This window comes from Chiloscyllium plagiosum, unplaced genomic scaffold, assembly GCF_037043375.1.
Source record: "Chiloscyllium plagiosum isolate Xiang-an unplaced genomic scaffold, Cpla_swu_hap1 HiC_scaffold_3, whole genome shotgun sequence".
Lineage (NCBI taxonomy): Eukaryota > Metazoa > Chordata > Chondrichthyes > Orectolobiformes > Hemiscylliidae > Chiloscyllium > Chiloscyllium plagiosum.
The window spans coordinates 8,341,527-8,918,242 of record NW_028270141.1 but is presented as its reverse complement, the minus strand read 5'-3'; the positions used below and the strand labels follow the sequence as shown (position 1 = coordinate 8,918,242).

The window sequence follows — 576,716 nt, the reverse complement described above, 5'->3', positions numbered from 1 at the left end:
GCTTATGCCCGAAACGTCGATTGTCCTGTTCCCTGGATGCTGCCTGACCTGCTGCGCTTTTCCAGCAACACATTTGCAGCTCAATAGATCCTGCCTCCATCACATTTCCAGGCAGTTCATTCTGAAGCATGAAGTTTTCCCAAAAGTCCAACCATGAACAGTTTACCATGTTACTTCCACCCTATCATCTCACTGGAACTTTGGGGGCTATGTCCATTTTGTCACAATGATTTTCAATGGAACATGAATCAAGGAATAGAATTTCTGTACGGGTCTCCAAATTTCCTGTCATTGCTTCGGCCAAAGACCAGCAGAAACTCCAGAGATCGTTCGGACTGTTACTCAGAACTTTGCACCAATCTCCATCAAACGTACGATGGAAGATTGGAGAGATTCTTCTGAAAATTCTACTCCTGTGTAAATAGACACTTCTCTCCAGGTTGTTCAGCTCTTAATTTAATCATGCAAATCTGAAGAACTGCAAACACAGGAATTGTATGACTCATAAAGAGCCCAAAAAGCTACAGGTATCAAGCTGTTGTCTTTAACTCAAGACTTGGGGCAAAGTGCAAACAAATCAATGAGACAATTATGATCTGTGACACATAGGTTTTCTCCTGATTCTTTTGACTCCGTTGATAGTGGGGGTTTTTTTCCTGCTTTGAGAACAACAAATTTATTTTGACATTTAAGCATGTAGACCTCTCTTAGTAACACAGTGATTCAACTACCTGAAATGTGGCCTTTGAATCAAGACGTTAATCTGATGCCACTTATCAGACTTTATTTCGTAACCATGGGATGAGAACGCAACAGTGTTGGATTAAGGTTGTATGGTTATCACCATGTAGTGACACAGCTCACTGAAACACTAATGAACTGTGCTCAGGCTATCAGTTGCTCCTCCATATATAAAATCCCAGACGTCAGTTGTGGAGGTGAGAGGGAGGAAATATGTGTTTGTTTGTGCATACTACATTCTCACTGATGCAATATTTAGAGTCATAGAATCACAGAGATGTACAGCACAGAAACAGACCCTTCAGTCCAACCCGTCCATGCCGACCAGATATCTCAATCCAATCTATTCCCCCTACCAGCACTTGGTCCATATCCCTCCAAATCCTTCCTATTCATATACCCATCCAAATGCATTTTAAATGTTGCAATTGTACCAATCTCCACCACTTCCTCTGGCAGCTCATTCCATACACGTACCACCCTCTGCGTAAAAAATGTTCCCCTCTTAGCCTAAACAATGCCCTCTAGTTCTGGACTCCCCGACCCCAGGGAAAAGACTTTGCCTATATATCTTATCCATGCCCCTCATAATTTTGTAAACCTCTATAAGGTCACCTCTCAGCCTCCAACGCTCCAGGGAAAACAGCCCCAGCCTGTTCAGCCTCTCCCAATAGCTCAAATCCTCCAACCCTGGCAACATCCTTGTAAGTCTTTTCTGAACCCTTTCAAGTTTCACAATATCTTTCCGATAGGAAGGAGACCAGAATTGCACGCAATATTCCAACAGTGGTCTAACCAATATCCTGTACAGCCGCAACATGGCCTCCCTACTCCTGTACTCAATACTCTGACCAATAAAGGAAAGCATACCAAACACCTTCTTCACTATCCTACCTACCTGCGACTCCACTTTCAAGGAGCTATGAACATGCACCCCAAGGTATTTTTGTACAGCAACATTCCCTAGAACCTTACCATTAAGTGTATAAGTCCTGCTAAGATTTGCTTTCCCAAAATGCAGCACCTTGCATTTATGTGAATTAAACTCCATCTGCCACCTCTCAGCCCATTGGCCAATATTGTCAAGATCCTGTTGTAATCTGAGGTAACCTTCTTCACTGTCCATTACACCTCCAATTTTGGTGTCTTCTGCAAATTTACTAACCAAACCTGTTATGCTCACATCCAAAGCATTTATATAAATGATGAAGAGTAGTGGACCCAGCACCGATCCTTGTGGCACTCCACTGGTCACAACCCTCCACCACCACCCTCTGTTTTCTACCTTTGAGCCAGTTCTGTATCCAAATGGCTAGTTCTCCCTGTGTTCCGTGAGATCTAACCTTGCTAACCAGTCTCTCATGGGGAACCTTGTTGAACGCCTTACTGAAGTCCATATAGATCATATCTTCCACTCTGCCTTCATCAATCCTGTTTGTTACTTCTTCAAAAAACTCAATCAAGCTTGTGAGACAAGATTTCCCACGCAAAAGGCAAGTTGACGATCCCTAATCAGTCCTTGCCTTTCCAAATACATGTACATCCTGTCCCTCAGTATTCCCTCCAACAACTTACCCACCACCGATGTCAGGCTCACTGATCTATTGTTCCCTGGTTTATCCTTATCACCCTTCTTAAACAGTGGTACCACATTAGCCAACCTGCAGTCTTTCGGCACCTCACCTGTGACTATCGATGACACAAATATCTCAGCAAGAGGCCCATCAATCACTTCCTTAGCTTCCCACAAAGTTCTAGCGTACACCTGATCAGATCCTGGGGATTTACCCACCTTTCTGCGTTTCAAGACATCCAGCACTTCCTCCTCTGGACATTTTGCAAGGTGTCATCATCTATTTCCCTACATTCTGTATCTTCCATGTCCTTTTCCAGAGTAAGTACTGATGCAAAATACTCATTTAGTATCTCCCTCATTTTCTGCAGCTCCACACAAAGGAGCGTGAAAGCATTAATTGGCACAGGTAAAGGTATCATTGTGGTTGTGTCCATATTTTTGTAATCCACAGGCCTATTGTAAATGAGTCAAACTCTCATTATGGTGGATGAAGATAGGAGTTGGGAAGCCATATTGTGGTTGTACAGGACATTGGTTAGTCCACTTCTGGAATATTGCATTCACTTCTAGTCTCCCTGCTATAGAAAAGTCGCTGTGAAATTTGAAAGGGTCCAGAAAAGCTTTACAAGGATGTTGCTGGGGTTGGAGGGTTTGATCTACAGGGAGAAGGTGAAAAGACTGGGGGCTATTTTCCCTGGAATGTTGGAGGCTGAACATAGAACATAGAATATTACAGCACAGTACAGGCCCTTCGGCCCTGGATGTTGTGCCGACCGGTCATACCAATCGGAAGCCCATCTAACCTGCACTATTCCATGTATATCCATATGCTTGTCCAATGACAACTTAAATGTACTTAAAGTTGGCGAATCTACTACCGTTGCAGGCAAAGCATTCTATACCCTTACTACTCTCTGAGTAAAGAAACTACCTCTGACATCTGTCCTATATCTATCACCCCTCAATTTAAAGCTATGCCCCCTCGTGCTCACCGTCACCATACTTGGAAAAAGGCTCTCCTTGTCCACCCTATCTAACCCTCTGATTATCTTATATGTCTCTATTAAGTCACCTCTCAACCTTCTTCTCTCTAACGAAAACAGCCTCAAGTCCCTCAGCCTTTCCTCCTAAGACCTCCCCTCCATACCAGGCAACATCCTAGTAAATCTCCTCTGCACCCTTTCCAAAGCTTCCACATCCTTCTTGTAATGCGGTGACCAGAACTGTACACAATACTCCAAGTGCGGCCACACCAGAGTTTTGTACAGCTGTAGCATAACCTCATGGTTCCGAACTCGATCCCTCTATTAATAAAAGCTAAAACACTGTCTGCCTTCTTAACAACCTATCAACCTGGGTGGCAACTTTCAAGGATCTGTGTACCTGGACAGCGAGATCTCTCTGCTCACCTACACTACCAAGAATCTTACCATTAGCCCAGTACTTTGCATTCCGGTTACTCCAACCAAAGTGTATCACCTCACACTTGTCCACATTAAACTTCATTTGCCACCTCTCAGCCCAGCTCTGCAGCTTATCTATGTCTCTCTGTAACATCCAACATCCTTTGTCACTATCCACAACTCCACCGACCTTAGTGTCGTCTGCAAATTTACTAACCCACCCTTCTACGCCCTCATCCAAGTCGTTTATAAAAATGACAAACAGCAGAGGACCCAATACCGACCCTTGCGGTACACCACTGGTAAGTGGACTCCAGGATGAACATTTCCCATCAACCACCACCCTGTCTTCTTTCAGCAAGCCAATTACTGATCTAAACTGCTATATCCCCACAAACCCATTCTTCTGCATTTTGTACAATGGCCTACTGTGGGGAACCTTATCGAATGCCTTGGTGAAATCCATATACATCACATCAACCGATTTACTCTCATCCTCCTGTTTGGTCACCTTCTCAAAGAACTCAATAACGACCTACCGTTCACAAAACCGTGCTGACTATCTCTAATCAGATTATTCTTTTCTAGATGATTATAAATCCTATCTCTTATAACCTTTTCCAACATTTACCAAAAACTGAAGTAAGGCTCACTGGTCTATAATTACCAGGGTTGTCTCTACTCCCCTTCTTGAACAGAGCCACATTTGCTATCCTCCAGTCTTCTGGCACTATTCCTGTAGACAATGGTGATTTAAAGATCACTGCCAAAGGCTCAGCAATCTCCTCCCTGGTTTCCCAGAGGATCCTAGGATAAATCCCATCTGGCCCAGGGGACTTATCTATTTTCACATTCTGCAGGATTTCTAATACCTCCTCCTTGTGAACCTCAATCACACCTTGTCTTGTAGCCTGTATCTCAGTATTCTCCTCGACAACATTGTCGTTTTCTAGAGTGAATACTGTCAAAACATATTCATTAAGTGCCTCCCCTATCTCCTCTGACTCCACACACAACTTCCCACTACTATCCTTGATTGGCCCCAATCTTACTCTCATCATTCTTTTATTCCTTAAATACCTATAGAAAGCCTTAGGGTTTGCCCTGATCCTATCCGGCAACAACTTCTCATGTCTCCTCCTGGCTTTTCTGAGCTCTCTCTTTAGGTCTTTCCTGGCTACCTTGTAACCCTCAAGCGCTCTAACTGAGCCTTCACATCTCATCCTAACATAAGCCTTCTTCTTCCTCTTGACCAGAGATTCCACTTCCTTTGTAAACCACAGCTCCCGCACTCTACAGCTTCCTCCCTGCCTGACAGGTACATACATATCTAGGACACACAGGAGCGTTTCCTTGAATAAGCTCCACATTTCTAACGTGCCCATCCTCTGCAGTTTCCTTCCCCATCCTATGCTTCCTAAATCTTGCCTAATCGAATCGTAATTGCCTTTCCCCCAGCTTTAACTCTTGCCCAGTGGTATAAACCTATCTCTTTCTATCAATAAAGTAAACATAACAGAATTGTGATTGCTATCACCAAAGTGCTCACCTACTTCCAAGTCAAAACCTGGCCGGGCACATTACCCAGTACCAACTCTAATGTGGCTTCGCCCCTTGTTAGCCTCTCTACATACTGTGTCAGGAAGCCCTCCTGCACACACTGGACAAAAACTGACCCATCTATAGTACTCGTACTATAGTGCTCCCAGTCAATATTTGGAAAGTTGAAGTCCCCCATGACAACTACCCTGTCTCTCTCACCCCTATCGAAAATCATCTTTGCTATCCTTTCCTCTACATCTCTGGAACTATTTGGAGGCCTATAGAAAGCTCCCAACAGGGTGACCTCTACTTTCCTGTTTCTAACCTCAGCCCATACTACCTAAGTTGACGAGTCCCCAAACATCCTTTCTGCCACTGTAATACTGTCCTTGACCAACAATGCCACACCCCCCCCCTCCTTTTACCATCTTCTCTGTTCTTACTGAAATATCTAAATCCTGGAACCTGCAACAACCATTCCTGCCCCTACTCTATCCATGTCTCTGAAATGGCCACGACATCGAAGTCCCAGGTACCAACCAATGCTGCAAGTTCACCCACCTTATTGGATGCTCCTGGCGTTGAAGTAGACACACTTCAAATCAATTTCTTGCTTGCCGGTGCCATCTTGCATCCCTGAAACTTGATTTCGGACCTCCCTACTCTCAACCTTTTCTATACTCGAACTACAATTTTGGTTCCCATCCCCGTGCTGGATTAGTTTAAATCCACCCAAATAGCCTTAGCGAATCTCCTCCCCCCCCGCCAAGGATATTGGTAACCCTCTAGTTCAGATGAAGACCATCCTGCTTGTAGAGGTCCCACCTATCCCAGAAAGAACCCCAATTATCCAAGAATCCAAAACCCTCCCTCCTGCACCATCCCTGTAGGCATGTGTTCAATCCTCTCTCTCCCTATTGCTTGCCTCACTAGCATGTGGCATGGGCAACAAATCAGAGACAACAACTCTGTTCATCGTAGCTCTAAGCTTCCATCCTAGCTCCCTGAATTTCTGCCTTAAATCCCCATCTCTCTTCCTACCTATGTCATTGGTGCCTATGTGGGCCATGACTTGGGGCTGCTCCCCCTCCCCCTTAAGGATCCCAAAAACATGATCAGAGACATGACGAACCCTGGCACCTGGGAGGCAACACACCAACCGTGAGTCTCTCTCGTCTCCACCGAACCTCCTCTCTGTCCCCCTAACTATGGAGTCCCCAATGACTACTGCTCTGCTCCTCTTCCCCCTTCCCTTCTGAGCAGCAGGGACAGACTCTGTGCCAGAGCCCTGTGCCCCACTGTTTTCCCCTGGTAAGTCGTCCCCTCCAATAGTATCCAAAACGGTATACTTATTGTTGAGGGGAATGGCCACAGGGGATCCCTGCACTGCCTGCCGGTTCCCTTTCCGTCACCTGACTGTAACCCATCTACCTTTTTCTTGTACCCAGGAGTGACTACCTCCCTGTACCTCCTCTCAATAACTCCCTCTGCCTCCCGAATTATCCGAAGTTCATCCAGCTCCAGCTCCAGTTCCCTAATGTGGTTTTCGAGGAGCTGGAGTTGGGTGCACTTCCCGCAGATGTAGTCAGCAGGACACTAATGGTGACCCTTACCTCCCACATTCTGTAGGAGGAACATTCAAATGCCCTAACCTCCATTCCAACTAGACCTTTATAAAATTCATCCAGGGTCATAACTGTGCTTCAGGTAATCTGATAGAGGCTTGTAAAATCATGAGGGACATGGATAGGGTGAATAGCCACTGTCTTTTTCCCAGGGGCAGGGGAGTCCAAAACTAGATGGCATAGGATGAGAGACGAAAAATTTAAAAGGGACCTAAGGACCCTATGACACAAAGGATGATGCATGCATGGAATGAACTGCCAGACGAAGTGATAAAGGCATCTGGATGGGTTTATGAATACAAAGGGCTTGTAGAGATATGGTCCAAATGCTGGCAAATGGGACTAGATCAATTTAGGACATCTGATCGGCATGGACATGTTGGACCGAAGGGCCTATTTTGTGCTGTACATCTCTAACTTATGAGGATAATATCTAGAATGACAGATCATTTTATTAAGTAGTTTCTGGAATAAAAACCAGTATCGTTAGCAGTGGCCATGAAACAACTAGATCTTTATAAAATCCAACCAGGCTCATAACTGTGCTTCAGGGAATGAAATATTTTATCTGAAAGGTCACTCTTTAACGAAACTGCCTCAAAAACCTAAGAATTGAATCTCTCCATTGGCGTAAGGGTTGGAAATGAGAGGATGCCAATTTAAGGTGAACTGAAAAATAATCACAAGCATGCCGAGGAAAACATTTTTTTTAGTGAGTGGATTGAAATACATCTCCTGCAAACATGGTGAAGGCAGACAAAGAGGAATTGGATCAGCACAAGAAAAGAAAATAACAGAATGTAGGATGACAGGAATGAGATACAGAAATGAAACTTGCTAAGTTGCTCTTGAGGATTTTGGAAAAATGTTACTGGGAAGCTTTCTGCTGGCAAAATAAAACTTAGGAATTATGTTATTTGAATCTTAAAGGTGGGGTAAGATCTTTTACGTACATTTGTATGTGATGTGTGCTTGTTGTAAGGCCATCTTGCCAGAATTAAGTTCTCCTTATTAACTAAGTTATCTGCAAATGAGTAATACGTGTCTTCAGATTCCTGACTACAAAATGGTTGCAGAAGGTGAGACAGCGCCAAAGTAAAACCCTTCCGAGTTTGGCTCTTGCTCTCTCTACAATCATTCTGGACATATGCTCTTCAGAAATGCAAGTTCCCTATATGGTTCAAAATCAGAAAACCATCTCCACACTCAGCAGAAACCTTTGGAGCTGCCAACCCCTCTACTTCCACAAGATCAATTACAGATTTCAAGATGGGGACAGAAAGCATGGTTGGAATATTAAGCTAATACTTTGCATCTGTCTTTGCCAGGTAGGAAAATACAAGCCAGGTTTTGGAAAAATAGAAGAAAATTGAATTACTCAAAGGTTAGAAATTGATCAAAACAAGATATTGGATAAATTGTGGGTAATTAAAGCTGACAAAGTACTGAATTATATTTATCCAAGGATACTGAAGAAAGTGAAGTGAAAACTGCAGAGGCACCTTTTTCTTTAACGTTCTTGTGACTCAGGGATGATGCTAGAAGAATGAAGAACATCAAGTTGTCATTCAAAAACAGCATCAGATAAGCTCAGTGATTACAAAGTAGTTAAACATTGTTGTTCAGGCAACTTCTAGAAACAATAATTCCTAAATAATTAACAGTCAGATGGACAAGTATGAGTTAATGCCCAAGGCGACCTAGCATGGATTTCTTAAGAGAAAACCATGTTTAACTAACAATCTGAGATTTCTTGCTGAGCTAACAACAATTGGGGAAATGCTGTTGGATCTCAGAAGGCATTTGACGCAGTCACACAACAGACTGGTGAGCAGAATTAAAATACATACTTTAAAGGGGGCAGTAGCAATATGGATCCAAAACTGTTTGAGTGAAAGGAAAAAGAGTTTTGGTTAATGGACATTTTTCAGAATGGAAAAAAAGTAGGTAGTGGAGTTCCTGAGGAATCAAACCCTTGCTGTTCCTGCTATATATTTAAGATTAGAACTTAAGGTGCTGGTCAAGTTGAAAAGTTAGCTAAGAATTCCTACAGTATGCAAAATGTTATTAATGGAATCATGGAGTACAAGAACATATATAAGACACCAACCAAAAATCCATGGAACTGCGAATGGTGAAAATCAGAAACAGAAACAGAAATTGCTGGCTCAATCTCGGCAGGTCTGACAGCATCTAAAAAAAGAAAGGTAAGTTAACATTTTGGATTCAGTTACCCTTTGGGCCTTTGTTATATAAGGCATCAGTTTGTTCTTAGATTAGATTACTTACAATGTGGAAACAGGCGCTTCGGCCCAACAAGCCCACACCGACCCGCCGAAGCGCAACCCACCCAAACTCCTACATTTACCCCTTACCTAACACTAGGGGCAATTTAGAATGGCCAATTCACCTGACCTGCACATCTTTGGACTGTGGGAGGAAACCGGAGCACCCGGAGGAAACCCACGCAGACACGGGAAGAACGTGCAAACTCCACACAGTCAGTCGCCTGAGGCGGGAACTTGGTTGGAGTATTCGGCCTGTGTGCTGAACCTTAGGAAGGATGGGAACAGAGTGCAGAAGAGATTTCTGAAAGTAGTTCTGAGAATGAAAAACTTCAATGATAAAGATAAAAGTTGAAAGAGGTTTCATTTAAAAAGAGAAGGTTCAGAGGAAAAGTGACTGAAGTATTCAAAATCATGAGATGTCTGGCATGCTCAAATAAGGAGAAAATCTTTCTGCTTCTGAATGGATTGAGAATGAAAGGGTTCAGGCTTAAATAAATAGTAAAAAAATGTGAAAGTGTCATGTGTAAAAATGTTTTCACGCTATGACTGGTTAGGAATTCACTGTCTGAATGTGTGGTAGAAACAGATTCAATCAAGACATTCAAAAGGGATTCAGATGGTTAATGGAAAAGGAAAATGTGCATAATTACAGGGAGAAGGCAGGAGAATGGCACTAGGCAAGATGGTCATTTGGAGAACTACTGCAGAAATGTCTTCAACCCTGGCACTCTTCAAGAATGGACCGGAGGTGGCATATGTCTAGATTAGAGTGGTGCTGAAAAAGCACAGCCTGTCAGGCAGCATCCGAGGAGCATATCCCAATCTCAATCGCATTAGGGAGGTGACAAATCCCCTGTTCAGAAGGGCAAACTATTTAATCAAATACAATTAAAAAGATGTAAAAGGGACTTAAGGAGCAACTTTTTCATGCAGATGGTGGTGCAAGTATGCAATGATCTGCCAGAGGAAGTCATGGAGACTGGTACAATTGCAACATTTAAAAGCCATGATGTCGAGGTGCCAGTATTGGACTGAGGTGGACAAAGTTAAAAATCGCACAACACCAGGTTATCGTCCAATAGGTTTACTTGAAGGTACAAGTTTTCAGAGTGCTGCTCCTTCATCAGGTAGCTGCCACTAGCTACCTGACAAAGGAGTAGGGCTCTGAAAGCTTGTACTTACAAATAAACCTGTTGGACTATAACCTGGTGTTGTGTGATTTTTAATATTTAAAAGACATCTGGTTGAGTATATGAATAAGAAGGGTTTAAGAGGGATATGGGCCAAATGCTAGCAAATTGGACCAGGTTAATTTAGGATATCCGGTTGGCATGGATAGTTGTACAAAAGAGTCTGTTTCATTGCTGTACAACTCTATGACTTTATAACTGTGAGAACCAGATTGATAGAGTTATGTGATTTGCTGCTAACACTGGATTTCTATAAGTCCAAGGAAAATTGGTGTAAACAGGTGACACCAAGAGATCTTTTAGATCAGAAAGAAGCATTCATTTACCAAAAGAGGTTTCAACTCTCTGAATGCACAGCTAGTCTATACGATCTCTGGAAATAAATTGATCATCTGTGTTTGCTCTTCTGAAGGAGCCATCATAAATCTCACATCTTCACCCATTCACAAGTGCCACAAGTATTTGTTGTTACCTCATCACCTCACTCCACATGAACAAATATTAAAACAAATCCTAGGCTATTAATGAAAGGATGAAAAGCGAAAACAAGGAACTATGGATCAGTTAGACTGACATCAGCCATCAGTAAAAGGTTATAACTCATTGTTAAGGAAGTGCTAACAATGCACTTAGAAAATTGTAATATGATCATGAAGAGTCAACATAGAGTCATAGCGATGTACAGCATGGAAACAGACCCTTCGGTCCAACCCATCCATGCTGACCAGATATCCCAACTCAATCTAGTCCCACCTGCCAGCACCTGGCTCATATGTCTCCAAACCCTTCCTATTCATATACCCATCCAAATGCCTCTTGGCTACAAGAAGGAAATTGTATCTTATATCTTATTGTAACTTCAAATAATTAAAGTTTTTTAAGAATGTCATTGTTGGGGTAGATTAGGGGTGGCATGTATATGTAATATTCTTGGATTTTCAAAAGGCATTTGAAAAGGTTAAGTGAATATTTAGTTTTAATGTTCTATTAAAAATATAAAGCTAAGAGTATATTTTAAAAATCCGAAAAGGAAATTAATGTTTGGCTAAATAACAGAAAAAGAAAATTAGGACTAAGTATTGGACATGATACACATAGATTTATATTTTTGGTTCGGTGTAATATTCGTTCAGCTTTTATACAAAAGTACTGTATTTGTATTTTTCTCTTGTTAATTCAGAATTTACCAGCACTGAAATGTTGTATGAATAGACTTATTCATGTTACACAAATCAATCATTACAATAGGATCATTCAGGTCATAGATAGCACAGCAGGTCAGGCAGCATCTGAGGAGCAAGAAAATCGATGTTTCGGGCAAAAGCTCAGGTTTCTCAGTACAATGCCATCTTGCTTCCCACAAATTAATCTGGTGAACATTCATTGAACTTTTTCTACAGCGACCAAATCTTTCCTTAGATAAGGAGACCAAAACTGTACATAATACTACAGTTTGATCTCATCAGAAGTCAGTACAATTGCAACAAGGTGTGTTTACTACTATAGACAAATCCCCCTGTGATGAAGACAAAACACATTTGCCTTCCTTATTGATAGCTAATAGGGCTATGGCATCTTTACCTTGACATTAAACCTTCTAGGAGCAACTCAAAGGCAATATCTGATGTCAGTACTGGCCAATCAGTCCAGGTTTCCCACTGATACATCACAGTTAAGCCATCAGCAAGGGCTATTCCACAGACCATTCAAGCACACTGCATTGTACAGGTATATTGGCTCCCAGAAACTGGGCTATAATTGTAGCCCTCAATGGTGGCCAACCTTTCAGAGTTTGCTATTATTGGGATGACAAAGTAGGCACTGATGGGTTTTTAGGTGCGGTAAGTGACTTTCAGCATGTGGATGAGAAATGGGGGCGGCGAGTTGGATGTTGTAAGCATAGATTATTGGCAGATTCTAGAGATAAACTGAGATAATGGGAAGCAAAGCTGTTGCAGATAATTCTTAGACTGGAAAGGAACCAGGAAAGAGCAGTACCAGAGTATTAGGTCACAGAGGCGAAACACTGGAGGAAGACTGAAACATCAGCTCTGTACAAACACATACCACTCCATACAATAAACAATCATTGTGTTCATAAATATTTATGCTGATCTCTAATACTTTCCAGTTACATAATTGTATGTGTTAACTGTAGCTCAATTTGCAGCACTCCCATCACTAATTCAGAAGGCATGGGGTATCATTTCTGCCTCACAATGGGAGTGTAGCTCTGCTGGGGGTGCTCTCTTTCAGCTGAACCATGGAATATTACATTCAGTTCTGGTCTCCCTGCTATCAAAAAGATATTGTGAAACTTGAAAGGGTTCAGAAAGCATTTTGCCAGGGTTGGAGGTTTTGAGCTAATAGGGAGAGGCTGAATAGGCTGGGGCTAGTCTCCTTGGAGTGTTGGAGGCTGAGAGGTGATCTTATGGAGGCGAATAAAATCATGAGGGGCATGGCAAGGGTGAATAGCCAATGCCGTTTCTCCCAGGATAGGAAGTCCAAAACTAGACAGCACAGGTTGAAGGTGGGGAGGAGAAAGATTTAAAAGGGATGTAAGGGGTAACTTTTTCATGCAGAGGGTGTTGCATATATTGAATGAGCTGCCAGAGGAAGTGGTAAAGACTGGTACAATTTCAACATTTAAAAGGCATCTGGATGGAGACATGAATGAGAAGGGTTTAGAGGGATATGGGCCAAATGCTGGCAAATGGGACTAGATTAATTTCGTATATCTGGTCAGCATGGACGGGTTGGAGTCTGCTTCCATGCTGTACATCTCTATGCCTCTATCTCCTTTCTGCCATTCAGGTGGCCACCTGATATCCCACGGTATGACTGTGAAGAAACATCCATCTCTGGCGTGCTGGCCAGTAGTTATCTTCATTCACCATCAGACATAAAAACAAATGATCTAGTTATTATCACAATGTGCATTATTGGAGATTGCTACGTATAAATTGGATGCCCCTTTCACAATATTACAAAGAGTAACTGCACTCCACAAGTATTTTGGCTGACGTGTTTTGGTACCTCCTGAGATCCAGAAAGACACATGTAAGGGCATATCCCTTTTTTTCTCCCTTTTAACTGTGTGGAATCACGCAGTAGAAAATAATTTCATCAAACCTTGGCAAGTCAGGATTTGCTGCTAAAATGATTTCAAAAAGTGCTCTGAGAACATGTAGCTCCACCCAACCCTTCTGCAAACTCCGCCCATGTTCATTAGAATATGTTCACAGACCCCATCATATTTGAAGTGAAAATTATCTTGCTGAACCGCTTACATTTCGACCTTAAGTTTAGCGATGTCATCTTTGCCCGTCTGTGTGAATCCAGTTCGAACTAACTTACAGTTTGAGTGGATCATTTATGTCACGTTACCTGTCTATTAGCAATGGTGCTGAGTTCTTCCTGAAATTGTGGTTTAAATATACTTAGAAAAGGTTGAGCAAGGACAGAAGTTCTGAAGTTAGTATGAAAGAAAGTTTAGCTCCCTTTGTCCCAACTGCCTCAAAAAAAAACCTAGGGTAACCTTTGGACTCTCTGATACCTTTTGTAACTGCAGTGAACTTCATAAACAGATTGGCTCAGCTGCAGAGACTATATAAATACTGCGCCAGGAACAGTCACTTCAGCAGGGGGAGATTATCCATCAGCTCAACATGAGCTTCATCATGAAGCTCTGTTTTCTGCTGCTGTTCGGGTGTGTGGTTTTAACACGTAAGTTTTCATTAACATTTATTCTCGCACATTATGAGCCATTAAATGTGCTGCAAAATGTAACGTATTCAGTACCATGTTTTACTTGGGATGTTTTATTTGCAATTATGAATTCATCGTTCATTTAAATTGTAACCTACATTAATGTCTTTAGTGAGTTATATGCAATACCATCATCTTTCGAATATAAAGAATTAAAATGAGTTTCCAAATTAATTGAACGAAAGTAATCTTTTTAATAAATACAAAACCTTTACCTACAATCCAGAGGCTAAAATGTTAAATTAAAAAATGCTTGATTTTGAAAACAATATTCAATTCTATCCAACTTTTTAGCTCCCAAATTGTTCGAACCATATTGAAAACGAGGTTACCTTATTTCTACCCCTGAACTTCATAAATATTTGTCTGATTTTTGGAACGGCGTGAGACAGAAACTGCAGTAGTTTCATGTTGTTTGATTAACGCGATTTAATTAATGGAGTAACAGAAGAAAACGAATCTCAATTTGCTGAAAATGTTTGCATCAAGAATTGCAGTAGAGATTTTTGGTAGTTTTTGGAATACTACATCTATAAGTCTATAATTTATATACATATATACATTTATAAATCCCCATCCATAAATATTTCTTCACTTTTCAGAAGGAAAATCTGAAGACAGAAGAACGTGTTCAAGTAAGTAGCATTGTGTTAACCGTACTAGTCTCAATTGTTCAGTGTCTGAGAGCACTTTCTACACAGCAGAGTAGATCAAAAATACGTCGTTATTAATGCAGACAACGAAATTTCCTGAATTACATCGAACTAAATACTGAACATTTTGAGACACAAATCTGCTCTGAGAGTTATGGGAGCAGTTCTGTAATTTGGAGCTGGGGATTTGGAACACATTCCCATACCACACACGCAAAAAAAGTGGGGATACACAGCCTCCCTAACTCCTGGTGGCTGCCAGCCTTAAAGATGTATAAGACGAATGCATTTCTGTCAAGAATTTTGTTGTGCAAGTATGGCATTCCCTGTTAAACAGCTGAAAGACCACTCTGCTCTGGGTTGGTGGAACAGCACCATCCGTTGGGCAACCGGAATGGTGCACCTTCCAAGGAAATACTGAGAAGACACTGCAGTCTGTCAATTCGTATCTGGATCCGATTGATGGTCAACCTCGTGATGCAAACATTAGGCCCCTAAGATAAAGGAGCAGCGTAAGACCATTCAGCTCATCGAGTCTGCTCCATCATTCGATCATGGCTGAAATGTTTCTAATCATCGTGCTTTCTCCCTTGATCCCTTTACTTTGGACTCCCTAAAGTGCACAAAGAGACCATTTGTCCCATCAAGTCTGCACCGACCCTCCGAAGAGCATTGCATCCAACCCCCTACCCTATTCCTGTATTTGATTTGATTTATTTGCTTATTGTACCTAAGTACAATGAAAAGTTTTGTTTTGTGAGCAGTGCAGGCAGATCATAGCAAACAAGGAGCAACACGTACAAGGTTATGTTGTACATGCCGTGCACAAAGCAAGATTAACATTATAATACTGTATTTTACTTAACCCACCTAGCCTCCACATCCTTAGACACTGTGGAAAGTTTAGTGAGGCCCATCCAGCGAACCTGCACATCTTTAGACTGTGGGAGGAAACCCACACAATCACAGGGATAATGTACAAACTCCACAGACAGTCACCTGAGGATGGGATTGAACCAGGGTCCCTGCAAATGTAAGGCAGCAGTGCTAACCACTGAGCCATCTTGTCACCCCAAACGCCAGTCACTCACAGCCAGGCCTTCTACTAAACAAATTATCTGACTTAATAATTACAACGTGTATTTATTTTACCCAATTACAGAGCAGAAAACCCGCTTCAAAAATCTTAAGACGTATTTTTACAACTATGAAGCTGAGACCTCCAATGGAATAGTTGGGACTGAATACTCACGCTCTGGTGTCCGAATATCTTGCAAAGTAAGTTAAAGGTTGCTTTCAATATACAAGAACTCAATACTTCAACCCTGATTTCCCCGAGAGATATCTGAATGGCTCACAAATCACTATACACATTTTCAAATGTCTAGCAGACTGTAAGGATTACAGGGATCAATTAGCATAGTATATGTCTCACCAATTTAATTTGGGGTGACTTCAACATTCTTAAGTTGTTCAGATGGATCTAGCACATTGATATGCGTCACCCTGAATGCAAAAAGTATCCTCGATTTTTCAAATGGATTTAAAGTAATGTATTTTACAAGTTTCTGATTATCAGCCAGTAAATGAAGTAAGTTTGTAAATGTTGATTCCTTAAAACTTACATAATAAAGTTAAAAATCACACAACACCAGATATTAGTCCAACGGGTTTATTTAGAAACACTAGTTTCTGAGGCACTGCTTCTTCATCAGGTGGTTGTGAATTCTGCTGCATGACCACCTGACGAAGAAGCAGTGCTTCGAAAGCTAGTGCTTCCAAATAAACTTGTTGGACTGTAACCTAGTGTTGTGTGATGTTTAACTTTGTTCATCCCAGGCCAACACCGGCACCTCCAAATCACAACAAAGTTACTGTTATAGTTATTGTTTTAAAAATATTTTTACACAAGTTAGATAACGAACTTCTACATTGTATTTCTTAACTTCTTGGCTATTTTAGTTGCTTATTCTGTCAATGTCAGAGCTCATAAACTCCCACTAAAATAACATTTTGAAATCCTGAAGTCAAATTGATACCTTTTTTCTTTGTGTTTATTTACGTATTTTAGGATTGTACAACCTATCATTTCCTCACTCCCTGACTGCACATGATAAAATAATAGGAAAATACTATTTAAATACATTTTAAAAAGTAAAAATCAATATAGAATCATTTTTTAAGGTGGCAAGTGAGTCTCTAGTTTCTGTATTCGATTAGGAAAATAAACTGCAATTGAAAAGAAAGTTACAACAATGTGTTTAACTTGGTTGCTTTCCCACAGGTGGAACTTGAGGTTCCTCAGTACTGTGCTTACACCTTGCGGGTAAATGCATGCAACCTGAGGGAAGTGCAAAGCATCAGTCCTGATGGCAAACCTGTCTTTGAGCTTTCCAGGAACTCTGAAGAGTTTCAGCAAGCAATGTCCAAGTAAGGAACGTTGATATATATATGAATCTTAAAATGCTAATTTTTGTGGCACTCCTCCTGACGTCTGCTATTGTGTTAAAACAATCCCAGAAACCCTAGTAAAGTGGAGTAAACAGCATTCTGGGAACAGGGCTTAGGTGGGGTTGAGGTTAGGGGGATTTCAGAATACAGCCCCTGAAATCGTGCCAGGCACACCCACAAGAGAAAGCTAAAAACTGCAGTACACTGCAGACCTACGGGTTTATTTGAATGCGCTAGCTTTCGAAGTGCTGCTTCTCCATCAGGTGCTAGTGAGAGTGGAAGACTTCAAACTCAGAATTTATAAGGAAAAGGTCTTTCACTCTCACTAACACCTGATGAAAGAGCAGTGCTCTGAAAGCTAATGTTTTCAAATAAACCTGATGGACTATAACCCAGTTTATTTGATTTTTGACTTGTTCACTCCAGTCCATCACCAGCATCTCCACAACAAGAGAATGTTTGTCACACAATTTGTAAGATCGCGTGAAATAAATGATTGCTTGTGATACAGGCAACTGTATACTTAATTTACTCATAAGACATCCCTCTTCTCTAATTTTAGCTGTTTAAAATAAATTAGATTTTGTAGAATGAGGTGTCCCTGCATAAGCTATTTTCTTTGTATATTACTCCCTGTGGGTGTCACTTATCTTACAAAATAATTTGATGAATAGGACTGCATTAGTAGAAGGCATTTTCTCATCAATTAATTATAATCTGTTAATATGTGGGGTTCATAGCTGCTGAAAAACTGCAGCAAAAAGGATCAGAATAAGCCGGGCTCCTACTCAACTTTGCAATGTCTAATTTCAAAGCAGAAGTTGTAAATAGGTATTAAACTCTCAGTCCTATATGTAAGAATCTAATGCTTGCTTTTGTAGTTGTCCAGCCCAATTTCAGATATATATTTTTTAGCATCCATTGGTACTTATGTTTATATGCATTGTGGCATTTTGCTCCTCAAAGTTAATTGTAGATCTGCACAGTTTTCACATTAAGTAGTCACAGCCTCACTTTACTCTAAGCCATTTATACTGAGACTTCCCCAAAGGAACTTTAAAATCCTACAATAGCGTGAGATACCATTGAATGCTTAAATAATTTTTCTGGATATATAGAACCATAAAATGGTTCAAATAATTCTCCTTATCAGTAATAATTTTGACATGGGGGAAATGATGATGAAATAGAAATGAAAAATAAATTAAACAGCCCACATTTGATGAGCTAACATTAACACCATTATGGTTGAAGTGATTTGCTTGAAAGTTCTGTAAGATATTTTCTTCCATAGGTATGAGCTGAAATTCACAACAGTACATGGGCATATGGATGTCAACCTCTACCCAAATAAAAGTGAACCAACCAACATTCTCAACATCAAGAGAGGAATCATTTCTACTCTTCTGGTGCCAGTGGAATCTGATGAAGATGTACAGACATTTAACACAGTAAGTTTTCTTTTTCTAATTAATTTTCACAGCCCAAATGGATTTAATATAAATTCTAAATAGATGCTTAGCTTTTAATAGTCATTTCTGCAGCAGTTTTTGCAATAAAATTATTTGGCCAAATCTGCAATATTAAGCACAGCAAATCTACAACTTGTTCCATCTGGGACTGAAACTGGCCAATTTTGGCATTTAAATTTAAGGAAACAAAATATTTTTCGATGAATTGATTCCTTGAAAATGTTCAAAATTAAATCAGTTTTTAAAACTCCTTTGAAGATAATCTCTCCAGCTTGGAAATTAGTAGATCAGATCATTTCCAAAACAGTTCTGTCAAACTAGTGAGAAAAAGCTTTCAATCAAAAGCTTTGATTAGTTTTGTTAACTTTCTGTAAAGTTAAAGGAAGACTCAGAGTTATAGAAAAAGAATGCTTGGAACACTGCTGACTTATTTGGGAGTGTTCGGCATTTGCATTTTCATTGGTTTTGACATAATTAAAAATAAACACATATTTATTAAAAATGTACATTTATATTTTGTTTTGTGACTCAGCCTACTGTTTATGGAAATTGCACAAGTGAAGTCACAGTGAACAGCAGAGCAGGGAGTGTTGCTACTCATATTACAACTGGAAGAGATCTTACTGCTTGTAATAGATTCACACCAATTGCAGAGCACAGGAGTCCTTTGGCACTGATTACAGGGCTGGTAAGAAAACAAAAGTACTTACAATACGAACATTACCATATCTTTTTGTTCCAATATAAGAAATTTAAGTTTAATTATTTGCCAATTCCTCTTTATCCTTTTATCCCTTACACAGCATGTACCTGTGGTGAACTTGTTGAGCAGTTATCAATCTTGCAGCTATTCGCTTGATACGAAGAAGCATATAAAAGAAGCTACCTGCAACGAAAAGCATATGTTATCGCCTCTAACACAGGAGTAAGTTGTTTCACTTAAATAACACTAGCGTTTCTTCACAGGTCAATACATTCACTGATGGCAATTTAAGATAAATAAACCATTTGTGTTTTAGCTGTTATAATGTTCTTTAGTTTGTTTTTGGTTTATCATTGTTCCTTATATGAATCCTCTGCATTAATCTATACCTTACATTTTTTTTGTTTTGCATGTTGATTCATTGCTCAACCATTCAATTGGTTCAGTAAAAGCTAGTTTTTCACCAATCCAACTGGTTTAATGTTTCTACTGAGAAAAGCAGTTAGATGTCGTCTTAAAGTTTAAAGTTTTTTCAGCTGTTGTGACAATTACTTATGTACATCTTCACAGCAGTTACTGAGAATTTGTGAGGAGTGGGGAGTGGGGCGTGGGGAGTGGGGCGTGGGGCGTGGGGCATGGGGAGTGGGGAGTGGGGAGTTGAATTGGCAGGTTTCTCCTTCCAAGTGGAAGTGATCACACAGAAAAATCTCTCCCTTGTTTCTTTTGAATTCCTGAAATTAAGGCCAATGTTATCACTGTTGTTGCTTTAATTTTTAATAGCAGGGCTTGAAGCAAATTACACCAGTTCTTGACCACTACAGAGTGCCAGTTACATTTTGGTATTGCCACCAACCTATTGGTTAATATATTTCAAAAAGCCCCAGCTCTGTCGAAGAGTTATCTAGACTTGAAACATTAACTTGCCCTCTCTCTCAATGGATGCTGCCTGACCTGCTGTGATTTCTAGCATTTTTTGTTTTCAAACATAATACCTTTCTTTCAGAAGGTTCACAGAGTAATATAAAACATTTTTAGGAACTAAAATCAAAATAAGGAGGCAATCCTCATGTCCAATAGCATGTTAAATTTTTGCTTAATTTTCAATTTAATATTTGCACCTAAGATACTTTATGATGACAGAAGCTTGAAGCTGCCTTTTATCAATAGAACTATTGAAAAGTGCTTGATGTATATCTGATTAAAGATGTATTTTTCTCTTGTTAGAGAACAGTACGGAGCTGTGTCATACGTAAAGCAAACACTTAAACTAGAAAATTTAGTGGCAACTAATAACAGACACTTTACTAAAGGTGAGATTTACCTGACAGTTTCCTCGATTTTGTTTACAGTTTGTTTTGTTTAAATTTCTTCTCTCCTGATTTACAGCTTGAACTTGTTTCTCGTGGTAATGAGAAAGAAATCAATCTCTAGCTTTATACTTTTCTTTTAAAGTCCAGAAAATACTGTCCGATTGCAAGGTTAGCATATTTGGAATATGCTTAAACTTACCTTTTTTATATAATGAAAGAAACGACAGGAGTAATTTTCTTTGTTTACTTTCCCAGCCCAATGAAAATTAATATTGGAAAATTTGATGAGTTCTCTCCATAACTTTAATGAATGGAAGATCATGTAGCATAGCACTCAATATTCAGGACATAAGATCATAGGAGCAGTTTTAGGTCATTCAGCCCATCGAGCACCATTCAACCACATCTGATATGTTTCATACGAAAGTAAGATTTTTAATAGAGTGCAGACTGTACCATTCATGGTAAGATTAGATGGAAGCTATTCTCATTTCTCTTTTATCTCAGTTCCTGGCCTACATGAGGTGGTACTAGGGTGAAAATCACAAGAAACTGCTAATATCCTCCTGTAATCCTAATGGTTATGCTTTTTCAGTTGAGCCTTAGTTTTAGTGGTCAGCAGTCCAGGAAATGGATGGCAATTTCATTATTGTTTTCAAAAAGGAATGTTGAAGGGTTCAACACCATTTTTAGCTCAACAGCGTGTTGCATGGGGAGTTGCCAATATGCCTGGTGGGGAACATTAAAGTTACATGGGTGTTGATAGGTGATCGGACAAATCTGTAGTAGGTGGATTTTAATAAGCAAGTGTGTGACCCACAAAGGAGGGAACATGGCATTTTGTATAGAAGACACAAAGTTAAATACAGTAGATGTCCAATAAGATCTGGGTTTTCAGGTTCCTAGCTCTTTAAAATGCCACAAACAGACACAGAAAATAGTCAAGCAGGTGAATGGAATGCTGAGTTTCATATATAAAGGGCTGGAATTGAGATGCAAATGTTATGCTTCAGTTATACCAAACCCTAGTTAGACCCTACTTACTGTACTTTGGGCACCCCACCTTAAGAAGGATGTTTTAGCCCTGGAGGGAGTGCATCACAGGTTTACCGGGCTGATATCTGGACTTCAGGAGTTAAGTTGTGACAAACGATTTGACAAATTAAGCCTTTATTCTCTAAAATTTAGAAGGTTATGGGCTGACCTAATAGAGGTCTTCAGGATATTAACGGGAAAAGACAGGGTAGATAAAGGTAAACTATTTCCACTGGCGGATGATTCTAGAACCAGGGGCATAGTCTAAGAATTAGGACCAGGCCATTCAGGAGAGATGTTAGAAAGAACTTCTATACACAAAGAGTCAAAGACTGAAGGTTTGGAATCCTCTTCATCAAATGCTGATTGATTCTAATTAACTTGTTAAATTTAAATCTGAGATAGACATTTTTGTATTAAGCAAGGGTATCAAGGATGTGGTCCCAAGACAGGCAGATGCAGTAAGGTCACAGATCAGCCATTATCTTATTGAATAGTGGAACAGGCTCAAGGGGTTAAATGGCCTACTCTCATTCTTATGAAAAAAAGAACAGGTGAACTTAGGCCTTGGAGTGCAGGTTCATAGTTTCTTGAAAGTAGAGTCGCAGGTAGATAGGATAGTGAATAAGGCATTTGGTATGCTTCCCTTTATTGGTCAGAGTTTGGAGTACAGGAGTTGGGAGGTCATGTTGCATCTGTACAGGACTTTGGTTAGGCCATTTTTGCAATATTGTGTGTAATTCTGGTTTCTTCCTATCGGAAAGATGTTGTGAAACTTGAGAAGGTTTAGAAAAGATTTATAAGGATGTTGCCAGGGTTGGAGGATTTGAGCCATCGGGAGAGGCTGAGCAGGCTGGGGCTGTTTTCCCTGGAGCATCAGAGGCTGAGGGGTGACGTAATAGAGATTTATAAAATCATGAGGGGCATGGATAGGGTAAATAGACAAGGTCTTTTCCCTGGGGTGGGGGAGTCCAGAACCAGAGGGCATAGGTTTAGGGTGAGAGGAGAAAGATTTAAAAGGGACCTAAAAGTAAACGTTTTTGTGCAGAGGGTGGTACATGTATAGAATAAGCTGCCAGAGGAAGTGATGGAGGCTGGTACAATTATAGCATTTAAAAGGCATCTGGATGGGTATATGAAAAGGAAGGGTTTGGCAAATGGGATTAGATTAAGTCAGGGTATCTGGTCAGCATGGAAAAGTTGGAATGAAAGGTCTGTTTTCACACTGTACATCTCTCTAACTCTCTCACCATGTCCTATCTGCGAATAACAGCTGGCCAATATTGGCTGGACCAGAACTGACAAACTGCAGCAACTTTCCCTGTGCATAAGATATAAACAAAACCCAAACACGAAAATCACCGGTGTGCCCTGCTCAACAAAAAAAAACTGTCCCCAACTAGTAGAATTGTTAATGTGAATGAAAATTGCATTAACATTTGTTTTCTGGTTAAGTATCATTTTAATTTTTGCCACCGGTGCTAAGTAGGAAATATCTGATCAATAACCAACAGTCTGAATCATATAGTTAAGATGCAAATAATGTGCCTGGCATTGAACATTAACATCACTGCTAAGATCCAGCACAGTCTTTTGAATGAGCCACTAAGATTAGATTCCCTACATTCTGGAAACAGGCCCTTCAGCCCAGCAAGTCCACACCGACTCTCTGAAGACTAAGCAACCCAGACACATTTCCCTCCTCTATATTTACCTCTGACTAATGCAGCTAACACTGGGCAATTTAACATGGCCAATTCACCTGACTTGCCCATGTTTGGATTATGGGAAGAAACCCACGCAGATATGGGGAGAATGTGCAAACTCCGTACAGACAGACACCTGAGGCTGGGATAACCCAGGACCCTAGCACTGTGCATGTTTTATGTGCCTATGTGGGTCGATATAAAAAAAAAATCAAGAAGCAATGGTATTTCCCTATAGTGCTGGCTGTATTTATCTCTGAGTCAATATCAAAAACAGAGATTATCTGGTCATTATCACTTTGTGTTTGTGGGGTTTTGAAGGACTGCTATGTATCCTGTAACAGTAACTACAACTCTATATTAATTTGCTTTAAATTGCTTAGATATATCCAGTTGTCATGGAAGGTGCGAGAGAAGTGTTTTTTATTCATTAAAATGCATTCCATCCAACCTTCCACTCTGTAATTTCACTTGAAAGCGGACTATGTGATGGAGATCTAATCATTGTTGTCAGATTTATCCCATCATTAGTAAAACCTGGCAGCAAAGAAAAGGAAGCATTCTACGAGAGGACATATCTTTTCCTTCATGTGTTCTGACCATGCAGAAGTGTTTCTCCAGATTCCCTAAAAATGTTTGCCCTCCCCTGACCTGGAATTCTCTTCCTCTAACTCACAAAATGGTCACGGTGTCTCTTCAACACTTCCTTCAAACAACTTGCAATTAGTTGAGACCTCCCCAGAGCTGATAACCTCTCATTTCCAATTATCTAAGTGTTGAGCTGGGTAACAAGGAGTTCAAAGTAAAATAAACTAAGTTGATTAAATACATGAACTTAATTTGTCCAATAAACAAACAAGGTTACATAGAGATGGCAGTAGAGGTGCTGTATGTAACTGAAGCATTTGGGAGTTTGACGAAAGTGTTATGATCCTGGGTAATTGTTTGTGTAATTTGCATCTTGAGGAATGCCCACTCAAAGATTTGTTAGCTGGAATCCAAGTGTCTGAGGCACAGACATTGTATCTTATCAAGGAATGGTGTGAGACATGGGCAGTTTGGCCCAGGAAACAGACATACACTCAGGTTTGATAATGGCTCCAAATGAGACTAAACTACCGCAGATATTGGAAATCTGAAATAAAAGCAAACAGATGCAGCATTGAATTCGAAAGGTTAGCTCAGTGTCTCTCTTTACAGATACGGCCAGTTTCTCCACTCATTCCTTTTTTTTATTGCTAGTATCAGTTTGGTTAATGGTCACAGGCAGGAGGGTGTGACTGTAAGTCACTTTGGATTGTGGAAGCACTTCAACCTTCGTCCTGACACAACAATTTCAATGTTCACACTGTCAGCATGGGTGAGGTTAAAGTCTGAAGGGTGGGTGAGCTAAATAATATGACGCCATGGTGTGGGAAGCCATTCAAGTGCAGAAAGCAGAAAGCAATGATGTAAGATGGTACAGTCAGGGAAATAGATACTATTCATTGCATTTGTGAGCAGGTGTTCCAAAGGTTGTTGTGACTGCCCGGTGATTCTGGGAGCAATCCATTAGGTCGCACCTACCAATAAAACAAAACACAAGGTTCTAAAGGGCCTCTGAAATCAGAGTAGGCTGCACAATTGCCATTGCTGCATTGGTGATTACAAAACCAAATCCTGGGGTCATGACCTGCCATTTAAGAAGCCTTGTCTTATAGGAAATGCAGCTAGGGATCACGTAACAGATTTCTTGGGATGAGGAGGTGGCTCCTATCAGTAGGATTGAGTCAACAAGGCCTTGTTACCTCGAATTTAGGTGATTTAATTAAAACGCACATAATTCTTACAGGAATGGACAAGGTAAATGCTGGGCAGGTATTTCCTCTGGTGGAGAGTCTAGAACGAAGCATCATAATCTTAGAATAAGGGTTAGTTCCAACTGATATCAGGACAACTTTATTCATCCAAATGATTGTGAATCTTCAAAAATCTCTACCACAGAAAATTGTGGATGCTCAGACATTTAGTGAATCTTCATGGCTGAATTTGATGGAGTTTTTGATACTTTGGGATATTACAGGAAAACCAAGCTAAGGTAGAAAATCAACCATAATCTGACTGAATTACTGGCCTTAAACTGCCAAGTGATACATACGGCCAATGGTTCTATGAAGCTCATTTAAGTCTGTTTCTGATACTTGTGACATTCGGTGGACTTCATTGCTTCATTTTGCACCTCCCAAAATCCATTTCCAGTTCAATTCCCCGTCTAATGTCCACCACAGATTAAATGACAAGAATATGTTGAATTATGAATATGAAATATAGATCATTTTGAACTATAGCGTTATTATGGGTAATACATTTATTTCAGGATGGACACTAACTTTTTTTTGAATTGATCTTTTGTAGATGAATCGATAATCAGGAAAGAATTGGCTTTGGAGCACACTGAGAGTAGGGTAAAGAATGCAGACTCTGCAACATTGGCTTTACAGAATCTGGTCAGTCTATCTGAGAGTGGTCAGGATGAAGAAAGAGCCAGTCTGTTCCAAACATTTGTTGTTGAATTGAGGGAGTTGGAGAAAGATGCACTTGAGGCTGCTTTACCTAAATTCTTCAAAATGGAAGTGCCCAGGTAATCACGATAATTTGTTATATGTTCTACAATCCTATTTGTAGAAGAGATATAAAACAATGTGTCCTAACAACTATTTGGTGACATTAACACAATCCAAAATTTTACACACTCAGAAAGGTATATATTAGCACCAACTTTCCATTTATAACTTTTAATATGTTTACAGGGAAGGTAATTGTCCAGTGCTATTTATTGCGAGACTACTAACCCAGAAACTCAGCTCATTTTCCAAGGAGTTAGGGTAAAATCTGCCATGGCAGATTGTGGAATTTGAATTCAATAAAGAATTTGTAATTAAGTGTCGAATGATGACCATATATCCACCGCTGACACCCATCTGATTCACTAATGTCCTTTTGGAAAGGAAACTGCCATCCTTACCTGGTCTGCCCGACATGATTCCAGATCCAATTAGGGACAGGCAATAAATGCGGCTTGACCAGAGATGCCCACATCTTGTGAACGAATAAAAGAAAAATATAATAATTAGGCCATTAAAGTATAATCAACATTTCTTAATTCTGACAGATGATGTTTTCCTTTCAATATAATTTATTTGTGTCATGGCTTCCAGCCTGAGTTGGCAGTATTAGCACAGATTTTAAAGCAACTTGCACTACAGAAACAAAGGGCAATGTTTTCACGCAGAGGGTGGAGTTTGTCCAGAATGAGTTGCCAAAGGAAGTGGTGGAGGCTGATACAATTACAACATTTAAAAGGCACCTGAATGGGTACATGAATAGAAAGGGTTAGAGGAATAGGGACCAAAGCTGAAAAATGTGTTGCTGGAAAAGCGCAGCAGGTCAGGCAGCATCCAAGGAGCAGGAGAATCGACGTTTTGGGCATAAGCCCTTCTTCAGGAAGGGCTTCATTCCTGAAGAAGGGCTTATGCCCGAAACGTCGATTCTCCTGCTCCTTGGATGCTGCCTGACCTGCTGCACTTTTCCAGCAACACACTTTTCAGCTCTGATCTCCAACATCTGCAGTCCTCACTTTCTCCCGGATAGGGACCAAATGCTGGCGAATGGGACTAGATTGATTTCAGATATCAGGTTGGCATGGATGAGTTGGACTAAAGGGTCTGTTTCTGTGCTGTACATCTCCATGACTGTAAGGAGGAAGCAATCCAGAAGTGTGTCATTTTCATATCTTTACTGTGGTCATTGGTAATCTTGCCCTGTCTCCTCCTGGCCTGCTGAAGTACCTACCTGAATTAGATGGTAGGTCTATCAAAGTGGGAACTTTCCACCCCAAACTTTGTATAAGACAGCACTGCTTTGAACAGAAATTGCTGGGTGTGCAGGCAGGGTGGTAATTAAAAGTAAGTTTTAATGTATATTTCTGGGACTTGGATTCATTGGAGCATTCCCCTGAGTTCCATAGAATATTAGTGACCACTGCTACTTCAGCTATCCCCTCTATGAATTCTTCCCAAGGGTTCACCTTTAAAGCGTCAAATGAGCTGATAGTTGTGGTCCCAGCCAATGGATTGTGAGGGTGCTTGTTCTCCCCCCGGCAGCTTGCTGCTTGGATTTTACTTTGACCCTGCCCTCAGAACACATTAGGCCTACCACAAGAAGTGTGTGAACTTTCAAGTTGGTGGTGGGATGCCAATCAAGAATGCTGATTTGTCCTGGATTGTGTCAAACTTCTTGAGTGTTGTTGTAGCAGTATTTACCCAGGCAAGTGGTGAGCATTCCATCACATTTCTGGCCTATGCCTTGTAAATTGTGGATAGCCATTAGAAAGTTAGGAAGTAAATTACTTGCCACAGAATTCCTAGTCTCTGACCTGCTGTTGTAGTCACAGTATTTTTATGATTAATTCAGTTCAATTGCTGGTTACCACTAGTTGCAAGGATATTAATCATTGGAGATTCAGCAATGGTAATGCCATAAATGTCAAGGGAAGATTGTTAGATTCTCTCATTGGAAATGGTAATTGTTTCATTCTTGTGTGGTGTGAATTTTAAAAATGGAATGAACAGAAAAACATGAAAAACATAATTAGGAAACAGACAGGTAGAAAGGGTAAAATCTTAATTTTCATATAAAATCTCAAACATTAATTTTCATCTGAGAGTATTAAACAAATTTTTCAGGACCAGAGAGATTTATCAGAAGTGGTTATTATTGTCACAGTATTAAAAGTGCTACCTAGTTCAGAATTTAATAATCAAAGTTTATTATTTCATTACCTGCCAATCTTAATGTTCATATAAAATCTCAAACATTAATTTTCTCTGAAAGTATTAAAGTAATTTTTCAGGACCAGGTACTTCATTGTCACAGTATTAAAAGTGTGCTGACTCCTGAATGCTCTAACCTTTCTGCCATCTGTACTGGGGAAATGTGGTTTGAATATATTGAATTTCAGAACCGACACCTTTGGTGAAGGTTGCAACAGTGCACCTTGTAGAAAAGCCAGGTATCTTGGGCAGTAGCTTAGAGTATTTTGTTTAATTGCAGATGTCACAAATTACTGATTAATTAAAAGTATAATAATGATGAGCACTGATAACCTGAGATGGATGATTAAAAGGGCAAATTGCTGCCTAGTTAAGAATTTAATAATCAAAGTTTATTATTTCATTACTTGCCAACTTTGATATGTAATGATCCCCTGAGTAACTGTACCTAAACTTTACTTTAACAGGTCTGTTACTGTCCAAGCACTTCTGCAATGTGGCACTCCGGAGTGTTTTTCTGCAGTTCTGAAACTACTACAAAATGAACCAGTCCCTCCATTGGTGGCAGATGCAGTTACCTATGCCATAGCACTTATGGCTTCACCATCTGAAAGTAGGATAAGTGATGTCCTTAATCAGGCAAAGGTCCGGCGAACACGGGGTACATTTTATGCCTTGAGCCACGTAGTAAGGAAGTAAGTCAATAGCCAACAAAAATCTCTGTGATATATAATGCATCTCTTCGGTTTTTCTTCTCAAACAATAATTGTTTAGCCAAACATAACATAATGTATTTTGTATGCACTCACATGTGCTGATGTTTAGCTTTTTTAGTATTAGTAAGTTAATGCAAATGATGAGTATGACAGATTATGTTGTACAATATTCAGGAAGATTGTAAAATAAATAACTTGAGGGTCCAAATGACCTTGCATAAGAATTGAAATGTCAGAAATATTAGTTTGCTATTGTAGACTATTTATTCCTACTTCCCTGATCTATCAAACTTATTCTGGATATCAATGAATGAAGGCAGTGCTAACATCAGAATACTTCTTTAGTTAAGCAAAGTACACAACAAAAAAAAACTGCAAAAACCTTACCTGTGCAATGCTTACATTCACACCCTTTACATAGGTGTGTCCTAACACCAGACCAGGACAGGTGATCAGTCTGTTCTGTCTGAACTTCCAGTCATTGATCAGACAACTTCCTCAGCCAGCTAGCTTTGTTGCGAGGCAAGGTTTTTATCATATTCTTTCCAAACAAAGAAGCAGTGCACCCACATTTTGACACTATCCAGTCTCCAGCAAAAGATCAGTTGTGGCCACATGTTTTCAATGATGATTTGATCAATTAACCCTTTAGGACTTGCCTGTATCTCCTTGGAAAGAGGCTTATTTCTCATTTTAATGAAGTTTGGCATAAAATTTTAGCTTGCTCTGGCTGTTCGCCACTTTTCTGTCTTCCAGTAAGTCGTATGGTATTTACATAGCACAATTCTACAGCAATCACAAACTCAGCTAATAAATAATTACATGATCCATCTGATTCAGTTTGTCTGTTTTAAGCAAAACCTCAGTTTTTTCAGAGTTTCTGTGACAGTACAGTCCATTATTGCTGAATTCCAGTGATTGATGTAAACATGCGCACAATCCTTCAGCAAAACACAGGAACACTTTAACCTAGTGAACTTTTAAATTAGTAAGTCATCACTAGGCTTCAAATGCTTTCTCCTCATTTCATTTAACTTCATTTCAGCTAAGCCTGCAAATTTTAAGTTAATATCTGTACAATGTATGGGGATATATTGTGGAATGATGCAAAAATATATATATTTACAGTATATAATTACACTATTCAAAATATTAATGAATAATTTCTGGACATTTGGAAAACACAAATAGGAAAAGGACTAGGCCACTTGATCCTTTCGTTCTGGTCCACTTGTCAACAGTATATCCCCCGATCTTCTGACTCATCTCTAGTTTCTCACACTACTCTCATTGTTCCCCAAATCCTTTAGTATCCCCAAAAAATCCAGAGTCCTTTGCTTATTTTATATCTTTGTTAATTGCAAAGACTTTTTAATAACTGAAAAGGAATCAATAATAAAAATGGCAAATTAATTGTGCAGCATTATTACATTATAACTTATTCCTTTATAAACATTTCATAATAGAAGCAGTTATATTGTGCTATAAAGTAATACTGAAAGACTTTGATATCATGATATGTGCTTATCGATGCCATCAAGTTCATAATCCTTTAACAATCCTGTTAGATTTTATGAGGAAACACAGTCTGTAGTACCAGAACTGAAGGCAGTTGCGAATTACCTGATGTCCATACTTGGAAGTGACTGCTCTGGTGATGAAGACACAATCTACCTGACTCTAAAGGTAACAGTACAGAACTTGTGATATCTAATTTATTTTACAATTAGAAATGTATTGAATACAGGTCCAATTGTAATTTGTGTTTCCATTCTGCAGGCACTGGGAAACATGGGACAGGCAATGGAGAATGCAAATCCGGAAATTCAGCAAACTCTTATAAGATGTGCTAACAACGCTAAAATCTCCTCCAATATTCAACAAGCTGCAGTTCAAGCTTTCAGAAAAATGAACTTGGCTGATGAGGTAATGTCATTCTTGATAGTGTGAGGATGTCTACGTATGCTGTTTTCATTCAGAAACCGATGAAACTGGTTATTACCACGAAACAATCATGAAATAGGTTTCAATTCGTGACAAACCTGGAGATTGAAGACAGAATGAGAGACAGAAAGAGAAAAGTGATTTGGAGAACATGGCAGTAACTGACTCTAGCTTCTCCAAAAATATGTCATTGCAATACCTTTTTGAAATTTGAAATCTATTAATTGCAGTTGATGGGCCTCGAACTTCTGATTGCTTTAAGAGTGGACATCAGGCATTCCAGGAGTAGATAGGTTAGCACTTGAGACTGAATCCATCTCTTATAGTTTCCTACCCTTCTTTGCAAAACCAGTAATTTAGAGAGGCGATGATCTGATGGAATTATTGCTGGACTTTTAATCCATAAATCCAGGCAATTTTCTGGGGACCTGGGTTCAAATCCAACCATGGCAGATGTTGAAAGTTGAACTCAATAAAAATCTGGAATTAAGAGTCTAATGATGAGCATGAAACAATTTCCAATTGTCAGAAAAACCCACCTGGTTCATTAATGTCCTTTACAGGAGCAAACTGCTGTCCTTACTTGATCTGGCCAACATGTGACTCCTGTCCCTCAACAATGTGATTAACTCCTAACTGCCATTAAATCAATGAAGAATGATCAACAAATGTTGGTTATCCAGTGACCCATATCCCATGAATGAATAACAAAAATAGCTACTGAAGAGTAGTGGGGATATATCGGTGGCTAATCCTGTTAGTCTTAAAGTTACTTGTGGGCATAGATGTCTCCGAAAGAGGACTAAGGTTTTGCGTTTCTCTAGATACCTAACCAGACGTAGAAACCACAGCCGTGTATAATCAAGGCTTTATTTCACTCTGTCACATTTAGTCTCCACATCACAAGATCCGAGGGAATTAAAGACATTGATTGTTTGGCTAACATTTATGTTTTAATGTCACATTTGCAAGTTAGCAACAGTGCAACATTGATCTTGCTGTTTTGATACTTTCTGAAGATTCAACCCAGTCAGGGAAACATTCAGCAGATTGATGTAAAAAATAGGAAATTTGGACATTTCCTCAATTTTTAAGACTAGGTATTTGTTTCACACTCTAATTATTTGTGTCTCTGGGTGCAAACAGAGTATATTCTTACTTTATTGTTTTGTCCTCATCTGAAAATCAATGCAAGACAATGAGGACTTAACTTCTGACAAAATAATGTCAGTATAGCTGGTATAGCTCTAAAAAAAATCCAGGTCATGGTTTGAAGGGTTTTGGTTAATTTCTTGTACCTTTCCCAAGTGACAATCTTTTAATTGTGCACTAGACAGTGGGACGTAAATCTCTTTAAAGTTTTCTTAATCAGTGTGTTTGGACATCTTACATGGCAGTGGTACTCAAACCTGGGGAAATGTCTTTAAAATATTTTCTAAACAACTAGTTCAGAGATGTTATTACATCCCTCTGGAACAGGTGGGTCTTTGGCCTGGCTTTTCTGACACCAATCATTTATTCAATTAAAATCAATATACATTGTGGGTTTTGACCATTCAGCCTACTAGATAGTTAATGGAACTGGACAGCATCTTGATTACTGATCCCTAACTTTGAGTATTAAAAACGTTGATTAAGGGGGAGGCAAAGGCTTAGTGGTACTAGCACCAGACTATTAATCCAGAAATTCAGCTCACGTTCTGGGGACCCGGGTTTCGATCCTGCCACAGAATTGGTGGAATTTGAATTCAATAAGTACCTGGAATTGCAAATCTAATGACGACCATGAAGCCATCCCCAGTTTTTGGAAGAAAACCCATCTGTTGGCTAATGTCCTTTACGGAAGGAAGTCTGTCATCCTTACCTAGTCTGGCTACACATGAATCCAGGCTGTCAGCAATGTGGTTGACTCTTGACTGCCCCCTGGGCAATTAGGGATGGGCAATAAATGCTGGGCAAAGGTGAGGACTGCAGATGCTGGAAACCAGAGTTTAGATCAGTGTGGTGCTGGAAAAGCACAGCAGGTCAGGCAGCGTCAAAGGAGCAGGAAAATCGATGTTTCAGGCAAAAGCCCTTGATCAGGAATAGAGGCAAGTAGCCTCCAGGGTGGAGAAATAAATGGGGGAGGGGGCTGGGGATAAGGTAGCAAAGAGTACAATAGGTGAATGGGGTGGGGATGGAGGTGATAGGTCAGAGGGGAGGGTGGAGTGGATAGGTGGGAAGGGAGATTGGCAGGTAGGACAGGTCATGGGGACAGTACTGAGCTGGAAGGTTGGAACTGGGATAAGGTGGGGGAGGGGAAATGAGGAAACTGATGAAGTCCACATTGATGCCCTGGGGTTGAAGTGTTCCGAGGCAGAAGATGAGGCGTTCTTCCTCCAGGTGTCGGGTGGTGAGGGAGCGGCAGTGGAGGAGGCCCAGGACCTGCATGTCCTCAGCAGAGTGGGAAAGAGAGTTGAAATGTTGGGCCACGGGGTGGTGGGGTTGATTGGTGCGATTGTCCCGGAGATGTTCTCTGAAGCGCTCTGCGAGGATAAATGCTGGTCTGGCCAGAGAGTGAATAGAGTGAATAGAAAAACTTAAGGCGAGCTGCAGTACCAGTTGTTGTGCAAGTTGAGAGAAGCTAACTGACTGAGTGGATCGTGAATTTTATCAGTTTTGCTCGGTTGGTGTTGCTTAATTGTCATTTTTACAATCACTTTTGGAAGAGCTACTGAACAATACTTTGGTGTGACACCATATTCAATAATTTTGCTTTCAGATTCGCAATGCACTTCTTCGAATATACACAGATGAAAACTCCCCTGTGCTGAAGAGACTAGGAGCATATCTTATTGTGATGAAAGATCCATCATCAGCTAATCTAAGAAGAATCATCAGAAATCTAAAAGAGATTAAAAATGAACAAGTTGAAAGCTTTGTTTCCACCCATTTGAGAAATATTCTCAAATCTGAGTCTCCTGCTGTCCAAGTGTGAGTGAAATACTGCATTATAAATTTTAGAATCAAATCAATACCATTATCATAAAGTCATCGAGATCTACAGCACAGACAAATACCCTCTGACCTATTGTGTTTGCACTGGTCAAAAAAACCCATTTAACTATTCTATTCTCATCTTCCAGCACTTGCCACATAGCCTCTGCAGTCATTGTTTTTACAGAGCCTTGAATGCGAGTGCACATATAAATACTTCTTAAAGGTTGTGAGGGCTTCTGTCTCTACCATCCTCATAGATAGTGACTTTCAGATTCCTACCATCCTCTGGATAAAAAGGTTTTTCCTCACATCCCCTCTAAATCTCCTGCCCTTACCCCTGATCATTGAGTCCTCCACCAAGGGGAAGTGTTTCTTCCTGCCAATCCAATACAATCTAATCCAATCCAATCCATGCTCATAATTTTATATACCTCAGCCATGCCTCCTTTCATCTCTCTTCTAAGGAAGTCAATCCAGTCTGTCCAATCTCTCTTCATAACTGAAACTCTCCCACCCTTTGCACCTTCTCCATTGCTGTCACATCTCTCCAATAATGTGGATTCCAGAATTATCCATTATCTACATAATTTCAACTTCCATCTTCATCAATTATGGACTTGGTTTGTTGATGAGAATGAATGGTTTTATTGCATCTCCTTTGACCTAATTATTAATATGAGGCTCAGTTAGCTCAGTTGGCTGAATGGCTGGTCTGCGTTCAATCTGCATCAAAGTCAGAAATCACGCGACATCCAATTATAAACCAACAGGACTTCACCTGATGAAGGAGCAGTACTCCGACAGCTTGTGGTTTCAAATAAACCTCTTCGACTATATCCTAGTATTGTGTGATTTCTGACTTTTTCCATAGTAGTCCAACACTAGCACCTTCACATTATGAATTCCTGCATTGGCTGAGGTTACCATGAAAGTCTCTCCTTCTCAACCTCTCTCCTTATCTGAGGCATGCTGATCCTCAGGTTAAACCACCATCAAGCATCTGTCTAATGAGGGAGCAACTGACTGGTGCTGTAGGATTATGACAACTTTAATTGTAATTAATAATAGGACCTAGAATTTTTGGAAATCATATATGTCCATGCATGTCTGTTATATGTATTGCTGGTATATTTTAAGGAACAACTGAGTGTAGCAACACTAATCATGTATGTGTAAAATGAATTCTTTATTTTTTTTTACACAGGCTACAAAAGAAATTATCAGATTCTCTAGAAGATAATAAGATCAGACCACCAAGGAATGTTAAGAGGCTTTCTAGAAACTATGATCTGTATAAAAAGTTTAAAATTCCAAGAGTAAAGAATCCTTTGGAAGCTGGATTACAAAGCAATGTATTTTTTGAGCCAGAAAAAGATATGCCAAGTGCAGTAATGCTGGAAACCACTTTAAATATTTTTGGTCAATCCATTGATTTTTTTGAGGTAGGTGCATGTATAGTACAATACAAACATGATTTCCTGTAATCTATATCAAATTAAAATCTGGCCTAAACAAAAGCCAATAAATTCTCAACTTTGAAATTTTAAAAAAAGTAGTAATTAAAGGAGCTCATCTCAATGGCTTAGTTGGTTAATCCTGTGCTACTGTGAAATTCCAAAATACAGAGCGAAAAGGTTTCAGGTTTCATGCCTGGAGTGCATGTTATTAGTTGATCTCAAGCAGTTTGAAGATAAGGGAATAAAGAATGGTTTGGGGGAAAAGAGAGCCAAGATTCCTGCTATGTTTGGTTATGAGATAGAGAAGAAACCTAAGGACAGCATTGAGATTGTGAGAACTAAATAACCAATTGGCAAATAACTAACAAATGCTTTTTTAAGTGTTGCCTTCAGAAGATTGTGGTGCCAGTTTACACAGTGGACTCAGTGTTAACCTTTAAACTCATGACTGGCAGCAGACAACTAAGGGCAGGGCTAGCCTGTTAAAAATTGAGGTTGACCAATGTGTCCCCGGTCCATTACATTCGCACTTTGCCTCCATCTTTACTGCAACCAGTTGAGGTCACATACCCATTCTGATTTGGAAAGGTCGAGCACTTCATTAGAATGTTTGCAATTGGGAGCCTCATTTAAATTTAATAACTACTGCCAAAAGCTCAGGAGACCCGACAGTGAAACAGTGGGAAGAGCTGCTAGCTCTCCACTGGGGTAGTACTTTTCAGATTACCTCTTGTAGAGCAAATGGAGATAAACCATTTCTCCCAGACTTTCAATGATGCCTTTCTGACAATCAAAGAGTCTTCTCATTCTGCAGTCCTTAATGTACAACACTTCCTTCACCCACAATCACTCTGATCTCTTGATACGACTGGGATTTGACATTTGGTATGAGACTCTATGTCTCAGACCTCTCTCTCTCAATGTTTCTCCCATGCCCATAGCAACAAAATCAAAAACTTATATAATGTACTTACATTTAAAATATCCCCAAGACATTTCACAAAAGCATCATAAACTAACATCTGGCACTGAGCCAAGGAAGACAATATTAGGGCAGATTATCAAAAGACTGGCCAAAAAGGTATGTTTTGGGCAACATTTTAAAGGAGGAAAAGGATATGGAGAGGTTTGTGCAAGAGATTCCAGAGCTTAGCACCTCAGCAACTGAACACGTGACCATCACGACAGGATCAATCTAAATTTAAGATGCTCATGAGACCAGAATGGCATTATTATAGAGCTGTAGAACTGAAAAAGATGAGAGAGGTCAGGAGGGTTGAGTTCATGGAGGATTTTGAACACGTAACAGTGGAATTTAAAGATAAAGTATTGCTCGACCAGAAGCCAGTGTTGGTCATCAAGTGCAGCAGGGATGAGAGAACAGTTCTTAATGTGGCACTCCCTGACTCCATGTGAGTATCAGGGCACGTGTTCACAGAGGCAAGGCAGAAGGGCACAGAATGGAAAAATTGATAATTAAAAATGAACACAAATATATAGTCAGATTATATTAACATTACATAAGCTAATTTAACCATTTAAATTGAAGTAAGATTATTATTTTTTTAAAACAGCTTGGTCTGGACGGCAGTGGACTTGAACCGTCCCTGGAGGCATTATTTGGACCGAAAGGATTTTTTCCGAACAGTGCAATGAAGGCACTATACTGGGTGGATGGTAGAGTTCCAGAGAAGGTATCACAAATGCTGTTTAATTGGTTTGGAATCAATAAAGAGGTTGAAGAGTCGAACCAAGTACGTATCTGAAATATAAAGCTATTTTCTTTAGAATATACCCATTGACACATGCCGGCTAATAGTTTATCTGTACTTTACCTTCCTGTTGTCAACTAGAACCTAATGAAGGAGCTGTCACAAAATTTCAAAAATATGATAAAGGAGCTTGAAAGCCAAACACCAGAAGTACATGCTTTCTTGAGAATATTTGGAAATGAACTGGGTTATGTTAAAGGCAGTGATTTCAAGCTACTGGGACAAATGATGTCGAAAAGTTTCCAACTATTCCGAAGTCTACCAGCAAAGGTATCATGCATCAACTCAAAAGACATGTGATATGATAGATATAAAGATAATCAATTGATTTTAAAACAGCTCGTTTAAAATTTGATTTATTGTATTTTCTTTATTGTATTTTAACATAAGTGGTCAAGAGTAAATATGTCTTTGGCTGTTATTGTCTAATCTTAATGTGCATTGTTAACAATAAATATTACGTGATGATTTATGCATTCTTGAAGATGCAAAAAATGCTCCTTAATACTGAGAAACATTAGAGATATAAAAACCTTATCTTCCAAGCTGCTAAAGTAAGGAAACGTTATTATGAAATACGAATAACCGGGGCATAGAAGCTTTTTTACAAGGTTCATTTAAAACTAACCACGTATGATGGATGAATGATATTTGGTCTGTCTGAAGACATGGCATTCTGTTTAATACATACTATTGTTTTCATTTGTAGCTTAACCAAGCCTTACAAAAGGGCATGTTTGCTCACTACATCTTCATGGACTCTCAGTTTAATCTCCCCACTGGAGCTGGACTTCCTCTGAAACTGTCTATGTCAGGTACAATTGGAGCTGGTGGAAAAGCAGGGATAAAATATGAAGGAAAGAAGGTAAGACTTAGTTTATTTACTCAAGATTAGCACCTGATTTTTCATGGATAATATCATTGATAGAATCATCTAATTCTTCTCTTGACATCTTCAAATATTTAGAATTTATTTAAAATCTAAGAACACTTAGGAACAGGGAGATGCTATTGTGACCAAAATATTATTGTTTTTGATGATTTCTTGAGTAACTAGTGAATACATCAGTCATGAAATGAGTTTACACATGCTTAACAAATAGAATAATTACGAAGTTGAATCAGTAAAAGGAATAGTTTAATAATCTTCAACATTATTATATATGGGGATTGTGGTTGATTTTTTTCATTACAATATGGATATTCATTTAGCATTAACATTATGAAATCAAAAATTGCATCTAATGTGTAAATTTGGTGGTACAAAACTTGGATGTAGATGAAAATAAAGATGTCTTCAAAACTTTTCATGTTGCGCTCTTCAGAACACACCCAAGAATGTCAAATGTTAAATTATCATAATTTATACCATTTGATAAAAGGGTTCTAATAGATATACAAATCAATTCTGGTTGATTGAGGCACTTCCATAAAGTACAGGAACAGGAAACTATAGATCTTTAGGCCTCCAGGTAATTCAAAAAGGCAGAAAGCTTGAACATATTCCTTTCTTCTGCAGACAACACATTCCTGTCAACACATGTATGTTGCGTAAATAATCCACATTAAGAGTTCTATATTAAAAAAGAGAACTCCAGATACTGGAGATCTGAAATGAAAGTAGAAATTACTGGAGAAACTCAGGGAATCTGGCAGAATCTGTGAGGAGAAAACAGAGTTAAGAGTTACTGAACACGAAATGTTAACTCTGTTTCCTCCCACAGATGTTGACAAACCTGCTAAGTTTCTTGAGCAATTTTTGTTTTCATTTCATGTGATGAGGTCAACTGATTTTCTTACATTGTTTATTGGTGCAGCTATTTGCTATTATAAAATTTCAATGTTTAAGTTTTTATTAAATAAGTAACATTTTTAATAAATATTGATATTGAATATTAGTGCATGTATGTAGGTCATACGTTCCTGCAATTTGCAGATTGAATCATACTTCGTGTTCTTTCAGTTGTTCATAGTAGGCGACAGTAAAACTCATACTGTAATGTCTTCTATTGGGTGTGATTCTGTGATAATGTAGCATTTGTTGAACAACCCATTGTTCATGAATAGTTAGACAAATATTCAATTCAAGATTTCAGACAACTTCTTAATATGCCTCACCTTTATTTGTTAGAAGTACCATTCATTCAAATAAAAAGATCTCTGCAAATACAAGGACTTTGTTCAAGCCTTGCAAATTTTTTTTTGAATTACTAGGAGTTTGAGAGGCTCATGGCTCCTCATTGCTTTCTGCAAGGCAATATCTCAGACAAAATGACTTGACTTCCCAACCAAGCAGCACCTTTTTTCCTTCTGTTGTATGAATTATGGTGATTGTTTGACATTTGATATTCTTGTGAGTGTGTCCTGATGAGTGCAAGAAGGGAAGTTTCTCGACATTTCATTTCTTTCAGCTGCATTCAAATTACTCCTTTGTCACTGATTTGAGAAATTAATTGTGAATGAAAATAAATTTCTTCTATTATAGATTGAAGGTCTGATCAAGCCAAAAGTTGCAATTGAACTTGTGGCCCAGATGGGAGTCAGTGTACCTAATTTTGTCAGAAATGGAATACAGTTGAATGCTAATTTGTATCATGAATCTAGTTTTGAGGCCCGGATCAGGATGAATAACAACCAGATAAAATTGAACATTCCTGCACCCAAAGAGCAAGCCAAACTCTTAAATATTAGGTCAGTATAAAATTAATCCTTACAACTTTTTCATTTCCATGAAAATTGAATACTTTTAACAAGAACATTTATGTTCTTTTTACAGCAATAAACTGCCTATAGGTTTAATGAGAGTTTTTTTTTGTTCCTTTTACAGATACAGACGATCTCTGATACATAATATAAAAACTGACAAAATTGAATCACTCTTCAATAATGAAGAAGGGTGGTCAGAATGCAAGACATTGTTACCAATGTTTGACATTTGCAGTAATAGGAGACACACAGAAACAGGTTTACTTAGAAAAGCACCCAGTTATCCACTGATGGAAGAATCAAGGTTGGTATTGTGATTGGGTATCATTGTTCACAATGAAGATGTATGTAATGAGAAAGTGGTGTGACCTGGTTTGAGGTAGTTTATGATAAGCACAGGTTTGGGTAAGCTTAGCTTTATGAAAATGGGAGAAGGCTGAATAAGTGGGGGCCTTTATTGGAGTAATTGAGTTTCAGTGTGATAAAGGTGTGTTAATGATGATTTAGGTGGAGGGAGACAATGCAAAATAAATGGAAGCGGGCAGAACTGTGACAGAGCAAATGCAGAATCAAAAGCTCAGCCTGATTTCAAACCAGACCCTGAAATTGCAAGAACTTCTTTCAAAACATTTTGTAAACTGAAAACGTGTTCCCACATCGAATAATTCAGGTCTGGAATGCATTGTGTGGAACTGTGGTGGAGGCAGGTACAATCAAGGTACTCGAGAGAGTATTTCATGCTCATTTAAATATAAATATTGTTCAGATTTGTCATTTATTTAAGGAGGAAGAGGGAGGCTTTTCTTCCTTAAACTTAGAATGATAGGACTAGAAGCAAACAAAGGTAATTGCACAGAGCAGGCTAGTGTATAAGTATAAGCCAATGCATAATGTACAACTACTTTAAAAGCTGCAGAGAGATCAGGAAGGATAACACGTTAATGCTACAACCAGTCATTTGTTATTCAAACCATTTTTGATGATGTGGAAGCAGTGGGAACTTGATTGTGAAAATTCAAGTAGGAAGTTGAGAAGAAATCGGCACTTGTCTGAAAAGTGTTAATAGGTTTATGAATCTTCAAGATAAATGATATGTTGGACTATTGAAAAGGACAGCAATTACAGAAGAAGCTCGGCAGGTCTGGCAGCATCTATGGAGAGAAAGCAGAACTGATGAAGGATCACTGGACTCAAAATGTTAACTACTTTCTCTCCTCAGATGCTGCCAGACCTGCTTCCAGAAACTTCTAGTTTTGTTTCAGATTCTCAGCAACTGCAGTTCTTTATTTTATTTATGAGGAGCATGTTGATGGGAGGGATTTTGAAAGATAGGACAACGTCTGTGTCTCCTTAATTGACCTTGAACCTAAACTAAAGAGTTTGTTTTTTCAGGAGTTTTTAGTGAGACTGAATTCAGAGAAGCAGAAGATAGCTTTGTCAGAATAAATTAATTTGGAGTCAAATTAGAGGGAGGTGAGTTTTCAATTTTAAAATGGGGATGGAATTAGGGAAAGGTTTTGCTCGAAGGTCTGGAGGAGTTTCAATGAATAAATTGTGTTAGCCAGCTTAGGTGCTTACTCAGGAGATTGCTGCAGATTTTTTGAAGCACACATGGTGGTTTCAAATTTGTCAATCCAATTCCTTATCTGTTCTACAGCCTAATAGATCATTTCTGGTTTTCTATAAAATCGTACAATGAAGAAGGAGACTAGGTTCCTCAACATGTTTGTAATTGTTCTTTCTAAGAGCTATCCATTAGTTTCACTCTCCTACTTTTTTCCACTGAGTTCTGTAAATTTCTACATCGCATATTATTTCTCAATTTTCTTTGGCATATTTTTCTTGAGTGTTCTTAAATCATTTTGCATGTAGTTATTCCATTATGTCTACCTGATTGATTACTGGATGGTTGCAGTGCAGTGCTATGCACATCAGTATAATCTATCCAGTATTTTAGCGAAGATGTTGATCCATTTATTTTAAACGAGTTTGTTCTTTTTGAAAATACCAGAGGAGACATTTAGATATTGGTATGTTATTGTACACCATATTTTCATCTCAATAGACCCAAAATTATTCCAAGACCATAAATCTAATCATGAATTTGTAAGAATCTTTAAAAAAGATCAGGTTTCTTAATAGTTTTTTGAGTATTCAAGAAGTCATAGTAATATCTATGCAAATGTGTAGAAAGCTTGTACATTCACATAAGCAAAAAAAAAGCAAACTATGCTTTGTGTGGCATTGTTGCACAAACACACATTCATAATTGCGTGATAATCACTGAAAGTTATTTTTTAAATTGTATTTTGTTACCAAAAATGTAATAAATAAGATGATTTCTTTTTTTGTGCACTGACTCAGTTAGAATTCTGCATTGTCACCAAAAATGAGAAAAAAAAGATTAAATGTTAATAAAATATATCGTTTCTGTAATTATCATAATACAACACTTCTATTTGTTTATTATTTATACAATGAATAGATGAACTTCATGATGTAATTTTGGTTAATTTGGATTGTTCCTTTTTTTATAACCTAGGTTAGTAGTCTATATTCGACCAAAAGGTACAGTGGAAAGTTTTTCTGCATCAGCAACTTATCAATCACAAACAATTGATGAAGATTTGGAACACTCAGTTACGTTTGTTGCTCAGGCTGAAGGTAGGTGGATTTTAACTTTTTTGCGGGAATTTCATCGAACTTCAATATTCTCTTAGCTCTGTAGCATGTTAACTCATTAGTGTCAAAAGTTCATGGGACATTCCAGTACAATCCCAGGAGAACTCCCCTTGGGATTCATGAAAGGAGGTAGGGATTTCATTCAGATCTGGATAAATTGGGCCAGGTTACACATTACCAGTGGGTTTAGTTCAGATAAATCTCAAACATGTCCCATTACACTAAAAGACACATGGATAAAATTCTGACATTGGAAAATTTCTCATACTTTTCTTCCTTTCCAAAAGTATGCTGTGATAAATGCATAAAGCATAAATGGAAATTAGGCCGAAAAGGGGTCCCAGATGGACTAAAAATATCCTGATACCTTCCTTATAATTCACTGAGGTAGGATCCCAATTGTTCAACTGGGATAAAGAAGTTTAAGAAAATGATTGTCTTTTCTGGTTGGTGACTTTTCCCTTTTGTCTGTCTGTTAATCATATTAAAATAAGGTGTAATGTCTGTAATCCTCGATACTTTGGTTTTGTCAGGAGTGGAAGTCACTGGCAGACACCACCTGGCAAATGTGCCAATAGAATGTTTTGCAACATCCAAAGTGATCATTCTCAGTTCCAGACCACTACAGCCAGCAATGTAAAGACAATATTCCGAACCGTGGGCGGCACGGTGGCACAGTGGTTAGCACTGCTGCCTCACAGCGCCAGAGACCCGGGTTCAATTCCCGCCTCAGGCGACTGACTGTGTGGAGTTTGCACATTCTCCCCGTGTCTGCGTGGGTTTCCTCCGGGTGCTCCGGTTTCCTCCCACAGTCCAAAGATGTGCAGGTCAGGTGAATTGGCCATGCTAAATTGTCCATAGTGTTAGGTAAGGGGTAAATGTAGGGGAGGGCTCTGGGTGGGTTGTGCTTCGGCGGGTCGGTGTGGACTTGTTGGGCCGAAGGGCCTGTTTCCACACTGTAAAGTAATCTATAAGTAATCTATAAAAACAACTTGATATCGCTTTCCATTGCTTTGGAGAAGAGTGAAAAAAATACTCAGCTGACTTATAAATCCATACAGCATGGAAACAGACCCTTCGATCCAACTCACCCATGCTGACCACACATCCCAATCTCACTTAGACCCATTTGTCAAGATTCAGCCCATATCCCTCTAATCCCTTCCTTATCATATACCTATTCAAATGCCTTTTAAATATTGTATTTGTACCAGCCTCCACTACTTCTTCTGGTAGCTTGTTCCATACACACACCACCCTCCACATAAAAAACATTACTCCTCAGGTCTTCTTTAAACCTTTCTTCTCTCACTTTCAACCTATGCCCTCTAGTTTTGGACTCCCCCACCCAAGGAAAAAGACCTTGGCTACTTACCCTATCCATGCTTCTCATGATTTTATAAACCTCAATGAGATCACCCCTCAGCCTCCCCTGCTCCAGGGAAGAAAAGCCCCAGCCTATGCAGCCTCACCTTACAGCCTAAATCCTCCAGTCTCAGCATCATCCTTGTAAATTTTTTCTGCACCCTTCCAAGTTCAACAAAATCCTTTCCATGGAAGAGTGACCAGAATTGTATGCACTCTTCCAAAAGTGTCCTCACCAATGTCCTGTACAGCCACAACATGACATGGCCAACTCCGATACTCAGTGTTATGACTAATGAAGGCAAACATACTAAATGCACAATGCACCTGCGCCCCTCAATCTCTCTGTTTGGTAATAATCCCAGAGCCCTACCATCAAGTGTATAATTCCTGCCCTCGTTTGCCTTACCAAAATTAAGGTTAGATAAATCACATTTATCTAACTTAAATTCCATCTGTCACTCATCAGTCCATTGGCCCATCTGATCAAGGTCGCTTTGTTACTCTGAGATAATCTTCTTCACTGTCCACTACACCACCCATCTTGCTGTCATAGAGTCATAGAGATGTACAGCACGGAAACAGACCCTTCGGTCCAACCCGTCCATGCCGACCAGATATCCCAACCCAATCTAGTCCCACCTGCCCGCGCCCAGCCCATATCCCTCCAGACCCTTCCTATTCATATACCCATCCAGATGCCTCTTAAATGCTGTAATTGTACCAGACTCCACCACTTCCTCTGGCTGCTCATTCCATACATGTACCACCTTCTACATGAAAACATTGCCCCTCAGGTCACTTTTATATCTTTCCCCTCTCACCCTAAACCTATGCTGTCTAGTTCTGGGCTCCCCCACCCCAGGGAAAAGACTTTGTCTATTTACTCTATCCATGGCCATCATGATTTTATAAACCTCTATAAAGTCACCCCTCAGCCTCCGATACTCCAGGGAAAACAACCCCAGCCTATTCAACCTCTCCCTATAGCTCAAATTCTCCAATCCTGGTAACATCCTTGTAAATCTTTCCTGAACCCTTTCAAACTTCACAACATCCTTCTGATAAGAAGGAGACCAGATTTGCATGCAATATTCCAAAAGTGGCCTAACCAATGTCCTGTATAGCTGCAACATGACCTCCCAAGTCCTGTACTCAATACTCTGACCAATAAAGGAAAGCATACCAAACACCTTCTTCACTATCCTATCTACCTGTGACTCCACTTGCAAGGAGCTATGTGCCTGCACTCCAAGGTCTCTTTGTTCAGCAACACTTCCTAAGACCTTACCATAAAGTCTATAAGTCCTGCTAAGATTTGCTTTCCCAAAATGCAGCACTTCGCATTTATCTGAATTAAACTCCACCTGCCACTTCTCAGCCCATTGGCCCATCTGACCAAGATCCCATTGTAATCTGAGGTAACCTTCTTCACTGTCCACTACACCTCCAATTTTGGTGTCATCTGCAACTTATTAACTATACCTCTTATGCTCACACCCAAATCATTTAAATAAATTATGAAAAATAGTGGACCCAGCACCAATCCTTGTGGCACTCCACTGGTTACAGGCCTCCAGTCTGAAAAACAACCCTCCACCACTACCCTGTCTTTGACCTTTGAGCTTGTTCTGTATCCAAACGGCTAGTTTTCCCTGCATTCAATGAGGTCTAACCTTGCTAATACGTCTCCCATGAGGAACCTTATTGAACGCTTACTGAAGTCCATATAGATCACGTCTACCACTCTGCCCTCATCAATCCTCTTTGTCATCTGCAAATTTACTAACCAAACCTCCTATTTCATGTATAAATTATTTAGATAAATAACAAAATGGTGTGGGCCAGCAGCAATCCTTGTGACACGCTACTCCAATGGAAAATAACTTACATCACCTTATCACAGACGGAATCCATTGTATTGGAGAATTTTATGAAGGCATCCCTTTAGCACATAACCTTTCCCAGTTGTAGCCAGTGGAAGTAGTTTACCAACGCTTCCTATACATTAAATTGAAAGTGAAGGGATGCCTGAATATCAGGTAAAATTACCCTTCATGTTATAAGTGCCTTACCTGAATATCTTCCAAGTATTTTACATTATTTAGCACATTTTCAACCCATATATATTGCCTATTGTAGTATCTTAAAGAGGTAAATATGTTGTGTGATTATTTAAATCAATTTTGATCCAACAGGCACTGAAAATATGGAAGTTTCAGCAGAAATTAAGTACAACGCTAATAAGCAAGTACTTACAGGAGATGTTCAGATTCCAAAATTTGACCTGGAAGTAGGTGTGAAACTAGGAGCTGAAGACAAATCTGCATCGACAAGAAATGCATACATTGTTAAATTTGATGTCACAAACAAAAAAGTGCCTGAAATGACCCTGGTTGGCCGTGCAAGGTGCGTGTCAAGTGTTGCATTTGCTCAGTAACTTACAGATAACAGAAATATATTACAAATGATTGAAGAACAAGTAGTCAAAATGTAGAAGCATCTGAGGAATCAAATAATAATCTTCGAGTTCTAAAAACACTCAACTTTGCACAATGTGCGAAGACTGAAAACATTGAAAGTGATGTTTTTCTTAATCAAAGAATTTGGGAGAAATTTGTTGGAGGTATTTGATTCAGATTTTCCTTTCAGCTCTATATTATTAAAGAAAGAAATGCTTGAGAGTTATATCACAGCCTTATCAACATCTGAAAGGAAAAAGAAAGATTAATTGTTTAAGATACAGAACCTTTACTTGTATTTAAGTGCTGCCCAGAGGATTGAAGGTATTCTCTAATTTTCAATGACAAAGTCTTATGTTAAATGATTTTGTGCTGTCTCAGCCAAGCTCTGATTGGATTTAGACCCATAGCACAAAATTGGCTACAATTTAATGGACATTCGCACTAGGTTTGCAGTTTCGCTTATAAAAATCCACAAGCAAAAAAGTATCCAGAAAAATTCAGTGAGCAATAAAAGTGCACTCCTGAGAGTGAGTCCCATATATCCTTGCAGCCAAAGAGAAGAATCTTCATGTTTTGTTCAGACCCTGCCTCACCAGACTGCAGAGAGTGCTTGATCTTCAAAGTTCAGTACAAGACCTAAGAAAAGTTTAATTCTGCAATTTTGCCATTTCATGCTTTGATGAGCATTTGAAAATACTTTCAAAGACATAAACAAAGTAGAATTGACAATGCATGTCCAACTCAAGCAGCCTCTGAGTCAGAATGCTTCAAGTTTGAGTCTCAATCCAGGACCTGTTTGCCAGAAAAGGTGTCAGTGCAGGGAATGCAGCGTGTACCACAATCAGAACTCCAACCTGGGTAAATGGAAAGGGTTAGCTTGAGAAAGACATCGTTCAGTAAAACCATCTACCTAATCCAGAAAATAACATTTAATACAAACAATGTGAATATTGGTGATCAACCAGCATTGTGGTAAACTGTTGGGAGAAGCTGAAAGACAGAGAACAATGCAGATATAATGGCAATGAATATTTCAATTCTTACCTGTGCTCTTTTCCTTTTAAAGTTACGATAATGAACGGAAAGATCTTTCACTGGAGTATCTCTTCACCATTCCCAACTTTGACATAAATGCAAATATTGGAACTCAGATTCGACTTCCATCTGATGAGTGGTTCACTGCATTGAATGTAGAAGCTTCAATACCACATTTAAAGGCTTCTCATGAAACTAACTTTAAATATGGTATGTTAATAATAATATCTATCTTGCATCTCTTGTTTTGTGAAAGAAACTGTTATATTTTCTGAAGATTTACCAGGTACTGACATTATTGTGTCTCATACTCTCTCTTCATGTCTGAATGTTCTTAGCTTCCCACAATATGTCATTATGTCACTATGAATCTACAAGTTAACATTGCCAATCACACCATATTTTGTCTTGAAAGTTTGGCAGCTATAATGAGCTATGGACAAAATTTCCAATATTAATTAACTGAAATAGTAGAATCCATATATTAGTAAATGTACATTTTAATAGTGTAAGACCATAAGAAATAGGAGCAGAAATTAGACTATTCAGCCCATTTGAGTCTGCTCCGTTATTCAATCATGGCTGATAAGTTTCTCAACCCCATTCTCCCGCTTTCTCCCTGTAACCTGTGATCCCCTTGGTACTCAAGAATCTATCTATCTCAGTCTTAAATATACTCAATGACCTGACCGCCACAGCCTTCTGTTGCTATGAATTCCATAGATTCACCACTCTCTGGCTGAAGAAGTTTCTCCTTATCTCTATTCTAAAAGGTCTTCCCTTTACTCTAAGGCTGTGCCCTGGGGTCCTAGTCTCTCCTACCAATGGAAACATCTTCCCAACATCTACTCTGTCTAGGCTATTCAATATCCTATAAGTTTCAATTAGATCTTCCCTCATCCTTCTCAACTCCATTGAGTATAGACTCAGAGTCATCAAATGTTAAGTGTTCATTCCTTGGATCATTCTCATGAATCTCCTCTGAACACACTCTCTGGCCAGTACATCCTTCCTGAGATATGGGGCCCAAAAGTGCACACAATACTCCAAATGTGGTCTGACCAGAGTCTTACAGAGCCCTCAGGAGTACAACCCTGCTTTTATACTCAAGTCCTCTTGAAATAAATGCCATCATTTCATTTGCCTTCCCAACTACTGACTCAATTTGCAAGAATTGAAAGAATCCTGGACTGGAACTCCCAAGTCCCTTTGCACTTCAGACTTCTGAATTTTCTCCCCATTTAGAAAATAATGCATGCCTCTTCCCTTCCTACCAAGGTGCTTGACCTGGCACTTTCCTATATTGTACTCTATCTGCCACCGCACTTTCCTATGTTGTACTCTATCTGCCACTTCTTTACCCGCTGTCCTAACCTGTCCAAATCTTTCTGCAACCAAGCTGCCTCCTCAATGCACCCTGTCCCTCTACTTATCTTTGTATCTACTGCAAACCTAGCCAGAATGCCCTCAGCTCCTTTATCTAGATCGTTAATGTATAAAGTGAAAAGTTGTGGTCCCAGCACTAACCCTTACAGAACATCACTTGTCACTGGCTGCCATCCAGAAAAGGAACCTTTTTATCCCTACTCTCTGTTTTCTGCCAGACACCTTGCCTCTGACACCATGGGCCCTTATCTTATGCAGTAGCCTCCTATGTGGTACCTTGTCAAAGGCCTTCTTGAAGTCTAGGTAGATAACATCCATTGGTTCTCCTTGGTCTATCCAGCTCATTTTTCCTCAAAAAATTCTAGTGGATTTGTCAGGCTTGACCTCCCCTTGATGAAACCATGATGAAACCTCTGTCCTATTTTACCATACATTTCCAAGTATTCAGAAATCTCATCTTTCACGATGGATTCCAGGATCTTACCCACAACTGAGGTTAGGCTAATGGGTGTGTAATTTTTGATTTTTCGCTTTACTCCCTTTTTAATCAGAGGTGTCATGTTAGCAATTTTCCAAGCATCTGGGATCCTCCCTGATTCTAGTGATTACTGAAAGATTATCACTAACACCTCCATTATCTCTTCAACTATGTCCCTTAGAACTCTATATGGTCCAGGTGATTTATCCACCTTCAGACTATTCCGTTTTTCTAGCATCTTCTCCTTGGTGATGGCCACCATATTCATCTCTATCCTCTCACTCCCTTGATTTTTTTGGGATATTACTTGTATCTTCCACCATGAAGACTGACATGAAGTAATCATTCAGTTCCTCAGCCACTTCCTTGTTCCTCACTACCATTTCTCCAGTGGAATTTTCCAATGACCTAAAATCCACTTTTGCTTTTCTTTTGCCCTTTCTATGTTTAAAGAAACTCTTACAGTCTTCCTTTATATTACTGGCTAGCTTACTCTTATTTTATCTTCTCCCTCCTTACTTTTTTGTTGCCCTCTGTAGGTCTTTGTAAGCTTCCCAATCCTCTGGTTTCCCACTGTTATGTGTGACTTTATATGCTTTCTGTTTTACTTTTATGCTGTCCCTGACTTCCCTCGTCAGCCAAGGTTGCTTTATCCTCCCTGTACCCTGCTTCCTTTTCCTCGGGATGAATCTGAATTCATCTGAATTACTCCCAGAAACTCCTGCCGTTGCTGTTCCACAATCTTTCCTGCTTGGCTCCTTCCCAGTCAATTCTACCCAACTCCTCCCTCATGCCTCTGTAGTTGCTTTCATTCAGTTGAAATACTGTTAACACTGATTCTGTCTTATTTTCCTTAAATTGCAGAGTAAATTTGATCGTGTTATGATCACTGCTTCCCAAGGGTTCCTTCGCCTTAAGCTCCCTTATCAAGTCTGCCTCGTTGCACAACACTAAATCCAGTATTGCCTGTTCCCTCGTGGGCTCCACCAGAGGCTGCTCCAAAATGCAATCTTGCAAACATTCCACAAATTCCTTTTCTTGAGAACCACTGCCAGTCTGATTTTCCCAGTCCACCTGCATGTCGAAATCCCCCATGATCACTGTAACTTTGCATTTCCTGCACAACTTTTCTATCCCCTGGTGTATTTTGCACCCTAGCTCCTGACTATTGTTTGGAGGCCTGCACATAACTCCAACTTTAATTTATTTTTACCTTTGCAATTTCTCAATTCTACCCACACAGATTCTACACCGTCTGACCCTAATTCATTTCTTATTATTGATTTAGTTTCATTCCTTCCTAACAAGGCAACCCCACCCCCTCTGCCCACCTGCCTATATTTTCAATAGGATGTATATCCTTGAATATTCAGCGCCCAATCCTAATCCCCTTGCAGCCACAACTCCGTGATGCCCACCATGTCATATTTGCCAATTTCAATTTGCGCCACAAGGTCATTTACCTTATTCCTTATACTGAGTGCATTCAGATATAACACCTTCAGTCCTGTATTAACTGGCCCTCTTCTCATTGTCACTTGTTTGTCCAGTGTCCTTGAAGTTTGATTGCTAACCCTTTCCAGATACACAGTCCTATATTTGTCTTGTGCTGGAGGTTTTAATACCCACTCCTGAGTTCTGCACTCTTACATCCTCTTTCAGTCCGGGATTTCTAATTTTGCCTTTCACTGATCCCTGACCCCCAACCCCATTTTGTTTAAAGCCCTGCCTACAGTATTTAGGATTATATAATATACAGTCAAGGAATAAATAAGGTGGTCGCTTAGGTGTGGAATATTTTGGGTAACGTAATCCTCACCTACAGTGGAAAGGTCACTCTGTGTTGCTGCAAACAAGAGTAATGAAACATTGATGAAAGAACTGCTGATGCTGGAAATCAGAAACAAAAACAGAAAAAGAAAGTGCTGGGAAAACTCAGCAGGTCTGGCAGCACCTGTTCAGAGAAAGCAGAGTTAACATTTTGGGTCCGGTGACCCACCTTCAGAACATTCGAAACATTAATTCTGATTTCTCACCACAGATCCTGCCAGACCTGCTGAGCATTTCCAGTAATTTGCTTTTGAGTTTGTTAAAGAAGCGTTGAGTTGTGCTCACAGTTCTCTTCATCATCTCATCATTTCACTATGTACAGTTGTGAAGTGGAGGCTGGCACATCCTACAGGAAGAGAAAGAAAGAAATGTGGAATTATAGGCCTGCATTTTTTAATTGTCTCACTTCATTTGTTCTATGGAAGCTCCTTGTCGCAGTCTGTGGTGCTGGAAAAACGCAGCCAATCAGGCAGCATCCACAGAGCAAGAGAATCGACATTTCGAGCTCAAAACGTCGATTCTCCTGCTCCTCGGATGCTGCCTGACCGGCTGTGCTTTTCCAGCACCAGACTCTTCGACTCTGATCTTCAGCATCTGCAGGTTTTTTTTCTCACTTTCTCCTGTGGATGTTCACTGCCTTGCATTCTATGCTGGGAGAGAGAGAAAGGCAAAACAGCACATGAAAGAAAGATTTTAAAAATGCTAATTGGTTCAGTTTGTGCCTGAGAGAAGCAAATGAAAATCAGAGGATGTTGGTGGGGAGTAGCTATAATCACCTCGGTCAATTCAATAAAGCCTTGAAGCAGTTTTCAGATTGACCTGTAAATGGACAAGCAACCTAACTACCTGAAAAAAAAAGCAAGTCGTTTTTTTCAATATACAACTGGAGGCTGCTATGTCAGTTGTAGGATCTAATATACATATGTAAGTAAAAATAGGCGGAGCTTGTGCTGCACTCAGACTGTCCAGTTTAGAAGCCTCCTTGGAAGGACCACTACAAGGCAATGAAAGATGATCCATGAAATATATAGTTTTGTTTGGGTGAACACCAGATGAAGACTATTCCTCATGGACTATAAAAACAGCCCCATGCCCCTGTTGGGCAGCACTTAGTTTCTTTTTAATTCAAAAATATACTTTATTCATAGAAGAAAATCTTTATATACATACACAGTTCATGAAGCTGTTCAGATCTACACTATCTTTAATTACAGAGAAGAAGATATTCATTGAGGTTCGGCTTTCTCTATATTTAAAAGTAAACTGTAGGCATTTAGCTGAGGCATTGGAGAAGGTCAGATTACTGAATAGATCCCTATTATGCTTTAGCAGAAGGACCTCATACAGTGGCCTTTCCTGTCCCCTCCACACTTTCACTTCAGCTCTGAGGAAGAGTCATCTTTGACTTGAAATGTTAGCTCGCTCACTCTCGATGGATTCTGTCTGACCCGCTGTGATCTCCAGCATTGTCTGTTTTCAGTACAGATTCCAGCATCTGCAGGAATTTGCTTCTATACCGTGTCCCTCCAGGCTGCTATAAGATTTCATTCAAAGTCACATACACACCCTAACCTAACATGTTGGCTATCCCTATCTAGGAGCAGGCTAAATACCCACTCTCGGAATTGGATAGCTGAAGAAAGATTTTTGTTTAGTGCATACAACTGACATGCGTAAGAGGTTCAGGCTTGAAAATGGCTCAGGGTACATTCCAACACAATGGATAGGATAACTTACTGACTGTGTACCTTATTTAGAGACTATTTCGAATTCACTCCACATGGCTGACCAACAAGTTGTAGTACATAGACACTGATTTAGAGAACAGTGATATTGAAATGGTCATTAGATGAAATCCAACTTTAAATTCAATTCAATAGTTCAAAACGTTTAAAATAAAAACAGCTTTTAAGTTTAGATTTGGAGACTGCTATTTTAATTTGATTCCACTCTCTTACACTTTCAGGTGTCAAGAACATTCAAGTTGCATGGAGCTCAGATGTAAGTTCTGATCTGAAACCAATTAATGAGAAAATCACAAACATCAAAACGCTTGACATGTCTGAATACAGGCACACTATAAATGGTTATCGTGACAGCTTCCTCGATTCGAAAGTTCCTCAAACTGATATGACAGTGAGGCACATTGTTTTCAAGTTATTTAAGGTGAGACGTTATGTTTAATATTAAGAATGTAATATTGTATTCAGTAACACTCAACATTGAGACATTTTTGAAAAACGAGTTTCAAATACTGCACTCTATAAGAAATAAATTGTTGTAAATCTGACATTGAAACAGGAACTGCTAGAAAGTACTCATTAGAACTTGTAAAATGAAAAGAAACGTTGAAGTTACATTATATAACATGTCTTTTCCCTGACTTGCTATATATTTACATAATCATCCATTTTTATTTTTATTTCAAATGGGATGTATTTGATAAATTATTGTTTGACTAGGTTTCAGGCTGGTATCTATGCAGAATGAATACACAGTTAACAGTCTGAAGGTAGAATTTACACTTCGTTTAAAGACAAAGGAGCCCTTTACATCTGTACTTAGATGCACAGGTCTATTCCCAGATCAACTATTTTGTGATATCGTGAGAATACAGGTGTGAGTCACTACTTTCCGAAAACATTCAGCAATATATTTTGTGAAGGGCATTTTTAAAATATGTCTCTGGTTGAAAATATTTTATAACCAGTGAGTATTTGGAGTGAAGAGGTACTATCTTAAGCCCGGAGATGTCTTCCCCTATTCATCATATGATGCACAAATCAGAAGTTTGAATGAATACTGTCCACTTGCTCAGATGAGTGCAATTTCCATAACATTCAGTAAACTCAACGTATTTCAGGACAAGATAGATTACCCCATTCTTCAACTTATAGATTCACTTCTTCCACCAGTCTGTCACACACAGTACGTACGGCAGCAACTCATCAATGCTATCTTAATAGCATCGAGATACTTTCGAATTGTATGGCCTGTACCACCAAAAAAGACAGAAAACATGTGGGAACACCATTAGCTGCAAGTTCCCCTTCAACTCATATACCACCTGACTTGGAAGTTGTAATGATTGGAACCAGGTGGATCGCATTGACTACAAGATCCTTGATTGAGGTTGTTATGCTGGGCCAATCAGGAAGCTCTGGGTGACATATATAAACAGGAGATTAAAAAAAAGAAAAAAACAGTGTCAGAGGTTCAGAAAAAGAAAAAAAAATAAACAGGAGATTGGGGAAAATATAAGCACTACCGCAGTTAGGCGGTAGTGTGGGGGCTAAATAAAAAGAAAAAGCAAAAAAAAGAGAAATAAACAGGAGATTAAAAAAAAGAAAAAAGTGTCAGAGGTTCAGTTAGGCGGTAGTGTGGGGGCTAAATAATAAGAAAAAGCGAAAAAAAGAAAAAAAAAGAAAAAAATAAACAGGAGATTAAAAAAAAGAAAAAAACAGTGTCAGAGGTTCAGAAAAAGAAAAAAACTAAACAGGAGATTGGGGAAAAGATAAGCACTACCGCAGTTAGGCAGTAGTGTGGGGGTAATAGAAAAAAGAAAAAGAAAAAAAAGGATAAAAAGCAAAAAAAAAACCAGGAGATTAAAAAAAGTAAAAAACAGTGTCAGAGGTTCAGAAAAAGAAAAAAACACAGGAGATTGGGGAAAATATAAGCACGTAGTGTGGGGGTAAAGTTAAAACAACCAGGTGATTTACAGTCTCCTCAGTTCAGGGCACTGACTCTGTGCTGGCTGGTGCCACAGTCAGTGTATTCCTGCTGGTACTGAGGAGGAGAGTTTCTTTGCCTTTTCCTCCCCTTTGTTTACGGAAGATATTTGTATTTTTTTTTGAAAAAGAAAAAAAATATAAACAGGAGATTCCAAATCTTCTCACTTCAGTGACTGACTGGGCTGGCTGGTCACAGCCAGTGTACTGTGCACATGTAAATGAAGGGTAACTCGGTGACGGGATACCAGCCTCAATGCGGTTGTTTTAGTTATTGCCATCCCCCATTGTCTCAGTCAAAATCCTGACATCTAACAGCACAATGACTCAACAATGTCATGCACAAACATTTCGAGTTCTGTTTGCATGTTGGTAGCACCTAGTTCTGCTTCACCACCATTCTCCTTCCCCACCTACTACACCATACTTGAAATGGAGCAGGAATTTAATTCAGTTGGGTGTTGGGACATCCAAAGCCATTGCTTTCAATCTCCTGCTCCATAGCCACTGACTTCTGAACACTTGCAACCTTAGTATCTTAACAATGAGCTGTTTTCACTGAAACTGCCTATTTCCAACTCTCATCCTTCCCTTTGTTACCTCCAAACCTTGAGGAGTCCACAGCCCCTGGGCCTGACCTTTGACTTCACAACCTCCGTAAAGCTGATCTCATCCAAAGTTCTGCTTCATTCCAATCTGTCACCAACTTTTGTTTTTCCATCAACTCTTATTCTCTGTCCAGCATTACACCCTGGTTGAGCAAAGTTTCAACCAAATTTTCTCTGTAACTTGCCCACCTTACAACTATCCAGGATCTCTGCACTTCTCCCATACAGCATCCAAGCAGCAGGAAAATCGACATTTTGGGCAAAAGCCCTTCATCAGGAAACGTCAATTTTCCTGCTCCTCGGGTGCTGCCTGACTGGCTATGCTTTTCCAGCACCACTCTAATCTAGACTCTGATCTCCAGCATCTGCAGTCCTCACTTTCACCTACTTCTCCCATACAGCCACCTTGCACTTCTCCTGATTATCATTCCTCCACTCTCAGTGTTATGCCTGGCAACTGCAAAAACTCAGCAGGGTGAATAGACAGTCAGACATCTGATCTTTCAGATCATCTCACTATGATTGCTTTACTGAACTGTAAGGTTAACTTGATACCTTTAGAGCTGAGAGCAATGTAAACAGAGGTGAGAAGAGAAATTCTGGCTTTGTTTGATTGACACTTTTATGAAGTTATAGTGAGATTTCCTTTCTTTGAGGTGGTTTGTTTATTTACTTGGTATGATTAGGAGATATTAGGACAATCAAAAATGTTTTTACTTCTTAATACTATGAATGATTGTGTTTAATCAACACGCTCATGACATTGAATAAGGGAGCACGTTTTTTGAAAGATAATCTCGAAGTATTTTCTGCATTTTTGTCAGTACGGTACTACAGTCAATTCTTCTATAACATGATGGCTACATTCTTGTGAAACCCTGTGTTACAGAAAAATTGCACTTTAGAAAGTGCTTAAAGTGTTAGCACTAAAATCACACACAGCCAACACATTTTAAATGTTGCGCTTTAGAAACAACATCCCCAATTCGTCAATCATGTTACAGCAAATTTGTGTTGACAAAATGCCCATTATAACAGAACGATCTATATATGTCTAATCTGACAAATACTGGAAGAGGGATGTGGAAGATGCATGGAGTCATTGAAGAGGTCAGAAATAGAGGTGGCATGGAGGGTGCATGGGGATATTGGGGCCATGATAGCTAATGATACAAGTATGGTACTAACAAACACAGATTTAAGGTTTTACCCTGAAATAACTGCACAGAGACTGGCATCCCGTCACCAAATCACTCTTTATTTACATGTGCAAAGTATACTGGCTATGGCCAGCCAGCTCAGAGTCAGACCCTGAAACAGAAGATTTTGAATCTGCTTTTTTTTTCTTCTTATTCTCTTTTTTTTCCTTTTTTTAAAACACCTCACACTAGCGACTAACTGCGGTAGTGCTTATTTTTTCCCCAGCACCCATGGTGTGTGTGTATACAGTGAGACACAGTGAAAGACACAAAGTGCACGAATCTTTATTCAAATTCTACCACTAGGAAGATAGGAAAACACCCGGGTGGCCAGTGACAAACACTGCCCTTCACATCAAAGGGCATTGCTGTGTGATCAAAACAGTGAAGGGGAGGGTAGGGACTGAATCAAAATAGAGTTGGAGGGAGAAATGATGCACTCCACTCCCTGCGGCGCCCACCTCTCCCTGAACAACTCCAGGGTGTTGGTCGACACCACGTGCTCCTTCTCCAAGGACACCCGGGCCCTAACGTAACCGCGGAAGAGGGGCAGGCAGTCGGCCCTAATGACCCCCTCCACGGCCCGCTGCCGAATCTGCTGTTTATCCTTTTTTTTTCTTTTTTTTTTCTTTTTAAAACCCCCACACTACCACCTAAGTGCGGTAGTGCTTATTTTATCCCCAGCACCCATGGTGTGTGTGTGCAGGTGTGAGACACAGTGGAAGACACAAAGTGCACGAATCTTTATTCACCAGGAAGATAGGAAAACACCCGGGTGGCCAGTGACAAACACTGCCCTTCACATCAAAGGGCAGTGCTGTGTGATCAAAACAGTGAAGGGGAGGGTAGGGACTAAATCAAAATAGAATTGGAGGGAGAAATGATGCACTCCACTCCCTGCGGCGCCCACCTCTCCCTGAACAACTCCAGGGTGTTGGTCGACACCACGTGCTCCTTCTCCAAGGACACCCGGGCCCTAACGTAACCGCGGAAGAGGGGCAGGCAGTCGGCCCTAATGACCCCCTCCACGGCCCGCTGCCGAATCTGCTGTTTATTTGTTTTTTTCTTCCTGCGGCGCCACTCTATTTATTTATTTTTTCTTTTTTTTTCCCCCACACTACCACCTAAGTGCGGTAGTGCTTAGTTTATCCCCAGCACGTGTACGTGTGTGTGTGTGTGTGCAGATGTGAGACACAGTGGAAGACACAAAGTGCACCAATTCTCCTGGTTATATTTTTTTTTTCTTTTTTTTTTTTTTGTACACTACCACCTAAGTGCAGTAGTGCTTGTTTTTTCCCCCAGCACCCATGGTGTGTGTGTGCAGGTGTGAGACACAGTGAAAGACACAAAGTGCACCAATCTTTTATTCAATTTCCACCACCAGGAAGATAGGAAAACACCCGGGTGGCCAGTGACAAGCACTGCCCTTCACATCAGAGGGCAGTGCTGTGTGATCAAAACAGTGAAGGGGAGGGTAGGGACTAAATCAAAATAGAGTTGGAGGGAGAAATGATGCACTCCACTCCCTGCGGCGCCCACCTCTCCCTGAACAACTCCAGGGTGTTGGTGGACACCGCGTGCTCCTTCTCCAAGGACACCCGGGCTCTAACGTAACCGAATCTGCTGTTTATTTTCTTTTAACCCCACATTACCACCTAAGTGCGGTAGTGCTTATTTTTTCCCCAGCACCCATGGTGTGTGTTTGCAGGTGTGAGACACAGTGGAAGACACAAAGTGCACGAATCTTTATTCAAATTCCACCACCAGGAAGATAGGAAAACACCCGGGTGGCCAGTGACAAGCACTGCCCTTCACATCAGAGGGCAGTGCTGTGTGATCAAAACAGTGAAGGGGAGGGTAGGGACTAAATCAAAATAGAGTTGGAGGGAGAAATGATGCACTCCACTCCCTGCGGCTCCCACCTCTCCCTGAACAACTCCAGGGTGTTGGTGGACACCGCGTGCTCCTTCTCCAAGGACACCCGGGCTCTAACGTAACCGAATCTGCTGTTTATTTTTTTTTTTTTGCCAAGGAAATCCCATGTTTATTTTTTTTTTCTTTTTTTTTTTTTTTCTTTTTTGTGCAGGTGTGAGACACAGTGAAAGACACAGAGTGCATGAATCTTTATTCAAATTCCACCACCAGGAAGATAGGAAAACACCCGGGTGGCCAGTGACAAGCACTGCCCTTCACATCAGAGGGCAGTGCTGTGTGATCAAAACAGTGAAGGGGAGGGTAGGGACTAAATCAAAATAGAGTTGGAGGGAGAAATGATGCACTCCACTCCCTGCGGCGCCCACCTCTCCCTGAACAACTCCAGGGTGTTGGTGGACACCGCGTGCTCCTTCTCCAAGGACACCCGGGCTCTAACGTAACCGAATCTGCTGTTTATAATGGTCAGCTAGGGCTTCCTGATTGGCACAAGTTAACAACCCCAATCAAGGATCTCACAGTCAACAAGATCCACCTGGTTCCAATCACTACATAAAAGCTTTGAAATACATAAGGAATAGCATAGTAATTGATAATGACCTGAGAGTTGTGGCTTTTAGGCTGGTATAAAAAGCAATGATCATTAGTCTCAAAAGGGTGGGATTTTGTGAAAAATAAACTTGCAAAATGAGACTAACTAATTTCTCCAGAGAAACATTGACTTGATGGCTGCACGAATAGTTTGTATATTTCAGCAGGACAGGCAAGACAAAGTCAGACCTTTTAGCCTTCTTGTGGCACAGTGGTAGTGTCCCTACCCTGGACTGAGAGGCCTGTGTTCGAGTCTCACCTGCTGCAGAGGTGTGCAATAATATTGCTGAATGGGTTGGTTAGGTAAAATAGGTTAAAATTTACAAACATGTCTAAAAATTTATAATTTTTCTCCCTTTGTCTTTTCCACCACAAAGGGAATACTTCTGCAAGGCATATTCAAAAATTCTGACACTTTTGTTTTTTTTTACAGGCTATCAATAATTTATTACAAAAGTCTGACAATCTGCAGTTTCTACAGAAAATAGATTTCAAAGAAATAGAAACATACCTTACTCTTCCAGAAAACCTATATTTGAAGAGGTAAGATATTTAGTTTCCTTTTTTCAAGGGGTAAAGTGTTGCTTTTAAACTTCTCAAAGTAATTTATCTCAATAGTGGATAAAGTTGCTTTCTCTAGCACATTGTTGACTGACATGAATCCTGAAGATGTTCATTTTTCAGGCAATGTTGCATGTCTGTACCTGAGGCAGAATACACTCTAATCTAGAATAAAAGTAACTCTGCTTTTCGGATAAACTGAATTTACAAAATAATTGCAGTAATAAATGAGCTTAACTCATTGCTAATTGTGCGGTCAGGAGCAAGAATGATCTAAGTATGCTGGCGGCACAGTGGCTCAATGGTTAGCACTGCTGCCTCACAGCACCAGGGTCCCAGGTTCAATTCCAGCCTTGGGTGACTGTCTGTGTGGCATTTGCACATTCTCCCCATGTCTATGTGGGTTTCCCCTGGTGCTCCGGTTTCCTCCCACAGTCCAAAGATGTGCAGGTCAGGTGAATTGGCCATGCTAAATTGTCCATAGTGTTAGGTGCGTTAGTCAGAGGGAAATGGGTCTAGATGGGTTATTCTTCGGAGTGTCAGTGTGGACTTATTGGGCTGAAGGGCCTGTTTCCACACTGTAGGGAATCTAACCTGCAATTATACAGAATACCAGCAGGAAATAATGAAGTGCAAAACACAAGATTCAAAAATGCGTATCTCACTCTGCCCATCAGAGTGCAGTTTATTGATTCACAAAGCTCTACTTCATACAAAATTAAAAATCACACAACACCAGGTTGTAATCCGAAAGGTTTATTTGGAAGTGCTAACCTGTAGGACTATAACCTGGTGTTGTGTGATTTTTCACTTTGTCCACCCCAGTCCAACACCGGAACCTCCAAAACATCACTGATTCATACAGTCATAGAGTCATAGAGATGTACAGCACGGAAATAGACCCTTCGGTCCAACTCGTCCATGCCGACCAGATATCGTAACCTAATCTAGTCCCATTTGCCAGCATTGGTCCATATCCTTCCAGACCCTTCCTATTCATATACCCATCCAGATGCCTTTTAAATGCTGTAATTGTACGAGACTCCACCACTTCCTCTGACAGCTCATTCCATACATGTACCACTCTCTGTGTGAAAAAGTTGCCCCTTAGGTCCCTTTTAAATCTTTCCCCTCCCACCCTAAACCTATGCCCTCTAGTTCTGGACTCCCACCACCCAGGGAAAAGACCTTGTCTATTTATTCTATCCATGCCCCTCATGATTTTATAAACCTCTATAATGTCACCCCTCAGCCTCCAATGCTCCAGGGAAAACAGCCCCAGTCTATTCAGCCTCTCCCTATAGCTCAAACCCTCCAACCCTGACAATATCCTTATAAATCATTTCTAAACCCTTTCAAGTTTCACAACATCTTTCTGATGGGAAAGAGACCAGAATTGCAGGCAATATTCCAAAAGTGGCCTTAGCAATGTCCTGTACAGACACAACATGACCTCCCAACTCCTGTACTCAATACTCTGACCAATAAAGGAAAGCATACCAAACGCCTTCTTCACTATCCTATCTACCTGTGACTCTACTTTCAAAGAACAATGAGCTTGCACTCCAAGATCTCTTTGTTCAGTAACATTCCCCAGGACCTTATCATTAAGTGTATAAGTTCTGCTCAGATTTGCCTTTCCAAAGCATAACACCTGGCATTTATCTAATTTAAACTCTATCTGCTACTCTGCAGCCCATTGGCCCATCTGATCAAGATCCTAATGTACTCTGAGGTAACCTTCTTCACTGTCCACTACTCCTCCAGTTTTGGTGTAATCTGAAAACTTACTAACTACGCCTCCTATGTTCACATCCAAATCATTTATATTAATGACAAAAAGCAGTGAACCCATCACTGATCCTTGTGGCACTCCACTGGTCACAGGCCTCCAGTCTGAAAAACAACCCTCCACCACTGCCCTCAGTCTCTTACCTTCAAGCCAGTCTGTATCCAAATGGCTAGTTCTCCCTGCGTTCCATCATTAGCTGTTTTACACTTGGAATACGTGAACATCAGTGACCATTCTGTTATAATGTTAGAGTCTCAACACTAAATAAACATGGAATGATCAGGAAACCCACTGAAATAACCTTTTTTTTAGCTGGGCTGATATAGGGAAGGCACAGTGGCTCAGTGGTTAGGACTGCCTCAGGCAACTGTATGGAGTTTGCACGTTCTCCCTATGTCTACCTGAGTTTCCTCCAAGTGCTCTGGTTTCCTCGAACAGTCCAAAAATATGCAGGTTAGGTGGACTGACCATGGAAAAAGTAGGATTACAGGGATAAGTGGGGGGAGGGAGGGGTGGTTCTGGGATGAACGTTCTTTCAGTGTGGACTTCATGGGCCAAATAGCCTGCGTGTACACTGGAGGGATGCTTTGTCTGGAGTTGGAGGAGAGCCAGCATAGTTGTGATGATGTCATTGGCCTAATAATTCAAAGGCCCTGGCAAATTTTCTAAAGATATGAGTTCAAATCCCATAATGGTAACCGGTGGAATAAATTCTGGAATTGCTTTCACTGGAAGTGTTATTATTAGCAACCCACTTGGTTCTCTGCTTTCCTTTGGTGAAAGAAGTTGGCTGACTTTATCCTATATTAAACAACAACATTAATATTATTAAACCCAGGTCTTACAAAATTAAAGTTGCTACTCCAGCTTTTTAATTTGAATACCAATTCAAAAATACTTCAAGTTGGTACCTTTTTTATGCCTAAACCATTTTCTTTAAAGTCAGATGCTTGACTTCGGCAATGTAATGGGCCATTTCTCATTATGGCGTGGAATCAATGGGGAATCCATGTAGTCAGGGGAATGACTCAGTCTGACATTGCATGCTGGGAGCATGCAAACTGCAGACTGCTGGTTTTCAGAATTCACATCTTGGTAACTCCACAGTAAGTCATGCTGTTCTCAATAGTGACATTGCAGCATCCAACTTGAGCAGTCTCTGAAGTCAGTAATAATTATCAGTACCTATCTCGGATGGAAATATATGAGAAAACACAACAGAGATGTGATCGATTCAGAAGTAATTTTAATTGTGACACAATACTATGACAGGAAACAGGGAGTGACAGAAGGGAGTAGTTTTTTTACAGGAAGCGAATGCATTCATGGCACTCTACATCTTATGGATAGATCATTACCCATCGCATGTGCCCTTGGCCATGTTCTACCAAGTCATTGAAAACAATCCTTTCTGAGCCATGGTCAGCTTCACTTACACTGATTCATTGGATATAGAGCTCTGTGGCTAGTCCAGCATTTATTATTCACCCTTAAGTTCCATGGAGAAGGTGGTAGTGAGCTGACATCTTAAATTCATACAGTCCAACAGGTGTATGGACACTAAGGAAGGGGGTTCCAGGATTTTGACCCAGCATCAGGAAAAAAACAGCAATATAGTTCCAAGTCAGGATGGTTATGATTTGAAGGAAAACTTGCAGGTCATGGTGTTCCTATGCATCTGCTGCCTTTGCCTTTTCAGATGCAGGTTTAAATGGTGGAGTTGAATGAGCTTGGGTGAGCTAATGCAGTAGACCTTATATTGCAGCCCTGTGCAACAGTAGTGTAGGAGTGGATGTGGTGTCAACCAATCGGCATGGGTGGTGTCAAGCTCTTTGAGTGTTGCTGAAGTTGCACTCAACTAGGCAAATCAAGAATACTCTATCACACTTCAGTCTTGTACCTTGCAGATGGTTTTGAGGATTTAGGAAGTGAGTTACTTATTGCATAATTCTTAGCCTCTAAACCATTCTTGGCACCACTTTATTTATACAGAGTCATGTGGTTGTCCAGCATGGAATTAGACCCTTCAGTCCAACCTGTACATATCAACCAGATCTCCCAAATTAATCTAGTCCCATTTGCCAGCACTTAACCCATATCCCTCAAAACCCTTCCTGTCCATGCACCTATCTACATAACTTTTAAATATTGTAATTATATCAGTGTCCACAGCTTCCTTTGGCAGCTTGTTCCATATACACACCACCCTCTGCATGGAAAGGTTGCCCCTTTTAAATCTTTCCCCTCTCCCCTTAAACCTATGCCATCTAGTTTTGGACTTCCCTTCCCTGGGAAAAAAGACCTTGGCTATTCACCCTGTCCATGGCCCTCATGATTTTTTCAGTTTCTGTAAGGTCACCCCTCAGCCTCCGAAGCTCCAGGGAAAACAGCCCCACCCTATTTAGCGTCTCCCTATAGCTCAAACCCTTCAACCCTGGTAATACTCTCTTAAATCTTTTCTGAACACTATCAAGTTTCACAATATCCTTCTAATAGAAGGGTGACCAGAATTGAATGTAGTATTCCAAATTGGCCTAACCAATGTCCTGCACAGCCGCAAGATGACATCCCAACTCCTATATTCAGTGCACTAAGCAATAAAGGCAAGCATACCAAATGTCGTCTTCACTACATCATGCAGCATCCGAGGAGCATGAGAATCGACATTTCGGGCAAGAGCCTTTCAACGTCAATTCTCCTGCTCCTCGGATGCTGCGTGACCTGCTTGCTTTACCAGCACCACACACTCTCAACTCTGATCTCCAGCATCTGCAGTCCTCATTTTCTCCTAGCCTTCTTCACTACCCAGTCTACCTGCCGCTCCACTTTCAAAGAACTATGAACCTGCATTAAAGGTCTCTTTGTTCAGCAACACTCCCTAGAACCTTACCTAAGTGTATAAGTCCTGCTGTCTTTGTTGGCTTATCCACAGCAGTTCCTGGTCAATGGTAATCCCAAGGATATTAGTAGTGGGGACTAAGGACAGTAACAATATTGAATACCAAGAGGAAAGGTTGGATTCTCACTTTTTCATATACACCACACAAGCACCAGGCAATGTCACTTGCCTGTTATCAGCCAAGCCTGGATGTTGTTCAGGTGTTACTGCTTGCAGACAGGGACAGTTTCAGTACTTGAGGAGTCAAAATGCTACCAATTTCTTTTTGTTCTTTCTCATTCATGGGAAGTGGGCATTGCTAACTGGGCCAGCATTTATTGTCCACGACTGGTTGTTCTTGAGAAGGTAATGGTGAGATGCCTTCTGGAATCACTGCAATCATTTGGTACATGTAGACGCATAACATCAATGGGGAAAGAGTTCCATCCATACCTGGAATCATCCTCATGCACCATTTCTGGTCTGCCTCCAGCACCAGTGTATCTTTCCTTAGAGAGGGGACCCAAAACTGTTCACAGTATTCCAGCCATGATCTGATTAGTGATGTTTTTTGGTTTTAGCAAGATCCCCCTGTTTTATACTCCATTCCTTTTACACAATGGGCAACATCTGATTTCCCTTCCATGCTACTCACTGATTTTGGATGTTAGCTTATTGTGACTCAAGCATGAGGATCCCCAAATCAATCTGTAATCTTTTACAATTTAAATAATATTCAGTTCCAGCCAGAGTGCATAACCTCCCATTTCCCACGTTATATTCACTCCACATGATATCAAGAAATGACTGAAGGCACTGCAATGGTTACGGGGTCTGACAAGATTCTAGCAATAGTACTGAAGATGTTTTCTGGAACTTATTACAACCTGTGCCTTTCCAGCACCACTAATCCAGAATCTGGTTTCCAGCATCTGCAGTCATTGTTTTTACCACAACCCTAACCAATCCATAGGGATACATCAGGCTGTTTCTTGACTTGTCTGTGGGGCTGCTCTTCCCATTTTGGCACAAATTGCCAACTATTGGCGTTTCTGCTGCCTAGATTGTTGCAGGGAGGTCTGTATGTTTCATTCAGTATCTTAGGCTTTGTCATAGTTTGATGCAACTGAGTGGCTTGCTAGACCATTTTAGAGTCGAGACTGTGGTGCTAGAAAAGCACATCAAGTTAGGAAGCATCCGAGGAGCAAGAGTATCGACATTTCGGGCATAAGCCATTCATCAGGACTCTGATCTCCAGCATTTGCAATCCTCATTTTCTCCTAGACCATGTTAGAGGGCAGTTACGATTCATTGCTATTGGCCTGGAGTCACGTGTAGATATTGTAGAACCAAATGGGGTTTATGACAAGCTATAGCAACCAGATTTCCAGATTTATTAATTGCATTTATGACCAGATAAGATTTGAATCAATGTTACCAAGGTTGAATTCTAAATTATTATGCTAGTGACATTACCACAGTTTCCCCCATTCTGTAACTGGAAATCATAGCTTTTCATTGAGACAGAATGTTGCATTGTCACAGTTAATGTTTCATTAGAATTTCCCAAAAGAGGCATCAATATTTAGAATCATAAAATCCCCACAATGTCCACGTTGACCCTCTGAAGAACACCTTAACCTGCACATATTTTGACTGTAGGAGGAAACCAGAGCAACCCATGCAGACCCAGGGAAAACACAAATTTGACACAGACAGTTGCCCGAGGTTGGAATCAAACCCAGGTCCCTAGCACAGTGAGGCAGCAGTGCTGACCACCAAGCCACCATGCTTTTAGAGTGAACTTCAGATTGAACTTCACAGAACTTCATGTACAAAATCAATCTTGTGTTGATGGAAAAACATAAAACCTACAAACAAATTCAACCTGGTGTGGGTTCCATTCTTAAAAATATTAGTTATCACTTTAAGGTGAATAATTTATTATTCATCCATTCTCCCTGCTCCATCCACACAGCCAACACATCCACTGTGACAAATTGGAAAGGGTCAAACACAGTGTTAAAAAGTTTAAAATCTGAATCATGTTCCTATTCACATGAAAACTGGTTTTCAGACATCCAATTGAGCCACTATAGATGCACTTCATTAACATATGTAAATCAGGTTCACTCATGTAATAAGGAACATGTTTTAAGTGTTAGAACTGGTACATCATGTGAGCTTTGCTTCCAACAAGGCATTTTACTGAATACAACAATGTTTATGTCCTGTCCCAAAACAAGAGAAACAGGAATTGAATATTGTGATATTGAACAATCCAACAAATATTTGCTATAAGTAGACTTGATGTACAAACATTGCACTCATAAACATACTAAGTATCTGGACTAGTCATAAAGTATTAGTTATAACAGAACAACATTAACAAAATGCTTCCAGTAGCACATCATGCTTCCAGTGATTCCTGATGAGATAAAATTTGAGATCTAAATACCCTCAGGTCACATATTAAGATGCAGCAATGATAGAACAAATATATATTCAAAGTCAGTACATCAGTGTACCGTCAAAGTATACTGATGCACTAACTGTGAAACATAGGTGATGGCCCTAATGTTTTAATGGCTGGACTATTAATCCAGTGACCTATAGAATATTCCAGGGATCCTGCCATGGCAGATGGTGGGATTTGAAATCAGCAAAAATCTGGAATTAAGATTCTGATGATGACAATGGTAGTTCACCAATATTCTTTAGGGAAGGAAGCTACCATTCTTACTTGGTCTTGCCCCTATGTGACCCCGGTTGACCTAAACTACCTCTGGGTAATTAGAGATGGGCATGAATGCTGGCCTAGAATGATTAAATTTAAAAAAAAAACACATTACACAGGCTGTAAAATAGAGGCAGAGGGCTTGGCTCAAGATGCTGAGTGCCTTTTGCACCATTGAGTACAGATCAGGGGAGCGATGAGCCCATCAAGTAAACCTTCAGTCTCCACTTAGCCTGTTAACAATTTCTTTCTCTTCTGGATGAGCCATGATATTGGCACACACTTGAGTAGCCAAATGCCTTACTCCTGGTCCTAATATGTATGTTTGTATGCTTTTGATACATTTTATGAAGATTGTGTCCTTCTCCTGCATCTTATTTCTTTGTTTGCTTGTTTGTTTACTTGTCTTCCTACAGTTATGGATCTATTGCAGGCACATTTAGCAATGAGAAGAAGATTATTGAAGTTCCAATTCCTTTTGGTGGAACAGAGAGAGAATATCCATTTTATTCCAAATTAATGGATTTAAAACTGATGCTTACGAAGGTGTTTGGAGGTCAATTAAATGAAAATGACAATCCACCAATAACTTCCACTCCAACTATTACCATTCCTAAAACATACAATCTGCAAATTCCTTTAATTAAAAGGTTGCAATTTTCCACCAACATGAACAGTAATTACTACAATTGCTCCTCTAAGTTCACGGCTGAATACAATTCAAAGAAAGACAGAAGGAAATATTCTACTAAAGTAGATATTCATGCAGTCTCAGCATTTGATTTTCTGTCCTATCATCTCACAGGTAAGAAATTTCTTCATGAATCCTTTTAAAATAATTGAATCATTGGGCTGTATCTTCATGAAAGCAATACAAATTAACCTACGTCCTTTTAGATGCTATGCAATAGTAGGATGTTCTGGCAGTCAGACAACTAATTGGTGTCCAGAAAGCTTTCTGCTCGTGTTAGCATCCCAAGCAAGGAAGTGTCTGTTGCTGAAAATTGCAGCCAAACACAGGCCACCGGCTCGAACACATGGCAGTGCCATTGAGGAGGCCCTAGCTGCTGTTGATGACAACAACTCAGCTTCTCAGGATGTAGGAGTGACCCCAGAACAGGAGAGTGTCATTGTTTGGGAGAACATGCTCTTGTAGCATGGAAATTGCAGAGAGATGGGGCCATTGGAATTAGAAGCAGAGGTCAGGGGCTGGTTCTCTGCACTCACCCTTCCTGACCCATGCTCAGTTTCTGCACAGATTAATATCAATAGATTAGATTAGATTCCCTACAGTGTGGAAACAGGCCCTTCGGCCCAACCAGTCCACACCGACCCTCCGAAGAGTAACCCACCCAGACCTATTTCTCTCTGACTAATGCACCTAACACTATGGGCAATTTATCATGGCCAATTCACCTATTCTGCACATCTTTGGATTGTGGGAGGAAACCAGAGCATCCAGAGGAAACTCACATGACACGGGGAGAAAGTGCAAACTCCACACAGTCGATCAAAGCGGGAATCGAACCCGGTCACTGGTGCCGCGAGACAGCAGTGCTAACCATCGAGCCACCATGCCGCCGTTTTATTGGCCTATGTGCAGTATAGTGTAAAAGCCATCTCCTACCACCCCATCTCCCTGACTCCCCACCTCCCTGACTCCTCAACCGATGCCCTACCTATACAGGATTACCACTTTATCCTGGAGTGGTAATAATTGCAGCTCAGGCAGGTATAAGTCCTTAAATGGTCATTATTTGACATGAGTTTTGGTCTGTGGAGGTGGGACTATTGCAGAGTTCTGATAAGCCCACTGTCTTATATAATAAAGTCCCTTTAGACCTGCTGTCTGTATTTGGAATATTCCAGCCTTTGTCTTTTATCTATGGATTTCTGATACTTATTGTTTAAGAGTATTTAATTTCCATTATACAATATATTTTAGAAGAGTTCATCTGAAGTTATAAATCTGATATTTAAACCGATGGCATTCTATTCTGTGGGACATGCATGATTCTTAACTCTAACTTAAACAGCAATGACATTTTAAGAAGTAAGACAAAAACTATTACAAAAAATTACCCTCAAGCATTTAAAATAGATACTGGAAACCTTATGTTATGCAAATGAAAACAAAATGTTATAGGTGATTATAATTAGCAATTCGGCTTTGTTTTAAATTGTTATTTTTGTGCAAACTTATTTTTACTTAGTACCAAATTAGAGCTTTTACATTTAACAAACTTCCACAGCTATAAATGCTACTGCTTTGATGTATTTCATTACTGCACTCAATATACTATATGCATAACAAATATATCCTTTACCACAGGTGAAACACTTTTAAATCAACAGACCAAGGACACGTTTACTCTCAATGTTGCTTCTAAATTTCAACACAAACTACTAGAGTCTCAAATCAAGTTCAATCTTATGAATCAGACGAAAACTGAAATGAACTATGAATGGGATGCAGTCAGTAACTTAGGAATAGAAGCCTCTTTGCATTCATCATTGAAGGTTGCAAATGAATATTCACTTGTAAAGATAGAAGGAACAGCAAATGGAGTTTTAAATATCTCTTCATATGACTCTACCTGGACTTACAGAATGTCGCAAATGATTGATAGGAATACTGCTGAATTTAGTGGCGATTCTGCTTCAAACTTTAATTCAGCATTGATTCAAGTTAACAACAAGATGGTTAATAGCTACAAAAACAATATTTTCAAGTTTGAATCAACCACTGATGGATCATGCTTACATTTGAAAAATGTCATAGGAGTAACAGCAAGCACTGAGAAATTTGAACTGATCTGTAATACTTCAAGTCATTCCGATAATGGGGACGTCAGCAGTAAGATAAAATTGACTTACGATATTGCAGAGCTTAAGATGGAGAACAATCTGATAGCTGAATTGTTTGGTGTTTCCTTAAAAACAGAAGATGAACTTACTTATGTTAATGATCAACTTTATCTCTTGTTGAAAACAGAAGGAAAATACAACCAGATGGCTGCAACCAACAGCCTGAGTCTTTCAGTATTTGAAAAGCATGTTGTAGCTGAACATAAATGGAATGCCCAATATTATGCCAAGATGTTCCACAACAGCTTGATTGGTACCTTTAATAAGGACGGTCTTGAAGTAAAGTCCAATACTGGCTTCCCTGGTGTAACAAACGTAGGAATTCTGAAAATTGCTAACAGTGGTTTATCAACTGAAGTGTACTCAAGTATGGAAATATATTCTTTCATTGTGAAGCAAAAATTCAAAACAATCATTAATCAAGATGGAGCTGTCATGACCATTGGTATCAATGATCAAACAAATAATTTAATTAACTTGAATATTGAAGGAAAAGCAAAAAGTACTGGAATAAATGCCAACAGTTTTTATTCAAGTGTTACTTGGGAAACTAATGCAACAAATAGCATTGATCTCCAATTTAACAAAGAGAACGGGTTGATACTCCATACAAAAACAGAGGCATTTTTCAAAGAAGCTCAATTTAACCATGTACATCACCTTGTTATTGGTTCTTGGGCATTAGCTGCAGTGGACACAGTTGAGGCTGGCAGCTCTTCAGATTCTAGTATCAAATACCAGCAAAGATCTGTATTGCGCATGCAACCTTTCATAGCTTCAATCAGTTTTGATAACAGATTCAACTATCAACAGTTAATTGCTTCTCACAATATGCAACTTTCACTTGAACCTTTAAAGTTTGAATTTCAGGGTGAATTGACGGGATCACAGGATGAAAATCATGTGGATCATAGGTACATTTTGAAATGTGCTGATTGGAAGGCTTTATTAAGTGCAAACACAACTGGAAAATTGGAATCTATGAAAATTAACCAGATGCTGAATTTGGAAATTAATGGATTTTCTGCAAAATTCTTAAGTGATGCATTATTCAAAGCAGGAGCACTACAGTTTCACAATAAGGTACTCTCTACAGCTATACCATTTGTGTTCGCATTTGAAGCTGATACCTCTGCTAAAGGACTTATTAATGTCTGGGGCTTCCACAATGGAGAGCTTAGCAACAAGGTCCAAATGAAGGCTGAGCCATTAGCACTTGCACTTCATCATAACTTTAAAGGAACTTCTGAGCATAAAGTGCCGGATCAAAGATTGCTAAAGTCCCTTCTCGAAAGCAATTTAAATGTTTTGTTCATTCCAACTGAGCAGACAAGCAAGTGGTCACTAAAGAGTCGGTTAAACAATAATACTTACGTGCAAACAATTGACGCCTACAATAATCCAGAAAAAATTGGGATAGATATTGCAAATGCTGCGGAGGTTGACTTTAGTTTTCTAGTCCCCTTGAAGGAGGTTTATTTCCTTCCCTTTGACATACCAAATTCCGTTGACCAAAGTGAGCTTCAGAAATTTCAAATTTCAGGCAATTTGAATTATGACAAAAATGGGAATGTTCATGTTATTAACTTACCATTCTTGAAAAACCTGCCCCTTCACCTTAAGTCATTTCTGAAAAGCATTCAGAATCACTTGAAGGAAATTAAAGTGAGTCAATTTGTCCAGCAGTGCAAGAAAGGATTAGGCCAAATGAATGATTTCATTAAGGATGTGAATTTAAACATCACGTTTAATGATGCAAGAGATAGATTATTAACATTGGTAACAGAGAATCAATTAGTTGAACGCTTTCAGTTTGTTCTAATGGAGTTTCACAACAGTACATTTACCACACTGTATGAAGTTATTTCATATCTGAAAGAATGTGACAAAACTGAATTGAAGAAGGCTGCTGAAAATGTCATAAATCTAATTGTAAAGATGCTGCAACAAATAACCAAAACATCTGACCGTGCCATCAACACAATTCTGCAATTTCTCCAGAAAATTGACCTGAAAACTCTAAAAAATGACATTGCTGATTGGATTCAGGAATTTGATGCAAATTATCAAATTAAAGCTCAGCTTCAAGATATGTTACAAGAACTACAAATGCAAATTCAGAATATTACTTTTCAGGAAATCACTAATGAGTTAAGAAAGCTAATTAATTTTAATGCAATCATTGAAAAATTAGAACAATATCTGAATGCATATAATCATGAGACAAAGAAGATAATTGAGAATATGCATAAGGGGCTTTCCTGGCTGGTGGAGCACTATGAAATTGATGATAAAATTAGCAGCATTAATGTTGAGATACAGAAAGTAATCACTGCATATAAAATTGACTTCTTAGCTCAGAATGTTTTAAATGAAACAATGAACCTCATTAAAACACTGAAAGTAAAGAACACAATACAAGGAGTTATTACCACTCTTAAAAAGATTCCTGTGAAATCACACATTGACACAGCAGTTCAGTACATTGATAAAGCAATTGAACAGATAGAATTATATGATTACCAAGCATTAGTTGACAAGGTTAATGAGTTCTTCACCACTATTATTACTTACTTAAGGCAGTTTGATTATAATGATTTTGTTAGTCAAATCAATGCCCAGATCCAAAATATAATCAATACAATCAAGGATAAAATGGAGGAGGTAGAACTATCACAGAACGTTAAGGCATTAAATAAGAGTATACAGGAAATTCAGTTGATATTCATGAATTACGCTGTGCAACTGAAACAGAAAAACTTGAATGAATTAATCAACCCATTGACAGATGTGCTCAGAAGTATAGCTCTACCACTTCGCAGTTTTGTGGAAGCTATATATGGAGACAGAATTGAGAAACTCTTTGATCAGATGAATAGAATGAATATTAGAGAGGAACTACAAAGAGTTTGGGGTATTGCTGTGGACTATTGGAATGTATTTATTGTTCACCTCTCAAATACATATGATGAAACAGTGAAGGAAATTAGCAATTTTGCAGAAAAGTACAAATTTACAGAAATAGTGGACCAAGTCTTACAATATCTGGAAGAAGGTTTTACTGTTCCAGAACTGGACATAGGTTTCATGTCTTTGCCTCAGTTTGAAATAAGCATTCGCGCTTTCAGAATGGCAGAGTTTGATACTCCATCATTTACAGTGCCTCTTACAAATCTAAGAATTCAATCCTATCATATCAACTTAAAGGACTTGCATAACATCAACATTACTGCTAAAATTACTATACCATCATTTGTTATCTTGGATTTAGTAACTGTCCCTGATTTCACAATTGATTTTGAAAAGATGAAGAATCTTACTGTCACCTTCATAAAAAATGTCTGGAATTTTGATTTCTCCATTGGAGAATTCAATATGTTTTCAGACTTAAGTTTCCTAAATATCACCTTGCCAGATGTGAAATTTCCTGAAATAGATTTCAGTGCATTGTACATGCCAGATATAAAAATTCTAAAACTAGATTTGGACAACTTCATGTTAGATGACATTAAGATTCCAGAATTCCAACTTCCTCATATTCCTTATGAAGTATCAGTTCCTGCATTTGGGAAACTCACCGGAACATTTACTATTAACTGTCCCATCTATGGACTTCATACAAGCGTTGGCATTCACAACACTACAGTTGTTCAAAACAGCCCCAAAGTTCTGGCTTTTATCACGGCAAAGAGCAAGTCAAGTATCAACATCTTATCCTTTGACTTTGAAGCAAATGCCCAACTGTCATCTCCTGAGCAAACTCAGTTGGAACTCAGTGAAAGGATAACACTTCACCACAGTGCTATCAATGTTGCTCACATGGGTGATCTTACTTTCACAAGACCCTCTGTGATTTCAACAGCAAGGACAAATATAACAATTACTACTGAAGCCTACAATGCAGAACTAATAAATACTTTAAAAGGAACTAAAATGGAGACACATTATAAACACAAGCTCACTATTCCACGGCAACCATTCTCAAGCAGAGTTTCTCTACGTAACATTGTTCAAACCTCTGTTGATGAAACAAATGCAGCCCTGTCTGTCACAACGTTTGGGAATGGAAAATTGAATTTTCAGAACTTCTCCGATGAAGGAACACACAAAAGTGAACTGAAGTTAAATTTGAATGCAGTTGCTCTAGTAATGACATTCTTGGGTGACACCAACACCAAATACGTAACACTGAAAGAAAACTTCAAGACTGAGATCTTTTCTTCATTTAATGCCAAATTCAATTTGAATGCAGAAACAAATTTGGATCGCTTTGTTCGTTGTGTCATCAATGCAAATGGTAAAGCAGATCTAGCAATGTTAAAGATGGAATTGGTGGGATCTCACAGATCTGAACTTAATGGTTTGGCAATAGGTCCAGTGGAAAATTCATTTCACTTCACAGCAGAACCATTTGCAATTGACTTTAGAGCAAAGAATAATGCCAATGTAAAGCTTTCTTTCCCTTTCACACTCACTGGCAAGATAGAATACATGAATAACTATGCACTGACACTGAATCCTAATGAACAGCAATTCTCATGGCAAGTAAATTCTTCATTCAATCAATACAGATATACGCATGACATTTTTGTAGGTAATAGTGAGGAAAGTATCAATATTCATCTTAGACTGAATGGTGATGCAAGTCTTGATTTCCTAGCTTTACCTGTTTCCATCCCTGTTTGTTCATTACTTCCTTGTACCACCCGCAAACCTCCTGTCGTTACCTTTTCATTATGGGAACAAACTGGACTGAAGTCCTTCTTGAAAACAACCGAACAGTCAATTAGTTTAAGCATAAAGACTGAATACAAAAAGAACAAAGACTTTCATAATTTCAAGCTAAACATGAAGCCAGTTTATAATCAGATTAACGATTATCTTCTATTCTTTGATGCAAGATTTGAACAGGCAAGAAACAGAAGCTTGAACTTACTAGAGAAAGCAGTGTCTGGTAGATTGCAAGGAAATCCTTCAGGTAAAATGCTTCATATACCAGGGTATACCATACCAGGACTGAAGATTGAAGTATCCCCCTATAGACTAGAAATCCCAACATTCAGATTTGTTACTGCTAGAACTATTACAACGTCTATATTTAAACTTCCCATCATCAACTTTATTATGCCTTCATACACTTTTGTCATACCATCTCCTGAGTTAACATTAGAACATATACCTCAAAGTTTATATACATTGACATTTCCAAAGATCAAAATGCCTCGTGTACAAGATACCATCAAGATTCCTGCTATGGGCAATTTGACTTCTGATTTCTCACTCAAATCAAGTCTAGTGACTCTGAACGCTCATGTTGAACTTTTCAACCAGACAGACATAACTGCTCGCTATAGTGTCTCATCTTCATCAACCTTCACTTCAAACTTCAAAGTAGAAGGGACAACAAGCATGGCAAGACGGCGAGGTCTGAAACTAGCAACAACTATTTCTGTTGATCATGACATTATTCGTGGAAACCATAACAACACCATAAATTTAACAAAGAGGAATGTTCAAGGTTCAGTAAGTACTTTCGTATCAATTAAACATGACACTCTTGATCTTACCTTCAAACATGAACTGAAAGGAAAAGCAAAGTCAAAGCCTAACCTGCTATCAAAGATGTCTCTTGACTACAGACTGTCCATGCCTTTGAAAATTAATGTTCAAGGAAATGCATCCCATTCTGTTACCTTAGCAGACATTACGTCTTCCTTGAATTTAGAAACTTCAACTAATGCACATATTGAAGCAACTGTGCAATCGAAAAACAATTTTTCTGGCAGCTTGAACAGTGGCTCAAGTATTTATCTTGATTCAAATAATATTCATTCCAATGTAAAACTTGAATTAGGTTCATCCATTGATACTGCTTCTGGCAATTCTTGGAAGATTGCAACAAATGAAAACTTTACTATTGAAGCATCCACAGCTCATCTTATTGCCGTCTTGGATCATTCTGCTGATAATTTCATAAAATATGTACCAACAGTCAACACAAATGGCCATCAAAAATCTAAAATTACATTAGAATTATCATTCTGGAGTTTGGCTGCTGAGTTGCAAAGTGAGATTTATCAACTCAATAATGGATTGCATCTGGCAGATATACAACATGATGTGGCTGTAACTGTCGAACCAACGACCCAAGAAGTGAAATGGAATAATAATGGTCACCTCTTTTCAGTAGCTTTCAGTGATAAAGTGGAAATGTTAAACAATGAAGAAAAAATGCATCTTGGCATGACTGGTTCCCTACAGGGATATTTGGATTTTTTGAAAGAAATTGAGCTTCCAATATATGAAAAGAGTTTGTGGGACATACTGAAATTTGACTTGACTACTAGCGAAGAGAAGCAACAATACTTAAATGTATCTGCATCGGTGGACCTTATGAAGAACGAAAACTACTTAATTATCCCTTTGCCAGTGCAGGTAGTAGCCGATGGTCTAAAGATAAATATTCCTGAGATTACCCTTCGTGTTCCCGATGCAATCAAAAATGCACCAGAAATGATTGCCAATAATCTATTTCTACAGATGGAAAAAAATCACATTCCTAATGAAGTTGAGGTTCCAGAAATCAAAATACCCCTGATAAACATTATTGTGCCATCCTACAAGTTTCAGCTTTCAGAACTAAAACTGCCCAGAGTAATCATCACTCCCCAATTTACAGTCCCATACACTACCCTTCAGGTACCATCATACACCATTAATTTGACAAATATTGTTATCCCGTCAGACATAAATGTTCATCCATTTGACATATTATTGCCACATTTGATTGCAGTTAACATATCTAATGTGAACCTTCATTCAGCTTATACTGAACTTAAGCAGTACCTTACTGTCTCAAAATTCAAAATCACAATTTCTCAGTTCACTCTACCAAAGTCCTTTGGAAATTACCTGGATCTGGACCTTATTACAAAGCAAATTGCAGACTTTGAGCTACCAACAATAACAATCCCAGCAAAAACAGTGGAGATTCCAGCACTGAAGTCAGCACTACCTCTAGCACTTGTGCTACCATCATTCAAGTCTTTCACTGGAAAAGTCAACGTTTTGTCTCCGATATATAATACGTCATGGACTACAACTGTGAAATCAGATCAAAATAAAGCAGATATCTTAACTGCGTTAGTGGAAGCAACATCCAGTTCCACATTACGGTTTCTGGAATATGACTTAAGTGGTAAGTGTAAAGATGTCATTTTTTTTCTAGAAATTTAAATATTTAATTATTGACCCGAGAAACTATGCTTTGATCTTGATGTCTTTTTCTGTATAGTTTGTTATTTTTTATTGTTAGTTCGTGGGTTAAATTAAAACAATACAAATATGCAGTCTTTTACAATTATGGAAGATATTTATAATAATTTATTTTGCTTATTTAAATTATTAACGTGATTGAGTTTAAAATATAAATATAAGATTCAATGCACTTTTTGAAGAATAATTTTACTATAATATGGAATAGATAGCACCTTGCATGTATTTTGAAAGATTTTTTTCTCACTTTTTACAGCAAACATAACTTTACGTAATATCAACAATACCTACAATCTTCTTGAAACATATGCATTATCCCATCCTGACTTAAGTGTTGACTGGCAACAGAATTGGATTTTTGATTATTTTGGGTAAGATGTCTATTTTAATTAACATTTTGCATGATAAGTTGCCTGACAGTGTAAATTTGCATCATTACAAGAAAATGTCCTTAATTGTTTGGTGAACCAAGCCTCTGGTAGAAGTTAAAAACAAAGTCTTATCTCCAGATGCTCATTTGAATGACAACCAATAACAACTTGAAGTGTCAGTTACCTAAAAAGAATTCCCAGCTATGTAGGAAGGAGTTATATGTAAAGTCATATCACCAGTTTCAACATATTCAAAACAAAAGTTTTATTTCCATGTTTAGTGCAGAACATTACAGATGTAGAAAGGAACTAAAATGGATTGTTAATTGATTAGTTGCCCATTTTACTGCCCTCCACATAGACTGTGGTTTAAAGGAAAACCAAATAGGTTCTATTACAAGGGCTCAATGTCTCCAGCAGAAACGGGAAGTTCTGATTTGGTGCATCAAGTACTAATATTTTAGATTGAACAATTATATTAAGATTTACTTTAGTCATAATTGAAATGGAAACAGCAGTTTAGGGTTCAGGAAATGCAATAGTGCATGTTTTTGCTGACCTGAAACAAATTAGTTGAACTATGAATTATTCTCTTGTCTGTAACTTCTTCTTTTATTCTCACCCTATATAGCTATGTCCGAGCTTACCTTTGCATTTGCAATTATAAAACCATTCGGTTTTAAGATAACATTTGGTCCTGATCTGGTATCTGCACACCAATATATTGAATTGTGGTTTATTTGAACTTCTCTTAGTTCTGCCTATTAATGGATTAATGGACGTTTTGCTCTTCACCCAACAGGCATAGTCAGTCATGTGTCATTTACAAATTTCAGCTTCTGCAAATTGTGTTCTGCCAATGCATAAATATAAAACAAGTTTTTTTTTGTGCCTTCAAACATGAATTATGATGCTGCATCACTAGACAGTAAATAATATATATATATATATATTTAATTTTCTTGATTAGACTAGCAAGTTATCTGAAAATAGATGTCAAGAGCCCAACGTTCACAGACCTGAGCATTTGGATGTGGCAGAATAATGGTAGAATTTCTTCATCAGTCTCCTCTCCATCTACTGGATTCTTAGGAATGATAATCGAGAAGAAAATGCCAAATGTTCTGTATGCAAAGCTATATGTCCATAAACCAGTAAGTGACTGCATTCTTATGTATGCAATATATGAAGTAAATGCCTTAAATCAAAACTTGGAACTTACACATCTTAATGTTTCCATTCACAGCCCTTGCACAGAATAATAGAAAATAGGAATGAAAGTAAGTCCTTTGGTTCCCTGAGCCTGGGATCCCTTGAGTGGTGTGACTGACGTATGATGAGATGTGGAATTGGCTAGGAATATATATATGTTGCAGTTCAGAACAATGAGGGAATTATTTTGGAAACTTATAAAATTCCAACAGCACTAAACAAGGTAGATGCAGGAAGGATGGCCCTACTGTGGGGAGTCCTGAATCAGAGGTCACAGTCTAAGTATATAGGTCTGAAATGAGACATTTCTGCACCCAGCCTGTGGAAATCATTACCATTGGAAGCAGTCAAGGCCAAATTCAAGAAGGATTTGGATATAGTACATGGGATTAAAGGGATCAAAGGACATCGGGGGAAAGTGGGAACTTGCTATTGAGTTGGATGATCATATTGAACAGTAAAGCAGGCACAAAGGAGCTAATGGCCTAATCCTGTTCCCATTTTCTATGTTTCTGTGTGCACTCTCTGTCATTCAACATGATCACGTCTGATCTTCTACCACAACACCATTTTCCCACATATCCCCACATCCCTTACTTTCTTGAATATCTAGAAATCTATCAATCTCTGTCTTGAATATATTTAGTGAATGCATTCTGGTAAGGAGTTCCAAAGGTTCACCAGCCTCTGAGTGAAGACATCACAGATCCTCAGTTCTACTCTTATTCTGAATGCAATATACAACATAAAATTTAAATGTACAATTGACAACAGTGAATGTTTCGGAGGAACTATTGAATTGTCTGGATCTATCATTTCTCAGCTATTTTAATCCTTTAAGCCTATACGTAGATTTTCCATTCAATATAAATGATTTTCTTTTCACAGAAATCTTCTGACTTAGTTATTTTGGATAGTAAAGTCTCACTTGAGAACCCTGAAAATATTCAAGTGGAGTTCAACTGGAGTAATAATATTACCACAGATATGGCGAATGGCTTAAAGGACAGAATACCCAAGATGATTCAAGCCATCTATAATTGTGTAAACAAGTATCACACAGAGCATCTCGGAATAGAAATGAGTGCTGTCTCCTCAAAAGCTAAAGACATGATGAAACAGAATGTCGATAAAGTATACAGAAAAGCAATCAATGGCCTTAAGGAGTTAGATGGTCAACTCCAGTCTACTGTTGATCGTATTTCTTCAGAATATCAGTCGCTGAAAGAAACAACAAATACATTTTACAAAGGAGCAGCAGCCAAAGTAACAAATGTAGACATTGAGCAAGAGGTCGCCACATTACTGGACATGATTTCAAATTTAACAAAAGAGTATCAGACTAAGTTGCAGGACTTAATTAGTGAAGCAATTAAGTTTCTAAAATACACTAAATTACAACTGCCTGGACTTGGCAGTCAGTTTACAGGACAAGAGCTTTACAATAAGTCCATAGATCAGGCAACACAATTTATGAACAAATTCAATAACTTTATCAAAGTAGATCTTAGAAATGCAGTCAAATACGTGAAACGGTTTGAGATGAGATTCCCTTCTAATGATACAATTGTGAAAGTTTCAGAAATACTTTCTCTCATAGAAACGTTTCTTAAAGAAGTTGAAATGAACATGCTTGAACTTTTAAGTATCATGAATAATCTTGACATTGAACAATATCTAAACAGCATTACACAGGCAGACTTAGTGACTATGAACTTCAACTCTGTGAAAGCACAAGTAATCCAGTTATACAATGAAACCGTGAATTTTCCATATGCAGATCAGTTGCAATCAAATGCAGATCACTTGAAAGAATACCTTCTAAAGCTTGTTGAAGAAAACGAAGTCTTCCTTCCAGAAAAGATTCGGGAAGCAGGATTTCACATGGTGCCATTTTTTGATGAATATATTCCTCAATCCTTGTTTAACTATACAGAAAAGTACAAAGAAATTGAAGATAAGTTAATCGAGTGGTTGAACAGAATAATGAAGTATATAAAAGATGAAGGTCCAAGAATAATTGATACCAGTGTTAGACATATCAGTAGTTTGAAGCATGAAGTTACAAAATTCATGGCAAATTCTACAGTATTTTTCAATGACTATTTCAAGGTTAAGCAGGCTTACTTTCAAGAAATTAGTGAAAAAGTAATTCCTAACTATTTTCAAGCAGCCAAAAATGTTCTGGGTGATGTGTTTACAGAGATCAAGAATAACACAGTTAGCTATAAAAGGACAATCAAAACTAAATTAGATGAAGCTATTGTTTACTTAAATGGAAGCTATGAAAATGCAATTGCTCAAGCAAAATACACAGTTGATTGGTTTATTGAAAACTGGAACCAATTTACTGAATACCTATTTAGGTTTTTGGAACAGATTGCAAACAAACTGACTGATGAAATGAAGTCATACGTGCAAATGCAACCTGAACAGCTTATAATTAATGTTCCAAACCATCTTAACTGGAAATCATTTGATGATATGCCACAATTGAAAGAAGGAACATTGAACCAGTTAAATGTAACAACTACCAAAGAACGGCAGGCTTTTCAAAGAACATGGGAACGTGTTATGGGGAACTATCAGAAAGATAAAAAGATGCTGAAGGGAAAAACAACAAAGAGCAACAAATCGACATTTTAAAATTTGTCTGAATATTTAAAGTTGTTGTGAATCAAACAATGTAACATGAATAATGTACATGCTTGTGAATGAACAATGAACAATCACATGTTATTTCAACTTTCTAATGAAAATAAACATAAACTTCTTAATGGCTTAGTAAGTTCTTCATTTTCATGATTTGGAGATGCCGGTATTGGACTGGGGTGGACAAAGTTAAAAATCACAGAACACCAGGTTATAGTCCAACAGGTTTATTTGGAGGCACTAGCTTTCGGAGCACCGCTCCTTCATCAGGTAGTTATGGAGCAGAATCATAAGATTCGTGTCGTAGGTTTCTGCTCCACAACCACCTGATGAAAAAGCAGCACTTCAAAAGCTAGTGCCTCCAAATATAACCTGGTATTGTGTGATTTTTAACTTCATTTTCATGTCTGTTAACAAAAAAAACTGAAATATCTCCACATAGGCCGGTATCCTGTCACCCTATATTCACAGGTGGAGAGTCCTTGACACTGGTCCAGCTCCCTCAGAGCCAGCTCTCAGAGTGAACAGAACCTCTAACTCTCCATTGGGCCGTCTGTGAGCCAACACTACCTTGAATTTATAGGGAGGCATCACATCTCAGCACAAGACCTCACTTGGGACCATAGTGTGCCAACACCTTGGATGATGATAGCTGCTTCTCCACTTCCATAAAGGCTACATATTGGCTATAAGACCATTTCCAATGGTGACCCTTTGTCAATGGCAGATGGAAGGGTGCGAGGATGGAGGCCAGGTTATATATGGACTTTTTCTAAGAGAAAGTGAGGACTGCAGATGCTGGAGATCAGAGCTGAAAATGTGTTGCTGGAAAAACGCAGCAGGTCAGGCAGCATCCAAGGAGCAGGAGAATCGGCGTTTCGGGCATAAGCCCTTCTTCAGAATTCCTGAAGAAGGGCTCATGCCCGAAACGTCGATTCTCCTGCTCCTTGGATGCTGCCTGACCTGCTGCGCTTTTCCAGCAACACAGTTTCAGCTGCTGAAATACTTATGCATGCATTGATGTGCTTTTGAATAGTGTACTGATATTGAGATGGAATTTTAATTCAGGAATAAGATTGGAAATTTGAGAGTGTATCACACTGAAAATGGGACATGTTTTAGTGCAACAGCACTACTAGGTAGAGAATATTGTGGAGAATATAATGTTATAGAAATGTATAATAATAGTCATATACAGACCTGAATTAATTGGAGAGATGGGGCTGGTTATGCACTCCACACCCATTTTCCTTGGTTTTCGAAGACATTGGGTTTGGGCACCTAAATTCCGGCTGGTACTATGTCAGCTACTTCATTGTTAACATGCTTCAGCTCAACTAAATAGATGATTGGACAGTCATTGAGCTGTCCATCAGCCTTTAAGTGGCCAGTTGATTTTAGCCACCGTAGGAGGAGACCTATGCTAGTTAGGATTCCTTCCAGACCTGGCTGCAAAGACCACCTCCTTTAGAACCAAGTGACCATTTAACCAGATATTTATTTGGGGTTGTTCTGAGTTGGATGTCACTAAGCAATGTAACAGTTCCAATCCAGATGGTGGTGAGCTTTTCAAGGTGTGCACTCTCCTGGATGTTGGCCAATGAGTTTCCTTACTCAATTAAAGCCTCATAGGACTCTTTTGCTGTCTCAAGTCTGCATACTGGCAGCAACTACAATGGCCTGCTGGCCCAGATCCTGAAGAATATTTTAACCTGGTGGTCAGGGCTTTGTTTTGGGGTCTTGCTGTGGGCTGATCTAGAGTCCGTCTCTTCAGGATGTAAAACCATAAGACATAAGAGCAGAAATTAGGCCATTCAGCCCATTAAGTCTGCTCCACTATTCAACCATGTCTTGCATGAGGCTACATAATTTCCTTCACTCAAGTAGTGCTCTCCAACCTCAGTTGACCTGGCGAGGTTTATCTGTTTCCATCAGAATACCCAGTAACTGATATGCTCCACTAGCCACATTTTCTAATGATCATGTCAGTTTGAAGTCCAATTGGGCTTTAGCTAGTTGGCGCTTATGAATAGTTACATCATTAATCCCACATATCAAGCTATGTCTCAGCATCACATTAAAGGTTAAACCAAAATCACACACCTCTGCCAGCCACCTTAACCTCATCAAAAGTCCAAAAACGGCTTCCCCTTGTTCTCAAACTGCCAAGTAAAACTGATAGTGTCTCAGAATTGGAGGAGGCTTTGGTTAATATTCCTTAACTAAATCCATCAACGCTTGAAAGATTTTAGTATCTAGTGCCCCTGGAAACGTTAGACTCACAATGACTGTTGTGACCAAATTTCTTCAGAAATGTATTTTTTTTTCCTCATCTCCACTGAAATAGCTCCACAGAGGCTAATATCCTGTTACCAAGTCACCCTTCATTTACACATGCTTAGTACTCAACACTGATCCAGCTCTCTCAGAGCCAGCTCTCAGAGTGAACAGAACCTCTGACACTCCTCTTTGTATCTGTCAGCCAGGGCTCCCTGATTGGACCAGGTTGATAGCCCCAGTCAGGGAACTCATATTATAAGACCATACAACAAAAGAACAGAAATTAGATCATTTGGCCCATCAAGTCATTCCTGCCATTCAATCATGGCTGATAAGTTTCTCAACCCCATTATCCCACTTTCTCCCTGTAACCTATGATACCTTTAACAAGAGCTATCTTTCTCAGTCTTAAATATGCCCAATGACCTGGCCTCCACAGCCTTCTGTGGCAGTGAATTCCATAGATTTGCCACCCTCTGACTGAAAAGAATTCTCCTTATCCTTGTTCTATAGGGTCTTCTCTTTACTCTAAGGTTCTGCCCTCAGGTCCTTATCTTTCCTACCAATGAAAACATCTTCTAACATCCACTCTGTCCAGGCCATGCAGTATTCTGTAAGCTTCAATGAGATCCCCCTTCATCTTCTAAACTCCATTGAGTGTCGACCCATAGTCTTCAAATGCTTGAGGCCCATCTGGCTAACTTCAGTATAATCATTACAGAAACAAATAAGTAATTACAAATATTCAGGATATAATCAATAAACAGAAGGGTTAGTTTGAAGGATTTGGCCAGTTTTAGCTGTATAGCTTCACTTTAACTTAAGTTGCAATAAACAAAAAAAAATTTTGTCAGATGTTTCTGGAACTGAGAACCATATATGGAACAGGTGGATTGGATTCAGTTATGGTGTGTGCTATGTTTCCGAACCATCTAAATCTTAAATCATCTGAGATAGGTGCCCATGCATCCAAATCATGTGATCAAGTGTCAGTGCTGAGCTTAAGTCCTCAACAAAACTGGGTGCAAATAAAATTTGGGCTTCAAGGGCATTCATCATCCTTTGGGTGTTTCTATAAAATGGCATCCATCCCTGCTCCTGAGGTGGGGTGTCCCACTTGTACCATAAGGGCTGTAGGCTCTCAATCCCTTCACATACATACTCAGACCCTTGGAATTCTGATAAGGTTCAAAACACCAGGAGCCAACTGGCAGCAATCTTGCTCCATCATAAATAAACCTCATCGGCCCCAAGGTAATGTCGGCCAAGAATCGAAACTGTTGGTCACAGTGCAATCAGGATCATGCTCCCTGTTTATTTCATTACAATTATATCTCTGCAACATGTGTGTGTGCATACCCATTTCAATTATAAGTAAGCAAGTTTGTGATTGCATTTGTTATGTTCTGAACTGACGAACTCTTTAAATTCGTCTAGTTCCAGAAAGTTTTGATGTGTTTCCTATTAGTTTGAATTGTCCAAATTATTCAAAGACTATTTTTCCTGTGACCTTTGACTGCTTGGATGTAAAGTCCTATGATCAGGACTCGGGTGCTTTATTTTAACATTTATAGGTTGTAAAGATGCAAAACTTATTTTAACAGGAAGACTACATAACGCTTGCTGTGTTGTTGCTGAAAGACCACATAGAAATGAGTGATGCCTCTGCCTCCAGCACACACACACATACAGTTCAATTACAGAGGCTGCATCAGTTTTCAGCAGGTAACAATGTCCACAAAGTCAAGAACTTCCTTTGTCGATTTATTTTGTGTTGACAGCGTAATGCAGTGCCCAGGTATGCTGCTGAAATGCTCCCAAAAAATTACCTGCTGTTGAAAAACCTTACATCGAATCAATACCATTATCTTCAACTGCCAGTTCTGTGTACAGCGTGGAGATCAAATGGTTGCTGTCCACAAGTAACTAACAACGAACTCCCATTGTTGTTCAATTCACACCAGTGAGCAACCTTCCACAAAGCCACAGCCCTACGCGTGTTCTGCGGACTAGACCCTTGCTTTCCAGGCCAAGGGACATCAGGGCATTGAGAAACACTCACTGAAGGTTTATGCTCTCTGGAAACCTCTGGACACTTTGATCAGATGCTGCAAGACTGTTGTTTCACCTTTACATCTGATCAATTTCAAGGCTAGGAAAGAGCTTCCATGTTCATTTCTTTAGATGCCTGCTCATCCACGAGCCTAAGCAGGAAGGCATTGGCATCCCTCTTACAATAACTATCAACAAAACCTCCAAAGCACAAGGTCAAAAACAGGAGTCCATCGCAAACAGAAACTGGTGACTGCCAGATGAGGCAGTTGAGCCAACAGACTGCCTCACTCGTCCTGGTTTGGCCAACAGCAATGCACTGCTGCTGAACCTGGCACAGGAACTGACACATAAACATTATAGGTATCCACCTATAATGGTCTGGAGCGTTGAGACCAAAGCCGCTCAACTACCAGCACACACTGAAATTCCATGATTCCACAAAAACCTTGTTTCTCAAAGAATCTGTCCTTCCTTGTGCTAGTTTTCTGTTGTAGCCACAACACCATAATTCTAGCTAGCTACTTGAGTCTGAACACTCACCTGACTTATTTACTATACCTTGTACATTCACGTAAATATACTGTAACCTTGGATTAGAATATTTGAATTTTTTCCTTATCCCACCTCCATCTATTAACTTACTATTCTCTGTTCCTTAACCATCTGTCTCTCCCAGTATTTTAAGCCCCTCAATATTCCTCTATGATATTCTCTCCGTTTCCACAATCCTGTCAATTTAGGTTAAATTGGGAGTAAATGGTTTAGTGGCATTGTCACTGGATTGTTAGTCCAGTAACACAGGTAATTTTTGGGGGAGTTAGGCTTGAAGCCCACCATGGCAGATGGTGGAATTTTAATTCAATAAGAATATGGAGTTAAAAGTCCAATGCTGAAAATGAAACCATGGTCAGGAAAAATACTAATCGTGCTCACTCATGTCCTTTAGGGATGGAAACTGCCATCCTTACCTGGTCGGTCTACATGTGACTCCAGATCCACAAGCAATGTGTGTGACTCTTAATTGACCTCTGGGCAATTAGGGATGAGCAATGGATGTTAGTCTAGACAGCGACGCCCACATCTTGAGAATGATTTCTTTTTAAATTGCATTGGCCTCCTGCTGGGTGGTTTGTTCAGTTGGCTGGATGGCATGCTTGCATTACAAAGTGCTGCTAACAGTGTGGGTTCAATTCCCACACTGTCTGAGGTTACCATGAAGGACTCCCCTTCCCCACCTCTCCTCTTACTTGAGGTGCAGTGACCCTTAGGTTCAACCAGTGTCAGTTACCTCACTCTCATTAGGGCTATGGTGACTTTCCCTTTAGTTAAATGTCCACAAGAATTTCAGTCCTGACTCTATTCAGGTGCAAAGTATAAGAAGAATAACCATAGATATAAATATCTAACGTAAAGTTATAGCTTGGAATGGAAAATACTTTTATACATTTTTTAACACGTTTGTTAATCCAAATTGTCTTGTCAGTACAACTATCCATCTATACATTATAATACACTAGCATATCATAATATTTTCACATATACCTATTCACAACATCTCTTAATGGTGTGGTGTTCTGTCATTTTTCAAAAATGGGGGAGAGTTCCTCTGGAGGAATAAGGTAGATCCAGAACTGCAAGGAATTTCCATCTACATTTGTTCCATGAGCTCATTATTGTAAACACAATTAGATAATGGAGAGAGTGAACGCATTCAAGGTCATGGGGAGAGAAGACTCAACTGTAAGAATACCAAAAACACCGAAAATAATATTAACAGAATAAGAAGGGCAGAAATGACAAGACCTGGTCAACTTCACATGGCTCATAAATCCAGCTTGCAGCTGATGGTAAGAAGGAAAGCTGTTGAATCTTGCTTTCTGACTATGAGCATTTCTCTACTTGGTGTGTTTTCATCCTTTTGCTTTCTTCATTAAAGGTTGGAAGAAGTCACATTTCTCTAATATGTGGCCCAATGAGTCATTTTTCATATTCACCAGCCCTGCCTGTACATGTCAGAAGATGTTTGTTTTGTTTTGTGCACACATGCTTCTCTTCAACAGCCTTTACCACGCTGCACTTGCAAACTTATTCACAAGCAGTTTCTGTAACTGATAGAATTAATTCTGAATTGGGTCTCAAAATAATATCTTCATTGCTACTGCATCACAGAAACATCACAGAGAGATTTATAGAAACATATAAAATTATGAAGGGAATTGATAAAATAGAAATAAATAGGATGTTTCCATTGGGTGGGTGAAACTAGGATAAGAGGGCATGCCCTCAAGATTAGACAAAACAGGTTTTGAACTAACTGAGAAGGACCTTCTTCACCCAGAGGGTTGTTAATCTATGGAATTCCTTGCCCAGGGAAGTAGTTGACGCTACTTCAGTAATTGCTTTTAAAGCTAACATAGATACATTTTTGAAAAAATAAAGGAATTTTATAGGGTGAAAATGTGGGTGAGTGGAGCTGAGACCATGTAAAGATCAGCCGTGATGTTATTGAGGGATGGAGCAGGCTCGAAGGGCCATGGCCTACACCTGCTCCTAGTCTTATGTTCTTATGTAACAAACTTGTAGGCCTGGGACTGATTACTGGTCTTGGGCAAGACCAAAAGGGACCACTGCAAACGTTTGAGAAGCTACTTCCACTTATGCATGTTCAAGAAAATTATCTAAGGTAGGGACTTAATATGATTATTAAAAAGAGAGGCTTTATTCTGATTGTCATGCTATTTGTGCGTTTTGGAAGGGCACCATTGACTAACCTCTGAAAAGCAAACAATGATGACTTCAAGATATCTTAAACAAAAAGAAACAGAAATTTCTGGCCACACTCAGCAGGTCAGGCAGCATTGATGGAGAGAAAGTAGAGTTAATGTTTCACATTCAGTGAGCCTTCACTAAAACCGTTCAGAGAGTCATCGAGTCATACAGCACGGAAACAGACCCTTCGGTCCAACAATCCATGCAGAACATAATCCCAAACTAAACTGGTCCCACCAACCTGCTCCTGATTCATATCCCTCCAACCTTTCCTATTCATGTATCCATCCAAATGGCATTAAAATGTTGCATTTGTATCTGCATCCACCACTTCCTCAGGAAGTTCATTCCACACGTGAACTACCCTCTACGTAAAAAAATTGCCTCTTTTGTCTTTTTTTAAATGTCTCTCCTCTCATCTTAAAAATGTGTCCCCTCATCTTGAAATCACCCATCCTAGGGAAAAGTCATCTACCATCAACTCTGCCTGTACCCCTCATTATTTTATAAACTACTACCAGGTCACCTCTCGACCTCCTATGCTCCTAGTGAAAAAATCCCAGCCTATTCCAGCCTTTCTTTATGACTCAAACCTTATCTTAGCTGAGTGGATTTTCAGATCAAGCTGAACATGTTTTGAACTCTCTGTGGAGCAAAGCTACATGAACTGGGAATTCCTATGTAATGTTTGTCATCTACTAGAAGAGAATCGAAAGGTCCGATCATCAGTTTGCAGTAAAAGTTCAGGGGACTCAACTTGTTCTCTGGGGTAAAATTTCAGTGGAGTGCACAGATAATGTTGCTTCCTCCTTTTTTTTAATGTACTCAGGTCACTATTATCCTTTTTAACAGTCCAAATTTCAGAAGAATATAAATAGTTGGTTCAGTGGACGCAAGGCAAAAGCAAAATGTGTTAGAAATCATAGAATCCCGACAGTGTAGAAACAGACCATTAGATCCAACAAGTCCACACTGACCCACCGAAGAATATCCCACCTAGCCCCATTCCCCTTTTACTCTACATTTACCCCTGATTTGCCTGCACATCCTAAAATGGGCGATTTTAGCATGGCCAATTCACCTAGTCAGCACATCTTTGGGAGGAAACTGGAACACCCGGTTTTGCTTTTATCATATTGCTAGACCCCTCAGGTTGCAGGTTGTAATGATGGCTTACTTGAGGATCAATGAACTCAAGTGGATAGAATTGCCTCTTACATAAATTGTGAGAGATGTTGCTTAATCAAGTATCCATGTTTCAGTGTTGGTTCTTAGTCTCTGTGAGTTTGCATATCAACTGATACGGAAGCCAAAAGAGAAAATGCTGGAAGATCTCAGCAGGTCTGGCAACATCCGTAAGGAGAGAAACGAGCTGACGTTTCGAGTCTAACTGACCCTTTGTCAAAGCTAAAAATGGGGAGAAATCGGGAGGTATTTATACCAGGCTGAGAGAAGGTGAGTCATGCCTCCAGAAGCAAAGGTAGCAATAAAGAGGTGGTAATGGCAGTGCATAGAGAGATTATAGGGAGATTAGGAGCTGTGAGTGACCAAGGCTGAAGCCAGTGCTATGTGACAAAACATGGGGGATGGGTGAAGCAGAGGCAAAAAGGAAAACGGGGAGAAGGGTAGCAAAGGGGGAAGAGGAGAGGAAAAAGGTGATGAGAGAGTGGGGAGCAAGAGAAAGAGAGACATTTGAGAATTAAGAGGTACAGAACAGTGAAAAAATATATATAAAAAAGGAAATAAAATAAATGAAATAAAATTACAAAGCAGAATGAAAACAGAGGGGTTGAGATGGGATAATCATTTGAAGTTGTTGTATTCAATGTTGAGACCGGCAGGCTGTAACGTGCCTAGTCGGAAGATGAGATGCTGTTCCTCCAGTTTGCGTTGAGCTTCACTGGAACATTGCAGCCGGCCAAGGACAGACATGTGGGTATGGGAGCAGGATTGTGTGTTGATGTGGCAAGCCACAGGAAGGTCCAGGACCTGACTGCATACAGACCAAAGGTGCTCAGCAAAGCAATCACCCAGTTGGCGTTTTGTGTCTCCGATATAGAGGAGACCACATTGGGAGCAACGAATGCAATAGACCAAATTGAAAGAGGTACAAGTGAAACGCTGCTTAATCTGAAATGAGTGTCTGGGGCCTTGGATGGTGAGCATGGAAGAGGTAAAGGGGCAGATGTTGCACCTTCTGTGATTGCATGGGAAGGTGCCGTGTGCAATGGGAGAGGTGTTAGGTGTGATGGGAAGGTGCCATGTGGGATGGGAGAGGTGTTAGGTGGGATGGGAAGGTGCCGTGTGGGATGGGAGAGGTGTTAGGTGGGATGGGAAGGTGCTGTGTGTGATGGGAGAGGTGTTAGGTGTGATGGGAAGGTGCCGTGTGGGATGGGAGAGGTGTTAGGTGTGATGGGAAGGTGCCGTGTGGGATGGGAGAGGTGTTAGGTGTGATGGGAAGGTGCCGTGTGTGATGGGAGAGATGTTAGGTGTGATGGAGGAGTGGACTAGGTTGTCCTGGAGGGAACGATCTCTGTAGAATGCAGACGGGGGAGGGAAGGGAAGATGTGTTTAGTCGTGGCGTCGTGTTGGAGTTGGCGAAAATAGCGGAGATTATTCTTTGCATGTGAAGGCTGGTGGGGTGAAAGGTGAGAACAAGAGGGACCCTATCCTTGTTCTGGGAGGGGGTGGAGGGGGTGAGGGTCATGGCGTGGGAGATGGACCGCACACTGCTGAGAGCCCTGTCAACAACTCTAGGTGGGAAGCCACTGTTTGAGAACAAGGAGCACATATTAAGAGCAACAGTTTGGAAAGTGGCCTCATCGGAACAAATGTGGCAGAGGTGAAGGAGCTGAGAGAAAGGGATAGAGTCCTTACAGGACGTAGGGTGAGAAGAGCTGTAGTCCAGATAGCTGTGGGAGTCAGTGGGCTTGTAATGGATATTAGTGGATAGACTATTGTCGGAAATGGAGACAGAAAGGTCAAGGAAAGGAAGGCAAGTGTCAGAGATGGACCAGGTGAAGGGTGATGGAGGGATGGAAACTGGAAGCGAAGTTTATGAAATTTTCCAGGTCAGGACGAGAGCATGAAGCTGCACCGAAATAGTCATCAATGTACCGATAAAGCAGTTGTGGGAGGGGACCTGGGTAGGCCTAGAACAAGAATTGTTCCACATACCCCATGAAAAGGCAGGCATAACTATGGAAGCCACGTGCTCTCTGCTGTGTTCTCCAGTCATTATACAGACATGAAAGCTTAAATGTTTGTGAGAAGATTTGTAGCTCGGGTACTCGTTGTTGTGGTTCTGTTCGCCGAGCTGGGAATTTGTGTTGCAGACGTTTCGTCCCCTGTCTAGGTGACATCCTCAGTGCTTGGGAGCCTCCTGTGAAGTGCTTCTGTGATCTTTCCTCCGGCATTTATAGTGGTTTGTCTCTGCCGCTTCCGGTTGTCAGTTCCAGCTGTCCGTTGCAGTGGTCGGTATATTGGGTCCAGGTCGATGTGCTTATTGATTGAATCTGTGGATGAGTGCCATGCCTCATGAAAGGTTAGTTTCTACATGTTGAGCATGATCACAGCAGTGAAATGTAAAATAAGTCAGATGACGGTAATCCACCTGATCTTCTTTCTGCGTACACCTTCATAATATGCTCGGAGCAGAAATCAGCAAGTCACTTGTGATGCTTAAAGAAATAACTTTTCGGGTCCAACGTTTTGTAGAAGGGTCACTGGACCCAAAATGCTAACTCTGTTTTAGGATGTTGTGAGACTTGAAAGGGTTCAGAAAAGATTTACAAGGATGTTGCCAGGATTGGAGGATTTGAACTGTAGGGACAGGTTGAATAGGTTGGGACTGTTTTACCTGGCACGCGGAGGCTGAGGGGTGACCTTATAGAAATTTAGAAAATCATGAGGGGCATGGATAGGATAAATAGACAAGGTCTTTTCCCTGGGGTGGGGGAGTCCAGAACTAGAGGGCATAGGTTTAGGGTGAGAGGGGAAAGATATAAAAGAGGCCTAAAGTGCAACTTTTTCATGCAGAGAGTGGTACGTGTATGGAATGAGCTGCCAGAGGATGTGGTGGAGGCTGGTACAATTGCAACATTTAAGAGGTATTTGGATGGGTATATGAATAGGAAGGGTTTGGAGGAATATGGGCTGGGTGCTGGCAGGTGGGACTAGATTATGTTGGGATACCTGGTCAGCATGATGAGTTGGACCAAAGGGTCTGTTTCCGTACTGTACATCTCTATGACTCTATGCTGCCAAACCTGCTGAGTTTCTCCAGTGATTTCTGATTTTGTTGTCACTATGATGACATCCTGCAAACTGGTGGGCACAACAGCTTAAGATCTCAAGGGAGAGGTATGGGGAGCTATTCAGCTGGGAGGAGACAAGAGAAATATCTTTGTCATCAAGGATTGGACAGGTCATTCTAATATACGAGGTCAATTCCTGGAATGGCAGGACTACCTTACGCTGAAAGACTGGAGCGACTGGGCTTGTATACCCTTGAGTTTAGAAGACTGAGAGGGGATCTGATTGAGACATATAAGATTATTAAAGGATTGGACACTCTGGAGGCAGGAAACATGTTTCCACTGATGGGTGAGTGCCGAACCAGAGGACACAGCTTAAACATACGGGGTAAACCATTTAGGACAGAGATGAGGAGAAACTTCTTCACCCAGAGAGTGGTGGCTGTGTGGAATGCTCTGCCCCAGAGGGCAGTGAAGGCCCAGTCTCTGGATTCATTTAAGAAAGAGTTGGATAGAGCTCTGAAGGATAATGGAATCAAGGGTTATGGGGATAAGGCAGGAACAGGATACTGATTAAAGATGATCAGCCATAATCATATTGAATAGTGGTGCAGGCTCGAAGGGCAGAATGGCCTACTCCTGCACCTATTGTCTATTGCCTATTGTCTAACATGTGTTTCGTTAACACAAATTCACTATAACACAATTGGAGGGACACTGTTTCTAAAGTGCTAGTTTTGAAGCGTGTGTTGGTTATAACATTGGATAGATATATGGATGAAAATGGAAAGTGTAGGATAGATAAGCTTCACATTGGTTCCACAGGTCGGTGCCATATCGAGAGCCGAAGGGCCTGCACTACGCTGTAATGGTCTACGTTCTATGTTCTATGATTACAGCTCCATTGGTTTGAATGGGTGCTGCTATTACGCAATTTTTTTATAACACAGAGTTACACAAGAACGGAACTACCATGTTATAGCAAAACTGACATTGTAGACAACAGCAAAGACTCTCCGGTGCTATTACTGAGCACTTCCAGACATCCTAAGCTTATCAGTTAAAAAACAATTTATTTTGCTTTCAGGCTCAGTGGTTATTTGGACACATTTCATGGTAGGGCCTGGCAATTTTAGAGTATTACATTCATTTCTGTGTGCACGTACAGATGTACAGATCAAAAAGACTATGGCAAGGATGTTGTTAAACTGGAAAACGTGCAAAAATGAATTGCAAGGATGTTACCAAGACTGAAAGATTTGAATAATAAGCAGACCTTGGATAGGCTGGGACTTTTTCACTGGAGCATCGGAGGCTGTAAGTTGACATTATAGAGGTTGATAAGATCATGAGGGGCATAAATAAGGTTACTAGCTAAAGTATTTTCCCCAGGGAAGGGATTCCAAAACTAGAGTGCACAGATTTAAGATGAAAAGGGAAAGATTTAAAAGGGACCCGAGAGGCAACTTTTTCACATAGAGGGTGAAGAGTATATGGAGCAAGCTACCAGAGGAAGTGATGGAGATGGGTACAATTGCTACATTTGAAAGACGTTTGGACAAGTAAATGGATAGGAAAAGTTTGGAGGGATATGGGCCAAATGTAGGTAAATTTGACTAGTCCAGTTTTGAAAAACTGGTCAGCATGGATGAGTTGACCAAAGGGCCCGGATCCATTCTGCATGGCTCCATGACTATCTGAATGTTCAGCTCTGTCACTGATTCCATGATGAAGTGGAATCTGTTAGGCCAGTTTTCTGCCAACATTCCAAATTGGGAATGCTTCTGCTTGCGTACACATTTTTGTTATGTTATTGACAAAATCCTTATGATTGTTTTTTTTCCAAATAAACTTGCTGAAAAACAATTTTAAAAACATGCACAATCAGCATAGATCTAAAGATTAATTCCACTTTGTGAATTAGTCACAATTTCAGTGGAAAATTATTACAAACTAAGTCATCATCATAAACTAAGTTGATAATATGAAGTAAAATATAATTATTACCTTTTCATAAAAAAGGATCTGGTTAGTTATAAAACACCTCATTTAAATGGATCACCAGTTGCTGATTACTTTCAGATTTGAAAGTGCTCAGATTCAAATATTAGCAGCAGTTCAAAATTTAAGTTTTAATTTAAAGAAGTCCATTTTTATAGTAATGAATGTGCAAAACAAAGTATTCTTCACTGCACAATTGCTTTACTTAAGAGTTAGAATTTAATTTTCTCAACCTTAATATATCCATGATTTTAGAATTGGTAACTTAAGAAAAGCTGTAGAGGATGAAAATATACTGGGTGTTTTCTATTAAGATTCTTATATATTTACAGACTGAATATTCAATCTTGGATTCTTCAGAATAAGCTGTGCATACCACAGGATTTTGCTTTATTACTTAAGAGCAGATTAACATAGCTTTCCCAATACCAGAAACACTATTGGAATTCCCTATAATAGCCTTTCACGAGGTCCTGAACATTTTTGTTGCTTTGGCTATTTTTCCCAAACAGATATCAGGAAAAGTGCAAGACTTAGATTACAATTAACACTTTCCCCATAACTACATAGCTTTGTTAATTCTACAGTGAGTATCACATCCAAAGACAATGATGACTTGATTTTACTTTCTTGAATGTGTTCTTTCAGTCTTTGTTCAGCTGCTTTATTTTAGGAAGGTCATAAGGTGGCGCTGTAGGTAGGAACAAATCATTGCAAATTGAGTGTCCTGTGTACTGTAGACCCCTCCAAGTTCATAAACCCACACCAGCTGCATGTATTTATGTTGATTATGCCTTCTTACATTCTCTTTACTTATTTCCCCTGGATACCTGGTAGGAAACAGTGCCCCCCTGATATTTCCAATAAACATTGGGATTCTGTAACAAATGTTGCTAAGTGAAAGTCTGCCACCTGTTAGGAATCTATGACTCGGGGCTACAGTGGAATGTTCTGCTTTCCCACAGTAGTATTTTAAAAGGTTATAGATCATGTGGACATAATAGGCAGAACATTAGGTCGCTGTAGAAACAGTTGTCTCACTTGCAACAATAATCTAATTAGATATGGGTCAAATTGACAAAAAGCCCACCAATATCAAGCTATTGATAAAATGTCCCCTTTTATTTCTGTCTAGCTAATGAAATTTTTGAACTGCTGGGTACTTTCAGTTATTAAAGTGTGTTTGACATCTGCTGAAGGAATGGTTAAGAAAGAAAGAATTGAAGTTTCACTTTGGGATCATTGGAGAAACTTTGAGCTGATCATGCTGGGTCACAGTGTGCAGCACATTAAGCAAAGCTACACAAAGAGTGGGTAAGGATGGACATTAATAAACGGCAAGTGAGAACCACACTTTCTTTGTATGTTTGCAATTTCACATTAGCCCTGTAGACACAGTGAATTGCTTTTAAAGGAAATTAGCACTGACAGTTAATATAAAAGCTATTACTTCTCAATCTCTATTGGAGTATAAGATTTTCAATTATACGTATTAATGACCGACTCAATGAAGGACTTCATTATCACTGTATAAATATTCAAAAGTTCATCATTTTACTCAATCTGGCTATTAAAAGATAACCATGTGCCAAAACATGTGCTGTGTGAATAAAATAGAAAGGCTAAGCGTACCTGCAAGCATGTGAAAGAAAAATGTAGGACAATGCTTTTGATCAATCCTTTGGTTTCTGAGTACAGCCTTCATAAATGTTACTGATCCAGCTTAATAACAGGCATTTATTAACTCTTAACATTATGGTACATATGTGTTTAGAGTTTAACTTGTACAAGAGTTTCCTTATGTCAATTCAAAGGATTGCGACAAGCTTGACGTTATACTAGTTCCCAAAACCCAACTGCTCAAATATTGGACTTTCTTAAGATTTGATACAAAAAATGATATAGAAGTTCCCACTGATGGAAGTCTATTCGCGTTTTCTTTTGTGAAATGAAGTAATTTTGCCCACATATGTGAAAGATGTTCAGGAGCTTACAGTTATTGATATTGGTCCAAATCTTCCATCCCAACCAGTGGTTCAGACGCTGATTGGTCAGGAAATGGTGCATGCGTAGGTTATGTTCAAAAGAACCTGAGTTCTGAAAGAGCAGCCAAATGAAGCTTCAGAACAAGAATCAACACAGGAGCCAGAGAAAAAAGTAAAGAGAATGTAAGAAGGCCTAATCAACATAAATACATGCAGCTGGTGTGGGTTTATGAACTTGGAGGGGTCTACAGTACACAGGACACTCGGTTTGCAATGATTTGTTCCTACCTCAGCCACGGTTTACAACACTAATCAGCGGTAAAGGGTCATGTGAGGATGATGGTAGGTGACAGTTTGTTGGAGTGGTTCGTGATCTGGGTGTAGGTCAGGTCAGTTGGGGTTGCCAGGTCAATGGCAAGTCAGATGAGGTTGGTGGAGTGTTGGGATTGGATCAATTGTATAGTTACCCCAGAATTAGACTAGGATTCTTCTGCTGAAAATTCCTGGGTAACAATCAGTTAGGTACATTAGCATTTTGAGTTGGAGACCTTTTCAATGGTCTAAGAGAGCAAGAGAATTGTCCATTGTAAGTTTACACTTCCCAGACACTGACCCAGAGACTGGAAGATTAGGGTCATCGAATTATAACTTTCAATGACCTTAAGTGAATAAGGCTCGAAACTGCTTCTGTGCTCTTATTATATGCAAGTATATTAATAAAAAATGTATATACTCTAAACAAAAGGGGACAGACACTTATACAAATGGGGTGACATGATGGCTCACAGCATCAGGGACCTGGGTTCAATTCTATCCTCGGGCAACTGTTTGTGCAGAATTTGTACATTCTCCCCGTGTACGCGTGGGTTTCCTCCCACAATCCAAAGATGTGCAGGTTGGGGAGATTGGCCATGGATAGTACAGGGTTACAGGGATGGGGTAGGGGTGTCAGTCTGCGTGGATTGTTCTTCAGAGGGTCAGCTTGATCTCAAAGATCTGAATGGCCTGTTTCCACACTGTTGGGATCCTAATCTATGAAATGAATAAAACAAGCGCGTTTTCTACTCGTGGTCAAAGAGCTGGAAGGCTGAAGAGGTCACGGCGCTGTGGCAGCGAGAAAGGGACTCACTGAGTGCACGTCTGAGGGAGGAAGAAAATGTCTTCAAAGTGGGCATCCTTTGAAGAGACCTTGCAGTGGTACAAACTTGAAGACAAAAAAAACTGCAGATGCTGGAATCCAAGGTAGACAGGCAGGAGGCTGGAAGATTACAGCAAGCCAGGCAGCATCGGGAGGTGGGGAAGTCAACTTTTCAGGTGTAACCTTTCTTGGGCAGCACAGCACAATACAGATTAATTTGTTGCCTATTGATTTCACCCTGTCCTTACATGAATGACTCTGTTGTTACCTGGCCAAATCTGGAAATTTCCACTCATGAATAGTGAAGAGAACAAAGAACTATATAACACAGAAACAGGCCCTTTGGCCCACCAAGGCTGTGCTGATACATAATGTCTTCCCAAACTAAAAGTCATTTCCTCCATATGATCCATATCCCTTTATTATTCCCATATCTGTCAAGACGCTATTGTATTTGCCTCTACCACCTCCTCTAGCATCACATTCCAGGCACTTAATACCCTCTGTGTGAAAACTTGCCTCTCACATCTTCTTCAGGACTGGGGGTGGAGGTAAGAGGAGCTGCAGATAAAGGGGTGGAGGGGGTTTTGGGTGGGAGAGGGACAAGGTGGTGAGGTAGGGATAGGTGAACACACGTGGAGGGTACCACCTGGTTGGTCAATGGGAGGAATGAATCCGGTTGGTAGCTGGAAGGAAAGGTCGGTCAGCGGAATGGAAGGGAGGGGGAGGGGCTGGAAAGGGAGTCAGGGAGTAGGAAGGGAGGTTATTTGAAATTAGCAAGCTCCCAGTCCTCCAGGCTGTAGGCTGCCCAGGCAGAAGATGAGGTGTTGTTCCTGCAATTTGCGGTCTGATTTGCTGTAGCAATGGAGGAGGCCGAGGATGGTCATGTTGGAAAGGGAGTGGAAAGGGGAATTAAAATGGGCAGTGACTGGGAGATCAGGAAGGCCCCTGTGGGCCTGACTGAGATTCTGGGTGAAATGTGCCCCGAGTTTACGTTTGGTTTCACCGATGTAGAGAAGCCCACATCAGGAGCACTGGATACAGTAAATTGGGTTGGAGGAGAGGCAGGTGAACCTCTGTCTCACCTGGAAGGACTGTTTGGGGCCCTGGATGGAGGTGAGGGGGTTGTGTACTAGCAGGTTTTGCATCTTTTCCAGTTGCAGGGAAAGGTACCTGGGGGTTCAGGGGGGACTTGGTGGGGAGCGGGGCGAGAACCAAGGATTGGCAAAGGGAAGATTCCTTGCTGAAGGCAGGGTGGGGTGGGGAGGGGAAGATGTTCTTGGTGATGGGGACCTGTTTTTCAAATAGAATTACTTTACTTCAAAGACAAAGCTAATTCAGATTGAAATAAGTTTTCAAATCGTTTTCTCTGGAAATGTGTCCGATCCAGTGCTCATGCACTTCAGAAAATTGACATGTCAGTGAATTTCTGATCCATGCTTGGAATGGATTAAGGTGCATCACCATGGATAGTGAGGAGATCAAAGAACTGTACAGCACAGGAACAGGTCCTTTGGTCCACCACCACTGTGCCAATGTTTAATGCTTTCCTGCTAAAAGCCATTTGCCTCCATGCCAGTCCATATCCCTCCATTATTCCCATATCTACCAAGATGCCTCTTAAACATTGCTGTTGCATTTGCCTCTACCACCTCCTCTAGCATCACATTCCAGGCACTTACCACCCTCTGTGTAAAATGCCTCCTGCATCTCTTTTAAACTTTCCCCTTTTTACCTTAAACCTATGTCGACTGGTAATAAATATTTCTACCTTGGGAAAAAGTCTCCAACTATCAATTCTATTATTGCCTCTTCTAACTTTGTAAACTTCTATCAGGTCTGCCCTCAGCCTCCAACGTTCAAGTGAAAACAAATCAGGTTTGTCCAATCTCTCCTCATAGCTAATACCCTCCAAGCTAGGCAATATCCCAATAAACTGTTTCTGCACCCTCTCCAAAGTAACCACATCCTCTCCAAAGTAACCACATCCTCCACAGGGTGGCCCAGTGGCTAGCATTGATGCCTCACAGTACTACGGACCCAGGTTCAATGCCACCCTTGGGTGGCTGTCCATGTGGAACTTGCATGTTTTCCCCGTATCAGTGTGGCTTTCTGCCTCGTGCTCCAGCTTTCTCCCACTGTCCAAATGTGTGCAGGTTAAGTGGATTGGCAATGCTATAGTGTGCAGGCTAGATGGGTTAGCCATGACAAATACGGCGGAGGGTCAGTGCTGGGCAGAATGGCCGGTTTCCACACTGTTGAGATTCTATGAAGGTTCAATATTCCAAATGTGGCCTGACTAAACTTAAGTACAGCTGCAATATAACTCGCCAATTTTTATACGCTATGACCCAACCAATGAAGGCAATATGCCTTCCTGATTATCTTATCCACTTGTGTGGCCATTTTCAAGGAATGGGGGACCTGTACATCTTGATTCATCTGTATGTTAATGTTTCTAAGTGTTTTGCTGTTTACTATATATTTACAACCAATTACTGGAGCTCAACATCTGTCACACTCTTTCCACCTCTGACCTGGACCACTTAGCCCAGTTATTGGCCAGTTTTTCCGACAATGAGACCAAGGGTTGGGAGTCAGTATGACAGAATTAGATGAAGAGCAGTTGGTGGTGCTGCAGGAGCAGTGGAGGTGATGTCACGTCCCCAAGTGAGAGAGTACAAAACACAGAGGCCATGAAAGATCAGTCGTTTGGGAGGATGAGATGGGTGAAATCAGTTGAGAGGATACGATGTATGCAAGAGTAAGAGTTACAGTTCTTTGGTGAGAAGCGTGTGCAGACCTCGAGTGAGATGTGGCCCTGTGAGTGTGAAGTCGTCGGGAGAAAATGGTGCGACTTACCCTTGTGAGTTGCTGAAGATCATGAATCTTCTCCCGGAGCTGTTAATCGTCCCTTCTAACTTAAGGCATAGCACATATGCATATTGCAATTTCTGTTCAGTTTGACTGTGTCTGGTGGCCTGGTTTCTTTTGACCATTAATAGAGAAAAGTATTTCTACACTTTCCACCACCCCATCTAAGGCACTTCCAGATCCCTGTCCACAGAGCAAGGGTTTCATGATTTGGAGACGCCGGTGTTGGACTGGGGTGTATAAAGTTAAAAATCACGCAACACCAGGTTATACTCCAACAGGTTTATTTCGAAGCACAAGGCAAGGAGTTCCACTGTGAGACTTTAACACATTCGTGTTGAGCAGCACAGTTTGAGGGCGAGTTCCTGACTTGCAGGGTCAGAAGTGGTGCACAGATGAGCTTTAAATACGGAGCCAAAGGCATTAAAGTCTGAAAGTTCCTGCAGCAGTAAGCTCTTCCCCCTTGACACCAAGGGATTCCCTGAGAAACAAAGCCATCTTTCGCACAATTAATGAGGTGAAAAGTGGAAGATTGCACAAGAAAGTTTGCCACAAGCCATGATGAGACACGCACCGTGAAACTCAATTTAGTTGCAAACAGGATAAGTTAGTCCACTGTGCTGATGCTCAGTCCGTTGTATGTAATAGTTTGGCCAAGATGTTGCCTAGGTGAGGTCACTGGCCTGTTTTCAGTGACAACTGGAAAATCACAAGCACAAGTTGTTCCCCAGTTTCTGATTTGCGCTCATGGTACCTCATCAGAGGTATCATCGGTGAAGTTGCCGTGACCCATTGTAAATATATGGCAAAACATTGTGCTATTATTGCCAAGGGTAAAAAACTGCTGACTTGTTTTTACATAATCACATCACAAAAATCGGGTCAGCATTTGCCTTACTGCAAGCTGTAATGCCTTTGAACTGAAAGTTATGAGGTTTGATGCCTGGTCTGTACAGTCCTCGTGAGCTGAGGACAGAAACCAGGCTCTGAATTCTAAGTTCCCATACAATAGGATACTTGTGTCCAGTGGGTGACAGTGGTCCCTTCCTATTTCTGGTTATGGTTGCTCATATAGAGCTAACTAACATCTCATTGGGTATAAAGACAACTGGAAAGAGTATTCACATCTTAGCCTGGTGTATCATTAATAAACTTGCAAATCCTTTATACACTTTTCATTTGAAATCAACAACAGCTCCAAACAAATTGTCACAGAACAAAAGTCATCTTCTCTGAGAGCCACCAATAGTTTTGTGATATAATTGCGGCAATGTTTCTATACTTTCCACCACCCCATCTACAGCACTTCCAGTGATACCCAACTCCGTGATAATAGGGCGTTATCATTCATCTGGACTGACATCTGTGCATGGCACCTAAAAACATCAACAACTGTTTCTGCCTTATTTTGTGATACATAATTTTATCAACTTGCTGCGACATTTTTGATCAATATGAAAAATTTGGAATGCTATTTTTACAGCAGTTTGTTTGATGAATGTGATGAACAATTTTGAAATTGTCTATGTGATAAGGATGAAGTGACTTAGAACCAGGGATGCTTCTACGTCTGATTCAATTCAGTCAAAGTTCATCAGATTTCCATTTTAATTGATGGTTTATCATCTCTACTTCTTTCTGAATCTGCAATGTTTCAAATCCTTGCAACTTATGTTAAAGGAAAGCAAAGAGGTGCCAATTTCTACTTATCATTCCCCCAATATTTCACAGATTAACTGAATGTCCAATCTAATGGTTAAGGAAGGATTGCAGAACTCCTACTTATGTAACTATCATGAAGATTTCTTTCCTGCTATAAGCTCCTCCCCTCGATACACCAGGATCTAAGATGACAGGTTCAGGATATCCTTGTAGCAATCTCTACACCATAGACCATAGTTTTAGGATTATCCCTTTAGAAGCATCAAGTCTTTGATGTTGATTTCGCCATCAAGTATTCCTGTTTGCTCGACAATACTTGCCAGAGATCATCTGATTAACACTCCCCTGGTCTCCATCAGGTTCTACATGCATAAACTATTTTGAATGTAATTACAGGAAATCCCTGATTTATGAATAGCACTTATGAATGCTCATACTTGAGAAGATATCCATTATATTGTCCTGTATTGTGTTCTAACTTGTCCACATATAAGCTTGCAAACAGACTCCAGAACGGAACCTTTTTGCAATCTGTGGACTGCCTGTAATTTTAAAATATTTGAAAATTCATAATGTTAAACCCAACCCAAACTGAGTAGAAAATTGCTTTCTAAATATGACAGCATTTGTTCGTGGTGTCATACTGGTGTGCAGCATGGGAACAAGCTCTTCGATTCAACTCATCTGCACGAACCAGCTATATGAAATTAATCTCGTCCCATTTGCCAGCATTTGGCCCATATCCCTCTAAACCCTTCCTATTCGTTTACCCATCCAGATGCCTTTTAAATGTTGGAAGTTACATGACACAGGTTATAGTCCAACAGGTTTATTTGAAATCACAAGCTTTCGGAGCGCTGCTCCTTTGTCAGGTGCAGTGGCTTTTCAATGTTAAAATTGTACTAGCCTCTATCACTTCCTCTGGCAGCTCATTCCTTACATGCATTACCCTCTGTGTGATAAAGTTGGCCCTGAGGTCACTTTTAAATCTTTCCCCTCTCAACTTAAACCCATGCCCTCCAGTTTTGGGCTCCCTTACCATGGGGAAAAGACTTTGCCTATTCATTTTATCCATGCCTGTCATGATTTTAAAAACCTCTGTAAGGTCACCCCTTGACCTCCAATGCTCCAGGGAAAATAGTCGCAGTGTATTCAACCTCTCCCTCTAGCTCAAACCTTCCAACAACAGCAGCATCATCCACGATGTGTGAATGTATAAAGTTATCATGGAATAGATAAAGCAACTGAGATACAGATTAAACATAATCTGATTGAATAGTAAAATAAGCACAAAGGGTTAGATGGCTGTTTTTTGCAAAGTGCCCAATCCATCTATCATATCCGCGAGGAGAAGTACCTACTGCTTTTAGGACCAACGCCACTTCTATTTTCAAAGAGACCAGATTTAAGTCTGTAGTCTCACCAAGGCGTTGTGAAGCTGCAGTTATATGTCTAAGTACTTCCTCCATTCTATGTCCTTATCCACAGATCACACCTTAACATCATTCCACCACCTTGTGTAAAATTGTCCAACCTGACTCCAAAGGTCGAGATTCGTTCCCTCCCAATATTCCATTATTTATGAATGGGACTTCAACCATGAGCCATTACTCCTCTACTCTTTACCTAAACCCTTTGCCTTAGTTAATGTCATCTGACTTTCAAATGCTTAATTAAACTTTTTTACATAACTTCTCTGAAATGTGCTCAGTGTCTAGCCTTCCCTACATTGTGAAAGTCTTGGTGATGTTTCGCCAAGTTAAAATTCAATGCAATTGTAAGTTGTTGAGAGATATGTTTTAACAATAGCAATTATGTGATGGCACCATGGTATGAGCTGATCCTTGTACTGATGACATGTGATACAGGAAAGATTTATCTTAAGCATGCTCATGCACAGTGTAGCTGAACACTATTTTCAGAACAAGATCAATTAGGATCAGTGAATGGGTTTATCCTCACCATGACAAATTTAATTTTACATAAGCCCCACTTATATGGGCAGATTTTACAAATTCACATTTCAAGTGTAGAGCCATGCACAGTGGGAGCACATACCAGGAATTCATCCACAGAGTTCAGTTCCAGCAGGATTTTCAGTTCAAGTCAGTCTATGAAAAATATTGCAAGCTGACCTGCAAATTCAAATTCCTGACACTTACTTCACCTTTCAAAGTTTTATATTTTATGTGCGTTTGTGATAGAATCCCTACAGTGTGGAAGCAGGCCATTTGGCCCATCGAGTCTACACTGATCCTCCGAAGAGCATCCCGCCCAGACACATTCACCCCCACCCCCTTTCCTGTAAACCTCCATTTCCCATTGTCAATCCATCTAAGCTGCACATCTTTGGACTGTGCAACAAAACTCACACAGTCACTCGAGGGTGAATTGAACCTGGATCCCTGGCACTACGAGACAGCATGGCTAACCACTGTGCCACCATTTCACAGCCATGATGGGACCAAGGCCCATTTTCTGTGCTGTGGATCTATTACTCTTTATGTGGGGATCTGATTGCTTGCCCTTTAATCTGTGCTACCTGGCCATTGATCCTTCCATCAAGGGGGAATGCTTCTTACTGTCTACCCAATCTATGCCCCTCATAATTTTTACGTAACTCATATCTTCCAATGCTGGTTGCAGTTCCTCATTTATCATTGAAAAAAGAAGCCAAATAGTTATGAAAAGACAAACTGTTGATTTCTGTATGTAGATAGTACAGCTAAAAAAGTTTAAAACACAAAGACTGTCATGAACTGAACTCAGAAACCTCCAGAGAAGGTGCACCATTTTAGTGATGACCATGGAATGCAAACGAAGTACAACTGCTATCAGAGTGGACTTGCTGACTGAAATTTGTGTGAAGAAAGGGTTGAACAGTACCTGAGAAAAATGAAGTTTTGAAGGATTTTAGGTCAACACATGGCGGTACATGTGGCCATGGGATTGTCAGTAAGTTTGTGCAATGCCACCAATTTTAAACGTAATTTGTGGTTTCATTTGGAATCAATTTTCCTGTTAATTCGTGTCCATTTTATTAATTCAGTTTGATAGTTAAAGAACAATGTCATTTCAAGTGAAATCTTGTCCATCAGTTTCTTTCATTAGGCTCATTCAGCGAGTTTGGTTCTTAAAGTTTATTTGTCTCTATGGAGAGTCCAGAACTAGAGGGCACAGGTTTAGGATGAGAGGGGAAAGATATAAAAGAGACATAAGGGGCAACTTTTTCACACAGAGGGTGGTACATGTATGGAATGAGCTGCCAGAGGATGTGGTGGAGGCTGGTACAATTGCAACATTTAAGAGGCATTTGGATGGGTATATGAATAGGAAGGGTTTGGAGGGATATGGGCCAGGTGGTGGTAGGTGGGACTAGATTGGGTTGGGATATCTGGTCGGTATGGACGGGTTGGACCGAAGAGTCTGTTTCCATGCTGTACATCTCGATGACTCTATGACTCTAAGTGAGAACAAAATAAAGGAAAAATGTGGTGCATACGCAGATTGTCTAAGATTTTTGACAATATATTTTCCAGAATCATTGAGCCATAGAGATGAACAGCATGGTCCAACTAGTCCGTGCCGACCAGATATCCTAGATAAATCTAGTCCCATTTGCCAACATTTGGTCCACATCCCTCTAAACCCTTCCTATTCAGATACCCATCTAGATGTCTTTCACATGTCGTAATTGTACTAATCTCCACATTTACTCAGGCAATTCATTCCATATATGCACCACCCTCTACGTGAAAATGTTGCCCCTTAGGTCCCTTTAAATCTATGCCCTCTAGTTCTGGACTCCCCCGGGGAAAAAGACTTGGACTATTTATCCTACCCATACCCCTCATGATTTTACAAACCTCAATTAGGTCACACCTCAGCCTCCGATGCTCCAGGGAAAACAGCCCCAGCCTTTTCAGCCTCTCCCTATTGCTCAAACCCTCCAATCCTGGCAACATCCTTTCTATAGGACCGAGACCAGAATTGCACGCAGTTTTCCAAAAGTGGCCTAACCAGTGCCCTGTACAATCACAACATGACCTCACAACTCCTTTACTCAATGCACTGACCAATAAAAGATGGCTTTGATATACAGATAATACATTTTGAAACCAATTAAATGTTGAATTGAAAGAAAGCAGGAAGGCTTGTGCTGACTTACCTCCTATTGTTTGTCAAATCTGCTCACATTAAAAATGGACCAATTGAAACTGTATGTATGTTGAGACATTTTGCTGTTGTTCAAGGCATTGTATAAATTTCTGTTTCCCAACAGGGGTCAGTGTTTGTTGAAGCACAGACTGTTTTCTGATTCAGAATGTGAAGTTAAATAAAGTATAGTTGGCTATTGGGCACAAATGCAAACTTTATGGCTTGTTCTATTTTCCCCTCCATTCAGTAAAAATCATATTTCAGTTCATCAACATCTCAGTTTAACTGTGTAGGTAAAATGAAGTCTTTCTGATAAGAGAAATTAAGAAAAACAACGAAAGAACCATATTATTTCACTCCTATGTGTTTTTCATTGTGACAGTATCAACAGAATCATTAAAGTTATTAATTTTCCATTCGCTTAACTGGGGTCCACTTACATTGGTACACAAAACATGGAGAAATCGTTGCTTAGAAATATGCACCATTTAACACATTTAAACAGAGAGATAGAGTACACCTGTTCTTATAATTGCTGTCATCTTCACAATGCATTCCAGGAAATGCAGTCAATTATTTTCCACCTGAACAATTTCATTTTACCACCATCTGGGATCTACCCTTTCTGATCAATTACTTAGTTTGAATTGTGACCAATTTTGCAAGTTTTTTTCCTACATGTGGATGAGCATCTGATTATATTTAAGTCACAAATGCTTCAGAAATGAAAAGTCTGCCTTTGAAAGTGTTTTTTTTTCTCTCTGCCAGTGAGCATGGATTTGTCTTCACATACCACAGTGGCAGTTTCTTTATCACCTTAAGTGGTTTGGAATGCATTGAGAATGCTATCTTACAGGCAAGTGTGATCAGACCTATTTGCTAACTCTCTTTCACACTCAATTTATTTCAAGCCTGCCATGGGCTGTTAAAGGAGCTATTTAAACACTGTATTACTTGTTTGATATGTCTGTTAAATAATGCAACTTAATTATTTTGCAATGTGCAATGCCTCTTAAGACTTTATCTGCATTAAAATCCATGAGTCATTCATTAATCCATCAGCATAGTCAATGAGTTTAGTGAGACTATCACCAATCCTTTTAGTGAGCCTGGTGCGTTACATGAGTCTGAAAGAATAAAAATGAGGAGGAGTGTTATAAACAACACCTACTATGATAATGTCACATGAAGTTATGAGCAGAACAGTTTTGGCTCTCAAAGAAGACCTGAGTTGAACGCTGATGAGAAACCATCCTGCAAGAACCTGCCAGGTCTGTGAGAAAAATGAACAGTGAAAGAGCCAACAAATATTACATCCTGCTTGAGCTAATTCATGAATCTATAGTTTGATGTAACACAGCCTGAAAAATAACTAGCTAATGCCATGTTCAAGTCTGATGTCATGTGCTGAGGGGACTGAGAAGAGGCACACTCAAGCAGAATATTTGACTTCTTATCTTCCTGACCTCAGTCTTAAGCGAATGTGCCAGAGATCGTGTCATGGAAGAAACAATTCTGAAGGAGAAGAATGAAGGAAGTGGACATGATAGTTTCACCAATAATGCAATTGCTTAGGGTAAAGGAGAGAGTCCAAACTAATCAACAATTTGGAGTGAAAAGTTTACATACTTCTGTAAAAATCTATAGACAGACTGAGAATAAAAATTTGCCAAAACATTGATGATGTGGCACATGCAATTCCATGGAAACCACCACTGAGAAACAAAGATCATGCCCAAGGATTCAGGAGAATGCAAAATAAAATGGCCTGTTTTAGCAGAGAACGTTTCCTTTATGTTGAAATTACATGTCCTCCAGTTTAAAGGAACCTACAGAGCTCAGACTGTCAGGAAAAGAAATCAAGAAACAGTGATCTTTTATTCAGTAAACTATCAGTATTCCAAATCCAAATGGAATGCAGGACAATAGGGAAATCTCCAGATCTGAATTTTTAAAGTCACAGATTTAGGGAGAATGAGTTATTGGTAAATCGGTTACCATGCATTTGTGTATATAATGTGAATAAAAAGCTTGAGTGTAGGTGTTGTGTATCAGTCTGAAAGTGTTAGTTCTGAGGAGAGCTATCAGATCCTCCCATCACGATGATGTCATGTGGGGAGAACAGTTTAAGATCTTGAAGGAGGAAGAGTTAATCTGCAGGTTCTGCTCATAATCTCCTATATTGACACAGAGACAGTCAGTCACATCAAATCAGCCTCCCTATCTCTGTATTCACAACACAGAAAAATTAAAACTTTCAACGATCCTCCAACTTGACCCGTATGGTTCCTCACCCAACCTTTTTGAGATTTTGTGAATCAGCAATTCCAGACACTGTATTTGTAGCTTAAACAAAAGAATTAGCAATTTATTAACAATATTGTAACTTGAGCACACAAAATTAAACAAATTTAATGTCTGTGATTTAAACCCAATAACTTTGTTTTCAGCCCCATTCACACATACAACAGACAGACCATCACAGCTAAAGGATAAATTAGTAAAAGTAAAATAACAATTCTGACCAGGTTATGTAAGTAGTTTTCACAATGTGTTGTTTCCACATGTGCTGATTGTTTTGTTGGTTGACTTTCTGACAATGTCAATCAGTGCAACCTTTTCAGATACTTCTGAGGAAGATTCAGCAACTTATCACTTAGTTCCTATTCTCTGAGCTTCCAATAGCTGGGAATGGGAGGTTAGGTAGGGAGCTTTCAAATCTTCATGTTATAGTATCTGCAACTGTTCACCTCCTCTCAGAAACATGGCCTAAAAACCAACTCAAACCCTCTGGTCCCTCCTTCCATTTGACTCATGTTCCCTTCCAATACCCAGGTACTGACCTTATTAATAGGTAAGCTTCTGCTACCTGCTTTAATATACTGCTCGCCCTAGTGCCAATAAGTTTATAGAATATTTGATAAAGAACCTACCAGCAATTAACGTCCAAACGTGGCCTCACAAACAAGCAACAGCTTGATACAAGCTGTTGCCCATAGTCCAAAGGTCATCTTCAGCTCACAGTACACCAGGTACATCTCCAAACCAAAATAGATGAAAGAATGAAATACCTGTGAGGGTTGTAAACTCTGTGTAAAATCCTATTGTATGAATGTCACCAACATGCAATAAGCTATTTTTTATTCAATGGGAAAGCCTCTTCTATTTTAACCAGCAAGAGGTCTTCCTTTCCCTTAGTGGACAAAGCAGACCCGGTAAATCCTTACACTTAAAGATGATGGTAGCAACAATATGGTGGGGTGTAGACTTGGTTTCGTAGTAATGTTAAGCATGGTCTTTTCCATCTTCAACATAATTCTCATGGAAATGGGATGGCAGCAGGGTTTATATGTGAAAGCACTCTGTTAATTAAATACCCTTCACGCATATCCAAGCTCACAACAGGGAACAGAAGATCCGAACCTCCATCTCCTATACTTTTAAGATTATCGAAGGAATGAATACTAATTAATAAAAAATGTCTTCTCATACTAATCATTATTTTCCTGGGTTACTTGCTCCATTTTGTGGGCGGCACGGTGGCACAGTGGTTAGCACTGCTGCCTCACAGTGCCAGAGACCCGGGTTCAATTCCCGCCTCAGGCGACTGACTGTGTGGAGTTTGCACGTTCTCCCCATGTCTGCGTGGGTTTCCTCCGGGTGCTTCAGTTTCCTTCCACAGTCCAAAGATGTGTAGGTTAGGTGAATTGGCCATGCTAAATTGCCCGTAGTGTTACTTAAGGGGTAAATGTAGGAGTGTGGGTGGGTTGCGCTTCGGCGGGTCGGTGTGGACTTGTTGGGCGGAAGGGCCTGTTTCCACAATTTTGCAGAAATAAACCCATAATCGCTGCAGATACTGGGACAATCATTTAAAGTTTGGTCCTTGATTCTTTATGTTCTTTGTTATTAAGTGATCCGGATCAACATTATGGAAACAATCAGCTACACATTGTGGTGCACTTCATCAACTTGTTTGATAAATATACTCAGTATTGTACTGACCCATGTAGGCAAAGAAAGTGCCAGCCTTAAGACTTCACTGTGTTGAATTAGTCACTTTCCACTCACACTAAAGTGTGTGTGTGTGTATGTGTGTGTGTGAGAGAGAGAGAGAGAGAGAGAAAGAGGGAGATTGTGTGTGTGAGAGAGAAAGGATGAGTTTGTGTGAGTGTGTGTGGGTATTTGTGAGAGTGTGTTTGTGGTGTGTCAGAGAAACAGAGGGAGAGAGATTATGTGTGTAAATGTGCGTAAGAGGGAGGCGATGAGATTGTGTGGACACGTGTGTGTGTGTGTGTGTGCATGTGTATTAACTGTGTAAGAGAGAGAAGGAGATTGTGTGTTTGTGATTCTGTGTCTGGGGTGGGAGGGGAAGATAGATTGTGTAAGTGTGTGTGAGAGAGAGAGGGAGATTGTATATGTATGTGCCAAAGAGACAGAGGGACATTGTGTGAGTGATTGTGCGTGTCAGGGAGAGAGATTGTCTGTGTGTGTGTTTGTGAGAGAGAGGGAGATTGCGGAAGTGTGCGTGCTTATGCATATATGTGAGTGGGAGAAAGGGAGATTATGTGTGCAATTGTGTGTGCGAGAGAGAGAGAGGGAGAGAGATTGTGTAGGTGTGTACGTGTGTGTGTGTGAGAGAGAGAGAGGGATGTTGTGTGTGTGTGTGCGCGCATGTGTGTATGCCTGTGTGGATGTGTGTGTGTATGTATGTGTTTATATACACATATGCAAAATACTGGAATACTGGAACATATTATACTTAGTTCTGTTAGTACCTTTGGAAGAAGAAAGAACTTTCAGAATATTAGAATTTCCTTTACATCTGAATAGGCTGAATGCACAAGGAACCCCCAGACACAAGAGGCTGAAAATAACACCGAGTGATTTTTAGATCTCCTGACAGTTGTAAATATTTAAAACATAAGTCTGGTGGATTTCATGAGGTTTTTTTCTGTAGAATGTTGAATGTAGTAGCTATAGCCTGAAGAATGACAGATATCATGAGTATTGTTGATGGCAAATGGAATGGAAATTCTTTACTGGAGTTGGAAACATTGCAGCAACCACCAGAAATGTAAGCTTTTTTTTAAAGTTATGTACCTAACTGCGATGCCAAAAAGTGCAGGACCCTCTCTCCTAACTATTCTCTCCCCACTTCCCTCCTGCTAACTGCTTCTTTAGCTTCTGTTGATCAGTACTGTCCCTCTTGATCACTTCCAGCAACTCATCAGCTTGTCCTTCCATTTCCATCCTATCACTTAACCTGGAGCTTCCCGGGAATGCCCAAATCCTTCATGCTTTCCCTGGGAATATCTGGAAAGCAGGTAAATCTGGATTTTCATTCTGGGTTGAACACTCAGATTCCTGATCCCAACTTTAAAAAGTCCTGCCTGATCTTTTCATGTTGGGATGAGCTGGCTGGGTGGAAGTTGGACAGGTGATGGAGGAAGATGTGTAGAGGATGCTGGACATACACATGGGTGGACACAGCCCCATTTGGGGGTTTCAGTGCTGTGTTCATAACTTGAAAGTGATTATGAAAATAGAAAGTATCACTCCTTCCCTAACTTTTCTCATTTATGTGCTCAATTCATGCCAAATCATTCTGCACTCTCATTGGCTCCACGTCTCCCATGCCAAACAATGCTCCTGTACCAACCTCCATAGTATCCCACATTCTCCATTATAATATAGACCCTTCTTTCTCCACTTTGCTGCTCCATTGCCAACCATACCAAACATTACACTGGCTGTCGAGAATCCATCCCAGCTCTTTATAGAACTCATATGAATTTGGATTCAACAAAGACCATTAGACCATAAGATCTTAAGAATTAGGAAGAGAAGTAGGTCAGTTAGCCCTTTGAAGCTGCTCCCCCATTCAATAGAATCATGACTAATCCAACATTCTTCAAGTCCACTTTCCTACCCTTGCCTTGTAACCCTTGATTCCCCTCATGCCCCCTTACTTATCATCCTTTTACGCCTCAACTTACTACCCAGTTTCACCTAGTGTTCAGTCAGACCTGAGGACTCATGTACAGATTAAATCAAACGTCCTATGAAGAAAGTTTGTGTTTTACAGATTTAACAAAAACACTCAGATTTGTCAAAGCACATTTACTACATTTTAGTTCCTTCATCTCAATTAAACTTTCAAAAATAAATATTTAATTCCAGTGCAACAAACTTTGGAATTGGTAGTCCCACATCAAAGTATCCAAAAGCCACATGTAGCTGTCAATCGAACTGTGAACTGGAGGAAAATTTGACGGAATGTTTTCAAAACCATGAGGTGATTGGATAGATAGGGAGAAACTGTTCTCATTCGCAAAAGGAGGGGTGGTATAGTGACTCAGTGGCTAGCACTGCTGCCTCACAGCACTAGGGACCCAGGTTTAATTCCACCCTTGGGTGATTGTGTGGAGTTTGCACATTCTTCCCGTGTCTGTGTGGGTTTCCTCCAGGTGCTCCAGTATCCTCCCATAGTCCAAAAATGTGCAGGTTAGGTCAATTGGCTTGGCTAGATTGTCCATTGTGTCCAGGCATGTGTCGGCTAGGTGGGTTAGCCATGGGGAATGCAGGCTTACAAGATAGGGTTGTGCATGGAATGCTCTTCAGAGGGTCAGTGTGGACTCAGTGGGTCAAAAAGCATGCTTCCACATTGTAGGGATACTATTGGAAAATGATCAACGGAAAGAATGCACAGTTTTGAAGTGATTTGCACAAGCAGCTGACACGATGTGAGGACAAAACGTTTTCACACATTGAGTGGCTCGGGACCAGAATGCACTGCCTAGAAGTATGATAGAAATAGGTTCAATTGAGGCATTCAAACAAGAACACGGCGATTATTTGAATAGAAACAGTATGCAAGAACATGGTGAAAAGTAACACCGAAAGCAACTGTTCTGTGATGCTGTGGTTTGTGGTGAGAATGGACCACAGATTGAGACAAACATTTATGAAACCATCAACAAAGAGGAGACAATCAGAACTGAAACTAGCATGCTATCAGAGAGACCAGTCCAACAGATCTGTATCTCTGGTTTGATTTACACCTTTGTGAAAAGTTCACATTGGAGATTTGAAAAAGTTACTTGTACTTAATCAGTTAGAAAACAAGGAACTTAGAATGCACAAAATAATTGTATTTCAAGAAGCTGATTCTTTGACAGAGAAATGAGATGGATTTATCATTGGAACTGGAGATCTCTTTGTCTATCTCTCTCTCTTTGATTTTTTCAGCCTCTTGTTAAGGACCAGGCATAACCCCTCAAAACATTTCAAGAAAGTAGCGCAGACCTTAACTTTGCTAGTTGTTTTAAGCAGATGTAACGCGGATATTCAGGAGAAATGCAGCTGGTGAAACCATTTAGTTTTAAACAAAACACAATTTATTTACAAGATTACCTAATGAAGCACAAGCAAAACACTATATAAGACAAACAGGAAGACAGCTAACGATCCGCATCCATGAACATCAACTAGTCACGAAACGACACGACCAGCTATCCCTAGTAGCCACACACGCAGACGACAAGCAACATGAATTTGACTGGGACAACACTACCATTATAGGGCAAGCCAAACAAAGAACAGGCAGGGAATTCCTAGAAGCATGGCACTCATCCACAAACTCCATCAACAAACACATTGACCTGGATCCAATATACCAGCCACTACAGCGGACAGCTGAAACTGACAACCGGAAGCAGCAGGGACAGGCCACTATAAATGCCGGAGGAAACACCACAGAAGTGCTTCACAGGAGGCTCCCAAGCACTGAGGATGTCACCTAGACAGGGGACGAAACGTTTGCAACAAAAACTTCCAGCTCGGTGAACAGAACCACAGCAACAAGCAAAAGAGAAGACATTACAGAATAACCAACCAATCTGAAAACCCAATAGATCATCCCAATGTAATGATGCTGTACCCAGTACTTGCAACAATCCCTATAAACATCCCTTGGCACAAGAGGTAAAGTCAAATACAGGGTCTTACAGGAGAGAGGTCAGAGAGAGAGAGATCAGCATGGACCTGCTTCTCTGGATCCATCAACTTTACAACACTACAGTAGTCTCCCCCGTACCCATGGGAGATACGTTCGAAGGCCTACCACGGAAGTCCGAAACCGTGGATAGGAGTGAACCCATTTATTTAAATAGGAAATTTGCATTACTGTCAGCCCCCCTGGTCCCTGGTAATGGAACGTTCCCTGTAATATGTTTGGGCCACGGGTAACTGCTGGTAACTAAAACCACAGTAACAAGACCCACAGATACGGGGGTCGCCCTGTACTGCTCAAATCAAACCAAAACCAGAGAAAAGCTGAGCTGGGAGTATTAGTCACTCCCTTTTGATTGTACATGTGTTTTTCTTTATACTTTAAAGAATACTGAGACAGTATCTGTTAGCTATAATCAAAATGGCCCTAAAACCCTTCAACCCCAAATTTTAGAGTGTCTGTGTCTTTTACGACCTCTCTGAAAAAAGAGGAGAACATAACCTTGTTAAAGGAGCAGCATTGCCTCACTGTCTCATGAAAAAGTGTGAATTGGAGAGAAACATCAAGCAATGAAGTTACAAAGATATTTCAATTTTTGCAGTTACTATTGATCAACACTTCGAACCAGCCCTGGTCTCATATTGAAACTTAACACTTCAAACAACCTAAAAGACATTAAACTGCATATCTTTAACTTTTTTATGTTTGAAACTATCTTCAATATCACATCTTAATTGTTTTTCTCAGTGATAACAAGTAATAACATCACTCCTTCTTTCACTCCAGAATACCTTGAAATTCACTCCTCATTTGCTTCTTGTGAAACAGTCAATTGCATTCTAATTGTAGTGAGGTATTACTGCATGCTTGAATTTTTTTGATGTGGACAACAAAAGAGATGGAAAAATTATCATCATCGGCAACCCTCTGCAGATGAGGATGTCTCTCTCTCACTCTCAGGGTGAGTCTGTAGGAGGTTGTACAGAACGATGTGGCTACTGAATGTTCTATTACACTTGCAGCAGGTGGTGGTCCTGAAACGGGTGAGTGTGACGTTGGTGTAACAGTGTGTTCCTTTCGCTGTTTGCGCCCAGCTTCCATTTTTTCCTGACGGCAAGTCTCTAGGTGCTAAACTCGTCCCATAATGCTCCTCCTCCTCTTTGAACGGTCTGGGTCCAGTGATTCCCAGGTGTCAGTGGGAATGCTGCACTTCCCCAGTGAGGCCTTGTGGGTATCTCTGAAGCACTTCCTCTATCCAGCCGCAGGCCGGCCTGATGTTTCGGAGCTGGGAGGAGAGCACCTGCTTGGGGATTCTCGTGTCGGTCATGGGACTCTTCTGCTCCTCAATGCTGCCTGACCTGCTGCGCTTTTCCAGCAACACATTTTCAGCTCTGATCTGCAGTCCTCACTTTCTCCATGGGGACTAGATACCCAGCCCCATCGCAGCCGATCAAGGAGGGGTCAGTGCCTCAATGCTGGGAATGTTGGCCTGGGCAAGAATGCTGGTGTTGGTACGTCTGTCTTCCCAGCGGATTCATGGGATCTTGCACAGGCAGTGTTAGTGGGACTGCTCCAGTCGAGAATGTGGTGCTGGAAAAGCACAGCAGGTCAGGCAGCATCGAGGAGCAGAAGAGTCGACGTTTCGGGCAAGAGCCCTTCATCAGGACTACCCCAGTGCCTAGAGGTGTCTGATGTAGACAGTGCACATCTCAGAGCCACGTAGGAGCGTCAGAACCATCACAGCTCTTACCTGAATTTACGGGAGCTGATTTACACCCCATCCCCTCACTGGTTGTACAAAGGCCAGAGTGAAACAATACCTAGACCAGAGTGTCCTTGTGATTCAGAATCTGTTTACTGACAAAACATGATACATGAAAACTGACTTAATTGACAAATGTCTTTTTTTCCCTGCTTTATATGAAGATTTCTCAAAAATGTATTTGTACTGTTTTGGCTGCATTACAGCATTGTGTGATAACATCATCTCTGACGTACAGTCTGTTCTGATATAACGTGATAGTTCAGTTCCCGTGCAATCCCTCGTTATTAAAAAATCGCATAATAGCAGCACCATCTAAACCAATGGGAACAGAATTGCATTATAGCCAATATAGGTAAGGAAATAACAGTCGATAAATAACAGTCTAATTCTTCAATTGCGATATAGCCAATTTGCATTGAAGAAATGTGCATCATAGCAAAACCCTATGTTCCTATGTTATAAACCCCTGTGCAACACATCACTTGCACCTTTGTGACTATTTCCTAAAATTTATCTCTCGAACATGTTTTGTTTTTAATAGTCTTTTCTTTGTTGTCCTATGCCAGCAACCACAATGAGTTATTTGTTTTCTGGTAGCTACCATTACATTTCTAAGTGTTTGAATTTGGAATGCCATATCAAATGTTCCATGGTTGTTGATGCCTTTGAAACAAAGCAGCCCATATAATTTCAATTCAGATTGTAGATAAACAGAATAGCACCTGCTTGGTAAATTAAATTACATGACGTTGTGTTGCAAACAATGGACTTACAGTGAAAAAGGTAACAACTGTGTCAAGTCGACACATGTCACTAATAACTTTAATCAATAGTGATGACAGAAAGCACTCCCAGTAAACTTTACCAGATGACAGATCAAAGGCAGTTTAATTATCCTGAACAAGCAGCCTCACCACTTAGTATGTAATAATTACTATGATCATTACTCCGCTACACAGCAGCTTTTCTTACAAACACAAGAGGGACTTTTTGAAGAAAGTCGGAAGTTTTTCCATTACCATCTATGATTGCGGATTTTATTTTGGGTATATGAAAGGTATGATGCCTTTGGTTTTCCAATCAGTTCCCTCGGTGTTTTCCAACTTCAGTGGATCAAAGACGGAATGGAGCCAGAAGTTTGATGGGAAAACCTCAAGAATGAACAATGGGCTACTTTCAAAGAGGGGATCAATTGAGGAGAGTGGAGATATATTCCCGCAGAAGGAAAGGGAGGGCAAACAAATTCGGAACTCTCTAGATGAGAAAGGAGTTAGAAATGAAAATAATGAAATAATTAATGTAATGCCAAGAATTCACTCTGGTTTCTATGTTAACTTTTCCCATCATTTAATTTGTAAGACGGAGATTGCTTTAACCCGGGTGGGAATCTTGGACTAAGTTGGCATAACGTGGAAGAGTCCCTTCGTTGGTTATTACTTCCCAGGAGCCAAAAGATGGCACCATGTTCTTCTCAGCCTGCAAAACATTATCGATGAGGATGAGCACCTCACCAAGACCTACCCTACGCCTTCACTTCTCGCCTTTAAACAACCACCAAACCTTAAACACACCATTGTTCGCAGCAAACTGGTCAGCCTTCAGGACAACATTGTCCACAATACCATACAACCCTGTCATGGCAACCACTGCAAGATGTGTCAGAGTGTTGACATGCACACCACCATTACATGTGGGCACACCTCCCATTGTGTAAGCTGTAGGTACTCATGTGACTCGGCCAGCATTGTCTATCTCATACGCTGCAGGCAAGTGGACGCTATGACAACAGATGAAAGGACACTGTGTAACAATCACCAGACGGGGTGTTCCCTCCCAGTTGGGGAACACTTCAGTGGTCAGAGACATTCAACCTCGGATCTTTGGGTGACCATTCCCCAAGGCGGACTTCGAGATGTGCAGCAGCACAAAGTGGCCAAGCAGAGGCTGAGAGCCAAGTTCGGTACCCATGGGGATGGCCTCAACCACGACCTTGGATTCATGTCACACTACAGGTGACCCCATTGCACTATACACTCTCTCACACTCACAAGCACACATACACACACACTCTTACATACTCACACATTCACGCAGATCCTCTTCTATACACACAGTCTCTCTCATACAGATACAATCCCCACACTCACACCCACACACGCACCCTCTCACAGGCTTATACTCACACGCACACTTTACCAAGCTGGCACAAATGCAAGCACACTCTCACCCGCACTCACATGCACACAGTCACATGCACGCATTCAGTCTCTGTCTCTCTCTGTCTCCTGCACACGCACACAGATACAAGTCTATGGGGTGACTTTGTATTTGCAGAATTATATTTACATTCCTGATGAAGGGCTCCTGCCTGAAACATCAATTTTCCTGCTCCTCGGATGCTGCCTAACCTGCTGTGCATTTCCAGCATCACTCTAATCTTGGCTCTAATCTCCAGCATCTGCAGTCCTCACGTTCGTCTGGTTTGATGTTATGCCGACTAATGCTAATTCTGGAGTAAGAATTATAAAATCATGAGGGTCATGAACAGGATAAATAGACAAGGTCTTTTTCCTGGGGTGGGGGGAGTCCAGAACTAGACGGCATAGGTGTAGGGTGAGAGGAGAAAAGTTTAAAAGGGACCTAAGGGGCAACTTTTCTCACGCAAAGGATGGTGCGTGTATTGAATGAGCTGCCAGAGGAAGTGGTGAAGGCTGGTACAATTGCAACATTTGAAAGGCACCTGGATGTGTATATGAATAGAAAGGTTTAGAGGGATATGGGCCAAGTGCTGGCAAATGGAGCTAGATGGAACGGCACGGTGATTCAGTGGTTAGCATTGCTGCCTCACAGCGCCAGGGACCAGGGTTCAATTCCTGCCTCGGGCAACTGTCTGTGTGGAGTTTGCACTTTCTTTGTGGGTTATCCTGCCACAGTCCAAAGATGTGCAGGTTAAGTGAATTGGTCATGCTAACTTGCCCATAGAGTTAGGTGCATTGGGCTGGGAGGGTCAGTGTGGACTTGTTGTGCTGAAGGGCCTGTTTTCACACTGTAGGTAATCTATTTAGTTTAGGATATCTGGTCGGCATGCACAAGTTGAACCAAAAGGTCTGTTTGTATGCACAGTAAGACCTCCAGGACCCTGCTTTCTCTGTGTCTATCATGCCCAGAGCACATCTGAGGAATTATGGAGGGCAGCTTTTGACTGACAGCGCTTGTCCGGGTGAACAGGATCAGTGGGCCGAATGGCCAGCTTCCACACTGTAGGGATACTATGATTCAGTTATTCTATTCTATGAACAGTGGCCTTTTGAAGATGGCACAAGTACAAAGGAGGCTGGTGAATTCTGGGATACCTGATGCACGGCGAGTTGTTCAGGGAATAGTACATGGTAAGATGGGACAGAAACTGGAAACTGACCACAAGCGTTCAAACACTCTTCCTGCTGTTCCTTCATGCAACACCTTCAACTGGACAAATAATGTGTGATTGGTGCTTTGCTGCATCTCTTTGAATTTTCTGTACCCACACCTCAGTTGTCCACAGTTCCAATGTATGACCATGCATGCACCATGATGTATAACATAGTGTGGGGCCTACTGCGTACAGTGGGGCTGCTCCTTTTCACGTACATCTTGATAGTCCTATAAGCGGGTCCAAAGAGTCCAAGGACAACACAGTTCAAGAAGGCAGCACAGTACCCTGTTCTCAATGGATAATAAATATGGACCTAGACAGCCATGCCCATGTCTGATGAACAGAGAAAAAGAAAGGCATGGCTATATTATAAATAGCTGCATTTCAACTTAATTTTCTAATTGCTGCCTCTCCCAACCATTCCACCTCCCCCTCCCCCCCCCGACCCCACCCTAACCCCGAGGCTGTGTCTTTCCAGGGCCATTATAAAATATGTGTCCTCCTTATAATCTGCACTGTCAAGCTTTCCTTTCTTCCTTAGAGACAAAAAAAACTGCAGATGCTGGAATCCAAGGTAGACAAGCAGGAGGCTGGAAGAACACAGCAAGCCAGGCAGCATCAGGAGGTGGAGAAGTCACCTTTCTTCCTGCTCCTGTCATTCAATGACCTTATATGTATTGATTTTATGATGTGGAGGTGCCGGTGTTAGACTGGGGTGGACAACGTCAGAAGTCAGACAACCCCAGGTTATTGTCCAACAGGTTTATTTGAAGTCTCAAGCTTTTGGAGTGTTGACCCTTCATCAGGTGAAGTGTCAGACAGTGTGTGTGCACTCTTAATCATCTACAGAGACCTATCATTCAGCCTGTCAACACTCCACTCACACCGTTTGTATGATCCTTTGATCTCTGTGCCCATTCATCTCTCTGCCTATAAATTCTGTGTCTAAATGCTTCTCTCTCACTTCACGTGACTAAATAGCAGCACTCTGAAAGCTTGTGATTTCAAATAAACTTGTTGGACTAAAACCTGGTGTCATCTGACTTTTAGCCATATTTATTTCAAACTACCATTGACGGCTACGTTCACATACACTCACGAAACCGAGCCCTGAAACTGGTCAGAGCTTGTCTTGGAATGCAAAACACCTGAAAGGAGGTCAATTCATATGTCAGAAGACTGGGTAAATTTAAGCTTCTGTCTTTTTAATATTATCCAGCTAAAAGTCAGAGTAATTTTCTGTTCCATTCTGTTACACCCAATTTTACAGAAAGGTCTTAGCTTTTAGACCCTTCATTTGCACATGTTAATGATCAAATTGATGTTTGAGCCAGGGTCCAGGATATCTTCTCCAATCCAGATCAGGCAACTTTCAAACGTCTCTGGTCACAAAATTTGAGCTCTGCACAATTGTAATGCAACCACAACAATATCCAATTTCCTAGTCATTCATTTCTGCTGTTAATGGGGTGACAATTTAACATTTCTTCATTGTCCTCAACGCCCTGACTCTCGAGTGAAATATTCATTTTGAACTGGGATCATGCAATGTTACAGATAGTTTTGAATCCACCTGCTCAGAGATGCTACATGCACCTCTGGATAGGTGGGACTTGAAGCCAGATCACCCTGGTTCAGAGGTAGGAACTCTACCCCTGCACCTCGAGACTCCATCATGCCTCAGCGGTAGCACTAACAAGGTCATTAGGAACTCAGATTCACATTTTTCTGTCACATTTTCACTTCTGTCCTTTGTGCTGCGAATTAGAACTTGGAATTCTCAGAAAAATGACAGAAAGGGAAGAGGACTTCCCGCCAAAACCACATTCTACTTTAATCACAATTAGTTTGTTGGTAAAACGAAATGTGAAGAATAAAGGTGTCCTTCCTGACAACTTTGTACTCCCAAAACATATCTAGAAATGGCATGCAAAAATAAATACATTGTTCTGAAGTATAAGAATAATAACTATATCATAAGATGAATGTAACAGACCTTAATATGGCTCATTGAGACATGCAGAACCATAATTCTAGAGTTTTTCAGTCATATGGTTGCCAAACATGGGAAAAGTGAACACACTGCAGACTCATCTATTCCTCAATATCCCTATTCTACAAGAATACAAACCCAGAGAGATGATACTTCCATATCTAATTTCCCACTTGGAGTTCTATGAGCAGGTTTGGACACCACATTTTAGGACGGATCTGATTAGATTAGATTACATTACAGTGTGGAAACAGGCCCTTCGGCCCAACAAGTCCACACCAACCCTCCGAAGCGCAACTCACCCATACCCCTACATTTACCCCTTACCTAACACTACGGGCAATTTAGCATGGCCAATTCACTTGACTTGCACATCTTTGGACTGTGGGAGGAAACCAGAGCACCCGGAGGAAACCCACGCAGACACGGGGAGAACGCCTGAGGCGGGAATTGAACCCGGGTCTCTGGTGCTGTGAGGCAACAGTGCTAACCACTGTGCCACCGTGTCGCCCTAAATATATTGACCAAAGAGGTGGTACAAGAAGGATACCTGGACTTGACTCCAAGGATGAAGTTGTGGGAGAGATGATACAAATTAAGCCTGTTTTCTCTTGAACTTAGAAGGTTAAGAGGTGATCTTGTCGAAGTCTTCAAGGTTTTAACAGGAAAAGACAGGATAGATAAAGATAAACTTCTTGCACGGGTTAGGGGTTGGAGAACTATAGGCATAGTCTGAGAATTAGGGCCAGACCATTCAAGAGAGATGTTAGGAAGCACTTCAATACACCAAAGGGTGGGAAAGGTTTGGAACTCTCTTCCTCAAATGGCAGAGGATGCTGGATCCGTTATTAATTTTAAATGTGAGATAAATATATTTTTGTTCAGCAAAGGTGTTAAGAGAAATAGGTCAAAGGCAGGTGTGTGGAATTAGGCCACAGATCAGCCATGATCATTAAATGGTGGAAAGGCTCGAGGGGCTGAATGGTCTACTCCTGTTCCTGTGCTCCAATAAGTCTTCAGGCTTGACTCTACTACACGTCTTCAGTTCTGTCCTGTAAACTGTGCAGTCTTCCAACATGAATACTCACAAAAAAAAGAAAGCTTAGACTTACCCAGCTTTCTTAAAATAACCTACAGATTTCTAGTCAGGCAGTCCTGTTCTGGAAGTTTCACAAGCTAAATATTTGCACAAGTTAACTGAGTTTCCCCTAAGCTGTCCTATAATCCTTTCAAGGATAGAAACCATATTTGCTTCTGACCCCAGTTAAAAACTACAATAGAAGCTGTCAATTTCTCAGTTTTCTAACCTGAAATCAATCCTCGATTATTTAAAACCAAAACGAATAGAATTTTAAGCACTGAACATTGGGATAAGGTCCCCTTTCAGGTAAATCTGCACATAAACTGTACTGGCATAAGTTCTTAAAGCTCATTCTTGGATAAAATAGTGAAATTTATATTCTTACAGACTGTTATAACAACACATTTCAATCATAGGAATGACATTCATTGATTAAATTTTAGCACAGCATTTTGATTTAGAAGACCTAAGTTACAAGACTGAGAAATATTGCTAATAACAGCTTACTCTAAATCCACTTTTCACCAAGACTGTTTTAATTTATGCTGGCATTTAGTGTGTTTGCCTTGACACACTGTCCACCAACAGAAGTATGCATTCCGAGGAAGGAAGATGAAACCAAGCTTAGGAATCTGCTCCCAAACAGTTGAATCATTCTGTTTCATGTTCAAACATATGTTTTGTTAAGGAAGAAGGCCACTCACTTCTTATATTGTAGATTACCGGTTGGGCTAACTAAATTAGCTATTTGTGCACAAAATGTTTCCAATTAAAAATCAAAGACCCTAGCTAAACCATAGGAAGAAATCCTCACCGGATAGACCACCAGACTACATGCGCTGCACAAGTGTTTGGTGAACCCAATGTTCTGTCAGTACTACTGTTGTATTTTAGGAAATAAGATATGAATGTTGCACATTTAGCATTTTTCTATGGAAACAAATCAAGAACACTGACAGGCCTCTCTGGTGAGAGTCTTCTGCTCTTGCCATGCAGTGATTTTACAACCAATTGCAGGTTCTTAACTGGGCATTCCCAGTGTGGAGTATGATGTCAATAGGCAGTCCAAGTAGCTAATTACATCAAAGGACTTTCAGACACACAAACAGGAAACTAAAAGCACTCAAATTCAATAATGTTTAAATATTTTACTTGGAGGAAATTAAAGGTTGGGATATGCACAAAAGTGAAGGAAAACTAAAATATTCTGAAAACCCTAGAGCAAATACAAACATTCAGCTTTTAAAAATCAACCAGCTGTCCATGAGAATAAAATCATTTTTTTTAGGCTGTTTCTGATCCTCATCTAATTTTATTAATAAGATTGTGGTTATAAACTTAGCTACACCTGACTGGACAAGGGATATCATTTCATGATGCTTCCAAAGGCAAAAATGGGGACATGTTAAGTGAAATTGGAACAGTCATACCAGGTGTTTAGGAAAAATGTACCAGAGAATAAAGACCTTCAAAACTGAAGTCACTGATGATAGAAAACAGAAGTGAGAATTTACAAGGTATCAGAATTGACTGAATGAGGGCTTTAAAATGCTTATAAAATTGGAGCAGGTTGCATTTAAATAATGATGAGGATTTTGAAAGTGATGTCTAAATGACAGAACCTCTGTTGGCAAAACTGGATTAAGACAATCAATAATTGGGACAAGATATGATGTGGCAGCTTTGGCAACATATTGAGGAGGAATTTTAGAAGTTAAGAATGGAGATAATAAACATTTCAACTGTAGAAACAAAAACAGAAATTGCTGGCGAAACTCAGCAGGTCTTGGAGCATCTGTGGGGAGAAGGCGAAACTTCTGATGAGAAACTGGACTCAAAATATTAACTCTGCTTTCTCCTCACAGACACTGTCAGACTTAGTGAGTTTCTAAAGCAATTTCTGAGTTTGTTTCAAGGTGAAATTCTCCCTGATATCAGTGCTTACTGGTGGTGGGAGTGAGAGTGGGGGTGACTACATAGTCTGTGTTGGAGCGATGTTTAACAAACTGCAATTTCAGTATTTCCAATACCCTGTACATGCCTGACATCCTGAAGTTATGGTCACTTTTAGACACACAATGGCAGTGACACATCCTGTGAGATTCAGCTGAGTCAGAGACTGCAATACAATATTTGTTGCATGTGTTCAGAAAACCTAAATGATACAACAAACGTAAGACATGAAAGAATGAATAAACCATCTGGGTATGCCAAAATAAAAAAGTTTCTTTCACTGTTAAATATGATGGATGTAAGCCACATAGTCAAATGCAGAATACAAAAGTAAAACAAAACATGCTTGCATGAACAATTATTTTTTTTTAAACTCAAGATCATGTTTGGTAATCTGCCGACCAGTTTAGTGAAAGATCAGCCAACCATTTTTCATCCAATCAAATTTTACTTTCCTTTATAGCTAATAGGAATTCCAAATGGCTGAAACATTAAGAACATAGAACATTACAGCACAGTACAGGCCCCTTGGCCCTCGATGTGGCACCAACCTGTGAAATCAATCTGAAGCCCATCTAATCTACACTATTCCATTCTCGTCTATATGTCTATCCAATGACCATTTAAATGCCCTTAAAGCTTTTGAGTCTACTACTGTGGCAGGCAGGACATTCCACACATTTACTACTCTCTGAGTAAAGAACCTCCCTCTGACATCTGTCCTTTATCTATAACCACTCAATTTAAAGCTATGTCCCCTCATGCTAGCCATCACCATCTGTGGAAAAAGGTCTCACAGTCCACCCTATCTAATCATCTGATCATCTTGCATATATCTATTAAGTCACCTCTTAACCTTCTTCTCTTTAACTAAAATAGCCTCAAATCCTTCAGCCTTTCCTCATAAGACCTTTCCCCCATAGCAGGTAACATTCTGGTAAATCTCCTCTGCACTCTTTCAAAGCTTTCACATCCTTCCTATAATGCAGCAACCAGAATTGTACGCAATGATCCAGGTGCATCTGCGCCAGAGTTTTGTATAGCTGCAAAGTGACCTTGTGGCTCCGAATCTCAATCCCTTTATCAATAAAAGCTAACACGCCATATGCATTCTTAACAATGCTATCAATCTGGGTGGCAACCTTCAGGGATCTGTGTACATGGACACCGAGATTTCTCTGCTCATCCACACTGCCAAGAATCTTACCACTAGCACAGTACTCTATTCCTGTTTCTTCTTCCAAAGTGAATCACCTTACACTTTGCTGCATTAAGCTCCATTTACCACTTCTCAGCCCAGCTCAGCAGCTTATCTATGTCCCACTGTAACCTGCAACTTCCTTCCGCACTATCTACAACTCCACCGACTTTAGTGCCATCCGCAAATTTACTAACCCATCCTTCTATGCCCTCATCCAGGTCATTTATAACAATGACAAACAACAGTGGACCCAAAAAAAGATCCTTGCGGTACACCACTAGTAACTGAACTCCAGGATGAACATCTCCCATCAACCATGACCCTCTGTCTTCTTTCAGCTAACCAATTTCTGATCCAAACTGTGAAATCACCTTCAATCCCATGCTCTGTATTTTCTGCAATAGCCTGTTGTGGGGAACCTCATCAAATGTTTTGCCAAATTCCACATCCACCAGATCAACAGCTTTACGTTAATCCACTTGTTTGGTCACCTTCTCAAAGAACTCAATAAAGTTTGTGAGGCACAAGCTACCCTTCACAAAACCATGTTGGCTATACTTAACCAAGTTATTCTTTTCTAGATGATTGTAAATCCCATCTCTTATAATCCTTTCCAACACTGTTCCCACAACAGAAGTAAGGCTCACTGGTCTAAAATTATCAGGGTTGTCTCCACTCCCTTTCTTGAACAAGGGAACAACATTTGCTATCCTCCAGTTTTCTGGTACTTTTCCTGAAGACAGTGATGACATAAAGATCAAGCCCAAAGGCTCTGCAATCTCCTCCCAAGCTTCCCAGAGAATCTGAGGATATATCCCATCCAGCCCAGCAGACTTATTTATTTTCACACTTTCCAAAATTGCTGATCCTTGAACAAGCTCCACATTTCAATTGTGCCCATCCCCTGAAGTTTCCTTCCCCATCCTATGCATCCTAAATCTTGCCTCATGGCATCTGATTTGCCTTTCCCCCAGATATAACTCTTACAAGTTCTGTTATTCATTCATGAAATGTTGGCATTGTTGACTAGGCTAGTATTTATTACCCATCTCCAATTGCCCTGAAAGAAGGGTGGAGGAATATCTTCAGCGGTGATGAGTTGGAGTTCCAAGTTCTTGACCCAGCAACAGTGAAGGAACAACAATGCAGTTTCAAATCAGGAAGGTATGTGGCTTGGAGGGGGATCTTGCAAATGTGAAGTTCCCATGTATCTGCTGTCCATGTTCTCTTAAATGGTACATGTCATAAATTGGGAAGGTGCTGTTGAAGAAATTTTGGTGATTAAGTGCAGTGTAACTTGCAGGTAGTATTGTTGCCACTGTGCTTGGATGGTGAAGGGAGTGAATGTTGAAAGTGTGGATGGAGTGATAAGCAAGTGTGTTGCTTTTACTTGGATGGTGCTGGGTTCCTTGAGTGCTATTAGAGGTGCAGTTGTCCAGATTAGTGAAGAGTATTTCATCGTACTCTTGCCTTACTCCATAGATGGTGAACAGGTATTAAAGGTGAGTTACTTGCTGCAGATTTCCTAGCCTCCGATCGGCTGTTCTCTTCACAGTATTTGACTAGTCCAGACCAGTTTCTGGATAATGGTAACTCCCAGGATGTTGATAGTCTGGAATTCAGTTATTGTGATTTCAGTGAATGTCGAGTCATAGAGTTACATCTTTTCACTGGAGCAGAGGTGTTTAAGAGGTGATCTTATAGAGGTTTATAAAATTAAAAAGTGTGTTGATGGAATTAATAAGTGTATTTTCCCTGGCGTGGGAGATTTCAAGACTGGGGACATATTTTTCAAGTGAGAGGAGAGAGATTTTAAAAAACGTATGAGGAGCAAATTTTTAACACAGAGTGTATGGAATGAACTTCCTGAGGAAGTGTTGGAAGCAGTTACAACTTAGATAAGTACATGAACAGGGAAGGTTTGGAGGGATATGGGCCAGGAGCAGGAATGTGGGTCTAGTTTAGTTTGGGATTATATTCGGCATGACAATGGTTGGAGGTGCTCAATGCCTGGCATTTGAGTTACGTGAATGTTACTTGCCACTAATCAGCCCAAACCTGAATGTGGTCCAGGATTTTTTGCATCTGAAGAGTCACAAACAGTGATGAACATCATACATAATCTGTGAGTATTCCCACTTTGGATATTAAAATGGAAGAAAGATCACTGATGAAGCAGCTGAAAATGTTTTGGCCAATGACACTAACCCATGCAACTCAGTTGTCCAGCAGTTGAGATTACTGACTTGCAATAATTGCAACCATCTAACTTTGTGCTATCTATGACTCCAACTGCTGGAGAGCTTTACTCCAATTCCAATTGACTCACATTTTGCTAGGGCACCTGGATGCTTTACTCTATCAAATGCTGCCTTGATAATCACTCTCAGCTCATCTCTGGAGATCAGCTGTTAGGGAAGACTTGAGCATGACAGCCAATACAATGTTAGGCAGACTCAGCTCTGACAGGTAGATAGTTGAGGACTCAGTCAAGAGCTGTTTTCCTTCTTGTTGCTCCCCTCACTATTTTCCGCAGACTCAGTCATGCAGATAAATCCTTTAGGGTTCAATCAGCTCAGTCAGTAGCACTGTTTCCATATCATGTTTGGTGATGGACGTTGATGTGCTCCAATAAAGTTCATTTCAAATCTTTGCTGCCCTTAGATCATCTTCCAAATGGTATTCAGCAATATGGAATGCTGACTCATCAACTGAGAGGGAATGGTAGTTCATAGTCAGCAGGAGATTTTCTTGTCCATGTTTGATCTACTGCCAGGAGACTTTATGGGATCCGAAGTCAATGGAGGGATACCATGGCAATTGCCTCCCATCTCTATAGCACAGTGCTGCTACATCTACAGAGACTGTCCTGCTGGAGGAAGAGAACATGAAGTCATAGGGTCATAGAGATGTTCAGCACAGAAACAGCACGGTCTAACTTGTCCATGACAACCAGATTTCCCAACCTAATCTAGTCCCATTTGTCAACACTTGGCACATATTCCTCTAAGCCCTTCCTATTCATATACCCATCCACATATTTTTTAAACACTGCAATTGTACTAGCCTCCACCACTTCCTCTGGCAGCTCATTCCATATACGCACCACCTTCTGCATGAAAATGTTGCCCCTTAGGTTCTTTTTATATCTTTCCCCTCTCACCTTAAACCTATGACCTCTAGTTCTGGACTTGCCCCATCGCAGGGAAAAGACTTTATCTATTTATCCTATCCATGCTCCTCATGATTTTATAATCCTCTATAAGATCTCCCCTCAGCCTTAAACACACCAGGGAAAATAGTCCCAGCCTATTCAGCCTCTCAGATCCTCCAACCCTGGTAACATCCTTGTAAATCTTTTCTGAACCCTTCAAGTTTCACAACAATCTTCTGATATGAAAGAGACCAGAATTGAACACAATATTCCAAAAGTAGCCGAACCAATGTCATGTACAGCTGCAACACGACCTCGTAAATCTTATATTCAGTGCTCTGACCAATAAAGGAAAGCATACCAAACACCTTCTTCACTAACATATCTACCTTTGACTCCACTTTCAAGTAGCTATGAATCTGCACTCCAAGTTCTCTTTGTTCAACAACACTTCCTAGGACCTTACATTAAGTGTATAAGTCCTGCTAAGATTTGCTTTCCCAAAATGCAGCACCTCACATTTATCTAAATTAAACTCCATCTGTCACTCCTCAGCCTATTGGCCCACCTGATCAAGATCTTATTGTAATCTGAGGTAACCTTCTTTGCTTTCCACTACACCTCCATTTTTGGTATCCAAAAAAGAGAAAATGCTGGAAAATCTCAGCACGTCTGGCAGCATCTGCAAGGAGAGAAAAAAGCTGACGTTTCAAGTCTAACTGACCCTTTGTCAAAAAGCTGGTATTTTTTGGTATCATCTGCAAACTTACTAACTACACCTCCTATCCTGACATCCGAATCATTTATATAAATGATGAAAAGTAGTGGACCCAGCACCAATCCTTGTGGCACTCCACTGGTCACAGGCCTCCAGTCTGAAAAACAACCCTCCACCACCACCCTCTGTCTTCTACCTTTGAGCCAGTTCTGTATCCAAATGGCTAGTTCTCCCTGTATTCCATGAAATCTAACATTGCTAATCAGTCTCCCATGGGGAACCTTGTCAAACATCTTACTGAAGTCCATATAGATCACATCTACCGCTCTGCCCTCATCAATCCTCTTTGTTACTTTTTAAAAAACTCAATGAAGTTCGCGAGACATGATTTCCCACGCACGAAGCCATGTTATCTATCCCTAATCAGTCCTTGCCTTTCAAAATATGTGTAAAACCTGTCTCTCAGGGTTCCCTCTAACAACTTGCCCACCACCAGTGTCAGGCTCACCGGTCTATAGTTCCCTGGCTTGTCATTATCACTTTTCTCAAATAATGGTACCATGTCAGCCAACATCCAGTCTTCTGGCACCTCACCTGTGACTATCAATGATACAAATATCTCAGCAAGAGGCCCAGCAATCACCTTGCTAGCTTCCCACAGAGTTTTAGGTCCTGGGGATTCATCCACCTTTGTGTTTCAGGACATCCAGCACTTCCTCCTCTGAATTATGGACATTTTTCGAGATTCCACCACATACCTAGAGTGGGTGCTGTGATGTCTGGGACATTGTTATACTCATGAACTTATACCTTGCAGACAATGTCAGGGTGTTGCTCTGTTCATTGGTGGATAGTTTTCCCAGTTTTGGAATTTGCCCCCAGATGCTAGTAAGGAGGATTTCGCAGGGTTGACAGGGCTAGGTTTGCACATTCTGTTTCTGGTGTCTGAGTCAATGCTGGGCAAAGAAAAAGAAATTAAATAACAGTGGATGCTGTAAATCAGAAACAAAAACAGAAGTTGCTGGAAAAGCTCAACAGGTCTGGCAGCATGTGTGCAGAGAAATCAGAGTTAACTCTTCAGGTCTGGCGACCCATCCTCAATGTGAAGCATTCTGGTTTCCTTCTTTTATTAGACTCTGTAGCAATTTTTGACAAAACTGAGTGGCTTGCTAGGCTACTTCAGAGACCAGATGAGAATCAACCACATTGCTTTAGGTCTGGACTCACCATGTGGGTCAGGCCAGGTATACACAACAGATTTCCTTTCCTAATGTTTATTGCTGATCTAATCTTGTTTCCTGCTGGACATATTTATTTAAGATTATTCCATGCTTTTATTATTGAACATTATCAACCATTGCAGAAATAGGAATTACTTCCATTTCTGTTTCTGCTCATTCCTCGGCCAATATACTATACCTTCCTTTGTTATCTCCGAATTTGATTATATACTCCTGTCTGACCTTTTAACCTGTGTAAAGCCTGAACACATTCCAAACGTCCCTATTGTATCCTAGCTTGCTTATTCACCCCACTCCTGTACTTAGTTACGTTGATTAAGTTAGCCACTAGGGTGGCACGTGGCTCAGTGGTTAGCACTGCTGCCTCACAGCACCAGAGACCTGGGTTCACTTCCAGCCTTGGGTAATTGTCTGTGTGGAGTTTGTACATTTTTCAGGTGTGTCAGCGTGGGTTTCCTCTAGGTGCTCGGGTTTCCTCCCACAGTCTGAAGATGTGAGGTTAGGTGAATTGGCCATGCTAATTTTCCCATTGTATTAGGTGCATTAGGCAGAATGAAATGGGTTTCTCTCTGGAGGGTTGGTGTGGAATTGTTGGACCAAATGGCCTGTTTCCACATGTAGGGAACCTAATCGAGTCTGGGAACATAACAAATTTAAAATTATCAACCTTGCTTCCATCCCACCATAGCTTCACTTCTGAAATAATTCCACAGAGGCCAGTATCCATCATTTCCTCACTCTTTATTTACACATTAACAGTTCTTGACTTTCAGACTGCCTCATTCAGGGTCAGGTACCATTGTGTCAGTATCCCTGACACTCAATCATTCTACACTACCCAGGGTTCCCTGATTGGACTAGCTTAGCAGCTTCAATCAGGGAACTCATACTCTATGAAGTCCAGGTGGCTGACCTCGTTACAATCACTACATCTTCCTTCTCTGTACAATCTCACTACACCTGAAGGACTATAACATGATGTTGTGTGATTTTTAACTTACAAGAAGAGGTTGAGGGGGTTGGGTTTGTGTTCATTGGAGTTTTGAAGAATGGAAGGCCACCCTATTGGAACATGCAGGCAGTTCTGGGATAACGTACGTTTCAGCAGCGTGATTTGGCAATAGTGTCACTGAAGAATTAGTCAGCGGTATTTTCGAGAACACTTGCCTCCGTTGGCAATTCCAGCAGGGTTCAGTTTACATGCTTTGTCCTGCACATGCACCGATGTCTACACCGAAATCTTTGTGCCGTTCTGCACACATGCAACATCAGTGCTGACAGAGCAGCTTTCTGTGAGAGGTACTGTACCAAGAGCAGCTTTCTTACTTTTTTTTTAAATGAACTGTTAAATTTACTTTTGTTTCATTAACAAATATGATTTCAACCTTCATTCAGGCTGTGCTGTACTTTATGTTAGACTTTTGGGTGATTTTTGAGCAATCATTTTTGCTGGTCTGCCCCAACCCCTCTTTTCCAATAGTCCCCTCTTTTCTGATAAGCAATCTTCTTTTAAGCGAAATTTCACTGGAACCCAACTGTGGCATCATAGGAGAACTACCTGTACAAGGTTCTTAGGCAACTTGATGAGTTGATGCAGAAAGTTTGCTTCCTCTTGCGGGAGAGTCAAGGGTCAGAGGGTATCATCTCAGAGTAGAGGATCACTCATTTAAGGCAGAGGTGACGAGGAATATCTTACCTCAGAGTGTAACGAATCCTTGGAATTCTTCACCAGAGTTGGCTGCTGAGGCTGAGTTAAGGTCATTCAAGGCTCAGATAAATTGATTTTTTTTAATCATTCAGGGAATCAAAGGTTAGGGAAAAAGGCAGGAAAGTTGGTGTCGAGGATTATCAGATCAGCCATGATCTCATTGAATGGTGCTGCAGACTCAATGGGCTGAATGGTCTACTCTTGCTTCTATGCCTTACCGTCCAATAGATTTCAATTTGGCTAGTGTCAGAGATGCTGTTTGTACTTAAGACAAAACTTCAATTTGTATTTGCATGATCTTTAATTTCCCCAATTCAACACTCCATCCCTGCCTTGTACACCCAACACCTTCACTGCTACACTCCAACCCATTGGACCAATACCCGCCTTACAGACAGAGTTCATGTACCCTGACATAACACATGGAAGTAGTTGAGCAACTCATAAATGTGTTAACATAAATAAAAGGTTGAATGTCATTTTAATTGTCTTTTATAGCCTTCCCAATTTCAATTCCCAGTTTGCAGTGCTCCTAAATCACAGAGTGAAGGTGTTTGTTATTTTCATCTATTAACACAGCTCTTACTTTGCTCAGATATTAATAATACTCTCTGTTGTGGTTCTGTTCGCCGAGCTGGAAGTTTTTGTTGCAAACGTTTCATCCCCTGGCTAGGCGACATCATCAGTGCTTGGGAGCCTCCTGCGAAGTGCTTCTTTGATGTTTCCTCCGGTGTTTATAGTGGTCTGTCCCTGCCGCTTCCGGTTGTCAGTTTCAGCTGTCCGCTGTAGTGGTTGGTTTATTGGGTCCAGGTCGATGTGTTTTTTGATGGAGTTTGTGGATGAATGCCATGCCTCTAGGAATTCCCTGGCTGTTCTCTGTCTGGCTTGCCCTATGATAGTAGTGTTGTCCCAGTCGAATTCATGTTGCCTGTTGTCTGCCAATATACCAACCACTACAGCGGACAGCTGAAACTGACAACCGGAAGCGGCAGGGACAGACCACTATAAACACCGGAGGAAACATCAAAGAAGCGCTTCGCAGGAGGCTCCCAAGCACTGATGATGTCGCCTAGCCAGGGGACGAAACGTTTGCAACAAAAACTTCCAGCTCGGCAAACAGAACCCCAACAACGAGCACCCGAGCTACAAATCTTCGCACAAACTTTGAATACTCTCTTATGTTAGAATAAAGTTCAAGATTCTGGAGGATTTGAGAATACTAAAGATGCTTGAGGAATCCAAATTATCAAGTAAAAGTGAGGGAGGAATCACATTTACATTCTCTCCATTAAGAATAAATGGGGCAGATGGACAGTTGTATAATATTCCAGTACCCACTCCACTCCCTCCAAATGTTTAATGCTAACACTAAAACATAGAAAAATACTGTGGAGGTTGAAAAGGTGGAAAAAATATAGAAAGTGAGGAGATACACTCAGTTGGTTTTTCCAACAGCTGAATGGGAGGACAAAGTTTTCTGCAAGCGAAGGCATCAATTTCCATACTGGATCCTTTCCTCCTCCTTTCCTCCTAACCATCACTCCCAAAGCCCTTCCCCACTGGTATTGCAATGTATGAGGAGATACATTGCACAAGGTTGACTTCCTGACATTGAATTTGCTCTGGGTGGAGTGATGACAATCAAAATATTAAATGCCATCTTCGCTATGTAATCAGTCTCAAAAGCTATAGAATATGAAGTAAATTTATTGCAACCCTTTACATTTTGCGGCATCGTCCTTAAATTAAAATAAGTTGGGTCTCAATTCTTTCCACTGCATTCATTACACCATCCATCATAAGTCTACTCCTACTCAAGCTCACTCTGTTTTGAAATGTATATCACTTTGTGTAAGTCTATATTTCTAACAAGGAATTGCCAAACTTTCTGTAGAAGGAAAGAACCAACAGAGTATTAACTTCACTGGAGCAAGTCTCTTCCAGATGCTTATCATTCCTTCTGTGCCTCATTTGCTTTAAGACTTTTCTAATTTTGAATACTTCCCCTGTAATTCTCCTCCCAAAATTTAACTCAAAGTATCTGATAATTTCCTTCATTAAGAATAAAGACTTGAATCATGTTACCCACTTAATCCTCTCTCTAATGTGCATAATTCAAGCTTGAGAATTCTCTTCATTTCAGAGGGTTTGGAATCTGGCAATCATCTTCTGCTGCATCAATGTCTTTCGGAAGCAAAGTGGCCAGACCTGGATACTATATTCATATTCTAACTTGAATGTATTAATGAGTTACATTACAACACAATTATGGACATAACTAAATTTTACGTTTCTGGGTCAGCCTTATAATTTTGGGAATGTAAGCATACAAAAGTTGCAATTATGCTATTAGTGCTGGGGGAAAAAAATGCCACAAGCTGTATTGCAGCCTAGATTTCATAACAAAGCAGAAAAGCCAGGAAGGAGATAATGTCCGGGTTTTGAAGACAATAATAACAGTATCTGTTCAACATTGGAGCTCAAGAGGAGAAGAGAATTGCAAAAGCAATAACTGAAGATAGAGATAGTAACAGACATGAATGACAACATCAAGGAGAAATAATAGAAAGCCAAAATTCACTTTGATAAAATTACCAATCAATAGCCAGAGCTGAGTATTGGATAGCCAGTGAGAGTACAAATGTTCCAGAATCTCTCCATAAGTCAGTCCATGGGGCAACTTGAGATTTCTGTAGTCCAGTGGCACCTCACTCTTATATTATGCATAGGAATGGATCAGTAACAATAGTTACCATGGCAATAGCACTTGTCAAGTGAATGATACTGACTAGTGAAGCAGCATCACCTTTGAAATTACCACAGTGCAGAGGAAGATCCAGTGACAATGTGCACATATACCATTTGGAAACCTGCAAAATTTAAAGACTAGGATTGCAATATATGTGCAAACATGGAACTGACATTATCAAGCTGTGTTGTTAATGAATGATAACTTTCATTATGGGCATATATATTGGGCTGCTGGGGTAACTTATAATTGCATCAGATAATGTACACAATCTTTTTTTATGAAAAGGGGCACGTTTTGAGAAGTATCATTACACTTATAATTGTACTGGTTGGCTTACCGTAGTCATGTGGTCACTAACTCGGCTATAAATACTTTGTGTGCTGTCTACAGGAGTTATGAAACACAATTTATCCAAAACATCAGAAAGTCATAGAGATGTACAACATGGAAACAGACCCTTCGATCCAACTCGTCCATGCCGACCACATACCCTAACCTAATCTAGTCCCATTTGCCAGCACTTGGCTCATATCCCTATAAACCCTTCCTATTCATATACCCAACGAGATGTCTTTTAAATGGTGCAATTGTACTAGCCTCCACCACTTCCTCTGTCAGCTCATTCTATATACACATCACCCTCTGTGTGAAAAAGTTGCCACATAGTTCCCTTTTAAATCTTTCCCCTCCCACCCTAAACTTATGCCCTCTTGTTCTGGACTTCTCCAACCAAGGAAAAAGATCTTGTCTATTTCCCCTATCCATGCCCCTCATGATTTTATAAATCTCTGTAAGGTCACCCCTCAGTCTCCGATGCTCCAGGGAAAACAGTCCCAGCCTATTCAGCCTCTCCCTATAGCTCAAACCCTCCAACCCTGGCAACATCCTTGTAAATCCTTTCTGAAGCCTTTGAAGTTTCACAACATCTTTTCTATAGCAGGAATACCAGAACTGAACACAATATTCCAAATGTGACCTAACCAATGTCCTGTACAGCTGCAACATGACCTCCTAACTCCTGTACTCAATGTTCTGATGAGTAAAGCATACCAAACACCTTCTTCACTATCCTATCTACCTGCAACTCCACTTTCAACTCCACTACAAATCTGCACTCCAAGGTCTCTTTGTTCAGCAACACTCCTCATCATTAAATATATAAGTCCTGCTAAGATTTGCCTTCTAACATGAAATATTTCACATTTATCTAAACTCCATCTGCCACCCCTCAACCCATTGGCCCATCTGATGAAGATCCTGTTGTACTTTGAGGTAACCTTCTTCACTGTCCACTACACCATCAATTTTGGTGTCATCTGCAAGCTTGCTAACTATACCTCCTATGTTCACATCAATGACAAAAAGTAGTGGACCCAGCACCAATCCTTGTGGCACAACGGTGGTCACAGGCCTCCACTACCACCCTCTGTCTTCTACCTTCAAGCCAGCTCTGTATCCAAATAGATAGTTCTCCCTGTATTCCATGAGATCTAACCTTGCTAATCAGTCTACCATGAGGAACTTTGTCGAATGTCTTACTGAAGTCCATAGAGATCACGTCCATCACCCTGCCCTCATCAATCCTTTTTGTTACTTCTTCAAAAAACTCAATAAAGTTTGTGAGACATGATTTCCCACGCACAAAGATATGTTGACTATCTCTAATCAGTCTTTGCTTTCCAAATACATATAAATCCTGTCCTTCAGGATTCCCTCCTACAACTTGCCCAACACTGTCTATAGCTCAACAGTCTATAGTTCCCTGGCTTTTCATTACCACCTTTTTTAAACAGTGGCACCACGTTAGCTAGCCTCCAGTCTTCTAGCAGCTCACCTGCGACTATTGATGATACAAATATCTCAGCAATCACTTCCCTACACCATGTTGCCTCCTAGCATTGATTGATGAGTCAAGTGTTTGAACGAGGCCACTGTGAGTGGTAGATCTGCCAATGAATTCTTGGAAAGTGTCACAGAGTTATACAGCACAGAAACAGATCCTTAGTTTCAACCAGTCCATGCCCACCATAATCCCAAACTAAACTCTTTCCATCTCTCTGCACTTGGTCGATATCCCTCAGAACATTTTTTATTCATGTACTTATCAAAATGTCTTTTGAACGTTGCAACTGTATTCGCATACAGCACTTTCTCTTGCATTTTACACACAAACCACACTCTGTGTAAAAAACAAATTGCCTCCCATGTCTTTTTTAAATCTCTCTTGTCTCACCTTAAAAATGTGTCCCCCTATCTTAGGGAAAAGACAATGACCATTAACTCTATTTATGCTCCTCATGATTTTATAACCTTCTCAGCCTGCTACGCTTCAGTGAAAAAAGCCCCAACCTATAGAGCCTTTCTTTATAACTCAAACTTTCCATACCTAGCAACATCCTGGTAAATCTCTTCTTAACCCTCTCCAACTTAATAATCTCCTTCCTGTAACTGGGTGATTAAATCACATGCTAATGATGCTATTGTGCATGAATATAGAAATGCCTGAAACATTATTTTATTCTGGCCTATTTCTAAATGTTAATTACACAGACAGCTGGCCGATATACGCATTCTGAAAATTTAAGGCACATATTAAAAATCCTCCTCTCTAGTTATTGATGAGATATCAAATACATTTTTGCCAGTAGGAGTTCATATTTCAGGTTTGAAGAAAGCTGCACAGAGCAAATCTTTAACCTAATTTTAAAAATTGCCATTGTTTGAAAATGTAGATGTCAAGTTATTTGCTGCTCTGCCTAAATGGATATTAAATTCTGCAAAGATCAAAATGCCTTCCCCATGTTCACTCCATGATAATATTAAAACACATGACAAAATGACAACCAACTCATCTGGCAAAATGGAATAAGGATTTTTTCAGACTTTCTTTCCTTGCATCTACTTTGTAGTATTGGCCTGACCATAAGACACAAAGTATATCAGAATCCAAAAAAAGACCATTACATGTAATGCTAATTACTGCTGTTATTGCTTTTCTGTTAGATTTTGTCTAAGTACTCAACCGTTTCTTTATTCTGTTAGTAGCACAAATCTATTTCAGTGTGTCTTTATTCTGTGACAAATCAAATGTTGATATTTTGAATCTAAGATGAAAGAATCAAATATTAGCATAAATTTGGGGCAGTACGGTGGCACAGTGGTTAGCATTGCTGCCTCACAGCGCCGAGACCCGGGTTCATTTGCCGCCTCAGGTAACTGTGTGTGTGGAGTTTGCACGTTCTCCCCATGTCTGCGTGGGTTTCCTCCGGGTGCTCCAGTTTCCTCCCACGGTCCAACAATGTGCCGGTTAGGTGAATTGGCCATGCTAAATTGCCCGTAGTGTTAGGTGAAGGGGTAAATGTAGGGGAACAGGTCTGGGTGGGTTGCTGTTCGGAGGGTCAGTGTGGACTTGTTGGGCCGAAGGGCCTGTTTCCACACTGTAAATAATCGCAAAAAATGAGCATGGCCATATATTGCATCCTTTCCAATGAGAAAAGGGAAATGGAGACAGCCAGTTTGTTATGCATTGCCATGGCAATGCCCGACCAATCAGAGTCAATTTGCATGGTTTGAATTTAATCAATTTACTAAAATTGACAATTTACAATTGCTACTGCATCTCCCTGGCAACCACTGTCCAACCAATCAACACCCTATTCTCTTTTGGTATAAATTATTCTTCCCTCTCACAAGTTGGTTTTTTTAACATTTCAGGTCTGACAAGGGTGAGATGAAAAGCTTTGACTTCATCTCACCTATTAGCAAAATTATATAACCAAAAAGTTTTGTCCCTAATTATTGTTCGGTTGACAATCTAACTTTTCCAGTTCCACGTTTCTTTTCCAAGTGAAAATTATATTTTAAGATCACTGGAAGGGGTTGAACATTTGGCTTCGATGCAATAGTGGAGTAGACACTTACTGGGCACAATTGAATCTGAATAAATAATTCAGTGACCCACCAAGGCTCATTCTACAACACCTTCCAGACCTATGCCCTCCATGATCTAAAAAAAGCATGAGAGCAGCAGATGAATGGGAAAATGACTGCCTGAACATTCCTCTCCAAGCTATACATGATCTTGACTTAGATCAATACCATTGTGCCAGCACTGTCACTGCCTCATACTCCTAGGACTTCTTCCTTAACTGCACTGTGTGTCTTTCAATGCCTGAAGGATTGCAGTGGTTCAAAACAGGCCTTGCTCTCCAACATCTTTTCATTCGCAATTAGGGATAGACAATAATGCCTGGAACCACCCACAACCAATGCTTGAATGTTTTTAAAGATATTCACTTCAGATAAGCATGTTCTGGTATAATACTGAACAATAAAAGTGGAAACAAATCTCGTGGCCTTTGGAAACTTTTTTCCAGTTGCCATACACTTGCACTGAGCTCCAAACTTGTAAATTTATTGTATTGGTCAAGATTTGGAGGTGCTGGTGTTGGACTGGGGTGGAAGAGGCAGCGCATCGAAAGCTAATGCTTCCAAACAAACCTGTTGGACTATAATCTGGAGTCGCTTCCTTCCCTGAACGGCATGAGTGAACCAGATGGGTTTTTCTGAGAATTGATTCATGGTCATCAATCAGATGTTTATTGAACTCAATTTCCACCATCTGCCATGGCAGGATTCAAACCCAAGTTCGCAGAACATTACCGAGTCTCTGGATTAACAACCCAGTGATGATACCATTAAACCATTGTCTCTTCTGCTGGGCAGCCCATATAAACCAGTAGTGACTCCAATACCTGCCAGTTATATAGAGTCATAGAGATGTACAGCACAGAAACAGACCCTTCAGTCCAACTTGTCCATGCCAACCAGATATCCCAACCCAATCTAGGCCCACCTGCTAGCACTTGGCCCATATACCCCCAAACACTTCCTATCCATATGCCCATCCATACACCCTTTTAAATGTTGCAATTGTACCAGCCTCCATCACTTCCTTTGGCAGCTCATTCTATACACGTACCACCCTCTGCTTGAAAAAGTTGTCCCTTAGGTCTCTTTTATACCTTTCCTCTCTCAGCCTAAACCTATGCCCTCTAGTTCTGGGCTCCCCTACCCCAGGGAAAAGACTTTGTCTATTTATCCTATCCATGCCCCTCATGATTTTATAAACCTCTATAAGGTCACCTCCCTCCAGGGAAAACAGCCCCAGCCTGTTCAACCTCTCCTTATAGCTCAAATCCTCCAACCCTGGCAACATCCTTGGAAATCTTTTGTGAACCCTATCAAGTTTCACAACATCTTTCTGATAAGAAGGAGACCAGAATTGCACGCAATATTCCAACAGTGGCCTAACCAATGTCCTGTACAGCTGCAACATGCCCTCCCAACTCCTGTACTCAATACTCTGACCAATAAAGGAAAGCATACCAAACGCCTTCTTCACTATCCTATCTACCTGCAAATCCACTTTCAAGAAGCTATGAACCTGCACTCCAAGGAATCTTTGTTCAGCAACACTCCCTAGGACCTTACCATTAAGTGTATAAGTCCTGCTAAGATTTGCTTTCCCAAAATGCAGCACCTCGCATTTATCTGAATTAAACTCCAACTGCCACTTCTCAGCCCATTGGCCCATCTGGTCCAGATCCTGTTGTAATCTGAGGTAACCCTCTTCGCTGTCCACTAAACCTCCAATTTTGGTGTCATCTGCAAACTGACTAACTAAAGTCTTATGCTCACATCCAAATCATTTATATAAATGATAAAAGTAGTAGAACCAGCACCGACCTTGTGGCACTCCACTGGTTGCTACTTCCGCCCCCAGTGACATCACTAACCTGCACAACGACCACGGCACATGCGTCTCCGCCCCCACGCCAATCTCCGTCACCATGCCTAACTCCACCCCCACGCCGATCTCCGTCACCATGCCTAACCCCACCCCCACGCCGATCTCCATCACCACGCCTAACCCCGCCCCAACGCCGATCTCCGTCCCTGCCCCGATTCCCGCCCCCCACACCGAACCCCGCCCCCACTCCCAGCTCCAGCCCCACACCAGGTCCTAGCTCCCAACCCTGCCGTGTTTTCACCATCCCTCCAGAACTACCCCTCTCTGAGGATGAAAGATCAGTCCTCAGCAGAGGCCTCACCTCCATTCCCCTACGCTCTCGGATTAACGAGTTCAACATGCGGCGAGACATCGAACAATTCTTCCGCCGCCTTCGCCTCCGCGCCTACTTCTTCAACCAGGATTCTTGCCCACCCTCTGACGACCCCCTCTCCCGCCTCCAACACACCCCATCCACCTGGACACCCCGTGCTGGCCTCTTACCCGCCCTCGATCTCTTCAAAGCCAACTGCCGCCGCGACATTAACCGCCTCAACCTCTCCACCCCTCTCACCCACTCCAACCTCTCACCCTCGGAACGTGCAGCCCTCCACTCGCTCCGTTCCAACCCCAACCTCACTATCAAACCGGCAGACAAGGGAGGTGCGGTAGTAGTTTGGCGCACCGACCTCTACACCGCTGAGGCCAAACGCCAGCTCGCGGACACCTCCTCCTACTGCCCCAATGACCATGACCCCACCTCCCACCACCAAACCATCATCTCCCAGACCATCCATAACCTCATCACCTCAGGGGATCTCCCATCCACCGCCTCCAACCTCATAGTCCCACAACCCCGCACCGCCCGTTTCTACCTCCTGCCTAAATCCACAAACCTGACTGCCCCGGCCGACCCATTGTCTCAGCCTGCTCCTGCCCCACTCATCTCTGCATACCTCGACACGGTCCCGTCCCCCTTAGTCCAAGAAGTCCCCACCGACATTTGGGACACCACCCACACCCTCCAGCTCCTCCATGATTTTCGCTTCCCCGGTCCCCAATGCCTTATCTTCACCACGGACATCCAGTCCCTGTACACCTCCATCCCCCATCACGAAGGACTCAAAGCCCTCCGCTTCTTCCTTTCCCGCTGTACCAACCAGTACCCTCCCACCGACACCCTCCTTCGACTCACTGAACTGGTCCTCACCCTGAACAACTTCTCTTTCCAATCATCCCACTCCCTCCAAACCAAAGGAGTAACCATGGGCACCCGCATGGGCCCCAGCTATGCCTGCCTCTTCGTAGGATATATGGAACAGTCCATCTTCCGCAGCTACACTGGCACCCCCCCCCACCTTTTCCTCCGCTACATCGATGACTGTATCGGCGCTGCCTCCTGCTCCCACGAGGAGGTTGAACTGTTCATCCACTTTACCAACACCTTCCACCCCAACCTCAAATTCACCTGGACCGTCTCAGACTGCTCCCTCCCCTTTCTAGACCTTTCCATTTGTATCTCGCGCGACCGAATCAACACAGACATTTACTATAAACCGACCGACTCCCACAGCTACCTAGACTACACTTCCTCCCACCCTGCCCCCTGTAAAAACGTCATCCCATATTCCCAATTCCTTCATCTCCACTGCATCTGCTCCCAGGAGGACCAGTTCCAATACCGAACAACCCAGATGGCTCCTTCTTCAAAGACCGCAATTTCCCCCCAGCCGTGATCAACGATGCCCTCCACCGCATCTCCTCCACTTCCCACTCCTCCACCCTTGAACCCCGCCCCTCCAATCGCCACCAGGACAGAACCCCACTGGGTCCTCACCTACCACCCCACCAACCTCCATATACATCGTATCATCCGTCATCATTTCCGCTACCTCCAAACGGACCCCACCACCAGGGATATATTTCCCTCCCCTCCCCTATCAGGGTTCTGAAAAGACCACTCCCTCCGTGACTCCCTCGTCAGGTCCACACCCCCCACCAACCCAACCTTCACTCCCGGCACCTTCCCCTGCAATCGCAAGAAATGCAAAACGTGCGCCCACACCTCCCCCCTTACTTCCCTCCAAGACCCCAAGGGATCCTTCCATATCCGCCACAACTTCACCTGCACCTCCACACACAACATTTATTGCATCCGCTGCACCCGATGTGGCCTCCTGTATATTGGGGAGACAGGCCGCCTACTTGCGGAACGTTTCAGAGAATACCTCTGGGACACCCGGACCAACCAACCCAACCACCCTGTGGCTCAACACTTCAACTCCCCTCCCACTCCACCAAGGACATGCAGGTCCTTGGACTCCTCCATCGCCAGACCATAGCAACACGATGGTTGGAGGAAGAGCGCCTCATCTTCCGCCTAGGAACCCTCCAACCACAAGGGATGAACTCAGATTTCTCCAGTTTCCTCATTTCCCCTCCCCCCACCTTGTCTCAGTCAAATCCCTTGAATTCAGCACCGCCTTCCTAACCTGCAATCTTCTTCCTGACCTCTCCACCCCCACCCCCACTCCGGCCTATCACCCTCACCTTGACCTCCTTCCACCTATCACATTTCCAACGCCCCTCCCCCAAGTCCCTCCTCCCTACCTTTTATCTTAGCCTGCTGGACACACTTTCCTCATTCCTGAAGAAGGGCTCATGCCCAAAACGTCGATTCTCCTGCTCCTTGGATGCTGCCTGACCTGCTGCGTTTTTCCAGCAACACATTTTCAGCTCCAGTCTGAAAAAACAATCCTCTACATTCCCCAGCCACATGTCCACACAACATTTCTTATAAATAAGATGGCTTGAGGCCTGTGGGTTTTATCAGAGTCTTGGGTATGTTTCCTAAACCCTTCATATTGATGAAGGGTTAGGGATTGGCATCTGAAATTTGCACACGGTTCCTTGCTCAGATCAATCAATCAGAATCAATCAACAAATCAATCAGAAAACCAGTGACTTAGCCTGAAGCTGCAAATATTACCAGCACATCTAACCCCAAAAGAGTCTGCACATGTTATATAAATGATGAAAAGTAGTGGACCCAGCACCGATCCTTGTGGCACTCCACTGGTCAAGGATCTGTTAATCATCTTTTGTCAAAAGACTGATAACCTGGGGTGGCATGGTGGCTCAAGGGTTAGCACTGCTTCCTCACAAAGCCTGGGACCTGGGTTCAATTCTAGCCGTGGTATCTGCCTGTGTGAGGTTCCTCCCACAGTCCAAAATGTGCAGATTAGTCGGATTGGCCAAGGGGGAATGCAGGATTACAGGAATAGGGCAGCAGGAATGGGTGATTCCTTGGAAGGTCGGAGTGGACTCCACAGGCTGAATGGTCTGCTTCTGCACTGTAGGGATTCTATAATTCTAATCACACCTTCCTTCCCAACCTCCTCACAGGTCTTTCTGAACCAGTTACTTCCCTGCCCATATAGACATTGCTCTTTCTAAATCTGCTTTTGCCATTTAGCTGAGGACAACTGTTTGCATCTCAGCTGCACCATTGTTGATTTATCTCCACCAGTATGTTGGACAGTAATGCCAATGAGTGGCTACAGGCTGCTACTTCATTGAAGATGAATCACAAAGCCCAATACCCAACGAATCTTGGACTTATCAATTCAACTGTGGTGGTACACCACAAAGTGTATAAATATGATGGTTTCCATAGCCCAGGACACAACCTTCAAGTAACATTTTTACTTGTCAGCATGTTGATAGGAAATACTCAAAAAAAATGAAGGGATTGGGAACTTAAAGTTGGACTTCTATCATATTGCCCAGTCACACCATCTAAAGAGTCGCTGTATTTTAAATCAAGCCCATGATATATTAACTGATCTAAGATTTATTTTAGAATTTGCAATATTCAGTAAGATATATCCATTCAGTGCCACATGGCCTGCTTTTAGAAGATGCAGTCTACTTGTACTTAAATTGCTCTGAATGTGTGAATGTTTTCCACAGTTAATATTTTGTGAGGCGTGACAGGTTACCTAATTCTAACTCTGAAATGCCCACCTCAAAACTCTCTCTGCACTTTGATTCTTGCCCTGACTCTCACCGAAAGTCGTAACATTAAACCTAAATCTATCTCACCTATGCATTATCGAACTCATGTGTTCTGAGATTTATTGTCAGATATTATAGATTGTGTGCGGACAAAAGGGAAGTGGTGTTGTTAGTGGACACCAATTCCCTAAGCTGTAATATTTCAATATATTATGTGCACAATGAGAAATATAAGGTTTCAGAGTTTTTTTCTCAAGCCTCTTGATTCTGCGTAGCCTTTGACGGCCTTTAAGGAAACCATTCAAGACTTTTGATTTATTATGCAACTGTTTATAACTGCAAAATACACTCGTCCTAAAATGGACATTCTATACCTCTTTTGGCTATTATTCAAGGACACCTGCTGTTAACACAGTAGCTGATAGCAGTTAGGATTTCACAGGCAGCTTGTGTTTTGGTCCTTTAGAACTATGAGTGTTGTAGCAGGTGTTTATATAACCATCCTCCCTATCAGCACTGGAATGTGAAAACTGGAGGAGTCTGACCTCCAAGGAGAAACTAATCTTAATGTGCCCTCTGCTATGGTCCCACAGAAACAAGTGGATCACTTGAATTCAAAATATAAATTAAGCAGGGTCAAACATTGGTCTTAAAATATAAGGCAACTGACTCAATCCTTGTATAAGGTATAAAGAAAGTAATTGAGAAAGGAAAAGAAACTTAATCGATGCTTAGTGATTGAAAGGTAATTTATATTAGATGTGAATCTACTTGTCAGAATCTAGCACTTAATTTGTTATTTTCAAATATTCTCTCAGTTATTATAGAGATATGAATGATGCCTGGGTGTCATGGAAACAATATTCCGTATCCATAAAGTAATTCCTACTAAGTTATTTCACCAAGGCATCAGTTACAAGGAAAAGTTAGCTGTGCTTGTAATAATTAACAATTTGAGCTCAACATGTTGTAAAAACAGCTGGCTGAACTAATTAACAATTTGAAAATGCAATAAGTATACACAAACAAGACCTGTATTTCACTACACACTTGTTCAGAATTCATAAATAGTTGGGGGTGGGGAAATCAATTAAATACCGTATGGAATTTCTTTTCAACTCTAACCTGACCAACTGCAACACTAAATTCCACTTTGTTAAGGTATATTCTCCAAACTGCTAGGGTAGGGGTTTCCCCTTAAATATGCAAACTGATTCTAACAACGCCTTATCAGCCTGAGTTCTGATTTAACCTGAGGGCTCAGTTGTAGTTTTCCATGATTACAAAGCTGCCAAGACACACAGCAAGAGCCAAACAAGGTAAGTTATCATTCACTCTGTTTCCTTGTACACTAGGAGGGGCAGGAGTACTGCACAAGGAAACATTGAGTCACTACTTGTCTTAGGATGTCTGCTTTCCCCAATCAGGTTTTCACTTCCTGTGGATTACCTGATTGCCATGAGCTTTTCCCAGATTCCCACTTCTACCCAATGGCCAAAGAGGAATCATTGAACCTCGACAAATGTATTATAGTACTGATGTAAACTTATGATTCAACATGCACCAACCTAATCCCAATTTAAATTGGAGTTTGATGTTTGAATTCAAGCCTGATTAAGTTGTCAGTGGTTTGAGTGAAGGTTCACATTGCTAGCACTAATAAAAATACAAATATCAAAGTAGGATTAATGTTTTTCAAAAAAACTCATCAGGAGATGGCGAATTTACAGATAACAAATAATGAGTAATAGGGACTAGTACTTAGTTATGGTGCAATAATCCATATTGTCCGGCAAATGTTATGCCACTTAGCACTTGAGCCATTTATCAGAAAATCTGCTGCGAGTGGTCAGTAATGCGGGAAGTGTCCCTCTCTTTATAAATAGATTAGAAATAATTCTTTGAATAGGATCATTATTTTTACTGTTGCTAATCTTTCCAGAAAGACCCCTGCAGTGGGTAGCATCCATACCTCTGACCTAGAATCCTTCCAGCATAGGTGAATGTCGCTGGTAAAGAACAGGAGAAACTCCTGATCAGTCACCGATAGAAGGCAATGACAAACTATGATCAGACCTTGCCAAGCATAACCTTGGCAATGATAGTTGAGAGAGAGGGTCAGCTTTCTGTCCTTGGTGCATGTCTACAACTGTACACAGAGGCAGTAAAGCAGCAACTCATATGGCAGGGAATTCTCAACCCCAAAACATCCCACTTTTATTGCTGACATCAACACGTTTTAGACAAAAAAGCTTCAACTTTCCAAAAATCACCAGAAAATTATTGGTGTAAAGTTTGGACCCAGTGTCCTTCTGTCGTTTTTGGTGCTTGTGGAACAGTTTCTCTGAAATAATTCTTTTTGAACTTGTTAAGTTCATCTCATTGCTTATACCTTAAAAAATAATAGTTTGTAATTGCAATGTCGAAATACTTACATGATATTTTTTATGATATTCTTATATTGGCATAAGTTGCTATTTTTCACAAACCAACTACAATAGCTATTGAGTCCATTCCTGTTCAGATGGTGCAGGTGACTCCCTGATCTGACAAAGTCTAATCATCTATAAAAAGTAATCTCATCATAGAAACATATCTTACATGTGTTCTTTCATGAGCAAGGCTAGAACAAAGGATACAGTTTATAATAAGAAGTTTATCTTCAAAGCCATCAGCAAGGAGAACTTTGTTTCTCTTTGAGAGTCTTTAGTCTATGGGATTCTCCTCCATAGAAGGCAGTGGAAATCATTGAATTTGCTCAAGGCTGAATGAGAGAGAGTTTAGATAGACAAGGGCAAGGAGAAAGAGGGAATGACCAATCAGCCAGGATCTTATCGAATGGCAAAGACTCAAAGATCTGAATAGCTTAGTCCTGCTTCTAAATCCAGTGTTCCTCAGTCCCCTAATGCAATGTGGCATGATTAAGTAAGCAGGTCCCAAACTATACATTGGGCAAAATACTTACATTTTGCCACAACAAAGGCTGCATGACGGACAATCATGGCCAGAGAATATGAAAAGAAGTCCCAAAGAAACTGCATTCGCCTCAACATTTCAGGTTTAAATCCTGTCCCTTTAAATAATGGACAATCTTTCCAGACATAAAATGCCTGATGCTGATCACATAATCATAGTTCTAGAAGTTTCTGAACCCCGTGTATTGTGCAGACATTCGAGCTAAAGTTATCGGAAAGGATCTGGGTCTGCGTCCAGCCAGCTCTGAAAAAAGGAAAGCGTGAGGGTGCATGATTCTAAAATAAGTGCTAATGCTTTTGCAATTATCCTTCCACCCACAGTGGAAATTCTAACAGAAGCAAACATACACCATTAATGTAGCAACCTTCCAGTTAGCACACCAGAGTGGATCATCAGTAGCTCAAATAATTGTCCTTGTCACATGCCTCTAATCCGAACTGGTAGGATTGCTTAAATGTACAATTCTGGGATTCAAAGTCAGTGACTATCTTAACACAATGAAAAGCACAGCTCCAGACTAGTAGTTGAAAGGCATGCTTTCCATCCCTCTGTCTTGGAAGCCTTAACTTCAGAAAGACTCTTGAACTTTGCCAAACTGAATTACTTCTCCAAGTACAAGAAATATTACTGCACACGCACATGCACACAAAAACAGAAATTGTTGGAAAAGCTCAGCAGGTGTGCCAGCGTCTGTGAAGAGAAGTTAGAGTTAATGTTTTGGGTCGAGTGATCCTTCCTCAGAACTGAAGCGCTCACTCTGGTTTCTCTCCACCGATACTGGCAGACCAGCTGAGCTTTTCCAACACTTTCTGCTTTTGTTTCTGATTTACAACATCCACAATCCTTTCGGTTTTGAAATATTACTGTGCCTTGAACAGTCATCTGCATCCCAGCTTCCATAAAAAATTAATTGCTACCAGACTAACCAGTGAACAGACTCTCAGTTCATTTACTGGAGTTTAAGCCAGATATGTGAAAACAAACATCTATGAATCTTTTTACAAGAAGTTTATAAAATGTAACTTCCTTCCCATTTTTCACTTTTCTACCTTGTATGCCTGTGTGTATAAATGAGGTCGCAAATCAGTTCCCCAGCATTTTGAAAGCCTTTTAATAAACTCTCCCTTTGATTTCATCTTAAATGATTTTGCTGTGTGTTTATGTCTAAGACTGAAATGCAAATAACCAGAGTTTAAGGGAATATATCTATTTTATTAAGGGATAGAATAAAGAGGGCAAACATTACATTCAACCATTGTCATGACAAGGGATGCAACCCTGAAGTGTTGTGGACATTTTTAAGTTTTAATTCCAAAATGCATTTTTTTTAAAAAAGGCACCTACAGACTAAAGCAAACTGCAGATCTAAATTCAGACTCGCTCTGACAAAGTCCTGTGTGAGTCCCATAGCATGTTACACTTGTAGAATGACAGTCAAATGTTAGAGACAGCTAGGGGGCTATCTCCTCCTTCTTAGCAGTAGGCTACCTCTTGTCAAGATTATTTGTGCTTTGGCCCTTCCAGAAATGTACAAAGAATAGGTTAAACACTGACTGAAACTGTGTGTGATGATGCATGAAGGGCGCTAGTGGAAGAAAGTGTGCTAGATACCGGAGATACATGTGCACAAGCCTATGTTTGAGCACTGGTGTGATGTGCAGGTCACAGTCAAAGAACCACCCACTAGTTACTCCTGCTTTCAAGGCAAAAGGATTCTCTCACTGGATTCTCGAGTGCCAAAAACCAATGAGCCAGCGTACAATCAGAAGGAATTGGGGTGGCACGGTGGCACGGTGGCTTAGTGGTTAGCACTGCTGCCTCACAGCACTAGCGTCCCGGGTTCAATTCCAGCCTCGAGTAACTGTCTGCGTGGAGTTTGCACATTCTCCCCATGTCTCCGTGGGTTTCCTCCGGGTGCTCCAGTTTCCTCCCACAGTCCAAAGATGTGCAGGTCAGGTGAATTGGCCAAGCTAAATTGCCCGTGCTAGGTGCATTAGTCAAAGGGGGTGTGTGTTGCTCTTTGGAGGGTCAGCATGGACTTGTTGGGCCAAATGGCCTGTTTCCACACTGTAGGGGATCTAATCTAATACAAGAAGAACTGTCACTCTGAATGCTGCCAATCAACCCCCATCAAAAGCAAATGGACAGAAGGGTTTCAATTAACTTGGAAATCTAAGAATCCTGAAGTCAGCTATCAATGTTCCATTAACTATTCTTAATGAATGACCCACAGAGACTGATTCATATATATTTTAACTTTATATTTTTTTCCTGACCACTTCCTTATTACTAATGTGTGTTGTGTTATTATTTATTTTTATATTTACTGGCTAATAAACTCACTCTTTTGCTTACTCAAGAAAACCTGGTTGAATTGATTCCTTTTAAAATATGAAGTAATTTTGTCTGGGAAAGAAGAGATATCCAAAAGGGATGGATCCTTTTTAAATTAGTCTTGTTGCAACCAGCTTAATAAAGACCATAAGACGTAGGAACAGAAGTAGTCCACTTAGCCTTATTGAGTCTGCTCTGCCATTCAATATTGTCATCACTGATTTGGTTAAAAATCACACAACACCAGATTATAGTCCAACAGGTTTATTTAGAAGCATTAACTTTCGGAGCGTCACTCCTTCATCAGGTGGTTGTGGAACATAAAGGAGCAGTGTTCCGAAAGCTAGTGTTTCCAAATAAACCTGTTGGACTATAACCTGCTGTTGAAGGGCTCATGCCCGAAATGTCGATTCTCCTGCTCCTTGGATGTTGATTGACCTGCTGCGCTTTTCCAGGAACACATTTTCAGCTATAACCTGGTGTTGTGTGATTTTTAACTTTGTACACCCCAGTCCAACATCAGTATCTCCAACTCATGACTGATTTGGAAATCCTCAATTCCATCTTCCTACCTTTGCCCTACAAACCTTGATTCCCTTACTTTTGAAAAATTTGTCTATCCCCTAAAGCCTTGGCTATATGCAATGACCCAGCTTCTAGAGGGGAGGGCTGACAGTCATCCTTCCTCTCCTGAGAGATTAACCCACCTGGAACCATAACAACTTGGGGAAACTCAACTGGATTCTGGTCGTAGCACAGTACTTTGCTTCAGTCTTAACAGGGAAAAAAGCAATTGTATTGCAATTTGTCCTATTCATCCTTAGCCTGAGTCATGGATGATGTTCCATAATCAAATCAATGCTTTTTGGAGATAACAGACTTCTTCCTTCTTCTTTGTGTTCATTTTTAAGCCATCCTGAAAGGCAAAGCAAGACAGCTGAAGCAAATAATATTAGTCTTGGCGGCTTAGTGTGTTGCAATGTTTTGGCATTGATTTCCTTCACATCATTAGATCAGTGCATTGATCCAGCATTGTGTGCATCTCTTTCTCCACATTTTAATTGCTGATTATGGAAATTACTATGTGTGACTCAAGGCCTTTTTGGCAGAAGCAATGGCAGGTGGGTTTGCTTGCCTGAGAGAAGTGATAGGTGAATGCAAATGTGCCTCCTCTTGCTTAGCTTCCAAGGATAAGTGCAGTTGTGCAGCAACACTGCTGGTCACAGATCATCAGATAGAAAAACACCTCTCCACAACTACCATCTGTCTTTTATGACCAAGCCAACTTTGTAACTTACCAACTCATCATGGATCCCATGTGACTTAATGTTCCAGATCAACAATGAGGGACCTTGTCAAATGCTTTAGAAAAGTCCATGTAGACAGCATACACTGCCCTTCCGTCCCTCATTTAATCATCTTCATCACATCCTCAAATAACTCCATCAAATTTGAGACATGAGCTCACCCGTACAAACCCATGTTGACTATCTCTAATAAATCCACTCATTTTCAAATGTGAGTAAATCCGTTACCTAAGAAACTTCTCCAAACCTTTCCCAACCAGTAATGTAAGACTCACTGGCCTATCATTTCCTGGATTATCTCTGTGCCCTTTCTAAACAATATTGACTCTTTTCCATTCTTCTGAGACCTTGCCTGTGGCTAAAGGGGATTCAAAGACCTCTGTTAAGGCACCAGCAATCACCTCCCTTGTCTCTGTCAGTATTCTGGGATTGATTCCATCAGGCCTTGCAGACTTATCTACCTTAATGTTTTTCAAGGCAAACAACACTTCTTCCTTCTCAATGTTGTTAAAGTCTGGTAGTTAACAATCAATCATCATTAACTGATGCATTCTCCTTGGCAACAGCTCTATTAATTAGTTCTCACTGTCCAATGAATTAGCATTCTCGTTTCATAATCGCAAAGATGGTCAGATCAAACTGACCTGTAAAACAGAAAACTAGAAGTTGTTTCCATAGCTAGAGGAAAACTTTCAATATATTAATGAGTCAAGGAGCAGAATAAAATGTCTCAGAGGCAAACTTTGCACTGCCTATTAATTTATACAATGCTGGTGTGCAGTCTCTCAGTAAATGTGCCATGAAGTGGCTGACACCTCAGCTAGGGTCCCACGTTTGTGTGAGGTGAGGGTAATTTCAAGTTAGCCTGCAGTACTTAAAAACCATACTGCATTTTTTAAAACAAAGGTACATCCCAGCTGCAATAGGCTTTGGAGATGGATAAAGAAGAGTTAATAAGCAGAAAGAGGTATGGGAATTGTACAATAGGCTTCAAAGAATACTTTGCCCTCGTTAGGGAAGGCTATGATGGATAGAGCTCTGAGTGTGGAGATGTTATTTTTGTACAGCATGACACCTCTAATATCGAATCTATGGCTGTTATGAAGGTCACTTTTGACATCCTTGAACATATCTGAGGATCAAGCTTTAAATAGATGACTCCAAAACATAAACCAAAGATTAGGATTATAAAAAAATTAAACAGTTGAATCAATTGACCTTTTCTTGTTCTGATTATTAAAAAGCCCGATTCTGTTCCAAGGTAATGGCAAAAATTAATGGAAGGAAATATTTTCACAAAAATGAAGACAGCAACAATAAATCATTGGTCATATAGTTGGAGAGGTAGCCAACAATTTTCTGTGAACATATCAAACCACTGAAATCTCAGTGCAAATAATTTAATATGAATGTGCCAAGGAGCTACAATCTCAATTACCCTTGGGTACAAATATACTTGTAACAACTGGAGGTAAAGTTCAACCTCAGGCTCCCTGATGCAGAAAATCCTGCAACATAAGGCCCTGTCGGAAATGTTATCCCATCGACTTCAGTTTTATTGTTGTGGCCACACTTCCAGATTTTGTGCACACCATCCGAAAGCAAGATCAGGTTTGAAGGCAAAACTTATTAGCCTGTTTTTCATCAGTGGTTTGATAGCAAAGAAAGCCAGTAGATCTCAGGGAAAATCTGACTACCATCAGTGCTCTGAGAAACTGATATTAAAAGGACGGGAAAACCAGGGACAATAGCGCAGGCAATATCAACTGATGCTCTTAATGCTATTCTCATTACAATGCCATATGGAAAAAATTTAACACCATTCATATTCTATTTTTTTTTCCATACTATCTGCTTTTAAGGGTACGTTATAAACTTTCAACACCAACGTGTGCTGTTTTCTGTTGGGTGCAATAAATTCTCAGTGTTCGTTGCTCCTCAGTATAGATGGAATTACTGGGCCAAAATATATTGGGAGAAGTGAAGTGTGAGAAAGCATATGGGATTGCTTCCTGTACTGTATTGGCTTCAAGCTCATGATAGATACGCGATGATTAATACTCACCAGCACAAACATAGCTCATTTAGACTAAAAACTGACTCATAAATAGCCAAAGTACCTAAGCAGTACTGTGCTTCTTACAGTGGATATTGAAGAGGAGATGTCAATAATTAAATAAAACAACATCACCCACCATTACCCAACATCACCACAACATCACTGGCTTTTTCTGCATGGATAGCCAGTGGCAATAGCAGGGAGCAGTCTTCCACTGTCATCCCTTCTCACTTTGTATACAAATGGGAGGAATTCAAAGTGATTAGCAACTTGGAAATTTGATTCAAGTTCAGCTCATGTACCTTTACTAAAGCAGAGTACTCTCCATTCCCCAAACGGTACCCAATGTGACTCTGGCACTGATAAGAATTAACTCTAAGCATTCATCTGTAATTCTTTGGCAGGACAATCAAATGGATTATAATGCCATAAGGATTGAGGTGTAGAGATGAGAGAGGGCTGGTTTAGATGGAAAGTTTGTCATAACTGTACGATACTATTCATGATTTGGAGATGCCAATGTTGGACTGGGGTGTGCAAAGTTAAAAATCACACAACACCAAGTTATAGTTCAACAGGTTTATTTGGAAGCACTAGCTTTTGGAGCACTACTCCTTCATCAAGTGGTTGGAGCAGCGCTCCGAAAGCTAGTGCTTCGAAATAAACCTATTGGACTATAATCTGGTGTGGTGTGATTTTTAAGTTTGTCCGATACTATAGCTTTCAGAGGCATATTTTGTTCTTTTGTTTTTGAAAAGAGGCTTTAAGACAGATATAGCAAGCTGTCTCTTTGAATCCAATAAAGTAAATAGCTCGTGAGGCCTTGGGTTTTTTTTTTAAGTTTAAATGATAGAAGCAGCTTGAATGGGTGGGGTCAGGCTTCCCAGAGCCAGGATTTTTTAGCTTTAGTTTTTCAGTGGCAGTTGTTGGGGTCTTGAAGCTGCTTTGGAAGCTGCAGTACATCTCTCTCTGCTACTTTGTCTCTGTCAAAGATTTTTCTGGATATTTTTCCACCTGGGCTGTGAGAATTGCAGGTAAGACAATCTATTTTACTGAATTTGTCTTTGCCAAGGACATGTTTATGGGATGTTGCTAAATTGAAACAGTTACTGTTTAGTCGTTAGATAACCTATTATTCTGTTAAGTTTTCAAATCGAGTTACTTATTTCAATTTCTTCTTTTTTTTTGTATTTTAACAATATTGTGTGATAAAGTGTGTTTTGCTTTGAGACTGATAGTTTAACCAATAGAATTGCATCTGAAGGACAATGCCTGGCACTTGTTTCTGAAAATCTGAACATGTTCAGGTCTAGGGCTATCTCCTTAATTTATTTTGAGAGCTTGGTCTGGTCCATAACACTATGATGTTATTACAACATTATTAAAACCACAGCCTTTGGCACACATCAAGGGCTCCAAATGGTTTGATGTCTTCCAGGTACTAGGCTAAGGGATCTTCTAAAAAGAATGTAAATGATTATGGAAGGTGAGTAAGAGAGAGAGAGCAACTACTTGGGGTATCATCAAGAGAACCAGCAATGTAAGAACTGAAAAGGTGAAAAAGACCATAAGACCACAGGACATAGGGGCAGAAATTAAGCCATTCAGCCCATCGAGGCTGCTCTGCCATTTAATTGTTACTAAGTGAGAATAATCAAGCTAAAAACATTTCTCATTCATGGCTGCTACAATTGCTATTCTAAATGTGTGAATCTAACTAGTGCTTGCCAGAAGACCTTTTGGTTCTTGAGATAAGGTGAATCAGAATCAAATCCGATCATACTCTTAACAATACTGCATGTGAGTGTGCTGTCAATAAAAATCATAAGTTTCACTTTCTTAAACTTGAAAAATGGTATTGCATAAATCTCAGTAGAATATCTAACAGAGATCAAAGAATAACCACATATCTAACCAATCTTTACGATTTAGCTGAAAAGATGTAAATCAACACACCATTAGCTCCTTTAACTAGATACTTTTATTTAGACCTGCAGAAGTTTTAATGTTTTCTGAAGTCTTCCTGAACCTGATTTCACATTACTGTCTTCTATTTTTGTCCTCACAATTGAAATCAAAATACCTGCTTACAATGTTTCCTCTTCTTTAAATTTTAACACCTTGAATATATTTTGATTTATCTTATGAGAAAAAAGCTCCAAGAGATCCTTTTTGTAATGTCGGGTCCTCAGTTCTATAATCAGACTTCTTTGCTCTTTCCTGAATATGCTTGGGTATGAAACTCATTTTTGAGCATGGATATTAGACAGATAATACTTGACAGCCTAATACACTCTACCTGTTCAAGAAGGAATAGTGATTAAAACGGAAGACTGGTTGGTTGATATTGCATTCTAATTGAATTTAAATTTCACAGCCTTCAACTCTTCAATTTTGTTTTGAAAAGAGAATGATTAATATTGTTCAGAATTTTCTTAATATGGCCTCTTCAATGATTTAAAATAGCTTAAAATATTTTGTATTGTCTTCCAACCAAAAGTTCCTTAGTGCATTATAGTACCTGATTGTTCCTGTTGATAATAAATTAGCTTAAGGTGGCAAATATTGTAAGGTCCTTCATGGAAAAGTGTAAATTTTAACATATGTTTTGAGCAGGTATGTGAAGTTGAGCAAACAGAAGATAAACTTCAGGGTTTTAGGGAAAGAGTACCAGGGAGCAAAGATGTTCAAAGATGAAGTCACTGATGATAGAAAGTGGAAGTAAGAATTTCCAAGAGGGTCAGACCTTTTGAATTCAGAGGCTTCAAATTGCACATAAAAATGGATCAGCTTGCATTTAAATAATGATCAGGGTATTGAAAATGATGTCTAAAGGGAGGCAGAGCCTTTATTATTAAAGATAGATTAAGATGCTTAGTAGCTGGCACAAGATATGATGTGGCAGTTTTGGAAGCTATTGAGGAAACATTTGAGAAGTTAACAACGGAGATAACAAACATTTCAGTTGTGCAAACTAAAGCAGAAATTACTGGGAAACATCAGCAGGTCTGACAGCATCTGTGGTAGAAAGCAGAGCTTTTGATGAAGAGTCACCACACTCAATGTGTTAACTCTGCTTTCCCCCAACAGAAATTGCTGGACCTGCTGAGTTTCTTCAGCAATTTCTGCTTTTGTTTCAGATATCTAGCATCCACAATTCTTTGTTTTATCTCAACTGTGGACATGACCTAGAAAGATAGAAGTGATATTATTGTGTATGGAGCAGCTTTAATGGTGGCTAACATATAGGATTTGATGCTTACAGCTTCCTTCTAAAATAGATATATTATTTTCAGTCTGTCATTTTCCTTATTAATGTTTTGCTTTCAGGATTGATATTGAAAACAGCAATAAATTACATTGTTTGTTTGTTTGAACTCTGTGTATCTTGTATACATTCAACAGTTAGTTTATTTCACCTAAACACCATTTAACAATTATTAGCACAAATGGATTATACTTCAGGTTTGTATTTTGGTTATAGGATAATCCTCCAAACGATTTATAGCTTTTTGAGTGAAAGGATTTGCCTTTATTGACATACGAGAGAATGCACATTGCTCATTGAAACTATAATACAACACTTGTCACACAAATGCATAACACTCTAACTAGAAAACGTTTGGTTTGAACAGGCAACTGAAGAACAAGCTGTTAGATTTGTGTAATTAAGGTAACAGAAACTTCCATTAGAAATATAGAAAATAGAGCAGATGCAAGCCATTCATAATTTCAGGCATGTTCCACCATTCAACATGATAGTGGCTGATCGCCTAACTGAGTTCCCTGTTCCTGTTTTCTCCCCATACACTTTGATCCCTTTAGCCCGAAGAACAAAGAATTATATTAAACTTTATATTAAACTGAGAAATAGGCAAATTGGAGACATGCTGTGGTTGCTAAATCGAATATTTTTCCACCAGGTCACCTCCAACTACACGTTTTTAGGGTTTAAAATTTGCCCTTTAGTTTCTATCTCATTTCAGTTATCTTAACTGATTCAAGCCCCGCTCATGCAGAGTCATTTACTCTAATTTGCAAGTTTAACTTATGCTACTTTAATGAATGCTTATGATCTATAGATTTAAAACAAAGGTAATTTTTTCCCCACATTTTCAGCTTTTTGTTATTTACAGAAATAGTCTGTAATTATATAATTTCTGTGAAAAAAAAACATGTTTCATTGTAAACTTTTGCCCCAATCACTAATCACGTTTCAGTAAATAATTGTTAGATCCTTTCCATCTGTCTTTGACTAAATACATTCTTCTGTCAATAAATATACTATAGATTTGCAAAAGCATTCCAAGCATTAAGCAATTATCTGCTGAATGACAAACAGTATTTTTAAACTGCTGGCATTAAGTTGCCAGAGTACAATTTTCATTTTGCCACGTGATGTCTTTAAACCACACAGCTTTCGTGAGACAAAAGTCATGATTGACAGTGAACGTGGTGTAGATAAAAGACTTATGATGTTGACACCACATGCCAGGAACTTTCACATTCCGTTGTCCAGTTAACAAAACGTTTGAGTACAATCCATCAAAGTACAGGAAAGCACTGTTAACAAATTCAGACCCACGAAAATGCTTCAATCAGACATTTTTCAACATAACACGATGAAAAGAAGCTCATTTTTACAGAACAACTAATGTAGTTTAAAGGTAAAGTTGTCATATTCCCACAGGGCTGCTCTCTCATTAGCGAAAGAGATAACAGCTGCTGGTTCAGTCGAAGAGTCACCACACCTCAGGCGACAGGCAGGATTGATTACCAAAAAGGACTCTTTGGTAATCTCAGCCAATGCAGGAATTAAACCCATGTTTTTGGCATCATCATGCATTGCAAATCAGCCATCCAGCCACATGAGCTAACCAACCCACTAATGTAGCATATGGTACAAAACAAAAGGAAAACCAATGATGTTCATTATTACAGCATTTATTTCAATTTGAGGTGTAAAAGCATACATATTATTGGTTAAAATTCAGAATCAACTTTTCTTTCATCACCTCAGTGTGGTTTTATGAAATTAATTGATTAATTAACTATTTTCACAAGTCACTTTTGTTTATTTCTTTATTCCTTACTTACCATGCAACAACATCAACTGAAAACACCCAGATTGTCTCCATCAAAATCACTCCGTATTTGTTTATATGTACACGAGATCTACTGGGGGTGATTCATCTATTTTTGCCAATATTCCTGACTCTTTCTGAGTATTTTTATTCATTCATGGGATATGAAAGTGAGCATTTGTTGTCCATTCTGATCGCCATTGAGAAGGTGGGAATGAGCTACCTTCTTAACAGGTGCAGTCCCATAGATACATTCTCAGTGCTGTCTGAGAGGGAGGTCCAGAATTTTAACTGAGTGACAGTGAAGTAACAGTGATTGAATTCCAAGTCAGCATGGTGTGTAGTATGAGGGTAAACTGCAAAGACAAATTTACAATCCTCCATTCCTTGATACACTAATCAGTGATGCACTGCCATGACAATATTGTTTTTAAAAAAATTAAAACAACAGGACAGAAAAGTTGTTTATACAACAATTCTACCACCTGCTGTTTTTTGCATTCACGGGTGGCTCAGTGGTTAGCACTGCTGCCTTATAGCACCAGGGACCTGGGTTCAATTCCAGTCTCAAGTGACTGTCTGTGTGGAGGTTGCATATTCTTCCTGTGTCTGCATGAGTTTCCTCCCACAATCCAAAGATGTGAAGGTTGGGGTGATTGGCTATGTTAAGTTGCCCATAGTGTCAGGTGCATAAGTCAGGGGTAAATGTAGGGTAGGAGAATGGGTCTGGGTGGGGTATTCTTCGGAGGATCAGTATAGGGAATCTAATCTAAAAAAAATCTATTGTTACAATACTCTTAATTTCTTTGATGACTGATTTGGTTAAAAATCACACTACACCAGGTTATAGTCCAACAGGTTTATTTGGAAGCACTAGCTTTCAGAGCGCTGCTCCTTCATCAGGTGGTTGTGGAATATGAAGGAGCAGTGCTCCGAAAGCCAGTGCTTCCGAATAAACCTGTTGGACTATAACCTGGTGTAGTGTGATTTTTAACTTTAATTTCTTTGCCACTGAATTTTGAAGTAATTGAGTTTGTCAAATTAAAAAGCCATGGAACTTCTCATTAATCTGCTATTAACTTCAGCAAAGAGGAATGTGAACCAGAACTTACGGGTGTCAAAGTCACATTGACGCTTCGTCATTTACAGTTTTGACATTGTAAGATCATAGCCATGTCTTTCCTCTTTTGTTACTGTAACATGTCCTTGAGCAGAGGATCTGTTGGGCCGATAATCATGCTTTAGCTTTAAACAATCTAAATTCAAGGATGTAAATCTCTGGTCCTCAGGTACATAATTCTTTGAAATTTGCATCACAGGTAGAGAGGGTGTTTAAGAAGGTGTTGAACATGCTTGCCTTCATTGCTCAGACCTTTGAGCGGAGGAGTTGAGACTTCATGTTGAGGTTTCACAGGACATTGGCAAGGCTTCTGCTGGAGTACTGTTCTGTCGCCTTGTTATTGGAAGAATATTGTTAAACTGGAGAGGGTTCAGTAAAGATTTTTCAAGATGCTGCCAGAAATGGAGGGTTTGAATTGTAAAAACAGGCTGGGACATTTTTCACTGGAGCATAGGAGGGGGTGACATAGGAGGGGGGAAATACAGCATGGAAACAGACCCTTCGGTCCAACTCATCCATGCCAACCAGATATCCTAACCTAAGCTAGTCCCATTTGCCAGCATTTGGCTCATATCCCTCTGAACCCTTCTTATTCATATACCCATCCAGATGCCTTCTAAATGCTGTAATTGTACCAGCCTCCACCGCTTCCTCTGGCAACTCATTCCATACACGCACCACCCTCAGCGTGAAAAAATTGTCCCTTAGGTCTCTTTTATATCTTTCCCCTCTCACCCTAAACCTATGTCCTGTAGTTCTGGACTCTCCCAACTCAGGGAAAAGACCTTGTCTATTTACCCTATCCATGCCCCTCATGATTTTATAAACCTCTATAAGGTCACCCCTCAGCCTCTGATGCTCCAGAGAAAACAGCCCCAGCCTATTCAGCCTCTCCTATCGCTCAAATTCTCCAACCCTGGCAACATCCTTGTCAATCTTTTTTGAACCCTTTCAAGTTTCACAATATCCTTCTGATAGGAAGGAGACCAGAATTGCACACAATATTCCAAAAGTGGCCTAACTAATGTCCTGTAAAGCCCCAACCTGACCTCCCAACTTCTGTACTCAATATTCTGACCAATAAAGGAAAGCACATACTGCCTTCACTATCCTATCTACCTGTTACTCCACTTTAAAGGAACTATGAACCTGCACTCCAAGGTCTCTTTGTTCAGAAATACTCCCAAGGATCTTACATTATGTATATAAGTCCTGCTCTGATTTGCTTTTCCAAAAATGCAGCACCCCACATTTATCTAAATTAAACTCCATCTGCCATTCCTCAGCCCATTGGCCCATCTGATCAAGATCCCATTGTAATCTGAGGTAATAATCTGTCATTTACCTAAATGATGAAAAGTGGTGGACCCAGCACTTATAGAAATATATAAAATCATGAGCAGCATAGATAAGATGAATAGCAAAGGTCATTTCCCTAAGGTGAGGGAGTTCAAAACTAGGGGACATATTTTTAAGATGAGAGGAGAAAGATTTAAAAATGTCATGAGGGACAACTTTTTTTACATAGAGAGTGGTTAGTGTGTGGAATGAATTGTCATAGGAAGTGGTGGATGCAGGGACAGTTACAATGTCTAGATTATTCTCCACAGCCACCTGATGAAGGAGCGACGCTCCGAAAGCTAGTGCTTCTAAATAAACCTGTTGGACTATAACCTGGTGTTGTGTGATTTTTAACTTTGTCCACCCCAGTGCAACACCGGCAGCTCTAAGTCATGTCTCTTCACAAAGAAAGATAATTTTTAAAATTCTTAACAACCAGACTCCTTCTTGTGAAGGATATTTTTAAGCAAATGTTTTATGACATAGCTCATTCAAGATAATAGGCAGCTCGTTCATGAATATTATATGTAAATTGGAGCAGAAAAGAAGTGATTGATTGGGACAATCAAGATCTTCTTTTGAGCCTAAGAAAAATGGTAATAGACTGAAGCAAAACTTCATAGCAAGAAAGAGAAGCTATGAAATTAATATAAGTCACAGGGTTGATAGATTCATTATCGTCTTTTGGTATTCATGAAACCTCGCATCATTTAGACACAGGCATAATGAATTTTTAAAAATGTGGAAATATCTAGTTTATGAAGTACGAAGACATAATGAAGGCATTATCCAAACAGGACATTTTTCAGTGCAGGCAGGTATGTTTTCAATGAGTTGCATTCAAACAGGACTGGCATTTTACTTAATGTCAAATTGTTTTACCTTCATTTCATGTACCCTTAATAACATACATCAAAACAACATCACCCAGAAGAGACTTAATCATTCACTTATTTGACATTTGAATCACTTCACAAATGTCATTGCTGCTTATTTAAGGGTACTGTCATTTAATTACTGGGTCATTTAAACAGATAATATATTGCACAGCATACATATCACAGAGCTGGTATTCATTGATGAATGACAACTAGAATACATTATCTGAGCATTGATTAAAAATATAAAATGATATGGTCTATTAAATCATCTTTTTGAATTAAACAATTACAAAGAATTCTAAAGAACTAATGAATGGTCTGGAATTGCTGGACTCATCCAATGTTGGAGTAATGAGTGGACCTTGAAGTGCTGATCTTGGCGTCACTTGATGCAGATAGAGTCAGAGTCATTAGAATGTACAACACAGAATCAGACCATTCAGTCCAACACGTCTATGCCGACCAGATATCCGAACCTAATCTAGTCCCATTTGCCAGCACTTGGCCCATATCCCTCTAAACTCTTCTTATTTGTATACCCATCCAGATGCCTCTTAAATGTTGTAATTGTACCAGCCTCCATCACTTCCTCTGACAGTTCATTCCATACAATCACCACTCTCAGTGTGAAAAGGGTACCCCTTAGGTCCAGTTTAAACTTCTCCCCTCTCACCCTAAACCTATGACCCACTAGTTCTGGACTCCCCCACCCCAGGGAAAATATCTTGTTTATTTACCCAATCCATGCCCCTAATGATGTTATAAGCCTCTATATGTTACCCCTCACCTCTTATGCTCAAGAGAAAACAGCTCCAGCCTATTCAGCTTCTCCCTGTAGCTTAAACCCTCCAACCCTGGCAACAGCCTTGGAAATCTTTTCTGTACTCTTTTAAGTTTCACAACATCCTTCTGATAGGAAGAAGAGAATTGCACGCAATATTCCAAAAGTGGCCTAACCAATATATAGCCTCAACATGAGATGCCGGTGTTGTGCTAACTTTAACGCTGTGCAGGCTTTACATCCAGGCCAGACTTAAGAACCTTGATTCCCACAGCACTCTACCTGCAGGCAAACACCTCTCTGGATATTTCCTTCCACCACATTGCCTGAGTCCTGCATATGTAAAAGAATCCTTGACAAACAAACAAGACCTCAAGGAGAGAACCAGAAGCATACAGTAAACCAGTCAGGGGGAGGTCAGTGGTGACTCCATTGAGGGATCCTTCCCTACAGCTTTGTACTTACACTTCCCTAGGTTACAAGGGGTGGCAACAGGATGCCTTCCCCTCTGACAATGATGTCTGGACAAAGATTACAGAGGAGGTAAAAACAATGACTGCAGATGCTGGAAACCAGATTCTGGATTAGTGGTGCTGGAAGAGCACAGCAGTTCAGGCAGCATCCGAGGAGCAGTAAAATCGACGTTTCAGGCAAAAGCCCTTCATCAGGAATAAAGGCAGAGAGCCTGAAGGGTGGAGAGATAAGATAGAGGAGGATGCGGGTGGGGAGAAAGTGGCATAGAGTATAATAGGTGAGTGGGGGAGGGGATGAAGGTGATAGGTCAGGGAGGAGGGTGGAGTGGATAGGTGGAAAAGAAGATAGGCAGGTAGGACAAGTCATGGGGACAGTGCTGAGCTGGAAGTTTGGAATTAGGGTGAGGTGGGGGAAGGGGAAATGAGGAATCTGTTGAAGTCCACGTTGATGCCCTGGAATTGAAGTGTCCCAAGGCGGAAGATGAGGCATTCTTCCTCCAGGCGTCTGGTGGTGAGGGAGCGGCGGTGAAGGAGGCCCAGGACCTCCATGTCCTCGGCAGAGTGGGAGGGGGATTTGAAATGTTGGACCACAGGGCGGTGTGGTTGATTGGTGCAGGTGTCCTGGAGATGTTCCCGAAAGTGCTCTGTCCAGTCTCCCCAATGTAGAGGAGACCGCATCAGGAGCAACGGATACAATAAATGATATTGGTGGATGTGCAGGTAAAACTTTGATGGATGTGGAAGGCTCTTCTAGGGCCTTGGATAGAGGTGAGGGATGAGGTGTGGGCGCAGGTTTTACAGTTCCTGCGGTGGCAGGGGAAGGTGCCAGGATGGGAGGGTGGGTTGTAGGGGAGCGTGGACCTGACCAGGTAGTCACGGAGGGAACTGTCTTTGTGGAAGGCGGAAAGGGGTGGGGAGGGAAATATATCCCTGGTGGTGGGGTCTTTTTGGAGGTGGCGGAAATGTCGGCGGATGATTTGGTTTATGCGAAGGTTGGTAGGGTGGAAGGTGAGCACCAGGGGCGTTCTGTCCTTGTTACGGTTGGAGGTGTGGGGTCTGAGGGCGGAGGTGCTGGATGTGGACGAGCTGCGTTGGAAGGCATCTTTAACCACGTGGGAAGGGAAATTGCAGTCATGATGACCATGAATCCATTGCCAATTGTTAGGAAAAACCCACCTGATTTACTAATATCCTTTAGTGAAGGAAACTGCCATTCTACCTGGTCTGGCCTACATGTGACTCCAGATCCACAGAAGTAGTTGATTCTCAACTGCCCTCTGGGCAATTACGGATGGGCAATAAACGCTGGCCTACCCAGTGACGCACTCATCCCATGAATGAATTTTTAAACATTCAGGGCTCCACATCTAAAGACCTGCCATGTTCTTGACCTGATGGGAAAATGAACAATTTTCTTCCTTCTTCTTGAAAATAGATTTTCAATAAGTCATGGATCAAGACTGACAGTGAAGGAGTTAAACCTGGAACTGACAGGATAAGAAGGCAGCCATACCCTGTTTGAGATAACAAAATGGAAGTACCAGCCCAAGAGAATAAGAAGAGATTGTGCTTTATGCTTACACTGCACTTAATAGAGTTCCACAATAGAGTTCCCATGGTTGGGAGGATGAGTTAAGAAGCCCTTAATGTTCACTCATACACTTGAGAAGAGGTGGAGTGGGATGGAGCAGTCGCAGTCATTGGGACATATCTGAGGAGTAGATGAAATCTTCACAAGGTGTAACATCACATCATTGTCCAGCAGCCTCCATCATTGCAGGTATTCACCAAGGAAAGGTATATGTTCACTCTCAGATTTGGCACATAAGCTGGACAGCATATCACAGATCTGCACAAGCAACTGGCAAAGCTGTACAGCTGAAACACTGACAATCACAGGACATGGAACCTGCAGACATTGCTGCAAGAGATAACAGTTAAAAATCACACAACACCAGGTTATAGTCCAACAGGTTTAATTGGAAGCACACTAGCTTTCAAAGCACCGCTCCTTCATAAGAGAACGTTGTAACAGAGAAAATAGGAGCAGCATTAAACCATTCAGTGCTTTATGCCAACTCCACCATTTGTTATGGTCATGGCTGGTCATAAAACTTAATAGCTTGTTCCTGTTTCTCTTCCATTTCTTTAATAATATTAAAACTCTAAACTACAAAAAGATGGTGATTATTAATGAGTTAACCTGAATTATAGCCACACAGGACACCATATTCTCCACAGGATTATAGCCATTAATGGAAACAGTCCACAGTCATTCTCAACAACCAGACACTATCTCCATGATGCATTCTGCCTGGTAGCTCACAGAGGACTTGCAGACTTCTTGACTGCAGTGTTTTGTCTCTGTGAGAACTCTTTATTTATTCGAGTAATTGGAGATCAAATGTCTTTCCACAAATGAGCCCAATTGCTGCTGCCTTTATGGATATTTTGCACTTTTCTCCCAGTAAGTCTCAACCTAAAGCATTCATTCCTGTCCAATGATAGCCAGGCCAGTGAGGCTTATTCTCAGGCAGAATTCAATGCAGATCATAAGACCCTCTTCAATTCTCCATTTTGCTTTGAATTAAAGAAACAATCCCAAAATCATCACATTCACAATGCATTAAATCTATTAAACTGTACATCTCCAGTGATGCGAGAGTGTGTTGCTGGAAAAGCACAGCAGATCAGGCAGCATCTGAGGAGCAAGACAATCGACGTTTTGGGCCAGAGCCCTTCATCAGGAAACACTCTAGATGAGGTGCTCCGGCCAAAAACATCAATTTTCCTGCTCCTTGAATGCTGCCTGACCTGCTGTGCTTTTCCAGCAACACACTCTCGACTCTGATATCCCAGTATCTGCAGACCTCACTTTCTCCTATCTCCAGTGATGCCACCAGAATGCCTAACGTTTGTACAAAATACTAAGTCAGAACATCATTATAGGATATTGTTAGTCTTGTCTATCAGTGTTAGCTGAACTTCACATGTGAATATGCTGGGTGTTCTTTACAAAGATCACATGAATTTGGGTAAGAAGTCCAGAATGGTGTGGTTTGTAATTGCAGAAACTTGTGACTACCATCTTTGTGTCTGCACGTATGCGCACAGGATGCATGTTGTCCAACACATTTATCAGTGATGTTTTAGTATCACTTAAAAGCACATTTCCAGCCAATTGAAATGTATCGAGCATTCATGTTGGGTTTCACTGTAAATAAGCAAAAAAGGGCATCAATATATTGTAAACAGAAGTTTCCTGACCTTCAAGCAATGAACACTAGTAGGCAGAAACACAAGGTCATTAATATGTTGCACTTATTGTAATTATCCTTTTTAAAAATCTTTTTCCTCTTTCATAGTATTTTTCTTTTGATGATCAGTATTTGTATATCTGCTGCAGTGATCTCTTCAATTTCTTCCATACATGTTCGCTGAGCTTCTTTTTTTAATGGATAACACATCACAAGAAAACAAGGTTCGTTATTGAAATGGAAGGACATCCTGAAGTTGGGCTTTGCCCATTGGCTAGTTCCTTCAAAGCTGAAGTTCAGAATGGGGTCGCTAACAGCTCATTTTAAATGACTTGCAGCTGTCTTGATGGGCAGTTGATCACAATGGAATGTCTTGTCTAACCGCTCCATAAGTTGAAAGCAGAGTTACTATTTTATTCTGTTGCTAGTGGCTGGAACTCAGCAGGAAATATCTGCCCTTTTAATTAAGAACTCTTAATAGCTATAAGCCCTCTGAGAGACAATATTGTTTTTTTTTTAAATTGACATTAGTATTTTTAATTTGTACTTCGAACTGATTTGAACAACAACCAGCAACACTCGGAGAAAATATCGACCAATTATAATTTTGTGCTGAGGTCAATTATATCTATTTTGTTGTCCTTTATGCATTTCCTATTCTACTGTGACATACTCCTTCCTTGAGTGAGGTGAATATTATCCTCAGAACTTTTTGACTGTTTCTCTTCAATAGCATGTTGAAGAGTGATAGAGTTCACACACTGAACAATTTTCCTTCTCTCCCACTGAGGAGTCAACTCACAATGAACTGTGAGTAGAAAGCTATATCACATGCAGTGGCTTTATTATTTAAAAACTGTAATGAACAGTGACCAGGAAATAAGGATAGGATTCAAAACTATTAATAACTCAGTTGAGCAATGCAAGTAAGTTGTTGTAAATAATTAGAAATAAATTGGAATGGCAAGTAAAACTAAAGGGCTATATATTCCCATCTTTTTGCGAAGTATGTTTTTTTAAGTGAGATTCATGGTGCACAGTCAGCCGCGGTCCATATTGACTTTATTCATGCAATCTTCCACTCTTCATCTCATTAGTTGCGCAACTGGCCTCTCAAGTGCTGGTCTCATGTAGCAGGAGAGGTGGAAACATTCGCTGCTGTGGGAACTTTGTGGTGTTCAGAGAGACTGCTTTTAGAGAGACTGAGGGTTTAGAAGCTGCCCTGATCCTCCTAGCTGCCTGCCTTGTAGTTTTTTCTTTCTTTATCTTTAACTTAGCCCTAAAAGTTATACGATTTTCTGACTGATCTACCCAGCCAGTGAAAACAAGCAGACACTTACTCTATTGGTTCTTCGGACAGAAAACTTTATTTGATCTATTTTTCTATTCAACCTTTCCAAAGACACTATTAGATACCTCTGGAGCAGGTGTGACTTGAACCTATGCCTCCTACTGTAGGGGGAGGGACACTACCACTGCATCATAAGACAGCCATCAGTCTGCTTTATGTTTTATTTCTTTTTTACCTACTTTTCTAATCAAACTGTTCAGAAACATTATCATCCCTCTCCGGAACAACCCTGGCCATCAAGTTCAGGGGTAAAAATTTGGTCTTTGATTAAAACTGATGATCCTTCAAAAGCAAAAGCAAAGATTGTTTTAATGTTGTGATTGGTTGGGGATTTTCCTGTGACTAATTCCTGGTTGGTTCCTTTCTACATTAAAAAGCCAAAGCTGAGGATAATCCTGTCATTGTTACAATTACATTTGACACACACACACTTCAGGAAAAGAGGTTTAAAAAAAAAGACAGATTTCTCTGCAGAGCCTGGCTTCCTGAAACAAAGAAACACTTTAACCAATTCTTGAAAACAAAAGATAAATTGGAAGATGCTTCAGAGCCTACTGCTCTGATGTTCTGGCACATATGTTCAATCCACTAATCAAGCATTGTTGTCCCTGAAGTCTTGCAGACATAGTGTGCCCAGGAAAGAAAATTTCAACATATATTATCAATTAGAGTTTTGAGAGAAAAAATAGGTTTCACCCTGAATTGATGTAGAGGACTTCTTTTTGTAAATGGGAATGATAACCTTGTTCTTAGCAGGCTTTCCTCCATCTGAACCAGATAAAACAGGAATCTTTCCAAATAAGTCAGGGTTCAAATCAGACACAGCTAGATGTACAGCAAAGCAACCACTTTTCACCAGTCATGATTTCTAGGAAAGAATTTTTTTTAAAAATCTAGTATCGACAGTTTTTAAACTCGTTTTTTAAAGAAAAAGCTGCTCCTTGAATGCTGCCTGAACTGCTGTGCTCTTCCAGCACCACTAATCCAGAATCTGGTTTCCAGCATCTGCGGTCATTGTTTTTACCTTTTAAAGAAACCACTCCAGGTATGTCCACAAAACTTGAAATAAATTCCATTTTCCATAATTCTTCAAAACTTAATTTCTCTAAATACAAAGAATTTAAATAACTAGATGCACGTTGAAAGTAAATTAAATAAATGAATCACATTGGAATTGACCAGTTAGCAACATGTTCAGTGTATTTGCCTTTCATTGTTATTAAAATTCTCACCAGAAATATATTATTGTTTTATGGGATTTCATAGAAATGCAATGAGAAAGAAGTTGAGAAGCATCAAAGTTTATGGGTTTACTATATATTGCATTATTTAATAATACGTACTATTTTCTACAAATGAACCTGTTCTTCAGAAGTTGGGTCTTCTGGGTAAATCCCCAGACTTTGGTACAAATCAATTGCTCCATTTTTGTGCTATTCAATATTCACACTTTAAGTCAGCATGATGTGGAGAATCAAGAGAGATTTTGCAGAGCAAGAGAGGGTGAGGGAAGAGGGACAAGAGAAGTGATTTGAAGCAAACCCATATCCATCCAGAACCTCCGAACCAAACAAGTGTGAAATGTCTGTGCGTTTCTGGAGGAGAAAGTGAGGACTGCAGATCCGGAACTGTGTGTGTTTGTGTGTATGTGTTTGTGCGCACACACACACACCTGAGAGTGTTGGCCCCACTACACTATACACTCTTTATCTCACACGCACACCCTCTCACAGGCTTATACAGCATCACACCCACACACACTTTACCAAGCTTTCACACACGCAAACACACACTGTCTCACGTGCACTCAAACTCTCTATCTCTATCTCTATCTCACACACACACATACAAGTCTATGGGGAGATTTGGACTTGCAGGTACATTCTATTTAGCTCAAAAAATGCATAATCTGCAGGCAGTCAATGCAGGAAGGAGAAAGTGAGGACTGCAGATGCTGGAGACCAGAGTCAGGATTAGAGTGGTGCTGGTAAAGCGCAGCAGGTCAGGCAGCATCCGAGGAGCAGGAAAATCGACATTTCGGGCAAAAGCCCTTCATCCAGCACCACTCTAGTCAATGTAGGCAGTCAATCCATGCAATTTTTGTAAATTCCACTTTGGAAGTAGAACCAGTCTGACTCAAGATTGGGATACGGACAGACTCTTACCTCACACCTTTAATGCATTGTTTGAGCTGAGATGTCACCTTTTGTTATAAAACCTTAAGTTATCTTGAGAAAGTGACTTAAAAGAAGTTCTGGGATTTACATATTAATGAACTAAAACCTGCATTCTAAAAGAAATATGACTTACAATCAAGGTTTTGTTCAATATATCACTGTATGACACTTTCATCTTTTGCTATAAATTCTGTGTCTTATGATCTTATACTCCACAACTACCTGAGGAAGGAGCAGTGCTCCAAAAGCTAGTGCTTCTAAATAAACCTGTTGGACTATAACCTGGTGTTAGGTGATTTTTAACTTTGAATCTGCTGTCCCCAAGCAAGTAACCCCTCCACTCTGTGGGAAAAAAGCCTCATACTTCCCACTTTATCCACACCATTCACAATCTTATAAATTTCTGTCAGATTGCCCCTCAACCTCCTGCATTCCAGTGAAAACAAACCCAGTTTATCCAACCTTTCTTCATAGCTATAATACCAGGCAGGCAGCATCCTGGTAAACCTTTTCTGTACTCTCTCAAAAGCATCCACATCCTTCTGGTGGTGACCAGAAACTTACAGAATACTGAGAAGCCTGGATAGTGTGGACGTGGAGAAGATGTTTTCACTAGTAGGAGAAACTAGGACCCAAGAGCACAGTCTGAGAGTGAATGGATGACCCTTTTTAACTGAGATGAGAGGAATTTCTTCACCAGAGACTGGGGAATCTGTGGAACTCATTACTGCAGAGGGTTGTGGAGGCCAAATCAGTGAATGTATCTAAGACGCAGATGAATAGGTTCTTGATCAGTAAGGAGATCCAAAGTTATGGGGATAAAGCAAGGGCTGAGAAACATCTCAGCCATGGTCAGATGGTCAAGCAGACTCGATGGACCAAATGGCCTAATTCTGCTCCTCCATCTTTATGGTCAAATATGGTTACCTCCCATTGTTGTATAAGGGAGGTCAATGATGCTTTCAACTTGAAGAGAGCTATCAAACTCTTATTCTCCTTTACAGTGACACAAAGGCAGAATGAACACATGGCTTCTCTAGAATTGCATTTTTCCCTTTTGTTGCCATTGGCAGCCTTGCAGAGACCTTGTCTCAACTCTGCCTCAGCAGCAGGAAGGGATTCTACTTTATCATCATCTAGCTGGTGTGAGATGACAGAAAGAGAGTGACTCATGCCAGCTATCCTGTCGGTGGTCATATTTGCTGCATTCTCTGTCAGTCTGCTGTGCAGGATACATTTCAGCCACTGTGAAAAAACAAAGCCATCAGGTGACAGGAATTATCCACTATTGTGTGCAGCATGCAGACATCAGCAAGCATCCTCTCACATAAAAATATGATGTACTGGATCAGTTGTGTTGTGAAACAATGGGTTGAATTTTATACCCACAACAATATGGTTGACCCTCAACTGCACTCTGAGATGACCCAGCAATCTGCTTAGTTGCATCAGTTGCCTCAAAGTCTTTACAAAGAAGTGAATCCAGATGGACCACCTGGCATCAAGCTAGCCACCAGAAACAACAACAGCAGAAACTGCCCTGTCAAAACTGCAAAGTCCTCCTTACTAACATCTGAGGGCTAGCGCCAAAATTAGGAAAGCTGTCTCACCGAGTCGTCAAGGAACAACCTGACATTATCCGACAGGTATGATTACCAGAGTATGAGTACGTCTCGGTCACCACCATCACCTTCCATGGATAGGTCCTATCTCACTGACAGGACAGACCCAGCAGAGTTGGCAGCACACGGTGGTATTCAATCAGAAGGCAATTGTTCTATGAGTCCTCAACAATGGCTCTGGACCCCATGATGTCTCATGTCTCCAAGTTAAACATAGGCAATGAAACCTCCTGATGATTACAATGTACTGCCCTCCCTTGGTGATGATACATTGCTCTTCCATGTTGAACAACACTTGGAGGAAGCACTGAAGGTGGCAAGGGTGAAAAATGTACTCTGTGGGGGATTTCAATATCCACTACCGAGAGTGGCTCGCCAGCAGTACTACTGTTCGAGCTGGTCGGGTCTGAAATGACATAGCTGCTAGACAATGTGTGGTGAGGAAATTGACAAGACGGAAAAACATGCTTCACTTCATCCTTACCAATCCTTCAGCTGCAGTGGCATCTGTCTTTGGCAGTTTTGGTGAGAATGATCACCCCACAGTTCTTTTGGAAATGAAGTCCTGCCTTCACATTGAGAATAACTTCCATCATGTTGTGTGGTACTATCACCGCGCTAAATGGGACAGACTTCAAACAGATCTAGCAACTCAACACTGGGCATCCATGAGGCACTATGGGTCATCAATGGCAGCAGATGTGTTCTCCAGCACAACCTGTAACTTCATGGCCCGGCATATTCCCACTCAATCATTATTGTCAAGCCAGAGAATCAACTCATGTTCAATAGACAGTGCAGGAGGGCCAACCAAAAGCAGCACCAGACATATCTGAAAATGAGATGTCACATGGGAGAAGCTACAAAACAGGATTACTTGCACGCCAAACAACATAAACAATAAGTGATAGACAGCGCTAAGTGATTCAACAACCAATGGATCAGATCTAAGCTCTGCAGTCCTGCCACATCCAGCCGTGAAAGATGGTGGGCAATTAAATAACTACTGAAAGAAGAGGAGTATCCACAAATATCCCCATCCTCAATGATGGAAGAGCCCAACACATCAATTCAAAAGATAAGACTGAAACATTCACAGCTTTCTTCAGCCTGAAGTGGACCATGCTGAGTGGATGATCTATCTCGGTCTCTTCCAATGGTCTCCAGTGTTACAGATACCAGTCTTCAGTCAAATCGAGTCATTTCATGTGATATCAAGGAATGGTTTGAGGCATTGGATACTGTAAAGGCTGTGAGTCCTGACAACATTCTACAATACTCCTGCAGATTTGTGCCCCAGACCTTACCGTGTCCCTGTACAATGTTTACCAGTACAATTGCTACACTGGCATCTCACTCACAATGTGGAAAATTGCCCCAGATATGTCCTGTACACAAAAAGCAGAAAAATCCAACACAGCCAATTACTGCCTCATCAGCCTGCTCTCGATCATCAGTAAAGTGATGGAAGGTGTCATCAACAGTGCTATCAACAGCACCAGCTCAGCAATAACCTGCTCAATGATGCCCACTCAGCTCCTGACCTTATTACAGCCTTGGTTCAAAAATGTACAAAAGAGCCGAATTCCAGAGATGAGGAGAAAGTGACAGCCTTTGCATCAAGCCTGCATTTGACCACATGTGACAACAAGCCCAGCAAAATTGGAATCAATGTGTATCAGGAGGCAAACTCTCTGCTGGTTGAAGACATACCTAGCAAGTAGGAAGATGGTCGTGGCATTGGAGGTCAGTCATCTCTGCTCCAAGACATCTCTGCAGAAGCTCCTCATCTTCAGATGCTTCATCAATGGCATTCTCTCCAACATAAGGTCAGACGTGGGGATGTTCACTGAAATTTGCACAATGTTCATTACCATTCACAACTTCTCAGATGCTGAAACAGTCCATATCCAAATGCTACAAGACCTGGACAATACCCAGGCTTGCGCTGTAACATTTGCACTACAATAATACCATGCTATGACCATCACCAATAATAGACAATCTAACCACTACTGCTTGACTTTCATTGCTATTACCATTGATAATAAACTCAACTGAACTCCACATAAATACATAGACTACAAGACTAGTACAGAGGTTAGGAATACTGAAGCAGGTCACTCACTTCCTAACTTCCAGAAGCCTGTGCATCACTTACAATGCACAAGTTAGGATGTTGATACTTTCCTGGATTAATGCAGCCCCAACAACACTCAAGAAGATTGACACCATCGAGAACAAAACAGCCCGCTTTGTTGGCACCACAAGCATATTGGACACAAGCATCCACTCCCTCCTCCACCGACGCTCAGTAGTAGCAATGTGTACTATCTTCAAGACTGCAGCAGCTTCCAAACCCATGATCACTTCCATCTGGAAGGTCAAGGGCAGAAGGTACATGGGAACATTATCACCTCAAGTTCCCTTCCAAGCCACTTACCATCCTGACTTGAAAATATATCATTGTTCCTTCATTGTTGCTGGGTCAAAATTCTGGAATTCTTTCCATCAGGGCATTGCAGGTCAACCCCCAGCACATGGACTGCAGCAGTACAAAAAGGCAGCTCACTACCACCTTCTCAAGGGGTAACTAGGATGGGAAATAAATGTTGGCCCAGCCAATGCCACACATGCCCCATGAGTAAATAAAAAAAGCCTATACTCATGCGAGTTACAGGGTTCATGATTAGTTTATGGTTTGTTTGACAGTATATGAACTTGCAGCGTGGGTTGGGATCTGGAACTTTGATGTTGTGGCTATTACGGAGACATGGGTAGAACAGGGACAGGATTGGCTATTGCAGGTTCCAGGGTTTAAATGTTTTAGTAGGGTCAGAGGTGGGGGTAAAAGAGGGGGAGGTGTGGCATTGCTTGTCAAAGATAGTATTACAGCTGTGGAAAGGACGATGGATGAAGACTCGCCATCTGAGGTAGTTTGGGCTGAGGTTAGGAATAGGAAAGGTGAGCTCACCCTGTTAGGAGTTTTTTACAGGCCTCCTAATAGTCCTAGAAACATAGAAGAAAGGATTGCGAGGATGATTCAAGAGAAGATAGGGTGGTTGTTATGGGGGGCTTTAACTTTCCTGATATTGATTGGGAAAGCTATAGCTCAAGTTCGTTAGATGGGTCAGTGTTTGTCCAATGTGTGCAGGAGGGTTTCCTGACACAATATGGAGATAGGCCAACAAGAGGTGAGGCCATACTGGATTTGGTTCTGGATAATGAACCATGCCAGGTGTTAGAATTAGAGGTAGGTGAGCACTTTGGGGACAGTGACCACAATTCGGTGACTTTTACTCTAGTGATGGAGAGGGATAAGTGTGCACTGCAGGGCAAGAGTTACAGCTGGGGGAAGGGAAATTATGATGCGGTGAGGCATGACTTAGGATGTGTGGTTTGGAAAAGTAAGCTTCAAGGCAAGGGCGTAATTGATATGTGGAGCTTGTTCAAGGAGCAACTATTGAGTGCCCTTGATAAGTATGTACCCGTCAGGCAGGGAGGAAAGGGTCATGTGAGGGAGCCGTGGTTTAATAAGGAATTGGAATCCCTTGTTAAAGGGAAGAGGGCGGCCTATGTAAAGATGAGGCGTGAAGGTTCAATTGGGGCGATTGAGAGTTATAAGGTAGCCAGGAAGGACCTGAAGAGAGAGCTAAAAGCAGCAAGGAGGGGACATGAAAGGTCCTTAGTTGGTAGGATTAGGGAAAACCCTAAGGCTTTCTATAGGTATGTCAGGAATAAAAGAATGACTAGGGTAGGAATAGGTCCAGTCAAGGATAGTAGTGGGAAGTTGCGTGTGGAGGCTGAAGAGATTGGGAGACACTGAATGAATACTTTTCGTCAGTATTCAATCAGAAACAGGACATTGTTGTCAATGTGAGTACTGAGTCACAATTAAGTAGAATGGATGGCTTTGAGGTATGTAGAGAAGAGGTGTTGGAAATTCTGGAAAGGGTGAAAATAGATAAGTCTCCTGGGCCTGATGGCATTTATCCTAGGATTCTCTGGGAAGCAAGGGAGGAGATTGCAGAGCCATTGGCCTTGATTTTTATGTCCTCGTTGTCTACAGGAGTAGTGCCAGAAGATTGGAGGCTAGCAAATGTGGTTCCCTTGTTCAAGAAGGGGAGTAGGGATAACCCTAGTAACTATAGGCCGGTAAGTCTCACTTCTGTTGTGGGCAAAATCTTAGAGAGAATTGTAAGGGATAGGATTTATGAACATCTGGATAGGAATAATGTGATAAAGGATAGTCAGCATGGTTTTGTGAAGGGCAGGTCGTGCCTCACAAACCTTATTGAATTCTTTGAGAAGGTGACTAAGGAGGTGGACGAGGGGAAAGCGGTAGATGTGGTGTATATGGATTTTAGTAAGGCATTTGATAAGGTTCCCCATGGTAGACTACTGCAAAAAATACAGAGGTATGGCATTGAGGGTGAGTTGGAGGTTTGGATTAGGAGTTGGCTGGCTGGAAGAAGACAGAGGGTAGTAGTTGATGGCAAAGGTTCATCTTGGAGTGCCGTCACTAGCGGTGTTCCGCAAGGATCTGTTTTGGGACCATTGCTGTTTGTCACTTTTATAACTGACCTGGAGGAGGGGTTAGAAGGTTGGGTGAGCAAGTTTGCGGATGATACGAAAGTCGGAGGAGTTGTAGACAGTGAGGAAGGATATGGCAGGTTACAGCGGGATACAGATAAGCTGCAGAACTGGGCAGAAAGGTGGCAAATGGAGTTCAATGTAGGTAAGTGTGAGGTGATTCACTTTGGTAAGAGTAATAAAAAGATGGGGTACTGGGCTAATGGTCAGATACTTGGTAGTGTGGATGAGCAGAGGGATCTTGGTGTCCATCTTCACAGATCTTTGAAAGTTGCCACCCAGGTAAATAGTGCGGTGAAGAAGGCATATGGCGTACTGGCTCTTATTGGTAGAGGAATTGAGTTCCGGAGTACTGAGGTCATGTTGCAGTTGTATAAGACTCTGGTGCGGCCGCATCTGGAGTATTGTGTGCAGTTTTGGTCGCCATATTATAGGAAGGATGTGGAGGCACTGGAACGGGTGCAGAGGAGGTTTACCAGGATGTTGCCTGGTATGGTAGAAAGATCGTATGAGGAAAGGCTGAGGCACTTGGGGTTGTTTTCATTGGAGAAAAGAAGGTTTAGGGGTGACTTGATAGAGGTGTACAAGATGATTAGGAGTTTAGATAGGGTCGACAATGAGAATCTTTTTCCACGTATGGAGTCAGCTATTACAAGGGGGCATAGCTTTAAATTAAGGGGGGGTAGGTATAGGACAGATGTTAGGGGTAGGTTCTTTACTCAGCGAGTCGTGAGTTCATGGAATGCCCTGCCAGTAGCAGTGGTGGACTCTCCCTCATTATGGGCATTTAAGCGGGCATTGGATAGGTATATGGAGGATAGTGGGCTAGTGTACGTTAGGTGGGCTTGGATCAGCGCAACATCGCGGGCCGAAGGGCCTGTACTGCGCTGTATTCTTCTATGTTCTATGTTCCATGTTCTATATGTCCCAATGCATAGGGTTTCACTTTTACATGAGACAATTTAAAGCAGCATTCCTGAAAAAGTATACAGAACTGGTTTACACATTGTTCATTAGCACAATGTAACAATATTATATTATCAGTTTTCTTTTGGTGAAAAGAAATGTAGCTCAGAATTTAGCTTTTTTCAATAATTTTAATGATAATCTGACCGTAAGTTAGCATATTTATGTAAGAGTTGTAAGTGAGTTTATAGGTTGAGGTCACTCCAATAACATCTGCTCGAAAGAATGTAATAGTCTATGCTGCTGACAATTTTCAAGGCTGTAACAGAGCAACTGTTGTTAATTCTTGTTTGAGACTAGCAGTACTCTGCAGAGTTCTGTTCTCCATATTACACGAAGGATAGAATACCACTGGAGAAGGTGAAAGAAAAAATTGCAAGGATGGTCGTAAAACAGAGAGGTCTGGAAAGGCTAATGAGGGTGGAGCTCTTTTTACTTAAAAGACGCTGAGTGGTGACCTGACAGAAACCTTCCAAACCATGAATGAGTTTGAAAAGTCGAGGTAGGTAAGATATATCCATTTGTGAAAACTTCAGAGTTGTGGGCTGTAAATATGAGTTAGTAGCTGTGCTATTACATCGAGCAAGCAAATCAGAAGTGTAACTGCAATTTGAAATTTGCTACCACCTAAAGCAGTAGTATGAATATTTGAATTAGAATTAGAATCCCTACAGTGTGGAAACAGGCCCTTCGGCCCAACAAGTGCACACCGACCGTCCGAAGAGTAGCCCACCCAGACCCATTCCCCTATCCTACACCTACCCCTGACTAATGCATTCAACCTACACATCCCTGAACACTATGGGCATTTTAGCCTGGCCAATTCATCTAACCTGCACATCTTTGGATTGTAAGAGGAAACCGGAGCAACCGGAGGAAACCCACGCAGTCACAGGGAGAATGTGCAAACTCCACACAGCACTGAGTATTCTCACTGTATCTTACCAAACCCAGCTATTAACTACTTACCCAGCCTCTATGGCATCCGTCATGTCTGACTCTAGCCACAGCTTACGTGGCGCATTCCCAGAACAACTCACCACTCAGTGGAATTCACCAGCATCCTTTGTGACGTCAGCACCTTTAAAAGCCCATAGTGCACCCTGTCAAGAACTGTCAGCCCAGACCTACCCTGCACAATTTATGACATTTGCCCCGGACATGGTAGATGGGGGAAATTGGCACCTTGCTTTGTAGGTCAGGACCTGGAGGTGCTGGGGGATGGGATAATGCAGAGGGAAGACTTCCTTTTTCCTCAGGACGAACACTGGAGGCCACAACACCAAACCATCCGAGATTGCCACTTGGAGTAAAGCAGTCCTAGCTATCTAGACAAATGCACAGCAATTAAGGAAGAAAGTAGAAGGCCTTTTTTACTCTGCCAACGAAGTGCTGCCAATTTCTCTCATACCTCACATTTTCTCGGCTGCTATACCCACCTCCCACCAAAGATCATGCTTGGGGGGGTTTTAAACTAACTCTGCAGGGACATGGGAACCTAGACTGTAGCTTTAGGGTGCAGGACCTGGAGTGTAGGGAGGTTAGGAACATGGCATCAATCTTAAAGGAGGGTGCCTGTGTAAACAGGAAAGTGTCTTGAAGTGTGTATACTTCAATGCAAGAAGTATACGAAATAAGGTAGGTGAACTTGCAGCGTGGGTTGGTACCTGGGATTTCGATGTTGTGGCTATTACGGAGACATGGGTAGAACAGGGACAGGATTGGCTGTTGCAGGTTCCAGGGTTTAAATGCTTTAGTAGGGTCAGAGGTGGAGGTAAAAGAGGGGGAGGTGTGGCATTGCTTGTCAAAGATAGTATTACAGCGATAGAAAGGACGATGGATGAAGACTCGCCATCTGAGGTAGTTTGGGCTGAGGTTAGGAATAGGAAAGGTGAGGTCACCCTGTTAGGAGTTTTCTACAGGCCTCCTAATAGTCCTAGAGACATAGAAGAAAGGATTGCGAGAATGATTCAGGAGAAGAGTGAAAGTAATAGGGTGGTTGTTATGGGGGACTTTAACTTTGCAGATATTGACTGGGAAAGCTATGGCTCAAGTTCGTTAGATGGGTCGGTGTTTGTCCAATGTGTGCAGGAGGGTTTCCTGACATAATATGTAGGCAGGCCAACAAGAGGTGAAGCCATACTGGATTTGGTTCTGGGTAATGAACCAGGCCAGGTGTTAGAATTAGAGGTAGGTGAGCACTTTGGGGACAGTGACCACAATTCGGTGACTTTTACTCTAGTGATGGAGAGGGATAAGTGTGCACTACAGGGCAAGAGTTACAGCTGGGGGAAGGGAAATTATGATGCGGTGAGGCATGACTTAGGATGTGTGGTTTGGAAAAGTAAGCTTCAAGGCAAGGGCGTAATTGATATGTGGAGCTTGTTCAAGGAGCAACTATTGAGTGTCCTTGATAAGTATGTACCCGTCAGGCAGGGAGGAAAGGGTCATGTGAGGGAGCCGTGGTTTAATAAGGAATTGGAATCCCTTGTTAAAGGGTAGAGGGCGGCCTATGTAAAGATGAGGCGTGAAGATTCAATTGGGGCGATTGAGAGTTATAAGGTAGCCAGGAAGGATCTGAAGAGAGAGCTAAAAGCAGCAAGGAGGGGACATGAAAAGTCCTTAGTTGGTAGGATTAGGGAAAACCCTAAGGCTTTCTATAGGTATGTCAGGAATAAAAGAATGACTAGGGTAGGAATAGGTCCAGTCAAGGATAGTAGTGGGAAGTTGCATGTGGAGGCTCAAGAGATTGGGGAGACACTGAATGAATACTTTTCGTCAGTATTCACTCAGGAACAGGATATTGTTGCCGATGTGAATCTTGAGTCACAATTAATTAGAATGGACGGCTTTGAGGTATGTAGTGAAGAGGTATTGGAAATTCTGGGAAGGGCGAAAATAGATAAGTTCCCTGGGCCTGATGGCATTTATCCTAGGATTCTCTGGGAAGCAAGGGAGGAGATTGCAGAGCCATTGGCCTTGATTTTTATGTCCACGTTGTCTACAGGAATAGTGCCAGAAGACTGGAGGATAGCAAATGTGGTTCCCTTGTTCAAGAAGGGGAGTAGGGATAACCCTAGTAACTATCGACCGGTGAGTCTCACTTCTGTTGTAGGCAAAGTCTTAGAGAAAATTGTAAGGGTTAGGATTTATGAACATCTGGATAGGAATAATGTGATCAAGGATAGTCAGCATGGTTTTGTGAAGGGCAGGTCGTGCCTCACAAACCTTATTGAATTCTTTGAGAAGGTGACTAAGGAGGTAGACGAGGGTAAAGCGGTAGATGTGGTGTATATGGATTTTAGTAAGGCGTTTGATAAGGTTCCCCATGGTAGGCTATTGCAAAAAATACAGAGGTATGGCATTGAGGGTGAGTTGGAGGTTTGGATTAGGAGTTGGCTGGCTGGAAGAAGACAGAGGGTAGTAGTTGATGGTAAAGGTTCATCTTGGAGTGCAGTTACTAGCAGTGTTCTGCAAGGATCTGTTTTGGGACCATTGCTGTTTGTCACTTTTATAAATGACCTGGAGGAGTGACTAGAAGGTTGGGTGAGCAAGTTTGCTGATGATACGAAAGTCGGTGGAGTTGTTGACAGTGAGGAAGGATGTGGCAGGTTACAGCGGGATATAGATAAGTTGCAGAGCTGGGCAGAAAGGTGGCAAATGGAGTTCAATGTAGGTAAGTGTGAGGTGATTCACTTTGGTAGGAGTAACAAAAAGATGGGGTACTGGGCTAATGGTCGGATACTTGGTAGTGTGGATGAGCAGAGGGATCTTGGTGTCCATGTACACAGATCTCTGAAAGTTGCCACCCAGGTAAGTAGTGCGGTGAAGAAGGCATATGGCGTACTGGCTCTTATTGGTCGAGGAATTGAGTTCCGGAGCCCTGAGGTCATGTTGCAGTTGTATAAGGCTCTGGTGCGGCCACATCTGGAGTATTGTGTGCAGTTTTGGTCGCCATACTATAGGAAGGATGTGGAGGCACCGGAACGGGTGCAGAGGAGGTTTACCAGGATGTTGCCTGGTATGGTAGGATTATCGTATGAGGAAAGGCTGAGGCACTTGGGGCTGTTTTCATTGGAGAAAAGAAGGTTTAGGGGTGACTTGATAAAGGTGTACAAGATGATTAGGGGTTTAGATAGGGTTGACCATGAGAACCTTTTTCCACGTAAGGAGTCAGCTATTACGAGGGGGCTTGGCTTTAAATTAAGGGGGGGTAGGTATAGGACAGATGTTAGAGGTAGATTCTTTACTCAGCGAGTCATGAGTTCATGGAATGCCCTGCCAGTAGCAGTGGTAGACTCTCCCTCTTTATGGGCATTTAAACAGGCATTAGATAGGCATATGGAGGATAGTGGGCTAGCGTAGGTTAGATGGGCTTGGATCGGCGCAGCATCGAGGGCCAAAGGGCCTGTACTGCGCTGTATTTTTCTATGTACTATTCTCACTAATGCCTGAAACATCTTCCCTCACTCTCTGCCACCATTCCAAACTCTTGACATCACTAACACTACATTCCCTTTTGGCTGCATAATCATTCACTTGAGACACCTCCCCACCTGCACCAAAAGTAGCAGCTGTGCCACTATTTTCATCTTCCTTAATACCTGTCTCTCCTTCCATGAGGTAAGCAGCCCACAGTAATGTAGACCGGACATGTCTTGTGAGGGTTCAGAAGAGAATGGCGCATAGCAAATGCTAAATGTCCATGGACGTGGAGTGCATATGGCCTGTGCCCATGGAGCAAGCCCTGAAACATTGGTTTGTGGTATCCAGCACGGAGTGTTTTGGAGCAAGTAGAAAGCCGAATTCACTAGGTACCTGCTCTGATCTCCCTTGTCAAGTTTGCTCAATGTCTTGCTTGTTTGGCGCATTTGGTAAGTAGAAGTTGAATAATGTATGAGGTGAGTTGATTAGCAAGGCATTTAACAAACAATAATACCCTTTGCTTGACAACTCACCACTGCCTAGTGAGAATTCACTGCTTGTGAAAAGCGTAAAAGGGGCAACAAGATACTCCTGATGTCAAGCTCAGCCATGTGGGGCATTTCATCTGATTCTGCCACAGATCTCGCCTTGGCTCATGTTGCTTAGACTCCTATAAGTTTTCACCCTAGTTTTGCTCTACAGCTAAATAAAGTTATATTTTGAAGCCTGTTAAACTATTTGGTTAGATCATGGTTGATCTGTATCTTAAATGTAATTGATTCATTTTCATAACCTTTGATATCCCTAGCTGGTTAAAAAAAAAACAATTTTTGATAATCTTGTGTTATGACACAGAGGTAGCAAGCCAGACCAAATCAGACTCGCTAATAATGGATTATTTTTATTTATTCATTCGTGGGATGAGGGTATCGCTAAGAGTCAACCACATTGCTATGAGTCTGGAGTCACATGAAGGCCAGACCAGGTAAGGATGGCAGTTTCCTTCCCTAAAGGACAGTAGTGAAAAAGATTAGTTTTTCCAACAATCAACAAAGGATTTATAGTCATAAGATTCTTTAACTCTAGATATTTTTTGAATTCAGATTTCCATAATCTGCCATGGCAGGATTCGAACCTGGGTCTGTAGAACATTACCTGGGTCTATGGATTAACAGGCAAGAGGTAACAACATTAGGTCATTGCCTTCCCCCGAACACAGTGAAATAATTTGATGACCCTCAAAATTGCTCAATTGTTCCTAGCCAGAATTCACAAATATCAAACCTTGAACACCAAGTTTATAACAAAGAAAAGAAAGCCAATTTATTATTATGTAACTAGCAGAACTTAGGTGAATTACAAGACCATCTAATTAATACATAAAATTAAAGCTCAGTCTTCTTCAATCAACAACCTCTACTCATAAACCAACAAACAGACGGAGTTAAGGGATAAATTTTGAAAATAAAAGAATCATAAGTTGCTGGTTCAATAATCATTTCAACTATGAATAAGAAGCCTTCACAACATCTAATGGATTGTATTACAGACAGCTAGGATTGTTTCTTGCTTAAATTCTGAAGTAACTGGTCAAGATAAATAGCTTCTCAGGAGACTTTTTTTTATTTCTTATTGACAGGGTTCTTTCCTCAGTACTTCAAACAAGTCACTAACTGGAAAATAACTAGGGGAAACCAAAACCAAAACACGTCCTGCAGCTACCAAAATATCCAAGTCAAACCTGTTCCCTCTTTCATTTCCCTTTCCTTTTAACATTCTCTGTACAGGTATATAGTACAAATACATTTAACCAGAAGCAAGATAAGTGTGTAAAGCAGGAATGAATGTGCAAATAAGATGAGATGAGGTCAGGCAAGGGGAGGCTCATATGATACACAACCATTTGTGTTCATCAGTTCGGCTCAATGGACTGTTACTGGGCTGTTACCGGGCTGTTACCGGGCTGTGAATTCTGTGTCATATTCAGTTCAGTTTCAAATTCTTTGTAACAGCATTTTATTCATTAAGGACTTCAGCTTCATAAGCCACATACTTTCAGTATTTTAGTCATTGACATATCACAATTCGATCAATAGAACATGTTGGATTATCATAGGATGAAACCCTTTTAGTTTTTTTTTAACCGTCGCTCCATTATAAGGTCATGAATTGAGCTATCCATTTGATCTCACAGTGTGCTGATTAATTCCTACTTATCATGAAACATCCCATGTTCGTCTACAATTGGACTTGAACAATATTAAGATTTAGACAGATAACATGTCTGCCTGATACTTACATAGCAGAAACATGCTAAACAAGCAGAAATCAGCCACCTCTGGCATTCAATGGCACCACCATAACAGAGGTGCCTCAAACATTGACATCCTAGGTGGTCATCATTGACCTAATTTGTGCTGGGCCCTCCATAATGACATTGATACTATGAAAGAGAACAGTCTGGTTATCTTGCACTGAGTCACCACTTGTTTGAATGGTGCAATTGCAAGATATTGGCACCATCCTGCTCAGGGAAATTTGTTTGATTATTGCCATTGGAATTTAATTAGAACTCTCTCCATTACTGGCTGCAGCACAAACTACATACTGCTAGCATATTGCACCATCGCCACAATAATGCGTTTGACTCTTAACTGCTCTCTGAAATGTTCTTGGTTAGAGACAAAAAGCTACAGGCTGGAAGAACATAGCAAGCCAGGCAACATCAGAAGATAGAGAATTCGATGTTTCGGATGTAATGTTGATAAATGTGAGGTCTTCTAAGTTGGTCACAAAAACAGGAAGACAGATTACTATCTGTATGGTAGCAGTTTAGGAAAAGGTGAGGTGCAACGAGACCTGGGTGTCATGGTGAAATAGTTGCTGAAGGTTAGCATACAGGTGAGCAGGCAGTGAGGAAAGCTAATGGCATGCTGGCCTTCATAGTGAGAAGATTTGAGTATTGGAGTAAGGATGTCGTGCTTCAGTTATACAAAGCCTTGGTGAGACCACACCTTGAGTATTGTGTGCAGTTTTGGTCTCCTAGTCTGAGGAAGTACATTCTTGCTACTGAGGGAGTCCAGCGAAGGTTCACCAGACTGATTCCCGGGATGGCAGGACTGACATATGAGGAAAGACTGGATAGACTGGGCTTGTACTCGCTGCAATTTAAAAGAAGGAAGTGGGTTCTCATAGAAGCATATAAAATCCTGATGGGACTGGATGGGCTAGATACGGGAAGGATGTTCCCAATGTTGGGGAAGTCCAGAACTAGGAGTCATTGTCTGAGAATAAAGGGTAAACTATTCAGGATTGAGATGAGGGTGAATTTCTTCACTCAGAGAGTTGTGAACCTGTGGAATTCTCTCCCACAGGAAGCTGTTGGGGTCAGTTCATTAGATACATTCAAGAGAGAGCTGGTCCCTTGTAGCTAAAGGGATCAGGGGTATGGAGGGAAAGTAGGAATAGAATATTGATCATGATCATATTGAATAGTGGTGCAGACTTGAAGGGCCGAATGGCCTATTCCTGTACCTATTTTCTCTGTTCCTATGTTTCTAAACTTGCCTGTGAAGTCCATCTCTCATAAAAGAATAAAGAATAAAAAACTGCAGGTACAATTAACCAAAATATTTCAAGATCCTTTTCGTCCCCAGTGTCCACTATTACTAAGAGGCATAATTTGGAGAGAATATCGTCAAAGATCAACATAACCGCATGGAACCACATTCCTTTGTTGTCGATTCATTTCCTGAAATTTGTTACTGAACACCAGTGCCATATGTACTTCATAATTTAAAGAGACATTCCACTACATTCTTCTCAGTGCAGCCAGGGACAAGAAATGAATTTGATCAAAATACACCAAATAAAAAATGTAATAACTAAACAGAAATGACCCCTTAGCCTGAACATTTCAGTACATGCCTCACTTAATCTTACCATTACCTTGTAATCCAATCTATCTTTCCTGACTGCCTTTCACTAAATGCATCAATAAACTAAATCAGAACATTGTGAACTGTATTTTGTAAACTAATGAATTGATTTATAGAATGATGTAACCTTTGGTGCTCTAGCTGCATTTGGCATCACTGTCCACTATCCCAATATTCATCAATGTTATGGATATCCTTGGAACAACCAGTGAACCTAATGGACGCTCACTGAAGGGGCAGCCTCTTCTTGTGGTGTCAGGCGTCACACCTAGTGCTGGACACCTGATCACAGATCAATGTTGTTTCTTCTCAAGAAGGCTGCAAATCCATAGGCCAATCAAGCAATGATGAAAGCGATGGAGAGCGGTGCTTCCCATGGACTCAAGAACCCGGTGGTGGAAGCTCAACTGGCAAGAGCTGCTGATCATTCAGAGGCTGGTGGTTCTTGTGCTCAGCAATGTTGCAAAAGGTAATGGTTCTAAAGGGGTTAACATCCATGTTACACTGACTTTGATGTTGCTTGGAGCCTGCAGGGGGAGATAAATGGATTAACCTCAACTCTTGGATGGGTGTATGTGTTCCTGAAAATCCTGGGAATTATGCATGGCCAAATGGAGTTATACTCATTGTTTTCATACAATAAACCTTCTCCTCATCTAAAAGTGGTGTTGCTTCTGTAGGTACACTTTGCTGGTTTATCCACCAACTCTCGATAGGCCCAACACAAAGCAAGGTCCAAGGAGAATTAATGGCAGCAATGAACCTTTGCCCAGTATTATATTCTGGTAAAGTAGCAAATCATGGAGGAAACCATTGGTGCTGACAGAAGAGCAACCGAGAATTCCAAGGTGGAGTACAGAAAGGTAACTGATGGAAGAATGGGGTGGAAGAGTTGATTTCTTAGATGGAGGCTACAGAGAGGGGGGTGAGAAGAAAGTGCATCCTGGAAGTACTCCCCTGCCCAATAAGCAATGCCTTCAATCAAGGAAGCATCCCCATGCCCAGTGAGATCAGTAACCAGTCACAAAGCAGCTATCATGAATGCTGCATAGTGACAGGTCCACTTCAGGCTGCGTTAATCCCAGCAATAGTGGGCTGAGTCCCATAAGTGGTCCTTAATTGACTGCTTATTTCTGGCAGAAGTAGTTCGAGGTACATCCAAGCTCATCACCAGTGGGAGCAGAAGATATCACCCAATACACCTTGATCTCCAACCTATCTCATCACTGGTTGTATTGAACAATAGAAATTCAACACCTCAAAACAGAAAGGGTTTTTGTAAAATGTAACTTTATTTTCTGAGACTATAAATAAATACATGCTCATGTTAAAAATGAGGTGAGCATTTTGTTCAAAGAATATAAATGGCATTTGGGAAATTGGGCAATTATTGGAAATGAGCCACAAATAATACCATCTACATGATTCACTTTCAAACTCTGCAGCATTACAATCATTCACTATAGTTCTTGACTTACATTGTCCATGATTCCATTTAGTTCATTGATGTATCAAAAAGGTTAAAGACGTAGCTTATATAACAAATAGAGATTATGTTACTTGTTAAAATGATCAAAGAGAACGAAAGAAGAACAATATAATCCCACTGACGTTACTAGTTCTATCAATCAGCATAGCATGAGTTTCCACAAACATCATCTGGCTTTACCATAGTCGTACAAACACCTGTTATACCACACCACAGGACTATTTACGCTCTATTAACACCCTTGGCTTCTGTTTCTTTTATGTTGTATTTTATGAAGAACATTTTGATCTACTGCCTTTATGAAAACTGTATTGTGAAGGGTCCACATTCCCCAACAAAGCTGCACTGTTTTATAGAATCTGGCAAGCTATGCATGCTAGACAGAGCAGAACTTTTTAAAATTTTGACGCAGCAGGTGTTTTGCTGTGTGCACTGTGTAGAGGGATGCTATCATTTCAGAGAACAGCAAGACATCCACGGGTGGTCAGGAAAGAATGTGGCCTTTCAAATGGCTCCCACCGAGTCAGAAGCCCTTTCTGGGCCCTCTTTAGTTATTGCAATCATTGTTCAAACTTTCTTTCACTTTCCTCAGATGTTCTGCATCCTTCCCTTGATTTCTTCCAATGGAGAAAGCAGTATTAAAAAGTCACAGTTAGGCATCTCTCCAGACACCTGTGTTACCAACACAGACCTTTACTATTGTAATTAGCCCATTGCTCATTTAATTTCTTGAAATTACTTTAACCATGATGGAAATCAAAAGTGAAAGGGAATTGTTGGAAGCTGACAGATTTTTTTTAAATAGCCAGCAACCGTTATGTTTATCACATCTCCCTTTTTGAGATTGCATACAAATAATTTCAGTCAAGAGACCAGAGTACAGTGTTTCTTATTTTCTCGTTCTTTCAGGGTAGAATAGGAAGCAAGTTTATTTCCATGAGAGCTGAATTTTTCTAGAACCTTCCAGGCTATAAACCCCTTAAGTTGCACAACATCCATTAGCAAAATGTTTTGTGACATGTGCATGCTATCAGAAAGAACAAAGTGATTAACAAAGTAAAATAACTGTTGATTTACCTGGCTTCAATAAGCTTTGAAAATAAAAAAAAGATTGGATCAAATTTGAACACCAACAATTCAATATGCAGAAATTGGCATCACAATCAATACAGCTACGTTTTTTTAAAGAGAAAGCACTTAAAGGTTACTTTCAAAGCATCATGGTGTGCCAGGACGTTTTTTTTTGTAAAACATGTTTCGTATCTTAAATTACATAAAGTTTCCTAATTAAAGAGTAACAAATGAAACACAATACTGATTTGTTTAAATACAACACATAAGGTTATTATTGAATACAGCAGTTGCTCGGAATTCTGCATGTGCATCCAATAATTCTCTGGCTACTCTTGTGAACAAGATACCTTATAAAATATGATGTTAAATTATGCTCGCATCAACAGATACACAAAGCAAAAGTTGAACCCAAGCACCTGAATGCTGGAAATTGCAATATGCTTTGTAATTCTTACACATTTTGATATATTTATATCAAATATATTTTACAGATATATTTTACAGATAGCAGGGTAACTACACAAAGTACTAATTTTGAGAAAAAACTTTAACTTATTTAAAACACCTTCCTCCAAAGCCAAGTGAGATTTTTCTTCTCTTTCTGCCATTGTGGGCAAACAAATTGTTTTTCCAGGTGCACGAAATATCCATTTGTATTCCATACCAACATTTTCTCTGTCACAGAATTACGAGTTCATTTTAATATTTCTTTCGGTGCCAGTTATAAGTAGGTCACTACAGAGTGAATCATAAGATGAAATACCATTTCTGCTTTATTATAAAAACTTGTTACTGTGAAATTATAGCTTACCAATATCTGAGCTTACCACTTTGACTCACGTAATTCTATAGGATTCAGGTTGTCTATCATGATTATATCATACAGAAATCACTGTTTTTGACACAATTAACTACAATTAAAATTGAAAAAGCAACATTGCATCCTGAGGAACGCCAACTTTGGTAAACTCTTTTAATAAACAATCATGCTGGCAAAGTTCAAAGTCACTATGCGTCAATAATGTCTTGCTTTCAGTTAAAGTCAAATAGGAAGTAAGAAGTCTGTTGTGATTAGGTCATCATTGTGTCAATCTGTAAAAGTGCAACAGGCTTATTTCAAAAATACTGGGGCTCAAACCAGATATTGTATTTGCTTTGCTTGTGAGGATCATGCAAAGTAATTTCTTATTGTAAAGGCCAAGTCCCAAATTAACAAGGAAAAATGACAACTTGGCTCTCATTTATGAAGATAAACATAGAATAGTTTTCAGTCATGGGAACATCACTGACGAGGCCAATAGTTTATTGTCCATCCTGCATTTCCCTTGAAAAGGTGGTGATGAACTGTGTTTTGTTTGATTTGCTGCAGTCTAAAATCAGGAAACTTCACAATAAATTGTGATTCCCCATATTCTGGATTTTGTATCCCCGTCATTAAGACTTGCTCTTTTTCCGCTTCATCTTATGGTGATGAGAGTGACTGCAACCCATTTCGTTCTTTTCCATTCTTGCTGCTCTTTAAGTGGTTTCAGTGGAATTTTGGTCAGCTTCAAAGAGGCTAAAAAGGATAGGAAAAAAAAAGGCATGCTCCAGATGGCAATGTTTGTAGTTTATTTCGGCTTCTTTTATAACCACTTCAAAAGGAGCAACAGATAGCCTCACTTCTTGTTCATTTGGCATAAAAACCAGCCAGAGGATGGATAAGAGAGCAGATTGCAAGGGTGCTGCCACAGTTCACTTTGTCCTTGGCCCCACTCTGTTCGACTGGTGAAACTGCCATGGATCAGAAACAAGGCAGAGGTCCCAACAGGACCGAAGGGCTGTTTGGAGCGACATTCCTATGAAACTGCTGCAGTAACAAGGATCAGAAAGCAATTTAATGAAACTGATCAAAACTCAAGGCATTAACCCATAAAATCAATTCTCATCTCCTTATAGGGTTTCACTGCACAGCGTCAGCCTAATTATGATTTTCAAGTAGCTAAAAACCTGCTTAACTTTGAAACGATTTTCTGTCTGCATCTGCGGATAAAAGAAACATCTGAGGTATTGGCAGTCAACTATTAGCTATAGCATTCAGGCATTTGTCTTTGTGCCTAAAGACACTCTAGATGCTGGTTTTCATCAAGTCATTGTGCATAATTGAGGTTTTCATTTAAAAGTGAAGGAGATCAGATGAATTACATACTCAGGATATATGGCATGGGCCCCAGCTATGGCTGTCTCTTTGTTGGCTACGTAGAACAGTCCATCTTCCGTAGTTACATCGGCACCACTCTCCATCTCTTCCTCCGCTACATTGATGACTGCATTGGCGCCACCTCGTGCTCCCGCGAGGAGGTTGAGCAATTCATTAACTTCACCAACACATTCCACCCCGACCTTAAATTCACCTGGACCATCTCTGACACCTCCCTCCCCTCCCTGGACCTCTCTATCTCCATTAATGAAGACCAACTTGACACTGACATTTTTTACAAACCCATCGACTCCCACAGCCCACACCTCCGCCCTCAAACCCCACCCTCCAACTGTAACAAGGACAGAACCCCTCCAGTCCTCACTTTCCACCCTACCAACCTTCGCATAAATTGCATCATCCACTGACATTTCCACTGACCCCACCACCAGGGATATATTTCCCTCCTCACCCCTTTCCACTTTCCGCAAAGACTGTTCCCTCCGTGACTACCTGGTCAGGTCCACGATCCCCAACAACCCACCCTCCCATCCTGGCACCCTCCCCTGCCACCGCAGGAATTGCAAAACCTGCGCCCACACCTCCTCCCTCACCTCCATCCAAGGCCTCAAAGGAGCCTTCCACATCCATCAAAGTTTGACCTGCACGTCCACCAATGTCATTTATTGTACCCATTTCTCCCAATGCGGTGTCCTCTACATTGGGGAGACTGGACGCCTCCTAGTAGAGCGCTTTAGGGAACATCTCTGGGACACCCGCACCAATCAACCCCACTGCTCCGTGGCCCAACATTTCAACTCCCCCTCCCACTCTGCCGAGGACATGGAGGTCCTGGCCTCCTCCACTGCCACTCCCTCACCACCCAAGGAGGAAGAACACCTCATCTTCCACCTCAGAACACTTCAACCCCAGGGCATCAATATGGACTTCATCAGTTTCCTCACTTCCCCTCCCCCCACCTTACCCCAGTTCCAACCTTCCAGCTCAGCACTGTCCCCACGACCTGTCCTACCTGCCAATCTCCATTCCCACCTATCCACTCCACCCTCCCCACTGACCTATCACCTCCAACCTCACCCCCATTCACCAATTGTACTCTTTGCTACCTTCCCCCACCCTCCTCTCTGACCTATCACCTCCACCCCCACCCCCATTCACCTATTGTACTGTTTGCTACCTTCTCCCTGGCCCCAACCTCCTCATTTATCTCGCCACCCTGGAGGCACCCTGCCTCTATTCCTGATGAAGGGCTTTTGCCCGAAATGTCGATTTTCCTGCTCCTCGGATGCTGCCTGACCTGGTGTGCTTTTCCAGCACCACACTGATCTAAACTCTGGTTTCCAGCATCTGCAGTCCTCACTTTTGCCTATATATGGCATGGAAATTGCCCATTCCATTGATTATGCTCTCGTTGAGCTTCATGCCATCTTATCTAATCTAAATCTGCCATTTTAACCCTCAATTTCCTTTCCTCAGATTTGCTCACCTAGCTTCCCCAGAAATATATCCAGTTTATTCATGATTTGGAGATGCCGGTGTTGGACATGGGGTGTACAAAGTTAAAAATCACACAACACCAGGTTATAGTCCAACAAGTCAACCACCCGATGAAGGAGCAGCGCTCCGAAAGCTAGTGCTTCCAATTAAGCCTGTTGGACTATAACCTGGTATTGTGTGATTTTTAACTTTAAACAGGTTATTCATATAACTGTCCCCATGGTGCATTTTTCACATTCTCACTGTTATTTGGAAAATACATTTCTTATGAAGTCCCTATCGGATTTCTTGGTATATTGATGATCTTTTGTTTTGCTATACCTACCAATTTACAAAGGAAAATGGCAGCTTGGCTTTCATTTGTGAACATAAATGTAGGCTAGTTTTTAGACATGGAAACATCAATGACAACACCAACAGCTATTGTCTATCCTGAATTTCCCTTGAAAAAGTCATGATGAACTACATTTTGTTTGATTTGCTGCAGTCTAAAGTCAGGAAACTGCACAATAAATTGAGATCCCCATATTCTGAATTTTGTATCCCTGTCATGAAGACTTGGGAATTTTCCCAATTTCAGTTTGTGTTTCTCCAATTGAGGTTTTTGGCAGATGGTCTGCTGTGGCTCAGAGAAATGGTTCTCATATGATCTGCCTCTCTTTAGATTACTAATGCCATATCTAGGCTCTACAGTGCCCATCCCATGCAACTGTGAGGCAGAAGAGGCACGTGTCCTCAGTACTGCTGGGACCTTCCCACATGCATATGTTTAAAACCCAGTTGCAGATGCTGCAAGCCAGATACTGCATTGTGGTTCTATACAATTATCCACAGGGAAATAACTCAGAAGGCCAAGTCAGCTTCACAAACCTTTGTCGGTTGAGTGGTAGAGGGGAAGAGTAGTGCTCTCTGACAAAGTGGACCGTGAGCTGACCCAGCTACCTTGGACAGCGATTACGGCCCTGGTCAGTACTGGGGTCTGGGTGAAACACAATGCACATCAGCACGGAGAGACGTTGATCTTCTGTGATCCAGAATGCCACCACCATACCTCACACTCACAAAACCACCATAACTCACTCAAACTCTGCTGTTGCACACACCTCATGCCATGGACTGCAACTCTCACGATTTCATGTGGTAACGTCACTTGGTGGCTCTTACTCACCTCATACAGTTATACAGCATGGAAGAAGACCCTTCGGTCCAACCAGTCCATGATGACCAAACTCCCAAACTAAACTAGTCCCACCTGCCTGCACTTGGCCCATATCCCTCCAAACCTTTCTTGTTCATGAACTTATCTAAATGTCTTTTAAACATTGTGGCTGTACCCACTCCTCCGGAAGTCTATTCCATATTTGTCGCCTTGCAAACTACAAATCGTTCCAGCCCTCTGCATTTCTTACTCACTCACTGGGGACAAGTTACCACCTCTCCTGCTCAGGCATGACCATTAACTGTTCTTCCATTCACTTCCATTGTCTCATTGCAGGAGAAATGGTGAGTGATCAAATTAAAAAGATGAAGGGGAGCAAGGGGTGAATGTTGGGAGAGAGGGGGCAATGGAGGTTAGCAGCAAACATTGGGACCCTCATGTCAGCTGAGAAAAACATGTTGTAATTGGCAAGAGAAGAGCACAACTGTTCACATGGAGACAGGGAGATCGTCATGGGCAACCGATCCAGCAATCTCCATGATACTGCTCTGCATTGTGGTCCCATTACCACATCTGCTGACTCAAACTTAACCCGCACAAGCTTTTATCTCTCTTATACAACTTTCCACTTTTCTCTTATACAGGCACTAACAGCATCCAGTGAACCTTCTGTGACAGAGGTAAGTGCTGGAGACCTTGAACTCCAGCCCCACCTCCACCTTGGAGGAAGAGGTCACTCAATGTTTGGAGGACATAAGGCTTTCACCAGCATCCTCCACCAGCTCAGAGACTTTTACCTCAAAGTGTTCCCTGTCTAGATTGGACTCAAGAAAACAATCGGGTGATCACATCACTGGCACATCTCCAGACCTGTTTGGGCAAGGACTGTGGCTCTCAGTGCACTGCAGGAGACTGGGCGCCTGCTCAACATGGGGCAGAAAATGATCCCATGTATTCAGTCATTAATGACTTGCATGGTGAGTCGGTGGTTAGCACTGCTACCTCACAGCACCAGGGACCTAGGTTTGATTCCAGCCTTGGGTGACTATTTGTGTTGAGTTTGCACACCCTGTGTCTGCGTGGGTTTCCTCCAGGTGCTGCGGTTTCCTCCCACAGTCCAAAGATGTGCAGGTTAGGTGAATTGGCCGTGTTAAGTTGCCCATAGTGTTCAAGGATGTGTAGGTTAGGTGCATTAGTCGAGGAAATGTAGAGTGATAGGGTAGGGCATTGGTCTGAATGGGTTGCTTTTCGGAGGGTTGGTGTGGACTTGTTGGGCCAAATGGCCTGTTTCCACACCGTAAGGATGCTATGACTTCTACGAAAATGCACAAACAGACACATGACCATGAGTTAAGCTTGTCAGAGGAAGTTAGTAAATTCCCCCTCCCTTCATCTTTGTCATCACCCTATGAAAAACTTCTTGTAATTTTGTAGATCTCTGTTTGGTCACACCTTAAACTATTTTATCAGAAGGAAATAGACCCAGTTTGGCCACCCTTTCCTGGTATTTACTCATGCATTTCTGGTATCACTCTTGCAAATCTCCCACCCTCACCAGTGCCACCAAATTATTTTTTAATAATATGGTGACCAGAACAATACAAAGTATTCTGTGTGGTCTAACTAAAGTTAGGAGAATGTTATTTACTTTTCAATTCTATCCTTCTCGGACTAAAGCTGAGTGTTTAGTTTGTTCTTTCAGGCTTTTGCTAATCTACGGTTACGCCTTCCATATTAAAGAGTTATTGGAAGATCCTAGTCTGAATTTCCACAACTGCCAAGCTTAATTTCCTTGACAACCTTGGGTACATTCTATTCAAACTGGGTGATTTTGTTACTTTGATCTTTATTATTCTTTACTGATACATATGCTACCCTGACCTTCATGAACCAGCCTCTGCCCTTATCCTAACAATTACAAAAGTCTTTTCCAGTCCTATAATTTCAGGGTAGCAGCAATTGGGTTATGTGATCAGTGCATTGAGTACAGGAGTTGTGAGATCATGTTGTGGTGGTACAAGATGTTGGTGAGACCACTTTTGGAGTACACAGTCCAATTCTGGTCTCCTTGCTATGGGAGCTTGAAAGGGTGCAGAAATGGATGTTTCGAGAGTAGGAGGCCTTGAGCTGTGGGGAAGGCAGAATAGGCTGGAGCTGTTTTCCCTGGAGCATCATAGGTTGAGGAGTGACCTTATAGAGGTTTATAAAATCATGAGAGGCACAGATAGGGTAAATAGTCAAAGTCTTTTTCCCAGTGTAGGGGGTCCATAGAGGGCATGGGTTCAAGGTGAGAAGAGAAAGATTTAAAAGGAACCTAAGGAGCAACTTTTTTCAAGCAGAAGTTGGTGCGTGTATGGAATGAGCTGCCAGAGGAAGTGGTGGAGGCTGGTACAATTGCAATATTTAAAAGGCATCTGGATGGGTATATGAATAGGAAGGGTTTGGAGGGATATGGGCCAAATGCTGGCAAATGGGACTAGATTAGGTTAGGATATCTAGTTGGCATGGACAAGTTGGACTGAAGGGTCTGTTTCTGTGCTGTAAAACTCTATGACTCTATGTACATTTTCTGCCAATGGAATCTTTGCTATTTGGATATGAATTGACATTACAGCCAGTGCAATGCAGCCTTTTGTTATTGTCTACAATTTAGTGTTTCACGGTGATGATTTTACAGCACCAATGTTTTTCACATAGAGGCATTTATTGGCTTTTATTTGGCGGATGCTTGATTTAAGTTCAAGCATTTACTGTCGTTGTTTTTCACTCTCATCCATTACATTACGCATCACCTTCCAAAACACCACTGGGAACAGGCCAATAACTGTGACTGTTCAGCCCTGTTTTGCAAAGCATTGGGGATCATCGCTGGTATGATCAGATTGCCCTTAAACAGAATAAATTCAACCACTGGCAGCCTAGTTCATCTGGCCATCTTCAGGAGGTCTGCCTCCATTATGAGGGCCTGACTGCTGCTGTCTCCCCAAGGTGTCCTGGCATTCTCCTATCTACCTCAGCAGTACCCACCTATCCGACCAGAACGTCTGGCAGCTCAGAGAGCCTCGTGAACTGAGTTTGGTTCTTGTGGCTGTGGGTAAGACCTCGTACAGGCAGCCTCTTAATCAGCTGCCTCCTTTAGGGTCTCACCGTGAAACCACATTTCAGCCCAAAGGTGAGAATGGGATCTGGGAACTGAAATCCAGCTCTGCAAGACAGCAATTTTTTTAAAAATAAGCAGATATATTTTAGTCTTGCATTGTAGTCATTGCAAGAGACGATTTCCTTACTAATGCAAAAGCCATTGTTAAGTTTGCAATCCATGAATTTTACTTCATTCAGTTCATCAAAGGGAAAATAAGTTTGTAATTCAGATTGGCCAGTACATTACTGAATCAGAAAACAGCCTGATTAGCCTTATACTGTTCTGTACCAATGTACAATATCAGCTCAATATTATATTCAGAAAGGAAAATACCTGGATAATGTGTCAAATGCAACGATACAATTGCAGCGCTTCATTGCTCTACATAAAAATAGCAGCACAGCTTGACATATTTAATTCTTGCCCTGATAACTGCTTTCATTATGTAGAAAGGTAAAAAGGAAATATAGATTGAAAAGAAAAATAAACCCACATAGCTAGACATCAGTCTGGGAAAGAATGTGTGAATCAACTTTAGTAGGAAGTAATTTCATTTCCTGGTTGGTTAAAGGAGAATTGTGTTCAGAGAAAATAAAATGAGTTAAATCTTGTTTTACGAGACAAGCAGAAAGTATACTTTTCAGTTTTGTCACAATGACAACGTATCAAAGTGATAAGATGATGTTTTTCAACGTGTGTTTTGGATTAGAAATAAAAAAATAATTTGATAACCCTCTGCTTGTGACTGTGCCCTTTTAAATTGTTATCTGTTATAAAATAGAACTTACATTGGATAATAAGTAAAAATTCAAGCCTGTCTCTCTCTACAAACATTGGGAGTTTATTATTTTAATCACTTTTCACAAAGTAATGGGTCTGTTTCAAAGTCTTCTGATCAGTGTTCCATAGATTGAAAAGTCACCAAACCAAATACAGAACAGGAAAGAAAACATGAGCAGACAGTACAGTGTTGGAAAGCAGAAAAAGAGTTCAATGTTTCACCAGTTATCAAAACAGAATGTTCCAAGATCCTGCTGCTATTTTATTTTATTAAAAATAAAGATCTGATGAAGATGGCTGTGTGAATGACACAACTATTTCTGTGCGCTTTCCCAAGATGTATCACTGAATCTGAAAGTTTCTGTCTAACAGAAACAGCCGTTATTACAGTGATGAGATTTCTTGGCAGGTCCGACATAAATTAATTAATTAAACTTATAAATTCAGGAAGCCAAATGACCAATTAGTCTGTAATTTTGCTAACATCTTTCTTTAGCCAGGTAGCCAAAGCTTATTCTTGCAAAAACTGGAGGCAACTGGCGTACATCTCATAATTCTCTCACTGCAATTCCTTCATGCAATGTGTTTTGTTTAGGTTATTAAGAAATGAGGTAAAAATAACTAATCAAAAACAAAACAGATGGCTAACACATGCTTTGAAATGACTTCTCCTGTAGTGCTCACCATGGTAAACATTCTTTTGTTGCTCCACATTCCACTCATGTTATGCAGCTGTTGAGATTTGGTCAATCCATAGAAAATCTCCCCTAAACATCATGTTCTTTGTAAACAGCACTGTATTATATACTCTTTTAACTAAATGTTATTGGCAACAGTAGCAAAAGCAAATATCAGATCCTGGTAAACTCTGAACCCATTTAAACAAAAATGCTTGACTAGTTCTCATAGGAATTGTGTTCTTTTCGTAAGTGATGCTGTTAATTTTTTTTGTGTGTGACCGTGTGCGTTGCTTTAAAACAGGCACGTGCTTTGAATTGCACTTTCTGGTCAAATATTAGGTAACCTTTGCATGGAGGTTGTTTCAAGTTTAGATCTAAAGTTTGTCTCGCTTTTGACAGCTGTTGAAATTTGACAGTCCTCAGCCAGAATCTCAGATAAAATGTGAGCCAGAAATTGACTATCAATTTTGGCAGAGGCTGCCGATCTTTTATATCATCAAGTTTTTCTCTTACCAAACCACCTCTGTTCCTAACTAATTAATAAAACAATAGCTCTAAGCCTTTTATTCCCTCAGGCTGAGGGAACGCACCGTGGAGAGTGACTCCTAACCAGAATAGAATGAAAAACAAATGAGAATCCAAGATCTTTCTGAATCCTTTAAGCACCATTACAAAGCACAGTAAATTGCATTCCTTAGACAAAAATATTCAAGCAAATGAACTAAACTTTGCAGCAAGATGTCACTAATGTTCTATATATAGCCAAAGTATTTGCACATTAAAGCATTGTACCTTTTAAAGTTTGTGCAACTCAAAATGTGTGTTCATTGTTCAACACCATCAAAATGTCACAAAAAGTTATTATTGTTGCAATAATGCTTTATTTGTTAAGTGACTAAAAGACATTTGACTGACTGCAAGAATGGTTAAATAAAAGTCATTAAAGCGGCAGAAATAACCAACAGATACTGGACAATTAGATCCTTCAACTTCTTCAAAGTTACTCGTTGAACCAGCCTAGGATGATAAAACTAAGCTAGGAGAAAGTGAGGACTCCAGATGCTGGAGATTAAAGTCGACAGTGTGGTGCTGGAAAATCTCAGCTGGTCAGGCAGTATCCGAGGAGCAGGAGAGTCAACGTTTCAGGCATAAACCCTTCATTGGGCATAAAACTAAGCTATCAAGGTGCTTAGTCACTTTTGCACTGTTTCTCTTCCTCGCTTAGGCCAGTAGGTTAAACTAGAAATTGATCTGATTTGGAGGCGCTGGTGTTGGACTGGGCTGGGCAAAGTCAGAAGTCACATGACACTAGGTTGAAGTCCAACGGGTTTATTTGCTCTTTCGTCAGGTGAGCTTTTCCTATTGGTCATGTCCCGTGTCTGTCTTCTGAGAAGGTTGTTGCAGATTTTCCCTGTGGCACTTCAAAACTGTCAATTGATGTTTTGAGCATCATCTCCTGTTCTTCTGAGGGCATTTGTCTGTAGGTGTCCATCTTGTTCCTTCTCATCTGAGCAGATCCTATGTATAAGCAGGGTTTGTCCATAGGGATGGAAATAGCTATTTATAATATTATGAACATGGTCTTATTTTCCACAACCACCTGATGAAGGAGAAGTGCTCCAAAAGCTAGTGCTTCCAATTAAACCTGTTGGACTACAACCTGGTGTTGTGTGATTTTTAACTTTGTCCACCCCAGTCCAACACCGGAACCTCCAAGTCATATCTATAGTGTAATACAGTTGAACAAAACCACATCAAATTGAAATAAAGGAAATCACCAATTGTGGTTAGCACTGCTGCCTCACAGCACCAGAGACCCGGGTTCAATTCCCGACTCAGGCGACTGACTGTGTGGAGTTTGCACATTCTCCCCGTGTCTGCGTGGGTTTCCTCCGGGTGCTCCGGTTTCCTCCCACAGTCACAAAGATGTGCGGGTCAGGTGATTTGGCCATGCTAAATTGCCCGTAGTGTTAGGTTAAAAGGAGTAAATGTAGGGGTATGGGTGGGTTACGCTTCGGCGGGTCGGTGTGGACTTGTTGGGCCGAAGGGCCTGTTTCCACACTGTAAGTAATCTAATCTAATCTAAAATTGGTTAAACCAATGTTAGGAATGTCAGTCAGATGTTCTTCAGCTCAAGTCAACCTTTCAGCCTGGAGACTAGTGCGTGGGGTGGAAATTTGATGTAGTTTAGTCTCAATTATAAAAACTCCACTGACTGAATCAAATATATGGTTATTAAATGTATGTCTTTAAACAGCAGTTCAATTTAATAAGGAAATTGCTAGAACTATGACACAGAATGAGATTATCACCACTAAATAACACAATCGGCTTCTTCAATTTTTATGGGTTGTTATGTATCAATCAGTGAATGCTATATATCACCTGCAGGAAATCTGCACCTACTTCTTTCAATGTTCATGTTACTTTTCAACATCACTAAGCTTATACAGAAAAATATGTTTCTAATATAATAAAGCATAATGCAATGATTAAATATATAGTTCCAAAAACATCAGTTAAGTATGCCAGTAATTCTTAAGAACTTGTATAATAAGTTTTCCCTGTTCAGGCGTACACATGTTTTCTGGGATCAGGAGCAGTAGTTTTCTATTCAACGGATGATATTTCTACACCTTACTTTCAACCTATAATTGTAGCCTGTTAATAATTATTTGCCTTTTCTATGTCTGCCAACATTTGATACTGGCAATATATTCCTTTGTTATCATAATCATTAATTAACATGGAAATAAAGAACATGGAAAGTAGGAGCAGGAGGAGGCCATTCAGCCCTGCATGCCTGCTGTCCCATTCCTAATGATCATGGCGGATCACCCAATTCAATAACCTGTTTTTGCTTTTCCCCTCTATCTTTTGATTTCTTTAGCTCCAAGTGCTGTATCCAACTCCTTCCTGAAATTATACAATGTTTTAGCCTCAATGGATTTCTGTGGTAGTGAATTCCACAGGCTCACCTCTCACTGGGTGAAGATTTCCTCTTCATCTCAGTCATAAATTACCCCATTGCCTTAGATTATGACCACTGGTTCTGAACTCCACCATCAATAACATCCTTCTTGTATCTACCCCATCTAACCCTGACAGAATGTTATAGGTTTCTTTGAGAACCCCTCCTTTGTTGTCTCAACTTCAGTGGATAATGTCCTAACCGATTCAACATCTCCGCCTATGTTAGTCCCACCATCAGTCTGGTAAACTTTCACTGCATTTTCTGCTAACCCTGCCACCATGATTATATCTCCTGAGGGGTTGGTTTGATACTGTTTTAATGCTTAGAGAGATTGCTGAGCATTTAAAAGGAGGGGTTCAGACATCTATTTCAATTTTTAAAAGCTTTGATATGTATCTGACCTCTTTGAAGTTCAATTCAACCATTTGATTCATTTTTAAAAGCCAGATTTTATTTCAGATCTCCAGTATCTGCAGTAGTTTGCCTTTACTTGAATTACATTTCTTTTCTATCTTGGCAATGTTATAAGCTTGTAATATGATTATTGCTTTTCACAAGTGGATGTTGAATGATGGTTTATTGTGACAGTTTACTAAGTATCACTAAAGACTTCTCAATGTTGTTATAAAGTTTGTGAGTTCTATGAATGCTGAAAAGTGGGTGAGTGTGTATGGATGGTGAGGGAAGAGTAACAAGTGTGGGCTTGCTAGTATGGGGTGAGGGGATTTGGTGGAATGTGGTATATAGGCTGAAGGTGTTTGAAAGAGGGAAGGCTGGACACATCTTCTGGGATTTAGCAGAAAGAGAGAAGTGTTGGGATGAAAACTAAGGTTTTGATTCCAAACACAGAAGCACAAACTCCTGTCCCCTCAATCACGCCATGAAGATAAAGTAAACCACTTTTACCTTTACTCTGTCCCCTTAGAACTGAATGCCTTATTCTTTCTTATCAGGAGTGCAAATAATGAAAAATTTTAAAATTTCCTCAGTAGTTGAGAGACGTTAGCAAGTTTTGAGAAGATTTGTATCTCAGGTTGAGGTTCTGGATGCAGGTTTGCTCGCTGAGCTGGAAGATTCGTTTTAAGGTGTTTTGTCACCATATTATGTGACATCATCAGTCAGCCTCCGGATGAAGCACTGGTGATATGGCCAACTTTCTATTTCTGTATCTAGGTTTCCTTGGGTCGGTGATGTAATTTTACGTGGAGATACATTCTTGTGGTGATGTCATTTCCTGTTCTTTTTTTCAGGAGGTGGTAAATGGGATCCGAGTCAATGTGTTCGTTGATAGAGTTCCGATTGGAATGCCATGCTTCTAAGAATTCTCCTGTGTGTCTGTGTTTGACTTGCCCTAGGATGGATGTGTTGTCCCATTCAAAGTGATGTCCTTCCTCATCTGTATATAAGGATACTAGTGAGAGTGGGTCATGTCTTTTTCTGGCTAGTTGATGTTCATGTATCCTGGTGGCTAGTTTTCTGCCTGATTGTCCAATGTAGTGTTTGTTACAGTTCATGCAAGGTATGTTCTAAATGACATTAGTTTTGCTTGTTGTCTCTATAGGGTCTTTCCTAAACACATGAATAGAAAGCAGGCCATACCACCAGTGCATCATCCAGAGGCTCACTAGTATGGTGATGAAACATCTGAAAATTAACCTTCCAGCTCAGCGAGCAAACTTACATCCAGTTGAGAGAAGTGTTAAAATAGGATACCGTAAGATACTTACCACTATGAAGATACATGTAACAAAAGCAAATTATCTGCCATAAGTATTTTAAGTCAACATCTTAAAAAAGATCTTCAAAACATATCAGGAAAACCTTTCATTCATACCCTAGAAAATCAAATCACTCATTAAAAGCCTGGATGATTCATTTTGAGATGACATTTTACCTACATTGAAGCTCTTCTTAACAATACTCTAACAATATTATTGCCTAGTGCCAGGTGGGGGTCGACAGGGTAGTGTAACAGTCACCAGACGAGTAGTTCAGTAGCAAAAAAGAAATTGCTGGAACAGCTCAGCAGGTCTGGAAGCATCTGTGGAGAGCAATCAGAGTTAACCTTTCAGGTCAAATCACCCTTCCTCAGAACAGCCAGTGCTGAGGAAGGGTCACTTGACCCAGAATGTTAACTGATTTCTCTCCACAGATGCTGCCAGACCTGCTGCGCTTTTCCAGCATTTTCCATTTTTGTTTCTGATTTACAGCATCCATAGCTCCTTTTGGTTTTTATTTAGTAATTCAGCAGCACAGGCTACTGTTGTGGGGAGATGGATTCATGTCTCGCTTTGGCAACTAATAGTAAGTAATAAAGCTGAAATATAAATTAACAAAGAATTGTGGTGGCTCTAGAACAAACAGCCTACCAACCATCAAACCAAAAATCTGGGTCTGCTACGTAGATGACACCTTTGTCTTCACAAAATGAAACAAGATAGAAGAGACATTTAACATCATCACCAACACCCTCACAGGCATAAAGTTCACCAAGGAGGAAGAAACTGACAACAAACTCTCATTCCTGGACGTCACAGTCGAAAGAAAGGACAACGGAGAACTACAAACCTGCGTATACAGAAAACCAACAAACACTGACCAAATACTTAACTACACCAGCAACCATCCCAACACACACAAACGAAGCTGTATCAGAACACTATTCCAACGAGCCACCACACGCTGCAGCACAGACTAACTTTGGAAAACAGAGGAGAACCACCTATACAACGTATTCAAAAAGAACGGATACTCAAAAAATACAGTCTGCAGATTCTTCAAGAACAAACCACGACAAGCAGACCAAACACAGCCAGAAACCCTAACCACCTTACCATACAACAAAGAAGTTTCAGAAATGACAGCCAGACTATTAAGACCCCTCAGAATCCTAGTAGCACACAAACCCACCAAAACTCTCAAACAAAAACTAGCAAACTTAAAAGACCCAGTACAACCCATGGACAATACCAACGTCATCTACAAAATTCCATGCAAGGACTGCCAATAACATTACGTAGGACAAACAGGAAGAAAGTTAGCCACCAGGATACACGAACACCAGCTAGCCACAAAAAGACACGACCCTCTCTCCCTCGTAGCCCTACACGTAGATGAAAAAAAATACCATTTCGACTGGGACAACACATCTATCCTGGGACAGGCTAAGCAAAGACATGCCAGAGAATTCCTAGAGGCCTGGCACTCCAACCACAACGCCATAAACAAACACATAGATCTCGATACAATCTATCAACCCCTCAGAAAACGAACAGGAAATGACATCACCACAAACCCCAGGATCCCCATCCAGGACAAGCATATAAATAGAAAACAGGAGACAACAGCTTCGTTTCACTTGGAGGTCACCATTGATGATGTTACCTAGCCAGGTAATGTAATGTCTGTATATCAAACCAGGAGAAAGTGAGGTCTGCAGATGCTGGAGATCAAAGTTGAAACTTTATTGCTGGAACAGCACAGCAGGTCAGGCAGCATCCAGGGAACAGGAGATTCGACGTTTCGGGCACAGGCCCTTCTTCATTCCTGAAGAAGGGCCTGTGCCCGAAACGTCGAATCTCCTGTTCAACTGTATATCAAACCTACAGCTCAGCGAGCAAACCTACACCCTAAACCTATCACTATGGGCAATTTAACATAGCCAATTCACCTGACCTGCACATCTTTGGACTGGAGGAAACCACACAGACATGGAGAGAACATGCAAACTCCACACAGACAGTCACCCAAATCTGGAATCAAACCCGGGACCCTGGTGCTGTGAGGCAGCAGTGCTAACCACTGAACCACTGACCCAGAACTAACAGCATCTGTGGAGAGAAAACAGAGTTCACATTTCGGGTCCAGTGGTGACTCTTCAGAACAGTCTTGAAGGCTGGAATATAAAGTTATCATTCTCAGGAATACTAGCTGTCCTCCTGTGAAAATCTATCTGGTTCAATAATGTCCTTGAGAGAAAGCCATTGTAATCCTGCGACATTCAAAATTAAGAGCAATTGAGAGTAGGCAACATATGCTGACCTTGTAAGTGATGCTAACATTTCTATAAAGGAATAATAAAAGGGCATTGATGGCCCAAAGTTAGTAAATGATCTGGTTTTCAAACCCTAACTCCATGATGAAAATTAGACCCAGGAACTATGTGAGAGACAAAATGGAAGCAGAGGAAAACAGAAAGAGAATGAAGTAAAGACAAAAAGGCAGTGACTGGAGAAGCTCGACTGAATGAGAAGGAAGTAATTTCAGAAGAAAATTGATAATGAATTAAAAGAGTAGAAAATAGACAAAAGCATTATTGAGAGAGCCATTTATTTCTAATTTTGTTTGGCGAGTACACCATAAGCTTAACTGCATTGAAAAATGTAGCGCCTTTTATAGAATATTACCTTGATCATTAAAGACACCACTGTTTCTGACTTGCTGTGAGCAGCAACCAGAAAGATTTCATGACAAGAGGTTTAGAGTTTTGGAATGGTGTAGGGTCATTAGCATAAACAAACCCAAGCCTTTCTCATGAATCAAGCTCATCTACTCAGATTCTCATTGTCTCTAGCAACTTGTCCAATTATCTCTTGAAGCGTCAGTGTCCAAACCGTTCTCTGGTAACTTATTCGAATTTTTAAAAAATTACTAGATATAAACGCAAGAAGCAGCTTCATCTCTATTTAGAGAATTTCCTGATATTTATGGACAGATTCCAAAAGGTAATCCTTAAAGCCAACATTACAATGTGTTTTTTATTAAGGTTAATGCTGTAGCTATTAATTGAAATTTAAAAATACATATGGAGGATAAATGGATTCATATGATCTAATTAAAAATTAAATTTTACAGGTGGGATAAATGCTTTATTGAAAATTCAGTTTATGTACCTACTGTATTGCATTATGAACTTTGTAAACTTCAGCCTCCCATACACATTACCATTGGATGTAGTTTAGAAAGAGAATATAAGGAGTCCATTGTTTAACAGAATGGGCAAGAGTATTAGTCTTGAATGTTTCTTCCAAAGGGGCTCACAACAATGATGAAGGTGATGAAAATATCAAACATTGGTTTCAGGTATGCAACATTTACTTCCTAGAGATGGTATTTTAAGTTTGGGCTTTAGGGAATTTGTTATAGCTGAGTCTGTTATTGACACACACAGGAAAGTCTGTAGCTTGATATGAGCAGCACAGAAGCCTGCACAGTATACTGGCACATGATCTTGCCAAAGTAAACATACAAATGGTGAAAACAATCTCAGATCATTACAGAGTTTTTTTTTAAATTTGAATAGAACACAATCCAAGATCCTTGACCATGCACAATTGAACTGATGCTGAAAATGCTCAATTTACAATGTTTTATTGAGAACTTAGTGCGTGATTTGTATTCGTATGTTAGCAAATGTAGTTGTGATGAAAGCAATGATGAAGATGTATCATCAGGTTTTGAAATCACAGCTAACAGAAGGATAAACACTTCTCCATTATGAAGAACTGGAAGTTAACTTCGAAATGCACACGGTTTGCAACACAAATTTAAAATGACTTCAAAAATATACTAACAACCAAGGTCATGTTCAGGAAAAAAATCTTATAAAAATATTGTCTTCCAGTGTACTCAGCAAAAAGTAAATGAGACAATTGATCAATATTGCATGTGAATGAGACAACTAGCAAACAGTGATGTTGAAAGGAGTGGTGGTTAGATTGTCTCTTATTAGTGATGATCATAGCTTGGCATTAATGTGGTGTGAATGCTACTTGCCACTTGTCAGCTCAAGCCTGGATTTTGTTCAGATCTTGTTGCACTTGGACATAAGACTGCTTCAGGATCTGAGGAGTCATGAATGGTGCTGAACATTGTGCAATCTTCACTTCTGACCTTTTGATCGATGGTAGGTCACTGATGAAGCAGCTGGAGATGGTTGGGCCCAGGACACAACTCTGAGGAACTCCTGCAGAAATGTCCTGGAGCTGAGATGACTGACCTCCAACAATTATAACCATCTTCCTTTCTGTCAGGTATGACTCTAACCATTGGAGAGTTTGCCCCCTGATACCAATCGATTCCAGTTTTGTCAGGACTCCTCGATACCACACTCAGTCAAATGCAGCCTAGATATCAAGGGCTGTTACTGTCACCTCACCTCTGGAATTCAGCTCTTTTGTCCATCTTTGAACCAAGGCTGTAATGTAGTCAGGAGCTGAGTTGCCCTGGCAGAACCGAAACTGAGTGTCACTGAGTGGTGACCACTATGGAGCCACAGGGCTGACCATGACCCATACTACAGAGGCATGGACTCTCTGAGAACACCCTGACAGGGTGATTGGCCTAACTGCAGCAAGTGGACTGGAATTGGAGAATGCCTTTGACCTAGTGTGCTGGGAACCCCTGGGTGACAGTGTTAAACCTCAAGAACCACTAGGAGACAGTAGAGTTTAATAACAAGAGCTTTATCATAGAAATGTTCACTCTTACAGACAGCAAAGTTATGATAAGCTGTTTCCCAAAATGGCCAATTACATGATCATTATTCATGTGATTGGGTTCTTAAAATCACAACCTATCATACACAAATACACAACAGTAATCTCTTCTGGTTTGCTTTACATCTTAAACCACACTCCACTCTGTAGCGATTGGGATGAGGGTCAGGTGGATCACATTGACTATGCGATCCTTGAGCGGGGTTGTTAATCTGGGCCAATCGGGGAGCCCTGGCTGACAGATAGAAACAGGAGATTAAGGGCACTGCTTGTCACTGGCCACTCGGGTGTTTCCTTTCTTCCTGGTGGTGGAAATTGAATAAAGATTTGTGCACTTTGTGTCTTTCACTGTGTCTCACACCTGCACACACACACACCATGGGTGCTGGGGAAAAAAATAAGCACTACCGCACTTAGGTGGTAGTGTGGAGGTTCAAAAAAAGGAAAAAAAGAAAAAAAAAAGAAACAGGAGATTAAGGGCACTGCTTGTCACTGGCCACTCGGGTGTTTCCTTTCTTCCTGGTGGTGGAAATTGAATAAAGATTCGTACACCTTGTGTCTCTCACTGTGCCTCACAGCTGCACACACACACACCATGGGTGCTGGGGAAAAATAAGCACTACTGCAGTTAGGCGGTAGTGTGGGGGTTTTAAAAAAAAAGAAACAGGAGATTTAGGGCACTGCTTGTCACTGGCCACTCAGGTGTTTCCTTTCTTCCTGGTGGTGGAAATTGAATAAAGATTCGTCCACCTTGTGTCTCTCACTGTGTCTCACAGCTGCACAAAAAAAAGAAAGAAAAAAAAAGAAAAGAAACAGGAGATTCAGAAAGTCTCCTCAGTCTAGGGGCTGGCTCTGAGCTGATTGGCCAGAGCCCATGTACTGTGTACATGTAAATAAAGAGTGAGTTGGTGACAGGATACTGTCCTCAGTGCTGTTATTTCACACTCTATATCTGATAACATCATTCAGGCTGTTTCTGAGGTTGCAGAATTCTGATAACTTCCTTAAAATTGCTACAAGCTAAGAGATAGATTCACTGTCATGCTGGTTGTGTTTGTAGAATTTGAAACATGAAGCTAGAATTATTTTTGGTGATAAAAAAAAGACCCTGTTAGATTCCTATTATTTCTTAAATTTTGGAACCTGGCCTTTACTGGCTGTACCAAACACCTCAGGAGGTCAAACATTTCCCACCTCCACAACACTCAGGAACACAGAGACAACTATATCTGTTTCAAATTTGGTAGCTTGATCAAAATAATGGAATCCCTCTGTGGAGGAGATCCTGCTGTTTGTATTTACTTCACATAGTACTATGGTGGCAAAATGTCCCACCATTTTTATTTATTAATTTTTTTAAAATGGGAAAATCTTTAATAGCACAATTTATCATAAGCATTTTAGCACTACCTCACTACTTCTCTTTGAAAACAAGGTATTCCTGAAGCTGCCGGTTTCTTTCTGAGTCTAAATCCCTAGCTCAAAACATATCCCTCCATGTAGGGCACTCAGTGTTCCTTCAGGGTGCAGTACATTGTGAGCCACTTTTTCATTGCTCACTTCTCTCCTGCAGTGAATTTGTTGCTCTTAGCTAACTATGCCTGCTGTGGTGCAGAAATGTAAATCTTTTGATCTTCTTTCTTCATTTTATCGAAGCATTTCCGTGATCTGGAGTGAGGCCCATGATTATTCTTTTGACATTGACCTGACGGCTCTTGAAGCAGATTTTATCCTCTCTGCCAGTTTTCTTCTTGTGCTAAGTTCCAAGAAGGACTAGGAGACTGGAGTGTTAAACAAAAGGAGCTTTATTATGAAGATATTTGCTCTCACAGGCAGCAAGGCTTGACCAAGCTGATTATGTCATCATTGTGTCATGTGACTAACTTAAAGTGACAGGCCATTGTGTTTGCACAGCAAATGGGTGCTCACTCCTTAAGGCTTTGCAAAATGACTACTTGGTGCACATGCAGCATGTTTGATGGATAAGGTGCAAGGTGAGATTGGCGTAGACACTGCTGTAAAACAAGATATATGCCCTCCGCCACCATCTTGACTGAGGACTGCTGACAAGCAAAGCAAGCTCTCTGAAGATCACTGTGAGCAAACGATCCTTGCAGCAACCTTTCAATGTTAGTCACCGATGTGCTCTGCGCTACCTAAGTGTCACAGAATCCCCACAGTGCAGAAAGAGACAATTCAGATCATCGGGGCTGCTTCGAACCCTCAAGAGCATCCTACCCAGTCCCACACTGCCACACTATCCCCATAACCCCATCTTTACCATGGCCAATCCACCTAACCTGCACATCTTTGGACCGTGGAAGGAAACTAAAGAACCCAACAGAAATCCAAGCATTCCACATAGTTGCCCAAGGGTGGAATCGAACCAGGCTCCGTGGCGCAGAGAGGTAGCAGTGATAACCACTGAGCCACTGTTCCACCCTTTCCTGCAACTGGATCAGAAAGGTTTCATGAGGATCATGAGTGGTTGGCAAATTTTGAATGCCAATGTTCATAGGCAAGGGGCTCATACAACTGGTGCCCATGGGTCATGCCCTGAGATACTGTTTAGTGCTAGTCAATATGGAGCTGTTCATGGCCAGCTATAAGTTGAAATCATCAGGTACCCGCTCTGAATTCCATGTTGAACGTTCTTGTCAGTGTATTTGGATAGCTGGGAACCTGTGCATTAACAAGGTAAGGTCTGCAGTTCATAAGGCATTTGCAAACAGGCAATAATTCCCCTAAACTAACAACTCGCTGTTGTGAGAAAGTCGCCTAATGCCCAACAGATGCAGTGAGTAGCTCCTGATATAAAACCAATCTCACTAGATTCCTTAGGCGAAAGTGAGGACTGCAGATGCTGGAGATAAGAGTCAAGATTAGAGTAGTGCTGGAAAAGCACAGCAGGTCAGGAGGTATCCGAGAGTCAGGAAAGTCGACGTTTCGGGCAAAAGCCCTTCATCATTCCTGACGAAGGGCTTTTGCCCGAAACGTTAATTTTCCTGCTCCTCAGATGCTGCCTGACCAGCTGAGCTTTTCCAGCACCACTCTAATCCTCACTAGATTCCTTGCCCAATTCAGCCTTGAATCTTGCCGTAGTTCACTCAGGACAGTGCAGAACTGGCTAAGTGCTCCATCTCCACTCTGCCTGCCTCAATCAGTAACCTGCTTCTGCTTTTCCTCTCTATCCTTTGATTCCTTTAGCTCCAAGCGTTATATCCAACTCCTTCTTGGAATTATACAATGTTTTGGCCTCAGCTACTCTCGGTGATAGCGAAAAGCCCAGACTCACCACTCTCTGGGTGAAAACCTTTCCCTTAATCTCACTTCCATATGGTCTACCCCTTGGCCTTGGATTATGACCACTGTTTTTGGACTCCCCCATCATCAGTAACATCCTCCTTGCTTCTACCCTATTTAGTCCTGATAACATTTTACAGGTTTCTATGAGATCCCCTCCTCATTTGTCTCAACTTCAGTGAATGTAATCCTAATCGATTCAACATCACCTCCTATGTCCGTCCCACCATCCCAGGAATTAGTCTGGAAAACTTTTACTGCATTTCCTACTAACTAGGCCACCATGAACATATCTTCTGAGCGGCTGGTAAAATTGTAAAATGCCCGAACTTTGGAAACATTTGCCAAGGGCAAACAAGTTGTCTCTGGCAACGTTGGGAGTCTGTACATATGTGCCCCGGATTTGGCCCCTTGACCCTCCAGTGGGTGGGCTCCACATCAGGGGAGGCTCTTTCCTGTTAAAGTTGACAATTTTAATCGATGAATTGATCGTATCCACAACCTTCTCAACCACATGACCTGACAGCTCCAGACCCCTAACCGGTGCCTGTATATCTCCCTGACTGCATCAAGTTACTCTCAGAATTGTCACTACAGAAGCAACAGAGTGACTGTGGTCTACTTTTTGGGCTGACCAATCACCATCACCCCCGCCACCCCCAATCAGATGCACTTTATCATTCTAATGACCTAAATGACAGTGTTGAGAAGATTTGCTGATAATACAAAGATTTGGTGCAGTATTGGAATCTCAGTGGGGGAGACTAAATAAAAATAAACTCTGGTACTCCAGCATCTGCAGTCCTCACTTTCTCCTAAATAAAAATCAAGCAGATCTTGAATTGCTGGTGAAGTGAATTTGAGTTGGAGAATGAGGCCAAGATTTTCGTCAAGTTGAGATGACTCTAAAGCCCTTTAAAAATGACAAAGATCCAATTCCAGGATTCCACCCCATTCCCATTTCCAGTCATTTTCATTGGCTGAGCCCACAACACTCCTGTCTTTGTCAGCTCCATTATGAGGCTAGGCAACTGATTCACCTAACTCCTTTAGTTTTAGTAAAGCCAGTCCCTTCACGAAGTAGACATGGTCCATGGCCTGTTTGAGTATTGCGTAATTATTTTTCTTTGTTTCTGAGTGTTCCACTGGGCAGAACGGTGGCTCAGCACTGCTGCCTCACAGCACCAGGGATCTGGGTTTGATTCCAGTTTTGTGAGTTTGCATGTTCTCCCCGTGTCTGTGTGGCTTTGCTCCAGTTTCCTCCCACAATCCAAAGATGCGCAGGTTAGGTGAATTGGCTGTGTTAAATTGCCCATCATTTTCAGGGCTGCGTAAGTTAGGTGCTTTAGTCAGGGGTAAATATTGGATGGGTTACTCTTCGGAGGGTTGGTGTGTACTTGTTAGGCCAAATGACCTGTTTCCACAATGTAGAGATTCTATGACTCACATATATGAATCTTTAATGGAAATCTTTGTTTCAGCTTTTTCAGCATCCACAGTAGTTTACTTTTCTGTGAATGGCTACCAATTTCTGAGCACAGTCATGTGTCCAACCTAGGAAATGCATGCTGTACATTACAATATTGAGCTCTACCTTAAAAACACCTAATTGTCTTTCTGGTGCCTCGAGATCATGAATGGTGCAACGTAAATGCAAGTATTTTTGTTTTGATCTACTAAACAGGATTGCTGCAATAAAACAACATGACAAAAAAAAAGCAATGTTTGTCTCCATCTTTTGTACATGACCTACATGTGGGTGCAGCAGCTTAGACATTTGACTGGACCCACGAGTGAAATAACGGGATGGATTTGATGTGGGGTGCCAGTGTTGGGCTGGGGTGGAGAAGGTCAGAAGACAGAGGTCAGAAGACAGACAACACCAGGTTATAATCCAACTGGTGTATTTGAAATCGCAAGCTTTCTGAGCGTTGTCCCTTGTCAGGTGAAGTGAGAGAGAAGCACACAGACACGGAATATATAGGCAGAGAGATCAATGGGCAGGGAGATCAAAAGATATATGATCTTTTCATCTCTCTGCTCAATGATCTCTCCGTTGATAAATTCTGTGCCTGTGTGCTTCTCTCTCACTTCACCTGACAAAGAGGATGGATTTAGTGAGGATGGTCGGGGAATTTATAACGAATTGGAAAGTCAGGGAAAAATCCAATCATTTGAAGGAATGCCAAGCTGATTTTCTGTCCATCTTGCAGTTAAAGAGCTGCTGTGGTACTCCTATTCCTGCAGGGAATAATTTCCCACCTCCAGGGGTTGCTTGCCAATTGGAGTGCCTTTTGCTCTTCAGTCCCAGAAGACATTAGCTGAATGCAAGGGGTTGCTGCTGAATGCAGGGGGTTGCTGCTGAATGCAGGGGATTGTGGATGTCCCCTTTGTTGGCCTCACAGTGCCCGATTAGGAGAACCCTGCATCCTAGCAGAACCTGCACGCAGGTTATCAGACCAGCCTGTCCGTGGCACAACGGGTCAGAACACAACTGGTAAAATGCCCTTAATTGGTCACTGAAGTAGCACTACTGGTCTCTGACAGGAGAGTCCTTAAACTTCCCACCACAGAGGGACGACAACATGATGCCATCACACATCACTTTCCCTTTCAATTCTTTTGGCACCTGTGCCATCTATAACCACCCTGCAGGCCCTGTATAAGTCAGGCTAATGTCTGCTAAGGAGAATATATTTATTGGCGTGAGGGCAACATTTCTTTCTTCTTAAAATCCCAAATCCTGGAAGACTATTCACCCCCTCTGATAGATCTTTCTAAAGAACTTTGACCTCTGCTTTGACCAATCAGTGCCTCCCTACTCCAAAGCAGTCATTGTGTATTGCTGCATGTTTTGCATTTGACCTTTGAGTGAATAGTCGAGGTTTGTCCACATTTCAATGTGTAGGCAGCTCAAGCAGCCTTTGCAGCACATTACTGTGCTTGCCATGACACTTTGTGACTGCTCTTTTAAAGGCAAGCATTGTCATTCATTGGGTAGTGCCTTCCCCATCAGCATATTGGCTCCCTATACCTGACCTGCATATGCAGGAAGTTTCTTTAACTGAAGACATGAGTTCAACAATTCAGTAATGTCATCTCTGATCACTGTTAGAGATATGCCCATGCCATAGATTGGTACATTTCAATGCTGGCAACATCACAACATATGGAGGCCTAGAAATAATATACTCATCAAAAATCCTGCAGTTCAAATTCTAGCAGCTGGCTTTCTCTGAGCCAAACACACCTCACACTGATGTAAAAGTGACAGTTAAATTGCAGTTTTATTGAGTTGGACACTGCAATTTTTCTCATTGAAGAGAAATGTGTGACAGAAATTCTTAATGCACGCTAATGAAAATAAGTAAAGTGTCGAACCTAACTTTAGAATGAATTAGATTCTGTCTCCATCATAACAGTCGCCCAGGTGGAAATTAAAAATGTTTTCATAGTGAGGAGGCTTTTCCATGACAAATTGCATGTAATGTCAAGGACGCTAGCATATGATGGATCAAATCAACTGACACATTCCATGCAATACAAAGTCATAAAGGAACAGCAAAGGCTGTTTCCCACAGAGGCTGGTATCCCATCACTAAATCACCCTTTACTTACACACAAACAGTCTTTAACTACAGTGCTGACTCATTCAGAGTCAGGTACCACGGGATCAGTATTCCTGACACTTAACTCGACTTTGTCAGCCAGGGCTCCCTGATTGGACCAGATTAACCGCCCCAATCAGGGAACGCATATTCTGTGAGATCCATCTGGCCAACCTCATTACAATCTCAACAGGCACCCTCACTTTCAGATTCGATCTGATCAGGCAGATCCATGAGCATTGTAATGTAACTGGCTGACACAGTCCCTTCCTTTCCCAGAAAGGAAGAGTAACAGCTATTGTCGACACTCCATGGGGTTGGATGGTGGAGGGGAGAAGATTGATTTAACACTCTCTCATCTACTGAAAATAACACGTGACAGGGATTAAGGACAGATTGAGTCCATTACTAACGAGTGTCATTTTATCTACGCCAACTTTGAAGTTAGTCAAAACTCTCAAGTGATAATGTCTTTGGTAGCAACTAAGAGGCTCAGGCGTTTGGCTCAGTCTTAAAGGCAGCAGTAAAACCTGACAGGGTGCAGCAGAGTGACTAGAATCCTAGCACCTTCAGAGCAGCAGGAGCCAGGGGCGGTGGGGAACAAGTCCCGGAGCAGAGCAGGGGAAGGAGTTCCGGAGCAGAGGCCGATACAGGGAAGCAGTCCTATGTTGAGGCCAGCATGGAGGAAGCAGTCCCGGAGCAGCTGAGAGTTGATATGGACTGGGCTGGAGGCCTGGAGTGGAGCAGGAACAGTTGTTGGACTGGGGTCTGGCGTGGGCGGTTAAACAATGTGTGAAGACTCCTGCATTGCGCTCCGGCAATATAATGCCTCAATAAATTTGTTTGACCTGACTGTAATGTTAATCCTTTAACTGTATCTTATTTATTCTTTAAACACCACAAAGAAATGCAACGACTTTTTTTTTATTCCTCTTTTGTATCTAAGGTTTGTACCTTGGTCACTTGAGGCTAAGATGGCGCCGTAACAGGTAGACATTGTAAAACTTTACACTGTACTCCTGTTCTTCTGTTCTTGAGTACACCTGACAGTAAAGGATATTCTACTCAATCCTAAAGAGGCCAAGGTACATAGACATTTTGATTGTTCAAAGGCACAGAAAGGAAACTTTGGGGTTTTTGTGTCCCTGGCCCTGTCTCTCCATTCTCACACCAACATCCGTTTGGGAACCATCACGGTTACCACTGCTTGTGTTGGGAATGATCTCCTCACTCCACAAGTGATTGCATCTTCTGCCTCTTTTCCTTCTCCCCGCCATCTGCTGGGTACTGGCTCTGTCCAGCTACAAAGGGGACTCTGGAAATATTTATTTCAATGAGGCCCTCCCATTACACCATCTCTGCCCATTACTCCCTTGCCTTCTGAAAATCAGAGCCTCTGAACATAGATCACCAATGTGACAAATGAATGAATGTTGGAGGATGGTTGGCGTAAGTAGAATGACTTGGCATTTGCAGAAAATGTGGGGGTGGGGCAGTTGCACTCAGAAAGATTTGAGAAATAGCTTTTCAGTTGATCCAACAATTATTTGAATTCAGAAAGGATTATGTCACCAGCAGCTTAAGAAAACAGGTTGTTATCCATTTTGATCTCATTCTTCAACTGCACATCTAGCAATCTTCATTGGCAAATCTACCCAAGTCATTGTTCTTCTTTCAAAATACATGAAGAATGTATGTCTCAAAGAGTAATCATACTGAGACTGTGGCTTCCTTTCAGTTACTAACGTCTACTATTTCAGTTGTACCCATGGCACTAAGAGCTCTGGGTATTTCTTTAGGCTGAACATTTGAAATTTTGAAAACATTCTTCAAGTTCTGGCCAGTGCCTCTTCCTCAGGGATGTGAATCCACTGCAAACTGAAGAATGTTTATTTTGAACTTCATATAATCTGTTCAGATGTATTCTACTGAGATTAAGTCTCTAGCCAGTTGCTTAAATGAGTAGTGCCTTAATTGTAAAAAGCCTGACCTGAGGTGTGTTGAAAATTCTTTCCATTCTTTTTGTTCACTGAATATCATTACTTGCTTTTGGCTTCCATCTCTCCTTTACACTTGCATGTTAGCACAGTAATCTTCACAAACCATTAAAGAAATATCAGAGGTGTACCAAAAGGAGGAGAGGGGATGAGGTTTGAGTGGGGGAAAAGCTGGGTTTCCCACTCCTATTTTCAATTCTATTTTGATATATTCATAAGGACCAAAAATATGTCGAACTCCCAATTAAAAGCTGAAAGGGGAACACAAACATTCAAATTTTAACATTTTTACTGTAAGAAAAAGGTGAACACACTGTGACTAAACAGTATCTTTGCAGGCAACCTCTCGTCTGAAACAACCAAAAATACATGTCACAGATTATATTTTACATTGTCTTTAATTAAACTTTCAAATTTCCCCAAATCAGTCTAAAATTACTTCCAGAGATTTTACTTCTTTTCTCTTACTTTCTCGCCTTTTGATTTCAGAATTGTCTTTCGTAGTGAGGTTTGTTTTACCTTTAGCACAGCCTTTCGTTACCTCAGGTAGGTAAATCTACCCGTTTAGCTTTAACTCCAGATGAGATCACCCTCTTCAATCTGAGTTAAGATCCCACCCACATTCTTGTACAGTGAATCATGGTGACTCTTGGATCATAGATTAGAACATTACAGCGCAGACTCGGCCCTTCAGCTCTTGATGTTGCTCTGACCTTTGAAACCACTTCGAAGCCCATCTAACCTACATTATTCCATTTTCATCCATATGATCCTGACATACAACCCTTGTCTGACTGTTTTCAGGAATATATTTGACCCTTTAACCTCTCAAAACCATTTTGATTAGATTAGTTTCCCTACAGGCCCTTCAGCCCAACAAGTCCGCACCAACCCTCCGAAGAGCAACCCACCCAGACCCATTCTCCTATATTTACCCCCGACTAATGTACATATCACTACGGGCAATTTAGCATGGCCAATTCACTTAACCTGCACGTCTTCGGACTGTGGGAGGAAACCGGAGCACCCGGAGGAAACCGACGCAGACACGGGGAGAATGTGCAAACTCCACACAGACAGTTGCCCGAGGCAGGAGTTGAACCCAGGTTCCTGGTACTGTGAGGCAGCATTGCTAACCACTGAGCCACTGTGCCACCCCTTGTCATTTTCCACGACAAATTAAATCATATGAGCTTTGTATTCAGGCAGAAGCACTCTCTCTTTTATCTTGAAAGTAAATAGACAGTTTAAAACATAACTGTTAATAACTCAGCTTTCCCAACATTTTTCTGGGTCTTTGGAAAGTTACAGTCTATCCATTGTTTGCACATGGACAACTGTCATTGTTTTTAAGTTTAAATAGCTTGCTCCTTCCTAGTAAAACAATCAGGGCTATTTTTATTTTCAAACAATCGAAACACCCAGACTTGCAGTCAGTTTGACTTTAGACAGGTCACACAATTCCCTTCATTTTACTTTCCATTAAAGAGGTAGTCTGAAGACATAGCAATCTTATAACTCTCATAATGTTAACAGTTTGAAGAGAGTGAAGGAACCATTCAGCATTTGATGACAATTTGGAGCAGTCTCCCGATGACCACAGTGTTTCTAATAATTTCAGTTCATTTATGAACTACTAAAAATAATTAATATGACAAATTACTTTGCAAGCACACAGTTCTCCTTTTGTTTAATAAGTTGTTTCTAAATTTTAATTTGAATTCAAATACTTCTGTATGTATGTTTATGTTATTTGTAGAAAATATCCTTTATTAGAGTACAGCTTGTGAATTTCTTTAAAGAGAATAACCAAATTTAAATGTAAGGACAACTGTAAGGACCTAGTCTCACCATCATAATTGTTTCCCTGCAATAGCAAAAACAATTCTGCCCTATTTGGATCATCGTATCTGACCTTAGATTAGGTTACATTACAGTATGGAAACAGGCCCTTTGGCCCTACAAGTCCACACCGACCCACCGAAGCGCAACCCACCCATACATTTACACCTTTTACCTAACACTACGGGCAATTTAGCATGGCCAATTCACCTGACCTGCACATCTTTGGACTGTGGGAGGAAACCGGAGCACCCGGAGGAAACCCACGCAGACACGGGGAGAATATGCAAACTCCACACAGTCAGTCGGCTGAGTCAGGAATTGAACCCGGGTCTCTGGCGCTGTGAGGCAACAGTGCTAACCACTGTGCCACCATGCTGCCCCAGAAAGTTACCCAAGGCTGAGAATCGAACCCGGGACCCTGGTGCTGTGAGGCAGCAGTGCTATCCACTGAGCCACCTTAATTAAGAGCAATCCCCCAGTTTACTGCCAAGGAGATCAATTTAAGTGTAATCTGAAGTACTCCAGACATTTTACAGACCCAAACGTGAGGCACCTGAGTGCACGATGAAAAGCTTCTACAAACTGTGTCATACAGCACGGAAACAGACCCTTCAGTCCGAGTAGTCCATGCCAACCATTATCCCAAACCAAACTAGTCCATTCAAATATTTCTTATTCATGTACTTACCTAAATATCTTTTAAACATTGTAACTCAATTGGAATCCACCATTTTTTCTGGAAGTTCATTCCACACATGAACCACTCTCTAGGTTAAAAAAATTGTTCCTCATGGCTTTTTTACAACTTTCTCCTGTCACCTAAAAAAAATGCCCCCTTGTCTTGAAATCCATACTCTAGGGAAAAGACACCTACCATTCACCTTATCTAAATTCTTCCTGATTTTATAAACCTCTATAAGGTCACTCCTCTACCATTCAATGAAAAAAGGTCCCAGCCTATTGAACCTCTCCCTATAACTTAAACCTTCAATTCCCAACAACATCCGTGTAAATCTCTTCTGAACCCTCTCCAGTTTAATAATATTCTTCCTATAACAGGACAGCCAGAACCGGACACAATATTCTGGGAGAGGCCTCACTAGCCTCCTGTACAACCTCAACATGATGTCCCAACTCTTCTATCAAAGGGCTGAGCAATGAAGGCAAGCATGCTAAACACTTTCTTCACCATTTCTCAGCAATACTCAATTTTAAGAGTTAACATGGGAGGGATAGTAGGATGACCATTAAGTTCCTTATGGATTTCCCACATAGAATGTAGCCAAGATTGCATTGATAATTTACTGTCATACTAGGACATATACTTGCATATTTATGAGGTTCCAAGCAATGGTTCTGGCTGTTTTAAATGACCCAGCCACCTCTTTATCAGTAGGTGACAAATAGTAACATCAGCTGTTTTGGAGTTAGTTCCACAAAGCTCTGAAAGATTTAACCCATCTGATTTGGCTTCTAGGGTTCCCTTCTTCTCTGTAACTCCTGTGCTTCATCTGAAGTGAAAATTCAGTGCAGAAAAAAAAACAGTAGAACATCAGATCAATGTTTATTCTTACAGAAATCTTTCCGGCTAACTCATAACTGGGGTTAATAGTATCTGGTCTGGCCACAAATGTCCTTCATATGAATCAAAATAATTGATTTTTTTCACTCCAGTTTCTATACTATTACTGGGTTTCACAGCTCATTTTGTTCTATTCTGTTTGAAAAATTCAATGCCCTGATTTATTCAATCAAATTGTTGGTTTATCTTGTGAATAGCTGAGGAGAAAGCACTAACCCTGGGGTAAGAGAAAGTCAGCACTGCAGATGCTGGAGATCATAGTGGAAGGATGCTGGAAAAGCACAGCAGGTCAGACAGCATCTGAGGAGCAGGAGCAGGAGAATCAATGCTGGATAAGGTTGGTAGGAAATACAGAGTGACAGAGTATTACTTGAGTCGTGATAGTTTGGGAAATGTTGTTGGAAGAAGGGGCTTGTGAGCCCTTGCACATGGGTAACTCAAAGCAAACAAGCAGCTAGGAAAGACAGTGGCATTCATTGCAAGAAGGTTTGAATGCAGTCTTACTGCAGATTTGCAGCACTTTGATGAGACCACAATTAGAGTATTGTGTGCAGTTTTGGTCTCCCATACCTAAGAAAAGATATAGTAGCAATAGAGCGAATGTATCAAGGACTTGCCAGATTGATTTCGGGAATGTTATGTTGGTCGTATGAAGAAGTCAGGGGTTACTAGATTTGTATTCACAGGAAATTGGAAGAATGAAAGGAGATTTCATTGAAATACATAAAATTCTGATAGAGCTGGACAAACTGAATCCAAAGATGATATTTCTTCTGATTAGGAGGGGTCTAGAACAAGGACACATGGTAGGCCATTTGATCTATGTTGAGGAGAAATGTTTGCACTCAAAGGATGGTAAATTTGTGAAGTCCTATATCTCATAAGTCTGTAAAGGCCAAGCACTGAATATACTTAGGAAAGAAGTAGATAGATTTCTAGGCATTAAGGCATTGTTGTGTAAGGGCTTTGGAGTCTGGCAAAAAGTTATGATGATGTCACAGAACTCTTCCCCACTGGGCATAAGTAGCTCAGCGTGGGAGTGGTTGATTAGGTTTGAAAAGAGAAGGACATCTAGACAGTAGTCTTTCAATTGTATAGGAGTAAATCTAAAGCCCAGTAAAAATCAGATAAACAGAGTTCTAAAGAAGTCTAAGTCTTCAGACAGATTTTGAGCTTGACTTTTCCTTAACCAGTCTATCTTGAATCCAAACTCGGGTGTAAGCATAAAAACCATATGAGTAAAGATATGTCAAGGGGCATGGCCAGTGAGCAGGAGTATAGCTTTGAGACAGAGGATCACTGATTATTTTTAAGGCACAGTTAAATAGATTCTTGACTAAATAGGGGGTCAATGTTTATCAGGAATAGGTAGGAAGGTGGAATTGAGGCCACAATTAGAATAACCATAAATTTATCAAATATTGGCACAGACTTGAGAGACAATGTGGCAGACTCCTGTTTCTAATATGCATGAATATTCAAAACATGAATATTCAAAACATGAATATTCAAAACATGAATATTCAAAACATGAATATTCAAATAGTTGTCTTAAAACCAGTTTGTTCCGGCTCAGTGCAATCTATTCATTAGTTGGCTGATGCAGATGGTGGAACTACCTGCCACTGAGGGGCTAGAGTCCCATTCTGCACTAACTATAACAAGCACACCACTGTTTGAATGCGGGAAATGGTTTTCTGGCCTGTCAGCTCAGATTTGGAGGCATTTGCGAAGGATTCCAGACAGCAGCGATTCAGCCCAGGGGATGTTTAAACTTCACAAGCAACTTCTGCATATAGATGTTCACCAAGAACTCTGCAGGGTCCCAAGCCATGGCTCCCATGTCACATCTCCAAAGATCTGGAGACGAAGCTTTGGTTCAATATTGTTAGTGATTGGGCCGAGCAGTTTGACACACTGGCTCTATATGATCATACATTCCTGATGAGGGGCTTATTCCTGAAATATTGACTCTCCTGCTCCTCGGATGCTGCCTGACCTGTTGTGCTTTTCCAGTGCCACATTTTTTGACTCTGATCTCCAGTATCTGCTTTCTCCATGATCATACTTGTGTTTTTTTTTGCTTTTCTCAGAGATCCACACTGTAATTTGTTCCTGACACTGCATTAGTGTCCTTTATTAGAAGCTGGCAAAGAGTAAACAATGGGCTGGCTTTTATGCATATTGTTGCAACTAATGCCCATGTTGATTTTACTTTTAATTCTTCATGGGATGTGGGCACTCCTGGCAAGGTCAGCGTTCATTGTCCATCCCTAATTGTCCTTGAGAAGATTGTTCTAGATATTTTTTTTCAATGGTGGCAATCCATCTGCTTCAGGTGTACAAGGAAGTAATTTCCAGAGTTTGACTCAATGCAAGTTAAGGAACAAAGATACAGTTCCAATCAGGATGACATGAATGGGAACATGCTAGTAATGATGTATTTGCTATGTTTACCTTTCTCGACAGTGGATGTCATATAGTTAGAAGGTGCTCTTAAAGGAGACTTAGCAAGTTTCTGCAAATGCATCTTATGATGCTCAGGGCCCTAGGAAGAGGCTGAGATGGATCATTGATCCAGCATTTCTGGGTGAATATGGTTGAAGAATCAAGGACCTTGCTTAGCAATAATTCTGGAATATTAATTGATGAATACAGACATTTGTCACTCTAACAATGTTGTGCTGATATCTAGCTGCAATGTCTCAAACATATCAATCAGGTAGCTTTCACTTCATTACTGCCATATTTGTGGTAACTGATCTGAATACTTGCCCAGCTTTTCTGTGATCTATCGGAAGTTAGCTCTTGAAACTATGTTTCATTGTGAAAACTGTTGCATATATCATCACTTTGCTTTTTTATATTTTTCAACGAACGCATCAGAACAGATGTGATACGAGCAGGAATAAGCCAATTATTCAATGTTCTGCCATTTAGTATGATCATGGCTGATAATTGAGCTCAATACCCTAAACCTGCCATTTCCCCACATATCCCTAGATCCCAAGAGCAATATCTTCCTTTTTCTTGAAAACACTTAACATTTTAGTCTCAACCACTTTCTGTGATAGTGAATTCCACAGACTCATCACTCTCTGGGAGAAGAAATATTTCCTCATCTCAGTCCTAAAAGGTTTACCCCGTTATCCATAAACTATGAGCCCTGGTTTTGGATGTCCTTGCCATCAGGAACATCGTTCCTGCATCTAACTGTCCAGCCTTGTTAAGGGTTTCTATGAGATTTCCCCATAATTCTTACAAATTCCAGTAAACCTTCAGAGCACTCCCTCTGTAGCAACAACATCCTTCCCCAATATTCCTGGTGGGGCCTCATTAATGCCCTGTGTAATTGCAGCAAGACACCCTTGCTCCTGTACTCGAACCTCCTTGCTATGAAGAGCAGTAGACCGTTTGCCTTCGTTACTGTCTGCTGCACCTGCACACTTACATTCGGCAACTGGTGCATGAGGACACCCAGATCTCATTAAACATTCCCCTCTCTCAATTTCCAGTCATTCAAATAATAATCTGCCTCCTTATTTTTGCTACCAAAGTGGATAAACTTACATTTATCCAAAGTATACTGCATCTGCCATGCATTTGCCCAGTCAGTCTTTCCAAATCACATTGCAACATCTCCCCGTCCTTCTCACAGCTAACCCAACCACCCAGCTTTGTGTCAACTGCAGATTTTAAGATACTACATTTACTTCCCTCATCTAAATCATTAACATGTATTGTGAATAACTGGGGTCCTCGTACTGAAGCATGTGGAACCTCACTAGTCACTGCCTGTCATTCAGAAAAAGGCTCTAAACAAGCTTGACAGAACAGCATTAATACATACTTTATTTCCTGAAGTACTCTAGGTTGTAGACTATCCAGTCCACCAATATCCATTGGGAATATTGTCTTAGCAGCCTGTTCAGAAATGTTATTGCACACCTCTGGATCAGATGGTACTTGAACAGGCCTCCTGGCTCAGAAGGACAGACACTATCACTGTGCCACAAAGGCCCCTGCAGTTCCATTGCAATCATTTACACCACCAGGATGTACATTTTGCAGATTCAATTGTTGTTTTAGTTACTAATTGAACAAGCTGCTTCTCTGAGACTGTTACCTTCACACCAAAGTCTGTGTGAGAGAAGGAGGAATGAAAGAACAATTCAGACATTAGCCGGGTGCTCCGGTTTCCTCCCACAGTCCAAAGATGTGCAGGTTAGGTGAATTGACCATGCTAAATTACCCATTGTGTTCAGGCGGGGTTAGTGCATTACTCAGGGGGAAATGTAGAGTAATAGGATAGGGGAGTGGGTCTGGGTGGGATACTCTTCGAAGCATCGGTGTGGACTTTTTGGGGCAAATGGTCATGCTGAATGGTGAATTGGTCATAATAAATTGCCCATAGTATGTTAGGTGAACTAGTCAGGGGTACATATAGGACGGGGGAATTGGGCTGGGTGGGTTACTCTTTAGAGGGTCAGTTTGGACTTGTTGGGCCAAATGGCCTGTTTCCATACTGTAGGGATTCTATGAAAAAAGTTATTGTTAAGGTGGAGGTAGATGAAGCAATGGCTGAAATAATCAGAAGGACAGCTAGTGGGAGAGAGGAAATTTTCAAGAATGTGTTGTTTTTGAAGGTAAGTAAGTCTCTAAGTTAGGATTAAATGTAATGCAACGCAACTACATTCTTCATTAAATATAGAGCGCAGCACAGTTTCATCAAAGCCACATATCTTCTAGAGAGCTTTAGAAAATTATGCTCAGTGCCTCCTCAATTTTGCTTCAGCATCATCAGACAAATCTGACAAGGTTAGGGTGACTTATCAACTTTCAGTACCTGCTAATAGCTCCCCTTTTTCAATTTTTGACTTGGGTCTGTTTTTAAAATATCTCAAATAATGATTATGTTTGTCACACTTTATTGATGGTTTTACTAAAGTGATACTTTGGCCTTTTATATTCTTTGTTTTATCTTTGGCGGACTGTATCTGACATTTGACTGGCTTATGAGACTCAATGTTATGGCACTTCCAATGGCAGGTTTGCGGAGAGTGGGAGTTTGAAACTTTGCCACCACATCTCTTGCTTGCCCAATGACCTGGCTCTGGCCTCACATCAGAATTCTCAGTGCTAGGGGAGCCATCAGGAAGCTGACCTGCCTAAAGATCAATGGAGGCATTTCAGTGGCCAATTCTTGCCTATTTAAGGGCTGCATCCTCCCTACACCTTGAACAGGAGAGGTCTACACCTTGCCTCCAGCCAACAATCTTCACTGCGTGAGCTCCTGGTTGGTGAATGGAGGCTGGTGGACTGCCTCCTTAGTGAGCTACCTGCATCCATCAGAGTAGCCCCGACATACATAAAGTCTTCTCCTACCCAGATCTATCTACCCTGCCACCTATCCCACAGCCCCTCACTGGGGCTTACCAGCTTGGCCCAATGAGAGCACCCAGACCTACTTTCAGTACTAGCTCCACTGTTGTGAGATTTCCTGCAGACCTCACTGCAGTACCAACATACACCACTGCTCCTGTTGGCGCTATAGCTGCAGATCTCTGCTTGCCCGGTACATCTGTGACCCTCTTACTTTTAGACCTCCATACTTTTCCTCCAGTATTTCCATCTCCTGCACTCCCTTTCTACAAATTTGAGACCAAATTCTTTAAGGGTTGCAATATTTCTTCTCTTTCTCATTGTTATAAAGATCAAATTCTTTCGTTTTCCAAAATTCTTCCCAGAACACGTAAGAAAATGGATACTTTCAACTTCTCACATTTTGCCTGTCGTCCTTGCGAGTGCCAAAAACAATTCAAGCTGTTGTTTAAACCATTTCCAACTTCCTACAAAATATGGAGTTATTTCAAATCTAAATGGAGCTTGCAATGTTTCTTTTCTTTCCCCTTATATTTACAAGACAAGGCTCTTTTGTTACTTTCTTACTTGATTCCTTACTTATTCTTAATTTATTCAGAACTTTGATATCACTTCTAATGTCACCTTCATGTTCATTGTTTTAACTAGCTTCATAGCTCTTTGTTGTCCAAGATTATTTAACAGGAATTCATTTTCAAACAACTTCACATACAGAGCTCATACACGCTATGTGTGAATCCTAAATCCAATATTCTTATGCAAAACAGACTGCCATCTGCCAATTATTAATGTTTGCATTTTCTTCATTAAGACCGTGTACTTGGTTTTAACTTAAATTGATATTAGACATTGTCTGTTCATCAACCCATAATTGAAGTGATGTTTGAAAAGCAAGTTCATATTTTTCAGAAAGCTGCAAAATCATATTCCTGTTTTACCAAATACCATATTAGGCATTGCTGTGAAGGATCGTAGTAAAGTGTATTGTACTGAAGTCCGATTGTACATGTCCTTTTCTCTTTAGTCAGCACAAGATGGTGGTGTTTTTCTTTACATAGAGCATGTTTTTTTTAGATTAGATTAGATTAGATTACTTACAGTGTGGAAACAGGCCCTTCGGCCCAACAAGTCCACACCGCCCCACCGAAGCGCAACCCACCCAAACCCCTACATTTACCCCTTACCTAACACTACGGGCAATTTAGCATGGCCAATTCACCTGACCTGCACATCTTTGGACTGTGGGAGGAAACCGGAGCACGCGGAGGAAACCCATGCAGACACGAGGAGAATGTGCAAACTCCACACAGTCAGTCCCCTGAGGCGGGAATTGAACCTGGGTCTCTGGCGCTGTGAGGCAGCAGTGCTAACCACTGTGCCACCGTGCCGCCCACCATGTTGATGTATGCCCAAACCTTTCATGAACCCAGCATTCCATTTCTCTAATCCCCATATCATAGGAGAATCCATTATCACCCCTTAAAATGCCTTGCCATTTCCAAGTTCATTGTGGATAAAGAATTTAGCTGGAAAAAGCACATCAGTTCAAGCAGCATCAGAGGAGAAGGGAAGTCAATGTTTCAGGTCGGAACCATTCAGTAGCTCTTCATCAGTCCTAATGAAAGGTTCTGACCTGAAATGTTGACTCCCCTTCTCCTCTGAATTTGTCTGACCTGCTGTACTTTTTCCAGCTCAACTCTTTATCCATTCTGACTCTCCTGCATTTGCAGTTCTCATTATCTCCTATTTCTAAATTCATTGGCAACCTCTATCATCTAGGATAAGGGCAACACTGCAATGATCTCCAAAATTCCCTCTCAACCACTCAGTTGGAAATGTATCACCATGTCTTTATTGTCACTGGAGCAAAACCCTGGAACTTGCACCTAACATTACCTACACCAAATGGACTGCTGTGGTTCAAGAAGACAGCTGATCACCACCTACTCAAGGGAAATCATAGATGAGCAAAACGCATTGGTCTTCCGTACAATTGGTACAACACAAGAAAGAAAATAATATGCTTTGGGACAGCATGAGGATTGTGATAGGCACTATATAATTGTCTTTTGTTGTTGCTTTGGAATAGTACTTTGTGACATTGGGCTCTGATTAACATCAGTCATTATACTTCGTCAAAAGAAGATGTTTACAGAAATGAAGAGCCTGCACAAATACTCATTCTACATCATAGCAGTGCGTACAAGAACCCTTCTAACAACAAGGTTTTAATAATTAACCTGTCTTTGATAATGAAGTAACAATCTTGATTGCTGCTTATTCCTTATGGTCTACCACAGCCAGGTGGATTGTTTCTATTGTGCTGGAAAACTGAAAAGGGGAAAATTCACTTCAAATTCCCATATTTTTCCTTCTTTGCTGTCTCACCTTATGCCACAGTTAGACATTACTTTGGTTATATATCACTTCAACAATGCATTTTGAGTTTAACAAATTCTACTGATTTCATTTTGCAGTTATTTGAGGTCTCTGATTCTTTACTTTCAGATAGTAGATTTGGATAATAGTAGCAATCTTTATTTATTTATCGATTGATTGACTCATTGATTTACCAAAATGTTGCCAGGAAGGGAGAGCTTGAATTATGAAGAGAGGCTGGATAGGCTGGGATATTTTTCACTGCAGGGTAGGAAATTGAAGGGTGACCTTATAGAGGTTTATAACAATATGAGGGATATAGATAAGGGGAATGGCAGGTGTTTTTTTTCCATAGAGTGGAGGAGTTCCAGACAAGGGAGCATATTTTTTGTGGCAAGAGGAGAAAGATTTGAAAAAAGACATGGGGGCAATTTTTTTACGCAGAGGGTGTTTCATGTGTGGAATGAACTTGCAGAGAAAGTGATTGATGCTGGTATAGTTACAATGTTTAAAAGACATTTAGATAAGTGCATGAATAAAAAATGTTTGGAGGGATATGAGCCAAGCGCAGGCAGGTGGAACTACTTTAGTTTAGGATTATTGTCCACATGGACTGGTTGGACTAAAGGATCTGTTTTCATGCTGTATGACTCTATGACTGTGTGACTATACCTATATTTTCTGTCATCACTTGCAGCCAGACACAAATAAATAACACTTTGTGAATATAAATTGCAGTTTTCTTGCCTAATGTGTGACTCTGGTCCACTCCTTCTCAGACACTATTTTTTAACTTCCACAGGGTAGGGATCACTCATACATTTTCTTACTATGATGCAAATGGTTTATATTACTTCATTGTAGTATCTTCATTTTTTAATTTACTAACATCTGGTTTCATTTTTTTGTATTTCTTTCCATATTTGGACCAGGTTTTCTGAAATCTACCTTGTTTGATACTTTGGTTAAATCAACAACATATTTAGCTGAGGGTTTGTGTAATTCATGGAAAAGTGAAAACAATGAGAACTGGTCAGAAAATGAACCTAAGTATCATATATGAAAATCAACTTTTTATGGTTGTGGATTATGCATAACACCTGTTAATTTTTTTTGTCCAAAAAGTAAGAAACAGTTGACAAAAGCAACATGGTAGAAAGCATTTGCAAGGAGCTTTGCAGCATTCACATCTGTCTCACTGTTTCATCTTTTCCCGTGCTACGTGGAGTCAGCACAATGCATTTGTAACAATTATCTTTCCAACATAAAGCTGTTTCCAGAAGTGTTCTTGAGGCATATAAATAATAAGCAAATGATAATGGCTGGGAATCCTACACTGAGTAACTCACCTCCAAAACCTGTCCGCCATCTACAAGGCAAAAGTCAGGAAAGTGATGGAACACATTCCACTTAACTGGATGAGTGCAGCCCCAAACATTCAAGAAGCTTGACACCATCCAGTACAAATCAGCCTGTTTAATTGGCACCAATCCCTAAGCAATTCCCTTTATCACTTGACGAACGGCAGTACCAGTGCGTACCATCTACAAAAATTCACCAATGCTCCTTAGGCAACACCTTTTAAACTCAAAAACACTTCTATCTAGCAGGACTAGGGCAGCAGATACATGGGAACATCGCCACATGCAGGCTTTCCTCCAAGCCACTCCTTACCCTGATTTGGAACTTTACCACTGTTCCTTCAGAGTTTCTGGGTCACTGGCATTCCCTCACTAAGGGCATTATGGGCCTGTCTACAACACATGGACTGCAATGGTTTGGGAAGGCTGTTCGCCACCAACCTCTCAAGGACAATTCGGGATCAGCAATAAATGCTAACCCATCCACCCACACCAATATCATATAAATGAATAAAATCCAAGCAATGGGCTTCCTAAATAGAATCTGCAGGTACAATCGGGCTCTAATCTTGCATTCTGTAATGCTCCGGAGAGGTTGCAGAGCCTCTGCCTTGTGAATATATAGGAAACACCAGCTTTACACAGTTAGCAACCAGACTGTTTTTGTTGTGATGTAGCACTACAACGCTCCAACCTGCATGCGCCTGTGTTGCTCCATCTAGTGGTAACGTTGGTCTTAAACAGAGTAATTGGAAAACATACAGCCCTTTTTGCTTGTGTTTTCCAATTGGTTACTTCAGAAATAAAATGTTGAAAAAGTGGAAGGATTGTTCCATTAACAACAGAAGAGATGAATGCTCAAATCGTTTTTTGGCCAAATCCCAGCTAATCCCAAAATCAGATGTAGAACATGTGAAAATTTCCATCGTACTCAGACTATGTCAGGGTTGATTTAGACAAAACCAGGTCTGTAACTACTCATATGCTATCATATACCAATGTATTTAAATTTTAAGTTTCTAAGATGTGTGCAATCCTCACTGTCTAAATTGGTCTGATTTGTTTTTGATTTTAGTATCTAAAGTATTGATGTTTAATATGATAAAAAGACCTAGTTGAGATTGTGATCAATTTATATGTATGAACATTTCTAACTGGAAACATCAAACCATTAATATGTATTCAGCGTCATTCAAAATGAAATGTAATATTTGAAACCTATGGGTGTGGCGTAGAGAAATACCAAATTCTGAAATCTTGGAATAAGGGTTACCTGGAAGCAAATGGAACCAAAGTTAAGTGCTGGACTGTGTTACAGGCAATTGTTAAATAGATAGTCATTTTGTTCACTGTTGTTATGAACGAAATGCCATTTACGTTCAACTGGGATCTATAACGGATGGTCAATCCACTGTGCCATTTTATTAGCAAGACCAGATATTTCTTCCTTCTCCAGGGAGAAATAGTCTCCCTCTCTCTTCTATTTTCACATCCAGACCAGGCATGCTCTCAAAGTAGTTTGTGAACTAAATATTTGTACGAGCTTTGATATTTAACATCAAACATAACCAGCAGCAAGGCTTTAATCTTAGATAAATTTATTGTATAACTACTGCTACAATATTCAAGTAAAAGTGATAGGTGTACCGGTTAAAATACAAAATATTAATGTAGGTAATCATAAAAGTTGTGGGTGAAGTTGAAAATGAGATCAGTCTCTACTGGTATTGCACATCTGACTTGCTTAAAGGTTTTCTGTTTGATGTGAAGGAGTTGAACGAAACATTAAACCACAGTCAACAGCTGCAATGACTTCTATAGCCAAATAGCTGGAATTTTCTCATCCAGGTGGACTGAATCAAAAAGATCATTGGTTCCATTTTTACAGCTCTACAGATTGTGGTTCTTGGGAGGCAGGTTCAACACAGCCGTCCTGAATGCATTCTTCCATTTCTCTGTTGAGTAGCAATGATTGATTCAAGGTGTTTCTCTCATGGTCGCTGCTGAAAAGAGTTTTGGTGCCTTTTTTTTTAATCATAAACAAAGCAAAATGCCACAATGTTAATATTAAATGAGCAAATGTCCCACCAAGAAAAGATATTAATTACCTAAAGCTCCTTTTTGGTCTCTTGTTTTCCCAGAAGCTTTGAATTCTCACACCTTTAGAAGGACCCATTGTTTTATCCATGGGTTAATAAGATTCAATTGCTTCCCTTTTTGAGTGATGCTGAGATAAAGCAGTTCATTCACTTTGAATTAGCCCCGTGTAACAGGCTATTGTCTGCTGTGACTTCCATCTTGAAAGGACTTTTAAAACTTAACTTAGTTGTTTGTGTTTCAAGACATAGTTGTTAAAGCAGAAATGTTCTTCGAACAGTTCTTCTTAAAAACCTGCAAAAGCAGAACTGCATGTCATTGACAATATCAACTCCTAATGGATGTACCTGGAATGGACGATACGGCACCACGGCAAAGTTATTGAGTCAGAAGTCAAACGACATCAGGTTATAGTCCAACAGGTTTCTTTGAAATCACAAGCTTTTGGAGAGCTGAACCTTTGTCAGGTGAAGTGGGGGTGAAGCCCCATTGGCTACCTGATGAAGGAGTAGCATTCCAAAAGCTTGTGATTTCAAATAAACCAGTTGGACTATAACTTGGTGTCATGTGACTTCTGACTTTGTCCACCCGAGTCCAACACTGACATCTCCACATCATTACGTTATTGAGGTCACTGTGACTTCCTTTCTTGGTGGACTGTTCTTAATCTGATATTAATCCTATATCTCAAGGGAATATATTGCTAAGATGAACACTCACATGCGATATCTAAGCAATGTCAAAAACCTGCAGCTAATGATAATTCACCAATTTGTAGCCAACTCAATTCATTACTAATTATTTCTGAGCATTTCCTCTCTATTCTCCTGACTTTGCACCATCACATGCATGCTTAAGCACTGGTTGTAACTTTCTAATGCCAAATTCCTTGCTGTTGATTAAAAACACCCTTTTCAACCTCTTGTGACACAGTGGTAGTGATCTACCTCTGAGCCAGGGATCTGGGTTCAAGTCTACCTTCTCAAAATGTGTGTCATAACATTTCTCACCATGTTGATTAGAAAATATCTGAAAGTATCCTTTTGTTATTATGCAGTAAATACGTAGTAAGAAAAACTCCTGATTGACTCAGTGTCTTTTATTACCTAGGTTCATACAGACCTTCTGCATTAGATTGTTTCCAAATGCTTCGCAGCAATAATAGAATCATGAAATCTTTGACTAGAAGGAGACTATTCAGCCCATTGTGAGTGTTAGCCCTCAGGAAAACATAATTCATTTCATCTCACTACTTGCTTTTTCCCCATAGCCTAATCCTACAATATTTTTCACATTAAGGATTTATCCAACACCCTTATTTAATGTTGCTCTTGGATTTGATTCTATCAATCTTTCAGGCAGTGCCTTTGAGTCTTGTTGCCACACCCATTCAAGAGAATAGGAGCCAGTAAGGTCTGCAGAGATGCTGCCTGGCCTGCTGTTCTTTTCCAGCGCCACCCCTTTTAAACTCGTTCGAGTGAATGGTGAGTTATCTATCACAATGCTGACATGAACCTGGTAGGCTTTGAGAGGATCGGGTGTAACCATGTTATTAAAGTGGTTGTTATAGATAGAATCCTATCAGTAATGACTCCTAAGATACACATGATGGTGTCATTGGAGGTCCCAGGACGATCGTTGTGTTTTCCTTTTATTGTGACTTTCATCAGTCACCATTATATTGTGCGAAGTTACTCAGGTCCTTCTGTAGATTGGCAATGTGCAACTTCATTATTGGAGGAGTTGTGAAATCTTTGAACTATTTCTGATATTGTGTTACCATTTGTTGAATAGTCATTATGATAGCTTCCTTCATAACACCAATACAGGTGCTGTAAAACAGCCAACAGCATCATGTATGTGCCAATAACATCTCCACAACTTCACCAAAAAACGTCTTGGAGCTTTTAACACAGCATAAAACTCCAAGTCCATGTTTATTGCAAATCTCACAGAATTGTACCCGACTGACTTTACCCAAAAGAGCACCACTATCATCTCTGTGTATGTCCAGAAGAGGTGGCAGTACAGTGGCATTATTGAAGAGGGAGTTACCCTGGTAGTCCTTAACATTGACTCCAGACCCTATGAAGTCTCAAGGCTTCAGGTCAAGCAGGAGCAAGGATGTAAAATGCAGGATTACACATGTAACATCCCTGCCCTCAGCTGAAGAACCATTACTCTGTGTAGAACACCACTTGGTTCTTGCACTGAGTGTTACAAGGGCACAAACAATACTTCAATTTTTTGGTATGTGGGCGTCGTAGGCTATGGATTTGACAATGAATTTATGGTCATCCTTGGACTCTTATTTCCAGACTTTGGCGGGTTTTGAATACAGGTCCCTGGAACATTACCTGGGTCTCCGGATTAACAGTCCAGCGATAATGCCACTAGACCATCGCCTCCCCTAATCATCCATCACCAACAGCTGCACTGCTGCCAATCAGGCTGGTTGCGTCCGAAAGGACAGAGCCGTGAGAATGGGTTTATAGCAGGTGGTGAAGGAACCAAAAAGAGAGAAGAAAGTTGTTTGATCTCACCCTCACCCATCTGCCTATTGCAGATGTGTCTTTCCATGACAGTATCAGTAAGAGGGAGCACCACACAGCCCTTGTGGAGACCAAGTCTTGACTTCACATTAACAATATCCTCTACTGTGTTGTGTGACACCATCACCATGTTAAATGAGATATGTTGTGAACAAATCTAAGAAATCAAGACTGGGCAGCCATGAGGTCCTAAGGGCCATCAGCAACAGCAGAACCGCATTCAAATTGGATACTTCAAAGACATGGATTCTGACAATATTCCAGCAATAGTACTGAAGACTTGTGTAGTATAACTACAACAGCTACTTCATCAACCCCGCAATGTGGAAAATTGAGCGGGTATGTCCTGTACACAAAAAGCAGGACAAGTTCTATGAGGCTAATTACAACCCTAGCCACTCTCAATCATCAGTAAAGTGCTGGAAGGTGTTATCAATGGGGCCACCATGCAGTACTTGCTTAGCAATGACCTGATGCTCAATTTGGGTTCTGCCAGGGGCACTCAGGAATAGCAGCTCAGTTGATTGGCATTACATCCACAAACATTCGCTTCTTCCACTACAATACTGATGACAGCAGAAGTGTGTACTATCTACAAGATGAGCTGCAGAAATTCACCAAAGCTCCTTAGATAGCTCCTTCCATGGCTACCACCATCTAGAGGGACAATGACAGCTGATGCTGAAAACACCATCACCTCCAAGCTCCTGACTTAGAAAGGTATTCCTGTCCCTTCACCATGGCTGGGACAAAATCCTGGAACTCCTTCCCTAACTATATTGTGGGTCAACTACACCAAAGTGGACTGCAGCGGTTCAAGAAGGCAGCTGATTAACACCTTCTCAAGGGCAAATAGGAATGGGCAATAAACAATGGTCCAGCCAGTGATTCCCACATCCCATGAATGAATTTAATGAAAAATCAGTTTCTTTTTTCTCTTTTGCTCCAATTCAAATGTGTTGCAGACTTACAATGGTGATGGATTAGTTAGAAGGGGAACCCAACTGTAAGTCTGCCCTGTAAAGCCAGTGAGGCCTCCTGCAAGGAAACGTCAGTGACACTCAGCGCAGCATGCTGGATAGGAAGTGCCATCCCACAGTGAAATCTAGCTCCAGGCTTGTACTTGTATCAAGCTTGTATTGTTCAGGACAGGTTCTGCTGGTTCACAATAAACTTAATATGGGTAATTAGGAATCTCAGATTAATTCAAGTATGGAGTGTTAATATTACTTCCCGGGTGATTTGGAGGGAAATGAAATGTAGTGCCCAGGGATGATCCATCATTCTGTGAATCTTTAAGTTGTTGAACCTCTCTGACAAGTAAGAAACTTGACATCCTTTTGGAAAATTGTAGCGAGATTATTGTGAAAATGAATAGTTCATTGGCATAGCTTAAATTTACACTATACTAATATCAGCATAAATATAATGATATTATTGTTCCTATTGGCAAAAAAGGTAGAGAGGCAGAGGATATAATTTAAGGTGAATAGGTAAAAAAGAATGGGTAACGGGTAACATATGAGGAAAAATCATTTTACAAAGTGAGTGATTGGGATCGTGAATGAGTTGCCTGAGAAAGTGGCCAAAATGGATTCCATTGTGGCTTTCGAAAAGGAATCGGATAATTATGTGAAGAGAACAACATTTTCGGGGCTAAGGTAAAGAAAACGTGTGGATAGGAGTCTCTGAGCTGCAGAATGTTGGCATGGACTGAATGGCCACCTTCTGTGCTCTGATTATCTTATTATCCTAGGATTCTCTACTCAGATCATCTCACAAAGAAAGAGACAGAAATAACTTGCTTTATTTTAATTAGAGCTAAAGTTAATTTCATTTCTTTTCTTTCTCTATAGCATCTGACCTAACACCTACACAGTATATATTTTCGATATTAATGCTTAGTGTTGAAATCTTGTAATTACTTTCAACAAAGAGGATTACGCTTGTCAAAATAAATGCTGTTATTGTGCAGTATTCATGAATCTTTTCGCTATTCATTTTTGACTGACATATCTAATAACTCCATCAGACCCCACTAAGAAACATCCTGGATCAACTGTAATCTGACGGTCTGCTCAGTCTGGGATGTTTCTGGTCATTTTATATCCAATCTATGTCAGATGCTAGTGAGGTAATCAAGCATACCTTAAGCTGGGAAAGATCATCTATCTGTGCCCTTCACATTTTCCACCCAAGTTTGATCTTTCCACAGCTTTCCCCAGGCTCTCTGCCATTTCTGATGGCAATATGCCGTGGGATACATCATGTTAAAAATATGCCACATGCTTTCTCTGGACTATATTGCAATGTGCCACTAGATGTGTTGAGATAATAGGAATATCCTTTCAGCAAGTTAGAAATTCTTCTCAATCACCCCTCTGTTGGTCTAACGAGTTATAAAAGGAGTTTAAGCAATATTTGGGGCTTTTCCTGAAATATCATGAATGACCTCCTCAAAATAAAACAGCAGTAAACTAGCAGAGAGTAACAACCAGGACTTCACCACAGAAATGCTGAGAAGACCATATTTAAGGCAGAAATAGGTCAGATCAAAATAACGTTGAAATTATTCTTCAGGTCTTCAGAATTCATAAAACCATAATAAATCTTAGTTTGTGCTGGTATCATTGAAATCATACGAGGTGTACTTTTCAGTCACAGAATGGCACTCCTGGACATAAATGGTACAACATTGGTGCAGATTGCAGCTCTCTGTCATATAGGACGTTAAAGTCATTTCCCTCATACTACAGCTAACTTTGGTAGAAAATATCTACGAGAGAGATTCTGGAGAAAGATAAAGGTAGCTGACCAGAACAAAAAGTAAAGTTATAGAGTCACATAGCACGGAAGCAGACCCTTCGGTCCAACTCGTCTGCACTGACCAGGTATCCCAACCTGACCATATCCCATTTGCTAGCACTTGACCCATATCCCTCTAAATCTTTCATACTCAAATATCCATCCAGATGCAATTTAAATGTTGTAATTGTACCAGCCTCCACCACTTACTCTGGTGGCTCCCTCCATACATTCACCACCTTCTGCGTGAAACATTTACCTGCCAGGTACTTGTTAAATCTTTCCCCTCTCACCTTAAACCTATGCCCTCTCATTTTGGACTCTCTACCCTTGATAAAGACCTTGGCTATTTACCCTATCCATGCCCCTCACAATTTTATAAACCTCTATAAGGTCACCCCTCAGCCTCCGACATTCAAGGAAAGACAGCCCCAGCCTATTCAGCATCTCCTTATAGCTCAAATCCTCCAATCACAGGCACATCCTTGTAAATCCTTTCTGCAGCCTCTCAAGTTTAACAACATTGTTCCAATAAAAAGTTGATCAGAATTGTACGCAGTATTCCAAATGTGGCCTAACCAACTTCCTGTACAGCCACAATATGATATCCCAACTCCTGTGCTCAATGCAAAGACCAATAAAGGCAAGTGTACCAAATGCCTTCTTCACCAGCCTGTCTACCTGCAATTCCACTTTCAAGAAACTATGCACCTGCACTCCAAGGTTTCTTTGTTCGGCAAGACTCCCCAGAGTCCTGCCATTTAGAGCATAAGTCCTGCTCTGATTTGATTTTCCAAAATGCAGCATCTCACATTTATCTAAATTAAACTCCATCTGTCACTCCTCAGCCCACTGGCCCATCTGATGAACATCCTATTGTACTCTGATATAAGCTTCTTCACTGTCCACTAAATCACCCATTTTGGTGTCATCCGCAAACATACTAATGATAACTCCGATATCCACAATCAAAACATTTATCTACATGATGAAAAGCAGTGGACCCAGCACCAATTCTTGTGGAACACCACTGGTTACAGGCCTCCAGTCCAAAAAACAACCCTCCACCACCCTCTACCTCCTACTTTCAAGTCAATTTTGTATCCAGTTGGCTGGCTTGATTGGTTGAAACTTTATTGCTGGAACAGCACAGCAGGTCAGGCAGCATCCAGGGAACAGGAGATTCGACGTTTCGGGCACAGGCCCTTCTTCAGGAATGAGCAGAGAGTGTTCAGCAGGAGAAGATAAAAGGTAGGGAGGAGGGACTTGGAGGAGGGGCGTTGGAAATGTGATAGGTGGAAAGAGGTCAAGGTGAGGATGATAGGTCGGAGTAGGATGGAGGCGGAGAGGTCAAGAAGACTGCAGGTCAGGAAGGCGGTGCCGGGCTGGAGGGATTCGGCTGAGACAAGGTGGGGGGAGGGGGGATGAAGAAACTGGTGAAGTCCAAGTTCATCCCCTGTGGTTGGAGGGTTCCCAGTCAGAAGATAAGACGCTCCTCCTCCGACCGTCGCGTTGTTGTGGTTTGGCGGTGGATGAGTCCAATGACCTGCATATCCTCGGTGGAGTGGGAGGGGGAGTTGAAATGCTGTGCTACAGGGTGGTTGGGTTGGTTCGTCCGGGTGGCCCAGAGGTGCTCTCTGAATCACTCCGCAAGTAGGCGGCCTATCTCCCCAATATAGAGGAGGCCACACCGGCTGCAGCGGATGCAGTAGATGATGTGGGTGGAGGTGCAGGTGAATCTGTGGCGGATATGGAAGTTTCCTTTGGGGCCTTGGAGAGAAGTGAGGGGGGAGGTGTGGGCGCAAGTGTTGCACCTCCTGCGGTTGCAAGGGAAGGTGCCGGGAGTGGAGGTTGGGTCGGTGGGGGGTGTGGATCTGACAAGGGAGTCGCGGAGGGAGTGGTCTCTACGGAAAGCTGATAGGGGAGGGGAGGGAAATATATCCTTGGTGCTGGGGTCTGTTTGGAGGTGGCGGAAGTGACGGCGGATGATGCGCTGTACATGGAGATTGGTGGGGTGGTAGGTGAGGACCAGTGGGGTTCTGTCCTGGTGGCGGTTGGAGGGGCGGGGCTCAAGGGCGGAGGAGCGGGAAGTGGAGGAGATGCGGTGGAGGGCACCGTCGACCACGTCGGGGGGGAAATTGCGGTCCTTGATTGGACCTAATGTGATCTAACCTGACTAACCAGTCTACCATGTGGAACCTTGAACACTTTGCTGAAGTCCATGTTGACGATGTCTATCTATCCGCCTTCATCAATCTTCTTTGTGACCTCTTCAAAAAACTCAATCAAGTTAATGAGACATGATTTCCCATGCACAAAGCCATGCTGACTATCCTTAATCAGTCCTTGCCTTTCCAATTGCATGTAAATTCTGTTCCTCAGAATCCCCTCCAACAACTTTCCTCCCATTGACGTAAGGCTCACTGGTCTATAGTTCAGTGTGAGATAAATGGAACTAGCCCAGATTAAATGTTTTGCAGACAGGCCAGTGTACTGACAGTGTAAAACATTAAAAAATAAGATAATTAAGATGGAGAGTAGACATTTCTCATTTGTTTACGATTTGATCAAAATTGTAAGAGGTTTTAAGGAGGTGAATTTTGAGAACGCGATTTATTTCTACTCGTGATATAGCAGGTCTGTAACATCCTAAATCCCCAACATTTACCAAACAATCAAGGTATTTTTCAATGTATAGTTTCAGTTACATCACACTGTAAACTTATTATATAAATTCTGTGTCTTACAATTGTGTATTCCACAACCACTTGATGAAGGAGCAGCGCTCCGAAACGTAGTGCTTCCAATTAAACCTGCTGGACTATAACCTGGTGTTGTGTGATTTTTAACTTTGTACACCCCAGTCCAACACAGGCAACTCCAAATCCCCAACATTGTGGAATTGCCAACACTAAATTTAAATATTTTCCTAAATTTGAGACCAATTTCCTCTATTCTTCACCAGAAAGCCTCTTGGCCAACATAGGCCAATTCCAACGTGAGAAATTCTACCTTCTCTGAGACTAAATGATTCATGAAGCAGTCCATTACCTCTATGGACTGCTTTTCCAGAGGGGCTGAACATCCACCAAGAAAAGTCCTGGTTGCTAGGTTGTTCTACTGAAGAGTGTTATAACTGCTTATCTCCAGGGCAACCTTACTTCAGCAGTAGCTGAATTTTGCTGACTGCATTCCAGCAGGTCAGAAGCCCTTCATAGCCTGTTCATTGTTATAGCTTAAGCATGTTACAAAGAGGACTGACAAAGAAGAATCTAAGAAACCCTTCAGTGGATTTTCATACAGTTGCTTTCGATGGTGTTTCAAATTTTCAATGATGAGAAGGTTGAAAACAAAGGATAAAGAGAGTGCTCCGTGCTGTAGGGGAACAGGTTAAATACAGCAACAGGGTTTTGGATTTGTCTAATTCTCACGCCTGAAGAGTAGGAAACTGTACTGTTACCTTCCCTGGCAACAGTAAATGAATCTGTCAAGGAAATTAGATGAGTTTTACTGGAAACAAGCATGTTTTTTAAAAAAAGATGCCACCATGAGACAGTTTTTAAATTAATATAATGATATATGTAGAAAACAAGATATTGATCGTGCTGGATACTGAAATTCTTGTTTTCAGAATCAAGCTTACAGTATGTGGTTTTAGGTATCATCACAGCTTGGTACGACAACTGCTCTGTTCAAGAACGCAAGAAACTACAGAAAATTACAAATGCAACCCAGTACATCACGCAAGTCAGCCTTCCTTCCATTGACTTAATCTACACTTCCCTCTACCTTGAGAAAGCAACCAACATCATCAAAGACCTCTCCCACCTGATAATGCTCTCTTCCACTCACTTCTCTCACGCAGAAGATACAAAAGTTTGAAATCATGTACCAACAGATTTATGACATGTTTCTTCCCCACTGTTATCAGAATTATGAACAGACCTCAAATATTAGAGTTGATCTATCTCTCACCTTCTCTGTAGCTATAACACTATAGTCTGCATTCAGTTCTTTTATCCTGATGTATGTAAGTAAGAAATGATTTATCTGGTCTGCACGCAAAACATTACTTTTCACTGTATATCAGTACATGAGACAATAATAAATCAAATCAAAGACTGTGAGACTCAGCACAGGTTTTCTGCAATGTGCTCTTTTTAATGTTAAACGTGCTATGAAAGCTGCTTAAGAAATGTCAGTGTAAAGCTGATTGGGGGCAGGGAGGGAATCAATTGGAAAGGGGTTCATGGGGCACTTGTGAAACTCATAAATAACTTCAATAGTACAAGCGGAGTCAGAATGCATCAGATTTCTCGTGTTACATTGTTATAACCCCATCTTCTAAAGATGCAGACAAGTTGCCAAAATTAATATGTCTCATTCCTGATTCATATTGCTGCAATGTAGCTGTGATTATCAGAATTCACCCTCATTTGATTTTTAAAGTTGTTTAAATGACACTTAAAGCACAGGGGCAGCTGGTTGTTGATGAGACAGTCTGGGGGTACTTCTGGAATTGACAAAACTGTTTGAATACATTAGGCTTTCTGCAATAATTGCTATAATGCACATGACAGTAACCTTGCTGTGTTCCAATCCCAGCTATTACATTTCAACCTGAAACAAATCAATGGTGCCCTTCAACAACAACAACAAAACAAACACTGCAGCAAAACTGCAGAGAGGGGACGGGGGAACTTTATTGTGAGGGCACGAAGGAGCGGGAGGAAGTTAGAGGACGGACTGCAACAGCTGGAGAGAAGTGGAAGAGGTAGGAGACTAAACAGACTGAAAGAGAGAATAAGAACAGATAAGACATGGAGGGCAGAGGGAGGGGGACAAGAAGGAAAGGAAAAGGAATGGGGGGGGAGGGAGGAGGAGGAGAGAGAGAGAAATAGAATGGTGGAGGGGGAGAAATGGAAAATAGTGGGGGGAGAGAGAGAAAATGGGGAGAGAGGGAGGGGGAGAGAGAGAGGAGGAGGGAGGAGGAGGAGGAAGAGAGAGAGAAATAGAATGGGGGAGGGGAGAGAAATGGAAAATAGTGGGGGTGGGGAGAGAGAAATGTAACATAGTTGGGGGGGGGGGGAGAGAGAAATGGAACATAGTGGGGGGGGGAGAGAGAGAGAAAATGGAAAATAGAGGGGGGAGAGAGAGAAAATGGGGAGGGAGGGAGGGGGGAGAGAGGGAGGAGGAGGAGGAAGAGAGAGAGAAATAGAATGGGGGAGGGGAGAGAAATGGAAAATAGTGGGGGGGGAGAGAGAAATGGAACATAGTGGGGGGGAGAGAAATGGAACATAGTGGGGGGGGAGAGAAATGGAACATAGTGGGGGGGGAGAGAGAAACGAAAAATAGTGGGGGAAAGAGAAAGTAATGGAACATAGTGAGGGCGGAGAGAGAAATGGAACATAGTAGAGGGGGAGAAAAATGGAAAATAGTTGGGGTGGGAAAAATTGGAGCACAGTGAGGAGGGTCGAAGAGAAATGGAACATAGTGGGGGGGTTGGGGAGAGAGAAATGGAACATACTGAGGGGGAGAGAGAAATGGAACACAGTGGGGGGGGGGTACAGAAATAGAAAATAGTGGGGGGAAAGGGAGAGAGAAATGGAAAATAGTGGGGGGGAGAGAGAGAAATGGAACATAGTGGGGGGGTGAGAAATGGAAAATAGTGGGGGGGGAGAGAGAAATGGAGCATAGTGGGGAGGGAGGTAGAGAAATGGAACACAGTGGGGGGAGAGAGAGATGGAACGCAGTGGAGGGGGAGAGAAAGAAATGGAACACAGTGGAAGGGAGAGAGAAATGGAGCACAGTGAGGAGGGTTGAAGAGAAATGGAACATAGTGGGGGGGGTGGAGAGAGAGAAATGGAACATAGTGGGGGGGGAGAGAAATGGAACATAGTGAGGGGGGAGAGAGAAATGGAACATAGTGAGGGGGGCGAGAGAAATTGAACAATGTTGGGGGGGAGAGAGAAATGGAACATAGTGGGGGGGAGAGAGAAATGGAACATAGTGAGGGGGGAGAGAGAAATGGAACATAGTGGGGGGGGCGAGAGAAATGGAACATAGTGGGGGGGAGAGAGAAATGGAACATAGTGGGGGGGAAGAGAGAAATGGAACATAGTGAGGGGGGAGAGAGAAATGGAACATAGTGGGGGCGAGAGAGAAATGGAACATAATGGGGGGGGGAGAGAGAAATGGAACATAATTGGGGGGAGAGAGAAATGGAACACAGTGAGGGGGGAGAGAAATAGAACACTGTGAGGGGGGGAGAGAGAAATGGAAAATAGTGGGGGGGGAGCGAGAAATGGAAAATAGTGGGGGGGGAGAGAAATGGAACATAGTGGGGGGGGAGAGAGAAATGGAACATAATGGGGGGTGAGAGAAATGGAACACAGTGGGGGTGGGAGAGAAATGGAACACAGTGGGGAGAGAAAGAAATGGAACACAGTGAGGGGAGAGAGAAATAGAACACTGTGAGGGGGGGGAGAGAGAAATGGAACATAGTGGGGGGGGGAGAGAGAAATGGAACAGAGTTGGGGGGAGAGAGAAATGAAACATAGTGAGAGGGGTTGAAGAGAAATGGAACATAGTGGGGGGGGGGAGAGAGAAATGGAACATGGGAGCGATAGAAATGGAACATAGTTGGGGGGAGAGAGAGAAATGGAACGTAGTTGGGGGGGAGCGAGAAATGGAAAATAGTGAGGGGGGTTGAAGAGAAATGGAACATAGTGGGGGGGGAGAGAAATGGAACATAATGGGGGGGGAGAGAGAAATGGAACATAGTCGGGGGGGAGCGAGAAATGGAGCATAGTTGGGGGGGGGAGCGAGAAATGGAGCATAGTTGGGGGGGTAGCGAGAAATGGAAAATAGTGGGGCGAGAGAGAAATGGAACATAGTGGGGGGGGGAGAGAGAAATGGAACAGAGTTGGGGGGAGAGAGAAATGAAACATAGTGAGAGGGGTTGAAGAGAAATGGAACATAGTGGGGGGGGAGAGAGAAATGGAACATGGGAGCGATAGAAATGGAACATAGTTGGGGGGAGAGAGAGAAATGGAACGTAGTTGGGGGGGAGCGAGAAATGGAAAATAGTGAGGGGGGTTGAAGAGAAATGGAACATAGTGGGGGGGGAGAGAAATGGAACATAATGGGGGGGGAGAGAGAAATGGAACATAGTCGGGGGGGAGCGAGAAATGGAGCATAGTTGGGGGGGGGAGCGAGAAATGGAGCATAGTTGGGGGGGTAGCGAGAAATGGAAAATAGTGGGGCGAGAGAGAAATGGAACATAGTGGGGGGGGAGAGAGAAATGGAACACGGGGGGGGGGGAGCGATAGAAATGGCACATAGTGGGGGGAGAGAGAGAAATGGAACATAGTGGGGGGAGAGAGAGAAACGGAACATAGTGGGAGGGAGAGAGAGAGAAACGGAACATAGTGGGGAGGAGAGAGAAATGAAGCACAGTGGGGGGGAGAGAGAGATGGAACATAGTGGGGGGGCAAGAGAAATGGAACATAATGGGGGGAGAGAGAAATGGAACATAGTGAGGGGGGAGAGAAATAGAACACTGTGAGTGGGGGAGAGAGAAATGGAAAATAGTGGGGGGTGCGAGAAATGGAAAATAGTGGGGCGAGAGAGAAATGGAACATAGTGGGGGGGGGGGGGAGAGAGAAATGGAACATAGTGGGGAGGAGAGAGAAATGGAACATAGTGGTGGGGAGAGAGAGAAACGGAACATAGTGGGGGGAGAGAGAGAAATGGAACATAGTTGGGGGGAGAGAGAGAAATGGAACATGGGGGGGAGAGAGAGAAATAGAACATAGTGAGGGGGGTTGAAGGGAAATGGAACATAGTGGGGGGGGGAGAGAGAAATGGAACATAGTGGGGGGGGGGAGAGAGAAATGGAACATAGTGGGGGGGAGAGAGAAATGGAACATAGTGGGGTGGAGAGAGAGAAATGGAACATAGTGAGGGGGGTTGAAGAGAAATGGAACATAGTGGGGGGAAGAGAGAAATGGAGCATAGTGGGGAGGGAGGTAGAGAAATGGAACACAGTGGGGGGAGAGAGAGAGATGGTACACAGTGGAGGGGGAGATAAAGAAATGGAACACAGTGGGGGGGAGAGAGAAATGGAACATAGTGGGGGGGAGAGAAATGGAACATAGTGGGGGGCGAGAGAAATGTAACATAATGGGGGAGAGAGAAATGGAACATAGTGGAGGGGAGAGAGAAATAGAACACAGTGAGAGGGGGAGAGAGAAATGGAGCATGGGGGGAGCGATAGAAATGGAGCATGGGGGGGGGGAGCAATAAAAATGGAGCATGGGGGGGAGCAATAGAAATGGAACATAGTGGTGGGGAGAGAGTGAAATGGAACATAGTGGGGGGAGAGAGAGAAACGGAACATAGTTTGGGGGAGAGAGAGAAATGGAACATAGTTGGGAGGGAGAGAGAGAAACGGAACATTGTGGGGGGGAGAGAGAAATGGAACATAGTGGGGGGGGATAGAGAAATGGAACATAGTGGTGGGGAGAGAGTGAAATGGAACATAGTGGGGGGAGAGAGAGAAACGGAACATAGTTGGGAGAGAGAGAAATGGAACATAGTTGGGGGGGAGAGAGAGAAACGGAACATAGTGGGGGGGGAGAGAGAAATGGAACATAGTGGGGGGGGAGAGAGAAATGGAACATAGTGAGGGGGGAGGTAGAGAAATGGAAGACAGTCGGGGGTGAGAGAAATGGAGCACAGTGGGGGGGGGAGAGAGAAATGGAACATAGTGGGGGGGAGAGAGAAATGGAGCACAGTGAGGGGGGAGAGAGAGCAATGGAACATAGTGGGGGGGTGGAGAGAGAGAGAAATGGAACACTGGGGGGGAGACAATGGGAACAGTGGGGGGGAGAGAGAAAAGGAACTCACTGGGGGTGGGAGAGAAATGGAACACAGTGGGGAGAGAAAGAAATGGAACACAGTGAGCGGGGAGAGAAATAGAACACTGTGAGGGGGGGAGAGAGAAATGGAAAATAGTGGGGGGGGTGCGAGAAATGGAAAATAGTGGGGGGGAGAGAGAGAAATGTAACATAGTGGCGGGTGGAGAGAGAGAAATGGAACATAGTGGGGGGGGAGAGGAATGGAAAATGGGGGGAAGAGAAAATGGAAAATAGTGGGGGGGGAGAGAGAGAAATGGAAAATAGTGGGGGGGGGGAGAAGAGAGAAATGGAACATAGTGAGGGCGGAGAGAGAAATGGAACATAGTGGGGGGGGGAAGAGAGAAATGGAACATGTTGGAGGGGAGAGAAATGGAAAATAATGGGGGGAGAGAGAGAGAGAGAAATGGAACATAGTTGGGGGGGAGAGAGAGAAACAGAACATAGTAGGGGGGAGAGAGAGCAATGGAACATAGTGGGGGGAAGAGAGAGAAATGGAACGGGAGGGAGAGAGAAATGGAACATAGTGGGGGGGAGGTAGAGAAATGGAACACAGTGGGGGGAGAGAGAAATGGAACACAGTAGGGGGAGAGAGAAATGGAACACAGTGAGGAGGGTTGAAGAGAAATGGAACATAGTGGGGGGGTGGAGAGAGAGAGAAATGGAACATAGTGGGGGGGGGTGGAGAGAGAGAGAAATGGAACATAGTGGGGGGGGAGGTAGAAAAATGGAACACAGTCGAGGGGAGAGAGAAATGGAACACAGTGAGGAGGGTTGAAGAGAAATGGAACATAGTGGGGGGGGTGGAGAGAGAGAGAAATGGAACATAGTGGGGGGGGTGGAGAGAGAGAGAAATGGAACATAGTTGGTGGGGAGAGAAATGGAACACTGAGGGGGGAGAGAAATGGAACATAGTGGGGGGTGAGAGACATGGAACATAGTGGGGGGGAGAGAGAGAAATGGAACACAGTGGGGGGGAGACAATGGGAACAGTGGGGGGGAGAGAGAAAGGGAACTCAGTGGGGGTGGGAGAGAAATGGAACACAGTGGGGAGAGAAAGAAATGGAACATAGTGAGGGGGAAGCGAGAAATGGAATATAGTGGGGGGGAAGAGAGAAATGGAAAATAGCAGGGGGGAGAGAGAGAAATGGAAAACAGTGGGGGGAGAGAGAGAAATGGAACACAGTGATGGGGAGAGAGAGCAATGGAACATAGTGGGGGGGAGAGAAATGGAAAATAGTGGGGGGGGAGAGAGAGCAATGGAACATAGTGGGGGGGGAGAGAGAGCAATGGAACATAGTGGGGGGGAGAGAAATGGAAAATAGTGGGGGGAGAGAGAGAGAAATGGAAAACAGTGGGGGGGAGAGAGAGCAATGGAACATAGTGGGGGGGAGAGAGAGAAATGGAACATAGTGGGGGAAGAGAAAGAGAAATGGAAAACAGTGGGGGGGAGAGTGAGAAATGGAACATAGTGGGGGGGAGAGAAATGGAAAATAGTGGGGGGAGAGAGAGAGAAATGGAAAACAGTGGGGGGGAGAGTGAGAAATGGAACATAATGGGGTGGAGAGAGTGCAATGGAACATAGTGGGGGGGAGAGAGAGCAATGGAACATAGTGGGGGGGAGAGAGAGCAATGGAACATAGTGGGGGGGAGAGTGAGAAATGGAACATAGTGGGGGGGGAGAAATGGAAAATAGTGGGGGGAGAGAGAGAGAAATGGAAAACAGTGGGGGGGAAAGTGAGAAATGGAACATAGTGGGGGGGGAGAGAGAGCAATGGAACATAGTGGGGGGGAGAGAGAGAAATGGAACATAGTGGGGGGGAGAGAGAGAAATGGAAGATAGTGGGGGGGAGGTAGAGAAATGAAACACGGGGTGGAGAGAGAAATGAAACACAGGGGGGAGAGAGAAATGAAACACGGGGGGGAGAGAGAAATGAAACACGGGGGGGGGGAGAGAGAAAAGAAACACGGGGGGGAGAGAGAAATGTTACACGGGGGTGGAGAGAGAAATGAAACACGGGGTGGAGAGAGAAATGAAACACGGGGTGGAGAGAGAAATGGAAAACAGTGGAGGGGTAGAGAAAGAAATGGAACACAGGGTGGAGAGAGAAATGAAACACGGGGGGGAGAGAGAAATGAAACACGGGGGGGAGAGAGAAATGAAACACGGGGGGTAGAGAAAGAAATGGAACAGAGTGGGGGGAGAGAGAAATGGAAAACAGTGGAGGGGTAGAGAAAGAAATGGAACACAGTGATGGGGAGAGCAAAATGGAAAATAGTGGGGGGGAGAGAGAAATGGAATATAGTGGGGAGGGAGAGAGAAATGGAACACAGTGATGGGGAGAGCAAAATGGAAAATAGTGGGGGGGGGAGAGAAATGGAATATAGTGAGGAGGGAGAGAGAAATGGAACACAGTGGGGGTGGGAGAGAAGTGGAAAATAGAAGGCGGGGAGAGAGAAATGGAACATAGTGGGGGGGGAGAGAGAAATTGAAAATAGGTGGGGGGAGAGAAATGGAAAATAGAGAAGGGGGGAGAGAGAGAAATCGGAATTTGTGGGGGGACAGAGATAGAAATGAAACATAGTGGGGGGAGAGAGAAATGGAAAATAGTGGCGGGGCAAGAGAGAGAAATGGAACACAGTGGGGAGGGAGAGAGAGAAATGGAACACAGTGGGGAGGAGAGAGAAATGGAGCATAGTGGGGAGGGAGGGAGAGAAATGGAACACAGTGGGGAGGAGAGAGAAATGGAGCATAGTGGGGAGGGAGGTAGAGAAATGGAACACAGTGGGGGGGAGAGAGAGAAATGGAGCATAGTGGGGAGGGAAGTAGAGAAATGGAACACAGTGGGGAGGAGAGAGAAATGGATCATAGTGGGGAGGGAGGTAGAGAAATGGAACACAGTGGGGAGGAGAGAGAAATGGAGCATAGTGGGGAGGGAGGTAGAGAAATGGAACACAGTGGGGAGGAGAGAGAAATGGAGCATAGTGGGGAGGGAGGTAGAGAAATGGAACACAGTGGGGGGGAGAGAGAGAAATGGAGCATAGTGGGGGGGAGAGAGAAATGGAACACAGTGGGGGGGAGAGCAATGGAACATAGTGAGAGGGGGAAGAGAAATGGAACAAAGTGGCAGGGGAGAGAAATGGAACACAGTGGGGGGAAGAGAAATGGAACACAGTGGAGGAGAGAAAAATGGAACATAGTGGGGAAGGAGAGAGAAATGGAACATAGTGAGGGGGAGTGTAGAGAAATGGAACATAGTGGGGGGGGGTGGAGAGAGAAATGGAACACAGTGGGGGGGAGAGAAATGGAACACAGTGGGAGGGAGAGAGAGAAATGGAACATAGTGGGGGGGGGAGAGAGAAATGGAACATAGTGGGGGAGAGAGAGAAATGGAACATTGTGGGAGAGGGAAAGAGAGAAATGGAGTATAGTGGAGGGGGAGAGAGAACTGGAACATGGGGGGGAGAGAGAGAACTGGAACGTAGTGGGGTGGGAGAGAGAGAAATGGAACATGGGGGGAGAAAGTGAGAAAGGGAACATAGTGGGGGAGGGAGAGAGAGAATTGGAACATAGTGGGAGAGGGAGAGAGAAATGGAACAGTGGGGGCGGGGAAGAGAAATGGAACATTGTGGGGAAGAGAGAAATGGAACATATTTGGGGGGGAGAGAGAAATGGAACATAGTGGGGTGGGAGATGTGAGAAATGGAACGTAGTGGGGGAGGATGGTAGAAAGCGAGAAAGGGAGCATAGTGGGGGAGAAAGCGAGAAATGGAATATTGGGGGAGGGAGAGAGAAGTGGAACTTTATGGGGATGAGAGAAAATAAAATGGAACAGTGGGTGGGAGAAATTGAGAAATGGAACTTTGGGGGAGAGAGAAATAAAACATGTGGTAGGGTGAGAGAGAATGTGTGAAATGGAGCATAGGGAGAGGGTGGGGGAGAGTGAAATGAGGCAGAGAGAGAAAAATAAGTTTAGGAGGGAGGGAGCAATGGGATAGGGTAGACAAACGGTGAGGTTGGACAGCAGGGGAAGGAGAGAGAGAAATAGGGCACAGGAACTGGGCAATGGTATGGGACAGAGAGCTTGAATAGGATCTGACGGGAGGGAGAGATGGGACAGAGAAAGTGAATGAGAAATGGAATAGGAGGGAGGGAGAAATGGGACAGAAGAGGAATGTGACAGAAGTAGTTTGGGGAGACAAAGTGAGTGAAATGAATTGGAAGAATGGATGGAGGGAAAAAAATAGAGGTCAGGGATAGAGTGTATTAGAAAGAGTAAAGTGGGACCAGGAGAAACAGGGAGCAAACAAAGATCGCAATCTGCAGCAGGAAATGGCCATTCAGCCCTCAAGGCATTTGCTAAAATCATGACCGATCTGATTGCAGCTCCTACATTCCCAAATATCCCGTTCCCTTTGTTTCTTCTGATGGTCAGGTACCTAGATTAGAGTGGTGCTGGAAAAGCACAGCAGGTCAGGCAGCAACAGAGAAGCAGGAAAATTGACTTTTCAGGCAGGCCTCCATTCCTGATGAAGGACTTTTGCCCGAAACATCAATTTTCCTGTTCCTCGTATGCTGCCTGACCTGCTGTGCTTTTCCAGCACCACTCTAATCTTGACTCTGGTTTCCAGCATCTGCAGTCCTCACTTTTGCCTGGTCAGGTATCTATCCAAGTCATCTTTAAAGTTATCTAACCGCCCAACCTCCATTGCTCTTGGAAAAGTGATATCTCTTGGTAAGCAAATATCCTCTGGAAAAAAAAATCTCACTTTCTTCTTAAATGGAAACCCCTTATTTTGAAACTGTCTTTCTTCCTTCTAATCTGTCTCTCTCAAGGGAAATATCTCTCAGTCCCTTTGGGATGCATGATGTTTCAGTCAGAACATTTCTCATCCTTCTAAACAGGAATGGATGCAGGCCCTGTCTTTCCAGTCTTCTGTATAAGATAACTCCTTCATCCTGGGAATAGAACATAGAACATAGAAGAATACAGCGCAGTACAGGCCCTTGGGCCCTCGATGTTGCGCCAATCCAAGCCCACCTAAACTACACTAACCCACTATCCTCCATATACCTATCCAATGCCCTCTTAAATGCCCATAAAGAGGGAGAGTCCACCACTGTTACTGGCAGGGCATTCCATGAACTAACGACTCGCTGAGTGAAGAACCTACCCCTAACATCAGTCCTATATCTACCCCCCCTTAATTTAAAGCTATGCCCCCTTGTAATACCCGACTCAATACGCGGGAAAAGGTTCATACTGTCGACCCTATCTAACCCCCTAATCATCTTTTACACCTCAATCAAGTCACCCCTAAACCTTCTTTTCTCTAGTGAAAACAGCCCCAAGTGCCTCAGTCTTTCCTCATACGATTTTCCTTCCATACCAGGCAACATCCTGGTAAACCTCCTCTGCACCCGTTCCAATGCCTCCACATCCTTCCTATAGTATGGCGACCAAAACTGCACACAATATTCCAGATGCGGCCGTACCAGAGTCTTATACAACTGCATCATGACCTCAGGACTCCGGAACTCAATTCCTCTACCAATAAAAGCCAGTACGCCATATGCCTTCCTCACCGCACTATTTACCTGGGTGGCAACTTTCAGAGATCTGTGTACATGGACACCAAGATCCCTCTGCTCATCCACACTACCAAGTATCCGACCATTAGCCCAGTACCCCATCTTTTTGTTATTCTTCCCAAAGTGAATCACCTCGCACTTAGCTACATTGAATTCCATCTGCCACCTTTCTGCCCAGCTCTGCAGCTTCTCTATATCCTGCTGTAACCTGCCACATGCTTCCTCACTGTCAACAACTCCTCCGACTTTCGTATCATCCGCAAACTTGCTCACCCAACCTTCTAACCCCTCTTCCAGGTCATTTATAAAAATGACAAACAGCAATGGTCCCAAAACAGATCCTTGTGGAACACCGCTAGTGACGGCACTCCATGAAGAAACTTTGCCATCAACTACTACCCTCTGTCTTCTTCCATCCAGCCAATTCCTAATCCAAACCTCCAACTCACCCTCAATGCCATATCTCCGTATTTTCTGCAGTAGCCTACCATGGGGAACCTTATCAAACGCCTTACTAAAATCCATATATACCACATCTACCGCTTTCCCCTCATCAACCTCCTTCGTCACCTTTTCAAAGAATTCAATAAGGTTTGTGAGGCACGACTTGCCCTTCACAAAACCATGCTGACTATCCTTGATCACATTATTCCTATCCAGATGTGCATAAATCCTATCCCTTACAATTCTCTCTAAGACTTTGCCCACAACAGAAGTGAGACTCACCGGCCTATAGTTACTAGGGCTATCCCTACTCCCCTTTTTGAACAAGGGAACCACATTTGCTATCCTCCAGTCTTCTGGGACTACTCCTGTAGACAAAGAGGACATAAAAATCAAGGCCAATGGCTCTGCAATCTCCTCCCTTGCTTCCCAGAGAATCCTAGGATAAATGCCATCAGGCCCAGGGGACTTATCTATTTTCACCTTTTCCAGGATTTCCAACACCTCTTCTCTACATACCTCAAAGCCATCCATTCTACTTATTTGTGCCTCAGTATTCTCATCGACAACAATGCCCTGTTCCTGAGTGAATACTGAAGAAAAGTATTCATTCAGTGTCTCCCCAATCTCTTCCGCCTCCACACGCAAAAATGAACTGTCTCTGAACTGCTTCAAATGAAATGATGTGCTTTCTTGAATAAAGCTACTAAAAACTGTACACTGTCCTCTAGAGGTGGGCCAAACAACACCCTGTACGATTGTGGCAAAGCATTGATCTTTTTATATTGTCATCCTTTTATGGTAAACAACAACATTCTTCCTGCCTGCCTAATCACTGACTGTACCTGATACCAAATTTGTCATCCATGTGTCAGAACATGAGGTACACAAGCTGTATACCTCAAGATTTGGAGGCACCGGCGTTGGACTGGGGTCTACAAAGTTAAAAATCACACAACACCAGGTTATAGTCCAACACCTTGACTTGGACGCACTAGCTTTCGGAGCACCTGATGAAGGAGCAGCGCTCCAAAATCTAGTACTTCCAAATAAACCTGTTTGACTATAACCTGATGTTATGTGTGATTTTTAACTTTATACTGTACCTCAAGAGTTTTGCTATTTCTGTCCATTGAAATAATGTGTTACTTTCCTATTCATCCTGCCAAAGTGGACAAGTTTACATTTACCCCATTTGTTAAAGATTTACCCACTCACTTAACCAATTAATATCCCTCTACAGACCAACCTCATTGCAACTTACTGTGCGTCGTAATTTTCTGTCATTAGAATCAGAAATGTAATGTGATTGAGGGAATTAAACAAGATGCATGAATAGCTAGATGGTGCTGTAAAACAAGGCAGCAAATGGGGATAATAATTCAGAGAAATTAAAATGGGCAAGTTAGAGATAAGATAGATGAAGATGTGTTTAGACATAGAGAGGATGAAAATATTGGTTTAATGACATAATAAGTGAGGGTCCAAGGGACGCATGTCAAATCCAGAAAATCACAGAAATCGGAACATGTTGGTTTAGAAGGCTATCTCACTCACAGAATGATAGGCCCCAGCAACTGTGGGCTGAAGCTTAGCCATCAGCTATGTTTATATTGCCAAGATGTCAGGAATCCTGTAGGGTATTGGTGCAGTTATTGTGTGCCCAAAATTCGTTGGATTCTGGAAACGTACCAGAGGATTGGCAAAGTGCGAATGTGTACCCCTGTTCAAAATGGGAAGGAGGCAAAAAGTGGGCAGCAGCAACCCAATTAGCTTAACATTTATTGTTGAAAAAGTATTGGAGTCAATTATTAAGGAAGTAATAGCAGAACGTTTCAAAAATTGTAATCGGTTTGAGCAGAATCAGCATGGCGTAATGCAAGGGAAATCATGTCTGACTAATTTATTTGAGATTTTCAAGGAAGTCTCAACGAGAGTAGATTGAGGGGAACCAGTAGATGTGTTTTATTTAGATTTGCAGAAGGTGTTGGACAAGGTACCTCACAAAAGGTTAAAACATAAGATAAGAACCCTTGTTGTTGGAGGCCAGACATGAACAGATGGGCAAGAAACAGTGATCAGGGATAAGGGGTTTTTTCTTCAGATTGGTGACCTCATTCCAGTGGGGTTCCACAGAAATCCATGTGAGGATTGTAACTGTTTACAGTATATATTAGTGACTTGGAGGAAGAAAGTGATGGTACTGGAACCAGATATGCAGAGAGCACAAAAATAGGTGGAAAGGCAGGTTATGAGAGGGATACAAGCAGTTTATAGGGAGATATTGAGAGGTTAAGTAAATGGGCAAAAAGTTTGCAAATGAAAGATGATCTGGGAAAAAGTGAAGGGAAGGGAAAGCAAAAGAACAGTATCAGTTAAATGGAGAAAACAGTGCAAGCCTTCAACACAAAGGGGCTCGGGGGACTTTTGAAACACAGAAAAGTAGCATCCAGGTCCAGCAGGTAATCAGGAAGGCGAATGGAATGTTGGCCCTTATTTCAAAGGGGTTGGAGTATGAGTAGGGGAAGTCTTACAGCAACTGTCCAAGGTGTTGGGGAGACCACATGCAAGGTACTGTGAACAGGTTTTATTCCCTTATTAAAGGAGGCAGTTCAGAGAAGGTTCATTAGCATGATCCCCAGGATGGATGGATTGTCTTATGAGCAAAGCAGGTTGGGAGTCTACTCACTGGAGTTTAAAAAATGAAAGGTGATCTAATTGAAATACCTAGAATTCTTAAGGAGTTTTACAGGGTAAATGCTGAGAGGATCTTACCCCTCATGGGTGAGTCTACAATCAGAGGGCATAGTTTCAGAATAAAGGGACACCAATTTAAGACTGGGATAGTCATAGGGATGTACAACACAGAAACAGATCCTTTGGTCCAACTCATCCATGCCAACAGGTATCCTAAATTAATCTAGTCCCATTTGCTAGCATTTGGCCCATATCCCTCTAAACTCTTCCTATTCATGTACCCATTTTAAATGCTGGCATTGTACCAGCCTCCACACTTCCTCTGGCAGCTCAGTCCATGCATGCACCACCCTCTGCATGAATAAGTTTGCCTTGACGATCCCTTTTAAATCTTTTGACTCTCACCTTAAACCTGTGTCTTTGTGATTGGGACTCCCCCACACCGGGGTAAAGACTTTATCTATTTCCCCTATCCATGTCCCTCATGATGTTATAAATCTCTGAAAGGTTACCCCTCAGCATCCGACTCTCCAGGGAAAGTAGCCCCAACCTTAACAGCCTCTCCCTATAACGCAAGCCCTCCAGCCCCAGCAAAACATCCTTGTAAATCTTTTCTGAACTCCTTCAAGTTTCATAACAGCTTTCTAGATGAGAATTTTTTTATCTCAGAGGTTTGAGATTTTTTGGAACTCCTTGCCACAGAGAGCTGTGGGGGCAGAGTCCTTGTGTACAGTTAAGCCTGAGGTGGACAGATGCTTAATCAGTCAGGGAATCCAGGGGTTACAGGGAAAGGAGATGAAAGTGGACAGGTGTTGGATCAGCCATGAACTTACTGAATGAGATAGTAGGCTTGAGGGGCCGAACAAGCTAGTCCTGTCCCTTTTTCTTATCGTGGTACTTTGTGAATTTGGCAAAGAAGCCACATGAATGCTTAAATCAACAGTGATGTAATTAAAATATACTTCAACTACTATATCCAGTGTAACATTTAGTGTTATTATTTTGACTTATAAACCTACATACCAATATAATTTATAATGTTCATATTTCTGACATTAATGTTGATGTCCATTGTATCATATTTAGAGCAAATTCTCAAAAGATGTAAAGCATCGTATTGTATTTTTGTAATGTTATCTGATACATACTACATCTTACGAAACAAGTTGCACAACGAGGGTGGTACAATTAATCTTGCATTGATTTGCCCTTCTGAAGGGCCATTGGGGATGCCAACAAATGCTGGCTTCGCCAGTGAAACTCATATTCTGTGAATGACTTTAAAAATCAGTTTTAAAGATGTAAAAATAATTCAATAGTTTAAAGAGCATTGTCAGCTTATTATTCACAACCACTACAGTGCAGATAGACATGTAGCATAAAGTATGTTCAAAAACAAATATAAATTAAAATAAACTAGTGATTACAAAAACAGTTGGGATATTAAATATTAGTGTTACATTTACTAATTAGGTATTAAAAAGTGAGTGATTCCAGAGGTTATGCACTGATCAGTGATTTTTTTAATTAACATGTGACAAATTGATTAGTATGGAGTTGAGGAGAAAGTGAGGTCTGCAGATGCTGGAGATCAGAGCTGAAAATGTGTTGCTGGAAAAGTGCAGCAGGTCAGGCAGCATCCAGGGAACAGGAGAATCGACGTTTCGGGCATAAGCCCTTTTTCAGGATTTCCTGAAGAAGAGCTTATGCCCGAAACGTCGATTTTCCTGTTCCCTGGATGCTGCCTGACCTGCTGCGCTTTTCCAGCAACACATTTTCAGCTAGTATGGAGTTGAGTCCAATATTACATGACAGCTTCAAACGAAAGCTTACATGATGTCAAGATATATTATTCAACATTAAGTTCATTTATAGTGTCAGAGGAACTAGCATAGCACAGACAAGATAGGTCAATTCAACCAATCCTCATTAAAATGGCAGACTCAATGTTTATTGAGCTCATAGATGTTTGAGAATAATCAGCAGATGTACCAAAAAAACACGGTCTGCAGCGTTCAGTGATGTATTAAGGAAAACAGTCAATAAAAATATAGGAGCAAAAAAAATGAAACTGAGATTTGAGGCAAATGAAGCTTAAAGTTGACTTGTGTTGTTCTCAGAGAATCATTTGCACATAAGTGGTCAAGTATAGCTCTTCATTCCTTGTGAGTATGTTACCTCAGTGTAATGAGGAGACAATGGGAACGATTTGGGGTTGGATGAGGTCAAAGTCTTAAAAACCTGAGGCCATGAATGGTTTTAAATGGAAGGCTGAAAAATATCACAGTGGAGAGTTTGGACTAGGAGCCAATGCAGGTCAGCGAGGGTGAGAATGTTTGACCTGCACTGTGATTGGATACATGTAACAGGGTTTTGCATGAGCTGAGATCTGTGGAGAATGGCAGGTCAGTTTTTGTAATCGTTGGTGGCAATTTTGGCATAGTTGGGGCTTTCAGTGGCAGATGCCTGAGGCAGGGTTGAAAATGGGTCGTCTTTATTATGAAGAATATGGGGTTGAAAGCTTGGGCCTTTGGATAGTTGACTTCCCAACATTGCAAACAGCATAGTTTGACTTGAGGTCATGACTGGGAAGGGAAACTGAATCATAGAGTCATAGAGATGTACAGCACGGAAACAGGCCCTTTGGTCCAACTCATCCATGCCGACCAGATATGCCAACCAAATCAATCCCATCCACTGCTGTGCCCTCATCAATCCTCTTTGTTACTTCTTCAAAAAACTCAGGTTTGTGAGACATGATTTCCCACGCACAAAGCCATGTTGACTACCCTTAATCAGTCCTTGCCTTTCAAATACATGTACATCCTGTCCCTTAGGATTCCCTCCAACCGATATCAGGCTCATTGGGCTATAGTTCCCTGGCTTGTCCTTACCACCTTTCTTAAACAGTGGCACCATGTTAGCCAACCTCCAGTCTTCTGGCACCTCACCTGTGACTATTGATGATACAAATATCTCAGCAAGGGGCCTAGCAATCACTTCCCTAGCTTCCCACAGAGTTCTAGGGTACACTAGATCAGGTTTCCTGAAGAAGGGCCTGTCCCCGAAACGTCGAATCTCCTGTTCCCTGGATGCTGCCTGACCTGCTGTGCTGTTCCAGCAATAAAGTTTCAACTACACTAGATCAGGTCCTGGGAATTTATCCACTCTTATGCATTTCAAGACATCCAGCACTTCCTCCTCTGTAATATGGACATTTTTCAAGGTGTCACCATCTATTTCCCTACATTCTATATCTTCCATGTCCTTTTCCACAGTAAATACTGATGCAAAATACTCATTTAGTATTATAGTCACTGGCCCCAAAGTGCTCCCCACAGACACCATCTGTTTCCCTACATTCTATGTCCTTTTCCACAGTAAGCACTGATGCAAAATACTTGTTTAGTATCTCCCCCATTCCCTGCAGCTCCATACAAATGCTGCCTTACTGATCTTTGAGGGGCCTTATTCACTCCCTAGTTACCCTTTTGTCCTTAATGTATTTGTAAAAACCCTTTGGATTCTCTTTAACTCTATTTGTCAAAGCTATTTCATGTCCCCTTTTTGCCCTCCTGATTTCCCTCTTAAGTATACTCCTACTGCCTTTATACTCTTCTAAGGATTCACTCGATCTCTCCTGTCTTTAACTGACATATGCTTCCTTCTTTTTCTTAACCAAACCCTCACTTTCTTTATTCATCCAGCATTCCCTATACCTACCAGCCTTTCATTTCACCCTAATAGGAATATACTTTCTCTGATTCTCGCTATCTCATTTTTGAAGGCTTCCCTTTTCCAGCCGTCCCTTTACCTGCAAACATTTGCCCCCAATCAGCTTTTGAAAGTTCTTGCCTAATACTGTTAAAATTAGCCTTCCTCCAATTTAGAACTTCAACTTTTAGATCTGGTCTATCCTTTTCCATCACCATTTTAAAACTAATAGAATTATAGTCACTGGCCCCAAAGTGCTCCCCCACTGACACCTCAGTCACCTGCACTGCCTTATTTCCTAAGAGTAAGTCAAGTTTTACACCTTCTCTAGTAGGTACATCCACATACTGAATCAGAAAATTTTCTTGTACACATTTAACAAATTCCTCTCCATCTAAACCCATAACACTATGGTAGTCCCAGTCTATGTTTGGAAAGTTAAAATCCCCTATTATTCTTATGTATAACTGAAATCTCCTTACAAATTTGTTTTTCAATTTCCTGCTAACTGTTAGAGGGTCTATAATACAATTACAAGGTGATCATCCCTTTCTTATTTCTCAGTTCCACCCAAATAGCCTCCGTGGATGTATTTCCAGAATATCCTCCCTCAGTACAGTTGTAACGGTATCGATTATCAAAAACGCCACTCACCCTCTTCTCTTGCCTCCCTTTCTATCCCTCCTGTAGCATTTGAATCCTGGAACATTAAGCTGCCAGTCCTGCCCATCCTGAGCCATGTTTCTGTAATTGCTATGCTATCCCAGCCCCATGTCCCTAACCATGCCCTGAGTTCATCTACCTCCCCTATTAGGCCTGTTGCATTGAAATAAATGCAATTTAATTTATCAGTTCTACCTTGTTTTCTGCTTTGTCCCTGCCTACCCTGATTGTTTGACTCACTTCTTTTCTCAACTGTACAAGTCTCAGATTGATCTCTTTCCTCACTATCTCCCTGGTCCCACCCTTCCACCTTACTAGTTAACATACTGGCAGGGAGATTTAAATCAGGAGGATATAAAGTGGTGAAGATGATGGCGTAAGAACAAAATCTGCTGGAAAACAAAACTCAGCAGGTCAGGCAGTATCTGTGAAGAGAAGCAGTGTTTACGTTTCAAGTCGATGATCTGTTCTCAAAAGTTTTAGGAGTATTCTGATAAAAGGTCATTGACTGGAACTATCAACTTGAGTGGAATCCGGTCAGCCCCTGAATGTCAGCTTTAGCAAGAAATTTGGGAAAATCGAGTGAGGCCCTTCTCAACAGGCAGACCAAAATGTGACATTTTCCAACCGGCTCAAAATTCTCACCTTTCTTCAGGAAGGGCTAATGCCCGAAACATCGATTCTCCTGTTCCCTAGATGCTGCCTGACCTGCTGCGCTTCTCCAGCAACACATTTCCATCTCTGATCTCCAGCATATGCAGACCTCATTTTCTCTTCAAAATTCTCACCAGTGAGTGTAGGGAAGTCTATCATTGAGGAATATGATGCTTTATCACCCTTATTATTCCTTAATTGTGCTTCCCTTTCCCTCCAACTTCAAATTTCCAAGATGAAAGTCCAAGTGGTACTTGGCACTTTAAGGTTGGCACTGATTCCTCTGGACTGGCATCTTGGATACCCAGCACGAGCATCTCGGGGCATGCTACCTGGGCAGTGACCATGTGCATTCCATGCCCACGGACCGTGAACCTGCAGGACACAAAAGAGTGAAAGCATTGTGACCAAGGAATACAAGTTGTGGCCTCCTAACATGGCCTTCATATTTAATCTATTAAGAACGTGGCATAAAAATGCATAATGTTGCTTACTTGGATTTTATTCATTCACGGGATGAGGGCGTCACTGGCTAGGCAGCATTTATTGTCCATCTCTTATTGCCCAGAGGGCAGTTGGGAGTCAACCCCATTGCTGTGGGTCTGGAATCACATGTAGGCCAGACCAGGTGAGGATGGCAGATTTCCTTCCTTAAAGGGCATTAGTGAATCGAATGGGTTTTTCCAACAATTAGCAATGGATTTATAGTAGTCGTTAGATTCTTAATTCCAGATATTTATTGAATTCAAATTCCACCATCTGCCGCGGTGGGATTTGAACCGAGCTCCCCAGAACACTACCTGGGTTTCTGGATTAACAGTCCAGTGATTATACCCCTCGTGCCAGCAACTCCACTGGAAAATGTTGGCTGGGCATTGACTTTTCAGCATGAGAAGCCTCTGTTCTTGCTGGAAAGGGTAATAATCCTATCCCAATAGGGGATGAGAAGATAAATACCTGGTACCTCTCCATCTGTCCTGGCTCTTTCAATGTTATTCTGGTCTGCTTTCTCCTGGAATAATGCAGAGACAAGGATTGAGTAAGATGTAAGTGGGTGATATGATTGATTGTGTTGGTGTGGGTGGAGGAAAGGTGGTAAAGGTTCTGGGTGAGAGAAGGCAGCAGAGAGAGCATCCAGGGTTAGTCGTGTCGGGGGAATGAGGGTGAGTGAGGGAATATGTTGTGTTCAATAGTGAGAGGGGCAGAGCGTAAACCTTGGTGACCAGTAATAGAAGGGATTGAGGGAATGAGCGTCCGTTATCTAAAGGACAACAGTTTGACAGAACGTAGCAGGTCGTTTTGTACTGCTGGACATGTTGCCAGGCTGTAGATACTCCACACTAACTCACATAGCACCCTCGGACCAGGCTGGCACTGTTTGTCTGCTCGACCTGGGGAACAAGAACATTCCTTCTCTTCACCACCTCATCCACCAGGACCTCCTGTCTCTTGGTCTAAACTACCTCCTTAATCTCTAACTTCCTCGGTGCAGCATTTACATCTGAAGAACATGTTGGCATTACTTGACAAATTTCAAAGAGCAAGTTCCGAAGATCATGAGTTTTTATGACGGTGTGTTGTAATTTAAAACTCGATTGTTCCATAAATTTGCAAATAATTAACAAAACTAGAAGCAGTAACTTGATTTCCATTTGGACCACCCTCAGGTTTTGCACTGAAACTTGAAGGACTCAGTTCACATTTAATCAGATCTTGGAGACATAAGTGTCACGTTCAAGTCAAACTCCACAGACCTGATACCTTTCTAAACCTATCAATACTTGTCACTTTGGATTGCATAACACGCTGTAGGTTTAACTAAAGAAGCTGTACCTAAGTATCTTGTACCTAAGATGGTGCTGTAAGTGTTGATGTATAAACCTTTCACTGAACTCATTGAGTATACGTGACAAAAAAGCTAATCCTAATGTGCTGTTAGAAATTTCTTGAGGGGCACGAGGATTCTTTCCAGGGAGACAATAGCGTCTAATTTGTCCCTGTCCGAGCAATCTTCACCTGAAGTTTTCTTTGGGTAAGTGTTTGCCAGTATTCTAGCATATATTGATGAAATAGTTGTCTGTATTGTACAGAAGAAAGTAAGATGCATCATTACATCTGGGGCAGCACGGTGGCTCAGTGGTTAGCACTGCTGCCTCACAGCACCAGGGATCTGGGTTCAATCCCACCCTCAGGTGACTGTCTGTGTGGCATTTGCACGTTCTCCCTGTGTCTGTGTGGGTTTCCTCCGGGTGCTCCGGTTTCCTCCCACAGTCCAAAGATGTGCAGGTCAGGTGAATTGGCTGTGCTAAAGAACCCATAGTGTCAAGTGATGTGCAGGCTAGGTGGATTAGCCATGGGAAATGCAGGGTTACAGGGATGGGAGGTGGTGGCTCTGGGTGGGATGCTCTTCAGAGGGTCACTGTGGACTCAATGGGCCAAATGGCCAGCTTCTACACTGAAGGAAATCACTCCTTAGTCTGAGTAGAATTGGGAGCATTCATCCATGATTATCACTTGGAGTGTTCTAAATCAGTGTTCATGAGAGAAACATTGTAGCAGTTTACTGTGTTAAAGGTGCTGTTTAAATGCACATTATTGTTGTTAAAGGAGATCTGGGAATATTTTGTCATTCATAGCGATAGCTTTCATTTCCCATTTACTTCACCACAGATTTCTGACAGCCTCCTGCTTTTGTTTCTTTTTCCTGTGTGCCACTAGAGAAGGGTTTTAAATGACACTTAACCAAACCCTCTCCCAATGAGTGACCCAGATTGAAGGCTTGAAAATTGTTGGGACTCCTCATTGCAGGCTGCAGGGTGGTCAGGGCCTGTTAGAGTGGGAGCACAGCTTTTATAACCTGGTCAGCATCTACTCCATCAGCGCTCCCAATCCCAAAACATCACCTCGACTTTGAACCCACTTGGGGAAGCACTGGTTTAAAAACACCAGTACAGCAGACGAAAACTACATTTTCAGATAGAGTCATAGAGCTATACAGCATAAAAACAGACTATTTGGTCCAACTTCCATGCCAAGCAGATATCCTAAACTAATCTAGTCACATTTGCCAGCACTTAGCCTCCATATCCCTCTAAACCTATTCAGTTACACATCCAGATGCCTTTTAAATGTTGTAATTATATCAGCTTCCACCACTTCCTCTGGAAGCTCATTCCATGCGTGCACCACCTTCTGCATGAAAAACTTACCCTTAGGTGTCTTTTAAATCTTTCAGGTCTCACCTTAAATCTTTCAGGTCTCACCTTAAACCTTTCAGGTCTCACCTTAAACCTTTCAGGTCTCACCTTAAACCTTTCAGGTCTCACCTTAAATCTTTCAGGTCTCACCTTAAACCTTTCAGGTCTCACCTTAAACCTATGCCCTCCAGGTTTGGACTCCCCCATCCTGCAAAAAAGACCTTGACTTTTCACCCTATTACATGCCCCTCATGATTTTATAAACTTCGATAATGTCACCCCTTCATGTCCTGGAATGAGTGGATAATGGACAGGGATCGATGTTGCAGGGGTGGAATGGGAAGGGAATATATATGCAAGCAGGAAGAGCTGCTCGCTGCATTGTTCCTGTAATGGAATGGAGTGCCACCTGCGATAGGGTTCCAGGACCTGGGGAAACCTGTGACTATTTTCAATCTTTAATGGATTAGCAATTGGTAATAACCAGCCATCATTAGGTAAAGTGTGGACCATATAACAGTCAAGAAAGGAAGTGGTGTGTACCACATGCATTTTAGTTAAGCACAACAGGGGGAGAGAAACTTTCACATTTTATTCCCATTTTAAGTTCATGAGAGTGTCATGGCCTGTTGGGTAGCCTAGAATGCGAAATTCATAACGGTAAGGAAATTGGAGGGAAAAGAACTTGATGGGAATTCACACTGAAGCAAATTAATGGCTTAACATTGTTGTAGTTGTCATGGTATTGTATGTGGTACAGGAAATGGTTGTCTCAGTTTGAGTTTCACTGAATGAAGGGCTGTCTAATCAAGGCAAGCTCTGAACCAGAGCTCAGGCTAATGTGTTCCTATCCATCTTGCAGACTAGTTTAAAAAAATATTATCGCGATTGAGGAAGGCTGCACTCTATTCACAAGTGCTAAGCTTTTATATTGAGAGGAATTTCAAAATTTCTTTTAATTGATTTTTAAATTAAACATTGATGGTTTTAATTTTTTTAGAACAGTTTGCAATTATGTTCACATTTGTGTGTTACAAAATGGCTTGCTCATTTATTCAAATTCATAGTACTCATATCTCTTTTCTTAAAAAAACTAAATTTGTTTAATCACACATTTACCTGGTTAAACATTTGATTGATTTAGTTTTGTCACATTTACCTAAATACAGTGAATAGTTTTGGAATGCAAGTTCATAGATCTGTGAAAGTGGAGTTGCAGGTAGATGGGATAGTGAAGAAGGCATTTGGTAAGCTTTCCCTTAGTCAGATCATCAAGTATAGGAGTTGGGAGGTCATGTTGCAGCTGTATGGGACGTTGGTTAGGCCACTTTTGAAATATTGTGTGCAATTCTTGTCTCGCTCCTATCGGAATGACGTTGTGAAACTTGAAAGGCTTCAGAAAAGTTTTAAAGGATGTTGCAAGGGTTGGAGGGTTTGAGCTATAGGGAGAGGCTGAGTAGGCCTGAGCTGTTTTCCCTTGAGTGTTAGAGGTTGAGGGGTGACCTTATAGAAGTTTATAAAATCATGAGGGGCGTGGATAGGGTAAATAGACAAGGTCTTTGCCCTGGGGTTTGGAAGTCCAGATCTAGAGGGTGTAGGGTTAGGGTGAGAGGAGAAAAATGTAAAAGGGGCCTAAAGAGCAACTTTTTCTTGCAGAGTGTGGTACGTGTATGGAATGAGCTGCCAGAGGAAGTGGTGGAGGCTGGTACAATTACAATATTTAAAAGGCATCTGGATGGGTATATGACAAGGAAAAGTACAGAGGGATATGGGCCAAATGCTGGAAAATGGGACTAGATTAGTTTAGGATATCTAGTTGGCATGGATGAGTGAGACCGAAGGGTCTGTTTCTGTGCTGGACCTCTCTATGACTCTGTGCAGCACAGGCAGATCATAACATACAAAGATCACAGGGTGACAGACCAGAATGAGGTACACAAAATTACAACGGCAAAGAAAGTGCACAAAGCAAGATCAACATTAGATTTTAAATTTGAGAGGTCCATTCAGAAGTCTAATAACAGCAAGTAAGAGGCTGTCCTTGAATCTTTTTGTGCATGTGTTTAAGCTTATGTATCTTGTCACTGAAGGAAGAGGTTGGAAGAGATTATAACTAAGATTCTGAGGGAACTTTAGTGATGTTGGCTGCCTTTCGATGGCAGCGAGAAGTATAGATGGAATCCATGGATCCATGGTTTGCGTGATGGACTGGGTTGTGCTCACAACTTTCTGTAGTTTCTTAGAGTTCTGGGTAGAGCAGTTACCGTGCCAGACCATTGGTGCATCTGTAGAAATTGGTGAGGATCCTTATGGACATGTTGAATTTCCTTAGCCTCCTGAGGAGGTGGAGGCGTTGCTGTGCCTTGTTGACGATCGCATCAACATGGGTGGTCCAGGACAGCTTGTTGGTTATTGTCACTCCTAGGAACTTGACACTCTTCACTCTCCCCACATCAGTTCCATTGATGTTGATGCGGGCTTGCCCTCCTCCTTGCTTCCTGAAGCCAATGGTCAGGTTTTTCAGTTTTGTTGACAGTGAGGGAAAGATTGTTATCATTGCACCACATTATCAAGCACTCTATCTCTTTGCAAGGTTTGTGAAGATTTATAGCTCAGGTTGAAGTTTAGGGTGTAGGTTTGATCGCTGAGCTGTAGGTTTGATATCCAGACGTTTCATTACCTGGCTAGGTAACATCATCAGTGGCGACCTCCAAGTGAAGCGAAGCTGTTGTCCCCTGCTTTCTATTAATGTTTGTCCTGGATGGGGATCCTGGGGTTTGTGGTGATGACATTTCCTGTTTGTTTTCTGAGGGGTTGATAGATTGTATCGAGATCTATGTGTTTGGCATAAAGTTCACCAAGGAGGAAAAAACCGACAACAAACTCGCATTTCTGGACGTCACAGTCGAAAGAAAGGACAACGGAGAACTACAAACCTGCGTATACAGAAAACCGACAAACACTGACCAAATACTTAACTACACCAGCAACCATCCCAACACACACAAACAAAGCTGTATCAGAACACTATTCCAACCAGCTACCACACACTGCAGCACAGACGAACTTCAGAAAACAGAGGAGGACCACCTATACAACGTATTCAAGAAGAATGGATACTCAAAAGATACAGTGCGCAGATTCCTCAAGAACAAACCACGACAAGCAGACCAAACACAACCAGAAACCCTAACCACCTTACCATACATCAAAGAAGTTTCAGAAATGACAGCCAGACTACTAAGACCCCTCAGAATCCTCGTAGCACACAAACCCACCAACACTCTCAAACAAAAACTAACAAACTTAAAAGACCCAGTACAACCCATGGACAAATCCAACGTTATCTACAAAATTCCATACAAGGACTGCCAATAACATTACGTAGGACAAACAGGAAGAAAGTTAGCCACCAGGATACACGAACACCAGCTAGCCACAAAAAGACACGACCTCCTCTCCCTCGTAGCCCTACACATGGCTGATAAAAACCACCATTTCGACTGGGACAGCACATCTATTCTGGGACAGGCTAAGCAAAGACATGCCAGAGAATTCCTAGGGGCCTGGCACTCCAACCACAACGCCATAAACAAACACATAGATCTAGATGCCATCTATCAACCCCTCAGAAAACGAACAGGAAATGACATCACCACAAACCCCAGGAACCCCATCCAGGACAAACATATAAATAGAAAGCAGGAGTCAACAGCGTTGCTTCACTTGGAGGTCGCCACTGATGATGTTACCTAGCCAGGTAATGAAACGTCTGGATATCAAACCTACAGCTCAGCGAGCAAACCTACACCCTAAACTCTATCTCTTTCCTGTATTCTGGTTCGTCATTGTTTGACATCTGGCCTACAACATTTAAGTCAGTTCTTTGAACAGCTGGCTCCTGTTTTCTTTCAACAGAGATCTATTACATCTAAATATGCAAAATGGAGATCAAATTTGCTTAATTATCATTGAGAATTAGGAGGGTACATTTGGAAAGTTGGATTGGATTTTTACCCTTTTAACAACAAGTTAAAGGAAGTATGGGTGTCTCAATGTTGAGAGTGTAGTGCTGGAAAAGCACAGCAGGTCAGGCAGCATCCGAGGAGCAGGAGAATCGACGTTTTGGGCATAAACCCTTCATCAGATTCTTCGGATGCTGCCTGACCTGCTGTGCTCTTCCAGCACTACACTCTCGACTCTGATCTCCAGCATCTGCAGTCCTCACTTTCTCCTCCCTGGGTATCTAAATGCTTTGATGATTGTCCGTATTTTCTCTGATAATCATTCAAGCTGTGAGTGCTGATGTAGGTGAAATTTTCTGCAAGCCATTACTAAGCCCAAGCACAAGGAGCAGAATTGACTTCTCATTTGAAATGACTAGATTACTAAGTCACTCGTTGTCAGCAGCCGCTCTTGCCTGTCAATTTAGTTGCTTCATACAGCTGGGCTGAATCCGTTCCTTAAATCCATATCCTGTCAGGAATGTTATCAATACCCGTAATTTCCCTCACGGCTGAAGACACAGATTCTTTCAACTTTTCAGAACCTACCCCAGCCTCAGATTATGGATGGAATTTCTTCCTGGAGTGTGGGAGGTTGCAGCCACAAGTTGGCTAATTTGTGCACCACCAATATCTATTCTTCTCAATGTCTTGGATATAAATTGGGACATAAACTGTTTATTTCAGTGGAATTTGCCTTAAATTGGCCAAGCCAGTGCAAAAGAATGAGGAATTAAAAGCTCAAGTTGCATGCTGTTCAAGTTGTGTTCCTGTGATCTTTTGCACTTGGGTTAAAAACATTGTGGTAGTGGCCAGCCATGGTCTGGCCATGTCTCCAGATCATTGTAATCCGTTTCCACTTATGTGCATTTGCAGGCTTTCGAAGATACCCCGAAAATTATACTTCCTTTTAGGCATGAATAGGCACTTTTTATAAGTTTTCTGCATCAAATATTTAATCTGCTAAGAACCTGACTGCTATACATCAGTAAGACTGCTTCATAATTGTGTGTAACTTCTTAAAATCATTTTCAATTATTTGGAAAAATGTTACTCCCATGTGTTGGGCTCGGCATTCTGACTGAAAATGCTTAGAATTTTTTGTGGCAAATCCATTTTCAGCCAGGTGGGAGTTAATGGTTTTCCTATTTCATTTTGCCATGAGAATTTGTGAGGTCCAGAGTCAATGTTGAAGGCTCCCAGAACAGCTCCCTTCCAACTGTAGCCACAGTGCTGCCATCTCTGGATTAAGTCAGGAATGAAGGTTGTCTCTGGAACATTGTTTGTCGGGTAAGATTCCATGAAAGTGCCTATATCAGATGGTTGTTTGACCCATTGTGGACAGCCCTTACAATTTTGGCACAAACCCTGCATTTAACTGAGGAGGGATTGGCAGGGCTTTGTCTGCCATTGTTGTTTCTGATGTCTGGATCGATGCCACGTTGTCATAGAGTTATGCAGCATGGAAACAGACCCTTTGGTCCAACTTGTCCGGGCCAACCAGATATCCCAATCTCACCTAATGGCATTGATCAGCATTTGACCCATATCCCTCCAAACCCTTCACATTCATATACCATTCCAGATGACTTTTAATTGCTGAAATTGTACCAGCCTCCACCACTTCCTATGGCAGCTCATTCCATACACACACCACCCTCTGCATGAAAAAGTTACCTGTCTGTCATAGAGTCATAGAAATGTACAGCACAGAAACAGACCCTTCAGTCCAACTTGTCCATGTTGACCAGATATCCCAACCAAATCTAGTCCCACCTGTCAGTGCCCAGTCCATAACCTATGCCTTCTAGTTTTAGACTTCCCCCACTATAGGAAAACAACCTTGGATATTCACCCTATCCATGTCCGTCATGATTTTATAAATCATCATATAAATAGTTTATTCCTTTTCTCATTTTTCATCTTGTTACATGAATGCAGATACTTCCCAAAGTGCAGATTGAGATCCCAAGATTGAAAGTTTGGGAAGTGCAGTGTTATTGTTACATATGATCTCTAAAACAGACCTTTTCCTTACGTTACTCAGTTTGCAATTGACACTGTGTTTCTTGTTGCTTTTTTCTGGTGTAGTTTCAGATTTCAAGCTTCTGCAGTATTTGCTTTCAACCTCCATTTCTTCCAGTTTATCTTGGACTAGTTAATATCACCCAATGTTATTGTATTAGAGTCATAGAGCTGTACAACATGGAACACTGCTCCTCGGATGCTGCCTGAACTGCTATGCTCTTCCAGCACCACTAATCCAGAATCTGGTTTCCAGCATCTGCAGTCATTGTTTTTACCATGGAAACAGACCCCTTGGTTCAACCATGCTGACTAGATATCCTGAATTAATATAGTTTTATTTGTCGGCATTTGGCCCATATCCCACTAAACCTATAAATTCTGTGTCTTACAATTGTGTCCTCCACAACCACCTGATGGAAGAGCGGCGCTCCGAAAGCTAGTGCTTCCAATTAAACCTGTTGGACCATAACTTGGTGTTGTGTGATTTTTAACTTTGTTCCACCTCAGTCCAACGCAGGCATCTCCAAATCATTCCTATTCATATATCCATCCACATGCCTTTTAAATGTTGTAGTTTTGGCAGCTCATTCCATAAACGCATCATCCTCTGCATGAAAAGTTGCCCCTTAGGTCCTCTTTAAATCATTCGGCTCTCACCTTAAACCTATGCCCTCTAGTTTTGGACCAACCTGGGAAAAAGACCTTGGCTATTCACCCTACCCATGCACTTCATGATGTTATAAACTTCTACAAGGTCACCCCTCAGCTTGTGATGCTCCAGGGAAAGTAACCCCAGCCTACTCAGTCTCTCCCTATAGCTCAAACTATCCAATTCTGGTAGCATCCTTGTGAATGATATCCTTCCCATAGGAGGGAGACTAGGATTGCATGCAATACTCCAAAAGTGGCCTAATTAATGTCCTGTACAACTTCAACATGACCTCCCAACTCCTATACTCAATGCATTGGCCAATGGAAGCACGCATACCAAAAACCTTCTTCACTATTGTATATACCTGCAACTCCACTTTTGAGGAGCTATGAACCTTCACTCCAAGCTCTTTGTTCAGTAACATTTCCCAGGACCATGTCATTAAGTATATACATCCCGCTTTAATTTGCATTTCCAAAATGTAGCACCTCGCATTAATCTAAATTAAACACTGTCTTCTATTTCTCGGCCCATCTGATCAAGGTCATGTAGTCTTTGAATTGTTTGCAGACCTTCCCTGTTTATTTCAACTCCAATGTTTGAAAGCTTGGAATAAATCTGGTTGATTTTTGAAATGCTATTACCCTTTTTCAGCTTTGGTCATTTTTTTTTCACTATTAAGTCTGAACATCTGTCGTCCTCCTTAATTCTTGTAGTCACAAACCTCTCAGCTACCCCCAAGACAGTCCCTTACTCCACCAGAAGGCACTGTTCTCTCGGCTACTCTTCTCTGAGCCATTGTCCCTGTCTTTAAAAATAATTATAAAAATATAAATGCATGCCAGTCCTGGGCCAGTTTATGTTCAGGTTATATTAAAGACATTAGCTGAAGTTAGTAATTGTGACTAGCAACAGCAGCCATGTTACAAACATTTGTAAGAATGTGAATCTTGATTTGTTCCAACATAAGAGAACCTAACAGAGCTCTGTTCGTAGCCAGTATGTTTTAAATATCTTGAGGGTTTGAGCATCTTATTGCAATACTTTTTCCAGCATGTTATGAAATGCGTTAGTGATTCAACAGGCTCATCTTTCCCAGTACACAATGGAAATTGGAGATGGAACAGAGCTTTGGGATATCACCTTGAGGTTGTAAAGGATGTTGGTGAGACCTCCTGTTTACAGGAAGGATATTATTAAACTGGAGAGGGTTCAGCAAAGACTTAACAGGATATTGCTGGAAATGGAGGGTTTGCGTACATATATAGGGGAATCTCAATTATCCGAATACCAATTATCCGAAAATCGGATTATCTGAAGGAGATCTGGAGGTCCTGACAGAAACATGACATCAAAGATGTGTTTCCAACTTTTGTTTACAGTGATTAAAAAGGCACCGTCTCCAAATGACTGACCTCACGCCCTCTCTCTCTCCCCACACTTGCCCTGGAATTCTACACGGGGGTTACACTCACCCCTCCGCTACCCAGGAATAATCTCTCCAATATTGTCCTGTACAGGGCAAACCCCAGTAAGAAGTTTTTTGTGTGTGTGTGTGTGTGTCTGTGCACTATTTGGAGACTTACCCCACAGAGGCAGCAGCAGCACTCTTGTTGTTGATGTACAGTCCAGATGCCCCAGAGAGGGGTGGGGTGGACGAGAGGGGTGGCGGGGGCTGTGTTGGGGGCAGGGGCTCGCCCGCTTTGTGATGGGGGGGGCGGGTTTGGACCAGGTCGGTGGGCAGGGTTGGGGGCAGGATGCGGTGTTGCATGGAGTTGGGGGTGGGGGAGGGGGTTGGGAGCGAGGGGTAGGTTTTGCACAGAGTTGGGGTGGGGGGAGGGGGTTGCTGGTGGGGGGTAGATTTTGCACGGAGTTGGGGGCAGGGCCTCGCGTGCTGTGTGCTGCCTTGTCTCCTGAACGGGGAGCAGACTTTAAAAACTCCGAGCCCCAGAGCAAAGGCATTTAATTGATTTTCCGAATAATCGATTATCCGAATAATCGATTATCCGAACGAAATAGTGCCCGCCCATCTCGTTCGGATAATCGAGTTTCTACTGTATAGACTGGAAAGCCTGGGATTATTTTCACTGGAGTGTTGGTGGTTGAGGGGTGACCTTGTTGACATTTATGAAGTCATGAGGGAAGTAGATGAAGTGAATGATAAGGGTCTTTTCCTTAGGGTGGGGGAGTTCATAACGAGAGGGCATATTTTTAAGATGAGAGGAGAAGGTTATGCAAAGAATTTGAGGGGCAACATTTTTTACACAGGCAGTGTTTCACGTGTGGCATGACCTGCCAGAGAAAGTGGTGGATGGAGGTAGAGTCAAAGAGGCCTACGACACATAAGCAGGCCTTTCAGCCCAACCTGCCTATGTTGCCCAGTTTTCACAATTAAACTAGGCCCATTTGCCTGCATTTGGTCCATATCACTCCAATCCTATCCCATCTATGTACCTGTCTAAAAGGTACACTTACAACATTTAAAAGACATTTGGATGATTACATGAATAGGAAAGATTTGGAGGGATATAGGCCAGGAACTGGCAGGTGGGACTAGTTTGGTTTGGGAACATTGTCGGCGTGGACTGGTTGGACTAAAAGGTCTGTTTCCCTGCTGTATGATCTATGATTATCTGACTCCAGAATCATTCTGTCACTTTTGTGTTGCCGTGCATGTGATGTTCCCTGTACTTACGCATCAAAATCTTTCTTGACAAATCCCCTGGACTTCAAGAGATAACTTCATATCACGGTAGATATGACCAGTTACCCTAGTGCATGGAGGTTTTATTTGTTTTGTTCATGTTTAGATATCAACCAGAACAAAGTTTTACTTGATTAAAATATTCAATCACAGGATTATGTCAGAGTCTAAAGATTGTTTGAGATCAATGTTCGCTTCTGAGCAATTAAATTTCAAAACACATGCGTAAACAGCCTTAGTATCACTTGAATAATTGATGACACTGCAGTAGTAAAAGTATTTTTCTTTTAATTTTGTGCCACAGCATTTGTTTTGTATTTATATATTGTAAATACAAAGTGGTAAGCAAAAGCTATGGTGCATCCAGCCTATGTATATTTCAGTGGGGTTAATGCAAATACTTGCTTGTTACTCATGGTGTGCTCCAAGTTTTGAGATATTTCAAACTAGTTAACTATTACTGAATTAACAAAAAGAGATACAGCAAGTGAAATTGTGTACTTTTGAAAGTAGTTGTTTTGATCTGTATTAAAACTTTTAATTTTCATTCACTGTCTTTATCAGAATTGTCTAAGTATTACAGATCTATGTTTAACAACAAATTAGGAGTCTTACTGGCCAGTCCAAGTTTGCTCTTCTAAAGCTGAAGAAAGAGATTGAAAATCTTTGAAGTTAAAGTTATTGTTTCTGATTTACTAATTCAAATCAATGCTGTAAGTTATCGAATACCCTTCCCAAATTCCTCACATGTTCCTTCCTTTACTCTTCCTTGTTAAAATCTGGAATTAAGAATCTACGGATGACCCTGAAGCCATTATCAATTGTCATGAAAAACCCATTTGGTTCTCTAATGTCCTTAAAGGAAGGAAACCTGCCATCCTTACCTGGTCTGGCCTACATGTGACTACAGACCCACAGCAATGTGGTTGACTCTTAACTGCCTTTTGGCAATTCGAGATGAGTAATAAATATTGACTTGGCTAACAATTCCCACATCCTGTGAACGAATTAAAAAGAAATACACCAAATGAGATCCCATGGACAATCATTTAAATGGCCAAACAGTGCCAAGGTCAGGTGTCCATTGGCGCATTAAGTCAATCATTATGCTTTCCATGTGTCTACAACAGCAAAAATAATTTACATTTTTTAAGTGAGGTGAGAGTGATAGCCATTGATATCGAGGCTACATTTGACCAAGACTGGCATCAAGGAGCTCTAGCTAAACTGGAATCAGTGGGTATGAGGGGGTAAACTTGCAGCTGGTCAGAGTCATACCTGATACATAGGAAGATGGTCGTGGTTGTTGGGGGCCAGTCATCTCAGCTCCAGTACATCTCTGCAGGAGTTCCTTAGGGTAGTGTCCCAGGCTCAACCATCTTCAACTGCTTCATCAAAGACCTTCCCTCCATCATAAGGTCAGAAGTGGGGATGTTTGGCGATTGTGCAATGTTCATCATTCGCGGCTCCTCAGATACTGAAGCAGTCCATGTTTTCAATGCAACAAGATCTGGACAAAATCGAGGCTTGGGCTGACAAGTGGTATGTAACATTTGTGCCACACAAATGCCAGGCAATGACCATCACCAATAAGAGATGATGTAACCACTGCCTCAAGACATTCAATAGTGTTACCATCGCTGAATCCATCATTATCAACATTCTGGGCGTAACCTTTGACCAGAAACTCAGCTGGACCTGTCACATGAACACAGCAGATACGAGACCAGGTCAGAGGCTAGGAATACTGCAATAACTCACCTTCTGACTTCCCAAAGCCTATCCAGCATCTACAAGGCACATGTCAGGCATGTGATGGAATATACCCCATTTGCCTGGATGAGTGCAGATCCAACAACATTCAAGAAGCTTGACACCATCCAAGACAGAGCAGCCTGCTTTATTAACGCCACATGCACAAACATCCACTCCCTCCACCACCAACACTCAGTAGTAGCAGTGTGTACTATCTACAAGAAACAGTGCAGAAATTCATCAAAGATCCTGAGACAGCATCTTCCACACTTAACACCACTTCCATCCACCATTCACCATCTTGACTTGGAAATATATCGCCGTTCCTTCACTGTTGCTGGGTCAGAATCCTGGAATTCCCTCCCTAAGGGCATTGTGGGTCAACCTACAGCAGGTGGACTGCAGCAGCTCTTAAAAGCAGCTCAGCACCACCTTCTCAAGGGCAACTAGAGACGTGTAACACATGCTGGCCCAGCCAGCAATGCCCACATCCCATGAGTGACTAAAAGAAGTTACAAAACAAGTTTACATTGGATGAATACTTCTGGAAAGATTTTGCTTATTTGTTTTGAAAGTTCAAGTATGTATTTTAACATGATTACCCCTTCTTGTTACTTATCTGAATTTATTGTAAGTCTGCTCTACTGCATTGCCTTTCTGTTTCAGACCGGTGAGAGTTTTCTGGTTGTGCTTTCTTTATTGCTGCTGTGAGTGCACTGCCAATCATTCCAAATTAGTATGTCAAAGGCCTAGTGGAAGTGGAAATGTGAGGAGAATGTTTGTAGGTTGGAAGTAAACCAGCTGTAGCTCTGTACTGTGTTTAATTTGACTGAGTAAGATTGCTGAACAAATAAAATAATCCATTGAGCAGCAATATAAACCTTATCTTTGGATGAGATTCCAAAGTTTGTTTTAGAGAGATTATCCTATTTTAAATATTTTGAGTATGTTATTGTGGCGAACAGGTCGAGAGAGTTGAATAAATTCTTCTCTTTCTACTCCTGAGGGTGAATATAACAGAATTTACATTTTTGAAATGGTGTGCTTTTCAGTTCAGTATATACTTGACCAGATGTCAATCTAGGAAGAAGCAAGATTACTTTACTGTTTAATTTTCATAGAATCCCTACAGAGTAGAAGCAGGCCATTCGGTCCATCGAGTCCACACCAACCCTTTGAACAGCATCCTACCCAGACCCACCCCTTCCCTGTAACCCTGCTAACCCTCCTAGCTGCACATCCCTGGACACTATGGGGCAATTTAGCATGGCCAATCGACTCAACCTGCACATCTTTGGACTGTGGGAGGAAACTGGAGCACTTGGAGGAAACCCATGCAGACACAGGGAGTGCAAACTCCACAGAGACAATCACCTGCGGGTGGGATCGAACCTAGGTCCCCGGCGCTGTGTGGCAGCAGTGCTAACCACTGCGCTGCCGAAGGATTATCTCATTCCCAGAGACATTTGAAGCTCACATTTGAGATGATGAATTTTAATGTCTAGGCAACTACCCCATCGATAGCCTTTCCTTTGTGGTAGACTTGTGATGGCCAGTTTTGGTGATTTCAATGCATCTATACTCCTTTTGCCATGATATTTAGACATTCCTTTATAATTTCCTTTTAGATCAGCTGACTTTGGCCCTTTTAAAGTGTTGCAACTCATTCCTAACTGTTTTCTCTCAAAGCAAAGTTAGAGGCTTTTAAATTAATGAGATTTAAAGATTAACAATCTGGACTTTATATCTTTATCTCATACCAGCTTGCATATTTATTACAACATAGAAATAAATTACTGCAGATGCTGGAAACCTAAAATAAAAGCACAAGATTCCAGACATACTCAGCATATTAGGAACATTTCTTGACAGGAAAAAACAATATTTATGTTTTAGGTCAATCTGAATGTGTGATGGAAGGTGATTGACCTGAATTATTAACATTTTTTTCAAGCTTGCTGATGTGAATAAAATGAACAGCCCAGTATTGGACGTTCTGTTCTGGCATTGTGCTCAGTGCAGGCAGCTTCTAGTCCATTGTTTCCAACTGACAAAACATTTCAAATTAACCAGTGAATCTTCCATTATCCTCAATTATGTGCTGGCCCAGACTTGCTTTTCCCACCAGAAGTAGATTGCAAAGGCACCTACCATTTGCTGGTGTTACACCACTCCGAATAAGCTCAGTCTTTCATATGACAGAATCATCGAACCTCTACTGTGTGGAAAGAGGCCATTTGGCCCAACACGTCCACGCTGACCCCCTGAAGAGTATCCCACCCAGACCATTCCCCTGACTAATGCAATTTAGTGAGGAATCTCAACACTGACGAGGGAGGTAGTCCTTGAAGTAACTCCACAAAGGTCAGTATCTCGTTGCCAAGTCACCCTTTATTTACATGTGCATAGTACATGACACTGCTCCAGCTAGCTCAGAGCCCAGCTCCTAGAGTGACAGAACTCCTAACACTGCTGTTTATACCTGTCAGCCAGGGCTCCCTGATTGGATCCCATTATCACCCCCATCAGGGAACTCATATCCTATGAGATCCACCTGGCTGTTCTCATTCTAATCACTACAGCTCTGTCATTGAGTGCCACCTCTAGTAGCCCTTGCTTGGATGTTCATTGCAAGAGGAATTCAATTATGCATCTTTCACAGTTATAAACACCCACCTTCCTTCACTGCATTGAACACCATATGTAATTTATCAGCAATAAGCAGGTAGCAGGGCTACATCGTACTCCTTTCCTTCTAATGCAAGTGTTCCTTCATTCACATCTGAATGTAATGAGGACTCAGTAAGACTCAGATGGTAGGTATTTCAGTGCCAGTGCTAGTACTTCTCCCCCCACCACCATTAAGGAACCCCTTCTGAAACATGTATTCCAAATGAAGGTACGTTCTAGTTTCTTAAATAATGCATAACCAACCTCAAAGCATCACTACAAATTATTAGGAAACTACCAGAGTATAGGAACTGGGAGGCTGGTGGATGTGGGTACCATTACAACATTTGAAAGACGTTTGGATACCTATATGAATAGGAAAGGATTGAAGGGACATAGGCCAGTAGCAAGCAAGTGGGATTAGTTTAGCTTGGGATGACAGTAGGCTTGGAGTGGTTGGAACAAAGGGTTTTTTCATAGAGTCATACAGCACAGAAACAGACCTTTGGTCTCTGCACTGTATGGCTTTATGACAATAGCACCTGCAGCACAGTGGCTCAGTGACTAGCATTGCTGCCTCATAGTGCCCAGGACCCTGGTTCAATTCCAGCCTCTGGCGACTGTCTGTGTGGAGTTTGCACATTCTCCCCGTGTCTGTATGGGTTTTCTCTGGGTGCTCCGGTTTCCTTCCACAGTCCAAAGATGTGCAGGTCAGGTGAATTGGCCACACTAAATTGCCCATAGTGTTAGGGTCGTCAGTGGGGGAGTTGCGTTTTTGGAACTGGTCCTCCTGGGAGCAGATGCGGCGGAGTCGAAGGAATTGGGAGAATGGGATGGCGTTTTTACAGGGGGCAGGATGGGAGGAGGTGTAGTCCAGGTAGTTGTGGGAGTCGGTCGGTTTGTAGTAGATGTCCGTGTTGATTCGGTCGCCTGAGATGGAAATAGAAAGGTCGAGGAAGGGGAGGGAGGAATCTGAGACTGTCCAGGTGAATTTGAGGTCGGGGTGGAAGGTGTTGGTGAAGTGGATGAACTGTTCAACTTCCTCGTGGGAGGAAGCCACCCAGATGGCCTCCTTCTTCAAGGACCGCAATTTCCCCCCCGACGTGGTCGACGATGCCCTCCACCGCATCTCTTCCAGTTCCCGCTCCTCCGCCCTTGAACCCCGCCCCTCCAACCGCCACCAGGACAGAACCCCACTGGTCCTCACCTACCACCCCACAAATCTCCATGTACAGCACATCATCCGCCGTCATTTCCACTACCTCCAAACGGACCCCACCACCAAGGATATATTTCCCTCCCCTCCCCTATCAGCATTCCGTAAAGACCACTCCCTCCGTGACTCCCTCGTCAGATCCACACCCCCCACCAACCCAACCTCCACTCCCGGCACCTTCCCCTGCAACCGCAGGAGGTGCAAGACTTGCGCCCACACCTCCCCCCTCACCTCCCTCCAAGGCCCCAAAGGAAACTTCCATATCCACCACAGATTCACCTGCACCTCCACACATATCATCTATTGCATCCTCTGCACCCGATGTGGCCTCCTCTATATTGGGGAGACAGGCCGGCTACTTGCGGAGCGTTTCAGAGAACACCTCTGGGACACCCGGACCAACCAACCCAACCACCCTGTAGCTCAACATTTCAATTCCCCCTCCCACTCCACCAAGGATATGCAGGTCTTTGGACTCCTCCATCGTCAGACCACAACAAAACGACGGTTGGAGGAAGAACGCCTCATCTTCCGCCTAGGAACCCTCCAACCACAAGGGATGAACTCGGATTTCACCAGTTTCCTCATTTCCCCTCCCCCCATCCTGTCTCAGTCAAATCCATCAAATTCAGCACCGCCTTCCTAAACTGAGATCTTCTTCCCGACCTCTCCGCCCCCACCCCAATCTGACCTATCACCCTCACCTTGACCTCTTTCCACCTATCACATTTCCGACGCCCCTCCCCCAAGTCCCTCCTCCCTACCTTTTATCTTAGCCTGCTGGACAAACTTTCCCCATTCCTGAAGAAGGGCTTATGCCCGAAACGTCGATTCTCCTGTTCCCTGGATTCTGCCTGACCTGCTGCGCTTTTCCAGCAACACATTTCCTGCCCATAGTGTTAGGTGAATTAGTCAGGAGTAAATATAGGGTAGGGGAATGGGTTGCTCTTCGGAGGTTTGGTGTGGACTTGTTAGACCGAAGGGCCTGTTTCCATACTGTAGGCAATCTAATCTAATTTAGATAAAGCACTGTGAATCTTTTAGTCACAGTTATTTTTAGTAAATGTTTTTTGTCACTGGCAGGAATGATCTGGTGCGGGACAAGGAACATCTATTCAAAGGAATTGAGAAATGATCTTCAAAGAGTTGCCTTGGTTGTTTGGGGAACAAATGTTATATGTCAGCAAATGAACGAATTGAGTTTATGCCAAATGGGGAATATGCTAGGAGGACTGTTTGGAACTTGGCTCAGATCTTTATTCAAATGAAGATGTCCCTCTCTAACTGCATCTACGGAACCCAGCTATTCTGTGAATGAAGTGTAGCCTTCTCAAATATTGCTGATGTGTTATGGTGATCTCACCCTGCTTCAGCATGCAGGTAGGAAGACTTGTTTTTAAGGAAGTTGTTGCAGAATTTGTTCACGTTGCACATTGCCATCTCTGAGAAAAGCCTTTTGATACTTCACAGGAAGTCATTTGATTTCCAAATCCAGAAAAATCCCAGGGACACAGAATTCTTGTGTTTCTAGCTCAGAAGCTTTTTACAGCATTCAGAACTTTCGCCACCTCTAGTTCCTCAGACACAATGACAATGGCCAACCACCCGTGTTCATGTAATATTTTCAGTGTGGTAGGATGGTCAAAGTAGCTTCACGGGTGTGTTGCGCGATTTTGACACAGCTGAAGAAAATGACACTAGAGGAGACTGATAGCTTACTCTAAGTGGTGTATTTTAATTAGCATCTAAAAAGCATGAGAGAGAAGTAGGAAGACAAAGAGATTTATTGAGGGAATTTCAAAGGCTGATGGATTCATTATCAGTGGTGTGGTGACCATAATTTCAAATGTAACTGAGGTCGCGATTGGAGCAGTTCATTGTTCTTTTCGTGATTTCAGCTCAAGAAGGCTAAAGTGGAAGGAAATAGCAAAGTCAGGTAGGGATTTGAACACGGATTTTAGGGTTTTAAATTGGAAACATTTTGGACCTTAAGCCAATAAATCAGGAAGCAAAGGAGCAATGAATAGACGACTGATTTTTGGGTGATCTCAAGTAAGGTCACAAAAAAATCATCCTAAGAGTTTTTTGGGCTTCAGGGTTCAGAACGTCTTTTTTTAGTTTGTTTTATCCTTATTTCCACCTTAGGCTTTTTCAATGTTTTGAGTTTCAATAAAACTCAAAAAGGAAATTTTTTGCTCTATCTCTGAAGCAAGTAAGAATGACAGATGGTTAATCATACAATCCCTACAGTGTGGAAGCAGGCCCTTTGACCCAATAAGCCCACACCAACCCTCCAAAGAGTAACCCACCCAGACCCATTCCCCTACCCTATATTTGCCCCTGACTAATGCACCTAACCTACACATCCCTGAACACGATGGGCAATTTAGCACGACCAATTCACCTAACCTGCACATCTTTGGATTCTGAGGAAGGGTCACTGAACCCAAACTTTATCTCTGATTTCTCTCCAGAGATGCTGCCAGACCTGATGAACTTTTCCAGCAATTTCTGCTTTTGTTGAAGAATAACAGACAGTTTTGTTATGATGTTTTTTGGAGGAGACAGTACCGCAGGAAGTAAGGCTAGGAGCCGTTGTAATTACCCTGGAACTAAATTTACTGGATTGTGTATGTTACCAACTCAAGTATTCAAATACTTTTTAAAAAGTTTGTTTATTTTAGTTGTAATTTTGAGGTTCTGAATTGATTTCCACATCCTGGTCTTTCAAAGACTTATATTCATTGAAAAAATATTTGTATAACTGTGGAACTGTTACTGCACCAAGCAAAAGAAAGGGGGCAGTATTTTTCAACTAGTTCAAACATTGCATTTAAAAAATGTATTTTAAAAATTCATAGTAACCAGAATTGAATAACAGACCTGACCCTTATGTTAAATCATTATTAGCAGTAGTATGTTTTGCAAAATAGAACACAGAATTATTGCAGGATTCTCTTGAGGAGAATAGCCTATGTTTTATTATTCTGCATAGTTGTTGTACTTGCTTTCGTGCCAATGAAAAGATTATAAAGTTTTTTCTTTTCTTAAAAACATTGTTAGTGCTGCTCTTAACATTTTTTTAGTGTATATAATTTTTAAAATCTTAAATCATTTCAATATGATCCTTCAGTTGGCTTGCTCTTCTCTTGTTGTGGTAGCAATCTCCATGCAGCTGTGCAATTTGGGTGACTTTAAGCTTTGAACCTATGTTTGGCATTCAGTTTTAAGTTGCACCATCCATTGGACGTTTGGAAGTATGCCTGAATTTGCTGGGCTTTACACAATCATAATTTATGTTCTTTGTAAGTACCAAACATTAGATGTGGTTTGATGTTAATCATTAAAAAAAACAACCTCCCATTATCCCCACCCTACAAAGAAGATGCACTCTTGTGTGTTTTATGTTGATAGTTATAAATTTTGTTTTGTTTAGTTTCTAGTACGAAAATGCTGTGGATGGAGGAAGAGGCATTAGGACAGGAAGAATTCCTTTATTGTTGTGGGGCTGCTACTCAGCTGCTAAAGTTTGGATCGGCTGATTGCTGGCTGAAAGGCATATCAAGTAATTCTACCAAGGTGTTATTCCTCATTATTCCAGGTAAGGAATCCAAAATAATGGATTTTCTGAGCCAAAAAATATCAGAGGTTGTTTTGAGAACATGAATGTACCAGGACCTTACACGTTATGCTATTGGAGTACTGAATGATCCAACTTGAGATGCTGAAATTTATAATTGATCATTGCTTTGAAAGAAAAGAAATACTTGGTTTCTGTATGATTTTGGTGTTCTTCAGGGGAATTAATTTCTATCTTAAGCCTGCGATTGTTTGCATGTGGAAAAATAATTTCAGCTCTTTCAGCAGTAGTTGCACAACAATGCATCTTTTTCCCTCTTGCCTCCCAAAAGCTATCCACAAAGGAAACTTGTGTTGTCAATAAAAGCCAAAAGAACTTCAAATGAGAACAGAAATTGCTGGAAAAGCTCAGCAGGTCTGAAAACGTCTGTGGAGAAAAATCAGAGTTAACGCTTCAGGTCAAGGAAGGGTCACTGGACCGTTCTGATTTCTCTCCACTATGAGTTGTCACTTGGTTACCAGCTTTGCAATAAAAAATGAGTGTGAATTATTTTCCACATGCAGATTTGATGCCTGCTGAGGTTTGTATACTCGTGTTCATAACAGGTAGAAAGTGAGGACTGCAGATGCTGGAGATCAGAGTTGAGAGTGTAGTGCTGGAAAAGCACAGCAGGTCAAGCAGTATCCGAAGAGCAGGAGAATCGACATTTCGGGCATAAGTCCTTCATTATTTTGGACCGTAAGCCAATATAAATTAGGAAGCAAAGGAGCAATGAATAGACGACTGATTTTTGGGTGACCTCAAGTAAAGACACAAAAATAAAGTCCTGAGAGGTTCTTTTGGGTTCAGGGTTCAGAAGTGAATATATTTTTTATCCTTATTTCAACCTTAGACCTTTTCAATGTGGGTAAAACTCAAAAAGGAAATTCTTTGCTCCATCGCTGAACCTTCGTCCCGATGAAGGGCTTTTGCCTGAAACGTTGATTCTCCTACTCCTCGGATGCTTCCTGACCTGCTGTGCTCTTCCAGCACCACACTCTCGACTCATGTTCATAACACAATACTCAAGAGACCTGTCAGCTGGGGTATTTAGCCTAAACAGGCAGAAAAGTTAAATTCTAAGATTCTTTCCTTTAAGAGTAGACATTTGAAAGGTTGATTTGCTGCTCTGGTGTAAGCCATACCTGAAAGGTCAAGAGTTGATAAAATTGATTCAAGATTTGAGTATCACTTTGATTTGTTGGATCAACTTTTAACAAAATGAAAATTGAATTGCCTTTAATTTTAAGGAGAGTGTCTCCATTATGGAGAAAAATTCAGAAAGTCTTTGTGGAGGTTGCAAAGGAACCTCAATCTGTTAGTAGCATTCTTGAGACTCGAGAAGTAGAGGATTAAAAAGTAAGAGATAAATGACTTACAATGTAAGCGCCATAGAAAGGTTTGAGTTTGCATTTAATAGGTGTGGGCAATTTCTGGGCCATCTTTGTGATACGTGTAGCAGGAGCACTCTCAGAAGATGGCATATCTCTGCATTTCGTTGTACAAAACCAAACCTTTGTGAAAACATTTTCCCATAGTCAATGAAGGTGAATGCAATGAACTGTGCTATTGTGATTGTTGACATTTTATGAAGGGGAAAGGCAATGGCCTAGTAGTTGTATCACTGGACTGTTAATTCGGAGACACAGAAATTGTTCTGGGGACCCGGGTTCTGGGAATCCTGCCATGGCAGATGGTGGAATTTGAATTCAGTTAATGTCTGGAATTAAGAATCTAATGATGACCATGAATCGATTGTCAGAAAAACCCATCTGGTCCACTAATGCCCTTTAAGGAAGGAAACGAGCATCCTTACCTGGTCTGGCCTACACGTGACTCCAGATTCTCATTGTACAATACACTGATGTTTATAAATGTGTGCAAAACAAAACTCTTAAATTATGACTCTTGCTTCAAAGCCTTCTGCGAATATATATATATATACCATGAAGGATAAGTAATTTTTCAATAGTGTACAAATGGCCTCTAACAGCAAAAGATGTTGCTTAGTAGTCTTTGAAATTCCATTGCCTATGGTGTTCATCTCTTGGATGCCTGAGATGATTAATTATATTGAGTTTTGATGTTGCCTGAGCACTGAGTGCTACATTATCAGGTGGGCCAGTATGCTGAGTGTATTTGTTGAAAACTAACGTGGCAGAGGCTGAATGTAGCAGATTTATTTGTGAAGTTTAGTAATAAATTAGAAACAACAGGCATCAGTACTTTGCAAGGACGTGATTCAGATTAAAAATTAGTTTAAGGACATCTGTAGCCCAGCAGCATGTCACTATAGTGGACAGTGCTTAACAGTTTGTATAAGCAAAGACACGCTGATCCACAAAGGTGCATTCTTAGTTCTGATTGCACAAACCACTCTCAGAAGTGAGGTTACTCAGAGGTGAGATTGTCAGTGCCTGACAACAGTAAATAAGTAACAGTAAAAACGCAGAATACTGCAAATACTGAAAATCTGAAACAAAGATGTGTTGGTGGAAATCTTCAGGTTAAGGAGAATCTAATAGAGAGGGAAATGGAATTTCTGGGCAAGACTTTCATCTTTCAGATGGGTGGTCGGAGTTAGGAAAGTGGGAATCCACCCACCTTGGGAGAAAGTGTTTGCAAAGAGAGGACTTTTTATTGAGGTTGGGACGATGAGGGATAGTGATTGTATGGATTACTTTCAGGCCAGTCAGGTACGTAGTAATATATTATTAAAGGTCCCCTTTCCAGCTGTGGAACTTCAGTGAAGAACAATAGGACCCTATAGGAGTCTTGTCGCCATGGAAATCTTCACCCCCACCCATTACCACATGTCAACCAAGGCATTTTTAGGTCCATACACACACTAGACACTGCATAGAACTAATGAATCACAAAGTGACAACAGATTGTGCAAAGTAAAATTTATTTTAAAAAGCAATTCATTCATAATTTTCCAATTTCTTAAAAAAGAACTTCCTTGACACTTTTATTGGTCAATAATGAATCATAGAGACCTATCAATGGCAGAAACTACAAGCACTTGACACTTTCATATCTTAAGGATGTAAACTTTATGGAGAGATCCGAAAGCCTGTCAACCAGTGTTTTCCCCCGGACTCAGCAGTTTCCAAATTCCAATAGGTATTAAAACTCTAGAAGGGAGTGAAATTTTAAACTAATGTTTGGGATACTGACCAAATGGACTGCATTTTCCCGAATAGTTGAAAGTGAGGACTGCAGATGCTGGAGATCAGAGTCAAGATTAGAGTGGTGCTGAAAAAGCAAAGCAGGTCAGGCAGCATCCGAGGAGTAGGAAAATCGAGTTTCGGGCAGGAGCCCTTCATCAGGAATGTGCCTGTTCTCATCATAAAGTTTACATCTGTAAGATGTCGGTGTGGAGTTTGCACATTCTCCCCATGTCTGCGTGGGTTTCCTCCTGGTGCTCCGGTTTCCTCCCACAGTCCAAAGTTGTGCAGGTTAGGTGAATTGGCCATGCTGAATTGCCCATAGTGTTAGGTGTATTCCCCTCTGTTAGGTGTCAGAGGGGAAATGGGTCTGGGTGGGTTACTCTTTCAGAGGGTCGGTGTGGAGTGGTTGGGCCGAGGGGCCTGTTACCACACTGTAGAGAATCTAATCTAATCTAATATGAAAGTTTCAAGTGTTTGTAGTTTTGCCATTGATAGGTTAACAAGTCTCCATGATTCACTATGGGCTAATAAAAGTGTCCTCATTCCTGATGAAGTTTTCCAGCCTGAAACATTGATTTTCCTGCTCCTCAGATGCTGCCTTTTCCTGAATAGTGTCAAGCTTCTTGAGTGTTGGAGTTATACTAATCCAACCATTGAAGAATATTCAGTTGCACTCCTAACTTGTGCCTTGGAGATGGTGGACAGAATTTTGGGAATCAGAAAGTGAATTAGTTGCTGCAAAAATCGCAGCCTCTGAGCTGCTCCAGTAGGCACATATATATGGCTAGTCCAGATAAGTTTCTGGTCACTGGTAACCCTCAGAACATTGTAATGGTAATAGTAGTGCAATGCAATTATGGAGTCATAGAGATGTACAGTACAGACACAGACCCTTCAGTCCAACTCGTCAATGCCAACTAGATATCCTAACCTAATCTAGTCCCATTTGCCAACACTTGGCCTATATCCTTCCAAACCCTTCCTATTCATATACCCATCCAGGTGCCTTTTAAATGCTGTAATTGTATCAGCCTCCACCACTTCCTCTGGTGGCTCATGCACCATCCTCTGTGTGAAAATGTTGCCCCTCAGGTCCCTTTTAGATTTTTCCCCACTCATACTAAGCCTATGCCCTCTAGTTCTGGACTCCCCCAACTAAGGGAAAAGACCTTATCTATTTACCCTCTCCATGCCCCTCATGATTTTATAAACCTCTATAAGGTCACCCCTCAGCCTCCGATGCTCCAGGGAAAGCAGCCCCAGCCTGTTCAATCTCTCCCTATATCTCAAATCCTCCAACCCTGGCAACATCCTTGTAAATCTTTCTGAACCCTTTCAAGTTTCACAACATCATTCCAATAGGAGGGAGACCAGAATTGCACACAATGTTCTAAAAGTGGCCTAACCAATGTCTTGTACAGCTGCAACATGACCTGCCAACTCCTGTATTCAATGTTCCGTCCAATAAAGGAAAGCGTACCAAACACCTTCTTCACTACCCTGCGACTCCACTTTCAAGGAACTATGAACCCGCTCCCAAGGTTGCTTTATTCAGCAACACTCCCCAGGACTTTACCATTAAGTGAATGTCAACAAGAGATGGTTAGATGCTATCTTGTTGGATATTCTCAATCCTGTCACTTGTGAAGGATGAATCTTACTAGCCTCTTCTAGCCCATGGGCTGCATGTTGTCCTGGGTTTTTATACACGCAGGCATGAGTGGTACTGAGCATTGTGCAAGCTTCAGTGAAAATCCCTCACCTTTAACATAATGATACAGGAACATCATTGAGGAAGCACCTAAAAATGTTTGGGCCTAACTGTGACCGTAAGGTCCTCCTGCAGAGATGTAGGAATTGCAGCTACCAATTGCACATAGTTCGCTTCAGAAAGCATCATGTAATCTTCACTGCATAATCTGTTACCGTAAAGTTTATTGACAGATAAATATTGTTACAGTTTCTGTGGGGCATTTGCTTGATCTTTTGCAAAGGAATAAAAGAATGACGAGAGTTAAATTAGGGCAAATCAAGGACAATAGTGGGAAGTTGTGTGTGGAGTCAGAGGAGATAGGGGAAGCACTAAATAAATATTTTTCGACAGTGTTCACTATAGAAAATGAAAATGTTGGCGAGCAAGATACAGAGATTCTTGCATCTAGAGTAGAAGAGATTGAGGTTCACAAGGAAGAGGTATTAGAAATACTGCAGAGTGTGAAAATAGACAAGTCCCCTGGGCCGGATGGGATCTATCCTAGGAGCCTCTGGGAAGCAAGGGAAGAGATTGCCGAGCCTTTGGCATTGATCTTCAAATCATCATTGTCTACAGGAATAGTGCCTGAGGACTGGAGGATAGCAAATGTGGTTCCCTTGTTCAAAAAGGGTAGTAGAGACAACCCTGGTAATTAGAGACCAGTGAGTCTCACTTCAGTTGTTGGTAAAGTGATGGAAAAGGTTATGAGACAGGATTTATAACCATCTAGAAAAGAATAATCTGATTAGGGACAGTCAGCATGGTTTTGTGAAGGGTAGGTCGTGCCTAACGAATCTTATTGAGTTTTTTGACAAAGTGACCAAACAGGTAGATGAGAGTAAACTGGTTGATGTGGTATATATGGATTTCAGCAAGGCGTTCGATAAGGTTCCCCACAGTTGGCTATTGTACAAAATGCGGAAGAATGGGATTGTGGGAGACAAAGCAGGTTGGATCAGTAATTGGCTTGCTGAAAGAAAACGGAGGGTTGTAATTGATGGAACATGTTCATCTTGGTATCCAGTTACTAGCGGCAGACCGCAAGGGTCGGTGTTGGGTCCACTGCTGTTCGTCATTTTTATAAATGACCTGGATGAGGACTTAGAAGGGTGGGTTAGTAAATTTGCGGATGACACTAAGGTCGGTGGAGTTGTGGATAGTAACGAAGGATGTAGTAGGTTGCAGAGAAACATAGATAGGATGCAGAGCTGGGCTGAGAAGTGGCAAATGGAGTTTAATGTGGACAAGTGTGAGGTGATACACTTTGGACGAAATAATCGGAATGCAAAGTACTGGGCTAATGGTAAGATTCTTGGGAGTGTAGATGAGCAGAGAGATTTCGGTGTCCATGTACACAGATCCCTGAAAGTTGCCACCCAGATTGACAGGGTTGTTAAGAAGGCATACAGTGTCTTGGCCTTTATTAATAGAGGGCTTGAGTTCCGGAACCAGGAGGTTATGCTGCAGCTGTACAAAACTCTGGTGCGGCTGCACTTGGAGTATTGTGTACATTTCTGGTCACCGCATTATAAGAAGGATGTGGAGGTTTTGGAAAGGGTGCAGAGGAGATTTACTAGGATGTTGCCTGGTATGGAAGGAATGTCTTAGGAGGAAAGGCTGAGGGCCTTGAGGCTGTTCTCGTTAGAGAGAAGAAGGTTGAGAGGTGACTTAATAGAGACAGACAAGATAATCAGAGGGTTAGATAGGGTGGACAGGGAGAGCCTTTTTCCAAGTATGGGGATGGCAAATACGAGGGGACACAACTTTAAAGTGAGGGGAGATAGATGTCAGAGGTAGTTTCTTTACTCAGAGTGTAGTAACGGTATGGAATGCTTTTCCTGCAACGGTAGTAAATTCGCCAAGTTTAAGTGCATTTAAGTCATCATTGGACAGGCATATGGACGTACATGGAATAGTGTAGGTGGGATGGGCTTCAGATTAGTATGACAGGGTGGCGCAACATTGAGGGCCGAAGGGTCTGTACTGCGCTGTAATGTTCTATGTTCTATAATGCTGTTGGAAGGTTAACATTCGCTCTGAATTGAGCTCAATTAGCATTTTAACCAATGGTAATCAAAATGTTGAGCAAGCCAATGTAGTTTGTCCAGGCCTTTCTTCAGTATCTGAGGAATCGTGAATGGCACTGGACATTGTGCAGTCATCAACGAACACCCCCACAGCTGACCTTATGATAGAGGTAAAGTATTGATGAAGCAATTAACGATGGCACAAACCTGAGGAACTCCTGCAGTGATGTTCTTTGACCAAGATGATTTACCTATAGTTACCATAGCCATCTTCTTTTGTGCTAAATATGATTCCAAACAGTGGAATCTTACATCTTTGGTTCCCATTGACTCCAGTATTGCTCGGGCTCCTTGATTCTACAAGTAGTCAAATGCTACCCCTCTGTCAAGAGCAGTTACTCTCTTCATTATTGAGTTTTGCTCTTTTGTTTGTGCTTGAATTGAGACTGTAATCAGGTCAAGAGTCACGTGAACCTGGTGGAAGACAAGCTGAGCGTCAGTGCCCTGGTTTATTGCTGAGTAGATACTGCCTGATAGCACTGTTGACCTAATCTTGCTGACGATTGGATATACAGTAATGGGGCAGTAATTAGCTGGATTGGATTCGTTCTGTTTTCCGTCAATATATGTGGGTAATTTGCCACATTATGAGGCAGGTTCCTGTGATGTAGCTGTATTGGAACAGCTTGACTAGCAGCAGATCTGGTTCAGGAGCACAAGCCTTCAGCAATGTTGCTGGAATGTTCACGGCTGATTTCAGTTGCTGGTGCCATCAGCGATTTGTTAATGCTTGAAGTGATTTAACTGGGTTGAAGACTGCCATCTATTATTTTTGTCCTGCATTGCAACATTTCCTGCTTGCCACTTCATATTCTTGGGTATTCTGCTGCTACTGATAGCTCATAGCAACACACCCACATTCAGGTTTGAGCTTTTTGATCCGATCTGAGTCTGTCTAATTTCACACCATGTTAGTGCCATGCGCTGTGATGGACAGTGCACAGGCAATACTTTGTCTCCACGAGAAACATTCAATGGCTCTTCCAACCAATACCCACATGGATAGAATCATCTGTATTAAATGGATTGGTGACTGTGAGATAAGTAGATTTTATTTGTTAATGTCTGTTCCTTCAGCATTTGTCACACATCTCCTCCAGCAGCTATGTCCTTCAGGTTGGCCATTGAGATCTCCAGAATACATTATGTGCTCTTGCTGTTCTCAGTTCATCTTCCAAGTGTTGGTCCACATGGAGGAGCACTGAATTAGCAGCTGGCATGAGAGTGGGAGGTCATAATCAGCAGCAGGATTCTTTGTCCATGTTTGACCTGATGCCTTGAGACTTAATGGGATCTAGAATCAATGTTGAGCATTTCCAGGACAGTGCCCTCCTTACTGTAAACCACTGTGCCAGTTCTTTTGCAGAGTCTGGATTGCTGGTGGGACAGATATACACAGGTGATGGAGATGTCTTAAGCATTGCTGTAAGGCATGATTCAATGTGTAGGACAACATTACATGAGAGGAGAAAGTGAGGACTGCAGATGCTGGAGATCAGAGCTTAAAAATGTGTTGCTGGAAAAGCGCAGCAGGTCAGGCAGCATCAAAGGAACAGGAGAATCGACGTTTCAGGCATAAGCTCTTCTTCAGAAAGGAGGGCTTATGCCCGAAACGTCGATTCTCCTGTTCCTTTGATGCTGCCTGACCTGCTGCGCTTTTCCAGCAACACATTTTTAAGCAACATTACATGTGATGTAACTTTCAATCTTCCTTTAGCAAGAAAGCAGCATAGTGGGATTCTGCTGAATTCTATACACCTTAATGAAACTAGAAAACAAAACTTTCAATCCAAACTTTGGTATTAACATTGGTTGTACTTCATCTGCCTTATGTTTCAATGTTCATAATTATAGCTTATGTTGGCTGGAAACTAAATTCTGTAGTTTTAATAACTTGTGCAAAGGTTTATGATGAATTAGTTAGTCAGCATCCATTTGGCATATGGTAGGTAAGGCAAGTAAGCAACCTCAAATTCCAAATTTTATTAGGACGTTAATTTATTTGCTTGAGAATATTGTAATCTCTCTCAATTTGTTCTGAATTACATGCTTCTTGAAACTTCATTATGTGATTGCTAAAAATGTTCCAGTTCTATACAATTTGTGAAGATGTTCATATATAAGGAACAGTAGTTGGTTCTTCATGGAAACAAGACCAAAGAATATAGCAGTTGACAATGGCCTAATAACCTGTGGCTCATGATGAATCTAACTCTGCTTTGTCATTTTAAAAATGGAATGAGACATTGCAATTTTCTGAGTAATATGTGAATGCTCAACATAAATATTTACTAAAAAACGCAGCTGAATTCCAAGGCTCTGTTCCAAACATTTCATGGGATCTTAGCAATCCAGCTGAAAGAAAGCTAAATGTACCCTTCAAAAGATTAACCTTGGAAACATTATTGGGCCAAATGCTGTAAAGAGTTCTGGTTTGTTAGATCCCTCCGAGGTATAAGCTGCTTCACTTAATAGCAACATGCCTGTCCACCAGAGGCTATCAATCAGACCAACAACTCCAGAATGCTGTCAGGTTTCTTTGATTATTACCACAGGCTAAAAAAATCATTTTAATTTTTTGTGTGCAGGCGAGAAGCTTGCTGCCAGCAAGAATGATGAAAAAGCTCAAAGCTTGCCTAGTTTGAAGACCCAGCTGTTGATTATAGTCTAATGCTATACCACACCCCAGATTACACTTCAATATGGTCATGTTTTAAATGACTAGTTCTCAGCCATAGAACATTACAATGGGCCATGATATAACTACATTGTGTTTGATGTCTCAAAACCTCAATGAGTGAACAATTATTATTTTGTGGGAAAATAATGGAAACAGTTGTGACTTTTGTAATTCAGTGACTTTTGTAATTCAGTGATTTTTGTGCAGTATTAACTTCCAGGATACACACAATCTTTCAGAGATGTCACAAATTGTATAAGTGTGAAGCAGGATTTTATTTTAATTATCTAAGCTTTTTTTGTGGAAACTGCAGTTTAAATCAGAAAATTAATGAATTAGGATTGTATGCTTCTCTGTCGATGTGACAGCTACACTGTTGGAGTAAATGTGAACCTTTAGTTCATAACTTTCACCAGAATATGAGTGATTTCATAATTCTTGGGAGATTTAAAATGCTTGAGGTAACCAATACTTTTGCTGTTTTGAAAATTACTTGTAAAAATGAAGGAGAGACCAAATATCTATCCATCATAACTCATTTCATGAACAGTAATTTATAACATTCATAATCAGATTGTTAACTAGAGCTGTAACAAATTCCATTTTGGCTGTGAACTTGTATTTTCCAGTAACCCATTTCCCAAGCTTTGCTTTTGTTTGGGCCAGCTATGATGTATTTCTTCACTGGCAGTCATTTTGAATCAGAATAATGGCCAAGGTTTTGAAGCTTTGAAGTCCCTCTTGGATGAAGATACGAAGCTCAAAGTCCTGGCATTGTTGCAACCTTAATTTTAACCAAACCTTGTCTTGTGGGACAATGAATTCTTATAAAACATGAACATGCTGGAATTGTCCATGTGTCTGTAAACATAATTGTGTAACTTAAATTTCTCAAGGCAAAAACACTTGCTCAATGGGAACTGTGTTTAATATATTATAGCTTTATTTTGTTGGTTTTGAATTCTCTGATTAACATGTGATTCAGTTTGTAGGCATACTTCACACTGTGGCTTGCAGATTGTTCTTTCTGAATTAAAGTTTTAGGAGTTTCTTTATTTGCTTTTGTAATGTAGGTGGCCTCAGTTTGGGGAGCATTTATTGCTCATTCCTAATTGCCCTTGAGAAGTATTAGTGAACCAATCTTTTCAATTGTAATCCTTGGGCTGTAGAACAACCACAGTGCGTTTAGGAAGGGAGTTCCAGGATTTTGACCCACATCACAATGAGGAACAATTCAAAGTCAGGATGACGTGTGGTTTGGAAAGGAGCTTGTAGGTTGTGATATTCCCATGTATCTGCTGCCCCTGACCTTCCAGGATGTGGAGCTTGCAAGTTTGGATGATACTATTGGAGAAGCCATGGTGAGTTGTTGCAGTACAGTTTGTAAAAGGTACACATTGCTGTCTCTATGAAGTGCTGAAGGTATTCGATAATAAAGGTGGTAGTGGGGGGCCAATCAAGCAGGCTGCTTTATCCTAGAGGGTGCTGAGCATAGTACTGCAGCCCAATCAGGCCTCAAACCAGCCCTTCCTCTCCGCCCTGTCCCCTTGACCTGACCCTTCCTTTCCATCTTACTTCCTACCTATCTGTTCCACGCTTCCCACTGACCAATCACAATTATCTCCTACCTGCATCCACCTATCACCATCCAAACTACCTTTCCCCAGCCCCGCTCCCCTGTTTTTATTTCTCAACCCCCTTCCCCTATCCTGGTGAAAAGTCCCAACCTGAAACATTGACTCCTCTGCTGCTGCTTGACTTTCAGCTCCACACTTTATCCACTCTGACTCTCCAGCATCTGCAGTCCTCACTGTCTCCAAACTGGAGAGTTTTCCAAAACACTCCTGACTTGTGCTTTGCAAAGGGTGAACAGGCTCTTGGGAGCTAGGGGACTGTATGAAATACTTGCTGCAGAATTCTCTGATCTGTTGTAATGACGGTATTTGGATGCCTGGCCCAGTTTAGTTTCTGATCAATTGTAACTCCCAGGAATGTGACAATGGGAGTTTCAGCAATGGTATGGCCATTGTACATGGATGGGAGTTGGTTAGATCCGCTAATGTTTGAAATGGTCATGGCCTGGCACTTGTGTGGTGGAACTTTACTTGCCATTGATCATCTTAAGCCTGAATGTTGTCCATAGCCGAGGAGTGTAGAATGGCACTGAACACTGTGAAATCATCAGAAAAAAATCAAACTTTTACCTCATGATGAAGGCTACATCAGTAATTAAGTATGGTTGGGTCTAGGACACTAGCCTGAACAACTGACTTTGGGCTCTTGTCACACAGTGGCACTGTCTCTATCTCCGAGCCAGGAGATCTGGATTCAAGTCCCACCTGCATAAAAGCTGCAATATAACATCTCTGCAAAGGTTATTTAGAAAATATCTACCCTGAGGAACTGGTATTGGGCCCTTGTGGCCCAGTGGTAGTGTCCGTACCACTGAGCCAGGAGATCCAGATTGCTCCAGAAGTGTGTAATTGCATTTCTGAATGGATTGACTAGAAAATATCAAATATGAGGCTTTTCAAGGGGCTGTTGTGGTGTAGTGTAGTGTTCCAACCTCTGAGCTAAACGGCCTGAGTACAAGCCACACCTGCTCCAGTGTCGTGTCATAAAATCTCTAAACTGATTGATTTATTCATTGGAAAGTATCCAGGCTGAGGAGTACTTCAGTGTTGTGCATAATTTCTATGGTTCTATTATCCCAGCTGATATTACTGCTGGACAAGTCAGATCCCAGACTAAAGTTTGGCTCAATAGGTCATGTTTTAATCTATTTTTCATTGAAAAGTAAACACACTCAGTTAGTTTTAATAATAAAATAGAAGTTTATTATACGAGAGAAGTTTTTAAAAACCAAGCTAATTATTACAAAGTTTGAAAGATTTTAAAAACACTTGGCAAATAAAGTCCTATCTACTAGGAAGAAGTGAGGACTGCAGATGCTGGAGATCAGAGTCGAGAGTGTGGTGCTGGAAAAATACAGCAGGTCAGGCAGCATCCGAGGAGCAGGAGAATCGATGTTTCGGGCTTATGCTTATTCTCCTGCTCCTCACATGCTGCCTGACCTGCAGTGCTTTTCCAACATCACACTCTCGACAAAGTTCTATCCAGTGCCATTACAGAGACTTCGCAGTTGATCAAATTTTCGTCTAATCCATATGTTTGACTTAACTGTCATTTCCCCTCTGCAATTCCTGACCTGTACGCTGTGAATATTTTCCTTGAATGCTCCCACAATGAAGATCTTAGACTTTCTTATCTTTGAATACCCAAACCAGATTTCTAACTAAACACTCCTAGTCTGGAAGTTACCACAAGCTGAAATCCTTACACTGAGATAACTTATTCCCCTCAGCCTCTTTGAACAAACTCCTTATTTCTAAGATAAACTATTCTTACATCTGACTTCATTCAGGTCACCTTCAAACTGAATTCAAAAATTTTTAACTAAATTCAAATAAAATATTGCTCATCCTTACTTCTGCTACTGATTCTTCATATGTTGTAAAGTTCCACAAACTTCTCTGCAAAGGTTATTTAGAAAATATCTACCCTGAGGAACTGGTATTGGGCCCTTGTGGCCAATACCACAAAACTTATACGAGAGAAGTTTTTAAAAACCAAGCTAATTATTACAAAGTTTGAAAGATTTTAACAAACCCTGGCTCAGGGTAATATCTACCCTGAGCCAGGAAATCCAGATTGCTCCAGAAGTGTCCATTAACAGTCCAGGAAGCCTTCAGTTATCTACTGTCTGACATAGATTAAAAAAAATTAAGACAAAATCCGTCTTAGTTCAGTTCACGGCTCCAGGGTTCAAGAAGAGACAGTACTGATGCAGAAACCAGATGAGCCAAGTCTAAGATCTTGATTATGTGAGCATCCAAGGGAAATCTTCACAGGTCAGGAACTGAGGGGGGGAAAGAACAAGATTAGAGTGGTGATGGAAATGCACAGCAGGTCAGGCATCATCTGAGGAGCAGGAAAATTGACATTACGGGCAGGAGCCCTTCAAAGATCTGGATTAAACAGGCAAGGAAAATTTGATTAACTGTGAAGTCATTGTAATGGGCAGTAGATAGAACTTTATTTAAATCTTTTTTTAAAATCTTTCAAACTTTGTCGTAACTAGCTTGGTTTTCAAAACTTCTCTCATGCAATAAACTTCTATTTTATTACTAAAACTAACTGTGTCTTTAATTTTCAATGAAAAATAGATTAAATCATGACCTATCGAACCAGACTTTAGTCTGGGATCTGACTTGTCCAGCAGTAATATCAGCTGGGATAATGAAACCATAGAAATGATGCACACCACTTCACCCCTTCATAAAAATTGAGCAACACACATTTGTCAAGCTGTGTGTCCTGGCATAACCCAAACTGAGTGTCACTGAGCAGGTTAGCTCTGCAAATGTCATTTGATAGCATTGCTGACAACATTTATTGATAGAGTGGTGCTGGAAAAGCACAGCAAGTCAGGCAGCATCTGAGGCGCAGGAAAATCAATGTTTCGGGCAAAAGCCCTTCATCAGAAATAGAGCTTTTCCAGCACCACTGTAATCTAAACTCTGGTTTCTGGCATCTGCAGTCCTTGTTTTTACCTAACATTTATTGATAATCAAGTATAGACTGATAGGGCAGTAAGTGGCCATGTTGAATTTGCCTTGCTTTTCTGGACAGCACATACGTATACAATTTTCCACATTGTTGGGTGGATGCCAGTGTTATATTGTACTGGAATTGATAGACTAAGAGTGCAGCTCGTGCTGGAGCACAGATTTTACATTGATATCAAGAATTGAATTGGCTGAAGACTGGTGTCTGTGATATTGGAGCCTCAGGAAAAAAATCAAGATAGATCACTCACTCAACACCTCAGGCTGAACATGGATCAAATACTTCAGCCTTGTCTTTTGGACTGATTCACTGGGCTCTCTCATCCTTGAGTTTGGAGATATTTGTGGAAAGTTCACTTCCTGATAGTTCTTCAACTGAGCACGAATAATCACAATTAGAGTAGCAGACTGTAGAGCTTAGTTCTGATCCATTGATTATGGATTCCTTTAGACCTGTCTGTTACTTGCTGCTTCGGCTGTTTGGCATGTAGGTAGCCCTGTGGGGAGCTGCGCCCAATTGACACCCCCAGTATTTTTTCAGTCTGTTTCTGACATGCCCTCCTGCATTCCTCATTGAATCAGAGTTAGTCACCCGGCTGCACATCGGGTGGGGAATGTGAGAAGCTGTAATGTTACAGATAGTGGTTGAATGCCATTCTGCTGCTGCTGATGGCCCACAATACTTCATGGCGGCTCAGTTTTGGGTTGCTGGATCTGTTTGACATCTATCCCAGATAGCTTGGTGATGGTGCCACACAACATGATAGAGGTTATCCTCAATGTGAAGACAGGGCTTCCATCTCGAGAAGACTGTGCATGGACAGATGCCTCTGTGACACTTGGATTGATGAGGACAAGATCCAGCTAATTGTTTCCTCAATACCTTTTGCTAGTAGTTACGTCCTTTAGGATTTAACTAGCTGAGTCAGTTATGGTGCTACTAACCCTGTTTGATGATGGATTTAAGTCCATTGAAGCTGACAAACTCTGTACTTCTTCCAATTAGTGTTCAACATGAAGGACTGATTTATTTTCTAAGGAAATAATCATATGTTTTCTTTGCCCATGTTTGAGTTGATGCCATTAGACTTTACAGTGAATGTTGAGGACTCCTAGGGCATTTATAGTTTATATTTGAGGTCTTAGTTTCTCTAAAAATGACCGTATCTCTTTCTTTGAACAGCTGTCATGATCAAGCTTCAGTTGCTCCTTTCACAGCCTTAACTCATTTAAATACAGTTCTCCAGTTTAATAAGCCTGGAATCTACCTCATTTCCAAACAGAGACCCTTATCTTCAGGATTCAAGGACACTTTTTAAATAGGCTTAGGTCTTACAACAGTGCAGAAACTTTCTATCTTTATTGCATGCATTCCTTTGTAGGATTAAGTTATATTTAAACAAAATCAGAAACTATAGTACATATTCAATAACAGAAGCATAATGCTAGCCCAGCAATACGTTGTACCTGGTGACTATGAACTTCACAAGATCTAGCACATCCTCAACTTTAGAAATTTTATTACATTTCTCAAATGATTATGCTTCCAAGATGTTGTTCACAGTTATTCTGGTTACCTGGCTTCTTCCTTTAATGTTGCTGCTCTGTTATTCCCCGAGAAGGAAGTAATCGATAAATCCAACTCTCTATTCGAGGTTAATTGTTTTTGTTGAAAATCTCTTTAGTTTGGCAGCTGTTTAAGTTCTTTCTGTCATATTCTCAAACTTTGAAAAAAGTAGAAATAATTCAATTTTTTTCTCTTTTTATATATATTTATAACATTGTTGACATTTCACATAATGTCTGAAGTTAGGAGGGTGATTTCAAAGTTTGCACATAAAATCATCAGTTTGTTCTGAATGTAATTTTTGAACATGCTCCTGGTCAATATCAGCTTCAAGGCTCGAGGTTTAATAATGACTAGTGATAGCTCCTGGTAAGATCATAAGGCACAGGAACAGAAATTAGGCCATTCAGCCCACTGAGTCTGTTCTGCCATTCAATCATAACTGATAGGTTTCTCAACCCCATTCTCCCGCTTACTCCCTGTAACCTTTGATCCCCTTGACAATCAAGAATTTATCTATCTCCCTCTTAAATATACTTGATGACATGGCCTCCATATCCTTCTGTGCTAGTGAATTCCATAGATTCACCATTCTCTGTCTGAAGAAGTTTCTCCTTATCTCCATTCTAAAGGGTCTTCCCTTCACTCTAAGGCTGTGCTGTCGGGTCCTAGTCTTTTCTACCAATGGAAACATCTTCCCACATCTACTCTGTCCAGGCCATTCAGTATGCTGTAAGTTTCAATGAGATCACCTCTCATCCTTCTGTCAGCTATTATGTGATACTCTCAAATCAAATCGTTGCTGCAGTGATGAAACTAGACTTTCTTAGCTTGAGTGATGTTGGTTAATGATTTCACTAAATGCTGGAGAGTAAGGAATAATTCCCTAACATGTACACCTTGTTAAACACCAATTTATTTACCAACTGGGACACAGGCCTATGCTGATAAGTTGTGTTGCATCCATTTCCTACACTTAAACTGGTTGGAAGTTTGGTATATACATCTGGATGAGTATTTTCAGATTAATCTATTTATGATACAGGAAAAGATACAATTTGGTGCAATGATCCCCTGGACTAGTACAGTGGTGAAGGGGAGAGTGGGGTGGGTGAGAAAAGTAATGTTTGGCAGAAACCTGTCAGACACAGAAGAACATTCTGGTGCCTGAAAATGGTCCTGAATTTGTCTGCACCCCTGAAGAACAGCATATTTAACAGAAAAACATGATTTGACATACAAAACGTTTTCTTCCACAAGCCAATGCAAATCCTTTCTAAAATGCACTTTCCAACAAAAGGCAAATTCGACACAGCATTGGAATAGCTGCCTGACTTCATAATCCTACATTCAGCGCTGCTGAATTTTCAACTTGATATGCACATTTCTAAGGCCCCATATTCATAATCAGATATTTATCACTTTTGTCTTGAAAAGTCTGAGCTGAGATAATATTAACAACTTTGTCAAAATTCCATGTACCTTCTCCTCTGGAGAAAACTGTTCGGTCCCGCGCGCTTGGTTTGTCTAGAAACCTGAATCAGACCCTGCATGTCTATATCATTCCCACTCCATTTCAGTCAAATATTCAGCTAGCATAACTGATTTTGAGAATTATTTTCTCAAACATTGGAATTTTGCTCCTTCCTCCCAGAGGTGGCTTGATGTGAGTCATACCCAGTCAGGATTATGTGCTGGCTATTATTTGTGATGGCCAGAGTTAGCTGGGTTTTATCAGCCAAAGTTAAATGGCTCAGTATTTCCTTTTGCCTTGCAGCATTGATTTAGCAGTGTGTTCTATTTTGCAGTTTTGAGGAGACTATTGAATTCTATTTGCATGTTTATTACAGATTTGATACAGTTTGGGATCTGCGCGTTTAAAATGATAACTGGAGATTTTGCTTCAGGCTGTCAGTTACACAAAGCAGGGATTAAGAGTTTGGATGTGTTGTGTAATATTATTATGTGGCTTAAATTGTAGAGATCTTGTGTAATCTCTTCCATATCCTAAGACAGCAGCATTGTTCCAAATTTTATCTCAGTGAAATAAGCGGGTAATTATAAGAAGATGATAATGTGCAGTGATATTTTCAAATTGTCAGGCTAAAGATATTTCCTCCACCATTCTATAAGCAGATGTTGCTTTCTGCTTAAACTCTCAATATATTTACTTCTCCTATGTTTTATGGAGTAGAATATTTCTTGATCTTACACTTCATGTTGAAGATTGGCAAAGGTGTGTAAATGGGCACTGACATTCTGCTGAACCTCTGACAAGTTACAGTGCACATTTGGAAGAAGTCCAGTGGACATTCCAGGCATACATCTTTGATACAAGGATTATTTCAGACAGTTTTATTTGTATTTAGCTGACATTTTCTCCCGACAGGTGCTTGTGACCAAGAGGCTACATGCCTGTTCCCAGATTGTTATGCAGGAGATTCCAAAACTATCCAGATGTATTTTGCACCATAGCTTTCCCAGTCTCCTACTGAAAAACACTGCAGCCTTTTTTGGTATCTCCACCTTGATATAAGAACTGAATAATTTGCCCTTGTATATTTTTTATGGGCCCACACATGCCATGGGCTGGTTTTAGCCCAGCTCAGCCCATTGTCACTAGATTATAGTCCCCATTATAGGTTTTTGTCCCTCCCTGTTTCTTTCTGATGAAGGGCTTTTGCCCGAAACGTCGATGTTCCTGCTCCTCAGATGCTGCCTGACCTACTGTGCTTTTCCAGTACCATTCTAATGTAGACTTTTGTCCTCCCTGGCTTACCATTAGCTATCCCTCTGTCTGCCTTAGTGTCGTTCTGTCTCTCTGAGCTCTGTGGCCACCCATCTACTTACTTTTCCCCACCTATCCCAGATCCCTGTGGCTCCAGCATATATACCACTTTTCTTAGTTACTATCAGTTCTGGAGAAGGGTCACTGAACTCAGCTTTCTCTCCACAGATACGACCAGACCTGCTGAGCTTCTCCAGCAATTTTTGTTTGTGTTTGAAGTTAAATCAAGGGAATTTGTAATGGGGCATTTTCTGGTTGTGAGGTCATTTCTGAGAAGTGGCATGGTGACTTGGTGTTAGTATGGAAGTTCAGTTTCAGTATTCTGTGCTGCAGAAAATCACATAATAGAAGTTCCTGCAGTTCAGGAAAACATGACTTTGCTGTCTAGTGGTAAGAAGGATATGCTCAGTTCATGCAGCTCGTGATGAAGGATCTTCATTGTTATCTTGGATCTGTTTCTTCTGGAATTTCCTGAGTTTATATATTCTAAGTTTCCTTCTAAGATCCCATGTGTGATCCTGTTGTTAATTTGGATTAGGCCGTACAATCCTTTTTATTCGTTCATTGGATAGGGGCATTGCTGGATAGGCCAGTGTTTGTTGTGGGTTATCAGCAGTTCATTGGCAAGCACAATTTCAATGAGCTTTGATTAGTTTAACAGTATCGTGTCAGATTTGCAATGAGCAATGTGTTCAATCCAGTTTCCAAAAAAAAACTCTATTGTCAATGTTTTTTCCTAACTCAGAGATTTCTTGTGACCTCAACCTTCACGCACATGTAGACACACACATGCCCATAATCCTTTCCTTACAGGCTAATGCCATAGACTGCATAACCACCCACCTGAATATATAGGCAGAGGCATGCTTAGCTTGATTTAATAAAGAAGTATTGCTGCTATAAGTAAATCACACACAGATTTGTAAGCAACACAATGACAATTTTTTTTAAATGCTCAAAATTGAGCAACCACCTTAGAGCTGCAGTACTGCGAGTGATTGTTGCAATCAGAATTGTTTTTAATGTTTATGTTTCAGGCTTGCTGCACATAACTAGTGCGAATAATGACAATATAAACCAAGCAACTATATCTAGAGTCTTTAGAAATCAACTAAAATACTTTGTTTGCACCTTCTTGATAACCAACAGAAGACTATCCATATGGAAGGATATGGGTTACGTGCTCTTAAGAACTAAAGTTTTTTTATTCCATCTGTACAACTATGGGTATTTTACAGAATTTTAATGATATTAATGGGAAAAAAAAGCACTTTCTAAACAGTGATTTTGTTTGCAGCTATTGACAGTGATTTCTGCAAAAGAATACTTGCTTTGTGGTAACTGTTACAATACACTAGTGTTAAAGCAGTTAATAATTTCAACATTATTGGACCTGAGTAATTGAAAACAGACAAACTTTTTGAAGCTTTTCATCTTGTACTCATCAGGATGTTTCACAAGAATGCAAATTTGAGAGAAAACCAATATTTACACTGTAAGCAAGGAAAGTGTTGATTGGTGACAAATGGACACTGATAGAGGTATTGCCATGACAATGCAACCATTAATACTGATTGACAGTTAACAGCTAGGCTTTGGTTAAATTTTCCACCAGGCAGTCTGACTTTGGCTGGTCAGAGTATTTTTCTGAGAAATGAACCAATGAATAGCTGGCAATTATTAGGTTGGGTTGAAACAGGCACACTGTGTGCCCATGTTATTTCTGTCTTTTTGCAGCACTACTCTCATTCTAGGCAAAAGTGAGGACTGCAGATGCTGGAAATCAAAGTCTAGATTAGAGTGGTACTGGAAAAGCACAGCAGGTCAGGCAGTTTCTGAGGAGCAGGAAAATCGATGTTTCAGGCAAAAACCCTTCAAATGAAACCTGGATTTTCCTGCTCCTCGGATGCTGCCTGACCTGCTGTGCTTTTCCAGCACCACTCCAATCAGTACTCTCATTCTGTACTACCAAACAACAGGACTTATTAAGAGGAGTCTTAAGTTGGTTCCTGAGTACTGATCCTCTTCAATTATGATCAATAACCAGCCAATTAAGGTTCCATTAAGCATATAGATCATGAGATGTTTTTATCTGCTTTAATAATCATTGTGAGAATTAATGCTATGTTGAAGCATTAAGCATATGGATAGCTCTTGAAGTATCATGTAATTTGCCACATTAAGATTTCAAAGATTGTGATGTACCAAGTGCTCCGCAGTTTTACCCAGGAGAAATGTGTCCTTAAAAGACTTCCAGGTATAACAGCAATCGAGCAAGAGAAGGGGAAACTGCCCGAAGAAGACCCTTTATTGTTAACCACTCACTTACCAAGTTGTCATACAAGAAATGTAGACCACTGAACTAACAGCGCTGTCTGCAACACCCTCATGCTGTTCAAGCATGCTTCACCCAGCGGTATTTTACATCTTTCATACAGCTCTCAAATCTTCCATTCATGGCACCTGATGAAACACAATCCAACTATTTGTGAGGATATTCTCTACACATACAATAACTTAATTGTAGCTCGACCTTAATTAATTAAATATGTCATATATGAGTGTCATATATTTGTTTCCTTGATACTTTCAGTTGGTCATATAATTGATCTTAAGCCTGGTTTTGTGCTTAACTGAGCTGCACTGCAGCATCTATTCACAGGCACAATCCAGATGCTGGAAGTATTTTTTGACCTACCTGCTCAGACTAGTCCTGCTATTTCTGTGTGCAGGTGGGACTTGAAACTGGACCTTCTGGCCCAGAGGTAGGGACACTACAGCTGTGCCACAAGAGAGGCATTGTGCTTCATCTGGTTGCTTGCTGAGTGATAAAACAATGCGGTTGGCTGTTGTGTGTATCTTGAGGGTTCTTGGGATTGAGAAAACTAGAATTGAAATCCCACCTTCCTGGTTTAATGAATGTTAAGACTGGAAAAGACAGCCATTCCATCATGGAATCCCAAGTCCTACTCTAATACAACAAGGACTTCAATAGGATGAGCACCGGCTGCCCTTTAGATTATCTTCTGCAAGGGTACCTTGAGTTGTTACTTTAGGTCTTTGTAGAGTACACTATAACGTCCAGAGCAGTTGTCATCACCACTCTGCTGTGAGACTTGCACTTTGAATCAGTAACACATTGTTTTTTCACCATAGTCTTGCCAGACCATAGGTGATGCTCCCTTATCAGAGAGAAACATGATGACTTAACCTCTGGGCCACCAGACCTCAGGCGAGGGAAGAGGTTGAGAAGGAAGAGTCCTTCATGGTAACCTCAAACCGGTGATGGGAATTGAATCCACGCTGTTGGCATCACACTGCTCTGTAAAAGAGCACAAGAGAACCAGGGTGCCAGAGAAATTCTGAAATTATAATGTCTACAGTATTTTGTCTTAAGGCACTTTGGTGTGTCCTCATGATGTGAAATCACAATGTCCAACTGACCAGTAATATTCATATTTATCAACTTAATCTACTGCACCCAATCTTTGGTCATGGATTCCTGTCTCTTCCTTATCCTACCCACCATTCCCTGCTCCTAACAAAGGGTTATGTTTTTCCTGTGTTTAGCATTCATTTCCTGCATTTTAAACTTTGTATAATTATTTTTGGTGGTTTAATAAATAATTGAGATAAATGCAGATGAACATAGAACATAGAAAAGTACAGCATAGAACTGGTCCTTTGGCCCACGATGTTGTGCCAAGGATTAATCCAAATGTAAAATAGAGTAACCTAACCTACCCACCCCTCAATTTACTGCAATCCGTGTGCATGCCCAACAGTCGCTTAAATGTCCCTAATGTCTCTGCTTCCACCACCACCGCTGGCAACGCATTCCATGCATTCACAACTCTCTGCATAAAGAACCTTCCTCTGATGTCCCCTCTATACCTTTCTCCTAATATCTTAAAACTATGACCCCTCGTGCCAGTCAGTCCTGTCCTGGGGAAAAGTCTCTGGCTATTGACTCTATCTATTCCTCTCATTAACTTGTATACCTTGATCAGGTCACCTCTCTTACTCCTTCTCTCCAGAGAGAAAAGTCCGAGCTTAGTCAACCTTTCTTCATAAGGCAAGCCCTTCAGTCCAGGCAGCATCCTTGTAGACCTTTGCACCCTCTCCGAAGTCTCTGTATCTTCCCTATAGTAGGGCGACCAGAACTGGACACACTATTCCAAGTGTGGTCTCACCAGGGACTTGTAGAGCTGTAGCAAAACCTCGTGGCTCTTAAACTCGATCCCCCATTAATGAAAGCCGAAAAACCATATGCTTTCTTAATAACTGTATCCACTTGGGTGGCAACTTTGAGGGATCTATGTACTTGAATACCAAGATCCCTCTGTTCCTCTGTACAATTGCAATTTTTCAAGGTAATCTGTTTTTTCTGGACCTAATACTAATGGATCATTTTGAATTTCTGATAACTATAGAACACATCTTTCTGTCATGTGTGATATTAATCATTGACATCAGAAGTGTAAGTTATTAAATGACATGCAACTACTGTTCAGTTATTATTTCAGGGTAAAACAGTATTTCTCATCTGCACAAAATGCCAGAGAAGTTATCAATGGATCTATGTGAGGAAGAGGATCTTGACCCTGTGTATCCCACTTGCCTTCTCAAACCCCTAAGGCTCGTGTTTGTAATTTATGCTGGCGGGTTAATTTTAAATTATACCCACGTCAATTCTATAAGACTTTTTTTTCAGGCAAACCATGACCAGCTGCTTTCTATTTTTTAAACAACCTGCTGTTCAAGGCATGCACTTGATTTCCAACTGTACACTTTTATCTGTATGTATTACATAGCCCTAAGTAGGGCAGTAAATTATAAGTATAAATATGACTATTCATAAGACTTTTAAATATATCCACATTGTTCCTCTGTAACCAGAGAGGATGTCATTTTGTTTTTTTTTTGAAAGAACCCTTAAGTCATTTGAAGATTTATAGCCTTAATAACAGCTACAACATTTTAATAAACTCCACTTAAATGTAAATGCCCTAATACCAGAAAGACATGCTGCACTCTAGCCAATTGTAAAACTTGTGAAAATGGAATACTGCTGTGACCTGTCAAATGTAATTGAACCTTCAATAAATGTGTTTAAATATGTTGTATGTCAATGGTAGTAGTTTCCTTAATGTTGTTTCTAATTGACACAAAAAGCCTGATGGCAGTATTTCCTAGATGTCACCTGTAGAAAAGAGACTTGCAGGTGAGACCACCCTGTCAACTATAAACTATGACAGATTTTCATTACTTTTGTAATTGAGGTTTATTTCACCAACTTTGTGATATTTCAAAGTGATTTACAAATCTCTGAAATGGACAGAAAAGCTTAAACACTGTTAGAAAATGATGTAGTTCAATTAACCATGGAAGCACTAGCTTTCAGAGACAACCACCTGATGAAGGAGCAGTGCTCCAAAAGCTAGTGCTTCCAATTAAACCTGTTGGACTATGACCTGGTGTTGTGTGATTTTTAACTTTGTACACCCCAGTCCAACACCGGCATCTCCATCTCATGACAGATTCCAGTGAGGTAAAAACACTGACTGCAGATGCTGAAAACCAGATTCTGGATTAGTGGTGCTGGAAGAGCACAGCAGTTCAGGCAGCATCCAAGAAGCAGCGAAATCGACGTTTCGGGCAAAAGCCCTTCATCAGGAATAAAGGCAGTGAGCCTGAAGCGTGGAGAGATAAGCTAGAGGAGGGTGGGGGTGGGGAGAAAGTAGCATAGAGTACAATAGGTGAGTGGGGGAGGGGATGAAGGTGATAGGTCAGGGAGGAGAGGGTGGAGTGGATAGGTGGAAAAGGAGATAGGCAGGTAGGACAAGTCCGGACAAGTCATGGGGACAGTGCTGAGCTGGAAGTTTGGAACTAGGTGAGGTGGGGGAAGGGGAAATGAGCAAACTGTTGAAGTCCACATTGATGCCCTGGGGTTGAAGTGTTCTGAGGCGGAAGATGAGGCGTTCTTCCTCCAGGCGTCTGGTGGTGAGGGAGTGGCCATGAAGGAGGCCCAGGACCTCCATGTCTTTGGCAGAGTGGGAGGGGGAGTTGAAATGTTGGGCCACGGGGCAGTGTGGTTGATTGGTGCGGGTGTCCCGGAGATTTTCCCTAAAGCGCTCTGCGAGGAGGCGCCCAGTCTCCCCAATGTAGAGGAGACTGCATCGGGAACAACGGATACAATAAATGATATTAGTGGATGTGCAGGTAAAACTTTGATGGATGTGGAAGGCTCCTTTAGGGCCTTGGATTGAGGTGAGGGAGGAGGTGTGGGCGCTTTAGGGAACATCTCCGGGACACCCGCACCAATCAACCACACCGCCCCATGGCCCAACATTTCAACTCGTCTTCCCACTCTGCTAAGGACATGGAGGTCCTGGGCCTCCTTCACTGCCGCTCCCTCACCACCAGATGCCTGGAGGAAGAACGCCTCATCTTCCGCCTCGGAACACTTCAACCCCAGGGCATCAATGTGGACTTCACCAGTTTCCTCATTTCCTCTTCCCCCACCTCACCCTAGTTCAAAACTTCCAGCTCAGCACTGTCCCCATGACTTGTCCGGACTTGTCCTACCTGCCTATCTCCTTTTCCACCTATCCACTCCACCCTCTCCTCCCTGACCTATCACCTTCATCCCCTCCCCCACTCACCCATTGTACTCTATGCTACTTTCTCCCCACCCCCACCCTCCTCTAGCTTATCTCTCCACGCTTCAGGCTCACTGCCTTTATTCCTGATGAAGGGCTTTTGCCCGAAACGTCGATTTCACTGCTCCTTGGATGCTGCCTGAACTGCTGTGCTCTTCCAGCACCACTAATCCAGATTCCAGTGATAGTTTATTTTGGAGCTCTATCAGAAACGAGTCATTTTGCATATCAGCCAGCAGGTGGTAGTATTTCAAAGCTGGAAGTGAGCTTTCTCGTTACTGAATATAGCTTTGTTCTGGTGAATTATATTCTCAGGTAAAACATTTGTAGCTTTTCATTGCATGGTGGTAATTAGTACACAAGGAAAATTTGCGGCTCATAAATGCCAGTCTATGACCATAACCAATAAGAGATCATCAATGTCCTGGGGATTACCATTGACCAGAAACTCAACTTTATTTGCCACATAAACTCAGTGACAAGAGCAGGTCAGAGGCTAGGAATAATGTATGATTATTCTTGACTTCCAAAGCCTGTTCATCATCGACAAGGCACAAGTCAAGAGTATGATGGAACACTCCCCACTGGCCTGGACGGGTGCAGCTCCGACAGCACTCTGGAAACTTGACACCATCCAGGACAAAGCAGCTTAATTAATTGGCACTACATTCGTAAACATTCACACCCTCTATAACGATGCTGACAGCAGAAATGTATGCTATGTACAAGATGCACTGCAGAAATTTACCACAAATCTTAGACAGTACCTTTCAAACCCATGACCACTTCCAACTAGAAGGACAAGAACAGCAGGTACATGGGAACACCATCGCCTTCATGTTCCCCTCCAAGCCACTCACCATCCTGACTTGGAAATATATCTCCATTCCTTCACTGTCACTTGGTCAAAATCCTTGAATTCCCTTCCTAATGACATTGTGGTCAACCCACAGCAGGTGGACTGCAGCGGTTCAAGAACGTAGCTCACCACCACCTTCCCAAGGGCAACTGGGAAGGACAATAAATGCTGACCAGCCAGTGATGCCCATGTCCCACAAATGAATAAGATTTTGGACTACCTCAGAGGAAATTATTTCTGGGACCTCCTGAGCGCATATTTTTAAAAACAAAAACAGAAACTGCTGGAAAAGCTTAGCAGTTTGTCAGCATCTGTGGAGAGAAATCAGAGTTAACGTTTTGGATCCGGTGACGCTTATGCAGAACAGATTTTGGTGGTGTTATGTTAACTCGGGGCTGCTCATTGCTCCTTACAAGAAAATGAAGAAATCAGAAAAAAACAGGGGAGATGTTTGTGTTTCAATGGATGACTTACAAGTTTCATCTGTAAGAAAGTGCCTCCTCAAGAACCAATATACTGTTGAAAACAGATAAATATATTTGATATTACGTGCAATATTCTAAAATTAGCTTGGTTGGTCTTCATTTATTTTTGTAAAGTTTTTTAACAAGTTCATTTTTTTATCAAAAACATTAAGTCATGAGATGTGAACGTTACTGGCTGGACTAGTGACTATTGCCCATCCTTAACTGCTCTGCCTGCTTGAATACATGCAGTCCTCTTGGTGTAGCTGTATGTAAAATCCAGGATTTTGAACTGGTGTCAGTGACAAAACAGCAGTAAATTGCACATGAAGCAAATATTTGAGCAAGTAGTTCTGGGATTGTTTTGAAAGGGGAGATTGGAGGGCTCAGAGTCATGATGGTGGAAATGGAAAGCAAAAGAAGCTGTCTTTTTTTATTGCAGTTAGTTTCTGATATCAAAAGATGCAGTTGTCTGCATGGGTTTCCTCTGTGTGCTCTGGTTTCCACCCATAGTTCAAAGACGTGCAGGTTAGGTGGGTTGGCAATGCTCATGCCTATAGAATCGGGGATGTGCAGACTAGGTGGGTTAGCCATGAGAAATGCAGGGTGACAGGGACAGGTCTGGGTGGGATGCTGTTCAGAGGGTCAGTGCATACTTGATGAGCTGAATAGCCTGCTTCCACCCTGTAAGGATTCTATAATTCTGTCAGAACACAGAAAATATCAGGCTTTCTGATAGAGCTGGAACCAGGTGAATTAATATATTACTTTTGTCATAGTGAGTTTTGAGAAGATTTGTAGCTCAGGTTGAGGTTCTGGATGTAGGTTTGCTCGCTGAGTTGAAGGGTTCATTTCCAGACGTTTCGTCACCCTACTAGGTAGCACCTTCAGTGGGCCTCTAGGCGAAGCACTGTTGATAATTCCTGCTTTCTATTTATATGTTTGGGTTTCTTTGGGTTGGTGATGTCGTTTTCTGTTCTTTTTTTTCAGGGGGTGATAGATGGGATCTAACTCGATGTGTTTGTTGATAGAGTTCCAGTTGGAATACCATGCTTCTAGGAATTCTCATGCATGTCTCTGTTTGGCTTGTCCTAGCTTGGATGTGTTGTCCTAATCAAAGTGGTGTCCTTCCTTATCTGTATGTAAGGATACTAGTGAGAGAGGGTCATATCGTTTTGTGGCTAGTTGATGTTCATGTATCCTGGTGGCTAGTTTTTTGCCTGTTTGTCCAATGTAGGTTTGTTACAGTTCTCGAAAAGTATTTTGTAAATAGGACAAGCCAAACAAAGACAAGCACGAGAATTCCTAGAAGCATGGCATTCGAAGCGGAACTCTATCAACAAACACACAGTGTTAGACACAATCTACCACCCCCTGAGAGAAAGAACATTAAATGGCATCACCACAGGAAATGATGTCACCACAGGAAATGACATCACCAACCCAAAGAAACCCAAACATATAAATAGAAAGCAGGAATTATCAACAGTGCTTCGCCTGGAGGCCCACTGAAGATGTTATCTAGTAGGGTGACAAAACGTCTGGCAATGAACCTTCCAACTCAGCGAGCAAACCTGCATACAATAATTTTGTCATATTAACTTCCTCAGCTACATCACAGTGTGCTGATCTTGGCCGAAGATCATATCCAACTTCTTTTCTAACTAAATGAAGGAGAATTACTTTTTAATAGTTGATGTTTTGAAATGCCGAATTCTGATGACTTAAAGTACTGAATTTCTGATAAAATGCTGATTTTTGATGACTTACAAGGCTCATCTATAAGAAAGTTCCTCCTCAGGAAGCAATATACTGGTGCATACAAGCAAATATGTTTGAAGTTTGTGCAGAATCAAAATGCAGCTCCATTAGAAAGGACTTGTCCCATAGTCAAAATGATGCCAGAGCCTGCATCCATGGGTTGTGTCCCTGAAAAGATGTCATTCACCAATTTCACCCTGGTCAGGAATGAGGGGATGGGAGAATAGTAGCTGGGCGCGATGGAGTGGGTTGGGGAATTGGGTGCAGGCTATACATATTACAGATCGTAAGTTTCCAAAAGCAGTGCTACCTTTTGCAAAATGCAGCTGCCTTCAAACAGAAGCAATTTTCTACAGCGGAATTTCCGAAACATAGCACGTGTACCGTAGGTATTTGAGGAAAAGGTATTCACATGCCAGAGCTCTTTTGAGAATAAGGTACCCTTTTGCAATGGCCCTCTTTGAGAAAGGTCAGATCATCTTTTAGTGAGGTACAAGCAGCCTTTGGGATTGTTAAGAGTAAAGATTAATTTATGTAAAAAATAGATAATGTCTGTGGATCTACCAAACTGCCTGGGCATATAAATCAATAACAATTTACAAAAAGTGACTGAGCCCATTGGTGAAAATTCAAGTCAAAATGTCAGATGCATTTTAACCCAGAATTCACTACCCATCAAAATTCAACAATTCACAACATCAGCAAATCAAAATTAATTGTTCTCTACTTTTGTTAGGAAATAATGTGGATGAAACTGAAACAAAAGAAGTCTGCTGATGAAAAAGAACAGTGTTTGCAATTTCAGTAGGTGGTGTTGACATAACCTGAAGGCTATCATTATAGGATTTATACCAATTGACTATTGTCACAGCCTGACATTATTACAGTGGGACTCTTGCCAGTTTGCAGTCTGATTGATCGTGGTTGTAAACTGTTTCTGATTTGGTGCTCTGTGTATCACTTATCTGGATAAAAGATTAAGTACACCAAGAAGACATTTTCTCTTTTACAGGGGAATAAATATTTGAAGAAAATGTTTGCTTTTGTAGGGTATTTAGTATTTAAAGTCGCTAATGAGTGTGCTTGTTTAAATGCAGTGATCTGTCCAAGATACTAAGGATATTATTTCATCTTACCATAACTCCTAAGGTCTGTCTAGGGTGAGGGCTACATGAATTGACATGAGGGTGTAGGGGTTTGGGCGGTTGATGGGTTGAGGTCATAGTTTGGTATGTGAGCAATAGGGTCTATAAAGAGCCATGGGTGGGTTTGGCAGAGAGGCATAGGTTGGCATTAAGGGTATGAGGGATTATGGGTGAGTAGAGGGACATAGATTGTCACAGAGGAAGATCCAGGGATGCCAATTGGGATGGAGTGTATGAATGACCGTAGCTGACATGTGTTATTAAGAATGGGGCACAGTGAGTGTGTGGGTGGTGAAAGTTTGATGACTGGAGGGTTGTTTTTGGTTCTACTGTTTTTATCATAACTGGGACAAAGTTCCAGAAAACTGAGACATCATTTTCGGTAGTCTACCTTTGCACTTGGCTGTGTCCATATTATTTCTGAGGTTGGTGGACCTGACCCCATTTAACACCAGTCCCTGGAATTAAAACACAACCTTTCGGGAAGGTTTCTCTCAGTTATTTGTGCACAAATTTCCTGACTCTATACACCTGACCTTGGAGTGAAAATTTGGCTTATTAGTGTTAGACCAGCCATTCTCAGGTTACAGTTTGTATCCTGTAATTATCCTCAATGACCTCAGACCAGCCATGGAAAAGCCAGCCAGTATTCCATTCCTGACCAGTTAGCAGTGGCTGCAGCCTTAGCTGAGAATCGAGCTGAACTCTAAAATGCTTAACCACCTGCCTAGCCCAGGGCCAATGCCCAGGTCATGCTAAAGAAACTATACCCAAGCAGGAATCTACAACAAGAATGAGATATTTTTCTCTACCATCCTTCTGCAATGTAATATTCCTGTGATTCAGAAGATTTGTTTGATTCCAACCCTGCACAATTTCAAATCAAATAGTTGGACCTCACTACTCCCTCCAAACATTTTTTATAGTGACATGAGAAATGAAGGATACTTGCATTTAATTTAAGAGAAAAAGAATTATCTCTCTCTATTTCTGTATCGTTTACTCATGTCCATATTTTATGATAGTTTAGGATATTGAGATGAGCAGTTTAATTTGGTTTGAAAATTGAGTTGAAGAGTTTAGTTAAAATGTGAAATGATCATTATTAGTTTCAATCCTTAATTTTGTATTTCTGTTTTCTTCAGTGGGATAACTTAATGTTTACTAAACAGAGAGGTGATAGCCTTGTGGTATTCTCACGAGGCTATAAGTCTACCGACCCAAGTAGTTTTCTGGGGACCTGGATTCAAACCCTGCACAGCAGATGGTGGAATTTGAATTTGAAATAAAATCTGCAATTAGGAGGCTACGGTCGAAGAGTGTGGTGCTGGAAAAGCACAGCTAGTCAGGCAGCCTCTGAGGAGCAGGAGAATCAAAGTTTCAAGCATAAACCCTTCATCAGGAATCTCGATTCTCGAACTCCTCGGATGCCGCCTAACTGGCTGTGCTTTGCTAGCACCACACTCTTTGACTCTAATCTCCAGCATCTGCAGTCCTCACTTTCTCCCAATTAGGAGTCTACTGCCGACCATGAAATTATTGCTAATTATCAGGAAAGCACTACCTGGTTCGGTAATGTCCTTTTAGGAAAGAACACTGTTGTCCTTCCAGCTTATGTGTGACTACAGTCCCACAGCAGATTTAAAATTTGAATCACGAAGGAACTGACTAATTTAAGCTAATGTAACAAAAAACCTATAAACTCTGATTGTAAATTGTCTGATTATAATTATTTCCTTTTTGACTTTAATTCTTTATTTTTATTTACCAAGCTTGATGCGCAGTACCAATGACATGGTCAGTTCCAATCTTTTCCTTTATTAATTTCCTTTATCCATTGCTGGGATGGTTCATAGTGTAGTGGCCTATTTGTCTTTTATTTCGCTCATTCTCTTTGGTTTGAAACTGAGTGGAGGTTAAAAGTTGAACTTCGAAGAACCGATTGTTTTAAAGGAGATGAGATCAAAGACAAGTCTTTGCTTTTGGCAACAGATCTTGAAGATAATGCAACTTAATTACTGTTCTAAAGATACTGCAGACAAATCAGCCCAGCACTGTTGATATACATTGGGCTGACAGTTGATTGGATGTTGAATTAGTCAATTAAGGGAGCACCACGCTAACCAGCCAACCACACAGAAACTTGATTGAAGGAGAGAAAGAATCTGTTCTATCCCTAACTGTTTTAACAAGAGAATGATTTTTGGAGGGTCCAGAACCTGCTCTTCGTCTCTCGCTCTCCTGCTCACTCGCTCTCTCTCTCTCTATACCCTCATTTTCCTACTGAATTGTTGAATGTTCTGAGAAAAGAATCCAAGTCAGCAGAAAATGGGTAAATATTTCTGAAAGTTAGCAGACATCACTCTGTACTGTACAGAGACCATCCATTGAATCTGGGTGATTTTTCTCCAGGTGCTCCAATTTCCTCCCACAGTCCAAAGATGTGCAAGTTTGATGGATTGGCCATGGGAAATGCAGGGTTACAGGGATAGAATAGGGACGTAGGTCTGGGTGGGATGCTCTTCAGAGAGCCAGTGTGGACTCAATGAGCAGAATACCCTGTTTCCACACTGTAGGGATTGAGTGATTCTATGAATTTTCAATTTCAGTTGTTTTCTCACTGGGAAGCTAAACACCTCAGAGTGATAATTGGCCTCTGTGAGTTCATGGTTCCCCAAATAGGTGAGTTCATTTGCTTGTAAAATGTTTTCAATCTCTTATATCTTTAGATCTCTGAATAGCACTTTCCTTACTTTCTACTGATGATATTCTTTAGTATGATGCTGAGTTCTAGGTGTGGGCAATGCTCCTCAGTTTTATCCAGTGATTTGGTCAAAGCTCAGGATGATTTAATCATAATTATGAGTCAAGGTCTCTCACTATGGCAAGAGTATTGATGATCTAACAAATGCTGTTTTATTGCATATTGGAATCTTTTAGGAAAAATACCAAATTTATGGAATTAGCTGTTGTAAACATTATAGCTGCAGATGGACAACTGGAGATGAATATGGGAAGATCTATATGTCTAATTATGTGTCATTTTCAGTAAATAGTATTAGGGTACACTGCTTTAAAAGAATAAGTGATACAAGGAAGTTTATTCAGAGATGCTGTCTTTTGGAGGAGGTGTTAACCTAAATCCATATTGTCCTAGTTAACATGGTTGCACAAAAAATTTTAAAAACTGGAAATTCTCCTGGAGTCTTGGCAAATAGCTTACCCTCATTAAAAAAAAACAACAAAGCAGACTTGTCTAACTTGAGGTTATGGCGGTAAGACTTTTCAAGCAGGGCACTATTTGGGCCGAAATTTGTCAGCTTTGTACGCCATTGCAGTACAGTTCCCCTTATCTCGACATGGGCTTTCAACAATTACAGAACTTAGAGTGAAAACTGCATTCAGCATAGCATTGGTTTCTGTGGTCTCTTGTACTAGTTTAACAACTACTGTGCTAGAAACAGGCCCAATCAAAAAAACTGGTCTTGTCCTATGGTCCAAATGGTCATAGCAGGGAGTTTCCATTAATTATACTTATTTGCAAATCTTTGAGAAGACTCCAGAAATTAAACTAGAAGCTTTTGGGTACAAGGATCCTGACAGAGATGTTTTGAAATGTTTAGAATGATCTTTATTTAATTTACTAAGGGATTCATTACTATGCCCCAAGCTAACTAGGAAATAGTTCTGTATATTTACGAGAAGTCATTTACCGAAACATAAAATTGGTTTACTGACAGATGGGGGCTTGAGACGAAGTTTAAAATGTTTATTTTCTTTCCAGCAAACCTGTTCTCAGCCTTGTTAACCAACCTGTATCAACGTTCCCCTCATAAATCTATCAAGTACAAAAGTTTTGAAGCAGATATCTCTTCAATAAAATTGTATGTTTTAAAACCAATGAATGAATGAATGATTTATTGTCACATATGCCTTCGGAGATATAGAGAAAAGTGTTCTATCACCAGAACATGGTGCCATTTTGAGGTATAAAAGAGTGAAAAGAAAGTACTTAAATAGAGTTCATCTTTATTGGCCAGGGACCCAAATATGGCTGCAGGGCTTTTGTAAGGACCACGCTCTGGGCCTACTACCACCACAAGTTCCTGTTCCTTCATCACTGGAGCCAATGACTCACCATTAATTCCAATTCCAATTTCAATTCCAGTTGGGCCCTTGAAGACAGAAACAGGGGAATATATTACGGGGAACAAAGAAATGGCAGAAGAATTGAATTGGTACTTCAGATCTGTGTTCACTGGGGAAGACACAAGCAATCTCCCTGAGGTAACAGTGGCTGAAGGACTTGAACTTAAGGGAATTTATATTTGTCAGGAATTGGTGTTGGAGAGACTGTTAGGTCTGAAGGTTGATAAGTCTCCGGGGCCTGATGGTCTACATCCCAGGGTACTGAAGGAGGTGGCTCGAGAAATCGTGGATGCATTGGTGATTATTTTCCAGAGTTCGATAGATTCGGGATCAGTTCCTGTGGATTGGAGGGTGGCTAATGTTGTACCACTTTTTAAGAAAGGTGGGAGAGAGAAAGCGGGAAATTATAGACCAGTTAGTCTGATCTCAGTGGTGGGAAAGATGCTGGAGTCTATTATAAAGAATGAAATTACGACACATCTGGATAGTAGTAACAGGATAGGTCAGAGTCAGCATGGATTTATGAAGGGGAAATCATACTTGACTAATCTTCTGGAATTTTTTGAGGATGTAACTCTGAAGATGGACGAGGGAGATCCAGTAGATGTAGTGCACCTGGACTTTCAGAAAGCTTTTGATAAAGTCCCACATAGGAGGTTAGTGAGCAAAATTAGGGTGCATAGTATTGGGGGCAAAAGTACTAACTTGGATTGAAAGTTGGTTGGCTGATAGGAAACTAAGAGTAGTGATAAACGGCTCCATTTCGGAATGGCAGGCAGTGACCAGTGGGGTACTGCAGGGATCAGTACTGAGACCGCAGCTTTTTACAATATATGTTAATGATATAGTAGATGGTATTAGTAATAACATTAGCAAATTTGCTGATGATACTAAGCTGGGTGGCAGGGTGAAATGTGATGAGGATGTTAGGAGATTACGGGGTGACCTGGACAAGTTAAGTGAGTGGTCAGATGCATGGCAGATGCAGTGTAATGTGGATAAATGTATGGTTAACCATTTTGGTGGCAAGAACAGAAAGGCAGATTACTACCTAAATGGAATCAATTTAGGTAAAGGGGCAGTACAAAGAGATCTGGGTGTTCTTGTACACCAGTCAATGAAGGTAAGCATGCAGGTACAGCAGGTAGTGAAGAAGGTTAATAGCATGCTGGCCTTCATAACAAGAGGGATTGAGTACAGAAGCAAAGAGGTTCTTCTGCAGCTGTACAGGGCCCTGGTGAGACCACACCTGGAGTACTGTGTGCAGTTCTGGTCTCCAAATTTGAGGAAAGACATTCTGGCTATTGAGGGAGTGCAGCGAAGGTTCACGAGGTCAATTCCTGGAATGGCGGGATTACCTTACACTGAAAGACTGGAGCGACTGGGCTTGTATACCCTTGAGTTTAGAAGACTGAGAGGGGATCTGATTGAGACATATAAGATTATTAAAGGATTGGACACTCTGGAGGCAGGAAACATGTTTCCACTGGTGAGTGAGTGCCAAACCAGAGGACACAGCTTAAAAATACGGGGTAGACCATTTAGGACAGAGATGAGGAGAAACTTCTTCACCCAGAGAGTGGTGGCTGTGTGGAATGCTCTGCCCCAGAGGGCAGTGGAGGCCCAGTCTCTGGATTCATTTAAGAAAGAGTTGGATAGAGTTCTCAAGGATTGTGGAATCAAGGGTTATGGAGATAAGGCAGGAACAGGATACTGATTGAGGATGATCAGCCATGATCATATTGAATGGTGGTGCAGGCTCGAAGGGCAGAATGGCCTACTCCTGTACCTATTGTCTACTGTCATAAGAGTCTACAGATTGGGCCTGTGAAGCCAGGTCTGCTGATGCTGATGCTGTTGAAGCTTCCCCATGATGTCTGGAAGATGAAGCAAAGGAAAAAAGACAGAAAGAGTAGAGAAAAAAATGTGGACGAGTCTGCCATCTTCGAGAGCTAGGCTGGCACTCTAATCTGCACTGCTTTATCTCTGCTGTCCAGTCACTGGTTGATGGAAGATGTTGAGTTCTGTAATATGCAAACGCGATTGAGCAGAAATGTGAGCTTAAGGAAGGTAGGACCTTTCAAAATGGGCATTATTTGTGCCTGATTTGCCAGTAGAACCCAAAGTGGAACTCTGGTCTCTTCTTTGTAGAATCTTGCTCTGAACAAATTGGGCATTTAACCGTGAGTGAATGTAAAAAGGCAAGTTGTTACTCATGATGAATTTTGAAGAATTTAGTGATAGACTCTAGAGTGCATAGCCAGACTGAATGAATGGGTAGACATGTTGCAGATGAAATTTAATGCTGAGAACTATTAACTTATACATTTAGAAGGAAAAATGAGGAATGGTAAAATAAAATAAAAGAAAGGCTATAATTCTAAAGGTGTTGCAGGAGCAGAGACACTGAGTATTATTGAGAACATATTGTTGAAGATGGCAGGACATTGGTTAGGACACTTGGAATATTGCGCGCAGTTCTGGTCTCCTTCCTATCGGATAGATGTTGTGAAACCTGAAAGGGTTCAGAAAGTATTTACAAGGATGTTGCCAGGGTTGGAGGATTTGAGATATAGGGAGAGCTTGAATAGGCTGGGGCTGTTTTCCCTGGAGCATCGGAGGCTAAGGGGTGACCTTATAGAAGTTTATAAAATCTTGAGGGGCATGGATAGGATAAATAAACAAGACTTTTCCCTGGGATGGGGGAGTCCAGAACTAGATGGCATAGGCCTAAGGTGAGAGTGGAAAGATTATAAAAGGGACCTATGGGGCAACTTTTTCACGCAGAGGGCGGTGTGTGTATAGAATGAGCTGCCAGAGGCAATGATGGAGGCTGGTAAAATTACAGTATTTAAAAGGCATCTGGATGGGTATAGAGGGTTTAGAGGGACATGGGCCATGTGCTGGCAAATGGGACTAGATTAAGTTAGGATATCTGGCATTGATGAGTTGGACCAAAAGGTCTGTTTCCATGCTGTACATCTCTACAATTCCATGAGTGGTTAATAAGGCTGAGAGGATCCTGGACTTCATAAACACAAACATTGGGTAGCACGGTGGCTCAGTGGTTAGCACTGCTGCCTCACAGCACCAGGGACCCAGCCTCGGGTGACTGTATGGAGTTTGCGTATTCTCCCCGTGTATGCGTGGGTTTCCTCCTGGTGCTCTGGTTTCCTCCCACATTCCAAAGATGTGCAAGTTAGGGTGGCTTGGCCATGCTAAATTGCCCATAGTGTTCAGGGATATGTTGGTTAGGTGCATTCGTCAGGGGTAATTGCTGAGTAATGGGGAATAGGTTTGAGTGGAATACTCTTTGGAGGGTCGGTGTGGACTTGTTGTGCCAAAGGGCCTGTTTCCACACTATAGATTTCCAATTAAAAAAAAGTAAAGCAGTTAAGGTGAATCTTTGTCAAAATCTGGTTTTATTTTAGTTTCTCCCTTAACAGTGTGTATCTGTCTATGTGAGTGGGAGTTATGTTCAGAAAAGATTCGGCTTTACATCATTGATATAGATTGCATTACCATCTTTAGCTGTGTTTTGCCAAAGTTGCGTCATTAATAATTGTTAGTTTTTATTTCAGTTATAAACTTTGTATCCAAGATCCGTTATTTGTAAAGTCTGGTTAGAAACAATTGTGCACTGATCTTTTTATCCAGTCCTAGACACTGCACGTCTGGAAGGATGTGAAGGCATTCTCAGAGAAAATTATGACAATAGTTCCATGGATTTCAAGTAAGTGGATTGGTAGGCGACAGCTTAGCACATTCTCTTTGGAACCATTATGCTTGAGATGCTATTTAATACATAATACTCAATCTAACATCGCATGTCCTAGGTGGTTCCTCAACATACCGCTCTCGAGAAACAACCCAGAATACACTCCAGACACATACTCAGTCTGTATGCAGATTGAAATCTCCCATGCTAACTATGTTGCCCATGCTATACACTTCTTCCAGCCTCTGATTAATATCATGCTCCATTATTTGGTGGCCTATAAATAATTCCGACCAATGTTTGCTGCCTCTTAGCAGCACCCTAACAGATTCCACATGTTCTTCTCTGCTGAGATCCGATCAGTGCAGCTCCACCTCCTGCCACTTTTTGTCTCTCCTTCCTTAACATTGAATATCTTTGAATATTCAGCTGCTCTGTGATAATGATCTGAATGGGAATAGTCAGCATGGGTTTCCGAATGGGAGATCATGATCGATGAACTCATTGGACATTTTTTGAAGATGTATGAACAAAATTGATAAAATAGAGCTAATGGACGTACAGTTGGTTCTGCTATAGCACATGTTTCTTCAATGTGAATTGGCTATAACGCAATTGAAGAATTTAGACCATTATTTATGGAACGGGAACTTAACCTGTATTGGTTTTTACATGATTCCAGTCCCAATGGTTTAAATGGTGCAGCTATTACACAATTTTCTTATCTTGTGGGATTGCATAGGAACGGAACTATTATGTTATATCACAACTGACTGTATGGAGTAATGAAGTCTTGTTTAAACTGTATGGGAGCTTGGTTAGACCGTGCCTGGAGTACTGTGTGCAGTTTTGGTCTCCTTATCTCAGGAAGGACATCATTACCATTGTGGGAGTGCAGTGTAGGTTCACCAGACCTGTTCCTGACAAGGTGGGACTGTCCTATGAAAAAAGACAAGTAACTGGATCTGTGTTCTCTCGTACTTCGAAGAATGAGAGATTTTAATTGAAGCTTACAAAATGTTTAAAGGGATCGATGAGGTTGATGCAGGTAAGAATTTACTTGATTGGGGAATCTATAACCAGGAGGTACAATTTTATAAATAAGAGGGATGTTACTTAGGTCAAAGATTGAGATAATTTTTTTCATTGAGAGCCTTTAGAATTCCACAAAGGGCTGTGAAAGCTCAATATTTGAGTATGTTTAAGGTAAAGATTGTTGGATTGATGATTACCAATGATGTTCAGGGTTATGGGGATGGGGTGGATGAAAGATGTTGTGTTTGATCAGCTATAATCGTATTGAATACTGGGGTAAGCTCGATGGGCTGAATGGTCTACTCCTGTCTCGATGGTATAGTACTATATCATTGCCAGCTTTCCTTTACTTTTTGAAGCAACAGCAAATTATTTATTCATATTTTAACTAAATAAGTTCTTAAGTATACACACCAGAAAGCACATTTCATGCACTACCTGTAACTAAAATATTTGACATCTATTCAAATTATTTAATTTGCGACCTGATTTAATTGTTTATCCTTTTGCTAAAGGAATGTTAAATATATATGACATACTGTATATGTCAAATTAACCAACATGTAAAAATTAAGTGTTTGACCTACCATTCTGCAAACCTTCAGGCTAATGCATACTACATGAGAGGAGGTAATTAAAGCCACATGAACTAGAAAGCCATAGGTTATACATAGCTGTGTGTAAGTGATTCTTATCACCATTGTTTTGAATAAATGGATTTTCTCTTTCTGCATGCTTTTCTTTAAAGGAAAAATGTGGGAAAGGCAAAGCTTCTGTTGTTACACATATATTTATAACGTTTTGCATAATGAAAAGAAAATATTCCAGTGATCACAGACCTTTCTTGAAATCTGTCAGTATCTCTTTGGGTTTTTATTGCAATGAACAGTTTACATCAATTGCATAGCCAAATGAATTTTACTTAAGAAGTTATTTTATAAGTAAGTAAATTCAGTGGATATGTGAAAGCTTTGAACCATACAATCAAAGGTAACTGTAGAATAACATTAAATAATTTATGTTTGAAGCTGAGACAGAATGACAGTAGAAGTGCTTATTAAAGCTCCATAAGCAACACAACAGCCAGTGGCTCCATATGAGTGAAGGAATAAATAAGTATGTTTGCATTTATATAGCAGCCTTTGCATCATCACCGCCCCAGAACACTGCACAGCCAAATAATTAGCTCTCGTGTGTATTCACTGTTATTCTGCAGACAAACATATAGCCAATTTGCAAGTGGCAAACTTAATGTTTGGAATACTTCCAGCCTCTTTGCACATACTTTTTCAATTTGATGAAAATATTTTCTCAGCTGAACTAAATAAAAGTTTTGGATAGCTTACAATACTTGCAAGTATCCACGGTATCTTTTAAGTGTTGAATCCTGATGGAATTCTCTTTCAACCATATTTTACATTTTGACCAAGCGTAATGTATGAGCTTAAACTATCCACTCCCTCAAGGTATTTTCCAATTTTGAGATACTTGACAATTAACCCTTACAGAAACGAATGCAATAATTTATAAAAAGTGATATATTTTGAAGGGTGTACTGGATTGTGTTGCTCATTACATGAAAACCTTACTGAAGTATGAAAAAAATGGCAGGATCTCACATCTGAGATGTAAATTGTCATGTTAAACTGTGGTTTCAATTAATTTAAAATATTTGTTTTGTGACTCATTAGCTTGCAGTACACAGACAATTTGTTAAAAAAAAGTCAATGTCTAAATCATTCAGGCAAAACATGGTGATTGTTTAATTAAGATAATTAACTGTTAGTAAAGTATCTGTAAAGTATTAGTAAAATGCAAAAGTCACTCGACAACAGGTTATAATCCAACAGGTTTCTTTGAAATCACAGGCTTTTGGAATGCTGCTCCTTCGTCAGGGGACCTGTGGAAGGAGCAACACTCTGAAAGTTTGTGATTTCAAATAAACCTGTTGGACTATAACCTGGTGTTGTGTGACTACTGACTTTGTCCATCTCAGTCCAACACTGGCACCTCCACATGTTTAGAAAAATACAGTAGGCAATTATAATTTAGCTTTATGCTGGCCATCAATTTCAAAGGAGGCACAGTTCATTTGTGATTTGAGTGGATTAGTGGGAAGAATAGATTGTACGGCCCTGTGAGCTCTTAGTAGATATAAATTGACATTTTGTTCAATAATGTCAACCTTTAACAAGAAAGTGCAGTAATAATTTGCTGTCAAAGGTACTGATAATCATGATGTGTTAGGCTGCACCTGCAGAATACGTCAGTCCTAAAGTACTTCAGGCCAGATTAGGGTCAGAGCTGCAGGAGGGGATCTGGTTAATGTTCATGGAACGGGTTTACAAAAAAGTTTGAAAATTTATGGAGGAGCTGTTTTGCGTGCATGAGCTTCCACTTCAAAAGACAAACAACAGAAACACTGGTAGAAAAGCAAAAACGCTGGGATGCTTTCCTGCCAGGGTCAGCACTTTGTAAGAGTAGAAGCAAGATCATTCTTGGTGATTACATGTTCAATCACTCCTTTTGACAAAATCTTTGCCTTCATAGTTGCAACGCTTTTTCCTTCCAAATGTTCTGGTTTGTAAAAAAACAAAGGTTTTCATTTTAATTTAAGTGGTTAATGGTTTGTTAAAAACAGCCCCTTCAGTAGCATTAGGTTTTGATAAGAAAAGAGTAAATCAACATTTTCAGTTGTTTATCTCCATTACTGTTTATTTATAAAAATATATTACCTATTTTCCAATATTCCCAAAGGGTGAATGAGATATAAAAATAATTAAAAGGAATAAATGTCCTCCAACTCTGAGGAATATTTATTTTCTATTGTTTTTCCAGTTAATTTTCATTATGTTACTTGATAAGAATCCAGTGAATATTATTTTTAATATCATTTTTACTTCCATTGCTTTAGTGAAGAATCTGACATTTTCAAACATGCAGCTAGTTAACAGTGATAAGATCTATAATGTTAGTTTACTACTGCCCTATAAAGTATGCTGTAAGACCTAAACATCCGGACAATTTAGAAAGATAAGCAAACTAATTAAAGAACATATTATAAGACCACTTAGTTCTGGAGATATTTCGTATTGAATATCTGATAGTTAGTAACAGATTATGTACATGATGAAATACTGTGTCATTACAAAAATGCACAATGCCACGAAATGTGTCCAAATACTTAATTTCCACATTTTATGTAACAGTTTGTTTCAACTGATAAGTGCAAGAGATTTATTTATCTATTTCTATAAATATTGTACATGTCCCTTCTGCACTCCAACTAACCTCCTCCTGAATCCATTACTGACCCAACTATTTCCCAGTTCACTCACAATTACACTTTAAACATTGTAACTATCTAACATTTGGTTCGCTTTGCCACAAAATTCCAACAGCTACTTACTTAATCCACCCTGCACTTCCACCTTTCACCTACTCTCTCCCTGCAAAACAATATCTTCCATCACGCAGTCCATTGTCTTTGCTATAGCCCTTGACTTCATTCAGTTAACTCCAAAGGATGTAGACTTGAAAGGATATAGTAGTCAACTCATTTTGTTTCACAGATCTGGCTAAACCATTCATCTGCTAGGATTGCTCACTATACAGGATCATCCTGGAATGCGAAGATAACTCCAGCCTCCTTTCCTCAACTCCAAATTGTCTTCATAAACCTCTCTAATCTGTCCTCTGTGTTTTCACCTCCAAAGTGTACGAGGAATTCAATGCGGACTATGGGATTCCGATCAGCAGCCTGTGCTGTCTCCATCTCTTCTACTCGATCACCTTGTCAAACTTCTTTTAAAGCTTCTTCTGCCCTAGCCATGAATTCACATCTATCTCTAGTTTCTCTCCCATCTGTCCTCGTGCTGTCTCTGAGCTCATATTGTCCATAAGACCCATCTCCTATTCCCTTAAACTTACTCTCACTAAACAGCTGACCACGAAACCTCCCCTTCTTTCCCCCAGTTTAGCTGATTTGAAAACCTTTCTCTATACTTTTACATCTGGCATCATCAGCCCCTCCTCGATAACTACTCGAAAGGGCAAGCTGTTGTTTCACTTACAAATTCCCTTTCCTCTCCGAGGTCTCTGAACTAGTTGTCATTGCATAAATCTGTTCCTGAATTTTCAGGAACTTCATGTTTGAATCCTTTCAATCAGCATTTTGTCTCTGCCAAAGTATTTAAACCGCTCTTAACAAAGTCACAAAGGAGGTGACAAACTCTCCACCACCACCTCAAAATTCCTGCAGGTTTTGACATGTTTAGTAGCTGCACCATTCGTCACTGTGCCTTTGATTGCTCAGGTTACCAAGTTCTGAAGTGCATTTTGGAGTCATAAAGTCAAACAGCATGGAGACAGACCCTTTGGTCCAACTAGTCCATGCAGATCATAATCCCAAACTAAACTAGTCCCACCTGTCTGCCCCAGGCCCGTATCCCTCCAAACCTTTCCTATTTATGTACTAATCCAAATGCGTTTTAAACTTTGTAACTGTGTCCACATCCACCACTTCCTCAGGAGGTTCATTCCACACGTGAACCACCCTCTCCGGAAAAGATTGCCTCTCACATCTCTTTGAAGTCTTTTTCCTCTCACCTTAAAAATGTGCCCCATAGTCTTGAAATCTCCCATCCTAGGGAAAAGACAACTACCATTAACCCTATTTATACCCCTCATTATTTTATAAACTTCTATCAAGTTGTCTCTCAACTTCCTACACTCCAGTGGAAAAAGTCCCAGCCTATCCAGCCTTTCTTTTTAACTCAAACCTTCCATACCCAGCAACATCCTGATAAATCTCTTCTGAACCCTCTCCAGCTTAATAATATTCTTCCTATAACTAGGTCACCAGAACTGGACACATTATTCCAGAAGAGGCCTCACCAATGTCCTGTACAACCTCAACATGACTTCCCAACTCCTATACTCAAAGGACTGAACAATGAATGCAAGCACGCAAAACACCTTTTTAACCATCCTGTCTATATATGATGTAAACTTAAAAGAATTATGTACTTGCACACCTAGGTCCCTCTGTTCTACAATATGATGAAGACCCTACCATTAATTATATAAGCCCTACCCTTGTCTGTTGTACCAAAAATGCAATATCTCACATTTATCCAGATTGAATGCCATCTGCCATTTTTCAGCCCTTTGACCCATTTGATCAAGATCCCTTTGTAATCTAAGAAAACCTTCCTCACTGTCTAGTATGCCACTAATTTTAGTATCACCTGCAAACTTACTAACCATTCCTTCTATATTCTCATCCAAATCATTTATATAAACACCAAACAAAAGAGGACCCAGAACTGATCCCTATCTTTCTGCATTGCTGCCTCAATTTCTTGCTTTAAGATACTCCTTAAAACCTTCCTTTTTGCCCTTATGTTTGGTCATCTGACATACCTCCTTACATGACTTTGTTTCATATTTTGTTTTGTAGTGCTATTATAAAGTGCCTCCATTACAGAGCTAAATAAATATAAGTTGTTCTAGCAGTAGAAAATGACTGATGTATTGTATGACTAATAAATGATGAAGGAAGTTTTATTTTTATGTAATCTTAATCACAAAATCATGCAACAGTGCAGAAGGAGGCCATTTGGCTCACTGTGTCTGCATTACATCATTTGTCATAGATTCATTAAGGTACACAGGACAGAAAAAAAAAACCTCCTGCCCATTGAGTCTGCACTGGTCAAAGCCAATACCGAACTATTCCAATCCGACTTTTCCAGCATTTGTTTTTGCAGAAAGGTAAATCATTCCATGCAATAAAATATTTTTTTCTTTGCAGATTTTCTTAAAATGTTGGTCCTAAATCATAAAATGTGTAAGGAAAATTCTAAACCCATAACTGTAGTTTTCCGTATCTAAAGCTGAGGTATATGACTGACTTCTGTTGTAGCAAGAGGTTGTCAAGGGGAAACTGATAGCTGTTGACACAGATCAGGAGCAAAGAAAACCTTCAGAAGATATTTTGATGATGTATGGCAATTGTGAATATTCATTTCTTTGTGATGAATCATAAGCAGTTCTTCCAGAACGTGACAGTTGTGTTCCTGTGCAATCCCGTGCTGTACAAAAATCGTGCAATACAAATAATACTAAAAGTGTTGGCAATCTGATCGCATAACAGCCAACACACTTTAAAACTTCACACTTTAGAAACAACGTTTGCGATTCAACCAATCCCACTACAGCCAATTTGCGTTAATGAAGGATATTTTATAGCAGAACAGCCTGTATTTTGGCTCAATAATACTCCTTTTGAGAGTTTTTGCTTTTTCCCTCATGGAATGCATGTGTGAGTGGCTAAGCCAGATTTATTGCCTGCCCCTAATTGCCCTTGAGAAGGTGGAGGTGAACTGCCTTCTTGAAGTCCACGTGTTACAACATCCCATTTTGATGTTAGAAACGAGATTCCACAGGAGTGGTGATATAGTTCCAAGCCAGAGTAGGATGCAAAGAGGATATGCAAAAGCATTGGATGCCTTAGTATTTTTAATGTGATGGAGACCATAAGTTTGGAAGGTGTTATTGAGGGGACTGTGGTGAGCTGCTGTGCCTGTGCTGCAGATGGAACACACTGCTGCCTCTCTGCGTCGGTGGTGGAAGGAATGTGTGTTGAAGATGTGAATATGCCGTCAGTCAAGGGGCTACTTTATCCTGGATGGTGTCAAACGTCTTGAGTGATGTTGGAGCTCCATTCATCTAGGTAAATGTTGAGTATTTTAACCTACTCCTGACTTGTGCCTTGTAGATAAGTGAGGTCCGCAGATGCAGGAAATCAGAGTCTAGATTAGAGTGGTGCTGGAAAAGCACAGCAGGCCAGGCAGCATCTGAGGAGCAGGAAAATCGACGTTTCAGGCAAAAGCCCTCGTAGATGTTGGGCAAGCATTGTGGAGTCAGGCGGTGTGTGTTGCTTTCCACAGAATTCCTAGCCTCTGACCTCTTCATGCATCCACAGTATTTTTGTGGCTAGTCCAGTTCAGTTTCTGGCTAATGGTAACCCCCAGGGTGTTGGTAATGGGGGATTCAATTATGGTAATGTCAAAGAGAGATGGTTAGATTCTCTCTTTTTGCAGGTGGTCATTGCCTGGCACTTGCATGGTGCAAATGTTAATTACTCAATCACAGTCCAAACTTGGATATTGTCGATGTCTTGCTGCGAATGCACCTTGTCAGTAAGGAAACCACCCTGAAGAACTCCTGCAGCAGTGACCTAAGACTGTGAGAATTGGTTTCCTACCACCACAGTCATATACATTAGTGCGACAAATGACTCCAAACAGAGGAGAATTGAAGTTGCACCAGCTGGCATGGTAGAATTTGAACCAATGTCACCAGACCTTTGGCCTATGTCTCTGGATTACAAGTCTAGTGTCATTATCACTATGCACTATCTCCCATGTCTTACAGAGTCACAGAGATATACAGCATGGAAACAGGCTCTTTGGTCCAACTCGTTCATATGGACCAAATATCCTAATTAAACCTAGTCCCATTTGCCACCATCTGGCCCATATCCTTCCAAACCCTTCCTATTCATATACCCATCCAAATGCCTTTTATATGCTGTAATTGTACCAGCCTCCACCACTTCACCTGGCAGCTCATTCCATACACATATCACCCACTGCGTGAAAAATTTGCCCTTTAGATCACTCTTAAATCCTTCCCCTCTCACCTTAGACCTGTGCCCTCTAGTTTTGAACTCCCCTTCTCTGGAGCAAAGACTTTGGCTATTCACCCTAAACATGCCCCTCATGATTTTGTAAACTTCTATAAACTCCCACGCTTCAGGGAAAACAGCCCCAGGCTATTCAGCCTCTCCCTAAAGCTCAAATGCTCCAAACCTGGCAATATCCTTGTAAATCCTTTCTGAACCCTTCCAAGTTTCACAACATCCTTCTTGCAGCAGAGAGACCAGAATTGAACACTGTATTCCAAAACTGGCCAACCAATGTCCTGCACAGCTGCAACATAACTCCCAACTCCTATACTCAATGCAGTGACCAATAAAGGTTATCTGAGCTGCAGATCTTTTTAAATTTCCTTTGCTCCAGCGATTTAACAGCAACATTTAGGACTCAAACCTCAATATTTCCTTTAATGCAATTGTTACAAAAATATATAGGATTTATGCTCAAAGCTGCATTTTAGAACCATTAATGGATAAAAACCACTGCATTTGTGATACAGTGTGACTCTATTAGCAGAAGAGACAAAAATATGGCTACATCATTAAAAATCTTCAACTTCACCACCTCATGTCTTACTGTTTAGGGCCAAAGAGTGTTTCAGTTCTGATGATGAGACCATATTTATGGATATCTTTAATTCTGGCTGAGCAGAAAAAGATTTGTACAAAGGAATTTGGTATGCTTTTCTTTATTGGTCAGAGCATCGAGTATAGGAGTTGGGAAGTTATGTTGCAGCTGTGCAGGATTTTGAATATTGCGTGCAATTCTGGTCACCTTCCTATTGTAATGATGTTGTGAAACTTGAAAGGATTTCCAAGGATGTTGCCAGGGTTGGAGGATTTGAGCTTTCGGGAAAGGTTGAACAGGCTGGGGCTGTTTTCCATGGAGCGTCAGAGGCTGAGGGGTGAGCTTGTAGATTTTTATAAAATCATGAGGGACATGGATAGGATAAATCGACAAAGTATTTTCCCTGGGGTGGGAGAGTCCAAAACGAGAGGGCGTAGGTTTAGGGTATGAGGGGAAAGATATAAAAGAGACCTAAGGGGCAACTTTTTCACGCAGAGGGTGGTATGTGTATGGAATGAGCTGCCATAGGAAGTGATGGAGACTAGTACAATTACAGCATTTAAAAGGCATCTGGATGGGTATGTGCATAGGAAGGGTTTAGAGGGATACAAGCCGAGTGCTGGCAAGTGGGATTAGATTAGGTTGGGATATCTGGTCGGCATGGACTAGATGGACCAAAGGGTCTGTTTCCATGCTGTACACCTCTATGACCCTATGAATGGGTAGCAGGCAGGGTGAGGTGATATTGGAGGTGTGAGATCGAGGTAGGAGCAGCAAATTCAACTCCTTTTAAGAAAATATGTGAAGAGACATGCAACAAGATGCGTTTTGCTTGTTCAAACCTCTTGAAGCCAGACAGTCTTACATTTTCTCCATTACCACGGTCCTCAAAGTCAATTTGTGGGAATCCAAATTTGTGCAGACTGGTAAGAGAGTTACATTTTATATAACTTGGGATAAAGTATTGTCGTTACCAGTAATCACTCACTCATGAGTACAGAGGAAATTCCGTGTCACTGGTCATGGTTTCTGTGGGTCCCTGTGTAGTTGATGAGTCTGATCCCAGAGCTACATATCCAACTACATATTTGGCAGGCATTAACAGGTCTATGGCTTTGAAATCATTGGCATTCCTTTCTCCCATTCCTTTTCTGTAGTTCCACTTGCTGCAGAGTGTTCTCAAAGCACTGAAATCACTGCACAGAGGCCGGTGTCCCATCGTCAAGTCCACACCCTATTTAATTGTGCACAATACATTGGCTGTAGCCAGCCAGCTCACAGTATGTCATCAACTGAGGAGAATCTAATCTCCTGGTTATTTTTTCCCTTCTCCTGGTTTTTTTTGATTTTTTAAAAAAATTATTTTATTAAACAATACAGTTTACAAAACAATTAACATTACCAGCTGTATACAAAGAAACAGCAATTTTACAAGGGAGGGGAATGGCAAGCCAAGCCAAGCCCCAAACACTGACATTCAGTCAGTTTTCAGAGACATGAGGACAAACCTCAAGTCCCAGTTTCAATCATTACAAACAATAACAATGGCAATTTATATATACAAGACAGTCCAGTTACATAAAAAACAGTGCATACAATACAGATCCCCAGAAAACCCTTCTCCTGGTTATAATATTTTATTAAACAAATTACAAAACAGTTTACAAAAAACAGTTAACATTTACAGCTGTATACAACAGCAATTTTACAAGGGAGAGGAACAGCAAAGCCAGACTCCAAACCCTACCATTCAACCAGTTTACAGGGAGATGAGGACAAACCTCAAATCCCAGTTTCACATATAAAAGACAGTGACAATGACATTTGTACATAAAAGGACAATCCAGTTATATAAACGGTGCATACAATACAGATCCCCAGAAAACCCTTCTCCTGGTTATATTTTTTTTACTTTTCTTTCTTTTTTTTCTACTGTTTTTTTTTAATTTAACCCCCACACTACCACCTAAGTGTGGTAGTGCTTATTTTTTTTCTCCTTTTTTTTATATATTTTTTTTTTCTCCTTTAACCCCCACACTACCACCTAAGTGCAGTAGTGCTTATTTTTTTTCTCCTAGTTATATTTTTTTTGTCATGTTGACACTCCTGTTTATTTTTTTAAAACTCTTTTTTTTCTTCTTTTTTTTTCTTTTTTTTTGCTGTGTGAATCCCTATTTATATATTTTTTTAAAACCCCCACACTACCACCTAAGTGCGGTAGTGCTTATTTTATTCTCCTAGTTATTTTTTTTTCTTTTTTTCTTTCTTTTTTTTTTATTTTAACCCCCACACTACCACCTAAGTGCGGTAGTGCTTATTTTATCCCCAAGGGTTTGAGTTATATATTTTTTTTTTTCGTGCTCCTTCTCCAAGGAAGGAAGCTTTTTATTTTTTTTTTCTTTTTCGGTAGTGCTTATTTTTTCCCCAGCACCTATGGTGTGTGTGCACAGTCCTGTTTGTTTTTTTTCTTTTCTTTTTTTTTTTCTTTTTATTTTAACCCCCACACTACCACCTAAGTGCGGTAGTGCTTATTTTATCCCCAAGGGTTTGAGTTATTTTTTTTTTTTTTATTTTAACCCCCACACTACCACCTAAGTGCGGTAGTGCTTATTTTATTCTCCTAGTTATATTGGACAGTCAAGCGTTCCTGATTGGCCCAGGTTAACAACCCCAATGAGGTCCACCTGGTCCCAATCACTGCAGTGTCCCTTCACACAGGAAGCTACCTCTACATTGGTTTTTTTTCTGAATGAGAGTCTCGCATGCATTAACATCTATGTTGCATTACTTCAGATAGGCCTTTAAGAAGTCATTGTAACGCTTCCTTTGTCCCTTTTCATCTGAGTGTCTTCCTTGAGCTGGGTGAAATTAATCCTAAAGAAATTCAGTCATGTTGTTTAAACCATGCCTCGAATAGAAACGGAAACAGAATAACCTGATTATTTGTCACAAATTCTCTATCACCTGCCTTTTGTTTTTGGAACTAACTTTGCAAGAAAAGTCATTATCTCCCACTGCTGAAAAAAATAACAAGCTAAAATTATGTTTATTAACTTGTAATTATTTCCATTCCTGAATTGATTTTCAATGCCTGTTCAATAGGAGAACCTTTATTACCTTTTAGTTGTCGTATACTTCAGGAAGGCGAAAGAGTGGGGGGATGGATGTGGGTGAGGCCTCCGTTATCTACACAAGGGCTTCACCCTGGTTACTTTCCCCAGTGGGAGGAAGTGAGGACTGCAGATGCTGGAGATCAGAGCTTAAAAATGTGTTGCTGGAAAAGCGCAGCAGGTCAGGTAGCATCAAAGGAGCAGGAGAATCGACGTTTCGGGCATAAGCCCTTCTTCCTGAAGAAGGGCTTATGCCCGAAATGTCGATTCTCCTGCTCCTTTGATGCTGCCTGACCTGCTGCACTTTTCCAGCAACACATTTTTAAGCTACTTTCCCCAGTGTTACTGTTTCCATCGAGGCCTCACTAGCGAAATGCTGCATTCCCACAGACACCTGGGAGTCACTGGCCCAAGCCCATCCAGAGTGGAAGAAGAGCGTCTGGAAAGTGGTGGAGTGCTTCGAGACTTGTCCTTTGGACAAAGCAGAAGCCAGACATAAACAGCAAAAGGAGCATACTGCCACACCAGCGTCGTACCAACCCCTTCCTGTGACCACCACCTGCCCCAAGTAACAGAGCCTGCCATAGCTGCATCGGTCTGTACAGCTACCTACAGACTCAGAGGAGAAAGTGAGGACTGCAGATGCTGGAGTTCAGAGCTGAAAATGCGTTGCTGGAAAAGCGCAGCAGGTCAGGCAGCATCCAAGGAACAGGAGAATCGACGTTTCGGGCATAAGTCCTTCTTAGGAAGAAGGGCTTATGCTTGAAACATTGATTCTCCTGTTCCTTGGATGCTGCCTGACCTGCTGCACTTTTCCAGCAACACATTTTCAGCTACCTACAGACTCATCCTGAGAGTGGAAGAGAGTCTACGAGGGACCACCATTGGTGATAGTTTCCATCAGCTTTTCTCTGGGGAGTTATCTGTTGTGACATCCCATGAAAAAGTGATTTTATTTTGTTACACCTGAATGTTTTAAGTAAAGCTGGATATGCATTCCATCAAGTAACCCCCAAGAAAATTCTAGTGCAAGGAACTGAAACAAGGTGAAGTACTGGGGTGTGGCTCCAGCTATTTACAGTCTTGAACCTGTTCCCTCTGCAAAGACTTTCCTCAGGAGCTTAAAAGCCATTGCTTTTTTAAAATAAACAGTGGTTTGTACCTCAAAATAGAGATTCATATTTTTATTTATTTTTAAAATATTCCATACCTCTTTACACAGAGTGATGGAAATTTGTTTTCAAAGATCTTGTCTAATGTTGTGGGCCAACCATCTTAATGAGAAATGTATTTCTGACTATTTAAGGTTTCTCCTGGTGTTGAGGATTACTGGGTTATTATGGTGTAAGCCAGCCTTGTTACTAATAGCTGTTACAACTTGGCCTTTGCTTTTTGTCTGCCACTTGAACTGACATGGATTTTCAGTGGTATTTGATACTTTGACCTGCTGCTCTCTTTAAGGCTTAGAAAGTAAACACCTTTTTCCTTGATTGAATAAAATACCATTAGGGCCCAATAATTTGTCTGGGTCACTGTGCAGGGTGCATAGTTTTAGTTCATTGTTTTTCTAACGTAAACATTTTCTATTTAGCTTTCCTGTTGCTTGAGAAAATTGATTTTTAGGACAAGTACAAATCTTATCCTATCACACTGCATTTAAAAATGCCAGTTTTGATCTACAAACAGACTTTGTTTACTGAAGTTACATCAAGTCAGGAGTACATTGATTGTTCAGCATTCAGTTCTGATGGCTAAATGGTGTTCATTTCCTTTTCTGCATGTCATTAATATCTGACAATAGTGAGCGACTTTGTAAGAAATTTTCAGAACTTATAGCATGGATGTTCCAGTAAGTCAATACACAAGTGAAAGTATAGCTATCACCAAAATTATTTTGTGCAAATGGCAGAATAACTGAAAGTACTTTTTTCTAAAATCAGCTATCTATCTTCTCTCAGCGTAGTTTGTCATTGTAAATCCTTTTGACGGGAACTACAATTAAACTACTTATGTATTGCTCTTACTTTCTGTAATTAAGAGATGTGGGTGACTGCTGTGGACATCAAAGCAACAATTGACCTAGTATGGGATCTAAGAATTTAAGTCATAGGGAATTGAGAATAAATTCTCCAGTGGCTGAAATGAGTAAATGAGTTAGAAGCAGGCCACTCATCCCCTTCAGTCTTCTTGGTTAGTAACAGCCGATCTGATGATTCCACATTCTCACTGGCCCTGATAACCTTTCACCTCCTTGCTCATCAAGAATGGTAACTCCCTCTGCCTAAAAATTGTGCAAGAGTTCCAAAGACTCTGAACCCTCTGTGAGAAATGATATCTCCTTATCTCTTTGTTGAATAGGGTGCCCCTTATTTTTATATTTCCAGTAACTTTTTCTCTCATACATTAACTTTCCCCTCATAAGTTTTTTTGTAATGTGATTCATTCTGGAGTCTGACAACTCGCTGCGTGAAAAAGTTTTGTCTTGCCTCACATTTGCTTCTTTCAGTGACCCTTAGTTCTAGACTCTTCTGTAAGAGGAGGTGTCCTGTCCACATCTACACTGTCAAGTTCCTCAGCATCCTCAAGTTCCTCAAGCCTTGCCTGCCCAACCTTTTCTCATAAGACAACCTCTTATTCCAGATGTTAGTCTGATAAATCTTCTCTGAACTCCCTCCAACACATTTACATCCTTTCTTAAATAAGATGACAGATACAGTGTGTATTATTTCAGATGCAGTCTTCCTAGTGCCCTGCAAAACTGAAGCATACACTCCCTACTTTTGTATCCAGTTCCTCTCCCAAAAAAGGCAAGGTCATTCTATGCAATAACCTCTACAAAGTGTATAAATCACATCCCTTCGGGCCTTCTTGTGGAATGTTCATAGTGTCTCTACCCCTGGACTGAGAGGCCTGGGTTTAATTCCCACCTGCTTGTGAGGTGCATAATAACATCTCTGAACATGTTGATTAGAAAAATAGCTGAAATAAAAAAATAAAAATTATAAAGCAGACCTCTTAGAGCCCTTTTATGGTACGGTTGTATTGCTCCTACTCTTGGACCAGAAGGTCTGGGTTCAAGACCCACCTGCTCCAGAGGTATGTAATAACATCTCTGAACAGGTTGATTAGAAAAAATGTCTTAAATGAGCAATTCTAACATATTTGCTATGACTGATTTTAAGCTAACTGGACTGTATTTTGCTCTTTCTGTCTGCTTCTCTTTTTCAATAAATGTGTTAAATTTGCCATTTTCCAATTAAATGGAAATGTCCCTGAATCTTGGAAAATTAAAACTAATGCATTAAGCTTTTCACTGCTTTTCTTTTTAAGACTCTGGGATAAAGTCAATCTGCATCTGGATACTTGTCACATCACAGCTGCAGCAACATCACTGGTGGTTATAATTTTCTTGAGTTCCTCTCTCCCTGCCATTTCATGATTAACAGCTATTTCTGGAATGTTACTTGTATACTCCACTGAAAGGATTATTGCAAAATATCTTCTCTATTCATTTGCCATCTCCTTATTTTTCCTTATGAATCCCAGGCCTATTTGTCATGCAATCACCACACACTTTGTTAACACCTTTCTACTTTAGATATCCATAGAAACTCTTATTATCCATTTTTTTAGAATTGGTTAGGTCACTGATGGAATATTGCGTGCACTTCTGGCCTTCTTCCTATCGGAAAGATGTTATAAAACTTGAAAGGGTTCAGAAAAGATTTACAAGGATGTTGCCAGGGTTGGAGGATTTGAGCTATAGGGAGAGGCTGAACAGGCTGGGGCCGTTTTCCCTGGAGCGTCGGAGGCCAAGAGGTTACCTTATAGAGGTTTACAAAATTATGAAGGGCATGGATAGTGTAAATAGGCAAAGTCTTTTCCCTGGGGTCGGGGAGTCCACAACTAGAGGGCATAGGATTAGGGTGAGAGGGGAAAGATATATAAGAGACCTTTTATAAAAAGATATAAAAAAGGGGCAACTTTTTCACTCAGAGGGTGGTATGTGTATGGAATGAGCTGCCAGAGGAAGTGGTGGAGCTGGTACAATTGCAACATTTAAGAGGCATTTGCTTGGGTATATGAATAGGAAGGGTTTGGAGGGATATGGGCCAGGTCCTGGCAGGTGGGACTAGATTGGGTTGGGATATCTGGTTGGCATGGGTGAGTTGGACTGAAGGGTCTGTTTCCATGCTGTACATCTCTATGACTCTAGTTAATTTTTCTCTCATACTCTAACTTTTCCCTTCTTATTAATTTTTTAGTTATTTTATATAGTGCATTCTGGACTCTAACAACTCGCTGCATGAGAAAGTTTTGCCATACTTGCATTTGCTTCTTTTGCAAAACATGTTAGAATTATGCAGTATGGTTCTCAATTCTCTAATGACCAAGACCAGTTTCCTCCTATCGACTCTGTCCATTCCCCTCATGCTTTTGAAAACTGCAATCAAATCTCCTCTTAATCTTCTCCATTCTAAGGAAAACAATCCCAACTTCTCCAATCTTTATTCATAACTGTAGTAGCTCATCCATGGAACCTTTCCCATAAAAATCTTCTGAACTCTCCCCAAAAGTATGGCACCCAGAGTTGTATACAATCTTGCAGCTGAAATATGATCAGTTTCTGATATAATTTCAGCATAAACTCCCTGGTCTTGTACTCTGTGCCCATATTGATGGAGCCTGGAATGCTGTATACTTATTACCTGTCCTCTCTACCTGTCTTGCCACCTTTCAGATCTGGTGACCAACATCACATCTGATGACCAATGCTCCTGCTTACCTTTTTGAATGTGACCTTTCATTTTATGCAATATTATAAAAACAAAGTGCTGAAAAGGCTGGATGTGTAAAATAAAAACAAAGGGCTGGAGAAACTCAGCAGGTCTGATCGCTTCAGTGGAGAAACAAACAGAGTTAACCTCTCAAGTTCAATGTGACTCCTCTTCAGATCTAAAGGAAGAGAAAGGATAATGGTTGGATGGTGCTGACAAAGGATGAGGAGGAGCAAGTAGATCAAATGGCAAGATAACACAAAGAACTGCAAATCAGAAACAAAAACTGAAATTGCTGGAGAAACTCAGCAGCTCTGGTAGCATCCGCGGAGAGAAATCAATAATCTCTGTGTAGGTCTCATTGACCCTTCCCTTGAGCAGGTGGTGAGGTGTGGCAGAACAAAAAGCAAAGGGAGTACTAAGGGTAGCAGAGAAGTGATATAATTATAGAATAGATGTTAATGACAGATGTCAACACAAGTCGGGAATCCTTCAACTGCACGTCCAAAAACCGAAAAGTCCTAAGAACCAAAAGGTCTTTTCAAATCGGACCTGAATAGAAGTGTAGACATGCTGAGTTCAGGGCCTTTAGAAGACAACTTCCTTTGTTCTGAACTCAGCAATTCTTCAAGTTTATTCACATCCATTCAGGCCATGCAAAGTTCTTTCTCCAAAAGACCCGGACAGACCTATAGGAGGGGTAAATATATCCGAGAATGGTTGGTCCTGAGGTTTTGGATAAAGGATTCCCGATTTTGTGGTAGAAAACGGGTACCATCCCACGTTACCAGTACTAGTGCCAATGTTGATTGAATTGAAATGTGTTTCACCAGTCTTTGATCCACACATTTATTTCTTTAAAATAAGTCATCCTATGCCAATTTGCACATTGTTCAAGAATTAACCAAATATGATTATCTTTGAGGTTCTGCTCCTTATTTGGTACCTAGACTGAATTTGCTGTCAATGTCAGTGGTATATACATTGGACTGTGCTGACTGGAATCTGTCCTCCCACTGCAAGCTGCTGTCAAGCGCTGAGCTGATGTCCTGAACCCTGGCACCAGACAGGCATTATGGCCATCTTGACACTCGTTTCTGTGGAGAACAGTGTCAAACCACCTGTTCATACTGTCCCTGAATGTTCCCCCAAATGGAATGGCATCCTGTACCACTGTGCCTAGTCAGTTAGCTCAGTTAGCTCATTGAACCCTTATTCTCACCCATTGTACAAGAGCAAAAGCTGACGTTCCTGCACTCTGGCTCCTCCAACCTGTCTCACTCACAGGCTCTCCTTTTCCTGATCCAGTGGCCAAACGACAAGACTCTACCCTAACTGGGATGACCAGTATTTGGAAAAATAAATGGTCCAGGCAAACCTCCCCCCTCCCTGATGTCTTACAACATCTGTAGTTTTGATTTTGGCTGATAAACTCTGTGCCAAAGCTGTAAGGGCTTACTGTAGCTCACACTGGTATCCAGGAAGTCGAGCATGCTGCAACCTTGATATAACACCTGCCGTACTACCCTTAACTTGTTTTAATGAATCACTTAAATAATTAAGTCTCTTTTTTCCCTTTTACTTGATTATGTGAAAAATTGGACATGCAGCAGGATTTGGACAAAATTCAAGCTTGGGCTGACAAGTCACAAATAAAAATTGCACCACACTATTCCAGTGAAAAATTCTGTCCAACAAAAGTGAGTCTAGTCTCTTTACCTTTACATTCAATTGTATTTCCATCATTGCACCCCCACCATCAACATCCTGGTGTTCACCATTGAATGGAAGTGTAATTTGATCAGCCACATAAATACTGCAACGACAAGAGCACATCAGAGGCTAGACACTCTCCAGCTCATAACTTGCCCCTAAATTCCCAAAATTGTATCGATAATCTGTAAGAAACAAGTCACAAATGTGATGGGATACACTCCACTTCCTTCCCTTTTGATTTTCTGATTTCTAGCATCCACAGTCCTTTTGGTTTCAATTCTAAAAGTTAAACCTGTTTCCTCTAAAATTTTGAAGATCTAGGGGTCATCTGATCGAAGTCTTCACAATATTAACAGGAAAAGAAAGACTAGATAAAGACAAGCCATTTCCACTGGTTGGGGATTCTAGAACTATTGGCAGAGTCTGACAATTAGGGCCAGATTGTTCAGGAGAGATGCTAAGTAGCACTTCTACACATGAAGGGTAATAACGATTTGGAAATTCCTTCCACAAATGGCAGTGGATGCTGGACCATTTGTTAATTTTAAATCTGAAATAGATAACATTTTTGGTAAGCAAAGTTATTAAGGGATATGGGTCAAAGGCATATACAGAGGAACCTCAATTATCCGAAGCACACGGGCGGGGTTAATCGAATTTCGGATAATCGAATGTCGGATAACATTGTTTAGCCGAGCATCGGGACCTTGCGATCTTGCTGGTTAATTCAATATTTGGATAATCGAATGCCGGATAATCAAGGTTCCTCTGTATCTTGAGTTAGGCCCCAGATTAGCCATGCTCCCATTGAATGACAGAAGAAATTCCAGGGCTGAATGGCCTATTCCTGTTCTTAAAAACATTGAGGGTTACAACTTAATCTTTTCAGGTGATAATGATGACAACTCATTAGCAGTGAAGAAAACCTTGGAAATCTGAGATTTAAATAAAACAGAAAACTCCAGAATGCAAAAGCAGACATTTAGCCATCTAAAACAAAGAATCATTAATTTGGTGGACTTGTTCTGAGAGCTTACAATTCTTCTAAAGGCAGAATTACTGCTGTGTATTCCCAATATTATTATTTCTTATCTTGCATTTACAGAACAAAACTGATGCACAGGATGCAAGTGTATAGGAATAAAGTTGCACAGTTTGAAAAGGATTACTGAATGTACATGTGAAAGAATTTGAATAATTTAAAGATAAATTACAGACTGTATTCTTCCACTGACCACATCAGTATCAATGTGTTTTAAGGAGTTGACTGTTATCACACCAAAATGATGTCAAAGTCTGCACATGCCTGACAATAAATCATGGTAATAACTATCTGCTTGATTCTGTTTGTTTGTATTATTTACTTTGACACTTAAACAATAAGATTCCTGAACATTGAGAAGAAATCTGAGCTAATGGAGTCAAAAATGACTCCAGGATGTTAGAAAGGCTAAGTATTCTTTATAATGTTTATATAAGTCAGCTTTAAGTATACCTTTCAACCTTTTCCAGATGGAACTTGGACACCACAACTGTCTGCCTGGCACTTTAGGAAAGAATGACCTTGATCCTTCTATTATATTAATAGTAGCGGCAACTTTGAGAATCTTGATCCGTCCACCTATAGTTGATCCTCTTTATAACCTTTGCCTTTGAGAACCATATGGCAACTATGTCTTTACAGTCAGAGGTTTGTATGATTTCTATGCTAAACCTCTGAATGCTAATAGCTGGTAGGAATTCTGAGCTCCTTTAGCCAGCTTAATTTTTAAGAGTTCAGTTGTGAGCAGCTTTCTAATGTTGCAGTAGTTCTACTACTTAATTGTCAAGAGCAGTTTTGCTCTTGCTTCCTTTCCTGTCAGTTTCTTCCTCATCTGATGGTACTTCCTTGTGTTAAGTGTACCGTTGCTCTGATGCCAGCAGCCTTTTAGAATCTTATTTAAATTGACCAGCTTCTTTTGTGAGTTTAGAAATTAGAATTGTCAGAACTGATCATTTGGACTGCAACAGTTCAAGAAGTCAGTTCATACTCAGTTTTGAGTAGGAGAGCAGGGAGGTCATGTTGTGGCAGTACAGGACATTTGTTCAGCCACTTTTGGAATATTGTGTGCAATTCGAGTCTCCCTCCTACAGTAAGGATGTTGTGAAACTTGAAAGGGTTCAGAAAAGGATGTTGCCAGGATTGGAGGGTTTGAGCTATAGGGAGAGGCTAAATAGGTTGGGGCTGTTTTCTCTGGAACATCGGAGGTTGAGGGCTATAAACCTTATAGAGTTTTATAAAACCGTGCGGTGCATGGATAGATGAATAGCTAAGGTCTTTTTAGGGTGTAGGTTTGCTCGCTGGGCTGTAGGTTTGATATCCAGAGCCACTTGGAGGTCACCACTGATGATGTTACCTAGCCAGGTAACGAAACCTCTGGATATCAAACCTACAGCTCAGCGAGCAAACCTACATCCTAAATCTCAACCTGAGCTACAAACCTTCACAAACCTTGCAAAAGCTAAGGTCTTTTTCTAGGGTGTGGGATTCCAAAACTAGAGGGGCATAGGTTTAGGGTGAGGGGGGAAGACTTAAAAGGGACCTAAGGGACAACTTTTTCACTCAAAGGGTGGTGTGTGTATGGAATGAGTTGCCAGAAGAGGTAGTGGAGGCTGGTACAATTGCAATATTTCAAAGGCATCTGGATGGGTCCATGAATAGGAAGGGTTTAGAGGGCTCTGGGCCAAGTGCTGACAAAAGCGACTAGATTAATTTAGGTCAGCATGGACGAGTTAGACTGAAGGATCTGTTTCCATGGTGTACATCTCTATGACCCTATGACGGTCACCTTCTGAAGAGCAACAGCGATGGACAATAAATGCTGGAGGAGAAAGTAAGGTCTGCAGATGCTGGAGATCAAAGTTGAAACTTTATTGCTGGGACAGCACAGCAGGTCAGGCAGCATCCAGGGAACAGGAGATTCGACGTTTCGGGCACAGGCCCTTCTGCTCATTCCTGAAGAAGGGCCTGTGCCCGAAACGTCGAATCTCCTGTTCCCTGGATGCTGCCTGACCTGCTGTGCTGTCCCAGCAATAAAGTTTCAACAATAAATGCTGGCCCTGCCCATATGCCTACATTCCATAAATGAATCAGAAAAGGCTATTCCAGATAATAGTTCTTACCCACTGCTCAAAAGTGTACATTTTTTGTCAGGACTTACTGAATGGCTCTTGGGAGGAAGAATTTTCACAACCTGTTTCTCTCCCCAGCTCAGTGATTCAGGCACCACTTACATCATCCCATTGCCCTTGAAGCTGTGACTGATTAACTCACCAAAGTGCCAGCAGAGAACTTACAATAGTTCGAACCCAAATGACTCAGTTCCCCACCTCATCACAATGGCCTTAGTAGAATAATGCACTATTTGTGTTGCCATGTATTTTTCATGTATTATTACTAGGATAGATCAGTCCTCTTATCCAGTAAGTCCATGGTGACTTTACCTTTATCTTCACTAAAATAAATAGATTTTATCGAATCATAGAATGGTAAAAGCTTAGAAGAGGCTTTTGGCCTGTAGTGGAGAAAGTGAGGACTGCAGATGCTGGAGATCAGAGCTGAAAATGTGTTGCTGGAAAAGCGCAGCAGGTCAGGCAGCATCCAAGGAACAGGAGAATCGACGTTTCGGGCATAAGCCCTTCTTCAGGAATGAGGAAAGTGTGTCCAGCAGGCTAAGATAAAAGGTAGGGAGGAGGGACTTGGGGGAGGGGCGTTGGAAATGCGATAGATAAAAAACTTATCGCATTTCCAACGCCCCTCCCCCAAGTCCCTCCTCCCTACCTTTTATCTTAGCCTGCTGGACACACTTTCCTCATTCCTGAAGAAGGGCTTATGCCCGACACGTCGATTCTCCTGTTCCTTGGATGCTGCCTGACCTGCTGCGCTTTTCCGGCAACACATTTTCAGTTTTGGCCTGTAGTGTCAGGGTCAGCTTCTCTCAAAGAACACCTCAGCTAGTTCCCCTCCCCTGTCTTTTCTTCGGACCCTGCAAACAATTAACCATTTCCCTTCTATTTAAATCTGGCTTGACCATACTTTCAGGCAGTTTATCCCAGCCACTCATGACGTAAAGTGTCATCCTTTGCATGCATTTCCCATCACCTTAAATCAATGTCCTCTGGTTCTAACCTTTGTTCAATAGATTTTAATTTCTTAATTGATTTGAATTACCCACATCTCATTTGAGACTGATCTAGAACCAGTGTATGTTAAAATGTCTAAATGATATAGGAATCAAATACAAAAGAGAGTTGTACCATTGGCAAAAGGTCAATTTAGCCTTTCACATGGTCTGGTATTGGTAACACAAAAGTCCAATGAGACAAATTAATAGTGGATTTTCAAAAAGCACTACCACTTCTGTTCAAAGGGCTAATGAGGAAGTCCTCAGTTATAACTAAGGCTATAGTATGTGCAGGTTTCCATGATGAAGCACTGCTTACTTTTACTATGAACATGGATGTTTTTAGTTAAAACAGTGCTTATATTACAGACTGAGTAACCCAGATTTCCAGATCAATGATCCCAAGACATAACATTCAAATGCCTCCATGGTAATTGGGGAATTGAAATTGCGTTAATTCAGTAAATCTGCAATGAAGAAGCTAGTATCCATGAAGGCGACTGTTTGAATTTTGTGAAAGCCTATCAGGTTCGTTAATGTTGTTTAGAAAGGAATGTTCCATCCTCAGGTTGTTTTGGACTATATGTGACTCCAAACCTTTAGCAATATCCACTTTCTGAAGTGGCCTAACATTAGTTATTATGAGAGACCTGAGGACCATCATTTTAAGGGCGGTTGCTGTTTTCCAATAACTGCCAGCAACGCCTTCATCTGTAAATGAGTTATTCAAACGAATTCAGCTTTTTCATTTAGATGTTTGTCACTGAAATGGAAATAGCAATTGCTTTATTGTTGAAAAGATTAGAACTCATCAGAAATAAGTTAGTAAGGTATACTGTATCATGCAAACCAGAATGATATACAGTTTCTTTGAAAGCACGCTGAATACAGGCTTCATTGTTCTGTGGAATAGTTTCACTAGCTTGTACTCTATTATGGTCGCATTTTGAAAAATGTTGATGCATAATATGATTAAATTCCTTACTGTATGTTGATTAAATTCTGAATGGAAGTATCAAATGAAAAATTGGTGCATTATCTTGGCCTACAAAAAGAAATACTATAGAGTGTGACACGTCAGAAATCAACTATTCTGTAACTGATTCATAGATGTTTTGGAAAGGAAGGGGAACAATAAGGCAGGAGAATTATAAAGTAGAACTGACATTCCAAATGAAGTAATAACAGTTTCTGTTTTTTCAGTACTTTCAACTGTCTCAAAAACTTTCCCAAAGTGCATATCAGATAAAAACTGACTCCAAGCCAAAGGAGAAGGAATTAGGAGAGATGAATAAATGCTTGGTCCAAAAATGGAGACTTTACAGAGGGAGGACTAGAGAGAGAGACCTTTGATCAGAGAATTCTAGAAATTAGAGATTACACAGCTGAAGGTGCAGCTGAAGGTGGGACAGGAGAGTTGGAGTGCAAGGGAATCCTCGGTTTGGGAAACACAGATTCCATGGAAGGTTGTGGGAATGGAGATAACAAGGTATTGAAGGAATTCAAAGGATGCAAATTTTAGTTTGGAGCTGTTGTGAGATTGAATGATCCTGAAGTAAAGATCAGTTTAGGTAGAGGTGAGTGAGGCCCAATAATCATTGATGTGCCCCAGCTAGGTGTGCATGAGATATGCTCAGATCTTTATACCTGAAGAAGCAGAAGACAGAAGAAACAAGACGACTGACAGAATGGTAGACTATAAAGATATTGCTGGTGACAAGGACACCATGGTGAAAATACCAACAACAAGGAGTAGAAGTCACTATTCAACCTTTCGAGCTCACCTCACTATTTAATAAGATCATGACGGATTTGATTGTCACCTCAGGTCCACATTCCCTCATGAGCTTTCACCCCTTGTTTATCAGGAATCTATCCTGCTCTATATCAAAAACTTTCAAGGTCATGAACCAATCAATGGATAGAAAGGTATTTTGGTAAATGGAGGACTAAAGGCTAAGGAGATAGTAGCTGAAAAATGCAAAGTGTGGATGGCGGAGAGCCGAGAAAGGTTAGGGAGTTGTGGATGGTGAGGACACATGGAAGAGGTCAGATCCGTGATTAAAACAGAGAAAATCCAAGGGAAAACCATAGTTCTCAAGTTCAAATGGAAGAAGAGATTTAAGATAGATTTCAACATAATAGGGCAGACATAGGGCAGGGGGAGTTGAGATGATCACCAAAGTTGTTAAAGTTGAGCATTTTCTGATACAGACGTTGAAGGGAGATGCTTTGGTGCGATAGGCATTTGACAGGTGATCATAGTAGAGAATTAGAATTTTAAAATTGAAGGGTAAGGGATGAACCATGGTGAATTGCTTGAAGAAGGAGAAAGTAGGGGAGCATGAGGGTGTCATACCAAGAGGTGATTTATAGAGTCATCACGTCATACAGCACAGAAACCGGAAAGGAGGGAAGTGATGGGTTGAGGTAGATCCTGGGGAATATGTTCTTGAAAGGGAAGAAATAAAAGGTGGATAAAAGCAAATTACTGCAGATGCTGGAATCTGAAACCAAAAGAGAAAATGCTGGAAAATCTCAGCAGGTCTCGCAGCATCTGTAAGGAGATAAAAGAGCTGACGTTTCGAGTCTAACTGACCCTTTGTCAAAGCTCCTCCTTACAGATGCCGCCAGATCTGCTGAGATTTTCCAGCATTTTCTCTCAAGAAATAAAAGTGGTTTGTTTTGGTAACAGGAAGGGGAAGAGAGAGGCTCAGAGAAATCAAAAGGGATAAAGAATTTATAAGAGATGGGCTTTGGCCCCCAAGTCCCAGCAAAATGTCCATTCAAATGGATACAGAGAGCATCCATGATACAACACATTGACAAAGATGATCTTTGTCAGTACGAAGTTAAAAATCGCACACAACACCAGGTTATAATCCAACAGGTTTATTTGGAAGCACTAGCTTTCATAGCACTGCTCCTTCATCAGGTGGTTGTGAAGTTGTGATACTCCACAAAGTCAGTACGGCTTTGAAAGGTAGAAACAGAGTTGCAGTTAAACAAGTCACAAGCATATATTTATGTGTAGTCTTTCTTCCAATCATTTTGACATTGCCCTATCTGCTCCATTTGATTTAGTTTTGGAACAAAGACTAATCATTCAAGGGCTTTTCCTTTCTAGTATATTATTTTAAACTTAGTGCAATGGAATGTATACTGCTTTCCCAGCAATATGGTTATTGGGGAATATTTGCATGCAGCTTTTCTTGAACATAATGGCACACGTGAAGTGAAAATTCTTACCAGTGTGATTCAATGTAGATAGCATGATACAGGCAGAAGGAACTTCTGTTCATGTAGTGTTTCTACATGTTCTTCACAGCCAATGAATGACTTTCAAAGTGTGGTCACGATTACGATGCAAGCAAACAGTCGCTTTTTGTATTTTGTTAATTGAGGAAGTAATATTGGTCAGGAACTTGTTTGATAATCTTCCAAACATGCCTTCATGCAGGTGGAAATGTGGCCTTGTTTTAACAACCAATCCGAGAAAATGCACTTCCGATAACCCAACATCCATGTAGTGCCCTAAATTATATTTTCAAACCTGCAATGGGACCTGAGACAAAATCCTTCTGCCTCCGAGCACTTTCACTAAAGCCAGACTGCAAGATAGGATTTGTCTATTCCATCAGCAGTCAAATGCAATAACGTGTATCTATTATTTGAGATTTGTTATTTAGGATTCATCTGACCACTGCAGTCAATGAGATTTTGCACAAATTTGTTTGAAAAGTAATGCTATATTTAACTTCTTATGAGTCCGCTCTCTACTTATACATGTCTTGCTCAGCATTTATCTTAGTTTTTATCTCAGTCATTTATACTGACGCACAATGTTTTGGTACACCATGCTGATGGTGTTCTGATCGATACCACCCATGATTCATTTCTTTAGAGCTACCAACTGAGAAGTATCATCAGAAATTTATGTTGATTATTATCGATTTATTTTATTTTCAGATTGGATTAGGATTACTTGAACAGATTGCATCATATTTCTGGCAGGCATACAAGAAAATACTGAAAATTTGAATTGCTAATTACATTTGCAGCAGTGTAACTAAATCAATGCTATGACCGACTCATATCGCAAGGTCCCAAATAGCCTTTGCCAATGGAGTTGGTGTGCTTGTATGATGCAAACCATTTAATATTTAAGTACAGCAAACATTTTATTAACCAGTATTTATGGGACCAGGAGGGTACTGGTTGATCAAACATTCCAGGTAATCAAGGGGTCACATAATCAGTGTAAAAACACACATTGAGAAATAGAAATGTAATGTAGGGGAGATAGACATCACTGTTATATTTTATTTACAGCATTAATCATTTTGATAGTAATGCAACTTTGCCTTAAATAAAACCTTTTGGCAGAGAGCTGTTCTACTCACATACTAATGGCTACACGTATGTTACGGGACATAACGGTATTTAAGAAATTGACTCAAAATTGAATCAACTGTTGATATTATGCGTGGCTATGTAATTGAACAACAAGTATATTTATATTGAGGTAAATAAATTTTAAAAACTAACAATTGGACAGAATAGTACAGTAAACTTTAGTAATAGATGAATATGATTTTTACCGGTTTACCGAGAGTGCACTTTAAACAAGGCTTGCTGTACATGGATCAAATTTTAATCTAGGCACTGGAAAATATGATCAGTGCAGTCTCACAACTTTGTGTACCAGACAGAAGTGTTCCCCACATTGATGCAGCGATGGGCGAGTTAGAAGATCTAACTTTATATACTAACACAGAAGTCCAGGTCCCCACTTTATTCAAAGGCCCCTAACCTTTCACCCCCAAAGCCAAAACATACCACCTCTCATTCCCTCAACATCACTCCATGCCTCCTCATCACACTTCCCCATGTCCTCTCGTGTTTTCCCATATCCTTCAATGCCACCCCTGTTTAGCCACATCTCTTCCCCGTGTTTTCTCCATAACCCCCTACCCATGACATATTATATACACAAGATTTTCTTGTGTACACAAGAAGCAATGCAATAGCAATCACAATTATTTTAAAATAATTGCAAAACCATTAATCAGCAATCTCAGAAAACTCTAAATTCAAACTCACTATCATTGGTAATGGAGCAAAAAAGTTGAGAAGAATATTTATGCATCTATTCGGTTTTTTTAAACAAGCAAGAAACCACATCAGAAACACGAGTTGAATCTTTCATTATAGTAAGTCCAAGTTACGTTTGGAGAGTTTTTTTTGCCACAAGGCTTAGCAAGTTTTCTCACCTCATCTGATTAAATTTGCCACGTTAATTACCTACCTCGCCCCATGGCATTTCCCATGTCCAATTTCTGACCCATCTTATTATGTGCTATTCCTGAACCATTCCTGGATGATTCCTTGTCATCTTTAAAAGGCCGCTATGCATCTCAGTGTGTAGAGGGCCGGAAACAGACCCTTCTGTCCAATTAGTCCATGCCAAACATAATCCCGAACCAAACTAGTTACACTGCCTGCTCCTGGCCCATATCCTTCTCAACCTTTCCTATTGATATACTTATCTAAATGTCTTTTAAATGTTGTAACTGCGCCCGCATCCACCACTTCCTCAGGAAGTTCATTTCATACACAAACTACCCGCTGTGTAAAACATTTGTCCCTCATGCGCTTTTTAAATCTCTCACCTTAAAAATATGCCCGCTCGTCTTGAAATGCCCTATCTTAGGGAAAGGTCACCTACCATTAACCCTATCTATACCCCCCCGTGATTTTATAAACCTCTAAGGTGTCACTTCTCAACCCCTGTCACAAAGAAACCTTCCTGCTTTTGCCCGAAACGTCGATTTTGCCTGTCCTCGGATGCTGCCTGAATTGCTGTGCTCTTCCAGCACCACTAATCCACAAAGAAACCTTTGTCCCTCCTCATTCAACATTCCCCCCAAAAACATCCCTCCCCCCCCCAACACATGCACGCGCACACACACACACAGTCAATGCTGTCAGATGGCCAGGGAGCCTGTGTCCCTGGGCGCTGTGCTTTGAATGGCCTGTGACCAATACTGTTTCCCTTTAACCTTCCTGTGATTGGTGTTTTGTTTGCTGCAGTCCCTCCTTCACAGGTCAGCTCAGTGTCCCCGCCGGCTTGGAGTGTGATCACAGCCATTTCCTTCCCCATTGTACATTTTTGATTTCCAGCACAATGGAAGGGGACAGTGAGTGCTCCTATGGTCCAGGGAAAATAGTCCCAGCCTAACTAGCCTCTCCCTATAACTCAAACCTTCCAGTCCCGGTAACAGCCTCGTACATTTTTTCTGAATCCTCTCCAATTTAATAATATTCTTCCTATATGAGGCCGATACAGTACCTCAAAAGTGGCCTCACCGACGTCCTGTGCAACTGTAACATAATATCCCAACTACTGTACTCAATGGTCTGTGCAATGAAGGCAAGCTTGTTAAATACCTTCTTTACTACTCTGTCTACCTGCGATGTGACTTTCAAAGAATTATGTATCTGAACCTCCAGGTTTCTCTGTTTGACAACACTCCCCAGGCCCCTACAATGTCCCCACTCAAGGGTAGTGAATTCCTCAGATCACGACTCATTGAGAGAAGTAATTTCCCCTCATCTCTGCTTACAAATGCTATTCCTTATCTCAAAACATTGACCTCTCAATCTAGATTGTCTCGCGTGAGGAAACATCCTCCCTGCATCTACTTTGTCATCTTATGTTCCCCCTTTAGCATCTTATGTGCCTCAATTAGATCTCCTTATTATTGGGGCAAACAAGGAGCATAAACTCAATTGTAGATTTTAACTGAGGACAATACAGGTGGAAACACGCTGCATCAGTAAAAGTCCCAAGTAGTTTGAACTGTTAGCCCTCGCATACAATCACAGTGGTATACGGAAACCCACACACTTTTTTGGCCTGCCTTTGGTGGACAGCCAACAAAAGGTCTACCTGTATAAACACATGGCCTTAGCAAGCAGGAACAGATTTCCCAGTAGATGACTGGTCGATGGCCACGTCACCTTTAAGCTTCAATTAAAGGACGGAGAAGTTGCCTTTTGAGGTCTGGTCATGAGAAGAAAACTTTTTCCTCAGCTGATATATGTACTCGGGAACCCACCACACAGCTACAACCCCAAAGGGCAAGTTTGGACCTGTATGCTTCCTGCTTCAACAGTGTATTGTCACAAAGCATAAGAATTCTGTAGTTCACTGTGAAATATTTAGCCACCTCCATTGATGCTGCATCCAGGTTCTCTCACTAGGGGTCTGTGTCATTAGTATTTACCACTCTGCTGAAAGCTTAAATGTCTGCAATTTGCTCTGGGTCTAGCTCTGCGCTATTTGATTTATTATTGTCACATATACCTAGGTACAGTGAAAAGTTTTGTTTTGCCTGCAGTACAGTCAGATCATACCATACTAAGTACATAAGGGTAATAGAACAGAGTGAAGAATACAATGTTACAGCTGTGTAGAAGGTGTGCAAAGAGCACAAGATCAATATTAAATTTAAAATTTGAGAGGTCCATTCAGAAGTCTAATAATGTATTCATACATGTATACAAGCTTTAGTATTTTCTACCCGATGAACAAGGGTGGAAGAGGGTATCGATGGGGTGGGAGGGGTCTTTGATTGTATTGGTTGCTTTCCTAAGGCAGCAGGAAGTGTAGGTGAAGTCAATCGATGGAACGCTGGTTTGTGTGATGGGCTGGGCTGTGTTCAAGACTCTCTGTACTTCCTTTCAGTCTTGGGAATAGAAGTTGCCAAACCACGCTGTGATGCATCCTGATAGAATGTTTTCTATTGGGCATTTATTAAAACTAGCAAGAGTCCTGTGGACATACCAAACTTCCTTAGCCTCCTGAGGGTGGACCAGGACAGATTGTTGGTGATCGTCATTCCAGGACCTTGACCCACCCGGCCAGCTCCACCTCAGCACCATTGAAACAGACAGGGATGTGTCCTCCAATCCAATGACCAACTCCTTTATTTTGCTGATGTTGATGGAGAGATTGCTATCTTTACACCATCCCACCAAACACACAATCTCTTTCCTGTATTCTGTCTTGTCATTCTAGTCTGATGAGACAGATGGATAGAGCTTTCAAGATACTTCCGCTTTCTCTTGGAACCCAATACTGTAGATCATAGATGTGACATGCTGTATTACATAGGAGTAGCAGATGCTAACCTTTCTATGATATTAGTGTATCTACTTCATTACTACCTCCTCAGCTAGTGTGCTTCCAATTAAACCTGTTGGATTATAACCTGGTGTTGTGTGATTTTTAACTTTGTACACCCCAGTCCAACACCGGCATCTCCAAATCAAGAGGGATGAATAAGTCAGCCAAATTAATCTCTGGCTACAGCATGTTGTAGTGACCCTCCTCATTCTACTGTTTCCTCATTTCCTCCTTATCACATGATAAACATGACTCTTTATTATCTCCTCCATCTGCATTTCTTTTTTGGATTTAAATGCTAGATTGTTTCTGCCACATATCCAGCAAATCCTCAGACCTGTCCAGGCAACCATATAGTTTGTTCTGGAATTGTACAGTGTGCTCTCACTGATCATATTGGTGGTCCTATGGTACTGGTTTTACCTTTATCGTTCAGATACGCTGAGCGTGCAGCAATTAGTGGAATGAATGGAGGATATCATCAAGAACACAATAACAAGCCGGTATCCTGTCACCAAGTCATGTTTTATTTACCCGTGGAGAGTCCTTGACACTGATCCAGCTTCCTCAATGCCAACTCTGAGTTAACAGGATGTCTGACACTCATCCTGGGTTCCCTGATTGGACGAGGTTAATAGCCCCAATTAGGGACCTCATTTCTGTGATGTCCTCCTGGCTGACCTCTTACAATCACCTGTTGCACAAATGAAAATACAGACTGAAATTAGTGCTGTGCCTCTCTGGAATGAGCCCAGGGTAAATACATTCAGGGCATTATTTAGTATTAGATTGAACTAGCTATATTTGGGTCAAGATTAGAGAGGTGCTGGAAAAGAACAGTGGGCCAGGCAGTAGCCGAGGAACAGGAAAATCGAAGTTTCGAGCAAAAGCCCTTCATCATTTTCGCCAAGCTTTATTTGGGCCCATTGTCTTTTGGCACTTGTGTTACTTAATAGATTTTTGAGTGTGAATTTTTTAATCTTATTAACTTGTTTACAGAACTCATTTCAATTTTCTGAAGTTTCTATTGTCCACCATTTTCTTTCTGTATGTAAACTGCTTCCATTTTGTAAAATATTCTACTTGTCATTTCAGTTCCTGCAATAGTAAATGAAGCATACACCTAATGATGATATCCATAGACGTGCACTCAATTTAATCTTTGTTTTGAGCAAATTGAATACATTTTTTAATCAGGTGCAATATCTTACTTTAGATTACACGAGTAGTACAGCACAGAATTCATAGGGAACAAAGCCAGTATTGCAGTGAGCAATGTATAGACTATCTGAATTCAATCACTCTTCATTCATGCATTGAAAAGCAGTGACAATTGGGCCAAAGAGAAATTGCCTTGCAGATTTTACACAGCTGCTCCACAATGAAATGCAGGTGGTTAGATAAAATCTCATAATTTTCTACAAAGACTACTTTAAAACATTATAAAGAGTTCTAAGCTAAAATGTTAGCACAGTTGGTGACATTTGATGACTTTAAACCAGAAAAATTAGAGCCAAACTGAAGTCTCTTTGCCAAATCCACCCTTGGTCAAAAACGGTCATAATCCAAACTTCTCCCAGATTTTTCTCAGTAGTTACATAAAGGTTTGAACAAAAGTGTGTTACAAAGCTGTAATTAATCTTCAGATAAAGATGACATCATAAATCACAAGAGTCAAGCCTGAGCAGTATATTTATAGTTAGTCACCAGCACCTCGAGATTCTGTTACAGTTCATAACTTTTTGCAGCCCACCATTGTTTTATATTATGTCTTCTGCTATGGCGCCGTATTCTCAGAGCTACTCTAAGAATCTTTTGCTTCTGCTTATCCTTTTCCTTTTGAAAAACTGGGATATGTCCATTGGGAAGTCCAGTTGCATGTTGCTTCTGAACTTGTATGAGAAGTTGGGAGGTGCTGAGGGGCACTTGAAAAAGTTTTACTTGCAATGAGGCCAAAATCCCTTTGGATAAGTATAGCACAGATTTCAGGAAATAACATTTTTCTTAAATTTGAAAAAAAAATGTTTATTTTACCATACTCTCAAATCCAGGAAACTTGTGTGTGGTGATCTTATGAGTTATGGAGTGATGTGGAGAATTTCAGACAATGTAATTCAAAATGACACAAACCATCAAGGAAGTTTGTGTAACCATATTTTAGTGGAAACAGGAATGTAGATGATATGCACAAATTTCCTTTGATATGAACTGCACAAAAACTCCATTGTTATGCTGCAATCCGATTGGACTTTTTCAGGTCAATCCAGGTAACTATAATTTTTGAAAGGATATTGGGTGATACTATGCAAGAAAACTTAGAAACCAAAATTATATTGTAGGACATTTTCAAATGATTTCATTATTTATTTTTAAAATTGTTTGTTACCCTTTCTGCTCTTGTGAAGGATTTCCTTTTCTTGTGACTGGAAGAGAATTGCAGTAAATGAATGACATATTAATGACTTTAAACAGCTCAGTAATTCTTCCAGAGCTCACTTCCTCCATGAAGCTATCTCACAGAGTCAAAGAGATGTACACACGGAAACAGACCCTTCGGTCCAACTCGTCCATGCCGAGCAGATATCCCAACCTAATCTAGTCCCACTTGTCAGCACTCAGCCCATATCCCTCCAAACCCTTCCCATTGATATACCTATCCAGAAGCTGTTTAAATGTTGCAATTGTACTAGCCTCCACCACTTCCTCTTGGCAGCTCATTCTGTACATGTACCACCCTCTGTGTGAACAAGTTGCCCATTGGGTCTCTTTTACGTCTTTCCCCTCTTACCCTAAACCTATGCTTTCTAGTTCTAGACTCCCCCACCCTAGGGAAAAGACTTTGTCTATTTATCCTATCCATGTCCCACATGATTTTATAAACCTCTGTAAGGTCACCTCTCAGCCTCCACTGCTCCAGGGAAAATAGCCCCAGCCTAATCAACCTCTCTCTATAGCTCAAATTCTCCAAGTTTGGCAACATCCTTGTAAATCTAAACCCTTTCAAGTTTCACAACATAAGAAGGAAACCAGAATTGCTCGCAGTATTCCAGAAGTGGCCTAACCAATGTCCTGTACAGCCGCAACATGACCTCCCAACTCCAGTACTCAATACTCTGACCAACAAATGAAAGCATACCAAATGCTTTCTTCACTATCCTCTCAACCTGCAACTCCACTTTCAAGGAGCTATGAACCTGCACTCCAAGGTCTCTTTGTTCAACAACACTCCCTAGGACCTGACCATTAAGTGTACAAATCCGATTGTCATTGTCGGAACAAATTACTGCAGATGCTGGAATCTGTACTGAAAACAAAAAAATGAGGGGATCACAGCAGGTTGGGCAACATCCATGGAGAGAATGCAAGCTAATGTTTAGTCTAGATGATTCCTCATCAGAGTCATTCTCAGTTCTCTTTCGACTCAACGTATCACACCTACTGCACTTTGGCCCGATATTCACTTTTGTTATCAATCTCACCACTTTCTCAGCCATTATTTTTCTATCCTCTCCCCTTTTAATGAATGTTGTGACAACATATTTAAGAAGCTTAAGTTGAACCCTGTTTTCCCTTAAATTTATATTCCATTTCCAACTTTCCCTTCCTCTCTAAGGTCCCCAGGTGTGCCATTACAGAGTAGCATGCATCGCGTCTGAACAAGTCCCTTTCAGTTTTATTTCAATCTCATTCAAAGCACAGCACCAAAATTTCATCCAAGTTATCTTTTGCATCCTTTGCGACGGCAATATTTTCTGGCAAAATCAATCATGCATCTTAACATTTCAGTGACTTGTTGTGAAGTTAAGGAACTTTATCTACCATCTCTCATTAGCAATCCATCTCATCCTCTTGTCTAATTTTATTCCTACCAATTCCAATGGAAGTGGTTGATGTTATCTCATTGGTTTTCCTGCTCATTGCAGTGTTCTGGATCACTTCATGTTTTCAGATTGCTGCTTCACTCTGTATTTATTTCTCCCCTTGGATCAGCATCAAAACGACAGCTTTCAGCCTTTGTGCTGTTGCCTTCTGACATTGTACTCGCTGACCTCTTGGTCATGAATATGCACCTAAACACCAGCCTTAGATGTCTTGGGAATCTGATTGCCCCTTAATATTTTCACCAGCATATCTTGTTTGTGCTTGATCAACCACCTACAAATACTCCTGTGCTCTGTAGTGACTTGACCAAGTAATCTATTTTCATTATGTCCCTACAGTGCAGGTAAAGGCCATTTTCCCCACTGAGTCTGCACTGACCCTCTACCCAGATTCCTACCCAGACACACTCACTCACCCTAACCAAGTGACCCCATATTAACTATGGCTGATCCACCTAGCCAGTGCATCCAAGCACACAATGGGCCATTTAACATGACCAATCCACCTAATCTGTACATCTTTGGACTTTGGGAGGAAACCGGAGCACCGAGAGGAAACCCATGCAGACACAAGGAGTACCTGCAAACTCCACAGTCACCGAAGGCTGGATTTGAACCCGGATCCTGGTGCTGTGAGGCAGCAGTGCTAATCACTGAGCCACTATGCCCTTTGTATGGATTATAACAAGGTTAACCATAGTATGGGAGAAATTTCTTATTCTTCTTTGAGTAGTGCAACGGAATCTTTTACTTCCACATGACTGGGGAGACAGGATCTGTGCTTAATGTATTGGTGAACATCTTGTCACACGGCAATAATTTTAAATGTATGAACCTTAGATATTTGATGTATTTTCCATCAAGGTCTCAAATTGTGTTTTTAACCTTGCTGTTATTATGCTTCCTATGGCTTTGCTAAGTAGCCTAGGTTTCATGGTAATTGTTTTGAAAAGCATATGTATTATGAGAGCAATGTAGTAATTTGAAACTTGCTTTTCATGCGTGCTAGCTTTGTGAGTTCACTGAATAGTCTAGTTTCTTTGGATATTGTAGGTATCTTTTACAATTTTAAACGTTGTAGTGAAAACCATTATTGTACTGCTAATTTATTACATACATTACAACTGCAAAGTCAGAAATAACTGACATTGTCAGGTGCCCTTACTGTAATATACAAATACTGACTTCCACAAAGATAAGATCATATGTACTTTTGGGAAAGAAAACACATTCCTGTTTAAACAATGATACATTTCAACAGCGCTCTTGCTAGTACAATCATTAGCTTGTGAGCTGAACAGAAGTCCAGTTTTTCACCTTATAGCTTCTGGGTAATGTTGCTTTGTTAGCTTCCAAGAGGTTTAGCTGAGCAGTTCACTGGGGTGCCTGCACAACAAATTTTTGCAGTGTTCATTTCAACCTTTCACGATTAATTTGAAGTCCTCAAGAATTGAAGGACAGTCTCTTGGACACAGCAGCAAGTAGCGCAATCGAAATATCAAAGGAGCATCAATATTATATTAAAGTGCTTTGAGCCCTTGATTATTGATTCTACATCTATTGTGGATGGGTAAAATAAAATGCTTGAGGAGAAAGTGAGGTCTGCAGATGCTGGAGATCAGAGCTGAAAATGTGTTGCTGGAAAAGCGCAGCAGGTCAGGCAGCATCCAGGGAACAGGAGAATCGACGTTTCGGGCATAAGCCCTTCCTCAGGAAGGGATTCCTGAAGAAGGGCTTATGCCCGAAACGTCGATTCTCCTGTTCCCTGGATGCTGCCTGACCTGCTGCGCTTTTCCAGCAACACATTTTCAGCTAAAATAAAATGCTGGTTACTAACGGTCAATAATCATCCAATGGAACAGTGAAATTTGTTTGTATTTAGTTGGAGTGGGAAGGCTATGGCCAGCGAGACCGGCCACTTCAGGCATGCATTGCTAGGAAGATGAACTGGCGAAATCAAGTGGCAGGGATATCGGTAACCTGGCCATTTGCATCATTTACCCAGCATTTCTATTGTCTTATTAACCAATCAGGTAGAAGAATCCTGACATGCAAGGAGAAGTTTCCACAAGATGGAATGCATAAGTTTGGATACACTTGCAAGGGTTAAAATCTAGAAATGTAACAGTGGAACACTTGATAACTTCTATATTTGTTTTAGGCTGTGTCCATGCAACTGCCTCTGGAGATGCCTGGAGCCAATTCAGGCGAAACAAAACCAAGTACTATAGATGCTGGAAATCTCAAACTAAAACAGAAATTGCTGGAGAAACTCAGCTGGTTTGGCAACGCATAGTGGTCAAAAACATCCATCCAGTGCAGAGACTAAATCGCGACAGTATTAATGCAAATGGCATTTGCCTGGTCTTTACGTGGATTAAAATCACCCATGGATATTGTATTGTTGCACGCATCTCCAGTTTCCTTTTTAATGCCATCCTCTGTCTCACCTATAGGTAATTCCCAGATATTTACCACCCCTTATTGCATCTTAGTTCCATCCAGGCTGACTCAACATCCAGGTTTCCCATGACAATATCTTTTCTCATTATTGCAATGCAATCATTTTTCACTAACAAGGCCACCCATCACTTTTCCTGTTTTGCCCGTTCTTCCAGAATATTGAACATTCTTGCATATTCAGTTGGTCTTGGTCACCTGCAGCCATTGCAATCACATTATCATATCCCATGTACAATTATTTGCACTATTCCTTCATTGACCTTATTGTGAATGCTCTGTGCTTTCAGGTCTTGTACCTTTAGCCTAGTCTTATTGACAGTTTTACTTTTATATTCCAGCCATATTTACTGAGGGCCCTTTCTGCCTCTGCCATCTACTTTTGCTTTCTATTTGCCTGTTTTTTGATTTGATTTTTGTTTACCACACTGTTTCAAGCTCAGGTACTCATCCATCATCACTCCAGTTTAAACTTTCCATCACTGCTGTAGTGCCTGCAAAGATATTGGTCCCAACTCTGCAGAGGTACAACCTGTCAATTTGCACAGGTCCTATCCTCCTCAGAATCAATCCCAAAGCCACGAGAATCTAAATCTGTCGCTCCTACATCATCCCCCCACCAGCCAAACTGTATCCTTTGTGGGCTCTGCTGAAGATATTTGCAAGCACTTGAGTCAACAGTCCACAAATATGCATGAGATAAATTACTAATGTCAGGAATTAACCTGCCATGGCGTCATTCTGACTGACGGGTGCTCGGATTTACATCTATGGCTGACTTCCTGCAAGTGCAGTGCATCATCAACTGCGCGCACATAGAAACCTGGGCATCCTCAGGCACCCAAGAGCTTTTGTCCATTACAAGAGGTTCCACTTCATTGATGTACAAGCACAGAAAGACAATTTCTGCACTTGTACATTCAGACTCCTTACTGCCCTGACATAGTACATTTGTACTCCAACAGTCCAAGCTCCCTGATCTCTTTGGACTAAAAGGAGGTGTAAGTGCTGGCTGCCAGGAGACATGGGCTAATCTCTTCAACTCAGCTGATAGAAACCCCGCCAATAAAGCCCAAAATATTGTAATGAATGCCAGTTGACCACCATATCCATGATTTCACTTCCCCTCAGTATGCCAAAGATTTGCTTCAGATGTTTCAACAAGTCTAGTGGTGCCTTTCAATGCCCACCATCCATAGATTACAGACTGCACAGTGTTGTGCACCAAGAAGATCTGGACCAGCAAGACGGCAAAGGCAAAGAGCTCAGGTCTACGTTGGGTGATTTTGAGTAGGGGAAAAGTGGCAACAGCAAAGTCAGATGGGAGTATGGAGATGAAGATGTGCAGCAGGTGGATTTTGAGGATAATACACATCAGCTCTTCCATTCTTGGTAGAGATAGCATCATTAATATAAAACGGGAGAAGGCTTGAAATACTCAATAGGTCAGAATTGCATCTGTGCTGAGAGAAAGAATTTACATTTCAGGCCAATGGCTGGAATTGGTAGAGATGTGACAGCTTTTAAGCAAACATGGTAAAACGAATGAGGAGCAACAAATGAGAAGGGAAATCTGATAGGGTGGAAGGCAGGGGAGATTAGAAGATACGGATGATGTGAAAGTGGATAGAGGGCTAGATATTACATGCCAGGGTTGGGATGAGTTTTCAGGGTAAAATAGCAAGAGTGCAGAATGTTTAAAAAGAATGACCAAGAAGTTAATAAAGAAGGGGAAAAAAATTAGGACATGAAAGCATGCTAGCCAGAAATATAAACACACATTATTGGAGATTTTATAAATATTTAAAGAAGAAAAAAGAAGTTAACAAAGTAAATGTTGGTTCTGCGGAAAGTTTGGAGAAAGTAAGGACTGCAGATGCTGGAGATCAGAGCTGACAAATGTGTTGCTGGAAAAGCGCAGCAGGTCAGGCAGCATCCAAGGAGCAGGAGAATCGACGTTTCGGGCATAAGTCCTTCTTCAGGAATGAGGAAGGTGTGCCAAGCAGGTTAAGATAAAAGGTAGGGAGGAGGGACTTGGGGGAGGGGTGTTGGAAATGCGATAGGTGGAAGGAGGTTAAGGTGAGGGTGATAGGCCGGAGAGGGGGTGGGGGCAGAGAGGTCAGGAAGAAGATTGCAGGTCAAGAAGACGGTGCTGAGTCCGAGGGTTTGGACTGAGATAAGGTGGGGGAGGGGAAATGAGGAAGCTGGAGAAATCTGCATTCATCCCTCGTGGTTGGAGGGTTCCTAGGCAGAAGATGAGGCGCTCTTCCTCCAGGCGTCGTGTTGCCATTGTCTGGCGATGGAGGAGGCCAAGGACCTGCATGTCCTTGGCGGACCGGGAGGGGGAGTTAAAGTGTTCAGCCACGGGGTGGTTGGGTTGGTTGGTGCCGGTGTCCCAGAGGTGTCCTCTGAAACGTTCCGCAAGTAGGCGGCCTGTCTCCCCAATGTAGAGGAGGCCACATCGGATGCAGCCGATGCAGTAAATGATGTGTGTGGAGGTGCAGGTGAATTTGTGACGGATATGAAGGATCCCTTGGGGCCTTGGAGGGAAGTAAGGGGGAAGGTGTAGGCGCAAGTTTTGCATTTCTTGCGGTTGCAGGGGAAGGTGCTGGGAGTAAAGGTTGGGTTGATGAGGGGTGTGGACCTGACGAAGGAGTTGTGAAGGGAGTGGTCTTTCTGGAACGCTGATAGGGGAGGGGAGGGAAATATATCCCTGGTGGTGGGGTCTGTTTAGAGGTGACGTCAGATGAAAAGACAGGGAATGTAGCTCTTTTATTCAAATTGGAAAGAAACAGAAAGCAGAATGCTACTAGTCAATTAGTTTTTCATCTGTTCTAAGGAAATATAAGAAGTTATTCTGAAAGAAGGTATAGGAGGATTCCTGAATAGGTCCAAGGCAGAACCAACATGGTTTTGTAAAAGGAAGATCGTGTTTGAGCTCTTTAAGCAGGTAGTGTGTATTGTGGTTGGAGGTGTTTGCACTGTACTTAGATTTCCAGAAGGTTTTTAACAATCCTGAATCCAAAAGCTTGGGCGTAGTGTCTCAAAGAAAATTATGTTACATCCTTGAATAGGAGTGAGAAACTGTATTGCTAATTTACATTTTTTAATTACAAGTGTAAACATTTAACATTAAATGGTTATTGCTGGCACCAAATGGATTATTATACTGCTTAAGCTGATAAAATGAGCACCCATTGTTTCTCTATTTGTAATTATTTAACTCTGATATTGAGTCAGAATGTGAACATGAATGTTTTGATGAACATTAAGTACTCCATGCTATTGCCTTAAATATCGAGAATATGTATTCTACAAATGGCTCCTAAACTAGTTTGGTACTTAAAATGAAATCACCCTTTTCGATGTTTTATGGCAATAGTGAATGATGACTGAAATATCCCTGTTTGTTTTATTTTAGCCTGGTTTGAAGTGTTCCATGTCACTCATTCCTCTACTTCTCTTTTGAATAAAGTTTGCCTCAAGAACTCTTTTTGCAGAACAATGCGGTTTTTGTTTGTTAGTGCTCTTGAGAGTGAAATTTCTGATCCCATCAAGTTTCCTTGGTTATCATAATTTACTTCATTCTTATCAGGTTTCTACACCAACAGTGGAGTGCCCACAACGTTGTGGTGTGCAGGGAGTATGGCGTTAAGAAGTAGTTGTCACAAAAATGTGATAACCTTCATTAGTAGAACCAGCAGCCCCAGCTGAAGACATTGGTGGCAAGTAGAAATTAGGTCCCTCTGTTCAACATCAGGTTCCCAAAGGCTAAATCTGGTCTATTTCGAAATTATGGACAATGAGACTGAACTAAAACACTAATGACCTGTACTTGTGCTACTTGAGCTTGCTCCACTCGTCTCTTCTAGTTTGATATTTGTTTGACTATATGGGAGAAAGCTGTTTAGGGTATTGAGATGGGTGATCAGCCATGATCATGTTGACTGACAAAGTTCTACTGCTATAGTCTGTGCTTCTATTGTCAAGACTATTGGAAGTTCCAGTATGTTCCACCAGTTTCTCACCAGCAATTCTTATATCAGGCTGCAAGGGAGTGGATATAACAGCTCCTAATCACAGAAAGGATCATCAGGGTTCATTGGAGTTTTTACATCACCAGTTGCCATTGTTGTATGGCTGTTTCCACATCCACTGGAAAATACCTGGAGTTTTGAGGCTACAGTCACAGGCAGAGTATTCAACGATTTTATCTCATTTATTTAATGGGAAGTTTTTTTTCCCCATCTTGGCAGTGGTTGAGCACACAGTAACTGCTTTTGTTAGCCCTATCCACTTAAATTTTAAAGTTTATGAATAGCCAGGCATTGTTCGTGTAACACATATAGTTACTTATGAAAACCATTGTTAATCAGATTGAAAGAAATGACAAACTTAATATTTAAACTTGTCCTTTAAACCTTCCAATGCAGTTTTGCAGTGTTTTATTAATTATCCCAAAAATAATTATTAATGAATTTATTTCAGAATCCAACTTGTTGTCCCAATATTGTTATATTTAGCATAGATTCACTATGTGGTATGAAATTCATTTATGCAAACCAAGGAAGACCCAGTTGGGATCCTTGACAGATTTTTACTCAGTACAGGAGTCAAGGGTTATCAGGAAAAGGCAAGGAAGTGGAGTTGAAGGTTATTAGATCAGCCATCATCTAATTGAATAATAGAAGCAGAATTGATGGGCTGAAAGGCCTACACCTGCTATGTCTTATACACTGATGAGCTACCTGTCCTTGATTTAAACTGATGCAGTGAGGTTACTAAATTTGACATCGGTTCCCTCAGGCTGAGAAAAATTGGCCAAGACTACCACCAGACTGAATTTCAGCAGTGTGTTTCATTAATGTTTATGTGTCGATTTCTGTTTTTCCATTAGGAGAGGAGGAATAAAAGATCAAATGAAGGGAGATTTATGCATATATATATATATATAGTATATATGTGTGTGCGTATGTATATATGTTCATATATTTAAATTTTTTATGATCTTTTATTTTGGTTGTTACAGTGATCTCAAAAAGATCTATGAGGGGAGTTGAGGAAAGCACACAGTTCCTGCTTAAACAATATCTTACCATTCCACAATTAGCTTTGTTCTCAAATGTACTGCATGTGATATTGAATTATTGTCAGAACAATTTGTAAAATCAGTAAATTCTATTAAACAGTAAAAGCTACATTATTTTAATTTGTCTTTAATTTTTGGTATATATTTTGGTCTTTTTTTGTGTAAGGAAACAGGGTGAATCTTCACAAATGGAATGGGATTCTTATTCAGTAAAGTGATTTTAGCCGAGAGGGGAGCTTGTATAAATATTTGTAAATGAGGATTGCTGTTTTAACCAATATATCCATTTGGAAAAGAAAGTGTCAAATGCCTTAACAGTAGTTTGATAGCGTAGTTAGTTTACACAACGTAAATCTCTGATAATGTGCATTCCAGAGAAACTGGCTTGCCTTTCCAGCTTTACTGATAACAGGATAACCTGTACTCCATAAACATGAGTAAACTTCAAATCTTGCAGTTTCACTTCATTTTATCTGCTCTCAGATACGTCTTTGAGTAATTTCATGGTGCAACTGCCATGGTTTGATTTAAAAAAAAGCTTTTGCATCAGTGCATATGAGACAAAAGTTGTAAACTGATCCAAGGTAAATTCTATCTCCAGTAATGTACTCCCTTTATTCGCTTCTTGTGTTTGAAAAGGTTCTTCCATGTTCTCAGGCACCAAATCCTTGCTACTTGTGTTTTCCCTTTAAGGTTCCAGTGCAACCATGTTTCAGAATGGACAGTGTGAACAATAGATTTCTCTACAGTTATAGTTAGTGTGGTATTGTGCTTTGTAAAAATGCGCTATAGTTTGAGGTTGAGTCCTGTCAAATATCACTGAATCTCTTGCTCAGTATGTGTAGTTGAGGTTGAATCTTGATTATAGCAGGCATTCAGAATCATATCTCTGGTGAAAACCCCACTTGTGGTTTCCATTAACATAGTGTTCACTTGAACACATTTGGATCTTACTTCTATAACTGTGCTCGATTTGCGAAGGAGCAACCTCAGGTGAGCTGACTAATCTTTTTCACTCAGGGTGATGGTAATGCTAAAGAATTTGGCTTTCTGTATGTGACTCAGTTACAAATGTATCTTGAGTCATTCTATAGATAATGGGCTGATGTTCCACATGCACTCCACCTTCCCACAGAATCTCCGTATCTCTAATACTCTTAGTGTTCAAGGGTCCATTGATTTATGTTTTGAAGAGTATATATGTGAACATCCTCAAAATTTTCAGGTAGAGGATTCTGAAAATCCACAACCCTTCACATGAGCTAGTTTGAAATATTCAACACTCATTCTAAGGCTGTGCCCCTTTGTTCTAGAATCCAGAGCTAAGGAAAACATTCTCTGGAAACATTTGTAAGTTTCAATGAGATGAACCTAGCTTATCAATCTCTTCTGTTTTTCCCAGGAATAAGCCTCAATCTCTTCTGTTTTTCCCAGGAATAAGCATATTGCATATGCTTCAAAGCAAATGTACCATTTCTTATATAAACATAGAACAGCACAGGAACAGGCCATTCAGCCCAACCTGCCTGTGTCAACCATGATGTCATTCTAAACTAATTCCATTTTACTGTGCATGGTCAATATCCTGATGAAGGTCTTATGCCTGGAACGTCAATTCTCCTGCTTCTCGGATGCTGCTTGACCTGCAGTGCTTTTCCAGCACCACGGTCTCGACTGTGATCTCCAGCATCTGCAGTTCTCACTTCCTCCAATATCCTGTCTTCCCTGCCTGTTCACTTTTATGTCTAAATGTCTGTAAAATGTTGCTATTGTATCTGTTTATAGCGCCTCTTCTGGCAGTGTGTCCCAAACATCTACCAACTTCTTGCGCATCTCTCTTAAAGTCTTCCCGTCTCACCTTATACCTAAGCCACCTAGTATTTGAAATTTATTCCTATCTATGCTTCTCATTAGTTTGTATACTCCTGTCAGCTCACCCCTCAGCCCCTGATGCTCGTGAAAAGAATCCAAGTTTGTCCAACCTCTCCTTATTGTCAATACACTAAAATGCACTCAACCTCTAGCTCTGATATTCCACTCTCTTTGTATTGCAGTTACACCCAATTTTACCTCACCACCATCTCTCTCAACTCCTCCGTTGCTGCTAAATTATCAGACTGTTTATCCAATCTCCATTTCAAGAGGAGCAGAAATTTCCTCCAGTTAGATATTGGGAAGATTGAGGCTATTGTTTTGGTCCTTGCTCCCAACTCCATTCCTTACTTACTCCTTCCAGTTGGCAAAAGTCTGAAAATAAATCTTCTGTTCACAATCTTGGTATTCATATTAGACTCCAAAATGACCTTCCAGCCACATATTTGTTCCGTGACTAAGGCCTACTATTTCCATAGCATTGCTTAACTTCACCCTTAAATCCTTTCATTTGTAGTTGAAACCTTTGTTCATGATTTTGCTTCCTCTGGACTTGATCATTTCAAGTGGCCACCCAGGTTGATAGTGCTGTTAAGAAGGCATACGGTGTGTTAGGTTTCATTGGTAGAGGGATTGAGTTCTGGAGCCGTAATGTCATGCTGCAGCTGTACAAAATGCTAGTGACCTCACTTGGAATATTGTGCACAGTTTTCTGGTCGCCCCATCACAGGAAGGATGTGGAAGCATTGGAAAAGGTGCAGAGGAGATTTACCAGGATATTGCCTGGTCTATGAGGAAAGGCTGAGGGACTTGGGTCTGTTCTTATTGGAGAGAAGAAGGCTAAGAGGAGATTTAATAGAGACGTACAAGATGATCAGAGGATTAGACAGGGTGGACAGTGAGAGTCTTTTTCCTCGGATGATGATGTTGGTTTCTACAAGGGGCATAGCTGCAAATTGAGGGGTGATAGATTTACGACAGATGTCAGAGGCAGGTTCTTTCCTCAGAGAGTGGTAAGGGCGTGGAATGCCCTGCCTGCCAATGTAGTCAACTCAGCCACAGTAGGGGCATTTAAACAATCCTTGGATAAGCATACGGATGATGATGGGATAATGTAGGAGATGGGCTTAGATTAGTTCACAGGTCGTCGCAACATCAAGGGCCAAAGGGCCTCTTCTGGCCTTTAGAAATTTGAAATCATCTCAGACTCTACTGTCAATGTCTTGCCTTGTAGTAAGTTCTCACTCATCCATGCGCCATGTCTGCTTTTAAAATGGCTAGCTTTTAAAATGATCATCCTTGTTTTCAGATCCCTCCATGGCCTTGACCATAGCTGTTTCTATATCTCCTCCAACCATTCTGAGCTAGCTGCACTTATTGAATTCTGGTATGTTGAGTATCCCTGATTTTATTGGTATCTGGACTTTCACTTGTCTCGGCCTCCAGTTCCAAAATACCCTCTGTATACTTCTCGCCCCCTTCACCTCACTCTCCACCTTTAAGACACTCCTTAAACCCTACCTATTTGTCCTTAGATGTTCTTTTTGTTTAACAATTTCCCTATGTAGTACCTTTAGACATTTTATTGAATTAGAAGTATGATATTATAAATTTTTATTGTAATAAAGACTGTGCTAATTGCACATTAGTTTTGCAGTTTGTGTACAATAACATTCAGCCTCTCTGAATATAAACATTTCCCAGTCTCTCACTATTCTTGAAATATTCCGCTTTTCTAATTTCTCTTCTAAAGTCAATAGCTTCACACTTCCCCACATTATTCTATCTATTATGTTCTTTGTAACTCACTTTTTTCTGCAGTCTCTTTGAATGTTTCTTAGAACTAACTTTGTGTTATAAGCAAGCGAGGTATTCCTATAGATTGTAAACGGTTGAGACTGTAACACTGACCATTGCTGTTGCCCACTGTTAAAACCTGCCAACCTGAAAATGACCTTTTTCTGACCCTGTTTTCAGATCGTTAATCAAATCTCAATTTATGCTAAAGTATAAGCCACAATTCCACGAATGTTAGTTTAATATAATCTCCTATGCACATTTTATTGAATGTCCTTTGAAAATCCAAATTAGTTATCTGCTTTAGTTTTCCCCATCTACCCTTTTATTGCAAACAGAAAAAACTCTCAACAGATTTGTCAAGATAATTTCATTGGCATAAATCCATGTTGACTCTGTCTCATCACAATTTAATTCTAAGTGTTCCATTACCACAACCCAGTCTTAGGTTCTAATATGTTCCCTATCATTGATGTCCCTGCTATTTTTCTCCCTTTTTTCTTCAATAGGGTATTGCTTGTCACCTTCCAGTCATGGAAGACTGTACTGGAAAATTGGAATTTCTGGAATTAAAAAAAATGCAACAATGTTCTCTGTAGTTCATTTTTCTTTGTAATGCAAGGTTGGAGATAATCACGTTTAAAAATTTGTTGTATTTTCATCCCATTAATTTCTCTAATAATATTTATTTATTATTAATATCTCAAAGTTGCTCATTTTCATTTGTCCTTTGGTGTGTTCCTATTTCCAATTTTTTTTGTGTCTTCTACATGAAGACAAATTAGGTGTTTAGTGTCTGCCATATCACACCTTGTAGTATAGTTATCAGTCTATCTTAGCTAATTTATCCTTCATACATATGTACTTAGCTTTGTTCAGGTTTAAGTCTATAGTTTTGACTTAACTAAATCACTTGCAACCCCAAAATAAAGTTCTATCACGTTTCTTTATTCTTTGAGACCTTTTCATGACAAGGTTATTAATTAAACCTTTCTTATTACACAACACTGTCTGTTAATTATGATGTTCTCAGTTAGCCCTGTCCACACTGATGGGTGATAGGGTTTGATTTCGACCCTCTGTTAGCCAAATATCCTGTCAATACTCACTGCCCAGAAACGTGTACAACAAAAGCAAATGTCACTTTTGAGGAGCTGAAATTTCTTGCAGAATTGTAACCCAGCACAAAGTCGCTGGTCTGGAGCAGAGGGGCAAGTAAGAAAAAAGGCTAGAAAGGAAAGATTGCTCGTTGTTTCGACTTAACTGGGAAGAATGATGATGATGTCCCATTGTTCTACAAACTATCGCAAATTGAGTAAATGTAGAAAATCCCAATAAAATCTTCAAATTCACCAATGTGCCTGTCTGACGACTACTCAGGACAAAAACAATTCACACCAGCTTTCATCGGTAACAGCGAGAAAAAACATTAACACCCCTAACTTGAACATGAGCAATGAAACAAATGGATTTCTAATCGACGTTATGCAATCTGAATTATACCCTTTCAAAATACACACCAATACAATCAACATTAAGACAGACAAAACAATAAAGGTTTAACACACATAATATGAGTAATAAGAGAATATAGACAAGTTAAACAAATTTTGTTGTCCTCCAGAGCACAATGTGGAGTGTTATTTTCTGACAGTCCTTTTGATAGTTACATTGATGGCATACTGTTGTCCATGGGAGATGGACGCTCTTCAACTCAATTGTGGATCAGCTGGATTTAGGTCATCTTCTTGTTTGAACTTTTTTTTAAAACCTTCTTGGGTTTTCTTGGAGAGAAAGAGATACCTTCTGTCTTTAGGCTCAGGACGTTTCTCCTCCTTTGCTGTTCTTGGCTCTCACAGTTTTTTAACACTCTGCAGCTCAACCAATCAGAGAGCCATTGTCAGGGAGAATACCTATCTCAAACGATTCTTGGTGCTGCTTTACTTTGAATTCTTCCTCTTATTCCTTCAAAGAGCAACGTTATATTGCACAGCTCAACGATATATACAGCACTTGATTTTCAAATTGCAAACCTTTCCTGGAATTCTGGTTAGAGCAGTCAAATTTCCATATCATTTTATGGACCCTAAAATGCAAAATATGCATTCAATTACACTGCATACCCAATTGATTGAATGTATATTTACAAACTATACTTTTCCAAAGTTTAAGTAATAAATTGCAACTTTAAACAAATAAATACATTATCCCTTGATTTTTGTTTAATTATGATCATGGGACTGGCCAAACCAGTCATATATTGACTGTAGGAGAAAGTGAGGACTGCAGATGCTGGAGATCAGAGCTGAAAATGTGTTGCTGGAAAAGCGCAGCAGATCAGGCAGCATCCAGGGAGCAAGAGAATCGACGTTTCGGGCATGAGCCCTTCTTCAGGAATGAGGAAAGTGTGCCAAGCAGGTTAAGATAAAAGGTAGGGAGGAGGGACTTGGGGGAGGGGTATTGGAAATGCAATAGGTGGAAGGAGGTTCAGGTGAGGGTGATAAGGTGAGGGTGATAGGCCGGAGTGGGGGTGGGGGGCGGAGAGGTCAGGAAGAAGATTGCAAGTTAGGAACGTGGTGCTGAGTTCGAGGGTTGGGACTGAGACAAGGTGGGGGGAGGGGAAATGAGGAAGCTGGAGAAATCTGAGTTCATCACTTGTGGTTGGAGGGTTCCTAGGCGGAAGATGAGGTGCTCTTCCTCCAGCCGTCATGTTGCTATGGTTTGGCGATGGAGGAGTCCAAGGACCTGCATGTCCTTTAGATTAGATTAGATTAGATTACAGTGTGGAAACAGGCCCTAAGGCCCAACAAGTCCACACCGACCCGCCGAAGCGAAACCCACCCATACCCCTACATTTACCCCTATACCTAACACTACGGGCAATTTAGCTTCGCCAATTCACCTGACCCTGCACATCTTTGGACTGTGGGAGGAAACCGGAGCACCCGGAGGAAACCTACGCAGACACGGGGAGAACGTGCAAACTCCACACAGTCAGTCGCCTGAGGCGGGAATTGAACCCGGGTCTCTGGTGCTGTGAGGCAGCAGTGCTAACCACTGTGCCACCGTGCTGTCCTTGGTGGAGTGGGAGGGGGAGTTGAAGTGTTGAGCCACGGGGTGGTTGGGTTGGTTGGTCCGGGTGTCCCAGAGGTGTTCTCTGAAACGTTCCGCAAGTAGGCAGCCTGTCTCCCCAATATAGAGGAGGCCACATCGGGTGCAGCGGATGCAGTAAATGATGTGTGTGGAGGTGCAGGTGAATTTGTGGCGGATATGGAAGGATCCCTTGGGGCCTTGGAGGGAAGTAAGGGGGGAGGTGTGGGCGCAAGTTTTGCATTTCTTGCGGTTGCAGGGGAAGGTGCCGGGAGTGGAGGTTGGGTTGCTGGGGGGTGTGGACCTGACGAGGGAGTTGTGGAGGGTGTGGTCGTTTCGGAACGCCTGTACCATCTCAGACTCCTCCCTCCCCTTCCTAGACCTCTCCATTTCTATCTCAGGCGACCGAATCAACACGGACATTTACTATAAACCGACTGACTCCCATAGCTACCTAGACTACACCTCCTCCCACCCTGCCCCCTGTAAAATTGCCATCCCATATTCCCAATTCCTTCGTCTCCGCCGCATCTGCTCCCAGGAGGACCAGTTCCAATACCGAACAACCCAGGTGGCCTCTTTCTTCAAAGACCGCAATTTCCCCCAAACGTGGTCGACGATGCTGTCCACCGCATCTCCTCCACTTCCCGCTCCTCCACCCTTGAGCCCCGCCCCTCCAATCAACACCAGGACAGAACCCTACTGGTCCTCACCTACCACCCCACCAACCTCCATATACATCGAATCATCCGTCGCCATTTCTGCCACCTCCAAACGGACCCCACCACCAAGGATATATTTCCCTCCCCTCCCCTATCAGCGTTCTGAAAAGACCACTCCCTCCGTGACTCCCTCGTCAGGTCCACACCCCCAGCAACCCAACCTCCACTCCCAGCACCTTCCCCTGCAACCGCAAGAAATGCAAAACGTGCGCCCACACCTCCCCCCTTACTTCCCTCCAAGGCCCCAAGGGATCCTTCCATATCCGCCACAAATTCACCTGCACCTCCACACATATCATTTACTGCATCCGCTGCACCCGATGTGGCCTCCTCTATATTGGGGAGACAGGCTGCCTACTTGCGGAACGTTTCAGAGAACCCTCTGGGACACCTGGACCAACCAACCCAACCACCCCGTGGCTCAATACTTTAACTCACCCTCCCACTCCACCAAGGACATGCAGGTCCTTGGACTCCTCCATCGCCAAACCATAGCAACACGCTATGGTTTAGCAATGAAGGAAGAGTGCCTCATCTTCCGCCTAGGAACCCTTCAACCACAAGGGATGAACTCACATTTCTCCAGTTTCCTCATTTCCCCTCCCCCCACCTTGTCTCAGTCCCAACCCTCGAACTCAGCACCACCTTCCTAACCTGCAATCTTCTTGCTGACCTCTCCGCGCCCCACCCCCACTCCGGCCTATCACTCTCACCTTATCACCCTCACCTTAACCTCCTTCCACCTATCGCATTTCCAACATCCCTCCCCCAAGTCCCTCCTCCCTACCTTTTATCATAGCCTGCTTGGCACACTTTCCTCATATATTGACTCTCCCCATTTGTCATGAGAGTGATTATTTTTGATAATCGAGTAACTTGCTCAGCCATTTCAGAGGTGATTAAATGACAACCGTTATGTCTAGGAATAGACTCACATATCGATTAGAGCAATAAAGTATGTGAGAAAACTAGTTCTGTTTTTACAGCAACCTGGTAACTCTCATTGCTGTTTGCTGGTGCCTGCCTGGAAATGAGAGAATTCATTGAATCCAATTCTTAAACTTGCCATGCAGAGTATTTGTATTCAACCTCTGAATCGGTAGCCCAGTATCAAACCACTGTACTATTATGTCCAGACAGTTGTTGTACGATTGGTTTCGTTACAAATGCAGGAGCTCCTCAAAGCAATATCTTCAGTACTATCAGGCCTGAAGGAATGAATGGACAGGTACATTAGGGGACAGTACTTATTTCATTTGATTTCTACAATGAACCAGAACTGAATTTCTATGCTTGTTACCAAGATTAAATTCAGTTGCAAAAATCAGATAGCTTTTATTCCAATTTTTACGGTTACTCTTTTACATTTACTTCATTCTTTCACAATGAAGTAGATAACTACAAACATGCAAGATATTTTAGATACAAATGTAAAAATTGTAAACATATGGCAGAATTGTCACAAGCGAGTGCATTGTTCCTAATCCATATCGATATTATAGATGGCACGTTTAGAATTATACACAGAAACATACTATTTAATCTTTGGATATTTCTTCACATGAGCTACCTATTCCAATCTGTCTATTGTTTGTTGCCATGCTCTTAAACAATTGTTTATTCAAGTAACTGTCCAATTCCTCTTAAAAACACTGAAATCTTTAGTCGCAACATTATAAGCCACTCAACCAGTCTGAGCACTTAAATTCAAGCAATAAGTTGCAGTCAGAGATTGTTTGGGACATTAGTCAATGGATCAGTAAAAGAACTTGTGCCAGAATTGAGCATAACCTTCACAAACAAAAATAGAAATTGCTGGAGAAGCTCAGCAACAAACCTTGTATTACTAACAGTAAATGCTCGATGACTGACTTTTATGTGCACATTACTTATTGCTTAGCTGCTCAGATTCAGAATATAACTGTTCCATTGTTTTGAACATTGTGATAGAGCTGAACATCGAAGTATGCAGAATTTTTAACATGGAAACAAGCTATTTAGCTCAAACTGTCCATGAAGTTGTCGATCCTCCACTTGAACATGAACACTAATGCTGTGTGCATCTATTATTCTTCTAACTCTTTCTTACTTTTTCCTTCAAATCCTGCATCTTTTCAAATGTTGACATGGTTTCTGCTGCAGTCACATGACTCCAATAGCACATTGCACAACTTTGCAACCTATTATACTGTTCTGCTCTCACTCCGAAATAGGTGAATTTGCTTCTTATTTAGGTTCCCCCTTTCCACTTCAGTTCCAAACCCCTCAGTCACCACCTTAGTCTGTTTCAAGTTGAAATACAAATAGGAGTGCTAAAGAAACTCAGCGGACCAAGCAGCATCTGTGGAGAGAGAAAAAGTGTTGAAATTTGAGGCCAAATGACTCTTCTTCAGAACAAAGGAGAGCCATATTTATCTCAAAACATTTCAAACCATAAAATCTCTACAGTGTGGAAGCTGGCCATTCAGCCTATCAAGTCCATACCAACCCTCCAAAGAGCATTCCACTCTGACGCACCCCTCTACCCAATCCCAGTATCCCACATTTTCCATGGCTGATTCAGATAGCCTGCACATCCCTGGACACTATGGGCAACTTAGCACGGCCAATCCATCTAATCTGCACATTTTTGGACTGTGGGAGGAAACCAATGCACCCAGAGGAAACCCACACAAACACGGGGAGAATGTGCAAACTCCACACTGACAGTGGAATCGAACCTGGGTCCCTGGTACTGTGAGGCATTACTGCTTGCTAGTTGAGTTTGTCCAGTACTTGTTCTTTTTATTTCAGATTTCCAGCATCCACTGTCATTTGCTTTTATTTTTCTGTGTCTATCTTCAAAATTTTAAAGAGTGCTGTCAAATCACTGTATGATCCATTTGTTGTAACAAAAGCAGTCCCAATAAAACTGTATACTCCTAAAGCATTTTTATGGCATTCACTAACTAAAGTTAGTGTCTTGTTTTTAATGTCTTGTTAACCACAAAACCTGCTCGTTAATGTCATTCTTTTACCAAAGTGTAAGACTTTTTTCATATATCCAAAACATTCCACCTTATCTCTACTGACATTGAAAGACAGAATTAATTCTGTTGATTTATCAATATATCTTTTGGTTTTCAAAACTGTTCACTGTTTACTCAGGACTCTTTTATTTTAGCCGCATCCGTAAACTTGGAACACTACTCTCTTTAACCTTGATTAGGAGATGACGACATTTTCTTCCTCTGGACCCATGGCGAGGAGTCACTGATAAAACTACACAGTGACATCAACAAGTTTCATTCCACCATCAAACTCACCATGGACTACTCTCGACTATCTGTCTCATTCTTGGACACATGTGTCTCCATCAAGGATGGACACCTCAGCACCACACTCTACCGCAAACCCACAGACAGCCTCACAATGCTACACTTCTCCAGCTTCCACCCAAAACATATTAAAACAGCCATTCCCTATGGACAAGCCCTAGGCATACACTGGATCTGCTCAGATGAGGAGGAACGTGACGGACACCTGGAAGTACTCAGGGATGCCCTTACAAGAACGGGGTACGATGCCCAACTCATCAACCACCCGTTCCAATGTGCCACGGCAAGGAACCGTAATGACCTCCTCAGGGGACAGACACGTGCTGCAACCGACAGGGTACCCTTCGTTGTTCAGTATTTCCCAGGAGCTGAAAAATTACACCATGTTCTTCATGACCTGCAACACATTATCAATGAGGATGATCACCTCGCCATGACCTTCCCCACACCTCCACTACTTGCCTTTAACAACCGCCAAACCTCAAACAGATCATTGTTCGTAGCAAGCTGCCGGCTCTCAGGACAACTCCATACAACCCTGTCAAGGTAGGAGCTGCAAGACGTGTCAGAGCGTGGACATGGTTACCACCATTATGCGTGGGAACACCTCCCACCTTGTACATGGTAGGTACTCATGTGTCTCGGCCAAGTTGTCTATCTTAGATGTTGCAGGCAAGGATGCCCGGAGGCATGGTACATTGAGGAAATGGAGCAAAGGCTACGACAACAGATGAATGGGAACCGCACAACAATCAACAGACAGGAGGGTTCCCTCCCAGTTGGGGAACACTTCAGTGGTCCAGGACATTCAGCCTCGGACCTTCGGGTGACCATCCTTCAAGGTGGACTTCAGGACAGGTAGCAGAGAAAAGTGACCGAGTAGAGGCTGATAGCTAAGTTCGGTACCCATAGGGAGGGCCTCAACCGGGACCTTGGGTTCATGTCACATTACAGGTGACCACCATTGCACTGTACACACACACACACACACACACACACACACACACACACGGACACACACACACGGACACACACACACGGACACACACACACGGACACACACACACACACACGCACACACACACACACGGACACACACACACACACACGGACACACACACACACACCTATACGCATACACACGGGCACACAGACACCCACACACACCTTTACAGACACACACTCCCACATGCACCCTCTCACAGACTTAAGACACTCTGCACTCACTACACACACACATACACTTTCTCACACTCACGATCCCCAACCCAGACAGACAGACACACACACAGACAGACAAAGACCCACATGCACACATATATTTTGTGGGATGAATTTGTACTTGCAGGGTTACATTGCTCAAAAACTGCATGCATTCATGTAGAACTCTGAGCTCAAAAACTGCATGAATTTATGTAAAACTCCATTATCTCACTTTTTAGATTGGAATCAATCTAAACATCAGGTCATAGACAGAGAACACAGGGGGCTAACACCTTCAACATACTGTCTAGCTATCACCATTGTTAACAGCTAACCCGAGAATGCAACTTTTTAAAAAAAAGGTTTTGTGATTTACACATGAAAGAAGTGAAACTATCACTGTATTCTAACATATGAAACGCTTAACAGACAATCAAGTTTTCAATGTATAATTTCAGTTACATCACACTGTAAATGTTTGCTATAAATTCTGTGTGTTAGGATTGAGCCCTCCACTACCACCTGATGAAGGAGCGTTGCTCTGAAAGCTACTGTGCTTCCAATTAAACCTGTTGGACTATAACCTGGTGTTGTGTGATTTTTAACTCTTTAACCTTGTACTATTGATCAACTGAGTGAACATAGTCCCCTAAAAGCGTGAGGTATGACCAGGCTGGTCATGGACATCCAGTGGGAGAAACAGTAGAATCATTGAAGAGTGGCAGTATAGACTCAATGGGCCAAAGAGCCTCTTCTGTACTGTATGATTCTGTAACTCCCCGTGACAGAAAGATGATCTTTCATGAAGCAGGTGACTGCAGTAAGACTGAAGGTACCGCTTTGAAAAGCTTCTGCATTGGCAACAACTTGTATTTGTATAGCTCAATTTAATAAAACATCACAAGGTGTTTCTCAGGAGCGTCAGAAACCAAAATCTGACACTTAACCACATCAGGCGATATTAAGATGGATGATCTAAAATTTGGTCAAAGAGGTAAGGCTAAGGAGCATCTTTAAAAAAAAAAGTGAGGTATAGAGGTGTATGGAAGGAGTTCAAGAGTTTAAAGCCTTTGCAGACAACTGAAAGCACAGTCACCAATGTTTGTACATCCAGACTGCTCAAGAGAGCTGAATTAGAGGAGGACAGATAGATAACAGCATTGTGGGACTGAAGGCAATTACAGCGGCAAGGTCATGGTGGGATTTGAAGCAAGAATGAGAATTTTCAAATAAAATGCTGCTTAACTGGAACTCAATGTAGGTCAGCGAGGCACTGGAATGAGACTTTATGCAAGTTTAGGACATAGTCAACAGAGTTTTAACAAAGTCAAATTCATACAGGGAGCCTGAGACACTGGCTAGGTGTCAAGTCTAGAGGTAAAAAAGATATGTCTAAAGGTTTAATCAGCAAATGAGTTGTAATAATGCTTTCCGGCTGACTTCTAACAACCACAACCATAAGGATATCCCCTTGAGGTCAGTTTTGTTTGAGTTTGATGTCAAGGATAGTTATTTTTGATTCTCTTCAGGCATTCAGCTCTTGCATCTTTGTTTAGATCACAGTTGTGATGAGGTCTGGAGCCAACTGGTTCTGTTGTAAATTGTACAATCTATGATTGTACAAGTTATGTATTACTATTCTGTTTTATTTGTATTCTATCGTTTTAGATACGGAACTGAACTTTATGTTTGCACATTCTTATATAAACATCTACAGGATAAAGGCTGTGATGATATTTCAAGACTCTCACTCAGTTTTCATCTGTGGTTTCTCTACTGTGCCTTGTTATGATATTTCTCAGATGTGCATTTGTCCGAATGTTATATACCTGTACAAACAAATGTAATTCCATGTCAAAACTAAGCTGGCAGAAAACTGGAAGTTGCATAAATGGTAGTGTTCTAAATACAAATTGACAACATCAGCTACCCACATCCATCCAGTATGTATTCGACATGTTTCTTTTAACAGTTTCATGGTATGGCATAGCTGTATTCGTACTGTACTCATAGCTGTTGAAAAGATTTGTAACCACTGGTGCAACTGCATATTGTAGCAGAATTCTTTATAACTAATATGTGTGAAGTTGAGGACAGAAGAGTAAAATTCTGACAGAATTGGATTTTGTTGTAGCTTGGTTTTTATTGGTTCTTGTTACTTGTTCAGACGGGGATTTGCAATGTTACGTTAACTCTTGATTTGAGCCAGATTTTTCAAAATTTGATGTGCTATATTCAGTTAAGATTCATGCCATGTTCTCAGAAGCTAATTGAAGTCGCTGAGACAAGTGCCATATTTGCATCTTAGATCACTGTTAAGGTTACATTAGTTCTTCAAATTTATAGATGTATTAGAAAAGAAATTAAAGAAAGGACTTAATATAAAGAAGTGCACAAAGTTTGTAGCATTTTAATGGAGTATTTCAGCCATTCTCCCAGTGCAATCATTTTCATCCATCTAAATTAAGAAATAATTTTGGTAGAAACTTTATTGTGTTCACTATTTGTATAGGCATAATGTATTTAAAGTTTTGCTATAAATACTAAACACTAGAATCTTCAACCTTGGCTGGTTTCTTCTTTTAAAGGAAAAGTGGTAAGGATTTTGAGCATTTGAGCTCTCATGCGAGAAAAGGAGGTAATGTTAATCTTTACATGAAATATTGTGCCACTCCTATCCCTGTATAAAGTTTGTCTGTAAAAGATGTTGCACACTTCCAATGAAATGATCAGTAATTTGGTAACAACTTTATTTGGAAATAAATTGTGTGTTATCATGAAAAAAATACAGTAAAGTATTCATTAGACTTTGTCAGGCAATGTGATGTTGGCATGGAGTGTGGCGAACTAATGGAATGTGAGTTTGTGCCTGTAAATTGAAACCCTCTAAAGGGTCGCTGATAACACTGTTGGGAGCAAAGACTACAGCTGAGCTATAGTAGGCATTCTTGCTTTCTCAGTGTAGATGAGATGAGAAGTTCAGCTTTGGCATTGCATACAACCCCGTGTTGTGACTGTGTCATTTGAGCCAAGAAGGGGAATGGAAGCAGTGGTGAGGGTTTACACTGTTTATGGCACAAGTTCAACACATCAGATATTTTAAAATATAACATACAAAATATAAAGCATTAAATATGTGATTTTTAGGCATCAGGGTAACGACTATAGGAATTTATTTATCACATAATTGCACAGTCAGGAAAAAAATAGACAGATGAGTTGGCTATCAAAATGCAGTTTGAATGTGATGCCAGCAAGTTAAGTTTTCTATGATTCTGTGCACTAGATATTTATTTAATGAGCCGTTTAGGCACAGTGGACTGAATGGTCGTCTTCTGTGCATGAACATTCCTGAGATTATTTGAAGTGGCTGACTTTGTGCAGGCTGCTCAGATACAACTAGATGAAAGACATCTTTCTGTACTGTAACCGTTCAATGACTATTCTATATTCTTACCTGAGGAAATACTGGTGCTAAGGGAAATAATGTTGAACAGCAATTCAAAAATGCTTTTATTCTGGTGCCGTTTCGTTCAATTTCTAGGATTACACTACTAGAAAAATAAGCCACTTTAACCCAGCAAAGGTTCCAGCAGGATGAATATTTTATAGCTGGCTCAAAATAATTCAGCTGTTATTTTAAAGTTGTTGTGACTGATTTTTGTTTTTAATTCAGTCACCGGTATCTCTGGCTTAGCCAGCATTTATTGCCCATCCCTAATTGCCCAGGAAAAGATGTGGCGAGCTGCATTCTTGAGCTGCTACATTCATTGAGGTTATACCCACAATGCTGTTCGGGATGGAGTTCCAAGATTTTGATGCAGCGACAGTGAAGGAATGGTGATGTAGTTCCATTGGATAGTGTGTGGTTTAGAGGGGAACTTGCAAACATGTTGAGTGTAGGTGGCGCTGCACCCATCCAGGCAAGTGGGGCATTTTTCATTACTCTCAAACTTTTGTGTTGTAGGTGGTGGACTGGCATTTGGGTAGTTATGATGGGAGTATCTCAGCACAGAATTCTCAGCATCTAACCTGCTGTTGCAATCACAGTATTTAAATGGTTAGTCCAGTTAAGTTTCTGGTTAATGGTAACTCTCAAAATATTGATAGTGGGATATTCAGTGATGGTAATGCTGCTGAACGTCAAGGGACAATGGTTGAATTGTCTCTTGTTGGATATGCTAATTACTTGTGTGCATTACTTGTGTGGCATAAATATGAATGTTATTCATTCTTGCACATTTGGACTCCGATTACTTTTTATCTGAGAAGTCGCAAAGTTACATTAAACTTGTGCGAACATCAGTGTACATGTTCACCTTTGACCTTATGATAGAAGGGACATCTTTGATGAAGCAGTTGAAGACGGTTGAGCCCAGGGCATTACACTGAAAGACTCCTGCAGAGATGACTCCTGCAGGGCTGAGGAGATTGACTGATGTAAGAAATCTTGCTGAACAATTTGACTTCAGAGTTCCAGTCAAATACAAGAGAAGTTCTCACTAGAATGGTACTCCAATGTAACAATTAGTCAGCTAGTAGAGTAACAACAGCTTGTTTGCATACTGCAGCTGATTATGTATTCTGATTATGCAATAAACTGCAGTATCTGGCAAATTGCTCTTATATTGGCCTGAAAGTGCGGCACTGGAAAAGCAAAGCAAGTCAGGCAGCATCCGAGGAACAGGAGAATGCCGATGAAGGGCTTTTGCCTGAAACGTTGATTCTCCTGCTCCTCAGATGATGCCTGACCTGCTGTGCTTTTCCAGCGCCACACTTTTTGACTCTGATCTCCAACATGGACGGGTTGGACCGAAGGGTCTGTTTCCATGCTGTACATCTCTATGATTCTATGACTCTATCTGCAGTCCTCACTTTCTTATATTGGCCTGTTTTACTAAGGTTTCATAAGAGAAGCAGCCATGAACTAACTGCCAGAATTTACATTGCTACACCTAACTTCCTTATCATGAACATAGAATTGAAAATTGGGCTTGTGAGTTTGCCGCTGAGATAAAGCAGCCAGTATTTAGGAGTGTTAATGCCATCAGGATGATGATAATCTCTTGAAATCCAAATTAAAACAGGGACAAAGTAAGAATAATTTGGTATGCAGCTGTTCTTGCTGCTGGCAAATCTTATATCATCATATGGAATCTATACCTTTTTAAAGTATTATACCCTTCTCTGCCATCCCTTTTTAGATTTCAGGATTATTTCCACAGCTTCAGAGCAACGAGATAACTGTTGGACAATTTCAGTTTGCAGCATTACTCCTGGTAACTAAAAATTTCTCTGGGAAGGTGACATTGGAACTAGCAATGGAATAAGTGCTAGATGTAAAAAAAAAAGAAACGCAATGTCTGGTTTCAGTTGTACCATTCACATTTGAACGATCTGTAAGTAGGAGGGACAGGAAGAGACTGATTGGTTACTCGTCTGCCATTCAACAAGATTACGGCTGATTGACTATTTCAACTTCACCTTTTCCCACTATTCCCATAAACGCTCATTTCAAAATAGCCCAAAATCTATTGACCATCATCTTGAATATAATCAGTGACTTTACCTGCTCAACAACATGCTCAACCAATTTACTGCACGCTATTTTTAAAATCAATTACTTTTAACTGTTTGGAACATTGACAACATAACTTTATATATTATTAAGATTGTGGCCATCTATTCTCTCCTACATCGAAGATTCTTGTCTGGTCAAATGGAATTTCAGTTATATTTGTCTAACACCTTGCCTTTACTCTGTAATAGAATATTACGATGTTTATTATAGATTTGGATATGGATGTAGGTTTGCTCACTGAGCTGTAAGGTTCATATCCAGACGTTTCGTCACCCTACTAGGTAACATCTTCAGTGGGCCTCAGGCGAAGCACTTTGCATGATTTCTGCTTTCTATTTAAATGTTTGGGTTTCTTTGGGTTGGTGTTGTCATTTCCTGTGGTAATGTCTTTTCCTGTGATGATGTCATGTCCCGTTGTTATGTCATTTCCTGTTCTTTTTCTCGGGGGTGGTAGATGGGGTCTAACTCGATGTGTTTGTTAATAGAGTTCCAGATGGAATGCCATGCTTCTAGGAATTCTCGTGCTTGTCTCTTTTTTTTACTTGTTATAAGATGCATGTGTGGTCCCAGTCGAAATGGTGTCCTTCCTGGGACAACACATCCACCTTAGGACAAGCCAAAGAGAGACACGCACGAGAATTCCTAGAAGCATAGAGTTCCGGTGGAATGCCATCAACAAACACATCAGACCCCATCCACCACACCTGAGAAAAAGAACAGGAAATTCCATCACCACAGGGAATGTCAACACCAACACAAAGAAACCCAAAAATATAAATATAAAGTAGAAATCATGTACAGTGATTTCCTGAGGCCCACTGAAGATGTTACCTAGTAGGATGACGAAACGTCTGGAAATGAACCTTCCAGCTCAGCGAGCAAACCTACATCCAGGATCTCAACTTGAGCTACAAATCTTCTCAAAACTTGCTAAAATTTGTATTTTCCAGTCACCTTTGTTGTCCTTTATCTTTTTATTTGCAGCTTAAGAATCCAAATTTCTTTTTATAAATTGTAAAAGGCTTCTGTTAGCAGAATTAGAAGTTTGAATTTCCAAATCATCCGTTGTCGTTCACTCTGAGTCCCACCGCTATCATTTTGGGTTACCCGCGCCATACATTGCACTCAATTGACTTTAGTTAAGGCTTTTGGTGTTGAACTTTACCTCACGTGAGTCTTCTGTTACCCTGGGGTCTAGAAATTGGAAGCATCCAGACGAACGAGGAAAAATGTTGTTCTTTTGCCCATTGGTCTCTAGGCTGACTTGTCTTTGGTTCCTTTAAAGTCGCATGAGACTTTGGCTGCAGCAATCATCTAGTCACAAGTCAAACCAATTAAGGAAACAATCAGTAAACACGAACCAGTCTGAAATAAAACTAACAGAGGTATAAAAAAGGCATTGAAACTCAGATCTGCATCTACTGCTTTATTTACACATTTATGGATTTTTTCACTCAATAAGGTGAAAGAATTGCCTGCAGTTATCCAGCTTAAAGCACCAGTAAAGCCAAGCACCAGAATACATGCATGAACCATATTTTTAGCAGCTAGTTTGGCAGGCAGCAAAAAAAGGAAAAATTGGAATATTAACAACAGGACTGGAAGACTACCTCCCAGTTTTCCCTCAGTATTTCTGAAAGAACGACATCCAATGACAGAGCAACTTGGAAAATATTTGTTCACTAAAATCTTAAAGATAATTTCAAATTTCAACACTGCTGAGGATGCAAGATATAAACCACAGTGGTCTCAGGTTATAAACCGAACACCTCATGAACTTTTAAATTATATATTCTTTTATCTTCCTGTGCCTCCTATAGTAGGCCCTCTCCCTTTTTTAAAAATGTCATGGCTACATTTGACCTTATCTTCTATTAGTTTTTTTTCTCAGTTATTAATACAATTTCTCTTTCTTTCATTGAAGAAAATCTTGTAATCGGCTACTTAATTCTGAACTCTCAAACCGTGGGCAGAGTCATCCCAGCCTCTGAGCGACATGGGCTGTGGTGAGAAATTTTGGGAAACTGGGCAAGGTGCTGAGCAACGTCCTTCTCGATGCGTAATCCAAGGAGTCTCACTTTTTAATCAAATCCTGGATGTTGAAATGAGATTCTGGCTAGTGAGTAGCAAGAGGCCTTTTAGCATGGATTATCACTCATTATCACCCTCCTAATGACATAATTTCACTTAATTCATATGCGTCCGCTTCCCCACTGGATAGAAACTAGAAGCTGAGGATCCCCGGCATAAATGTCACTGCTGACTCCAGCTCAATGCTTGCTCCTGTGGACCTCCAACCCGGACACCTAATACCAATATCTTGCAGCACAATCCCATGGGTAGCAGTCGCATGCACTCTGTGTCCACAGTGATTGGCATTGTAATGGCACATCTCTGATCCACTTACAATATGACTCTTCACTTTAATGCTGCATTTGGAGCACTCTGATGGCTTCCATTGGAATGCTGCTGTAAGGATTGTTTGCATGCAGGAACAGATAGCCAGCTCATGAACTGGACCATCTGAAATTGTGACAGTTTTTTTTAACTTAAAATATCACCTTCTGTGTTATACTTTGTTGAATTATAAAGTAAGAATTAGATGCATGGTACATTGATCATGTGTAAAAATGCCCTTTTGAAGCTGCAAAACATTTTAACGATCATGCAGAATGTTTTGTGAAGGGGAGCACATTTACATCCGTCTAAGTATATTAATCTGGAAATAGATGAGCAACACTTTCAATTTTCTTAAGATCCAATTAGTTGAGTCTTTGTTCCGCATTACTACTTTTCCAGTCTCATTTTCGAGTGGTTGAATGTTTACTCTTGCCCTTGTCTTATATATCTTAAAAAATCTCTTGAAATCTTATTTTATAGTTCTTTCTAGCTTCCCCTCATATTTCATTATCTCACACTCTTATTGCTTTTTTACTTAGAATTCACATGACACCAGGTTATAGTCCAACAGGTTTATTTGAAATCTCAAGCTTTCGGAGCACTACCATTTCACCTGTCAAAGGAATTGCGCTCCGAAAGCTTGAAATTTCAAATAAACCTACTGGACTATAACCTGGTGTCATGTGACTTCAGACCTTGTCCACCCCAGTTCAACACCGGCACCTCCACATCATGGCTTTTTTAGTTGTCCTGTGTTGGCATTTAAAGGCTTCCCAATTCTCTGGCTTCTCACTAATTTTCATCACATTGGATACTTTTTATTTTGCTTTTATGATGTTCTTGACCTCCCTTTTTAGTCATGGTTGTCTCATCCTCCCATTCATATGTTTCTTCTTCCTTGGGATGAATTCCTGCTGTGCCTCCCAAATTATTCCCAGAAACTCCTGGCATTGGTGTTCCACCATCATCCCTGCTAGGCTTCCCTTCCAATCATCTCTGGCCAGCTCCTCCCTCATGTCTTTGTAGTTACCCTTACTCAATTGTAATACCATTACATCTGATTTAGTCTTCTCCCTCAAACTGCAGGGTGAATCCTATCATATCACTGCCCTCTAGAGCTTACACTCCCTAATCAAGTCTGCCTCATTGCACATCCCCAAATCCAGAACTGTCTGTTCCCTGGTGGGCTCTACCACAAAGAAACCATCTTGTAGACATTCCACAAATTCCTTTTCTTGGAATCCACTGCCAACCTGATTTTCCCAATCCGCCTGCATATTGAAGTCCCCCATGGTTATTGTAATAGTGCCTTTCTTATGTGACTTTTCTATCTCCTGATTTATTTTCTTCCCCATATCCTGACAACTGCTAGGAAGCCTGGGTACATTACTCCCATTAGGATTTTTGTTTTGCTCTACCTCAACTCTACCTGCACAAGTTCTACACGTTTCAACCCAGTATTGTTTTTCCGATTGATTTAATTTCATTTCTTACTAACAAAACAGTCGTTCACCTGCTTTTGACAGGACTCACCTTGGATATTTACTTCCCAGCCCCAATCCCCTTCCAGCCATGTCTTTCTCAAATCCACTTCATTGAGTTTCTGTTCTTAGCAGTGAGGCTGGCGAAAGTCAAATAAAAGATGAAGATTGAATTAAAAGGAACGATCCATTGGATGCAGAACAATAATGGTTTCATCTTTGGGATGTAAATTTGAATTGAGTGTGGACTGATGCGATATCTCTTCTCTTCACTAATTAATCCAGCCTAATATTCAGCAACTTTCATTTACTGATCTCACAAATGTGTTATCTTAGCTCCTGGGTCCATCAATGACTTGATTTTTAAATTTGCATTTTTGTTGTCAAACCGTTAAAGTAATTGAGACGGATAAATCAACTCCCCTCATTTTTACCCCCTCGTTTGTCTTCATAAAGAATTGAAATGCTGCTAACCTCACGCTAAATTATGCGTATCATTTGTTAAGTTTTTTGAGTTTGAAATTGTATCTATTTGACATTTATTTATTTTAGACTTTTGTCTTCAATTGTATTGGATAATACTCAAAATAAATAAATGGATGTTTATCTCTACATTAGAGATAATAGAGTTTGCTCTTTTGTTTCCAAGAAATTTAATCTTTTACAGGTTAAGTAATCAACAATTTCTTCCTCTGCTGTATTTTCTTTATTCTGAAGCTGAATCTGTAGCTTATTTTCTTCCACTTTTTATTGTTTTTCTAAAAGATCCATTGTCTTTTATGTATTTTCACAGGGAACCCAGGGATAGTCTGTTTCTATAAACCGTTTATGCGGATCTTATACAAGATTCTCAACCAGAGGTATCCCATTTGGGCTATAAGCCATGCAGGCCACTGTGTTCCCCCTGAAGACATGGAGATGATGGAAGGTACTGTCCTTGGTCTGAGGTCTACAAAATAACATTGTCTTTCTCTCATGTTTATACCTAACTGCAGAGCTTCTGAAATTTCTGCAGATTTGTTTTTTTTTGTTGAAAATGTCACTATCTGTGCTGTATTTCTTAAATTGTAAAGTAAGAATTATATGTATGGTATAGTAATCTGGTGTAAAAATGTCTGTTGACTCCTCAATACGTTCTGAAGGTCAAGTAGCATGATCTGTGAAAGGCGACCACACATATGAACTTTGCAATATATTAATTTGGAAATAGTTACCTTCTCCCTCACCTTCATCCACTTATCACTTTGTCAGCTACCTTTCCCCAAACCCATCCCCTCCCACTTATCTCTCAGCCCCGACCCACGAGCCTCATGAAGGACTTATGCCCAAAACGTCAATTCTCCTGCTCCTCGGATACTGCCTGACTTGCTGTGCTTCTCCAGCACTGATCTCCAGCATCTGCAGTCCTCACTTTCTCCTAGTAGTTAAGCAATTTTTTTTTCAATTTTCCTAGGATTTAATCTGTTGGAGTTTTGTTCAGAACAGCGCATTGGGCATCATATCCAACCTGTTCACTGAGACAGCCCAGTCTGCATGAAGTGGAGAAATATACAGAATGTTTGCTGAGTAAAACCGGAAAGAACTGCAGATGCTGTAAATCAGAATCAAAAATGGAAACTGCTGGAAAAGCTCAGCAGGTCTGGGAGCATCCGTGGAGAGAAATCAGAGTTAATGTTTAAAGTCAAGTGAGCCTTCCTCAGAGCTTTTGTTGAGACTGGAAGGGTGCGTGTTTTGGCTGTAATTTGAAGTGAGTGTTTCTTGAAGTCCGTGATTGTGGGTTAGCAGTTAATTTATATAAAATGGAACAGATTGAAGAGAACATTTTCTGTGCAGTGGCATATCCTTCAGTATTTTCGCCTGGCGCCTTAGACACTATATAAATGAAGGGTTATAAAAGTTGATGTTTTGATGTAGCAAGCGAAACATCTTCATTTAGAAAAGACCAGAAATTTACCAGGTGTGCTTCTTAAAAACGAGATATACTAAATTGAGAGGTACAAGCTGGTGCCTTGTTTCATTCTGTAATGCATCAAACTCCAATGAAGGGTTCTGCTATTAAGAAGTTTGTTACTACTGATGCTTAAACCTTTGACTTGTAGAGGTGTGACCCTGAATACACCTTCTTGCAATATTTTGTTTAAACTATGCATTGCAGATAAAGCTGTTGAACTACAGTGTGATGAATGAGCAGTATCTCCACATGGTTTTCATCCAGAAGCAATACATTTTCATTTCAGGGTGTCTCCACACACTACTGTGTATACTCCAAAACTACAGTGTAATGTGCTTAGGGCATTTTTATAGCATATTTTGTGAAAAAATACCTTGCCTAAACCTCTTCTAGATTAAGAATAATTATGCACAGATGTATAAGGCATATGCAGGGCAGTCATTGCTAAACGAGCTGGATGTAGTGCTGCAGTTCAGTGTAAGGAGAGAAGGAACGGGCTGAGTTAATATATGAAACACATGTTCAGCAATAAAGCTGGCAAATACAAACAGTGAACCATTTATTACCTTTTTCATGTGGCACATTACTCAAGAGAAAAGAAAATGTGGTAGCTGAGGAACAAATGGCCTAGAATGATTTAAATGAGGTCAACTTGGGAAGGTTGAGAGGATGATCTGCAAGATGAGCCTTAACCCCATTAGTAGTAGGGCAAACACATAGAGGCAGTGTAATCAAAGTCAGTGAATAACATACAACAGTGCTATCATAGTTATTGCCAGATTTACTGGTTGCCATAAACAGTGATTCAATATGATCCTATTATTCACTTAAGATGTTGCAAGTGTGCTTTACTTTTGATACTGCAATTTGAAGACGTCACGAACAAAAAATATTTTGGGCTGGTGCCAAAAGCACCTTAACTTAAAACTTGGATTGTGCTTGAGAAGGGGCAATACATCCTGCGCCCACTGGCTGAGGCTATTGTCCTGCTCATCTCAGACTGCTTTGCTGGCCTCCATTTTAGATGGGATGTGTGGCCCCGGAGGTATTGTACTGGCCCCAAGGGATCAGTACAATCGGTGGTCTTGAACAACAGTCCAAGGAGCTGGGTGAGTTCAGGGGGTAGGAGAGAGCATAGGTGGCCGTCAATAGCTTGGAACATTAACATAGAGCAAAGAGTTGCACACCTGCATATTTTGGCTCTACAATAAGCAAAATAAAAGGTGTTCAACTTAATTTTTATATCAGTCTTCAAGGCTGGCGACCAGTGGAGTGCCACAAGGATTGGTGCTGGTCCACTACTTTTCATCATTTACATAAATGATTTGGGTGTGAGCACAAGAGGTATAGTTAGTAAGTTTGCAGATGACACCAAAATTGGAGGTATCGTGGACAGCGAAGCAGGTTAATCTCAGATTACAACAGGATCTTGATCAGATGGGCCAGTGGGCTGAGCAGTGCAGATGGATTTTAATTTAGATAAATGCGAGATGCTGCATTTTAGGAAAGCAAATCTTCGCAGGGCTGAAACATTTAATGTTCGGTCCTAGGGAGTGTTTCTGAACAAAGAGACCTTAGAGTGCAGGTTTATGTCTCCTTGAAAGTAGAGTCACAGACAGATAGGATAGTGAAGAAGGCATTTGGTTTGCTTTCCTTTATCAGTCAGGATATTGAGTACAAGAGTTGGAAGGTCATGTTGCGGCTGTGCAGGACATTGGTTAGGACATTTTTGGAATATTGCATACAATTCTGGTTTCCTTCCTATCAGAGAATGTTGTGAAACTTGAAAGGGTTCAGAAAAGATTTACAAAGATGTTGCCATGTTTGGTGGTTTTGAACAATAGGGAGAGGCTGAATAGGCTGGGGCTGTTTTCCCTGGAGCATGGGAGGCTGAGGGATACCTTTAAAGAGGTTTATAAAATCATGAGGGGCATGGATAGGATAAATAGACAAAGTCTTTTCCCTGGGGTAGGGGAGTCCAGAACTAGAGGGCATAGATTTAGGGTGAAAGGGGAAAGATATAAAAGAGACTTAAGGGCCAACTTTTTCATGCAGAGAGTCGTGCATGTATGAAATGAGCTGCCAGAGGAAAGTGGTGGAGGCTAGTAAAGTTGCAACATTTAAAATTTATCTGGATGGGCATATGAATAGGAAGGGTTTGGAGGGATATGGGCTGGGTGCTGGCAAGTGGGACTAGGTTAGGTTGGCATATTTGGTTGGCATGGACGAGTTGGACCGAAGAGTCTATTTCCATGCTGTACATCTCTATGGCCACAAATCTGACTGCAGAGCACCGTCCCAGAGCAATTGGCTGTAGTATATATGACTTCCAAAGCACAGTTGGCTGGACCACTGGATTACTATTCAGAATGACGTCAACATTGTAGGTTCAATTCCTGCACTGGTTGAAAGTCCTTCCTTCTCAACCTTTCCCCCACCTGAAATATGGTGACCCTCAGGTTAAATGAGAGAGAAGCCCTTTGATCCTCTGGGACCATAACAACATTACCATGGAGGGGGGCACAGTGGTTCAGTGGTCAGCACCGCTGCCTCACAGCACCAGGGTCCCAGGTTCAATTCCAGCCTTGGGTGACTGTTTGTGTGGAGTTTGCACATTCTCCCCGTGTCTGCGTGGGTTTCCTCCGGGTGCTCTGGTTACCTCCCACAGTCCAAAGATGTGCAGGTCAGGTGAATTGGCCATGCTAAATTGCCCATAGTGTTAGGTGCATTAGTTGGAGGGAAATGGGTCTGGGTGGATTACTCTTCAGAGGGTCGGTGTGAACTGGTTGAGCCGAAGGGCCTGTTTCCACACTGTAGGGAATCTAATCTGATCTAATCATAATTCATTATTATAATATGTCTCATATAATTTATCCTTACCAGTTCTTTTTTGTCTGTAAATCATGTCGATAAAATTAGTGACATGCAATATAATTTCTTCAACAGCACCTTCCAAGCAATGATCTTTACCACCTTAGGAAACAGGGAGAGCAGACTCACTTTAAGCCACACATCATCGTTACCCAGAGCTGTTTCTTTGTTTTCCATTGCCTTTCCATAAGCTTGGGCACGCAATCTCCCAAAGTTTCAGGTGTGCTCAAGTCACATAGACAGCAGCAACTCAAGAAGGCAGCTCACCACTATCTTCTCAAGCATTGCTAGAGCTACACATGAAGGTCTGCTCTTGCCAGTGACGCTAATGTCCGTTGAATGAATAAAGAAAAAAGTAAAACTCCATAATGGTCACCATTAAACTGCTGGATTATTGTAAGAAACCATCTGATCTCCAAATGTTCATTAGAGAAAAAAAATTGGCTATTCATATCTGGCATCATCTATAAATGTCGGCAATGTTGTGGTTAGTTCTCATTTGCCCTCTGAAAATGTCCTAGCAAACTACTTCACTGCATCCAAAAAGGCAACTCACCAATATCTTCTCAAGAATAATTACAGGTAGGCAGTAAATACTGGCCTTCGCAGGGATGTCTAAAATCTTGTGAATGAGTGAAAAGAAAGAACTCATTAAGCTGCAATTCATTGAAATCTCTGTTCCTCAATTCCTGTCACACACGGGTCCAAACTTCACCTTGTATGCCACTTCCTGGTGAATTTTACTGACTATACATTCCCTAACTATTTGAATGCAAAATCATCATTTGTGTGCACAAATCCTAGCAACCTCTTGCAGTCCTCTATGGTAAAACATATTCTTTGTTCCCTAGCATCTTGTATTCTGTATTTTATGGACAGGATCAGTCCATATTGTACTAATTTAGGATTTACCTTAAAGTTAGCCTGAAATGCCAGCTGCGTGCAAATCCACAGAGCTGCTACGGAACCGGAATGGACTATCCTGTCATATTTGACATCGAGCAGTTATACATTTGAAGTTTGATCCAAAATGACAGCTCTTCAGTAAACCAATTTATCTATTCACCTTTTCTTTGGAAATTATTGGGAGGAGAGAATGTATTCAACCTATAATTTGTTTTTGAATTGTATGTTTTCTTGCCGTACTGTAATTCAATAGCGTAATTGGCATCAACATATTGAAGAGAAAAGATTGAATGCAAAAATGTTCTTGCATTTCTCTAAGCAAGATCATAACGTCAAGAATGTATCAAATAAATCATAATATCTGAAGTGAACCAGACTGAAGTGAAAAAGATGTTTCTTTAAAATGTTAAGCAAAATCAGTGTACTTAAGATCAGCTTTGATGAAGAGTCATCTCAACTTGAAACGTTAGCTTGCTCTCTCTCCATGTATGCTGCCTGACCCACTGTGATTTCCAGCAATTTTTATTTTCAGTGCTTAAGATAATAGTTGGCTGTACAAAAAGTATTATATGGTGTAGATTTATATTTTAATTTGTGCCTTTTTGAGGTATTTTACATGTCATATTAATAACATATATGGAGATGGCTCTAATAAGGATAAATGTCCCTGAATTTGACCATGCTACGCAGAGAGGCTTAAGCCATATCTACAGCACACCAAATTGTTCAAGGTACCCTCTCTGATATTTAAAAGCACACACACCAGAACTCCATCCACCCTTATTGTTCTGGTGGTTCAGGTGGTAACAAGACTCTCTTCCTGTGCACCATGAACCTCTTCAACTCCTGAAAATTAGGCACCTCTGAGATAACACTTCATTGTAAGAAATCTGCCTTGCCGTAGCCCTGAAAACACAGAAGAGTCCATGAGCAGAACCAGTAGAAACAGATTGACCTCAATCTGTAGACCTAAATTTTAAAATTAAGATGAGGGACAGAATGGTAATAAGCAATGACACAGGATATCTCCTGAAAATCTTCAACTATGAATTGATTAAATATTCAGTAAAGGACAGTTCAATTAATACGGACTTGTTCTGAAACGGAAATTGCTCTGAACCACGTACACAGTGATGTAACGACTGCAGAGAGGCCAGTATCCCATCACCAAGTTATCCTTTACTTACATATGCACAGTACACTGCCTATGGCCAGCCATCTCAGAGTCAGTCCCTGAACTGAGGAGATGCTAAATCTCCTAGTTATATTTTTTCTTTTTCTTTTTTTTCAGGCAATTTTGAAATCAGTCCTCACTTAAAAAAAAGGAATACCAGTTAACAAACTGGCTATATAATTCAGCCAGTTCAGGAATCAGGTTTCCTCCAAAAACAAACAGAAACCAGCAGCAGCAGTAATACATTGACTATGGCCCAGCCAGCACAGAGTCAGTCTCCTGGTTACATCTGTCAGCCAGGGCTTTCCTAATTGGTCCAGGTTAACAACCCCAATCAAGGATCTCGTGGTCAGCAGGATTCAGCTGGTTCCAATCACTACAAGTGATAAGTACAGTTATGAATGCTTCCTATGATTAATATTTAGAGAAAAATCATGAGCTATTTCTGAAAGTATTTACAATTTCTTGGAAGAACTCTATATAAATCCATTTATTGTGTCACTGTTGTAACAACGTTTGACCAGGAAATAGTATAGTAAATAAGTTTTTTAACTTATTTAAAATGTCGGACATCTATCAGTGTTTTAAAACAAGTGTTTGAGAAGGATCTTTAAGAGTTTACATCAATTAATAAGAGGTTGATTTTAATTTTAAATATTAGTCCACGTGATGTGGCAACCCTTGACCTAAACGCAATATCCGCCAGAAGGAAGTTAAAAACAATGCTAGAAAGGAGAGCTACAAATGGATGAACTAGAAGGGAAAGGCAATCAGTGCACATACGCAGGTACAAAGTGAAAAAGGTGCAAAACGAGGTGCAAAATATTGTTGTGAGGAGAAAAATAAATCACTTTCAGGAGAGGCTGGCAGAAAGGGAGATACTAATTCTTGAAGAGACCATGCAAATTGACTAAAGGGATCTGAAGCCTCTGGCAAGATGCAAGTTTAAAATAATGGGGGTTATAGATAGAATTAACGGTGATTCTCTTTTCCCTACCATGGGGATTTCAAGACTAGGGGGCACATTTTTAATGTGAGAGGAGAGACATAAGGAGCAAATTTTTTACACAGCGGGTGGTTCGTATGTGGATTGACCCTACTGGGGAATTGGTGGATGTGGGTACAAATACAGCATTTAAAAAGCATTTGGATAAGTACTGTACGTGATTAGGAAAGGTTTGGAGGGATATGGACTAGGAGGAGGCAGGTGGGGCGAGTTTAGTCTGGGATTATGTTTGGCATGGACTGGTTGGACCAAAGGGTTTGTTTCTGTGCTCTATGACTGTGTGTGTGAAAGTCTTTGGGGTATATTTGATTGCTTAGTTGGAAAGGAACTCAAGAAAGCAATACCATTGTCATGACTTGAAAGATAGTTAGCTTATAGAATTGTGCTTTTCCAATGATAGTCATATTCATGAAACTCCATGGAAAAGACCTCATCAGATAGGACTCCCAGCTGTCCCTGCGTATATAAAAAGCATCATGCCGTGAAATAATGCAGCCATTAAGTAATGCTGTACTTGCTGAAGGGGAATGTTTGTCATTGTATTTCATCAACAATTTAAAGAGGAATTAATCTTTTCATTTGCCAGCTAATTCATGGTTAATATACATTGTTGCGGATTTGTGTTGCAGTAAAAGTTACCAAGAGTAAAATATCAAGCAAAAGCAAAATACTGCTGGTGCTATAAACCTGAAACAAAAACAAATTGCTGAAGAAACTCAACAGTGGCATCATCTGTGGAGAGAAAAACACATAGGAGTTAAAACGTTAACACTGTTTCTCATTCCATGGATGCGGCCAGCATACTGAGTTACTCCAGCATTTTCTGTTTTTGTTTAAGAGTCAAATGTTATGATTAATTCTTCTTTCATGGTGGGGGGGTGGGGGGGTTGTGCATGATCTGTAAATTTGGTTATTTTGATATACAGTCCTGTGACGATCATAATGCTATGCACAGCAACTAGCAGAATTATTTTGTCAATATTTTTCAGCAACTGACTTTGTTGAATGATAATTGGAGCAAGAATCCCATTTTAACCTATCAGTTGTTTGACTGTTGCCCTTTGATCCAGCTGACAACTTTGAAGCTGTGTGGTGACCATATTGATTGTGTGTGTTATTGAAATAGGCCCGTGAAATTGAGGGTTGAAGTATCTTTGGACAGCATAATATCTGCTTCAGTGGAGAAAAACGTGACATTTGTTTGCAACCTGCAGGTGGTTTCACTATTTGATGTTCATTTCATGCTCTGATGTGGATTGTCGGTAGTATAGTGTGTCTAGACAAGCCAAATGCTGTACTTGATAATATGGCTAGGAATTATCATAAGATCACAGAAATATGTACAAAATGCTCTTGTGATTATTAACAGTGTGCCTTAGGCAGGGCTTAAACACAAGTAAGTGTGTGGCTGGGGAAGAACTTCTTTTTTTCTTGAGGTATGTATTATCCACTTTTTTGATCAAAATAATTTTCAAGATTGGAGTTAACCCTATCAGCGAGATGCTGTGGCTGGAGTTCCAGTGAAGTCAGGCTGTTCTTTCGTGCAATTTGAGCACATTCAAATGCAAGTTGCATCCAGATGCAAGTCAACTTTCTGCAATCTTTTTGCACCAGTTTAAAACAAATGCCAAAAAATTATTCCACACAAAACCTGCCAAACTCCCAAGTCAATTTAATCACCAGTGCAAATTGTGTCTGTTAGTGAGCTTTGGGGGCAGAAGGTGGTAAAATTAAGGTATTTTTAAATGCTCAAATATACTTGACTATCAAGGACACTTAAGGAATTTTTGTTAAAAAGCCTTTCTTTTTTTTTTCAAATTACTCAGAAACTGACCACCGTTGTAGCTATTAAACATTCTGTTTAGCTTTAAAATATATCTTTTCTTATTAAAATCAAACAATCATAGCTGATGGACTAATAACTAATTAAAATGCACTTTTTTATGGTAGGTAAAAACAACGACAGCAGATGCTGGAAACCAGATTCTGGATCGGTGGTGCTGGAAGAGCACAGCAGTTCAGGCAGCATCCGAGGAGCTTCGAAATCGACGTTTCGGGCAAAAGCCCTTCATCAGGAATAAAGGCAGTGAGCCTGAAGCGTGGAGAGATAAGCTGGTGGGGGTGGGGAGAAAGTAGCATAGAGTACAATGGGTGAGTGGGGGAGGGGATGAAGGTGATAGGTCAGGGAGGAGAGGGTGGAGTGGATAGGTGGAAAAGGAGATAGGCAGGTAGGACAAGTCCGGACAAGTCATGGGGACAGTGCTGAGCTGGAAGTTTGGAACTAGGGTGAGGTGGGGGAAGGGAAAATGAGGAAGCTGTTGAAGTCCACATTGATGCCCTGGGATTGAAGTGTTCCGAGGCGGAAGATGAGGCGTTCTTCCTCCAGGCGTCTGGTGGTGAGGGAGCGGCGGTGAAGGAGGCCCAGGACCTCCATGTCCTCGGCAGAGTGGGAGGGGGAGTTGAAATGTTGGGCCACGGGGTGGTGTGGTTGATTGGTGCGGGTGTCCCGGAGATGTTCCCTAAAGCGCTCTGCTAGGAGGTGCCCAGTCTCCTCAATTTAGAGGAGACTGCAGGTGTGGGGTCTGTTTGGAGGTGCCGGAAATGTCGGCGGATGATTTGGTTTATGCGAAGGTTGGTAGGGTCGAAGGTGAGCAGCAACGGCGTTTTGTCCTTGTTACGGTTGGAGGGGTGGGGTCTGAGGGCGGAGGTGCGGGATGTAGACGAGATGCGTTGGGGGGCATCTTGAACCACGTGGGAAGGGAAATTGCCACCCCTCCAACCGTAACAAGGACAGAACGACCCTGGTGCTCACCTAAACCAAATCATCCGCCGACATTTCCGGCACCTCCAAACAGACCCCACACCTGCGCCCACACCTCCTCCCTCACCTCAATCCAAGGCCCTAAAGGAGCTTTCCACATCCATCAAAGGTTTACTTGCACTTCCACTAATGTCATTTATTGTATCCGTTGCTCCCGATGCGGTCTCCTCTACATTGGGGAGACTGGGCGCCTCCTAGCAGAGCGCTTTAGGGAACATCTCCGGGACACCCGCACCAATCAACCACACCACCCCGTGGCCCAACATTTCAACTCCCCCTCCCACTCTGCCGAGGACATGGAGGTCCTGGGCCTCCTTCACCGCCGCTCCCTCACCACCAGACGCCTGGAGGAAGAACGCCTCATCTTCCGCCTCGGAACACTTCAATCCCAGGGCATCAATGTGGACTTCAACAGCTTCCTCATTTTCCCTTCCCCCACCTCACCCTAGTTCCAAACTTCCAGCTCAGCACTGTCCCCATGACTTGTCCGGACTTGTCCTACCTGCCTATCTCCTTTTCCACCTATCCACTCCACCCTCTCCTCCCTGACCTATCACCTTCATCCCCTCCCCCACTCACCCATTGTACTCTATGCTACTTTCTCCCCACCCCTACCCTCCTCTAGCTTATCTCTCCATGCTTCAGGCTCACTGCCTTTATTCCTGATGAAGGGCTTTTGCCCGAAACGTCGATTTCACTGCTCCTTGGATGCTGCGTGAATTGCTGTGCTCTTCCAGCACCACTAATCCAGAATCTGGTTTCCAGCATCTGCAGTCATTGTTCTTACCTTGTATGGAAACAGGCCCTACAGCCAAACAGGTCCACATCGACCCTCCAAAGAGTCACCCACCAAGACTCATTTCCCTACATTTTACTGCTGACAAATGCACCTAATGCTATGGGCAATTTAGCATGGCCAATTCACCTAAACTGCACGTCTTTGGCTTGTGGGAGGAAACCCACGCTGACATGGGGAGAATATGCAAATTCCACACAGTTAGTTGCCCGAGGGAATCGAACCTGGGTCCCTGGCGCTGTGAGGCAGCAGTGCTATCCACTGAGCCACCATGCTGCCCATTTCCAGGGGTATTAAGTAGTCTGCAAAAATTGCCACTCCTGTATATCTCAAAAGTGCATTTAGTGCTTTATAAAGAAAATTTTAAAAGATTACCCAATTATTTTTTCAAATGAAAATTTTTAATTTTTGTTGATTTGCAAATGTGTTTGAGTGTGAACTTCAGCAAAAAAACAAATCTTAAAACAAGTGTAATTTTGAGCACAATGTGAACCGATATTACTGATTCCAACCAAAGCAGAAATACTTGACCAGTATGTGAACAAATATCTACAATACAAATTGAATTTGCAGCAGCTGACATTCTACTGCTACTAACATATTTGTAATGTGCTGAGCTCCATCTAAATCTAGCCTTTCAATCAGATACATTAGTAGAGTTTGAGAAGGATGTTGCCAGAAATGGTGAACTTTTGGGGAAGTTGTGTATTCTGGGGTCATTTTCTATGTAACAGAGAACAGAGGAGAGATGGAAATAAGGTGGATAAAATTGAAGGACTAGGTAGAGTCACTTGGAAGGAGATATTTTCCTAACCATGGGGCATAGATCTAAAGATGGACGAGACGGGAGAGGAAGAGAAGTCTTTCATCCAGAAGGTGGGATGTTTCGGGAAACTCACTGTCTAATTCTGGTGAAAGGCAGAAAGCCTCATCACATTGATGATAATACTTGGATATGCACTTGCATTGTCACTACTTCGTAGAATTATGGACAAAAGTGGGATTAGCCTGGACAACACAACTCTCAGTCCCAAACAGTGACCTTTCTCACCCTCTTCCAATGAGTAGAAGAAATAAATGTTTGAAAACATGTACCAACAGATTTAAGAACAACTTCTTCCCCGCTGTTAACAGATTTTTAAACGGACCTTTGATATATTAGAGTTGATCTTTCCCTGCACTTGCTCTGTCACTGTAACACTATATTCTGCATTCTGTTCTATCACCCTGATGTACTTATGTATGGTATGATTTGTCTAAGGAGCATGCAAATCAATACTTTTCACTGTATCTTGATACATATGACAATAATAAATCAAATCAAATCAAATCATTACTCCTGATGACACTGCTGGAGTAATAAGAGCTTCCGACCATTTGACTGGTCAGCTGGTCTCTGAGATGAGACACGAGATGCAATTTTAATTTGTTAAACACGGTTTCCCTTTCATAAAGGCATGTTGACTCTATTTGATCATGTCATGATTTTCTCTGTATCCTGTCATAACCTTGTTAATAATGAGTTGAAACAGTTTCTCAGGGAAGCTAACCCAGCTATAATTTCCTGTTTTTTCTTTAATTTCCCTCCTCTTCAGTGCAGACATTACGTTGGCTATTTCCATTCAATTTAACCATTTCATAATATAAGAGATGTTAAAATATTTAACCAATTAATTTACTATTTTTTTAAACTTCTTTTAAGCACCTATATACAGGCCAGCTGATCCTGGGGATTTGTCACTCTTTAGGTTTCTTAGTTTTCCCAGCATCTCCTTCTTATTCACCTCATAATTTTAAAGCATCCAAGCATGGATCTTTTTCAAAGTCTTTTGCAGTGAGATGGGCACAAAATATCTGTGCAACACCTCCTCTACAATTGCATGCACATTCTGAAGTGCATTCTCAAAACAGAGCAAAAATGCTATCAAAAAATCTGTGTTGCTCTCCTTATTTGGCCTGCATTCCTGAATTCATACAGATCTGTTGTTTTCCGGGAGCTCTTCAAACTTAGGGAGACCAAATATTTTCTACTCTTTGAATGGGACTAAGCACAGTCAATGATTAACTATAGAAGGAAGGATATTGTATGTATAGTTGAAAATCAATAAAACAGTACTAGCCCAGTTTCTCATTTGGATTGATCCAAAGCACGGTGTGTGGCATTTCATTGGAATCCATGTGGCAAGAGTTGGGTGGGGATATTTGTTGAGGAAGGAGACCTGCTGTGAAATCAAGTTTTTGTTGATACCTGATCATACATGAGAAGGGAAATAGAAGGCAATGAAAATGAATGAGTTAAAACGAATAAGCATATATCGCATCAGCGAGAAGATTTAAAAGTTTCTCAACATGAACATGTATGGATGGGAAATTGCAAGATCAGCAAAATATGCTGGAAATCCAAACCAAAATGGAAAATGCTAGAAATGCTTTGCAGATCAGGTAGTATCTGTACAGAAGAATTCATGTTTCAGTGTTGATAATCTTTTGTCAGAATTGCATTTTAAAAAGTTCAGACATTGGATATTGATATTGTGATTATCTCCATTTGTACTTGAGAAGATGATGGTGAGTTGCCTTCTTGAACATGGCAGTCCATGTGCTGTACATAGACCCACAACACTGTTAGAAAGGGAATTTCAGTGAATAGACCAAGAGACAATGAAGAGATGCTGATATAGTTCCAAGGCATGGTATGCGACTTGCAGTGAGAGATGCAGATAGTGAACAGGCTTTGGGAAATTATTAGTTGAGCTCCTTGTCACATAATTCCTAACGACTGAGAGAAAGTGAGGACCGCAGATGCTGGACAGTCAGAATCAAAAAGGGTAGCGCTGGAAAAGCACAACAAGTCAGGCAGCATCCGAGGAGCAGGAGAGTCAATGTTTCAGGCATAAGCCCTTCATCAGGAATGAGGTGGGGACGGAAGGGGTCTGAGAGGTAAATAGGAAGATGGCAGTGGGGCTGGGGGTATGTGGATGATTAGTTGGGAAGGCGATAGGTGGCCCACTTCAGCTCCCACTCTACCAACGAAATGCAAGTCCTGCGCCTCCTTCACCACCAACTCCAAGCCACCCAATGACTCAAGGAAGAACTCTATATCTTCTGCCTTGGGACCCTTCGATCACACAGTATCAACGTCAACATCACTAATTTCCTCATCTCCCCTCCCCCATCTTATCCCAGATCCAACCCTCCAACTCGGCACTGTCCTACCTATCTTCCTTCCCACATATCCACTCCACCCTCCTCATCGACCTATCACCATCACCCCCACCTGCATCTACCTATCTCCTTCCTAGCTACCTTCCCATCACCCCCACCGTCCTAATTCTCTTAGCCTCATTCCCTCTCCATATTCGTGATGAAGGGCTTATGCCCGAAAGTTCGACACTCCTGCTCCTCAGATGCTGCTTGATCTGCTGTGCTTTTCCAACACCACACTTTACAACATAATTCCGAACCTCTGATCTATTCTTCTAGCCACAGTATTTATATGACTGGTCGAGTTCAATTTCAGTAATTCCCCAAAATGTTGATTGTGGAGGATTGAGCAATGGTCACAGCATTAAATTTCAAGGGGAGCTGGTTAGAATCTCTATTATTGGATCTCCCTTGCTCTTATTCAGATAAGGCCATGGGATCCTTTACATCCACCCAAGTGTGTCGATGATGTCTCTTTTTAACATCTCACCTGAAACAGGGCATCTCCAACAGTACAGCACTCCTTCAGTACTGCAGTAGACCGTTCACACAGACCTGTGCTGAAATGGTGACCAAGGCTGTTATGATTGACTTCAGACACCATAGATTAAGACAGGAGTAACTTAACTAGGGTTTCAGCTCCTGATCATTGTGAGTGGCAATTGTTGTATGTGAATAGATTGAGTCAAAATGTGAAGCTTTACCCCCACCATGACAAAGTAATGACAGAGATTCACTGTCATGACTCACTGGTAAGGGTGCTTGTTTTGCTGAGGTGCTGGAGGGTAACAGAGAAACTCCAGTCAAGCAATGGAGTCAGTGTTACTTGAAATAAGAAAATTGGTCAAGAAAACAAAATGGTATTATTTTCTTAGTTACAATTTTATGAATAATAACTTGCACGATTGTCATTAAAATTGCAAACATATATTAACTTGCATATCGTTTTCAGAATTCCTCCTTCCCCCACCCCCCTGCCTATCCATCTTGCAGACTAAATGCAATTTCCCTCCAGATTTCGGAAATATGGAGGTGTAAAACTAATTCCTGAAAGAATTTTCCGCAATTGTTTTCAGTTACACCATAAGTCCCAAATAAAATAATGGTTATGCAAATGAAAAGTGAATAATTGAAGCATTTGATATAGTTCACACCTATGTTGCTGACAAGGTGCGTCTGTTAGATTGATTAGTTTTCTGTTAACATGTTTTATTTACATAATGTTTGCCTTGCACAGTTTTCACTGTAACTTACTTTGCTAGCTCCTTATTGACATGTGAATTCAATAAGTCTTTTGGAATACGTGCCTGATACTTTATCATGTGATTGAATTTGTATACACTCTGATAGATGTTTTAGAAAAGTATTTTAACATGAGCAACTATGAACAAATATTAACAAGCAGGGGACAGCTGATGAATTTATTTTTTATTGTAGAAAATTGTGTCTTCCCAGCTCCATGCTTTTGATTATAATAAAGTAAATGTTTGGAGGGGGGAAAATGAGTCAGGAGGAATGATGTGCACTTGCCAATGTAAATATGGACTTTAAAAAGGTGTGCAGTTAAATGCAGAAGGTCCACTGATTCAACCCATGTGATAAAGAGTGTTGAATGAAACCAAGTGGCACTTTCACATTGGAAACTCTAGAATGTTAATAGCCTGGAGTACCAGCTGATTAACACAGTATGTATAAATTCTCTTGTTATTCTTTTGCAACTGCGATGGCGGGTGGAGGTCTAAATTGGGTCAGGAGGAGGAGGGATGTGCAGCTGGAACAAAAAAAAATGCCACTTTCCCGTTTTAATGAATCAAATTATGGTTATTATTAGTACATCTACTCCAGTAATAAATTAACGTTCTTAGTGACACTTGGAATGTTAAGAGGTGTTAATGACAGAGGTGAAAAGACATCTGTTGATTGAGCTATATTTTTCCTGCCTGTAGGTTTTCTCGGGTAAAAGAGCATTACTGTGTGACCAAATGTCTGAAACATTGTCAACTTTTTAAGTCCTTTTCATTGACTTTAATCAAAGTTCTAAGACTGAACAAATGACTTATTTAACAATATTTTTGTTGAGGTTTAAAGAATTGTGCTGCAGTGCTTATGATTAGTTTTGCCACCTTTAATGTTATTCCACTTAGGAATGCAACACATTTTCACTTTTTCAAATCGATCATGAGGCATAGTTTCTGCCTCTTGCTCTCTACAATAGGCTTAACTATACTGGCATTACACTTTTTTCTAAAATTCCCACAATGCTGTGATATGCTTAATGTTAAATTAGAACTATTTGTATCATAGTTTTAAAAAAATGATTACCTTGAAGGAAGTTCGATACTTAATTTTCTCTGTTTGGAAAGTGCAAATCACAATCGCAATTACTTTCTTTGCTTTTTGTACATCACTCTTTTTGCTGAAGTGTTCGGAGGGACTTTTAGTCCAGAGATTGCCCAGTTTATTTATAGAGGGAAGAGGTTAGATGAGGTGAAGGGATGGAGATTGTTGGTGGAATCATTGTTTTCTAAATTCAAATAGTTTCAAATAGTCATTGATAACCAGAACTCCATTTTTTTTATCAACGTGTATTATTTTTCCAAATTTCTTAGCAAACAGAGCTCATGATTGATTTTAAAACGGGAAAAGTTGTCGCTGAATCATTAATGAGTAGAAAAACGATCTGTATCATTTCACAACACGCTCTCTAACAGCAGTCCCTGGTGTGCCAGGCCCTGCATTATGCCATTGTTGATGAAGCAGCTTTGAAATGGGAGCAATTTTGGTCAACATGGCACAGTATCTCACTCATCTTCCACGATGGAGCAGAAAAAAGTGGGAGAGACTTTCATTTGAAACTACTTTGCCATGTGTATGGGGTCTAATTTTAATTAGTCACTCAACTACTGCTTCTTGACTTCATGGTACATTTTGTCAGAATTGTTTATTTGCAGCTTTAGGAAATATGTACGTTCTCTAAGACTCTGATGGAGCTTCTGCTGCTTTCTGGTTATCGCGACATAATCATGTGAACAATCATCACATTAGATTTTTTTCATAGATTACTTACAGTGTGGAAACAGGCCCTTCAGCCCAACAATGTGCAGGTCAGGTGAATTGGCCGTGCTAAATTGCCCATAGTGTTAGGTAAGGGGTAAATGTAGGGGTATGGGTGGATTACGCTTCGGCGGGTCAGTGTGGACTTGTTGGGCCGAAGGGCATGTTTCCACACTGTAATGTAATCTAATCTAAACAAGTACACACCGACCCGCCGAAGCGCAACCCACCTAGACCCATTCCCCTACATTTTACCCCATCACCTAACACTACGGGCAATTTAGCATGGCCAATTTTTGGACTGTGGGAGGAAACCGGAGCACCCGGAGGAAACCCACGCAGACATAGGGAGAATTTGCAAACTCCACACAGACAGTTGCCTGAGGTGGGAATTGAACCCAGGTCTCTGGTGCTGTGAGGCAGCAGTGCTAACCACTGTGCCACCGTGCTGTACATCTTTATACATTGTTATCAGAGTGTGGAAGCAGGCCATTCAGCCCATCGAGTCCATATCAACCCTCTGAAGAGCATCCCATCCACATCCACCCACTAGCCTATCCAAATATATCCATGGTTAATCCACCTAGCCTGCACATCGCTGGACATTGTGGACAATTTAGCATGGCCAATCCACCTAACCTGAACGTCTTCAGAATGTGGGAGGAAACCCTTGCAGACATGGGGGGCCAGTGTGCAAACTCCACACAGACAGTCGCCTGAGGATGGATTTGAACCCAGATCTCTGACGCTGTGTGGCAGTAGTGCTAACCACTGAACCACCATGCTGCACGAAAGGACCAGCTATTGTTCTGATGTCTCATTGCTATACATCTTGCCCCAAGTCTTTATCCACCTTATGGACCAAAGTCTGATACTTTACAGGGTAAGTCTTTGTGGGGGTTTGACCAATCTCCCTGGTCTGGTTCTAGTCCCATTCTGCAGTCTTGGGTGCTCTGCATTCTACCCTTTATCAGTCTGAGTATTTCTTAACCGGGTGGTGGGAGAGATTGCTTGTTCTTCTGGGAAAGAGTTGCACATTTTTATAAGTTTCTTGTTCATTGATGATGACCAATGTATTCAAATTTCTTCTTTTTCCTTGAATATAATCTTATTAATTGTGTCTTTTCTCCGATCATTCCTTCTCTCTTTCAGTCTCTTATCGATACTCTCACCCTGGCCGCTGCTGTGGTAACAATTTTTGTTCTGTACTTTTGATTAACAATTCTAGCCTGGTTGTTTCTTAACTTTTCTCCTACCTTTTCACTCCGTTGTGGTCATTCTCAATGATGATTGGTAGTTGATTCTGAGGCACGATTAGAAGTCAGCCAGGAGAAAGTGAGGACTGCAGATGCTGGAGCTCAGAGTTGAGACTGTAGTGCTGGAAAAGCACAGCAGGTCAGGCAACATCTTAGGAGCAGGAGAATCGACATTTCAGGCATAAGCCCTGAGCTTATGCCCAAAATTCTCCTGCTCCTCGGATGCTGCCTGACCTGCTGTGCTTTTCCAGCACTACATTCTCGACGGTTAGAAGTCATGCAAGATTTAAGTTGTTGTCCTTTTCCAATAATGTTTTGATTGAATGAATGCTTTACCAAGCTTTTCCAGTTGTTTAAAGATATTCGGGTGAATCTGTGACATGTAAAAAATCTAATTATTGCATTTGTGCAAATTTTGTAATTCCTAAGAACTTGATGAATTCTATCAAGCATTTCAAGTCTAAGTTTGTTGGTATCGGCAAGTCATTATGATGTTTACGCTGCTCATAGTAATGATGCAGTGTAACGTTATTTGCTAAATAGTTTGCCCAGCCTTCCAGACAATTTTGTTTTTATTTGGATACATTCTTCATCATGTTGTTGTGCTTCCTAAATTTTTTGCATGCTTTATATTGTTCCATGTATGACCCTTTGAAGAGCATCTCACATGAGCTGCTGCACATTTCCTGTAACCCTGCATTTCCCATGGTTAATCCACCTAGCCTGCACATCCCTGGACATTGTGGGCAATTTAGCATGGTTAATCCACCTAACTTGCACATCTTTGGATTGTGGGAGGAAACGCACGCAGACACAGGGAGAATATGCAAACTCCACACAGACAGTCACCTGAGGCTGGAATCGAACCCGGGTCCCTGGCACTGTGAAGCAACATCGCTATCCACTGAGCCACCATGCTGCCCCAACAATTTCCACAAAAGCCTCAAAAGTAGGCATCATTGCAACGTGGGACAACAATTCCTTCTTTTACCCTTATCCCAGCAGTTCCATCCTTCTCACCTCTGGGTTGCATCTGCATGTATACTCCACAGATACTTTTAAAAATGTGGGATGCCAGCAACAGGATATGTTCGGCACTGGTAATTGGATAACCCTCTCCATCTACAGCCCCGAGTTGCCTCCTGATGGTAACGTATCGGCGATGTTCAGCTTCCTTGCTGCGTATGACAGTGCCACACATTTTCTCATGACATCGGGCCAAATGCTTAACAGTGATTAGTCAGTCCATAACCTAAAATAAAATGAGAAAGGATTTAGCAGTGAAGAATTTCATTAGGGAAAAATCAAAACCGAAAGAACTGTGGAGGCTGGTAAATCAGAGACAAAAATTGAGATTGCTGGAAAAGCTCAGCAGGTCTGGCAGCATTTGTGGAGAGAATTAGCGTTTTGGGTCGAGTGACCCTTCCTCAGAACTCCAATTACTTTTGCAGCAATCTCTGTTTCTGTCTCAGTTTCATTAAGGCAGCCAACATGGATTTTTTTTGTTCAAGGCAAATCACATTTGAACATTTAAGAGTTGTTTTGAAGATGACTGAATGGATCATGAGATGATAATAAACATGTATGTAAGTTTTGAAATGCCTCACAAGACATGTCCCACCTTTTTACAATAATTTGGTCATTTGAGTTTTATAAGTAGGAGCACTGGGTAATGTACTACTGATTTTTCTTTACAAAATAGTGGTTAAACTACGATGAAATTATGGGGCTGTTTATAAATAGGACAATAAAGCTCTTCGTAAAGCTTATCTGACCCAAGCACTTTCTGGTGCAAATAACTACTACAGTCTTGCCATATTTTGTGTTGATCCAAAAAGTTCAAAATATACATATTTAATTTTTCAAAGGGATAGATTTCTTGGCCTTTTGAGATTCTTTGCTGTCATAGACATAATAACTGTGTATATTTAGCATTCTTAGGAATGTTGACTACAGTTTACAACAAGGCATCCCAAGCCATGGATGGTGACCCACCCCCCTGGAGATCTTGGGGTTGTGAGTTCAAAGGCTGTACTGGCAGCTGCGACCCCACAGCCCAACAACTGGAGCCTTGCCCTAGCCATCACTTTTCATCATTCAATAATTCTCATACCGCCGTCCCTTCTCCATACCCCCCACCCCTATTAGATTTTCAATCTGTAGTCACATAAGGTGTGAGGCATTAAAATGGGGTCACATTGGGAAAACATTTGGGAAGCATTTTAATTCACAAATGATTTGATTCAAAAATGTAGGTAAATTCAAATTATGTATGAAGTCAAATGGATGACTATTACGGAGGTCTAATGGTTATGTCTAGTAATGGGTATGAATTAAAATATCTGCCATATGCCAATGAAAGTTCTGCATTAAAGTATGGAGTTTCAATCCAGAGGAACAATGTGCCATCACTTAGCACTGTAAAGCTCCAATGTGTTCTTGTTCTAACTTTGTGAATGTAACTTACTGCTGGTTGTTCAGAATTATCTTCAGTTAAAACCAGTACAGTAGTTCATACTTGAGGAACACTTGACGAAGCATTGAAGTTAATTTTGATTGTTCTCTTTGTAAGTCAAAATGAAATGAACAGAAGTTGGATCTTACCAAACAACTATAAAGTGTTTTATAGGAAGTGGAATAATCCCTTGAAATGTGGTTGCTGACCTTCTCTCAAGAACCCTTTATTGTTAATGGAGCATGAGTTGAATCTATGTCATTCAAACAAAGTGACTAGGTTAACAAGATCTGTAAAACAGTACAGTGCTTTTACAGTCTTGAGGAGCTCAGGCGTGAAAGTTTGTGACCCTGAACCTTTAAATGGAATGCTCCCAGCATAAATGACTGTGTCAGGTTTTCAGAGACCAGTGTGAATCATATAGGTTACTGTTAAATTTTGCAACTTTTTTTAATTAACTCTGTTGTCACTGTAAGGATTCTGCATTTCCGAAATGATAGAATGCTATTTTGCGCACAGATGAGGAACGTAATTTCTATTGTGCGACTAAGAATACAGCGAAGCACAACTGATCGAAATTGGATAAAAGCAATGTTTTAGTTTTCTGTCAGTATGATGTTTTTGCAGGATCTTTCTATGTGTTCTGTAATCCACAGTTGCTTTCATTCTCATAATGTGAATAGCTACAATCTCGCATAAACTAAGTGAAACAATTTAGACTGAAAACCCTGAAGGTTTATATATTTTTAAAGTTGATCACAATCAACTTCTTTTTGAAATCTCTTCCAAAATTTGCAAGTTGCTTTGCATTTGAATCCTACAGTATGTGGGAAGTCTCTAGCCCCTTATGCATTCTGTTCTACTGAAGAAGAGCAATTGACCTAAAGTGTTAATTCTATTTCTCTCTGCACAAATGCCACAATCCCAATCTGTTGAATATTCACTGCAGCATCAACCGTATTTTTGCTGTTAGGTATTTTGCATATTTTACTTGATGGATGAATGTTTTCCTCAGACAGTGAGACAGCTCTTACACTACTCTGTAAAACAAAAAAAACCTTTTACTTCAACCTAATATTACTTGCAGATAATATATGCTCATGGAGATATAACCAAATTGTAACAATAAATGCTTGGAAATAATTTGAATTTCAATTGTTATTGTCTTTGTTCTTTACTTAATTATCTTTCGACCTACAAGTAACAAGCAAACCAAAAGATTTTTAGATCTGCATCTTCATAATGGGTTCATGTGTGCTGTTTAAAACTAGATCTTTGTGATTAATTGCAGTTTCTTTTCCCCCTGTAACATGTATACGGTTAGCAAGGGAAAAGCTCTTTTAGTCAGTAGTTCGGACACTTTTCAACATTAGCCACTTGGAATTCATTGAAGATGTTTCTCACCTTTGATCTATTTGACATTTTGACTGCAAAAAATTTATTAGGCCTTCTTGTAACTGGAGTTACAACCATGCAGCTTTAACATAGAGTCACCAGCTTCCAAATCTCCCCACCACCCCAAACCCCCCACCAACTCATCCCATGCCCAGCCCTCTCTCTCCTTGGCCTGACCCAACCTGTCCACTATCCTTCCCACCTATCTGCTTCACCCTTCCCACTGACCATGTATCCACCTATCGCCATCCCACCCACCTTTCCTCCAGTTCCACCTCCCCCCATTTATTTCGTAGCCCTCTTTCCTAGTCTTGATGCAAAGTCCCGACCTGAAATATCGACTCCCCTGCCCCTCAGATGCTGCCTGACCTGCTGCGCTTCTTCCAGCTCCACTTTTTATCCACTCTGACTCTCCGGCATTTGCAGTCGTCACTATCTCCATGGATGGAGCTGCCAGAGCTGCTGAGGTTTTCCAGCAATTTCTGTTGTTTCTTCAAAGCTCATTCATTCCTGTAATGAAAATGAAAACCCATTAATAAAAATTGTGTTTCTTTCCCCTTACCAATTATTACATGAACTAAGTGTTCTAAGGAGCATTTGAAGACTTGGCAAGAAATATTTGCCTGTACTTTGAAGAAGTCAGATGGAAGAGACCTGGTGTTTTCACTGTTGGAGTGCATTTTTCACTGGTCAAAACTGGTTCAGATTATCAGCCTGCACCATCCACATCTGATCTGGCTGGCTTCATTGTGAGAATAGACATGTGCTATTCCATTACAAATTTTCAAGGAGTTGGGTCATCTTTTCAAAACTTTGTCTTTCACAGCACATTAGAGGTATGGTAAACAGGGGAACCTTTTGCAAGGTAAATCCTAAACGATCGCCCTGCCCGCCCCCCCCCCCCCCCCCCCCCCACCACCATCACCACCATCACCATGGCAAGAGTATGCCCCTTCACCTATCTCTATCACTCCTCATGCCCACAAGCCAATATATGCTCTTCACCCATGCCATACAGTTCCTCGTGCACCCATGCCAAACCATAGTAATTGCTGTATATTCATCCACTATACACTGCAGAGTATAGTTCACCCCATAGTGACAGTGGAATATGTTCAGAGAGTGGTAAGAGCTTGGAATGCCCTGCCTGCCAATGTAATTAACTCAGCCACATTAGAGGCATTTAAACAGTCCTTGGGTAAGCATATGGATGATGATTGGATAGTATAGGGGGATGGGTTTAGATTAGTTCACAGATTGGCGCAACATCAAGGGCCAAAGGGCCTGTTCTGCGCTGTATTGTTCTATGTTCTATAAACAGTCTTTTAAAAAGGGCATTCGTTAATAGCTGTCCACTGTCTGTTAGAAAAGCCCTCCATCTGAATTTGCTACAGGCTAATAAAAGTGTCAGTCAGGCCATTAAATATCAGTAGCAAAAACTGCAAGCACTTGAACCACTACTTTTATAAATAAAAGTTGTGTAATTGAAAGATGGTGTCAGAGAGCCAGGCCTGTCAATCAAGCAATGGGTTCAGTGGGACTTGATTCTCTCAACACTAATGGATATTTTTGGCTCTGAGCCAAGCCTCATTATATATCCTTGGAATTACTGCAACAAGACAGGGTCTTGATAAGATCACATGTGAAGTATCGTTGAGTGTTTTATTTTCCTTATTTGAAAATAGGAAGTGTTTGGAGGGATATGGGCCGGGTGCTGGCAGGTGGGACTAGATTGGGTTGGGGTATCTGGTCGGCATGGACGGGTTGGACCGAAGGGTCTGTTTCCGTGCTGTACATCTCTATGACTCTATGCTTTACAAACAGTTTAGAGAAGGGCCATTTTACTCATTTGTCGGATGGAAGATTGAAGAAAGATTGAATAGGTTAGACTTTTACAAATTGAAACTTAGAAGAATGAGAGCTGATCCTATTGAAAGCTACATGATTTTGAGGGCACTGGATTAGGTGAATACTAGAGGATGTTTCCCAGAAGATATTGTGGAGGAAACCAAATCCAAATCCACCGGAGGCAGCTTAAAAGTAAGAGGTCTCACTTTTAAAACTGGAATGACAAGAATATTCTTCTCTCTGAGGATTCTCTCAGGGTATGCAAAACCCTGATTTAACCCCACTTGAATTACTGTGAGCAGATCTGGGCTGCACGCTTTAGGAAGGATATATGACTTTGGAGGGAGTACTACGTATGTTTGCATAATGATACCTGGACTTCATGGGTTAAGTTTTAAGGAAAGATTATACAAATTAGACCTATTTTCAATAGAATTTGGATGGTTACGGGGTAATCTGGTAGAAGACTTTGTGATAGTAACGGAAAATATCAGGTAGATGAAGATAAACTATTTCTACTGCTTGGGTACTGTAGAACTAGAGAGCATAGCATATTCATTGACTTGTAGAACAGAGTTACGGGGCTGAATGGCCTAAACCTGTTCATATGTTCCCATAATTAGGGCCAGACGATCAGAAGAGATGTTAGAAAGCATGTCTATATACAAAGGGTGGAAAATATTTGGAATTGTCCTCCACAAGTGGCAGTGGGTGCTCGATGTTAATTTTACATCTGGGATAGATAAGCAGAGTTGTTCAGGGATATGGAACAAAGGCTGGTAGAAGGAGTTAGGTCAGCTATGGCCTTATTCAGTGAGAGAACAGGCTTGAGAGGCTAAAAGGCCTACTCCTGTTCCTGTGTTTCTATTGACTCTTTTTAAGTACATAAAATTAAATGACTGAAGAAGGAAATCAATTTCATAAAATATTGGGAAAGGCCCAGGAAATGTACTTGTGGAAGGAAAGTGCACGTTTATGTACAGCAAGCAGTAAAATTGAGCATTATGGTAAATGATGAATCTGCTTACAAATTGTTGTTTGTGTACTGCACTACAATGCTTTTCATTATACTGAACAGTAGGTAAGTGCCAGTTACATTTTCAAAAGCAGTCACTAGCATAATGTTGTCAGAGGCTGTTACTCCAGATAATGTACAGTTAAAAAATGGAAAAATAAATCCAGTGGCAACAACACTTGTGTCCTAAACCCATTGATCACTCTAACTGAAGTACACTGCTTCTGGTTTAAGCAACAATCTTATTAATACAGCTACTACAACTATTTTAACTTTCCATTTCTTGTCTTGCAAGAGAAATTAGATTTTTTTTCAGGTAGATGATGACACATCCCTTCCAGATCATCTCAATGCCTTCTTTGCTCACTTTGAGCAGAATATCGACGGAGACGTAACACCTATTTCGACATGTCCTGACGAGCCTATCCCAACAGTCACTGCATCAGAGGTCAGGTCAGTTTTCCTTCGTGTGAATCCAAGGAAAGCGACGGGACCACACAGTGTACCAGGCCGTGCACTGAGAGCATGCACAGATCAACTGGCAGAGGTCTTCTTGGACATCTTCAATCTCTTGCTGCAGCAGGCTACTGTCCCTGCCTGTTTCAACAGGGCCAACATAATCCCTGTGCCTAAGAAGGCTCATGCAGCATGTCTCAATGACTACCGTCCAATAGTCCTAACTTCAGTGGTCATGAAGTGCTTTGAAAGGCTGGTCATGGCATTAATCAACTCCAGCCTCCCCAGTACACTTCACCCACTCCAATTTGCCTATCGGACCAACAGATCCACATCAGGTGCCAGATCACTTGCCCTTCACTCCTCCCTAGAACACCTTGACATGAAGAACAGCTACGTAAGAATCCTACTCATTGGCTACAGCTCAGCCTTCAACACTGTTATCCCATTGAGACTGATTACTAAACTTAATGATCTCGGACTAAGCCCCACTCTCTGAAACTGGATCCTCAGTTTTCTGAACCACAGGCCACAATCAGTGAAGAGGTGCGTACTCAGCCCCATACTGTACTCACTGTATACCCATGACTGTGTCACCAAATACCAGGCCCATTTACAAGTTCACTGATGACACCACCATAGTCGGTCGCATCTCAGATGGCAACAAAACAGTCTACAGACAGAAGGTGGAAGACCTGGAAAACTGCTGCACTGAGAACAACCTAGCTCCCAATGCCGGCAAAACCAAGGAACTTATTATTGATTTTCAGCAGGATGTTACTCATGACACCCCCCCCCCCCCCCCCCCCCCCCCCCGCCCACACACACATGAACAGCACAGAGGTTGAACGATTGGAGACTGTCAAGCACCTGGGAGTGGTTATCCACAAAAGCTTTCTTGGACTCTTCATGTGGGTGCACTGGTTACAAAGGTCCAACAATGTCTCTTCTTCCTCTGGCAGTCGAGGAAATTTGGCGTGACAATGAATACTCCTGCAAATATTTATAGATGTGCCATCGAGAGTATTCAGTCTGGATGTATCACTACCTGGTATGGCAGCTGTACCATTCAAGATCGGAGACAGTTACAGAGGGTGGTGAACTCGGCTCGGACAATCACAAAGACCAACTTCCCATCTGTAGAATCCATCTACCAGGCCCGCTGTCAAGGAAAGGCCAGCAGCATTCTCAAAGATCCATCCCACCCTGGCAATGTTTTTCTACAACCTCTACCATTGGGGAGGAGATACAGAAGTCTGAACACACGCACCAGCCGGTTTTGAAATAGTTTCTACCCTACTGTTGTTAGAATATTGAATGGACTCACAAACTCTTAACATTTGCCTATACCTGTGTTTTTGTTTTTGCTGCTGTTTACTTACTATTTACTCATCTATGTTATTTAACTCTGTGATCTGCCTGTATTGCTTGGAAGACAAAGCTTTTCACAGTGCCTCAGTACACGGGACAATAAATTCAATTCAATAGAATAGATGTTGATTCATTATTAATAGATGTTGAATAATTTCAACTCATTCCTGCTGTCTGAATCAATCAGGTGTTGTCTTTATCTTATTCCTGTTGAGATATTTTCTGATGTAAGCAATTGAGGAGGAAGGAGGTGTACAGCAGAGACCGGTAGATGCCAGAGCTAAACTTCTAAATATCAGCTCATTCCTCTTATGCTGATACAGACTTCAGACAAGTTGTAGCAGAACTCCAATATAGGGATATTTGGCAGTACTAGTTACCAAATAAATATTTCATTCAGTTTTTGACCCGAACAGGTCATAAGATAATGATCAATATATTTTGTTTTGGATAGCTAAAGGCTCCCCATTGTAGCCTTTGAAAGTTATCACTGTTTATTCTCTGAATTATCTTATTTACCTGGATAAGATCACCTGTCAACAACTACTTTGCAAGCTGAGTAGCTCCGCTTTTTGTGATCTTTCCTTATAACTCTGAACTAGTTTGACACGGTGGCTCAGTGGTTAGCACTGCTGCCTCACAGCACCAGGGACGTAGGTTCAATTCCATGGTGGGATGACTATCTGTGTGGAGTTTGCACGTTTTCCCATGGTGTCTGCATGGGTTTCCTCTGGGTGCTCCAGTTTCCACCCACAGTCCAAAGATGTCTGGGTTACTTAGATTAGCCATGGGGAAATGGGGGGTTACAGAGAAGGGGTGGGTGGGATGCTCTTCAGTTGGTTGGTGTGGACTCAACAGGCCGTATGGCCTGCTCCTCCACTATATTTCTTGCATGAAAGTGGTGATGTAGCCTATAGCTGGAAACAGAAACATGGTGATGTAGCCTGTAATTGGATTCAGGAACATGGTGATGTAGCCTATAGCTGGATGCAGAAACATGGTGATGTAGCCTGAAACTGGATGCAGGAACACGGTGATGTGGCCTGTAACTGGATGCAGGATCATGGTGATGTAGCCTATAGCTGGATGCAGGAACATGGTGATATAGCCTGTAACTGGATGCAGGAACATGGTGATATGGCCTAAGGCTGGATGCAGGGAACATGGTGATGTACCCTGGAGCTGGATGCGGTAACATGGTGATGTAGCCTATAGCTGGATGTAGGAACATGGTGATGTAGCCTGTAGCTGGATGCAGGGAACAAGGCGATGTAGCATGTAACTTGATGCAGGAACATGGTGATGTAGCTTGTCGCTGAATGCAGAAATATGGTAATGGAGCCTGTAACTGGTTGCGGGAACATGATGATGTAGCCTGTAACTGGATGCAGCAACATGGTGATGAAGCCTGTAACTGGTTGCGGGAGCATGGTGATGTAGCCTGTAACTGGATGCAGGAACATGGTGATGTAGCCTGTAACTGGATGCGGAAACATGGTGATGTAGCCTGTAACTGGATGCGGAAACATGGTACTGTAGCCTGTAACTGGATGCGGGAACATGGTACTGTAGCCTGTAACTGGATACAGGAACAAGGTGATGAAGCCTGTAACTGGATGCGGAAACATGGTGATGTAGCCTGTAACTGGATGCGGGAACATGGTACTGTAGCCTGTAACTGGATACAGGAACAAGGTGATGAAGCCTGTAACTGGATGCAGGAACATGGTGATGAAGCCTGTAGCTGGATACAGGAACATGGTAATGTAGCCTATAGCTGGATGCGGGAACATGGTGATGTAGCCTGTAGCTGGATGCGGTAACATGGTGATGTAGCCTATAGCTGGATACAGGAGCATGGTAATGTGGCCAGTAACTGGATGCAGGAACATGGTAATGTAGCCTGTAACTGGATGCACAAACATGGTGATGTAGCCTGTAGCTGGATGCAGGAACATTGTAATGTAGCCTGTAGCTGGATGCGGGAGCATGGCAATGTAGCCAGTAACTGGATGCGGAAACATGGTGATGTAGCCTGTAACTGGATGTGGGAACATGGTGATGTAGCCTATAGCTGGATGCGGGGTAACATGGTAATGTAGCCTATAGCTGGATGCGGGAACATGGTGATGTAGCCTGTAGCTGGATGCGGTAACATGGTGATGTAGCCTATAGCTGGATACAGGAGCATGGTAATGTAGCCAGTAACTGCATGCGGGAACATGGTGATGTAGCCTGTAACTGGATGCACAAACATGGTGATGTAGCCTGTAGCTGGATGTGGGAACATGGTAATGTAGTCTGCAGCTGGATGCAGGAACATGGTGATGTAGCCTGTAACTGGATGCAGAGAACATGGTAATGTAGCCTGTATGGATGCAGTAACATTGTGATGTAGCCTGTAACTGGATGCAGGAACATGGTAATGTAGCCTGTATGGATGCAGTAACATTGTGATGTAGCCTATAACTGGATGCAGGAACATGGTAATGTAGCCTGTAACTGGATGCAGGAACATGGTGATGTAGCCTATAACTGGATGCAGGAACATGGTGATGAAGCCTGTAGATGGATGCAGTAACATTGTGATGTAGCCTATAGCTGGATGCAGGAACATGGTAATGTTGCCTGTAACTGGATGCGAGAACATGGTAACATAGCCTGTAGCTGGATACATGAACATGTTAATGTATCCTGTAACTAGATCTAAAAACATGGTGATGTTGCCTGTAGCTGAATGCAGGAACATGGTGATGTAGCCTGTAGCTGGATGCAGGAACATGGTAATGGAGCCTATAGCTGGATGCAGTAACATTGTGATGTAGCCTATAGCTGGATGCAGGAACATGGTAATGTTGCCTGTAACTGGATGCGAGAACATGGTAACATAGCCTGTAGCTGGATACATGAACATGTTAATGTATCCTGTAACTAGATCTAAAATCATGGTGATGTTGCCTGTAGCTGAATGCAGGAACATGGTGATGTAGCCTGTAGCTGGATGCAGGAACATGGTAATGGAGCCTGTAACTGGATGCAGGAAAACAGTAATGTAGCCTGTAGCTGGATGCAGGAACATGGTGATGTAACCTGTCGCTGGATGCAGGTACATGGCGATGTAGCCTATAGCTGGATGCAGGAACATGGTGATGTAACCTGTCGCTGGATGCAGGTACATGGCGATGTAGCCTATAGCTGGATGCAGGAACATGGTAATGTAGCCTGTAGCTGGATGCGGTAACATGGTGATGTAGCCTATAGCTGGATGCAGGAACATGGTAATGTAACCCGTAGCTGTATACATGAACATGGTAACGTACCTTTAACTGGATGCAGGAACATGGTGATGTAGCCTGTAGCTGGATGCAGGAACATGGTAATGGAACCTGTAACTGGATGCAGGAAAACAGTAATGTAGCCTGTCGCTGGATGCAGGAACATGGTGATGTAACCTGTCGCTGGATGCAGGTACATGGCGATGTAGCCTATAGCTGGATGCAGGAACATGGTAATGTAGCCTGTAGCTGGATGCAGTAACATGGTGATGTAGCCTATAGCTGGATGCAGGAACATGGTAATGTAATCTGTAGCTGGATGCGGGAACATGGTGATGTAGCCTGTAGCTGGATGCAGGAACAAGGTAATGGAGCCTGTAACTGGATGCAGGAAAACAGTAATGTAGCCTGTAGCCGGATACAGTAACATGGTAATGTAACCTGTAACGGGATGCGTGCGCATGGTTATGTAGCCTGCAGCTGGATGCGCGAACAAGGTAATGGAGCCTGTAACTGGATGCAGGAAAACAGTAATGTAGCCTGTAGCTGGATGCAGGGAAATGGTAACGTAGCCTGTCGCTGGATGCAGGAACATGGCGATGTAGCCTATAGCTGGATGCAGGAACATGGTAATGTAGCCTGTAACTGGATCAGGAACATGGTAATGTATCCTGTAACGGGATGCGTGAACATGGTGATGTAGCCTGTCACTGGATGCAAGAACATGGTAATGGAGCCTGTAACTGGATGCAGGAACATAGTAATGTTGCCTGTAACTGGATGCAGGAACATGGTGATGTAGCCTGTAGCCGGATACAGTAACATGGTAATGTAACCTGTAACGGGATGCGTGCGCATGGTTATGTAGCCTGTAGCTGGAGGCAGGAACATGGTAATGTAATCTGTAGCTGGATGCGGCAACATGGTGATGTAGCCTGTAACTGGTTGCAGGAACATGGTGATGTAGCCTGTAACTGGTTGCAGGAACATGGTGATGTAGCCTGTAACTGGTTGCAGGAACAGTGTAATGGAGCCTATAGCTGGATGCAGGAACATGGTGATGTAGCCTGTAACTTGATGCCGGAACATGGTGATGTCGTCTGTAGCTGGATGCAGGAACATGGTAATGTAGCCTGTAGCTGGATGCAGGAACATGGTGATGTTGCCTATAGCTGCATTTTGTGGACTTTTCTTCAAGATGGGGATTTTTTTACTTTCTGTCAGATTTATATGAACGCTACAAACTGAAATGTATAAAAATGATACTGTTGTCCAAAATATGGGAGCCAGTTTTTGTTAGTGCAGATCTGGTCATTATACATGAAAGGTGGACAATCAATTGTGAATGCTTTCTCAGTCTGAATTCAGAATAAATTTTACTTGTTCCATTTTAAACATTCTATATTGTGAACAAAAGGGGCCAGATTCACTGGTCAAATAGTAATCTTTCTCAAAATGGTTCTTTCCTTCAGGATAAATCTCATTTCCCAGTGTACTTGATCATTAATTCTGTATGTCAAATTGGAAGATGACATTGTGCAAGTTCTAAAACCAAGGTGGTACATAGAAAGTTTATGTGTAACATTAGAAAACAGATTTGACATCTAACCTAATGTCATTTAAAGATAAACTCCCTTGAAATTGTGGTGTGGATTGTATCTAGAATTTTGTTTCAGCCTTTGCCCAGTGAAAAAGCTATGCTCAGCAGCTGACACCATTGCTTCCAATTAGACACAGATGGTCCTGCTTAAAAAGCTCCTCTAATTGGAGTCTGGGGAAAGCAGATTTGGTCAGAATAGGTCTTGTGACCAACACATATAGAAAATGTATTATTGTGCAAATTGCATGCAGAGGAGCTAAACATTAATGACAGCGTGCATATATCTGTAACCTGACAAAGTACAACATATTTATCATGTCAGAGATAATTAAAACAGATAACACAAAAAATAATATAATTCCCTGACAGATTAGATTACTTACAATGCAGAAACAGGCCCTTCGGCCCAACAAGTCCACACCGACCCTCCGAAGAGCAACCCACCTAGACCCATTCTCCTACATTTACCCTTGCACCTAACACTATGGGCAATTTAGCATGGCCAATTCACCTAACCTGCACATATTTGTGGGAGGAAACCGGAGCACCCGGAGGAAACCCACGCAGACATGGGGAGAATGTGCAAACTCCACACAGACAGTTGCCGGAGGCGGGAATTGAACCCAGGTCTCTGGCGCTGTGAGGCAGCAGTGCTAACAGCTGTGCCACTGTGCCGCCCATTGCCACCGTGCCGCCCATAATATAGGCCAAGGGCATCCCCATCTGAGATAACACCTCCTCTCCTTGCCCCCCCCCCCCAACCTTCTCAACATGTTAAGCTCTTTAAAAAGGAAGGATTCCCACCAAACTCCCCTAAATGTGGAACAGTAGCACTGCTGCCTCACAACTTCTGGAACCCAGCTTCGATTCCAGTCTCAGTTGACCGTCTGTGTGGACTTTGCATATTCTGTGTTCAGCAACGTTCCCCGGGACCTTACCATTAAGTGTATAAGTCCTGCCCTGATTTGCCTTTCCAAAATGCAGCATCTCACCGTTATGTACATCGAACTCCATCTACCACTCCTCGGCCCATTGGCAATACTTGGTTTCATTTTGAGCCTATCCAGTAATACGAACCCCCTCCAATGACTGGACAGGTAACACTGTAGGCCTCACCGTCACAAAAATGGTGGATATGGCTGGGGGAACCAGCATGCCACCCAACAGGGTTATTTTTAGCTCTGTCAAAAAGTGTACCGCAAGAAAAGCACAGCAGGTCAGGCAGCATCCATGAAACACAAGAGTCTACATTTCTGAATCCTGATGAAGGGCTTATGCTCGAATCGTCGATTCTCCTGCTCCTCGAATGCTGCCTGACCTGCTGTGCTTTTCCAGCACCACACTCTCGACTTTGACTCTTCAGCATCTGTGGTCCTCGCATTTTCATTATTTTTAGCTCTCTCCGACCTCGGGTTCTGGTTCCAGCTGGGTGCACAAGTTAGCTCTGCGCATTGTTAATTTTTCAAGTACCCCAGTGTGCTCAGTTAAAATCCAAGTCACCCCAGATTTTCGTTGGCCAAAATGGCTAAAGATTTGCTGTAAAACTAACTCTGACTACTGGCATTATTTTCCAGAATATCGACAGAGAATGAGACTCCATTCACAACTGAAAGTGAAATTTGTAAAGTTGTAATCAGAGATGTGTTTCAATGACATTAGCATCTTGCTGCCTTGTCTCTATTCCACTGCTTGGAGTGGCGTGAGTTCCTGCACTCGGTGTTTTTTTTATTTGATTTGATTTAGCATTTTCACATGTACCTAGGTACAGTGAAAAATTTTGTTGTTGAGCACAGTACAGGCAGGTCATAACAAACAAAGGGCAGCACGGTGGCTCAGTGGTTAGCACTGCTGCCTCACAGCACAAGGGTCCTGGGTTCGATTTCCGCCTGTCCATGTGGAGTTTGCACATGCTCCCATGTCTGCGTGGGTTTCCTCCCACAATCCAAAGATGTTCATGTCAGGTGAATTGGCCATGCTAAATTGCCCACAATGTTAGGTGTGTTAGTCCGGGGTAAATATAGGGTAGGGGAATGGGTTTGGGTGCGTTTCTCTTCGAAGGGTCGGTGTGGACTTGTTGGGCCACAGGGCCTGTTTCCACACTGTAGGGAATCTAATCTAATCAAAGTGCATTCGGATAATAGAACAGAGCGAAGAATACAATGCTGCGGCTGCAGAGAAGATGCACGAAGAGCAAGATCAACATTAAATTTAAAATTTAAAATTTCAGAGGTCCATTCAGCATTAGAGTAGTGCTGGAAAGGCACAGCAGCTCAGGCAGCATCCGAGGAGCAGGAAAATCAACGTTTCGGGCATTTCAGGAATGATGAAGGGCTTTGGCTGGAATCATCGATTTTCCTGCTCCTTGGATGCCACCTGACCCGTTGTGCTTTTCCAGCATCACTCTAATCTTGACTCTAATCTCCAGCATCTGCAGTACCCACTTTATCCAGGTCCATTCAGCAGTCTCATAACAGCAGGGAAGAAGCTGTTCTTGAATCTGTTGGTCTGTGTGTTTGAACTTTTGTATCTTCTACCCGATGGACGAGGGTGGAAGAGATTATAATCAGGGTGGGAAAGGTCTTTGATTATGTTGGCTGCTTTCCCAAATAAAGTATAGGTGGAGTCAATGGATGGAAGATTGGTTTAGGTGATGGACTAGGCTGTGTTCACAGCTCTCTGCAGTTTCTGATGATCCTGGGCAAAGCTGTGGCCAAACCACACTGCCAAGCATCCAGTTCGGATGCTTTGTATGGTGCATCTATTAAAATTTAACAGGTGAACAGGATCTAGTACGACAGGCAAGTCCAAATGAGTTGATGCTTGGCACGTTAATGAGGGAGTCTTGGAGGAGATGAGTTTTGAAGTGACTAACACCAAATGAGAGTTTTGGTGGCTTTGAGTTCAAAAGAGGAATAGAGTCATAAAATCCCTACATTGTGCAAGCAAGCCATTGGGCCCATCGAGTCCACACCAACCCTCCAAACGGCATCCCATTCAGACCCATGCTCCATCCCTTCAACCCTGCACTTCCCAAGGCCAATTCACCTGACCTGCACATCTTTGGACTGTGGGAAGAAACTGGAGCAGCCAGAGGAAACCCATGCAGACACAGAGAGAATGTACCAACTGCACACAGACAGTTGCCCGAGACAGGAATCAAACCCGTGTCCCTGGTGCTGTGAAACAGCAGTGCAAACCACTGAGCCACCAAAATTCCACCAGCGTGGCAGGATTTGAACCCCAGGTGCCTAGAACATTTGCTGAGTTTCTGGATTAATAATGTCGCGATAATACCTCCAGGCCATTCCCTCCTCCGAATCCTCCTCCTGTGAAGAGACCAAGGTAGGCACTTGCTGCCTCGATGGAGAATTGGATGAGGTGTTTGAACTCAGCTCAAGCTTGAGTGGGCTTCTGAAGTTACAACGACCCTGTCCAACCTGAATGTGCAGTTCATTTCCAGTGAGAGGTGAACACTATTACTTCAGTCTTTCCCACAATGAGTTGATGAAAGCTTTGTTTCAGGTAAAACTCAATGTTGAACGGGTAACCATTGTGTTGTTGAGAGTAGCAGTGGAGCAGGAAAGCTGGATGTTTTCAGTGTACAGAGGAAGCTGATCTGATGCTGAAGGACACTAAACTGGAATTATCAATCTCCAGTAAACAGTTGTGCTTTGTTTACAAGCCAGTTAGTAGACAGTTGTTCCTTGTTCGTTGAAAACTATTTGGTAAATGCATTTCCCGAACTTAGACAAGGTGCCTAGTTTTGCAGCGATAATAATTGAGAGCGTCACTTTGAGCAAGTATCAAAACGAATAAAACCTCATACCGAGATTGCAGTCTATCTATCTGCTGAAAGGTTTATGACCAGGGAACCCGGGGGCAGATGCGAGCCACTGATGAGGTTTCTAGGTTACAAATTAGTAAAGTATGTTTGGTTGTAAAAACTGCTGACTCATAATAAAAGCAGGTTAATTGAGGTTTTTTGACCATGTGCACATGCCACTGAGTGGGAGTGGGGGCTGGAAGAAGCACATGAGCAGCAGTAGAATAATCCGTTTGAATTTTAAGAAATGAATTTTAAGAAATGTCCAGAGCTCCAGCAGTCAATAAGTTCCAAAATTGCACCCAGGTATTTTAAGCACAGAGGGGCGGCACGGTAGCTCAGTGGTTAGCACTGCTGCCTCACAGCGCCAGGGACCCGGGTTCAATTCCCACCGTGGGCAACTGTGTGTGTGGAGTTTGCACCTTCTCCCCGTGTCTGTGTGGGTTTCCTCTGGGTGCTTCGGTTCCCTCCCACAGTCCAAAGATGTGCAGGTTGGGTGAATTAGCCATGCTAAATTGCCTGCAGTGTTTGATGCATTGTAGGGAATCTAATCTAATCTAAACTAACAGAAGGTATAGAACATAGAACAATGCAGCACAGAACAGGCCCTTCGGCACTCGATGTTGCACCGACCTGTGAACTAATCTCAGCCCATCCCCCTACATTATCCCATTATCATCCATGTGCTTATCTAAGGACAGTTTAAATCTCCCTAATGTGGCTGAGTTAACTACACAGGCAGGTAGGGCATTCCATACCCTTATCATTCACTGAGTAAAGAATCTGCCTCTGACATCTGTCTTAAATCTATCACCCCTCAATTTGTAGCCATGCCCCCTCGTAAAAGCCAACATCATCGTCCTAGGAAAAACACTGTCTTCCTGATGAAGGGCTCCAACCCGAAACGTCGATTTTCCTGTTCCTTGGATGCTGCCTGACCTGCTGTGCTTTTCCAGCACCCACTCTAATCTTGACTCTAATCTGCAGTCGTCACTTTCACCTAAAAGACTCTCACTGTCTACCCTATCTAATCCTCTGATCATCTTGTATGTCTCTATTAAATCCCCTCTTAGCCTTTTTCTCTCCAATGAGAACAGATCCAAGTCTCTCAGCCTTTCCTCATAAGACCTTCCCTCCAGACCAGGCAACATCCTGGTAAATCTCCTCTGCATCTTTTCCAATGTTTCCACACCCTTCCTGTAATGGGATGACCAGAACTATACACAATATTCCAAGTGTGGCCGCACTAGCGTTTTGTACAGTTGCAGCATGACATTACGGCTCCAGAATTCAATCCCTCTACCAATAAAACCTAACACACCAGATGCCTTCTTAACAGCAATATCAACCTGGGTGCAACTTTCAGGGATCTATGTATATGGACACCAAGATCCCTCTGCACATCCACACTACCAAAAATCTTTCCATTGTCCCAGTATTCTGCCTTCCTGTTCTTCCCAAAGTAAATCACCTCACGTTTAGCTGCATTGAACTCCATTTGCCACCTCTCAGCCCAATTCTGCAGTTTATCCAAATTCCTCTGCGACCTGCAATATTCTTCCACACTGTCCCACCACTCCACCGACTTTCGTGTCATCTGCAAACTTGCTAACCCATCCACCTATGCCTGCGTCTAAGTCATTTATAAAAATGACAAACAGCAGTGGTCCCAAAACAGATCCTTGTGACACACCACTAGTAACCGGACTCCAGGCTAAATGTTTTCCAACAACCACCACTCGCTGCCTTCTTACAGAAAGCCAGTTTCTAATCCAAACTGCTAAATCACCCTCAATTCCATGCCTCTGCATTTTCTCCAACAGCCTACCATGTGGAACCTTATCAAAGGCTTTACTGAAGTCCATGTACACTACGTCAACTGCCCTACCCTCATCCATATGCTTAGTCACTTCTCAAAACATTCACTGAGGTTTGTGAAACATTTTTTAGATTAGATTACTTTACAGTGTGGAAACAGGCCCTTCGGCCCAACAAGTCCACACCGACCCACAGAAGCGCAAACCACCCATACCCCTACATTTACCCCTTTCCTAACACTACGGACAATTTAGCATGGCCAATTCACCTGACCTGCACATCTTTGGACTGTGGGAGGAAACCGGAGCACCCGGAGGAAACCCACGCAGCCACGGGGAGAATGTGCAAACTCCACACAGTCAGTCGCCTGAGTCGGGAATTGAACCCGGGTCTCTGGCGCTGTGAGGCAGCAGTGCTAACCACTGTGCCGCCGTGCCGCCCACATGACCTGCCCTTGACGAAACCATGTTGACTATCTCCAATCAGCTTATTGCTTGCTTTATGATTATAAATCCCATCTCTTATAATCCTTTCCAAATCTTTTCCTACAACAAACATAAGGCTCACTGGTCTATAATACATGTGTCATCTCTATTGCCATTCTTGAACAAGGGCACATTTGCAATCCTCCAGTCCTCTGGTACTAAACCTGTAGACAATGACGATTCAAAGATCAAGACCAAAGGCTCAGCCATCTCCTCCCTAGCTTCCGAGAGAATCCTCAGATAAATCCCATCCAGCTCAGTGGATTTGTCTACTTTCACTCCTTCTTGAATTAATAACACTTCCTTACTAACCTCAGTCCTTTCTAGTCTAATATCTCGTACCTCATTCTTCTCCTCTACAATATTCCCCTTTTCCTGAGTGAAAGCAGATGAGAAACATTCGTTTAGTACCTCTCCAATCTCCACAGGATCCACACACAACTTCCCACTTCTGCCTTTGACTGGCCGTATTCCTACCCTAGTCATCCTTTTATTCCTCACATACCTTGAGAAAGCTTTAGGGTTCTCCTTTATTCTACCTGCTAAAGACTGCTCATGTCCCCTCCTTGCTCTTCTTAACTCTCTCTTTAACTCCTTCCTGGCTAATCTGTAATACTCCATCGCCTCATCTGAACCATCTCATCTCAATGTCACATAAGCTTCCCTCTTCCGCTTAACAAGAGATGAAATTTCTTTAGTAAACTACAGTTCCCTTACCTTGTCATTTCCTCCCTGCCTGACAGGGACATACCTATCAAGTGCATGCAATATCTGTTCTTTAAACCAGCTCCATATTTCAATTGTCCCTATCCCCTGCATTTTGCTACCCCATTCTATGCCTCCTAAGTCTTGCCAATCGCATTATAATTGCCCTTCCCCCATCCATAACTGTTGCCCTGTGGCATGTACCTATACTTTTCCATTACTAAACTAAACGTAACTGAATTATGGTCAATCTTTCCAAAGTGCTCACCTACCACTAAATCAAACACCTGGCCTGGTTCATTACCAAGCAGCAGATCCAGAGTGGCCTCCCCTCTTGTTGGCCTTTCAACATAATGTCAGGAAACCCTCCTGCACACATTGGAAAAAAACTGATCCATCCGACGTACTAGAGTTATAGCATTTCCAGTCAATTTTGGGGAAGTTAAAGTCCCCTAAAATGACCACTCTGTTCCTTTCACTCCTACCCCGAATCGTTTTGCCAATCCTCTCCTCCACATCTCTGGAACTTTGTGGAGGCCTATAAAAATACTCCCAACAGTGTGACCTCTTCTCTCCTGTTTCTAACCTCAGCCCATATCACCTCAGTAGATGAGTTCTCATCAAAAGTTCTTTCAGCCACCATTATACTGACCTTGACTAACAACGCCACACCTCCCCCTCTTTTACCGTCTTCCCTGATATTAATGAAAGATCTAAGCCCTGGAACTTGCAACATCCATTCCTCATCCTGCTCTATATATGTCTCCGAAATGGCCACAACATCGAAGTCCCAGGTTCTTAACCGTGCTGCAAGCTCACCTACCTTATCCCAGATACTCCTGGTGCTGAAGTAGACACACTTCAAACCAGCTTGCTGTCTGCCAGCACATCCCTGTGATCATGAAATCCTGTCCCTGTCCTCCCTACTCTCATCCTCCTGTGCACTGGAACTACACTTCAGGTTCCCATCCCCCTGCTGAGCTAGTTTAAACCCACCCGAATAGCACTAGCAAATTTCCCACCCAGGATATTAGTACCCCTCTGGTTCAAGTGAAGACCATCCTGTTTGTAGAAGTCCCACCTTCCCCAGAATGAGTCCCAATTATCCATAAACCTGAAACCCTCCCTCCTGCACCATCCCTGCAGCCACGTGTTCAGCTGATATCTCTCCCTGTTACTCATCTTGCTGTCATGTGACATGGATAACAAGCCAGAGATAATGACTCTTGTTTGGTCTAGCTCTCAGCTTCCACCCTAGCTCCCTGAAATCCTGCCTTAACCCTGTCCCTCTTTCTACCTATGTCGTTGGTAACTATGTGGACCACAACTTGGGGCTGGTCACCCTCTCCCTTCAGGACCCCAAAGACACGATCCGAGACATCATGGACCTTGGCACCTGGGAGGCAACACACCGACTGTGAGTCTCTTTCATTCCCAACAAACCTTCTATCTGAGCCTCTAACTGTCGAGTCCCCAATGACTAACACTCTCCTCCTTTCCTACTGTGTAATAGGGACATACTCTGTGCCAGAGACCTGCACCCCAGTGCATGCCCCTGGTAATTCATCTTGTTTTTCAGGGGATCCCAGCACTGACTGTTCTTTCCTCCTTCTAACAGTTACACAGCTTTCTTTGTGCCTTGGAGTAACTACTTCCCTGTAACTGTTATCTCTCACAGATTCTGCCTCCCGAATGATCCGAAGTTCATCCAGCTCCCTCTCCAGTTCCCTAATACGGTCTCGAAGGAGCAAGAATTGGGTGCACTTCCTGCAGATGTACTTGGATGGGACACTAATGGCATCCCTCACCTCAAATGTCATGCAGGAGCTACATTCCTCTCCCTGCACTGCCATCCCTGCTAGTCCCTTATCAGAAAGTAAAAAAGAAGAGACGCCTATCTGATGTGTCCCTGGTGTTTAAGGTTAGAGGAGGTGGATGGGTGGGAGGCCCTGCAAGGGTAGGGTCTCGGGTTTATAAAACACTCACTTATATAGCTCGAGGGAAATAAAAAAAGTCCCTCGTTTCCCAGAAACCTCTGCTCTACGATGTCAGATGTAAACATTTAAATTAGTGACTCACCTTTCCCAGCAGGCCCGAGGTCCAAGCTCCCACTCTTCCTGTTGCTGAAAGCAGAAATGGCAGGTATCCTTGGAAAAAGGATTGTTTAACATAGTGACTGCAAGAATAACTTCCACTTGAAGTTCCAACAAGAGCAAGAAAAGATGGATTAAAGTAATAACATAACAAACATGGACAACACTCTGATTGGAAGATTGATGGATTAATTATCAGTTTTCATCGTCTTTGCCTGTCAGTTCTTTAATAAATCATATTGTCCTGATACAGTAAATACTAACAATATGAACAAAATATGAAGATCGCTTTTTCGACATCATCATATAGTTCCTAATGAACAGTTTAAAAAATGTACAAGTAAACCAAACTGACATTTAGAATTTTTTTTCTTGAACACAAAGGAACGATTGGCAGCAACACCTTCAACATAAGAAAAGGAGGCAATATGAACAAAATAAAATCTATAAACACATTACATAAGGAGATGTCAGGTCAAATGGCCAAAAGCTTGCTCAAAGAGGTTGGTTTTAATGAATGCCTTCACGGAATAAAGTTATTTAAAGAGGTAGTGAGGAAGTGCGAAAGCATTCCCACATTTAGCACCTAGTCAACCAAAGACAGTATTGATGTAGCAATTAACATCAGGATAGCCCGAAAGGCTGGAATTATCATGCTGACTTCATGGTAGGTTTTAGAGGTAGAAGAGATTGCAGTGATCGGGAGGAGTGAGGCCATGGAGAGATTTAAAAGCAAAGATCAGTATTGTAAATTTAAGATGATGCTTAGAAGCCAATGTAGGTAAGTGAATGCAGGGGTTTGATTTGATTTGATTATTTGTAGTTATGTGTACCTAAGTACAATGAAAAGCTTTGTTTGTGAGCAGTACAGGCAGATCATAGCAAAGAAGGACATACAGATCATCGAGTGCTTCGACAGTGCAAGGTGTAAAAGGTTACAGCGTAAAAGGGACACAGAGCAAGATCGGTGAACAGCATTTGGTGAGAGTTAAAAATGAGCAGCAGAGTTTTAAATGCCCTGAAGTTTAGAGAGGGCAGAAATTGGGAAACCAAAGAGGGGTATGTTGGAATAGTTAAGTATAGAGGTACAAATGAGCCTTGCAGTACCAAATAAGTTGAGACAGGAAAAGTCAGACATTACCATACCATTGGTACTCGATACTCTTAATAATGATACAAATCAGGTCTGCAGCTAGGTTCAAGAGGTGATATGTAAAACTGAGATTACAAATAAACGACGTTAACCTCATACCATTGCCAAGGAAAGGGGTGGTAGTTATGATACAGAGTTCTGAGCAGGGTCGAAAACGATGGTTTCAGTCTTTTCAGTAGTTAAATAGAAGAAGTCTATCTTTCATTTAATGTTACCAAAGACCAATACATAGTTGAGAAATTGGAGGAGGCCAAGGATAAATCTTTGGGGACACCAGAGATAACCGTACTGGAGAAGGAATGATGTGGAGGTGTTAGTGTTGGACTGGAGTGGACAAAGTTAAAAATCACACAACACCAGGATATAGTACAACAGGTTTATTTGAAACCGCAAGCTTTTGGAGCCTTCGCTCAAACCATTTCACGTTGTACTCTGGCTCCAGTTATTTTAATTAACCCATTTCAGATATACTATGATACATATCCAGGTAGGTGGGACCTTACCACTGCACTACAAGATCCATTATGGTTATTTTTAACCAATCTATTCAGTGTAATGGTACTGTACCTTTAAGAGAAATTTGTTCTGTGCCGATTCTGTTGCAGCGAGGTTTGGCAAATGCTGCTGGAATGTTTGCTTCAGAAACAGTGCGTAACCAGCTTTGAGCTCACTGGATGTGTTTTTGAATTAGACAAAACAAGCATGAGGGGGTGGAGTCAGGGTCCTGTAGACCCAGGGTTTTCATTTTGTTCTCATTTGGGGTTTTGGAGTTGGCTGTTGAAGCTGATAGATACAGCTCTATCTCTGCTGCAGCACAAAGCTTGACTTCTTTCTCCATGCTGCTAGATTGTTTCTGTTGATGTTCCTTTCTCCTGGACTGGAAGGGAGATGGCACATGAGGAAAATCTAATTTGCTGAATTTGCCTTTGCCAAGGGCGTGTTTCTGGGATGCGGCTATATTGGAACAGTTGATGATTAGTAGTTAAATGATATATTATTTTATTAAGTATTTCAATAGAGTTAAAGTTATGCCAATTACTTTTTGCTTGTATTTTTATTGCATTGTAAAAATTAAGTTTGTTTTGCTTAAAACTTAGTGGTGTACCAATCACTGCACATCTAGAACACAGTGCCTTACATTTGTCTTTTGCCAAAATGAAAGTTAGTGTCTCGGCTATCTCTTTGATATATTTTGAGGAGGTTTAGTCTGGTCCATGACATCAGAGGTGGGACTTGAGCCCAGACCTCTTGATCCTGAGATAGGGACACTACCACTGCTCCACAACACCCTTATATGAGCCTTATACTGTGGCTATAATGAATGGATAATGATAGAACCAGGTGAGTTTGGACCCATCCAGCTTGACAACAACAGAGAGGAGTTGGAGAAGGATGGTGTACTCAATCTCATTAAAGGCTTGTAGACACTTCAAGCGAATGAGAAATCGCAGCCACACAGAATGTCATTGGCAACTTCAATTAAAGCTTTGATAAAATAAATGTTGGTGCTTATTTATTCCCTGCCACTAGATGTCATGTATACATTTTACAACAATAATATCAAAAACCTCCAAGGGAGGACACCATCATTATATCAACCACTCCTTTGGTACTGGTATTGAGCCCTATATATTATGGTATAGGAACTGACCCCAGGTTTCAGTACCCTCGGCCTAGTGTTTGCAGACCATGGTGGTATATTGCTCCCAAAGTTAAGAGGAACTAACTAAGTATAATGTTAATGATCAAAAAGCAGCCCTTATCATCTCTGATTTGTCAGCTTCAACCACCCTGACACTATTGGAGGCAAAACCTTATGTGTTCCCCGTCACCAAGGCTGTCTTCATCCATTTCCACACAGCCCTGCCCTGCCTGTCCAGTCTCAACTGTCCCAGTACTGTTCTTGCTGGATTTCCGTGTTTACCTGTTATAAAGTGCAGCTTTTCCAAAGTTCTGCAGCATGTGCCCCAACCCTCATTTTAAATCATTCTGCTTTAAAGTTAGCCAGTCAATCAATATGTCCCATTTGGCCCACCCTCTGTGTAAAAAATATGCCTGTCAGGTCCTTTTTAAATCTTTCTTCTCTCATCTTAAAAATATGCCTTCTAATTTTGAACTCCCCCACCCTAGGGTAAAGGTCTTTGCTATTCATTTTATCTATGCTCTTCGTGATTTTATAAACCTCTATCAGGTCATCCCTTTACCTCCTATGCTCCAGGGAAACAAAATTTCAGTTTACCCAACCATCCATTATAACTCAAATGGCCTCATGCAAGTCCTGTACAACCACAGCATGATGTCTGAATGCCTTTTTGTCATTGTACTAGCCTCTACCACTTCCTTTCGCAGTCTTGGAAACTTTCCCAGCTTACCAAGATGCCCTGAACTACAAGGGCCCCTGTTCCTCCAACTCATCTGATTTTAAATTCTCATCGTCATGTTTTAATTCCTGAAAGATCTCCCTCCCTCCCTAGACTTGTAACCTCTTTCAGTCTGATAACCAGCCACGATAACTCTGTGGAATTCTCAATTCCTTTTCCTGGCCTTTCCACTTGCTTATGGTCATTAGTTTTATCTTGAGCCATCTAACTGTAAGCTCTGTAATTCCCTCCCAAAACTCTTCCTGCTCACCTGCTCCCATTCACTTTCTCAAGACCTACCTGAAGACTCAATTTGGGGACAGTTTTGGAGCAGGGTATCTGACTATCCCATTAGCTGTGAACTTTCCCTCTCACTGACTTTCCCTCTTGCTGCCAAACATCGCTCTTACCAACCTTTCTCCCCTCCCTCTCACCTTCCTCCCCTCCCTTTCACCTTCCTCCCCTCTCTCTCACCTTCCTCCGCACTCTCTAACCCTTCCCTGCGCTCTATAATCTTCCCTCCCCTCTCTCTAACCTTCCTCCCCTCCCTCTAACCTGCCTCCACACTCTCTATTCTTCCCTCCCCTCTCTCTATCCTTTCTCTCCCCTCTCTAACTTTCCTCCGCTCTCTATAATCTTCCCTCCCCTCTCTCTAACCTTCCTCCCCTTTCTCACCTTCCTCCGCTCTCTCTCTAACCTTCCTCTCCTCTCTCTAACCTTCCTCTGCGCTGTCTAATCTCCCCTCCGATCTCTCTAACCTTCCTCTCCTCTCTCTCTAACCTTCCTCCGCACTGTCTAAACTTCCCTCCCCTCTCTCTAACCATCCTCTCCTCTCTCTAACCTTCCTCCCCTCCCTCTAACCTCCCTCCCCTCTCTCAAATCTTCCCACCCCTCTCTCTAACCTTACTCCCCACTCTCTCTAACCTTCCTCCCCTCCCTCTAACCTTCTTCCCCTCTCTCTAATCTTCCTCCCCTCCCTCTAACCTGCCTCCACGCTCTCTAATCTTCGCTCTCCTCTCTCTATCCTTCCTCTCCTCTCTCTCTAACCTTCCTCCGCTCTCTCTAACCTTCCTCCCCACTCTCTCTAACCTTCCTCCCCTCTCTCTCACCTTCCTCTGCTCTCTCTAATCTTCCCTCCCCTCTCTCTAATCTTCCTCCCCACTCTCTAACCTTCCTCCCCTCCCTCTCACCTTCCTCCCATCTCTCTAATCTTCCCTCCCCTCTCTCTAACCTTCCTCTCCTCTCCTCTCTCTATCCTTCCTCTCCTCTCTCTAACCTTCCTCACCTCTCTCTAACCTTCCTCCCCTCCCTCTAACCTTCCTCACCTCTCTCTAACCTTCCTCTCCTCTCTCTAACCTTCCTCCAGTCTCTCTAACCTTCCTCCCCTCCCTCTAACCTGCCTCCACGCTCTCTAATCTTCCCTCCCCTCTCTCTATCCTTCCTCTCCTCTCTCTCTAACCTTCCTCCCCGCCCTCTAACCTTCCTCACCTCTCTCTAACCTTCCTCCCCTCCCTCTAACCTTCCTCACCTCTCTCTAACCTTCCTCTCCTCTCTCTAACCTTCCTCCAGTCTCTCTAACCTTCCTCCCCTCCCTCTAACCTGCCTCCACGCTCTCTAATCTTCCCTCCCCTCTCTCTATCCTTCCTCTCCTCTCTCTCTAACCTTCCTCCCCTCCCTCTAACCTTCCTCTCCTCTCTCTAACCTTCCTCCCCTCCCTCTAACCTTCCTCCCCTCTCTCTTTAACCTTCCTCCCCTTTCTCTCTATAACCTTCCTCCCCTCCCTCTCACCTTCCTCCCCTTCCTCTCACCTTCCTCCCCTCTCTCTAACCTTCCTCCCCTCTCTCTCACCTTCCTTCCCTCCTTCTCACCTTCCTCCCTCTCTCTAACCTTCCTCCCCTCTCTCTCACTTTCCTCCCCTCTCTCTAACCTTCCTCCCCTCTCTCTAACCTTCCTTCCCTCCTTCTCACCTTCCTCCCCTCTCTCTAACCTTCCTCCCCTCTCTCTCACCTTTCCTCTTTGCTGACAACCTTCTCCCTTTGTAGACCTCCCCTTTCAACAAGTATTTGCTCAGGTTTGGAATCAGTGCTATGTTTTTATGCAATTCTTTCTTTATCCGTTGATCACTTTTTTTAATGTGTTCTTAACTTGTTTGTGCATCTTTATTCAGTTGAGCCTATTCTCCTTTCAGCTTGTAGGGATTTGTTCAAACTATTTTTCCTCTTTAATTTATTTGTTTAGTGTCAAATGAGCTTTAATATGAGCTTCCTAGTTTTGGGAGTGCTTTCATCTTGTATGTTCCGTATTATACTTTTAAAAGTAGGCCCCTCAACTTCCAAGAAAGCATTGTTGAGGAAGTTTTCACAGTTAATTAGCTTTATTGCTTGCATATTGTTTTTGAATTTGACCTCCATGTTGCTCTCTATCTAGCCTGTTGCTTTAAATATTTCAGACTTTCAGATTCTGTTCAGTTTTAATATTTTGTCCTCACTGTCGCCAAAATTGCTAATTAGATTTGTATTGTACATTTTCTGAGTTTTTTATGAACACAAAAATAACATTCTCGCCATACTGAGTCAAAAAGCATTCAAATTCAAGTCACTTGGTGTTTCCAAGATCATAGTAAATTGATTGAAGTTTTCAAATAAATTAACTTTAATGTTCTCACATGTCTCTTCAGAGGAATTATCCTCCTGACATTGACCTGGTTGTCTTTTTTTACAAGATCAACATCACCACCATGCTCTTGTACTCTATCACCCTATCAATAAAGCTGAATATACTGTATGCTTTACTTACTGCTCTCACTATCTGCTCAGCTACTTTCAAGGATCTGTGCACACATACACCCAGGCCCCTCAGCTCCTTAGAATTATACCCTTTTTTTTATATTGTCATCCAGTGTTATTCCTAGCAAAAGTTCTGATCTAACCTGCAACTTTCATGTGAGTGTCCTTCACAAGTGGACCTGCAGTGCAGTTTTTTGAGAGAGTGAATGAAAGGCTTTATGCCCGAAATGCCAACTCTCCTACCCCTCGGATGCTGTCTGACCTGCTGTGCTTTTCCAGCACCACACTTTTCGACTCTGATCTCCAGCATCTGTAGCCCTCACTTTCTCCAAGAGAGTGAATCAACCTTTGTTGACAAATCAGTTTAAGAAAACCTTTCCATTTGGCTTTGACAAAGTCTACCTGAATTTGGCAATGCAAGAATTGATCTGAAAGGGGCTTCTCGACACTCTGCAATGACACCAGCTTAGATTATTGCCTGCTCAACGATGTTAACCCCCTTTATTATGGCAGACTGACATTGTGTCTCTGGGTGTGATACTCAGGCACACTAATCAGCTATCACTGGACTAGCAATTCAGGTCAACTCTGAGGGAAGGGTTTAAATCCCACAGGGTAGCTGGTGGAATTTAAATTCAGTTAGCAAGTGTGAAAGAAGAAACTAGTCTCTCCAATGGTAGCCATAAAGCTATCATCAATTGTCCTTTTAAAAAAAAACATCTGGTTCACTGATGTCCTTTGGGGAAGGAAATCTGCTGTCCTTATCCACGTGTGACTCCAGACCTAGAATAATATGATTTACTCTGAGCTGCCCTTTGAGTCATAGCAAGCCACTCTGTTCAAGAGCAGTTAGGAATGGTCAACAAATACTGACCTTGCTGGTGACTCCCACGTCCCCAGAATAAATACAGAAGAAAGTGATGATGTTTGAGCTCCATGCAAAAGACAGTAAAATAGCTGCTTTTAATCTTTTGCATGAATTGATCGGAAAGGCGAAAGAGTACTCCAAGGTGGAGAGTCTTTCCCTTTCATACCATCAAGCTGCATCATATTTTGTCAGCAGCAGGACTCCCAGTTGTTATATCTGAATGTTTTGAATCTCTAATTATCCCAGGAGTCTATGCTGGCTGCTTCTATCAGCCATGAATTCCTTATGCTCCCCATAGAACCATAGATCCTATGTCGCTTTCCAAAGATGATACCTCTCTGGAATGTGTCACTTTGAGAGTAAGGTAATGTAATTTTCAATCCAACAAATGGTTTTTAAACATTTAATAACTCCTGATGAGTTTTAATTTGCCAGTTTAAAATGCGTGTTTTTAAAAGCTTGTTCATGTTGTTCAAATTGAACATTTTGATCTGTTTAATTTCTGTAACCATGACCATGGATGAAGTTTTAAGTTGTGTTGAACTGACAACTTATAGAAACTGAAGTACTCTTCATACTTTAACACTGCAGACATAAAATATTACAATTTAAAGTCACTGGATTGCAAGAACTAAAAGTATGTTTCTGCTTGTAGTTACAGCTCCCAAAGCATGTGGAAATCTTGTTGTTATGTTTCTGCCCCTCCTCTCCTCAGTGTGAGAACTCTGTACCTATTTCTGATTTTTATATATCATGTTGCTGATTCTCAGGCAAAGCATTGATGTTCCAGTCTGTGGCAGTCTTTGAAAGGAAAACACTTTGGGGAAAAAAGACAATTCTGCAACTTTTCTTTTGGATATTTGTCTAAGTGGTTCTTTGTTATCGACAGTTATATTGATAATAGCCTTGATTGCAATGTTTTTGGAAAATCCTTTATTTGGAATTTGGAAATCTTGTGTGTAAGTATCAAAATCTGCACCGTTATTGGACCTATTTATTCCTGTCCCCAGTTCAAGGTCCTGTGTCTTAGATTGTGGCAAGCAGGCATAAAATTAGGCAATCCTTAGGGAAGTCAGAATTTGAAATTTCAAACTATCAGTTTGTTTGTTTCGCCTGTCCATATTCTTGTGTTTCTTTCTCCAAAGACAATGATGTTGAAAATGGCAAACCTCTATAAAATATTAGACCAGCAGACTTTTTCACAAGAGTCTCACTGAGGGAAACTGGTTCACCTTGGGTTATATGTTAACATCTGCAATTAATCACATGGTCTTTAGCTCACAGTCTTATGGCATCGAACAAGCCCTTACAGTGCAGTGTCTATGCTGACCAACTATCACCAAATGTTATTAATCCATATGGAGCTAGCCATATGGAGTGCAAATAAAACATATCGGAGAAGATTGAGAATCAATCCAGTGTTGCTTTTGAGCAGACTTCACTTGATTGTGTGAAAACTACTAAAGTGATCAAGTTCACTCTGATTTCTTTCCCCTTGTGAGGGATCCAGCCAAATCGCACTCCGTTCTTCCAGTTGATTTCCACAACCTTCAATTATTTTTCAATCATTCATCCTGCTCCCTTTGCTCAGTTCCTTTCTGTATAGCCTCCTTATTGGGTGTGGTGATCAGACTATCCTCTCTAAGCCGTCCAATGGCCACTCGCATCAAGCTGTCCCATGTATTGCACTTTCCCATGACTGCAGTGTGCAAAAGTCTTCACAAAGCTGAGGAGTCATCTCTCCGATTGGTAGCCCTTGTTTCTGAAAATCTGAAATGCTGAAAATGAATGTGCCGTGGCGTGGGCTGGGAGCTGGTGGACACAACTGTGCCCCCAGGACTGTCCAGGTATGTGGGTGTGTGAGTGCACGCAGAGAGCCAGGCGACAGTACCCATATCCCTTGGTCACTTCATTTGATCTCCACTAACTGACTGATCTCCACTAACCGACTGATCCCTCATTTACTAACTGATCCCCACTAACCGACTGATCCCCCACTGACTGATCCCCACTAACCAACTGATCCCTCACTAATTGACTGATCCCCACTAACCAACTGATCCCCACTAACCGACTGATCCCTCACTAACTGACTGATCCCTCACTAACTGACTGATCCCCACTAACTGACTGATCCCTCACTAACTGACTGATTCCTCACTAACTGACTGATCCCTCAGTGTCCGACTGATCCCTCACCAACAGACTGATCCCCACTAACCAACTGATCCCCTACTAACTGACTGATCCCCACTAACTGACTGATCCCCCACTAACTGACTGATCCCTCACTAACTGACTGATCCCCCACTAACCGACTGATCACCCACTAACCGACTGATCACCCACTAACCGACTGATCCCCCACTTACTGATTGATCCTGCGTTAACCGATTGATTCCTCACTAACCGACTGATCTTGTGCTGACCTGATAGACACTAGCCAACACTAAAGCAGCCTCTCTTCCCCCCAGCCCGAGCTCATTGACCTAGCACCCCATCTCCTTAAACAACTGCTATCCTCACTCCATGTAGACTTTACATACTTATCCTTTCACAGAGGCTGTCAAAATGTCTGGCTGTGCTACTGGACATTAAGATCACAAAATATAGTACACTTACTGATGCAAATGGTTAATTCTTCTCACTTCTGTATTCATGGCCAGGTTCCTAACTGGATGCCAATATCCAGGAACTTCCAATGCAGAAACCTGCTAAAGTTAAATGGAGATGTTTTAATCCAGTCAGGGCAGAAATAGGGATGATGATTATCCTCACAACATCCCAGAATGTAAGGATAATTAAGTACAGTCACAGCTTCATACACACTAACAGACAGCCATAAACAAAGAACAATTGATTCTAGGGACAAAGCACTTGTGTGGGTTATTAGCAGGAATGGAAGAAGTAGATCACATGCCGAATTTTCAATTCTTTAAGATGCAGGCATTGTTGGCCTGGATGTGTTGTTCTTCATGGGTTTTTGGATGATTTTATTGGTCGCTTTATCAGTCAACATTATTATGACCCAGTTTCTGGAGAACTAAATATTTTATTGGCGAGGACAAACAGCCCAGTCTTTCTCTCTCACTGCCTGACCTGATACTTGACCATGCAGAGTTCAATTCGGGTCACTGGACCTGAAATGTTAACCCTGCTTTCCCTCCAAAGATGCTGCCAGACCTGCTGAGCTTCTCCAGCAATTTCTGTTTTTGTTTCAAGTTCCCAGCATCCTTAATTCTTCGTCATATTTTAAGGTTCCCTGTTATCCTGCTGGTTTCAATCATATGACAACATGATCGGTGCTTCAATTGTCTTTGTTGAGTCAAACTTGTTAACCTGACGTTTGTGGGGTGAGGTGGGAGACTGTTACTTTCTGAGTCTCAGTAAACATGCGGTTGATAGGAAATGTAAATTCTCAAGTTTCATATTAGTCATTTACATTTTGAGAAGCAGGTTAAGACATGAGTTAAGTCTATGCAGAAATCATAAACAATGGTCACTTGATTCTTAGCAATGATTTTGGAGCAGTGTCCACTTTTAAAGTCACACTGGATATAGTTCATATCCAAGAGACAGAGATATATTACCTCACTGGGCATGATAGTACTTCTTGCATTTGTGTAAAACATGTTTAAGTTTTTACAATGAGCCAACCTTACAGAAACCCATGCCATACATTCCACTTTGTGCAGTAGATTGTGACTCCAATGATACAGGCCATGTTTTTTTTTGTTCCAAATTTCTGATTTAAACCTAATATCACTTTTTTTTTTAAACTAACCTGTTGAGAAATGTTATGACTCACCTCTGGAGCAGGTGAGACTTGAACTGCACACTGCCTCTGATGAATTGAAGGACACAACACTTTCATTTCTTCGTTTAGAACCATGCAGGCAATTTAAGATGACATCAATGGTGTGACAGTCACAAAATAAACGCCATTTCAACATGCATGATGTACGCACAGTATTTACTGTAAAACTACAGAGTTGTGTTTTGTTATCACTTTTTATCTTTTCTAATTATTGAGATGGACATCCAGCTGTTTGATCATTTTTCTCAGTTTATTATTGTAAATAAGGTGTTTTGTACCACTGAATCCTGATTTCAGGTATGTAGCACAGTCAACCAATAGAAAGACTTTCACCTGTAGACACCTGAAATATATTTGATACTTTGTGCACACAATCTGTCTATGGAGAGTTTTTGGCAAGATTTTGTTTCACAGTCAGGGGCAGTCTTTAATTTAAACCAGTTACTGATCTTAACATTGTTGCAGTCTGCAACAAGTCCTTCTTAAAAGCTGGTAGATGTGACCAGCATCTCCTTTACCAAAATGCTTTCTTTTCACATAGCAAAAAAGTGAAGTCATGACGATGCTTTTGTGAGACACACTAAAAATAAACAGAGCATGTAACCTTAGGGAGATTACAGAGCCCACAACTGCTCTCTGCAGTTTAATTGCTTGGCATTCAATAGTTTATTCAAGGACAGCGCACAGCATTGCAGACTTCTACTAAATATGATCCTGAAAGAGAAGAGAGTCTGAGAAGATGAAAGAAATTGGGTATTCCTCAAAAGTAAATAATCCATGTCTTATTTACGATGATTAAGGGAAGGCAGAGCCAGGTCAACCTCATTGTGAGCACAGATTATTCCATGTGACAGCGATACCACGGTGAGGACTAGCTGTCACATGGAATCAAATAGTGACAGCGTCATTGCCAACATCAGTGGAAATACAGTAGACTAAACAGCTTGCCAAATGACTGCTGCCAAAGATTCAACAGGTCTGCATAATATCCAGAGAAATGATTTGGATGGCACAGTGACTCGGTGGTTAACACTGCTGCCTCACAGCACCAGGGACCCAGATTCAATTGTGGAGTTCGCACATTCTCCCCGGATGCACGGGTTTCCTCCAATTGCTCTGGTTTCCTCCCACAGTCCAAAGATGTGCATGTTAGATAGAATAGCCATACTAAATGGCCCATAGTGTCCAGGGATTTGCAGGCTAGGTGGATTAGCCATGGGAAATTCATGGTTACAGGGATAAGGGGGTGTGTCTGGGTGGGATGCTCTTTGGAGGGTCAGTGTGACTCGATGGGCCAAATGGCCTGCTTCCACACTGTAGAGATTCCATGATTCTGTGAAATGTCCTTTACAGTATAACCCTTCCTAAAAACACTCTAGGTGTACCTGGCTCCCAAAGACAGCAGTGATTCAAGAAAGCAGATCACCCACCACCACCTTCTCAAGGTGAATTCGGGATGGACATAAATACTGGCCGAGCTGGCTACACCATCCTGTGAATGAAAACTAACAACAAATTCTACATGAGTCCTGTTCAATGTTGTGGACAATGTGTGGTCCATTAACCAGTCTTAACTGGTGTGTCATGAAGATATGTATGTTATCTGTTATGTTGACAGATCTTTCCAGAACTATTTAGGGTGTATTTTACAATGTATTTTAAACTGTAAAACCTCGAATTAATATTTTATGCAATAAACCCCCTACATAGCCCCCTGATAGTCATTTTTACCTAATTCAAAAAATATTAATTAGCATCTTATCAATTGTCCAATTCAAAGTGTTCCTCGTCCAAAGTTGTTACGTGAAAATAGACCTGATCATGAAATGTAGAACTAACCAACTGTATAGAGTTGCAGCCTCTATATAGAAACTTGGAAAAAATAATTAGAAACACATTTACATTATATTTCTGGGACAAACAAAAGCATACAATGGCTTATTTATTAATTAGGTGAATTTGGCTTCACATATTAATTCTGAAAAAAGTGAGTGAAGTAGCCAAATGGCCAGGAGCCAAGTAAGGTAGTGTAAGGGGTTTGAGATGACCTGCAGAAATCTGAAATGTCATTGTTCAACTTAATGTTTCAACTAATACTTCACACATTAAACCAAACACCCTTGAAAGTAGCAATGTTTTCAAAAAAATCATAGAATCCCTACATTGTGGCAATAGGCCCTTCAGCCCAACAAGTCCACACCAACCCTCTGAAAAATAGCCTACCCAGACCCATTCCTCTACCCTATTATTTTACATTTTCCCTGACTAAAGTACCATCATACAAATCTCTGAACACAATGGGCAATTTACCATGGCCAATTCACCTAACCTGCACATCTTTGAATTGTGAGAGGAAACCAGAAATCTGGAGGAAACCCAAGCAGACACAGGGAGAACGTGCATACTCCATACAGGCAGTTGCCCGAGGCTGGAATCGAACCTGGGTCCCCTGGTGCTGTGACGCAGCAGGGACCATTGAGCCACCATGCCGCCCCCTCCTTTTAAAATATATAATTAAAATGGTAACAAAATCACGCCCAGAATCTAATTTTTGATTACCTTAAATGAACACTTTAACAATTTTGTCAAAACTTTGGTTTTGAGAAAAACGTAGAAGTGTTTGTCAAAGAGGGCTTTGCTGCAGTTATTGGATGAAGGCATGCATATGGTATAGATGTATGTTTATGTGGAAAAATAACAAGTTCACAATAATTTAAAGATTTTTTCTCAAATAAAATTGTTGCTCTCTGCTGTGCCAGGTATGGCTACAATCTCAAACAAATCTAAACAATCCTGTGTGTTTGCTTTCTCACCTGAACTGCTGTGGTGGAGAATGAAATGTTCAAGTTTGAGACTGATGAATGTTTTGGATGGTAAATGTAAGAAGGGAAGTGGATCAAGTGTAGTTCATTAGAATTAAATTGAATTAAATTAGCTTTATTGTCACATGCACTCAAATGAATACAGTGAAAAGTTTATAAGTTGCCATTTACATCGCCATCTTAGGTACAATGACTAGGTATAATCCTTAGTTACAGGATAGAGAAATGAAGGAAAACGTTACATTACAGCTATACATAGTGTAACCATAGGTAAGAAAAAACAAGAAGCAAAGTTAACTGAGGAACAGATTTGCCAGATCAATGAACACTGAAACCGAATTAAAATACTGAAAAGTCAACTTTTGTTCACTTCTTCCTGTGTACCTTTATTAAATTAGTCTTGTCGCAGATTTACTTCACCTTTATTCACAAACAGTGAAGTATTGTGACCATAACACTCCAGTCTTCTAACATTATAAGCCGAGTCATCCTCTGAGACAAATTCAAAGCCATCTCAGCATAAAATAATCTCTGCTTGTTGCTAGCAGCTCAGCAGGTCATACGTTGGAGAGGTGAGTCTCAAATATGATTTTGTAATGTTTCATAAGATAGAATGATCTTCTGCTATTCGGACTGAAAGGAAGGGGGCCATATTACTGTATAGAAAGTAGCTTGTCTAGGTTGACTAATTGAGGCATGTTTAAAGGTCTGACTTGCTTATTCCTGCTCATATTTCTTTTGCGTTAGGGTCAATGATTGTAGGTGAATTCCATCTGCTGAAGGGTCTTGACCAAGGAGCTACAATGATACAATTAAATAGTTGACACTTTGACATGGAATATAAAGGAAACGTCTTTCCACAGTGAAATGTGGGGTTGAATTGAAAAGCAGAATAATACAACTGGTAAATGTGGAAATTTGAAATGAAAGGATAGCCTGGGTTGTTGTAAAAATCTGTCTGATTTATTAATGTGCTTTAGGAAAAGGAACTACCTTCCTTACCTGATCTAGCCTCTCGACCTACAACACCTCCCACAATGTAGTGGACACTTCCATCTAGGATTGACACCAAATACTGGTGTAGCCAGTGACACCCACATCCCATGATTTTGTTTTTTAAATATGATTAGGACAGTTTGTTCACATGGAAGGTGAATGACCTCACAGGCTGGATACACCAAATGGGCTGTTTCTGTGCATTCTGCATAAAACAACAACTGAGATTGCATATTTTTGTTTCTCATGACATCATAGCACTGCATTCCACAGTGTCAGTAACCCTGTGTGATTTATTTGCAAGTTATAGAGAAAAGTTTGCCAAACATTTTGGCATAAGGATCATACCTCAAAAACAAAAGTTGTGCCCTTAGGCTGTAGAATCACAATCACAAAAATGCACAAACCAGCAAGCACAGCAACATGCAACAGGATCATACCTGCTGCTGGGCTCTGATGCAGCGGAGCTTTAAGGTTAGTAGCAATCCATCCTGTCATAAGGCTGAAAATACAATTTGCATTCAAGATGGGCAAAGAATCCTCTTTAATAATCATTAATTTAACATTTATGTGACATTTATACATGGTATTAGCCAAGCACAAATTGAAAACAGGCAATTATGCAAATTCACAAAGTCTTATTACTCAAATCCTGAAACTTCAAACAAACATTAGTTTGAACTGGTAAATTCAATCTGCTCAAAAACTTATGCAATCTACACCCACCTGGGAGCTGAATGTTTAACAGATCCAAAGTATTCTGACTGCAAGTCTTTGCACGTGACTGGTTTGGAAGTCGTTTACTGAATTAATTAGTTTGCTGAATTTCAAGACAAGAAGTAATCCTTACATACTGCGTATTCTAATGAATTTACTGACAATGAGAACGGAATTTTCAAACATGTGAATGCATTTAACTTCAGCCCAATCTAAAACAAAAAATGCAATGATTTCAACTTTGAAAACTCAAAATTTGGATCTTAGTAAATCAGATTTAAGAAAAAGAGGTGTTGGAGAAGGGTTGAATGATTTTTTTTTAGAAACTACTTTTCCTTTGCTTTTATCAGGTGCTTGTTTTGCGGCTACTTAACAATGCATCAAATTCCAATGTTATTTTGTCCATGGATCAATTGAGGTGGGAAATAGAGAGGGACACATTTGAAAATTATAGCTCTGGCGAGGATGTCCTCATTGTTGGAGTCACATGAAAAATATAGGAACAGGAATAAGTTGATGAGCCCCGTAGAACCATTCCACCATTTGTTTAAACCAGGGTTGTTCTGTGTCTTCACTAGATTGCATGTATTTTAACTTCTTATTCATGATACAGAAGAAAGGAAAACTGGATAATAGATGAAATGCGCTGTATTCAGAAACAATTTGTGTTTGTGGTGATGTTGACCTTGAAGATAATAATTGTGGGTCATTTGAGTGATGTTATCTTTGAGGATGGATTTAATTTTTTTCGCATAAAGTTGTAGCCTATCCACCCAAAAAAGCAGAAAAGGATAAAATTGTCAGGGATTATGGATGACAGTTTTTGTGTATGTATCTACTTAAGGGAAAAGAAGTTCCATCATCAAACAAATTATCTCAGTGTGAGGAAGAACACTTTTTTTTGATTATGTGAACCTGTTCGTTGACCAATTTGGAAAGAGTTTGGGGATGTATGGTTGTTGTCAGTAACTGCTGTGTGATCTGTGCTGCCAAATTTAAGCTGTATTTTAGCTCTTAAATACTTGCTGTCAGTTAATAGTCATTCCCAGGCTCTGCATTTTGTCAGAAAACTATTCTTTCATTTAAACTTTGTTCTGATGGATGGCCAAAGCTTCAAGTTATTACAGTACTGAAGTGAACTAAAAAGTTAATAATTCTAATTTCTTATTTTTCGCTAACGTGATCATATTTAGTTAACGTATTTCAGTCTGTTTTTATTCTAATTCTTCAAGTTTGTTTTGGTTAACTGTGTTTCACAATTGTAAATGGCAAACTCTGTCAGACATGTACTATACAATTTTCCATTAGTCTGTGAGACTATTTTTAGTCATAGTTTTTGCAACCAATTACAAAATCCCTTTGCTAACATAATTTATGTATAAGTTAATGATTTATGGATTCATGATCCACAAGTGAAAATACTTATAACACTGTAACATTTTAGGATTATTGTAATTCATGTGAAATGTGTGCTACTGTATAATCTTTCAAAAGCACAATTACATTTTGCATGCTAACCATACAACATGTTATTTGGGATATCTGTGGCATTGTAATATTAAAATATTTAGAATTATATAAATATGTAAATGCACTAAAATTCACTAAAACTGTTTAACTCCACCTTCTTTAGATTCAACCGTTTAATCATTATGATTTGGATATTGCTGTAAGAACTCGAACTGTGAGTGATAATGATTAACTTTTATCCTGGTTGATTAGAATGATCCAGAAGACGGAGAGGACTATGTGAATTTGAATCTGTAAAACCCTGGTCCTCATTATATCTGAAATAGACGGATGATGCCTTCATTTAATCAAGTAGATATTCACGCTCAGATTAAGTTTTGGATAGTTTGTGTACCAGCAAATAACCAATAAGAACTGAAGGGAGGCCAGGTTTATTTTAGAGCTCAGTTTTCAAATAAAAATTAGCTGGCATTTGGCAGGTGAGAAATAAGCACCCGCCTCTCTCTGAAAATCTCAAACAGGATTCTGAATACTTGTAAGATCTTGATCTGTCTGTGTTATGTGACTTACTTCCTGACTCAGCCCACAACTATGAGAGAAGGAATGGGGCACATAGTAATCACTGCCATTTTCAACACACTGCCAGACATTTCCAATGGGCAGAAGACCTTAACATCCACTTTAGTATCTCATTCTGATCTAAGCAACCAGAATCTTTCTTCATTCTTGTTAAATTACATAACCTGGTTCCTGCCTTCTGTCACTTTGGGGCATTTTATTACATTAAAGGCAGTCTATACAGTAAATGGAGTTATTATTGTAAATGATTTTAAAAACTCCGCCTCATTGACACTTATAGTAAGTAGTTTTACTGTCATATAAACTTAAGTTTCAAAATACATATGCTTCCAAAAATAAAAGCAAAATGCAGCAAATGCTGAAAACTGAAATAAAACAGTACATGCTGGAAAAACTCAACAGGTCTGTGGAGTGAGAAGCAGAAGGATTACTGGACTCAACATTAGCTCTGCTTCTCTCTCCACAGCTGCTACCAGATCTGTTGAGTTTCTCTAGCGTTTTCTGTTTTATTAATTCCACTTGCAATTTTTTTTTTGCTGCAAGTTGTGTCTCTTTGGGAAATATTTTAACTCTTGATACTAAATTGCTGCTGTTGGGGGGCTGCAAAGGAGACTGAGCCCCTTTGTTTTCAAGTTTAAGTGGGGCCTGTGAGCTGCCAATGTCAAATGGATGGCCAAGTACAACAGCTTAGCTTTTTGCCTGAAGTGTTTAGTTGCTTACTGTGTGGAGCTGGCACACAAATAGATCGAGCAGTGGGGAAGATATGAGTACCCCGTTTAGGGATATGTTGATACATGGGCAAAATGTGCATGATGCATGTTTTGCAATTTTTCCCTTAAAATTATGCCATTTCAGGTTCTTCTAGGCCCACTCAGTTTCTAAAATCACTAAAGCTTTGGTCCAAACATGGATAAAAGAGCTGAACTTGAGAGAAGAAAGGGCAGTTAGTGCCCTAAAATCAAATCAGCATTTGACTGCATCAATAAGCCCGAGCGAAACAAGTCACTGAGACTTGGGAAATACATTCCATTGTTTAGAGTCATAGCGAGCTCATAGAAAAATGATGCTAGATGTTGGAAGTCAGATATTTCTGCCAAAAGATCTCTCTGGAGGAATTCCTTCAGGTCAATATTTTTAATCAACTGACTAAGACATGTCACAAGACACCATTGGAGCAAGTGGGTCTTGAAACAGAACGTCTGCCTCAAAATTCCTCAGGGTAGCACCCAAGGCTCAGTAATCAATGACCTTGCCCATAATCATCAGGCCAAATGTGGGAATTGTGCTATTTTCAGCACTATTGAGATATTGAAGCAGTCCATGTCCAAGTGCAGCCAAAACTAGACATTGTTCAGGTTTTGGCTGATAAGTGGCAAGTAACATTCACACCATATAGGTATAGGCAATGACCACTTCCAAAATAAGAAAATCCAATCTTGATGTTTAATAGTTTGACTGTCACCAAATTCTCCACCATCAACACCCGAGGAGTAATCGTTGGCCAGAAACTAAACTGGACTAGCCATATCAATACTGCACCTGCAAGAGTCTTTTAGCATCTAGGAATCCATCTAGGGAGTTCATCTCCTGATCCCTTAAAGCCTGTGCACAATCTACATGGCACAAGTCAGGAATGTAAATGGAACACTCTACATTTGATGGATGCACCTCCAATAATGCTCAAGAAGCTCAACAACATCTGGGACAAAGCAGTGCACTTGAATGGTAGGGCTCATGCCCGAAACATCGATTCTCCTGCTCCTTGGATGCTGCCTGACCTGCTGCGCTTTTCCAGCAACACATTTTCAGCTCTGATCTCCAGGATCTGCAGTCCTCACTTTCCCCCTGCCATAACCACATCCATCATTACTTTTTTATTCACTCCTAAGACATGGCCAATATTTATTGCCTGTCCCTCGCTGCCATTGAGAAAGTGGTGATGAGCTGCCTTTTTGTACTGCTGCTGTTCGTGTGCTGTAGGTTAACTCACAACGCTGTTAGGGAGAAAGTTCCAGGATATTGACCCAGCAACAGGGAAAGAACAGCGATATATACCCAAGTAAGGATGATAAGTGACTTGGAGGGGAACTTATAAGTGGTGGTGTTCCCATGTACCTGCTGCCCTTGATCTTCTCGATGTTCATGGTCATGGATTTGGAAAGTGCTATCTGAGGATCTTGGGTGAATTTCTGCAGTGTATCTTGTAGATAGTACACACTAGTGCTACTGAGTGTTGGTGGTGGAGGGAATGTATGCTTGTGGATGTGGTGCTAGTCAAGCAGGCTACTTTGTCCAGGCGAAAGTGAGGACTGCAGATGCTGAAGATTAGAGTCAAGATTAGGGTGGTACTGGAAAAGCACAGCAGGTCAAGCAGCATCAAGGAGCAGGAAAATCGACGTTTCGGGCAGGAGCCCTTCATCAAGAGATTCAGCACCACTCTAATCTTGTCCTGAATAGTGTCAAGTTTCTTTCCTCAGCCGACAAGGTACAGCTGCAGAGTGTACAATCTATAAAGTATACTGCACCAATGTATCAAGACTCCTTAATGAGCTCTGTCCAAACATGTGACCTGTACCAGCCAAAAAGTTGAGGTGCAGATACATGGAGACACTCCCAGCAACATGTTCCCCGCTCAGCCGCATGGCATCCTGATTTGGAATGATGTCACTATCCCTTGCCTGGTGCTGGGTCAAACTCCTGTGAATTCTTTCCTTGTAGGATTGTGGGTGTGTCTATACTATGCAGAATGTAGCAGGTCAAGAACACAGCCCATCACCACCATCTTCTCCATGACAATTAAAAATGGGCAATAAATGCTGTTTTCGCCATGAGTATATTTTCAAAACTGTACAAAGGGTTCCCATATTTGTACAATGAAGAGGTCTACTGCCTACAGCTGATTGGTGCCTCAGCTAGCCAAGGAAGGATCCCTTTCAAAATGAAACTAATATGGTTGTATGTAAACCTACCCCATTCAGAGGCTGTTGACATCAAATTCAGTTGAAAATAATCCATTTGTAACCTGTTGCAATTTGATAATAGGTTCAAACCATGTTTCAGTAATTCTCTTTCAAAACCTTTTGAAATCTCTGGATACACCCATTAATCTCACAATGTATTCTTTCTGGACTATCGGTCTTGTGTACTGTAAACATACTCTTTGCATGGCATTTGTTCAGTGATCTGTGAACGCACTCACCTCTTCTGGCTGGGAAGCAGCTAAACATGGTTGGGGTTAGGTGACTGCTAAAAGGAGTTCTTGCTGTGATGTTCTCAAACTCAGATGATTGCCTTCCTTTAACCGTAATCATCTTCTATTTTGTGTGAGATATGTCTGCAGTCAGAGGAGAGTTTGCCAGCACCAAGAGGTGAGTTTGCTAGCACCGATCCCCTCTGACCTCAGTTTATGAGCTCTCCGGGATGCCACATTCAAATGTTTCCCTGGTGACAAAGGGATTTGTTATCACCTCACCTCTGCAATTCAGATTTTGTTTTCATGTTTGAATAAAGGCAATAATAAGCTTCAACACTGATTCAGACAGAACTCAGAATGAACATGAGTGTATATGTTATTGCTGAGGAAATGCCACTCGCCACTGATATTGCTGATTCCTTTCATTACTTCACTAATGATCTCTTTATATGATATAGCAAATCTAAAATGAAGATACTTGCAAGTTCCAACCAGACAAAACTTAGATTTTAAATACTTTTAGGGACCATGAGCAAAATATATTTGTTTTCTTTGCAGCATCTATACAATCCCAGCTATGGGGAACTTGAGGCTTGCCTTTGTGCCCTGTCCCTGAGAGTGCCAGGCAATTACAACACACCACTGACCAAACTAGCCAGCAAACAGTCCAGGATTAAGCACCAGCCCCCAAGGAGCCAAGGACTTGCCTTTGGGCAGTATCCAAGTGAAGCAGTGGCAAGATAGAATACAGGAAAGGGATAGTGTTTGGTGGCGTGGTGTAAAGATAACAATCTCTCCCTCAATGTCAACAAAGCAGAGGAAATGGTCATTGACTTCAGGAATCAAGGTGGAGGGCATGTCCCTGTCTGTATCAATGGTGCTGAAGTGGAGATGGCCCAGAGCGTCAAGTTCCTGGGAGTGACAATCACTAACAATCTGTCCTGGTCCACCCACGTTGATGCGACAGTCAAGAAAGCACAACAACCCCTCTATTTCCTCAGGAGGCTGAGGAAATTCAGCATGTCCGTAAAGACTCTTACCAATTTTTATAGATACTCCACAGGATGCATCGCGGCTTGGTATGTCAACTGCTCTGCCCAGGACCGGAAGAGATGACAGAGAATTGTGAACACAGCCCAGTCCATTACACAAACCAACCTTCCATCTATTGACTACCTCTATACTTCTCGCTGCCCCAGAAAGGCAGCCAACATCATCAAAGACCCTTCCCATCTCCTCCGTCAGGAAGAAGTACAGAAGTTTAAACAGAACAGATGCAAGAACTACTTCTTCCCTGCTGTTATTAGACTGCTGCATGGACTCTCAATTTTTAAATTTGATGTTAAACTCACTCTTTGTGCACTTTCTTTGTAACATTCTATTCCTTGCTCTGTGCTATTACGCTAATGTACTTTGTATGGTATGATCTGCCTGTACTGCATGTAAAACAAAACTTTTCACTGTACCTATGTACATGTGACAATAATAAATCAAATCAAATCAATACAGACTTTTCAAAATTGCTTATCTTGGTAAAAGTCTCACATTTTCAATAATGAAAGCTAGACTGTATTTAAGCAAGTGTTTCAAACAGTTTTCATAATTAGAACTACATCGTAATTGAAGTACGTGTAAGCCAAAATAGTGGGGTATAAGTATATTTCTGTTTGTGGGCATGTGAGAAAGTATATCATACTTTCAATTGAAAGGTACTCACAAGGCAAGTTACTATTCAGCAATAAGTTGATTGAAATTATATGCAGGCTGTTCAAGTTTGCTCTTAAATTTATGTTGCAAGACAAGAGTAAAGACTGTGTTTTACAATTTGCAACTGCAAAGACTCAGCATTAAGTTCACAAACATCAGATCTTATCTACTGCACCAATTTTATCAGATTGTTGATGTTCTTATTGTTATGACCAATGACCTATATTTTACAATCGATATGTTACTACATAATCCTCAATTGACGTTTATTTATTGTTTTCTTATTTGTAATTTAATCACTTTTCCTTCCTTCCCCGTTTTTGCCTTTCTCCCCTTGACGTTTGCATGAGATAAATAGTCTCTACGAAGAGTGTAGATTTGAACTTGGTTTTCATTCACAGAGTAGTAATTCCAGGGACCAAATCTGAACTTTGTGGTGCTGGCATGTGGTGTGTGCTAAATTTTCAAAACAGCAGTCTCTAAATTAAATAAGTGAATGATAATCGCTAACTATCTGATAAGCTCTCTATTCCTAATATCAATTTTCCAGTCATGCCCTTCAAAGGTCTGACAGTCACTTTAGTTTCTTTTTTATGTACATACAAGAAGCTCTTGGTGTTTGTTTTTATCTTCTTTGTTGACAAATTACCTGTGTGGGAGTATATTTACTTTTAATCGTGCCTTTATCTTTCAGATGTTGAGCTGGAGGATGTGTTTGGCTTGAATGGACAAATAGAGCATAAATTATCGTTCCTGAGGAAACATGTGCCAAAGGATGTCAAGTTGGTGCTGATTGGCCATTCTATTGGATGTTATATGATATTAGAAATGATGAAACGTGAACCTAAATTACAGGTAGGTGATCTAATGGGATATTTGTTTCATTGGTTTAAGTAAATCATTAATACACAGTACTTAGTGATTTTCAGTGCTACTTGTAGTTTACATCAGTTATGATGTGAACAGCATAAATGTATGCATTATAGCTGACACCAGACAAATAACATAAATTGAATCAAGATAGTTCTTATTTATATTTGACCCACTTTGGCTGGAAGCATTTAAAAAACAGCCCTAGCTGAAACAGTGAGCAGATAAACTACGTCATTGTCACAGTCTCTACTGACATCAGCAACAAGAAAACTTACTGAAGCCAACTTTGAGATCAGAGTTTGAAATATTATTTTATACATTATCTGAAAGAAATGACATGAAATTGAATTAAATAAAATGTAGTATTTTGATTATTTTGTCATTGCCATATTTTACTCAGTTATATCAAACCCATTTTTGTCCAAAGATTGCTAAGGGTGATTTTCATTGAATCATTTTCCTCGTTTTTATTCATCATCACATGCGACCCAATTCTTACACATCCTACCTCCTTTAGGAAGTTACAGTCTTCTTTCTTCCTGGGTTGCCTTTATGATATACTTCAGTTTCTATTGTGCGGTGTCAAGAAGCTGCCAAATGCATGGGCAAAAGTCCCTCCCTATGCATTTTAGCAGTACACACCTTTTTCTGTGACAATGAAAATTATCAGGGATCCAAACGGAACTAGATGAGTTTGCAAAAATCTTCTTCATCATATTAGGACATAGAACAGTACAGCACAGAACAGGCCCTTCAGCCCACGATGTTGTGCCGACCACTGATCCTCATGTATGCACCCTCAAATTTCTGTGACCATATGCATGTCCAGTAGTCTCTTAAATGTCCCCAATGACCTTCCTTTCACAAATGTTGCTGGCAACGCATTCCATGATCTCACAACTCTCTGTGTAAAGAACTCGCCTCTGACGTCCCCTCTATACTTTCCTCCAACCAGCTTAAAACTATGACCCCTCGTGTTAGTCATTTCTGCCCTGGGAAATAGTCTCTGGCTATCGACTCTATCTATGCCTCTCATTAACTTTCATGATTCGGAGATGCCGGTGTTGGACTGGGGTGTACAAAGTTAAAAATCTCACAACACCAGGTTATAGTCCAACAGGTTTAATTGGAAAAGCTAGTGTGCTTCCAATTAAACCTGTTGGACTATAACCTGGTGTTGTGTGATTTTTAATCTCATTAACTTGTATACCTCAGTTAGGTCCCCTCTCCTCCTCCTTTTCTCCAATGAAAAAAGTCTGAGCTCAGTCAACCTCTCTTCATAAGATAAGCCCTCCGTCCAGGTAGCATCCTGGTAAACCTCCTCTGAACCCTCTCCAAAGCATCCACATCTTTCCTATAACAGGGCGACCAGAACTGGACGCAGTATTCCAAGTGCGGTCTAACCAAAGTTTTATAGAGCTGCAACAAGATCTCATGACTTTTAAACTCAATCCCCCGTTAATGAAAGCCAAAACACCATATGCTTTCCTTAACAACCCTGTCCACTTGGGTGGCCATTTTAAGGGATCAATATACCTGCACACCAAGATCCCTCTGCTCTTCCACACTGCCAAGAATCCTATCCTTAATCCTGTACTCAGCTTTCAAATTCGACCTTCCAAAATGCATCACCTCGCATTTATCCAGGTTGAACTCCATCTGCCATCTCTCAGCCCATCTCTGCATCCTGTCAATGTCCCGCTGCAGCCTACAACAGCCCTCTATACTGTCAACGACACCTCCAACCTTTGTGTCGTCTGCAAACTTGCTGACCCATCCTTCAATCCCCTCATCCAAGTCATTAATAAAGATTACAAAGAGTAGAGGCCCAAGGACAGAGCCCTGTGGAACACCACTCACCACAGACTTCCAGGCAGAATATTTTCCTTCTACTACCACTCGCTGTCTTCTGTTGGCCAGCCAATTCTGTATCTGTCTTCTGTTGGCCAGCCAATTCTGTATCTAGATAGCTAAGTTCCCCTGCATCCCATTCCTCCTGACCTTCTAAATGAGCCTACCATGGGGAACTTTATCAAATGCCTTGCTGAAGTCCATATACACCACATCCACAGCTCGACCCTCATCAAATTTTCTAGTCACATCCTCAAAGAACTCGATAAGGTTTGTGAGGCATGACCTGCCCCTCACAAAGCCATGTTGACTGCATTTAATCAAGCCATGCTCTTCCAGATGGTCATAAATCCTATCCCTCAGAATCCTTTCTTACACCTTGCAGACGACAGATGTGAGACTTACTGGTCTGTAATTGCCGGGAATTTCCCTATTTCCTTTCTTGAAGAGAGGAATTACATTTGCCTCTCTCCAGTCCTCAGGTACGACTCCAGTGGAGAGCGAGGATGCAAAGATCTTCGCAAGTGGCGAAGCAATTGCATTTCTCGTTTCCCAAAGCAGCCGAGGACAAATCTGGTCCGGGCCTGGCGATTTGTCAATCTTAATATTTGACAAAATTTTCAGCACATCAGCTTCCTCTATCTCTATTCATTCCAGCATGCACACCTGCTCTTCAAAGGTTTCATTCACTACAAAGTTTGTTTCTTTCGTAAAGACAGAAGCAAAAAACTAATTTAGGGCTTCCCCTACCTCCTCAGACTCCACGCACAAGTTCCCTATGCTATCCCTGATCAGTCCTATTCTTTCTTTGACCATTCTCTTATTCCTCACATAAGTGTAAAATGCCTTTGTGTTCACCCTAATCTGTTCTGCCAAGCCTTTCTCGTGCCCCCTCCTGGCTCTCCTCAAACCATTTTTGAGCTCCTTCCTCGCCTGCCTGTAATCCTCTAGGGCTGAGCTTGACCCTAGCTACCTCCACCTTATGTAAGCTACCTTTTTCCTTTTGACGAGAAGCTCCACCGCTCTCGTCATCCAAGGTTCCTTTATCTTACCACTTCTTGCCTGTCTCAGAGGGACATATTTATTCATCACTTGCAACAACTGTTCCTTAAACAGTCTCCACATGTCTATAGTGCCTTTACCATGGAACAATTGCTCCCAATCCATGCTTCCTAACTCATGTCTAATCGCATCATAGTTTCCTCTTCCCCAATTAAATATCCTCCCATTTTGCCTAATCCTCTCCTTCTCCATAGCTATGTAGAATGTGAGGCAATTGTGGTCACTATCACCAAAATGCTCTCCCATCACAAGATGTGATACCTGCCCCAGCTCGTTTCCGAACACCAAGTCTAAAATGGCCTCTCCCCTCGTCGGCCTGTCAACGTAATGAGTTAGGAAACTCTCCTGAACACACCTTACAAAAACCGCTCCATTCAAATCTTCTGCTCGAAGGAGGTTCCAATCAATATTGGGAAAGTTAAAGTCACCCATTACAACAACCCTACTACATCCACACTTTTCCAAAATTTGCCGACCTATGCTTTCTTCCATCTCCCTGCTGCTATTGGGGGGGCCTGTAGTAAACCCCTAACGAGGTGACTGCTCCCTTGCTGTTCCTAATTTCCACCCATGCTGACTCGGTAGGCAGATCTTCATCGACAATGGAAGCTTCTGTAGCTGTGATACCCTCTCTGATTCGTAGTGCTACACCCCCTCCTCTTTTTCCCCCCTCCCTATTTTTTTTAAATGAACATCCAGCAACCATTCCTGCCCCTGATAAACCCATGTCTCTGTTATGGCCACAACATCATAGCACCAGGTACTGATCCATGCTCGAAGTTCATCACTTTTATTCCTAATACTCCTTGTGTTTGCTTTAACGCACTTTAACTGATCCCCTGGTTCCTTCCCAGGAAAATCCTTCCCACTAGCTGGTCTACCTCTTGCTATTGCCTCATCTGCATCAACTCTCACCTCCGGTATACAGCTCAGGTTCCCACCCCCCTGCCATTCTAGTTTAAACCCTCTCGAACTACTCGAGCAAACCTTCCACCCAGGACATTGGTCCCCTTCCAGTTCAGATGCAACCCGTCCTTCATGTACAGATCCCACCTTCCCCAGAAGGCATCCCAATTATCTACATATCTGAAACCCTCCCTCCTACACCAACTGGGCAGCCACGTGTTAAGCTGCGCCCTCTCCCTGTTCCTCGTCTCACTATCTCGTGGCACCGGTAGTAAACTAGAGAACACTACGCAGTTCGTCCTGCTTTGCAGCTTCCATCCTAACTCCCTGAAATCACTTTTTATATCCTCGATCCTTTTCCTGGCTATATCATTAATGCCAATATGTAACACGATTTCTGGCTGTTCACCCTCCCCTTTTAGAACTTTATACACCCGATCGGAGACGTCCCGGACCCTGGCACCAGGGAGGCAACATACCTTCCGGGAATCCCGATCCTGACCACAAAATCTCCTGTCGATTCCCCTAACTATCGAGTCCCCAACCACGAGTACTTTTCTATTCTGCCCCCTTCCCTTCTTTGCCACAGTGTCAGGCTCAGTGCCAGAGAACTGACTGCTATGGCTTTCCTCTGGTAGGTTATCCCCCCCAGCAGTATCCAAAACGGTATACTTATTGCTGAGGGGAATGTCCACAGGGGATCTCTGCACTGTCTCAGCATGTTACAGTTTACAGCTATACCACCTCTTTCAGTGCCTGAAAATACATCAAAATCAAGGAAACACTGAGTAAAGCAATTGCTGATTGCCAGTATAACTGAAGGCAACTTGACTAATGTATCATAATGCCTTGCTGACCCTAAATGAAGCTGTCTGCAAAGATCAGCCCATCTCTGTGATCTGGATTATCCCTTTCCCAACATGGGTTTGACTACGACAAGTCAAGTAGCTCTCAAGACAGTTGTGATGTCATTAAGCAAGGTATACAACCAATCACGTTAAATTATTTTCACAGCGAGGTTTGAGCAGATTTGTAGCTCAAGATGAGGTTCTGGATGTAGATTTGCTCGCTGAGCTGGAAGGTTCATTTTCAGATGTTTCGTCACCATACTAGGTAACATCATCGGTGAGCCTCCGGCTTCACATCCATCAATGTTAACCTGGCCAAGGAAACACTGACTACACTATTAGAAGACCCAAAGACACATACACCAAACACCACCAACTTCATCAGCAAGGACAATATCGTCAAGCTAGTGGACCTATACCTTACTACCCACTTCACCTTCAACAACAAGACCTACAGACAAACCATTGGCACACCCATGGGATCTCTGATATCAGGGTTCTTAGCAGAGGCAGTAATGCAGAGACTTGAGCAAACAGTTCTGCCAACCATCCAACCCAAAGTTTGGGTCCGCTACATGAATGACACCTTTATAATCACTAAACGAAACAAATTAGAGGAAACCTTCAAGACCATCAATTATACCCTTCCTGGCATAAAATTCACTAATGAGGAGGAAAACAACAACAAACTGCCATTCCTAGATGTCACAGTAGAGCAAACAGCCAATGGGGAACTTCAAACCAGCGTCTGCAGGAAAACAACACATATGGACCAAATACTGAACTACAAAAGGAACTGCACTGGAATGTTATTTCAATGAGCCACCACATACTGCAGCACAGAAGAACTTCACAGAGCGGAGGAATATCACCTATACAATGAATTCAAAAAGAACAGGTACCCAATGAACACAGTCCACTAATTTCTCAGCAACAAACCCCAACAAGCAGACAAAACACGTCCAGAAACCCTGGCCACTCTCCCCTACATCAAAGACATCTCAGAAATGACTGCCAGACTGCTCAGACCTCTTGGCATCATGGTGGCCCACAAACCCACCAACATACTAAAACTGCAGCTAATGAACTTGAAAGACCCTATACTGACAACGAACAAAACTAATATCATTTACAAAATACCGTTCAAGAACTGTACCAAATATTACATTGGACAAACAGGCAGAAAACTAGCCACCAGGATACAAGAACATCAACTAGCCACAAAAAGACATGACCCACTCTCACTATTATCCTTACATACAGATGAGGAAGGACACCACTTCAACTGGGACAACACATCCATCCTAGGACAAGCCAAACAGAGACACGCGTGAGAATTCCTAGAAGCATGGCCTTCCAACTGGAACTCTATTAACAAACGCATAGACTTAGATCACATTTACCACCCACTGAGAAAAAGAACAGGAAATGACATCACCACAGAAAATGACATCACCAACCCAAGGAAACCTAAACACATAAATAAAAAGCAGGCCATACCACTAATGCTTCACCAGGGGCTCACTGATGATGTTACCGAGTATGGTGACAAAACTTCTGAAACCAAATTGTCCAGCTCAGTGGGCAAACTTACATCCATTATTTTCACAGGCAGCAAATCAGTAATTACAATGCACTGATTATCATTCACTTTTAATTAAAGAGGGAAATGAGTTATTGGATTATAAATGTGGGGTTAAGGTAGAAGTACAATATCATAAACCAGACAAAACATTTTAAAAATTTGGGATTTTTGTCTATAATGGAAAAACTTTGACCAGCCACAAATTAAAAAAAAAATTTGGGGCTCAACAAAATTCACCATTAAAAGCAAGTTACACTTGATGCAGCAAGGTGCAGCATTTTCAAGGGTTTTATTTGGCAGTTAGATTCGTAGCGTAAATTGACAAATCTTTGATTTCTAATTTATTGCCCTCTGCTAAGAGTAAACTGCATACCTCCTGGAGAAGTATAAAATCACTTTTTATATTTCCATATTTAGTTGTCCATGTGCAAACTCTACAAGTTGTAATTGAAGAGGAGTAGTGACAGCAAATGCTGACAGATTTGGCATCAATGCTACTGCAGATTTCAGGCCTATTTGCTAGGCATTTTAGTTCTCATCACTTGGGTCCATCTTAACAATGGAAGTGAAGACCTTCATCTATTTCATGTTTTCATTATGACAAATGCTGCCCCTGCTATCTTGTGTACTCAGTTGAAGAACATGAGAAATAGGAGCAGAAGTAAACCGTACAGTTCACCCACCGTGCTCCGCCATTCACTCTGAGCACGACTGATCTTTAGCTTTAATTCCACATTCCCACCGCCACCGCCCCCATCCTCGATTTCCTGACACTAAAAACCTGTCGATTGCAGCTCTAAACATATTCATAACCGCTTGAGTGAAGTGATTTCTCCTCATCTCAATCCTAAGTAACCAGGTTCCCCCATCATGAAACTGCGCTCTCATGTTTAACCCTTTTAAGAGAAAATAATTCAAAAGATTAAGTAGAATGAATAACTGTTTTCTTTACTTCTTTCATTTCCTTTTTTCTCACCAAATGTGTTTTTCTTGAATCTCTCATAAATTTTTACAATTTGTCTTGAAGCAGACAACAGACAAACGATATTATCAGGGGAGAAGGGTTGTGTCATGCCAAAATAGTAGTATAAAAGCAAACCCTATTATGCATTAGCTCATTTGTTAATCTTTATGATTTGCACACAATGGAAAACATATAACAAATTCTTTGGCAAAATGTCAAAACAACGGCATCTGAGTCCATCCTGGAACAAAGCCTTTCAGTGAAAATTTAAAATTGGAAACATGTTTCTATTTTAAATAAACACTATCCCTTTTGTTGATCTGTATGATGGTTAAACTTTGCTGCTGTATCAAATCCTGAAATTCAAACCTCACAATTATCATGTTGCACTGCTTTATATTTAAGCCATAACTGTTAACATAAGCTGTCATCGTTGTAGTAATGTACAAATTATTTGATGATGTTTAAATTTATTTGCAGCTAACTCTAGATGAATTTATTTTGATCTCCAGTGTAAATTTGTAACTCGTGTTGTGAGGACTTTTTTCCCAAAGTTTTAAATACAACATCCTGGCAATGAGCCAACAGAAACATTGTATTTAGAATAAGAATTAGGTTTATTGTCATATGTATTCACATGAGTGCAGTGAAAGGTTTACAATGTCTCCACTTAGGGCGCCATCTTATGTAGAAAAGTACCTAGGTACTGGATCTCAGAAATAAATTAGAAAAATAAAGAAAAATAACATTCAGCATTACAGTCTTTCAGACAGTGCCAGACCTTGCCTTCTCAGTACATGCTGGCCTCGCCTCAGTGTCCCATCAAGATGCTGCTATGGGTCTACGACAGCCATGCTCCTGGCACCAAGATGACAGCCCACCGAATTCCCGGGTGCATGCTCCGGGCCTACCAAAGTCAGGAGTCCTTGATCTGGGCACAGCCATCACTGGTGCCAACGACTCTCTGACACCGCCACAGCTTATCCATGATGTCAGAAGAAAGACTGAAAAGGAGAGAGAGAGAAGGATGTGGCCGGCCTGGAGCATAGGTGCTCAGGAGTCCTAAACTAAAGGACTCCTTCATTCTGAGCACGACTGATCTTTAGCTTTAATTCCAAATTCCCACCGCCACCGCCCCCATCCTCGATTTCCTGACACTAAAAACCTATTGATTGCAGCTCTAAACATATTCATAACCGCTTGAGTGAAGTGATTTCTCCTCATCTCAATCCTAAGTCACCAAGGTTCCCCCATCATGAAACTGCGCTCCCTATTGTGCCAACGCTACCATCTGCATTTAAAGCACTAACCTAGTAGCATACAGACTGCTGACCATGCTTCTTCTTATCGTGAGTCTAGAGCTCAACTGTTTCCATGAGTATATCCTTCAAAGGTTGCAATGGAATGAAAATTCACAGATTCCACAATGGGCATCTGCTCTGTACAAGATTTCTGCCCTTACACATGAAGATATGTCCCTGTGACTTGAATCCTGTTGCATACATATTGTAAGGCACAATTCAGAACTAATTTGACTGACCTTTGTATTAGTTTCGATGTTAATAAATGATCCTATATTTTACAGTCTCTGTGGGTCTAGATATGCCAGTTGCAGAGCAGGAGATGTTGGCAGTTTCATAATTGGCCTGCTGGCAATTGCACAGGACTGGCACTCAGGGAACTCAATGGCACCAATACAGATTTATTTGAATGGAGTATTCCACTGTAGTGCTGCTGCTCCCAAAGGGTTTGTTTTCTTCTGCTCACATCGTTGTCCTTTATGTAATCCAACCTTGGGTCCTTGCTTCTACCTTTTCTACATACTAATCTCCATGACAATGTCTTTGTGATTGGGTTCCATTTGTATGCCAATGACAGCCAATTCTGCCTCACTGTCTTCCCATCTGGCCCTACAATTGTTCCTATTCTCACAGGTCAAGTGACAAGACCTAGAGAACCAATATTTCTTTCAACTGAAACATCAACAGGAACACAGTATTTATGAATGTATTAATTCAGGAATTAATGCATTGGGCAAATGATTAGGTTGTTGACTTGAAGAAAGCTTGAGCTGAAAAATGTGTTGCTGGAAAAGCGCAGCAGGTCAGGCAGCATCCAAGGAGCAGGAGAATCGACGTTTCGAGCATAAGAAGGGCTTATGCTCTGCCTGCTGCTGCGCTTTTCCAGCAACACATTTTTCAGCTCTGATCTCCAACATCTGCAGTCTTCACTTTCTCCTAGTTGAAGAAAGCTTGGCCTACCCTGAAAAACTTTTGATTAATATCGCACCTTTTACAAACGTTAGATGTTCCAAATGAATTAACTGTTCTAATGTATGAAACGTGACAGCAAAATTGAAAAGTAGTTGGATAATCTGTTTTACTGATTTTGTGTGGGGACATTGTTGACCAGAACATCATTGAAAACTCCTCTGATCACCTTCAAGTAATATCAAGGATCTTTTGTATTCATTTGAGAAGGCAAATGGAGTATCAGTTAGTTCACTCTTTCAACTTTTGAGAGCACTTCTAATAGTGCAGTATTCAGTCTGATGCAACAGAATATCAGTCTAGATTTCACGTTTAAATATCTGAAGGGGAATATCAGCCCCAAACCTGACATAAATGTGAGAATGTTCCCACTTTGACTTGGTTGACATGAAGTAAGCAGATAGAAAGCTAAGAGAGTTGAATGAAAATCGGGCAGGTCTCATACCTGTCATTGGGAAAATACTGGAATCCAATTTTTAAGGATTTGCAGCAGGATATGAATTGGTTGGACCAAGGGGTCTGTTTCCGCGCTATATGATTCTATGACTCTAGGACCATATGAAGAAAATCGTAATGTAGTAAAACAGAGTCAACATGGTTTTGTGAAAAGCAAATCATATTTAATAAATTTATTAGAGTTCCTGGAGGATGTAAGAAGCAGGGTGGATAAAGGAGGACTAGATGCTGTTGTACATTTGGACTTACAAAGGCTTTCAATAAGATGCCATATAAACAGCTATGACATAAAGTGAGTACTCATGGAGCTGGAGTGATAGATGGAATCCGGAAGGTCGTCTTGCCACACCGGGAGGCCTCTACTGAAGATGCTGCTATTGCCAGGCCAGGAGGTCACCATGTCACACTGGGAAGGTTGCCACGCCAATGCCGGGAGGCTACTGTGGGAGGAAGTTGCTGCACCAGGCCAGGAAGTCACCATGCCAAGCTGGGAAGGCCGCCACACCAATGTTGGCAGCGTCCTAGGGAGGCCAGGAGGTTGCTACAGCTGGCTGGGAAGCCACTGCAGCAGGCCAGGAGACTCCTACAAGAGGCCGCAACACCAGGCTGGGAGTCATCGCCAGAGGCCCAGAAACGTCACTCAACAGAAGCCAAGAGTTGAAGAGTAGAAAAGGAGAAGAAGAAGAAAACAAACACTAGGAGGAAGAAAAGATGAAGAAGAGCTGAGAAGACTGAGAGGTGATATCATTGGCATGTGAAATTCCAAAGGAATGTAATAAGGTCAATGCTAAAAGGACTTTTCTGCTTTAGTGGGAATCTAGAACTAAGAGACAGTTTAAAAATAAGGAGTCCCTATTTAAGACTGAAATGAGGAAGAATTTCTTCTCTCGTTGGTCGGTAGTTTTGAAATTCTCTCCTGCAAAGAGCAGTGGAATTTGGGCCATTGAATTTATTCAAGGCTGAGTTGGACAGATTTTTGATTGACAAGAGAATCGAGGGTTTTTGGCAACAAGCAAGACATTGGATTTAAGACTGTAATCAGATTACCCATGATATTATAAAAGATGGAGGAATCTCCAGAGATCAAAAACCAGAGGGGGAAGGGTGACCTTATTGAGGTTTATAAAATCACATGGTGTATAGATAAGTTGAATGGCAGGTGTCTTTTCCCTAGAGTGGGGGATTTCAAAACTAGGAGCATATTTTTAAGGTGAGACAAGAAAGATTTAAAAAAGACAAGAGGGACATCTTTTTTTACACAGAGAATGAACTTCCAGAGGAAGTGGTGGATACAGGTACAGTTACAATATTAAAAGACATTAGGACAAGTACATGAATAGGAAAGGTTTGGGGATATGGACCAGGAACAGGCAGGTGTGACTAGTTTAGTTTGGGATTATGGTCAGTATGAACTGGTTAGATCGAAGGGCTGTTCCTAAGCTCTATGACTCTATGGACAACGTATTTCTTATGATCTTATAATGAGAAACCAGCAAAAATGTTGAAATGCACTTCATACAATATAGCAAAATATGTTCTTTGAAGTCTAAGTTCGTAGTGTGGTTAAATATTGTAACCTATTCAGTCAAGAATTGCTGAACCCCATATTAAGGATTGTAGGGAAGACTCCATCTTTCTAGCCTTTGAGAGTCTGACTGCCCTCTTGGTGCTTTCTCAGACCATCACTTGGCAACATTCCTGAATTCGTTAATTGTTAAGTTACTCCTGCTTTTTTATCCCGGCAACAAAAGTCATAATTGAAACAAAAATCAACCTGTGTATGCATCCAGAAATTCTACGTGCCAATTGTCCTGTCTGGGTATTTCTTTCATTGGCTGTAACTTGGTTCATTCTATGTGAACAATCAAATGCAGAGGAAACCAAAACCTGCTGAAACAGCGTAATCTATAGGTTTTGCTCTCGAGGTTTTGCTGGGCCATAATCAACCACTAGAGTAAAGTTTGTAGTCAGTTGCCTCCATCTGTATCTTGTTATTGGTTCACTTTTCATAGAAAATAAATCATTGATTCTGAATTCAAGCCAGTATCATTGTACTCTTAGCTGTTTACTTTAAAATGGAAGCACTCAAAAATGAAAAATGGTTATTCAACAAAATGTGTAACTGATATATTATTTGTCTCAGTTCTGTTTACTTACATTTTACAGTAATTATTTGTGTATAATTGTGCTCAGTTGAAGATGTTACTGCAAATTGATATTTGACCATGTTAATTATTCTATTGTTCCTTAAACGTAATATAGCTTTCACAGCTCAATAAGGTATTATATTATATTGGCAAAAATCCTTGGTTTTAAATAGAAAAGCTAGCTAGCATTTATATTTGCTCAGCTCATTTTTCAGCAAGCACGAGTCGCTTTGCTATTTCTTGCCATATTTGGTACAAATAAAGTTGTAGCTAATATAATACCCTCTTTCACTCACACTGAACTGAATGGCGTCCATCGCAAAATATCCAAGATTTGTTTTTATCTTGATTTATTCGAGACACTACTGATTATTAGGTTAATATAACCAAATAGTGGTGGGGATTGGTTCTGGCTGCGCCATTTCTATGGGACGCAAAATTGCATTAAACCAACCAATTTTGGACCTTAATTTTCTCAAAAACATGCCAGATGCTTGATTGGAAGAAGGCTGCTGGCCTGAGACATACATCAGAATATTTGAACTTCCCCTTAATTTAGAGCCCCACTTAAAAATTAGCATCAGAATGTTTCCATTCTAACCAGCGGTCCTTGAAGAGATATTACCCACAAAAGGTATGTAATTTATTTACCCTTCCTTTTCTGCACACTGTCTTCTCTGTAGAGGAGTAGGTTCTCTAGATCCCCGAACGTACCAAAGGACTGGCTCTATGCCAAAACAGGACAAGCTTCTCAATGCCATGACTGATGGACTGCGTCAGGAGACCAATTGGCAATGCGGCTTGTTTGTTTTATGGAGATGAGAAGAGGGACCCAATTTCCAGTGAACCTCAGGCTAAAATCTCATATGCACGTTCAACCGTGAAACTCATTTCACGCTCGTTTCCAGCATTGCTTCAGTTTCCTTGCCCGTACATCTAAATCAAAATGTAACCATTTTTTTAAAGTCCAAAATGAAATTAATATCCAAAGCAACATCAAATGCTTACATTGCTGAATGAAATTGGTTTAGCCTGAAATGAACAAGCAGGTAAAGAAAATAGAACCCACTGTGATGCACATTTTTCGTCCATTATCATACAAAATCATTATATTTCCTAACTCTCTCTGATGATTGCAACATATCCATGTACTTTAGCTTGGCATCTTTGAATGCTTTAATCCCGATTGACTGCAAAATTTGATGTTATCAACAAATACTTAACAGTACTTGAAGCATCCTCCTTGATATTACTCAGGTATGAGAATTTACGTGATTCAGAACTAGGTAGATACTGATCTTTTTAATACACAGCTCATAGTTAAAACCATTACCATTCACCACACTATATTTTATTGCAGTCAATTCTGTAAACTAATCTACCATTAATTCTTTGCAGTTATGCAATCCTTGTAAAGTTTCAATAAGGAATCAAATGTCTTTTTAAATTCCACATAATTTCTATCCAGTGGGTAATTTTAATTCACTAATTTGGTTATTTCTTGAAGTAATTCAAACACAATTGCAAGATGTAACCAACTGCTTCAAGAATCAGCTTTCCTTCCTCTTATTCTTGGCAGGCAGGTATTAATAATATCCACAAAAAGTCTCTTCTGTTATGTCAATATGAGGCACACTTTGCTGTAGGTGAGATGAACCAGTTCTAATGTTGTGTAAAGGTTTGTGAGAGCTAAGACTAGCATTTCAGTTCCTTTTCTGAACTGAGCATATTTGTGATGGAATATCTGCTGATCACAAATGTAATTTTGTCAGTAATTTATCTTCAAATACACAGGAAACACAATGAACTGTGTATTCAAGTGAGCATAGGCATTTCGGTGAGTTTTCTGTCACAAGGTCTCAGATTTAAAACAGCTCATGTATCAAAGTTGTCAACAGCAGGTGACCCAACAATCATGAGCAGTTCGGCAGATGTTTTTAATAAAGATTTGTGTAGTCTCTACCTCTCCCTCTCTCTCTCCTCTCTCCCTCCCCCTCTCTTTTTTTCTGTGAAAGGAGAACTGAATTCATTGTAATGAAGTTGGTCAGTCAACATTGTAGTCTGGTCTAGATAAATCCAGTTGTTTGACTAGTTGAGTGTTTTGATCAGTAATTATTGTATGGCTGTTTGTCTTGGAATAGTCAAATTAATAATTGTGGGGAGAAAGGGAGTGGAAATTGTGCAAGTTAAAGATTAATTCACCAGTTTTCAATCCATCTGTCATGAATTGGTATTTACTATCTGTACCCTATTTCATATTGACAGCAGTAAAGGGAGAAGCTGTGGCCAGGATCTGAGTGTGCAATTGTTTTGTAAATTATCAAAACAGACAATCCTGATTTTTGTTTGTGCTCACCACATCTGTTTTATACCTTAAGTATTTCCTAGAGCAAGTGTATTTTAGTATTTATTCCAAACTAAGTATTTGATATATGGAGTTATTCTGAACTTCTTTTTTAATTCTGTGAATTTGGATATCATTCTGCATGTCCCTTTAGGGTTTATTTTGATTCTTGTGATTGTTTCTGTGGGAAGACATTTTGAGGCAGCCAAATGAACATGGTATTTAATATGAAAAGCAGTCAGGAAAGGTACTTGACATAGTTCACTGCCAAGATCTGTTGATTCCAAAAGGGACTATATTGGCAGGTGTAAGGGAAACTGCTTCAGCACTGTAAATCCTCAATTTGTTTCAGAGATAAATGGCTTCTATGGAATGTGACTGCAAAAACTCCACGCTATTGTGGCCTTTCTGAAATCTAACATGAAGGTATTTTTTTCTTCTTGTTTCCCAGATTTAAAAATAAAATTGGAGTAGAGCCTATTTTGAATGATTTACTGTTCCACAATTGCTCCATTAGCCTACCCCGCATTTTGAAGTGCAATTTGGCTCTTTCTACAGATTGCCTATTGAGTCCCTAGCCACTTAATGGTTAAATGAAGGGATTGTCATTGTCATTGCAGCCACAAGTTTCATACTTTTACATGTGCAACATACTTGAAGTAAGTCAGAATGAAAATTACAAAAGTAAACCTGTTGAAAGAATCAGCTGAGACCAGGAAGAAGTGAAGAATTGTTGTGGCTGGAAGAGCCCAAGAGTTTTGAGTACGGATTGCTGCTGCTGAGAATTACATTTTAGCATTCTGTCTATACATGCTTGGAATTTATCTATGCAAGTGTGAATGCACCAGGAGACTTTTGATCCTTGTAGCTACAGGGACTTAAGATGCAGAGCAATTATCAAAAATCAGAAGTACTCCGTAGATCAGGCAGCATCCATGAAGAGAGAAAAACAGAGTGAAATTCAAGAGGAATATTTCAATTCTTTGCCTTCCAAGGAAGAATTTATTAATAGCAGTGACGAAGCTAAATCAATAGCAATCTTCACCTTGTGTGATTGAGGAAGTGAATGTTTGAGTTCACCGGTAAGACGACCTTAGAAGGTGAATGAGGCATCCAATTTAATCAAAAATGTTGAAGTGAAACATTTACATACTTCCAACGCAGATCTATCAGCAAGTTGAAAATAAATTCCTGGTGAAGGGCTTATGCACGAAACAGGCAGCACAGTGAGTTCAGTGATTAGCACTGCTACCTCACGGCGCCAGGGACCTGGGTTCGATTCCAGCCTCAGGCAACTGTCTGTGTGGCGTTTGCACATTTTCTACATGTCTGCCAATGTGTTTTCCTCCAGGTGCTCCGGTTTCCTCCCACAATCCAAAGATGTGCAGGTTTGGTCAGTTAGCCATGCTAAATTGACCACAGTGTTTCAGAGATATGTAGGCTATGTGCGTTAGTCAGGGGTAAATGTAGAGTAATAGGGTAGGGAAATGGGTCGGGAGTCGGTTAATTTTTGGAGGGCTGGTGTGGACTTGTTGGGCCGAATGGCCTGTTTCCATACTGTAGGGGTTCAATGGATTCTATGAAACCTTGATTCTAGCCAGATTGGTGATGTGTGACAGGCTTGGATCCAGCATCTCATGGTCTCATGGACGATAGACTGAACTCCACAGATTATCTCATAATCTTAGTAACCATGCAAGATGATAACATCACCAACACTTTAAGCGCTGTTTCTAAAAGAGATTTTTCTATAGTGCCGGGTTGCACAAGAATGCAACCATTGCATTAGAGAAGAACTACCTGCAACTCATACTTAATTGCTATCATGTAATAAACCATGTCTTGTTAGGAAGAAAAGTCTCTTCTTGTTAAATATCGACCCTCTCCAACTATAACCAAATCGGCCCTTAGACTTAATGAAAGAAAAAGGATCATAGGTAGCGTCCTTCTCCCCACAAATACCATAATATCATACACTAAAGATCGGAAAATCTGTATTCCAGGCAGTGTTGTAAATTTAGAGATGAATACTGCCCCATGACGATAACTGGAAAAGCTTCAGAGTGAAGCAGTTGTGAGATAAATGGATAGTTACACAGAGGAATTAACGAGGAATTCTTCTCAGTAGATACTGTTTTAGCTGACATTTGAATGAAAACTGATTCTTATAGGAAGAACACATGTTGAAGCTGTATCTTAATGTCAATTATACTGAGCCACACCAAACAGAATGTGATTATTTTAATTATTTTCATTGCATTGTTACTTTGCCAAGCTGGAGAGATAATAATCTGATGCCAGTAATGAAAAGTAATTCTGTGCTGAGTTCTGTACAAGTTAATGAACAGAATACTTGAAGTATATGGGTTCAAGTATGTTTCTGTTATTTCTCATGCCTTTGCAGAAAGCAAATTCATGGCAGGTTTGTCTTCCATTTTAAAGGAGTTGTAAACTTCATTCAGAACAGCAATAAATCTAAAACTGCTGTTGCTCTTTGTTCCACCTGGTGACAATATTTGGTATAGTCCCAATTATGTAAAATCAAGCATGTCTACTCTGGAGGCAATTGCCTAGTGGTATTATTGCTAGGCATTTAATCCAGACCCAGGTTATGTTCTAGGGATCCAGGTTCAAATCTCTGTCATGGAATAAGGGGGGATTTAAATTTGATTTTTAAAAAATCTGGAATTAAGAGTCTAATGATGATCATGACAACCCATTATCTTTTGTTGGAAAAAACCCATCTGTTTCACTAACGTCCTTTAGGGAAGGAAACTGCCATCTTTACCTGGTCTGGCCTACATGTGACTCCAAGCCCACAGCAATGGGGTTCATCCACAACTGCCCTCTGGGCAATTAGGGATGGGTAATAAATGCTACCCTAGCCATTGATGCCCAGATTTCACAAATGAATACAAATAAAGGATATTTTCTAATCAACCACTTCAGAGATGCCATTACACAGATTTGAACCTATCTCTTTGTAGCTCAGAGGTAGAGACACTACACTACACCACAAGAGTCCTAATATGACAATTTTATATTGGCAGTTACAATTAAAATTGCACATTCATTGTGACTCAAAGCTGTATTACTCAATGTACAACAGCACCAAAGCCACTGGAGTTGGAAGTCAGGGAAGATTATTGTGGGCAACTGAATTGATATCATTTATCTTACACTGTCATCAAAACTCAAAATTTCAACCCATTCTCCTTTAAAGATAAGGATTAGTTCCTGTCCTGTTTATATGGCAGTTACTCAAACAGAACTGTGGTTTCAATAACCAAAAGTCGGGCTTTTGAAATGTAAATACAGATGAGAAACTGAAAATTGAACAATTTAGTTTCAGTTTTGACATTTAAACCATCAATGGAAATGTTTGGAGGAAGATGATAGTCCATGGAAAAATTCTCATGCTGTAAGTTATAATAAAAGTTTCTCAGGTCTTTAGTTCTGTTTGAAGACCTAATCTCCAAAATATACTGAAAATCGACTTTGTTAGCTATAACTTTGTGATGATCTGGAAAAGATGGTTTAATTTGAACATTCCACGACCTATTAAATCGCACAATAAACATATTCTTAAAAATTATATTTTAACCTATTTTGGATTCTCGTTTTACTGTTCATTTTATCAGTCTCTCTGCACCACGAAGAATCCACACTTTGGTTTTCATCCAATTTATCACTAAAAGTGTTGAATATAGAACAGTACAGAACGGGGTTAGGCCTTCGGCCCACCATACATGTGCTGGCTCTGATGTCATTCTAATCTAATCCCATCTGCTTGGACTTGGTCAATAACCCTCTATTCCCTCCCTGTTCATGTGTCAGTCTAAATACCTACTTCTACCATCTCCCCAGCAGCGTGTTCCAGGCACCTACCACCCTCTGTGTTAACAAAAACTTACCTCACAGACCTCCTTAAAGCTTTCACTGTCACACCTTAAACCTATACTCCCTGGTATTTGACAATCCCACCCTAGGAAAAAAACGTTGACTATCCATCCTATCCATGCATTTTTGCAGCAGAGAGCGGCGGGAGCTGGGCGGAAGTCGGAGCGCAGAGGCTGTTGGGAAGGTGGGTGAGTGTTATTTAAGTAGGTGTGTTCTAGGCCCCAGGTCCTACACAGTAGGATTCCTGAAGAAGGGCTTATGCCCGAAACATCGATTCTCCTGTTCCTTGGATGCTGCCTGACCTGCTGCGCTTTTCCAGCAACACATTATCAGCCCTATACACTAGGGCCTCCTCTAACCGAAATGAAAAGTCCACAGACTTGCAACAAAACACTGAGGTCGAGGGAAGTTTCTGTTGAGAAAAGAGCGAATCTTTGGCTCAGGAGTGTTCGACAAAGAAGTTGAGAGAAGTGATTACGCCACAGTTGAAGAGGGTGAAGACATGACTGCCAAGCTGATTCAGTGTACTGCGTGCATAATGTGGGAGGTCAGGGACTCTGGTGTAGCTGGCCCGTATAAGTGGAAAGTATGTAAACGTTCAGCTTCTGACAGAGCATATTGCAGCACTGAAGAAAGAACTAGATGACCTCAGGCTCATCCGAGAGAACGAGATCTTTCTGGTCAGGACCTTCAGTGAGGTTATTACACCGATCATACCAGAAGAGAGGAGAAGGGTGAAGACAATGAGGAAGGCAGAGATGAGACAAGTGCAAGAGATCCCGGGGGAAGTACCTGTCAGGAACAGGTTGAATCTTTTGGAAACCATAGAGACAGACGTCACTGCCAGTCCAAGAGGCGGTCAGGTCTGCCAATCAGAAATTGGCGTGGAGGCAGAGCCGGGGAGTCAGACATCACACAGAGCCGTGGTAATAGGGGACTCCATAGTGAGAGGGACTGAAAGGGGTTTCTGCGGCAACAGGCAGGATTTGAGGATGGTGTGTTCCCTTCCTGGTGCCAGGATTAAGGACATCGCAGACAGAGTGCAAGAAATCCTCAAGGACGAAGGTGAAGAGCCAGACGTGGTGGTGTATGTCGGCACAAATGACGTTGGGAAGAAGAGGAGGGACATTCTACAGCAGGACTTCGGAGAACTAGGAAGAAGGCTGAAAAGCAGGACATCCAGGGTGGTTATCTCCGGTTTGCTTCCAGTTCCTCGGGCTGGAGAGGACAGGAACAGGGAGATAATGGACTTGAATGTGTGGCTGGGGAACTGGTGCAGGAAGCAAGGATTTAAATTCTTGATCACTGGGGTATGTTTAGCGGTAAGGGTAAGTTATACAAGAGGGACGGTTTGCACCTTAATAGGTGGGGGACCAACATTCTGGCAGGTAGGTTTGCCAATGCAACACAGCTGCGTTTAAACTAAATAGCGGGGGGAGGGGACAAACTGGAAGTTTAAGAAGGAAGTTAAAGGGAAAGTTAGAACAAGAGAAGTCAGGAAAGACAACGGAATCAATGGAGCAGAAAACTCAAAAGACGATCATGCCGTAAGGTCAAGTGAAATAGGGATTGATAGGAAGAGTGAGGGGAGTAACAAATTAAAAATATTATATATCAATGCACGAAGCATTAGAAATAAGATGGATGAGCTTGAGGCTCATTTGGAAATTGGCAGTTACGATGATGTGAGGATAACTGAGACGTGGCTTCATGTGGACAGGACCTGGGAAATGAATATTCAAGCTATACATGCTGTCGTAAGGACAGACTGACGGGCAGAGGTGGGGTGACCCGGTTGGTAAGGAATGATATTCAGTCCCTTGCGCGGGCAGACCTAGAATCAGGGGATGTAGAGTCAGTATGGATAGAGCTGAGAAATTCTAAGGGTAGAAAGACCCTAATGGGAGTTATCTACAGGCCCCCAAAAAGTAGCCTGGATGCAGCGTGTAAGTTGAATAAGGAGCTGAAATTGTTGCAAAGATATTACTACAGTTGTTATGGGGGATTTAAAATGCAGGTAGACTGGGAGAATCAGGATGGTACTGGACCTCAAGAAAGCGAGTTTGTGGAGTGCCTCCGCTATGGATTCTTAGAACAGTTTGTGCTAGAGCCTACCAGGGAGAAAGCAATTCTGGATCTGGTGTTGTGCAACAAACCGGATTTGATCAGGGACCTCGAAGTAAAGGAGCCATTAGGAGGTAGTGACCACAATACAATAAGCTTTAATCTGCAGTTTGAAAGGGAGAGGGTACAAATGGAAGTGACAATATTTCAGTTGAATAAGGGGAACTATGGAGCTATGAGGGAGGAGCTGGCCAAAGTTCAATGGTGCAATACCCTAGTAGGGAAAGCAGTGGAGCAAAAGTGGCAGGTATTTCTGGGTATAATGCAGAATATGCAGGATCAGTTCATTCCAAAAAGGAAGAACTAGCAAAGATGAGTGGGAAATCGGAGGACTGGGAAGCTTTTAAAGAACAACAGAGGATAACTAAAAAGGAAATACGCAAAGAAAAAATAAGGTATGAAGGTAAACTGGCCAAAAATATAAAGGAGGATAGTAAACGCTTTTTTAGGTATGTGAAAAGAAAATAAATGGTTAAGACTAAAATTGGGCCTTTGAAGACAGAAATGGGTGAATTTATTACGGGGAACAAAGAAATGGCAGAAGAGTTGAATTGGTACTTTAGTTCAGTGTTCACTGGGGAAGACACGAGCAATCTCCCAGATGTAATAGTGGCTGAAGGACCTGAACTAAAGGGAATTTATATTAGGCAGGAAATGGTGTTGGAGAGACTGTTAGGTCTGAAGGCAGATAAGTCCCCGGGACCTGATGGTCTGCATCCCAGGGTACTGAAGGAGATGGCTCTAGAAATCGTGGATGCGTTGGTGATTATTTTCCAATGTTCTATAGATTCAGGATCAGTTCCTGTGGATTGGAGGGTGGCTAATGTTGTCCCACTTTGTAAGAAAGGAGGGAGAGAGAAAGCAGAATTATAAACCAGTTAGTCTGACCTCAGTGGTGGGAAAAATGCTGGAGTCTATTATAAAGGATGAAATTACGACACATCTGGATAGCAGTAACAGGATAGGTCAGAGTCAGCATGGATTTATGAAGGGGAAATCATACTTGACTAATCTTCTGGAATTGTTTTGAGAATGTAACTCTGAAGATGGACAAGGGCGATCCATTGGATGTAGTATACCTGGACTTTCAGAAAGCCTTTGATAAAGTCCCACATAGGAGGTTAGTGAGCAAAATTAAGGCACATGGTATTAGGGGCAAAATACTGAAATGGATTGAAAATTGGTTGGTTGACAGGAAACAAAGAGTAGTGATAAACTGCTCCCTTTCGGAATGGCAGGCGGTGACCAGTGGTGTGCCGCAGGGATCAGTGCTGGGACCGCAGCTTTTCACAATGTACATTAATGATATAGATGAAGGTATTAAAAGTAATATTAGCAAATTTGCTGATGACACAAAGCTGGGTGGCAGGGTGAAATGTGAGGAGGATGTTAGGAGAACACAGGGTGACCTGGACAGGCTAGGTGAGTGGACGGATGCATGGCAGATGCAGTTTAATGTGGATAAATGTGTGGTTATCCACTTTGGTGGCAAGAGCAGGAAGGCAGATTACTACCTAAATGGAATCAATTTAGGTAAAGGGGCAGTACAACGAGATCTAGGTGTTCTTGTACATACATCAATGAAAGCAAGCATGCAGGTACAGTAGGCAGTGAAGAAAGCTAATAGCATGCCGGCCTTCATAACAAGAGGAATTGAGTATAGAAGCAAAGAGGTCCTTCTGTAGTTGTACAGGGCCCCTGTGAGACTGCACCTGGAATATTGTGCGCAACTTTGGTCTCCAAATTTGAGGAAAGACATTCTGGCTATTGAGGGAGTGCAGCGTAGGTTCATGAGGTCAATTCCAGGAATGGCGGGACTATCTTACGCTGAAAGGTTGGAGCAACTGGGCTTGTATATGCTTGAGTTTAGAAGGCTGAGAGGGGATCTGATTGAGACGTCTAAGATTATTAAAGGATTGGACACTCTGGAGGCAGGAAGCATGTTTCCACTGATGGGTGAGTCCCGAACCAGAGGACACAGTTTAAAAATAAGGGGTAGGCCACTTAGAACAGAGTTGAGGAGAAACTTCTCCACCCAGAGAGTGGTGGGTGTATGGAATGCTCTGCCCCAGAGGGCAGTGGAGGCCAAGACTCTGGATACTCTCAAGAAAGAGTTGGATAGAGCTCTTAAGGATAGTGGAATCAAGGGTTATGGGGATAAGGCAGGAACAGGAGACTGATTGAGGATGATCAACCATGATCATAATGAATGGTAGTGCTGGCTCAAAGGGCAGAATGGCCTACTCCTGCACCTATTGTCTATTGTCTATTTCCTAAATCTATGCACTTCTATCAGGTTAGCCCTCTGTCTCCGACACCCTCGCATAAAACAATCCAAGTTTTTCCAATCTCTTCTTAAAGCTGATACACTCCAATCCAGGCAACATGTTGGTAAACCTCTTCTGCACCCTCTCTAAAGCCTCCACATCCTTCTTATAGTGTGGTGCCTGAACAGTACACAATCATCCAAGTGTGGTCTAACTAACATTTTATCTTTATGTCCAAATTGTTGCCTTTTTGATTTTTTTCTCTGTTGGTAAGTATCTTGCTTTCCTCAGCTCACCTAAATGTTCCGTCACGTCAGATTGTTTTTTTTAAGTCTCATTTTAATACCATGTTTTTTAACATCCTGATATTGAATGGGATAACTCACCTATCTGTGCACTAGTGGATTAGGAGATGTTTCTCTTCCTAGTAATGGTATATTTGGCAGGTACTAAGATTAGAGTGTGTGAGGAACAACCTTTAATTTAAAAGGAAGATGAACATTGCACCGGAGCAGAAACACGGGGCTATAATAATGAAGACAGTAAAATAATCAAGGATCTGGGACAATAGACCAATTGGTATTTGTTGAAGTTATTATCTTGCATTGAAGCTGCAAGGTATTAACGTGTTCTTCCCAGAAGAATCTGTTTTTGTTAAGACTTGAGTTAAATCAATATCCGCTGAGATGATTTCCTCTGTTTGTGGTATCTAATTCTTCCCCCATGTTTATTGCTCACTCAAAATAACAAGGCATTGACAGAAACTGCTGCTGATATTCACAATGCAGCACAATAACCTTCCTATTTCTTTAATTGTGATTTGTGCTAAATTACGTAATGTTTAGTCTAATTTGTTTTGGCATTGAAGCGTTAAGATGTTTCAAACAGTTTCAAATGTTTTTCATTAGCAATGAGGATTTGAAAAGCTCGCATGAATTGCCTGAAACAACTGCCTACCTGATATTTAACAAGCATTGCCTTTGCAGTTAGTTAACATGGTGATGTAAATAATTACCAGCAACTCCCCAAAAGAGCTGAAAATGTATTGCTGGAAAAGCACAGCAGGTCAGGCAGCATCCAAGGAGCAGGAAAATCGACGTTTCGGGCATGAGCCCTTCTTCAGGATTCCTGAAGAAGGGCTCATGCCCGAAACGTCGATTCTCCTGCTCCTTGGATGCTGCCTGACCTGCTGTGCTTTTCCAGCAATACATTTACAGCTCTGATCTCCAGCGTCTGCAGTCCTCACTTTCTCCTAGAAGATTCCCCAAAAGAGCCAGCTACTCACCATCAGTAAAGGTCGTATAAGAGTTTATGCATTGTGATCAATTTAAATGCTTGGACAAGAAAGTTTTAATATGGCTGTTGCTTTTAACTGTAACTACTATTGCCTCGGGAATTCTTTCATAGTATATCAAAACGGCCTGGCTTACACTATCCTCACACCCCTCTGAGGCTCATCAGTAACCATTCTATCATCCAACTGGGCTTCGGTCAGCCTGTCTTTCTACTGCCCGTAACTTTGCCCGCTAGTAGACATTGCTGTTGTTTTTCAGCTCTGATCAAATGGCCAAAATACTGACACGCATTTTTGGGATATCACTCTTTGGACTTTGTTTTGGCCCTTCCAGTTTTGTGTACCTCTTCATTTGTCTTGTTGTGTGAATATGGAACTTTTGGCAACCTCGTTAGGCATTTGGAAGGCAAAGTAATTTGAACAGTAAAGGAATGAAGGATTGTGGTAAGCAGGCATATGAATGGAACTTAGTTCACAAAAAGTTCTGCCAGGATTTTATTGAATGGCAGAGCAGGCTCGTCGGGCCAGATGGCCTACTCCTGCTGCTATTTCTTATTAGATTAGATTAGATTCCCTACAGTATGGAAACAGGCCATTTGGTCCAACAAGTCCACACTGAACCTCTGAAGAGCAACCCACCCAGAACCATTCCCCTACACTATATTTACCCCTGACTAATGCACCTGACACTATGGGTAATTTAGCATGGCCAATTCACCTGACCTGACCTGCACAATCTTTGGATTGTGGGAGGAAACAGGAGCACCCGGAGGAAACCCGCGCAGACACGGGGAGAATGTGCAAACTCCACACATACAGTCGCCTGAGGCTGGAATCGAACTGGGTCCCTGGCGCTGTGAGGTAGCAGTGCTAACCACTGAGCCACCGTGACACCCCTATGTTCTTGTGATCTTAAATATCTTAATGTCCTTCTTTCCAAGGTCTCTTTTTCTTTAATTTCTAATTCAGCGTTCAAAACTTCTCATTAATAAAGCTACAATATTATGTATGCCATATTCCAACTCTGTCACGAGTGCTGTGTTGTCAGCATACGGCATGTTATGCTGTTGCACCAATTTTAACTCCTGGAAGTACAAATAATTTACAGTCAAAGGAATAATTTTTCAAATAAAAATTTCTTTGCCAGAACTTTCTGATATGCTGAAAATAGACGGCAGATCTGTCAGTATTTGTGATAAGAAAACATCCTGGGGTTGATTTTAATCCTACCCAGACACTTTGGCAGTTCAAATTGAGTCTACTAAATACCAGGAGAAAATGAGGACTGCAGATGCTGGGGATCAGAGCTTAAAAATGTGTTGCTGGAAAAGCGCAGCAGGTCAGGCAGCATCAAAGGAGAAGGAGAATCGACGTTTCGGGCATAAGCCCTTCTTCAGAATTGAGGAGGGTGTGCCAAGCAGGCTAAGATAAAAGGTAGGGAGGAGGGACTTGGGGGAGGGGTGTTGGGAATGTGATAGGTGGAAGGAGGTTAAGGTGAGGGTAATAGGCCGGAGAGGTCGGGAAGAAGATTGCAGGTCAAGAAGGCGGTGCTGAGTCTGAGTGTTGGGACTGAGAAAAGGTGGGGGGGAGGGGAAATGAGGAAGCTGGAGAAATCTGCATTTCATCCCTTGTGACTGGAGGGTTCCTAGGGGGAAGATGAGTCGCTCTTCCTCCAGGTGTCATGTTGCCATGGTCTGGCGATGGAGGCAGCCAAGGACCTGCATGTCCTTGGCGGAGTGGGAGGGGGAGTTAAAGTGTTCAGCCACGGGGCGGTTGGGTTGGTTAGTGCGGGTGTCCCAGAGATGTTCTCTGAAACATTCCGCAAGTAGGCGGCCTGTCTCCCCAATGTATAGGAGGCCACATTGGGTGCAGCGGTGCAGTAAATGATGTGTGTGGAGGTGCAGGTGAATTTCTGATGAATATTGAAGGATCCCTTGGGGCCTAGGAGGGAAGTGAGGGGGGAGGTGTGGGCACAAGTTTTGCATTTTTTGCGGTTGCAGGGGAAGGTGCCGGGAGTGGAGGTTGGGTTGGTGGGGGGGTGTGGATCTGACAAGGGAGTCACGGAGGGAGTGGTCTTTCCGGAACACTGATAGGGATGGAGAGGGAAATATATCCTTGGTGGTGGGGTCCGTTTGGAGGTGGCGGAAATGACGAAGGATGATCCAATGTACCTCAAGGAGAAAGTGAGGTCTGCAGATGCTGGAGATCAAAGTTGAAACTTTATTGCTGGAACAGCACAGCAGGTCAGGCAGCATCCAGGGAACAGGAGATTCGACGTTTCGGGCACAGGCCCTTCTTCAGGAATTCCTGAAGAAGGGCCTGTGCCCGAAACGTCGAATCTCCTGTTCCCTGGATGCTGCCTGACCTGCTGTGCTGTTCCAGCAATAAAGTTTCAACTCCAATGTACCTCAGACGTGGTTGACGATGCTCTCCACCGCATCTCCTCCACTTCCCGCTCCTCCGCCCTTGAACCCCGCCCCTCCAATCGCCACCAGGACAGAACCCCACTAGTCCTCACCTACCACCCCACCAACCTCCACATATATCGGATCACCCTTCGTCAGTTCCGCCACCTCCAAACGGACCCCACCACCAGGGATATATTTCCCTCTCCACCCCTATCAGCGTTCCGGAAAGACCACTCCCTCCGCGACTCCCTTGTCAGATCCACACCCCCACCAACCCAACATCCACTCCCGGCACCTTCCCCTGCAACCGCAAAAAATGCAAAACTTGCGCCCACACCCCCCCCGTCAATTCCCTCCAAGGCCCCAAGGGATCCTTCAATATCCATCAGAAATTCAGCTGCACCTCCACACACATTATTTACTGCACCCAATGTGGCCTCCTATACATTGGGGAGACAGGCCGCCTAATTGCGGAACGTTTCAGAGAACACCTCTGGGACACCCGCACCAACCAACCCAACCGCCCCGTGGCTGAACACTTTAACTCCCCCTCCCACTCCACCAAGGACATGCAGGTCCTTGGCCTCCTCCATCGCCAGACCATGGCAACACGACGCCTGGAGGAAGAGCGACTCATCTTCCTCCAGGCTAAAGGGATGAATGCAGATTTCTCCAGATTCCTCATTTCCCCTCCCCCCACCTTTTCTCAGTCCCAATCCTCAGACTCAGCACCGCCTTCTTGACTTGCAATCTTCTTCCCGACCTCTCCGCCCCCACTCCCTCTCCGGCCTATTACCCTCACCTTAACTTCCTTCTACCTATCGCATTCCCAACGCCCCTCCCCCAAGTCCCTCCTCCCTACCTTTTATCTTAGCCTGCTTGGCACACCCTCCACATTCCTGAAGAAGGGTGTATGCCCGAAACGTCGATTCTCCTTCTCCTTTGATGCTGCCTGACCTGCTGCGCTTTTCCAGCAACACATTTCTAAGCTCTACTGAATACCAGCATGGAATTGAACCCTTTCTCACCATCCCTGCTATTAACTTGAGGTTTCTGTAGGTCAGTTCGATACTCACTTCACGCACATGCTGCTTATTGAGGTTGGCTTCTGAAAAGTGTTCCCCAAAGATCCACCGTTGTCAGAGAAATTCAGCCCAATGAATCAGAGACCACAAACAAGGATCGCGGTGAAATTGACAAGCTGTTTATTAAACCAAGCGATATCATGGAAGAGAAATTGACCAAGCTGCCACAGAACTGACTCTCTGCACAGATGGCCAGAATGCTCTTCCCCTGAACGGAGGGTGCAGACAGGTTTTATAGGGACAACACAAAGGGGATAACTGTAAAGCAGTTACAGTACAATGGGGAAAATTGTAAAGGGATTGAAACAAGAATAAACTGGGTGGAAATTAATCAAGCATCCGGCAGTAGCAATTCATTTGTAATTGACACAGGAGATTCCAGCCATCTCCGTGAGTAAGTGAGAATGTCTTCCAGAGGATTCTTATTGTATTTCCTTATTGTATCGCAGGAATATGTGTAAATGTTCCTTCTCCTGGCATCTAGGACTGGTCATTGTGTTCCTCTTGGGAGTGAAGTCTTCCTGGGTCTCTCAGTATGCGGTATGGGTTTCAATGGGAAACGAGCCAGCCCTTAGGTAACTGGGACCACCATGCTAATTGGGGCTGGGAGCATTACTGTGAAGGTTGTTTGGGAAGTGTATTCTCTGGTCTGAGAGTAGCTTGGCCATGTCTGGTTTCTATGTTAGCCTTTGGCCAAGACTGGGAAATTGTGGGTGTGTCCTGTATGTGTTGGCAGGCTTCATGTCTGTGTTTCGCAGACCTGACTCTGTGTATTTTATATGGTCATGATGTGGATGGACAGAGTAGCAGATTTTTCTCCCACAACAGTGAATAGGGTTTCCTGGACATTTCCCTCGTACCGCCTCTTCTGCCAGGGTGTCACATTTGTCCCCTTAGAGACCTTCAACATTCAATTGTCAGATCCATGGTCCAGGGTCCAATGTTCAGACTGCTTGGCCTAAAAAGGAATTGTCATAGTCCCTTTGATTTTCAGTTTTGCTTCATTGACTGGGGTTCTTAGTGGCTGCTTTGACACAATGTCAACAATTCAAGAGCATTCAACGACAGGCTCCCAAAGGGTAATGATCTGGCTCTGACACTCTTTAACATCTTCCTAAGTAACATGCCCACCACACCATCACAAAAATTTAGTCACAACAGCAATATTGTCTTGACAACTGGGGAAAACTTCTTCCAAAGTTTAGAAGCTACACAAAACTTGGACCTATCAAAATTGGGTGAATATCTTTGGCCGCAAGGGCTGTAATCTAACCCAGTCATAGTCTTTGCATTTCACCTTCAAATTCACAAGGCATATGTCACTCTAACTTTTATCTGATGTGGCAAAAAAAGTTGTAGCACAATCCAATATCACCTACTTTGGAGTGACCCTTGGATGTTCCCTTTACCACTGCTTACCACCTCGGCATGAGGATACACCTAGCTCGACAGCACAAGCTGAGGTGCAATAACCACCATCCTCTGCACATTTTGCTCTCAGGAAGACCAGAGCTACAGTAGGAGGACTGTGAAACCGTTCAGGCCTCAAACCCACTCACACAGACAACTTCACTTCATGGTCAGGATAATCCAGTTCAGCGGTTACTGTGCCCCTCAAATCTTGCCGTTCAACGGGATGCAGCAGCACACAGGGAAGTACTTGATCAATGGAATCCACACCACTGCAATCTGGGGATTGGTCTCCAGGCAGACCTGGCTGTCAGATAAAATTAGGTCAGGCCTTGCTGGTTGCGCTGTCAGGGTTGTCTTGCAATTTGAATGCTGGGATGGTCCATGGTCAGTCAGGACTGTCCGACTAAGTCTGTCTGAGGGATGGCCTGCAGTCATTTTGGGTTATTTATATTTCAGGTCTTTTTTTAACAGAGTCAGTCCATGCCATTGTCAAGGCTCCAAGTAACTTGAGTCTATGGATTGACCTGATTGTATGCAGTGGCTGAGGGAATGGTCACGAGGACAATTGTAGATAGTAACGAAGGATCTAGAAGGGTATGGTAGGGGACACGGGATATAAAAGGAGCAAGGTGGGTGGGTCAAGGCAGGTCATGGTTATACTGGCTCAATATAAGGATGGTGCAGGGAAGTATATGTGATGATGTTAAGTGATGAGTCATTCCCAATAAGTGGGAGCATGGAGAGTAAGGAGAGTTGGTATTTTGAGAAGATGAAGTGGGTGTGGGCACTTGAGAGCACATTATGGTGTGATGTTTGACACTTTGTCATGGCAGAGTTAGACTGAGTGTCCCTGAGAGTGTGAGGTACCAGAGAGAAGATGGTGCCACTTAGCTCGTGGAGTACAGGGGATCATTAACTTTTACCCTGCACTGCCTACAAATCCTTTGGTACAGACCAGTGGACTGCACTGTGATGTCCAGGCTGGGTGTGTCTGATGAGGTGACCTCCTGGTGCGGTCACCTTGGAATTCCTTCTGGCATTGACCCTGTCAATGCCAGATTACTACCCGAGGCATTAGCGGATATCAAATTGTCCAGCGGAATTGCACCATACAGTTCGTTCTGACATTACGCGATAGTTCCGTTCTCGTGCGATCTCACTTTATAAGAAAACCACACAATAGCAATCACGCCATTTAAACTAATGGGGCCGGAATCGTGTTGTAACCAGTACGGGTAAGGAACATTCACGTTCTACAGATAATGGTCTAAATTCTTCAAGTGCATTAAAGCCAATTCACGTTGAAGAAACACGTGCTATCGCAGAACTGACGTACTTTAACGTCAAAGTGGGAAATCCTGGCCATTGTATTCATCCCAATATCACAACGATCAGTCTTCAATCTCCTTCAGAGTAAGTGGACAACATGACACAGACTACAGAGTGGGTAAGGTTTGTGTGGCCACTCCCTACACAATGGTGCCTTCAAACTCTGTCTGGATGCTACTGCAGAAACTCCAATCAAAAAATAAAGCAAAATGTATCACCTTGCTTCAGATTCCCTGCTACTTCTATCTACATTGCTACATTTGCTCTGTTCTATCACCCCATGATCTTTGTATGGGGTATGAACTGCCTTTACTGCATGCAAAACAAAAACTTTCATTGTACCTAGGTACATGTGACAATACTAAATCAAATGAAATCAAGTTAAACATTGAAGCTGAAAGAACTACAGGTGCTTTAAACAAAAACAGAAATTGCTGGAAAAGCTCAGCAGGTCTGGCAGCATCTGTGGAGAGAAATCAGAGTTCCCTTCTGAGCTTTTTCAGCAAATTCTGTTTTTGTTTTTAAACGTTGAGGCCATTAGTTTAGCTGCCTACTCTACTGGCAAGAAAATTAGGTGTTAAACGTTTATATCCCTGGACCAGCACTGTTGCCTCACAGCACCAGGGTCCCAGGTTCAATTCCAGCCTCAGGCGACTGTCTGTGTGGAGTTTGCTCATTCTCCCCGTGTCTGCGTGGGTTTCCTCTGGGTGCTCTGGTTTCCTCCCACATTCCAAAGATGTGCAGGTCAGGTGAATTGGCCATGCTAAATTGTCCATTGTGTTAGGACATTAATCAGAGGGGGGTGGGTTACTCTTCAGAGGGTCGGTGTGGATTTGTTGGGCCAAAGGGCCTGTTTCCACACTGTAGGGAATCTAATCTAATCACTGAGTAAATTGTTAACTTATCAAGATAGAACAAATTGTAAATTATTGTTGTATTTCATGGGATAATTGAACATAACTGTGATATATCTTCATGGTTTAAATTGATGTACACCCATAGATGACATTAGATTCCCTACAGTGTGAAAACAGGCCCGTCGGCCCAACAAGTCCACACCGACCCTCCGAAGAGAATCCACCCAGTCCCGTTTGACGAATGCACCTAACACTAGGTGGCAATTTAGCATAGCCAATTCACCTGACCTGCACATCTTTAGACTGTGAAAGGAAACTGGAGCATCCAGAGGAAACCCAAGCAGACAGGGGGAGAATGTGCAAACTCCACACAGACAGTCACCCAAGGCTGGAATCGAACCTGGGACCCTGGTGCTGTGAGGCACCAGTGCTAACCACTGAGCCACCGTGCCATAGTTTTGGAAGAATATACAATAGTCAAAGTAAGACAGTTACGTGATATTCCCAATCTTACTTTATATGAGCTTACCAACCGTGAAATTCCAAGTTTAGTTTATATTCTCATGAAGTTTTGAGAGTGATTCTCAAGTGCTTCCTAGAGATTATCGAAATACTGATATTGTGCTACGTTTTTAAGTTATGGCTTAAGCTTAAATTGTACTTAAAGATTCTATATTTTCTGTTTTCTTCAGTGAGCATAAAACAGGGAGTAGGCCATTCAGTGTTTTGAGCTTGCTGTGCCATTCACTTAGATCATGGCTGGAATTGTTTTCTTTCCTCCCCTCCTTTGAAAATATTCATTCCTTTCAGCAGCACGATTCTACGAAATGGTCTGCTTTTTGATTCTAACAGATCCTATCTGTTAGCTAACTCAGTACAACCCCAGCAATCAGGCTTGTACCTGGATCAGAATGTCTCAGCTACTGATTAGTTCAACCCGCCATGCCGCTGGTAAATTCTGAAAGAAGTGCAGCACTGATATGGTTTGTATTGCTTGTGTTTTGAGCTCTGTACAAAGGTTAAATTAACAGCATTAATTGAAGGATCCAATTCAACTCCAGACATTGAAAATAATAGAAAATGAGAGCATTCTGTTCAAGATTTCTTCCATAAATACTTGCACTACATGTACTTTTTTAAAATAGATTTTGCTGAACCTCTTTCAGTCTGCTCCAGCCTCTTCCTAATCCAAACAATAACAACTATTACTGCTTCCCGCTCTCTACTACCTGTAAAGATACAAGTTAAGAACATAATTTGGAGGTGCTGGTGTTGGACTGGGGTGGACAAAGTTAAAAATCACATGACACCACGTTATAGCCCAGCAGGTTTATTTGAAAGGACTAGCTTTCGGAGCTAGTGCTTCCAAATAAATCTGTTGGACTATAACCTGGTGTTGTGTGAAAGTTAAGAACAATCACAGCATTTATTTATAACTTCTTCCATCATTGGTTAGAGAATAAGGCAAGAAAAATGTAGTGTCACCATAGGCTTGCTAACCTATTAGGATTGCCATGGATTATCCAGGAGTGAAAGATAAATTTCAACCAAGTGAAACTCAAGCAAATTTTAAAAATGAATGTGAAAACTTAAGATAAAGTAATATGAAAGTGTAAACTGGTTGGTGAAATGACACATTGTGACTATTGTGCTGATGCAATATCAATAGAGACTTTCTATTTACATGGCTTCAGCGGGGAGTGAAATTGCAGATTTTAATGCACAGCTTAATTTCTGATGTGTGCTAGTAGTGGGTAAAACACTTCATGTAGAACATACCTCGATGGGGATACCCTTTCATGCAGCTCAATGGGATAATAATGAATCATGTTACCTAATTGTTACGAATCTGGATTATTAACAGTTTAACTTAAAGGACTTTGGGTCTTTCATATTAAAGTATATCAGTTTGGTTAAATTAGAAGACAAGAAATAATTCCACAAAGCAGCTGCATGATGATGAATGTAAACTGATTAGTGAAAAGGTGCTGCCCACATTCCATTACAGCCTTAAGCAATGTAAGCGAGTTTAGTTGAGTAAATTACAATATTGTACTTGAAGGAGCTATTTAAAATTCATCGATTACTATGAATTCCATGATTGTCAAATAACTTACATTCACATGAATCTGTTTAATTGCTCTTCACTGCTTTTACATTCACCTTGTGTTCAGAAAGGTTGTTTCTTTTAGATCGAGACTTTATTGTCACATGTACTCAAGTACAGGAGTACAGTGAAAAGTACATAATGTCGCCACACGATGGGCCATCTTAAGTATAAAGCTTTTTTGGCTGGATGTTTAGGAAGGAAACCTGTCAGTATAAGATATGGCTATTGGCTGTCACCTCTTTACAATTTTGCCCTCTTTCAAACTGCTGAGGATCACCCATTTCTTATTATATAGCCTTTACTGCTGAAACAGCCATGGAAATAACTGTCATCCTCAGAGAACCAGCTCCATAAGAGAGTTGTGAATGCCAGGATTGAGCAATTTTCTAATAGAATTGTTGTTCCATGTAACAAAGCTCAACAGCAACCCAATGTAGAACATTCTGTGGCCTCCAAGAGATCAAGTGTTTTCCTCCTGCCAAGGACATTATTGTTCTGAAAATCTGACTGCTTCATTGAAGTGAATAGCTTCCACTGCCTTAAACACTTTATTCACCTCATTTATTTTACATGTTTTTGTTCTCAAATAAGCCAAATGGGCATACTTTACCTAAAATATTTGTGTTCAGCTGGCTGGATTTTAAAGGTTCGACATTATGTTATTTGATGGCTTTATGCAAACGAGGACGTGTAGTAAAATTGCGTCCAAAAGTGGTTCTGGTTACTTCAACCAAGTTCATATTAAAGCCAGGGGAAAGGAAAAGAGCAAAACATTACGCGATCCTGTTTAGTTCACCGCCTAAAATGATGCATAGTGCTGTTGATTAAGTAAAATGCCTTGACCTCAATAATGCTGATTGCAGGACTCTATGAACAGACGGAAAGAAATTTTGATGAATGTGGCATTCTGTCAAATTGAACCACAGTTCACCATTAAGTATATCATTATGTTATCTTTGAAAAATGTAGAAGATTCTAACTGACATTTAATAGCTTAGTGTGCCAGCACAATGAGTTTTTTTTAAATAAGTACAACAAACTACATCAGATATTTATCATAAGCAAATACTGCATTTGATTAGTAGATTATTCAGTTTAATGAAATGGATTCTCACAGTTTGCAGACCTTTTAAAATCAGTCAGTTGATCTGTTTCTTGAATGCGGCTTAAAGATGTACCTGATAGAAATGTAATAAATTGAAAAGTTTATTTTAATGAGTCTGTAAAATTGTCACTTGTGTTTCTTTCAGTCGTCAAATTTTTCAGGTTTTTATTGTAGTCCCCATTGTTGATGACGATGGCCATGGTGGGAAAAGTGTTTCTTCTTATACACAGTCGTTTTTGTATCATATAAGATAAAATTGAACAAAGAAACACTATTGAACACTATTGAACAAAGAAACCTTGGAGTGCAGATTCATAGCTCCTTGAAAGTGGAGTTGCAGGTAGATAGGATAGTGAAGAAGGTGTTTGGTACGCTTGCCTTTAATGGTCAGTGCATTGTGTATATGAGTTGAGAGGTCATGTTGCGGCTGTACAGGACATTCGTTAAGTCATTATTGGAATACTTCATGCAATTCCGGTTTTCTGCTATAGGAAGGATATTGTGAAACTTGAAAGGGTTCAGAAAAGATTTGCAAGGATGTTGCAAGAGTTGGAGGGTTTGAGCTATAGGGAGAGGCTGAATAGGCGGCACGGTGGCACAGTGGTTAGCACTGCTGCCTCACAGTGCCAGAGACCCGGGTTCAATTCCCGCCTCAGGCGACTGACTGCGTGAAGTTTGCACGTTCTCCCTGTGTCTGCGAGGGTTTCCTCCGGGTGCTCCGGTTTCCTCCCACATCACAAAGATGTGCAGGTCAGGTGAATTGGCCATGCTAAATTGCCCGTAGTGTTAGGTAAGGGGTAAATGTAGGAGTATGGGTGGGTTGCGCTTCGGCGGGTCGGTGTGGACTTGTTGGGCCGAAGGGCCTGTTTCCACACTGTAATGTAATCTAATCTAATCAGGCTGGGCTATCTTCCCTAGAGTGTTGGAGGCTAAGGGGTGACCTTATAGAGGAGCATGGATAGGGTAAATAGACAAGATCTTTTCCCTGGGGTGGGGAGTCCAAAACTAGAGGGCATCGGTTTAAGATGAGAGGGGAAAGGTATAAAAGGGACCTATGGGTCAACATTTTCACATTGGAAATGGTGTGTATATGGAATGAGCTGCCAGAGGAGGTGGTGGAGGCTAGTGCAATTACAACATTTAAAGTCATCTGGATGAATGAATGAGTTGTAAATGAATAAGAAGTGTTTAAAAGGATATGGAACAAGTGCTGGTAAATGGGATTAGATTAATTTAGGATATCTGGTCAGCATGGATGAGTTGGATGAGAATCAGACATTCTCTCCTCCGTCACCTTCTCTCACAATCCTTCTTTCCTCCCTCACGTCTTCTCACAATCCTTCTCTTCTCTGTCATCTCCTCTCAAAATCCTTCTCTCCTCCTTTACCTCCCCTCTTAATCTTTCTCTCCTCCGTTATCTCCTCCCACAATCCTTCTCTCCTCCATCACCACCTTTCTCAATGCTTCTCTCCTCTATCACCTCCTCTCACAATCCTCCTCTCTTCTCCATTATCTCCCCTCACAGTCCTACTTTCTCCTCCATCACCTCCTCTCACAGCCCTTCTCTCCTGTCTGTCACCTCTGACAGGTTTCCGGTCACTACCACTGGCCCAGCTCCTGCTCTCACAGTTCTCACTGAGAGGTCACAACAATCTTCAAACCTTCAAGCTAAGCCACAGTGGGAAAATGTTTGGGAAAGAATATGCTGGGGAAACTGTATTCTTTCAAGGTTATTGTTACTCCCTGGAAATAAAGGAAGGGATAATGCTACACAGATTATTTTCAAGAAATATTAGGCAAATGGATTAATATTAGAGCTATTGACCATAGTCTACTTTCTCCAGCACTTTTATAGTTGTGGAGTTGTATTCCCTTTCCTTTTAGATTCTAAAGAAAGAAGCATGACAAACATTTTCCAAAACCATGTGCTACAATGAGTTGTTTATTTGAAGATTTGTGTGTCATGGTGATCATTCTGTGCCACTGAATGGGAACAAAAACTGAAAAGCAAGGTTAAATATTTGGCCAACATTATTTAATTGAATAATGAATGTTATCGTGAAGCATAAATCGTGTTCCTCATTGGTTAAGCGAACATCGCTCGTGTTTGTTATTCTCCAACTGGATGGTCACCATGTTGTTAAAGTTTACATCAAAGATGGAAAAGCCCGATCCTGAGTCTCTACACACTGTCTTTAGTGACAATACAATATACTCTCAATTAGTAAGTTATGAACCATTCCTCTTTTGAATTTGACATCAGCTTTCAATGTTTCCAGGCTATTAGTTGGGCCAGTTGAGGTATTTCAGGCAGTCTGTAATTATCTGCAAAGGTTATTAATGTACCTGACAAACCTCACTTCATTTCAAAGGTAGAGGAAAACAAGGACATTATTTCCACGCTTTGATATGGTGCCAGAGGCTTTACTCATTGGAGTTTTCTCTCACTGGTTCCACAGGTTCTGAAAGCAGTATTACTTTTTCCAACAATTGAACGCATGGCCGAGTCACCACAAGGCAAGCTTATGACACCAGTACTTTGCAAACTTCGCTTCCTGCTGTATGTTCCAATCTACTTCCTTTCTTTTCTGCCAGAAAGCGTCAAGGCCTCGTTGGTGAGGTGGGCGCTGCAGAGTCTACAGTCCCTGGATGAAACTACTGTCTCTGCCTCTCTTAACCTCTTCAATGTGGATTGTGCAGGTGAGTTGACGTCCTTATTTTCTTTACTATAGAAATATCCCACATTTTTATGACGTGATAATCTGCTCTCAAAAGCATTATTTTTCTGTCTGCATTGCAAAAGCCATATATTGCAATACAATATAAAGATTTCTAAAGCTAAGTAAGGTAACTGCATGTGTACAGTTTTGCCAAAGATGTAAAATTAGGTCTTGTTTATATGTTTCTTAGCTGTTGTTACTAAGTGTAGATTAGCATACTTTTTGGACAATTTGTCAAGAGGCTGCAGAAATCATTAATAAATAACTGCTGGAAAGCCCTTTCCTGTCTTGACAAGCCAAAGGCATCCCTTTGAATGGACTGGCCAACTTCAGACTTTTTTTTTAAATGCTAAATTGCCATGACTTTAAGGGTAAAACGACACAGCTCAAGATTGTAAACACTTAATATTACCAAGTGATGAGTGAGTGTATTGTAATGCTGAGAAAGTCCATGTGAACTTCTGGACTTTTTTAGACTCAACCACATAATGTGTATTGAAACAAATTAGGTGGCTTTATCCAATCTAATTGGAATTGATAATAAACCTACAGAACTGGTCTTGGTGGATGGCCCTGTTTTCACCCATAATTAATGTCTGGAGCAGACTCTTGAAAACCCATAGTATTTTGCAGAATAATGCATTGACTACCTTAGACGCCTCATATTAATTTGAGCTGGAAATGTTCATCCTGTTATCTGATACATATGCTCCGTATCAGTCCCAAAATCTGATCCTGGACCCAATTATTTCTCTTGAGAAAGGGGTCATCTGCAATGAATCACCATATAATTAAAGTAAGACTGATGTGTGCTTATACTCCAGGGCATTAAGCTTGACAATATGATGGAATTGGATTAACATTAGAAGAGATACAGCAATAAACCCAGGATGCTTGTTGCGCAAAGGAATGTGCAGGATTGGAAGAGACCCTGAGCTCCATCTGGCCTGACCCAAACACCATGTGTATCAATTGGACAGTGTTGTACAATCAAGCTGAGTAACTCAAAACTACTTTAATAGTTGTTGCCATTTCTTTCACCAGAAATGTTTCACCAGAAACAAAAGTAACAAAATACAGGGGATTAAAAAAAGACACTGCTCATGCTGGTAACCACTTCAGAAGGGGTGCTGATGCTAAAGCTTATTCATCAAGGCGATAGCTAACTTCCTGGTTGGTTTTGTAAATGTATCATGTGCTGTAGATTTTCTACCTTGTCTTACTTAGAGCATACCTCCTGCAGATCAGGGCTTCACCTCCTCCAGAACTTCCTCACTGTCCTTGCCTTTTTTCTGGCTCTGCAGGGAATTGCACATAGCCTTCCTGGTCTCCATTGTGGACTATATCAGATGGAGGTTTCCCAAAGACCCTCTTAGATTTCGCCTCAACCCCCCTCATGGTTGTTACCTGAATTCTGGACACTTGATACTGCCTCCATCATGCATTCAAATCATATAAATGGCAGGAAACAGGGAATCAATGTCAGCAACAGAGTTTCGGATGAGCTTATGGCGAATAGAGATGGTTAGGATAGCATTGCAGTAGTCTAGTCTAGAGGCAACAAAAACTTCAATCAGCAAAAGGATGAGCTCAATATCTGTTAAGGTTGCAAACAGAGCTGAAGCTCCAATTCTACTCCTTTGATAAGAGATTTTTATTTTTCCAACATCAATCATCCTAGTTGAGGAGGTGGCATAATGTTAGAATCCCTACAGCGTGGAAACAGGCCATTTGGCCCAACAAATCCACACCTACCCTCCAAAGAGTAACCCATCCAGTCTCATAGGAGGAGAAAGTGAGGACTGCAGATGCTGGAGATCAGAGCTGAAAATGTGTTGCTGGAAAAGCGCAGCAGGTCAGGCAGCATCCAAGGAGCAGGAGAATCGACGTTTCGGGCATGAGCCCTTCTTCAGGAACTGAAGAAGGGCTCATGCCCGAAACGTCAATTTTCCTGCTCCTTGGATGCTGCCTGACCTGCTGCGCTTTTCCAGCAACACATTTTCAGCATCCAGTGTCATTGCCCTACCCTACATTTACCCCTGACTAATGCATCCCTGAGCTCTGTGGGCAATTTAGTGTGGCCAATTATGTTCAGAAAAGATTTACAAGCATGTTGCCAGGGTTGGAGGATTTGAGCTATAGGGAGAGGCTGAACAGGCTGGGGCTGTTTTCCCTTGAGCGTCAGAGATTGAGGGGTGACCTTATAGAGGTTTATAAAATTATGAGGGGCATGGATAGGGTAAATAGGCAAAGTCTTTTCCCTGGGGTCGGAGAGTCCAGAACTAGAGGGCATAGGTTTAGGTTGAGAGGGGAAAAATATAAAAGAGACCTACAGGGCAACTTTTTCACACAGATGGTGGTACGTGTATGGAATGAGCTGCCAGAGAAAGTGGTGGATGCTGGTACAATTGCAACATTTAAGAGGCATTTGGATGGATATATGAATAGGGAGGGTTTGGAGGGATGTGGGCCAGGTGCTGGCAGGTGGGACTAGATTGGGTTGGGATATCTGGTCGGCATGGACGGGTAGGACCGAAGGGTCTGTTTCCATGCTGTACATCTCTATGACTCTAATTTACCTAACCTGCACATCTTTGGATTGTGGGAGGAAACCCACACAGTCACAGGGAGAATGTGCAAACTCCACAAAGACATGATATTGTCACTGTTCTCGTAATTTAGATCTCACCCATGGATTTAAATTTAATTGCTAAATCTGGAGGGGTCTAGATTAGGGTGGCACAGTGGCTGACTAGTTAGCACTGTGCCAATTCAATTCCCGCCTCGGGTGACTGTCTGTGTGGAGTTTGCATATTCTCCCAGAGTCTGCGTGGGTTTCCTCCCATAATCCAAAGATGTGCAGGTTAGATGGATTGGCCATGCTAAATACCCCATAGTGTCCAGGGATGTGCAGGCAAGGTGGGTTAGCCATATGAAATAAAGGGTTACAGGAATAGGGTAGGGGGTGTGGGTCTGGGTGGGATGCTGTTCGGCGGGTCGGTGTGGACTCGTAAGCCAAAGAGTTGTGCATCTTCTCTGTCTGCTGACTTTGTTTGCAGCAAATGAGACAGAAATTGCCATGGGGGGTGGGAACGTGAGGTACAGTGGGAAATGTTTAACATTGAGTTGACCACTACAGTACAAAACATTGTCTTACAAGATGGAAGACTGCTTTTATCATACTTCGCATTAATGTTGTCTGATTAAACAGCAAAACAGTTTTTAATAGATAATTTTAACATTGAAATGATTCATCAGTTACCTCTGCTTGCCACCATCCCTGGCCTTGTTTCTGCAGTAGAATTTTCACTGGGGAGAAAGATCCAACAGATTCTAATCTCAAAATGAGGATAACTTAATCCTGTTGTCAAGTGACAGAATCACAGTGTGTTTGAAGACTAGCTTTTGTACACTGAAATTATCTTATCATGGTTTTTAGCTTTTTCCATTTCAGGCAGTTTGCTCAATAGAGTGCTCCATTAAGTTAATCTGTTAACTTGCTGGCTGACTGTCCTTAAAAAGATAAAGTGAATGTCACTATTTTAGCTTCTTACCCATTACTGCTGAACGAACACAGGAAGAGCTTCCTGGCACTCTGACTTCCTAGTTCTTACATCTTGGACCTTTTTAACTCTTTGTCTGCCTAGTTGAACATATTAGTGTCAATAGGAATTGGGTGATAAATTGTTAAAAGCTTTCTTAATGACACAGTCAATAAAACCAGTGGCAGAAGTGACCCTTGCCAAGCAGGTAGGTTTCATGTAAGATATCCTGAGTCAAAGAGGTTTATATTACCAGGAGGAGGGAAAGGCCAATGCATGTGACAGCACTCCCTGCTGTAAATGATCTGATCTCTTACTGTGTGCAGCAACCTATCTTTTCATTCATTAAATTTGCAATATTGCCTCTGCGTCTTTTCCCCCAGACCTCGAAACATGCGAGTTGAGTACATGAATACATTCGGTCATGCTGCAAAATAGCCTCACGTCATAAATACATTGATGTACAGGACCTTCTCAAAATGATGTTGCCAGATAAAATTCACTGGATACACTGGTGTTGTAATTTTCTGCTCCTGGGCAATCTCTGGTTCAGTTTCAGTGGGTTTTTAACAAGCATGTAAAACTGGATGAGCAGCACTTAGTGCAGTTCCTTTCTCAAGACGGAAAGAACAGAAATCTAAAAACAAAGTTAAATCTAAAAGTGTCTCTAGTTCCACTGGTACATTATAGTGGTCCTGCATCCCTATGGTTCATTTGCCTTGGATTGATGATGAGGAGCCATCCACTTCTTGCATACTATCTAGCCAAAAAAAATACACCAAAGAACTGCGGATACTGGAAATCAGAAACAAAATCAGCAATTGCTGGAAAAGCTTTAGTCGGTCTACTGAAGTTTGCCTACTACTGGTGAGGGCAGGCTAGAGCTCAGTTGAATCACAGATCAGTGGCCCCACACTCACATGGGGCATGGTCAGTCGGGTGACTAGTAGCCAATAGATGCAGCAAAACCATTGAAAGAGTAGACAGTGAGAAATTGATGCAAATATGATGGATGGCCATAAAATATTGAATCATTCAAGAATCACTATCCCTCGATTTTCAGGGTAATGTCCATTCAGGATTGCATTTTTCTGCTGTGGGTCTTCATGTGATAGAAAAGGCCAGTTCCTGATCTGCAGGTCATTGGACACATATGAATGTCCCATGAGGCAGTGGAATCAGAGTCCAGGTTTTGCTTCCTTTCCTTCTGTGCCATTGTTTGGCCTCATCATACACATGTGGCACAAGGCAAACAGGATGTCTCCTTCCTTATTCCAACTGCTCTGTTGTGGAGAATCAAATGTAAACCAGATAGCTCCTTATGTGGGGAAGAGGAAGGATATGGAAAGACGTCCTTAGAGTCTCTCAGATACCTCACAGGAGCTGGCTTGAGGAGCATTGACAACAAATACAGAAATTGCTGGTAAAACTCGGCAGGTCTGGCAGCATTGTTGGAGAGAACTGGAGATAGTTCTCCAATTCTGAGGAAGGATCACTCGACCTGAAACATTAACTCTGATTTCTCTCCAACAGTGCTACCAGACCAGCTGCGTGTTTCCAGCAATTTCTGTTTTTGTTTCTGATTTAAGCATCCGCAATTCTTTCAGTTTTATTGAGGAGCATTGAAATTGTTCTCTTGCACTCAAATAGATGTTTGACGTAAGCAAAACATAAACCAAGAAAAGGAAGTAGCTTATCTTCAGAATTAATTCATTAATTAAAGCATTAAATTATATTATAGCTTCTAGTGAGAATTATTATTTGTGATAGGATAATTGTTCTGCTTTTTAGCCTGAGCACCTCATGATTATAGAGAGAGTGCCAGTGAAGTGAATGGTCTTTGTTAAGATGAAATCTCGATTAGTGGTATAAATAAACACAAGTAAAAATAATTGCAAGAACAGGAATTTTCAATTTGCTAAAACCCTCTGATACAGCACCTGATGTACATAATGGAAAAGCATCAGCACAAATAGTGAAAAATGATACACTCCATCATAGACTTCAGTCATAATATTACCTGTTTGGATCACAACAACACAGTAAATAAAGGGTTTTGATGCAAAGTGAACTCCTAATGTGACATTCATTACCAATCTGCCGAATTCACCGGTGACAGTGACTCCCCACGTATAACAGTTTGATAGACTGCTTTCCAGTGTCACAAATAAAAAATAAATCATGCTGGAAAAGCTCAGCAGGTCTGGCAGCACTTGTGGAGAAAGAAAGAGAATTCATGTTTTGAGTCCAATGTGACTCTTCCTTGGAACTAAGATAGATGTCGGGAAAGTGATGGGTTTTTAATCGCTAGAAATAGGTGAGAAAGGATAATTAGAACAAAGGGAAAGTTGGATGGCAAAGGCCAAGTATCACAGGAGAAAATCAAAGGGAGTGGCATTGGTTATAGAGAAATGAGAAAGTTAGTGTTAGCAAAATGTAGGTTGGCTGTACTGAAAACCCTGGCAGTGGGACACAGTTAAAACATGGTGGAGGATGAACTTCATGTTTTGAAGTTGCTGAACTGAACGTTGTGTCTAAAAAGCTTTGAAGTGCCAAAGTAGGCAATAAGTTGTTGTTCCTCCAGCTTGTTTTGGACTTTGCTGGAAGACTATAGCAAATCTAGGACAGAAATGTAAAATGTGAGGGGCAGGATGCTGTGGGTGAGGCTTGTTTCTGGAGAAATTAGAACATTAATCAAAACTGACAGAGCAACTAGGGTAATGGTCCATATCACTGTCCTGTATCATAAACTACTATCTTTTACCATAGTGAATATAGCATTTCGTCCTGGAGACAACCATGAATAAAAATATTCCGGTGTTATACGGCAACAGCAATTCGGATATTTGCTGCAGAAATTCCCTAAGGGTGGTATAAACTGGATTGACAGTTAGATTTTGAGATTTATAAAATATAGTAAAAACTGAAAATGAACATGGAATCTAGAATTTATGAATTACATGACTAATGTTACCCAATAATTTATTTTTGGTAAAATAAACTTGTATTTATATAGCATCATCTTGGGAAATATAATTCACAGGCAAGGAATTGCTTTTGTGGTGTAATTAAATCTTTGTTGGTTTTGAGATTAACGTGACAGCCAGTTTCCAAATGGCTGAAATCAGAAACCTGATAACAGCCAGTTATTTTTGAAGGTGTCATATTAGCCAGTATGCCAAATGAGCCCCCTGCTGTTCTTCAAATAACACCTGAATAGCTTCAGTTTAGTCAATTATCCAGAAACCCGTTCCCCTGACAGTGCAGCACTCCAGCAGTAGTATACATTGGTGTCTTCAATTCCCCAGGAATAGAATCCGACCCCTGACCTTCACACTCTGAGACAAAAAGGCTGCTTCGGGCCAAGCGTCATGATTTGGAGATGCCGGTGTTGAACTGCGGTATACAAAGTTAAAAATCACACAACACCAGGTTATAGTCCAACAGGTTTAACTGGAAGCACTAGCTTTTGGAGCGCCGCTCCTTTATCACAACCACCTGATGAAGGAGCAGCGCTCCGAAAGCCAGTGCTTCCAATTAAACCTGTGAGATTTTTAACTCTGGCCAAGTGGATACTTCATTGTAAACTAATGATTTAGAATTAGGTTTTATTGTCACAGGTACTCAAGTACAGAAAAACATGTGAAAAGTGTACAAAGTTGCCACTTATGGTGCCATCTTAGGTTTAAATTAGAATGATAAAGAAGTAAAATTAAAACGTTAAGCATTACAGTCCTTATAAAGCAGAGAAAGAAAAAAAATAAAGCAGACGAGTCCGTGCTCGGCTTCACCCTCGGGCCTGGAGTCTGCACTGTGTGTTACCAGGTATCCTCACTGTGTAAAAGATACTGTGAATAGTGTAAATTACTTTCCTTCCTGATCACTGTTCTCTCGATTTTCACTTGTCTGGTCTGAAAACTATTAAATCTGTGACAAGGACACATTTGAGAGTTTTGCGGCAGAAATTTTGAATTCTGAGCGACAGAGAGTGAAGGAGAAATCCCAGCCCCCAGAACACCACTTGAAGCTGTCAGCGCATCATCCGCTGAAACTGCAGAGTTTTGATAGCACTTTCCTTGTTAAAAGCTTTTTAGAGACCAGATGACCTGGTGTCCTGACACCGACTTTAATATGCTTCCTCAGTGCAGGTGCAGTGATCACAAAACCGCAGAAGGAATGCCTGTCTGGGCTGTGGACCTTGCAATCAATCTCATTCCTTTGCGCTGGCTCTTTGATTCTTATCTCTCATCTGTGGCTAGTTAGTTGCATGGAATGCTGTATAAGATACTGTGAATTATCTTGCCACACACCAATTCAACTGTTTAGGGTCTGATAGGAGTTTGAAAACTGAACAAAGAGTCAATTTTATCCAAACTACCTAATTGCTGTACGTAAAACCTTTTGAGCATCGAAATACTGATTCCAGCTTTCCAAACATTTGTTTTTCTGATCTGTAAAATGATGTTTTTTTAAGTCTAACCAACAGGCTTAGAGAAATTATTCTAATTCCTCATTCTTAAATGAGCAACCTTTAACTAATCCAAATATGTATTTCTGTCCTCCCCGTCAGCTTTGGTTCTAAAACATAATCATTAAATCGTTAAGTTTGAGTGAAATGTTGTCCAGACCATTAAGCTTCAGCATTGAATTGTAGATGTTAAAACAGCTTCCTCTTGCTGAAAAAGTGATGGCGTTGAGGAAGAAGGGATCTAGAAGGTTGTAGATTGCCTTCATAATGACATCTGTCAGGACTGGAGAATTGAGGAGAGAATGGAGAGGTTGGGGTTGTTTGTCCTGGAGCAGAGAAGTCTGAGGTATGACGCGATGGTGATATACCAGATTGTGAGGGTGGCAATAGAGCAGACAGGAGGAACCTGGTTCCCTTGGCAGAGTTCAAGAACCAGGGGTCATAGATTCAAGCAAAGTGGCAGAAGGATTAGAAGGGACATGAGGAAAAAGCCTTTTTTCGCAGAGAGTGGTGGGTGTCTCGAATTCATTGCCTTAGTTGGTGGTGGAGGCAGAGACCCTAAACTCTTTTAAAAAGGACCTGGATCGTCAGTGTAAATGCTGTAAGCTGCAGGGCTATGGGTTGTGTGCAAGTAGGGTATCTAGGTGTCATTGAGTCATCATAGACAAGATGGGCTAAATGGCCACCTTCTGTGTTGTATCACTTCTATGGTTCTATCTATAAAAGAAATTTGGCCATTTTTGGCTACAGTACAGAATGTGATTGACTGTTTTGTGATGACACATATGCGGCTGAATTTCCTCAGTACTCCACCAGCTCCATTGATATGACATCGAGTGAAGTTACAGCACTGATACTGTAGAGAGCCAGAGAAAATTCACCCACCCCATGGACTGCCAAAAAAAAGGTTCATTCAGATACTTACAGGGTGAACCCGCAATTGCCATGGTGGGTTTCTGTTCATTCAGCAAAGTAAAGCAGCTAAAGTTGCCAGCATGTCCCAGGGCAGTCAGGAATCTGTCAGCTTCTGTCTTCAACCAAAGATGTTCTTCAGCACCACCAGACAGGCAAATATGTGATTTGAATATCTCACATGCTCATTTACTGTGGTTTTAACCTCAGGGCTCAGATTTTAACTCTGTGCACTTCCTGGTATCGGCTAGGCCAAGCAAAGAGCGAGAGGACAGGGACATTTTACAGGGCTGGACAAATGTCAGGCAAGCAATGCTTTAAGTATTGAGATCTGGCACCTGCTTCTTTGCCCCTGCTGAGTGTACTTGCACAGCTTTGAAGATACCTCAGAGCTTTTTGACTTTTAATCTTCATTTCCCATCTGACAGCTTTCACAGCAGTGTAGGAGCAGTTTTTGCAGCTTTACTTTGGAAGTCCAATGAGAAATAAAAAGAGCAGATCCTGAAAAGAAAGCAGCAGCCTTTTCTACAGCCACCTGCATAGGTCAGAGTGGATGAACACAGGGCTCCTGCTTGCACAAACCACCATATAAAGGCAGGCCATCAACTTCCTCAGCACTACCAGGCACCACTACCTCAGGCAGGTCATAGAATAATATAGCGTGGAACCAGGTCCTTCAGCCCAAACTGGTCCATGTTGACCATGGTGTCCACTCAGCTAGTTCCAATTGCCTACATTTGGTCCATATCCCTCTAAACCCACCCCATCCAAATGTTTTTTTTAAATATTGCTATTGTGCCTGCCTCAACCACTTTCTCTCGCAGCCCATTCCATACACACCACTCTATAGAGGCAATAGATTCTTCATGACAGATAAGGGCTGTGTCTTAAAGACATGGCTGATGATACCTTGGAGTGGCCCTATGCCTAATGTGCAGAAAAGTCACAAAAGAAGCCAAATGAGCACAAGATTGGACTCAGGCAAGCTACCTGGACACTGAAAATCAGATGTAAGTGTGTAGACATCCTTCAGGATGTACTGGCAAACTTTTTGAGAACAATAGTAGTCTATTGCACCTTTTTAATCATTCACGGGATCTGGGGGTCTCTGGCTAGGCCAGCATTTATTGCCTATCCTTAATTGCCTATGGGCAGTTGAGAGTCAAGTACATTGCTGTGGGTCTGGAGTGACATGTAGGCCAGACCAGGTAAGGATGGCAGTTTCCTTCCTTAAAAGCCCATTAGTGACCAGATGGGTTTTTCTGGCAATGGTCATCATCAGACTCTTATTCCCAGATTTGTTTTTATTGAATTCAAATTCCACTACCTGCCATGGCAAGATTCAAACCCAGGTCCCCAGATCATTACCTGGATCTCTTTTAACAATGTTGCGCACTAGAGAGTGTTGACGTTTCATGGGAAGAAAGGTAGTGAATGTTTTATAACTTCAGCAAGTCGGCGGAGGAGTCCCAAATATCGACATTCCGGTAGCCACACAAAGGATGCCTAGGAATGCCCGATTCATCCTCATTTCAGTTAATCAGAAGCAGTACAGATATCTGGCACAGAATTCGGATCCTTGCCCCATTCCTGTTGCCAGCGCAAAGCAGTCCCACAATCAGCAATCCACTCCTTTCTCACATATCCATTGCACATATTTTACTCATGTCTTATTGACATGACAATGTAACATGGTATAAAACATTCTAGTGAAAGCTCTTGTGCAACAGCAAATCCTTTATCTTTCTTATTCTACTGCTCATACATAGTGTGGCATAGTTAGAGACAGGCTGCTTGCTCCCCTGCCCAGTGTTGGCTTTGGACACATTCAGGAGTTGATCAGGCCAAGAGGATGAGAGGCAGCAGTACCCCCATGGCTGATAGACCAGGACCAAGCAGCCTGGAATGGAAGCACCTTGACAGCATTTGCAATTCCATGTGCAGGTCATTCTGCTGTAACGCACGTTTTGTCAGCATAAATTGGCGATAACGCGATTGACCAATTGTGAATGTGGTTTAGATAACATGAACTTTCCACTGAACAGGTATAACGATTTTCTATTGGCAATCTTCTACAGCAGTTTTCTATGGCGCGAGGTTGCAGGGGAACACAACTGCCACGTTATAGCAGAACGACCTGTACGATTTCTCCATCTTCCTGACTGGTTAGCAACTGGGAAGCACTTTGCCATTTTTCAATGAGATACCAAGCATCCAAGGCAAAATCTTCCTCCATTCTGTTTGAGGTGGCATTCCAAGTGTGCAAACTAATGGAGATATAAACTCAGGTCACTTGACAATGCAAACGGCTTTTGAGTCAAAGGTTACGCGTTGAGTCCTCACTCATGGACTTCGGCAGTTAATCAAGATTGAATTCTCAGTGTAGAGGTGATGCTTTGGTAAAGCATTGTTGAGATGTTCTCTTTGCAGTGTGATGTTACACTAAAGCCCTCTCTACCTGTCGAGGAAACCACAGAAGATCCCATGGCAATATTTGAAGCAAAGCAGAGCACGCTCCATTGTTCAGATCTCCAATTATCTCCAAATCAACTTCAGCAAAAAAATGGTTAACTGATCATTTGACTGATACACTGTTTATGGGACATAACTGTGCAAAACATTGGTTACCACATTTGCCTGTGCAAGTCACTGCTTCAATAACCAACTTAAGGACCTCAAATGTTGAGAGTGTGGGAAGACCATCCACAGGCTAATTTGGGATTGTGGCAGGGAGATGATGGGATCCCCAAACACCACAGGTTATGTTTAATTCAATGACCCCTCCACCTCAAAAGTTGCAATGTGGAAAAGTATAAAATACTGCCCACAATGACCATAAAATCAACTGAAAACTTTAATTTCATCAACATCAATGTCAGCTCACCTCAATGACTGTTTGCTCATAAATATGCAGAACAGAATAAAGCCATCTTTATTGTTGCAGTTTTTGTCCTAATAAGTGAACATCAGAATTTGGTTACCTCCAGTGAACTCTTTCAAACATTCAGTCTTTCTCCCACTAGAAAAGGAAACTACAGAGACTACTCAAAAGGTCAAGCTGTTTCTCTGATAAGGACAGATTTGTTGAGGTTTTAGATGTGGGCCCTTCATCAGGAAAGCAGCCAAACTCTGAAACACACTGGGGACTGTTTGCTGTTGCCAGGTTCCCAATTTGGTGAGCATCTGCTCACCCAACCAATGGAGACAGCATGAGGCGCTATCCATTCTTGTGGAAAGATCTTATTTCCATAAGATAAGTAGGGTACCAACACAAATCGGTCCTTGTAAGTGGATTGTCATTTGGAGTAACAGGAAACCTGATGGGCCAGAGCCATGTAAAAGCAACCACGAGCCTCTGTCGTGCTGTGGCAGGGCTGGTGTAGGACTGGGGTGGACAAAGTTAAAAGTCACACAACATCAGGTTACAGTACAATAGGTTTATTTGGAGGCATGAGCTTTTGGAGTGCTGCTCCTTCATCAGGTGAAAGAGCAAAACTCCGAAAGCTTGTGCTTCCAAATAAAGCTGTTGCACTATAACCTGGTGTTGTGTGATTTTTAACTAACCTCTGTGGTGGGCAACAAGATATTGTGCAGGATCCAGAATCCTCCAATGTACATGTTCATAGAAGCAGTGAGCAACCAAAAGGAGGTCCTCATCCCCTCAAGGGAAGACCAGTGCCCGGCCTGTTAGCTTCACTAACGTGAACAGATAGTTGAATACGTCAATGACAGCAGCACTGATCTAAGGCTTGTGTGTAGTAAAAGAAGAAACTTCAAATCTGACCAAGAAAAATGTATGCTTTCATGCAAGCTGGGTAACAGTGACAAGATCAGCATTTGTTGCCCACCCTAATTGTCCTGAACTGAATAACCTGCTGACCCATTTCACACGGCAGTCCGGATGTAACCACGTAACTGCGTCTGAAGTCATTGTCTGTCAAACTAGGTAAATATGGCAGATTTCCTTCCCTTAAAGAAATTAGTGAACCAGATGGCAACTCACAGTTGTTTTCTATCACCATTAGTGAGACTAGCTTTATATACATCAAGGTGAGGCTCCCCTCACATTTCTCCCTCTCTGGGGGTGGTGGTGGGTTACTCTTCAGAGGGTCAGTGTGGACTCGTTGGGCCGAAGGGCCTGTTTCCATACTGTAGGGAAACTAATTGCTGTACCATTAGGAGCAATGTCTTCACTTGCCTAGGCTCCAAGCTCTGGAATTTCCTCCCTATATCCTTGTACCTCACTTTTCCTCCTTTAAGGCATTCCTTTGAACCTACTGTGGGCAAGTTTTTTGATTCACTGGCATAGTATCTCCTTTTGGAGTTCAGTGTCAAACTTTGTCTATGGCATTCCTGTGAAGCATCATCTGACTTTTAAAGGTAATTCACAAGTAAAGGTTGTATTGCCAATGATTGCACAGAAGCATCTCTTTATGTAATCATGAACTACAGGGTGGCTGATGCTGTTCAGCTTGGAAAGTGCTTGAAGCAAGGAAGGGCTGAAGTCACTTAACTGACACCCCTCAAAAGCTGTCCACTGCCTACAGGCACGAGTCAGAGAGTGGTGAAATAGTCTCTATTTGTCTGGATGGGTACAGCTCTAACAATACTCAAGGACTCAATACCACCCAGAACAAACCAGTTTGTTTCATTTCTGGTCTTATTGCGTACTTTTTGCCAGATAGAGTCATAGAGATGTACAGCATGGAGCCAGACCCTTCGGTCCAACCCATCCATGCCGACCAGACATCCCAACCCAATCAAGTCCCACCTGCCACCACCCGCCGCATATCCCACCAAACCCTTCCTATTCATATACCCGTCCAAATGCCTCTTAAATGTTGCAATTGTACCAGCCTCCACCACTTCCTCTGGCAGTTCATTCCATACCGTACCACCCTCTGTGTGAAAACGTTGCCCTTATGTCTCTTTTATATCTTTCCCCTCTCACCCTAAACCTATGCCCTCTAGTTCTGGACTCCCCAACCCCAGGGAAAAAACTTTGCCTATTTATCCTATCTATGCCCCTCATAATTTTGTAAACCTCAATAAGGTCACCCCTCAGCCTCCGATGCTCCAGAGTAAAACAGCCCCAGCCTGTTCAGCCTCTCCCTATAGCTCAAATCCTCCAACCCTAGCAACATCCTTGTAAATTGCACTGAAGCAACTCATCAAGGCTTCTTGGCGAGATCTTCAAACCCCGTGACCTTCACCAACCAGCAAGGTAAAGACAGCGGGTGCATTGAAACACCAACAATTGCAAGTGACCATCCAACTCTCATACCAGCCTGGTTTGAATATGTATCACTTATACATTCATTATTACCAGAATAAATTCCTGCCAGTATCAAACTATGAGGACATTTTCACCACACAACCTAGAACAGTTCAAGCAGCACGTCCACCATTAGATTGAAACTTCATATGCTATCCTTAAAGAGATGGACTATCAGGGTTAATGTTCATTCTGACCATCATTGGACAAATTCCAGAAAATTTTCTTTAGACCTATTTAACAGATAGCTGTGAAGATAAAGACTTTTTTTACACCAAACATTCTTTCCTTCAGCTGAGACCTGAAAGTGATGTCTATCCTTTTACTACAAGACTTCAAACTTCAATGAGGCTTTTGGTCCAATGCTAATTTCTACATTCTTAAAATAATCCATTTGCAAATGATATGTTCAGGTTGAATGAACAAGCAATACATATCCACTGTTTGAGCTTCCTAACCATGTTCATCTTCCAAAGGTCAATGCTCCCATCCAACCTAACATTCTCAGACCATTTTCTCCCCGTTCAAAGTTAACATTGTCAGTTAGTGAGGCCCACTGCACTCCTCCATTCAAATAATTACTGATCCATTCAGAACAAGCCACTATTGCCACTGAGTCGGCAAATGTCATTTGACTGAAATGGCGCAGCGAGAAGGTTAAGTTCTCGAAAGGAGCTGCCTGTGCTCGCGTTTACTCTCATCCATGGTTGACTCCAAACTGTAATTGTATATGGATCTGATCTTAAAGTGATTGAGCTTAATCCTAATTATAATGTGAAATAAAGCAAAAGTAGAAATCTTTTTTTTCCTGTGTAAATGTAGCAATTATGACCTTGTGTAGGATTGTTCTGAGAAGTTAATATTTCGGTTATCATCATTGTTCACAGATGTGGGGAGTGGACAGGAGGATAATGAAGCAATATCTAAGCAGGAAATACAGAACATAATCAGAAAAGACCACTGTAGAGTTCTTGTGCAGTTTTTGCCATCAGACAAACCTTTTGTAAACAAAGCAAATTGCACAGATTGGTTATTTTCGAAAGTCATCTTTGGTTCCTGGTGCATGCTTCTGACTTGACTTGAGTTATGAAGATTTTCAATCCTCAATGTGAAATAATCATCCCAAGTTATAACCAAAGTTTGGATTGTTATTGGTTTTTAGATTAGATTACTTACAGTGTGGAAACAGGCCCTTCGGCCCAACAAGTCCACACCGACCCGCCGAAGCGCAACCCACCCATACCCCTACATGTACCCCTTACCTAACACTACGGGCAATTTAGCATGGCCAATTCACCTGACCTGCACATCTTTGTGATGTGGGAGGAAACCGGAGCACCCGGAGGAAACTCACGCAGACACGGGGAGAACGTGCAAACTCCACACAGTCAGTCGCCTGAGGCGGGAATTGAACCCGGGTCTCTGGCGCTGTGAGGCAGCAGTGCTAACCACTGTGCCACCGTGCCGCCCACAATTGCTGGTTGGTCAACCTTCAGTTCAGCTCTAAAGGCTCAAGAGGCTACAGTATTGAAGCTTCTAAGAACAAACAGCATTCACTTTCCATATTGGAATACTTAAGGTAAAATAGATACAGCAGTTTTAATATTCGTGATCATAAGACACCACATTTTAAAGGTAGGTTGGAATAATTAGCTCAGCACTGTGAACGCTTAATTTTACGTGTTTAGTCTGTATTTGTTCTCAAGCAATGAGCCACCTTGGTCCTTTCAAGATATGCAAGACAATACAGGCGTTCAGAGCTCTCAAACTGCTTCTGCCACTAATGAAATGCTTCTGCTGTGAAACAGAAGCTAAGTGGTGTTTCAATAGTGTGACACCCGCTGCTCAAACATCACTAATGAATTCCATTAAAACATAAATATAAATCACCAAACTTAAGCAGAGGGAAATCTTGCTTACTCCAGAACCAAGTACAGGTATGTGTACAGTGGCAGTTCCATATGTTTAAGGCATGCTGTTGTTTAATGTCATGTGTTATTTTTGACTGTCTTTTGTAGATTGCTTCTTTTTCAGTTCTAAACTACAAAGGTGGGGCAACTTTATGTGCTTATTTATATGAAGCTCATATTTAATCTTGTTAATTGACAAAGGAGTCATATTTTTTAATTATCTTCCGTTCTCTGATCAATAATGTGAAACAAATGTTTGAGCAGAGGAAACCTTTCATTGGCTAAATGCCATTTTATAAAACACTGTAGGGAAGCAAATTCTTTAAGAGCATTCTTATGGTCAGACTAACGCAACACAGATTCATGACAGAGGGACACCTCTTCTGACTGTAAACTATCCATCTGCTTTGTCCAGAATCGGAGTTTATTGCAACACAAGTTACTCTGCTAAAAGAAATCTTTAGGGCAGTTTGTTGTAGCAACAAAAAGATTTTGAAACTGCAATCTATCCTTGGACCTAGGGGGCTCAATAACTCGAGGGTTTGTTTATATCATGCAATTCATCATACAATTGTCAGCCTAAAAGTACAGAATAATTTGACCTGTTTTGAAAATGAGCAAATTCCTCACTCTAAGGAAAATGGGCAACGGATTTTCACTGTCTGTGTTAGAGCAGGCAGCACGTTGAAAATCCACTTCATTATTGTGTCTCAGAGAGAATGTAATTTTGAGTAAAATGAGTGGTTTTAGTCCACTGTTTCTCACTGAAATCTTATCATAAACCAAAGCCAATTACAGTGTAGCTTATGTTTTAAAGACCCACTATCTGTATTGTCAGGTGAAATCCAAATGAATATGTTTCCTTAAGATGTGGAATCTCCCTTTAAGAAATGTTCGTCATCTTGGACATTGGACAAGGTGTAGAATTGATTCAAAAACCAAAATTGCTGGTGAAATTCAGCAGGGCAGCACCTCTGGGAAGAAGGCAAAGTTAATGTTTCAAGTTTGGTCACTCTTTATTAGAACGAATTATAATTAGTTCATCTTTCAAGTCTCTGAGCTAGTGTCAGACAGTCGTAATCCAAACATATAAATTTTATGAGCAAAAACAGGACAGTAGATTATTTTCTGAATGGCGATTGATTGGGAAGGGAGAGGTGCAAAGAGACCTGGGTGTCCTTATATACCAGAATCGAAGAGTGCGGTGCTGGAAAAGCACAGCCAGTCAGGCAGCATCTGAGGAGCAGGAGAGTCGACATTTTGAGCATAAGGAATGATGAGGGACGGCCGCACTGTCGGAGGGTCAGTGCTGAGGGAGGGCCGCACTGTGGGAGGGTCAGTGCTGAGGGAGTGCATCAGGAATGACGAGGTGGCCCGGGGGGGGTTGGTTGAGAGATAAATGGGATGGGGTGGGGATGAGGGGAAGGTAGCTTGGAATGCGATAGGTTGATGAAGGTAGGGATGAAGGTGTTAAGTTGGAGAGGATGGTGCAGCAGATAGGTTGAAGGGAAGATGGAACAGGTAGGACAGTTCAGGAGGTGGTGCTGAGTTAGAAGGTTGGATCTGGGATGAGGTGAGGGGAGGGAAGATGAAGAAACTGGTGAAATCCACATTGATCCCATGTGTTTGGAGGATCCCAAGGCGGACGATGAGGCGTTCTTTCTCCAGGCATCGGGTGGCTAGAGTTTGGCAGTGGATGAGGCCCAGGACTTGCATGTCCTTGACGGAGTTTGGGGCAGGGGGGGTGCAGTTAAAATGTGTTCGACTAAAGGGCAGTGAGGTTGTTTAGTGCATGTGTCCCAGAGATGTTCCCTGAAACATTCCACAAGTTAGCTTTCTGTCTCCCTAATGTAGAGGAGACCACACTGAGAGCAATGCACATAGTAGATGACATGTGTGGAAGGTAAATCTTTGTCGGATGTGGAAGGATCCTTTCGGGCCTTGGAAGAGGTGTGGATGTAGGTTTTGCACTTCTTGCGGTGGCGAGGGAAGGTGCCAGGTGGAGAGGGTGGGTTGGTGGAGGCTGTGGACCTAACTAAGGAGTCACAGAGGAAATAATCTCTCCGGAATACAGATAGGGGTGGGGAGGGAAATATATGTAGGTGGCGGAAATGGCAGAGGATAATGTGATATATCTGCAGGTTGGTGAGGTGGAAGGTGAGGACCAGGGAAATTCTGTCCTTGTTGTGATTGGAGGGATGGAGTTCAAGGGAGGAGGTTAGGGAAGTGGAGGAGATGCATTGGAGGGCATCATTGACCACGTGGGAGGGAAAATTGCAGTCTTTGAAGAAGGAGGCCACCTGGGATGTTCTGTGGTGCAGTTCGTTCTCCTGGGAGCAGATGTGGCAGAAGCAGAGGAATTGTGAATAAGAGATCGCGTTTTTACAGGAGGCAGGGTGGGAGGAGGTGTAGTCCAGGTAGCTGTGGGAGTCAGTGGGCTTGTAGATGTCATGTTGAGTCGGTCACCGGAAATGGAGATGGAGAGGTCCAGGAAGGGGAGGGAGTTGTCCAACATGGTCCAGGTGAACTTGAGGTCAGGGTAGAAGTTGCTTTTGAAGCTGATGAGCTGTTCAGCCTCATTGTGGGAGCACAAGGTGGGCTCGATACAGTCATCGATGCAACGAAGGAGAAGGTGGGGAATGGTACAGGTGTAACTGCAGAAGATTGACTGTTCCACATACCTGACGAAGAGGCAGGCAAAGTCGGGGCCCATGCGGGTGCCCATGGCTACCCCTTTGGTCTGGAGGAAGTGGGGGGATTTGGAGGGAAAATTGTTGAGGGTGAGGACCAGTTCAGCCAATCAAATGAAAGTGTCAGCGGAAGGGCACTGATTGGGTCAGCAGGAGAGGAGGAAATGGAGGGCTTGGAGGCCTTTGTCATGGTGGATGGATGTGTACAGGGACTGGATGTCCATGGTGAAGATAAGGCGTTGGGCACTGGGGAAACAAAAGTCCTGGAGAAGGTGGAGGCCCTGGGTGGTGTCCCAAACATATGTGGGAAGATCTTGGACCAAAGGGGACAGAATGGTCTCAAGGTATGTGGAGGTAGGTTCGGTGGGCAGGAGCTGGGTGAGATGATGGGTTGACCAGGGCAGTCAGGTTTGTGAATTTTGCGTAGGAGATAGAACGGTGCGAGGTCCTGCTCTATGAGGTTGGAGGCTGTTTTCTCAGGAGGCAGGCGGGAAGAGGTGTAGTCCAGGTAGCTGTGGGAGTCGGTGGGTTTGTTTCTGAGAGGCAGGGTGGGAGGACACGTAGCTACAGGAGGCAGGATACACACACTAAGCAACCCCAACGCTTTGTGGCCGCACACTTTAACTCACCCTCTCACTCCCCCAAACTCTCGCCACCCAATGCCTGGAGGAAGAACGTCTCATCTTCTGCCTTGGGACCCTCCAACCCCATGGGATCAATGTGGATTTCACCAGTTTCCTTATTTCATCTCCCCCACCTTATCCCAGATCCAACCTTCTAACTCAGCACCGCCCTCTTGAACTGTCCTATCTGTCCATCTTCCTTCCCACCTATCCGCTGCATCCTCCTCTCTGACCTATCACCTTCACCCCTACCTTCATCCACCTATCACATTCCCAACTACTTCTCTCCCCAGCCCCACCCCGCTCCCATTTATCTCTCAGCCCCCTTGGGCCACCCCCTCATTCCTGATGAAGAGCTTATGCTCAAAACATTGACTCTCCTGCTCCTCGGAGGCTGCCTGACCGGCTGTGGTTTTCCACACTCTTCGACTCAGATCTCCAGCATCTGCAGTCCTCACTTTCCCCTGTCCTTATATTCCAGTTGCTGAAAGTAAACATGCAGCTGCAGCAGGTGGTAAAGAAGATAAGTGGTATGTTGACCTTCATAGTGAGAGAATTCAAGTACAGGAGGTGGAATGTCTTGCTGCGGTTGGACAAAGCCTTGGTGAGACCTGACCTGGAGTTTCGGTTTCCTTATCTGAGGAGGATGTTCTGGTCAAGGTGGAAGTATAATGAAGGTTCACCAAACTGAATCCTGGGATGGCAGAATTGACACACGAAGAGAGAGACTGGATCAGTTAGGACAACATTCCCTGAGAAAAATTGGGTTTGGAATCTCATTGAAACCTGTATAGTTCTCGCAGGATTAAACAGGATAAACACAGCAAGCATGTTTCCGGTGACTGGGGAGTCCCGAACTGGGGTCACACTCGAAGGATACAGAGTCGAATGTTTAGGATTGAGATGAGGAGAAATGTCTGCACCTCAAGTATGGTGAGCCTTTGAAATTCTCTGCTACAGAAAGTGGCTGAGGTCAAAATATTGAATGTTTTCAGAATGGACTTAGATATAGCCTTAGGTCTAAAGAGATCAAAGTGTATGGAAGAAATCAAGAGCCAGGTATTGAGTTGGTTGATCATATTGACTGCAGGATGAATGGCCCACTTCAGATTCTGTTTTCTAAGTTTTTGTTGAAATTAGTTTGAAATAATTTGGCTTAAACTGGCAATGAATTGCAGATTCATGTAAGATCTTGTTTTTGAAATAAAGAAATTTAGACCAGCAGAAATAGACCTGTTTAACTATTATTTTAATGTTTACTGAAGGTAACGTCTGAGTCTCAACTTGTGGTTGGGTAAATTGTCAAGTGAGGTGAGGCATTTGCTGGTTGCCGGAGACATGGAGCGGTTGGTCAGCTTCCTTGTTTCTGAACTGCAAACTCCTCGTGAAAGAACAAAGATGACCTAGAAGTACCATTCCATTTAGAAGCTGTGCCAGTCAACTCACCTCATGGGGAAGTCTATGGCTGCTTGGGAGGACCTCGAGAAGAGAGTAGATAAATAAACCAAATTTGGGTCAGCAGAACAGAAATGTTTAGCCACCCAGATCACAGGGTGCCAGGTTTGATTCCAGATCTGTGCTGAAATAATATGATCTGAACCAAAACAGTTCTTCAGGTGTGACATCGCAATTTCACAGGCCAGCACTAAGAGGAAAGTATGTCTCCAGAAATTTTGGTCTGGTTTTCTTGTTTTAAACATTCATTCAACCCATTTCTATTTAATTTTCCCACCTTTAAAAACTTCTATCATGTCACCATCATCAATGTTCTCACAAAAATAATCACTTTCACTAATTAGGTATTGTCTGCCAAGTGTTCCACAGAAAATTATTTTATCTATCCTGGTATTTAGGATTAAATGTTTTCTGATTGTTTTTACTGTAGAAAGGAAAAGTATGTTGAAGTGTTATGTTTAGTCTCTTGATGACCTGCTTAACTGAGAATTCCTATTTCTTTTTAGCTAATGCCATGTACATGGGAAGCCAGGAAATGATGCACGTTGTACAGAGAGATGATCACACTATAAGACGGTATTTGGACAAGGTATTGTAGTTTCAAGTTTGTGGTCAAAATACTGACAATTTACAATTAGCAATCATTGTTTCAAGTATGGGAAGACAATGTGTTCCAATGCGGGTTATCCAATTGTGGTTGAAACTGCTCCACCCATCAGTAAGTTAAATGAGTTAGTGCTGCCTGTCAGTATCAGCACTTCCAGATCCTGCTACAGTTCAGCCAGATGTCCCAGCTGAAGGAAAACCTCCTCTACTGCACCAATCCAAACGCAACCCACTGCCTTGCCCTCAAATAAGACATTTCCGGCTCTGCATTCTGGAGTAGCGAGCAGAATTCTCATACACACCTCAATCAGCACTGGCAGCCTGCTGCTTTCAGTAGACTGAGGCCTGACCACAATAATAGATTGGACCTTCCAGTGCCACCGTTGGATTGGTAAAAGAGATACCCTACCACCACCTGCCAAATAGCACACAGTTACCTTTGCAACCCTTCAAACGCTGCTGGGATTTGTTATTAACCTCTGCAATGAATCTGGTTTTGTTGACGTGCATCAATTAACATATTGGTCATGAAAGATTCAAAATTAATGGCATCCCTTAAAAGTGCTGCTGTCCATACACAAGATGTAACTATTTATGTTGTGGACCAAAATTGGGGGACCATCCTTTCTTTTCAAATTGAACATATTTGGAATAGATTTCATTTGAAATGAAAGCAGTGTTCTGTTATGGCTTAAAATGTAATAGTAATTCATTGGTATTGATTTAATGTCAACTCATGAACAGTTTGTGTGCTGTCAGAAATTGGTGGATTCACCTTTAGATAACCTGGAAGTTATGCACCAATGTAAAATATTTCTGTAAATACAAACAAAAGCAGCTCATAGGAGGGACACTATTCATCACAGTAATACCTTATGAAATAAGATAAAAGCGAATAAAAACTATAAGAAATAAGAGTCTAAAAGCAAGGATTTGATGCTACACCTCTACAAATCATTGGTCGGAGTATTGTGTTCAGTTCTGGGCACCTTATTTAACGAAGGATGTTAAAGCCCTGGACAGTGCAAAGAAGAATTCCTAGAATGAGACCAGGACTGAGGGATTTTAGATACAAGGAGAGATTAGGGAAGTTAGATTTATTCTTCTTCGAACAGAAAAGATTAAAAGGTTAACTAATTGAGATGGTCAAACGTAAGACAGGGTAAAGGAGGACATTCTGTTTCCACTCATTGATATATCAGTAACTGGAGGTCATAATTTAAGGATTGTCAGCAAGAGAGCAGGGAAAGTTGTGGAGGCAGGTTCCATAGCAGGTTTCAAAAGAGAGCTGGAGATAGATTTGAAAGTGATGAATTTTGAGGGCTAGGGAGAGGGCTGGTGAATGGGATTATCTGTGTAAGTCTTTTGAGAGCCAGTACAGACAAAATGGGTCAAATCGCCTCATTTTGTACTGTAAAATTCTATTACTCTAAATGTTCCCACCAAATATAGTTCTCTGTACCTAATGGATTCTGCCCTAATTTAATTTAAGGCACTATTTACACAACTATACCTATGTTTCACTTAAAAGTCACAGAAATTACAGCCATTCAACCCATTCAGCTGGTTACAACTAGAAGCAGCCAATGTTCAAATGCAGCGAGATCTGGATCATATCCAAGTTTAGACTGACAACAGGCAAGTAACATTCACACCACATAAATGCCAGGAAATGGCCATCTCCAATAAATTACGATCTGATCACAGTCCTTGACATTCAGTGGTGTTGCCATCACTGAATCCCCCACTATCAACATCCCAGGGGTTATTGTTGACCAGGAACGCAACTGGACTCAACACATAAACTCTAGTGGTTGCAAGAGTAGGTCAGAGACTAGGAATACTGCAAAGGTAACTCACCTCCTGACTCCCCAAAACCTGTCTACAATCAACAAGTGTGATGGAATACTCTCCACTTGCCTGAATGGGTGCAGCTCCAACAAGACTCAAGAAGCTTGACACCATCCAGGACAAAGCAGCCTATTTAATTGGCACCACATCCAGAAACATTTACTCCCTCCACCAGCAACGTTCAGTCGCAGCAGTGTGTACTATCTCGAAGATGCACTGCAGAACCTCACCAAAAATCCTCAGACAGCACCTCCCAAATACAGAAACACTCCCAGCGAGAAGGACAAGGGCAGTAGATATATGGGAACACCACCACCTTCAAGTTCCTCTCCAAGCCACTCACCATCCTGACTTGGAAATATAACACCATTCCTTCACTGTTGTTGGGGCAAAATCCTGGAATTCCCTCCCTAAGGGCATTGTAGGTCAACCTACAGTACACGACTGCAGTGGTTCAGGAAGGCAGCTTACCACCACTTTCTCAAGGGGCAACTACGGACAGGCAGTAAATGCTGGCCAGCCAGCAACACGCATTTGCCACATGTAAATTTTTAAAATGTTGAAGTCATCAGCTTCAGTCCTTTTTTTTTTGCTTTCTCACAACATGCTGCAGTTACAGCTCAGGTACCAGTATTTAATGAAGGTGCTGTGCAAGTGTGCATCATAAACTCATGCTGATCTGCAAGGTCAGCTTTCTACTCAGTCCAGGTGGAGCTTTATCCATCTAATGTCACCAAAGACTAGAATGTACTGTTGGCTGCTCACCATCAAAAACATAGTGCGGTCGATTGTACCGTTGTTAAATGTAAATTTTGAAGTATGAAAGTTTGCTTCGTATGACGAATTGAAACTCATATCATATTGGCGGGCATTTAATTCTGTTTTCATAGTGCATAAACTGACTCAGTGCCAGAAACATAGTACTAGATTTAGTCCCTAGCCGTGAAATCAGTGGCCAAAGTTTACATGCACCGTAGAATCTGTGAACTTCTAACATAGAGTCATAGAGATGTACAGCATGGAACAGACCCTTCGGTCCAACTCGTCCATGCCGACCAGATATCCCAACCCAATCTAGTCCCACCTACCAGCACCCAGCCCATATCCCTCTAAACCTTTCCGATTCATGTACCCATCCAGATGCCTTTTAAATGTTGCAATTGTACCAGACTCCACCACTTCCTCTGGCAGCTCACTCCATACACATACCACCCTCTGCGTGAAAACATTGCCCCCTCAGTTCTCTTTTATATCTTTCCTCTATCACCCTAAACCTATGCCCTCTAGTTCTGGACTCACTCACTCCAGGGAAAAGACTTTGTCTATTAATCCTATCCATGTCCCTCATGATTTTTTATAAACCTCTATAAGGTCACCCCTCAGCCTCCGTCTGTCAAGGGAAAACAGCCCTAGCCTCTTCAACCACTCCCTATAGCTCAAATCCTCCAAGCCTGGCAACATCCTTGTAAATCTTTTCTGAACCCTTTCAAGTTTCACAACATCCTTCCGATAGGATGGAGACCAGATTTACACGCAATATTTCAAAAGTAGCCTAACCAACGTCTTGTACAGCTGCAGCATGACGCCCCAACTCCTGTACTCAATATGTTGACATGATTTGTTTGTTCAGCAAATTTGCATTAATAATAATAGAAATTCCACAGACATGTTATTATTGTCCAGAGTTTGTAGTCAGCAACAAAGGAAATCGTGCTTGCTTACTTTTCACTCCAGTGACAGCAGTCCCCAGAATTTTCTCACCAATCAAATGAAGATGTTGCACCATTGTGTACCTGATCCAGCAGAGTGCCTTTTATAAGGGAATCAGTCCTGTAACCAGAGCTGTATACCAACATACAGTTCACTGCACCGTTCAGTAGTTGTGTGTTTGCATGCCTGAGGAAGAAGGGTTAAAGAATGGTCATGAACCAATACATTGAAGATCCTCAATCAATTTTAAGGTGTAAACAGATTAGGCGGTATTCATCAGCATAATGCCATTCTTATTTATTCCACAGTCCACTCCATAGTTCTGAACCCAACTCTTCACTCTCTGATAACACTGAGGGGAATGTCCATTCATTGACCCTACATCCAGCATGATCACCTCACCCTGTCATAGCTATTGTCTCAGGAATCTGTTTTCCCGGTTACTCTAACAATACTCCCAGACCCTATATTATCACACTGTCTTCAAAGTATATGCACACCTTCCTTTTTAGACCCAGCTTGTTCCCCACACACACCCTCATCTTAGTAACTGCCCACTATGCCATTACCAGACAGAGAAACGGCTCCTAATCCAGTGGTGCACTGGTAGATGAACAAGGGAAGTATGTTGAAAAACCTGGCAATGAAATAAGGAAAAAAAATTGAGTCTGAGTTGATGGAATATTTAAGTGAGGTGAGAAAAGAGAGGTGCCAGAGAAATACTTGCTATCAGAGAAAAAAAATTTAAAAGGCAACAAATTGGAGATGAGGACAGTGTTGAGACATTTTTTAAGAGATGTACAAAGATGAAGTATGATAAAGAAATCAATAAGCACACTGAGTGACAGAAAAAATTACAGATGGGAGAAAGAGTTGAGGGTCAGTTACAAGAAGATGATGGCACAAGTTCAGTCTTATTTTTAGCTTGTTGCCACATACAAAAACCATCAGCTAAGTTATTAAAATAAAATCTATTTACAAGACCATAATGATTCAAAACATGAAGGCAAGTACTGAGGTCTTGTGACCAGCTGCCTGTCAGTGTTTCTTTTTGCCAAAAGTGGTTTGAGAGATCTCAAAGCTATAATTCATGAAGTATAATGATTTAGGGGAAAAAGAATCAAATAAACACTCTGGATTTTCTGAAGTTTAGTGGTAACAGCTGGCAGCATACTGCAACTCCAGAGGCACTCTAATCACCTTGCATGATAGATGCAGCTCATTGTATTTCCCAAGAGAGCTTTCCATTACTAATTGCAATTGGCTGTTTTCAAATTGTCTTTCGTCTGGATATAGAATGTTTATCAGCAATATATCTGCACCTACCTTGTTTGATTGCTCCAAAATAAACAGCTGTAATCAGGATAATGAGCTTCCTACTTCTTGTGAAAGTTATATTACAATCGTGTTATTCCTTCTGTCAGTCTAATCTATCAAATGTGAGTCAAGCTGAAGACCTTTCCTAGATATTTGGCTGTATGCCCTGTGATTAGGGCTCAGTTATGTTTCTCTAACAGTTATACTTTAGAATCTATGGGTAGAAATGTCTGGGTTGCAGACTGGAGGGGTGGGGAATGATGTAAACGGATTGCACCCCCAGGGGACATTGCCGGGGAGCAGATAGACAAGCAGACTGGGGCTCCCATCCCCACCCGTCAGCCAATCAACTCCAATAATCCCGGGAGTGCCAGACCTCCACAATTGATGATGCCGGCAAGAGGCCTAATGGAATACGAGATCCAGGGGGCATTTAGCGGAGAGAGTTTGCGCAAATTAGGAGTGGGGTGAGGGGAGTTGAATTTTGACGTAGGCCTCAAGAGGTTACTGTCTCCTTGGGGCATGACTCTGAGGGGCAAAATACATTCTCAAAAAGCAGCACCCCCTTCCTAACCACCGTTTTAAAACTTGCGCAAATAAAAAGGCCACCGACTGGCCAAGCTGCCATGTTTGGTGTGGGCAGGGTCATATTAGGATCAACTGAATGTTTGAAAAGCTCAGATGTTGGTGCTTGTCCATTCCCTCTGTTATGGGTGTGAGCTTAGAGGATACTGGGAAACATAGAAACAGAGATGATAGGAGCAAGCCATTTGACCCTTCAAGCCTGTTCCCCCATTCAATATGGTCATAGCCCAATACCCTCATCCCGCCCTCTCCCCATATTCCTTAATTCCCCTTGAAGCTATTGAGCAGGGGACCATCCCTATTTTCCATCCCCTCCCATCCCACTGTGGTTAGCACTGCTGCCTCACAGTGTCAGGGACCCAGGTTCGATTCCACCCATGGTTATCTGTGTGGAATTTGCACATTCTCCCTGTGTCTGCGTGGGTTTTCTCTGGGTGCTCTGGTTTCCTCCCACAGTCCAAAGATGTGCAGGTTAGGAGGATTGGCCATGGTAAATTGTCCATAGTGTTCAGGGATGTGCAGGCTAGGTGGGTTCGCTATGGCAAATGCAGGGTTATGGGGATAGGGTGGAGGACTGGGTCTGGGCAAGATGCTATTCAGAGGCTTGATGCAGACTCAATGAGCTGAATCACTTCTGATGTGATGTGATTTTATTTGATTTATTTGCTGTCACATGTACCAGGGTACAATGAAAAGTGCTGTTTTACATGCTTACAGGCAGATCATACTATACAGGTGCATCAGGGTAACAGAACAGAATGCAGGATATTGTTACAACTGTCAGGAAGAGGCAGAGAGAGATCACCATTCACCTTAAAGAGGTCCATTCAAACGTTTCTTGACAGCAGGGAAGAAGCTGTCCTTGAATCTGTTTGTACATGTTTTCAAACTTGTGTATCTTCTGCCCGACGGAAGAGGGTAGAAGAGAGTAAAACCGGGCGGGGGGGCTCTTTCATTCTGTCGGTAAGTATGGGTGAAGTCAGTGGATAGAAGGCTGCTTTAAATGGTGACTGGGCTGTGTTCACAACTCTTTATAGTTTCTTGCGGTCTTGGGGAGAGCAGTTGCTTTACCACGCTGTGATACATCCAGATTGGATGCTTTCTGTGGTGAATTATACAAATTTGTAAGAGTCTTTATTGACATACGGCATTTCCTTAGCGTCTTGAGGAAGTAGAGGCATTGTTGTGTTTTCCTACGTGGATGTACCGGTTAAGATTGTTGGTGGTTGTCACCCACAGGCACGTGATGCTCTCAACTAGCTTCACCTGAGCACCATTGCTGCAGACAGGGGCATGTCCTCCACTCCACTTCCTGAAGTGAATGTACTGTCGGGGTTCATGATTCTACATAATATCCAGCTTTATAATCCAAAGAATTGTAGATAATTGACAACAATAGAAATGAGATTTGTTTCTTTAATTTGAATTGATTTTCCTTTTCAAGTTTTACCTTGATCAGAATTGAATTCCCCATCCCACTGTAAGAATCATCATTGAAACAGACAAATTCACCACCAAAATCCCAAGAAAGACCAAAAAAATCATCATTATTTGTTGCATTCAGAGTCAACCAATCAGAGTCCACTTTCCAACCATTAGTGTTAAAGCATTCCCCTGTCATAAACTGATATTCTCACAAATTGTCCAGATGAGTTTTTGTTTTAATTCTTACATGGTTTATGGATATCACTGACAATGCCATCAAGTGCCACTTGTCCCTAATAAGTTTTGAACTGAGTTACCTGCGAGGTCATTTCAGAAGACAGTTCACAGCCAGTAACATTTGTGTGGATCTAGGGTCACATATGGACTGGACCAGGTAAAGATGGCAGATTTCCTTGGTAATAGAGAACTGTGTGAGTAAATAAACTACCTCTGACACCTGTCCTATATCTATCACCCCTCAATTTAAAGCTACATCCTCTCATGCTAGCCATCACCATCCGAGGAAAAAGGCTCTCACTGTCCATCCTATCTAACACTCTGATTATCTTATATGTCTCAATTAAGTCACCTCTCAACCTTCTTCTCTCTAAAAAAACAGCCTCAAGTCCCTCACCCTTTCCTCATAAGACCTTCCCTCCATACCAGGCAACATCCTAGTAAATCTCCTCTGAGCTCTTTCCAAAGCTTCCACATCCTTCCTATAATGCGGTGACCAGAACTGTACGCAATGTTGAACAAAGAGACCTTGGAATGCAGGTTCATAGCGCCTTGAAAGTGGAGTCGCAGGTAGATAGGATAGTGAAGAAGGCATTTGGTATGCTTTCATTTATTGGTCAGAGTATTGAGTACAGGAGTTGGGAGGTCATGTTGTGGCTATAAGGACATTGGTTAGACCACTGTTGGAATGTTGTGTGCAATTCTGGTCTCCTTCCTATCGGAAAGATGTTGTGAAATTTGAAAGGGTTCAGAAAAGATTTACAAGGATGTTGCCAGGGTTGGAGGACTTAAGCTATAGGGTGAGGCTGAACAGGCTGGGGCTGTTTTCCCTGGAGCGTCAGAGGCTGAGGCGTGACCTTATAGAGGTTTACAAAATTATAAAGGGCATGAATAGGATAAATAAGCAAAGTATTTTCCTTGGGGTCGGGGAGTCCAGAACGAGAGGGCATAGGTTTAGGGTGAGAGGGGAAAGGCTGGTACAATTGCAACATTTAAGAGGCATTTGGATGGGTATATGAATAGGAAGGGTTTGGAGGGATATGGGCCGGGTGCTGGCAGGTGGGGTTGGGATATCTGGTCGGCATGGATGGGTTGGACCGAAGGGTCTGTTTCCATGCTGTACATCTCTATGACTCTAAGTGCAGAAGCACCAGAGTTTTGTACAGCTGCAGCATGACCTCGTGGCTCCAAAACTCAATCCCTCTACCAATAACAGCTACCCCACAGTAAGCCTTCTTAACAACCCCATCAACCTGGGTGGCAACTTTCAAGAATCAATGTACATGGACACCAAGATCTCTCTGCTCATTTGTACTACAAAAAATCTTACCATTAGCCCAGTACTCTTTATTCCTTTTGCTCCTTCCAAAGTGAATCACCTCACACTTTTCTGCATTAAACTCCATTTGCCATCTCTCAGCCCAGCTCTGCAGCTTATCTATGTCCCTCTGTAATCTGCAACATCCTTCAGCACTATCTACAACTCTACCGACCTTAGTATCATCCACAAATCTGGTGACCCATTCTTCTGTACTCTCTTCTAGGTCTTTTTTAAAAATAACAAACAGCAGTGACCCCAAAACTGATCTTTGCGGTACACCACTAGTAACTGAACTCCAGGATGAACATTTTCCATCAACCACCACTCTCTGTCTTCTTTCAGCTAGCCAATGTTTGATCCAAACCGCTAAATCACCCTCAATCCCATGCCTCCGTATTTTATGCAATAGCCTACCATTTGGAACCTTATCAAACACCATACTGAAATCCATATACACCACATCAATGGCTTTACCCTCAGCCACCTGTTTGGTCACCATCTCAAAGAACTCAATAAGGTTAGTGAGGCACGACCTACCCTTCACAAAACCGTGTTGACTATTCCTAATCAACTTATTCCCCTCTAGATGATTATAAATCCTATCACTTGTAACCTTTTCTAAAAACCGAAGTAAGCCTCACTGATCTATAATTATCAGGGTTGTCTCTACTTCCCTTCTTGAACAAGGGGACAATATTTACTATCCTTCAGTCTGGACCCGATACGTTAACTCTGATTTCTCTCCACCAAAGCTACCAGACCTGTTGAGCTTTACCAGCAATTTCTATTTTTGTTTCTGATTTCCAGCACCCGCAGTTCTTTGAGTTTTTAATTAGATTAGATTACCTATGGTGTGGAAACAGGCCCTTCGGTCCAACCAGTCCACACTGACCCTCTGAAGAGTAACCCACCCAGACCCATTTCGCTCTGACTAATGCACCTAACACTATGGGCAATTTAGCATGGCCAATTCATCTGACCTGCACATCTTTGTGATTATGGGAGGAAACCAGAGCACCCGGAGGAAACCCACACAGACACAGGGAGAATGTGCAAACTCCACACAGACAGTCGCCCGAGGCTGGAATCAAACCTGAGACCGGAATCGAACCCGAGACCCTGGTGCTGTGAGGCAGCAGTGCTAACCACTGAGCCACCACTCTCTTCATTTTCATATACGTGTAGTATCTCTTACTGGAAGTTTTATGTTTCTTGCCTGTTTGCCCTCAGTAATCTGTATTGTGTCCTTATTTTTTTTTGCTATCTCCTGGTTTTTAAATGATTTCCAATCTTCTGAATTGATCGTTGCCAATTTGTATGTTTTTTCTTTTAAATCGATCCCATCCTTAACTTCCTTAGATGGGTCATCCATCTCATAGTTAATGCAATTTATCTCCAGTAAGATATCCAAAGTATTTCCTTAGATATTTTCCACTGCTTATTGTAAGCTTACCTATTTCCACACTCCACTTTAGACAAATCTTTCTTCATAAACTTATAATTGGCTGTATATCAGTTCAGGAAACTAGTTTCAGCCTCATGTTTTTCACTCCCCTAACTGAATATGAAATTCATCATGTTTTCATCACCCTTCCCTTGAGGATGCTTTAAGAATCATTAATCATTTATTAATCAATCTAATTATACATTACCAAATACAAAACAGCCTGTTCCCTGGTAACATCTGCAACGTATTCTTCAAAGAAATTATCCAAAATGCTCTCTGTGAGCTCATCCTCAAAATGGGCAGCACGGTGGATGGGTGGCACGGTGGCTTAGTGGTTAGCACTGCTTACAGCACCAGGGTCCCAGGTTCAATTCCAGTCTCGGGTGGCTGCCTGTGTGGAGTTTGCACGCTTTCCCTGTGTCTGCGTGGGTTTGCTCTGGGTGCTCCTGTTTCCTCCCACAATCCAAAAACGTGCAAGTCAGGTGAATTGGTCATGCTAAATTGCCCATAGCGTTAGGTGCATTAGTCAGAGGGAGATGGGGTCTGGGTGGGTTACTCTTCGGAGGGTCGGTGTGGGCCGAAGGGCCTGTTTCCACACTGTGGGAAATCTAATCTAAAAAAAATCCATTACTACTTTGTGGATGGCACAGTGGTTAGCACTGCTGCCTCACAACGCCAGAGACCCGGGTTCAATTCCCGCCTCAGGCGACTGACTGTGTGGAGTTTGCACATTCTCCCCGTGTCTGCGTGGGTTTCCTCCGGGTGCTCCAGTTTCCTCCCACAGTCCAAAGATGTGCAGGTTAGGTGAATTAGCCATGCTAAATTGCCCGTAGTGTTAGGTGAAGGAGTAAATGTAGGGGACTGGGTCTGGGTGGGTTGCGCTTCGGCGAGTCGGTGTGGACTTGTTGGGCCGAAGGGCCTGTTTCCACACTGTAAGTAATCTCATTTCTTTTGCCAATTTGATTTCTCTAATGTATGTTTTAAGATTCAAGTTGTCCACCTTTATTGCATTACCATTTTAGCAAGCTCCTATTATGTACTAATTTATGCTCTATCCAACAGTTTGATTTCAGTAACCAACCTTGTGAAGTTATCAGTAGTAACTTATTTGCTTTTCGTTCTAATCTTCACCTGAATTGGTTCTTCATCTTGATTTCCCAAGCCAAGATTATTTTTCTCACCCTTTCTTATCAAAGCCTCTCCAGCTCGTGTTCCTTTGTGCTTGTCTTTTTAAAATGCCAAGTATCCCTGAATATTCAAATTTCAGATTTGGTTTTATGTCTGTATCATACCTAATTATTTGTATTCATGGCATCTATAGTTCATCTATCTTGTCATAAATGAAGCATTCTTTCAAATATGCTATCTTTAATTTTGACTTTTTTTTACAATGTTTCCCTATTCTGATCTTATTAATTAGCTATCCAGAATAGAATCCCTTCAGTGTGGAAACAGGCCATTTGGCCCAACAAATCCACACCAATCCACCCAGACCCATTCCCCTACCCTATTGGTCTGGCTTTACCTCTGATTAATGCATCTAATCTACACATCCCTGAACACTATGGGCAATTTATCATGGCTAATTCACCCACCCTGCACTTCTTTGGATTGTGGAAGGAAAACAGAGCACCTGGAGGAAACCCATGCAGACACTGGGAGAATGTGCAAATTTCACACAGACAGTCAACCGAGGCTGGAATTGAACCCATGTTCCTGGCACTGTGAGGTAACAGTGCTAACCACTGAACCACTATGCCACCGAATTTATAACTTTATAGATTTCCCCTTACCTGAACTTCAATGTATAATTTAGTTTATATAACTATGGCTGTAGAAGAATTTTAATGCACCAGCACTCTGGTTGCAGTGTGATTTGGGTGAAAGCTCTCCCAACAGTGTTGCTGCATTTCCAAGTACCAGTGTACATGATTTGAAAACCATTTCTTGCAGCCCAGTCTGTGAGCCATCTATGAATCTCTGATGGTATTGAATGTATGACAATTGTTCATGGTTCATTTATGAACCAGCAATAATTATTGTAGTGATTGTAATGAGGTCAGCCAGATGGACCTCATAGAATATGAGTTCCCTGATTGGAGCTGTGAATTTGGTCCAATCAGAGAGCCCTGACTGACAGATAAGAATAGGAGTGTCAGTCATCCTGTTCACTCTGAGAGCTGGCCCTGATGGAGCTGGATCAGTGTCAAGGTCCTCCATGTGCAAATAAAGGGTTAAATGGGTGACAGGATACCAAGCTCTGTGAAGTTTTTTCAATTTTCTTTGTAGCCTTTAATTTGCCTCCTGGGTCTCATATTCCTCAGGCGAACATCTTAGTTACTTCTACCGATGTCCTTGATACCTACATAAACCATGATAACTGGATCTTGCAGTGGTTCTTCTCCAAGCCTGAAGACTTGTTCTTAGCCCTGATACCTGGCAAGGAAAAATGCAACCATGTGGACTCTCACATAGCTGCAGAGAACAGTATCTATCCCGTAACCATGCTGTTCCCCACAACTAGTCCTTTCCTTATTTTACTCCCCAGTTTAAATGGCTTCCTGCACCAAGGTAATATGTTTGGTTTGTCCATCATCCCTTGAATCCCTGGTCTTGTACACACAGGCTGAAAATGTGTTGCTGGAAAAGCGCAGCAGGTCAGGCAGCATCCAAGGAGCAGGAGAATCGACATTTCAGGCATGAGCTCTTCTTCAGGAATGATGAAGGGCTTGCATTCTTGCATTCCTGAAGAAGGGCTCATGCCTGAAACGTCGATCCTCCTGCTCCTTGGATGCTGCCTGACCTGCTGCGCTTTTCCAGCAACACATTTTCAGCTCTGATCTCCAGCATCTGCAGTCCTCACTTTCTCCTTGTACACACAGGCGACAAGATCCTTTCCCTGTTGGTCATTGCAAAGACTGAGCCTCCTCCTTTGCTTTGCTACCTCCTGGATATCCCCAAATCTTTCTCACTTAGGCTCTCCTTTAGTCCCTTAACCTGGGCTAAATCTGAAGGCCTTAATTTCTTGGGTATAACTGCCTCCTGGAATAAAGTAATCACATAACTTTAACCCTTACTGATGAATCATAGCTTCTGAAGCTTGGATTCACACTCCACCCTGAGTTAAAGTTTCCCGATCTGCAAACACTAACTGCAGGTGTGGGTTTTGGGGATCGCACTAATGTCAACCAGCTGCCAAATGCTGCAGCTACAGCACTTCACCTGCACTGTCAATGTTATTGTTTTGTATTTAACTAATTGGGGTTTAAGTTGGAAATATCACTCAATTTTCTGTTTATAGTTTTCAATTGAGATAATAGCCTTGGCGAAATAATTAGATTTAGTCATATGCTTTAGGTCTTTACTGTAATTTAGTCCACATCCTAAATTCAGCTATTGTTCCAGTTTATGTGCATAGGTTCAAGAAGGCATCCATGATCACCTTTCCCAGGGTCATTAGGGATGGGTAGTAATTGTTGGCTTAATCAGAAATGCACACGTCCCTGCATATTTTTAAAAATCAAGCAGTACCCCATACTCACCTCATTATATTCCCATTATGCCAAATCCTGGCACAAATTGCATTCACTGTTCTTTGGTATTGCTCTTATCAACTCAGTTCCAATTTTACTTATCCTGATTTGAAATTTCTACATTATTAGCTCATAGTTTAAGTCAGTGCCCTTACTTACAGAGAATAGAGAAATACCAGCTAAACGTTTTTCTGCTTTCTTTCCGATATTAAGTTTAAATGGATGAGCATTTTGGATTCCAAGAATGTCCTAGATTTGTCTAAAAATAATATCATTGCTAAGATATCATAAGTACAAGCCGTGCCTAGTGATGTATTCTCACAATATTTTAAACAGTATCTTGTTCATATACCGAGTAATCAGGACATGCTGTGACCTCTGAACTTTGGACACTTGTTTCTATGACAGCTGCAATAAATATTGGTTAATTTCTTCCCAGCAATACCATAGTGCATTGTCTTAATACTGTAATGAAAAATCGAGCCATATCACATAACAATTTATGTGTAAATTTACTTTGATTATTCTTGAATGTACTCATTGAATCTGTCCTATCAATGAAAAACCAAACTTCTTGTAAAAAAGGAACTTTTCTCCAATAGCTTGCCTATATTCTTGCCTAATTACAGCTTTCAACTTGTACTTTTCTGTTAATTATGATCCTCTGAGTTATGTACAGCAGACTCTAGTAAATCTTCCACAAAACCTTTTGCAGGGATCTTTTGACATTTTCCAAATGGAATTTCCTAAACCAAACTACTGAATGTTGATTTCAGTTCAGAGGACTTTCCAATCCAATTTCAAATAAAGTATGTTGTAAATCATTCTTTTCATCTTAATTTTCTCTACAATTACAGATGTGAAGTTTCCAGTAATTTCATGTGTAATGAATGTATAAAACTACATTTGTAACCTTTATTAAAGCCAACACAGTAAAATAATTTGCAGATCGTTAGTGTAGAATTGAAAAAACTTATGTGCCAAATGTACTAAATTAAATATAGAGATTTAATTTCTTTAGAAATTGAGCTTGGGAAAATCTGGATTTCAAAGTACAGTAGTTTACTTGTTTCTCCTAATGTCATCAGATTAAACATCGCATAGTCTTCCATTAATGGTTGGAACATCTTGCCCTAAAATGCTTTCAAACTAGCTCAGTTCTGAATTAAATTCCATGTAACAAGTAGCTGTATTTGGGAATCAAAACTTTCCTGATGAACTGCAATTGTGTCTCCATTTTAGCTTATCTTTTACTATGGATATAATGATCACTGGTGTCCAATCACATATTATGAAGATATGAAGAAAAGCTTTCCTGAAGGAACCATTCATCTCTGCCAAAAAGGAATTCGCCATGCCTTTGTTTTGGATGCAAATTTAGAGATGGCTCAAATGCTAACAGACTGGTTATGTACGGATATAGCAAAGTTGTTATAAAGCCTTAGCATATGTATCATATAAAATGTAAGAGCTTTTTGAATAATATATGTTGCATTAATATACTCTTGTATGTCTGTTATGTTTTTAAAATTGAACAAAAATAAACTACATTTTATAAACATCTTGTAGGTGGGGGATATCCAATCCTTCTACACCTCCATCCGCCATGACCAGGGCCTCCAAGCCCTCTGTTTTTTCCTCTCCCGACGTCCCCAACAGTTCCCTTCCACCGACACTCTCATTCGTTTGGTCGAACTGGTCCTCACCCTAAACAATTTCTCCTTCGAATCCTCCCACTTCCTCCAGACCAAAGGGGTAGCCATGGACACACATATGGGCCCCAGCTATGCCTGTCTCTTTGTTGGCTACGTAGAGCAGTTGATCTTCCGTAATTACACCGGCACCACTCCCCACCTCTTCCTCCGCTACATTGATGACTGCATTGGCACCACCTCGTGCTCCCGCGAGGAGGTTGAGCAATTCATCAACTTCACCAACACATTCCACCCTGACCTTAAATTTACCTGGACCATCTCTGACACCTCCCTCCCCTTCCTGGACCTCTCCATCTCCGTTAATGACGACCTACTTGACACTGACATTTTTTACAAACCCACCGACTCCCACAGCTACCTGGATTACACCTTTTCCCATCCTGTCTCTTGCAAAAATGCCATCCCGTATTCCCAATTCCTCCGCCTCCGTTGTATCTGCTCCCAGGAGGACCAGTTCCACCACAGAACACACCAGATGGCCTCCTTCTTTAGAGACCACAATTTCCCTTCCCACGTGGTTAAAGATGCCCTCCAACGCACCTCGTCCACATCCCGCACCTCCACCCTCAGACCCCACCCCTCCAACCGTAACAAGGACAGAACGCCCCTGGTGCTCACCTTCCACCCTACCAACCTTCGCATAAACCAAATCATCCGCCAACATTTCCGCCACCTCCAAAAAAGACCCCACCACCAGGGATATATTTCCCTCCCCACCCCTTTCCGCCTTCCTCAAAGACCGTCCCTTCGTGACTACCTGGTCAGGTCCACGCCCCCCTACAACTCACCCTCCCATCCTGGCACCTTCCCCTGCCACTCCAGGAATTGTAAAACCTGGGCCCACACCTCCTCCCTCACTTCTATCCAAGGCCCTAAAGGAGCCTTCCACATCCATCAAAGTTTTACTTGCACATCTACTAATATCATTTATTGTATCCATTGCTCCCGATGCGGTCTCCTCTACATTGGGGAGACTGGACTTCTCCTAGCAGAGCGCTTTAGGGAACATCTCTGGGACACCCGCACCAATCAACCACACCGCCCCGTGGCCCAACATTTCAACTCCCCCTCCCACTCTGCCGAGGACATGGAGGTCCTGGGCCTCCTTCACCGCCGCTCCCTCACCACCAGATGCCTGGAGGAAGAACGCCTCATCTTCCGCCTCGGAACACTTCAACCCCAGGGCATCAATGTGGACTTCAATAGTTTCCTCATTTCCCCTTCCCCCACCTCACCCTAGTTCCACACTTCCAGCTCAGCACTGTCCCCATAACTTGTCCTACCTGCCTATCTTCTTTTCCACCTATCCACTCCACCCTCCTCCCTGACCTATCACCTTCATCCCCTACCTCACTCACCTATTGTACTCTATTCTACTTTCTCCCCATCCCCACCCTCCTCTAGCTTATCTCTCCACCCTTCAGGCTCTCTGCCTTTATTCCTGATGAAGGGCTTTTGCCCGAAACATCAACTTCGCTGCTCCTCGGATGCTGCCTGAACTGCTGTGCTCTTCCAGCACCACTAATCCAGAATCTGGTTTCCAGCATCTGCAGTTATTGTTTTTACCTTGAAAAATAATTCACTAGAATGACTGTTTAGTTACAACCACTTTCAAAATATTTGTGATTGTTCTTCAGTTTTGTATCTATATCCATTTACTGTGTGAGTAAATCTATTTCATATCAGGGTCATTTTTATGGTCTAACATTTGTTAACATTCACAGTCTACTTTTAGTTCATTAGTTTTGTTTTGGTTTTCAATCTAAAGAACAGTACAGCACAGAACAGGCCCTTCAGCCCACAATGTTGTGCCAACCATTGATTCTCATGTCCGAACCCTCAAATTTCTGTGACCATATGCATGACCAGCAGTCTCTTAAATATCTCCAATGACCTCACTTCCACAACTGCTGCTGGCAACGCATTCCATGCTCTCACAATTCTCTGCATAAAGAACCCGCCTCTGACATCCCCTCAATACTTTCCGCCAAACAGTTTAAAACTATGGCCCCTCATGTTAACAATTTCTGCCCTTGGAAAAAGTCTCTGGCTATCAACTCTATCTATGCCTCTCATTATCTTGTACACCTCAATTAGGTCCCCTCTCTTCCTTCTTTTTTCCAATGAAAAAAGTCTGAGCTCAGTCAACCTCTTCGTAAGATAAGCCCTCCATTCCAGACAGCATCCTGGTAAACCTCCTCTGAACCCTCTCCAAAGCATCCACATCTTTCCTATAACAGGACGATCAGAACTGGACACAGTATTCCAAGTGCGGTCTAACCAAAGTTTTATAGAGCTGCAACAAGATCTCACGGCTCTTAAACTCAATCCCCCTGTTAATGAAAGCCAAAACACTATATGCTTTCTTAATAACCCTGTCCACTTGGGTGGCAATTTTAAGGGATCTATGTACCTGCACACCAAGATCCCGCTGTTCCTCCACACGGCCAAGAATCCTGTCTTTAATCCTGTACTCAACTTTCAAGTTCGACCTTCCAAAATGCATCACTTCGCATTTATCCAGGTTGAACTCCATCTGCCACCTCTCAGCCCATCTCTGCATCCTGTCAATATCACGCTGCAGCCTACAACAGTCCTCTATACTGTCAACGACACCTCCAACCTTTGTGTCGTCTGCAAACTTGCTGACCCATCCTCCAATCCCCTCATCCAAGTCATTAATAAAAATTACAAGAGTAGAGGCCCAAGAACAGAGCCCTGTGGAACACCACTCACCAGTGTTGATTTGTTGCAAAGCATCGGTGGAACTCTGCCAAATACTAATAAGGGAAGCTACTACAATATACAGTCAAATCACCCTGCTATGTTTCTCAAATTCACATTTATCAGGTCTCTCCTGACCAGAAACATGTTAAGACCAAACCAGTCAGTAAGATATTTCCAAAAGTGGAAAGTATTGTTTAATTGTTATAGGCACTGACATATTTGTAAAATAAATTATGAAATAAAGTGCTGCAGTAGTGATACTGAGAAGGATTTATTTCCCTCTGGAGCAGTAGCATTGTGAATAATGCCCAGTGAACATAGCGATTCCCTGTGTTTATCAGACAACAGCTGTAGAAATTCATTAAAACTGTATCTTATTGTTTACGTGTTCATTCACAGGATGAAGGCATCGCTGGCTATGTCAGCATTTCTTGCCCATCCTTATTGCAGTTAAAGGTCATCCACACTGATGTGGGTCTAGAATCACATGTTGACCAGACCAGGTAAGGATGGCAGCTATAGTTCCTGAAAAACTAGATGGGTTTTCCCCAACAGTCAACAACGGTCATGGTTAAAACTTAATTACAGATTTTTGTTGAATTCAGATTCCACCACCTGCCGTGGCAGGAAGCAAGCCCAGGTCCCCAGAACATTACGTGGGTCTCGAGAATAATAGCCGAGCAACTATACCACTCTTAATGGTGAAGAGTCTGATGAAGAGTTATCTTGAGTCGACATGTTAGCTTCCTCTTTCTCCACAGATACTGCCTAACATGCTATGATTTCCAGAGAGCATAGGGGCAGAAATTTCCTTATCGGTGCGGTTTGCAGTTTCTCCATTCACCTCTCTTGTCTCCATCCCACAACCATCCAATACTCTGCTTTTTCCTCATAGTGAATTGACACAAATTGCATCCTTTCTTACAATTGCCAATATGGGCAATTATAAGCATATTCATTTAAAATCAGCGAAACACAGTTTCTGCTGTTACTCCCAAGTATCCTGCACTACAATCACTGAAGAGGCTTCCAGACTTTCAATTGAGAGGGATTCTCGAAGAGTTTTGGCAAGCAGCAAATAAGCTGCCACTGTCTCCTACTGCAACAGATGCCTCAGACATTCTGGAGTGCTCCTCCACCTCAGCTTGGTCCAGCACAGCTCCCAAACTCAGGCCAGAACTCATCTCCCGAGTGCAACTGAATGCAGTGACAAAAATGAGGCTACATTTCAATAGAACCATTAAATGCTTTCAGCATAAAAGAAGATAAAAGAGTCAGCATGGATTTATGAAGGGGAAACTATGCTTGACTAATCTTCTGGAATTTTTTGAGGATGTAACTCTGAAGATGGATGAGGGAGATCCAGTAGATGTAGTGTACCTGGACTTTCAGAAAGCTTTTGATAAAGTCCCACATAGGAGGTTAGTAAGCAAAATTAGAGCGCATGGTATTGGGGGCAAAGTACTAACTTGGATTGAAAGTTGGTTGGCTGACAGGAAACAAAGAGTAGTGATAAACAGCTCCATTTCGGAATGGCAGGCACTGACCAGTGGGGTACCGCAGGGATCAGAGCTGGGACCACAGCTTTTTATAATATATATTAATGATATAGAAGATGGTATTAGTAATAACATTAGCAAATTTGCTGATGATATTAAGCTAGGAGGTAGGGTGAAATGTGAGGAGGATGTTAGGAGATTACAGGGTGACCTGGACAGGTTAGGTGAGTGGTCAGATGCATGGCAGATGCAATTTAATGTGGATAAATGTATGGTTCTCCACTTTGGTAGCAAGAACAGAAAGGCAGATTACTACCTACATGGAATCAATTTAGGTAAAGGGGCAGTACAAAGAGATCTGGGTGTTCTTGTACACCAGTCAGTGAAGGTAAGCATGCAGGTACAGCAGGTAGTGAAGAAGGCTAATAGCATGCTGGCCTTCATAACAAGAGGGATTGAGTATAGAAGCAAAGAGGTTCTTCTGCAGCTGTACAGGGCCCTGGTGAGACCACACCTGGAGTATTATATGCAGTTCTGGTTTCCAAATTTGAGGAAAGACATTCTGGCTATTGAGGGAGTACAGCTTAGGTTCATGGGGTCAATTCCTGGAATGGGTGAACTAACTTACACTGAAAGACTGGAGCGACTGGGCTTGTATACCCTTGAGTTTAGAAGACTGAGAGGGGATCTGATTGAGACATATAAGATTATTAAAGGATTGGACACTCTGGAGGCAGCAAATATGTTTCTGTTGATGGTGACTGCCGAACCAGAGGACACAGCTTAAAAATACGGGGTAGACCATTTAGGACAGAGATGAGGAGGAACTTCTTCACTCAGAGAATGGTGGCAGTGTGGAATGCTCTGCCCCAGAGGGCAGTGGAGGCCCAGTCTCTGGATTCATTTAAGAAAGAGTTGGATAGAGCTCTCAAGGATAGTGGAATCAAGGGTTATGATCATATTGAATGGTGGTGCAGGCTCGAAGGGCAGAATGGCCTACTCCTGCACCTATTGTCCATATTGTCTATTGATATTAGGGATGATGTCAGGGTCTTCAGGTGCTTGTCGCTGTTCAGAGTAGATTTGGGTCCAGGATTTTGTTTGGGATTCCATGGAGTCAGTGGGGGGCAAGGGAAGGAGTTTCAGGATGCAAGAGGAAGGGGTGTCTGTTTCGTACTATAGATAGCAGTTTTCCTTTCCATGGCTAACTATTAAGTGAGTTGGAACTCCCCAACTCCAACTCAGTGTTTGGTACTTTCTTGGAGAGTTCCAGGTCCATTGGAGTTTTCAGCTGCCCATCTCATATTCACAATTCAGCAATGACTACCATCCTTTTGGGAAATTAGGGCCGAGCTTCTTTCTATAGACCCCAAATTAAAATACCTGGCAGGAGGAAACTTCAACAACCTTACCGCAAAACAGGTTCATCATATAGCCTGGCCTTCACTCCACAATGCATTCAAACACTGAGAGCAGAGCATTTCTTGCCAAGACAGAGGATTTATTATATTTCATGTCTAAAGCAAAGATGGCACATCCTTCACATTTACCAGATTGAGAGCTGTGCTGCAGCCATAATGAATGAGAAGGCTCTGACAGTGTGGGATATAGAAAGACGTAAGAGCACAGACAGTTCAATCTGTTGTATTTTAAATAATTTTAAAGTAAAGCAGATACCTTTTCAGTGGGCTATTCAAAACCAAGAATCATGTCTTGAAGAACCAACTATTAAGGAAGTTATAACTGGACATCTGGACATCTCAAGGTAATCTTGAAGAGTAAGCGTGGTTTTGTCAAAGGGGTGTCATGTTTAGCCAATTTATTGGAATTCTTTGACAGAAACGTGTCAAGTGAGTGGAAAGAAATCTGGCAGGTGGAGTTCAACGTGAGAAAATATAAAGTGGTTTACTTTTTCAGGAAGAATAAAAAGGGCAGAGCACTGTTTAAATGGAGAATGACTGTAGAATTCCAGATGCAGAGTTGTCTAGTGTTCGAGTTGCTGTGTCACAAACAAGAGTACGTGGATGCACCAAGTAATTAAGATGACTAATGGGGTGTTGTCCTTTATTGTGAGAGGAATTGGGCATAAAAGTAAGGATGTTTTGCTTCCATTGCACAGGGCATTGCTGAGAGCACATCTCAAACACTGTGTGCAACTTTGGTCTCCCTATTTAAAGGAGGTCACAGATGCATTGGAGGCAGTTCAGGGGAGGTTTCATAAATTGATATCTGGAATGAACAGGTTGTCTTACAAGGATGAATTGGACAGGCTGGGCTTGTTTTCACTGGAATTTAAAAGAGTAAGGGGTAATTTGCTTGAAGTATGTAAATCCTGAATGAGCGTGACAGGATGTTTCTCTTCTGGGTAAGTTAAAGGCCACTGTTTTAAAATCAGGCCTTGCCTTTTTAGGACAGAGAAAATTGAAATGTTTTTATTTGAGAGTTGTGTGACTTTAGAGCTCTTCCCCTCAGAAGGTGCTGGAAACAGTGTCATTGAATATTTTTAACGCAAAGGTGGATAGTTTTTGTAAGGGAAATCGGGAGTAGGTGTGGATGTGGAATCCAGAACGCAGACCAGTCAGCCATGATCTTATTGAATGATGGAGCATCCTGATGGGTCAAATGAACTACTTCTACTCCTAATTCATTTGCTCATTTGGAAGACTGGCCAGTTAGACCATGCCACCATTAAAAAACATGTGGATGTAAAGGCTCCTTGCATCAGTAGCACTTGGTTGGAGCACAACAGAAACTATTGCTGCTTTGGATCTCATGACCTGAATAATCCAGTCGTGACTCTACCACCGTTTGCAATCCTAATTTTAAGAAACCTTGCCTCAGGATTTAGACAGATCGCCTTGATCTATCTGCCCCTTGCCTCATTTGTCTTCCAAGTAATTTTTCTCTGGAATTAGTGACTGTTTTAAGTTTCTTTGTTCCCTTGATGATCTATTATTAATGGGACACCTTTTGTGTATTCAACTATGAACATTTACAAAACATTTATGGAAATCCTTTGTAAGTTCTTAGCTTTGTAATATTAGCTCACCAGCGTTATACTCTAAGGGATCAACTTTAGCCATTCTTATCTTCTTTGCATACTCACAGAAAAATCTGTTTTTATATATCTTGCCAGTTTCTCCTCTATATTATTTTGTCATTATTCTTTGCTTGTTGAATTTTTTTTGTTGCAATCTTCTTCACAGCATTGTTTGGCTTTTCTTTCAATTTGGTATGACCTATGACTTCCTTAGTTAGCTGTGGATGGTGCAACCTTCTCATAGATTATTTCTTTCTCAATAATTATGCATATTTTACTTTATCAAGCCCAAGAATGGTCACATTTTCTGCAGCAATCTACATCTTGATCTGACAGTAATGAAGCATTGCACAGATGTGGGTTAGGCTTTCGGCCTTGAAGAGATCTAAAGTGTGCAAGCTGCATGGCACAGTCTTAAATGACCCCATACAATCCTGCTTTTGAACTACTAAAGTACATTTGTATGCAAGCCCTGTGATGTTCAAATTCCTTGGCACAGCAGTTGAAGGAGCACTTGAGCTTGTTCTTGAGCCAGATGACTGACTTTCTTGCATCTGCACTTTTTCACCCTCTGTCGTACACAGTCTTTCACTAAATAGTTCCTCTTACAACTTGCCAGAAGTGAAATAACCATGCTGATCACTGTAAAATTGACTCTGTAATGTTGTTAGAATGTATTGTATTGCTTGTATGGAGATTTACCAAAACTACAAACTTAAATGTGTTATCTATTAATGCATTCCCCTTGATTTGAAAGTAGGAATCATTGCCCATCTCATCCTCTTCCCAGAACCTTAAGATCGCACTAAATTGAAAAGTATCAGATTCATAGCACCACCAATGTCCACGTTTTGGCAGAACATTATTAATCCTTTCATCTATACTTCCCTAACAGGGTCAAGTGATGAATGAAACCACAACACTGAAGAACTCAATCACTTCAGATTTTAAATTAATTTGGATATTTTGTTTGCATTTCCAATTGTTGACTGAAGGAATCATCAATCCGTTCTGTTGATATGTCTGCTCTTAGTGTACAGTAAAGGAGAAATATGTTATAGAAGATGAAAGAAAATTTCCATAATACTCTTTGAGGACTGTCTAACAGATGGATGGACACAAAAAAATTACAAAGCAGATATAATGCAATTAACAGCATGATACTTGTAAAGACAAGACTGAGCTGGATCAGGGCTGTGTGTGAGCTTAATGCAATGACAGTCCAACAGATGAGACATGTTGCACTATAAATCAAACAAAACTTCCAACATATGGGTCTGTAAGCATTTCCTTTGTGTGTTCTTTCAGCTCCAAATGTAAGGAAGCAGATTAGACCATGAAAGAAGAATTGTGGAACCGGTCACAATTTTTTTAATGATAGATTTTGGGATATCTTCCATTTGTGCTATTCAGTTGATTTTAATTATTGCAGATGTCATCCACAGATTATTTCAAGTAAAAATTTTCTGCCTGTGCACAATTTTTAGTCATGTGTTGAACCAAAAGGCATAATGATTAATGTCTTGATATAATGTCTTACTTAGACTGATGTAGGCAAGTTTATTATTGAGAAACATTCGAACAACAAAGTCCTTCTGATATTTTTTTCTTCAAGGATAGATGCTGAGGAAATGCAACGTGAACAATTTAGGCCAAGGTTTATGTTTTAGAAAATGGAAACCTATTTGGGATTTGTTCTGCTGCTTCAGCACTTTTGCCCAGATTTTGCTCACGTACTGTGGTATTTGACTCTTGTAGAAATGCTGAAAATGAACCTAAACTACACAGGAAATGGAATCCTGTCACTAAGTCACCCTTTATTTAAGCATGCATAGTACATGGGCTCCAAGCCAGCTCAGAGCCAGTCCCTAGACTGAAGAAACTTTCTGAATCTCCTGTTTATATTTTTTCTTTTTTTCTTTTTACTTCTTTTTTATTTTTTTTCTCTCTCTTTTGCCCCCACACTACCACCTAACTGCGGCAATGCTTATATTTACCCCAGCACCCATGTTGTGATTTCCTGTTTATTTTTTTATATGAAGAAGAAACAAAGAACTTCAAAATAAACTTCTCCTTAATGCGAAGACACCAACAAGATAAGTCTCCTCTTCTCTTTAAAGAGCAGAGTCCTTCACTCCACACTGATCCAGTTCCCTCAGAGGCAGCTCTCAGAGTGAACAGAACCTCTGGCACTCCTGTTTATTTTTTCTTTTTTTTTTCTTTTTTTTCTTTTACTTTTTTTAAAGCCTCACACTACTGCCTGCCAGCAGTCGTGCTTAATATTTACCCCAGCACTCAGGTTGTGATTTCCTGTTTCTATCTAGTAGCCTGGATTGCCTGATTAGCCCATGTTAACAAACCCAATAAAGGATCCCATAGTCAGTGAGACCCACATAGCCCTCATTCCAATCATTACAACTCAGAATAAGGCTTTTGTTTGCAGTAATCTCTTGGTGAAAGGCATAAGTCCCACCCAATTGCAATGATGTTGGAAACAGGAGATTCCCACCCACCAAGCTCCTCAGCCTAGGGATTTCAAATGTGGCTAAACATTTTGTGCCAGAAAGACACTACATAATTAAGAATGTAGGTATCAGGTTAGAAATCATACATCCAGAACTGAACATAAAGACAGAGTCATAAGGTGAAAGCTGGCACAAAAAAAATCAGCTTTAACTACGTGTGAACAAAATTAGTACATTTTTGTTTACTGTGTGTCTAAGTTTACAAAAGTGAAACAAGTGGGTGGCACAGTGGTTAGCACTGCTGCCTCACAGCGCCAGAGACCCGGGTTCATATCCCGCCTCAGGCGACTGACTGTGTGGAGTTTGCACATTCTCCCCGTGTCTGCGTGGGTTTCCTCCGGGTGCTCCGGTTTCCTCCCACAGTCCAAAGATGTGCAGGTCAGGTGAATTGGCCATGCTAAATTGCCCGCAGTGTTAGGCATAGGGGTATGGGTGGGTTGCGCTTCAGCGGGTCGGTGTGGACTTGTTAGGCCGAAGGGCCTGTTTCCACACTGTAAGTAATCTAATCTAAAACTAAAATCAGGGAAATGAAAGACCAATGGTTTCAACTAAATGTATAAGTTTGCATCCAAATTCTCCCACCCTATTGTTACAGACAGAAAACTATATTTTGGCCTTGCGGGGCATATTATTTAATTCCATTAAAGATGTTACACAAGAGTCACTGAGTTGGATTGGTTCCTTCTTCTGAGCAGGCTCCGCCAATCGGACTCTTACGATATGGCTCCTCACTGCAAACAGTCTTCCAGGGGACCCTCACTGATTGAGGCACAGTTCTCCATTCTTTGCTTCAAGCGTGGTTCCCTACCAAGCAGGATCTCCCCGTGTGATTCCTCTCTGGAACCAATCCCTTTCTCCAACATTGCTGCTCAAGGTACAACAGTCTACTCCTCACATAGGGCAGGGGTGTTTGGCTTTACAAATCCAGCTCCTCATTTTTCCCTCCAGATTGTAAGTTTTCCTCCTAGTCATTTTTTTCACTTGTTACGAGGCCGTAGAGTTAATCTCCCTCTTGGCAGCAGGGTGGGGGTGACTGATCAAGGGGACGATCCCGAGCCGTGCTGATTCCTGTTGTCCCAAGGTCGATTCCCCCGCGGGGGAGGGGAGAAGCCCTCAATGAATCGTAAGCCTTATGTAGAATCCCAATCTTTCCTGATAAATGGTAAAAATTAGCAATGGAGGTTAGCTAAAGAAAGAAAAATTAAAAAGAAAGGACAGGCTTTCCTGGCTAACACTGGCTATGGATGGACTATCCCATCAGGAGAGGTTGAGGCTGTACTCATTGGAATTTAGAAAAATGAGAGGCAACCATATAAAAATGTAGAAATTCTTAGGAGACTTAACAGGGTAGATGTGGAGAGGTTGTTTCAAACCCTGTGTGAGAGTCTAGGAACAGAGGGTGTCATGTCAGAATAAGGAGTCGCCCATTTAAGACAGACATGAGGATGAATTTTTTCTTTCAAAGGGTAGTAATTCTATGGAATTCTTTGCCACAGAGGGTTGGTGAGGTTGGATTGTTCAATATATTCACGGCTGAAATTTTTTATAAGTAATGGAATCAAGGGTTATGGGGGAAAAAGACAGGAAAATTGAATTGAGGGTTGTCAGATCAGCCAAGGTCTCATTGAATGATAGAGCAGACGAGGAGGGCCAAATGGCCTACTACTGCTCCAATGTCTTATAATCTTGAGTCCCACACTGTGCAATGTTCTCCCTGAATCCTTTCATTCCATCTTTCTGTCTCTCTCTCCTTATTTTAAAACCTCCTTAAAATCCACTAGTTTGATCAAATTTTTCATCAATACATCAAATATCTCTATCCAATTCTACACGATTGCAACTTTGTGGAGCATTATTTTCATTACTGTGGTGCTATCGAAATGAACATTTCTGTGATTATGCATTTCAATAAATTTTTCATTTTAAGCACAATGTGATCCTTGATCTATGGATCTGTGGATCTCGGCTGATGTTGTGGTGTGTGTTCTAGTAATGGTCTTCATCGTCTCAGGCTAGGGTGTGGAAATCTGGGCTATGTTCCTGCTCCTTATTGCAATCAACGGCTCTTATTGTGCAATCCAGCCGCATGCATATTGTTTGAAGACAGACTGGAGCTGAGCTATGATGCGCCTGGTAAAATACTGTGATAAGATTCACGGCCGAAATTCCACAAGAGACTTGGACTGAGGTATCAGAGGGTGGCTAATTCTTGCTCAAGTGTAATTAAACCTGAGATGCTGACATCTGGTGAGGAAAGAAGAAGAGAGGGTGAGAAAGTGAAGAGAAGTCAAAAATATATTTTGTTGTGTCATGGACTATGTGGCTGCAATTGATTAGCTCACAGGCCTCCAGTTTTTTCAAATTATGCACATTTGTGGCCTATTAAAAGGTTGTGAACATTATCCAGGATGTGTATAAAGTACAGATGTGCAAACTTCCTAATGTTTGCTTCAAATTGTGGTTTGCCAAACCCACAAAGTAATTGCAAATTTTTGGAGAAAGTGAGGGTATGGCAGCAACGTTATTACATTACTTATAATGCATATACAGTCACTTTTATTGGCATGGATATATCATGCATGATGAAACTTGGTCTCACTTTCTACTGCAATTGCACGCCAAACCCCACCAAATAATGTCAGAACACACAGCTTTAGCCTTCAATGTAATTTTGAATTAAATGGTTTATGTAAAATTAACTGTGATTCATTTCTTTCTCCCAGGCTTAGTGGTAATCAGATAGCAGGCCAAGATACCTAACCAAGTAAAATCTGCTGCTGTGCTGTGTTTTATATTAAAACAGTAACAAGAATCAGAAACAGATCTGGAAATGAATTAACTCCCAGTGATGGTCAGTTTTGACAACAGATGCCTCACTCAATGTTGCAAATCTGTATTACATTTCTAGGCCGGGTGATCTACAAATACTTCCTTAATGCATCAAAGAACATTCTCACAAATGTTCTCCTCAGTATCATTAATGAATAAGACAACGGATCATTTATAGTCCACCTTGTTCCCATCACCTTGAACTGGGAACGCTGTCATTGGGTAAGCATTAAAGTAGTCTCATTGACCCTTTTGTGCAATTACATTTTTAGAGGAATTCTAGTTGAATCTGTAGCTACTTTAAAACCTTTTCCTGATGTGTCCAATGTTTAAAAAAATGAAGATTGGATAGTACACATTTCTCCCATTCATCTCTAAATATTCAGGACAATTGCAATCTAAACTGAAGGGATGTGTCTTGTTTCTTTTTACCTCTAAATAATCCACTGGAATTTAATTTGGCTAGATGCAACCAATTTCTTGAGGGAATGCAAATTCACGGCACAGGTTTAGGATTGAATATTTTGTCATTTAAAGAGACAACATGGACTTTGGAAAGAAAAATCACTTCACTAGTAAAGACAGAGATTGCTGAGATTAGAATCAAGCTCGGTGCAACTCGCGATGTGGGATACTGCTTCTGAATACCTGAAATTTTAAAAGAAATTCCCTCACTCAATGTTTAATACAATTCTTATAAAAGAAATGTACAAAATGTGGATTCTTTCTGGACCTTGATTTTTTTAGGTGACTGTGTTTTTTTAGTGGTCGCAAAAAGCAGGTTTTAAAATTCAGAATTGTTATGATGCAGAAAACTATTCAGCCCATCGAGTCTGCACTATCTTTCCAAATGAGCATTATGAATAAGTCCCATTTTCCTGCCCTTTTCCTAACCTGGCACATGATTCTATTTAAGCAATCCTCTCTTAAATGCCCTGATTAAACCTGCCACCACCATACTTGCAGGCCTTTCATTCCAGACGCAAAACACTTGCTGTGTGAAAGGATTTCTTATCACATCATGATTAGATTCCCTACAGTGTGGAAATAGGCGCTTCGGCCCAACAAGTCCATACTGACCCAGACTCATTTCCCTACATTTCCCCTGACTAATACACCTAACACTATGGGCAGTTTAGCATGGCCAATTTACCTAACCTGCACATTTTGTTTTGGACTGTGGGAGAAACGGGGAGAATGTGCAAACTCCACACAGACAGCTGCCCGAGGCTGGATTCGAACCCAGTTCCCTGGTGGTGTGAGGCAGCAGTGCTAACCACTGAGCCACCATGCTGCCCTTTGTTGTTTGTGCAGATCCCATTGTTCCTGTGCACACTGCTCCCTGATCCTTTTATGAGAGGAACCAGTTTCCCCTGCTTACTCTGCCCAAACCTTTCCTGATTTTGAAAACCTCCATTAAGTCTCCTGTTTGTCTTATCGCCACCAATGAAAATAGTCCCAACTTCTCCAATGTTTCCTCATAAATGAAATTCCCCAATCCTGGAACCATTCTCATAAACCTCTCTTGCATTCCCTGCAAAGCATTCACATCCTTCCTAAAGTGGTCCTGAGAAATGTTCGTGACACTCCAGCTGAAGTCTAACTAGTGACTTATACAGGTTCACCATAACCTCCCAACATTGTACATCATGTCATCACTAATAAAGTATTGAACACAATATGTTTTACTCACTGTTTGCTTCACCTGTCTGACTTGTGCACCAAGTTCTCTGTGGTACTTTTTAAATGAGGGCACTTTAATTTATATTGTTTCCCCAAAGCACTTTCTACTAAAATATATCACTTTACATTGAATATATTAACTCTGCATTGAACTTCACCTGCCACCTATCGGCCCACTTGACCAACTTGTTAATGTCTTTTTGACATTCTGAACTGTCTTCTACACTGTACACAATACTTTCAAATTTTCTAACATTCTCAAACTTGAAAATTGATGTGAAATGAAGTAAATGAATCTTTATGACAATCTGGTTACTTTATGACTGCCAAGAAATGTTCACAATGTGAGAACACGTGGCACTGAATGTGGATTGTGCTATTATGGTATTTGGCTAAATGTGAATTTTGTTGAGTTTCATGGAGTGTTTCTACCCACGAGGCCCAGAGAGACTTCTCACTATAACAACCCAAACTTGCCTCATTAGGTACCAAACATCCTTCCTGTCTGATGCTAGCCTGATTCTACCACTTGCTATGGCTGGGAGAACTCACTACTCACTGGATATCCCAGAATAGACCAACATCATTAGGACCCATGTTATTTTTAAAATAGGTTGCATACCCCTAACTATCCAAACTGTATAGTTCATCACCTTTTCCCTGTGTATGGCAGTAAAGGGAAACTGAGAGTGTGGTGCTGGAAAAGCACAGCAGGTCAGGCAGCTTACGAGGAACAGGAGAGTCGACCTTTCGGGCAAAAGCCCTTCATCAGGAATTCCTGATGAAGGGCTTTTGCCCGAAACGTTGACTCTTCTGCTCCTTAGATGCTGCCTGACCTGCTGTGGTTTTCCAGCACCGCACTCTCGACTCTAATCTCCCGCATCTGCAGTCCTCACTTTCTCCTAATAAAGGGAAACTGGCAGCCCACTTTTCAGACAGGGACTATACATTCTGGGCAACAGAGCACTACACAATGCATGTTCTCTCCCCACAAGACCATGGGAGGAGGAGGCCATTCCCCAACACCCTGCCATCCTGGTCAAAGGTCACCATCGGGGTCAGTAAAGTCTCCAAAGTCCAGAGGAATGCAAGCATTGCCAAAAGAAAGTGAATGAGCATCTCTGCTCGCTGAGGTAAGTGGCACTGTCTTCTCTCACCAATGCCATACTCATTCTGTCTCTGCTACTGCACTCATCTCCCACTGAGGCTCATGGTCTATCACTCTCACAATTGCCTGCAACACCTTCCCTCACTTGCTCTTGTTTCCCCTCACCCCTATTCTGCATGCTGTCAGGCTGCCTACCCACTCACTACTCACTTAGCACATTTCACCCACCTGACCAGATTAACAGCTGTACTTTCCCCACACGATCACACACTTTTTATTATTCTCGCAGAAGAAAGCCAACAACAGGACTGAAAGGATCCAGGCATCAGTGAGGTGCCTGCTATTGGGCTCACCCCTCACTAGGGACGGATCTCAGTCCTTATAAGAGAACATTGGGATTGCTCCTACAGGGATACTGAGGCATTTATGTTCTTCCAACTCAGTAAGTACCACTCTTCATTCCAGTGTAGCTCCTACATTAATACCACTATCAATGTTTTTGTAAATCATAATCAATTACACTACTTATATAAGACTGTAGTCAATTTAGCTATGTGCATTTCAGTCATTTGGACAAATAAACTAGCTCCAATTTTATGTCAATAACCTATTCTGCTTTAAATCAGTTGCTGTATATTAACCTGATATCAAATTAAATTGCTTGTGAGAATATTTTGAATCTGTATCAAAGGTGGCTCAATGGTTAGGAATGCTGCCTCACAATACCAGGGACCTGGGTTTGATTCCACCCTTAGGCAGCTGTGTGGAGTTTATCAATTTTCCCTGTGTCTTTGTGGGTTTCCTTAAGTTGCTCCAGCTTCCTCCCAAAGACATGCAGGTTAGGTTGGAGTGGCCATGCTAAATTGCCCATAGTGTCCAGAGATTTGCATGTTAGGTGGTTTAGCTATGGTACATGCAGGGTTACCGGGGGGGGGGCAGAGTAGTGTTAGTCTGGGTGGGATGCTCTTTGAAGGGTTGGTGTGGACTTGATGGGCTAAATGGCCTGCTTTCATAATGTAGAGATTCTATGATTTGAATGGTTTTCTTTTCACTAATTGGACACTGGTTGTTTTTCTGGCCAGAATTTGTTGCAAACTGTGTTCGGAGGGCCATACATATGAACATATAAATTAAGCCATTTGAGAGTGCTTTACCATTCAATTAGATTAGGCCTATCTGACTGCTCCATGTTCCCTCCTTCCTGTCACATCTGCCTTAAAAATATTCAAAGTCTCAGCTTCTATCATCTTTTGAGGAAGAAAATGCCAAAGACTCACAACCCTCTGCATGGAAGAATACTCATCTTTATCTTAAACTGATTGCATATTATTATTAAACAAGGATCTAGAGGCTCCCACAGAGGAAACTTCCTTTCCATATTCACTCTGTCAAGACCCTTAGGATCTTATATGTTTCAATCAAGTCACCTCTTACTATTCTAAACCCCAGTGATTATAAACATATTTCATTATAAGCTAACACACCCATTCCAGGTGTTAGTGTATAAACCATCTTGAACTGCTTCCAATTACTTCCATCTTTCACTAAAGATGGAGAGGACTGCTGTCCACAGTACATGATATGTTGTCCATAGATGGATAATGGGGATCTAGTGGATGTGGTTTTTATAGGCTTCCAGAAGGCTTCAAGGTGCCTCATGAAAGACTGATCCACAAGAGTAGTTCCCATAGGTTAAGGGTAGAGTACTGGCTTGGGTAGAGGATTGGCTGACTGAAAGCAGAGGGTCAGGATAAATGAGTCCTTCTCTGAATGGTGAACTATAAATAGTGGGGTCCCATAGGGTTCAGTTCTCGGGTCTCAACTGTTTACAATCTGTCTAAATGGACAGAGTGTACAATATAGCAAATTTTACGAATGATTTTGAAACAGTTAGTAAGCAGGCAGTGATAAGGAGATAAAGAGTTTACGGATGGACATTGATAGGCTCAGAGAATGGGTCAGAATCTGGCAGATGGAGTTTAATGTGGATAAGTGTGAGCTTGTCCATATTGGCTAGAAAATTAATGGGCAAATAATTATTTAAATTGAATGGAGACTCAAAGTGCATCGGTGCCAAGGGATTTGCGTGTTCATGTGCATGAATTGCCGAAAGTGGTTATGCAGGTGCAGCACACAATAGGAAATGGCAAAAGGAATCTTGGCATTTAGTGCTAAAGGACTAGATTATAAAAGAAGGGTTGTTACAATTATATAAGGCATTGGTGAGACCACACCTGGAATACTGTGTCCAATTTTGGTCTCCTTTCTTGAGGAAGGATGTGATGGTACTGGAGGTAATTCAGATGAGGTTAAGTAGGTTGATTCCAGGGATGAAAGGGTTATTGTACAAGGAGCAGCTTGGACTTGTAATCACTGGAGTTCAGAAGAATGAAGGGGGGATCTGATCAAGGTACATAAAATGCTAAAGGGGATTGTTAAGGAGGACATTGAACAGATGTTCTCCCCTGTGGACAGACTCAAACAAGAGGTCATAGATATAGAGTGAGAGGAGGTAAGTTCAAAACTGAGATGGGGAAAAACTACTTCTCTCAGAGGGTTACGAATCTATGGAACTGACTGCCCCAGAATGCAATGGAGGCAGAATCAATCAACAGGTTCAAGAAATAAATCACTTTGTTTCTGACGAAAAGTGGGAAGAAGGGCAATGGGGAGCCAGCAAGAAAATGGAGTTGAGACCAGGATAAGATCAGCCATGATCATGCCAAATGGCGGACTGGGCTTGAAGGACTAATTGCCTACTCCCCCTATTAATTTCTATGTTCCTATGTTCACCAATGCCATATATAAATGAAACATAACTTGCCTACTTCTGCATTAAATTCCTCCTGCAATAATTAAGACCATTCTATTAGCATTCTAAACCATTTGCTGTACCCATACATTAACAATTTGTAATTCCTGTACTAGGACATTGAGATCTCTCTGCATCTCAGAGTTCTGCAATCTTTCACCATCTTGACAACATTGTCTGTATTATACTTACTGCCAAAATGGGCGATTTCAAATTTTGCCAGATTTTTATTCAGTCACTTAAACTTTTTATATCCCTATCCATTCCTCATATCCTATAAAGAACTTTTTAACCTATCTTTGTGTCATCATGAGTCACCAAATCTTCAGTCCCTTCTTCAAAGTCTTTGCATACAGAACAAGCAATTGAGTCCCAGTACTGATGCCCATGGCACAGCACTTGTTAAGTTTGCTTTTCTGATTTTTTCCAGAGTATATGTACATTATAACACGCATCCACCCCCACCTCCTCCCCCACCCCACCCCCAACTGTATCTTTCTGACACCTCATTGTCTTAATTATTTGCTTCCCAAAATTATTCACCAAAAACCTTTCAGAGCAATTGCAGAAAGATCTGATTTTTCTGAACAATTTGGCAGTGCTCAAATTCAAGTCACTTTCTGTTGCCAATGCAATAATCCTGTGACCAGGTAAATGCAAGAATATGTTCCTGAGCAGTGCAGGCATATAGAAGAGAAAGTATTTGAAAAACCATGCTACAACCTGTATTTTTACACGTGCATTGTGTGTCTAGTGAAGCAATTTTGCAAAGCAACAAATGGTCTCTTGTAAGAGTTTGAAAAATGGCATGAAGTGTTTGATTTATTCCATTCTAGCCTCTTTCTAGTCTCATTTTAATCACACCACCATCACTGGTTGTGCTATTAACTGGCAAGGCTTTCATTTCTGGAATATTCTTCCTATGTCTCCCAACTTTCTCTTTAAGATGCTTTTTTACAGCTTCTTATTTGACTACGATTTTAGTCATCTTCCATTATGTATCTTCGATCTGAATATTGTTGTTTGACTGCCCAATGAATACCCTTGTAATATTTCACTATATTAAAGGTGTTATATACATATGAGTCGTTGTTGTTATAGTTTCATGTGAAATTGGCCCTGAAATGCAGTTACAATTACAGAAATCCATGTAATTAAAGCAAGGTTCATCATAAATTTCAATGATTGGATTCCAATCACATTCAGCCCAATCTTTTACACTGCACCAATACGCACCATGCGCCACAACAATGTTGATCTCAGAGATCAAGATATTTTTCACTGAAAGAAAACTAGCTGCAAAAGCAACGCGTCGTTGCTGCAGTTGTACTGCAGTCCTACACAAGATGACATGAACTTGCTCGTTCAATTTCAGAACAAAGCCTAGGTGCTGAACCCTTCGCATTTATAGCGATTTGAAAGTTTGGCTGTATCAAGCAGCCGTTTTCCTGTAATAACATCAATCCAAACTGATGGACTGGGAGCAACAGCTGTGCTCTTGTGAAAAAATGGTGGCACCTGTAATTTTTCTGGGGCATTCTGATAAAAGACCATCGATCTGAAACATTAACTCTTGTCGCTCCACACAGCTATGACCTGACCTGCTGAGTATTTCCATCTTTGTTTTATTTCAGATTTCCAGCATTGGCTGTTTTGCCCTGTGAATTCCAATTCTTGCAAGTAATCACCTGTGCAAAAGGAAAGCGATTTCGTTTAAAAGGTGCAGAGCTCCCTGGATCGGCACTATCTCACGTTAAGGTGTTGAACGGTGTAACTGCGACAATGCTATTTTCACAAAAGAAAATGGCTTGCTTTCGCGTGAAGATGTGAATGGACAGATCGGGCCCGGCCCGACCATGCAAGCGGGAATTACCAGGGGGTTTCTAAATCCTCCTGTCGATTTTCCTGCTCCTTGGATGCTGCCTGAACTGCTGTGCTCTTCCAGCACCACTCTAATCCAGAACCTGGCTTCCAGCATCTGCAGTCATTGTTTTCACCTAAACGTTTACTCTCCCTGGTGCTGGATCAATAAGTATGTGTGTGTATGTGTACGCGCGCTTATATTCATCGGGGACGCGCGGCTAGTAAAACTATTAGATGAGATTCCCTCCTGTGTGGAAACACGCCCTTCGGCCCAACAAGTCCACACCGACCCTCCAAAGGGGAACCCACCCAGACTCATTTCCCTCTGACTAATGCACCTAACGCGATGGGCAATTCACCTGACCTGCACATCTTTTGGAAAGGATTAGTTAGGGGTGCGCAATAAATGCTGGCATAGCCAGTGATGCCTTCATCCCAAAAAATGCATGAAAACTGATAACTTCTCCATCCGATACTCCGCCGAAAGAAATTATTAAACCCCATGGAAGTTAGAGCCGACATTGTATTTTACATCATTCACCTTATCAATGGCACGCTTGCTGTTTCCCGAAAACCAGGCCTGACACACAATGCTGGGGCGAGAATGGGCGCCTGGTCTTCCTGATAGTATTGTACTGACACAGATATCTTTCCAAAACCGCCTTTGCGTCAATTGCTACAGCGTTAATGCCTCGTTTTGTAAATGGCCGTAATACTGCAATGGATACAATCTACTGTATCGATTTAATGCTAACATGGTCGGCCTCTGAATTAAAATAAAACAACAGTGCATGCTGGAAATCCGAAACAAAAGGATGTGTAGGTGTACTTGCTGCCTGGTACAAGTTACAGTTCTCAGGAAGGATCACTCGACCCGAAACCTTAACTCTGATTTCTCTCCACAGATGCCCTGCCAGACCTGCTGAGCTTTTCCCAACAATTTATGTTTTTTTTTGTTGTTTCTGATTTGCAACAGCCGCATTCGGCACAACTTACATGTCTTGTACTGGGCGGACAAGTGGAGAACCGCTCAGTCTCTATCTTTAACAGTGCTGGGTCCCCAGTGCATACAGTCACCAAGGAAGTCGAAGGACAGCAACTTATAGGAATGCAAAAGTGTCAACATTTACTGGTTTCTAGCTATAGAAACAGAGAGAGAGTTGTTAATTCCAATAATGACCATTAGATACAAGCAGTTGATGCTTTTTCAAAACGGGCAGTTGTGAAGTTTTCAATCTGTGGTTTAGTATTTGGATTCGACCGGAAATTATAAATTGAAGGCGCTTCGCTGTTGATCTGCAAATCAAACGGTAAAAGACTGGCTTGCTCGGTAGCTGTCCATTATACCCATTGTCATTTTGAGGATAATTGCTCCAGCAATTTCTGTTATAGATCTCCAGCATCCGCAGTTTTTTTTTTTAATTATTTTTTTCTGCTTCTTGGCACTGCGTATTTCACTCAGCTCTCTGTGATAAGTTTCAGCAGCTTCGGGAAAGGGAGAGCATTGCGCGGTAGGGAGTGGGGGGGAATAGTGCTGCTAAAGAGAATTCCCCTTTGTTCACTGTCCCCTGTCCCCGAGAAAGCGGGTCACAAAGAAAATGCCCCCTCCCCCGAATAGTGGAAAAGGTAGGGAACAAATCAGAAAATAACTGCGACAAGTTGAGGCCAGATTGTCCCTTGTGTGTATATATTTTTGCGAGAGTTTTAGATTGAATCACCTATTAGCAAAAAAAATTCTAAATCCTCCTGTTCAGTTTCAGTGGGCAGTACCAGGGTTGGTAGAATTGAATATCCCAACAGATCCAGCCAGCCACACTCGCATCAGTTGTATGACTCTTTGATCTTTTGCTTAAATTCTGTGTCCTATGATCCTGCCCCACTAGCTACCTGATGAAGGAGCAGCGCTCTGAAAGCTAATGCTTCCAAATAAACCTGTTGGACTATAAACTGGTGTTGTGTGATTTTAAACTTTGTCCACCCCTATCCAACACCGGCACCTCCATATTGTATTGTATTGTGATAAACTTTCTCCAGTAATGAATGCTCACGGAAAATGTTAATATACCTGCAAATCTCCACACCCAGCAGATCAGTGAACTGTAACATGGAAGTGAGTTTGAGTTGTAAGGTTGGATTGTGAAAGTGGTGGGTTACAATGGAAACTTTCAAAGTACCATGGGGGGTACTGACGGCTATACAGTGCTCCACCCTGGAACTCGTTTGTAGTTTGTTTTGAGCAACTGTTACTCACCTGGAAAACAATGGCAACACACCGTGAGTACTGCGAACCCGAGCTAGGAACAGCACACGGTGGAAATGTTCAGGAGGCCACACAAAAAGAAGACTGTGAACAGTAGCCAGAATAAACTTTCCAGGTCGATTACCGTTTGTCAGAATTGGCAGCGGGTTGGGCTGGAAGGCGTGGAGTTGGGGGCGGGGGGGGGGGGGGGGGGAAGAATGGTGCGGAAAATATGCAAATCAGTGATCTTCTTGGCCCATTGCCTTTGAGAGTAAAGTCGAGTTTATCCCATCTCTTAAACAAAGCTCAGACCTCCCTCAGGCTGTTGAATACATAAGTCTGTCCCAGTACTATCAATGGATCTGAAATCTGGGATATGGTTAGGTACAGCGTGTAAAACATTACAGGACACCCTTTAGGGTTGAGACAGTGATAGTCACGGAAACATACCCTTCGGTCCAACTCGTCCATGTTGACCAGATATTCTAACCTAATCTAATCCCATTTGCCAGCATTTGGCCCATATCCCTCTAAACCCTTCCTATCTTAGTATGTATCTCGATAAAGAAGTCTTTCTGTGTTGGAAAACAGTAGGAATGATGGTTCCTCGATAGCACAGGCAGAATAAGCTGCATAACGGGAGAATAGAAAGACAGGAAGACTACTCGTGCAAGTAGGCTGGGGTTCAGACTGATCATTCATGTCGTGTATTATTGTGTAAACAAGCATGTGAGTATAACTGGGAAAACTTCTCTCCCTTTGAGTTCCTCAGTGATGAATTAGCCTGAACGTTCTACTTTAAGAATTCAACTTCTGGCAAATGGTTCCATACTTGTTTGTTTTATGCGCTATGAAATCTTGGTTGGGTGCCTTATACGCTTCGTGTTACATTTCACTTACTTTGTCCTTTCAGGTGATACGATATTGGGGTGTGAGGGCTGTGAAGAAGGGGTAGACCTCTGGGCTGGTATCGCTGGCCCATTCCGCGTTGGGCCGCTTCTACGACCAGCTCACAACTCAGCCTCCAACTGAGTTAGCATGTGAGAGCGGCCACATGCCACTCCAGGAAATGCCGTTGACAGGGAACTCCCACCAGGAGAGGGGGCCTTGCCTCGTCCATTCAGGCCTGACTTGGAGAAGCCGGTGTTGGACTGGGGTGTACAAAATTAAAAATCACACAACCCCAGGTTATAGTCCAACAGGTTTACAATCTTATATTCCACAACCACCTGATGAAGGAGCGGCGCTCCAAAAGCTAATGCTTCCAATTAAACCTGTTGGACTATAACCTGGTGTTGTGGGATTTTTAACTTCGACCATTTAGGCCTGACTTGGCTTGTGGTTCCGAGGAGCTGGCTGGATGAGACCATTCAAAGTTCCCAAGATCTTGAAGGAAGGTCAGCACTCTGCTCCAGATGTCCTGGGCAGTGCCTGCGTCCGGGTCTGTTGTTCCCCCTCTGGACCGGACCGTGTGTGTGCAGAAATGTGTGTGTGAGGCTGACAGCATGCAACTCTCCCTCACCTACAAATTACATGGCCATTTTTGCTGGATTTCTCTTCATTCTTACTTTCGTGCGATTGTTTACCACAACCTTTACATTGGAAGCTATTGAATGGGTAGTTTTGTAGAGTACCACATTCTAACGCAAGGCCATTGAGCTGAAATGTTCTTGTTTGCTTCTCCACAGTTGTTCTCTGACCTGCTGGCTGCCTCCAGCATTTTCTGTTTCCAGTTCTTGCTAATCATGAACGTGGAAACACAGCAGAGATGAGCAGGAATAGGTCATTCGCACCAACCCCTCCTCCCCCACCCCCCTCCCAACCCAGCCTGCTCCGCCATTCATTTTGATAACAGCTGTTCACCCTACTCAATATCTTCATCCCTCCAGGTCCCTTGATGCTGTTAACCACAAGAACTGCATCTGCTTCTTGAAACCATGATGTTTTGAACTCAGCCACTTTTACCACTCTCTGGGTGAAGAAATTTCTCCTCATCTCAGTCCTAAAAGGGTTACCCTTTATCCTTAAACTATGACGCCTGATTCCGGACTCCCCCACCATAGGGAACATCCTTCCTGCATCTAACTTCTCTAGTCCTGTTAGAATATTATAGGTTTCTCTGAGAGTTTCTCCTCATTCTTCTAAACTCCAGTAAAGACAATTCTAAGCGACTGGATTAGACCATGAGACATAGGAGCAGAAATTAGGCCAATCGGCCCATCGAGTCTGCTCCACCGTTCAGTCCTGGCTGATAAGTTTCTCAGCCCCATTCTCCCACTTTCTCCATGTAACCCCTAATTCCCTTGATACTCCAGAACCTATCTATCTCAGTCTTAAATATACTCAATGACCTGACCTCCACAGCCTTCTATCTCCATCTCTCCTCATGTTAATCCTGCAATCCCTGGAATCAGTCTGGTAAACCTTCAGTGCTCTCTCTCTTTCTCTATCTTTCTGTCTCTATGACAAGAACATCCTTACTCAGGCAAGGAGACCAAAACTACACGCAGTACTCCAGGTGTGGCCTCATCAATGCCAGCTATAATTGCACAAACCATCCTGGTTCAATGTTGTGACTTGTTTGGTTCTCAGCATGTTGTGTTTTAGTATTCATGTTGGTATTTTGACATTGCGAGTAAATGACTGACGAAAGTCAATGTTGCTCACTCAGTCACTGTCGATTCTCCTGTTCCGGCCTACGGTCGTTCTTCTATCACCAGCGTCATTGCAACCCCATCAATCTTCCAATGAGGGCGGATGCTTCAGAGCTGACGCCTCTCAGTTATAAATGTTGGCGCTGAACGATCATGACTTTCTTTCAAAATCAGTTTAGTTTTACGTGTGTGACATGTTTTAAACAATAGTATTCAAAGTGCGCTCGTCAAACGTCAAAAAATGCAAAACGTTTCCGGTTTCCATACGTTAATACTAAAATACATCACTTTAAATTGGAAGTCGAATCAAGAATTTATGATTATTTTTCTTTGTTTAGATTGAAACGTTTTCAGTGCGTTGCTGAGGTACATCCAACGAGTCATGTTGGTAATTTAGGCATTACTTATAAATCTTCAGAACTTCAAAACCAGGATTCACAAAAAGATGGAAGGTATGAGGGTGGAGAGTTGATTGTACAATTTTCAGCACCTTTCCACAGAGGCTGCTAATACAGTGTCTGTTTCCGATCAAGAATGATCTGGTGTCTGGGAGGTCAGCAAATCCAATGTAATTAAACTCCTGAAAGAGATGCCCTACAGAACATGAAGGAAATGCGTCCAGTCATTTTACCGCCAGAAATCATTATTTACTTCAAGTCCCAGGTGATACCAGATTGAAGTTACATTTACAAGTAATGCTGATTCTAATTGTTTGAGTAAATAATATAGAGTACTGCATCACACAAACCAGAGAGAGTAAATGTTTGGTTCCTGGTCTGTGATCTAACTTAGAAGTCTCTTTATTAGCTTGGAGTTATCCAGGATGAGATCAGTCAGCACTCCCTTTTCTAAACAAAATAAAGAACAGCGAAAGTAAAAATCCGAAACGAAAACAGAAATTTGCTGGAGAAACTCAACAGGTCTGACAGCATCTGTAGAGAGGGAAACAGAGTTAACCTTTCTGAGCGGAATTTTGAAGAAGAGTCGCTGGCCTCGAAACGTTAACTCTGTTTTCTGTCTCCCCAGATGTTGTCAGACCCTGCTGAGTTTCAGGGAATCTCTGTTCCTCTTTGGTTCCGATGTCCAAAATCCGCATTATTCCGTATTAGGAAGCCGTGGTAAAAATTCCTCTCAGATTTGGATTCTTCAATCTAAGGGAAGTGTTCATGCGAGAGATACTGATATCTGGAGTGAACTAATGGAAAGCGATCCCTGTGCTATCCCACAGAACGAATACAGTTGCCAAGTGGTTACCGCGAGAATTCGCTGGCACAATAAATAATGTGTGCATTGTTGGAAGGTGCTTTCTTTAATTATTCATAAAAAATATTTAATAAAACTTATAGTCTGTACAATTGGAGGAGAATTAGGAGACATTACAAAGAGTGCTTACTTCCCATATATACTGCTATATTATATTTCCAGGAAAACAGATTGCCGTTTACACAAAATTTACAGTTTCAATATATACATTCAATTTAAAGCGTAGAATACATACATATATATATAGACAGTGCATTAATAACGGCTGGTGTCAAATTGCTGAGCTCCACTGCATTCTCAGAAAGAGAACTGTGCTCGAGAAGTGATTTTACCAACAGAATGGACCATTGCCAACTTCAGTAAAATTCCTATGGGATCCATACAATGAACGGGATGGGGGGGGGGGGGAGGGGAGAGAGAGAGAGGCAGAGTATCCAGTTCCTAACAGCACCTTAACCTGACAGCCAGCTGGACGCACTGTGCACTTTCCACGCAAAACTGTTTCTTTTTACTGTCGTCTTTAACAGGGAGACGTTAAGGAAATCGACTTTTATATATATATATATATATATAGGCGTAATTGTATTGTTAATGTATCGAAGTAAATATCTGTACCGTTTCGGAAAAGGGCTCCAAACTTCGGTAACATCGCAGATGTTAAACTGCAGCGGGATATTGGGGCCCGGGAGCTGTAACCAGCGCTGACTCCTTTACAAAAAAAAACACACTGGACATCAGAAAAGGTATCAGAAATGCTTGGAGAAACTCTCATCTGTGGAGAGAGAGAAAGCAGTGTTCACGTTTCTGGTCTACTGAGTCTTCTTCAGAAAGGGAATCTTCAGTTCTGAAGATGGGTCACTGGACACGAAGTGTTAATTCTGCTTTGACTCCTTTTATGGAATTATGATTTGGAGCTGCCGGTGTTGGACTGGGGTGGACAAAGTTAAAAATCACACAACACCAGGTTATAGTCCAACAGGTTTATTTGGAAGCACTAGCTTTCAGAGCACTGCTCCTTCATCAGGAAGGAGCGGCGCTTCGAAAGCTAGTGCTTCCAATTAAACCTGTTGGTTTATCGAATTAGTCTTTAAGAAAGCACTTTAGCAAGGTGCTCAGTTAGATAGGGACAAATGTTGTTTTAGTTTGAATCCAGCTGAAATAGCCCGCCTAAAACCAACTTGTGTTGGTTAAAACAAAACGTTCAGGTGCTGCTGAGTTCGATGCAAGCACCTTTTTATTCCGTTTGGCAATAACTGACGGCATTAAAATACTGAGACTGGGTGAAAAAGAAGGCACATTTGAATTCTCTGCATTAATCGGAACCTCAAGAGAAAAGACCTTCTCCCAGCCCGAGATAAACCAAACATAAGATAGAGCATCTCAGTCACTGTTTCGGATAGCTTGTTTCTCCGTCTAACACGGAAATGCTCAAACCTAACTTAAAGACCAGCTAGCGTCAATCCAGCAATATGTTCTTCATTTGCTGCTGTCGGCAGCGCTTTAAGACTTGCATAAGGTTTACAGTGTGTTTAATGGAACACAAATGGTTCCTTTCAGATGAAGATTCGGCTACATGTTCAAGGCAGTACCGTCTCATGCTAGAATGTCAATCGACGAAGATGTCAATTGCGTTTATAGATGTATCTAAATGCAAATATCAGTGAGCAGGAGAACTCTCAGACAAAAGAACGCCCCGATGAGTGAGTCGTGATACCAATTCGATCACAGTATATTTCCACCGTACTGTAGGCCAACGGAAGATGGAAGAAGATGTAGCACATAGTGAACCAAGCCAAATCTATGAATAAAGGATCAAGTTAAAAATCACACCACACCAGGTTATAGTCCAACAGGTTTATTTGGAAGCACTAGCTTTTGGAGCACTGCTCCTTCATCAGGTGGTTGTGAAGGAGCGGCGCTCCGAAACCTAGTGCTTCCAATTAAACCTGTTGGACTATAACCTGATGTTGTGTGATTTTTAACTTTGTCCACCCCAGTGCAACACCGGCTCCTCCAAGGAAGAAGGGTAAGCCATTCGGGACTGCGATGGGGAAGAATTTCTCCCCTCAGAGAGTTGCGAACCTGTGGAATTCTCCCACCCCCACTGGAAGCTGTTGAGGCCAGTACATTAGATATAGTCAAGAGGGAGCTGGAGGTGGTTCGTGTGGCTAAAGAGATTAAGGGGTATGGAGAAAGGGTGGGAATGGGATGCTGAGCCTGCATGATCAGCCATGATCATATTGAATGGTGGTGCAGGCTCGAAGGGCCGAATGGCCTATTCCCGCTCCTGCTTTCTATGTTTCTAAGTTAGTCCATCCTCCAAAAGCCCTCCGTTCACTGTTCTGCTATCTGAATTCCCGCGGCGCTAACAGGGGCCAAGTCCTGTGATTGAATCTCGGGACTAGAGGGTTTCCACCTGGGCACTGGCCGCTTTGAAAAAAATAAAAAAAACCTGTTAACAAGATCAACCAGGAACCGTCATGAATGGGAAAGCTTGTGATTTCAAGTAAACTTGTTAGACGATGACTTAGTGTGGTGTGACTTCTGACCTTGTCATGACTATGACCAACAAAGGTCTTGTAAGCTTTATAAATGGAACATTTACACCGTCACTATATATATTTTTCTTTAATTTTACAATCAGTGGTTGCCTTTACAACAAGGCGCAACCCACCCTCGGGTCTGCGGGTCTGTGAAGGACCTATTTCAGAGGGGAGAAAGGTTCACTCTGTCTGTACTAGTGGTGCTTGAGGTTAATGCATGTTCAGTAGCTCTGCACTCAGTAATCTTAGACAATTACAGGCAGCTAGATCGCGGGTGGCCGTTACTGCGTTCAGGAAATCAGAGGTAGCCAACAGATATTGAAAACAGCACTTCATAAAACATAATTCTTTAAAGGTGCGGAATTTGTATTTCACCCGCGCCTGCATTGTGAGGCTGTAAACTCGGTTACGCAATGTTAAATCTATTTTCTGTTCCACCCCATCTGCAGTGAGAATGTTATGTCCTGCTAAAGGTTTTATCACAGGAAGTAAGAGCCGAAAGTTTATTTCATTGCTAGTCCTGAGCTTTTCTAAAGCAACTAACTTGGAAAGGTGCGCGCACCATACCTTGCAAATAATAGTTTGGAAAAATGTCGGAGTTGAAATCCCCACTTGTTTTATGATTTCTTGTCATTTGGGGCGACGTTGGAACGCTACAGTAAATACACTTCATCTGCGCCCATGACCTTGGGCCCCAGGCGGGAAGTCTGACCTGAACCAGCACAAGAGATAATGAACGACAGAATGGTTAGTGACACCCATAACAGTGCACTCATGTTCACAGCCAATTGCTCTCTCGTCGAGATGGAAGTCTAAGTTGAACGCATACACTGTCATCATCTTACAGCAACTGAGGTTGTTCTGTTTTAGACTGTCCTCTCAGACAGGAACCAGCCAAGCAGTTCGGCATGGGGCGGGGAGAAGGAGGGGTAGCAAGATGTCTCCTCGAACCCCAACCGCCTCTTTCCTCCCCACCCCCTCCCCACTCCCCCCACCCTCAGCCTTCCAGAGCACAGAAGCTCTCTGTGGTATCGTGCGGCAGACTTTAACTTGCCTCAGTGTCTCAGTTGAGGTTTTAAACAGCACGGTCAAAGGTTGATGGAAGTGCACGGGAGTTAAAGGGACAGTGGGCAGTGTGAGGCGCCGCGTTTCCTGTGTAGTGGAATTTCTACAAATACAAATCCCCAAGCATTTCTGGGGATCTATGAATTAGGGGGGTGCCCGCTGAATTTTGGAACTAGTGCTGTCGGTTTGTTTTATGATCAGAAAGGCAGGGACTGACAGGGCGAGAGGAGTGGGGTCACCTTTACTTAAAATACAGCTTCCGGTCCGGAAACCTGCCCTTCGATGTCGGAGATCCTCACAACTGAACACATCGCAACAATGTATCAAGGTTTTCTTTTCTGCCCAATTGGATCGTCCAACCCATAATACAGGCCACAGGTCCATGACTACTTTCATTTCATCCGAGTTAGTGTTTAAAATATCGAGCTAGTTTAATTTGTGACCGTGAGCCAACTGCTCTGCCATCTGAAGTAAGCTTTGTCCTACAATGCTACACAGAAAGGAATACATTAAATAAGAACACTTCAGCGAATAAATCACCTCCTCATCTGAATTACGGAATTCCATTTTTGTGACAAGTGCAAGATTCATAGCTCACTCGTGAAACTTAAATGGAGAGATTCTTGTTCATTCTAAAGGAATGGGTCTCATTTGAACTGCACTTTCATTGTACAGTAACTGTGTTATACAAATGTAAAGCTCCAACCTCAACCGCCTCTTTCCTCCTCACCCCCTCCCCACCCGCCTCTTTCCTCCCCACCCCCCCCCCCCCCCACCCCCACCCACAGCCAATTGCTCTCTCGTCGAGATGGAATTCTAAGTTGAACGCATACACTGTCATCATCTTACAGCAATTGAGGTTATTCTGTTTTAGACTGTCCTCTCAGACGGGAACCAGCCAAGCAGTTCGGCATGGGGCGGGGAGAAGGAGGGGTAGCAGGATGTCTCCTCGAACCCCAACCGCCTCTTTCCTCCCCACCCCACCCCCCGTCTCTTTCCTCCCCATTTCTGCATTTCTTTGGATTCTTTGTTTTTTTAAAAAAAATAAAGTCAACACTTCGACCGTTTACATTTCTGAGTTCATTTCATTCTCAGCAATGATTCTGCCAGAATTGCTTAGCAACATTGCCTCCTCTAACAGCACCGCTAGAAACAAGCTTATCGGTCACTCATTTCAATGCAGCTTGTCCTGGGGAGTAGAATTGCTTCCGTATTGTGTACATCAGTGACCCCGCATCAAAAATAACTCACTACATGGGAAGACTTTGGAACTCCACTAGAGACTGAATTAGGGACATGCAAGTCTAAGTTCTTCAGCAATTTACTTGCATTTATTGTATTAAAAATCAAACAGACCACAGTTTATTGACTATTATTGACTCCAAATGATGCTCTGTGAACAATCCATCTTGCCTACTTAAAGCGAATGCCTCACTTTGCAAATAAAACAATTCGCACATCCTTTTCATATGAGTCGAATAGATTCAGTTAGTGTGTCAGTAAAATAAACTGTTGAAAGAAAACAGTAGATAAGTGCAGGCAAGATTGACGTTCTCAATGATGGAGTCGTAGAGCACGGAAACAGACTCTTCGGTCCAATGCCAAACATAATCCCAAACTAAATAGTCCCACCTGCTTGCTCCTGGCCCATGCGCCTCCAAACCTTTCCTATTCATGTGTTTATTTAAGAGTCGTTTTAAACATTGTGCCCACCTCCACCACTTCTTCAGGAGATTCATTCCACACGCCAAATACCCACTGTAAAAAAGTCCCTCCTGTGTTTTTAAAATCTCTCTTTTCTCATCTTAAAATTGTGACCCCTAGTCTTGAAATCTCCCACCCTATGGAAAAGACACTTACCATTAACTCTATCTATATTTCGCATGATTTTATAAACTTTTAGAAGGATACATCTCAACTTCCTACGGGTCCTGTGAGAAAATCCCAGTCTATCCAGCCTTTCTTTATAACTCAAACCTTCCATAGCTGGCAACATCCTGGTAAATCTCTCCTGAACTCTCTCCAGCTGAATAATATCCTTCCTGTAACTGCTCACCAGAACTGGTCACAGTATTCCAGAAGAGGTCTCAATATCCCGATACAACCTCAGCATAAGTTTGCGACTCGTATACTCAAATGACTGAGCAAGCACGCCAAATGCCTTTTTATTCGTTCTGTCTACATGTGGCACAAGTTTCAAAGAATTATGCACCTGAACCCCTTGGTCCCTCTTTCATGTTTTTTTGTGTGTGTTAGAGATAACGGTCCATTGAAGCGCTACCATTGAATGGGATATCCGAGAGGCGAAATCATTAAAGCAGTTCTATACTGTGCACACAAGAGCAGGTCGAAGTCTGGGAATTCTGTGGCTGGTACCTTCTCACTCCCCAGTGCCCGTCCAGCATCTACAAGTCAGGAGGGCGATGGAATATTCTTTAGTTTCCTGGATGGGTGCAGGTGCAACAACACTCAAGGAGACCATCCAGGAGAAAGAACAATCCACCACCTTCAATATTGACTCTGTCCGGCCCTTCACCACCCCCGCCCTCTCCCTCCCACTCCCTCCCCCCCCCTCCCCCACGCCCTCACATACACACAGGCAGCACCGTGTGCCAACTCCAAGAGGCTGTGAAGCAACTTTTTTGAGGTTACTTTAGCACACCTTCCAAATCTCCAACCTCTATCGCCTAAACATGGCAAGGGTAGCAGATATATGGGAGCATGCCCCACCCCCTGCAAGTACCCCTCCAAACCACTCAACATCCCGCTGTTTCTTCACTGTGACGGGGTCAAAATCCTGAAATGTCCATCCTAACAGCACTGTGGGCGTACCTAGCGCCGAACTGCGGACGGATTACGAGAGCAGCTCAACACTACTGTCTCTATGACAGTCGGCATGGGTAATAAATGTGGGCATGACGGCCACAACATGTCAGCGAATACAGAAAGAGCGTATCCATTAATACTTCATTCAAAGAAACCCTTTCTACCCCCGGAATTTAACATTGGTACCACTTTTCTGTGATATTCACTCCTACAATGTGCAGACCGAATTTAGAATTGTCCACGAGGTAATTTTCTTTTCACAACCTATGAATCACTGAATTGTAATTCAACAGAACAGCGCGGCTCTCTGAATTCAGGTGCTAATTTATTAAATCTAGTTTTCGTTTAGATGGATGGGAAGGGTTGGGGGTGCGATTGCGATGTTGATAATTCCCAAATAGATTGGTTAAATGTTAATCTGTGAGATGGAAAGATGTGGTCTCCGCAAGGATAAAGCTGTTCAATGCTCGCAGTCTGGGTCTTCCGCTCGCAGCTGCCTCCCGTTTGTTAGCACATGTTAGTAATGATCAAAACCAGACCGTCCGCTAAAGGGATGCCCCCGCTGGGGCAATTCAGTGATCAAATTGCAAATAATGACTGAAAGTGGGCGCTAAGTCACGCTACAGAGAGCAGATGGAGTGGATTTTGCATTTAAGTGAACTTCCCAACCTGTCAGCGCCGTCCCCAGAGGACTTTGTTTAACATTTCTGAGCATCAACTGCTACATTGGAGTCAGTCTTTCGCCCCATTTCAAATGGACCCTGTGTGTCTGTGTGTTGATATGTGACTTATAATCCAATCCGCCACATGCTGGGGGAACAGGGGGACATGTGTCTTTCTCTGTTATTGCTACAGGCTCCCCTCACACACACAGACACACAGACATACACCCAGTCTGCATTCCCCCTAGGTCTGGAGGCGAACCTGCCTCCCAGCGCCTCACTGCAACCCGGCGCCTCTGAGCGTTAGTCAGCCCCCAGCAGCGCTCAGCTTCGTGTCCAATCCGCTTCGGGGATGCCCCTGGCCTCTCGTCGACCATTCGGCCGGGCGCTACCTGCAGCCACACGCTTCCACCGCCATGTCCTCGTACTGTTTATAGACCACATTGTTGCCCGAGTCAATGTAGAGAATGCTGATGGCGCTGAGTTTGGATGGAACACAGCAACTGGGTGGCGTGGAGTCCGGCTCCATGGAGTTCATCAGCGTTTGTATGATGGCGTGGTTAGTGGGCTCCAGGTGGGATCTGAGTGGGAAATCACAGATCCCTTCGCAATGGTACGCCTCGTAATCCAAAGGCGCGATGATCCAATCATCCCAGCCCAGCTCCTTGAAATTAACGTGAAGCGGTTTCCGGCTGCATCTCGATTTGACTTTTCTCCCACTTCCTCTGCTGGGCCTGCTCGTAAACGCAGTTCTCCTTTTCCTCCGGCGCTTGACACTGGGTTCATTGCCGACTCGTAGCGAGAACGATCCACCCAGTGACTTGATCTTATCTCTGATCTCCCGGAAGAGGGTTTCCCTTTTCCTGGTGTTGCTGAACGCCACAAGAAGCGCTTTCTCCTGGGGCTGCAGATCAGAGCGATTAAATCCCAGCAGTCTGGGGTCTAAAACCTCCTGGGAGTATTCGGAAATCATTTCCACATCTAAACACAGCACGCTCGCACTGATGTGGCTTTTCAGTAATGCCCACACGTCGAACACTTGCCACTCGGATGAATCGGTGTCCAGGATGTCAACTGTCCGCGAATCCACCCTGCCCGGGCTCTGATTGCCCGGCTCCACACACGGATACAGCAACATCCGATAGACGCTCCCTCCCCGGGATAGCGCCTCCTGCAGGTCCGCCGGCAATTTCCGGAAAATCCTCAGCTCAGCTCCCACCAGCTCGTCGCTGTCCTGCAGCTTGGAGATGTCAAACAGGTATCTCTGTTTCTTACCCACGGAGATTCCGTCTGCAAGACAGAAAAGACCAGAGACTGAAACTCAGCACGGACCGTGAATCCAGAAATGGGAGAAAATTGCACAAGGAAGAAATTAAAATCAACGACCAACAAAAAAAAAACAAAAATTGCTGGAAAAGCTCAGCAGATGATGAAAAGTCGAAGCGTTGACTTACTCTCTCTCCATGGATGTTGCCTGACCCACTGTGATCTCCAGCACTGTTTTTTGTTGTTATTTTCAGTACAGATCCCAGCATCTGCAGTAAGTTGGCAGCGTCTGTGCTCTGAGGAAGAGTCACTGGACCCAAAACGTTAACTCTGATTTCGCTCCACAGATGCTGCCAGACCTGCCGAGCTTTTCCCAGCAATTTTTGTTTTGTTTCTGACATACAACATCCGCAGTTCTTTCGGGTTTTAGAAATTAAAATAATATTCGATTAAAATCAAGCGAAAAAAGCTGAACATTCAAGTTTAAGTACAATCAAGTACACGTTTGAAATGGTTGTAATTTTTTTTTTTAAATGCTGTTCAGTGTTCAAGGAAATATACTGGAAAACATTTAATTGGACCTTTTTAAATAAGTTTAATTTTAGCTGAAGTCCAGAACTAGAGGGCATAGGTTTAGGGTGAGAGGGGAAAGAGACCTAAGGGGCAACTTTTTCACGCAGAGGGTGGTGCGTGTATGGAATGAGCTGCCAGAGGATGTAGTGGAGTCTGGTGCAGTTGCAACATTTAAGAGGCATTTGGATGGGTATTTGAATAGGAAGGGTTTGGAGGGATATGTGCCGGGTGGGACTAGATTGGGTTGGGATATCTGGTTGGCATGGATGGGTTGGACCAAAGGGTCTATTTCCTTGCTGTACATCTCTATGACTCTATGTCTCTAAATATAACTTTACACGCTTAAAATGGTTGCATTTATTTTTTTTAGAAAGGATTGCTATTCATTGTTCAAAAACATTTTTATATAAGTTTCAATTTAGCTGAAGTCTTATACCGTTAACCTGCCTGTCGACACCTCGCCATTCCCACCCCTCTTTTTTAATGTTACCCTCCTTGCTGCATATTTATGTTGTAGACTTTTGCGAAACATTTAAGTTGGCAACAACAGGGGTTCACTAAACTGAAGGAGCACTTTGGACTTTCTTTGCAGCAGTAAGTCACTGTGGTTTCTACCCGAGTCACCTGTTTGTAAACTTTGTGACACCATACCTTTACCTTCTCACCCATTCTATCCCCGTGTGGCCAAGTAAAAACAGCTTCCCCAAATGGACCTGATCTCGTCGCAGAGACTGTGTTGTCAAATGTGCTCTGTCGATATACCCCAAGCTAAGTTGGGCGTACGAAAACTGTAAGCACTGCATTTTAATGTGAAATTTTAAAAAAAGGTATCCGCGAGAGTGACAGCTGCAGGTAAGCTGCATAAAGATACAGGAGCTGAGCCACAGAGATTGACAGTCCTTGACCTGATAAAATCATGGAGATGTACAGCACTGAAACAGACCCTTCGGTCCAACCCGTCCATGCCGACCAGATATCCCAACCCAATCTAGTCCCACCTGCCAGCACCCGGCCCATCAAATCATCATCACCAAATTCCTACCATAATATCCAGAGAGTCAGCATTAACTAAAACCATTAGGAACCAGCAATATTCATTTACAAGAATAAAGTAAGATTTAGGAGTGTGATGTCATAATGTGACTACAATAAATCAGATTAAATAATGATCATTCGTCTGGCTGTGTGCGACCAAAACAACCCTCAAGAAGGTAAAACCCAGGCCAGAGTGAGAGCCTGGTTGGCACTCCTGCCATTGGACACAACACGGATCTCCTCCATCATCAATGCATAATGACTGTACCTTCTACAGGATAGATGCCAGTTACTCATTTGACAGAGTTTCTCTTTTACCATCCCCGCATTGACAAGAATGGCTTCTCCTTTGCACATTACCCCGATGTAGACATACTTGTCATTGCTTCAGAAACAGCAGGTTAATATCTGGAATTAGAGTGGTGCTGGAAAAGCACGGCAGGTCAGACAACATCTGAGGAACAGGGAAATCACCACTCTAATCATGACTCTAATCTCCAGCATCTACAGTCCTCACTTTCGCCTAACATCTGGAATTCACTTTCCCACAAATATTGGAAGCCCCATGAGGACAAGAATTGTAGAGGTTCAAAGAGAACCTCCATCCTCATCTTGTAAAAGAAACGAGAGAAAGGCAATGGATATAGTCTTCCCAGCACCATCCACATGCCAAGAAGGAATATTTAAAAATTGGAAACCTCGAACATGGGAAATACACAAAAACTTCATTAACAATCATCGTGACTGTCCATAGTTGTAAACCTAATCACTAAACACTTCATTATTACAATAGTCATTACATACCCATAGAAAATAAAGCGTCGAGCAAATAAATCTACTTTGATTTTTCTTATGAATTCTTTGTTTTGTCCTCTTCTGCTGAAGTAATTTTTTTAACTTCCTGGTTCATTTATCTCCATCTTACTGAAATCTGAGCCATTGCAGTTCAGAGGCTGTTTACCAGTCTAAGATCTGAAATAGATCCCTTTGAGGAACATTGGGCTGGTTGGACTTGTGTCCAATTGAGTTTAGAAGAGTAGGAGGTGACCTTTAAGAAAATAAATACAGAATGCAGGCATTGCCACGTGGGCCAGTCCAGGCACCAGCAGTTTCGTCCCTCAAGGACATTAGTGAACCAGATGGGGATGTCCCCTTGGTCATCATTACGCTCTTAATTCCAGACGTTTCGCAGTGGGAATTCAAACCTGGGTACCCAGGATATTACTTGGGTATCTATAATAACAGTCTCTAGATAATATCACTGGGCCAACGCAAGATCCAAAGGATTCTGAGCAGGTTAGAGAGAGTATTTCCTCTTAAGGGAAGAACTCGAACTATTGGCTACCGTTTAGTCATCAGGAGTCGCCCACTCAAAACAGGTTGGGCGATTTGATTTTGTCTGTCAAAGGGTTATGAGTCTTTGGGACTCTCTTCCTGTTAGTGGAAGCTGAGTCTTTGATTATGTTTCAGTCAGGGTGGATACATTCCTGTAAAGCAAGGGGTTGAAATATGATCACGGGTATAGGTGGTTCTTAAATTACAAACACATCAGCAGGTTAGAGGGGCTGAATGCGCTACTCCTACTGCTTGGATGTGAGTTTAGGCAAAACATAAAAAATATTGGGCGACTGGGGGCGTTACAAATCTGGCCATCTCGTGGTGTCCAAATTCCCCGCAGGTACAACATACAGCAGTTTATTTTTATCGTCACATGTTTGTTTTGCATGCAGTTCTGGCAGATCATACCATACAAAGTATTGGTCACTGAGCTGATATAGAGTGACTTCGCTTAATTTCCCTTCATAACACATGAGTGCTGAGGCCAATTGTAAATTTGTGCCTTTAGTCCCCAGCTAACTCAACACACAGAATTTTGTCTTTCTGGTCTCTACAGTCCAGCGCGTCACCGACGTGTGCTCGCAATGAGCGCTGTATTGCTTTAAATAAAATGTACCCAATGATGAGAACAAATAAGGTGCATGCAATTAAATAAAAATGCCTTCTCAAATTCGTGCTGGAACTAGGACGAAGTAGTTTATTTTAAAAGGGAATGATTTATGTCGATGTGAATGCAATGCAGTTTTAGGAAAAGTATTAATTAAACTCGTCCGCCGTTTCGGGGTACACAGTATGCGATATGAACTGTTACTGGACATTCAGGTTTTTTTAATGATCACTTCGATCAACTACCAAACGAATTAGTTGTCTCCTATGTCAGGATATTACGCTTTAGAGACTAGCCTCGCGTTACATTTTCTTTTTCGGTGGTTTCTAACGCTCAGCGTGGAATACCATCGCCCTGAGCAAATCTCTCATCTGGCCGAATATGGAGGAAACGAGGCACACACACAAACCGTAAATATACGTACAAGGGAGACAACACTTTCGTTCAAATATCGCTTGGTCGGGAACCCAGGAAACTGGGCGATGGTGTGAAGGCGCCGTGATGCATTGACCATCCCTTCCGCAGGTTCGGGGGCGCAAGAATTATTAACAAAAAAAGGAAAGCGAGGAAGCGCCAAGACACTGGTGAAAGGCACTTATCCATTCCACAGTACGGAATGATTAAGCTGTTCATTACAGCTGTTCGCTCCAAAACACTTGGTTTGACCTGATACATAGGTGTCGTGGCAAGTGGAAATTCATCTGTGGTGGCCAATTTTCTTTTGATAAAGCAAATTTTCCTTATTAAATCCTCAATGATAGATCACAGTACAGTGGAACATCAGTAATAGAATAAATTGCGAAGATGTAAGTCGATTATTGATCGAATTCCAGCCGAACGCCATATGCAGTTAAAAGGATTCGGGATACACTGCCACAAATGGCGCTATGAATAACATTGATAGCGCGGCAATTAGCCATCGCATTTATTTCTACGTTAGAACTGAGAGCGCCCCACAAAATCCAAAGAGCTGCGATATTTAATTTGTTCCTAAGCATTTCCACTTTGAACGTCTCCAGGCCAGAGAGAATACGGTCACATTTGTAAAAAAAAAACACCAGAAGATACTCGATCCGTCAGAGTCTGTCCTGGGTACACTGGGTAAAAGACCAAGCACCCGGAATTAACAAAATACATGCTTTTCCTTTTCAGTCGCTAAATGACCTGCATGTTTTTTCTTCTGCTGCATTTCAGACGTCCAGCGCTTAAAGCACTGCACTGTCACTAGCTTGTAGTTATACTCAGTGCAAACCCAACTGTGGAGTTTCAGTCGCTTTGGGAATGAAGGTGCGAGTTGCTTTCTGGGTTTACCTAGGAATAGTTTAAAAAAAAACAGAAACAACTGAAAGTGGCTGCAGATTTCAACCAGATCCAACAAGAGGAGCGAGGAATGATCTGGCGTTAGCTACGTGTTCGGAACATAACCAAGCGACGCCAAACTCACCCTTCCGCTGGTCTGTTTTTTGTTCAAAATCAGAAGTCACACGACACCAGGCTACAGTCCAACAGGTTTATTTGAAATCACAAGCTTTCAGAGCAGCGCTCAAATAGACCTGTCGGACTATTACCTGGTGTGACTTCTGACTTTATCCACCCCAGCCCAACACCGGCACCTCCACATCAAGGCTGCTATTTTCTGTTTAATCTGAGAGAATTCGTGTGTTGCACCCTATCTTGGCGTATTCAAAGGAAGGCTCAGACGTTTTAGACTCAGAGATTTTTGCTTTTTTTTAAAGGAACCCTTAATTATGGTCACATTTCTATCGCATTTCTGAACGAAAATCCTTTAATTTCGTTCCCAGGGATACTCTCTGGTTCCTGGAGAGAAGGATTGGAGCCCTAGTGCTGATCGTACAACATTCCTTTTGGGTTAACACAGAGATGCACACGTCAATTTCACGTTAGCATGTTGCCTTCTGGAGAACCGCAGTTTCCTTTCTGATAATTCACCAAGACTGAAAGCAGATACAATTACCTGGATACCGTTGCTCGCTCCTGCCGGTCATGCAGCTTTTTGTATGAACGGTAAATAATAACTTATGAAGGAGAGAGACAGAGGGAGATAACAAATGCTTTAAACAAACCGATGACCGGGTCAGTTTCCCAGTAGCATTGAATGCTGAATTCATTGCCAGTTATTCAAATATTCTTCCTTCTGGAATCACCTCAGCAGTTCCCGCTCTTAAATTCACTTCAGCAATATTTCACTAGTGTTTTCACTGAAATCACTTCTTTTTCCCATTTCGTTCATTGACAGGAGCATGTTGCAGGGTTGAAGAGTTTGCTGGATCTTTAGCTAAGGCTTATTTATTTGGTTTGGGTCCCGCGTTTATTACTGTAATTATTTATCCGCCCTAACACACGAGTCGGGGTCAGAATGAAAATCTACCTTGTTGCAAAACAAAATATGAACAAGGGGGTTTAGAATCTCCTCAGTTCATAGGACTGACTCCGAGCTGGCTGGCCACAGCTAGTGTACTGTGCAAATAAAATTTCAAAATGAAAACTAACTTGTTGACGCGCCGCTAGCCTGCAGGTACCACACTACAGCAATCATTCGGAAGCTGGGCCCGAGGGACGACTGATCCCCCTCGCCTCTTCCTTTACTCCCCACTGAAGTTGAAATCCGAGCAATTTTACTGAACGTCAAAAGGTGCATCAAATCTAAGCGAGGGGTTGTGAAATACAAAGCCCAAAATGTCATCTGTGGTGTCCCCGTTGTGCCTTGGGTTACTTTCCACTGAATGGCAGTTCAACATGCCTGCTAGACTCACACCCAGGGACTATGTCAACTGAGTTTGTCCGAATGTATTGGAACCCGTCGATCCAATCCGGATTAAGTACTGCAGTGTTTTGCATTAGATGTGGAATAATTAACTTGATTTTATTGCCTTCTGGCTGCGGTTTCAGACTGCGTACAACTCAACCGACTACTTCATGAGCTCAGCAATCAGATGCTATATAAAAATTACACACAGCACAGTCATTGGTCGGTTCTTTTCTATTTCCTGCGGGTTATTTTCGGTTGTGAAATGTGAACGCGCAAATTGAGTTTGGTGTGAATTCAAGTTATTAACGAGCTCAACAAATATGACACAGGGCCGGGCAAAACAAAACATCCGCCCTGAACAGGCGGTGTTTTGTATGGAAAAGGGCAGCAACTTTCCAGTTTTACGCCGCTCTTAGATATTTTCCAGTCAACCTGCTCAGAGATGTTATGACGAACATCTAGAGGAGGTGGGAGTTGAACCCGAGTCTCCTGGTGTAGAGGTACAGGCACTACCACTGCAGGTCTCCCGTGTTAGGGGTAAGGACATTACCACTTCATCACAAAAAATCCTAATATTTTACGCTGCTTTTACACTGATCACGAGAGAGGGGAGCAGCAATGTTCAGTTCCTCAGGGCACGAAATGTGCTTTTCAGGTGAAACGGGTGGTTTGTGAACGGGAAGCTCTTGCCCCATGAATGGTGCGTTGGTGCTGACTTAGGGTGTGGACTAACATTGCTGAAGAACGGTGTCTCACCGTCCATTTTAACAGAAAGTCCTCTGTTCGCTAAGCTTTTCGGCTGGAATGGTTTTATACAGGAGCACAGTCCTTTTATCCACTTCCAGACACAACCTCTTTACAAAATACTTTCCCAGAACGTTAGCAACAGAGACCTGTCTCGAGAAGGGTTGAGCACTGGTAAAGTGTTATGATTTCCATTTGCTCTGGTATAACTGAACATCTAGCTTTGCGGTATCTCGCCCAGAGTCCGGGTTTGATTATTGTCTCTCGGCTGCTACAATCTCAAATACATTCCCGAGTCCCTGTTTACCAACATTATCAGTAAATACCATGCTTTGGTTCACAACAAGGACACTTTCTATCTTCACACTTTCGTAGTGAAGCGTTTATGGGGCCAACTGAAGTTGAGGAGGGCGCTATATAAGTCGATGTATCTGTCTATTTTTCAATCGAGGCCTATAAAATGGTCGCTACTAACCAGCGAGACCAGCTATGTCGGAGAATTTCAGCATTTCAAACTAGTGAATCTCAAAAAGAAAACAGAGATTCCCGACTAACGGCGATGGAATGAGATGGACAAGAACAAGCAAACTTGCTGAAACCCTGACGCTGTGTGTCGGAGTAAAATCTGCTCGGATATTCCGTGGGGCAAAGGCAGCGCATGATTGGAAATGTAAAATCCCTCTAAAAGGATTCTCGCTGAATAATTTTACAGGGTTTAGTCGCAGACATGCAGAAACTGCAATGTTGATTTTTCGCCGAGTTTCTCGGGGACCAGTCAATTGCTCAGTTACCAAAATACTACACTTTAATCCGATTTCTGCAGTACTTGCATTTAATGAAATAAATCTTTTTTTTAATATTTAACAAGGTCCAAGCAATTGAGAAATGTTCTAATATTGATGTCATGCTCAGATTTAGAGCTTTTCCCCAGCCGGTGTTTTTAAATGATTAATTATTGGAGTCACCAGTCTGTGTGGTTTATCTGCTTCCGTTTAAGCACTGGTGGCAAAACCAGAGACAGATGCCGGGAGTGAACAATCATCAAAACTCACCCAGAATCGGACACGGAGTTTCACTGAACCACCCACCTGCACAGGTTCTCCACATTTCGAACATAACAAAAACTAGGAGCAGGAGTTGGCCATCTGATCCATCTTAGCCTGCTCCACCATTCAATAAGATCATGGCTGAGCTTTTCAGGGACCCAGCTCCGCTTACCCGCCCTCTCACCGTATCCCTTAATTCCTTTGCTGTTCAAAAACATGTCTACCTTAGCTCTAAAAACATGTACTCAAGTAGCGTCAACGCCTTCCCTGGGCAGGGAATTCCACAGATTTATAATTCACTGGGTGAAGAAGTTCCTTCTGAATTCGGCCCTAAATCTGTTCCCCCTAATTTTCAGGCTATGCCCTCTTGTCCTAGTATCACCTGCCAGTGGGGACACCCTCTATATGTCTATCTTATCTAATCCCTTCATAATGTTATAGGTTTGTATCAGATCCCCCGTCATCTTTCTAAATTCCAATGAATATAATCCCAGTCTACTCAATCTCTCCTCCTAAACCAACCTCCTCAACTCCGGAATCAACCGAGCGAACCTTCTCTGTACCCTCAGGACACATGTCTGCCTTTTTGAAAAATGCATTAGGCTTAACTGAACTCTTTCACTAATCTCGAGGCTGCAAGGTTCAGTACAACCAGGAGAAAACTACAATGATTTCTCACAGCGCAAGATCTAGTCACCCGGTATTACACTGAACTGGGAGACAACCCTACTGTATGTCCCCAAAACAGAAACAGCTGGAGAAACTCTGCAGCATCTACGGAGGGAGAAAGCAGAGTCAAGGTTTTGGATCCAATAACCCTTCTTCAGAACTGAACTGCTGAGTTTCTCCAGCAATTGCTGCTTTTGTTTCCGATTTCTAGCGTCTGCAGATCTTTGTTTTGTCAGGGGTCAAGTGAAGTGCACCTGGGTGGCCACTCTCCAGGGCATTACTGCATTAGAATATTCGGATGTCTCAGGACATTAGAGTTAATATCTGGTTACTGTTAGTTGGTCAAGTGTGACTTTTCTTCACTGTGAGTGGTAGTGTGTTAAGAAACGGTGATGTTGCCGCATCTCCAAGACACGGGATTATCAACCAGTATGGACCCTATTCCTGTACCTTCCGAGCAAAGCCTTTCAGATAGTTTATACGCATTGTCTCCCTCTTCAGAGTTTACAGCTGTATGATTATTGGTAAGAAAGAGTTCCACATTAAATATGTGGAATATTCACAGGCTACTTGTCAAATTGCGTCCAAACTTCGCGCCCTCTTTGAAAAGCCTGTCTTGCTGAATAATTATTTGTTCTTTTACAGGTATCTGCGTAATTTTCAAATGACATTTGGACCAGAAGAGTCCTATTTAAAGTCACTGGAGATTTGATGCAGATTAGTCAATCCGAACAGAGTTCCGGGTGGTTCTGGGCTCGGGTGGGAGTGAGTTGGGGAGTCAGGGTATAGTGGAAGAGGACGTAGTCAATGCCATCCCTACCCGAGGCTCACAGAGGGTTTCTATCACAGGTCGATCATTTAGCGGTGAAGATTTGGAACTGCGCTTCCGAAGGGCGATACAACAGAATAGTATTTCCGCCTGAAATTAGTCAACTCCATTGCCCCATGTTGTAATGGTGCTCCAGCAGAGATTAATATAACCCAGATGGTACCCAGTTTAACTCGGCCATGTCTTATTCCGAGGAGGCTTTAGCTTGCTTACGGAGAGAAATTCCTGTCCTCAAAGACAGTGAAACTGAAATGCGCTGGGACATGGAACTGCGCGGACCGATAAAACGTCAGCTGCTGCTATTTTGGTTTAGACACAGAGACATAGGAAATAGGAGCAGGACTAGGCCATTCGGCCCTTCGAGCCTGCCCCACCATTCAATAAGATCATGGCTGATCATGCAATCACTGTATCCCATTCCCACCCTCTCCCCATTCACCTTGACGCCTTTAGCCGTTAGAGTCACCCCCAGCTCCCTCTTGAATGTATCTAATGAACTGGCCCCAACAGCTTCCTGTGGGAGAGAAATCCACAGGTTCACAACTCTCTGAGTGAAGACATTCTTCCTCATCTCCTACAGTCTTTATTCTCAGACTGTAGTCTGTGTAATGACAGTACTCCGCACCTTTAACTATCGTGCCCAGTACAAAGGGAGTGAGTGCAATGATCTGGGGTATAACTTCACAGCAGCTCGATAAGTTGACAGCAATCTGAATTCAACATTACCTTGCGGCTTAAAGTCCATTCCGTTAACCAGGCCATCACTTCCTTTTCAACATTAATCTTCCCCCGCACACACCCTCACTAACACACTTCTTGCAAATTTCGGGTGGAAGGGCTTTTTGTACCGAGACCATCTTTGAGCGTTTAGCGCCGAGTATTAAAGCGGAATCGTGGGTCGTGTTTGTCTCAATGTCATTAAATGTTGCAAAAGTTGTTGCATTTAAACGTCACGCGTCAGTTTTTCCTCAATGCGTTCTCCCACATGAAGCAGACCCCACGGTACAGGTCGCCCCTCACGCACCTAGCTGATCACTGACTGAGGGATGTTCTTATTGTTCACCACTGCAAATCCCGCAGATTCGTGACAACTAACCGGGGGAATCCTCAGGATCACTCCCCACCCGCTACCCGCCCCCACACAGACACACACACAGACACACAAACACAGACACACACAGATACGCAGATACACACAGACGCAGATACAGATGCAGACATACAGACACACAAACACACAGATATACATACACATACAGACATACACACATACATGCACACAGACACAGACAAACACAGACACACAAACACACACATACAGATACACACGCAGACACGTACATACACACAAAAACTATAAAGTGAAACAGAGAGAAAACAAACAAATCTGACCACAAGCCATTGGCGCAGCCAACGCTACTGCTTCTGGTGAGAACTACACATTTGAAGAATTCTTGAAGTATTTTTTTCTCTTCCTCGGGATCTACCCCAACCGGACGATTAGTGGACAGTTTGCTCGAGATCAGGTTAATGTTTCAACTATCGAGAGATCACATTAACTCCCGCTTGGTTTAGGGGACTGGGCAGAATTGAGATGAGAGAGATGGATACTACATCTTCGTATTTCGCGCCACTGAGTTACTGTTAAAAAGCGCCTTCCCATTTAAACGGCGGGCTGTCTGTGAGTTAACCGAATGCCACCCTTCCCCTGCCCCTGTGTACCCACCGTTGCCCTGCTCCACGAAGCTGGTGACAGTATTAGCACGGCTGCGAGCCCGGAGTAAGCTGCTGTTCCTCCCTCTCCTCTCAGTCTCCGACAGACTCTTGTAAAGTGACAGCATGTAGTCATGGGGCACCACCGAGCCGGGCCCCCGAGGCCGGCTGTGCAGCGCTGATGTGGAACCGGCACCGTCCCGGGAAGAGGAACCGTGCAGAGATCCCAGAGTGGCCGCTTCCAGGAAATCCCAGCAACAACACAGGGTCCAGCACAGCAGCGCTACAGCTCTCCTCGGGCTCTCCATTCCGCGAGGGAGGCGGCTTCCAAATGCAGGGGAGTTGCAGCTCGGTGGCTGAGCGATGCGCACACACACACACACACACACACGTACACAGACACACCTTCGTCCTGGTTTTACATTAGAGACAGACAGAGAGACAGAGAGAGAGAGAGAGACACACACACAGACAGAGAGAGAGAGAGAGCTGCTCAGACTCTAGCAAAGCTCAGGCATCCGCGGAGCAGGGCGATCCCACTGCGAATCTGATTGGCTCAAACCTGATCCCACCAAAACCCTTCTCCCCTTAAAAGAAAAATAACTTTTTTTTCTTCTTTAACAGTTTGTTTTCAGTTACAACCCCGGGCCACAGCAACACCTCGCAAACGAAGTCTGACTGAGGATGGAATTCTAATAAAAGAAACTGTCTCATTCCAGCTGTTTTATTTTGGTTTCTTTTGGGAGGGAGCGGGTATGTTTTTTTTGTTGGGGAGAATTGCATTCTTTCATATATCCTAGTTCTGAACTCGACTCGAGAAGTTAACTCTGCTTTCTCTCCATAGATGCTGCCAGACCTGCTGAGCTTTTGCGGCAATCTCTGCTTTGTTTTCGTTCCTTGACATGCAATTTGACTCGGCTGGAAACAGCAAGCTCCCGCCGGTTAAGGGTACACTCTGTCTAACAGCAAGGTGATATGGTTAGTCTAGGGTGCTGCATTTCAACCACCCGATCTGCCACTTTTAAATGATCTTCTTTAAGAAAAATGGAAATTGCACCCATTTCTCTAGTTCCTTCACTAAGCTAAACAGATATGTGATTGCAATTCGCTGAGGATGGGGGGGCGGGCGTCATAATTTCCACCCCTCCCTATATTTCTTTTTTTTAAATTTCAGAATCTTTGACCCCAGTCCCATTCCCTTCGCTGAGACTGAATGTCAGGCTGAAGGAATTCCCGAGAGTCTTCCTTACAGTCCCAGGTGAGCTCTGCCACAGCATGATGAAGGGCTGCATCTCACCCGAGATAGCACCCCCTCACTCCCCACCCCCTCGTGTGTAGAGCCAGGGAACATGCTGCCTGATGCTCAAACTTCTCGGATGGAACATTTCCGCCCCACCGCGCTGTTAAGGTCGAGAGAGAGAGAGAGAGAGGGACCTCTGTAAACGCGGCTGTAGAGGATTACAGTGTTGGAAATGTGAGAAGCCGTGAGGGTAAAAGCGATGCATCGGAAGCTGCTGCGTCTGATGGCTCTCATTTGGTGATAATAACGAGGAGGAGGTCCAGTCGTCACAAATCTGCAACCCCCGCCCCAGTTCGTTTTTCAGCATCTACCTGCCAGCGAACTCTGAACCTCCAAACGCAGCCAATAACAGCGCAGTATTTTATCAGACAGCGATCCCATTAAATACTGAGCATCTTTTAAAACTTACCGCAATTCGCGTGAAACCTGCGGGGTTACAGAATAGCGCCTTATTAATTCGCTCCCAGTTGCCCGTTAAACAGTTAAGAGGCTTGGAAATAATTCTGGAAATTAGAAGGTGAAAGGGAATTCGGGTCATTTGAGTTTGAGTGCTCATATACAGCAATTCGTGTGAGCACAAAGTGGGCAAAATTGTTCATTTGCGGGAAAGACACACAGGTATTGCACCTCAGGGAGGGGACATTGCTCAGAATCAACGCACGAAGCACAAGGGGAATGATTAGGAAATGTAACCGCCCTGGAGCAGCATCTACCTGAGTTCCATCATTGTGAAGAGTGCATTGAAATGATGTGGTAGTGTCCCTACTCCTGGACCGCGAGGGCCTGGGTTCAAGTCCCACCTGCTCCGAGAGGGGGGGGGTGGGGGGAGTTTTAACATCCCTGAACAGGTTGTTAGAGGAAAAATATAGGTTAAAAGCTTTTAAAAACAGGGCAATTAAATATGCTGTCTGAATGAAATATGGCAGCCACACACACACACTCGCTTCACTATTATTACTGCTGCTCATGTTCACTTTAATGTTCGCATCAACACTACACATCAAGAAGCTGCAAACTAGTATTCCAGCTAGGAAGACACAATTGGATCTTGCAATAATATAATTGGACCATAATGCTGTCATCTAGCCGGGCACTGAGTGAATTGACTGCTTGCCGATGTAATGTAATTAACAGAGATCAGAGCCGGAGACACGGGTGTTCATAGTCAACAGCGCTAGAGTGAAGGAAAACACAGCGGCCCTTTCCAGCACCGACAGAAGCCCTGAACAATCCAGACATTAGGTTGGTCCAGGTCACTGGGCACATTGAGTGAACTAAGTCCTCTAAATAATCCAAATCATTCCTTTAGAAATAAAAAGCATTTAAAAGTACTTAAAACTTAAAGTGCTGGAGAAACTCAGCAGGTCTGGCAGCATCTGTAGAGAGAAGGAAGCAGAATTAATGCTTTAAGTCTTTTCTACAGAATAGGTGTTTCAGATTTCTAGCATCGCAGTATTTTGCTTTATGTAAAAGTGAAGTTATCAATGAAACCGCCGGGTAATAAGATAGTAGGCATTTCGAGAATCAGTTGCAAGTAAACTAAAGATTTCTCTTTTGTGATACTCTTCATGTAGTTGCAAGTTATATTTCGCCACGTACTTTGTTGAGGTTGTGGCTCGTAAGACCATCCCTGGCCAAACTGAATTGACCAGGATTTGCAAATGTGACAAAGATTGAATAAATCCCTGCCACAATGACATTGTAACTCAGTGATTAAACAACGCGACTTTAACTGGAAAGGTCAATTAGTAACACGAGATTAAGGGCAAAATAATTATACTATTTAAACATCCAAATGAGTTGACATTATACATTTTATTGTTTATTTGTTCCATGTTTTTAAACCAATTTTTTTCAAACATAGATTCAATATGGGGTTATACTTTTAATGCACTGTATGTAAAATTTGTTCATTATTTTCAAGTCGAGTTGATTGTCCTTCGTATTATTCAACTGTATGGGAAGAGCGACATCTCTGGATTCAGTTTAGTATTACACGGCCAACCTTGGAATTATTTTTCATTGACTCAGACAAGCGTGCAGGTGAATGGCTGTTCAGGATTACTTTGTTCAGATTTAGGTATGGAAAACTTCCCAACTTCTACTTTGGGACAGTTTAGGATGGGGAAGAGAGGAAACGAAGTTGTCTTCACTCCAAGGTTAAAAAGACCTTCATTACTCAGTCCTTTGAGTATACGAGTTAGAACATTATGTTGAGGTTCTACAGAACATTGGTGAGGCCTCTTCTGGAATACTGTGTTCAGTTCTGGTCCCCAAGTTATAAGAAGGATATTATTAAACTGGAGAGGGTTCAGAAAAGATTTGCCAGGATGTTGCTTGGTACGGAACGTTTGAGTTCTAACGAAAGGCTGGATAGGCTGGAGGATAGGAAGTTGAGAGATGACTTTCCAGAAGTTTATAAAATCATGAGCAGTATAGATAGGGTTAATGGTAGTTGTCTTTTCCCTAGGATGGGGCTTTCAAGATTAGGTGCACAGTTTTAGAATGAGAGGCGATTGTTTTTAAAAAGACAGGGGGATAAATTGTTTACACAGGGGCAGCTTTATGTGCAGAATGAACTTCCCGAGGAAGTGATAGATTTGGGCTCAATTAAAAGGTTTAAAAGACACTTAGAAAAGTATATAACTGGGAAAGGTTTGGAGGAATATGGGCCAGGAGCAGGCAGTGGGACCAGTTTAGTTTGGGATTATGTTCGGCATGGACTGGTTAGACCGAAGAGTCTGGTTCAATGCTGTATGACTCTATGACTCTGTTGAACTTTTTATAGAGATGTACAGCTTGGAAACAGACCCTTCGGTCCAACTCGTCCATGCCGACCAGATATCATAACCTTATCTAGTCCACTTGCCAGCACCTGGCCCATATTTGCACATCATTGTTATCCAGCTCAAAGGTTTACAGTGAATTACATTTCTGTCACATTGTTTCAACCGGTTAAAAATAAAGTCAGATAAATAAAACATGGTGTTTTTAATGAGAAGGAACGTGGAACGAACAATATCAAATCACAGACAATTCAAACCGACTCACTTAATAGAGGTGCTTTTCTACATGTTATTATCTATTCATGGGATATGGACATCGTGGGCTGGGCCAGCATTTACTCCCTGGCCTTATCAGTCCTTGAGAAGGTGATGGTGAGCTGCCTTCTTAAACCACTGCAGTCAAGCTGCTGTTCAAACTCAAACTCCGATTTGTTGCCAATAATCTTTAATATTCCTTTCTTTCTGTTAACCATGTCATCTCTGAAAAAGAATTAAAGATTTTTGTTTTAGTTTGTGGCAGTGGATACCACAATCTAAACCCCAGCATAACTATTCTATTCTAACCCCCATTTTCATTGTTTTATTGATAATGTATTGTTTTATTCATTATGTACAGGAAGGGTTGCAGTGCGGCGGATTGTGCCTCTCAGCCAGAAACTGTAGGTTCGCAGGATTTGACAACAGAGGAAGATGTGTTCATAACATGGTCAAAAAAGATATGAGTTGAAAAGGGTGGGGCTGGAAAAGTAGAACAGGTCAGGCAGCATCTAAGGAGCAGGAGAGTTGACATTTCGGGCATAAGCCCTTCATCAGGAATGTGGGGCGGGGAAAGAGGGCTGAGAGATGAATAGGAGGGCGAGTGTGGGGCTGGAGGAAAGGTAGCTGGGAAGGTGATATCACCTATCTGCTCCACCCTCCCCTCTGACCTAGCTCTCTCATCTCACATCTGTATCTGCCTATTACCTTTCCAACTACCTTGCCCTCCTCCCAGCTCCCTTCTCTGCGTCCCCAAAACCCTTACTTTCCTGTCGAAGGACTTATGCCCGAAAAGTCGACTCTCCTGCTTCTGACCTGCTGTGCTTTTCCAGAGCCACACTTTTTGACTCTGATCTCCAGCATGTGCAGTTCTCACTTTCTCCCAAAAATGATATGAATCAACTTGTACAATCATTCCAAATGCAGCTACAGCAAGTATTCATAGTGTCACAAGTACCTGGTCAGTCACTCAATGGAAAGCAATTTGAAGTCGCTCATCACTATCCATTGCTCTGGGTCACAATATACACAATATGCTACCACTGCAATTTAGACTCTTAGAGGCCTAATGGCTCATGTGAGTCAAATTGGTGCTAACAACACAGGGCCTGATTCTCTATTCTTAGTAACATGCATTCAGGATCTGCCTTCTTGCTCTACCTGTTAGTGGTATGGGCTGGAAGGTGGTATGGGCTGGTGGTGGCAGACTGGAAGAGGAGACGGTAGCATCATGGTAATTCAGAGACATCATCTAATATCCTGGAGACATAGTCTCATTGAATTGAATTTATTGTCATATGTACCGAGGCACAGTGAAAAGCTTTGTCTTGCGAGCAATACAGGCAGATCACAGAGTTAAGTAGCATAGATATAAATGATAGGTAAACAGCGGCAAAAACAAAAACACAGGTCCCAGGTGAATATTAAGAGTTTGTGAGTCCATTCAGTATTCTAACAACAGTAGGGTAGAAACGGTTGCGAAACCAGCTAGTGTGTGTGTTCAGGCTTCTTTTACTTCTCCCTGATGGTAGAGATTGTAGAAAAACATTGCCAGGCCTCATGCCTGTTTTTTTAGCAGGTTCTGTATGTCCTTATTCATCTAGGGTTTCCTGTTGGGGAACACCCGGATTGACTTCCTCGGTATACAGTCCTCCGTATACTTGCTGATAAAGTCTGTGACGGTGGTGGCGAACTCAAGGTACCTGCAGACTGTTTGAACATGTCCCAATCAGCTGATTCCAAACAGCACCGGAGGTGATCCTCTGCCTTCTCCGACCAGCACTGGATCTGTATCCGTGAGGAGGTGAATGGGAAGGGGTTTGGGTCCACTGGGACGGTGTAGAATGGGAGTGAACAGGAAGGTGTTTGGGTCCATTGAGATGGTGTAGAGGAGTTAGGGCCACTGGGCGGTAGTCATTGAGACCATGCTGTTCCTGCCCTCCTGAACCCCGGTCCCATATCACTCAAAACCCTTCCTATTCATATACCCATCCAGATGCCTTTTAAATGTTGCAATTGTACCAGCCTCCACCACTTCCTCTGGCAGCTCATTCCATACCCATACAACCCTGGCACAGTGGTTAGCACTGCTGCCTCACAGCACCAGAGACCTGGGTTCAATTCCCGCCTCAGGCAACTGTCTGTGTGGAGTCTGCACATTCTCCCAGTGTCTCACATTCTCCCAGTGTCTGTGTGGGTTTCCTCCAGGTGCTCTGGTTTCCTCCCACAGTCCAAAAATGTGCAGGTTAGGTGAATTGACCATGCTAAATTGCCCGTAGTGTTGGATGTAGTGGAATGGGTCTGGGTGGGTTGCTCTTTGGAGGGTCGGTGTGGGCTTGTTGGGCCGAAGGGGCTGTTTCCACACTGTAAGTAATCTAATCTAATTTAATCTAAACCCTCTGTGAGAAAAAGTTGCCCCTTAGGTCTCTTTTAAATCTTTCCCCTCTCACCCTAAACCTATGCTCTCTAGTTCTGGACTCGCCCCACCCCAGGGAAAATATTTTGTCTATTTATCCTACCCGTGCCCTTCATAATTTTGTAAATCTCTATAAGGTCATCCCTCAACCTCCGACGCTCCAGGGTTAACAGTCCCAGCCTGTTCAACCTCCCCCTATAACTCAAACCCTCCAACCCTGGCATAACATCTATGTATATCTTTTCCAAACATTTTCAAGCTTCACAACACCATTTTGAACGCAGTAACTGACATCAAATATCAATTTTACAACATTACAATTGAACAGATTTGAAATTCAAGATTTGTTTCCATTGGAACAGTGTAGAGTGGGAGTTAGGGCCACTGGGCGGTAGTCATGGAGACATGCTGCATGATCCTCCTTAGGCACAGGGATGATGTTGGCCCTCTTGAAACAGGCAGGGACAGTGGCCTGCTGCAGGGAAGGGTTGAAGATGTCCGAGAAGGCCTCTGACAGTTGATCTGCGCAGCTCTGAGTGCACGGCCTGGTAGTCCATCTGGTCCCATTGCTTTCCTTGGATTCACACAAAGAAAAACTGATCTGACCTCTGATGCAATGACTGTTGGGATAAGTTTGTCAGGACTTGTCAGAATAGGTGTTACCTCTCCACTGAAATTCAGCTCAAAGCGAGCATAGAAGACGTTGAGACGATCTGGAGGGATATGTCATTGTCTGCTATCTTGCACAGTCTCTTTTTAGAACCTGTGATGTCATTCAGTCCTTGCCATAGTCACCGGGTATCTGTCTGGGTCTCTAGTTTGGATCAGTATTGGTCCTTGCCTGTCTTAATGGCTCTGCGAAGGTCAGACTTGAATTCTTTATATTTGAGTGGGTCTCCTGAGCTGAAGGCCTCATGCCTGGTTTTTAGCAGGTTCTGTATGCCCTGATTCATCCAGGGTTTCCTGTTGGGGAACACCTGGACTGACTTCCTCGGTATACAGTCCTCCGCACACTTGCTGATAAAGTCTGTGATGGTGGTGATGTACTCGTCCAAGGTACCTGTGGACTATTTGAACATTTCCCAATCAGCTGATTCCAGACAGCACCAGAGTTGATCTTCTGCCTCCTCCGACCAGCACTGGACCTGTATCCGTGAGGGGGTCTCCTGCTTGAGCTTTTGCCTGGAAGCTGGAAAAATAAGCAGGGAATTGTGATTGGAGTTCCCGAAATGAGGGCGGGGGATGGAGAGGTAGGCATCCTTCACACTGGTATAGCAGTGGTCTAAAATGTTCAGGCGAAAGTGAGGTCTCCAGACGCTGGAGATCAAAGCTGAAACTTTATTGCTGGAACAGCACAGCAGGTCAGGCAGCATCTAGGGAACAGAAGATTCGACGTTTCGGGCACATGCCCTTCTTCAGGAATGAGCAGAGAGTGTTCAGCAGGAGAAGATAAAAGGTAGGGAGGAGGGACTTGGAGGAGGGGCGTTGGAAATGTGATAGGTGGAAAGAGGTCAAGGTGAGGGTGATAGGTCGGAGTAGGGTGGAGGCGGAGAGGTCAAGAAGAAGACTGCAGGTCAGGAAGGCGGTGCCGGGCTGGAGGGATTCGGCTGAGACAAGGTGGGGGGAGGGGGGATGAAGAAACTGGTGAAGTCCAAGTTCATCCCCTGTGGTTGGAGGGTTCCCAGTCGGAAGATAAGACGCTCCTCCTCCGACCGTCGCGTTGTTGTGGTTTGGCGGTGGATGAGTCCAATGACCTGCATATCCTCGGTGGAGTGGGAGGGGGAGTTGAAATGCTGTGCTACAGGGTGATTGGGTTGGTTCGTCCGGGTGGCCCAGAGGTGCTCTCTGAATCGCTCCGCAAGTAGGCGGCCTGTCTCCCCAATATAGAGGAGGCCACACCGGCTGCAGCGGATGCAGTAGATAATGTGGGTGGAGGTGCAGGTGAATCTGTGGCGGATATGGAAGTTTCCTTTGGGGCCTTGGAGAGAAGTGAGGGGGGAGGTGTGGGCGCAAGTGTTGCACCTCCTGCGGTTGCAAGGGAAGGTGCCGGGAGTGGAGGTTGGGTTGGTGGGGGGTATGGATCTGACAAGGGAGTCGCGGAGGGAGTGGTCTCTACGGAAAGCTGATAGAGGAGGGGAGGGAAATATATCCTTGGTGGTGGGGTCCGTTTGGAGGTGGCGGAAGTGACGGCGGATGATGTGCTGTACATGGAGATTGGTGGGGTGGTAGGTGAGGACCAGTGGGGTTCTGTCCTGGTGGCGGTTGGAGGGGCGGGGCTCAAGGGCGGAGGAGCGGGAAGTGGAGGAGATGCGGTGGAGGGCATCGTCGATCACGTCGGGGGGGAAATTGCGGTCCTTGAAGAAGGAGGCCGTCTGTGTTGTGCGTATTTTGAACTGGTCCTCCTGGGAGCAGATGCGGCGGAGTCGAAGGAATTGGGAGAATGGGATGGCGTTTTTACAGGGGGCAGGATGGGAGGAGGTGTAGTCCAGGTAGCTGTGGGAGTCGGTCGGTTTGTAGTAGATGTCCGTGTTGATTCGGTCGTCTGAGATAGAAACAGAAAGGTCTAGGAAGGGGAGGGAGGAGTCCGAGACTGTCCAGGTGAATTTGAGGTCAGGGTGGAAGGTGTTAGTGTAGTGGATGAACTGTTCAACCTCCTCGTGGGAGCACGAGGTAGCGCCGATACAGTCATCAATGTAGCGGAGGAAAAGATGGGGGGTGGGGCCAGTGTAGTTGCGGAAGATGGATTGTTCCACATACCCTACGAAGAGGCAGGCATAGCTGGGGCCCATGCGGGTGCCCATGGCTACTCCTTTTGTTTGGAGAAAGTGGGAGGATTGGAAAGAAAAGTTGTTCAGGGTGAGGACCAGTTCAGTCAGTCGAAGGAGGGTGTCGGTGGAAGGGTACTGGGTGGTACGGCGGGAAAGGAAGAAGCGGAGTGCTTTGAGTC

The 576,716-nt window shown here is 41.7% G+C and overlaps 3 protein-coding genes and 1 long non-coding RNA gene across 9 annotated transcripts; 2 read left to right on the top strand and 2 right to left on the bottom strand.

Moving 5' to 3' along the window:
* Window positions 1-13,948: 13,948 nt before the first annotated feature.
* apoba (apolipoprotein Ba) lies at window positions 13,949-81,618 on the top strand. The gene is made up of 29 exons (XM_043676695.2): window positions 13,949-14,091; window positions 14,736-14,768; window positions 15,949-16,064; window positions 17,071-17,216; window positions 18,532-18,688; window positions 19,242-19,397; window positions 19,513-19,634; window positions 20,637-20,722; window positions 25,858-26,083; window positions 28,742-28,969; window positions 30,559-30,676; window positions 30,770-30,916; window positions 33,696-33,907; window positions 35,118-35,355; window positions 36,945-37,124; window positions 37,224-37,412; window positions 37,852-38,007; window positions 39,628-39,833; window positions 39,970-40,152; window positions 42,391-42,512; window positions 46,094-46,304; window positions 47,427-47,605; window positions 53,056-53,255; window positions 59,581-59,690; window positions 67,532-67,920; window positions 69,448-77,181; window positions 77,515-77,629; window positions 78,600-78,783; window positions 79,730-81,618. Exons 1-29 carry the CDS (start codon window positions 14,034-14,036, stop codon window positions 81,485-81,487), a joined length of 13,959 nt encoding a protein of 4,652 aa, XP_043532630.2. The 5' UTR covers window positions 13,949-14,033; the 3' UTR covers window positions 81,488-81,618.
* Window positions 81,619-250,027: 168,409 nt separating this feature from the next.
* On the top strand, window positions 250,028-522,772 carry ldah (lipid droplet associated hydrolase). Of its 6 annotated transcripts, none has more exons than XM_087977362.1 (7): window positions 250,028-250,213; window positions 280,905-281,069; window positions 383,492-383,626; window positions 447,239-447,399; window positions 484,202-484,442; window positions 505,844-505,926; window positions 520,612-522,772. In XM_087977362.1, exons 1-7 carry the CDS (start codon window positions 250,051-250,053, stop codon window positions 520,804-520,806), a joined length of 1,143 nt encoding a protein of 380 aa, XP_087833488.1. In that variant the 5' UTR covers window positions 250,028-250,050; the 3' UTR covers window positions 520,807-522,772. The 6 variants fall into 6 exon arrangements, with proteins under 6 accessions (XP_087833488.1, XP_087833493.1, XP_087833500.1 ...); XM_087977369.1 differs by lacking the exon at window positions 250,028-250,213 and adding an exon at window positions 261,061-261,274; XM_087977365.1 differs by lacking the exon at window positions 250,028-250,213 and adding an exon at window positions 278,719-278,848.
* On the bottom strand, window positions 294,393-298,488 carry LOC148150516 (uncharacterized). Its single transcript, XR_015751772.1, has 3 exons — window positions 298,458-298,488; window positions 296,986-297,132; window positions 294,393-294,699 (listed from the first exon to the last, which is right to left on the bottom strand). It is a non-coding gene; the product is annotated as an uncharacterized LOC148150516 (long non-coding RNA).
* A 30,766-nt stretch (window positions 522,773-553,538) lies between the features above and the next one.
* On the bottom strand, window positions 553,539-567,454 carry LOC122540724 (growth/differentiation factor 6-A-like). Its single transcript, XM_043676860.2, has 2 exons — window positions 567,026-567,454; window positions 553,539-555,712 (listed from the first exon to the last, which is right to left on the bottom strand). Exons 1-2 carry the CDS (start codon window positions 567,318-567,320, stop codon window positions 554,811-554,813), a joined length of 1,197 nt encoding a protein of 398 aa, XP_043532795.2. The 5' UTR covers window positions 567,321-567,454; the 3' UTR covers window positions 553,539-554,810.
* Between the last annotated feature and the right edge of the window lie 9,262 nt (window positions 567,455-576,716).

Coding starts and splice junctions, on each gene's coding strand:
- ldah (XM_087977362.1), top strand. CDS start 250,051: ATGCTGCCTGACCTGCTGTGCTTTTCCAGCACCACTCTAATCTTGACT. Junction 250,214..280,904: donor TGGAAAAGTGATATCTCTTG/GTAAGCAAATAT, acceptor TGTTTTGTTTAG/TTTCTAGTACGAAAATGCTG. Junction 447,400..484,201: donor AACGTGAACCTAAATTACAG/GTAGGTGATCTA, acceptor CTGGTTCCACAG/GTTCTGAAAGCAGTATTACT.
- apoba (XM_043676695.2), top strand. CDS start 14,034: ATGAGCTTCATCATGAAGCTCTGTTTTCTGCTGCTGTTCGGGTGTGTG. Junction 30,677..30,769: donor CAATCTACCTGACTCTAAAG/GTAACAGTACAG, acceptor TCCATTCTGCAG/GCACTGGGAAACATGGGACA. Junction 42,513..46,093: donor GTTTGTTGCTCAGGCTGAAG/GTAGGTGGATTT, acceptor TTGATCCAACAG/GCACTGAAAATATGGAAGTT.
- LOC122540724 (XM_043676860.2), bottom strand. CDS start 567,320: ATGGAGAGCCCGAGGAGAGCTGTAGCGCTGCTGTGCTGGACCCTGTGT. Junction 555,713..567,025: donor CTTCGTGGAGCAGGGCAACG/GTGGGTACACAG, acceptor TCTGTCTTGCAG/ACGGAATCTCCGTGGGTAAG.